The following is a 494,687-nucleotide window of genomic DNA, read 5'->3' on the forward strand; positions in this document are numbered from 1 at the left end:
AAAAAAATATATATATCCTAACAGGACCTGTAGCTGCTGCTGCCACCCTTTTAACAGCATAGTGGTTGGACAGGAGCCCATGCTAAACTATAGCAGCAATCAACACCCTGCGTATACTAAAGCTGCTGCCGCTGCTGCCTCCGAACCCGCGAGGAAACGTGTCAGCAGAAAATAAGCTTTAGAGAGTTTGTCAAACACTCTTCCTTATTGTGACTGCAGACTTGTCTTCTGACCCTACAGACTGGTTTAATACTACTGTTCGTGGATTTTAAAAAAAATCCCTGTACATACAGGCCAGGGAAACTGTGCTAGAATCCATCTATAATTCAGCAGAGCTGGGAAACCTGTTGCAGCATGGTTCAAATGCTCTTCTGTTTTGTACTCTAAATGGGAGCGAACTGTGCTATGACCACGGGCCCTTTCCCCTCTGCAGGATAATGTCACTGTTCCCCACATCGACCCCTGCCAGGGTTGGGCTTTTCAGTGAGGGGCCTGCATGCACTCGCAGCTCTAAATGAGGTCAAGGGCAGGCCTGCTCTGTATCTTGTATCCTTATAACTACATCACTCAGGAATGTGAAGAATCCACACTGCCGTGTAACACAGCCCTAGCAACCTAACTCCCCGTGGAGACAGCAGAGCTTCTCCAGTCGACATTGCTGCTGCCTCTCGCAGAGATGTACGAATTACACCAATGGGAGAAGCTCTCCTGTCGGTGTAGTAGCATCTTCAGTGAAGCGCTACAGCTGCAGTGTTAAGTGCAGACCTACCCTGATTTTGCAAATTGCCAGTGATGTCTCATCCTGACACATTCAAGTACATAATTCCTTAAGAACCCCTCAGATTAGTTCTGTAGAACTATTCCAATAACTGGGTGGTTGGTTATACTTTAGCCTGTAAGGCCATGTCCACACTGCAGCTGGGACCAAGTCTCCTAGCCCTGGTAGACAGACTTGTGCTGGCAGGGCTCAAACTGGTGCAGTAAATAGCAGGTTTCAGAGTAACAGCCGTGTTAGTCTGTATTCGCAAAAAGAAAAGGAGTACTTGTGGCACCTTAGAGACTAACCAATTTATTTGAGCATGAGCTTTCGTGAGCTACAGCATCCGATGAAGTGAGCTGTAGCTCACGAAAGCTCCTGCTCAAATAAATTGGTTAGTCTCTAAGGTGCCACAAGTTCTCCTTTTCTAAATAGCAGGGTGGCTTATGCTGCTTGGGCGGCAGCTCAGGCATTCAAGCGAAGCCAACCCTAGCTGCTGGGTATGAACTGGAGTGACTAACCTGAGTCCCCACTGGAACTGCAATGTCCATGCTGCCATTTTTAGCACACTAGCACAAGCCCCAGGAGCATGAATCTATCTGGCCTGGCAGGCTCGCTCCCAGAGGCAGAGGGGGAGGGGTCTGGTACTTGAAACACATCCCCATTTGAGATGCTGATAGCAGCGTCCAACACTAGCATTTTATGAAGGCAGTTCAATGAAAACAGAACCAGATTTAGACACACTAACATAACTTATGACCTATATTTGTCATCTTTTAAGAGAAGCCACACCTACAGAAAGTATCTCCACTACCTATTTAAAATGTGGATTGGGCATACACTTTGTTTATGCTTAGGCCCTTACACAAAATGTGGGAACAATAATACTTTCCAAGTTTCTAGGATAAGTTGGGAAAATAAATGTAAATGAAATCAGGAAGGTACTGCTATTGTATGATGCATTTAAGGTCTATGAAATCTGGATAATGACCCTTTAATATATTACTCTCTATCGTACTTTTGTTCCTCAGCTTCAAAAGGAAAAAAAGCAGCTTCCCAAACTGTTCGGAGTTCCCCCTAGTAGGGAAGTGCTATAGGGTGGAGGCAGCACTTGCATACATTATTTTGGACAATTACGGCGATAACACACCAGACCATTGCTGCTCTTTATAAACCAAGTTTGTACTGTATCCTGCTGTGAAATTCACTGTGATGTTCCTGTAAATCCTCTTTATAGCACAGTTTGTCTGGCACTTTAACAGCACTATAGCAACATTAAGCACCGCAAGAATGTAGTAGGTTTACAAACTGAACCAGCAAACCACTTTCAAAACTGTTTAAGAGCTGTGACCTGGGACAATAATGATACATAAACTAATACTTAGCTCTATATCTAAGTGCTGATCTTAAAAGAGGAAGTTTCTAGCTCCGTGTGTCAAGCTAGCCCCACAGTCTGGACACCACTGCACTACTATTGGGCCAAAGCTGCAGCCCATCTGAAACAACGTCACTAAGCAGTTTGAACGTCCCCCATTCATCTCTGTGGGCTGCTACCTTGAAAATCTAATTACTACTGAAACATAACATTAACCATTTCATTCCTGACTCCACAAACAGTAAGAACATAAGATTTGCTACAGCAATTCAGACCAATGGTCCATCTAGCCCAGTATCCTGTCTTCCAGCAGGGGCCAGTGCCAGATGCTTCAGAGGGAATGAACAGAACAAGGCAATTTATCAGGTAATCTGTCCCCCGTTGGCCAGTCCCAGCTTCTGGCAGTCAGACATTTAGGGACAGCCAGAGCATGGAGTTGCATCCCTGACCATCTTGGATAAGAGCCATTGATAGGCCCATCCTCCATGAACGTATCCAATTCTTTTTTGAACCCTGTTATACTTTTGGCAGTCAAAACATCCCATGACAACGAGTTCTATATGTTGACTGTGTGTTGTGTGAAGCACTACTTCCTTGTTTGTTTTAAACCTACTAATTTCATTGGGTGACCTCTGCTTCTTTGTTATGTGCAAAAGTATATAACACTTCCTTATTCACTTTCTTCATCACTCACGATTTTACAGACCTCTATCATATCCCTACTTAGTCATCTCTTTTCTAAGATGAAGAGTCCCAGTGCTTTTAATCTCTCTTCATGTGGAAGCTGTTCTATACCCCTAATCATTTTTGTTGCCCTTTTTGTACTTTTCCCAACTCTAATATATCTTTTTTTGAGATGGGACAACCAGAACTGCACATGGCATTTAAGGTGTGGGTCTTCCATGGATTTCTATAATGGCATTATGATCTTTTTGATCTTATCACTTTCCTAATGGTTCTTAGCTTTTTGTTTTTGATCGCCACTGCACATTGACTGGATGTTTTCAGAGAACTATCCATAACGACTTCAAGAACTTTTTCTTGGGTGGTAACAGCTAATTTAGACCCCCATGAGATTATGTGTGCATTAATTTGCATTTATTAACATTTAATTTCATCTGCCATTTTGTGGTCTAGTGACCCAGTTTAGTGAGAGCCCTTTGTAACTCTTTGCAGTCAGTTTTGGACTTCATTATTTTGAATAGTTTTGTATAATCTGCAAACTTTTCCACTTCACTGATTACCCACTTTTCCAGGTCATTTATGAATATGATGAAAAGCTCTGGTCCCGGTACAGATCCCTGAGGGACCACACTATTTACCTCTCTCCCTTCTGAAAACTGACCATTTATTCCTACCCTTTGTTTCCTATCTTTTAACCTGTTAGTGATCCATGAAAGGACCCTCACTCTTATCCCATGACTGCTGACTTTGCTTAAGACCCTTTGGTGTGGGACCTGGTTGGTCAAAGGCTTTCTGAAAGTCCAGGTACACTATATCAACTAGAGCACCCTGGTACACATGCTTGTAGACCACCTCAAAGAATTCTAATAGACTAGTGAGGCATGATTTCCTTTTACAAAGGCAGCGTTGACTCTTCCCCAACATACTGTGTTATCTCTGTGTGGTAATTCTGTTCTTTACTATCGTTTCAGCCAGTGTGCCTAGTACTGAAGTTTGGCTTACTGGCCTACAATTTCCAGGATTGTCTCTGGAGCCTTTTTTAAAAATTAGTGTCACATTACCTATCTACCAGTCATCTGGCACAAAGGCTGATTTAAGCAATAGGTTACATACCACAGCTAGAAGTTCTGCCATTTCATATCTGAGTTCCTTCAGAACACTTGGGTGATTACCATCTAGTCCTGGCCATTTATTACTGTTTAATTTATCAACTTGTTCCAAAACCTCAACCTTTGACACCTAAATCTGAGATGGTTCCTCAGATTTGTCACCTAAAGATAAGGGCTCAGCTGTGGAATCTTCCTTACATCCTCTGTAGCGAAAACTGATGCAAAGAATTCATTTAGCTTCTCCGCAAGGGCCTTGTCTTGAGTGCTCCTTTATCACCTCAATCCTACAGTGGCCCCACTGCTTGTTTGGCAGGCTTCCTGCTTCTCATGCTTTCAGCTAACGCCCTCAGATGGAGCAGTCCTCTGAAAGGATGTTGCTGGGGGAAGAGCTACTCTCTTTGAATAGACAGAGAGTTGAATATCTACCATGTAGCTTCTTGACAGATTCAAGTAAATGCTCTTCTTTTAAAAGTCAGCTAAGAGGCACAGCAGTCCTGTATTCACTGTGCAGAATCTTTTGAGGTTTCTTTGGTCCAAAAGTAAATCTTAATAATCTAATAAATATTTCTGACGGACTTGCTGTGTGCGTGTCTTAGGTTATTGGGTGTTGAAAGACCGTGTGTAACGTGATCCTGAGTGGGTTGTACTCTTTTGGCACACAGCTGAGGGGTTTATCTTTTCTTTACACATTCACAAAGCTTGTACTGCTCCTCATGCAAACTAAGTCTCCTTGAACTAAAGTGAGAGGCTGGCAGATCAGTGGAGGGGAAAGCCTGGAGGGGGAAATAGTGCAGGTTTGAAGGGGAAGCTACTATAGGAGATTTCTATTGTTCCTGCCTCTAAAACAAACTTTCACCACTGAAATAAGGACTTTGAGACAATGGATCAGATGCTGGATCCCCCTCCCCCTCTCACCACACACACTCACACACCCCAGCTTCTCACTGTGAAGAAAAATCCTTGGTTGATGCAGGAGCTGCGTAAAAGCTCCAATGTCACTCCTATTCTGACCCTTGGCTGGTGTCCCTGCACCACCCCAATCCCCAGGTGCCAGAGTGGCCCTTGGAGCCCTGGACAGCTGGGCATAAGTTAGGGCCTCTACGCTGCCCTAATTTACACTAAGGCAGAGATTCTTAAACTTCATTGCACCACAACCCCCTTCTGACAACAAAAATTACTACATGACCCCTCGCCCCCTCAAGCTTTGGCTTCAGCCTTCAGTGGTGGGGCTCAGGCTTTGGCTTCAGCTTGGGCCTCAGCAAGTCTAACACTGGCCCTGGGGACCCCATTAAAATGGGGTCACGACCCACTTTGGGGTCCTGACTCCCAACCCACAGTTTGAGAACCACTGCACTAGGGACTGAACTAGCCTCAAGATTGAGCAGTAACCATAGGGAGATCTAGGCCAGAGTGTAAACAATTAGTGACTTTATTCAGAGGCCCTGGCAAGATAACATTTGGAACAGTTCTAGTCAGAATGTTGACATAGTTGCTGCTGCCCGGCTTTCAATAGGGCCTCTCCCTACTAAACACGAATATGCTGAGCTCGCTAGAAGCGAAACTTCACCAGTTCTAGCACAAAACGCCTTTATCTGCCCTACACTTGTAACAGAGGTGGGGGAGTCAGTTACAACTAACAGCCGTAGTGCACACAGCAACCAACCCATCCCCAGAAGCAGATTAAAATCCTGGATGGGTTGGGCTTTACTCTTGTTAGGAGGCCATGGTTCGGTTCCATCTCCATTACAACTTTTAACCATGTTATAGCCAGCTCAGCTGTCAAGGGGGACGGACTGACCCAGAAAAGAATTTTGCTGCTTTGCGAAATAGCTGGGGTAGGCGTAACCTCAGAGTTGTGCTCTCTAGGCAAGAAAGAGCAAGTGAGGTGCAAAAGGAGCAGGAGACAAGGAGGGACAATAACAAAATTATAAACTACATCATTCTTGCACCCACATGGGAGCAGCACCCAACAGCAGCTGTGGAGGTACAAAGGGTAGACAACAGGTTATGTGGCTGTTGTATTACATTGCATAACTGTCCCACTGACGGGTCCCGGGACATCATTCTCAAAGCTAGAGCAGGAGTTTCAAAACAAAGGGATACACAGATGAAAGTCTGGTCACTTTGCTTTGATTGGGAGCTCTCCATAGACTTTACATTGAGATGTGCCATAACAACAACAGCTGCTGGAAATTAACCTGAGAAGTCACGTGATCTGCAATCCACCCTCATGTATCTCTATGTCTAGAACATACAAGTTCTGCTAATTAAAGGGAAAGACTGAATGAAGGAGGGAAGCAGCTCTCCATGAAAAGAGATTTCCTAAGGCATGTTTCCCCATTGCACCCAACACCAGTCAAAAACACTATTTCTAAACATCATGTCTATCCCTATATCTCTCAAGCAGCTGAATCATTTCCTATCTTTTTTAAATTGTGTGAAACATTTGCAAAAGCCAAAGATGATGATTTTATAGATATTTCTTCAATAGGTGACTTCATTAGTATGTCACGTGAGCACATGGCATATATAGGAAATATTTAGGGACTGGGCTCTCTCATATACAAACAAGCTGTTCTCTGAATAGCCAAGAAGCCTGGGCACACGTTTCATTTTACATCTCACTGAATTAGGTGGGAATGCAGGCACATCTGTAAGTCTGGTATTCCTTACAGAATGCTAACAAGTATGGTGTGCTTAAAATTTTTTTAAACATTTCCTTTTTATTTCCATAGGTACACACAACTTGTACATTCCATTGGGTCTCCCTGCAGCATAGTATAATAGAGAAACCACAGCAAACAGTGATTACTGGTTCCTTAACGTTCTTAGAAATGGAACTACATAGAATCAGATGCAGTAAATGAAATACTCTGTGCTTTCCAATGCTTTTACTTCCCAGATCCTGCTACCCCTCCACCCCGCTCTATAAAACACAAGAGTGAGACTTTGCGTAAAGAAAACATCTGAAGAGCAACAAATAAAATAACTGGCTGTCTTAAGATCTGCCTTCTAACATTGACTAAACTTGTTTCTCTCTCTCTCTCTCCCCAAGCTGCATTTTCTTGTTTGAACTGCTTTGCTGTAAATAATTGTCCAGGAAGGGTCTTCCAGTTATCTGACTTCTCTGTCTAATCAGTTCATCTTTAGGTTAAACTACATGACATTTCAACATTCACAATAAATAATAATAATTAAAAAAAAAACTTTTGCTGTGAATGCCCAGTTCTGGCTCTCCTCTTTTTCCTGTAGGACTCCTGTCAGTCTCTGGAGGGCTGGGACTGTGATACCAATCCCAGCTGCAGCTCTCTCAGCTCCAAGCTGAGTGAGTGGGGGAGGGCTACGCTGAATGTAAGGCAGTATAAGGGCCCATCTATAGAGGTAAACTACTGGGTAAGGGGGATCATGTCATAACAGAACTGGGGCTCTGTCCTGTTTATAACCGATGTTGGCCTTGCCTATATAGAATGGTTTGAACCATGTTAAGGAATCCTGCTACAGTCCTGACCTCCAGAAGGAAAGGAGAAAATCACTGCATGGTTAGAATACATCCACAGGAAGATCTGCTTCCACATAAAGAACATTTTACATTTAATAAGGTGGGGGTGGGGAATCAAACCAAAGAAAGAGCAGATACCACATAATACAGGAGACAAAGAACAAAAGCTCTGTAAATGAGAGATCCGCAATTCAACACAGGTACAGGTTACTGCAGGAGTCATTGTCCCCTCTTTCTGGCAAAACCACCATAGAAATTACCTAAAGGACAATAAACCAGAGACAATGGGCCAGCTGCTTGGCTGGGGCAGTTCTGCTGAAGACAGCGGCTCTGTCCCACTTTACACCAGCTGAGGATCTAGTTCCAGGAAATTAGCAGGGCTCCTTGCAGGCTGGAAGCACACAGCAAAGCCACAGGTTGCGTCCCAATGACCGAATCTGTTCCCACTGTTTTCTTGGGAGGCAGGCCCAGGCCTCGATTAGAACCTGACCACAGTTCAGGGTTGTTTGAATCAGTAGGTTTTGGAGGGGTCTGGCTGTAAACTTCCCCACAGTACACAGGTGTTCAGCTTATCTGTAACAAAGACACTTTCTTCTACCGATGTTTGTCGTCATCTCTCTGCTTCTTTGGGTCCCTCTCCCTGCTCCGGTCTCTTTCCCTGTCTTTTCTCTCTCTGTCCTTCCTCTCTCTTCCTCTGCTCCTTTCCTCTTTGGAATCCCGCTCTCTCTCCCGGTTGCTTTCACCCCAAGCCCACGATCGCTCCCTTTCCAGCCATCTCTTCTCTCGGTTCCTTTCAGGGTCTCGGTCCCTCGCTCTCCAGTCCCTCACTCCCTCTCGAGACCAGCTCCTCTCCCTTTTCTCCACAGGCCCCTCTCCATAAAGGTCACTTTTCATAGTTGGCAAATTGATGGGCTTTCGGAAAGGCCTGTCCCGCCCTCCAAACCGCAGCTGCCCGGATTCCTTCTTGCCTCCAAAACCACCTCCAAGTCTCCGAGGGATCCATCCTTTGAGGGTCCTTTCCAGCTCAAAGTCCACAAATATCTCATGCTGGTCAATAACCAGCCTGTTGGCATCTCTATGGGCTTTCAAGAGCGCCCGTTCCTCTTTGTACTCTATAAACGCATAACCCTTGGAAAAGCCTGTGACTAAGTCTCTAACCAGACGAATCTTCCTAATGTCGCCATACCTGGAAAAGGCTTCCCTCAGCTTCTCCTCCGTGGTTTGTAGATTCAGTCTCGCTACAAACAGAGTGAGGTGGGGATCTCCCGTAACCCCCTTATTGGGTACATACCGTGCCAACATGGCCCTCCAGATGGCACGGTCATGGGGCTCTTCATCTGTGCCATCAATGCTCCCTGCTTTGAGGGGGTCATACTCTTTTGCTATGGGCGCCCACTCGTTCATTTTCTAGAGGGAACACAAACATCAAACACACTCCAGTGTCACTGCTAACATTCTGTATAAACGTTCACCATTACAGGTGAATTGGAACATACAGTTAATGAGGATACTTGGCATTTGCCTATAGCACTTTCCATCCCAGGATCTCAAAAGCACTTTACAAACACGAACAAACTTACAACACTCCACCCCGCAGGTTGATTCCCATGTTACAGACAGAAAAACTTGGATGCAGAGGTTTTCAGTTTTTAGCACAGATCTGTCTGCTAGAACGCCTCCTGGATAGGCCGCGAGGGGCACAGAAAACCCTCGACACATCCTGCATCCTTGCTAGCAAACCCCCTTACACTTTGCAGAAATGACAAAGAATCCCCTTATAAGATTAATTAAAACAAACTCCACTGGAATCCTTTTTTCAGCTAGACTCCCTCAAGCTCCAGCCCCCTGGGGAAGGCGATTTGCTCACTATGGAGGTGGGGAACATTTGCTTCCTGATGTGGGAGGAAGCGTTGCATTATCTGGATGTATTTTAGGGGAATATCCTGCCTAGGGCCTGGTACTGGGTGTATTTAAGCGCGTGTAAGAAGAGGCCAGATGCCTCCCACAGGCCGCTCGGTGGCGGCCACAGGCCACGTGCTTCTCAGCCCATCTCAGCCCCCAGCTGGGCTTTGCAGCCTTCCCCCCTTTGCCCGCTGCAGCGTGCGCAACCCAGCAGCCAGCTCGGCGCCTCCCTAGCTTTGCCCTCGGGGTCTCACGCGCTGCCGAGAACCCGGGGGACGCGCCCCGCCCCCCCCGGCCGAGGGTCCCCGAAATTAGTCAACACACCCCTCCCCCCACCTTCAGCACAACGCAGGCCTCGCACATAATCCCCAGCTCTTGGGCGGCTTCCCCGAGCAGCCCACACCCAGCCCCTCTGTCCAGCCGGCCGGGGCGGCCACATACAAATCTACCCGCCCCCCCCCTTTACTGCAGGCGTCCCTGGTGCACGGCCCGGGCCCAGTCCCCAGGCGCTGTATCCGCCCGCCCGCCCACTCACCGCCTCTCCCCCGCCGCGGCCCGCTTCTCTCCTCTCCGCCCCGCCCACCGGCGGCAGCCCGCGGCCCCGGCTTCCCGTCGGCGGGGGCCGCTTCGCGCGCGCAAACCCCAGAAGCCGCCGCTTGGCAAAATCCCGCGCGGGGCGGGGCGCCGTGCGCAAAGCGCAGCTCCGCGGCCGGGGGCGGGCATCGTGCGAGGGCAGCGCGTTCCGCGCCCCGGCCGGGCCGAGCCCGCGGAACGTGGCGCTCCAGAAAGGCAGACGCGTTTGCCTTCCTAACCCCCGGCCCCTGGTGGAGGGAAGCGGGCTGCAGATGCATTTTCCTCGCTAACCTGAGCGGGCTGGCTGCGGGGGGGCTCGCCTTGCTGACCCCCCCCTGCTGCGGGGACGCTGGCCGCGGCGGGGCTCGCCTTGCTGACCCCCCCTGCTGCGGGGACGCTGGCCGCGGGGACGCTCGCCTTGCTGACCCCCCCCCTGCTGCGGGGACGCTGGCTGCAGATGCATATCGCTTCTTGGTTCCTCAGAGCTAAGGTCAAGCATAAGTAGTCTCTCGGCCTATCAAAGTGCGATCAAGTGTCTTGACGTTTCTGGTCTTTTGGCCCTGCAATGAAAACCTTGGCTGTGTCTCCTGGACCATGAAGTACAAATATTATCTTATAAGTTCTATCCGTTCTTATCAGTTTAATATCTGACCCCTTGCTGGAGGGGGCTGGCTGCAGATGCATTTGCGTGGCTGCCCTCCCTGCTGGAGGGAAGCTGGCTGCAGATGGGTTTGCCGGGGCTTGCGAGCAGCACAGCAAATCCCCGCCTGGCTTAGCTGTGGCACGGGCGGCGCTGGCGCCAAGCTAGGGATCCGGAGCGCGGAATTCACCTTCCAATCCGAATCGAGCTGTATTGACCCGAGAGGGTGCACAACGCAAAGCAGCTAAGCGCTGGGGCGTTTAAATCCCAAGGGCAGCTCTGGCCCCTGCTTTTGGAGGCTGAGCTGAGTATCTGGTTCTGTGACAAGGGCCCCCCCCGCCACCCTGAGGCACGTGGGTGGGGAACTGGCCCTACCCAGGAGTGTTTCAGAGTCCCTCCCCCTCCGGAGGCGTCTCCATGGAAACTGCAAACGTTACCCGGGGGTGGGGCAGCCGCTCCACCCTGGCCAGGGCTTGCTTTGTCATCCTCGTTCTCTCTGCAAAATGCAATGGGCAATGTCCAGCTGCCCTCAGAGCCTGCAAAAGCCCCCCACCCATTACTTCAACACAGATCACTCCCATGCCAGCCGCGGCCCTGCCTCTGGCGACAGAGACTGAGTCTGTGGGGTGGTTTTGTCTGCGCCCCCAGCCTATCACCCTGCCGCCCATCTCTGTCTCCTGGACGCTGCCTGAGAATGGGAGCAGGGGCCCCTTCACTAGAAGGGAAGCTGCCCCGTGTCACCCGGCCGGCCTCCCTTCCCACAGGGCTACATTGTAACCCTTGTAGCCCCACCCCGGCCTCCCAGCCTGGTTATCTGATTGGCCCCCAGGAGCTTCCCCTGGAGGCCGAGGAGAGGACTTGGTCACAAGTTTCACGGAGGAGGAGGAAGGAAGTTGTTGAGAGTGGTGGCCGAAGCGGGCGGCAACTGCAGCAGCTGGTCTGAAACCAGCCCTCTCCCCCGTGAAGGAGCTTGACTGGCCACTGGGGCTTGCCATGCAGGGTCATCAGCACCCAGGGGAGGGAGAGGAGAAGGAGGAGCTTGGCCCTGAAAACGCCTTTGAGAAGAGCCCCTTCCAGCTGACAGCAGAGGATGTCTATGACATTTCCTACGTGGTGGGCAGGGAGATCCTGAAAATAAGCAGCGAGCCCCAGGGGGAGGTGCCCACCAGGGTCGCCCAGCTGCAGTTCAAGATAGTGAGGATTCTGGAAATGCTGGAGGCTTTGGTGAATGAGAGTAACCTGACAGTGGAGGAGCTGAAGATGGAGAGAGACAATCTCAAAAAGGAGGTGGAGGGACTCAGAAAGGAGGGCCCTCCAGGGAATGCAGAGCAGGTAGGTATAAGGGCAGGTGCAACCTCAGGAACTGATCTGCTTATTGTGCAACATACAGTTTGGGAAACAATATGGAGGCATGGGGTTTTATTAACAACACTAGTGATGTCCAGCGAAGCATCTCCATCCGTTTGGCCCACCTTTTGCACATTGACAGAGTTACAGCTCTGTTGAGAAACTGCTGCTGGCAACCTCATGAGCGTAGGCACGGTTTGAGGCGAGCAGAATTCTCAGCGTCAAAAATCCCTGCCTGATGGGAGCCCATTCTAGCACAAAACACTGGAAAACGCATTTGCTCACATGATCCAAGCCATTGTGTGGACAGGCCCTATTGGAGAAGTTGACTTTTCATCCCTGTTGAAGATCCTGGCCCAGCTGTCCAAGCAGAGACCGGCTCTGTACTGTAACATTGTAGGTTGTTGAGCCAATGTCCTGTATGTGCTAGGGCATGGTTTTGGTTGGACAGAGTCAATATGCTGAAAGAGAGAAGTTCAGACATTCAGGCCCTGATTTTCATGTAGTGTAGATGTACAATTGCACATCTGTCTTTTACATACAACTGCTCTCACAAAAGCACCTAATTTGCCATTTGCACACACGTGAAATCCTTGTGTTTGTGCAAATTAGGTGTATCAGAGGAGGAATGACCTTGTGGTTTAGGCACTTGGCTGGGACTCAGGAAAGCTAGGTTTAGTTCTGAGCTCTACTCAAATTATCTCTGTAACCTCAGGCGAGTCCCTTAATCTCTCTGGGCCTCAGTTCCTGTCTGTGACAATGCGGATAATAGCACTTCCTTTGCAAGTTTAGAGGTAAACTCTTTGGGGTGGGGACTGTCTTACTATGTGCATACAGCGCCTGGGACAAGGGGGCCCACAGGCGCTACTGAAATACAAATAATTATTTTGCACCTAAATGGTATGAAAAATCAAGATTGTAAAGTCTGTAAAGCATGGAAATTACTATTGTTTGATAAACCTGATTCTTTGTCTAAGGTACGGCCTGACAGCTGCTCAGGGGCTATCTGGGCATGTTGCGTCCTTACAGTTGTTTGGTTTTTAAACTGCTGCCCTTTGTTCTACAGCTGAGCCTTGGACCAGACAAAATGATAATAGATCTCACAGATCCAAATCGTCCACGGTTCACGTTGCAGGAGTTGAGAGATGTGCTGCAGGAACGTAACCGGCTGAAAGCACAACTTCTTATTACACAAGAGGAGCTACAGTGCTATAAGAGGTAGATCACTAGGTCATCCAGTCAGCAGAGAGCACCTGTTTATTATGTGGGGATCATGTCAGGGGAGATTAGTATTATTATTTGTTTGCTGTAGCACCCACCGTGTGCTAGGCACTGCCCAGATATACAAGACGGTAACTCTTTGGCTCTCTGTGGGTATAGAGTGCCTCACAAAATGGGCCTTATTCTTGGTTGGCCCCCTTTGACACTACAACAATAAATATTATTATTAATAATATTAATAACAAAAGAAGGGACATCCCTGCCCCTAAAAGCTTACGGTGTAAGGATAAACAGACAAGCAGAGAGGGGTAAGGGAGGGGGGTTTCAAAAGGAATTTTCGATATAAATCAACCTTAAAACTGAAGTCCTGCCGGCTCTAGGTGAGTTACAAACACGTGTAATAGCACACATCAACATCTGCAGGCAGTTACTTCAACTGTGTGTGCAAAGTAGGAATTCGGGCACACAAATCCAGTGGGTAGGTATGCCTGGCTGGCCACGTGTGAGTGCAAGTACCTCATTCGCACATGCAATCATAGTAACTGCACACATGCATTTTTAATGAAAACCGGGCTCTACGTATCCCATGCCACGTGTCATAAGAGCAGGGAGGTTTCTGTGCTTGCCTTAGTTAAAATTTCCCTTCTCCTGTTGTGCAGACTGATACATGCGAGTTTATTTACCACCCTTCATCTCAGAGATGTGTGCATTTCAGTGATGCTGTATGTATAGCTGTAAAGCACTTTAGCATCCTTCAGGATGAAAATGCATATTTTGTGAGACCCTCCAGCTGAAGACTGAGTAAGGCATATACAACAAAAATCTCACCCAGGGATAAGGATTCAGTTCAAGGCAGGTGACCCAGGTGACTTCCTGGAGTGCCAGGCATGGGGGGCACCGGGCTCGGGGTGCTGTTTTTGTTGTTAGTGACAAAAGGGAACATAGAATGTTTGAAGTAACATGGCTCAGATATTCCATATTTGCTTATATATGGCATGAATAAATACAGATTTACAGATCCTAGCATGCACATTTATTGTCTTATATGACAGGGATAAATCATGCATGCAAATCATGCAAAGTCATGAAATGGGCTAAAATGCAATAAAAAATAAGATATTCAAAAGTTTAACAAAGGGGGGCCACCAAAGATGCTCCTCGCCTGGGGCACCATTTGGTCTAGGATGGGCCCTGATTTAGATGACCTGGGTTCTGTTCCTAGCACTGCCACTGATCTATTGTGTGATTTTGGGCAAATCACATCACCTCTTTGGTTCTGTTTTCACCTCCCACCCTTTGTCTGGCTTGACTAATTAAACCATAAGCTGTTGGGGACAGGGACTGACTTTTACTCTCCTTGCAAAGTGTCTGGCACAATGGGGCCCTGATCTCAGTTGAGGTCCCCATGTGATACCATAATACAAATAATAATAAATCCACCCTGAGTACACTTCTATAACAGGCATGCATAATGCAAGCTATAGCTGAGAAGCTAGTTTCAAACCTGCCCACTCAAACAGCAGTTTTGCCAACAATGCAGTTAAGGATCCACTCCCCCAGCTCAGCGGACAGGCTGTACTAAGTTAGCTCAGTCACCCATTAATGGTTCAGTTGGCCCTTGACTCTCCAATTGCCTAACACAGCTCATTGGAATCCAAGTTACAAATTAACGATGTGAATGTTTAATTCATAAGTGGATCATGAGCTGTGAGGCTCTAATTACCAACTAGTACTGGATTTCAATCCAAGCAAATTCAAGGAAAAACAATAATTTGATTTACATGATAACCTCCTAACAAGGTGCCCAGGGTGTTGAAAAACTCAATTGACGGCATCAGATATAAAACAAAGTAGTATAAATATGGGACCTTTGAAATAAAAATTGTGTTTTAGAATGTCATGAATATATTTCTATATATGTGGCTATATAGCATACAGATAGCACAAAATGTCACGTCCTAAATTTAAGATTCACAGACAATGTTTTAGTGGCCGGATAACGTATTATTAAAGACGTGAGTTTGTCTCAGGTGTTTTTGAAGGAGTATGGTTCAATGCCCACGTTGAACAGCACTGCTTATCTGCATATTGTGGGCTTTGATTCCCCTCAGATCTCAAGATAAGCAGAGTCAGGCTAGGTCAGTGCAGTGGTGATGGCTGTGAAGGTGTAGTCCTAAGCACCCTCTGCCTGGCTATACAAAGCCCTAATACAGGCCAGCAAAGCTTGTAGTCATGGCTTGCACTGGTGAAGCTTATCCCAGTCCCAAGGAGGGGAAATAGCCTTGGTTCAAATTCTAGCTTTGCCTGTTTATAGTCGGGGTTTGCACTGGTGCAGCTATATCCCTTAAGGCTGTAACCAGTGGACATTTCCTGTGTAGGGAAGTGGCACAGGGAAGGTGACACTTATTTACCTCACAGGGGTCTTGTGGACCTTCACTGACTCAGGCCAGAATCTGCTGTTACACCTGTGTAAATCTGAGTGACTGTGCTGGAGATACCCTGGATCTGCACCAATGTAACCAAGCTTGGAATTTAGTGCTTTGAGATCTTTGGATGGAAGGTGCTTTACAAATGCAACACAGGATTAAAATCAGTTCTCACTGAGTATTAAATCGTTACATAACACTCCATCTGTAGCTATTTAAGCTTCTAACAATTATCAATGGGGTTCTTATAAAAATATTCTAAGCTAAATTAGAGAGACGAGGTGTGTGAGGTAACATCTGTTATTGGACCAACTTCTGTTGGTGCAAGAGATAAGTTTTCAAGCCACACTGAGCTCATCTTCAAGGCTGGAAAAGAGCTCCGTCTGTCTCGAAAACTTGTCTCTCTCACCATTAACGGGATAGGGAACCATGATGCAGCCAACAATAGTTGTTCCAATAGAAGATATTACCTCACCCACTTTCTCTCTCTAATATCCTGGGACTGGCACGGCTATGCCTGTACTACATCTAAGCTAAATTACTGGGCACAATTAAAATAAGAGTGATTCACTATTAGCATTAGTCCAGGTTAGCTGTGTCCAGAGAAATTAGAGCTCCTATTCAGGAAACCATTTACACACCACTTGACTTCAGTGGGACTTTGTGCACAAATGAAGAGCTTTCTGAATCGCTGTCTGCATTCATAGATATCATAGTGGCTGTATTGTGCAAACCCTCGCTTTCCAGACCAGCACAGAACAGTTCCTGGTAGCATTTTTTCACAAACTACAACTGGTACAACATGCCTACCCACAAAGGAAAGGTGCAAAGACACCACACCCAGCGAACGTGACAGTGACGTTAGCAGGGTATATGGACATCATCTGCTCAGACGGCACGTGCTGCCAGAATGAAGAAAGGGTTCAGTATGCACCATGGGGGTGTGGCGGGGGAGAAGTGTAGCACAGATTTTAAAAAATTCCCATCTCCCTCCTTTGCTAGTGGCATTTCACAGAGGGAGGACCAGGCTGGGCCAATGGAAAAGGAATCCACTGTCTGCAGACCTTCTGGCTCAAGCAAGTCTAACGAAGAGAAAACAATCATAAAGCGTCTGTAAGTATCGTCACTTCTCTTGAAGCACTTTATAGTGGTGGGCTGACTTGACTGGATACTTGTTCTCCCCTCACAAACGCCCCCCTTCCTCGTTATAAAAAGTTAGGGCTGTTACTGGAATCCTGAAGCCAGCAAACCTCCTGAAGCCAACCAGAATTTGGTAGCATCAGGAGTCTACCACCAAGATGCAGCGTGGGCTGGTGAATAGTGACCTGCCTGGGGAGTTCAGCAACGTGGGTTCTATTCCCAGCTCTGCTACTGAGGTGCTTTTGGATCTTGGGTAAATCACTTCACCTTTCTGTGCTTCTACTTCCTTTCCCACCTCTTGTCTCGTTTTCAGTGCAGGAACTGTCTTTTACTGTGTATTTGTACCCCACCTAGCACAGTAAGGGATCAAGGGGCTACAGTAAAACCCAGATTCTTACATTGTAGTGTTTCCAAACTACTGAAAGACAATACCTTCCATTGATAACAAGGACAGTTAACTCTTTTTGTAACATGTATTGCAATGATATTAGTGACAGGAAGCCTGGAAAGATGACACGAGCATTAGAAATAGTGACAATGATCTTGTAGCTCAACTGCGAATGCTTCTGCTTTGATGTCTGAGGCTGACTGGTTCAAACTGCAGCTGTGCATAGCTCCTCTCTGATAAACTGGTAAAAATAATAGCTGCTTTAGTTAACTTTTATGTGAGTTAATCTCATGACAGGGATAGTCTGAATTAGACCCAGACAGGATGATGCTTTGTGTAAACAATGTTAACTAAAAGGTATCGGGCACAATCTCTAACTAGTAGCAGTGCCTGTATGAGGAAAGGGTTTCTTAAGAACGGGCCCAGGTCAAATGCTTGAGTACTTCTTGCAAAATTAGAGGGAAATTACCACTTAAATGACATGGCCCAGCTTTCAGTTCTCACTGTTTCATATTCCTAGAGGTACTTACGTTTTAGACCACTTTATAAACTATATCAGTGCAGCACCCCTGAAACACTGCATCAAAATAACAGTAAACTATGGTACCTTTGAGGTGTAGAACTCAAAGTGCTTTATAAAGGTGGGCATCAGAATTTGAGTGAGGGGAAACTGAGGCACGGATGAAGTGACTTGCCTGAGGTCACAGCATGTCAGCAGCAGAGACAGGGAGAGAACCCAGTTCTCCTACATACCAGCCCCATAATCTATCCCCTGGACAGCGCTGCTTGCTTCACATACTAGCACAACAGCAAAGGGAGGAGTGATTGTGCCCCGTGCCTATGAAAAGCACCCTATGAGGCCAGATCATCCTTGCTACACAAACAAGCTTTCAATTAAGGGCTCAGCCCCAGGGACACATGAAATTGCATGGCATTTATTTATTGTCTTGGAGTTAGCCTTCTTGGTCCAAGAATTTCCAGCCTTTCAGAGCTAATCATTAAGCTGTCCTACCCTGTAGAAGGCCATTGCCTCCCCTGTGAGTACACTAAGAATCTCCACATTGTGTTGTTTACTGACTATCCACCAAGGTTTGTTTGTGATGGGATTCAAGTAGCTGTATGCAGCGGGAGCCTGCTCAAGCCCTGCGCTTATAGCTCCTGAGAGCAGCCCAGTGTGCAAGCAGAACAGGCTCAGCTGGTGGGTGTAGCTTTTCCTTTTTGTAAGACACTTCCCCCCCCCTCCCCTTTTTGCTCCAGGTTCTCTTTTAAATACGGAAAACGAATATGACTGAGAATTTAGCCACTTCTGCTCAGAAAGTTGCAGCATATAAAGCCCTTGAAAAGGAATTAAGAGAAGAAGCATTTGAAGGAAAAGCAGCAGTTTCACTGTAGAGAACAGGCCACATCTCAAGAACATGTATTTGTATACTACTTTAAGATTTTGCTTTATAAAATAACATTTCTTACAATGTTTGTATTACGGTGTAAGTGTTAATTTCTCCTCTTGTAAAAAATGGCATATTTCCTCTAGACATATCCAAGCAGATGGAGTGTGGAATAAACCTTTTCTATATAGCTATTTTCAGTCTTTCGAAGAACCATACCAAAATGTAGCCTACAGAAGAAAGAATATTAATTTTTCCACTCACATCTCACTGTCTGGGCTAGGGGATTTTCAAAGGCTAGAATGATCTGGCTGATATTTTGCTAGTTACACTGTCTGCAAAAGTATTCATAAAACTAATTACCAAGACTGAAAAATATGTTTGCATTTAAATTTAGTGTGTGTTTTGTTGTCAGTGATCTGACACCAGAAATGTCTCTCTCTTAAAGCAACCCAGAAGCTGAAGCAAACTGGAAGTTGCCCAGATAGTGGCTGTCTTGTAGTTTGTATTAAATTAGTTTGATGTCCTCTGTTCAGCAGCCTAATGCCTACCACTGAGGCTACTATAATTGGGAGTAACTGACACCTTTAGCGGTAGACACACAAGCCAAGCATTGGCTAGACTAGGGGTGGGCAAACTTTTTGGCCTGAGGGCTACCTATGATTATGGAAACTCGTATGGTGGGCCATGAATGCTCACGAAATTGGGGATTAGGGGGCAGGAGGGCTCCAGCTGGGGATGCAGGCTCTGGGGTGGGGCTGAGGGTTTGGGGGGCAGGCTCCAGGCAGTGCTTACCTCAAGCAACTCCCAGAAACAGCAGCATGTCCTCCTCCGGCTCCTACCCAGAAGTGCAGCCAGGTGGTTCTGTGCACTGCCCTGTCTGTAGGCGCCAATCCTGTAACTCCCATTGGCTGTGGTTCCCGACCAATGGGACTGTAGAGGCAGCACTTGGGGCAGGGGCAGCATGTGGAGCCCTCTGGCTGCCCCTATATGTAGGAGCTGTAGAGGGGACATGCTGCTGCTTCTGGGAGCCCTGTGGAGTAGAGCAAGACCCCGACCGCGCTCCACCGCTGGAGCGCCAGAGCGGGGCAAGCCCCGGACCCCACTTCCCAGCAGGAGCTCAAGGGCTGAATTAAAATGTCTGGAGGGCCGGATGTGGCCCCCGGGCTGTAGTTTGCCCACCCTTGGGCTAGACCATGGATATAGAACTCTCATGGCTATGGGTGATCCTTCAGGTCAAAAGTAAAGCAAGTTGTAGCAGAGTATTAACACTGTTACTACACGCATTCATCCTGCTCAGTGGATATATAGAACTTCAGTTAGTAGTGAAACCTTTCAGAGACAATAAATATATTCTTGAGCTATAGCACATTCTACACTGACTCCTCATAGGTAGTGAATGGGAAGAAAAACACTGCAAATTGAGAATTCTAGTTCTGGGAAAATAATCAGAGTAAAAAAAGCATACATTAAATGAGCTGCATATACAGAACAGATAAGAGACAGGAATGTTAATTATTTAGCTGCAATCCACTACTAAATGAATTTAGGTCAAACAGATGGAAGGTAGGTGTAGGGGAGATAATTAGTATCTGAGGTTTGTGCTATCATCTACATCTAGAAAGACAGTTTTTTTTAACAGCATTAGATACGAGGCTGATTAGACTTGTAAACAGTAGAAAAAATTAAAAGACTCAAGAATATAATCTTATTGCCTTTCAAAAGGGAAGTGAATTCTAAGATCTCCTTTGATTCCCTTTTATATACTAGCAGTAGACAGAATATAGGTCAGTTGATGATACTGCATATCTATACTTAGTAACAAAGCATGCCTGGTAATATGGCTGCTCAGAAGGTAGAAAAACCAGCAGTGTTGTTTTCAAATGTGTTCACAAGCAATGGAATGTTAGTAAAACAATATCTAAGATGCCTAACTTGGAAAGATTTGTCTATATCCATCCATTGCAGAGAACTGGAACACAGGGCTTGCCATCTTCAAAACATTATTACACCCCAACATTGGGGATGCTTCTTGTATAACCCTCCTGGGTCTGAGGGCTAATTAAACTGAGAGTCATTCTATCAAGTATGAAAGAGTCTATTGGGCCAACACATACAAACAGAATTAGACTATTTATTTTTGGAACGCAGCCATCACATCAGCAGTTGGTGCTAACAAAATTAAAGCATAACTCTCCCGCAAAGGTCTGTGTACTCCACCACGCCTTCCTGTTACTGGGAGGGAGTGTTCATGAATATTTCTAATTCAGTACTGAGGCATGCTGCTGTTAGGAAAGCAATTTGGGTGAGGGGGTGGGAGGGAGAAGAGGTGGTAAGATCTACTCAGGTTCTGAGTTTCTTATAGGCTAGCACTGCGCAGGAGGGATAGCTATGAGAAAACTGACAGCTCCAGCATTCCTGAGGAAAGTAGTTATCCCCACTGAGTTAAATGAAAGGGCAGCCCCTCAGAGAGAGGTCTGGACCATTAAAGATGAACTCCAGACCATCTGAAGTGGAGCCTGTAAGGAACAGGGAGACAATGCAGCATTCAGAATAGAGTAAGTGGTTGCAATCAGCCCATGTAAGAAGTAGATGAGTTCCTCAGTCTATGGACAGTCTCAAAGCCTCCAATAACCTGCATCTGGCAAACTGACCAGTTCACCACCACCACGTCCATCTAGTCCTTACAGTTAAAGGAGCCGATACAAGAATATCTGCCTTGAGCCTGAAACCGCAGCTAAAAGATGTTAGCTCTTCCATTCATTTCAATGGAATGTTGACACCAAAGCCTTGTCATTGCCACTTAAATATTAATATCTTTCACATGGAATTTTAGCAGTAGAATACATCTAGAACATTTCCCCCCATGATCCCAATCCACCTTCCAACCCTTACCAGCTGCCAAATTCCCCAAACACTCCCTTTCCATCAGCCAAGACCTCCAGCATACCATGGCCAATATCTGCAATGCTATTGCATGTCAACACAAGACCATACAATATGGTGATATTTGTGGGGCGTAATGAATGGCGTATATAAATAAGGAATGCTGTACCGTTGTGTTACTTGATTCCCTAATTAATGCATTCACTTCCATATGATTACCCGAAGCTGCCATGCTATTGCCAGTCTTGCTGCAGAATTCCAGGCCAATTACAAGGTACACAGGACCAGGCTAGAAGATGTACAATTGAGGTCCATTAGCTTAAACTGCCTACAATTCCCCATTTAAAAACTGGTTCCTAATACAGTATGAGCAGGCTCCATGGCTGGGGGATTGACTGAAAAAGCTAAATCTTTGGTTTTTTGTTTTTTTAAAAGAAGTGTTCAAGACTAGAGCCAGCCTTTTCAGCTTGTATTTATAGAGTTAGTACATAGGACAGTTTGGCCCCAACCCAAGGAATCCCTGACTCAGTTATGACGCCATTGGAATATCATCAACATGAGTCGGGGGACAGGGAGTTTGTGGGAGAGTAAGATAGGGATTCTTCTACATGATAACATGCTAAAGCCAAACTGCATGTTGGTATGAGGTGGTATTCTGCTTAGGATATTGGTCTAACTGCTGAAAGACCGTACAATAGGAAAGCAGAAAACTCCATTCTCGGTGTCCCACTAGCTTTATTGCTGTGTTTCAATGCAGCAGCATCCAACTGTCAATTACAAACAAGGCATGAGTGTATTTTCATATACAAGGCAGGTAGGTATCGTTAGACCTTGTTTTACAAAAAGGGGAAACTGAGGAACAGAGGTGAAGAGTCACTTGCCCAAGATCGCAGTGAGCCAGTGGTAGAGTAAAGCACAGGTTTGTCCCAGTTCCCAAGTCTGTGCTCTAGCCACTAGCTGACGCTGCAGGGGGGAGAAGCTCTTTCAGAACAAGGGAATCTGCACACATTTTTGGCTTCTCTATTAGAGAGAGAAGGAACTCTACTGTGCCGACATCTAATTCAAATCCCCAAAGTAGCTTGCACACAAAATATATAGTTGATGGTTAGCGAGTTATCAAGCTTCAGAGACTTGATATACACATATCCTCCCTCCTGAGCTTTCATTGGATAGAGGAGACAGGCATTTAAGGGTTAACCCTTTTCACAGCTTGCTTAAAAATATCTGAGACAGAGGCAGGCATAACAGCCAATTCATTGTTAATAAATATATTTTTTTTATTTTACAGACACATTTTCTTCAAGTTTTTGTTTTTAAAATACATCACTAAACCAGCTCTCTTGCTGCTGAAACACGTAGGTTGGACTGTATTACCCTGGCTATCACACAAGTGAACACGACTGCCTGGGGTGGTATGCCCAGGAGGAGCAGCTTTGAGAACATGGAGGAGCAGAGGACATTAATAAAGCCACAGACCTCTTGCTGACACATTTCCCATCAACAAGCGTGGCTGGTGGCCTAAGGCCATCTTTCAGCTACACACATGCCAAGCATGCCTTGGCAAACATTTCAATTGATAAGAGTTCATATTCACTGTCTGGATCTCCATTGTATAGCCTTCCCATACCATGGATTTGGTTCCCCCAATAACGAGCCTGAACCTGTGATGTACTGAGCATCTTCTGCAAGGTGCTAAGCACCCTCAACTCCCACTGAAGTCAATGGGACCAGACAGTGCATGACAGCTTACAGGATCAGACCCCAAGGAATCTACTCTCTTCAATGCATTTGCATAACTCCAAAAGCAAAATTGAAGATGCACATGAAGACAAGACTCCTAATTTTGGAAACACTCTAATCCACTTCCAGCATTCACAGTAAATAAATAATTCTGTTTCTGATGTGGCCAATTTGTAGAGAGAGGCCTTTTTTGTTTTGTTTTCTAAAAAGCCATCTAACAAAACTCCCACAAATCAGCCACTACCTATAAAAAAGGTACGATCTCAAACTTTAGAAAACAGAGTAACGCCCAAAAAGCAATTCCTCATTTTGATGACTTGCACGTTTTATCTTCACATTTCTAATAAGCACCAACCCAATTCATAAAAATCCAGCTCCATTTGGATTGGAGTTATGTCTCTCTGAAGAAGACAGCCAGATTGATCATTCAATCCCATTATTACAGTGTATTTTGGTGCTTTTGTTGCCAACAAGGGGCATTGCGCTGGAAAAACGACTCCTAGCACAGACTAGTTAATGATACTAGCAATGCTTCATTCATGAAAAGGTCCTTGGTCAGTCAGTACTAGGTTTAAAAAGGCTGACAAGTAGTCGAATCATGACTTGAGAGTTAGAACATATGACATCTGTCACTTTCAAGCTAAAGAGTTGATATCTCCCCCTTTAAAACAGGATATGAAATTTCATTGCAAAAGCAGGAGCACAACCCAAGAGATTCAGATTTGATTTCTTCCCTCCCCCCTTATAAAATATGCATAAGTCTTTGACTGCATGCTCAGGAAGCACTGATCAATCTATTTGCAAAAATGTACAAAACTGAACAATAAAAAAGTTTCAGTAATCTGCGACCATCTGTTCAAGCCTGTCTGGAAACCTGTAACAGATATTTAAATACTACAGCACAAAAGGTGTTTAAACAATTTTAAAACACCAGAAGCAATCCATTAAGATAGCCGTGTTTTTATAAAAAAAAAAAACCACCAACTCTCTTCAACGGTGCTCAGTCCGAAGAAGGATGGATTAGTGTTTCAGCCATGGATGAGCTTCAATGGAAGCTTTGCTCCTGTCTCCATAATCATACAATAGTTCTTCACCCACTTTAATGTCTCGCGAGGCTATCAGTATGAGATGAGGTACGCCGTCAATATCATGAAGCTTTGTTTGACAATTGCCACATTTGCTGTGATTAATCAGCCTTCCCAGACGATTAGTCTCTTTTGTAGCATCGACACTGAAAGAACAAACACAGATTGTAAGATTTCTGCACAGCACACACAAAAGTCACACTCACTACTAGAAGAGGTTAAATCTGCACTGAAAATCAAGAAATGAAAGAAATTGTGTGCAGTCAGCACAAGGCTTGAAAACAGACAAAAAAAATACTAAAGATCCTGATGCCACTACTGCCCTGATAGGCAGAACAAGCTTAGCCAAACTGCTCTTGCAAATCTAATTACCACAAGTCAACCCCCCACGGCATACGTTCATCACAACTTTACGTCTTTTAACTCAACCATGGATTTCTTCTAGAACTGACATCTTAGAGTCATTTACTGAGCTTTTTGTGGAGCCCTTTCTTCTCTAGATGTTGCTTCCTCCCCATTAGCAGCCATCAAGCAACCACCCAGAAGGGCCTGCAGTCTTACACAGCTTCCTCAGAAGATAAGGTGGAAGGTATGTATTGTGCCAGCCAGGAAAAGGATGCACAGCTACCAATAAAGACCCCTGCTCCTTTAAGACTGGATACACTTAAGTGTCCAACACATGCTCAGTCTCCACTGACCTGGGAATATTCCCAAAGTTGGTCCACACGTTGCTATGCCACAGCATCTACCTGAAGATGTATAGTGCCTATCACTATAGCATCTCAACTTAGGTGTCACTGGGACAGCATAGTAGAAGTCAGACCGTTACAATCTAGAATTGTCAAACATATTAAATATGAGGACTGTTACAAGACTACTCACCAGCCTGGTGAGGAAGGTTAACATATAGAGGTAAATAAAGCTAGTCAGAAAGCCAGATTCTTAGCTCTGCTGCTGGTCTATGAACCTCAAATCCCAGATCTATCCACTAAAACATATGGTCTCTTAATTCCAATTTCACTCATTATAACCAGAAGAGATGATGCCCAGCATGTAGTTTTGAATGTTTAAGCAATAGGAGTGAAAAAATGTATTCAAATAAAAAGCAAATATCTCAAGGTAAATCTTGAGCTTGGAACTTTTATACTTTGCAGGAAAACTGAAAGATCTGGCACCTTCAAAGCTTCATCCACTTATTCCATTATTATATTCCTTATATAAAAAGAACTTTAAAAAAACACAATCAAAAGCTTACCAGTACATTTTGCTTAAATACTGAAAATAGTACATATAGCAGCCTGTGGATGGATCTTGGGCATACACAGCTTCTCGCTTTTTAGCATCCATGATCTCTATGAGATCCCCATGATATTCTACCACAAATTCTCCTCGACTGAAGTGTCTGGTAGCAATTACCCCTCTCCCTTTACCATCAATGAAATCAATCTGTCAAGGAGAAAAGGAGCTCAGTTAGCAAAGTAAATCTATTTCCTACCTATCTGGGGGAAAGGGAACCTACAAGGATTTGTCGTTGAGACGTTAGCACCAATATTAGAGTGTGGCACATATGAACAAGTATTTTAGATAGCAAGATATGGCAACATATTGCACACCTTTAGGGGAGATACATGGGATGAACTTAGGGATGCAGATCACCAGATATTTAGATAGACTGTTTCCTAGATAAAAAAGACCAATGTCAACCGGACAGTAAATGCAGAAAAGTGGGATTAGTCCTCTTTTTATAGCAATTATTTGTTTTCTTTGAGCAGTGGGGGTGGAGTTAGTCTTTCCATTGCAGACTAGGAGATACCCTCAGTGTCCAATTTGGCTGCAACACAAAATAACAGTTAGAGATGCAGAAAGGTCTATCATGGAAGCTAGTCTAGTCCAGAGCCAATACAGTCTTGTTCCCTACAACATAGTCTCTATTTTATTATCTAATCCATCACTTCATTGGATCACTATTCCACTGCCTAACACAAACAAGGGAAGTTTTTCTGCTACTAGCACAGAAGTTTCCTTATTAATTCGAACACATCACTTTTCGATGTAGCCTTTCAAATACCCTAAATGATTTTTTCAAACATTAAAGACTGAGCAGCCTCAGGAGTTCTGATCAGATAATATGAAGTCTAGAAATTAAGTTTTAGTTTCCCCCACACACACCAGTTTAGCAGGGACAAGAAGTACACTCTTACTTCTGAAAGGGAAAAACAGCAACAAGACCCCGCAAGCAGTGAGTAGACTTAACTTCAGTAATTGTGATACTAGCTAATAAACGGATAGTGGCTCTCCTATCAGGACACTCCCATTCAATGCCACATGGAAAAGCCTACGTATGCTGTTCAGTGACATACCAATAAACTTTTACCATACAGATACCGCGTCATGCTATTTAAGCTGGTGTTGCAGTTACCTTCATTCCTTCTTCTTTCCCACTTTCAATTAATTCATCTATTCTCCTCTTTTCCTCAGTCTGCAAAAAGAAAAACCCATAGTATTGCTACTAGGATTTCTGCAGGGTTTTTTAAGCTAAGTGTTTTAGGAAGGTGTTTATCCGGTAATCTCACTTTTCTAAGCACTCTGTGCTGCTCTATTTAGAGTTCAAGCATGTCAGTTTTGTCAGAAATATTACAACATTGCAAAGAAAATTTCAAATTGCACTCCAGGAATGTGCAGTTTTTCCTATATGAGCAGCTGGAAGGCATCATAAAGAAATCCAAATTTAGGTTTTGCTGTTTATGAAGAAGTGTTACTTTACATAGTTATACTGTGCATTTGTTGTTTGCTCTTTACCTGAGATCTATCCTAGATAGTACTTTGGAGATTACAAGTACCTGCATTCATCCTACAAAGTTTTCATTTGACTAGCAGTATGGAAAACTGCCAGGATTCGATGGGTTATACAAAAAGCACTACCTGCAATTCAGTTTTGCTCTTCCGGGAACTTCTTCTAACAGGGTAATAGTCTGTCACTTTTCGATTCTGTGATGTTTTTCCTTGCGCTCTGAGGGATAAGGAAAAGATACATAAATACTTCAGCTTTTCTGGCCTCACTGTCCTAACCCAAAAAGGTCAAGAAGCTTTTCCTTCCAAGACAGTGATTTGAGAGATGGCTGGTCAGAACTAAAGATTTTTTTTTTAATCTGCACCCTTCATTCTGATACAACGCCTTGTACACCTCCATACTTCCCCACCTGGCCTCATTACCAGTACTTCAGCTCAAACTCTTGAGATGAGAAAAAAAAGCAGGTATTTCTAGAAGTGTAGAGAATTAGCTCAAATTACTATTATAATATACTATTATATTATACTGTGTGTGTCTCAACCTAAGATGCTCTAGAATTTCCATCATTAAAGCTGCTCCATGGTTGGCTGCAGTGGGAGATGGAAGCATCCATCACACGGTGAAACCTTGGCTTATGCTACTCATGCAAAAGTGAGCTTAGATACCAGCTCAGCCATCAAACCACTAGCTATAAAGGCAATATCCTGGGTCTGGCCAAAGAACTTCTTGTTTTGCCCCCCTCAAAAATGAGGTCTTAACCACTTTTGTTAGTTCCCATTAGTTAAGATTAGTGGAAATGCTCACCAATTTATACACAAGCTAGAAAGCAGTAGGTTCAAGAAAAAAATCCTTTGCAAGGCACATATCAGTGCTTACATCACAGTACAGAATTTACATCAAGTTGTTCTTTAGGGTAGGTTTCAGAAGAAAATCTCTAAGCCTCTATAGCAGAAAATATGTCTGGCTCATTTGCTTAAAAAATTCCAAAATATGGCATATGGCTGCCTTTGCTCCCACGTCACCTACTTTCTCCTTGGTCCAGGTTTTGCTTTTACCACCTTCTTCTGAGCTTGCTTTGCATTTGCTGCATCAGTAGAATCAGAAGGCAGAGGCATGCTTTTCTGTGTTTCTGCGGCTTCTTGTTTTTGATTAGGAAGAGACGCTGAAGAATTACACCCACTTTCTTTATCATTCTGATCTTCTGGTTTTATAGCACCTTCTATTGTATTAACAGTCCTTTTTTTCCCTGTGGATGGAAAATGTAGGACAGACTAACATAAGGTGTCTTCTAGCTTTCCTTTCTTCTACATCACAAAGCGCCCTAAACTCTTAAAGATTTCTAACCTGTATTTTATCTGTAAAAAAGTTACAGGGAGGGAAGGGGAAACATATTGTATTTCTTCTGTTACACAGCAAAATAAGTAGTCATAAGGACCAAGTTATCTGTTATGCATCATGAGTCTAATTCCTACAAGTTCTAAAGGGTGGAGGAAAGGATCTGAACCCAAGCATTTTGTCTAGTTAAAGATGTTAGCCAGACAAAGAATTTCCGAAGTCTCAACATCGCAGACACTACAAAGGGAGTTCTGTAACAATTGCACAATTGTCCAAGCCAGCAAGTTTGCCATATTGAACTCTAAAACTAGCATGACACCTAGATGAATATTCTGCCAGGAAAGAGTGACTACAGGAGTCTGCTGGGGTACTGTAGTTCCATACTTTGTGGCAGCAGCTATTGGTATCAAGAGGCCAATGCCATCAAAAAACACGCAATAGAAACAGAAGAGGAATCAAAATTGCTGTTCTTATTATACACATTGTAACAAATGTACATGCTGCTGCTGGTACAATCAGTAAATGCAGACTCAGAATGTGGGTGATAGTCTCTAGGATTCCTGGTAGATTCAAGGTAAATGGCTCAAAAAAAACAAAAAAAAAAAAACAGATACAACATTCTAGACCTTCACCTGGCCTACACTGACCTCATTATGGCCTAGATTCAGCAAAACATGTGCTTAATTTTAAATTAGTTTTAAGAGCCTTGCTGAATAGGGATGAGATTACTCACATGCTTAAAGTTGAGTACATACTTCAGTACTTTGCTGAATTGGAGTCTTTATCAGAAACCTCTAGGGGGCCTCATGCAGTCACCACTTACATCAATGCAAGTCTTTCCTCTGATTTCAATAAAGATTGGAACAGGACCCCCCCAACCCCCCCAGTCACTGTCAAATTGAAATCCAAGTACTCTTACCATCTATCCTCAGTGCCCTCACTTTGGATGGGGGAAGGTTCTTTATTTCTGAAACATTTTCTATTGGCCCATCCAAGCCACTTTTACAAAAGGACACGCTTTTATTTTATTGGCTTTTTCTTTGTTGCTGGGTTTGCAGCTAGGTTGATGTGGCTTAAGGCTGAAGCCATTTTTTTCTGTTTAATGGAAATGTGAACGGTTTTTTTTTAAAATGGCACCCAGGTTCCACAGCAACTGGTGCTTAAGAAATCCTTGTAATAAACAAGCAGCAGTAAAACTAGTTAGGGTCAGACTAATTCCATGAACACAGGAAGAGGAGATGTTAACTGCATGCAACCCAGTGTCTTGTACATACAAATTTTCAGATAAGATTTGTATCCTGGTTAACTAAGTAAAAATGTTTTTAATAAGAAGTGCTAAAATTGTTGAGAGCCGAAGGTTTAACAGATCAATGACTCTCAAACTATCTATGAAACATTCCCTTTTGGTGTCCAGAGCTACTTCTGTCACAATGAAAAAGCAGCTACCAGTTTTCAAGCACTGGTGGTCGAGCCCAAGAATCAGTTTTCAAAAGATTGTTTCCCCTACCGCACCCGTAGCTATCTATACAGACACTAAACTTAAATACTGGCACCTCTCTTCACACTACATGGCTGCTTCAAACCTTTCTTGGCTTGGTGTTTCCTTGGCATTAATTCAACAGTAATCAAATTTGTGGAGAAAACCAACTCTGGGTAATAAACATGGAAAGGAGGACAAGCCAAACTGCAAAGTGACCCACAGAGATTAAATACAAATGGGGGATGCAGGCAATTTAGGGAATATTGAGAATTAACTATTTAAGTCCTACACCAGGAAAAGAAAATAAGCCAAGAGACAAAACAAGAGGGAAATTTTAACCAAGCAGCTACATCATTTAATTTAAGTGAAATTGGTAAAGAGATCAGTATTAGCAAGAGAGTTGAAATTCCATATATTCTAACTATTTGTTGGGAAGGCAGGGGGTCTATACAAAAGGGATCTTAAGTTGTACCCAATTTGAAAGGTTGAGGAAAAAGTCACAGGGCCAGACAAGGCATGTTTTCTAACCCATTGGCAAGCTGTTGTAAGGTCAATCTTACCGTCTCCTCTTTTGCATGTTTCATTTAGTGTTTTGCCTTGACATTTCACCTCATGATGCATGACTGAGTTTTCCTCTTGAAGGGGCGGACGAGCCCCAGGAGATTTGTTAGGACTTAGGTAGGTGTAGATTTTGGACTGGCCAAGAAATACGTTCTCCTAAAACAGAGAGCCAATAAAGCTCATTACATCAAAGAAATCTCATTAATCTCAAGTCTCCAGTTGGTATCTGGATCATGCTACATAGGCCAACACCTACATTACTGCAGCATATTTTGCTAATAGCAGAGGATGCATCTATATCCATCTGTCTATAAAACCATCTATGTTCAAAACCGTATCTCTCTGGCTGGTAATAGCTTGAACAAAACTTACCATGCAAATTCTCAGCACAGAGACACTTCCTCAAAAACAAACTAAATGCATCAGGTTAGTTGAATTAAGTGTTAGAATACAGGCCTAAATGCTTTTCTTGAATGCGTACATAGCTCCTAATGACTTAAAGACAAGGTGCAATCCTGGTCTCTGAGAGCAGCATTTGGTGCCAATATTTTTTTCCATGGACCTACGTATACTTAAGGTGCTCTCTCAAATGCTTCTTATTTTTAATAGAATATTTAATTTTTGATAATTTTTCTCTACAGTACTACAGACCAGAGACAAGTATATTCCATTATTTAGGGAGCGGATATTCCTCCTGAAATTGCATTAAGAAAAACAAGCAACAAAATTGATCTAAGGCTAGTTTTTTTATAAACTCAGTTTTGGTAATTCTTTGCAGTTTCTCTTCCCACCCCCGTTCCAAAAATCAACTCTAGAACACACATCAATACCTATAGTATGCAGAGGTACCAATGACATCAGAAAGAACTGTCTAACCAATTTTAAAATTAATCAGCATTGTTTCTAGTGCATTGTATGAACAGGTTAGAAAGCACTCCAGAATCTGCTACTTATGAGGTAGGTACTGAATGATGCTAACTGTACTCTGATAATGTAGAATCTGATGAATGAAGTTGGACTCTGAAGTTTGTTCTCCATGACACACTGCCTCATGTGAAATTACTGTCCCTCAAAGATAGTATCTACAGTATTCAGATTGGGCAGGTATATTGTAGTATGACATAACAGTACTTATCTCAAGCGTTGTGGCTCAGAATCTTAGCTTTTAATTTTAAAGTCTCTGCTTGTTAGGATTATAAAAAAACCTAACCTGAAAAATGTGAGCCAAGCATAACCAATGCAGGGAAGATTTGTCTGGGTCTGGAACAATAGCTCTGAGAGGTGTGAATTTACCCACACATCTCAGGAGGTGTGAACTCAGATGCTGAGTGATGACATTTAAGTGTCATCATTGTTTATATGAGCAATGAAGGGGGGGGAAATCAGAGATCTGCACACTCATTTTGGCATCATGAATAGATGGTGTTTGGGAGAGAACATCTATTAAATTTTCCTCCATCTGCTCAATCAAGAATGAGCTCAGGAACACAGCAGAGCCCAGAAGAGCACTTAGCCCCATTAAGGATCTCACAGGCATATTTAGAGTCAGCCAAGCTCCAGGAGCCCATGGACATATTTAGAGAACATGCACAATCTACCATGAGTGGTGCCTCTTTCCTGTGATGTAAGAGCACAAGAATGGCCATACTGTGTCAGACCAATGGTCTGACTAGCCCAGTATCCTGTCTTCCAACACTGGCCAGTGCCAGACGCTTCAGAGAAAGTGAACAGAACAGGGTTATTTATCAAGTGATCCACCCCCATCATCCAGTCCCAGCTTCTGTACTTGTGTGGGAAGGGCTTATGTTGGGAGCTTAGAAGAGTACAACCACCTTCTCCCCCTTCTCCCAGTTTAACTCCTAGGTGTCTATCTAGCGAATGTGATTGTTCAACCCCATGGTGTCATGATGTGTTGAAGTAATTTAGCCAGAACCAAGATTGCCTTGGCTATATTTCCTACACAAAAAACTGATTTTAAGATGTAACAAATAAAAAAATATATATTTTCACTAAAAAAGGAACCTTACACTAAAGCATGAAATGTACCACATATTCCAACATATAGGTGCAAAAGCACTGAACATTAAAGGGAGCCTATTGTGGAACATACATATGTTTTAAGCTTAAAAACTGATAAACTGCTTATTGTTATAACCGTAGGGTACTGTGTCCCCCCCCAGAAGTCAACCCCCTTCACAAGTCTATAAATATTTTTCTTCTTCTTTCTGTAGCATTTAGGTCCCAATTTTGTGGGCACTTACGGATTCGCTAACTTCAGTGCAACTAATCACATGCTAAAAGTATTTGGAAGACCCAGGCTTTAAGACTGCAAATTCTTCCAGGCAGGGAAGGGGACAGTCATTGTATGTGTTCACACAGCTACCATAAGCCCTTCTGCTGCCACCTGACTCCCACAGACAGATCCTTAGGACCAGCCAAAGCCGCAATGAATGGGGATCAGCTTGCGAGACTGGGGCTCCAGTGAAGCTCTGATCCTGCCTAGGGCTTGCAAGGCTGCTGCAGTAACGTCGTCCTGCCAGCACTTACACGCGTAACTTTACTCACGTGAGCAGACCCATTGACTTCAGTGCGGCGAGTTCCTCCCGGGGGGAAGCAGCGGCGGGGCCAGGCCCGTGGAGCGCCCCGCGGGGCAGCTGCATGGCCACGTCTGCCTGGGCGGAGAGCAGCTCCGGGCGCCCCTTAGCCGGGGTTGGCCGCGGGGAGCGCGGCGACGGGCCCAGGCTGGCTGCAAGGGGCGGCCCTTTCCCCACACCCCGACTCCTCCTCCCCGCGCTCCTGGAGCCTCGCCCTGCCCGGAGAGCAGCCGGGGCGTTCGCCTTCCTCCCCCGTCCGCGCTTCCCCGGGCCCGCTCCAGCCGCCCCTCAGCAGCCCGGGCTCGGGAGTGGCAGGAAATAACCTTGCCGGCCAGGGCCCAGACCCCGGCGCCCCGGTGTGGGGCGGGCACGGCGCTTACCCCGTTCATCCTGGGGCGGCCGGGCCCCCTCCTCTCGGTGCTCTCCGGAGCCGTCGCCGCCTCCGCTTTGCCTTCCCGGGGCTTGGGCATGGTCTTGCCTAGGGGAGAGCAGGGGGTGGGGGCGTCAGAGCCATGCCCGGAGCCGCTTCAGTCCCCGGCAGCGGCCGGAGCCGCCGCCACCTGCGCCATGTTTCAAGGGCTCGGTGCAGGGACAGGCCGGCCCAGCGCGCACCCCGCACGGGGGAGGAGCGCCGCCGAGCCCCCCCTCCACCCCTGCGCTGCCGAGGGCGCGCTGCCCCCCAGGGGAGCCCAGAGCAGCAGGAGAGAGAGCAAACCAGCCTGGGCTGAGGGAGCAGGTGTCTGACACCCCCCCCCGCCCCGCCCCGCAACACACGCCTCCTAGACCCCCACAATATACCCCCAATCTACCCACTCACGCCGCCCTCCGTAAGACATACACCCCTCAATCGCCCCGACCGGGACCCAGCCCCCCATATAGCCCCATACCGCCGCCCCCACGTCACACCTACCCTCTATGTAGCCCCCACCCCTCAAGAAGCCCAGCTCCATTCACACCCACCCAGGCCGCAGCGCCCCTCGCACCCCACGTGCCTCCGCCAGCCCACTCACTCCCTGCCCCCTTCTCTCTGCCCCCATAGGCGCCCAGCCTCCAGCCCCTACACACGCCCGCTCAGGCCCTTCCATAACTTACCCTCCCCCCCAGCACCTGTCAGGGCCGGTACCTTTAGCCATGGCTCCGAGAGCGGAGCCAAGCCCGGCTCAGAGCTGTCGCAGCAGGAGACCCTCCCCTCCCCCTGAGAACCTTCAGGGTTCTCAGTGTCGCCGAACTGCTCCAAAGAGATACACTGAGCCGCTCTCCGCTGCCTGAGTGGCGCTCCCACGTGCCTATCACACCACCCCCGATCTTTGATTGGTGGGCAGGCAAACGTCCCGCCTTCCCCTATTCCACGGTGGGCCATCCAAGTCAGCGCAGCTGCCTCCACGTAAGGGTGTTTAAATGTGCGTCCCCTGGTCGCTGATTGGCCAGTGCGAAGAACAAGGGGCCTGTGATTGGAGGCCAGACCAGAAGTTCTCCCTCCTTTGCTAGGCTGCGCCATGTGGGTGAGAGTTCTGGATCGCTTGACAATAGCCTCACGTACCCCTAGTGTGGGGTTCAAGTTGGTTGTACATACGAGTTCTATAGGGAACAGTGCAGAACACCCAACATACACAAATCTCTCCCCACTTGGCCAAATCTTTGGCTCTATACTATTCCTTTCCCGGCATCTCCCTCCCACCAAGTCTTATCATAGAATATCAGGGTTGGAAGGGACCTCAGGAGGTCATCTAGTCCAACCCCCTGCTCAAAAAGCAGGACCAATCCCCAATTTTTGCCCCAGATCCCTAAATGGCCCCCTTAAGGGTTGGACTCACAACCCTGGATTTAGCAGGCCAATGCTCAAACCACTGAGCTATCCCTCCTGCCTCCAACATGCTCAAGAAAAGAAGTAGATCCAACTGGCAATTTTTCCTGCTTGAGCTAAATTATATTTGGAGCCCTGCAAAGACAACGCTTACTCCCCTGAGACCGCAAAACTCTTCTGCTGACTTCTGTGTATCCTGCTAACTAGAGCCAGTCCCAAGAGGTTTGGCTATGTGCACGTATGCACTTTGGGATGGGATTACATGTGAGGGTGTGACATTTAAAAAGTGCCTGTGAATTGACAAATATGATGAACACAGACCTTGCACATTTTAAACAAAGCATTCAGCTCTCAGGAACTGAAAGAGCATGGTTATAGTTTCTGCATTGTACCTCCCAACACCAGGAAGTACAGGCCTGGAGCCCTATCCACTAAACCTGGGGTGGCCAACCTGAGCCTGAGAAGGAGGCAGAATTTACCAATGTACATTGCCAAAGAGCCACAGTAATATGTGGCAGCACCCCATCAGCTCCCCCCACCCTGCTCCCAGGGCCGCCGCCCCCCCGCGCCTCCCCACACCTCCTAATCAGCCGTTTTGTGGCATGCAGGAGGCTCTGGGGGGAGAGGGAAGGAGTGAGGGCATGGCAGGCTCAAGGGAGGGGGCGGGAAGGGATGGAGCGGGGGCAGGGCCTGTGGCAGAGCCAGGGGATGAGCAGTGAGCACCCCCCGGCACAGTGGAAAGTTGGCGCCTGTAGCTCCAGCCCCAGAGTCGGTGCCTAAACAAGGAGCCGCACGTTAAACTTCTGAAGAGCCGCACGGGGCTCCGGAGCCACAGGTTGGCCACCCCTGCCCTAACCCATACATCATGGTTGCAGGGTTACATTCAGGGCTGGATTCCTAATTTAAAACAAAATGATCACAATTATGGCATCGAGGCTATTAAAGCTATACTAAACTTGCCTTTTCATTAACATAAAGCTGTTCGGTGATTACATTTCAGTCTTAAAACGTAGAATATAAATATAGTTAATTCAAAATAGCCTACTTCTGACTTTAGAACAGCTGTTATACTAGTTTCTTTCTGGGAGGGAGTTTGGTGCAGGAGGGCATTCTGACCTGGGACAGGCAGTTGGGGTGTACGAGGGGGTGCGGGATCTGAGAGGGAGTTTGGGTGCAGGAGGGGATTCTGACCTGGGGCAGAGGGTTGGGGTGCAGGAGGGGGAGTGAGGTGCAGGCTCCAGCCAGGAGGCACTTACCACAGGTGGCTCCTGGCTGTCGGTGCAGCAGGGCTCAGGTAGGCTGCCTGCCTGCCATAGCCCCATGCCACTCCCGGAAGTGGCTGACTGCTGGCACATCTCTGCGCACCCCTGGGGGGAGGGGAACAGCATGTCTCTGTGCACTGCAATCGACAGGTTGGTGACCACTGAACTGTATATAATTATAGATTTATTTTTGCAGGGCCCCCCTCAGCCCGAGGCTCTGGGCTGCAGCCCCTAAAGTCCCTGCATTAATCTGGCCCTGGTTACATTGTACCTCAAAGTCAGAAAAAAATATCACCAAGAAGCTTGTAGAAACAATGAGGTTGGATGCCACATGGGACTGTCAATGGCATACAGTACTGAGCTTTTAACCTCTAAGTTTTTAGTATCAATTCAACTAATTTTGATAACGAATGGAAGTTATTATACAATGACAGTTTGGTAGCCTATATAAAATGAGTTTGGTGGCCTAAATCTAGCTCCCACTGGTCACCCAGCCACTTCACATGTCAACATCACAACAACTGGCATCAATGTCAAGTCTTGTTGGCAGTCCTAGCAGAGAGGTCAAGATGTGATTGGGCAGTGGAGCCTGAACTATCTTCTCCATTTTAGAGGTAGTTCCTCAAAGTCTATCTCTTCACTGCCCCAAAATGGTGGGGTTTTACAGCAACCAGCGTTATCTAGTTATCTTGTTGTAAAATTCTACTGTAAATGAGGCTCTGTATATTTTACCCCAAGGTAGCTCAGTAAGGTCAGCCATAGGTAGTGGTAAGGTTTAGTGTTGACCAACGTTATCTATTTAAGCATTTATACCAAGCGGATCAGCAGGGTATCTGAGCTCTTTACAGATTCTGGGTCTGATTTTGCTATTCAAACTCACACTCTACTTCTGAAATCACTTACCATGTAAGCTAATATTTCACCACGAGTTATGGAATCAGCACGGATGCTTTACAACTAAACACAACAATAGCAAATTTCTTTCTCTCTGCTTCTCAGCCGTTATATTTTGTTTGTGTTGCCTTTCTATTATGGAGGAGTGATAGTAAGACCATAGTTAAGGTTGCATCAAGGGTTTCAGTTTTACAGGGTAATGATTTGTTAATATATTCTAAATCTTTTGAGAATAAAGCCCAAAATAGAAACATAGTTTTCAAGGTCTAATTTTCTGTGTATATCTTAGACAGAGCTGATTTTTATTTTGTGAAATATTAATAGTAGGGTTGTGGGTAAGCTAAGTCAGAGAAACTTCAGAATAAACTCACAATCAGGGCTGATGTTGGGACAGCGTGTTGGAAGTTTTACTGCTGTTCCCTGCAGTGTATCTGTTCTGTGAATAAAGAACTGCAATTTCCAGAGGTGTTAAACCTGCAGCTGTTACAAGCATAAATTTAACACACACACAGGAAAGATTCTTTAATGTAAATAAACCACCTTCAAATTATGGATCTCAAACTGCTACTACCTTGGCATTTTAGCTTGTGCATCTGCAGATACTATTTAATATATGTTAGATGCCATAATTAAGGCTGAGATGGCCATTCCTGACACTTGATGTAAACATTGTTTAAATTTTAGCACAGACTTTGTACAAAGCAAAATGATGGAACATCCACGGAAGATGCAACTGACAATGTATGTCATCTCATATGAATTAGAAATAGATTTTATATTGTGCTCATCAGAGAAATATCAAAACCCACATAAAAGTACAGCCTTTTACATAAAACCCTCAAAGGACAACTCTATAGTTAAAACTATTTTAACCTACCCCCCCCATTTTTACTGCACCGTTTCACCCATTTTTTTACCTACACTTAACAAAATCGAAAACCTAATTATAACAAATCAATGGGACAAAGACACAAGAGTAAGTTGAGTGGAGAGAGATCACAGTGCTTTGAAGCACCTCCTGCAGTTCCACTATACTATCTGGGACACAGTTCTGACCTTCAAGTAGAATAGTAAATTATCAGTAGTATTTTACACCCTACAAAATATGTAACAAAAAATGTAATAGAATGTCAGACAGCCAAACGGAGCAACATCATAGAGGGTGGATTCTACACATTTGCATGAAAACACCGTAAACCCCTTTTTACATTTGTAGGCTTGTCTACTTCAGGGATTTTTGCACAAATGTTGCAAGCTCTCTTTTTCCACTGGTGCAGTGAATCTATACAAGAGGGTTGCGCTGGTGTAGTACACCAATGCAAAAATCTATAAGGTAGACATTTCATAGGCTGGGACAGTGCCTGAGCCTGACTGCTCTTGATGCTGCTCTCAGTTCTGCTGCTGCTTATACCATGAGATTAACGCCCCCATGCCAAACCTCCAAACAGAAAGTGAAGGTTAGGGTTGGAAAATCACTATCCAACACTCGGATCCATGCAGGGGGGTATCCTTGCACTCTTTTTTTTGGTTAAAGGTGACCTACATTGGAAAAAGCAAATTGGGCCTGTGTACTTTGGTGCCTCTTTATGATGTACAGTATAAAGAAGGCCTGAACTTTTTTTTGTTTGTTGGTTGGTTGTTTGTTTAATTATAAAAGGGGTTTTTCCTGATAATTTTTTACCATTAGAATTTCAGTTCCTGTTTAGCCTGGCACACTAGTTAAGCGATGTCATGATAAGAGCCAAGAGAATGAAAGCAATGGAGGAGGAAAGGGATTTTAGTCAGACTTCAAAACTCTTCCTTTTGTTAACAACTATTTAACTGCAATGCCTAATGAACATTTAGGAAAGTGAATGTATTTGTTAAAATTCATCTCCCTTCACCCACTTCCCCTTCAATGAGACCTCCAATTGATTCTCCAGGAAAAACAGGGAAGACAATAGTTCAGATTCCTATGTACAGAACAAGTAAGAAAAAAAAGTCTTAAAAATGCAGGCCCTCTTTCTACACTTCAGAGAAACAAAGTTTTACAGATCACCTTTAACTAATCTCTCCCTAAGCCAATTTGAGGTTGCTATACCTAAAGTTTCAAGTTGCTTTGGTGATGAGATCAACACATTAGCTTGTCTGTATTTAACTTTTTTCTTGTAAAGTCAAATCTTGGACATTTTAAAAAGTTTTCTGTGAAAATAAAATTTGAATTTGAAATTGTGGGTCCACGGGCAGCCACTAGGGGGCAAAAACAAACTAAGTAACCATCATCTCCAGAACAACACAGAAAACAGTGTAATCTAAAACAGACTGCTGCTCTGGACAGTGTAGGTACAATTTTTTTGGTATGTTTTATCACCACTATTAAATGACAAAAAACACTAGCTCCCTAATGAGAACTAAGAGAAAAGACAGAGATGAAAAGGCTAATATGGGGGTAATTGTATTTCATCATGCATGAGTTTATAACCCCAAGGAGTCGGTTTGTCTGTTGCAGCCAGTCACCATGATTCAGCGCACTTAGCACACATGGGAGTTGTTCGTTTACTCAGTCTCCATAGAGAGCACCATGGTTGTTACTAGTGCCAGCTTCAAAACCCAGTCACCTAAGCATAATCTCTTTTAGTATTTGTAATAGCAGCCACAAAAAAACACTGCAGATGACTATTAATACATTTTATGTGGGCAAAGTTAAGGCAAAACATTAGATTTGCTTAAAAAGGGAAGAAAGCACTTAGTGTGAAACTCTTCAGCACAAAATAAGCTTTTAATATAGATTTGTGTTTTAAAGTTCTGATCTTTTAGCAGTGCTGAATTAAAACACATTTTTCCCTTCTAATCAACTCACACATTTGCAACTGATTGTGTTAGTTCTTATTATGTATTCTTTGACTTATCTAGCAGGCATCACATTTATAGATAAGCACTTTTCATAAATTTTACACAAGTATTTCCTTACAAGATGAAGTGTTGACTCAACAATCCATCAGTCTCACCCCTAAAGATAACTCACTCACTTATAAAAAAAAAAATGTAGTGATGGAAAAAATAATGCCTGACCAATAAAAGCCTGGCAGTGTGATGTTACGTTATGTAGAATGATTTGATAGAAGACCATATATTACTAGTTAACATTTTAATTATAATAGCAGGATATGACTAATTACATTTCCTATATTGGGGGACGGGGGTGGGAAATGGTTGACAGCATCCAGGACAGCAGCTGCTGAAAATGAAAAGTGTCAGGCCCAAATCCTTAAAGGTGTTTGGGTGCCTAACTCCCATTGATTTCAATGGGATTTAGGCATTTAAATACCAGTACCCAATGTGGCCCAATTCAGCAAGATACTTAAGCACAGGAGTATCTTAAAGTTAGGTACATGATGAAGGACCCAGTCCTGCCAAGACTTATGCATGTGCTTAATTTTACATACGGCAAGTAGTTCCATTCCAGTCTACTCACAGCGCATAAAGTTAAGCACATCCATTACTCCTTGCAGACTGACAGGAGCCTATGTATCTTTCTGAATCAGGGCTTGAATGCAGGAATTATACAACAGCATTAAAACATTTTATATTTCATGGCAGAAATTTTTACATTTACACAGGTGCACTTAATGTTACATATGGTGCACATAGACTGTGCACAGCTAGTTAAGTATGCTTTTATTCAAAGTGGTTAAGAGGCAATAGTCAGGCATTAGGTAGCTGCATTTTACACATTCCTGTCACCTCTGGCCAGATTTCCTTCCCCCTAAATGTTTGAGGCCTAAGTGATAAGCCTGATCTGCCTTACTTCAAGCATGGTAACTAGATTGATCTAATTTACACCCCACTTATACCCTACAGAGATGCTCTGGCTCTGCAGAATTTAAGTGCTCTGCAGGACCTAAGCATCAGCCTGCAGAGATTTGTAGCTCTGCAGAAATAGAGTGTCAGGCCTGTGGAGCTCTGCTCCTGAGTTCCTGATCTCCAAAGATGCTGAGCATTAGAGATACTTTTATAAAACTCCCTAGGAAAACAAATGCTTGAAACTTTATTAATACACTATTAATATTGCATCTGCCAGGGACAAACATGCAATCTTAATAATATAAACTAATATTCAGTCTTTCATTACCTTATCACATACAATTTTCAATATGCAAAAGTTAAGCAATGTTAACTCAGTCATATTGCACATACATAATATTTTCTGTTCAAATGTGAAGCTTAATAAATTTTATAACAAGCTGCAATACATAAGACATAACACTAATATATGGATAACTTTAACTATAAAATTAAGTGCTGTTTATGCTGAAAGTTTAAAAGTATGTCTTGTGGTCAGAGTTAAGGTTATTTTTGGAATGGGTAAAATGATTTTTTTCATATCAGTAATGTAGCTAATCAAATGTGTGAAGTGTAAGATTAATATTTATACAATTTACCCTAACTAGTCATTTTCATCCTTTTTATTCTCATTTCTATTGTGTAAAAATGGAATACCTACATATAATGAAGGAGCGAGCATCACTGAATATTTTTAGTCATTTTATACCAATGCCTATATAAAGATTTTAACAATATATTTTATGGCTCCTCAGTTCACATTAAAGATAAATAACTTGCATCCTTCTTAAATGTTCAAAGTTTAAATTACAATATTTTTGTTTCATAATTTGGATAAACATCATTATTCATTGTAGCAATCTTACCTGTAAGGTAACAAAGCTTTGTGGTGCCTACTTTTTTTTAAATAAAAGGAGCCCTGAAAACTAAAATAAAGATGTCATAAAACGACATGTTAGCACATAAAGTTTTCAAGCATACTGGGCTCTTTGTAGTTTATGTAGACTATTTTATGCATCAGGCTTGTCGCTGTCTGTAGAGAAAACTTAATGCACCAAGCCTATAGTTTTTATTTATTTTTTTTTTTTTTTACAGTGCAGGCTCTTAAGGTCCGTGATGGAGTAGCAGAGACGGCTGTCATCGCAGAGCCCTTGAGCTGGGCAGGAGTCCTCCAATTCATGAGAAGACACTTCCTAAGAGAAAAAAACAGCAGCGAGAACTGTGGACTTAAGCCAGGAAGTCTGTAGTTCAGGTGATCTCAGTGTTGGGAAGTAGTTCAGTAGGATCTTGTCACAGACCCTACTCGACTGCTGAAAGTTTTATGCCTCTAGAGGTAAAGAGCACCTAACACGAGGTGTTATGCACCTAAAGAATACACGAGAGGCCTGGTTTAGTAACCACATAATCAATGGTACCCCTTAGCCATGGGGTGGGTACCGAAGAGGGGCCTAACTTGCACCGATTTAGTGTTCACTGGACATGCATGGTGCCAGGCATGTGCCAAGCAGGAGCAGAGGCTGCAAGAATAGCAACTGGCAGGGAGGGGCACGGGAAGGCAGCCGACTGCCCACTGTCCCACGCACCTCTCGCCTCCTCAGTTTAGCAGCACCTGCTATAAGCAGACTAAGCAGCTGGTGAGGGCCCTGAGCAGCTCAACGGGGGAGGGCTATTCGCTATTTGAGTGTGGGTGGGTGGGGGGCAAATATTCCTGTGCAGGGCCCCCAGCGGGCCAGCGCCGCCTCTGCAGCTTAGCAGGCTGCACCCGCAGGCCCGCTCAGGGACTGTCGCCCCGCCGCAGCTCTGCCAGGCCCGGCCGCCGCAGCACTCAAGGCCGCCCAGGCAAGGAACCTGTGAGGCGCACGAGCCCAGGACCCGGCGGAAGAAGACGCAGCAAGCGGGGCGAGCCCGCGCCTGCGCTCGTCCTCACTGACGCTAAACCTTGCGCACGCGCGTAACCCTACAACCGTGACCTCATCACCATGGCTCTGGTTCAGACCCTTCTCCCATCGTGCCACGCGCAGAAGACGACGGCGCCTCCCGTCTTGCGTACGCACGCACGCCAACGACCGCCAGCGTACGGGATCACGTGACTCCCAGCAGCCGACTTCTCGCTCTCCCCTCCCCCACCCACCGAAAACTGGGCCTGCACTGATATTCTCGTCTACGGCAACTACCATGGGCTAGTCCCGACAGAAGAAGTCGGGCCCCAGGGCGGTCGGGGAGCTCCGTCGAGCGGTCCAGGAATTTCTTCCTTCACCCTCAACCCACGGACGCTAAAGGCACCGCGTCACGTGATGGGAGAGAACGCGGGGAGAAGAAGAGATGGCCACTCCTCTGATGGGAGGGGCAGTGAGAAGAAGTCAGGTGGTGCAGAGCGCGCGCCCAGCCGCGACGCGACATACTGGTGTCCCGTGGATGTGGCGCGCGGCGTCCGGCGGGAGGAGGGGCGCCAAGCGGTGAGGTCACGTGTTGCGGCGGCGGCGCCGGCCCTAGGCCCCTCCTCCATGAGAGGGGAGGCAGGGCGGGCAAACATGGCGGCGGTGAGTTAGAAAGCGTCGGACGGCGGGGCTGGCGGCGGATACTTCCAGGAGCGGCCGTGGAGGGATCGAGAGCGAGTGAGTCCTGCCCTGCCTTCTTGCCCGACGCCGCGGGCGGGGGGGCTCCCCGGCCGCCTCAGGCGGTCCCTGCTCGACGGGGCCGCGGCAGTCGCGGGGATCCCCCCCCCTCAGCTCCCGGTCTGGGCAGCCACGCACCAAGCGGGGCCAGGCATTGTCCCACGGCCTGCCCCACTCTGGCCCCAGACAGTGCGGGTAGGAGGCCCTTGGCGAGAGCCACGCGGGGTGGGGGGCGGCCGGTGCATGGGCATTGTCTGGAGGTGGGGACTCGGTGGGCAGGGGGATGTCGATCGCCCGTGCAGCCCCTTCCTCTAAGCGTGACCCCCCAACCCGAGCAGCCGGCCCCGCAGTGACTGCCTCCCCCAGAGTGTCCCCTTGCCGGCAGAGACGTGCCCCCCACGCCCCATACCCTTCTGAAGTCTTGTTGAGTGGAGGGCGCTAATCGCTGCAGCGTGGGGGGATGGGGGTTGGCTAGGCGGTGTGGGGCCGGCTGACACGTTACACCTGCGGGGGTCACTGCCCCAGAAGAGAGCGAACTTTCCTGCCGTTGGCTGGTCGCACGTATCTGTACGGCGAAGTTTCAGCTCCTGGGTTTATTGAAATTGTCTTGTAGGATCCGGTGGATAACGGCAGAGAAAACTTGTGGCCCTTATAACGTGGCGGGGCGAGTCCCTCCTCCCCCCCCCCCGTTTTCTGGTTGGTTAAGCAAAATCGCCTCATTATCTAATATTTCTAACCACTGTCGTTTGTGTCTACTTAATCGCTTGGTTAATTGTTGCAAATAGAGACTCCCTAGCGACGGGAGAAGACTAGCTTTAAAAGAGGTTTGGCCTTTGGTGCTTCACTGGCTTTAAATATTGTATTTGTAGAACCTCCTACGATCTCTGTAAACTTAATGCTGTTGTTAAGGGAATTCTTAAGGTGTTGGAGATCTGAAAACAAAAGTAGTTTATGGGACGCAATTACGCAGCCAATTCTAACCCAACCCGGAAGTTTATGTCCTGAACACGTGTTTGTGGGCAAGGTTAGGAGGCTGAGGGTCGCTGACCCTTTAGTGAGAGGAATCTGTTCGTTAACGTTTGTGTGAATAGCGAGCAAAGTGCTCAAGGGTCCCTGCAATCAACTGGGATCAGTGTTGGGATTGAATGCCACAAACAGTAACGATTAACGAATGAGCCTCAAGGTCCGGTTAACTCTGACAGCACACCACAAAGGTTGCTGGGGAGAGTAATCACTTAACAAGGAAATGCTCCTAAACTTTATTGAGAAGAGAGGCCTTGTCTTTTTCAGTCACTATGAATTTTTTTAAAAAAAGATGATATCCCAGCCTTTTTATTTGAGGGGGAGGTTACGTCTGTTTAAAAGTTCTCTCTGAAATAGATACATTCTTAGCAGGTCATGTATGGTGTTTAAAGAATGGGCTAATCAGTTGAAGTGTAAAGGGATACAGTTTAAAATTATATGACAAATTTACAAATCTTATTTATTTTTCACTGTTTTTAGGCTACTCATTGCATTTTATGTTGCTTAATAAGTTTCGCTTAGTTTTCATTAACTAATACAGTGGGACAGTATTTAAAGTTTTTATAGATGTTTAGACTTCAACAATTTTCATTTACTTTTTTTAAAAATGAAACTATTAAAGTTTCACAACTTTTTTTATTACTTCTAGATTTTTGGGGCTTGATCTGCCTGATGGAAATTGATGTATGTATACAATGGTGTATATTGTGTTATGATACAGTATTCGTATTGACTGGTTTCAGAGGTACACTGCATGCTGAAAGGGCCATAAATTTACCTGAATCTAAAAATGACACTTCTGAAAAATGAAAATAGGATATATCTCTCCCACCTTCTTCCTTCCCACAATCTATCCCTTGTTTTCTAGAATAAGTTCTTTTCTCATCTGGTGCTAAAATGGTGTGAGAGATTGACATTAACTGTAGGTGCTTGAGGAGGGTTCCAGGGGCAGACAGATAATTGAAAAGAACTGTCTTGCGTAACTCAGTCTATACTAGTACTGTCTTCTGGACTGAAGTAGAGAGAGGTTGGTGACCCCCAATACTTTATTGGAGACACTCTCATTCTCCAGAATCTTACTTTTCAAGGTGTTTTTTTTTGTTTGTTTGTTTTTTTCCAAGTATCTAGCTCTTAGGGAACAATTGTTATTGAGAACTGTGAACTGACTCATTCATTTCAATGGAGGTGCTAACTTAAATTCCCAATTACAATTTAAACATGGTCATGATGATAACTGCATGTAAGGAAAGAAAGGAGAGGGATGAAAATCTGCACAGTCTGAGGCACTAATTTCTTTTTGACTCAACAATTAAATGTTGCTTGGGAGGGGGACACCAATTTTTTCCCCCATCCAGTGACACATCTGAGCTTCTCCTCCTCCATGGTTGGGGATTGCTTTTTTTTCTGGAAAGGTGGCTCCTCCCTGTGCTGGAGGCTGTCTGCAGGCTTGAGCAGACATTGCTGTATTAACTAAACTTGGGTTGCTTTCAGGATTTTCTTTGCAGCTATGATGACTAGTAATATATATATTTTTTTAAATTGAAAACTTAGATTCTGATGTCATTGCACGACACTAAGAGCCAGAGTGCTAGGCGTGTGCCTATTTTTCCTTTGCCTTATTCCAGACTTGCCTGGGGATATCTGAACCCATTGCAGAGGAGCCAAGCCTAAGGAATCCATCAGATCTTGTATGGTGATGTTTTGAATATCTGCACAGTTTAATATGTGTGGCATCTCATTTTGGTTTCTGAAGGAGGCAGAGCTTGTGAGACCAGTGCTTTTTCCAGTTTGAGTTCTGTATGTCTTGTCGTCCTAGCAGAATCCTTGCTAATAATCTCAAGTAAATTTTACTGTGATCTTATTTTTTGACAAGGCATTTCAGATCACTTGGGGTAATGTAAGAAATTATCTCAGGACAGATTACTATGCCGTGTATGGTAATAATTGGAGGTGGAGAGGGAGAATGCTAATTGTTACAAATAGAGCCTCTCTAGTGATGGGAGAAGACTAGCTGGAAAAGATGTTTGGTCCTTGGTGCTTCACTGGCTTTAAATGTTCTTTTTATAGGACCTCCTTTCATCTCCGTAAGCTTAATGCTGTTGTTCAGGGAATTCTTAAGGTGCTGGAGGTCTGAAAACAAAAGTAGTTTATGGGACGCAATTACGCAGCCAATTCTAACCCAACCCGGAAGTTTATGCCCTGAACACGTGTTTGTGGGCAAGGTTAGGAGGCTGAGGGTCGCTGACCCTTTAGTGAGAGGAACCTGTTCGTTAATAGTTGTGTGAATAGTGAGCAAAGTGCTCAAGGGTCCTTGCGACCAACTGGGATCAATGTTGGGATTGAATGCCACAAACAGTAACGATTAACGAATGAGCCTCGAGGTCCAGTTCACTCTGACAGAACACCACAAAGGTTGCTAAGGAGAGTAATCACTTAACAAGGAAATGCTCTTAAACTTTGTTGAGAAGAGAGGCAGCACCTTTTTCAGTCACTATGAATTTAAAAAAAATATATATATATAAGATCCCAACCTTTTTATTTGAGGGGGACGTTACATCTGTTAAAAAGTTTTTTCTGAAATAGATACATTCTTAGAAGGTCATGGATCCTGTTAAAGAATGGGCTAAGCTAGTGGTTTTCAAACTGCGGGTCGTGACCCAGTACTGGGTCACGGAATGTAAGGCAATGGGTCACGGCAGTTCTGGTGAGCACCACCGACCAGGCTGTTAAAAGTCCTGTCGGTGGTGCTGCCTGGCTAAGGCAGGCTAGTCCCCACCTGTTCTGATACCACGCTGCTAACTGAGAGCTGCCTGAGGTTAGCCTGCACCCCAGTCCCCCGCCCTGAGGCCCCCCCCCCAACCCAGAGCCCTCTCCTGCACCCTAAACCGCTCATCCCTGGCCCCACCCCAGAGCCAGCACCCCCGCACCCCAAACCTCCTCATCCCCAGCTTTGTTGAGAAGCGGGCATCAACAATTTTCTTCAACTGGGTTGCCAGGAAAAAAAAGTTTTTGAAAACCACTGTGCTAATCAGTTGAAATGTAAAGGGAAACAGTTTAAAAGTATCTGACAAATTTACAAACCTGATTTATCTTTCACTGTTTTATTTAGGAAAAAGAAAAGGAGTACTTGTGACACCTTAGAGACTAACCAATTTATTTGAGCATGCATCTGATGAAGTGAGCTGTAGCTCATGAAAGCTTATGCTCAAATAAATTGGTTAGTCTTTAAGGTGCCACGAGTACTCCTTTTCTTTTTGCGAATACAGACTAACACGGCTGTTACTCTGAAACCTGTTTTATTTAGACTGCTCGTTGCATTTTTATGTTGTGTATGGTTTATTGCATTTTTTTTTTTGCAGTGTATGGTAGCAACTGGAGGTGGAGAGGGAAAATGTTTGCATGGAAGCTACAGCAAGGATTTTAGTGGTAAAGGGTGAGCAAAGGCTTTTAGCACTCTTGACAATAAGATGTGTTACCTTGGGTTTTTAGCATTCCACATGGTGTGAGACATTAGGTTCACAGGGGCTATGCCATAGGTATCAATTCTTTACATATTAGCCAGTGGCTTGGAGGGTTTGGTGGAAGCCACTGCAGATTGACTGACTGTGGCAATTGCAAACACACAGTTAAATGCAATTTATGAATAGAGAAGTTCTAAAAATGTCATGGTATATTTAGTGTTGTGTGACCTGGAGGGGGGCTTTTTTTAAAACGGAAAATCTTTCTGGGCTTGAAGTTATTACCACCCTTCTTTCCTTTTGGGGAAAAAAGTAGGCTGGACATCTGTTTCTGAATATTTTAGATTTATGCTGCTGCTTTTGCACTTTCCACCAGGGCTAAAACAGGGAAGGTGCGAGACAAAGATTGGCAGGTTGGCACGGATACATGCCGTAATAAAAACGGCATTGAGAATATTGGCAGTTGTGTTTTGTTCTTAAATCAGAAGCTTATTTTGCGTGATTTGAGAAGAAATGGGTTTATGTAATACATAATGTTAATCTCTTTTACCTTGAAAAAATAGCTTTGTAGTGGCATCATACAAAATGTGTTCTGAGCCATTTTTGTACCATCTTTTTTGTTATGACAGTAACTTGGATTTTTCTTTCTGCTTTCTAGAAAAAGTGAGTTGTACCGTTGCTGTCAAGGTATCTATTAGTTGTATAACAATTTTTTGTTTTGTACTTCAGCTTTTTTTGTGACTCTTCTAACAGGTTGGGTCTTGTTGCTTAGTAGTATTGGGACAGTTTACAGATGACTTTAAAAAAAAATTCAACAATGAGAATTTTAGGGAACAGCTTGTAATATTGTCAACTCTTTTTAAAGCAACTTTTGTGGGGATCTCGGGATGCAAGAAATAGCGGCTTTTGATAAAGTAACTTTTGCTTATGCTAACTAAAAAGCCTTATACTTTGAAAAAATTATGGAGTTGTATCTTGACTTGATTAGCTTAGTTTTAGGTTTGACTACCTGAATGTAAGAATATAAACAATAAGGTATTAAGATGTAGCTTTTTTTCTGATGTACTTCTGTTGTTTGTTTTTGGATTCTAAATTAAAGCAAAACTGAGTAGTTGAAACTTATATGTTGGGCTTAGTTATGTGGGTTAAGTTTCACAAAACATAAGATTAGCTATTATTTATTGAATGTTTTTAACTTCAGTGACAGTGTCAGGAGTTCAGTATTCCCCTAGTGTTTGCAACCAGAACACTATAGCTTTGTTCAGATTATTCAGAAACCAGATTCCTGAAACTAACTAGTCCAGAGTCATCCAAACTGAATGCTATGCAAGTAAACCGTTGCAGTTCTTTTATTTAATCTAAATTGTTAGCAATAGATATTTTTTAAGGGAATTTAAAAGTGGAGGGACTTATATGAGGGAGAGTGGCAATTGGGATGTCTTCTGGAGATTATTGTGATCATACAGCTGGAGTGCTTAAATTATATAAGGGTGAGTATAAAACTAAACTTGGTTATTCTAGGACAGGGGTTCTCAAACTGGGGGTTGCGAGCTGTCAACCTCCACCCCAAACCTCGCTTTGCCTCCAGCATTTATAATGGTGTTAAATGTATAAAAAAGTGTTTTTAATTTATAAGGGGGGGTCGCGCTCAGAGGCTTGCTATGTGAAAGGGGTCACCCGTAAAAAAGTTTGAGAGCCACTGTTGTAGGAACATATGAATTGCTATACTAGTTCCAACTAGTGGTCATCCTTTGTAGACCCTGCAGTAGGCAGGTATGAGATAACTTGCCCCCACGGAAAGCTTCTTCCTACCCCTTTTAGTTGTTGGCTTATACTCAAGCATGAGTATTTATCTCTTGTTTGTTAATATTTATAACCCGGGATATTCTTAATATATACGCTAAACTTTTAAGTGTCTTGCTTTGAGTTCCACAGACTAATTGTCCCTTTTGTAGGAAAGTCTTTTTTCACCCCAGTTTTGGATTTGTCCCATCTCTGTTCTCTAAATCACCCCTTATTGCTATATTATGGGAGAAGATAGATTGAAAACTTGTGTTCACCCCATTCATTGTTTTTGCATACTTTTATCATGCCCCCTCACTCAACTCCACTTTGATAGACAGTCCCAATCTTTTCCGTTGCCTTTCATGAGATTTTCCCTGTGCTTAATCATTCTAGTCACCTGTCTCTAAGCTTTTACTTTATTTCCGCCATCTCCTGATAGAGATGGGGTGACCAAAACTAAACACAGTATTCCAGGTGGGGACATCTTGTTGATTTGTAGAATTCCATTATGATTTCCTCATTTAGTCTCTCCCCATTCACCTTTACACTGTGTGCTCTTTTGGCCACATTGAGCAAAAGTCTGAGCTAGCACATTGAGCTAGTAACAGTGATATGCAGGTTTCTTTACTGGGTTCTAAGTAAACTATCAATTCAGAAAAGCATGTGCGTACTTCACATTGAAGGGAATAATCTGCATTACTTTGCATATGTCCACATAGAACTACTACTTCCACTATGAAGTTCTTTCTGAAGTTCCTGGAACTTCTCCAGTATTGACTAAACCATGTCTTCTGCAAATTTTGTTGTCTTGCTACTCCCACCCTTTTCCAGTTAATTTATAAATGTACCGATCACTGCCAGTTCCAGTCTGGAACCTTGTGGCATCCCACTGTTAACCTTTTCTCAGGATGAAAATTAATCATTTTTTCCTACTTTGATTTTTGCCTTAATCCAGTTTCTCAACTGACTAGTTTTTTTAGTAGCCTCTTTTGGGGGATGGTCAAAGGCCTTATGAAAGTTTAAATTGTCACCTTTTTCTTTTATTTGTTTATTGACTTATTCAGATAATTCTAAAAGACTAGTGAGATGGTTTTTCTTTGAGGAAGCAGCAGTGCAACTAGATCTCCTCATCATGATGTTCTAGGTATCTTATATTTAATTCAACCAAGTACAGAAGTAAGGTCACTCTGAATGCCTTAAAGAAAAAAGTACAATATTTGTTACCCTATAATACTTTGATATAATATCTGGCTTTAATGGGATTATATGTTTTACTGACAGTTAAATCTGGATGTGTCCTCTTCGATTTGGGGCTCTCTCTGTCCTCACATCTTGGCCGTGTCTAAGTCTTGTCTTTTTTTTTTCTGCATAACATCTCTAAGATGCAGCTTTTCATCTTCATCCCTACAATTAAAACTATCAAGTAAGCTCTCAGCTCGCATCTTGATTACTGACTGCAACATCCTTCTTTTTGGCTTTTACAATCCAATCCAGCGTCACCCCCTCTTCAGATTCCTCCACTGGCTTCTCTTTCTCGATCGTATCAAACATAAGCTACTTGTATTCACTTCCAAGGCCCAGAGCTGTAGCTCACGAAAGCTTATGCTCAAATAAATTGGTTAGTCTCTAAGGTGCCACAAGTACTCCTTTTCTTTTTACTTCCAAGGCCTGTCAGTCAGTCCCCATCCTACCTATTATCTCATTTGCTGTTGAGCTGTCAGTGCCAGCTTCTGCTTGTCTACTTGTTATATTTTCAAACAAGCACATTCCTGTCTTCCCCCATGCTGCCCATTTGCTTGGGAAGTTTCCCTGTAAAAATCTACAAAGCCATCTCATTATGCAACTCCAAAACCCCCCTAAAGCTCTCTTTTGCCATGATGCTACAAAAAAAATTAACAGGCTGTTGGTGTGGTGAAATCACTGCCTGTCGTATTGACCAACATTTCCTCATTGTTTCCTTGTGCTCCCCCATATGTGTCCATCTGTTGTCTCTTGAGGGCCATCTTTTTGTTCTGTTTGTACAGCATCTAGCAGTGGGGTCCTTATCCTTGACTAGGGCTCCTAGACACTATGGTAATAGCTACTAACTTCATTCTTAAACTGATTTACTGAATTTACATTATCCGTTCCAGCATGTTTTTCTTTTGACACCTCAATCTTTGCCAGTACCTCTTCTATTACTAGAAGAGAGCAGGTATCTCCTCAACAATGGGCAGTCTAGAACTAGGGAGCACAAGAATTTTGGATCTTTGAGCTTTGTTTGTTACCTGTTCTGGCAATTGTCAGCAGTGTAGGTGCTGATAACCAAGTGTTGAACATATCTTAGCTATGAGTGCAGACAAGGATAAACTGCTTAGCATTGTTTTGAAAACTTTGGATAAAACCATGTTTCTGAAACAATGCTGAATGTTTTGTCCTTTTCTATGCTTACAGCTAAACAGAGTTCATCTACACAGAGTGCAGACACCTGTAGTCAACAGTGAGTAAACTCTAGGAATTCAAGCAAGGCTATACAGAAAAGTGAGTAACTGTAATGTTTGAGCAAAAACTGAGTCCCTTTGTGGAATAAAAGCGGATATTTGTATTATGATTTGTAATAACTGGGCTTCCCCTCTCCCCCAAAAACATGGAATATTTGACTTCTTAATTTACTCCAAGACAGTATTAAAACTTAATTTTAACAGGTTTCAGAGTAACAGCTGTGTTAGTCTGTATTCGGAAAAAGAAAAGGAGTATTTGTGGCACCTTAGAGACTAACCAATTTATTTGAGCATAAGCTTTTGTGAGCGATGAAGTGAGCTGTAGCTCACGAAAGCTTATGCTCAAATAAATTGGTTAGTCTCTAAGGTGCCACAAGTCCTCCTTTTCTTTTTAATTTTAACAGCTATCCTATACATGAAAAGCCCATGGCCTACCTTTTGCTCTGAGTGTCCCAATGCTGACTTAATACATTAAATACAGCAGTTGACCATCTATCCTGCTCACTATGTGAAAAATTATCTCAAATTCATTTATGGTACAAAAACTAAAAGATTTTTAGTTTAATATAAAACAAGTATTTCTAGAACTACTTAATTTTAACGGACTTTTCCTAAATTCTTGTCTCATTAAGCAGGTACTGAATTGTTATAGGCTAAACAAACCAATTATTTTTAACTACTAGCTAAGTACTTCTCCCTGCTTAGGCAATGTGCTTTAGGGGCTGTTCTTAAAGGGACACAACATAAATGGCACTTCCATCTCACCACTTTTGCCTACTAGTATTACTTGAAACTCCTACAATTACCAAGACAAAGGCTAGAAGAAAGCTTTTTAAACTTTGTTTACTTTATGCATTTGATAGCATCTTGTGAATAGTTAGGTTTTCATTGGATCCCCTTTTTATGTAGATCTTGTACGTAAGTGAGAAATATTTTTTAATTTTGAAAAATTGAGCACAAAACCACAGGCATTGTCAAGAGACTCTGGGCACATTTAGATCCTGAAACTTGTTTTATGAAAGTGACTGACTAATTTGACTGTGCCCTTAGAAATCAGATAAAGAAATATAAAATGCTAAAGGTTTTGCAGGATAAACAATGATTACAATTGTAACTTGTGGTCTTATTTATTTTTGTTTTAGAGATGGTGGAGCCAGGACAAGATCTGTTGCTTGCTGCTTTGAGTGAGAGTGGAATCAGTCCAAATGATCTATTTGATATTGACCCTGCGGACATGGGCCTTGCAACCCCAGCACCAGCGCCAGCTGTTCAGCAGGTTAAAAATGAGAGCTTTTTAAAATTAACCAATATTGCATAATATAGAATCATAGACTTTTTTTTGTTAACGGTTGTGAAAGAATGGAATTGTTGTATGTTTTCATTGCTATGCTGGGCTTGTGTATGGAAAAAATTGAGATGGTAATCACCTGTCTTAAATATGTATTTTAGAAATCAAAATTATGTACGTTATTGACTGAACTTGTATTAATATGAGTTATATATACTTTCTAGGGCCACAATGTCATGTATCCACACATAGAACTTCCATTGATATGTCTTGGGTGGCTTTTCTCTCCTTCGAAGCAAGAGAGAGAATTGATTTAATCTCTAGGACAGCTTACACACCCCAAGAATGGAACACATTTTTGGACATGGACCGGAAAACAATAGTCTGTCAACAGAAATGAAATTGCAAAACTCGCTCAGTTTTCGCAGCCGTTAACTGGAAAGGCTTTATGCTTGAATCAATTTTGGGGGCAAAGTCAATGGCTTGGTGTGCTACCATCTTGATTTCTAATGAAACCAGGATTATTAACAGGCAAAGTTGGTCATTAGTTTTAAAATGGGGGGGCGGGGATAGTAGTAAAGGTTTTCATTCTTTTTTTCCTACTAAAACTAGTACCTGATCGTGCTTGCTTTCTTTCTCTCTAGTCAGTGCCACTTAGTGCATTAGAACTAGGCTTGGAGACTGAGGCAACAGTTGCTGTTAAACAAGAACCAGAGACTGTATCTACTCCAGCACTGTTAAATGTCAGGGTAAGAGCTGACATGTTTAGAGTTTTGTATGTGTAAAATAGTGAAGTGAAAAAGTGAGGAAGGCCTAAAAATTGTTGGCTCTTAGCCATCTCTTCAGTATAGTTTGTAATACAGATAAAAATTCTTTCCCTGCTTTTTCAGTAACACTCACTTTTGAAGGGTTGGCCTGATGTGTAAGAGATGCCATGTGTTAGATCAAGCCAGATTTAAAGGGAAAAATTGTTTAAGGAAGAGCCCAGTTTCATTTCTTATGAGTACATTTAGAATAAGGATGCCATTAAACCTGATGCTTTTAGGTACCATATATTATCCTAAATTGGGAGACTGAGAATTCTGGATGTATTATGCGGAATATCAGTTAACATAGAAGTTATGAACAAGATAATCTTTATTTTTCTAAAGATAACATAAAGTAGAAGTAGATCAATATCTTGAGGGTAGGGTTAACAAAGAATCTCCACAGAAAAAGGAGTTCTAAAATAGACATTAGTTGATTTATAAACTAATGGTAAAACCATGTTGTGCAGTGTGTAAGATTTCTTTACAACCCAAGCTTCTCCACACAGCGGATGTACTTTGTGTCTGAACGGTGAAATCCTTTTTTCTTACCTGTTCTTTCCTCTTCTCTTTGGAAAAGAAACCTGTGAATCTGGATCCTCCCATGAAGCAACACTCATGCATTTTGGAAGAAGCTTCTTTCTCAGGCTTCCACATCCTGAGATAAAATGGCATTCTATCATCCGTTGGTTGTGCTATGGAAAGATAATATTGACAGTCCACCAACTTAAGAACAAAAAAACCCCTCACACTGCTTAAATTGATACCTCCTGTCCTCTAGCTGAAAGGCATATAACAGAAGTTTTGCTTTCCGAGTATTGTCACTTTTGAGAATCATCATGATATTTCCAAAACAGGAAAATCTCACATTTTTGTTTTTCTTTTCTAGCAGCCACCATCAACCACAACCTTTGTGCTGAATCAAATAAATCAGCTTCCAACTTTGGGGACTACAATAGTAATGACAAAAACCACACCTGTGACAACTACTAGGCAGACCATCACTGTAGCAAAAATCATTCAGACCAGCACAACGACTCGACCATCGGTTGCAGCACCAGCAGTACGCAATGCCTTGACCACTGCACCTTCAAAGGACCAGGTCCAGCTGAAAGATCTGCTCAAAAACAATAGTCTTAATGAACTAATGAAATTGAAGCCACCTCCGAACATTGCCCAGCCAGTTGCAACAGCAGCTAGTAAGTGGTTCTTTCCCCTTCATCATGTGCATTTTGTTTCAGAAATGTGATACTGAAATAATCTAATAAAGAGATCTTGATGGTGGTCTTTTTGGCTCTCCATGGAGTAAGAGAATAGAATAGCACAGTAACATTAAAATTGAGCCTAGAAAACCTGGCATATGTTGGACTCCATACTTTATTTTTGGAATGTTGAGAAGTTGGAAGCGGCACAAAATGACTGAATTTTTAAAAACTCAAGAACCCTTTGATATGTCCTTTTAAGAATTGAGACAAACTGAAGATAAATTTTTAAATAGGAAGCTGGTAAATGACTGACGTTAGTAATGTTTTGTATATAGCAATTTGTTAATCTTGTTGAAGTTGCATTATTTGAACCTATGCCATTGTCTAATCTTGTGTGTGCACGCGTGCTAGGGGAGTATTGTCCTTAAATGATAGTCACAACCCTTTCTCTCTCCTTCCCAAAAAGAACTTTAGAGCAAGCTAGTATTTTTGACTTCTAGCCATGTTTCTCTAAAGCATCCATTGGGGAGGGAATAAACAGAAATTTGTGCACTTAAAAAAAACCAAAAAACAAAACAAAAAAAACCCCCTCTTTTGTGTTGTAATGTTAAAATCTATTGTGGGTGGTGGCTAATCTTTTTATAGACAATTTAGTGCTTCTCCAATACTCCATATTTAGGGGGAAATTGTTACAGGAATAGTTAAATGGTAAGTTACAAATATTGGGAGATCTAATATGTATAAACATCTGAGATCCTGTGGCAGGATCAAGCCCAGAAACTTAGCTACCAGCTTCACCTTAAATATAGTTGATGCCGTACTGCGGAAGTTTTTGCAAGTCGTGTGTGTGTGTACGCACGCACCCACCCCCTACCCCCACATAGAAGACTTCCAAAACCATTTATAATTAGTTTACTTTAAGCAGCACTTTGGGTATAGATAGTTTCACAGTTTTCTTTCACTATGTAGAGAACTTTCCCTATTGTGTTGATCTTTCCATACAGGCAAATAAGGACTTAAAAAATAAAGAAACTCCTGACATGTGGTACCTGAAATTTTAACTTTCAAGTTCACAATGCACCCCTTTAAACATTAACATGGAATCAGAGGGAGAATTTTTGTTGCCTTAGCGTAATGATTATGTGCCTAGTCTTTTTACAGGGCATGTCATTGTCTCCAATATAGTAGTAACTTCTTGATGTATTTTGTCAGTTGCTGAAGTAGAGTTGAGTCCAATATAACTTTCAGTAGCTTGAGAATTTCTTTATTTTTTAAAAAAATAAACAAGTAGGATATAGTATAGATGAGGCTGGCTGTGAAGACTAGAACAGGAACACAGTCGCATGTCCCATCTTTGTTCCAACTGTTTTCCCAGTCTCCACCAAGATTATAGGTGACTAAAACTAGCTAAAGGTTGAGGTGCTTAATCCGGAAAAACAAGTCAGTGATGCTATAAAGCTTTAACTCGGTTCCCTTATCTCATTTGTGCTTAATGGAAGGCTGTATACCTGATGGAAGATATTATGGAATATCTGGATGATATTCCAAATTCGGGAAGGTGACATTGGTTTTGTAACACACAACTGCTGAACGTATAATTCAGCTGTCCTATGAAAGGGAAGGTTTTTTTTTAAAACAGCCCAGGGTCTACAGAAAGCAGACTCTTTTTTTCTCTTCCCTGATGACATCTTTGCAGAAACGCTTAATAGAACTTGGAAGAATGACGCTTTACAACAGAGCATTTAAATGCTGTCTTAGTATATAATATACAATTTTTAGCTTTTTGTATTTTTATTTAACTCTTCTTACAAAAGTAACCTCTGCAAGTCTTACATTTAACTTATACTTTTGCTTTCACATACTGGAAGCTTGAAAGATAGCTCCTTAACTAAAACATTCACTGTATCCATCCTTGTATAACTATTTGTCTTAGATCTGTACTGTGACTCTCATCACCATTAAATTCTAAAGGGAGGAAAGTGAACAAATGTCTTGTTGTCCATTTGTAGCATTTAAAACAATTCAGTCCAACATGTTAACTTTCTTGCAGAAATAATTGTAGTGTCTCCAAAGGTGGTAAACACCACCAAACCAGGTAAGATCACATCTCTCGATAAAACTGGGTTTGTGGTTTCCTATTAAACTGCCTTAGCTCTCACTATTAAATGGCCTATATAGGGATTTGGTGAAGGTGTCTTCTCTTTAAGTTACATTTAATAGACTCACGCATCTCTCTCAGATACGATGGTACTGGTTAAACTAAAGATTTAAGTACATGTGGCTCCCTCAGAAGGAGGCAACAGGACTAATTTCAGGCACATTCCGAGTTCTATAGATAAATATATTTGGCTATTGTTCTTGAGGAAGTCAGTGTACTATCAAAGATTTCAGATCTTCATTTCCAGCTACCTTGACTGTGTGATGTGTAAATCAATACAACAGAGAAAATGTAAGGAAAATTATTAATTTCTGTAAAATGTAATTTTTCTTGTAGCTGATCTAAGCAATGGTGCTGTAAAGAAGGAGGCATCTACAAAAGAAGTAACAAGAATATGGGTAAATGATGTAAAAATGAGAAGTTATTCACCTACTATGGTGAGTAGTAAGAATGAATGGATATAGTTTCTTAAATGAGTTTTATATATAAATGGTCCCAACTGTCTTTATCTAGTTTCAGCAGTTGCTCCTGTAAGTTTCCTAGGTTTCCATAACCACTTAGCACATCTGATTCTGAAGGAGAATTTTCCCTGGCTGCAGTAGTTGTGGAGTGGTTGGTCCAGGCAGACCATATCTCCAGAGCAGTTTCCATGTGAGCTAGGGTGGGAGTCATATGAAGGTCAGGCATCTTTCACAAGAACCCACTGTGCATGCTGATGGGTAATCCTACCTGACCGAAGCTGATGTGCAGCTCTCTCACTCTGCTTTTGGAAACTTCCTCTGTATAAATTTCCCTTCCATGCAGCCAGATACACAGCTCTCCACAGTTTGGGGCTTTTAATGTTTCTGCAGCAAATTGGACCAGCCTTGGGTTGTATGACCATAAGACTCCGTTTCTTCTCCCATTGATATGCTGGGTGTTTAGTGAATAACTAGCACTGATACCATTGAAACGCGCTTAAATCGTACTTTAATGGGAACTAGATTCAAATGAGTCTAGTGTGTGATCTCCAGTATGGCACCTGGAAGCTGTCTAGATCTTTAATATTAAAAGAGCTATCTGATGCTGAAGGGTTTTGTCTTCAGGGATGGAGGATGTTTCTTTTCTGCTTTAAAAAAAAAAAAGTGCTTCAGGCATCTGTTGTATAGTAGCCTAGGCCACGGGATGATAATGGGCTATTGTCATCTCTTGGTGAGTAATATTGGGCACCACAGTGGTGGGTGCATTACATATGCATACTGTCCAATACTTCAAAGTCATTTGAATCTTTAACCAATGGAAATCTGCAACAGATTTCACAAAAATATTTACTTGAAGGTCTTTTCCTTTCTAAGTTACTTTACAGGTGTATATGTTGAGATACACTCTCAAATGCACGTCTGTGAACCTACATTTAATCCGTGGCACACTGACTGACTGCAGTAAAATAAAATTGTACTCCTTTTTAGCACCCCTTTATCTAAACATGAGTTATGTCCCCTGTGTGTCCCTGGTTATGTAGACTTATGCCCTGAAGTTTTGAATTCATGGCAAGGCAAACAAATAGCTTCCCATTGGTTCTCATTACATTTGGATAATTGAAGTTCAATTAAAATTTATACCAACTGGTACATAAAGTCAGCTTTAAAAACTTTATAAAACATTTGGTCCACTGGCTTAGTTGCAGTGCTCACGCTACTTTGCAGATTTTAATTTTTTTGGCTCACATTTCCTATGCTAGTATCATTTAACTGACTTTCCAGTGATACTGGCATCCAGTGGAATGCCACTGTCTGTGAAGGGAGTCCCTACAAAAAGAATATGGCTGTTGAAGCCTTCTGGAATCTTGTAATTGATGTTCCTATTGCTCTCTGGTTCAGGTAATGCACTATTATGAAAACACTACTAATGTCAATGTCTGTATTCTAGCTTCCACTCAATGTTCCTGTACACTTCTAGGATGTTGAACATCAGCAATATATTATTTGACTAATGCAGATATATTTGTATTGTAGAAAGTGCCAGTAATAAAAGAGGAAGAGGAACCTGAGGAGGAGGATGAAGAAGAAATGGGTCATGCAGAGACATATGCAGAGTATATGCCAATAAAATGTATGACTCTCTGGTTGCATCCAAAAACTGAAGCTTTTTAAATGGTTTAATGCCCAAATTCCTAACAGAATATGTAGAGAGAGAATAGTAATGCTTTATAATGCATCAAAATCAAATAACTAAAAGGGGACCAGATTTTGCTCTTTGTGGAGAAAATTGCCGCCTTCTGCAACGGTCAACTTTTGAAAGAGGCTAAGATATTTGAACTTGGCCTTGGACAGGTCTGATACTTTTTTGGTTTAACTTTCTGTCAGTAGTTCATGAACAATGGTAAGTTTTTACAATAACATAGTTGGTAAGCCAAAACTTTGGCTTGCCCATGGTCTTTAGAATTGTGTCCATCTATGCACATAATTTTAAAATAAACAGTTGTTCCTGACTGCTCAGGCCTGAACTGTTGTCTTCATATTAGGGGGCTTTGTCTTATTGGCCAAGTACAGCATTTCAGTAACTTGATTACTGAGCAGTCACTAGCCTCAATCTAAGCATGGCTGGGGAAGTGTTTACGTGTATGTAATTTAAGTGCATGGCCTAAATTTTATTTTTTTTAGCAGCTGTTATAGAACCAAAGATTAGTAAAAGTATTTCCACAGTTTATCTTATTTCAGAAATAAATTATCTTTAAAACAAATGAGCATTACTCTGCAGATGTATACTTAAACTTTGCAGCACTAAGAATATGGAAGTAACTGACTTAATTGATTTGTTTCACTGTCCAATCTGACATGTAAATAGAACATAAATAATGACATTAAATTGCTAAAAATTTAACTTTTAATAGCTCATGGTGTTCCTAACAGGTTTAAAAAAAATTACAGCATGATTTTAAGCAGTGTTTGAATCCCTTGGTTCATACTGCATACAAATATAGATCTGTTGAAGGCAGACCCCCCACTAAAATGTTCATACTTTTAAGGGCAAAAGTTACCAATAAGATTGTCTCTGTAGAACTCCAAGATACACAAGCAATAGAATTTCACCACATGTTGTAACTTTAAAACTGATAGTTCTTTTCCATATGCGTCCAAAAAATGTTTTGCTTTCCACTGTCACTTCATCCTGGTTGCCTTTTATTTTTCCACAGCAGGATGTGGCACCAATTTCCTCCCCTGGTCTTACCAAAAAAGTAAACCTTGTCCTTTTCAGCAGCACTGTAGTAACCCACTGCTACTAAGGCTTCTCCTTTTATTCTTGCTTTCACTGCTGCTTTCAGTTGAAGAGTTCGCTCATTGGAATAAAAAGATTTAAGAGCTACACCCATTATGGTCAGTGTGTTGGAAAGACATATGACACTTTTTCTGAGCAGTTAATGTAAAATTGCACTCCTAAGTGTATTACCTTACTGAAACGTATGTAACAGATTTTGTGGGAACCCAAGGAATGTAAGTTTGTAAATCTTTATTCATCTTTTATTACAGCTCAACATGAGTGAAATACAGGAGTTTAGTTTAAGCAATTCAACATGTCACAAAACAGAAACTGGTTTTCAAATGCCCGTAAGCTCCCATATTGATGACATTGCTGTAGTCTCAACTGCTATTTGTAACCAAATGGTACAATACTTTTGAGAACATTAAGTCTATTTAAGTGACCTGCAAAGCTTTTTGGATTTTTTCTAAGAGCCCTCATATGACAGCATTAGTTTAAGTTCTCGTAACATTTTAAAAATTCTTTTTCGATCTTGTATTCCTTGGAGTGTGTGTCTTGGAAGTGCCTTTTCTCTCAGTTCATGTAACTTCATTTTTTTGTGGATTAGTGACATCACAAACCCAGTGGAACTGTGTGCTAATCACTGACTAATCTGAGCTGCTCCTAGTCAGACTCTTTTCTCTTCCCACACTCTGTGCTATAAGATAGTTTGACCACGTACACAATCTAGCAATGTGTAAATAAAGACTGGTTGAGGAAAGCTATTTATATGTTCTTGATATGAAAACAGCAGTGATGTCGTCAGAGAGCAGAGCTTAAGTCCTTCAGGGGACTTTTCTGTGAGGGAAGGCAGAACTCAGAGCCATTAGTTTTAACTTAAAAGGGGATTTTGAGAAAGCAGAAGTGGATCTTCATGGACCATGAGTCTTACAAGCTGAAAGTGAACAAACTCAAAAGCTTCGCAGGTCACCTTTAAATTACTTTCATTAATGAAATCGTGGATTAATGCATTCCTTTTTCTTAAAGGGACACCATTTCATATATTAAGAGCAGAAGCTGGATTCAAAAGCGCATAGGAATTTAGAGTTGTCCTGCATTTAACCTTAATCGTGAATCAAAAACACCTAGTCTTGGAAATTGTTATGGGGTTTTATCCACTTCTGAAATAACTAATGTAACGAGTGAAACTGTTCTGAATTATGTTTAGAACTACTGTTTTTTTTCCCCCAAACTAGTAAAAATTGGTCTACGTCATCCTGATCCAGTAGTCGAAACAAGTTCGTTATCCAGTGTAACCCCTCCTGAAGTATGGTATCAGACATCAATATCTGAAGAAAGTATTGATAATGGTTGGCTGTCGGCATTGCAACTTGAAGCAATTACTTATGCAGCTCAGGTATGTTGCACTATAGTATTTTTTAAATACTTTATTTTCAGAATACAAAGGTCCACTGAAGGACTAAGTATTGCCTTTCAGGATCAGCTTGTGAAAGGGGGGAGGGGATAGTGTGAACTTGTCTGTTCCTGCTGGAATCTATAAATGATGCACTTTTGAAAACTTGTTTTCTTTCACAGCAACATGAAACATTCCTGCCTAATGGAGACAGAGCTGGATTCTTGATAGGTGACGGTGCTGGTGTAGGAAAAGGAAGAACCATAGCTGGAATAATCTATGAAAATTATCTGTTGGGTAGAAAAAGAGCTGTATGGTAAGTTAACGATTTGTGATGGTAAATTTTGTAGTTATTACAGTATTTAAAGTTAGTGTAAGCTTTTTTGGACAAAAATCTTGGATTGTTGCTCTTTTAGTCTTTTGCTTCAATAATTTTACAGATTATATGCTTTTTTTTTTGTTTTGTATCCAGGTTTAGTGTGTCAAATGATCTGAAATATGATGCTGAAAGAGACTTGAGGGACATTGGAGCAAAAAATATTTTGGTTCATTCATTAAACAAGGTGTGGAAACTTTTTACTATGTACAATTGAGGCAAACCTTTAGGTACGCTTGTGTGATGACATACATGTTACTGTTTAAAATTAATACCATTCTTAAGTTTTATGTTGAAACAAACAGGATTAATGGTGACCAGATACTCAACACAATTAATATTAACAATAAGGGGAAAGGAATGCAAGCCAAATACCTATCTTTAAAAGGGGGAACAGAAGACCTAGGGAATTATAGACCAGTCAGTCTAACTTAAATATCTGGAAAGATACTGGAACAAATGATTAAACAATCAGTTTGTAAGGACCTGGAGGATAATGTGGTTATAAGAAGTAGCCAGCATGGATTTGTCCAGAACAGATCATGCAAAACCAGCCTAATTTCCTTCTTTTTTTTGACAGGTTTACAAGCTTAGTGGATAGGAGGGAAACAATAGAAGTGATATAGCTTGATATTAGTAAGGTTTTTGACACAGTCATAACATGTCTCTCGCACAAGAAAACTGGGGAAATGTGGTCTAGATAAAATTACTATAAAGTGGGTGCACAACAGGTGGAAAGACCGTACTCATAGTAATTGTCAATGTTTTGCTGTCAAACTGAGAGGATGTATCGAGTGGGATGTCTCAGATCAGCCTCAGGTCTGGTACTGTAGTACTTTTATTAGTGACTTAGATAATGGAGTAGAGAGTATATGTATATAGTTTGCAGATGACTCCAAACTGGGAGGCTTTACAAGCATTTTGGAGGACAAGATTAGAATTCAAAAGAAGCTTGACAAATTGGAGAATTGGTCTGAATTCAACAAGATTAAAGTCAATAAATATCAGTGCAAAGTACTTCACTTAGGAAGCAAAAATCAAATGCACAACTACAAAATGGGGGAGTCGCTGGCTGTGGTAGAACTGCTGAAAAGGATTTGGGGGTTGAAGTGGATCACAAATTGAATGAATCAGCAATGTGACTTACCGGCAAAAAAGCTAATATTCTGGGGTGTATTAACAGGAGTGTTGTAAGACACATGAGGTAATTGTCCCACTCTACTTGGCACTGGTGAGGCCACAGCTGGAGAGCAGTGTGCAATGCTGTGTGCCACATTTTAAGGAAGATGTGGACAAGCTGGAGAGAGTCCAGAGGAGAACAACAAAAATGTTTTAGAAAACCTGACCTATAGGAAAGGTTAAAAGAACTGGGCATGTTTTAATCTTGAGAGACGATGACTGAGGGGGGACTTTGCTAAAAATCTCCAAATATGCTAAGGTCTGTTATAAAGATGGTGAACAATTGTTCACCATGTCCACAGAAGCTAGGATAAGAAGTAATGGGCTTAATCTGCAGCAAGGGAGATTTTGGTTAGATATTAGGAAAACCTTTCTAACTTTCTAAGAGTAGTTAAACTCTGGAATCGGCTTCCAGGAGTGGTTGTGGAATCCTGAACATTGGAGGGTTTTTAAAAACAGGGATGGTCTAGGTTTACTTGGTCCTGCCTCAGCGCAGGAGGCTGGAGTTGATGACTCCTTGAGGTCCCTTCCAGCCCTACATTTTTTATAATTCCAAGTGACATGTAGATGTTTTTTTTTTCAGTTTGACTCTAAACCTGCAAATAATTACCCATATACACCTAACTTCTAGTCAGAAGTTAAGGGCACTATTTATGCTTGAAGTCCTTTTAGAGCTGGGCAGGGAATATTGCTTCCTTTTTTTTTTTTTTTTGGAGTTTGGCGTTTTTACTGCTTATTTTTCTTTTTAATGATAAATGGATAGCTAAAGCAGATGCCTTACTATGTAAGAGCTAAATGCTGTTACTGGTCATATTCACTGTCTGACTAAAAATGATTTTGCTTCCTCTTTTTAAAGTCTGTCAGACCAATGACTAGGAAACAGATGAGTAAATCATTGTTTTTTAGAACGTTAAGACAATTCACTTAGTAGCCACTGTAAATAAATTTGATCTCTTGGCTAAATGCTGTATTCAACTTTAAAAAAAAAAAAGAAAGGTCTGAGTACCTGTTGACTCATGACGACACATCTTGGCTTTACACTCGGGGAAACCCCTAAAGGGGGGGCCTAACCTGTAAAATCTGAAGCCGTGGAAGATTATACCTTCCAGGATGCACTTACGAGAGCACCACCATACTATCGTCTTAACCATGTTCCCAGCTGCAAATTGGGACCTAATCCTATAAATTGAAATCACTGGTGACTTCACTGTTATGTAAGGAATGCCGAATCAGTGCTTCAATCAGTGTCACTCTTTGAGCATTCACTAGATGCATCCGATGAAGTGAGCTGTAGCTCACGAAAGCTTATGCTCAAATAAATTGGTTAGTCTCTAAGGTGCCACAGGTACTCCTTTTCTTTTTGTGAATACAGACTAACACGGCTGCTACTCTGAAACTTGAGTTATGAGGTGTCTCTTCTTGACTAAGATGCAGACAGACCAATTTTTGTAACTTACTACAATGTAACTTTATCTCTTTTTTTGCAGTTCAAATATGGAAAAATTTCTTCCAAACATAATGGGAGTGTAAAGAAAGGTGTAATTTTTGCCACATACTCTTCTCTTATTGGTGAAAGTCAATCTGGTGGTAAATACAAAACCAGGTTAAAGCAGCTTCTCCACTGGTGTGGCGATGACTTTGATGGAGTTGTATCCTTTCATTTCTTAGTCTGCAACAGAAATAATTGAACCATAATATAAAACACACCTCTTTTGTTGGAAGGCAACCTTGTACATTTTATTTACAGTTATTTTAGGAAGGATGTTTTTCATTAATTTGAAACTATACAATTTGTCAGCCACCACAGACGTTTTCTAAATGCTTTATTCAAAACATGTAGCACACTGTACATGTGACCAACTAGCAGCCTGATTCTGGTCCTATGCTGGTGTAAATCAGGGATTGACTTCAATAGAGTTAATGAAGTTACATTGATGTAAACCAGAATGAGATCAGAATCAAGGCTTTGGTCTTTAAATAGGCAGGTTGAGCCTGGAATATGGTCATCAGAAACCTTACCTCTTGGTTAAATTGTACATAATTTCTTTCTAGTTCTTTTATGGCTTTTTCCTGGAAAATGCATAGTACTTCAAGAAAATTCATTCTAAAAATACATGAAAACATTATACTAAGTGTATATTTGAATCGTTTAAAATTGAATGTCTTGACATTGCTTTAAAAAAAAAAGTCAAATTGTTTCTGACTGAAGTCTGTGTAGAACATTTACTAATTAAAACTGATAGCTAATGAAAGTATAGAGTTCACTGCAAAAATCAATTAAAAAAAACCAAAACCCTCTGCATTCTAAGTGCCCTGTACTATATTGATTGTAGGATGCATAATTATTCCTTAATTAATGTTCAGATAGTATTTGATGAATGTCACAAAGCTAAGAATCTGTGTCCTGTTGGTTCTTCAAAACCAACAAAGACAGGCTTAGCTGTATTGGAGCTTCAGAATAAACTTCCGAAGGCTAGAGTTGTTTATGCTAGTGCCACAGGTAAGTATTACTTAATACAGATGTTTAGAGAAAACTGACTTTTTATTGGCATTGGTACAGTGTGTGCTATTCCTTTCAGGTGCATCTGAGCCGCGAAATATGGCATACATGAACCGTCTGGGAATATGGGGTGAAGGAACCCCATTTAGGGAATTCAGTGACTTTATTCAGGCTGTTGAAAGAAGGTAATGTAATGCGTTAAAGAATTATAGTAAGAACAGCTATAGTTGTGGCTGCATTATGGTTTCCAGTTTTCCATTTCAGCCCTGTTTTCAGTCACTTATAGTTCTCCTGAAATTCTTTCAAGCTTGTTCTGTGTCTAAAAATGAACCTTTCTTAACTTTTTTAGCAAAAAATGAAGTAAATGGAGCTTGGGTAGGGATATACTTAGTTTAAAAAAAAAAAGCTAATTAACTTTCTAAAACCTACAATTGAAAAAGGTTGAGGTACAGTGGTTTTAAGTTAGAGAAGTGCAATTGGGTGTTGTGGTGAAATGTTTTTGATTTAATTGATCCTCATGAAAAGTACATAATGCACATACCCAGTATGCTTCATACAGGATAGATTTAGCTACAAAGTAAAAAGTGTAGTGAAGGGGCAAGCTGATTCTGGAGGTCTGGTGCACGGTGTATAAGGTCAACAGAAGTCCTGCTTCTCGGGGCTTTCTGGTGGTCCTTAGCCGGTTAGTTCCAGATTATGGAATTTACACTGTTCCTCGTTTAATGAAAACCGGAATACCTTTTAAAGAAAATGGGCACGTCATTCCCCAGAACTTTCAAATAATAAAAAAAAAATCTGGAAAGTGCCATACAAAAGAATGCAAATGTAACATTCTCTAACCATTTAATTCCCATTCACGTGGTTATAGTATTTGAAAAATACATTTCATACATTTTTTCTAAATCTTAGATCCTCTTTGTGTATCATCTTGTATTGCGTATAACAGACATTGTTTTCTATAGGGACTATACTAGTACAAACATACTATGTGTTAAGTATGCAACAAAAGTGAAACTAAATATATATAGACCTAAATTTTCAGCTAAATTAACTTCATAGTTGACTACCTTAGCCCCCGCCTGCACCTAAAGCTGTGCTGCTGATTGAAAATAATTTAGAATACCTGGCTGCTTAAGAGCCAAATTTGGCTCTTATGCCAGTATAAATCAGAGTAACTGAATGAACAGAAAATGCACTCATTTAATACACTCTTGAGAAATGTGTATTAAAAAAATCTGTCAGATAACTGTAACTTTGGCATGAAATTAGTGTAAGCATAAAAATGGAAAAAAAATTACAGGATGGCTACCCATGTATGTGTTAGGTCATTCGAAAGGTAGGCTGTGTGAGAATTATCTAAACGATCGTGTTACAGGGCATATTCAAAAGAAGGCAGAGTTATGGTTGTGCGTGCAGCCTGATCTCTAATATTTTCTGATTTGTGTTTAATTATACAACTCTAATGCTCACGCACATTGGTTGTATGGAATACATATTCGTTTATTATTTTTCATAGTGTACTTTTTAATATGCTATTTACTTCTAAACCACTTAATACTTTGTATTTTTGTTTTGTTTTTGTTTTATTCAGAGGCGTGGGTGCCATGGAAATAGTTGCCATGGATATGAAACTGAGAGGAATGTATATAGCAAGACAGTTAAGCTTTTCAGGTGTGACCTTCAAAATTGAAGAAGTTCTGCTTTCACAGAACTACATTAAAATGTATAATAAATCTGTGAAACTGGTAAGAATTTATTCAGTTTTTAAATCTTCATGACAGTTTGAACTGGTAGAAGCTGAGAACTTAATGGGTGGAGATAATTTGCTGTCAGGCTAGGCATAGTGTCCTAATTATACAACGTATGCTGCTGTTATAGGAAAAGAATTAAATCCATTAGCTTCGCTTTAGTATGAAGGTTCCATTACATATGGCTTTTCTTTGGAGCAGGGAGTTGCTCTTACTCTGGAATAAAAAAGACTAAAAGAATTTACTTCAGAGACGTTTTTAAATGAGTCATTACAAAATCACAACAGGGTTCAAGATTTATGTTCCATTACTTATTCCTAGTCTTGTGCATAACAAGTCTGAATGATTTATCACTATAAAATTCAGACTACTTAATCTTCAGAAGGAACTCTCATATAAAACTGTGTAAACTTCTAATGAAAATTTAGTTCAAATGGAGTTGAATTGTAATAAAAATACACAAAATTACTCTTAATTTTAATGAGCCATCTTTACAAACAAGGGAAGTTGCAGTTTCTATAATTCACTTAACTCTTGGCTATTTTAATGGTCTTTTCTGGTTACTTGGCTTATATACACTAATACAATTTTTCTACATAGAAAAACAGTAGAAATTAATACCTTATATTGGATAATTGGATGGAACAAATAGTGTACATAATTGTATGTGTAAAAAACCAAGATCTATGTTGAGATATTGTTGTATTTAAATTTGCAATTAAGGCATGTTTAATGCTTTCTGAGGTCTATCTTCAAGTTTGATTTCTGAAGTACTTATCTTGAGCCAACCTTCTTGGTAAGCTTTCAAAACTTCACAGCATTAATTCTGCTGCACAAAACTATCCTGATTATAACAGCTACTTTTCATAGTTTGTCCCTAGTTTCTGGCAGGCAATTATTTATGTTTTGAGAACAAACAGTGTCTCTCTAGCTCACTCACATGAAATATTTTGCTATATACTTATTTGGTGTTGGATCTTCTGTCAGGGGACCATTTGTTGTTGTATACTCTTGTCCACCATTGCTTTTCAATTCTAATAAGTTTGTAAAAGACCGCACATGTTTCCTCCTTTGTCTGTTACCTTCCACTGTCATTAGTTACATATCTGTCTACTTTGAAAGGTGTGATTTGTAAAATTTTTGATTTCTTCTTCAGTGGGTGAATGCCAGAGAGAAATTTCAACAAGCAGCTGATCTTATTGATGCAGAGCAACGCATGAAAAAGTCTATGTGGGGTCAGTTTTGGTCAGCCCACCAGAGATTTTTCAAGTACCTCTGCATAGCATCCAAAGTCAAAAGGGTGGTACAGCTAGCTAGAGAAGAAATCAAGAATGGGAAAGTAAGTTGTTTTAAGTCTGGTGGTAGTTCAGAATGTTTTGGAAACCTCTCTAAGTGTAGTACCATCCAAATTACTTGTTCAAATGGCTTTGTTTCTAGTACTAATGTGTTTTGAAGGTGTGTGATGACATGCTTTTCAGCTTTCTGAGGTTCTTCTTGATTGTGAATCCCTGTTTGTCTAACTTACGAGAAGTAAAAATGTTTTTTTTTTAATCAGAATCTCAGGGCTTTGTGTTAATTGTATTTGTGGTTCTTCTTCCTCCCTCCCCCCTCCCCCGCCCCCAGTGTGTTGTTATTGGACTACAGTCTACAGGAGAAGCAAGAACATTAGAAGCCTTAGAGGAGGGTGGTGGAGAATTGAATGACTTTGTTTCCACAGCAAAGTAAGTCTTCCTTTTTTTGCCACCGTATCAGTGTGTTTGAGTGAATTTTAGTGCCAAAGAATGGGGAAAAACTGAAGTCACTATATAACCATTTTTTTCCTTAACAGATGAAAATTTGGTAGAGGAACATTCATTCTTAATTTTGTTTTTTCTTAAACACAGAGGAGTATTGCAGTCTCTCATTGAGAAGCACTTCCCAGCTCCTGACAGGAAGAAGCTTTTTAGTTTGCTGGGAATAGATTTGACTGCTCAAAGTAATAACAATTCACCTAGGGACAGTCCTTGCAAGGAGAACAAAATAAAGAAACGGAAAGGTAAAGTGTAAGCTGCTATTTTTATGTATTTGCTATACTATTGAGGTAATGGCAGCACTTAAGAGAATTGCACAGAATAAGATTCTTTGTAGAATAATCTTTTTGTGGGTGGCAAATGGAAACGATTGGGACAGCTAATGGAATCTGGTTATTGGAGGACCAAATCTTGCACCTTCTATCTGTTTGATACTATAGATATGCAGGAAAGTTGCAACCTTTGTGACTCACGAAAAAACTTAAAGATCTAAAATGTTAAATTCATGTGCTTTCAGTTACGATTCACTGAAAAGCCCCATTTCAGTACTAAGGCTCTGTTTTTTTCCTAGTCACTGCAGAGGTATGAAAACAGATTGTGAAAAATAGACTACAGATCTCTAAATCAATGTTCTTATTTTGGGGGAAAAAAGGTGAGGAAATAACTAGAGAAACCAAGAAAGCTCGTAAAATAAGTGGCCTAGCTGGGAGCAGTTCCGATGAGAGTGAAAGCGACTCTGATGCCTCAGACAATGAAGAAAGTGACAATGAGAGCTCTAAATTTTTGAGTTCTGGAGATGATGATGACTTCAACCCATTCAGAGATGAATCTAGTGAGGACGATGAAGATGGTAAGATAATGTGGATACTCTTCCTTAAGTATTTAGCTGTATTTCTGAATATTACATGTCAAATATAATTTTATTTAACACTTCAGTGTGAGACAAAATAGAGGACATTTGTTATAAATGTATAATCTGAAGAAGTAGGTCCTGAAATTAAATAGCTCTAAAGTTGTCGTTTTATGCTTAGTGGTTTACCTATGATAGCTGTACTTGACCATATCTTTTAAAAGCATTTTAAACTGCTTTTTTGACCTAGAATTTAACTAACTGGAAGATATGTAGAATTTGTGATTGTCCTTAGGAAAGTTAATTTTTTTGAAAATGGGGAAGTGTCTTGACTAGTTACTTAATATTTTCTTTAACTTCAGACCCCTGGTTAATTAGAAAAGATCATAAGAAAAATAAAGACAAGAAAAAGAAGAAAAGTATAGACCCAGATTCCATTCAGAGTGCCTTATTAGCTTCTGGTCTTGGATCAAAACGACCTAGCAGTTTTTCTTCCGTTGCTGTTACCACTGCTTCTAGTACCAATACATCAGGTATGAATGAGGTTTGGAATTCTTCGGGGTCTCTACTTTTTCCCAACAATTGCAAAGCATTTAAAAAAGCATAATTTCTTAAGGAATTGTTTTTGTCTTTACATTTCAGCTAACAGTAATACTAACAGCAGCTTTGTAACAAGTCAAGATGCTGTTGAAAGAGCCCAGCAGATGAAAAAAGAATTGCTTGATAAACTGGAAAAACTAGCCGAAGACCTTCCTCCTAATACTTTGGATGAACTTATAGATGAACTAGGTGGTCCTGAGAATGTGGCTGAGGTAGGTCCAGTGTGACTATTGCAAGTGAAGAATTTTTTGTTTCCCTCCATTTCGCTCAATATATACATGTATTTTAGAAATCTGGTTGTGGTATTATTATTTTTCAAGATATGTAGTGATGTGAGCTGCATATTAGAGGTTTAAGCTGATAAGTAAGTCCATTAGTCTTGCAGGTCCTTATAACTCCAAACGCTATAGAAAGAAATGTAAAGACGGGTGAAGAGAAGGGATCTGAATAGATAAGGACTGGGAAAAACTGTCTATGATTTGATTTTTCTGTTTTTCTCGTTGGGTGAGAAATGCTGGCTTGTCTGTCTGTCTTTGTACTGTTTCTTAATTTCCTGACTAGTTAGCTAAAGCTGATATGCTGTGTGTAGCAATGTATGATTGTGCCCTTCTCCTTTTAACTCCAGGTTTCTCTCCCGAAGTCCAGGCAGGGAAGACCCAGAGTGGAGTTGAGGACCAGGGAGGGCATGTGTGTAAAGCTTCACATAAGGGACAACACTTTTACCCACCAGCACTAAGAACATTTCTCCTGTAGGCTATCTGTCTGTCCAGCAGAAACATTCTTTGTTCCCTTAGTTCAGAAGAGACCCTGTTACTTTCAGTGAATTTCTTTGGAGTTCTAGTTCCTTTCTTTCCCTTCACAGCTTTCCATACTTCCATTTACTAAATACTATGGCTTGTCTACATGAACGATTAGATCACGGCAAGCTAGTGTGTGAATCTACCTTGCACTACTAGCCAGTCGCAGTCTAGCTGTCCACGGAAAATGCACATCAGCAGAGTGTTTTGTTAACATGTTTTGAGCTAGTTCTGTTTCAGAGGGGACCAATCCAGATCAAAGCACTCTGTTAACATGCTTAGTTCTGCTATGAGTGCAGTTGGACTGGACTAGATGACCTCTCGAGGTCCCTTCCAGTCTTAATATTCTGGGATTCTATGCGTGAGGAGGGTGCACACAGACCATGGCAGGCTATTGCAGGGTAAATTTACACTGCACTTGTTGCTGCTGAATTGGTTTTGTAGGTAAGGTCTTAGACTTACGAGTTCCATGACTTGACTACAGTAACAGTGAAATTCTCTAGTTACTAATGATGCCTTCATTATCAGACAATAAAAAACACTAAGATTGGTGGTCCTCCATCCCTTCCACATAACCTCTGCTTTATTGGATTGCCTTTTTGATTCCCAAGGTTATTCCAAAATAGGAGTATTGTGCGCTGCTCAGTATAGCATCAGTCAGGCAGCTTCAGGTATAAAATGTATCTTGGTCTTTGGATACTTGCAGTGAATTGTTTGCTGTCTTCTAAGGACAGTGTGTGAATAAATAGCACTGATGTTTGAAGTAATTTCATGTTCCATCATTTCAGCACCTCTACGATAAGGTTAAAAATATTCCTTTGTTTTAAAGATGACAGGCCGCAAAGGGAGAGTTGTAAGCAATGATGATGGCAGTATATCTTATGAGTCAAGGTCTGAACTTGATGTGCCTGTTGAAATTCTAAATATCACAGAAAAGCAGAGATTCATGGATGGAGACAAGGTAAACTACTTCTATGTAACTTCAAGGAATTGTTTTATGTTGGAGAAATTATAGCAGGTCTGTCCACAAGCAGTAGGCACTAGACTGTTAAAATGTGCAGTTCCAACCACAGTCTTAGCAGCACAGTATAATAGAAATTAACTGATCTACAGAATCATATACCCATTTTGCTCCTAAAAGCTCTCTCAAATACATGACTTTTATGGAATGTCCTGAAGGTCAACAGGCTTTTTCAGCTGGGAATGGGAATTGAACCATTAGTTTTAATAAGTCCTTTCTATTTAAAAGGAGAGACTCAAATTCAAGTGGACACTTCTAAAAATTCAATCTTCTGATACAGCACTCATTTAAAGAAAATAAATAAATCCAAGGCTTTTGCTCCCCAGCTGCTTATAAATACCTCATCTGGAATACTAGGCAGTACTTGACACCTCCATTTCAAAAATGATTTTGCAGTGATAGAGGTATATAGGGAAAATGCATGAGTGACTTGTCATGGAAAAACTCACGAAGAAAGGCTAAAAAGATTGTGAAAAAATTGGGATTATATCCCTTAGAAAGGAGACTGATAAGAGACATAATAAAAGTGTAAAATAATGGTATAGAGGAGAGAGAGAGGGGCTTCTGTCCTCCTTGTCTCATAATAAAACAACCAGCAGAGATTCAATGAAATGTGGCTAATTCAAAACTGATAAGAAAATACTTCTTTACACACTATGTAATTTGGCTGGAATTCATTCCCACAGGATGTTGTTGAAACTAAACACTTAGCAACATTCAAATAGGGATTGGATATTTTTATGGATAACAAGAATATCTAGAATTGTTATAGTTAATACTAAGATATTTTGGAAAGGATATAAAAACAATTATCCTATATCTACCAACAGTGATGTTTCTTGTACCTTCCTCTGAAGTATCTGGTACTGCCCACTGTCAAAGACTGGGTGGACCACGCGTCTGACTCAGTATAACAATTCCTATGTTCCATACTTCTTGAGGAGTCTGAGAGCATCACCATGAGGCATGCTTCGGCCTGTCCCTCTTCCCTTTTCTCTCTGTTCACCCGTCTGCCTGTTCTGTTGTCAGTTTCAGTTTTTCTGGTAGTACTGGTAAAACCCTCTTGTAGAGCCTGTGGTGCCTTGAGTGATATAGCTGACCCTCAGCTAAACAGGGAAACATCTACAGGACTAGCTGCACCTCTGACCCCTTGCTGAGTTCATTGAGTGCACCCACTCATGTTTCAGGCCTTATGACCTCACCTCTCCTGCGATGGAATCATGCAAGTCTCTGGGTCTTAGACTGGGTTCTGCACTGCAATACACTATGGCTCAACCGTACTTACTCCATCAGATCCGGCTGGGTTCATGTACCTGCAGTTCTTGTCTCGGAGAGCTTCTGATCAGTGCATTACAGTGACTCAAAACAGCCTTCTTAAATCAAAGTATTTAACAGTAGGAACAACACAAGAGAAAAGAGGCTTTAAAGCTAAAGTTCCAAATGTCTGTCTGTCTTACTTCCTGGAAGCTTAGGAAGGCCTAGCTTCTTCAGACCCACAGGTTGGTGTCTGACCTGTCATGAATAGCTGCCAACTACTGTTTCCACTCTAGATTGAGCAACTTTAACTGTTGTTAGGCCTTTTGCAGTGTTGTTGTCGTATTGGTCCCAGGGTATGAGAAAGACAAGGTAGTTAAGGCAATATATTTTATTGGACCAACTTCTGTTGATGGGAATGTACAAACCTTCTAAGAACATCCCCCAGACCTGAAGTACTCGATGTAGTTCGAAAGCTTGTACCTTCCATCAACCGAAGTAGGTCCAATAAAATATTTTCTTACCTGCCTTGTCTCTCTGATAGACCTTTTGGTTCCTGGCCTTTGCAAAACAAGCTGTTACTTGGCTGGAGCCAAGGAGGTAAGATCTTCCCATTTAATAGTTCAGGCATTGTCTTTTTATTCCCCTCAAAGTGTTTGACTGGAGGTGTCTAATACGGAGCCACTGTCTTGCCTTCCTGCTTGTTTTTCCAACAGCCTGCTGGTAAACTAAATCAATATATTCATACAGTAAATGTTCTAATTAATGGTCTCCTACAATATTCATAAGTTAGAGCTGCTCCATATTGCCTATACCCACAGTCCTGTGAGATGCACACAGACCAACTTGAGAAATCCATGTTGTCCATCTGAAAGTTTTACGCTGACGACTGTTAAAAGTAACTCCTCAGACTACAGAGCTTTTTTTTTTAGCTTGGTTATCTTATGATCTCTCACGAAATCGCTTGAGTGAGTTGTAACTTAACTTTGCTGTTGCAGTTCTGTTACAAGTTGCATGTAAATATTTAAATCTTTTATTCTATTTTATAAATACCTGAGTATTTTCACCTGAGGATCAAATGCCAAAATGGTTTTATACTTGGCTATCAAGGTACCCTTATCCAGTGCAGCAGCCTTATAATTTATATTGCTCGTGGTCAGCTGCCACCTTGTAGGAAAAGAGCTTTAGTTGCTATAGGAGTCTTTCTCCCTTTCTTTCATGAGGGGCTGGCCTACGTCACAGGAGCTTCTCCTCTGACATGGCAGGACCGGATGCCGATCTCTGCTGTTCTCCAGTTGCAAGAGGGAGTTGCTGGGACAGTAAAGTGATAACCCCCTTTCCTCTCTCAAGGGCTCTGTGCCTCTGTAGCATTTGATTAGCCTAAACGCAAGAAGATTAAAGCTCATCCCCACCCACACCCAAGTACCAAAGCTAGTGATGTAGCTCCAGTCACGTAGCAATTGGTAATTCCAAAATCAGCTGTTTTTTCACAAATCTGGAAACTAAGGTTTGGTCTCAAATTCACTGCTAATTTTTCTTCTATGTAAAAGAACATTGCCATCATCTCAGAAGCTGCCAGCTCAGGTATTTCATTACAAGCCGACCGTAGAGCTAAAAATCAGAGGCGGAGAGTGCATATGACTTTGGAGTTACCATGGAGTGCAGATAGAGCAATACAGCAATTTGGTGAGTTAATGGCTGTATTTTAATTCATCAAGTTCAGAAATAATCTACTGCACTAGGCATGTCCATGGTTAGTTTTGGTATAATATGGAGTATTCTGTTCGTTAGATGCTGTGAGTTATGTCTCATTAATTCTGGTGAATAAAAATGGTGGTGTATACAGAGATTTGTAAATGTTAGAATTAGTTGTTTTGCGTGTTCTGTGCATCTTCATGAAATAATCAGAAACTTGGAGTGTTGCATTTGGTAATGTTCATCTGCACATAGTTTTACAGTAGAATTTACAGCAGAATCAACAACTTTCTAATTGTCTTGCTCGTGGAGCAGCAGGATTGCTAGGTTTAGTTATATTTAAGCTCCACCCCTCTTCCCATCCCATAGTAAGGCCAACTGTCTGTGCCCCTCAGTAGAAATTTTGCCTGTAGGCTTAGTGTAAAAAGTCTAAGCAAAACTGGTATTATACCTTGTTTCATAGTATGTGCATCCACAAACATTCCCCCTTTGTGCATAGCAGTTGTTTCTCTTTACAAGATTTATCTACAACTGGTATATAAATAGGATGGGTGTTCTGAATTTTTTTAGTTCCTATCACATTGACTCTTTGCTTAAGAATGTATTAAGTCTGTGTGTGGCAAAAGTATCAGTGTCTCCCAATTGCTTGTTTATGATTCTGGAGACTTCTTTCTACTTTCCCATCAAATGTTCTGTGGAGTTCCTGGTTGGTTTTTGTAACTCTTTTTTTCACTTTTAAATACACAGGAAGAACTCACAGATCAAACCAAGTTACTGCACCAGAGTATGTGTTCCTAATTTCCGAATTGGCAGGAGAGCAAAGATTTGCATCTATAGTTGCCAAAAGATTAGAGAGCTTGGTAAGACTGTTATGTATAACTCAGTTAAAGCACTGTACATAGTCTATTTTTCAGTACAGAGACCTCTTGTATGTTTTAATTACAAAGGTATTATCTTGACAGGGAGCTCTCACTCACGGTGACAGAAGAGCAACAGAAACTCGAGACCTTAGCAGGTTCAACTTTGACAACAAGGTGACATCTCCTTAGTTTATTGTTTTTGTTTTGTTTTTTGTTTGTTTGTTTTTTTAAATAAAAACAGATTGCAACAATACTTATACTAGGCAAAATGAAAAGGTGCCTGTGGAGGAATTCCCTCTCATTCTTCCTTTTTGAACTGTTGTATTTTGCTTCTTTCTCTGCCCACTTTTTGGGGAGGGAATGTTGTACTCTGCTTATAAAGTGCCATGTAAAATTACAGCATATATAGATGACTTAATCTACCAGGTAAAGTTCCATGTTTTAACCCTAAGCAGTTGGCTGTCTTTCAATCAATCTGTTGAGCGTCCTGAACCTGGGGAAATGACCGTGTTAAGGAGAAATTAACAGACTGGGCTATTACCATACAATGCATTTTGTTAAACTGAAAAATTCATCAGCATTTTCCCATTTTCTTCCATGCTCTAATTTAGTTGTTTGTAATTTGGATTGTGAATGGAAAAACTGTTTTCAGGCAAGGATTAAAAATTAGTTCTTTAACCCATGGTGTATACCAGCATGCATACTAGAATTCTGAGGCTTAACCCCATATGCAAAATTTTTACAGTACTGTAACTTAATTTTTTTTCTTAACACAGTATGGCAGAAATGCTTTGGAGATAGTTATGAAATCCATTGTGAATTTAGATTCCCCAATGGTGTCCCCACCTGCTGACTATCCTGGAGAATTCTTTAAAGGTAATTGGTAATTCTTTAATTGTAATTCACTGTTTTCTAACCCCTAGTTTTTGGTCATCCTTTCTCGAAAACACTTACTTCTGTTTTTCTAAATGGTAGTGAGTTAGGTTTAAATGTAAAGAATTATTCTTGATATCAGGTGGCTTAATTCTGTTCATATTACCAGTACAATTCTTCTAATTGTTTAAATTAACTTGTGAATTTTATAAACTAGTTCTTAGCCCAAACATGAGATCTATTCCCCCATGATAAATACAGCTGAATATAATTCCCATAAAAATGTTTAAGGGAACATAGATAGTTATTGTATGCATAGGAAAATTTGGAGTTAAATTCTGTTTTCCTATGGGTACCAATTTCAGAGAATGCTACAGTCTTGTCTAGTTATGGCTATTTAACCACAGTACTAAAAACTGTTTAAAAACCTTGCCTGGTTGTCACCCTTTTTTTTTTTTTTTTAAGAAGCTTATTTTGCTCTTCTGTTGATCAAAAATGTAGTAATATTGGTATTCCTCCCTACCCATGTTTCGACTCGACCAGAAGCGAAGGCTTTGTATCGTGACTTCCTAGCATATGGATCAGTCACAAATTATATATATGGGGTGTGCAAAGATTTGGAATTGGATTTTTGGGGCAGGAGTGGGGATTATCTGCTGCTCCAGAGGTAACGCAAATATTGTTTTCCTAGCTATTTTCGTTTTCTTGGCAATTATATGGTTATTCAGAGGGCAGGACAAAGATGGCTTCAGTCCTTGTAACTTTTTCTTTCCCTAGATGTTCGGCAAGGATTAATAGGTGTGGGCCTAATAAATGTAGAAGACAGATCAGGAATTCTGACACTTGATAAAGGTATTGTTTTTGGTGTATCTGTCAATGTTGATAGCTGATGTATAATTTTATTGTCAAATCAGAAATCACTTCTGTGATTATAAAACCACAGACCTGGCAGGGAGATTTGGAGGCAAAAGTGGCACCTGAAACTTCTCTTATTTATGTCTAGATTTGAAGTTAATCTCTTTAAGAAATGTATGCTTTATTTCAAAAACATGTTTTGCTTTGATAGTTTGAAAAGTTTGATTTTAGTTAATTTTTAAAACGTATGAATTCTAGTTTAGGACTTCACTTATACCAGAATTCTCTCTCCTAAACTGTGCACTTTATACATTATTTGTGATTCTTTTTAGATTACAACAATATAGGAAAATTCCTGAATAGAATTCTGGGTATGGAGGTTCATCAGCAGAATGCTTTATTCCAGTATTTCTCTGATACGTTAAATGCAGTTATACAAAATGCTAAAAAGAATGGAAGATATGACATGGGTATTTTAGGTAAGTAAATCAAATTTCTTAATGTTTTTTCTGCTCCTTAATCTGCTTCTCGTACATAAATTATTGTTTGTTCTTGGGTTTCTTTAAGATCTGGGCTCTGGAGATGAGAAGGTCAGAAAGGCAGATACTAAGAAGTTTTTAACTCCGGGATACTCTACCTCTGGACATGTAGAATTATACACAGTAAGTTAATTCCGTGTTTCTTCAAACTGCCAAAACTTTAGTTGCCCTTGAAAATCCTTAATTTGAAACTTCAGTTCTTAAATTGAAACTTGGTATTCCACTATGGAGGCTTGTAAACCTGTTACTGAAAGAATGAAGTTCCTTGTCATCTTGTAAAGACCACTGTTAACTGTTGTGACTTAATTGTTTGTATGTAATCTCAGTAATTGTTCCAAAATGTGGTGTTTAAACATCCTTGTTTTAATGTCTCTTCTAGATCAGTGTAGAAAGAGGAATGTCTTGGGAAGAAGCAACTAAGATTTGGGCTGAGCAAACTGGACCAGATGATGGATTTTATTTATCTTCGCAAGTGAGAATCTGTTAAAATGTGTTGTTGTTTTTTTCCATATTTCTCAGATGCATTTTTTTAGTAGAACAGAACAATTTTTTGGCTGTCCCAATAAACTCCACTAACTTAATTTCTTTCACATTAAATGTGTAAAGTGAATATATTCAAAACTTTAAAAATTGAATTTATTTTCAATCCAGTACAATCTCTTATTTTTTATTTAGTTTAGCAAAATGCTTTCAAATTTTTATAAATAAGCAAATTGATTTTAAAAATGATTTTGTGGTTTATGTAACTTTGTTTAATCATCAAGCACTGATGACAAAACACTACTTTTTAAGACATTTAGGACAGGTATCAAATGTAACCATACACTTAGTTTTAAGTGGTATTCATTTTAAAATCTGTGTGCTCATGCTATATGCAAGGTAAACCGTGTATAATCTCAGACACTAGGGTGTGAATTATGGTAATCATGACACACCTCTTGGAAGCCAGTGCCACTATCTTTCACCTCGTGCCAAACTACCATTAAGACATGTCGTTACTGGACCATAATTATGACACATCCTGTTATGTCATATTGGTTAATTGTGTACTCTTTCTAGTTGTGGACCAATATGTATATAGAAAAAATTGTAGTACATGTGGCTAGTTAAAGTATACTTGGAGAAATGATTCATTATAATTAGGATCTGGATAGCTATTCAACACATTTATTGTATGCATAATTATTTAGGAAAGACACTGTCCATGTTTCAACTTATAAAATCATTTTTTTCAGATAAGAAATAATAAGAAAACTGCCATCTTGGTAAAGGAAGTGAATCCCAAAAAGAAGCTTTTCTTAGTATACAGACCTAACACTGGGAAACAACTCAAATTGGAAACGTTTGCAGACCTGAAAAAGAAATATAAGAAGGTAACCTTTTAAATCAACATTACTTAAAAAGCAGTTTCTTTGTGGTAAAAGACAATGCAGGATTTTTCAAAACCCATGTCTGTCCATACACAGTATGGTGGCAAGTTATAGAAACACTTAACTAATGCTGTTTATGAAGTAAACTTCGTCCAGTACAAGCCTATAGTTATCTTTATCCAAAGAGATCTCTAGGGCTTTGCAAGCCTGCCTAAACAGTGTTTTGTATCTGCAAAAACTTACCAAAATATCAATTGTTCCATTAAGACTTTCCATAATCTAGGAGTAGCTTTCCAAACGTCAACTAGGGAGAAGGTTCAGCTGCAATTAAACTTGCAGAAGATGCTTTATCCCAAACATGTTTGAACACTACGTACAATATACTCTAACCATACATGATTCTGAACTTCCGGCTGTTTCCCTGCTAGTGTTTCTAAAATACTAAAATTAATCTTTTCGTTTGTCCCTCAAGATCATATCACAGCAACACAATTGCTTTAGTAGCCAATGTTTTCCTAGGCAAGTTGACTGTGAACTGTTAAGAATTTACATGATGCTTGTGAGAATAAGTGAACGAAGAGCACTCAAGTGTGACGATGTCTTTGAATTTATCGCTTTATAAACGAGGTTCTTGGATCTACAGACATCTCAATCAGTGAGATTCTACTATACCTAAACCTTTATTTACATCCTTAGCAGGATTTCTACTTGTAGCATGGATTTACCAAAATGCTTACAGAGCAATATAACTTGGATTGTTCATATTAGTACTTAAAAAAACCAAACAAAAAACAAAACCAAAGTTGTATCAGTGTTATCTGTCGTCCCACTGCTACAAGCAAAATACTGTGTGCGCTGTTCTGTAGTTTTCAGAGGCCACGTTTATATTTTAATACAACTTTTAAATGGCTTTTCAGGTACCTTCTGAAGATGCTCTACCACATTGGCTAGAGCAGTACAATTCATCGGCAGATACCTGTACCCATGCTTATTGGTTAGTATTTATATGTATATAAACAGGTTTTCTACCAAGGTGTTTGACTAAATCTGTTAATTTATCACTTGGACCAGGAGTCTACAGTTTAATTAATCAACTTTTCATCCACATCTTCATAAAAATTCCAAGAGCCAATATTGGTCACTTCATGTAATTTCTGAAGGAGTCTCAAAGTCAACAGTCCAAGTGGTAATCTGCAACTTCTTACCTTACAAGAGAGAGATGAAAATATGAACTTGTTTTCAGACTTCATTTTTTAGTTCAGAGTGGGCATAATGAAGAACTTTTGTAATAACGCAGAGGGACTAAAAGTGTCTCATGCTTTGGTAAACGTATTGATCTGTTGAGATGTATTGGATATAACTAACTTGAAAAAATGTAAACCCAGTAACTTTAGCTAGATTCAGAGTTTAGATGGTTGAACTAAAGAACATTAGTTTTAATGCTGATTCTCCTAGCAGTATGCTGTTAAACCCTCAACATCATGCCTTGACTTCTCAGTGCTAACCACTGATGAAGAATGTCCGTGTATTAATACCCCAACATCTGAATTTGTTTTTAGAGCACTTACCCTCTTGCTAATGGACATTATTGGTCAGAGCCTCAGCTGGTGTGAGTTAGTGTAGCTCTGTTGACTTTAATGCAGCTTTGTCAGTTTACGCCTGCTGAGGATCTAGCCCGAGATGTACTAATAGTCTTTCACAACTTTAAAAGCCATTTTGTGGAGTAGCTTTATCCATGTCCCCATCTCACTATCCATCATGACCATCTTAACTTTCTCCTCCTTTAGTGTTTACTTACACAAGTAAAGATTTTTCATTTTTAAAAAAAAGTTCATTTGAATTGTAAATTACCCTCCCTTGTTCTTTAATGTGTTAAACTCTCTTCCTCCTCCAGGAGAGGCAATTGTAAGAAAGCAAGCCTTGGATTAGTTTGTGAAGTGGGCCTCCGCTGTCGAACTTACTTCGTCTTGTGTGGTTCAGTACTAAGTGTCTGGACAAAAGTGGAAGGAGTTCTAGCCTCTGTGAGTGGTACAAATGTGAAAATGCAAATAGTTCGGCTAAGAGCAGAAGATGGACAGAGGATTGTAGGTAAGTAAGTTTGTCCGTTATTTTAACTTGTTTCTGCTGGACCACATAGCAGTCAGTTAAACTTGGGGTGTATAGACTGAAGTTATATTCTGAGTTTGTGTAGGAGGTATACACGTACACACAGAGAATAGGCCTTTGTGCCTTACTATAAGTATTTTGATTTCTGTATTATGAGTTGTTTGCATGAGGTTAAGGGGGAGGAACTATTCCAAACCAGCCTTCTGCTGAAAACTTCTCCCGGCTAGAGCTGAAGAGACGCCCCCCCCCGCCTCAAAAAAAAAGGGGGGGGGGGAAGGAATAGGGGTGAGTCACTTCAGGCTAAACAGCAGGCTCATTGTTGTAAAAGTTAGGGTTGTTGCACCCCTACACTACTGGACAAAGTGTTGCACTTTCCCCCTCCTGTTTATCACTTGATGCATATTTCCCAACAAAGGCAAGATCCACTTATGTCCCAATACACCTGTGGTTCTCTCGGCCACCCAGAAGGGTTAGACTCCATTTTTTCCAGCCAGCTATCTTTAAAACCAAAGCCACTCAACTTTTCAGCCTTGAAGAGGGGTTGCAAACCCTTAATTCAACCATTAAAATACTCACTCCTGCAGTGTTTGTGGGCTGTTGAAGCCATGGCTGAAAAGTATGAGTGGAGTGGCTCAAGCGTGGAGATCATAGGCCTTAGCACAGGGGTGGGCAAACTTTTTGGCCTGAGGGCCATATCTGGGTGTGGAAATAGTATGGCAGGCCATGAACGCTCATGAAATTGGGAATTGGATTGCGGGAGGAGGTGAGGGCTCCAGCTCAGGATGCGGGCTCTGGGATAGGACCAGAAATGAGGAGGTCAGGGTGCTGGAAGGGGCTCTGGGCTGAGGCAGGGGATTGGAGTGCAGGAGGGGGTGAGAGCTCCAGCTGGAGGTGTGGGCTCTGGGGTGGGGCCAGGGATGAGGGATTCGGAGGGCAGAAGGGGGATCAGGGCTGGGGCAGGGGGTTGGTGCGTGTGGCATGGGAGGAGGTGAGGGGTGCAGTCCCCAGGTGGCGCTTACCTCAAGCTGCTCTCAGTAGCAGCAGCATGTCCTCCTCTCTGGCTCCTATGCAGAGGTGCGGTCAGGTGGCTATGCGTGCTGCGCCATCCACAGGCACGGCCCCTGCAGCTCCCCTTGGCCGCAGTTCATGGCCAGTGGGAGCTGTGGGTGCGGCGCTTGGGACAGGGGCCCCCTGTATGCCCCTACGTGTAGGAGCTGGAGGGGGGACATTCTGCCGCTTCCAGGAGCCGCGTGGAGCCATGGCATGCGCGGGGCAAGGCCCGCTCCTCAGTGGGAGCTTCAGGGCCAGATTAAAAGGTCTGATGGGCCAGACGCGGGTCATAGTTTGCCCACCCCTGCCTTACAGCTTAACTCCACTGAGTTTAGTGACATTTAAAAGGGGTGTAAACTGGATTTTTTTCTCTTCATCCCTGAACGTCTATAGTTTTGTGACCTCTTCTATCCAACCAGGAGAGTGAATAAACAGCCAATTGCTGCCTTGTGCATTTAGTTGAAAATACAGCAAGAGTAGTTGAAGCTGTACTTCCCTAAAGACAATTTGCATTTTTTCCTGCTAGTCTGTGACTGAAGGATCAGATGACTTTTGAATGTACTACTTTTAGTTGGGAATAGAACCTGTTTTAGCGCTCGATAAGTTCTTAAAGCCTTGACATTGAAAATTAAATCTTTTTATGCAAAAGCTGCTGCTGACATTTAAGGAACTTGGAACCATTGGCCTAAGTTCTTAATTATACAAACATTTTAAGAAGTACAGCTGACTTGTTGCTAATTACAGGTTTGCTCATTCCTGCAAATTGTGTATCACCCCTTGTAAACCTCCTGTCAACATCAGACCAGTCTCAACAGCTTGCAGTACAACAGCAGCAGATATGGCAGCAGCATCACCCACAGAGCATCACCAACTTCAACAATGCTTAAGAGGACAGACTACAGGTGTTGACTTTGGTGTTTGAGAAAAGGCTGTAAAAGCATATCACTTGCATAAAAATCAGGGACAGATTCCAAAGAAATATAATTTTTTCAGTTCAGTTGTGTGGTCTCAGAAGTACTTTGGGAATAAAGAGATACATAAAGGATGGTAGAACTGAAAGCCAGCAGTTGCTTATGGTGGTGCATCTGTCTATGCTCTTTGTAGAGCTTCCTGTTTGCTTTTACTTTTGGCCTTTTAAGCCACAAACCACAATTTTTGTTTGAAAATGCTTGAAAATTCCCAAACAGGCTTTATTTTTATCTTGTCATACAGTGCTCAGGGTTTAACGCAGTACATCAATGCCATTGCTGTGGGAGATAACCTCGAATGCATGTATTGAGTATATATAGAAAATATATATTGGGTTTTTTCTCTTCAACTTGTAAGTTTATATACGCATGAAAACTAGAGATTGCACATCATGCATTCATTCAGGTTCCTTCCCAGTTTCTGTTTGACAGTGCATGTCTTTGGAAACAGGCATGAACAGGATAAACACCCCAGTCAAGAATTCCGAGAGAAACAATCTTAGTTGTACAGCATTGGTTTTTGCATTTTTATAGTGTTTATACCCAAGTATTGCATTTTTTCTGGTTCTCTCCTGGAGGTTATATATTTGAGTCTGCAACATGTTTTTTGTGATAAGCATCTTAAATTAAAAAGTTACTTCATTTTAATGTATTAATGGTATTCCTAATGTGTAATGCAAAGATGGCTAAAAGCCTTTCCTTTAAAATTAAAATATTTCCTTAATCCGAGGTGACTATGGAAACTAAGTGCAAATTCACTTCCACCTCTCATGCAATCTTATATTTTTTACTTCATTAATGTAATTTAATTTGTCATTTGTAAGTTGAAACCTTACTTGAGCTGTAAATTAGACAATGGGGAAACTCTTGAGGGTTCCGCTATATGTGCTGTTTCTGTTACCCAGTAACTTGAATACTGTTTAATATGTTGTAAGACATTGTAGAGTTTATCTGGAGCTGTTTAAAAGAAATTGTAATGTACAAATGTGAATAGTCACTTATCTATAATATGGGTAAGTTTTGTTTTGCCTATAATAGTAGATGTTTATAAGAAAGTGAAGGACAATGTTTGTCATTTCTTGCTTGCACAGGTTGCACTATTGAAAAATTGAGATTGTATAAACCTGTCCAAAAAACTGCAAGATACCAGAATCTTGTAGATGTCAAATAAAACGTTATTGTACTAACAAAACTGGAGTCTTGTTTAGGCAATCACTGTATTCCAAAAAACTAACAAGTCTAGTTTGGCATTCAACAAGACTTGAATGGTCCAGCCTACTTAAGCTAGTCTTCTGTCTTATGGTCCATATCAGTCTTTAAGTTGAACTAGTTAGTATCTGAGACCAGCGATAAACTCTATACTGAACTTCAGTATATATTTTACAAGTAAAGATTGTGCTGTAAGTACAGTAAAGACAAGGGTAAAGGGTTGACCTGATGGAGACTTAGTGCTGTGATCCATTGTAGTGCCTGTCTCATTTCCTTAAACATTTACTCAGTGGACCAGATTCTGATGTCTCAGTGATGTAAATCTGGGATAACTATGGAACTGAGATCGGAAATAGATCTAATAACCTTATTTTTAACTCCATTAGGTAAATGATCAGTGTGAAGTCCCGTTATTGCACTAGTATTACACATGCAGCACTAATATAGGAAGAGCTCATGAATCTGGGGGGAATTGTGTGTGTGCAGGAAGTTCCATGTTTTATTCAGCCAGCAATTGAACAAACTGAAATGCATTTTGAAATAAAGACTTGTAACTACAATTGATGTGTCTGAGGCTAATGCTGGCAGCAGCTATACTGTGAGAAAGTATTTCTAACCCAGGTAATAGTGGGTGCAGTTCCATTTCTAACTGTGTGAAATTGCAAGACAGCATTGACCTGACCTCACCCACCCCCGTACTTTGTTCTGGTGCGGGCAAGGAGTTATTTGACTCCTGCGAGGTCATCAGCAGATGCTGGTGAGCCAGGCAGGCTGGACATTGTGGACCATAAAAGTAGCAAGCGTGGTGTGAGTTGCATGGTCATCATTGCCTTGTTAGTAGGTGCATTCAACATCCTAATAAAGGTGAAATATACTTCATTTCATTATTCTGTGGAGAGGCAGCTTACTCTCAGCCCTAAAATTGTTGTGTTGAGCAAAACATCATCTTCAATGTGTTCCTGGGTTGGAAACCCGAATGCTCCTATCTGCAATGCAATTGCAGAGTCTGGTCGAGAAACTTCCCCAAAAATGTAATTTTCCATTTTCTAATTGGTTCTGTTTTGTTTCAGGATAGAAATATTTTTAATGGGTTGAAACAATCAAACCAGTAACTATACACACTTTCGTCTGCCACAAAGCTATTTCCACCCCCATCGTTTGGTTGCAGATGTACAAGAGCTGTTTCCATACTGCTATATCATTGTTTTTGCGACCCAGATACTTTTCTAGCCTTATGCCAGTGATTTCCTGATGCAACTTGCTAATGAATCTAGACCCCAGCTCCAGAGGGAGTATCCCGACAGGCTGTTATAAACTTCTGTTTTAACAAAGGTCTTTTCTTCAATCTCTTGCTCCCTATGTAAACAACTCTGGTAGTCTTGATTTTTATGTGCATGCGCCCTGGGACATCATGGCATGTTTGTCCCCTGGGTAGCCTTAGTGCTATTCACTTTGCATATAAGTAGTATTAACGCTTCTTTTTGCAGTGATTAATTTGTATTGTTTTTACCATTCGATGCTGGAAGTGTTAACTCCTAATGCTAGATGCTCATGGGAGGAGTGGCCTATGAGTGTAGGTATAAGTAGAATGGCTTGGGAAATAGATCAGTCATCAAGACAGGAGGAGGGAAGACCTAACGCAACTGCAAAGATAGGGTGGCTATCCCCTCACAGCACCTCTAGTAAATTCAGGTGTCAGGCAGTGGAGGGGGCAGTAAGAGACTCAGATCCCATAATGTAAGCTAAAAGGGAGGCAAGACCCTACTTATCACTTGATCCCTATTTTTGTCTCTTACGGATCATTGTTCCACTTAGACAAATAGTAACAAAATACGTGTGTAAAACTAAAGCTGGATATAGAGGTCATTTATAAGATTAATTGTTCAGTCTCGTTTGTTTCACCCATCATTCCAATAATGCACAGGTCCCAGAGGCATGCTATATAAAATGACTCTGTAGGAGCACGCAATGTAGAAGTGTTTGAAGTGCCTTGGCCTGGAGTTAGAGAAGGGATCAGCTAGTTTTACATGTCTGAGTCAAAATCCACTGACCTTATTCGCTTATTTCAGTTGTGTCTACTAGTATGCTCAAATACACTACACATACATCTCTAACTCTTGCGGAAACTGTCTTGTCCAGTAAGTCTCGAAACTTTTGCAGTCAGCTTATGATTCTCTAGCACAGGGGTCTCAAAGTCCCGGCCCACGAGCCATCTGCGGCCCCTGAACCTCCCCGCTGTGGCCCCCGGAAACTTTTTAAAAATTTTTTCATCCAACCCTCGTGGCTGCTGGCTGGCTGCAGGAGAGATGCAGCTATGCTGCTGGCTGGCTGCTGCAGGTACCGCCCCCTGCAGCTCCCATTGGCTAGGGAAGAGGGACAGAGATACCATCACTAGTTGCTGGGCAGAATCAGCTATGGAGGCAGCATCACTAGTCATTGGGTAGAGTCAGCTGGGGTGGCATGAGGCCAAGGGAGTGAGGGAAAAGGGTGGGAAATGGCCTGGGAGGTGGCGTGACTAGTGAGGCTCCAATGACAGCATGAGGGGGCATCCTGCCTCCACCCTCCCACCCCAACCACTGACTCCGTGGCCAATGGGAGCTCCAGGGGACGGCGCCTGCACAGAGCGATGTGCCTGGCGCCTGCAGATAAGAAGAGGTGAAGATAAGAAGAAAGGAAAGTAGTTCTTTCTAGCTGTTGGCACTGCAGGTTGGTGTAATGAAATGGGGCCCTTTATTTACTGTCCCATATAATGTTGGTTGGTTGTGTAGGAGAGGTAAGGTGATTAGATAGCAAGGGTGAGAAATCGGGATGGGGGTAGGGGTAATTGGCACCTATATAAGACAAAGCCCCAAATATCAGGACTGTCCCTATAAAATCGGGACATCTGGTCACCCTAAGGAGAGGGCCATCTCAGCAGGAGCACCAGGAGGCACTGACCCTGATGGGAGGATAATCCCAGTCACACAGGAAGGGTTTGAACCACCCATTGCCCCATGATTTGAGGGTAGTAGCCATGCGCCTCACCCCCTGCATCTGACCAGTGGGCAGACCACGACTGTGCCTCCTCCTCCAGCCGCTTTTGTGCCCAAGGAGGCCAAGGCCCAGCCCAGCAAGGTCCTGCTGTCAGCGGAGCGTGGAGTGTGGGAAAGTGGATCGAACACACCTCTCTGACACCCACCTTGCTGCACTCCTGAAGGTACCGCTGCTCAGCCAGTGAGGCCAAACATCAACAAACTGACAGAACTGAGGCGTTGCCAGGTGTCTGGCAAACACTAAAAACTCTCAGGCAGGTGAAGAATTGGATAATGTTATATGACAGTTTTATGATTTCTGAGAAATTCAAAATAAAAAATACAATAGAAACGTTTTCTTTTCCGAACACCGTCTTCAGTGACATCATTGGCCCGCTGGGAGGATTTGGGGACTGGCACTGGCCCTAAGGTAAATTGAGTTTGAGACCCCTGCTCTAGCAGCAACATACCCGACTCTACATAAGATGGAGTTGAAGTCCTCCAAAGATGCCAGTTGTTTAGTCAATGTCTTGAACTGTTTTATATAAATAAAAAAAATTCTGCAACCTGTAAACATTTTGTGAAATGAGTTGTTCTGGAATTTTGCTTTTACTATTGGGATAAATCTTGCTTAAATCCCATAGTATGTTATGTACATATGTAGACAGAACGTGTATATAGAGATCTGAAAGACAACTGAGTTCATTAATGTAAATATCTCCTGTAAAGCTACTCGAGTGATCTTGTTCTTAGTCTTTTTCCCTTTCAGATGTCCCAAGAGTTTTATTCCCATTTTCTTTACTTGCCACACACGGCATTTGTGTGTACATTAAAATATATACAAAATGTTCCACGGGTATCATACACTAGATAATTCTATTTCACAGTCGTGTTTTCACAACTATCAATTGTCTTGTCTTCTATAATTTTTTCAAAGTGTATTATGTATTTTTAATTCCATATTTTTAGTGTGCAATGCATTGTCTTGAAAGAAACGGATTCCTGATGATGTCCTTTGATTAGTACCACTTGGTTTTTATTGCTTGTATCAGAGGGAAGCAATAGTTTGAATTTTGATTCAGCTTATGCTCATACCTTTTGATATCAGTCTCCTTAGCCTTTTCAGTGCATACTTGATGCTCTAGCATACACTGCTAAGTAAATTCATCTTAGTGTAGGGTGGGAAGAGAATATCTCCAACCAGTGCACTGTGAACTCCTACAACTGGGACATGATTGCAAGCACAAGCTCTACAGATACAGCTGGTGACCTAAACAACAGCATTGTCCTCAGTCCTAAAGCACAAAGTTATGGTGATCAATACTTACCATGGATCTGGCTCTTCAAAGTGCTCTACAAAGGTGGGTAAGTTGAAGGGAGAAGATGCTGCTGCAATTGTGTCCTCCTAGAGAGGAACTTAAGCTTTATTTTAATGCATTGATTCATGAACAGGAAGTGCAGACTGAGAATTAATCAGAAATTAAGTGCCTGCAGAGCAAGTGGCAAATGCAAATGATCCACATTTAAATTTAGGTCAGAACTCATGGGGAAACCATTAAACTTTCGTCACAGGGAGACCACCCATATACCTGTGGAAGTTACTTAAATTCTGGTGTAATTTTTAAAACCCCATTATTATGGGTGGTGGGGGAAGTTTTGTTTCATAGGTAATTCCAAGGCAGTGTGGGATTGGAAAAGAAATGAATAAAATTAAAGTAATTTTTTTAGTTTGTGCCTTACTCAGCTGTTAAACTAGAGGCCATCCAAACCTAAAGGCACTGCTCCCCATCACCTCTTATCTTTGAGAAGGATTTATTGAGCACCCTTGTTACTGAACTGTATATTCCACAGACTGGAATATCATCAAAGGAAGAATCTCACTGCACATGAGACAAAATTAATCTCTGTGCTAATTCTATTACTGTTGGATGCTTCACTAAGAAACTCTGAGCCTTAGGAAATATTTAAACCATTTCTCCAGTGAAGCACCAGCTACAGTATGAGTCCTCAGAACAACCTCATGCCAGAGACTGAAAAAGCAACTACCCATATGAATGCATCTGGAGGTAAACCAGGTTCATCTCTGGTGCCAAAGAATAGAGTGTAAAAGTAAATCCAGAGTGCAACTGATAGCATAACTTGCTAATTATGAGACCCACTGAAATTGAACACTACCTGCTTTTCTGTTTTAAAAAAGGAAAGAAATGCCTGAAATGCTCCTGGCTTGCAGCACATGGTTATGACCAGTAGTGACAGATGCTCTTAAAACACACTTTGGTCTTGTAGTAGTATTGTGGTCTTGTGGATTTTTAATGTCAGAGGGTCCATTGTTTTCTAGTTTGACCTGCATAACCCAAAAGTTTAATATTGACTCTGATCTTCAAATCATATGACAGTCCACAAAATCCCTAAGATAGAGGATGTTTCAGGAGTATAGATAGGTCCTGGGCAAGCCTAAACTGTTACAACCTGTTCAGGAGCTACCGTGTCGTCCAGGTCTACTACAGCATCGTTTCATAATATTGTATAATATACTCTTAAAAATCAGTGGTCATTTTCAAAGAGAAAGAGACCCTTTCCTGGGGTGAAGATAAAATAGAAATAGTGGTAGCTGCACTTACAGCCAGATTGTCATTCCTGACCAAATCTAGAACCATGGGGTTTTTTTAAGTTTAATTGATAGTGGGGTTAAGACTCATTTAAATCCTCATATCAGTTTGCTTTAAATTGTATTTTCTAATAACTAAATCCACTTCTGATCTGAGGTTCTGAATGTCAAGTTTCAGTTTTAACTTTAAGCAAACTTTAATGGGCTGAGTTACCTGTCTGGGACCAGTCTCTTGCTATATTTGACATTTGCACTGGAAAGGATAAAGAGTTTTTACTACTAATGTTTTGTTTGTAAAAACAATCTCCACAAACCCAGTTGGAGAAGATCACTCTAATAAAATAGCATGTTCATGATAAGCCCATCACAGTATTGCTGTATGTAAAGTCATCAGACCCATTAGCAATTTATATAGAATCCCACAAACTACTGCGTTTTATTTTAGGTGAGTGTTCCTCCGATCGAATCCTGTGGATTTTTGCCCTGAAATAACTTTTGCCATATGAATACCTCTGAGCAAAAGATGTTGCTTGTATAGGTAGAACTTCACTATTGATGTTCTCTCCCTGTACATCTTAACAGTACATGATGGATTCCAAAGACGCTTAAAATGAAAGTGAATTGTATGTTTATATATATATATATGGCTAACCCTAATTTGGATTTTCTGACTCCATTAAAGACTTCAACTTATGCTGGTACGGTACTGCACTACATCTCCCTGCCTTTCCTGTGTTAGCAATAATACCAAGTATACATAAGCACCAACAGTTTCGAGTCAAGGTGGCAGAAGATTTTGGGGTGTCGTGCAGTAAAATTTTAATGGCTGCATGAATTAGCAGGTTTTATACTCAAGTCAAAATGACAAACTGTGGAACGTTATGAATTTTGTAATTTTGTAAAAATTTTCTTTTTTGTAAAAATTCTTAAATAAATTAAACTGGCTGTTACTCTGATTATTTTTCTTTGCTTATCTACTGTAACATTTAGATACACAACTGTTACTTCTGAGAGTTACCTTCAAGCCATACTTGCATACACTGAAGATGCTCATTGTTGCCTCACTTCTAGGAACCTTTAGACTCTTAAAGATTATTTTGGTGTAGCACAAAAATATTTCCCTTTCATTTCATTTAGTAAACTAAAATACTTGACACTTTTAGTACCTATTAGAGGCTCCCAAGAATTTAAACAATTATTAAATAAGAATAGGGAGTTACCAGTCCTACTTAAAAATTAGTTGTAGGATTCCTTAACCAAAGTGAAAAAACAGGGCTGGCTGCCCTGTGTAACAGAGCTCAGAAACTTCGCTTTTGCTTCGCTTAACCCAAAGAGTTACCATCGGAGACAGACCACTCTTTTCTCCGTTCCCATGTGGATGAATTGCTTTACATTTTCTGTCTGATTCTTTTTTCTTTGTTTTACTGTTTCCCCAAAACTGTGCACTCAGATTCTAATGCTTCTGTGATGCCGGTAATTCTTTGTGACTAATGAAGACGCTCATGTATTAGAGCTGCATTCTTCATTTTTATTGACCTTTTTTTTCTCTTTTGTCTGGGAGCAGGGGTGGAATTCTGAAAGGAATTGGGGCAGGAGAGAGGATATCAAACTGGCAACTAGCAAACTGAAGTCCTCTACCTGCAGCACCCCTTTGAAATCCAAATGTAGATAATTTTTTTCTTTCTTTGAGACCCTGCTGCAAGTAGACATATGCAGAATTTATGTGACTCAGCTAAATTTATGATGGGTTCTAGAGGGCATGAAACTGAGAGATGTATGTCCTATCAGGCAGAGTTGTTGTCGTTTCTTTTAAATCATCCACCCTAGAACCGAGAGGGATTTAATTACTCCTAGATTTGATCTTCACTGCAGTTATTTGGGAGTGAATAAAAATTGCGTGTATGTCTAAATGAGCAATGAAATGACATCTGTTTGAGCCTGCAACAGCAGGTGAATGAGTGCAGGGAAGAGCAGAGGGGAGACACATACTGACACTTCCTCCAAATTCTGATCCTTCTCCCCTCTCTGCCCAGTTCTTTTGCCAGAGAACCTGATTTTGAGAGGACATGGAGCTGCCTCAGCCCACTAGGTCTCAGGAATAGAAGCTTTAATCCAACAAGCCTAGCTCGCTGCAGACACAGTGGCTTCCAGCCTGGAACCCTCCCAGAGGCTGAATAGGCAGGTAGGAGACCAAAATTCCATTGAGGGCCAGAGTCCGTTTTCATTGGGTCAAACTCAATGAAATGCAAGAAAACAAAAAAGAGGCAGGGAAAAAAAACATAAAGAGGCAGGGAAATGTCTGTGTCAGTGGTAAGAAGAGAGAAGGATGTTAAAAGACACTAATTTTAACCAGACTTTCTTTAATACCAAGATTACAAGTGGAACCTTCAAATCTTCCATCTCCTCCGAAGATAGGCAACCCAGCTGCACTGGCTAAGAAGGTTATTTTTACCCTGACCTCTTCCTGCAGCTCTGACCACCTCATGCAGCATTTCCCTTAACTGTCTTCACGCAAGCCTGCTGCTCCCTCTTCAAGCGTATTGCCAAGATGCTTACAGGGAACCCCTCCAGCTTTATTTCCCATGGGAGCCTTCCCTTTCTCCTACCAGTCAATGTGTTTGTGACACCTGAACACCGTTTCCTACTAAAATTGGCCCTGTCCAACACTTCTGCCCAGCTCTACAACCTCCCCTGCGGCTATAAGACCTTGCAAAGAACCTCTGAGCAGCCACCGCTAGTTTGCACAAATTCCCCTTCCCTGCTGCATTTAGGGCAGCGTCCCTTATCAAGGACATTGTTCCCTCTTTAAGTTTTACAGCCAATGCACCATTCTAGGCTCTTTGCCAGGATCCCCTGGATTCAGTGTTAATGAGACTCCTGACACTTAGAATGCTGTTCGCTGTTGCCATAGTTGCAGCGGGAAGGGTTGGGAAGATGGCAGACTCCTGCCTGCCTCCATCTCTCCTTGCCTTTCACACAGGTTAAGTGCCTTTAGGGCTGCTCTGTCCTTTCCCATCCACAGTGGCCTCTAGGGGCATGTTGATGCTACGGCAGTGCAGCGGTAGTGTAGATGCTTCCTACTTGGACAGAATGGGTTCTTCCGTCGGTGTAGTTAGCTCCCCTCTCAGAGAGGTGGATTATGTTGATGGAAGAATCCTTCCTTTCACCTAACCGCATCAGTGCTGTGGGTTAGTTTGACCTAACTACGGCACACAGGATTCCATATTTTTCACGGCCCAGAGCAACATAGCTGGCTCGGTTTAATTCGTAAGTGTAAAGCAGGGCTAGATCCATGCAGTCTGCGGACACAGCTGGGAACACCATAAGCTGGCTCACGACCCTCAGCCTGTAATATGGCTGCTCTCAGTCTCACAGAGCTGTGTATATTACCCTGGTCATGAGGGAACTCTGCTAAATTGTGGCTTAGCTGTATGTGGCTGGCTGCAGACCAGTTTGGGGCAATCTTACACCAGGCCCTTGTGTACCCAGCCAAGAACACAGCAAGCAGACTCGGCACTCAGGAGAAACGTAGATCCTCATCCGCTTCTCATAACTGACTTAAATTTAACGTTCATGTTTCCTCCTTTCATCGGCTAGGAAGGTGTGTACTCCGAGTAACTATTCCATTACTGCCAGCTCGTTCTGAGGGAGGGCTGAGGTAATCTGGCCTGCCCTTTCTGAGAGGCCTTTGGACCATCTACTTTTCTAGATTGTTGGAGGAGAGAAAGGGAAGAATCAGTGGCTGGGGCACTCAGGTACCACTCCAAAGAGCTGGGTCCAACTGCTGTCTTGGCCACAGACTCCCTGTGTGACCTTGGGGGCACGTCTCTGAGCCTCAGCTCACCATGTCTAAAAATGAGGCTAATAATACTTCCTGGGTTTGTCTCAGAGCTGGCGGTAGGCATAAGCAGACTAAGCAATTGCTTAGGGCCTGAGCAGCTCAGGGAGTCTCCCCTATTCGCTTCCTTTCATAAGAACTTGCCTGTTTTAGTATTTGGGGGAGCCTCCAAAAATATTCCTGCTTAAGGCCCCCAGTGGGCTAGCACTGCTGCTGGGTTGTCTCATGTATTTCAATAGTAGGAGGAGAACCCTGTGTGTACAGCATCTAGAACCAGGGGCCTCTGAGTCTGGTTGGGGCCTCTAGGTGCTACTGCCATAACAGTCCTAGAGGTCGGATCTGCTGCATTTCTAGAGTGGTGGAGGCTTTTTAGCTCAAGTCCTTGACCACCTCCCCAGAGACATTCAGAGAGCTCCTGGGGCTCCCCCGTTACTCTTTTTCAATTAATAAAGGGAGAGAAAAGGAATCATTAATATTGTGCAGCATTTAAAAGCTATTCAAGCCATGGCAGTGACTCTCCACGGGGAAATTGTCCAGCACTTATTTATTTCAGTCCCCCCAAGAGAACAGGCAGGACCAGCATATCTTGGACTTGAAAGAGCTGGATCAGTATCTCAGCTGCGCTAGGTTTCAGAGAGCGTTCTATGTTCACTCTTTCTAGCTTGGGCAGCCTCCTACCCATGTGGACCTTCCCAGTGCTGATTTATATATGCAGCTCTCAGTTAACAGGGAACATCTGCTTGGGGGCTTTTGTCTCCAGCCCAGTTTGCCTCACCGACACTGAGGGAGCAGGGATGTCAAACTCCTTTGGAGAAAGGGCTGAATTGTGTGTGGAACAGCAGGCGGTGGCCTGGGGTATAAATTCAGGACTATATAAGACATAAGAATGGCCAGACTGGGTCAGACCTAAAGGTCCGTCTAGCCCAGTATTCTGTCTTCTGACAGTGGCCCGTGCCAGGTGCCCCAGAGGGAATGAACAGAACAGGGGATCATCCAGTGATCCATCCCCTGTCGCCCGTTCCCAGCTTCTGGCAAACAGAGGCTCGGGACACAATCCCTGCCCATCCAATGCCCCCCACAATGCACAGGGAGTGCCCACAGATGCCAGGAGGTTTGCACAGAGATCAAAAGGAGAATGCAGCCTATGTATAGTGATTTAAGGTCTGGATATTATTTGTTCAGTGCCTCATTATCCCATTCACTGGTCAGTGGGAGAGTCCTGTTCCTGTCCTTCATTTCTCTTTCATCCCATCCTCCTTCTTCTATTTCTCTCTGTCATGTGACCCCCATAAATACATCATGTAGGCCAGGTCTAGTGAGTGGACTGTATGTTTGACACCCCTGCTTTAGAGCAATGGCAGTAGCAGCAGCCTGAGCCAGGAAAGTAGGCATGGAGCTTTGCTTTAGGCTTGCGCCCTGCAATTAACCGTACAATAGATCCTGAAGCAGGACTGGCCGAAAGCAAGCCCCAAAGTCCCTTGTCTCCGACTCAGAACCCACCACCTCCCAGATTGCTATCTGCAGCAGCTGAAAGGCAGTGCTTCTACCTCCAGAGAGCAGAGGTGAAGTAACACAGGATCTCTGGGGTCTTGTACCACAGCCTGCAGTCAGTAAGAGACAGAGCAATACACAGTGATACAGACTGACAGCTGAATGGTGCCAGATAGCTACTTGCTGGGTTGGGCTTCCTCATTTGGCAGAAAGATCAAGGACTCAGGAGTGGGCGGAAAACAAGAGTCCACTGCCTGGAGGGCTGGAAGACAGATTCCATCCAGAGAAGCTGAAGGGGTTGGGCTGGGAGGAATGAGAGTTTGTCTAGGATGGGGCCATAGTCTGGGAAGAAATCTGCCCAGGGAAGCAGAGAAACAGAGAGAGATTTTAATCCACCTGTGCAAAAGGTCGTACCAAAGAAAGAGACCTAGAAACACGGCACTGTCACAGAGGGATTCATCTCACTCACTGCCAGGTAGGGTTCCCAACAGTCCCTTATTACAAGGGACATCCCTTCTTTTTTCATCTCTTTTCAACAAGGTCGGGAATTGCTGAGCGCCGCAAAAAGCAGCACGAAATACCCCCTGGCAAATGAGAGTGCTGCTTATTTTTCTTCAAGTGATTGCTCATGTGTATTCCACAATAGGTGTGCATGCTCGCCATGTGCATCGGTGCCAGAAGTTTTTCCCCTAGCTGTACCCATACGGGGGGAGCGCCCCGCCCGTGATCCCTGAAGTGGCGCCTGCCTGCCGTGGTATAAGGGGAGCTGCGTGCTCCCCCCACCCTCAGTTCCTTCTTACTGCCAGTGAAGGTGCGTCAGAACTGCTCTGCTCCAGCTTTGCTGTAGCTTGTCCCCAGAACGGTTCGTTCCTTCAGTGTTAGTACCTGTAGTTAGTTAGCTCTTTAGCTAGTCAGCAAGCCCAGGCTGGGGCATGCCCTGGGCCCCAGGGTTTAAGTTATGCGACTCTTGTAGTGACCCGCATGCAGACTGTTTGTGCTGTTTGGGAGAAACTCTTAACAACGAAAGGTGCAATTCCTTTAAGCCTTGGACCAAAAGTGAAAGGGACATTAGGCTCCAAGCCATCCTGATGGAGTCAGCGCTGATCCCGACTCCGGCACGGCGCTCTGAACCAGTACCCAGCACCATGGCATCAGTACGCGGTGACCCTCCAGTGCCATCGACCAGTCAGCACCGCTCCGCGTTCACGGGGCATGCCAAGAGGGCCAGGAAGGTTCCCTCTTCGCAGCGGCACCGAGGGAAATCTGGGACAGAGGCTAGGCCCATGTCTGGCAGTCCTCGCTCCCCACCGGGCCCCAGACCTCTGAGTCACATTGAGTGGAGTAGCCTGACCCCTTTGGAACAGGCCTCTCTGGATGTCTGGATGCCTTCCACGTCTGAAGCCCTCCAGGCGGCCCAGGATGTTATGTCCATGTCGGTGCCAGGAGCACCGCCGATGTTGGCCCCATGCTCCAGAGGCAAGCCGCTGCCGGGATCTCCACAGTTGCCTCTGGCTCGGTCTCGGTCTTGGGAATGTTCCTGACGCCGTTCACCGCCCAGCGACCGCTCGGCGCAGAGTCCATGTGGATCGCCCTCAATACTGACCAGACTGTCTGGCTGGGTTCTGTCCGGCCGGGACTCTTGGCACCGCTCGTCCTCAAGGAACAATTATCGATGGGACCGCAGCAGGCACTGCCAACGGTCCTTGTCTCGGAGGGGGGACCGCGGCCGCTCACAGCATGGTCGTCGGCAAGCCATTCCTGCTCGGCCTCTCGCTCCAAGTCTCCGCCAAAACATTGCAGCCCTGGGTGTCAATCACCAGCATCTCGCTGTCGTGGGTCTGCCCGTCAAGGCTGTTCGTGGAGCAGCTGCTACCGTCGGTACTGGTCCTCCACTTCGAGATCGCGGTCCCATGGCCGACGTCGATCCCAGCACTGCTGCTCCTCCTCGTCCAGAGGCAGCAGCAGATTGTATGCCAGCCTGGCCTCCATTCGTAGCGGTCCTTCGATGGGCCAGGCCAGCCAAGTCGAACAGCTGGCCCTGCCAGTGCTGCAGCCAGGGCCGGCTCTAGGATTTTTGCCACCCCAAGCAAAAAAATTTTTGGCCACCTCCACTTTTTTTTTGTGGCCCTCAGCCCCCATCTCCGCCCCATCCCCAAATACCTGGCCCTGCCTCCTCCCCCGGGCGTGCCACATTTCCCCCCCCCCCATGGCTTCCTGCAGCTCCCCCACCCCCGCACCCCCCCACCCTAGCTCACCTCCGCTCCGCCTGCTCCCCTGAACAAGCCGCCGCTCCGCTTCTCCCCCGTCCCTCTCAGGCGAGGGAGAGGCAGAGCGTTCAGGGGAGCAGGCAGAGCGGAGGTGAGCAAGGGTGGGGGGGGGGGTGCAGGAAGTAATGTGGGGGGGGGTTTGAGGAACCGCTCCCTGCCCCAGCTCACTTCCGCTCCACCACCGCCGCCTCCCCCAAGCGCGTCGCCACTTGGCTTCTCCCCCCTCCCTCCCAGGCTTGCCGCACGAAACAGCTGTTTGGCGTGCAGCAAGCCTGGGAGGGAGGGGGGAGAAGCGGAGCAGTGGTGGCGCGCTCGGGGAGCAGGCAGAGGCAGAGCGGAGGTGAGCTGGGGCGGCAGGGGCACATTTCTAGGGGCGGCGTGGCTGGCGCCGGAATGATGCCCCTAGAAATGTGCTGCTCCAAGCACCTGCTTCTTTTGCTGGTGCCGAGAGCCGGCCCTGGCTGCAGCAGGTGCAGTGGCACCGAGCGTCGTGGCTGGCCCAATGGTACCAGCGGGCACTGTGGTCTCTGGCTCGCTCAGTGGCCAGAGCTTTGGAAGCACCATCGGCCTCCCTCTTCAGATCCCCAAGGAAGGAGTCGGTAGGACGTGCATCCTCGGCACTGTTCCTGGAGTCCAACCAGGTGGCAGACCCTCCGGTGCCGGCCAATACCCAGAGCACCACACCGGCTTCTTCTCCCCGCCCGGAGGAAGCGATTGCAGCCCTGCTCCCCTCCTCCCCGCAGGACGACTTCAGGGCCCATGAAGAACTCTTAAAGAGGGTGGCAGCAAGCCTCCACCTCCAGCCAGAGGAGATGGAGGAGCCCTCAGACTCCCTGTTTAACGTGCTGTTCTCGTCGGCACCGGGCAGGGTGGCCTTGCCTCTCCATGAAGGGGTGGCTAAAATTTCAAATGCCCTGTGGCAGACACCGGCCTCATTGGCCCCTATCTCTCAGAGGGCAGAACGCAAGTACTTTGTACCCACTAAAGGGCATGAGTACTTGTATACCCACCCAGCGTCCAACTCCCCGGTGGTCGAGTCGGTCAACCACAGGAAATGGCAGGGTCGACCAGCCTCAACCCCAAAGAACAAAGACTCTTGGACACTGGACTCTTTCAGAAGGAAAATTTATTCATCCTAGAGCTTCCAGTTGCGAGTGGCAAATCATCAGGCTCTCCTGGGCCAGTATGAATTCAATCGGTGGGGCTCCCTGCCCAAGTTTGAGGACTCCCTCCAGGAGTGCGACAGAAAGGAGTTCAAGGTTCTAGTGGAGGAGGGGGCAGCAGCCGCTCGGGCGTTCCTGCAGGCAGCCTCGGATGCTGTGGATACGGCTGCACAATCCATGGCCTCCGTGGTGTCGATGAGATGGGCATCATGGCTCCTGCTCTCTGGGCTTTCCAGCGAGGCGCAGTCCTCCACGCAGGATTTCCTGTTTGATGGGAAAGCCCTGTTTGCGGAGGAGACATATACAAGGCTGCACGGCATGAAAGACTCCCACACAACCCTCCAGACTCTGGGCCTATATGTACCGGCTCTGGCAAAACCTAAATTCAAGTCGCAGCAGACTCCCACCCAGGCTGCCCTCCTGAAGTATGAGACTGCCCACAAGAAACAGTGGGACTATAAGAGACGCCCTCAGAGGCAGTCTCGGCCGGCCCCCCAGCCTGGCTCCTCTAAGGGCAAGCCGGCGGGGAAAAGGCGCTTTTGACGGGCCACTCGGGGGCACCCTGCCAGTCCTCATCAGGGATCCACCCTCAATAAAGCTCCCCTTCTCCAACCCGTTGTGTGCTTTCCTCCCAGAATGGTCACAGCTAACCTTGGACCAATGGGTCCTCAACACCATCTCCTGGGGTTAAACCCTCCAGTTTACTTCCTCCCCACTCAAAATCCCCCCAATTCTGTCCCTCTTGGGGGAATCCCTCGCACGAAGCTCTGCTCGAGCAGGAGGTGGGGCGGCTCCTAGGACTAGGAGAGGTAGAGGCGGTGCCCAAGGAGTTCATGGGCAAGGGGTATTACTCCTGATACTTCCTTATCCCAAAGGCCAAAGGGGGAGCTCAGAGCCATCTGGACCTGTGAGGTCTGAACCAGTACATGGTGAAACTCAAGTTCCACATGGTTTTCCTGGCCTCCATCATCCCCGCCCTGGAGTCCGGGGACTGGTACACTGCCCTTGATCCATAGGACACATACTTCCACATCCACATATTCGAGGGGCTCAGGCACTTCCTCTGTTTCATGGTGGGACAGAATCACTAGCAATTCATGGTCCTCCCGTTTGGTCTGTCCACTTCCCCCAGGGTATTTACAAAATGCATGACGGTGGTAGCAGCCTACCCAGATGGCGGGGGGAGGGGGGATCCAGATATTTCCATATCTGGATGATTGGCTGGTCAAGGGTACCTCCCGGTCACAGGTGAGGGATCACGTGGCGCTCCTACTGTCCACAGGCACTGCCTTGGGCCTGTTGGTAAACAGCACCAAATCCACGTTAGTCCCGGTCCAACGCATAGAGTTTATCAGGGCGCTCCTGGACGCAGCGTCAGCCACAGCCTCTCTCCTGCCAGACAGATTCGAGACCCTGAAAGGTCTCATTGACTTGGTTTCAAAGTTCCTGGTGACAACAGCCAGGGTTTGCCTGCAGCTCTTGGGTCACATGTCAGCGTGCACGTACGTGGTCTGTCACACCAGACTCAGGATGAGGCCCCTCCAACTCTGGTTGGCGTCGAAGTTCTCCCAGGCCACAGACAGGATGGAGAAGGTTCTCACCGTGCCGGACTCTGTGATCACCTCCCTACGGTGGTGGTCCACCCCAAACAACATGCTCCAAGGGGTTCCGTTCAGGGACAGGACCCCATCATTGGAGCTTATTCAGCTTATCCAGCTTATTCTTGACTACCTCCTCCACCTGAGAACCCAGGGCCTGGCACCTTCATCAGTCAAGGTGCACCTGGCAGCCATATTGGCCTTCCATCTGCCAGTGCAGGGGCACACGGTATTTTCCCATGCTATGACTGGCTGGTTCCTCAAGGGGTTGGACTGTCTTTCCCCATATTCTAGACCCTCGGTCCTGCAGGGGGACTGGTTTTGGCTTGTCTCACAGGGCCCCCTTTTGAACCAGTGGCCATGTGCTCCTAGTCTCACCTCTCATGGAAGGTGGCCGTCCTGGTTGCAAACTTCTGAGCTGCCGTACATGGTTTTTCATAAAGATAAGGTCCAGCTCCGCCCACACCCCACATTCCTCCCGAAGGTGGTCTCCGCTTCCAACATGGGTCAGGACATTTTTCTACCGGTCCTCTGCCCCAAGCCCCACATGTCCGATGAGGAGCACCGTCTCCACACGCTCGATGTGCGACGGGCTCTGGGTTTCTACCTCGAGCGGACCAAGCCGTTCAGAAAGCCCTCACAACTGTTCGTCGCCTCGGCCGATCGCATGAGGGGCCAGCCGATTTCCGCTCAGTGGCTTTCCAATGGGATCACTTTGTGCATCCGTTCCTGTTATGAGCTGGCAGGTGTCCCCCCACTGCCCATTGTGAGGGCACACTCGACTCGAGCGCAGGCCTCGTCGGCTTCCTTTATTGCCCATGTCCCCATTCAGGACATCTGTAGGGCTGCCACATGGTTTTCAGTTCACATGTTCACCTCGCACTATGCGATTGTCTCCCAAACCAGGGATGATGCTGGGTTCGGCAGGGCTGTCCTCCATCCTGGGAACTTGTGAACTCCTACCCACCTCCAACAGATATAGCTTGGAATTTCCTATTGTGGAATACACGTGAGCAATCACTGGAAGAAGAAAAGACAGTTACCTTTTTCATAACTGGTGTTCTTCGAGATGTGTTGCTCATGTCAACTCCACATCCCGCCCTCCTTCCCCTCTGTCGGAGTTGTCTGGCAAGAAGGAACTGAGGGTGGGGGTAGTGTGCAGCTCTCCTTACACCGCGCCAGGCAGGTGCCACTCCAGCAATTGCGGGGGGCGCTCCCCCCATATGGGTACTGCTGTGGGGGAAACTTCCGGCACTGGTGCACATGGCGAGCACGCACACCTATTGTGGAATAGACATGAGCAACGCATCGGCAGAGACTCCGCCGATTAGAAGGCATGAGATGCACTGTCCTAGGGATGGGGGTTCCATGACCACCACTCCCAAGAGGAGGAGGCGGGTGGTGGTGGTCGGGGACTCTCTCCTCAGGGGGACTGAGTCATCTATCTGCCGCCCCGACCAGGAAAACCAAGAAGTTTGCTGTTTGCCAGGAGCTAGGATTCATGATGTGACAGAGAGACTGCCGAGACTCATCAAGCCCTCAGATTGCTACCCCTTCCTGCTTCTCCACGTGGGCACCAATGATACTGCCAAGAATGACCTTGAGCGGATCACTGCAGACTACGTGGCTCTGGGAAGAAGGATAAAGGAGTTTGAGGTGCAAGTGGTGTTCTCATCCATCCTCCCCGTGGAAGGAAAAGGCCTGGGTAGAGACCGTCGAATCGTGGAAGTCAACAAATGGCTACGCAGGTGGTGTCGGAGAGAAGACTTTGGATTCTTTGACCATGGGATGGTGTTCCAAGAAGGAGGAGTGCTAGCAGAGATGGGCTCCACCTAACAAAGAGAGGGAAGAGCATCTTCGCAAGCAGGCTGGCTAACCTAGTGAGGAGGGCTTTAACCTAGGTTCACCGGGGGAAGGAGACCAAAGCCCTGAGGTAAGTGGGGATGTGGGATACTGGGAGGAAGCAAGAGCAAGAAAGCGCGAAAGGGGCGGGTTCCTGCCTCATACTAAGAAAGGAGGACAAACAGCAAGTTATCTCAAGTGCCTATACACAAATGCAAGAAGCCTGGGAAACAAGCAGGGAGAACTGGAAGTCCTGGCACAGTCAAGGAATTATGATGTGATTGGAATAACAGAGACTTGGTGGGATAACTCACATGACTGGAGTACTGTCATGGATGGATATAAACTGTTCAGGAAGGACAGGCAGGGCAGAAAAGGTGGGGGAGTTGCACTGTATGTAAGGGAGCAGTATGACTGCTCAGAGCTCGGGTAAGAAGCTGCAGAAAGACCTGAGTGTCTCTGGATTAAGTTTAGAAGCGTGAGCAACAAGGGTGATGTTGTGGTGGGAGTCTGCTATAGACCACCAGACCAGGGGGATGAGGTGGATGAGGCTTTCTTCTGGCAACTAACGGAAGTTACTAGATCGCAGGCCCTGGTTCTTACGGGAGACTTCAATCACCCTATCTGCTGGGAGAGCAATACAGCAGTGCACAGACAATCCAGGAAGTTTTTGGAAAGGGTAGGGGACAATTTCCTGGTGCAAGTGCTGGAGGAACCAACTAGGGGCAGACCTTGACCTGCTGCTCACAAACCAGGAAGAATTAGTAGGGGAAGCAAAAGTGGATGGGAACCTGGGAAGCAGTGACCATGAGATGGTTGAGTTCAGGATCCTGACACAGGCAAGAAAGGAGAGCAGCAGAATATGGACCCTGGACTTCAGAAAAGCAGACTTTGACTCCCTCAGGGAACTGATGGGCAGGATCCCCTGGGAGAATAACAAGAGAGGGAAAGGCGTCCAGGAGAGCTGGCTGTATTTTAAAATATCCTTATTGAGGTTACAGGGACAAACCATCCCGATGTGTAGAAAGAAGAGTAAATATGGCAGGTGACCAGCTTGGCTCAACAGTAAAATCCTTGCTGATCTTAAACACAAAAAAGAAGCTTACAAGAAGTGGAAGATTGGACAAATGACCAGGGAAGAGTATAAAAAAATATTGCTCGGGCATGCAGGAGTGAAATCAGGAAGGCCAAATCACACCTGGAGTTGCAGCTAGCAAGAGATGTTAAGAGTAACAAGAAGGGTTTCTTCAGGTATGTTAGCAACAAGAAGAAAGTCAAGGAAAGTGTGGGCCCCTTACTGAATGAGGGAGGCAACCTAGTGACAGAGGATGTGGAAAAAGCTAATGTACTCAATGCTTTTTTTGCCTCTGTCTTCACGAACAAGGTCAGCTCCCAGACTGCTGCACTGGGCAGCACAGCATGGGGAGAAGGTGACCAGCCCTCTGTGAAGAAAGAAGTGGTTCGGGACTATTTAGAAAAGCTGGACGAGCACAAGTCCATGGGGCTGGATGCACTGCATCCGAGAGTGCTAAAGGAGTTGGCGGATGTGATTGCAGAGCCATTGGCCATTATCTTTGAAAACTCATGGTGATCGGGGAAGGTCCCGGACAACTGGAAAAAGGCTAATGTAGTGCCCATCTTTAAAAAAGGGAAGAAGGAGAATCCTGGGAACTACAGGCCAGTCAGCCTCACCTCAGTCCCTGGAAAAATCATGGAGCAGGTCCTCAAGGAATCAATTCTGAAGCACTTAGAGGAGAGGAAAGTGATCAGGAACAGTCAGCATGGATTCACCAAGGGCAAGTCATGCCTGACTAATCTAATTGCCTTCTATGACGAGATAACTGGCTCTGTGGATGAGGGGAAAGCAGTGGACGTGTTGTTCCTTGACTTTAGCAAAGCTTTTGACATGGTCTCCCACAGTATTCTTGATAGCAAGTTAAAGAAATATGGGCTGGATGAATGGACTATAAGGTGGATAGAAAGCTGGCTAGATTGTCGGGCTCAGCGGGTAGTGATCAATGGCTCCATGTCTAGTTGGTAGCCGGTATCAAGTGGAGTGCTCCTAGGGTCAGTCCTCGGGCCAGTTTTGTTCAATATCTTCATTAATGATCTGGAGGATGGTGTGGATTGCACCCTTAGCATGTTTGCAGATGACACTACACTCGGAGGAGAGGTAGATATGCTGGAGGGTAGGGATAGGATACAGAGGGCCCTAGACAAATTAGAGGCTTGGGCCAAAAGAAATCTGATGAGGTTCAACAAGGAGAAGTGCAGAGTCCTGCACTTAGGACGGAAGAATCCCATGCACCGCTACAGACTAGGGACCGAATGGCTAGGCAACAGTTCTGCAAAAAAGGACCTAGGGGTTAGAGCGGACGAGAAGCTGGATCTGAGTCAACAGTGTGCCAGTGTTGCCAAGAAGGCCAATGGCATTTTGGGATGTATAAGTAGGGGCATTGCCCTCAGATCGAGGGACGTGATCGTTCCCCTCTATTAGACATTGGTGAGGCCTCATCTGGAGTACTGTGTCTAGTTTTGGGCCCCACACTACAAGAAGGATGTGGAAAAATTGGAAAACGTCCAGCAGAGGGCAACAAAAATGATTAGGGGACTGGAACATATGACTTATGAGGAGAGGCTGAGGGAACTGGGATTGTTTAGTCTGCGGAAGAGAAGAGTGAGGGAGGATTTGATAGCTGCTTTCAACTACCTGAAAGGGAGTTCCAAAGAGGATGGATCTAGACTGTTCTCAGAGGTAGCAGATGACAGAACAAGGAGTAATGGTCTCAAGTTGCAGTGGGGGAAGTTTAGGTTGGATATTAGGAAAAACTTTTTCACTAGGAGGATGGTGAAACACTGGAATGCGTTACCTAGGGAGGTGGTGGAATCTCCTTCCTTAGAAGTTTTTAAGGTCAGGCTTGACAAAGCCCTAGCTGGGATGATTTAGTTGGGGATTCTGCTTTGAGGAGGGGGTTGGACTAGATGATCTCCTGAGGTCCCTTCCAACCCTGATATTCTACGATTCTATGATTCCATGATCTCGAAGAACACCATTTAGGGAAAAGGTAACTATCTTTTATTAATGTTAACACTGGGAGCAGGAGTGTGGCGGGGGTGCTAAGAAAACAGTCCCTTATTTTTAAAATACAATGTTGGCAACTCTACTGCCAGGCCAGAACTCCCCAGCACTTCCTTACAGTCCCTGGCGTCTGTGCCCCAGCAGTGCTGGTCCCATCCTTTCCCATCACTGTCTTCAGGAGGGGTAGATATAGGCAGATCCCCTGTTGTTACAAAGCAAACTTATCCAAAAGTTCATCCCTGTTCTTGTTTTCTGTTGTATTTTGCGCTGGACATCCAGGGTTTGTCTGCCCTCTATCCTGGAGAGCCGTTAGAGTGCTGGCATCCCACAGCGCCAGGAGCCTCAGAGCTGAGTGAACAAGAGGGGAAAGGATTCTTAGTCAGGCTCTTTAGCTGGTTTTGTTCACACCTGTCACTTAGATTCCAGGCAAAGAGCTGGGCGGGGTGGGAAAGGGAAGATGTGCTCTGTGTTCAAGATTCTAGACACACAATTGCGTGACTGAGGTTTAAGAAATCTCTCACTTCAGTTCTCTGGTGCTCCAAGGAGACCTCCAGCAAACCAGAGAAGACCAGACTTGATACTCCTAATATTTCCAAGTAGCAGCAGCAGCAAGGCCCCTTTATTTTAACCCCCTCAGGCTTTTGTTACACATTCAGAAAGAGGCCTTTGGACAGTGTTCTATTTTACTGGTCACTTCTATGGCAGAATCCAGGGGACATGGGCCTGATAAACAGAGAGAACCTGGAGTCAGAGATGCAGACAGGGAGGGAGCACCCAACTGTCTGCCTGGCAGGACTGTTCCACTTGGCAGGAAGATGAAGGACTCAGGCATGGGAGAGAAACAAGATTATCCTAGGGCTGGAAGGGAGAGTCAGTCTCCCCAGAGCTAGTGAGGGGATAGGGCTGGGTTGGGAAGAAGTCTGTTTTGGGGAAGTTTGGAGAGAGAGGCTGTCTGGGGGATCAGGAGAGAGGGGGATCAGGAGAGAAAGGCTGTCTGGGGGAGCAGGGAATCAGGACTCTTGGACTTCACTCCCCATCAGCTGCTGCTAGTTTTGTGGCGTAACCGCTCTGTATCTGAATTCACCACTCTGTGAAGTGGGAGTTGTGAGATTTAATGCATTATTGTTTGTAAAAGGCTTTGAGATCTCTGGGTGCTTTATAAAAAAGGGCCAAGTGTTGTTATCAGAAGGGTGAATCTACCAGATAGATGCGGAGTATTGAGCAACACTTTACACAATGCAACATCTAAGAAAAGACATTAAGCAAAGATCCTCAGAAAAAAGCCACTAGCCTAACTAATGTCCAGAGAACTTGCAAGAGACAGATTCTCTCATGCATTCTCCTCTGCTTGCAACCCTCTTGTTTCCCACTGCCTAGCTTCTCAAATGGTTCCATTCTGTCTATAACCAGCACAGGCTCTGCAGACTGCTGCACACTTTAAGCAACAAGAAGCATGACAAAGAAAGAAACTACATCTAGTACTAAAGACACATGGCGTGGGATTTTAGCAAGGGGAGGGAAATCTTGTTGGATAGGAGCAATAAGTGGTGATGGTAGGAAATGAGAGGTAGCTGTATGTGGAACAGAAGCCTTGTGAGTGTAAGAAAGCTGGGAGGCTTTGGGAAAATGATGTTTGGGGTGGAATATCAAGGCCCCACACACTGGAGGCACAGAAAGGGAATACGATGATCTGTCTTCACCAGAGATGCCTTCACTAGTCACCACTGAAGAGCCATTAGAGATTATTAGGCAAATGATCACCATTTGTGGAAGTTCCTAAATATGTTTTTACCCAGCAGACTTGGAAGCAGTTGTATGTTTGTAAAGATAGCCGATAAAAGCTCTGGAGGAGCTGTCATCAACTTGTGGCTCAGTAATTTGTGCTTTGAAAAGTCTCTAAAGACATATTTACATGAGACCTCAAGAGCTCATTTTACCACCTCTCATATACAATTTATGTAATTATTATATTGCATATAATTATTTATTTGCATATATTCTATATGATTATTTGATTATAAGTATTTCTAGGTCCTTAAAATCTTGGGGATATTTACAAAAATGATTGAATATAAATTCCTTCCAGAAAAGGGACAAAGCTCTAATTTCTTCCCCTCACTTCCAGCTGGTATGTATGTTTCCCCAGCAGGTAAAGCGTTAATGTTAAAACACACACAACTTAATTAGTTCAAATTAACCAAATTAGTTCAATTGATATTAACACCCACTAGCAGTTTTTTACACAAATCACAGTGGCAAAGAAATGCCGAGCTTTTGATGCTCCACCTTTAATTCCTCTAATTTAATGACAGGTTTCAGAGTAGCAGCCGTGTTAGTCTGTATTCGCAAAAAGAAAAGGAGGACTTGTGGCACCTTAGAGACTAACCAATTTATTTGAGTGTAAGCTTTCGTGAGCTACAGCTCACTTCATCCAGCTCACGAAAGCTTATGCTCAAATAAATTGGTTAGTCTCTAAGGTGCCACAAGTCCTCCTTTTCTAATTTAATGGTTTAACCCTATAGGATAATAAACATGGCTACTTTGCACTCGGCTATTGCTTTCTATTTGTAGCTCTCCACGTGCTTTATGTAGCTAGATCTACATAATTATTATTATTTTACATTATTTTCAGAGATGATAGAGAGGTTACTAGTCTCATTTCACAACTGGTGAACATACACAACTCTCACTGAGGTCAGTGGGAACTAAGGATGTTCAGCGCCTGTGAAAATCAGGCCACTTGTGACTTTAGACTGTAGTCCATCAAAGCAGGGATGGTCTTTTTTCTGTGTTTGTACAGCAACCTGAACAATAAGATACCAAACCCAACTGGGGGCTTTGGGCACTACCATCATATAAATATTTACTACTGTTTGCTACTGTGACTACAGGTCACACAGGAAGTCATTGGCAGAGGTGAGACATTAACTCAGGTGTCCTGGCACCCTAACCCAATACACAATCTAACAGATCACAGCTACAAAGGAGTTACCACCTATGAGTGCTGCACCAGACGTGTTTTATGTCAGGTGAACTTTGAATTCCTTTGGTTTGGGTTTTAGTCTTATAACATCATTTAAATGTAGTTTGTGTGTGTTTCTTTCCAAAAGCTAGAGGGATGTAGGATCCAGTCCTGCAGTACTTTCTCAGGAAAAACTCAGCAGAAGCTTTTGCCTAAAAAGAGCTGGGCCCTTACTAATGCTGTATATTTCTGTAGGGTGCCCAATGGCCTTGGAGGAAGGGGGTTGAGAAACACTGATAATGGAAATAAAGAAAGTACACAGAAGGAGAAGAACCAGGTGAGGGGTCACACAGCTTATGTCTTTCAGATAGTGCAGTAGTATTTGGAAATGTAACTGCATGTAAGGGGGCCAGAAACAAGGTGTATAGAGAGGAGGAGATGATTTAGTGGAGACTAGCCCCACTTATGGCCTTTTCTCCTTTGATTAAAAAAAATTAAGAACACATTCTTATTTTAAGTCACTCCTGCCTTCAGAGTGTGAGTGTTGGGAGAGAACATCAAACTCATGTAACACACTGGTTCTGTAGGACATGTCCCCTTCTAGTGGCTGGCCTACATAGGGATTAAAAGCCCACTACTGCTACCAGTTAACAGTCAGCTCAGGTGGTGGAGACGTGATTTTGGTGCAGAAGGTTCCCAGCTTCTATCTCTGCTGGGTGTCCCATGAATAGAGGTTATTGCACCTGACAGGTGCTGGATGGAGAACAATGGAAGTGATGTCCTCTGTTTGCAGAATGTGGACCCCAGCAACATGACCTGACCCTCACCTGAAGGCAGTATCTCTGAGGGAATTCGGCTCTGGTATCCTTGCTACAATTGCCAACAAGGTAGATTGTTGGGATGGTGTTTTTTGTTGCAGCCACAAATGATTAAACGGAGACCACTATTTTTACATGGACCACAGACCATTAGACAGATGGGAACAACTTTTGGTCACTTTGTACCCAAGCCAACTTCACTGGGGGCTGCCCAGAGTGAAAAGTCAGAACAAAAGGTAGCGAGTCAAGCCAAGTAAAGTTGACATGTATTGCAGGTGCCAAAACTTAAGGGTCTGATTTTCTGTGGTCTTGCACCTTGTGTTGTCATTTACAGCTGAGCCAAGAGAGTTGCAGAGTTGATGTAAAATCCTATTGTTCTGACAGGGTATCAATAGACACCCACTTTGCACAGGTGTCAGTGATGGAGAATCCGGCTCTAAATTCTTGACAGCTTCCTATCAGTGGAGAAAGAAAAAAAGGGAGTGCTCAAAAAAGTAGAAGGGTCCCTCTACACCTTGTACTACTGTATTCTAAAGAGAGATGTTTTCATAGGGTCTTTGCTATTTTGAAGACATTTATTATGTATTATTATGTAAATATACAATGCATAGGAGCATTGTATATTTTTAAGCTGTCAGTGTAAGAACCAGGTAAACCACCCAGACTCTAATTCTCCAAGGCCCTGCAGTTGTTTACACTAATGCAGAGTGGCTGTAGAATACTACTAACTGGGAAAGGCACCATTGTACACCTACTTCATAGACGTGTAAAGGACTGCAGCAGGGTCAGGGCAATGGAGAATCAGGCCCACAAAGAGCAAGGCCAAGAATTGTGTGTTTCTGCAAAGTTTTACAAGCATTCGAGGGATCATTGTAAACACAATTATTTCCAAATCCTGCAGCAAAGTTTCAGGGACAGTCAGGCATCAATTTGCAAAGTGCTGGTTAGGGGGTTTAGCTGTGTGACTCCTGTTGACTTTGATGAGAATTGCGCTGCCAAGCTTTACTCGCCACTTTGAAAATATGGGGTAAAAAGCATATAATTCTGTGCCTTAGGCTTTCAGGCCCTGTGATAACAGAGTACAGCACACATCAGTTGTTTAAGCAATAGTCCTCACCACTCTGGGCTCCACTGCCCTAACTTGAGATGCATTTGGAGTTGAAAGTGATACTTCAGAACATCCAGATGATTTATTTTACAGTAGATCAGGCATCAGCCATGATTATTCCTATTAGACAGTGCCCTTTTGTAGTGTTTAGTGGGTAGAACAGGGGAGTGGAGCTCAGAGACTTGAGTTGCAGTTCCTGTTGTGTGACCTTACACAAATTGTTTAACCTCTGTGACTCAGTTTCTCCACCTATAGAATGGAGATCACACCTACCTTCCTTTGTAAAGCACTAATGAAATGGAAGATGATATAGGCCCAATTCTGTGCCATGTAAGTCAAGGGGAGGCTGCCATTAAAAAGGAACGGGATTGGGCCCCATCTGGTTGTAAAATATTAGTAGAAATTATAACAGTGTTACAGCCTTCTCAGAGTGACACTCGTACAATGGAAATGCCATGTAATGTGAAAGTTCCAGCATGGTGCTTAATTACAGTTGCAGAACCCACTAGAAAAGGCAGTCAGCCAGACTCTGATCAATTACACTCAGGTAAATCTGGAATCATTTGAACTGAATATCCCACAGGTTTACTGTGGATAAATCTGAGGATAACTGTTGCAATTAAATCAATCCCATCGTCTGAATGAGTTTTGGGGTCACAGATTGGTGTTTCTAAGACTTTTTAAAATTTTGTAAACTTTAGCATTCTGAATTGGCGTGGAAATTTATTTTTCATGACCACGTCTTTGCAAACAGAAAACCAGTTAATTATTATTATTATCATCTAGTTTTGTCTTTATTAAAACTCTCAGTTGCTGCAGTCTATATTAACCTTCAACCTCTGATCAGACCAAACTGATGGTCAGACAGAAACGGTATTTAGTATATAAAATAACTGAAAAGAACACCTGTTTCACTTTATTAGGAGAATTGAAAAGAATGTTTTCTAACTTATTAGCAGATATTGCCCACCACTCAAATTAATTGGAAAGATTATAATATTACATTTTTAAAAATACAGATTATTGCCTAATCTCCCGCAAAAACCCATCCCAGCCACCCTAAAACAAATCCAGCTCTTTTTATCCTTTAAAGAATGCCCGTTCAACACTTCCCCACACCCCGAACCCCCCCCTTTGAACAAGTTACAGGATAAGCTTTCAACCCAAAAGTTCTGCCAAAAGTTTCTGAAGTTAATTTAAAACCCCATGTTATTTAAAACAATAACAACCCCCAGAGCGCTATTGTTTGCTCTTTAAAAATCAAAATGACCCCCCCCCCCAGCAATAAAAATCTAAAGTGCTCTGGGCGAGGAGGACCCTGGCTGGGAGAGACGTGTGAATGCCTTTTCTCCCCTAAAGTTTTTGGATGCATGTCTCCTAATGATGTATGGATGATATATTGCATTGTGGGTGTCAATATAAGTGACGGCCATATTTGCCGGTGCTGCTACCGCTGTAAACAACCCAAAGTGTCTGGGAGACACAGAGACGCTCCACGGAGTGTCGGGGCATTTCTCTTTCTTGCCTTTGCCATGTCTCTAGGAATGTCTTACAAGCCCAACCTGAACGCCCACCTCCCCGGGACTTCCATCAACCAGGGTAAGTCTCCGACGGCAACTGGAGGGCAAGTTTCCCAGCCCCTTTTCGGAGGCGCAAGCAGAGCGCCGCGGTGCAGCGCGGATACCTGGGGAAAGCCCCGGACTGTAGTTTTTGTCCAGTTCTAGACGTAGGGTCAGATTCCCCGGAGCTGATTCATATCCGCCATTATTACTAATCACCCGCGGCGCGGCGCTGCCCTGCCCGAGGAGCAAACTTCGGCTCCCCCGCCGCCGCCCCTCCCCGGGCCCCGCGGCGCCCCGCGCCCCGCCGGGCGCCCAGGTGCCGGCCGCCTCCGCGCGGCGCCGCTCGGTCGGTGGCTCTTTGGATCCGGCCGTTCGCTTTCCTCCATGATCGCCTCCCCAGGGCTGCTGATTGATCTGGATCAGGAATATTCTGTGCGCGGCTCAGCCGCGACCGCTGCTGGCGGGACGCTGCAAGTGCCTGGCCGCGCGCGGTGTGGGAGCCCCGCTTCCCTCTGCTCTCCGGGGCTGGGGGGCTCGCGCCCCGAGTGACACCCCCCCCTTTCTGCAGGGCTGCGCCCCGGAGCCGCTTTGAAACAGCCCCCTCCGCCCCGCCCCGCCCCGAAACGGCCCCCTCTCCACCAGGGTTTGCCCTCAGGGGAGAGTCACTCAAAGTGCTGGAGTCTGGAGATTAGCCTGGGCTGGATAAGTCTCCCCCTACCAGCAGGAGACTCAGTTAGGAGCTTTGGAGAGCTTAATTTTTGTGAACGAGGGCCTCCTTTTTATTTCATTTTATTTTTTCTGTCAGTGCTTGTTTTTATTCCCCATCTTTTCCACCCCCTGCAAAGTTACTGGGGTGGAGTGAACTTTTTTATTTTCAAAGGTAACCGTCATTTAAAAAAAAAAAAATTCTGCGGTGGACTTTGCTGCGTGTATGGGGGTGCGTGTGTAATTTGGAAAATTCGGAAGAAAGCAGCTGCAATTCACTGTGGGATATTTCAGACGATCCCGTATATCTGCACAAGACGGATATTAAAACAAAAAATGGAGAAGTTGTCTGTAACCGTTCTGGTTTTAACAGCTCGCTCACACATATAGTGTCTACAGGTCTGACATCAAAATATCAACAGGAAGAAATGTGACTTTAAAAAAAAAAAAGGCAGAGAGAGAAGTTTTGATGTTTTAGAAGGCGGTGGAAATATACTTCAGTGGTTTTGCAGCACTGTCTGTCATTCTGTTCCTGGGGTATTGATGAGCTAAAGGGATTAATTACATGTACCCCAAAGAAGCTACAATGACCGGCAATTATAGCAGATCTCATTTTGCTGTAAGGAATTGTCACCAGCTGACAGAGAAGAAATGAACTGCAGCCTTGATCCTGCAAACACCTACACATGAGAATAGCTTGAAGCATGTGAGTAGCTGACTTAAATGGGTACTCAGGTGTGTACAATGAAGCATGTAAGTATTTGCAGGATCATGGCCTGAGATCAGTGTGCTACTTTTTTAAAAAAAGCCAGGAAAAAGGCATGTTCCTGACTTCAGATTCTTGTGACATACTAAAGCAATGTCACCAGAAAGAACCAAGCGATGGAACTGTTCCTTTTTGTGTCTCACTGCAGCCAGTGTCTCATTCTCTAAAATACCTCCATAGAAGAGCAGGGACACTGAGCTTTTTGTTTTGATTTTTGGCTTACGTCATGGAGCGAGAGGAAAACACAAGGCTAACTGCACTTCAGATGAAAGCAACGGCTAAGACCATGGCAAACATGTTACTGAGACTATTGGTTTAAGTAACTTGGAAAGTTCTTTCTGTGATTTTTGTCGCTATCATTGTTCTGTCTATATGCTCTCTAATGATCCATGCCATGATTCAGGCTGTACGTTTCTTTCATTCAGTTTGTCCTCCTTTTTTAATGGCTTTTCAGCAGTCCCCTGTGAGGCTTCAGTGATCCCCGAACTTGTGCTTGTTTGATTCATGTTGTCCTTAACACCCACAGACTCTTTGCAAGGAAAAATATTTTAGTCAGTATCCAAAATGGGCTCTCTCTTTCTCTCCATCTCCTGCCATTATCCCTCATGCACCAGCCCTTCCTCTAGCTAGTGGCGATGCCAGCATGATGGCCTGAGGCCAAGGGAGTTAGACAAAGCATTCCTTGCAGGGGCACACATTGCATTCACAGTGATGTGATTACAAATGGCTTCCCTCCTTGCTGGACCCTAATTCTGAGTTTCAGGAGGTTCCTTCTCTATTGTGTTTAAATTAAATGCCACCAGCTCAGCTAGAAGTGGAAATCCTGGGTTTGCTTCCAAACCCGGGGCTAGAGCATCCCTTTCCTTTGTATTCTGTGAAGGGGCTGAAAGCAGGACATCTGTCCCTTTGGCCTGAGATCGGCTCTGCAGAAGCTGCTCTGCGGAAACTTGGAGTGATTGGGGCTCAGGGCTTTGAGGGGATGCGGCCAGCTGGGGGTACCTATATAATAATGCCGAAGCTCTGTGCTGCAGGGTTTTTGGTGCAAGTGGGACTAGAGGGGCTGTGGTGCCATGTTTCTGAAGTCTGTGTCTTCACTGCACAGCTAACGTGTGTTATCTACGCTCTGGTTAATTCCTCTCAACTAAGTCTAGCTCAAGTGAGAGTGGCCACTCTACAAAATAGCATGTGAGCTACCTGGGGTGGTTGTATTAGCAGCTGATGAGTTCTGCTAACCTGAGCTGCAGACTATCCCACCAGGCAGGCCAGCCAACTCCAGTTAAAAGGTCCACCACCCTGGGTTTTTGTGTGTGGATGGGTCTCGAATTAGGGACAATGCTCAGGTTATAAACCAAGTTACTTGTGCAGTGAAGGCAAGCCTTGAGAGAGAGGAGAGTTGCCATAGGAGCAGGGAGGGCTGCAAAGGGTGAATGGGAGATCTTGGGATGACTGTGGGGATTCCCTGCAGATCTTGGGATGGCTGTGTAAGGAAAGTCTGTCTACTCCACAGGTAATTTAAACCCCTTCCCCAGCTATATGATACCGGGGGCACTCCAGGGGCCTGATTCTCCACTGCCTTGCAGCTTTGTCATTTACACTCATTCAAAGAGAGAGTAATTTGCTTCCAAAGGGGAATTTTACACCTTGCTTTGCCCAGACTTGAGTGATGATGCAAAGCTCAGGGCAGTTGGGGTTTAGGCCCCAGGTGATTAAACTTGCAGTGTTTTTCCAGGTATCTGTAGTCTTCCCATGGGACTTTCCACTCTGGAGCCTGGGCTCTTGTGGTATAACGTTCAGTGCTGGTCCTGTGTTTATAAACCAGCCCCTCACAGACAAGTTCTTAATCTCAAACACTAAACCTTCTGTTTTTTAAGGTCCTCTTTATTATCTCACTCGCTTTTTTTGTTTTGTTTAGTTTAAACAGGGTTAGAGCTATTATGGCTGTATTTTGTTTGTGCACCAGCATCTTTAATAATTTCACCTGGAATCTGCACAGCTCTGGGAATGGTATTTGCAAGGCGCATACTGTATCCGTCTCTTTTTTTTTTCGCTCTGAACCCGCAGCAATGACCGCTTAAACTGCCCCCCTTCCCAACAAAATGCGAAGATCAGAGTGAAGTTTTAAAACTTCCATATGTAGGATCAAGTTCCAGCAGATTATAATGATGTTAAGATAGCAGGCTGCATCCCGGATCCACATTGTTCAACAGCAACCCTTTAAACAGAAAAAATATTGTAACCTAGGACTTCCATAGTTCTCACTGTGCTTGCAGTGTCACCACTCAAAACTTTACAGTGACTGAGATTCTCCTGTTCCAGAAGCACAGGTACCTCCCGCCACTTGAGCCAAAAGAGAATCTCCATTATCTGGTATCAGTATAGTAGGGGCCCAACACAACTGAGAGTTCTGATTCCAGCCAGTAGAGGGCAGTGGAACATATGCACCTGCTAGCTAGTCTCTTAAGTCCAATAATATGTTACATTATTAACATTAAGGTTCTGACTCAGCTCCATGAACAAACTGCTTCCTTAATGTTCTTTATGTAATTATATTCAACGTGATCCTGTTGTCCTTATTCAGGTTTTATGGAGGGGGGAGTCGATTGTGCCACAGGAGTGCAGAAAATGAAGTACTCTGTTCAGATATCAGTTTGTGGAAGCTTTTACATATTAAACTATGCTAGACACAAGGAGTAATTTGTGGGCATTATATTTAACATTCGTTTTCCAGATTTACATATATATTTAAACTCTCTCTTGTCTTGGATTCACTTTTTCAAAGATTCGCAGTGGCATTGTTTTTATGACTGTAATTCAATTTGCTAAAATGTAATACAGCGCTTGCTCACTATTCACTGGAAGTCCAAGTCGTTAAAAATAGTCTGAAAAGAGCTGAGCTAAACATGCTGAGTAGTTTACTTTTTCCAGATGTAACTCACCTGGTCTCTTCTCAAGTGAGTGCCTCCCTCCCACCAATTCCCCCCCCCCAATAGAAATGGATAATGGCAGGGGGACACTGACGGGTGTTTTTTTGCTGGTTTGAGCCAAAAGGGGTGTGGAATTACCAAATATGAATTACCTTTGTCTGTGTCTAAAATGTTAAAGCTTAAAAGAGGTTCTTTGGCTGTTGCAGAAGAACAACCCGAGCATTTTTTGTTTGGTTTTGTTTTTAAGGAAATGGCCTGAGTCTCATTTGCCTTTCATTGACACCAAAGCCCCTTTCCAGGCTCTGGCAGTGTAAAGGGGATTTAAAGTGTGTGTAAATACAAAGTAAATAGATATAAAGCACGTTGCATTTACACAGCTAGAGCACTGTGAAGGGGACTTTGTAAAGGGGATCAGTCCCAATATTTCCTACTAAAATGGCTTTTTTATTTGTTTAAATATTCAGTGGGACTGGAGTGTTTAGGGGAATTGGTAATGGGACACAGAGTGTTTCACTGTGAGGTTGGCAGTGCCTGTCCTGCTTTGCCCTGGTGCTGAAATAGGATCTGCCTACATAGACACTGATGCCCATGTGGCATCTCCATTTCTATTATTCTAATCATTTAGGACTGGAAGGGACCTTGAATCAATTTCTAGTCCAACTCCCCACACTGAGGCAGGACCACGTAAAGCCAGACCATCCCTGACAGGTGTTTGTCCAACCTGTTCTTAGAAACTTCCAATGATGGGGATACCACAACCTCCCTTGGAAGGTATTTCAAAGATTAACTATCTTTATAGTTCGAAAGTTTTTCCTAATAACTAACCTAAATCTCCCTTGATGCAGATTAAGCCCATTACTTCTTGTCCTACCTTCAGTGGACATGGAGAACAATAGATCACCATCCTCTTTTTATACTAGCCCTTAACACATTTGAAGACTATTAGCAGGTCCCCTCTCAGTCTTCTTTTCTGAAGACGAAACATACTTTGCACTTGTCTTCATTAAATTTAATCTTGTTGATTTCAGACCAATTCTCCAGTTTGTCCAGATGGTTTTGAGTTTTAATCCTCTTTTCCTAAGTGCTCGTAACCCCTCCCAGCCTGGTGTTATCCACACATTTTATAAGCATACTCTCCATTTCATTAGCCAAGTCATTAATGAAAATATAGAATAATGCCAGACCCAGAACTGGACCCTACTAGATATGCCCTCCCAGTTTGACAGTGAACCATTGATAACTACTCTCTAGCAATCAGTTTTGCACCCACCTTATAATAATTTTATCTAGACCACATTTCCCTAGTTTGCTTCTGAGAACATTATGTGGGACTGTCCAAAGCCTTACTAAAACCAAGATACATCACATCTACACCTTCCCCCCCATCCACTAAGCTAGTAACCCTGTCAGAGAAGGAAGTTAGGCTGGTGTGGCGTTATTCATTCTTGACAAATCCGTGTTGGCTGTTACTTATAAACCTATTATCCTGTAGGTACTTACCATTTGATTGTTTAATAATGTTCCAGTATCTTTCCCGGTATCAAAGTTAGGTTGACTGGTCTGTAATTCCCTGGGTCTCTTGGTTCCCCTTTTTAAAGATAGGTACCATGTTTGCCCTTCTCCACCTGTCCTCCAAGAGATTGCAGTGAAATTTTGTATAAATGAAGCCAAAATGTTTTGAGTGCTAAGAACTCACATTCTTTCCTTCTAAGTTTGAACACTAAAACCACAATTCAGACTGATGCGATTGTAAAATGGCCAGATTCCACAAATTGGGCCCAGCATCCGGGGTGAAATCCTGGCCCCATTGATTTCTCTCCTTGTGGGTAGTCACTTCCACCTGTGCCCAGGAGCTGTAGAATTCCACCCAATCAAAAAGGCAGCAGTTTGCCCAGAGTACAAGGCAGTGGAGGAATTTACCCAGTGAGCTTAATTCTGCTCTTACTTAAACCAGGTTTACATGGCTGCGACACCAATAAGTTCAATAGGATTATTTCTGATTTACATGGATGGGTTTGAGAGTAGAATCAGGCCTATATGTTCATTACACAATCTTAGTTGGGCAAATGTGTTAAACTCACAATTAATCCACTTGTATTCAAAATGCAATTTAAGATGAACTGGCTTTTTCTTAGGGCTGAGAGTTGTGTGTGGGGTTTTGTTTTTAAGAAAAAGCTTTTATTTTCTGCTCTAAGAAATATCAGGTTTTGCCTTTATTTATTTATTTATTGCCAGAGGATTCTATGGATGACTAGACAAGTGTGTGGGGGATTTACATCACAAGAAGATGACTGCTGAGCAATTGAGAGGGGAGCAGGTTTTTATTCAGACTCTTTAAGATGTGTTTTTTAACTCCCCGTTTTTGCTCAAGTGCTCGTCAAACACTTGGGATAAAAGCACTTTGTGAAAAATTCAGACCTCCTGCAGAGGCACTGTGGGATAATTGCATGGATTTTCTCCACAAAGCACCAAAATATTCACAGATTTTGTACCAGTATAAATACTTTAGTTAAAATAATAAAATCAACCCTCTAACTAAATAGTTATACTTGTAGGACCCCTAGTGTGGACACAATTATACTGGAATAAATTCCTTAAATTTGTATAGTTTTTTCCCCTTCCCATACAGGAATAACCATACTGCTAGAAGCATCTGTAACTGTATGCAAGTGGAGGTGGGAACGTGTACCACTTTAACTACATCTGTGTAATTAAAGCAGTACAAATACTGAGTGTAGACAAGGGCACAGGTAAGCAGCACAGTAGGTTTGGATGCGATAAACATGCCACATGGTTGTGTGGTGACAAAAGCTGCCACCATGTGTCTGTAACTGTCTGTGTGTGTGTTATAAGCAGATCAGATGAGAGTGCCTTGACCTGGCTACAGAAATACAGTTTACTTTGCAGGATGCACAGGGTTTTGTGAGCTCTCCAAGCACAACCTGACTTCCCATCCACTTCACTTGCTGGCAACAGCAGTAGATTTAAAAATGCAAATTCTCATCAACCACATGAGTGAAACCACAGAGACTTGGAGGAGCAGCTCTGCAGGAAGGAAGAGAAGTTAAAGGCAGGGCAGCTGCATGGAAGGCATATAGCTCCATCCAGCTTCTACTGAAGTCAGTGGAAAGGTTCCTGTTGCCTTCTGTGGGAGCTGGGTTGGGCATATAGGGCTTGATTCCAGGCCCGCTGAAGTCTATGGGACCTTTCCATTTACTTGAATTTCACTGTGTGTTGAATCAGGCTGAGAGAGAGCAGCTGGAGGTAAGTTGGGGGGCTGGAATAGGGAGGATTGGGAGTAAATGTTATAACAGTCGTTCCAAGAGTGCAACTGAATCTTGAGGGGAGGGGATGTTTGAGGCTGAGGAGTGCAACTAGCATCTGTCATTCCTCCAGAGGCTCTGGTGACAGTTGTACCCCAGCATTCGTCTCTATTCTCTATTTGCGGTATTGCTAACTGCCAGCATTCAAAAGTAATGAGTCAGGTCCCAAAATCATGAGATTGTCCCATAAAATCATGAGATTGAGAAAATATACATTTGGCGTTCTTGTTTGACCTGTGGTTTTTGAACCTTTGGGGGCACTCAGATGACTTTTTCAAGCTTTTTTTCCTGCAATCAAGAGAAACTGGAACTTAAAAATGTCTCTTTTTAAACTTCTCTAAAAATTGCTAAAAACTTCTCTTTTTAAAAAAATATGCAAGCTGAGATTCTCATATGATCACTTTCCTCCAGCATCTGGAGCATTAAGAAGAACATCAAATAGTGCAAGGCTCGTGATAAATCCGTGAGCGTTGTCAGCACTGTTTACATCTAAAGATAGATAAATCAGCATGCCTATCATTTAGTCCCCCAGTTTCCTGGATAGAACAATACTTGCACCCCTCCTTTATCAATACCAGCATGGATTGGCTACCAGCCTAGGGTTAAGCAACATGGGTATCCCAAAATTGCCACCATCAGACCTTACACCCTGCGGTGAAGGTCAGCAGCCTTGACCTCAGTTGGATCAAACTGGGGAGTGAATTTGAGTTGTCGCTGCCCCTCCTACTCTCCCCTCCACGTCTACAGTGAGAACATACTGCTCCAGGTCCCAGATGTTCAGGTCTAGAGTCTGACTCCAGCTAGCCTCATCCCTGGTGCTGGCAGAGGGAGGAAGCTGCTCAGGTAGCCTGAACAGAAGCCATATAGCGCTCTGCAGATCTCATTAGCACTTTGGATCAGCCCAGGGTGCAGACAGGATGCCCGAGAAATACGACATCTGAATGCCATGATCGATCTTTCACCCTCTTCTATGGAGTACAGTCATTTTGACATCTTGACCTGGTCTCCTATGACTTATGATGCCATATAGGGCTCGCTGGCCTGGTTTTGCTGCTCATTATAATGACAGGAGCCAGCAAATGTAATTTGAAATCTATTAAATGCTTAGATACACAAATGTATTTTGGATTAACTAAGTAAAAACATCTAAGACCCAGGACCCTTCTAGGGGATTAATGGGAGAGTTGAGAGGGTGAGAAAAGGCCAAGGTCCATTACCCCTCACCAGACATTAATTCTCAGGACATACCTTGCACTCAAGCTCGTTAGGATCACAACCGCGTTTTAAATAAATACAAATTTGATTTTCCGTTTATTCTGTCGAGTCCCACTCCCTCCCCCACTCCCTCGGGGAATGACTGGCAGGCGTCTGACATGGGCACCTGCAGCGCATGAAGAACTCGTATCACAGCCAAGCTAAATCCCTTTCTTTGTTCCCTGTGCCTGCTGCTACTGATAAAGTGGTTGGCGCATGGCATTATGTCTTATTACATTTTTGATGCAGACTGCAAAGAAACAGGTAAACTCACCATGGTTACCACTACTTGTCATTCGGCAGGACATTCTTTACTCTGTAATGGCCTCTAGTGTCTGCATCACAGCTTTGCATATGCTGTGGGTAAAGTAGACAATACAGTGTCCCTGGCTGCTCCAGTGCCAAAATTCCATTGATCTGATTATTGAGAGGTGATGCACGTGGTGTCACTAAAATCCCAGTGCCAATCCCTTTCCCATAGCTCTCTGACAGGATCAGGTTTTTAGCAAATTCTCCTTATTGGTTGTACACTTTTTCCTTTAATGCTCCTTCAGCCACTGTCAAAATCTGCAGCTACTCTGTACTGCAATGCCATATTGTTGTCAGTGTCCAGATCTGTGAAACTTTCTCATGCAGCACCTCACTGCTTTGTCTCAATGCATCAGGCACCTGATGGTTTTTGTTCTTATCTGTACGCTCCTTGTGTTGTAATCTTGACTTCTATCCAGGCTGGGAACCTGACATAGTTCCAATTAACATGGTCTAAGCAGGAGATCAATGAGATGTCTGTTCTGTATTGTTGTTAAAAGCAGCCAGCGGAAACAAATAATGTTAGTTGTTTTCTACTTCTTCTTCTTTTTTTTTTTCCACTTCATAGCCAATAGGAAAGGTGTGTTGGCTAGTTGCTAGGACAGGTGACTGGAGACTGGACTCCTGAATGTCTTGTCCTTGTAAACCAGGGATAGGCAACCTATGGCCCGCGGGCCAAAGGCGGCAGGGGAGCTGATTTTCAGTGTCACTCACGCTGCCTTGGTCCTGGCCACCGGTCCGGGGGGGGGCTCTGCATTTTAATTTAATTTTAAATGAAGCTTCTTAAATGTTTTAAAAACCTTATTTACTTTACATACAGCAATAGTTTAGTTATATATTACAGACTTATAGAAAGAGACCTTCTAAAAACGTGAGAAGGTATCACTGGCCCGTGAAACCTTAAATTAGAATGAATAAATGAAGACTTGGCACACCGCTTCTGAAAGGTTGCCGATCCCTGTTGTAAACTGATTGACCCTGTAAATGCCTTTCCGCCCAGGTGGTGGGCTTATTACTGCAAACCGTTCCGCAGACTTCAATTAGACTTTTCAGAATCACCTAGTAGCAAGCATTCACAGGATTGGGCCCATGCTTTGTGACTGGAGGGAAAGACACTTAACCCACCTATGCCCAGTTTTGTTTTCTGTAAAATGGGCATAACCAAACTCCCCTTCCTTACAGCGTGCTGGGCTAACTAATGGTTGTAAAGCGTTATGAGACCCTTGGAGGAAAGGTGCTACTTCCCGCAAAGTAGCATCATGGATGTCGGTTCGACATCATTCTTATAGATTTTGGAAAGGTCAGGTAAAATGTGGATATAAAAATATTGCAGGTGTAAGTGTGTCCTGAGACGACAACCCACGTTACAGAGTGTAAGAATGGAGAATGTTAAGGTGTACTGTCGCTAGGAAAAAGGTGTGTTATACCTCATGTTAGCAACCCTTTCAAGACAAGGCAGTCTGTAATTTTTCAAACAAAATTAGCAGATTGAGCTAAAGGTTAAAGGGGAGATGAGTCTTCAGCTCAAGCAACTGACTCATGAAAAAGCTACAGACCGCCTTGTCTTCACTAGGATTTTATCTCGCATTAGCTAACTCAAGTTAAGAACACCCTTTCTTTTTGTAGTGAAGACCAGGCCATCATGGTTCCCTGTGATTGCTACAGAAGCACAATGATACTTTCAAAATGAGGAAGATTAGACTCATGGTTCCATCATGCACTCAGTACTTCTTACAGTGTGATCTCTGCTTCCTCTGATGGTGTCCTTGCAAAAATAAATAAGAGTCAGGAGTAGAACACTAAACGGAACAAAATGACTCTCATGTCAAATCCTTTTCATTTGTATTTCATTTAAATTCCAAATAGGGCCACGGACATGGGAAGGGAGTGGGAAAAGCCTTGGAATTTTCAGGGAAGAGGTCTGTAGAGAAGGGAGTTGGTGTGTCTGGGTGGCTGCAGAGAAAGCCTGGACAGAGGGAAGTTACAGTAGGAGCAGGAACGTTTGAAGGGGAAGAGGAGAGAAAGAACAGCTAGCCATGATGATATAAATCCCCCTTAGGTCAGATTCTGCAATCCCTACTTGGGCAGAACTCCCAATAAGGTTATGAAAACAAGCAGCAGGATTGGGACCCTTACATGCCTTTTTATTTTTCATGGTGCATTTTCCTGAAAAGGAATATAGAAGATGACTGAGGAGGCTGTTTCAGTGGGCAGACGAGATGAGATCAATAGGTGCCATTAGCAGACTCACATGGACAGAGGTTGAGCCCTTAAATCAGCAGTGCACAACACTGGATCTGTCTATCATGTGCATTTCCCCCCAAAATTTTGAATTTTAGAAACTGATTAAGGAATCTGTTCAGATTCTCTTCTACCGGAGCAGATCTTTGACTGATAACACTGGCAAAACCCATTAAATTAGGTCCTGTAACTCTTGCTTAATTTAAAAAGCCACCTTAACTTATGGAATAATAATAAAGGACACAAAAGGTTTTGGGTTTATTTGCAGGGAGAGTAGGAGGAATGTTCCTGTGCAGTGTGAGTAACTCACCTTGAACTCCTTCAGGAAAAGATGCAATCGTTCAGAAAGTGCCAAGTATAGCAGCTATCTTTTGAGGAACCTATTCTTTTTAAAATAATCAAGATGGAACATTAAGTAGATAATTACTTCTATTACTTTACGATCCATGCAAGGTTTATTGACCCTAGAAGTAATGTCTGTCAGTATTTACCTAAAGGGACCATAAAGTTTGATAACGACAAAAGTAAATATATGTTCATAATAAGAATGTTCTGTCAGTGCAGTTTAACTTCACACAGAAGTCTGATGATCTTGTGAAATATCAGACTTAGTAACAAAAAAAGTGGTGTTATATTAGTGATATCTTTCCTTGGTTTATTTGCATAGCCCAATCCTACTGGTGAAAAATGTTTGACATCACACAAGAGATGAATGTGATGAACAATATTCACTGCTGACGTCACACAATAAATAGTTGTGGGGTTAGCTCAAAATAGCTTTTAGGGTGATTTGCATTGCAAATGTGATGACAATTTGAGTTGTAAAATTATAGCCATATTTACAGTAAGTCTATACAGAACATTTAATTTTATATAGTGTTGCATTTTTAACAGTACAAATGATATAACTAGGCGTGGCAGAACTAAATTTTTACTTTTTCGGTGTTTATTTTTGAGCATTTTTTTCTATTAGTGATTTAAATATTCACAGTTGTGCAAAATGATGGGGTGTGGGTCAGACAGTAGATGCTAAGATTCAGAAAATGTAAACTTTATAACCCTTAAAACACAAATTGCCAACATCACATGTCAAAATATACCAAGTAAATATCCTTAAATCAAACTCTTTAAGTTCTCAAGTTTATGGGTTTGTGTGTGTTTGGTGACATGATCATTTACCGACATTTACCGATCAAAAATCTAATCCTCCCAAGGCTAGAGATATCTGTAATGTTTTAGCCTGCACTACTTTCACATGTAATCATCCTGTAGGGAACACTGTACTTTAACTGTCTGTACTGTTTGCAGTGAACAGTGTGACTCTTGAGTTAGTGATCTGGAAAAAAATGTTGACAGGTTACTGTTTGTTTAAAAACAACATCACCTCACTGAATTATGCCCCAATGGGTATTGACTAATTTATCCTTAGATAATAAATCTTGCTTTCCTATTTTTTCTTCCTCAAAAGCTGGAAGTGTTCACTCTCCCTCCACAAGTATGGCAACCTCTGCACAATACAGACAGCTTATAAATGATTATGGACCCCCGTCTCTAGGCTATACACAAGGAATGCAGGTAAAATTCCAATTTTTTTTTTAAATTGTATTGGTGACGAGTTTTGAGCGATAGTATGAATCACATGTGGCATGGAGACTGATGTGACCCTCCCTTGCTTTGAAATGAAATACAAATGGCAGACAGATTCATCACATGCATCCTGGTTTCATATTAGACTAACTGTAGTGCTCACTGGGGGTTATAGAATCATATGTAAGTCTGGAAGGGACTTCAAGAGGTCGTCTAATCCATCCTCCCATGCTGAGGCAGGGTATTTAATAACTAACCACGAGTCCCTGCCCACCGGTGAACCTTGATGTGAGTTGTGTTTGAAGACAAAGGCACAGGTATAAAATGATCAAAGATTATAATCTGATGGTAAAGGCTGCAACAAACAGGACTCTATTAGTATGACTTTTAAAATACAAAATCATATTTAATATTAAATATATTTCTAACTGTAAATTAAGATTTACACCAGCAAAACAATGTTATAAAATGCATGATCCAAACTTTCCTGTTGGCTGCTACAAGAATCTAACTGGTCAACTTTTGTGGAGTGGCTTCTACCATTTAACAGGGAGAAGGAGGCCTTCTCGTGGCATATGGACAGCTTTCTTCTCTCTCTCTCTTACTGACTCCCCACCTATTTTAACATACTCTGAAAACATGTCTGGTTAGTTTTTGCCTGTACTACTACTTAAAATTAGAACAAATGGAGGGAGAGAGAGATGAATTTGAGCGTTGGGCTAGTTAATGATTTGCAATACTGTTCGGATGAAATGTTAAAAGGTCCCAGCCCTGCAGTCAGATCTGCCCTGATAGATCCTTGCAACTGCATGGTACCTCATCGTATCTGATGGCAGGAGCAGAGGCTAAAGCAGCATCGTGTTTAAAATCCTGTAAAACTATAAACTTGATGCATTTAGTGCAAGTGACCATGATCAACGGGAGCACATTATGAAATAGATTCTTATGATTTCTTTAATCTGCTATTTTTTGCTATATATAATTCAGATTAATTTCTTTCAAACTGTAGGGTACCAGCAGCAGTCAAGTACCACAAAGCAAATATGCAGAACTTCTAGCTATCATAGAAGAATTAGGAAAAGAAATTAGACCTACATATGCTGGAAGTAAAAGTGCCATGGAGAGGCTAAAACGAGGTAATTTTTTTTTATTAGAATGGACAGTGTTTTGGATCCATTATTTCCAAACCGTTTTTCCCCACATTCCTTATTTCAGAGATGGGGAAACTTACAGCTGGCTTGACTTAGTGTGTTTAGTTATGAGTTGCTGGTTTAACATAGCTTAGCAATAGCCCATTCACTTTCTACGTGACCAACCAACAACTGAATGGATTTCATGTGTACAGAGGGGAGTACAGGTTAGTGTAACTTGCACCTTTTTCCAGCCCCCTCACTGTGTACATAACATCAGTGAAGGCTCCCAAAAGACTTACTTAGAATCGCCTAAACTCTCTTCCATAGATTCCAAACCATGTACCAAAGTATCACTTATACATCACTTTTCCAGCTGGTCCACTTAATCTTAACTGAATGTATCTTTGCTTGAAGAGATTCTGTGCTGTGGTAACTTGCATATTGAGGGGCCTGTAGAGAGGAGTATAGGGGGGAAAAGCAAACAGGAGGCTAACATTGAACTAGCCAGCATCTTCCTCTGTCACATGTATTTCTGCTCCTCCTGGCTCCTCTGTTTAAGTTCCATCTGCTTAGACTGCCTCATACGTCAGTAAGCAGATGTAAGTACATCTAAGGGAGCCTGAAGCTACTAGAGTCTAAGGGCCCAGTTCATCCGTGGTCCACAGTTCCTTTTGGCCAGCAAAAGAGGGTAGTGAGTCTCCTTTCCTCTCCGTTGGGGAAATCACTGCATGCCCTACAGCTGGTGCAGCCAGCTCCACACCATCCCCTGCAGGAGGCATGTCAAGGACATTCCTGAAGTGCTGCTGGAGTGACCCACAAGGGCCATGGGCAGCTCAGTGCAAGGCAGTTCCCCAAGTTGCTCTATCCTGTGCCAGAGGCTAAAATGGTCTCTGGTTAGCCCAGCAGCTGGGTAGTGCAAAGGTGGCATTAAGCCAGCTGTATGTAAGGCCCAACCATTAAGGGGAGAGTAATATATCTACCACAATGTGCAATAAAATGAATAGTAGCTGTTCTTGGAAGGGATGTAATAAAGTCTGCTGATAAGAGTGGTAAAGTGGAATCTGGGCTGACTAAAACCAATGTTGCAGGAGTCTCTTTATTGCACTCGCTGAGTCAGTGTCAAAATAGATCAAGAATGGCTATAGGCTAATGAGAAGGACGTAGAAGAAACTTGGAAAAGTTCAGACTGTCAGCATGAACAATTGCTTGCTGAACAGTTGAGTTGCTAAATTAAAGTTGTGCTTTCCTACATTACAGCATGTATTTATATAGGGCTCATGGATATCAGCCAGTTTTTCTGACATCTTCTGACTGAAAAACTTGCCCACTCAATAGTGGAGGAGGTTCCTATGAGGAGGAATTAAGTGTGTGTGCGGGGAGCATACAGTAGTATGATGGGGTGGGGCTGGGGGAATCTTGCAGGTGTCCCGCACAGGAGCGGGAAGGTATATGGATCATTCCTCCTGCAGGAGACTTCTGTCTTTGTGCTCCACCAACTTAAAAGCCACACAGGCTGTCAAGCTTTGAAATCAATTAACAGTCTGTTTTCTACCTAATTCGGGTAGCTCTGCTGCATAAACTGGGTACCTTGCCACATAAACTCTAATGTGCTGCTTTGAGTCTGTATCTGTGCATACCATAGGTACAGGCACCAATTTTCTAGTGTGCATATATATTTAACCCTTTGAAAATCCTTGTATCCCTAACTTTTCTAGTGTAATTATTTAATGAACAATTATTTCTTTGGGTGCAATCACTGGCTGCTCTGTGACCATGAAGCTTCCGGGCTGGCAGTCCTTCAGAGGCAATGTACTTTGAGTGGGATGAGGCTAAGCATCTCCTGCTGCTCAACAGCAACTCCTCCACCCAGCTAAGGAGCAATGGTGGTGGGCTCTGAGCAGAAACCAATCTATTCTCTCTTGCCCTGAAACCTTGGTGCCAGAGCGTAGCCCTGTCTGCACGGGGAAAGTCATGCCAAAATCTCCCTTGGACTGAACACAGGCTGCTGTGAACTTCGGTAGCACTCGTCTAGATCTGCCACTAGTGTTTTAAGTATTAAGGCTGGGACTTAACGGTGCTTTTGAAAATTCTAGTTCATGTCAACTAGACCTGAGCAAGGTTACACAACATAGTGCTTACAATGGTGGACTGTCTATGCTGGCACTCTCAAGGTTGTTACCACTGGTGGAGCTTAGACTTTGACTTTCAAGGCAGGGTGACAGTTATGGCTCTGAGTTGAGAGACACCCTCTCAAAGCGGGTTTCAGAGTAGCAGCCGTGTTAGTCTGTATCCGCAAAAAGAAAAGGAGTGAAGGGAGCTGTAGCTCACGAAAGCTTATGCTCAAATAAATTTGTTAGTCTCTAAGGTGCCACAAGTCCTCCTTTCCTCTCAAAGCAAAAGTTACTCGATGGACAGATCAGGTTTTTTTGATTAAATTATTTTTAGCAAATTTTCAAATTACAATTATGCAAGATCCAATTTGTTTTTTAAATTAAGATTTGCAGTTTAAAATAGCCTGCGCTGCAAAGTTTAGATCTCTCTCTGAATGTGGAACTTAATTTCACAGGTGCTTGGATTCAGGGTTTTGGTTAGGACACATTTAACTGAAGTTTAACACAATGGTCCCTTCCGGCGTTCATCTGTGAAAAGATGCCAGTTAGGAGAACCAAACTCACTTGCTTGAACTGCAGGTGGGATGCTGCTGCCACCGCTGCCTTAGTTATGGTACGTTGCAGCACCCTTGCTAGCTAGTTTAGGACAGAAACATTAAACCGCTTTGTTGAATTTCGACTGTCACCTAACCTGATACTTCAAAAGTCTTCCGTTCTTTTACAGGCATCATTCACGCTAGAGGATTAGTTCGGGAATGCTTGGCTGAGACTGAACGGAATGCAAGATCCTAGCCTACTAATTAAGTTACAAGACTTTCCAGCTCTTTATGAAGAAAAATGTAATACTTATTCCTTTTGAAACATGCAGATGAATCTTTTTATTTTGAGCGTTTTACCCTTTTTTTTTTGCCCTTATGAAAACGTACAGTTAAGAACAAGAAGATTTTTCAATTTACTGAGGGTTTGCATTTTTTTAGATGTTAAACTCCCCAAATTCTTTCTAAAAGGTTAAGACTAAAACTGCATGCAGAGGAATGCTTTCTCTCCCACAGCCTATACTTAAGTTCCTTTCTTATCCAGCCACCGTCTCATTCTTTTTATTTCTTTGACTATATTCACTTAACCCCACATGGTCAATCTTTCAACCTTTGACATAAACTCTAAGGATTTTTTTTTTTTAAATAACTGCACTGGTAGCATGTTTTACCTAGTAGTTGGCTATACTCACACAGTTTGCCATACAGCATAGACCCTGCTTAGAAATAATCCTTTTTTTTTTTTTTTTTGCATAAGCATTTGCATGATTGTTAGTGCTTTGGAGTCCATTTAAAGTGCATGAGTTATAAATACAGAAGATCGAGCAACCTAACAAACAATAACAAGGTCCCAGAAAACTAATTTTCACCCTAAGGCTGAAGATTTCATTGTAAGTTTGCCAAAAAACAAAATTCTGGATAAGTTACTAAAACTGTTATTTGCATCTTTGTATGTATTTATTACTTGATGTAATAAAGCTTATTTTCATTAACCATTTGTATTAAAACTGTATGTACTGTCACTTTAATCAACATTATGTTAAAAGTGCAAAAACTCAGTAGATAGGCCAATGTTTAACCTTCATGCAAGAGCCTCAAGTCCAGGAACAGACTAAGGAATAGGGCTGCAGACTGCTGGAGACGTTCCATCCATAGCACTGGCCCGATGCAGTCAGTCTCTGGAGGAAGCAGGTAAGGCTGCTTGCCGGCTCCATTGCTACTTATAAAAAGCAAAGTGTGGGATATGTGTAAGAATGAAAGATACCGTAAAGTTCTAGGGATGTGATTTGACACCTTGTAAAAAAACCCATCACCACTCCATTAAGATGGAAGATCACCTCTTCCCTTGTGATTTTAAATCAACATCTTTAATAAAACTAAGCAGATGCTCCCTATTCAAATAAAGCTGGGGAAATTTTAAAAACAGAATAAAGACCCTTTCTGAGGTGAAACTATTCAAGTGTATTGTGATATAGTAAAGACAATGGCATAACACTGGTATTCAGTCACATCAAAATTCTGCAAGGTAAACTAAGTAAAACTGTCTACTGAAACTGGACAATGAAACCCAAAGAAAGGGAGACTTATCAGTGCAAACTATGGATGTTGGAGGATAATACATTTTTGGGAAAGGGACAATTTTGCATAAAAATGGTTCAGATGAGTGAACTCAGACGTTCCTTTCAACCTACTGTATCCTCCACATCTTTGTCTGTTAGTTTTCACATCTTTCTTCAATTGACAAAGATGTAATGTCTAAAAACTAAGGCTGTCAAATGATTTAAAAAAAATCGGTTTTAATTGCACTGTTAAATGATAGAATATCAATTTAAATTTATTAAATATTTTTGGATGTTTTTCTACAATTTCAAATATACTGATTTCATTTACAACACAGAATACAAAGTGTACAGTGCTCACTTTATATTTTTGATTACAAATATTTGCACTGTAAAAAACAGTATTTTCAATTTACCTCATACAAGTACTGTAATACAATCTCTATCGTGAAAGTGCAACTTACAAATGTAGATTTTTTTTTTTACATACCTGCACTCAAAAACAAAACTATGTAAAACTTTAGAGCCTACAAGTCCACTCAGTCCTACTTCTTGTTCAGCCAATTACTAAGAAAAACAAGTTTGTTTACATTTGAGAGATAATGCTGCCCGCTTCTTATCAGAAGGTCACCTGAAAGTGGTAACAAGCGTTCACAAGGCACTGTTGTAGCCAGCGTTGCAAGGTATTTACGTGCCAGATATGCTAAACATTTGTATGCCCCTTTATGCTTTGACCACCATTCCAGAGGACATGCTTCCATGCTGATGACTGGTTCTGCCTGATAACAATCCAAAGCAGTGCAGACTGACAGACCTTCATTTTCATCATCTGAGTCAGATGGCACCAACAAAAGGTTGATTTTGTTTTTTGGTGGTTCGGGTTCTGTAGTTTCTGCATCAGAGCATTGCTCTATTAAGACTTCTGACAGCATGTTCCAAACCTCTTCCCTCTTGGGTTTTGGAAGGCACTTCAGATTCTTAAACCTTGGATTGAATGCTGTAGCTATCTTTAGAAATCTTATATTGGTACCTTCTTTGCATTTTGTCAAACCTACAGTGAAAGTGTTCTTAAAATCGAACAACATATGCTGGGTTGTCAGAGACTGCCATAACACGAAATAAATGGCAGAATGCGGGTAAAACCACGGAGCACGAGACATACAATTTCCCCCCAAGGAGTTCAGTCACAACCCTGCAAGGCTCAAGTAGTGTTTCTAGCTTTTGCAGTTTTTCAAAATTATCTGGTGGCACTGATAGATTGGGCTTTCGAAGAGCTAATGTGGCTGTGATAGCAGCTTTACTTCTAAGCATGAACTGAACCATACCCAATGTGGAGTTCCATCTGGTTGAAATATCTTGTACAAGAGGTTTTTGTTTCTGTCCATTTGCAGTTTGTTGTATTTCTAGCTCTGTACTGTTAGCTGGATTGTGCTTGAAATGGCCCACAAGTTTTCTACATTTTGCCAGCACGTTTTCTAAACCACCATCGAGTGCTACTGTAATGGATCGCTGCAGACTGTGCGTGATGCATGCCATGTGTTCAAAAGGCAAATGACTGGCTGCTGCAATCATACTGTGTGCACTGTCAGTACTAATTGTTGTTACCTTTTCTTGAATATTCCATTCTTTCGCAACATCCAAGAAGCACTCTGCATATGTTTCAGCATAATGTCTCTCTTCAATGTGTGTTACCGTTAAAGCAAATGATTGCAGTGTCCATGCAGCATCAATTAGGTGTGCTGTGACTCCAACACAGCTGTGATTGCTCAAGGATGTCCAGTGATCACCACCCAAAGCAACAGCTAGTGCATTTTTCAGAAGCTCCAACTTTGTAGTCTTCTCATGATATAGGCATCACAAATACTTGGCAATGGCCTCTTGGGAGGGCAAGGTATACGACTAATTAGAAGATGCTATTTGAAGAACGTCTTAGCCCTCTGTTGTTTACAATGTTGAGTGGTCTGCACTCCATAGCTATGCACTTTGCAATAGTACTGGTTAAACTGTTGTACTTTGATCCATGGGCTTGTAGCAATCCTGAAACTCTATAAGTGTACTCTGTCGCAGCTGGCAGGATTCATTTGCTGTCAGAGGGTTATCTGTAGCACAAGAACTGGAGGTGAAAGCATGTTTAGCACGTATGTGGTACTGCAGACTTTAAGTACTTCGATGGTACTGGAATTCAGTCTTGCAATAGCTACAGATAACTGTCTTTTTATCCAGAGGTTTCTTAAAAATAAACTTCCCATTCAAAAGACCTAAACTTTTGGTGCTTTGCTCCATTAACTTTTTCTGATATTTAATCACTCCAGATCATGAGAATACAGTAGAACTGTGCCAGTGTCCACCAAGTAATGTAGTACAGTAAGTAAGAAGGTCAAAACAAAGCTGTGCGAGTAACTCATTTAAAAAAACATTCATTGTTTTGTATTAATTGCTTGTATTAACTGCAATTAATTGACAACCCTACTAGAAATGAGAGGGTTTTTTTTATAGCTCATCCAACCTGTCTACTGTAAGTTATAAAGGGGATTCTGATTTAAATGGAAATGTTGCCTGAGTACGGACTATAGGATAAGGCCAACTATGTTTCAGGAGAAGTCCTCATCTTTATGTGACTTAAGCATGAAAGCATTAGAGATTGTGTCTAAATCCTCTCACCGTGAGAGAAGAATATTCTCAGCTGATTTGAGTTTTTCCCTCCATTAACAAAAGTGGATAGCGTTTTCCTGTAACATCCATTTAATTAAGGTTTTATGGATCTTGTTTTCTTATCACACCTGTCCTAAACTTGGCACAAATGAACTGACGATTATATTGAATCTGAGTGTACCAGGATGCCCACCGTAGATGAAATATATGACTGCTATTAACATTGGGCTAAATACTTTAGCCTTGCACTAATAGCAGGTCACTAAACTCAACAATTTAATAGTGTTTATTATGAAGTCTTAACAGCATTAAGCCAGAAAACTTCTAACACATGTTTCAAGGGTAGCAACAAACTCTCTCCTCTTTCCCTGACAAGCCAAATCGGTATTTTCTCTCACACTTATTTGGCATCTGATTCTTGCATTTCTTTAATATGCCTTTTCTTTTCTAGATTCTCCTTTGCTCTTTTTTTCTTTTCTTGCTTTTTCTTCTCAGCTGCTCTTTTCTCTTTGAAAATGTCACTATTTTCACCTTTGTAAAAGAGGTCAACTTTTTGCTGCAGGATTTCTCTGGCTCTCTGTCGGTTCAGCTCCACTGATCTAGTTTGATGACACTAAAAAAAAATTTGTTATTGTAAATTAATTCTGTTCATTCTACACGTACACATTTTTTCCTTTTACTAAACATGTTGTACTACTACAGAGCCTCATCCTGTAAAATCCTTATTAATATAAATTAATCCTAAAATTTAAAACTGTTTATATGAGTAAGGAGTAGAATACTTGGCTTGTAATTTGATTTTATTTATGTACTAGCTGAAAGGAAAAAAAGCAACCCTGATAAGAGATTTAATTTCAGACTAGTAAGGGAAAGTGCACAAGGAAATAAGAAGCCAAATTTGTGTCATGACAGTTTCTAAAGGAAAAGTGTTCTCTTTATGTGGTAACATTCAAGAAATGATTAGAACAATTATGAAGTCTATTAATTAAATTAATGGCTCAAAAAAATCCATTTTAAATGAGCTAGCCGCTCTCTTTCTGCAATAGCAGTAAACGGCAAACCATTTTTGGTAGCCATCAGATGACATGAAGTTAGTGTTTTGAAGTAGCATTTATTGTTTAAGGGTTCTTCTAGTTTTGCCTACTGATTTTTGTCTTAATCCTTTCTCACTGGTAGACTTGAAAATTGCTCCTCCATTCTTTTGAAGTTACTTCTGAATTTAAATTATACAGAGTAAAAGGAAGATATTAAGTTACAGCTAGTGAGCAAAAATTTGTCTCATAAGGATCAATGGGCAGCCCCTAGTTGATAAATTATTTTTACTTATGAGTAATTTGAGGAGCAATAGGTAGGCTCAGTTTGTACCAAGCTTGTTGGATCTGTAGTCTCATCTTGCATTTGTAATAGGGAAGGGAGAGCCAGGAGTTCTGATTTTTAGTTCCCTGCTCTAGGACCCTGGGAAAGTCACTTAAACTCTGTCCCTCCATTTTACCATCTGTAAAATGGAGAAATTTCCTTATGGCATAGCATGTTGGAAAGCTTAAAGTTTATAAAGTACTTTGGAGTTCTTTAGATATAGGAGCTATTGAAGAGGAAAATTTCAGGATCCCTTTAACTGGATGCAAGATTTGAATGCAAATTTGGTGCTGCCTACTTTTCCTATGAATGAAAGGATTGCCTCAAAAAAAAAAATCTTATCATTTAGCTCTTTAAAGTCTAATTATTATACTCCTGGGGGAATTCTGCACCAAAAATTAAGAATTCTGCACACCATATTTTAAAATTCTGCATATTTTATTTGTCAAAATAACACAATATAATCAGGCTGGTTTCAATTATTTAATGGAACCAAATAAATGAATTACCTTGACTACAATCCCAGATGGAATATGCTTCAGGACCACACAGTTGCTTGTCTTATTAGTTGCTTGGCCTCCTGGGCCATCACCTCTTACAAACTGTTCTTCTAAGTCTGTTTCACTTAGTGCAAGAAGATCACAAGAATTCTTCTTTCCTGCTACCGGCAATAAAGGTACAGCCAGTCGGGGGGATAAAAACTTTTGCTGCCTCCAAAGCCATGGCCTCCAAGACAAAGTATTTATGTTGGTTAGTAAGATTGAGGAATGAAACAAACTTGAAGCATTCATAAGGAAATGGAAACAAAAACTCCTCTTGACTGGAACCTGAAATAGAAAATGCCTTGTTTTAACATGATCTAGTTTAACCTAATATGACCAATGCATTTTAAAAGATGTTATAAACTAGCTATGTAACATTGTTACAGATATGTCAAATTTGGAATGCTAAATATTTCAAATGAATGTTATGAAGTTGCCTTACAGACGAAATAACAACTTTGGCCACTTATTTTGTTGCATCTGTAAAATAGCCACTAAATTAAAACAGACTAAATTTCAAAATCAAGGTGTTAAGTGGCACCTGAAAACACTTATTAACGGAGAAAAGCCTCACACAATAAGTGTCCAAATTTGAGCTTTAGGATGCAGTTAGTTCTGGTGAAATAAACTAATCGCTCACATCATTCTTTTAAGTTTACTTTGTCTTGGAAATTTGATATAAACAATGGTTCAAAACAGCATTCAAATAGGGAAGCAGTTTTGGTTTATACACTCTGGGTGAAATCCTGGTCCCAAGAAAGCAACGGTCCGAATATTATCCCATATACCAGAAAAGGAGGGGGTAAAGACCTAATGGAAAGAGAAGGCTATGCACCTGGCTACATAAAAATCTTATTTGGAAGTCCTTACTCAGGCAAAACTCCCACCAAGTCCTGATATCCTTAAGTCCAGATTCATTCTTGCATTAGCTTAATAGTTCCTATAGTTTTGAGACTATTCCTGGTTCCCATTCTAATTTTTAAAATAAATGGAAGTAACGTGTTTTACTTGCTGGTACTTCATGCTGCACTGACGTTACTGAATTTATCAGTATACCAGCTTGATCAACTTGATTTCAAATTAAGAATCTTTTGTGCTCTGCTGTTTGCCATAAGTTGCTCCTGTCATCAAACCTTTGTGATTTCATTCATGATTTTTGTGCCCACTCCTCCGGTTCTATTTTTCCCTTCATAACTGTTTGTTTCCACATCAAAATGGACACTGACAGTTTAAGATAGCAGGTGAAAGAGCAAATGGGCTATGAAGACAGAATGCTTCACACCTGGAGGTGATCCCTCCTAGTCAGGGTTTTTGATCCTTACAGGCCTGAAAGTGCAGGGAAGCTTGCACTGCAACCACCTATTCTGTGGTTACACAAATGAGGCCAGATTTCTAGTGTTATCAAACAGCACTGTTCCTTGGGCTCTAAGTTAAGATAATAAATGTCTTTGTTTTGCTTTAAATATTTACTTATTTGGCTCAAAAGAATGACTACGTGAACTGTATGTCCTGAATGCAGTTGATGAAAAATGTTAACATTCAACTAGTAATAAATCTACACTGGTACAAGAAAGGGGGAAAAACGGAAATAGTTTTGAGTAGTTTTAATGAGCAAGTAAAACTGGCCACTTGGTGGCACTAAAAACTAAAAGATGGGAATGCAGTGTTTTATTGCAGAAACCATAAAGCAACATTTAATTCTTCAAAGCATAGGAGCAATGAGTTATGGTAACAATTTTCCCCTTCCTCCAACTCAGTTACTATTGTCAGTAACTGGTTGCTTATATAACCTTAGTTGAAACAAAGGATAACTGTCTGAGCTACTCATCACACATGAATAGAGAAGGTTTGGGGAGTGCTTAATGCTTGCAGACTAATGTGAATTTGCTACTGTTCCTTGATGCTACAGCTATAAAAAATGACTAAAACAAGTATGTCCAGAGCAAGACTGACCTACCAGGATTTCACTTTACACAAAACAGGGTCTAAACCCCCCCCCCCCAAGTTGTTAGATATTGTGCGTGTAGGAGAGAAAGGAAATAATGGTGAACCATAGTCCTACTCAGAATGGGTGGTACCTTGCTATCATTAATATAGCTTAATGAGGGGAAACATTTTAGTATATAAAAACAGTATCATCCCAGGGTTTTTTTATACAGTCCTAGAAATGTCAAGTCTGTCAGAATTCCTTAGATCAGGAGGTTTGTACAGTTTGAAAGCTCTGCAATTATTATATCCTATTTATAACATCCAACAGCACACTGGAGATTTTAATTATTGAAGTCTCCACACACACTTAAGACACAGAAGTATCACTCCATTTTGATGAAAGGCTTCTAAATAGTCAACTGTCTTGGTGTCTCTTGGTTAAATATATCCTGCAACTCAAACTGAGAAAACTATCAATTTTAGCAAAATGCCCTTAACAGTCAGGCTAGGAAGAAGAACAGTCAGTACTTTAATATGCTGAATATTCTCCTGCTAGCCTTCCTAATTGGAGCAGTCAGCACATATTCCTAAATGCAAGGGTGTCACCTACAAAAAGAGTAGTGGACAACTTGGGTGTTAGGACACCTGTGTCCTATTCCTTCTACCCTGACCCACCGTATGACATTAAACAAGTCTCTTACCGATAGCTTATTTCACCCATCTCTAAGACATGCAATACCTGCCTTATTAAGGTGCTACCCAAGTGAGTAGCATTATTTAATGAATCAGCATTATCATACTGATTTGCAGGTCACCTTATACATTAAAAATATAAATACTTCCTATGTGACTTAAGATGTGTTTTCACTAATGGCTTTCTCCTTCACAGCTCATCCTCTCCTTTTGCTTCATCCTGCAGTGAAGTCACAATCCAGTACTTACAATATCAGTTGTCAAGGAAATAACTGTGGTAGTAAAAACAATGCATCATGCTTTTACTGCAGGATCAGCTAGGAAGAGGTCAGCAAGGGACCATGATCTGATTTAAAACACAGACTGGAAATTATTCATCATGGTAAGCAATTATGGCATATAGATAAGAGATGAGTTTTTTCCCCTTCTAATATAGTATCTTTGGAACAGGCACCTTATCTTCATACTTGTCTGTAAAGCAACTAGCACCCTGTTGACACTGTGTGTATGTATGTCTGTTGGGGCAACTAAGAACTAGTCCAAAACATCAGTGTTTATTTTGAAATGCAAATAATCACTTGCAATAACTTGTATCTATTTCTTAAGAAGAGTACCATCCACTTAAGGTCACTGACTAGGGTTAATAGTTAAGTAAGTAAGGCCTGCACAAACTGTTTCAGTGCTTCTCAGTCTGTGGTTCATGCAAGTCTGCTTTCATTCCCTCACACACTGGCAGCACCCTAACAAGCACCTGTCCCACTATTAGCAGCATAAAGGATTCTAGGATAGAGTTGAGGTTGTGAGCATAAGCCTGGGGAAGCAGAAGAAAAAAGTAGTAGAATGTGAGGTCAAGTTTATAAAAAGTCTGAACACCTGCTCTGTTTGGTTTGCAGCCTGGGTTTCCAGTGTATGGGGAGCGAGATGGGTCCTCTCTCTCAGTCACTGGAGATACCACCAGGGCCTTGACAGCTGAGGGACAAAGCAGGAGGCTCAATATTGCCGATGCATTGTCCTGCTGGCTGAACTCCCATATTGGTCCCCATCAGGCATATTTTTGGGGGCTCCATCAAGACCTTAAGTGAAGTTCTACAACCCAGTTCTAAGTCCATGAAAAACAGACAATTTTGAAAAGGAGTTTGTGCAGTTGTGGCTAGAACAGAGGAAGGGGGTGTGGGAGCCAGGACTCCTAGATTTTTAAGAGCAGGTTGGATAAACACCTATCAGGGATGGTCTAGATCAGTGGTTCTTAAACTGGGGTGTGAGACATGCCAGATTTTTTTAGAAAGTAAATAATTGAAAACACAAATTAAGCACAGTCATGTAAATACAACTACTTTGTTTCATCAAACCTAGGTTTTTATTATACATTTTTTAACAATTACTGTAATATACAAACAAAATATATCTAGGTTTTTCATAAGAGGTGCGAGAACATATTTGGATAACCAAAGGGGTGCATGCTGCAGTAAAGATTAAGAACCACTGGTCTAGATAATACTTAGTCCTGGCTTGACTGCAGGGGACTGGACCGAGGTCCCTTCCAGTTCTATGATTCTCTCCCCAGCTCGGGGAGGAGGGCGGGGTGTCAAGATGGGTGTGTAAGGAACAAGAGCTGGGATTCCTAGATTTCCTCCCCAGCTGTAGGAGAAAAGAGAGAATGGGGGGGGGGGCGCGGAGGCAGGGATAGGGGCCAGGACTACTGACTTCTCACCCCAGTTCTAGGAGCAAAGTGGGAAGGGGGACTGAGAGCCGGGACTCCTGGGTTCACTCCCCAGCTCTGGGACCAGAGCGGGGGTGGGGGGGGCGGTAGGGATAGGAGCCGGGACTCCTGGGTTCACTCCCCAGCTCTGGGACCAGAGCGAGGGTGGGGGGGGCGGTAGGGATAGGAGCCGGGACTCCTGGGTTCACTCCCCAGCTCTGGGACCGGAGCGGAGGGGGGGAGGGGTGGGCGGTAGGGATAGGAGCCGGGACTCCTGGGTTCACTCCCCAGCTCTGGGACCAGAGCGGGGGTGGGGGGGGCGGTAGGGATAGGAGCCGGGACTCCTGGGTTCACTCCCCAGCTCTGGGACCAGAGCGAGGGTGGGGGGGGGCGGTAGGGATAGGAGCCGGGACTCCTGGGTTCACTCCCCAGCTCTGGGACCGGAGCGGAGGGGGGGAGGGGTGGGCGGTAGGGATAGGAGCCGGGACTCCTGGGTTCACTCCCCAGCTCTGGGAGCAGAGCGGGGGTGGGCGGTAGGGATAGGAGCCGGGACTCCTGGGTTCGCTCCCCAGCTCTGGGACCGGAGCGGAGGGGGGGAGGGGTGGGCGGTAGGGATAGGAGCCGGGACTCCTGGGTTCACTCCCCAGCTCTGGGACCGGAGCGGAGGGGGGGAGGGGTGGGCGGTAGGGATAGGAGCCGGGACTCCTGGGTTCACTCCCCAGCTCTGGGACCAGAGCGAGGGTGGGGGGGGCGGTAGGGATAGGAGCCGGGACTCCTGGGTTCACTCCCCAGCTCTGGGACCAGAGCGAGGGTGGGGGGGGCGGTAGGGATAGGAGCCGGGACTCCTGGGTTCACTCCCCAGCTCTGGGAGCAGAGGGGGGGGGTGGGCGGTAGGGATAGGAGCCGGGACTCCTGGGTTCACTCCCCAGCTCTGGGAGCAGAGGGGGGGTGGGCGGTAGGGATAGGAGCCGGGACTCCTGGGTTCACTCCCCAGCTCTGGGACCGGAGGGGCGGGGTGGGCGGTAGGGATAGGAGCCGGGACTCCTGGGTTCGCTCCCCAGCTCTGGGACCGGAGGGGGGGGGGTGGGCGGTAGGGATAGGAGCCGGGACTCCTGGGTTCACTCCCCAGCTCTGGGACCGGAGGGGCGGGGTGGGCGGTAGGGATAGGAGCCGGGACTCCTGGGTTCACTCCCCAGCTCTGGGAGCAGAGGGGGGATGGAGGGTTAGAGCGGGGGGAAGGGGGGGCAGGGATAGGAGCCGGGTTCTCTCCCCAGCTGGGCCCCTGCCTGTAGCCTGACAAACCCGCAGCGAAGAACTGGAGTCTGAAGTCCAGATCAAAGGGGGCTCGGGGTCAGGCGCGCGCCCAACCACTCTAAGGCGCCAGGCGGGGCCCTTCTTACTTACAGGCAAGGGAGGGTCAGCACAGGTCCCACAACATCCGCATCGGCCGTTTTGCGCATGCGCCCCCGCCAAGACAGTACCACAGACATCCATCTGCGCATACGTAATACACTTCCTACTGTATGAGCGCTCTGCGCATCTCCAATCCGCAAGAATCCCTCACCGTCCCTCACTGAGCATGCGCAGGCAAGCCGGTCCTCCCGCACACTATGCCGGAGCGCAAAAACCAATCAGCCAATCATGTCCCGGGTACTCGTGCGGCGCGCAGCCGCACCTGCCAATCCGAACGCGGCGATATGGCTCGCCTGTACTTCCCGCACCTCAGCCAATAACGACGCACGATTGGGTCTGGCGCGCGGCCAGAACAGCCAATCATCGCGAGGGGGCCAGTCTCTCGTGCCCTCTGCCCCCCCCGAACGTTCGAATCCCAGCCGCCAATCGTGAGGAAGGAGATCGCGGCTGGTGCTTGTTTACCGCCTAACGGTCGCCGGAGGGGAGCAGTGCTGAAACCAGGATACCCTTCCCTCCGAACAGGCAGAGATGCAGGTAAGGGCGGAGCGAGCCCAGACATGGGACCCTGGAGCAGAAGACACCCAGTGACGCGGGCCTTAGTATGCCGCGGCTTTCAGCCCCCTCCCCCCTCAGTCCCAGTTAGGCGAGACGTCCTCAATTATAGCTTCGACCCCGCCCCCAACAGCGAGTGGCGGTCTTGTTGACCAATCCTGGGGTAGCAGCCCTGTCAACAGTCTAAAACGCGGTGGTTAGCCGCCCAATGAGAGGAGAGGGGCGGAGCCTGGACTGGGAAATTGGAACGGGGTGCGGGGCGGAGAGCTCTAGGGGAGAGGAAACCCACGGAAAGGAGGCGGGGTTAGAGGGGGAGAGGAGAGCAAGCGTCTGAGGAGATAGCTGGGAGGAGTGAGGGAGAGATGGGAGAAGAGGCTGGAGGGAGTGGGAGGACCCAGTAGGGTGGGGTAGGAACTAGTGGGAGGTGAGGAGAGGGTGGGGGAGGACCCAATGCGAGGGAAGGGGCGTGAGGGAGGATGGGGGCCTGAAAGGGGAGAGATAGTGGACAGAGAGAGGGCCTGAAGTGGGAGGGGAGGAAAGTACTTGAGGGCAAAGGGACCAGATGCTGCTCAGAGGTGGGGGTTGTTAAATGAGGGGGGTAATCCCCACTGTAAATGTGCTGGTGTTGGTGTAGGTGTAGCAGCTCACCAGCATACATGTTTAGTTCATGTTTTTTTGAGTTGGTCCTAGAGTTTGTTCTGAGATGTACCTTGGCCTGTAAGAATAGAGTCCAGGAAATGTTTCCTGTCATTTTTCTGTTTAATTAAAAGTGAGAATAGTCTAAAATTGTAAAAGAGTTTGGAGGTTACTCGTCACGCTTTTAAGCACTGGTGTAATTGAAGTGGTTTAGTTCTCCCAAATTAAATTTAGTGATCAAATGTGTTTCTTTTATGGCCCAGTTATTTTAAGAGTGATAAAAAAAGCCAACATTTAATGTCTGAAATGTTGTTTCTGCATGCTGAAAGTTCAGAGCAATCTAGATGCAATTTTATGTGCACTTGACTTCTCCATATTTTTACTCTCACAGGTATTTAACTTCTATTAAAAAACTTGCATCAGTTCATCTGAGGGAAAACACATAAGGGTTAGTTTTGCAGACTGGTCTAATTTAGTGTCTTTCTACACTAAATGGAAGATCAGTGTTTGGGACTGTAAGGGCTGATCGGTACTGCAAGAACAACCAAAATAAGGGACCCCATGACAGCTGAGTTATTTCCTGATCCTGTTACAATAACGTTAAAATTTGTAATGTGGACAGGACTAGGCTTGGCAAGCTGGTCAATTGACTGGCCAGTTGGTCACCTATTATTTGACCAATGTCAAATATCGTCAACAGATATTCTAGCAAGAACGCCCAGAGCTCAGCAGCAGCCTACTTTTGTTTGCATCCTCATGCTATCGATTAGCAACCCTACTTAAATGTCTTGTCGCTCACTTCGCTACCTGTTTGGGGGGGAAAAGGTGAACTGATAGAAAGTTGAGCATCTTAACTGGGTGTAATCTTCAGAACAAACATTCTGTGTATGCATGTATATCATCATATACCAGACCATCAATATACGTAGCAGCTTACAAAGCACGTTAAACAACTTAAAAGACATGGTCCATGTCCCAAAGTGTTTACTATCTAAACTGACTAGACAAATGTACAAACTGAGAGGAGGGTTCAGTCATTAAACCTTCTCCCTAACACAAAGAAAATTAGATGCACAGCCATTAAGCTTGAAGAGTTGGCCTCGCATAAGTGCATTTAAAAATGACTTTTTTTCTTTTATAGTTGCCATGTGTTTGTTTTTGTTTAATTTCATGTTTCTTTTCTTTTGTAACTGTTAAGTCTTGAGTAACTTCATATTTAAATGCTAACCTAATATTGCTATAAAATATAATTATGCTATCATTTTTTTCAGAACTCCACTTAATAGTGTTTTGCATTTTTCTGAGTTAAAATAACTCAGTTAAGTAACTCGTTTTTTGTACTTAGGTATAAGTATCCATCTAAGATTTTTGGACACCATAAAGTCATACTCTTTTTTGTTACTGTTGTTAATGTTCTGATCAATTAATGCTTTACAATATTTGGCTATTTTTGACATTATTTGATTAGTCAATTGACCATTTATTTTTGGAATGATCAACCAACAGAAACCACACACTGTAGTTCACCTCTCCACTTCCAGCAAGTCCATGGCATAGGTTCTGAACACTTGTAACATAGTTTGTTCTTGTGTTGTTTGTAGATGCAAATCATGTGACAACTGTGTTTGAAAATTATTCCAGATGCTGTTATATAACCAAGAGTGGACCAGTCCTGAACTGTTATTCTTGAGGCAGCGGTTGAGTCTGAGTGCAGTGAAGGCAGTTTATTCAGGCCTTGAGGGAGAAAAGGACCTCATATTGTTCTATAATGATTTCTTTTGCTGACTTGTAGAGCAGTACTAATGGATTCCCGAGGGAGCAAATTCTGGCTTTCCTGGGCTGGATCAACAGTTGACACAATCCAGGAACTTTTAACATGGAGCTTGATGCAAATTTGCCAGACACCCATTAGTTTAAAGACTAAACTTACCAGACAGAGCCAATATGAGAGAATGGTGTCAGGAGAGCCACCAGCAAATACCAGGAGCAATTTGCTGCTAAGGAACATAATCCATGACTTCAGGCTGATGGAAAATGGGTGAATGCTGGGATTCTTGCTAAGAAGCTGTCCCTGAACTTTGGTTGGGACCTCTATTTTTTGTATCCACTTTTAGGTGTCTGATAAATTTGAAGCTTTTCCACATCTTTTCTGGCTGCTAGAAGGGAGAAAGAGCTTTCTTTTTCTAAGCACCTCTGACTATTAGGGAGGTGTGCATCTTTAGTATTCTACCCTTTCCCCAGCTTCTGTTTTTTTAGATCCTCCTCTCATGGAGATAGCTGCAGTGCCTGCCTGTGAAGTAATTTTTTCAGACATGACTTTTCTCAGTTTCACTGCTGCCTACTGAATTATTAAATACCAGCAATGAAAAAAACAGAGTCTAGTTAATTTTCATCAGCTGCTGCTTGGAAAAGCAACTTTAAGATGATGGTTTGGGGGGAGCAGGACGGTGCTCCGGGCTGGGACTGAGGGTTTCGGAGGGCAGGAGAGGGATCAGGCTGGGGCAGGGGGTCGGGGCACAGGAGGGGGTCAGGGGTACAGGCTCTGGGCGTCGTTTACCTCAAGTGGCTCCCAGAAGCAGCGGCATGTCCTCCCTCCAGCTCCTATGCGGATGTGTGGCCGGGCAGCTTTGCACACTGCCCTGTCCGCAGGCGCCGCCCCTGCAGCTCCCATTGGCTGCGGTTTCCGGCCAATGGGAGCTGTGGGGGCAGTGTGCGGCACCCCCTGACTGCCCCTATGTTTAGGAGCTGGAGGGGAGACATGCCACTGCTTCCAGGAGCCACGCGGAGTGGGACAAGCCCCCAACCCTGCTCCCTGGCGGGAGCTCGAGAACCAGATTAAAACTTCTGGAGGGCTGGATGCGGCCCTTGGGCCACAGTTTTCCCACCCCGATCTAAAGATTAATCAAATTGTTTAATCAAACAACGAAGCCAAACTGCTTTTTGAATTGAAAGTATGATAATTCTGTATTTTCAAAGAATAACAACGGTATCGTTTTGGGGAATAAAATATGGAAAATTTGGACTTGGTGAAAACTGTGCAAGAACTCTCTCACTCTTCTATAGAATCTGACATCAGAAGTTCCTACAACTCTGGCTGTAACTTGAATACTAACAGGTAATGATAATGTATAGCACAAACTAATATGTATATTTTTAAAAGAGGAAATATGTATTGGACTACAGCTCTTTTTTGTCTCTTTCTGTTTGGATGGTGCCTAAACTCATTTGAAGTGATGTCTTGTTTCACTAAAGTAGAAGCTTCAGAATTTATTATGCGGCTTTGTTAGCTTCTGCTGGGACAAAAAGAAAGGTGACAAAAAAGGGCCAAAGCATACATGTGAAATAATACCTCAATTGTTGGTGTACTTCTTTATTATTTTAAATCTGTAGAGAATGCAGCTGTATTATTAAATCTGTATGTAAATGTATATAGGCCACTTCTACCCAAATATAATATTGTGAATAGTTTGTTCTTTCATATGTTAAATGGAGCTAATATAAGACCACTTTTATGATAAAATTGCTTATTAAAATAGGTTTCAGAGTAGCAGCCGTGTTAGTCTGTATTCGCAAAAAGAAAAGGAGTACTTGTGGCACCTTAGGTGCCACAAGTACTCCTTTTCTTATTAAAATAGTAATTGTATTCATTTACCTGTACTTACATTTTGTAATGTAGGAGGAAGCATCACAGTTCACATTTATTTATTGTTCTTAAAATGCATCTTCCTTGTTTTTCCAACTTGTCTCTTTCTTCCTTTCAAGGTTGAACTTTTTTTCTTCTTGTGCGCTTTGGGCCTGATAAAAGCCCAATAAAGTCGATGTGATACTTTCCATTGACTTCAGTGGGATTTGGATTAGGTCCATTCAGTCCGGGATAAGTTATGTCAGTGTCATGTGAGTGACAGTTGTGATCTTGCACAGCCTTTTGTAATACTGATGTGTTTTCTGGCATTGAGAAATGAATAAAGATAATTCTATTCCTTTAGTATACTGTTGCTGTAGGAGGGATAGGACTATCTATTGTGATTAATGAGTATTGCTGTTGAAAGCCACAAAATCTCATTTCTTTAGACGATAGAGAGGTACTTAGAATGAAACTAGACAACCTTTTAGTCTGTCACTCAAACTGCTAACAGTCACCATTTCCAGGCAGGTGACACAATAAATGTTGAGCCAAGAATGACAGTCTGTATCCAGAGCATTTTGTTAAATAAAGCTATAAAATAACAGAACATACCTGTTGACTCTTACCAATTCTTATTCTATCTATAGGTACATCTTTATAAAGACAAGAAGGAAAAATTAAAAATTCTGTAATTGTGATGGTCTCATAATATCTATCAATCCAGAAGGAGGCACTGCAGTTCTTTTCTTTTTCTTTACACTTCATAAAAACAAAGAAAATATATTGTAAACATCCTGATATGAAATAGGATTCTGCAAGACAACTGTAATGTGCAAAACACGAAAAGGAATACAAAAAGCTGTCCACTTAAGCAGATAACTCCATTGTGCCAGGAAGCTAAATCTGGGCTAGTGAACCTACCAGGTAGCTAATCAAGTGTAGGACTGTGATTACTAGTTCAGCAAGGACCCCAAGTGGTTAGTGAGCACATAAGCTTTCTGTGGCTTTACCCTATACTTTCACCTCCTGTGAAGGTTAGAATTTCCAAGTAGGAATTAAGGCTAGGACAGAGATTTTTTTGGGACTGTACCAGATTCCCAATAGAAAGAGGGAAGGATGCATTTCCCTGGAAAACAGGGATTTATAATTTGTGATTAAATTGTAGCCCTGGTTGATCTCACTCACTAAACTGCTGTGTTTGAATCCCGACACTGGATGATTTTGTTTGACTCTGGCTTCTCTAGCACTCTGCCTGGGCATAGATTCTGTGTGGTACCCTTTCTGGAAGTGGGATCCCTGGGCCCAGTTGCCCTAGTTCCCAGGACCAGTGCTGAACTCCCTAAGAGTCCCCAGTAACTTAAACATGCCCTTTCCCAGAGCTCCATTTTTGTGGGCACTCTGGTTTATAATTTACCCCTTCAGGGGACATATTATAGTTGAAGCAAATAGACACAGATTTTGCAAAAAGATTTTTAGAACAATCACTTTTTGCTTTAAACAGCACCAGAGATACACAGATCAAGACAAAAGAATACACATCTACACACCATTACCTGCCCTCACTTCATTACCACTTGTGAGCATTCTTCAGGATTTGAATCTGTTTCTTCTCAGGGATCCAAATCCCTTCTCTGAGACTTCACTCCTCCAGCTCAGGCTTCTCTTCTGAATCTCCTTTCTGCCCCTGCAGCCGCTTTCTTTAGCTTTGTCTGGTCAGAAACCTGCCTTTTTTGAATCATTCCAAAGTTCTCAGTGTTTGTGTTTTTTAACCCCCTGTTCTGACACTTCTGTCTCTTTGTTCTCTTCTGGAGATTTTCCACTCCTTAAACCCCTTTTACTCTCTGCAGCCAAGCAAGAGAAAACTGCTTTCACCTAGGATGTAGTCATCCCATTTTTCTGTCTGGGTTTGTTGATGGTCTTTAACAACTGTCCTACTCAGAGATGGACACTAAGGAATCTCTCTCTGTCTCCTTAGGACAAGGAATATGAGGCAAGAATACAGTAAAGTTCATAATGATAAGTACTCAAATATGCAAAAAGTTCATAATTTCAAACAGAATTAATAAATTATACATTGATTCCCTAAGTTATCACAACATGTTTTATGAATTTTCTCACTTTTTTGAGGGGAAAAATAACCTTGTTTGTGTGATCAGATCAATCTGATTTTTAGTATATTGGGTTTCAGAATGAGAAATCAATACATAAAAAGGGTTTTGTATTACTAGTGTATTATTTTGAGTACTGTTGTTGGACAACATTTGGCACAGTAAATAATTCAAATGTTTTTCTTCATGTTTCAACAGAAGTAGTCCTTCATCCAATCCGAATGGAGTTTCCAGTTTCTCAGGGAAGACCAGCCCCTCTGTAATTCCTGGTTCTGTTGAAGTGCTGGCCTCCTTTATGCAAGATATACAAAAGAGTGGAAGGACAGACTCAGAAATTTTGAAGAACTGTGAGGTATCTGATGTTCAGTTTTATTTTTTTAAGTTTGTATTATGTAAAAAGGTTGCAGTATGGAGGACAGGTCTAATGGTGCTATAATTTAGAAATAAGATGTGACAATGTGTGTTTTGACATGTATTTAGGGAACTGTTGTGACATAACAGTTAGAATGTAGTACATTCCACAATGTAATCAGTTACATTTCTGTGCCTTATTGAAATCCTAGCTTGGCTTCGTATATCTTAATATGGCACATATAAAGTACAGATGTAAATGTGTTTGAAATGTAATAGACATTTTTTTAAAATGTTGCAATAACTTTGAGTCTAATTTTTAAACCTTTAAAAGCACTGAAATTCAATGTAAAATATTACACCAGGGTAACTACACGGTTGTTAGCAGAGTTACTTGTACTGTACGGTATGGTACCGTGAAATCAGAATCAGAACCAAAGTCTTAGAAAAGTACTAGTGTGAGTCATTAGTTTTATTTTCAAGAAACGATTAGTGTTTTTGAATTGTGGCATCAGTGTGTGTTGCATTCTTCAACAGGTGTCAGGTCACTTTAGCTCATTCTAGATTAAAATATAAGTATAAAAATAAGATAATGTAAATAAAACCAAACTCACTGGTGCTATTTATAAATTTGATAGTCACTTAATGTTTTAGAAGTCTTTTACATCATTTTATTAACTTGCATTTGTTTTAGTCTTTTTAAAATCTGTAATAATGTTATTGACATTGTAGTAGCACTTTGTAGCGGTGGAAATGTCTTGAAATACTATTAATGTTTTACAAAAAAGTAGCTTCTTTGCAAATCCAGTACTTTTTCAGAGTTTCATGACTTGACATTTTAACATAAATTTCCCCAAACCACTAGGCAGAAGTCAACATCTTGATAGTGAATAAGAGATAGTAAGTAGGTAGAGTGGGATATGGTATGAACTTTAGACAAATATTACTCTGACTAGAACCGACCCTGTCATCAAATGATGGGACTCAGGATTTTGGCCTGCATACATAATGTATGTTTGCTTTTTGGAACATACTCACCCTGAGAACCATTGGTGCTCCTATTCTCTTGTCACGTGAATGACAATGAGAGTGGAACCAGTGCAGGATTTTTATGGCAGGACTCTGCGAGACATGTTGGAGTGTTGCTGCCAAGGTGATTATTAATGGCTATAATTGTCTATGGTCAGCCCCCAGTGGTGAGGGTGTCATCTGTATCAGTCTTGACAGTGTTGCCTTGACCTTGTCAAGGAACGCTCATAAATCCCTGAGAAGCTGGTCTCCTATCTCTGTATGTTCCATGGTGGCAAGATTTTCTTATAGATATGGCAATGGCAACATCATCACTGCTTATGCACCTGCTAACCTTGATGATGAGGAGGACAAGGAACTATATGCACCAGCCATGTATGATGTCATCAGCAGAGTATCTGTTCATGACATTTTCATTGTGTGATGAGATGTCAATGCTATGCTGGTAGCCAATGCTAGAACAGCTTGGCCAGAAAGCATTGGGCATTTGTTTGTGGATGAGACCACAAATGATAACGGTAAGTGATTGCTCAGGTTTTGTGCTCCAACCAGACTCCATGTTTCTGACACCGATTTCCAACAGAAGAACATACATGCCTGGACTTGGTATTTGAATGCTGGAAGAAGAATCAACAAAGCACTAGATCACATTCTCATATCCAAGCAATGGAGAATCTGTATACACCTCTGTTGGTTGATAAGTAGCACTGAAGTTGGGAATACTGCCTGCAGGTTGCCTGTGGCCATGGTGAAACCAAAGTTGTAGGCAACTCAAACCAAGCCTTCCGTTAGTCATTTAGACTGACTGACTGACATTGCTGTCAAAATGAAATACCAGACCGAAATCTTCAAATGATTTGACACTCTAATCCTTGCATGTGAAAACCCTGAACATTAGGAAATCAACAATTTGTGCGACTGTTTCCAGCCTTCTGTTATGGATGCCCCAAACAAAGTGCTGGGGAAAAGTTGCACCAGCCCTAAACATTAATGAATCAATCAACAGAGCCCGGACATCATAGGAAAACAGCATGTGGCTCACTTAAATGGGAACTATTAAGAATACTGATGACTCAGTGCCTTGCATAATACAACTTTAGAGCAGGACCATGAAATGTTTTGGGCAAATAAGGCTCAATTGATGGAAGCTTCATTGGCCAGAAATGATTATGGCTTGTCTGTAAAGAACTGTGCACCTTAAAAACTGGTCCACGGAACAAATCCTCCATTGTGAAAGATGGACACAATAACATACTGGACACCGAGGCAGAGTGTCTGAATGGATGGAAAGAACACTTTCAGGAGCTTCTGAACAACCCCATCAAAGCTGCTGATGTGCAGCTTCAGGAGGATGCAAAGAATCCAGTAACCGCCCCACCATGTAGAGGATGTACTATTGAGGAGGTTCGAAGTGCAGCCTATACGCCCAAGAATTGTTGTGCTGCTGGTATTTGTGGTGTAGCTGATCAAACATGGTTGGTATTCTGTCTTGGAGTGGCTGACACATATTATCAACCAAGTATGGGTTCGTGAGAAACTACCGAAAAACTGGGACCATAGAATTGTTTTGAAAAGGGAAAGGTGATTGTCCGGTGTGTTCTACTCACCATGGAATCACTTTGTGCTCCATTCCAAGCAACTGTTCACGCTGGTTCTTCTTGAGCATGTTAAGCCCACTGTGACGAATCTGTGACATCTACAGCAAGCCAGGTTTATGCCTGGCTGATTAACCACAGAACAGATTTTTACCATTAGACAAACGATTAAAAAAGCCCAAGAGTTTTGGTGTGGGAAGGATGAGATGTATATAGCTTTTATTAATATAAAAGCAGCTTTTGACTCTCTGGATCATTGCTCCCTATGGCTCCGCCTGCAAGATGCTGGTGTGCTTGGCAAATTCTGCAATCTTCATAGATATGCACTTCCAAAATGAAAGCTGTTTGCTTAGGTACTAGTGTGTCCAACTGGTTTGAGTACCACAGAGGCATCTCTTAAGGGTGCATGGCTGTTTCTGATCTGTTCAATACTGTTGTTCACTGACTGACTGGAAGCCATCACTAGCTGCACACAGGGGGTGGTACTGCGTGACTTTTGACATAATAGACCTGGAATATGCAGATGACATGGCTGTACTTGTATTCTCATGAATTAATCTCATCAGTGCCCTGAATGTATTTACAAAAGATGCAAGTAAGCTTGGTCTTCTTCCAATTGACTAGAAGACCAAAATGATGTAAGTGGTCAAGGTATCTCTACCCCATCCCATCGTGGTCTAATTTTGTAGAGAACACTTTTTCCTCCTTTATTTTTTAAATAAAACTTAGATATGAATACATTAACTAGAAGTGTCTTTTTTTATTTTTCTGTGTTTACTTTGAGTGTCACTTCTTTTCCTTTGCTGTAGTTGTTTTTCTAGCTGCTATTATTATTTATATTGCAGTTATAACTAGGGGCCTTAACTGAGATTGGGGTCCCATTGTGCTGCTAGAGTAAAAGCAATATGATTTTTAATTATTTCACTTTTTGGTTTAATAGACTAGGTGGATACAGTTATTCAAACTGGTGGAGAAACAGTGTCAAGAGCAGATAGTTGCCCAGCAAGAGCAGTTCCATCACCAAATCCAAGTAAGCCATTTATTTGTTTATGCAGCAGTTTTAGGCTGACTGCTTTTTAACGTTTTGATAAATTTTTGTATATTTACAAAACAGTACAGCACTGTATCATCCACTGCTGTTGTTTTTGTTCTGTGAATACATGTAGGGCCTGATAGTCCTTACATATGTTCAAATTTAGTTAATGGGAGTTGCGTGTTTTCATATCGGGGGAAAATTGGACCTCTGATGTTTAATATGGACGTCTGCAGTACCTTATCACCTGGCTGTTTAATAGTGTACATTTTTAGAAAGGAAAAAACAAAGTGGGTTTTTTGACTCAAATTGTTCTTTTTCATAAACATGTATTTTGACCAAATACACAACAAATGAGATTTTTATAGATAACTACCATTATACGTTAACAGTTGGAATACATATTTTTCTAATTTTAAAATAATATTTGCTCTAGTTCAGAAAACATAATCTGAAACATGATTGTCTTAGTTTTATGGAGTTTTGCGCATAGTACAACATTCATTGTAATATTCGAACAGATATTTTACCCTTGACTTGGAGAACTTCCCTTTCTAACAATGAAAAAAGATTCAAGATGTTAAGATCTTGTTGTCAGGATTCAAATTCTCCCTCATTCTTGTTTCACAATAATATCAGATTAGAAGAAAATGTATGTTTGAGCATGTAAAAGAGAGAATATTTTAATATCTTCATTTTGGTTGCTGTTTTTTCCCTTCCCTTTCCTGATACCCTCTACGCTAGTAGTAAGCAACAGTTCCTGAATTGATAAAATTAACAAGAGGTACTGTCCTTTTCTTCTATCCTATCTCCTATTACCTCCTTATTTTTTAAAATATTTTTGTCTGAACATTTTTGTCCTACCCATGTCCTGCACTCTTGTATTTTCTTCCTCATGCTGTAGAGGTTAATTATAGTTGTTGTTGCTCTTGCTAGCCTTGACTAGTACACTATGTTGGCTTTACCAGCCTTGCTTTTATTGATAGGAGGGCCTACCTCTACAAGAGTTAACTCTGTACTTTGTGGTATTAGCAGAGACTAGCTGCATGAATGGTCACACTGTTGAATATAAAACTAATGGCCCTAATGCTTTTCTCAATTACTCCAGTATAAATTAGGAGTAACTCAATTAAATCCATCATGAAGTAAATGGAGTTACTCAAGATTTATACAGGTTAACTGAGAACAGACTTTAGCCCAGTGAATCAGTGGAAAAATATGGGGAGAAAACACATTTTTAATAAGGAGACAAAACTTGTCATGTAGCAAGAAGCTTCTTTGATATTTAGTACCACTCTGAGGTATTTGGTTTGCTGTGCTGTCAGTGACATTTTAACTCCAAGGGACAAAGAGCCTGAGTTCGGTTTGGAATCACAACGGGGCAGATCCTCAGTTGATATATGAAATTCTTTGAAAAGCTACCTAAAATACATGTTTACTATAGGTCTGAACGTTTGCAATAGATAATTCAATATCTAGATATTATGTAATATTTTCCATTGCTTTTGACCTTGTGGAGTCATTTACATCTGTGCAAAGTGGGTGTACAATGCTGCCCAGTTAGAATAGTAGTGTTTTACACACTTTCCATAGATGTAAATGCCTACACATATTGAAAGGCAATGGAGAATCTGACCCATTTATGTCTAGTTCCTCCCCACCCGCACAAAGAAAATTAAAACAGAAAATGTTGTTGGTCTTGTGATCCAAATCACCAGTGGCCAAGGAAATTTTAATTTAGGACAGGAACTCCATCCTTGAATCTTTGTGGACAGAGAGGGAGAGAAAAAGACTGAGTTAAAATCCTCAGTAGTTCATTTTTATCACAAGTTAATTAAAGCTAGTGGGCCTGATCCTGAGAGGTGCATTACACCTGCAACTCCCACTGAAATCAGTGGGTTTTGCTGGTGTTCACTATCTCTTGGAATCAGGGCTTGTTTTTATTTTTCAGATTTTTGGACAGAAAGGTTTTTGTTTAATATTTTAATCTGTGCTCTCCAGAAACATTAAAGGAGATTTGACTCCTGTGCACAGAAAACTTATTAAAGTGTATGGGAGTTTAGTACGTTACATTTCTGGAAAACAACTATAGATTCTGATCTTGCAATGCATGCATAGAGGACCCCTGTGTACACATAGAGCTTCACTGACTTCAGTGGGGATATAGGTTACAATTCTAGTGCATCTTATTGCAGGATCATGGCCATAGGTACCAACACAGAACTTGATAAAAACATTTGGTTACTCTTTGGAACTGTTCCAGTAAATCAGCAATTATAAAACAATTTTTAAATGGTGTATTGTTTACCAGTATACTGAAATGGCTCTTTTGGAGACAATCCAGACTGAAAATTAAATATTTGAATTCATACTCTGCTAATTCTAGCAAATCTATATAGATAATCCAGTTAGTGTGGATATTTATGACAGAATGTTGTACAACCATAAGGCAAACACATAAAAAGTAAACCTCTGTGTCAAAATGAACTGCATAATATAAACTTATTACCTAAAAGGGATATTTTAAAACAAAGAGTTCATAGAAAATAATCTTACAGAGGTATGTTATTCCTATTACAGTTAAAGCTGAATTGTAGTTTCCACTTCCATTAAAGCTCTCCTTCTATTGTCAGAAATGTATAACTTGGATATAAATTTCCTTTAGACCTAAATTTAGCAAACATGTTCTTTGCCCTGAGACAAATTGTTTGCCTATTTTAAAGGATATGATTAAACAATTTATAACTCTGTATTTAGCTGATAAATCACAATAATTCTGAAGGCATATTGGATACACACATGCATGTTTTTAAATTTATAGGTGATTGCTGAGGATCGTCATTCACTGCTTCAGACTAAGATTTTTTTTTAACACACATTTTACTGTTATGCATAGGACACGTTTTTATTTTATGCACAATATATCTATATATCGAAAAGCCTTAACCAGAAATTAGTTCAGATAAGTTCACTAATTCCTAACAATGAAAGTTAATGTAATATGCATCAAAATACTAATGGGATTTGTGGCACAATTGTATGGTAAAAGCATTTTATCTATTCATCTTTTCTTTTTTTTTAGTGTATACAGAATGAGATAAGACACTTAGTGAAATTGCAGAACAGTAATGCTTCATGGGATTCCTTCAACAGCAAAAGTTCTCCCACTAAACATGCAAACAATTTGTCTTCACTAGAAAGTCAAATGGGGTTTTGTTCTGAAAACTTTGAAGAAACTCGGTGCATTGTCAATCAACTTAAATCTAATGAAGCTGAAAGTCAGCCAAAAGCATCTGCTGAGCATCAAGAGTGTTGTGTAAATAGTATTTCAATGAGCAGTGGTTATGGTACCCTTTCTGCATCAGAACTGAATCCTAGGAATTCTAAAGACATTCTGAAGTGCATGGGGTATCCAGAGAAGATTTCAAAAGGACAGGGTGATGCACCTGTGACGAAGAAGGATTCAGTTGCAGCCAATGTACAAACTAAAAGAGAATTTATACAAAAAACTGAGAAATATTGTCCATCACTAAAAGATGGTATTTTAGTTTTTCCTGCTGAACTTGAACATGAGATTACTGAAGGTCAATGTGGAAAAGCAAACTGGTAAGTGACAGACTTTCCAATTAGTAAATTTAGTACAGTGTGGCGCCAGTCCTGCAAACACACACGAGTAATTTTATGCACACAAGTAATCCCATTGAATTTAATGAGACTACTGGCATGCGTAAGTGTACTGTGCTGCTTGGCATATGGTCAAGTTAATTTATCTCAGCTTTTTATGTATGATACATTTCTTGCCTTTTATGATATTTGGAATGCTTGTCTCTTATTGATATGGGGGGATAAATGCAGTGATATATTTCTGATTACAAAAATGAGCTAAAAACACATAGTTGCTATGCAGTGTTTTCATTTATAGGTGGCAAATTTCATGTATTTAAGTTTTGAATGTCTGCCTGTATGTGATTAGTATGCTGCTATCTTGTGCAATGGCATCGTTTCCCGTGTGCATGCATTGTAGTATAGGTTAGACTGTCATGAATCACAAAAAACAAAAATTGTTCTTTTTTTGCTGTACTCAGCAGAATGAAAGTTCGAAGGGTAAGAAGAACTTTTCATCATCAATAAACTGAAATGAATGTCAAAATGTTTAAATTAATTTGGCTGGTTGACAGCATATAATACCATATGTGGCTGACTCTTCCCTTTCAGTGAGGTGGAAATGGGAATGTGTGATTTCTGCTCCATATTTATATCCTCTGGGTGTGAGTGTTTCTCTCCCTCATCCTTCTTTTATTGGGGTAGATTCTGATAACCTTGTTCATGATGACTAGTATCTTAGTTCCATGAGTTGTCCTCTTGAAGTCAATGGGGCTCTCACAGAGTACTACTCATCATAAGTAAAGGTCTCAGTCTCTCTCTCTCTCTGTATAACTTTTCTTTGTGTATCTCTGTTTGCATCTCTCCTACTGTTACAGAATCACTTGGATTGGAAGGGACCCCTAATAGTAGGCTATGTGGCCATGCCCCTGCTTAATGTTGTGATTGAGTCTGTTGTTCCTAAATTAACATTGATTGCTGTTGAGTCAGTCAAATTACTGCTTTACATTTGGCTATCTTTTTATTCATAATCAGACTGATAACAGACACACTGCACTGAAACACTTCACTTATGGAACTAGCCAGGATTCCATGGTTCTGGTCAATTTCAGCCTGTCACCAGTGTGCCACTGTTAACATAATTCTGTGAATTAACATAGTGCTCACTTGGCTTATTGTAATCCACTGTGTGGTTACTTGAACTGACCAGGAAACATGATGTTTGTCTAAATATGTGTAGTGCCTCTGTTATACATATAAGTTTCTGTTGTGATTTGTTAAAATATAGAAAGTTTGATTCTAAGTTTACGGGGCCAATAATTTTCCTTATCAGTGCTTTTGTTGGAAGTCAAAACGCAGAAAATCAATTTGGTTTCAGTTATTTCTCACTCTTTCTCAAAAATGCATATGGGCAATGAAACTTTGATATCTGTGTTTCATATTGAATGAAATGAATTTAGCAAGAAATGAATTTCAGTAGAAATTATTTTTACGTTACTATAAAGGGAATAGCTGTTGTGTGTGGTTGTTGTTTTTTTCCCCTCTTCTTTCCATGTAGTAAATATCTAACATCATGGGCACAAAAGCTGAAACAAAACCAGCCGAAAAGAACAAATCTGGAAGAAGAAGGGTACATGAACGCTGTGCAAGGAAATGAGCAAGCTAAGAAATTAACATTTGAGAACGTAAGTGATCTACTACTCCTGCCTAGGATGTTTCGACACAGATGTTCAAATAAAGCTTTATGAGTTACTTTTTACAGTATGTACTTTTTATAAATGATCATATACTTTGCAACTGTGTTGTATTACATCCAGAAATCTCTTCCTAAAAAATGTAGGGCCTAATGTGAGGTGAAGCCCTACAGAGCTGAGGGCACTTAGCATCTCCTCGGAGACCCTGCACACCCCTTCCAGGTCGGGAACCTTAAGCAGCTGGGAACCACTGACTAGTTTTATTGGCCTTTTATAATAAAACTCGTGGCAGGTTTTTCTTTTTTCAAACATTGGTTGATGTAAGCACAAGGAACTTTGTCCCTCCCCATATATGCTTTCACTAAAAACCTGCCCCATGAATCCAATTACAGTATAGGGTGCTAAAAACACACAATCAGCCCTACCTATGAGAGACATTTGGGACACTGGATTAGGTGTTCAAAACCACTTACGGTAATGTACATAGTTGTGGCCTTGGTATTCATGGTTTTTGTGCTGTAGCTCTAAAAGTATAATGTTGCCTTTTCTTTTAATGTTCATTATGTTGTCTGCCCAGAATGCATTCACTCTTGTGTTGCCTTCCATAGAATAAAAGTGCCAGCTGGCATGACGTTTTTAACCTTAAAGGAGCAATATGCAGTATAATAATTTACATGCTAATCTCAGAATCTGGTCAAACATCTAACTATGATGCTTTAGAACGATGGTAATTGTACTAATAATTGTCATACACCTCTCTCCTGACACCATCTTAAGGAAGAGATCCTACACAGCTGTTTAATGACTCCACCTGCCAGGAAGTAGCAGCCTTGAGGATTGCTTATCACCTGGCTTTATAAGGTGCTGCCTATTCACTTTCCTTTTAGTCTCTTTGCTGCTCTAGAAGCACTCAGTTGAGACCTTTTCATTTTTCATTGTCATGCCTCTGAAGAGCAGAAGAAAGAAATTTTAAAAAACTGAAGTTAAGAAATAAGAAAAAAAATTTGGGGGAGAGAGAGAACGTGATGCAATGATTTGGGAAGGTTTTTCTGCTTTGTTTTGGTTTTTGTTCCCACTTTCCCATTTAGCAAATCCTCCCCTTTTTCAGTCCTGAGCTATACTGAGCTTTTCAGTTCTGCCAAGCAGCATAGTTACTGAGCAACAATAGCTTCCTGCATTTGGGGCTGAGCAGCATCAGTATGCCAAAAGGGTGGGAGGTGGGGGCTATCCTAGTTGATTGGAATGTCTTCAGACCCTAGCATGCTCTTGAGTAAACTTGAATGTACTGCAGGATAGTATTTCTGTCTTGATTTTCCCCAGCTCTGCTTAGCAGACCTTCTTGAGGTGTACTTCCCACTCTACTCCTTTGTCGGTTGGTGCTTTTTCCTGGAAAAAAAACAAACCCCATATATATATATATAGCTTCTGACTCTTTTTCCTTACTTTTCAGATGGTATTGGAGGGAGCTTAGCTAGTCTTTCAATCTTTGGGCACCCTGAATGTAAAATCCAGTTTTGTATGTCCTGCAGGGGGAAGAGGAGTAATGGATTGTGTGATGTAATTCTTAGAAAGTACAAAACTTGAAGTTGCAGCCGCTAGGGACTTTCTCCCAGTAAGAAATCTCTTGGAATCACTTGCAAATGATTGGATATCTGCAATGTAAAAACTTTGTTTTATGCCAATATGTGTACAGGTTATTAAGGAAAGCAATATACTGCATGTATACAGGACATGCTTTTCAGAAAACAACTTTATATAGGTATCAAATGTATTGAAATTTAGGTAAGATTGTATTTTTCATCGAAGACTACAGACATGCTGAGTTTGACTCCTTTACAAGAAAATATCTTTGAGTTATTAGAGTGCAAGTTCAGCATTTCTGAAGAACACAGGAATTGCCAATCTAGTCTAGTATCCTGTTTCTGACAGTGGCCAGTACCAGTTGCTTCAGCAGAAGGTTTGAGAAAACCCTGCAGGTGGGATGGTGCTCTCAAGAATGATGCTTTATATACCTTCCAAAACTCTTCATTTTTTAATATTAAAGGTGGGTTTGTAAATTAGAGACATTGTCTGTTGATTTCTGACTCCCATCTTGAATTTTACCCCCAAAAGGTTTAGTGTATCAACGTACTACATCAAAAGTCTTGCAGAGATGGTCTTCGGTGAGAGTTGCAGTACTTGGCACCTCATTGAATGAAGTTCCTAGTCATATCCTAGTCGTATTCTGTTTTAGCAGTGTTTCTTCATTTCAAAAGCTGTTTTCATTCACTGAACGTAAAACAATTTTTGAAGGTTCCCCGAGGTTGTACTAAGGAGTTTTGAGATTCCCAAGGCTTGCTCTGTTTGATTCCAGGCTCTTAAATAGGGTCAGAAAGCTTCAAGCACTGGGCTTTTAAGATGATGCAATTAAATTTGAAATCACGTAGAATACATTACCAATGCACAAAAAAGGTCATTTTACTAGAGTTTTGACAACTTCATGGGTTGAGATGATGAAGGCTTCAATAAAACACCTTTGTATAGAGCCATACCGGTTCATTTGCCATATTTTCCTGTTCCTTCTTAAAAGATGGGACTACTTTTTTCTATGGATGCTTCATTTTTGTCAGAGTGCTGCAGGTAAGACCTCAACCTAGTTTAACTACCCTATACATCAGCTTAGTGAAAGGCATTTCTTCCTTTGATGAGGGAAGAGGAGAGAGTTATGACAAAATGAAAATTGAAATTATTTGCTGTAGTCTTCTCCATACTACTTCCCACCTCTGTTGAGGTTTTGTGTCACTTTGTATTTGTTGGGGTGGTTGATTAGATAGTCTTGAGTGATGACAAAAGGGTGTTGGTGGTGTATTACAAAGTTAAGATTATAGAGAGTATTTACCTCCTGATTCCTGGTAGGTGGAGTCATAACAGCTGAATGTAAGAAATTCCAGTCTTAGGATGAGGAGAGAGAATAACACATTTATTGGTAAGTAAGTCGTCTCTATAATTGCACCTTTTATGGAGCAAAAATTCAGATGACTGTCAAGCTGACAATGGGAGAGTTCTTAGTTTTGTGAAATTTCACAAAACCACATTCAACTAAACGTATCACACTTGAATTAAATAAAAAAGTGGGTTCCCAAATGTGTGTGTGGGTCTTTTTTTTGTTTTTTAACAAATATAGTATGCTGTGTTTGTTGGCTGCAGCGTATTGGACACACAATGTCTGGGCCTCAATATCAATTCAGTTGAATGCAGATGAATCATGTTATTAAACTAAATTTTTAATTCATTGTTTGTGTAACAAAAAATGTTCTAATGCAATATTTTGAACTGGTGCACCTTTATTCCTCCTTTTCTGCTTTTATGTTTTGTAGTCCATAAACCATGTTCTTTTCCCTTTGGAATTTTAGACTAGTGTTGCTGCTTCACCGTCATACACTTTTTACCTCAGCCAACCAAATGAAAGTCCGAATTCCTTAGCCTCTGAAGCTTCAGGTAGAGTTAATTACCGGTTTATTACTAGTAAAGCCTGACATTCCATTCTTTTTTCTTTTAGATTCTCAGTATTTAGAATTCAGTCCTTTACAGTTACCTCTTCTGTTGTTTTTATTTTTCTCTAGGAAATTTGTTTCTAGCATTGGCAGGCTGTTGAACCTTTTAAAATCACATAATTCTGATTATCATCTTGCTATTTTCCCCCTTCAAACCCTTGATGACTTTCACAGCCAATATCTCACTACAGCTAGAGTTAGGCTGTAAATCAAAGGATCTAAGGCAATGTTTCAAAACCTAGTAGGACTAAAATCACTATGCTGGATTAATAAACATTTTCAGTTGTCAATCCTGGTTCAGTGATCAGAGGGGGTGTGGAAACTTGGAAGCACCACTGCTGTAAGCCTGCAGCATGTTTCCATACTCATTCCCCAAATATGTGAGCAGACTGCATAGACCTGTTTTTGTCAGTCAGACCCAAACAATCAACTGACATATTTTTATCAGAACATAATGCAGATACATTTTAGGAACAAGACCAAGTACAGAAGTACATTTATGCAAATTTACTACACCCACTCATAACCTACTGAGACAGAACTGTGAATTTAAGGCAGCAACTTGGACTTGGAGCTGTTTGTTCATCCCATTGATGCTGGGTCTTCTGGAGGATTTTATTAGCTTACTCCAGAGTGCTGATCCAAACCAAGGAGTAGGCAATTCAGAGTTATGACTAGGGCTAGATTCTCAGCTCTAGCGTACATTTTCATAGCTCCATTGACTTAAATAGGTCTATGACAATGTACGGTAGTGGAGGATCTGTCCACTAGAGTCCAAGGAGGAAGCCCAAATATTTTCACTAATTTATTGGCACTATGTTTCTGGAGTGGTATAGTGTAATACTAGTATACTTTTGTTAAAACCTCTTGATGCAAAACACCAGTTGCTGCTGCCAAAGATTTGAAGATGCTTAAGTAGACACTAGTATTTAATACAATGGCTATGTTGGCTATGAAAACAACAGCTGCATAACAGACTTCACTATTTTTGTTATGCAGAAGTGAACTTTAAAATTGTGATACATCTTTTATTTTTGCTTCTTAGGACTTACCTACTGGAAACTAGATGAAAAGGAAATGTATCACTCTTTGCCTGAAAATTGTAGAAATGAATTTTCTAGTATTTTTGCCACAAAAGTTTCATCAGATCAGGTACCTTTTTGTTCTTGCTTTGAAAATCCTATAACTGTTCATTGTTTCCCATTTGCTCTTTATAGTCCGCAAAAGAGTCAATCTCTGCAGTCTGCCTGCTATAGGGGCTATCTAATTTCTTTTGTGATCCTGTGGCTGTTGAGGTCATAGAGGTGCTCAAGCTACCAGTAGCAGCCCCCTATTTTAAAGAGAGGGGGATAGAGGCTAGTGTGGTCAATGAAGGAGCCTGAACTCTGGATCTCCCCCTTTCCCACTCTTAATAAGACAGCAACAGAATCTGTAGACCTTTTAGAGTATGTCTACACTGCAGCTTGGTGCATGGCTCCCAGCCTGGATAAACAGACATGGGCTACCTCTACTTGAGCTAGCAGTACAAACCCGCCCAACCCCCTAGATCTGTACTTGGGTGGCTCACCCATGCCACTGCCCGTGTTACAATGTCCACACTGTGCTTTTTTTTAAATGCACTGGCTCAAGCAGCGCTTGCACATGTCTGTCTACCTGGACTGGGAAGCATGCTCCGAGTTTGTTCCCCACCCTAAGGCATGCTGCAAGACCTCCACTCAGCAGGCTTTTGGGACGGGGTGCATTGATGAGGATCTAAGTGAGTAAAAGAGATTAGTAATTGATAATCCTGACATTTTGGATGTGTGGGGAACATATCTAATTAATAAAAGGTTATTTTGTAAGGTTTGTATGTATCATATTGTACACTTGCCTAGAGTTTAAAAAATAAGTAACTGAGAGATACCTCCTAAAACAATTGCATACAAACTTCATTAGTAATTAAAATATCTTTAAACCCTGCAGGCCTGAATGTCTTGTCACTCCAGTGATTTACAATGTTAGGAAGTCTTATGTAAGCTTTGGTGCCTAAAGGGAAGATGAGACGGTGGATAGACAATTATGAATTTACCATAACAATCATACTTCAGATGATCCATTTTCATTTGGATTGAGTGGTGGGCTTCTGTTATTTAGCCCTGTCAATTACACAGAGAAGTAAACTTCCCCATGGAAATGTCTTTTTTGCTATTAACTCCCACTTTCAAATTCTGCTTCTTCATTATTCACTTGCATCTGATGAACTGCTGTGTTGGGGTCCTGTGGGCTGTCAGGTGGAGAAATTGTAGTAAAATTGAGGAAAAGGCAGAAGTGCTGTTCTTCAGCCGTTCACTATAGATTGCTTCTCCTAAATGTGTAGCCATTATTGTTTTGAACGAGCAGCAACCAGAATAATTGTTTTATTGAGCTCCTCATTATCTTCAGTCTTGTAATGTCTACTGGAAACTAATCTGCCTTCAACATGGGTTTAGCTGAGAACAGTAGAATTAAAATTACCACCTGCTTTTTATCTTGTTTAAATACTTCAGGCATTCAGAGATAGAGAGAGAGGCTTACTGTTTACTAAGGATTTATATATATTTTTGAAAGCTCAGTGATTTTCCATGGGTGCATTAAACAAGCCCTTCCTAAGTTCTTCATTTTAAATGAAATGTATTAGGTGAAGATTGCTTAAATATCATATTTGTTTTAATTTGGGAAACAATTAGCAATTTTGTTGTTTTTTAAGTCATCTTCTGGTGATGAGATGAAACCATCGTTGAAGGATATTTATCATAAAAAACAAAGGGAAAGCAAGCAGCCGCCAGAATGGAATCTCATTTCTCCAGCCCAGCCAAGTCACCCACCAGAGGTAACATTTATTTGCACATTAATGCCTCACGTTTGAACAGAAACATTTGGCATGTTCTGAGGTTTCAGACTGGTGATTCGCTCTCATTTTCCATTCACAAACCAAGTTCCCACTTTTGAAACAAAGACAAGATGTAGGTTGTGCAGATCTTCATGACCTTATCTAACTGTAGCAAATGCCATGATATCTGATTTTCCCTCTTCTTCCTTGAATCATCAACAAAATAGTTAATCACTCTTTAAGAGTCAACCTTGTTAAGTTTCAGAACCAAAATCCCTTGAGATGATTAGGGACAGCACACCTTTCTTGCAGTTATATTGTCACATTCTCTGCAGTCTTGGGCAGATATCACTGAATTTGATTACATTTGGCTGACACTTTAAAAGTTTTCTTCACAACTACAAGTTCCAGAGATCGCTCCTTTATTAAAATGAAAACCAGGAAGACAAGTAGCTGCCACCAAAAAAAAGTGCCAGCTCACTAAACTGTTGCAAGTCCACCCAGTTCTACCCTTGTGTATTGCTACCAAATAACTGTTGTAATACTACTTCTAATAGTTTCTGCAGTAGATTTGTATCTCCTTCTAATGGGTTAAATGATTCTTCATTCATAAAATCCAATCATAGTTTATTAGTATTGTAATTATTTATTTCTTAGGTCTTAACACTAGATCCAACATTGCACATGAAACCCGGTGAGCAGAATCCAGGACATTGTTTTGTCAGTACTTTTGGTGAGAAGACTCCTTTTTCTCCAGACTCTATAGTGGGTCCCACTTTTTCAAGTCATTCCGACACTGATTCATTTTCACATACAAGCAATATAACTTCACCTCAACTAGGTGGTTCTCCAAAACATACTTCCAGCACTAAAGATTTACATTTGGACCCTTGGGAAAATAATGCATTCCAAAGTGAAACCAAGATTGGCTGTTCTTTTCCGATGCCATATGCTGATACTAGTAATGATCTGTTAATCAACACTGATGAAGAAAGTTTAACTTTAACTCCATCTTCGATCATCCAGTCCCAGCTTTCATGTGCTGACAACAATTTACCAGAATATAGTATTTCCGTGACTTCCTTCGAAGAGCCGGTGATGTTGTCAAAGTAAGCATTTTTGGCTTTTGTCTTATGTAAATTTAAAAATTCAAAGTTCAGCAGAATGGAGGGAGAGGTTGGATTAGCTCAAAAAAACACTGCTAGAATGTCACTTAAAGTTTTTTGGGGTAATACAGATTTGTGCATACCCTCTCTGAGGTAACTAAGAACGTAAGAATGGCCACATTGGGTCAGACCAAAGATCCATCTAGCCCAATATTCTGTCTTCCGACAGTGGCCAAGGCCAGGTGCCCCAAAGGGAATGAACAGAACAGGTAATCATCAAGTGATCCATTCCTTATCACCCATTCCCAGCTTCTGGCAAACAGAGGCTAGAGACACCATGCCTGCCCATCCTGGCTTATAGCCATTGATGGACCTGTCCTCCATGAATTTATCTAGTTCTTTTTTTGAACTGTTATCCTCATTTTACAGATGAGGAAAAACTGAGGTTCAGAGAAGTGAAGTGACTTGTCCAACACCGCGTTATTGGTTGTGAGAGCCATTAGAACCCTGTCACCCCATCCCATGCACATTAAACAGCTTGCACAGGAGGTAACATGACTGCTAACGTCTCTGTGCCTCTGTCACCATTTATAAAATGGAGATGATAATACCTATTTCACAGAGTGAACGTGAGAAGTAATATGTATAAAACATTTCAAGGGATAAAATATATATGTATTATTATTTGTGGCGCCCTGCTAAGAGGAGCAAAGAGCCACACTATCCAATGAAAAGCAAATATCCCTTCGCTCCCTCTTTTTAAGCTGTATTGCTTTCCTCAGAGACCAAGAGACCCAGTCTGTATAAGGGGTGTGTGTGTGTGTGTGTGTCTTTTCTAAGGGATCATGGCTTGGAGGTAGTTTTGGAGTTTTCTTCTGTTTTATCCCCCCTATTTTAATTTAGCATGCATATCTTCTATTGGTCTGTGCGGGCAGAGAGAAAAAAAGTCTTGAATTTGTTAATATACATATGTACGTATATACAAGCACTGAGAGCTTGATCCTAGACCAGTAAAGCCAACTTTCTCTATTGACCTCAATAGGAGCAGTAGATAGTCCTGTGTGAGAGAAGTCCATGTAGTAATAAATATGGCAATGGTTTTAATGTTAGGTTGCCAGTGGATGGTAATGTGGACTAGGGTAAGATTTACATTCAGTAATGTGGAAAAAGCAATATTTTTTTGTTCTTAATTTTTAAAATCAGGATTAGGCAGAACTTGAGGAAAAAACATGCCCGACACATAGCTGATCTACGAGCTTATTATGACTCAGAGATACATAGCTTAAAACAACAACTTGAGGCAAGCCATAAAACTGCTTCATCTGAAGAGCTGAAGAAAATCAATCAAAATCTTGTTGATAGGTAATATTTGTTTTTGTGACTATAAGGGAAAGAGTTTTTTATTGTATAAATTCTTTGGTAATTTAAAAGAAAATTTATGCCTCTAGGTGTGACCAGTTAGATGCTGCTCTCAATGAAGCTAGTACTCGCCTGAGAACCCTTGAAAATAAGAATAATATGCTAGAAATGCAAGTGGTAAGTATATATTGTGGGTAACATGGATTAAAGTTGGTTGTTAAGTGAAAAGGTAAGAATGTGCAACTATTAAAAATATAGATTTAAATTGATAGTTATATTGGCCTCATCCAATATCACATAATATTAACAGCCAGATCATATTTGCATAGACACTACGTTCTGCACCTTTAGAACCTCTTGATTTACAAAATCCCCATCTTTTGAGTGTCATTCCATTCCATCCACTGCCCATTCTCATGCAAAGAAATTTTGCCATCATGTGAGTTCTCTCTGCCATTTTATTCCCACACTCCCTTCCCAGTGCATGATGGGCAAGCTGTGCTCTACAGATGTGATCCTCCTTATCCCTGATTGTTAACATTTCTGTTTGGGGTTTGGTTGAGAACCTTGACCTCTGTAAATGTTTAAACTTTATTATTTGTAAATAACCCTATCCCCCACCTTCCTTCCAATTTTAGCAAGAACTAAAGTTCACCAATAAAATATTAAAGGCATGTGTTTCTGATCTCTCTCTCTCTCTCTCCCTCAAAAAAAAAAAGGTGGGGAGAAGGCTAAATACAGTAATTACTTCCTTTTCTTATTTTACACCTGGGTGATGAGGCAAATTTCTTGTGCACTGAGGCAAAAAGAACTATCCCTATAGCTTTATTTACGCTACTGTAGGTGGTAAAGGCCCAGCTGGGTCAAAATATACGAATCCTCCTTTTATGACCCTCAGCTTTCCTGATAGGCCTGGGCCTGTTCTTTCATGGCTATACAGCAAACTGGTTCCTTGCTAAAGAATAGGAAATATTTTTACGAGATGGAAATTGAGTGTCTTGTCTTGAATCTTAGTTTTATAGTCCAATGCATTGCACTAAAGAAAGTAGCTTAAACTTTTTTCAGTTTCTGTGCATTACTAAAAACTAACTTCTGCTTTCTATCCTTGTAAGATTTAAGATTATAACTTTAATATTTAGAGACAAAATATGTTATGTAAATGTTTTAATGAACCTTGGGTTTTTTTGTAGACCGATTGGAGAGAACACTTTTATGCAGTCAGTAATACTTCCAAAGTTTTGCAAGAACGTATTGAAGAAATGCGTGCAAGTCATAAAGAGAAGGATAACAGTATCAGCCGACTAAAATCTAGGCTTAAGGATCTAGAAGAAGCATTTGAAAAGGCTTACAAGCTGTCAGATAATAAAGATGCCAGGTTAAAGGAAGAAAATAAAATGTTTCAAGATGTAAGTGAGAAAATAATTAATAATGGTTTACAACTGCACAATATTCCACAAACTGTAAAAGTCCTAGGTGCTTTTGGAATAACGCTTAAAATTTACTGCAGCAAAATCTGTCTTAAGTGATCAGCCAAGGGACCAGGAAAATTCAGTCCTGTGGAGGTGGCAGTTAAATAAAGGTTGAACAAGATTATACTAGAAATATAATAGATATTTTAAAATTGTTATTTAAGAGACCAAATTGTTTACTCAAATTGGTCATTCGTTCAGATTTGATTATTTTGTTGTTGTTGTTGTACATACTAAAAGAAAAGAATATGTATAGTATAACTCATCTTGTATTTTTATTACTTTTTAAACTGTTAAGATTATTTTACTGAGATTATAGACAAATTAAGTATTATTTATACCCTTCAAATCCAGATGGCTAGGTGTTGTTTTGCAACAGCAGGGAGACAGATCTCTAAAGGCTCTGCCTACTCAGTTTCTTTTCTGTCTCCAGCAGTCAAATAGTGGTGCTAGCTTAGCTTACCATCTGTGTGTCTGGTAAGGCAATATTTTCTGAACTAATTTTAGAATAAGTTTCTCATTGATTTTTTTTTTTTTTAATTCACTGGGGATGAGCTGACTTTCTGTATTGTAACTCTTTGTGGTTTGTTTGGATTTTGTGTCCGACTGCAGACCAAATTAATAGAACCTTGCTCTCTAGCTTTTCATTATTACTTTATATTAAAATTAATCTGTCTTTACAGAATGGGTGTTAGCAGTGTGAAAACGTATTGGGAGCTTTAGCTCCCTTTTTAGGATGGGATTCTGAAAAGTGCTCTGTGTTGGCCAAAATCTTTCCTTTTAAAGTGAGTGGGAAATTTGACCATTGACTTCACTGGGAGCAGAGCAAAGCCAGTATTGAGCACCTTTGAAAATCCCATCTTTGGGTAAGTAATTTTTGTTTCCTTTTTTCTGACTACTTTCTTGACATTTCTTTTATAAGAAGTTCTTTTATATTTTGTACTTTTAATAAAATTCATTTTAGAAAAATCTAACATACTCCAAGCAGAGTAATGCTAAAGCACACAAGGTTTATTAGATAAGTCAACAAACTGTTAACATTATTTGTGCAAACAAAAAGGACTGCAAATATTTTAGAAATAAAGCCTACTAGGGAAAATCTGACTTTCTGGACTTATCCAGTTTGTGTACTGTTATACATATGCCCCGAATATTTAAAAGTATGTCTGCCATTGGGAATTGGAAGAAAAAAGTGAATTTAAAACTGAAACAGCTGTCAGCAATAAAAAGGGTAACTCCTGAATAGAGACAACTATATTGATCAATAAACATGAATTCATTAAGAACCACTCCACAAAATCATTTCTTTATATTGTTCAGTAATATTCTTCTAGGGTGAAAGATACCTCTCAAACCCTTTTTAAAGCTTCAGCTCAGCAAAGCACTGGATCTTAGGGCTTAAATATGTCATAAATGGTGTAGATGTTCTTGCAAGCATCCTGCTCAGTGATGATTTTTCACCCGTTGTGAATGAGGAGATCCATATTAAATATTTTTCAGGTGTTGTTGGTCCCAATCTTGCAAATTGTTCTGCAACGCTGCATTTGTGCATAGCCCCATTGACTTTCATGAAACTCCATAGGTAGGCAGAGGTGCCTGTGTGCAAAATAGTTTGCAGGATGGTGGCTGTAGTCAGAAAATTGCTCTATGTTAAATGACTTGGGTCCACATCCTGCAAACTCTGACTCCCACAGTTAAGCTCATGGGTCTGCAGGATCTGGCTCATAATTCTTTCCATATTAATTTTGTTCAGTTTACATTAAAAAGGTTTTTCATTTTTATTCAGCCTTTAGTCAATTTTATGGCCCAGACTCAAATATTACATTATCTGGATTGCAAATACTCGAAGGGACTATGTGTCTTAAGAAAACCTGTTTCCACTGGATTTTTTGTGTGTGTGTAAATTTTCAATAGATCGTAAAGCTTCATAAAACAAAAGTTTAACAAACCCTAAAGTTCAGGCTTAACTGATTTGGCAGTATGTTTTCAACTTTTTGCCTCAAGTAAACTATTCTTCAGTTCGAATAATTTCTACGTTTAAATCTTAATAGTCAAGATAGTGCAAGGGACAATGAGTTGAAAAAGAGGGTGAGGGGATGTAAGGTGCCTCCTTATTTCTGTATGCTCTTCCTGGGGCCCAGCGCTGGAAGGAAAACAGCCTTCTTGCAACTTGTACTTCTCCTCCACTCATGTGCAGGTGGGCTGGTGCAGGCAACCAAGAAATGGTTGGCTTATCCCTCCGGTGTGCCACCCACTGGCACAGAGGTTGAAATAGTCTGCTACAGACATAGACCGATAGCAAACTGGTGTACTAATTCACCAGAGCAAATGGGCAGCCAAGGAGAGAAGTTTAACTCTCTTAAGTCACAATTCCCTCATGTGTCTTCACCTTACATTTACAATCAGAAAAATACAGTCTAGCCTTACCGTAGTGTAAGGGAGCAAATATGCTACAATTCTTATTTTGCTTGTAGCTAAATGGCTTAAACTTAGTTTTTGTAATTGGTCTTTTGCTTTAGGTCAATAACTTTAAAAGAAATTAAAATGCATATGAAATTATAAGAGTTTAGTTTTCCATTATGTTTTAATTTTACTACTTGCAGTTTTTTTTTCTTTTAGCTTCTGGGAGAATATGAATCTCTTGGAAAAGAACATGAAAGAGTAAAGGTAAGTAGGCATGGATTAATAATATTTTAAAAACTTTTGAGTAAAAAGTCTTTGTATAGTTTTAATATATATATTTTTAAAGGAGTGACAGTACTGGAATGTCCAGATATCCAATTATAGGTGAGAGGATAATATTTGAATCAAGGGAACTAAAGGCAGGGAAAAATTTGAACAGCCACAGTATTAGGCCCAGATATATCACCATGGCACAGAAATGCATATTAATTGAATATTTTAAGTATTTAAAAAAGGATTACAGGGATGAATCCATATATTTTAACGAATGGCTTCATAGTATGTTTGCAGTGTCAAAGAAGGAGGAAGAGCATGGAGTTTAGAGTACATCAGATGAAGAAGGAAATCTTATTGTTTATATGATAGTCTAATCATAGGCAACAAGGGTATTGCAAAGTCAAATTGAAGTCTAAGGATTTTTTTTTATATAACTCTCTTTCAAATAAAAAGGTGACACACATTGTAATTTTTCAATATAGATGAAGTTACCCATTTTTTCCCTTATAAAGTATCTGCACTTGTTACTTTTTTCTTTGTGTATTTTATAGGATACATTGAATGCAACTGAAAATAAATTGCTTGATGCAAATACCCAGATTTCTGATTTGAAAAGGTAAAATGTGAAAGCATCTTAGTACTATCTTAATAATGTGAATCTAGGTTATAAAGCATTTAGCATTTAATCCTTGATAATGAAAATTATTGCAGATATTTAGATGCAGTTGCGATTTGTAAAAAATTAATGAAGCACCTTTGTACAGATATTGAATAATTTTATGTTACGTTGCACAAATTATAAGAGCCTACTTATTTTACAACACTTTAAACATTTTTTGCCTCATCAGGACCTCCTCCCAATCTGGAATGAATGGGTTGTCTCTCTTCTTTCTGTTGTCACTCAGTTCAGCCAATCCACTTGTCAAGCTTTTCATGCCAGAGTTCTCTCCTCAAAAGCCCTCATCATCAGCCTACCAGTCTTTGTTCTGGTTTTCAGGAATGTGGATGCTGACAGGAATTTGCAGTTCAAGATTATGGCACCTAGGCACAAATAAAGGACAGGAAAGTGTTCCATGTATAGAGCAGGAATAATACCTCCTGTGGCTGTCCCTCCTGCTATCTAGACCTCTCTCCTGGCTGATAGAACTGCAATCCATTGAATTTACACTTTCTGGATATGTATCAGGCAGGACACATGACTATCAAGGGATGAATGTTGGGGCCAAAGTCCAGCCAGTATTGTGCATGGGTACAGACTGCTGAAAGTCTGTCTCATATTTCTCAACAGTTCCCTTGCAAGCCTGCTAAACAGAGCATTCAGGGAGGCTGGCAGGGGAAGAGGGACTTTACTCTGGGAAAGCTCTAGTATAAGCCCCACAGAATCTCTTTGAGCTGACTTCTCTTGTTGTGTGACTCACTGTGTTTCTCTTTTGTGGGTATGTGCTGTCATCCCTTCCCTCCCCATGTCCATTTGAGCATCTGGAGTCTCGCTGTTCATAAATCAGAAAGATTAGGAGAGATCGGGAAATTACAATTTTTCATGTACATTTTTGTTTGTTGTTTTTCACAGTGTTACTCTTAGGATGGTCACCAGTTTCATCTCCTAGTCAATTCTAGATTTCATTGCTGCTAAGCCATTAACCTTCCATTGCTTTGTCTAAAGCCAGACTAGCCAAAGAGAGAGAATTTGGGACCATTTTGGGTGTTGTCATGGCCCTTTTATATATTTGTATAATTCGCAGGTTTTTAGGAAGCCAAAATCCTTATTTATTTTGTTCTGGGTCCAAAAAAAAAGGGGGAAAGAAGGCCTCCTGCTTAAGCTTTGAATTTACTCCTCAATCAAGAAAGTATACATTATTAAGCATTTGAGAGTTTTAAGACCAGAAAGGGTGTAGAGACATCCCAAGCTGACATGGTGTCCACCTGTCTAAAAGAAACTTACTGGTCATTCACCTGGCATCTATCTACACTTTTTTTAGGTATTTCTCTGAAGATTGAGGAGCCTTTGCCATACTTGTGTTCTGAGAGCAGGAGTCGGGGCAGTTCAGTCTAGTATTTCTTTTGCGTTGTCTGTTTCTCTCATCTGGTTCCGTGAACTGCTGGGGCATAGACCATTCCAGATTGGGGGAACCTTAATGGAAAAGGATATTTTGTTTTCCTATCTGAAAACTGTATTTCTCTGATGGATCCCAGTATCACTTTTCGCAGTTACTTGAGGTGGATAACTACCACCTTCTTACATCATGAGAGAGCCTTGTCTTTGCCCCCTAGATTTTAGGAAAGCCTCCCCAACTACTGGCTGTTGGCAACACAAGTCTTCTGCTCTGGGCTCTACAACCCCCTCTCGCAATGCAGGCTAGCAATTTCACACACCCCACTTTGATACACTTGAGTGCCCAACCCTTTATTGATTGGACACCCACAGTCTACACTGATCCGCTGCCTCCATGGAAGCAGTTCACCTCAGTTCATCATTCTCCTTAGCACAAAGGACTTAAATAAAATTCATTTTGGTTTTACGTCTAACAGAGTTTGAGATAGGCATTCAAATAAAAGCAAGTATAAAGGTTTGGGAACATAAGAATACAAGTAAAAGAAAAACATATACAAAATCTATAGAGTATACTTATTAACAAGTTACTTTCCTGTCTAATACTATATTTCCCACCCAATGGTCAGTCCTTGCCACGTTTGTCCAGTTCAGGAAGCTACGATTCACCTTTAATGAGACAGCTCCCACTTCCGCTGGCAGAGTATCTCCTCTGTAATAGAACAAATGTTGTGCCCTTTCCCGAGGGGATTCCTTTATTCAGAGACTCTTCCTGGAGTTCTTTTGTCTTTACAAAGCCTGCACCTGGTCCAGATAGTAACCATGGGGCTGGCTTCACAGATGTCTATTGTTCCCAGTGTTGATTGAGTTAGCTCTGAAACCTGCCTCGCCTCATGTGACAAATTCAGCAGTTTTGAAACCTAATATTCTGCATTTTACGTATCTCTTAAATTATTTCCCTTACAAACATTTCACAGTAATCATGACAATCAGCTAGTTCCTAGCTTTCAGCAGAGACCACACACAAGCTCTTTGATGAAATATTGAGAAATGGTTGGACACAGAGGTAATATACATGCCTGGGCATGTCTGTGTCACAGTCCCCCAATTTAGAAGCCCACCAGGTTTTGGCTTTTTCACTTTAACTCTGATTGCAGGTTTAATAGAATTCTTGCTAAGGTTTGGTTAATTGAAGGGGTGGGCTACTTTGTGGGGGAAGGCAGGTGAAAAGGGAGAGCTATAATGTGAAAAGTCTGAACAGCAGGCTGGGTGAGTTACCTGAGTGACATGTGAGATGAAGATCAGAATGGGGGAGCTCTTTATAGAAATCCACCTTTTCAAGGAGGAAAAGAGATTTTTTTTTCTTCCTTTTGGTGAAGCTAATTTTAAAAAAATAGACTTCATTCAGCTAGAACCACGTAACCTTATTAGTATTTTTAAATGGTTTTACACTTGGATGGAATTATTCCAGGGAAACATATTTTTTTCTTGCCCTCCATTCATGTTGTTTAACTTCTGATTAGGCAGGGCTTGGAATCATGTACAGTGAAGTATCTTTACATACTGGTTATGCTCCTTCCACCTAAACTCCACTAAGGACATTAAAAAATTTAAAAAATATTTTAAAAAATCCCTATATTTTAATACTGGGTAAGATCTAATAACCCTATCTTAAACTTCTTTTTAACCTCCTTACAATATGTCTTCATTACTTCTGCATTAGAACAATTTCAAAACTCGAAGCTCAGATCAAGCAGGTGGAACATGAAAACATGTTGGAACTCCGTCACGCTACTGCAAGTCATTTAAGAACATCTCATGCCCAGTAAGTGAATATTCTGTCCTGTGAAAAAGTGGGTGATGTGTTTTATTGAGCAGTTTGTCTGTTTTGGCTAAAAATCGGTTATCTAATGGTAGACTGTAGCAGTTGAAGGACATTACATAATCTAGTATATTATATGCCAGGAAATGATTAAAAGATCAAATAAAAAATATTGGTGTCCAGTTTTGCAAGCTTTACCTGTACAATCCTTACTCTCATAAGTGGTTTCAGTTACTTCATTGGGATTACTTAAATGAGTAGAGATTACCCTTGTCAGTAAAGGTACACAGTAGGAAGCATAAGATCTGAACCTGCAATTGGACTGTAAAGGCTCCATGTTATTGTACCTTTAACACTTTGAATCAGAAAGGTGTATGTGACTCTTTAAATTTTTTAAAATAACATTTTACAAGTGTCACTTACATTTATGTGGAAATTAGAGTGTAAATTTTGCTAGAAGAAGAGAAAAATTGGGGTGTGCCTGCTTTGCTCCTTTGATGTATAAAGCAGGCCTCAAAAGTTTTACCTTCATCCGTTTTTTTTAAATAATAGAAATATTAGATCATGACTTCCTGTTTGTTTCAATTTAATACTTTTAATTGGTGCTGTGGTATGCACTGCATGTTAATCTAATGCATATGTTTTAGGACTGTCCATTGGTATGTACATTCTGATATAGAAGTACTTCAGAGAGCCAAAGTGATCAGTGATAGCAGTATTTTCTTGGATCTCAAAATTTTTCTATTCAGGAACTTCAGAAATGTACCAATTAGCAACTGGAGGGATAGTTTCTATTGAGGACTAGTTGAATAGCTAGAAAATGGGGATGCCTCCAAAATAGGAAAAATGGAGAAACTTAAACATTATGAGACAGATTTGCCCCCACTGGTGTGTAGGGAAGAGGTGCAATTTACTGAAGCCAATGTAGAACTGGGGATGAAATCAGGCCTTATAAATTGATAGCACACCTGGAGAAAGCATCATTCCATTTAAACAAACAGCAGGATAGATTTTAAGAAATATCATTACTGTTCTTGGTATTGTGTGAATGATATGCTGTTCTAATTTTTGGGTACTTTTTAGTGAATCTATATATAAAATCACTTTTTTTGGTATTTCTAATCTGTAATTTTTCAGTTGAAAATAGTTGGTGGCCTCTATTCATCACTCCTTTGTATTATCAGTTGTGCTCTTTCTTTTTAAGAAATATATAGGATGAGACAAAAGAGAAGTAAAGAGTTGGAGGCTTTAAACCAACAGATTCACCTTAGGTACAGTTATATCTTAGTTTTGTAAAATTCATTCATAATCTTTGAGAAGAAGCAAACTTGGTATCCGGCATTTGAAGTCAGAAAAGCAAGTGTTTCTGTAAGGAAGTATAGATCTGTGGAAAATACTGCCTTCTAAAACTACATTATAAATAATTGCTGAAATTTGAGTGTGTGTGTTTTTCTTTCAATTAAAACACTCACTTTTTAAAAAGGTACTTATTTCTCCAAATATTTACAAATTTGTAATTGTGTGTTGGAATGTAAGATCTTTTCTCTCTTTGGCTAGTATGAGTGCTATTTGTTTGTTTGTTTGTTTGTTTTTTTTAATTTCAAAACCAAAACTTCAAGCATTTCATAATCCTGAAGTTTTTCACTCCAATAGCAAGCTGACAGCTTCTAATGTAAACAGACGGAAGTGGTTGATACCAGGGGCAGAGTATTCAATCTTCACAGGCCAACCGTTAGAAAATCAAGAGAGCATTATGGATAATAGACTTGAGGAAACCTACATTCCTTCTAGGTAAGATAGCTTCCTGTAACCACCACCCTCCACTCTGATGTAGTGGAGAATCAGAGCAGTTGTATTTAAGAAATATGTATGCAATTTCTGATTTTAAAAATAATTTTCTCTAAAATTGACTGTTCTTGAGTTTTGTGCTTGTATTTATTTACTAAAGTTCTAAAGTATTTATCCATTGCCTGAAGTGCTATGCATGTTTTGAAAGAACCTACTAATCTAGTGTGAAACAGGCAGGGACTTTCTTAGCTCTTAAAGGTCTTTTAGCCCTTGAAGGGACCTAATCGGTATATCTTGTTCACTGACCAATTGTCATTGTCTTTATGCCCTCTGGAGTGTTCCACTTCAGTTCCTTGGTCATCAAAGGAGTTCTCTGTCAGAATTGCACTGGCATGGTTGGTTGCAGCTCTGCTGGTTCTGCAGACTTCAGTTTTGATGAGGATGTCACTCTGTCTTTTTAGTAGTTTGCCTTGTTCCTCGTACGTTCCTCAGTCTGTCAGGGTATATTTGGTTTTAAGATTTTGCAGAGTTGATGTTTGAAAAGTTCTAGCTCACCAAACTTCACTCATTTCCACTATTGCTCAGATTTGGGGGCTCAAATCCTCCTGTAACTAATATTTAGAAGTCAGAGGTTTCTGGATGAAATAAAGAACATGATAAGAATTTCCATTTGGACTGTTACAGGATGACACAATACTTTTCACCAACAAACTGTGAAGTATTAAATTCATTTCTGTGCGAGTATAACTCTCGGTTGACATTTGTATCGCCTACTTACAGTATAAAACCTTGGTTCCTCATATGCTGCTTTTATATATTTAAGGCACCATTCTCCTCCTGAAAAGGACCCTTCACAAGAAGACTCTTCAACAAATGTAATGGCAAAAAAAGAAAATGAGGCACCAGACACACCAATCATGAAAGCCTTTAAAGAACTTGAAGAGGGAAAAGCATTTAAAAGTTGGGGCACACAGACCGAAAAAGAAGACACTTCAACTAGTAAATTTATTTATATTCTTGGATTTGTCTTGACTTGCATCCTCAAAATCACCTGTCCTCCATCCTCTCCCCCCCCCCCTTTTGTTTTCAAGGATTAAAATTAGTCTGGCTCAGGTGAAAAGGGTAAAAATAGTTAATAGCTTTGCAAACTTTGTGAAGTGTCTTTGTGTATCCTAAAACAATGCTCTGTAGTTTGCCAAACAAAACCTGAAATAATAAAGCTAGCTGACTTGTTTAAAATAGTAGGAATGCAAAAAATTCTCTATAGCATCATACTGGTTCATCTAGTTCAGTGTCCTTTCTCTAGGGGAAATTTATATACACTGAGGATTAAGAAAGTTCCTGCTGTCTTTGCATCCACCTTTGTTTTGTTGTAGTGTAACATCTAAATGTTGGCATGAAAGATGGCATGTATTATATGACTGAGTAGACTTAATCTCTTCCTCTATGGTGCTGGAGTTGCAGGTGCTCAGTACCTCGTCGCATCAGGCCTTTATTACTCAGGAGCCAAAAATATGGATTTAGGAGCCTAAATTCAAGCATCTAGGTTTGAAAACTTAGGTCCTGTTCAAACTCCTGTCTCTCAAGATACTTGTGCTACCCTGCTTTCTGTCTTCTGTTTCTATTAAGTCTGTACTATTTCTCACTAGCTCAGACTTGTCCTGTTTACCTTCACTTTAAACTCAGTTCTTCTCTTCTATATCTGTGCTGCAGAACAGCTCTCCTCATAGGTCAGGTTAACATCTTACTTCAATGAATATCAAATATTGATCAATTTCTAGTGGGAACAGGACTTAAGCATGTACAGCTGGTTAGTATAACACAAACCTACTGATATGGGAAACAGCTGAGATGGAACGAGTACCGGTTTGAGTACAGTAGGGTACATGGGGACTGAGTGAAGGAGAATCTTCAATATCCTGTGTAATATAAATGTTAACTTCTATATGTTTGCTTTGTTACAGAAACATCAAATCGACGTCAAACTGTTGGATTTAATGAAAGCACTTTTAGTGCCAATGAGTCCCCAGAGAAATGCAGAGATCAACAAAGATCAAAAAGATATAGCTCACCTAGTGGGCAGAGGTCATCATCCCTCCCACCTTCAAACAGGAAGGCAAACACTCCAAGTAAGCATTTTTGTGTACAGGGTTATTGTGTCTCACTTCAAAATGCAATGTATTTAAATAACATAAGGTTGTGTTACAAACAGCTGAAGGTAGGAAATTTAAAAGTTACAATTCTCACACTGTTATGGATTTTCTGAAAAAAGGATTGCATACGTGAGCTACAGACTATGTGAAAGCTGTAACCTTACTATCATTTGTCAGTGTGTGACACATACTTTATATGATTTGAGAGGACAATACTTCATGAAGAACTTTGAAAATTAATTCTTTAAGACTTGGGATCAAATTGTATTAAGAAAAACTATTTAAGTAGAAAAAGTGTTGGGCACTTAAATCTTTTCTCCTCTGCAGCAAGAAGAGAAATAATGCTGGCACCAGTGTCAGTGACATACAGCCCAAAACGATCTCCAAGAGAAAACCTGTCTCCAGGATTTAGCCACTTGCTTGGCAAAAACGAAAACACAGTGACTAGGTACACATTTGTAAATATTAATTTTGGAGCAGGGTTTATTTTCTGATAGTAGTTACACAATTTATGGGCTTGATCCAGCATACCCATACTTTTCTGAATAGTTCTTACTCATCGCGGTAGTCTTATCACATTTAATGTGAAATACTCATATGAGAGAGGCCTGGTCACTTAAGTAAGGGTTTGCATGACTGGGACATATATCTGAAGTCAAGTTTGCTTTTTGAAATAGAGGAAGAATAACCTTGGATTCCCCCCAGTTAGCATTCACCAAGGTGATATGTCAGGTATATCATATTTGATGGAATAATATTGACAGGGAAAAGACTGTAGAGGCATTGTCCTATGTCTACACAGAGTAAATCTGGGTCAGTTTGCAGGGATACAAGTGATGCCTTAAAGAATGGGTAAAAGAAAGTAAGCATTTAGAGCTCTTTTTCACTCCCCCAAAGAAACTTGTGTGGAGACTAAATTTACTACTGAAACAAAGGGTTCTCTTTTTATAGTAAGCTGGATATCCTGTTTGGCAGAGCTGCAGAGGCAGCATTCTGATTCTGGAGGTGGGGTACAGGGCAGGCATACGTAAGGAGGAGGAAAAGGAAAGTACAGCATCACTCTTAAGTGTAACATTAAAGTGCTCTTGAGAATGGGAGTCAGGCCTCTTCCTTTAGAAAGAAACACGTTGCATGATTCAAGGCCTTTGATATATGGAAACCAAAGAACCTGAGGGTGGGGTTGTAATTAGGAGAATCCAGAGGGATCACATTTTCCATTGAAGAGGAAATTGTTTTTAATATGTAAAAGTATAAAAAGAAATACCAATTATAAAAAATTGTCTCTAACAAGTAGTTGTCTCTTCTACACCCCTCCCCTCATCATTCTGTAGATTCAATATACTTCTGGATGATTTGGAAACTGCTCCTACCTCTACATTACAACATAGCAATCCAAGAAAACAACTCCAGTTTCTTTCAATAGATGATATAGAAGGTAATTTGTCAGAATGGGCAGAATTATGTTTGTTTGTTTTTTTTTCATCCTCCTAAAGGGAACTCTTTTTCTCCACATAGCTTCCACCGACTAGATAGGAGGAATCATGACATTTTTCTAATAAAGCTCTATCTTTTATTTTGCAATAAATAAATGCAACAGTAATATTGCTTGTAGCTGTAGAAAATTACTATTATTACAGTAAATATTTAATTTTTATGCACAAACAATAGAATAACAAATAATTCAACTGAAAAATAAGAAAGGAAATACATTTTCTAATTTAGTTAAGCAATGTATGTATTACGAGGAACCATGTCATTGTATGTATTCAATATCCTTAATGAAGGATCTGTTTCTAAGTGTTGCATACAAATAGTTAAGGGTAATTATAATAATAAAGCTAGTTAATTTACATTTTTTAAATAGTTGGATGAAAACATTATTTTTAATCACATTTTCATTAAAATACTGAATGTATGATATTTTATATTACATTTTAAATTTTTAATATTTTTAATATTCAATCATGTTTTTAATTCTTTAACTATAATATAAAGAGGAGTCTGAAGCTACGGTGAAATATTTTTCATTACCTGTATTAAATATTCTGGTTTAATATTGTAGTAAATTATTTTGTTGTAAATCTGAGATTACTAAGGTCTTAACTCATCAACAGCAACTAATCAATATTGCATAACTTCTAGCCAAGTTTAGCTTCATCTTGAAAGAATTCTGATAATATCATGAGGCATAATTAAATATATTAGTAAGTTTTAGTAGTGAAAGCCTCATGTGAATTTTTGTGCCTTTGTCTGTGTCCTACAGAATCACAATGATTCATTGCTTTTCCTATGGTTCACTTTATGTTCTGTTATGTATAATACATTATATATAATGGAGAATTTAAAAAAATAAACAGCACTTTCATCTTTTCATAGGAAGGCAGCATTCAGCTAAAGGCATTGACAGCTGTGTTAAACATAGTTCTTGCACTGAATCTTTGCACACTGGAATGAAGAAAGGAACTGTGGCATCCAGTTGGGAAGAGAGGAATATACAACACAAAAATGAACAAAGTATTCCTCCACCAGTAGTACCTTATGATGCTGATTTCAAGTATACATCAAGAATTAAGACATTGGCTGAAACTGAGAGACTTTTTGATGAACTCACACAAGAAAAGCAACAGGTAAAAACCGTTTTTTCCCTAAATTTATGAATAAATGCTGAATCCATCCGATGAAGTGAGCTGTAGCTCACGAGAGTTTATGCTCAAATAAATTGGTTAGTCTCTAAGGTGCCACAAGTCCTCCTTTTCTTTTTATATAAGAGAGAGAGGCTAGTGAGACAGCCATATAGCTGCACTATGCCTGGCTCAAACCAATTCAAAGTTCCCAGAGTTGTTCTGACAATGCATCGTCTTCCTTATACAGTAAACTTCTGCAAAAAGAAAAGGAGTACTTGTGGCACCTTAGAGACTAACCAATTTATTTGAGCATGAGCTTTCGTGAGCTACAGCTCACTTCATTGGATACATACTGTGGAAACTGCAGAAGACATTATATACACAGAGACCATGAAACAATACCTCCTCCCACCCCACTCTCCTGCTGGTAATAGCTTATCTAAAGTGATCATCAAGTTGGGCCATTTCCAGCACAAATCCAGGTTTTCTCACCCTCTGCCGCGCCTCCCCCCCACCCCCCCAACTCACTCTCCTGCTGGTAATAGCCCATCCAAAGTGACCACTCTCTTTAAAATGTGTATGATAATCAAGGTGGGCTATTCCAGCACAAATCCAGGTTTTCTCACCCCCCCACTCCCCTCCAAAAACCACACACACAAACTCACTCTCCTGCTGGTAATAGCTTATCCAAAGCGACCACTCTCCTCACAATGTGCATGATAATCAAGGTGGGCCATTTCCAGCACAAATCCAGGTTTTCTCACTCTCTTCCCCCCCCCCCCCCCACAAACTCACTGTTTGTGATACTGATACTCCAGTCCTTTGACTCTTCTACGCAAAGTCATATTCTGCAATTGAGCAGACAAATGGGGATAGAGGGTCTGAGGTGAATTTATTTTGCAACAAGCCAAGATTTAAACTAGCCTTTCAGAGATGAAAGGTTTGTGCATTAAACCATTCCAGCATCAAATCAGAGTGCGCTCTTCTTCAAAGGGATGTTTGTGAGGGTGGGCAGGAGTACACATAATAACATAGTATGGGACATATTATATAGTTGCACAATATCTAAACAACTACACTGCACATATATCTCTAACCTATCCCTGACTTTCTTGGAGATTAAAGATTAGGCAATTTTATACTGGCTCTTTAATTTACAGCTGCGATATTTTGTGTGTTACTAGATTGAGGCTGCATTGAGTCGAATACCTGGTAGTGGGGGAAGAACAACCTTACAAGCAAGATTAAACCAGGTGAAAACACTTATTTCTGTGTATCTGACTATTTTTTTCAGTTAATCTCCCAATACTGGAAGTTCAATCTGTATTCTCTGTTTTGCTACAGAATAAGGTATGGTTTAGTGGATTGTAACAGGAGCTTTTCCATACCACTCTACAGTGCCCATGAATTGGTTTGAATCTTTAGCTTTTATGGAAATTGTTTGCCAGTTATCGTGATGTCTTAGGACTAAATCAAGAAATGATGGGGTGTAAATTAGATTAAGTTAAAATCACTTAGAACTACTGATACGTGTAGTTGTTGTAAGTTAGTGCAGTGGTTTTCAACCTTTTTTTCAATTGCGGATCCCTACAATATTTCAAAAGGAGGTGTGGACCCCTTTGGAAATCTTAGACATAGTCTGCGGACCCCCACAGCTCTGTGGACCACAAGTTGAAAACCACTGTTCTGTGGCAACGACAACCTTTCACAGAATCCTTAGACATAGTCCACAGACCCCAGATTGTAAACCACTGAGTTAGAATACAGTAGAATCTCAGTTATGAACACCTCAGGAATGGAGGTTGTTCGTAACTCTGAACAAAACGTTATCGTTGTTCTTCCAAAAGTTTACAACTGAACATTGACTTAACACAGCTTTGAAGCTCTATTATGCAGAAGAAAAAGGCTGCTTTCCTCCCCTTTTTTTTTAGTAGTTTACGTTTAATACAGTACTGTACTGTATTTGCTTTTGTGTGTGTGTGTGTGTGTGTGTCTGTCTCTCTCTCTTGCTGCTGCTGCTGCTGCCTGATTGCATACTTCTGGTTCCAAATGAGGTGTGTGGTTGACTGGTCAGTTTGTAACTCTGATGTTCATAACTCTGAGGTTCTACTGTGTATCTGCACAACAAATGAAAGTATAGTGGTAGCTCAGGTAGGCACACGCATGCTAGCTTGAATCTAACTCGCACAAGGAACAATAGTAGTGAAGATGTGGCAGCATAGACTTCAGTGCAGGCTAGCTGCCTGAGTACATACTCAGGTAGACAAGCGTCCTGGTGCTAATGGAAAGCTGTTAATGTATCAGAAAAGACACTGATGGAAAATGGGGACAGTACCAACATATTAGTTTTAGAAGGACCATTACTTGTAACTGTATGATATTGAATGTATTATCTTTTTCAAATGTTTTCTTTAGGAAGCCTTGGAAGATCGCTTGGAAAGGATTAATAGAGATTTGGGCTCAATCCGTATGACACTGAAAAGATTTAATGTTTTACGTACCTCTGCAAATCTTTGAGACTTGTACCTATTAAATTCAGATATGCTTTTGTTTGCACTAATGTATAATTATGCACTCAGCAAATGCAATTTGTTTTGTATTTTTGTAAACCCTCAATAGTAGTTTTACAACCATGTTATCCTTTACACACAGCAATATTTTGTACTTCAAATAGCCACATATATTTAAACATATTTTCTTACACTTGAGAAATCAATCTGTTAATCGTGTATTTTACTATTTAAAAAAAATGTGAATTATTTTTAAATAGTGTATAAGAATTCAGTTTATAAGGAAGTAAAGTGAGGCAGCTTGTTTTCTGAACAAAATCATGTTGTAATCTTTTTGCAGTTCATTTTGCTCACCATTTTTATAGAGATTAATATCTACATTGTAAATAATAGATACTATGACATTTTGAACTTTTATATTATGCAGAAAGCAACACAAAGCTTCTGTGGTGAATATAACTACAAGCATATGGTAAACACCTTTTATTTAAAATATTGTAGCTTTGTTTTTAATTTGTTGTTGTGACATATCTTAAATAAATGCATATCTGCAAACTGGAATTCTATTAAATGTCCATTTGTATAAATGCATAGAAAGTAGTTATACAAACTGAAGATTTTTTTTTCAGAATTGTATTTCTTGTGTGAATGGGTGAGGATATTACAGAGCCACATGAATTAAAAATTATTTCTTTAGTGTTGAGACTTACTAATTTAATTTAGAATCCTGTTGGAAATATCCAGGGCCAAATTCTGTTCCATGCCATCTGGTCTTGTCCTCATATATCTCAGTGTTGGTAAATAAGAACTCCCCTCCCAAGAGGCTTGGAGAGGGAAAAGTATACGGAGCTCTTCAAGTGTTTAGGGCTTGCACAAACTGTGTGGCCTTTATCTCAGACTGTGAGGGGCAGCTTCTCACTGTGAGCCTAAATTAATGCTGAAAAGGGGTTTTCAAGTTACAAGAGGGTTGAGTGTTGAAGATGCAGAGCGCTGCAGAACTACATGCATGGCAGCATCGGTAGAGGGCCTTCTATGTATGGAAATCTTGTTCATGCCCCTCACAGTCTGAGATAAAGGCCACACTCTCTGCGCAAGCCCTAGACGCTTGAAGAGTTCCATATGTTTTCCCTCTCTTAGCCTTTTGGGAGAGTAGTTCTTGTTCTCTATTCTGTCTGTTTGTAATCATTAGGAGTAATTAAATGTAATGATCAATGTAATCACTCAAAAAATCTCCACAGGTATCTTCCCTTGAGGAAATAGTTTGCTATAGTAACTGTGTACTTAATGTTTCTACTTTGTCTTGATAAAATTCACTTCTGATTATCTCCTTCACACACACACAAAAGAGAATTGCACACAATGAAGGGATGTATAATGACTCTTAGAAAATAATACTTGACACAGAAATGCATTCTGTACTATGCTTCAGCAAGTACATTGTATACGAGTGAAAGAGGGTTGAGTTCTGTTTCATTGTGGCTTTTGTATAGGGGTTTGTATAAAACTTATCATTCCAGTTTGAGATTTTGCTTCAGTAGTTTTGTAACGAGTGCTTTCTTTATACAGTTTTAGCAACTAGAAGCAATACTTGCATTATGTCTGGATGACTGTAGATTGTGATGTTTTTTGCAAGCTTGATTGCCATTGGCCTATGTTAGCAGATCATTTCTAGTACTGTTTTGCTATTTCTCAACAGTTCTAGTTTGTAAAGTTTGGACACAATGGATCACAGTGAGTGCTAGCACACCTCTCCTCTCCCCATGACACTCCCAAGACCTGGGAAATCTAACCACAGGTTTTTTTAATATGCCAGGCACTAACCATCATGCTGTCCCTATTCCAATCACAGTTATGTTCACATTTGTTACCTTTGTCCAGCTTGTCTTCGTCCATCCCTCCAAGTCGACATCACACCATTCCTTTTTGTTGCAAGCACGTTCTTTCCATTTCTGGCCAAAGAGTTTTATCATGGGATCGGCCCAGCGCATTTTCAGTCTCCCCAGTGGTCGCTTGTGGTCTCTGGGGATCCAGTCACTGGTGCAGGTTGTTCACCTATTGTCTTGCCTGTGGACTACATGATCTGCCCATCACACATTAAAAAATAAAATCTGCCTTTTACACTTACAAATTTTGTTGTGGTGAATAATATGTATTTGTTAGGTTGGACATTACTGAATTACAAAGGTGCATACCTAATTTTTCAGTTTAGTATTTTAGTATTAAACATTTAATTAGATTATTTCCTGCTGCCCAAGAATAATACTAGGTTCAGGGATATTACCCAGTGATGATCTAGGTTTTAACCATATCATCTGTTTCAAATTCTGTCATGGTTCAAGCTATCAACAATATGATTACTTTGCAACAGAAAGGGCAGGATCATTGGCATAAGGGAAGCTTGTGCAAGTTTGATTCTAACATTATAGAACTAGGTTTTAAAGCATTCAGTGAAGAACCTTCCCTATTTGCCCCTGAATACAGGCACTCCAAATACACACACACACACACACACACTCTCACTCTCTCTCTCTCTCTCTCTCCAGCATTCACTTTGCCAATGGAAGATTAGAAGGGGGACTGAAAATGTCAGTGAGGGGGAGCTCAGGAAGTGGAACATTCTCCCTCTGATCTAACATAGACTAGGACTAGTCTTCTGGGTATTTTATATTCTGATTTGTATATTGGATTCAAAATACCTAAATAGAATAAGAATCTCAGCCTCCAAACAGCTGCAATGCCACTCACAAGGAATGGTGTTGCCACAATTTTGAATTAGCATAGTGTGCTTGCTAATGCCTTCAAATGTATAATTCAGCCTGGAGGGTTTTCTCGCAAGGAGTCCATTACTGGATACGTTTACACTTGGGAATTAAGACAGGGCTTCAATCTTCACATTGTCTTAAGTGCTTTTTTTCTTGTTTACAAATCTGTTCTCTTCCCTCAGTTACCAGAAGAACCAATTTTCCTTGGATAATTGATATACCTACTGGTTTCGCATTTCAGCTATTCCATTATCGCTCCACTACCCTTCATTTTAGACCTAAATTTACCTCCATCCTACCCTCTTTGGTACTGTTCTCTTTTTATTACTGTCATTTGTTGACATCAGGAAAGAAGAATCATTAAAGTGAGTTTATATTATTTCCGTCTGAAAGTTACCTCCCATTAGCTCAGGCTTTCTGAGCTATTTCTGTTTGTGTTGTCATACTGCTGAGAAAAACTAGGTGTTGGTCCAGCATTTTCAAAAAGTATCACTGATTTTGGGTGCCCTACTTAAGACACCTCATGCCTGATTTTCAGAAGTGCTGAGAACCTGCATCACCAAATTATGTCTGGGAAATCTAGATGTTCAGCACTTCTGAAAATCAGGCCAAGGGCTGGGAACCAAGAAATAGGCGCACCCAAAATCAGTAGCTGCTTTTGAAACTATATCTGTTATTGCAGCTGACGTTTCTGAATGGTGTCCTTTTAAATGAGATTTTTAAATGTACAATTTTAAAATGGCTTTCCTTTAACACCGATTCTGTGCTGAAGGCCAAATTATATTTTCAACAGGTTTGAACATATTTATGCTCTTTCCAAGTATGCTCTTTTCCCTTTGCAATTCCTCCCATTCCTACGGCACTTCTAAGCATCGGAGGGATGGGAAATTAACTGGGAATCACCACATTTGTGTGTCAGTCTTTTCTGTTAGTTTTCTTGTAGACAGCTCTCCGGTGTAAATCTCTTCCATTGCTGGATCCTGCTTTAATTTGTCGCCCAAATTTATAGCATTATGGTAAAGTGAAGAGAGAGGCAGATCAGTTATCTCCAGACCAACTGACTGATCAACATCCCTGCTCTGATAAGTATAGTTAAGGAAGATTATTCTCTGAACTAAATCCCTGAGATGTGCTGAAAAATAAACAGGTGAAAAAAAATTAAAACAAAAGCAAGAGGTCCAGAGTTGTATAAAACTGTTGTCTATCTTATTTCCTGACCCTCAGATGAGGAGTTTTGTTACTTTAGTAGTACTTCCTTAAGTATGTTGCACTTAGCTGGTTTTGGTTATTTATATAGCAGTGTATAGTGTAATTGTGGACAGGCACTTTGCAAAGCAAATAAAGAGGCACAGCCCCTGCTTTAAAGTGTTTATAATCTAACTGAGAAACAAAACACAACAGTTCAAGCATATAAGCAGCAGATGAGCTCTTTGGAGGAATGGGTTTTAAGGAAGAGATGAAGGGCAGTGGACAAGAATTGGTAGATACTACATTTGGGTAGGAGACAAATTTTGGGAATTTAGTGGAAAAGATTAAAGGAGCAGTAAGGAGAGAGGATAGGAATGTTAGTAGGGAATGAAAGTTGGAGGATAAGAGAGCAGTGGTGAGATATATAAAAGGTTTTGAAGGTGGGGACAAAGATCCTGAACATGCTGCAATAAAGAAGAAAGTTCAGTGTGTTGATAGTGCAATTATATGGAAAAGGCTAATGACTTTATTTGTAATTCATTGTATGTCTCCTAGCTCTGCAAATTGGTTGTTGACAGTGTATAGTTGTGTGATATGAAAAGTAATCACAGGACATATTTTCAATAACCAATTAGGATAACTAATGATGTCATTATTTTTAAAATATGTAAGGAATCTGGTTACTTCTCAGGCTTTACACCAGCATAGATAACTGTATTTTTCTTGCCTTTATCCAATCTTGTTAGTGAGCAAAGATGTAAGAGTAGTCAGTGCTGCTCTAGTCTTGCTATGTATCTCAGAATCAATCACTATGTTGAAATTGTAACAGGGCTGGGGTGCTGAGAATTTAAAGGAGGGCGGGTCTGGTGGGAGGTCAAATTAAATGAAAATGTTAGGCTTCCTAATTCTGGCCATTAAGTTCCAACCCTGGCGCATGATGAAAAGGTAATGTGAAAGAAAAATCAGTAAAGGAAAGCTTATAGGATGGAGCTTATCAATTACTTGTAATTATTTCAAGTTAATTTTAAGTCCCAATGGGATGGAAATTAATGTGCAGATGATATAGGCAAGCATCATCAAACCAGCCTGAAAACATTGATTTGGAAATTCTAGAAAAGCCACGCACAAGTCTAGATGCAGACCCAAGTAATTAACATGTTGCATTATATTTATCAAGGGGTAATGCAACAAATTAAAAAGGGTCAATGGGGGATCCTTCCTGGCCTAAGAAGTGAGAGAACATTTTGAGGCAGAGATAACATGGCTTAGTGAAGCCCTATCTTCATACTTTGAGCTTGTGATGTTGACTGGTGCTTTGCACCCACAGTCAGCAGTCATCTGAGGAGTTTTACAAATATTTGTTGTGCTAGGTGGGGGTTGCAATGCATGAGCAGAGATCTTTCACTTGAGTCCAGTTGACCTGATTTCTTTTCATGGTGGATGGGAAGTCCCAAGCCCTGCAGCTGCTTCCCCTACATCCAGCCCTCAATGCGCTCTGCCTTGCGTTTGGCCATGGCCCTAAAGCCATTGATCCCTGCAATGACCATAGCAATAGCACTATGGGAAAGTCTCTGAATACACTAGTGTGCATTACTAGTGTGAGGTGCTCCCTGTACAGATGTGCCATGAGAAACAGGGCTATTGTGTGTACACTGTGCAAGACAAACTTCCATTTATGGATCTGAGAGTTAGGAGAGGCGGATCCATTCCAGAAGTACTCCTCGTTCTTTTTGCTGATACACACTAACAGGGCTATCACTCTGAAACCTATTAACTCACTGTGGCCCCTTGGGGAAGTCAGTTGACTTCTTGATACCTCCGTTTTGCACTGTCCTCCCTTTGTAAAGCAGGGGGAGATCTAACCCTGAAGAGTACAAGGGCAGTGTATTATTATTTCTTAGGCTAACCCTAGACCATTGCACCTGCCTACATCCCCTGGCGGAGCCTGGGAAGTTCTTGAGTTTAGTCCCAGGGCCCAGCTAGTTTGGAAGGGAGAGATTTCACTACCTCTCGCCCCACCTCTGTAAAGCACCCGTGAGCCGGTGCTGGGGTTTTCCCGCCAGCCTCACCCAAGCCCCTTCCAGCCGCAGCCGCTCAGAGCCCGGCGGTGCAGCGCCCAGGTGGCCCCTGCCCAGCCGGAGCAGCCGCGCTGTCGTACCCCGCCGCGGCCGGAGGGGGGCGCACCCCGCCTGGCTTTCCTCTCGTGCTCCCGGCGCCCAGAGTGAGGGAATGCCTGCGAGCCGGGGAAGGAAGTGGCCGCGCTCTGCAGCAGTGGGCAAGGCTCGCGCCGGGAGAGGCGGCTGCCAGCCGGGTCCGTGTCGCTGCCGAGGGGGAGCCGGGGCGCCCCTCCCCGCGGCAAGAGCCCTGCCAGGCAGCCGCCCAGGGATTGCCGCGCCAGCGGCTCCGAGGAGCCCCGCTGCCCTGCCCGCCCTCGCCAGGGATTATGCGAGAGGGGAGCGGGCAGGTCGGCAGCCCGCTCCTGGTAGCCGGGGAGAGCAGCCGCCGCCGCCGAGCGAGCGCTGGGGCCGCGACCGGCGAAGGAGCCGCAGCCGGTGCGTGGGGCGGGGGGGAGAAGCCGCTTCCCGCAGCGCGGGGGCCGGCGGGGGGGAGGCGCCGGGGCCGGCCTAGGCCGCTGGAGCCGGAGGGGGCGGCCGGCCCCGTGGCGACGCGGCTGTGCTGAGGGGCGCTCCGGCCTGGCCGTGGGGGGCCGGGCCGGGCCGGCTCTGGGCTGGGAGCCGGGCGGGTCTCCAGGAGCTGTGGGCTCAGCCCCCCGCCTGGCCAGCCGCGGGATAGCGCAGGGGGGCAGCAGGTGGCTGGACGGGCCCCCGGCTGCTGGGCATCGCTCCCCGGGGAATTAACGTCTGTCTCCTCTGGGCGCCAAACCCCACTGCCCCGGGCGCGGGGAGGGATGAGGGTCCCCCCCCCCTTCCGCTCAGTTACCTGGGCGTGAGGGTGGCTCCCTGAGGGAGCGAGTTTCACCTTTCTCCAGCTGTTTCTTGGAGGAGGGGGGGATTCATTTTAACTAGCCCCCCCCCCCCCCAGCCGCCGCCGCCTTTCTCAAGCTGGTCAGGTCTGTTGGATTCGCATGGCCGAATTGTGGATGGGAAAGCTACCTACCCCCTGTGTTGCTAAGAAACAACCTCATCAAGCTGCTGCACAGACTCGGGCATTAATGGTCACTTCTGTGCCCACAGGTCCAGTCTCGTGCTCGTGATTACTACAAAGAAACCTTTCAGAGAGATGGGGGTGTGTGTGTTTCTTTTAAATGTTCTTGACGCATGGACACTTCTGTCCTAGAGACAGCATTGTTTTGTTATTTGCACTGACAGCTTTTTTCTAATATGGATTTCTTCTGGTGCTATAGTTAGCAACACAGGGCTGGTAATGCACCGTAAGAGCAGGCTGTAAGGTAATACCAGTCACTTGCTGTTTCCAACTGAGTATTGCTAGGACTCTTCTGTGTTTTAACCCCCACCGTGGCAAACAGGGTGTTTTGCTAGCAAAAAGTTTCCTATGTAAATGAGGTGGTATAGTAGGAAAGACCGATTTTTTTGTAATATAATAAAAATAGTCTTAAGAGCTGCGGCAATAACAATACTGTTTTACAGAAAAGATGAACTGTTCATGATCTAGTTAAAATAGCCCATAAATATCCTAAAATGTGTAGTTGTCTTGTTTGCTAGCTACTTGTGCAGAGTGGCTTTCCTCTTAATTTTAGGCTGTAATTTGAATATAATCTGAGGAGATGTTTGTGTTTGAAAATATGAGGTAGCAGGTGTACCTGTCTCTTGTTTCAAACCAGCAAATGGAACATTTTAGGTAGTTCATGTACTTGATGTGTATGAAATATTGCTGGGCTTCAGGGATACCACCCTGCTAGACTTTAAGGGTCATATAATTTTAATGCTAAAATTGATTATAAGCATGTGATTTGTTTACCTTTGACCATAATCTTAAACTCGTAACTTGAAGGTTAGGTTTTTGGTTTGTTTTTTTTTGTAAATGAATTTAGCCTTACCAAAGGTGTCAGATTTGACATCCCTGGAGATTTCACTCTGCTCATCCCCAGAGCAGGTACAGCACAGGCTTTCCTCAAGCTGCCCTGTGGCACTTGTCAACTCTGACCTGGCTGGATCGCTTCAAGGGATATAGAAGGGCAGATCTGTCTAAATCCCATTTCAATTCTAACCTGTCTGCTGAAGGTTCCCAGCTAGTGGGCAGACTCTCAGGACAAGGGCACTTTTCAAATTGAAATGGAGCTGTGACCACCGGCTGGGTTTACATAATCCAGGGGTTCACAAACTTCTTTGCACCGTGACCACCTTCTGACAACAAAAACCCATGACCCCAGGAGAGGGAACTGAAGCCAGAGTCTTCCTGAGCCCCGCTGCCCCTGGTGGAGAGGCCAAAGTCCAAGGGCTTCAGCCCCAGTTGGGGGGCCTGTAACCAGAGCCCCACCACCCTTGGCTGAAGCCCTTTCGCTATGGCCCTGGGTGGTGGAGCTCGGGCTTTGTCTTTGTCCCCAGGTGATGGGGCTTGGACGTCAACCCCGTCTCCGGGCCCCAGTAAGTCTAATGCCAGCCCCGGCGACCTCATTAAAATGGGGTCGCAACCCCCCTCATCCTGACCCACAGTTTGAGAACTGCTGACGTAATCTAGAAAAGAGTCACCAGATAAGAATAATAGAAATGTAGGACTGGAAGGGACCTCAGTCGGTCTTGTCCAATCCCCTGCACTGAGGAAAGACTAATTATTATCTAGACATTCCTGACAAGTGTTTGTCTAACCTTAAAAATCTCCAATGACAAAATAATTCATAATTCAAAATCCATAGGTAATTTTTCCAGTGCTTAACTACTCTGACAGGAAGTTTTTCCTAATATCTAACCTAAATCTCCTCTTGCTGCACTTCAGGCAGCTTTGTCCCAAGCCATTCCCTCTGCAATCTGACTTGGCTTACCCCTCTGGGAAGAGAGGTGGAAGGGGCTTTTTCCCCTTTCAGGGATCTGATTCTCTGGTTATTTGGGTGTTGGAGCACCTGCGTGGAGGGAGGGGGAAAGCATCTCCATGCTACTCTTTGTAAAGGGGCTCTAAAGAAACCTGTTGGTGCTCCTCCATCCACCTGCAAGGACTAAATTTGCAGTATTTCCTCACAGCCTGGAGAGCTTTTGGATTGCGTTCTGGAGCTGCGTGTGTATATCCTCCCCAAGGCACTGCACTGGTACGATCTGGCAGCATCAATAATGATGCTTTATAGAGTGCTGTTTATCCATAGCTCGCAAAGGAGGCTAAGGCATTACTATCGATAGTTAGGGAAATAGAGGACAGTTGACTTGCTCAAGATTGTGCCACACATCCATGGCAGGACTGGGAATAGAACCCAAGTCTCTGTTCTCCCAGTTCAGTGCCCTCTCCAGAGGCCCATGCTGCTTTCTGAAGATGGGCTGATTTTATTTCATTCTACTTTGGCTTATTCGTGACTTTTTAATGTAAACTTTATAAATATGTAATAGTTGCATTGAAAAAAAATCCTGTTCACTGATTCTGACTCTGTAGAGTCCATTCCAAGTGTCTTGGTTTTGCAGTACAGTGCAATAAAATGTAAATTGATGCATGTGCTCAAGTCCAAGTATGTGAGTAGTCCCATTAAAGTCAGTGGGACTGTGCAGTCTTTGTAAGCACAGGGGTTTAGTAATTAGTATGCACTGTCTTGATTTCATATTTGAATAAAGTGGACTCATAAAATTGCCTCTCCCTTTATTGCTTGATAACCCCCCTTTCTGCTCCCAATCCTCTGGAATATTTTTGTCATGTTTATTTCTGCCATGTCTGTTTTGTGTGCCTGAGTAATAGAAGAAGATTGATTGTGTTACAGAACACAATCATAGCTTCTAAGTGATTTTTCCACTCTCGAATAGTAGGCTGCCGCTTTTGGGCATGCACCATTCTGTCCTTTCACAGAGCTCATGCCTGATATGTTCAATTGACCTTTGTACAGCTAGTTATTTTAATGGTTGATCAGTTCATGGGTTGCTCGATGGCTGAAAAGCCTCAGAATGAAATACAAAGTGAAGAACAGCTAAGCATGACAGAAGAATGGCCACAGACCAGTCCTCTCTTGCGGTTCTATGTTGCAATGCTTCTTTACAATACTGTTGATGTATTCTGATCATGATAGCATCTCAAAGAGAGAGGGAGAGACATGTGAGGCTTAGGGGTTAAAAATGTGGCTTGTTACGTCTTACCGTTGATAGAGCAGACTCCTGATAGGATGTTAATTTGCATTAATCATATTTAAGTTTCCATAACTAACTTTTAATTAAAGCATGGTTGATACCAGCTTAATGAATGTACGTATGCTAGGCCATCTGCATGAATAAAAATTCTTTTTAATTCCCTTACTATTCCCTTTATGGCCCCTGAGTTGCTTTTGGTGGCCATTTAAACAGCATATGGTAGCAGCTGTTCATCTTTTTAATATAACTTTTTTGCATCTGTGTTCAAGAAACAAGAATTGTATAAATAAACAACTATCTTGTATCTTTATGTCTAGGTGTGTGTATGAGAAAATGTTGCCTAATTTAGGACCTCATCCAATGCCAGCTGAGGTTAATGGAGAGCCTTTTTTTTTTACTTCAGTAGGCTTTGGATCAGCTGTTGGGCTCCAGTTCAGCAAAACATTTATTTATGTGCTTAAGTCTCACTGAAACCACTGGAACTTAAGCATGTGCTTTAACTGTTTTGCTGAGTAGAGGTGGATTGTTCTTTCTTAATGTACTCTGATCCTAAATCTCCTCTTAGTTACAGTAACCTTTCACTAGAGTAACTCTAATGACTTCAGTAGAGTTAATCTTGATATACACCTTGGTTAGTGAGAGCAGAATGAAGACCTCAGAGAGTGATTTTTGGATTGTTGTTTATTTAATTGGCATCTTTCACCAAAACAATAGTTTCTGATACAATATCTCTGTTGTTTTGGATTTGCCTCGGACAGCATATTTGAATGTCTTCAGTGTTGTGCATCGAACAGCCCAGACGTTTATTGTGGGTTGCCATCTGGTATGTGGGAGTTTTATGCGACTGCTAATTTAGTTAACAACCAATTTAGAAAGACTGTGTTTTAGCCTGTTGAGAAATGCTAAAAAGTTGCAAGTGAAAGTGGGATGTTTTGGGGTTTAATTATTTTATTGATTTGCTTTTTAATTTGAAATCTGTATCGCCTCTGAGAGTTTTTCTCTGATGTAGCATCACATCTTCCAGGTAAGTTCATTTTTTAAAAGGCTCATTCAACTGGCCCCAAACAGTTTTTTTTGTTGGAATTTACAGACTTCAGTAAAAAAAAAATCTGTCCTATTTGTTGTGATATCCACATAATATTACAGCTAATTAGCCACACTATATTTTTTAACAAACTGTTATGTGAGGGCCTGATTCAAGAGCTGCAGAGTGAAATGGTGCTCTTTCTAGTGTAGAGTGGTAGCTGCTATTTATTTTTTTTGAATCTAGCATGACTCATTACTGTGAATTTGTGAGAATACAATAATGTGTTCTAGGACCAGTACAATCCACTGGGAAATATTTCTTAACCTGTCACTTTTCCTTTTAACATTTCCCTTTTAAGTTTTCTATCAAAAATGCATTTTTCTTATTTGAATAGTCCTAAATTAACCGTTTTCTCTAATTTCTGAATTTTTCCTCTTCTAATTAATTTTGAAGCTGATTTGTATAGAGAAGGAGAGCAATCAGTGTTTCTATTTAAAAAAACCAAAAAATTAGTGAGTGTTTTTCAGGCCCATATTTCAGGTTTTGTAAACAAACAAGGGTTTTGCAAATCCCAGTATGAATAGAAATGTAGTTGTGAAACTGAGGAGGGCTGGGGTGGAGAGAATAAAATTAAACCACATTTGTTTATAACTTTTCCCAGGCAATGTTGAGAATCCAAATACAACAACATTGCACTAGGGCAGGAGAATCTGAAATTGAAACTTTCTATAAATCTAAAGTGTCTCTAGCTAGTTCAGTTTCAGTGTCCAAGTTAAGTGTGGTGCCAATTGTAAACAAACAACATAAATAGTGAACGATAAATTTTTGGAAAATTATTAAAATTTTAATAACGTAAGGTGGGATTTTCAAAAATACTTTGCATCAGCCTTGCTCGGCTCCCTTTAAAGTTATTGGGAGTTTTACCCAATAGGGGTGTTAAGTCAGTGCAAAGAGCTCCTGAAAATTCTACTTATAAAGTATCAGTAACATGGGCAATGAGGTTAATATGTGTAAGTATCTGAATAGCGCCTCTTCAGTGAGTTGCACTGAGGGAACTGGGAAACAGTGTGAAAATACACCAGGTCTTATCATAGATGATCCTGGCTTCTGGTGCGTCACCTAAGATCTACAGGTGTCAAGAGTCAAATCTCCTTTCCATTCTGTGGGGTACAAAGGGCTACAGGGTTAAATGGTTTGGAGCCCTTGTGATCACCCTCTGCACAATGACAGATTTTGCCCAGAGAGGAGCATGGAAGGATTTTCCTTGTCAGAGGATAAATAGTGGAGGATGTGCCACAGAGAAAAAGGTAACTGAGCTTGAAAATGTGTGTGCAAGCTCCATCAATGAAAAGTAGGAAGAATCCAATAATCTTAGAACTCAAACAACCCCTGGAGAGTACTTGGGAATACCTGAGGAAATCCATGCGCTCTGACCCACTCCCCGGCAGGAGTGCTGGGTGGAGCAGGTCAAGCCCCCTGACCCAGCTTACCGGCTGGAGTGCCTGGTGGGCGGAGTGGGTCGGGGCACAGGGACACCCATTTTTCTGGGGTCCCCCAGTTGGCTGGGTTGCCTGAGCATGGGCCCCGTTGGCCCAGTGGCTAATGCGCTACTGAATCCTGGTATCTGTAGATCTTCATAAAGGAGAGCAGGGAGGGATGCTGTGTAACAGTAAGAGCTGGCATTGCTGGTATATGGTGCCTTTTCATCTAAGGATCCTGAGGGATTTGATGAATGTTGACTAACCACTGCACAATACTCTTTATGTTCAGAACAGGATGCATGAGTATTACTTCCTCTGCCATTAAGTTGCAGTTGCCACCTGAGAGTGTGCAGGAACAAAACAGTTGAGGACAGGAATTGACAAAGAATATTTTAGCCAACAAGACTGTGGGTAGAATGTAATTGTCTGAGTTGGAATATGAGCAGCAGGCCAGGGTTACCCGGGCTCTTATAGAAGAGCAGTAGGATCTTTTAATGACCATGTGTCATTAGAACTTCAGTTTTTGTATCTCTTCCCAACTCAGTTGCAGCTCAGGGGTTCCAAATGAACTGCTTCTGGACTTTATTCCAGCTTTGATGCAGCAGCCAAAATGTTTTGCTCAGATGTGTCTGACAAGACTATAAGATCAGGAATCCTCAACCTGGTGAACAGTGAAATGCCCACCAATGAGAAAAATGTAAGGAGTTGGGTATCCTGGATAGTTTTGGAAGAGTTACACAGATTCCATTTGGTCTTGCATGGTGTTTAGACAGCTGTGCTCAGCGAGGGCCATGAAACTAACAGGAGACTTTATAACTGTTATGCGCACAGGGAAGGAACAGCACTTAGGCAGCTTGGAGAGAGACCTTGAATAAGATAAGCAATGGTGATTCACCACTAACTCTTCCCCCACCAGAGTGACTTAGCAGCTTAGCTCCCTAGCTGAGACCATGTACATCAGATTCCTGCTTGGAGTGAACTTTTATAGCCAGTTTATAAGCCTAGGTGACCAGGGGAACAGGGCAGAGAATTGGCTAATGTCCTAAATGGTGTGCTGTAGCAATCGGAGTGGTAGCCGTGTTTGTCTGTATCAGCAGAAAGAACAAGGAGTACTTGTGGCACTTTAGAGACTAACAGATTTATTTGAGCATAAGCTTTCCTGGGCTAAAGCCCACTTCAGCATTCTCGTACCGTCTGGAGAGGTTATAAAAGACAATAGTGAGTTAATGGTTTAAGGTTTTTAATTTGTCATGGTGAGTGCAACTAATTTGATGGATAGAAAAGCTGACTATAATTTGTTTGGATTGCTGGTGCTTACATAACTAATCCTTAGCTACTAGTTCAAGCAAATTATCTGATTTAACCCATACAACCGTGTCCTCAAAAGGCATTCTCTTCTAATTGTGTAGTGCCCTGCTTAGAAAGTGGGCATGTGTAACAGCACAAGCATATGGAGGACCTTGACATACCCGAGCACTTCACTGTCGAGAGCCACTAGATAGGCGTTGTTATCCCAGGATGTATAGGAAGAGTCAGGTCCTTGCAAGATGTTGGAAGTATCATAAGGATTTAATTCTATTTAAGTGCTTTAAAAGGATATGGGAGGATTGCAGGTTTTATAGTACAGCTGTGGGTCACTACTCTTCAGCTTACACAATGTGTCCTGAATTGGTTAGTCATCAGGAATCTGGTTTAGGTTAGTCTCTAAGGTGCCACAAGTACTCCTTTTCTTTTTGCGAATACAGACTAACACGGCTGCTATTCTGAAACCTGTTTAGGGCTCAGTGAGTCACTCTTCTGTCTGCTCATTTTGAATTGAAGTCTATGAATTATGACTTCTTGGGAAAGCTGGCAGGGCTGTTGCCATCTCCGAAGAGGTAAAGAATACCATTGTGCCCTTGTATGGGAGTTTACGCTCCGGGTCCACTCCTGGTTCCAACAAAGTCACGAGGAGTTGGGAATTAATAGATTACAATTTTTCTTTTTTGCCTTCTGTCACAAAAAGGCACAAAATGGGGTGTGAATTTCTGTTGTGATTTTTTTTTTAAAGCTCAATAGTTTTAGGTAATCTAAGAGGTCTTCTTTTAGGGAAAAGGAACAATATAGAATGATTTTTCTCTATGTGGGTGGTTTACTTACTTCAGTGGTGTTGTTCTTCACCCTGCCACTTTTCTTTAAAGGAAATAGAACATGGTTTTTTGTTTATCATGTCAGATGAAATTGAAATCCAAATATTTACATCTTCTTGCAGTATCTCAGGTTCAAAACCAATTGTAGGCGTTTCCAAGCTGTTAAATTTTCCCTTTCACTGAGTCGGTTTTTCCCCCTGCATGATGGAAATATGGATCCTAATTTCTTTTCAATATTTCCTGGCCAGACTCTGCAGCTGGAAACACTTCCCTCTCAACCTGGCATCAGGCTCGTAGTGTTCTAGTCTGAACATACCCAAACTTTGTTGCTGGCCCCCTCTCTAGTAGCAAATAAAGTGAATTAAAGTGTGAGAAACAAGGGCAGAGATAGTTTAATGTCTAAATAACTGTGTATACCTCTGAAAACATGAATTTAAAATGCTGTGGGAAAAACAGAGGGCTTATCTCTCTCTAGATAACCCTTACCTCTTCTATAACGCCCTTTGTCTGACTATCTCAAAGCTCTTTGCAAAGGAGGTTGAAATATCATCTCCATTTTACAGATCTTTACACTGAAGCACCGAAGTGTAAAGTCATTTGTCCAAGTCACACAGTGAGGCAGCCAAAGAGCCAGGGAAAGAACCCAGGTCTCCTATCTCCTAAGCCAGTGCCCTATCTTTTGGTCCACACTAACTCTCATGAATATTCCCATGTAACCAAGCTGAGACTATTTTTCTGTTGAGCCGTTCTGACAGATCACTCATTTGGGCCCCTATCCTGTGCATTGTGTAGTCCCACCTAAATAAATGATATGAACAGAAGCACAGTAGGCACCATGGTGTGTGGGTTTTTGAGGGGTTTTGTGTGTGTTAGATGCCACATTTACAAAGGTTTGAAAACGGTATTTGAATTTACTGCTGTTTTTCCCCTACTTAGACTATGAAATACTGCCGCTAATTTAACTATTGAAGAAGTTAAACACTTGTTTTGTTTTTAATTGTGTCCACTGTAAAGTAACACTTTGAGGAATGGTTCCCAAATATACATTTAGCATGGCTACAATGTGTCCTATCTGTTTTGTGAACCCAGAATGACTCTTAAAGCTCACCATCTCTTCTGTAAACTCCCCTAAATGGGCTTTTCAAGGACAGAATTTATTTAACACACAATAATTGCCAGGTAGAAATGCATATTAGGGCAAGCCTAATTGAAGCATTAACCTTTTGGCAGCAGCTCCTATGTAGCAAGCCTCTGTTCTAGCCTCATGTGTATTTTATCAGTTTGTTTGTTTGTTTAGCGTAACAGGATGAGTTTTTGACTCTCTGCATACTTTGCTAGCTCTATTTGACAGGCTACTTGACCAGAGATTCATATAATGATATTATTTGAACCAGAGCACTGGAAATACATCATCACTGCTTGGAGGGGAAAAAGCCACATTGAATTAGGGGCTGATCTTTAACAGTGCTGATTATTTTTGCAAATCTGTGAGGAAAACTGCTTAAAATGTTTTACTCTCGTACATTGCTTCCCATTCTGAGTTAATCGCCATACACAGTGGACTTTACCACAGAGATGCACCAGTTCTGTTACATGCTTCTCCTTTCCCTTGACCCTATGGAAGGCTCTTCTGTAGGCCTGTCAAAGGGCTTGAGCTCTATAGATGGTGAGGGCATTTGTCTCTTCCCCCACCCCCATGGAGATTCTCTTGCATAAGATAACGTTGACATCATCAGCATCCTCTTATGCTGCATGATGTGATATGCCCTGGAGGGGAATTTCCAGCAGCTGCCAGTGGGGAGTCCATGGGAAGTACTGTGGAACTAGGGTGACCAGATGTCCTGATTTTATAGGGACAGTCCTGATATTTGGGGTTTTGTCTTATATAGGCGCCTATTACCCTCCACCCCCATCCTGATTTTTCACACTTGCTGTCTGGTCACCCTATGTGGAACTGAATAGAAGCACTGGATAGAAGCACTGCAACTAGCCTGTGTCCAGCATGTGTGTCAGGATGCCTGTAAGTTTATGGAGGGGGACCCCTGTCTGTCCTCAGTGAACAGTAAGAATTTCCTGTGGAATCAGCTTCCTTCTGCTGGTTTCTCTGCATTAGGGGATGATACTGTCAATTGTTAAAAGAAAAGGAGTACTTGTGGCACCTTAGAGACTAGCAAATTTATTTGAGCATACTTACCTCACTGGCAGTAATGGAATTCCCTCCCCTCCCCCCAAGCCTTGGTGAGGCCAAGTCCCTCCCTCCGTTACAACCATACAACCCTGTTGATTTTGGTAGGGCTGCAGAAATGTAACTGAGAGCAGAATGTGCCCCATATAAGCACTGGACTTGTTCTGTGTTGCAGGCTCTTCTTCAGAGAAAAGCTGTGGAGAGTTTCAAATTTGGTTTTTGATTTTCAAAATGGGGCCACCTTTCCTAACACACACCCTGCGGGAATAGTATGAAAATGACCTGTGTCAGTGCTTTTTATAGTACGAAACATGGCTGTAATAAAATGAGCACAGTTCTACTAGTACCTACTCACAATGTCTGCAATCTGCGTGTCTTTGAGCCATACCTGATAGCTTTAGTGACAAAACCCTGTTTTGATTCCCTGCTAGCAGTGCGGAGCTTAAAGAGCAGGCAGGAATATCTTTTATCTTGCGCATCATCAATAACGTTTTCATCTAAGTTGCGTTAGCAGTTTTTTTACTGCTGATGATCTGAGGCAGACCTTGACTTTTAGACCTCAAGTTGAGTTTGCAGCACCAGCAGTTAGAATATGCATCTTCTGTTTTAAACTGAAGTCACCAAGAGGATAAACTTGGAATCCCTGGTGTCCGTTTTACAGCTGCTTCTCAGAGGAGAACTGCATTTTTGTATTCCCACTAAGTACTTGAAAGAGATCTTGCAGTAAACTTGTAATTGTTAAACTTTTGTGCATAATTTGGTTATATTATTATGAAACGCTCCATGAAACCTAATATAAATGAGTTAAACTCTTAAAAACTTTATTTGTAGATGGGCATGAACTAGGTCCATTCATTTTTTTTCCCCCTCAGTGTACTCTAGTCAGGTTGTTATTTAACACCCTTTACTGTAGTATCTGTAAGGCAGATGTTAACATTGCACTTACTTATTTTTCATAGACTACTGAAGATCAGAGTTGTACAGTAGATTATGTAACTGAATACCAGCGTGAAGTTAAACCACTAACTTGGGGAGGGGGGGGAATGGGTGAGATGCCTTTTCTCCAGAATCAGTTGCTGAATTGGCAATACATTCCTTCTGCCAACATATGTTAATCTGACTAGCTATAGCTGGAGTAAATATTTAAAGCTCTTCTAGCAAAGATTTCAGCAGCAAAACATTTAGCTTTTTTATATGATTAAAACTCTGATGTAAATCCTACCAAAGCTGTTTGCATTCAGGGATAAATCCAATTTAAAGCCAGCTTCCTAAGTCTGTTCATACTTAAGTCACTTGGGGTCTCTACCACTGAAGGCCAGCGGGACTGGCTCCTAAATTGTGGCCATATGCTACTACTATATCTAGGAGAGGGGAGAAATGTAGCTGAGCTCACTACTAATCCTGCATGAAAAGCATAAGCTCAACATCTCTGAGTTTATGGGGGTCTAAGGAAAGATAGGAGCAACGAGGGAAGGGAAATCCAAAGCACTGTACAGTACACTGGAAAGCCGACTTAACTTAATCATAACAAAGTTACTGTAGCTCAGGGCAGTAGCATTTGTTTTATTTTTAGGTTTTAATTTTTGATTTCTCTGTGCTCCCGTCTCCCAGCTGTAAAATGGGGGTAATGCTTCCTTTGTCTTGTTTGTTTAGATTGTGAGCTCTTTTGGGTATGGACTGTCTCTCGTTATGTATTTGTACAGTGCCTAGCACAAAGGGACTTACCTTTCAGTTGGGGCCTCTAGATGCTATTGTAATACAAATGACAGCACTGGGGCCCAATGTTCTTAAGCTACTACAAGCTATTGCATCTTGAAGAAAACCTTTCTATAAAATATTTCTTAATCTGTAAAATAATGAAAGCTAGCAAATTATGCCAAACCTAAAAGATGTGTTTCCATTTGACTCATCGGTTGTCCAAAAGATGACACCATTTGCCTCATTAAAAATGAGACATCGTTGCTGAACTGGCATATTTGTTCATTCTGTTAGGTGTTGAGCACTCATTTTCAGTTAAGAAAATAAGTAAATTATTATTTCAGCTAAAGTCGGGATGAAATTTGTAAGTTTTCAGTCTTAAATATTTAGGATTAAGAATTGCAGCAGGGATGGATTCATGTGTGATGCTCTACCTTGACCTAAACAGTGTGCAAGAATCCACTTAAAAAATAATATATACTGTATTTTTAAAACCCTTTTAAAATGCAGACTAGCCAGATGGTCAAAAGAACCAATCAATGAGGCAATATGTAAATATTTTCAATCATTACCAGAGCACTTCTGTGTTGACACTGAAATGTTAAGGCTATTCCATGGAGCTCATGGGTGATCAGTAGATGAGCTCTGATAAAACAGAGAATAAAGGTGAAAGCCTGAATATTATTATGGATTGTGGGTTTCATCTATACAGAGAGACTACAGTTCATTTGTAGAACATGATGGAAAAGCTCTCTGTATTCTCTCTTTAAGCATATTATTTAAACCCAGACAGTCTTTATTTCCTCTCTGTCAGGTCCTGATCAGATGTTGTTGTGGGTTTTTCTTTTTTCTTTTTTTGAGACTTCTCATTTCAACTGAAATGTTGTGCAGTAGTTACCACTTCTGCTTTAATTGCCACGTGTATTTGGAAAGGGGCAGAGACTGGAGCTGTTGAGGAGTTCTTTGCGTTAAACATACCCAGCTAGAGAGAGTGATCAGAAAGTAGTTAAAAATCAGCAGATTAAAATAAATTTTAAAAGTAAAAAAGCCTTCCTAAAAGGAAGCTGCATGTATCAGCCAGAGCAAACCTTTTAGAAATGTGTACTAAGGGCAGTAACATTTTCATATATAAAACATGAGGTTCCCTCAGTGAGAACAAATCCGGAGCCCTTATCCAGCAGAAAGCAGCTTCTTCAATTGCTTGGCCCTTCAGAATCTCAGTGTCTGTGACCCCCATTGAGGATGCTTCCACTTGGGAGGATTTTTTCCACCCTTTTGTGGTAACTGTCTGTCTAATGTTAATTTAGGAGCTATGGCAGATCCTCCCCAGAGTCTGAGACTGTAACTGGCTGCCTCACTAGGCCTGTGTGGAACAGTTACTATTGTTCTAGTAGGGGCATGGCAACAGAGGGGCCCAAAGGCCATCGTCCATTTTGGAAGGTGGGGTTCTGAACAGACTGGCTGCAGCTTACAGCAGACTCTCATAATATTAAATACAAGTTCTCCCTGCTGTAATGAGAACACAAGGACCAGGGGAGTTAAGTCAGGATGTATGTGGGGCCTCCTCCTTTGAGGTGCTGAGTATTGCTGAAGTCAATGGGATATAGATATGGCATCTTTAGTCTGTCTCCGTGCAGTCTAGCACAAGTTTGGCTCTCTGCCATTAATTTTATGAGAGGCCTGGAACAGTGCTTTGAGTACAGGTCTGGAAGACAGGAACTGCTGAGTTCTGATCCTTGCTCTGATGCAGACTCCATCACTGACCTTGGGCCCATCGCTAACTTTTTGGCCTCCATTTTCCCATAAGTAAAATGGGATAACCACTTGCCTACCTTGCTAGGGTACTGGGCTGGTTACTGTTTGCAAGGAGCTTTGAGAATGAAAATGCCATGTGAATGATGAATGTCATTGTAGGCACTGCATAGTCCAAAGAGCTGTCCCTGGATGACATCTCTGCCCTGGTGCTCGGCCAAGGAGAGAGCTCTCCTCACCCTCACACAGCTGCTTCCTTTCCCAAACAAAGTGATGGGGAAACTCCATGCGAGGATGGTAGGCTGAGGATCCCTGCCTGGGTGGGGGTGGGGCGAGTCTGAATAATCTTACTCCACCAAGAAGAGAGAGACCTTCATCCTCCTAACTGTGTAAACAAATTTACCACATGAGCCTTGGGGGACCCACTTGTATTACCTCTCTGAGGGCCACATACAGGGTGTTACTCCATCCCCAGGTGTGGAGTAACACTCTTGGGCTCAATAGCTGTAGTTGGGTGCAGAGGTCCAGCATATGGGGTTGCTTTGCAGTGAAGTGAGGTGTGCGGCTCAGTGAACTCCTCTTCCCTTCCCCGAGCTGCTTTGTCATTCTCTACCCCATCCCCCTTTCCCTTTATGTCTTGTGCAGCATCACATCCTTTCCATTGGATGGATCAGCCTGCAGCCCAACCAGTACCTTCAGCCTCTCAGACCTAGCATTTTCCTGAAGCCTGTATATATTTTCTCTTGGCTCAGGCCCTTTGTGGGTGAAACCAGAAGCATCTCTCTGTTACTTAAAATGTGTAACTGCAGCACAGTAAAGGATCCAGATGCAAGTGAGGGGAGGGAAGAGCTGGGAACATCCCTTTCTGTGCACCTTCTATTATTTCTGCATTTATTGCCACATTTAGCTTTCTTGTTATTAACTGCACGTGTTCCCCGGCATGTTCTGCTGTCTGTTTTATCTGAATACAAGGTGCTTTTTGGTTTTGGATTTATTTATTCCTTTTCTTTAAACAAAAAGCCAAAGTGCTGGCAGCAGCTTAACTAGTTATAGCCGGATATGGCCTGTTAGGACCGATTAAAGGTCTGATAAGACAGGGAAAAACCCTTTGATTTCAGGGTAGGCAACTACTGTGAATGCCCAGCCAGAGAATGTTGCTTGCAAATTGTGCATGTACAGTATTGGGCAGCAGCTGACCTCTATGAGGATGTAACATATTATTATAGATTGTACAAAATCATTAGACTGGGCTATAACAACTGCGCTGTTTGGAACTATTTCATTTACCCTTGGAAAATTGCACTGTGCCCACTCTTATGGGGATGCAGAAACAGAACAAGGATCTTTTTTCCTCTCTTCCCCACTCCTTTCTCGGTAGCAGTGTGGCAGTGTTCTTCTGTTGACCCTCCCTGTTATCACATGCTAGAGTCCTGCATAAAGCTACTGACTGATTGTGGCAGGTGTGGTTTGTTAACTCTGGTTAAAAGAAGGTGAAAGTACCCTTCTAGGCACAGGGAACTAGGGCACAGAGGCTTCTGCAGGGAAACCGTAGGAATGGCCAAGCATAGGGACAAGGCTGAGGCTTATGGTGTATTGTTATATTTGTTTAAACTAATGATAAAGCCAAATGTCAGGTGGGGACCAAACTTGGGATGCAGTGTTGTGTTGTACATAAGGCACTAGAATGGAAATTGGGAGTCTTTGGTTGTGCCAGTCATCTGTTGCCTGACCATGGTGAGTCACTTCCCCTCTTTGTGCTTCTGTTTCCCCTCCCACCCTTTGTCTTCTCTATTTAAATTGTAAGCTCCTTGGGGCAGGGACTATGTCTCTTGCTGTATGTCTGTACTACATTTGGCCCTGATTTTGGCTTGGGACTGTAAGCGCTACCATAATCCAAATAAATATTTGGTCCATGGTATACCCCAGTGGCTGTCAACCAGGGGTATGTAGAGGTCTTCCGGAGGTACATCAGCTCATCTAGATATTTGCCTAGTTTTTCAACAGGCTACATAAAATGCACTAGTAAAGTCAGTACAAACTAAAATTTCATACAGACTGACTTGTTTATACTGCTCTATATACTATACACTGAAATGTAAGTGCAATATTTATATTCCAATCGATTTATTGTATAATTATATGGTAAAAATGAGAAAGTCAGCAATTTTCCAGTAGCAGTGTGCTGTGACACTTTTTTGTATTTTTATGTCTGATTTTGTAAGGAAGTAGTATTAAAGTGAGGTGAAACTTGGGGGTACGCAAGACAAATCAGGCTCCTGAAAGGGGTACAGTAGTCTGGAAAGGTTCAGAGCCACTAGTATACCCTGTTGTATTTGTTCTGTTCACGGTGGGAACTCCACCCATTCCCCAATAAAAAGGTACTTGTGTGTGACACTTACGATATCTCTTAGGGGGAACAACTGAGAAGTGCAGCACAACACATCAGTTAAGTAGACAGGCCTTCAGAAGCCAGCCAAAAGAATGTTATAATTAGTCTCTTTCCATGGAAAGATAAATGCCAGTTCTATTAGTGTAGTGCAGCGTTTTCAACGTTTGTGCTAAAAATGAGCAACTCACCACCTGCTGGGTGGCACCTCATCCTAACTGCAAAATGTATTTACATCTGAATCTATCTACTAATAGCTACGGCTGCTTTGATCATCTTCTGCATGGTATCATGATGCTTTTGAACCTAATTTTGTGTGTGTGTGTGCGCGTGTGTGTGCGTGCGAGGGAGAATCTTAAGAGGTGCTGAGCAATCCCAACTCCCATGGAAGTCTGAGAGAGTTGGGATTGCTCAGTACCTCTCTGGATCAGACTCCTAATTGGTGGTCAGTAAATATGCTATCATGTATTAGCATTTCTGTGTTTTTTCTGGTGTGAGCCACCTTGACCCAAATGTCTCCCTGGTGCAACTCCACTAAAGCCTTCATGGTTGCAGCAAGAATGAATTTAGATCCATGTGTTTAAGAAGACACTATCATGGTATGTCTTTATAATGAAGATGCAGTGGATAAAAGTTGATGCTTTCTTTTTTATTTAAAATAACAATCATTTTCTTATTGAACTTGGGTTTTTTAAATTAAATACATTTATCTTTTAAAAAATAAACATGTTTAAAATTAAATTTGAAATTATCACAAGCTATGTAAAGGTCTAAACTTAATATAATCTACTAATTGTTTAAATTTTTCAAAAAATTGCAGCACCCTTCTGCAAAATGTAATGAATTAAAGGGTGCTCCTTTTTTAAATTATATATAGATTAAAGGGGTGTGGGAATCTTTAACTTTTGAGGACAATTCAAGCTATGTCACAATGTCCTGTACTGTATTAAGTAAAAAGAAAAGGAGTACTTGTGGCACTTTAGAGACTAACCAATTTATTTGAGCATAAGCTTTCATGAGCTACAGCTCACTTCATCGGATTCATTCACGAAAAGCTTACGAAAGCTTATGCTCAGATAAATTTGTTAGTCTCTAAGGTGCCACAAGTACTCCTTTTCTTTTTGCGAATACAGACTAACACGGCTCTACTCTGAAACTGTATGAAGTAAGTATCTCTGTTGTTTTTAGTCTTTACAATGGAAGGAATGCTGGTATTTAAATTTTTCCAATGTAAGTACTTTGTTTCTTTTGTACAGAAAAGCTTTTGCCTTAATTTCTTTTGGTTTCATTTTAGTTAGCAGGTGCAGAGAGAATATTTTCTTCATGCAGACTAGTTAATTCAAACTTGAGAAGCTGATAGGGAGTTGAAAAAGCAGGAATGCTCATTTTCCTTATCCAATCTATGAATAAAAAAACAGGTGGGAGAGAATGAGGTCTACTAATTCTAAAAATGTGAAGGACATGGCAACAGGTTTTCAATGGTATTTAGGCAGAGAGGCACCTAATAGGATTTTCAAAAAGTGATTGATTCCCATGGGAGTTAGCCACGTAATCTATTTAGACACTTTTTGAAAATTCCACTAGGAGCCTAGCTGCACCTTCAGGCACTTAAACACTTTTGAAAATCTGGCTCATGGTGACCAGAAACAAGTTAGTCAGTTCACTAACTGCAAATGATATTTCCTTTATTTAATAAATCGGTTAGTTTAAAATGCAAGGCATAATTTGATAAATGTTTTTTATGTAACTAGCACATTTAAGGTAGTTTTATTTAACTCATAAAAACTAGTTTAAAATGCTGCTTTTGTGCATTTTTAATTGAATTCAAATTTTCATCCTAATGCAAGTGAGAAAGAAATCATGAGTAAAAAAAATTACCATCTAGTCATGTAAATAGAAAATGGTGAATGACACATTTTTTAACATGATAAAAAATGTAAAAATTAAGAATCTGAACAAATGTATGTTAAGCTACATAATTCCTTAAATAAAATGTGTGTAGATACAGTGTAAACTTGATTAGCAAAAATGTTGATTAGTACCAACATTTAGTGTAAAGGCTATATTTGCATTGCAAATCAACTTATTTGAATGGTCATGACAGCCAAGCAGGACAAACTTTTCTTTTGGACCATATACAAACGCAAAACAAAATTAAAATGATTTAAATCAAGGTTTCCTGCTTGCTTATTTAAATCACTTTTAATTTAAATCAAGCCTCCTAGATGAGGGTAGGAGGTAATTCCTGTTGACTTTTGTCTGGTATCAGATTCTTGCAAGCCTGAAGCTGAAATCTATCAATAGATGTTTCTTTGTTGGCACCAGGGTTAGCGTTTGGGACTGCCTGACTGTTGTTCCTGTTGTCTGATCACTATGCCATGTCGCCAGAGTTGCAGTTCAATTTCTAAGTCAAATTGCATCCATTAATAATAGTCACAATACCAAAGGTTTGTATATAGGTTAAATAACTTTCTGTCGAACTGTTGTAGCGTTTTTATCTGTGCTGGGAAAGCAGAAGTGGTGTTTGGGCTCCATGCGATTGGCTGAGCTGTGAATCGGCAGATGAAGTTAATAAGCATTTGAGGACTAAATATATTTTAAGCTGTCTGGCTGTTTGCTGTCTGTGACGACTCTGAAACTAATGGACCTGAAACATTGCTCATGCTTGCTCTTTCTCCAGTGTGACTGTGACCCGCGCAAGCTTTGTATGAAGGTACAAGAGTAAACTGCAATTAAAATCTATTTTGGTAAGGTATAAATCAATCCTATTAACCATGGCAGGGTCAGCTAAATAGTGCACAGTGTAGTGATTCCACGCCTGGCTCGGTATGTCCTGCCTTCTGGCTCATAATCCATGTTCCAGTCCCAGAGTTGCTGTGCATGTGTGTAGTCTGTTCTGGTAGGCGTGTGTTCCAAGGTAGCTCCTGCCAGGATAGGTTTTACTTTATGCTTGATCTACAGGAGGTTTCTTTGGGGGGGAGGGTGAAGGGGGGAAAGGAGGGGTTGAGGCTGCCCATGTATCTCTGCTGTGAGTGTGTGTGCTGGGGAAACGCTTGTGCTGCCATGAAGTGTTTTTCTCCTGCTATGTAACGCAGGGGCGTAGAGTCCAGGATAGGGGCCAGGATCACCTGCGCTGGCACAAGTTACAGCTCCCAGTGCCAGAAAGGATAGTTGGACACCTCCCAAGCTCAAAGGGATGATGTTTCCACTGCCCCCCGGAGGTTCTGCTGAGATAAGGCAGCTTTAACAGGAGGCCAGTTAATGGGGGCTGCCGTGTGGATGCATTGAATTGGTGCATCACCACTCCCTTGGCATGCCTGGCTATGCCACCTCATCACCACACCCACCTCTGAGATGGTGTTGGCTGGCTGTTGGCCTTGTGGCAAAGGCAGATGCATGCAGGTGGCAAAGGCAGATGCATGCAGGTGGCAAAGGCAGATGCATGCAGGTGGCAAAGGCAGATGCATGCAGGTGGCAAAGGCAGATGCATGCAGATGCCTGGTGTCATTGCTGTCTTCCCTCCCCTCTCTGGACTGCCCACTGCTGGGAGCCTTTGTCAGGGTCTGTGCTGGCTGCCTCTGGGAGAAAGGGATTAAGGAAGGAGTCAGGAGCAGAGGTGTGGATGAGGCCAAAGTTTTGTAGGGCTTTGAAGAGACATAGAGGAGCTTTACTCTAATGTGGGAAAGGGGCAAGAAGCAAGTGGAGTGAGGGTTGGTGGGACTGGGGAGGGTTGTGTGTGTGTGTGACCTGATGTACTGATCAGGCACTTTAAAAGAATGCATTAAAAATGATCTACAGTAGTTAAAAGCAATGCGAGAGTCCACCCAAAGGAATCTCTTTAAAAAGGTAATAGGCCACTTGCCATTATTAAACTCCATGAGCTACTTAGGATATAATTGTTCTATTATGTTCCTTGTAGATCTCTCAGCTCTCCGGGCAAAGGCAGCCTGCGGGGCCAGGATACCAGTAACCACAGGCGGGGGCAGGGAGGTGGAAGGGGTGGTGTCTCAGATATAAATTCCCCATCTCTGCCCCAGTACAGGAGGGGAGCCGACATCTACCTGGCTTGAGGCACTGAAAACTCTCACTTCCCCTGGTAGCCCAGCCCTCTCCCCTTTCACTGTGCTGCTCCTCTTGCAATACTAGGGGGAAAGAACCATCTCTCTGCAGTAGTACTGGGAGGTGCTATTTTTCCTTACTCCTCCCCTGCCTATGGAAGCGAATAGCTTCTATAAAGACAATTCCAGCTCTCTTCCCACTCCTAAAGCAACGGGTCCTGCCTCATCTCAGGGGAGCTGTTTAGTAGACTGCTGCTATGTGAATTTTTTCTTCAGCAACATCCACGCTAAATATCTTACATCATTCAGCACCCTGCGTGAACTAGTAACCTTGCATGGGGGATTATGATTATGTTATGCAAAGAGAGCATGTGGTAGTGGTCAGTGCAATAATTTTTTTTTCTTACTTTAAATTTCCATGAGTTAGAGATTACGATGACTCATGGCTTCGAATGAGCTGAAATCCCTAAGGTGCTTGTTACCGCCTACTATCATGTATTGAATTTCTAACATACTGGAGGGATGTCTGCAGAGAACTATGATGTACAATTATAAAAGGTTATAGCTTCATGTTGTTTGTACAGGAGCTATTAGCATGCCATAACTTCACTCTTGCTGTTAATTTCCCAGCGGCATGGTCGTTAAGTACATGTTTTTTATTTTCTCTAGGATGTTGACATATGTGGACCAACAGTGACATCCTACGTCAGCAATGCTGCGTTGACTCCCTGCTGCATTCAGAAGTATCCAGAGAGATTTCATACATAAGGTATGTTCTGACAGTTCCATTGAATTTCAGTTCTCTTTCTATTAAAAAAAAAATTATTCATACACTACTGTGGGGAATGGCAACCATCTCTGGGGAACAAGTGGTTAGCCTCAGCTCAGGTTCCTCAGTGGAAGGGCTATACAATGGAAGTTCAAAGAGTGGCTGCTTGGGTAGCCTTTGGGAAGGTCAGACTCCATGCTTAGGGTCACAGGAGTAGGTTGTCCTGTGCTGAGTTAACTTGTGTGTATTTTCTGGTTATAATTGTCCTCCTTTTGAAGAAAACTTTTGCTGAGTGTACCTGTGCTTTTGTTTCTGTTCAGTCAACACCCAGAGCTCTCTTAGGTTTGTAAAGTGGGTTCACTAAAGGGATGCTACCAAATAGGTTTCAGAGTAACAGCCGTGTTAGTCTGTATTCGCAAAAAGAAAAGGAGTACTTGTGGCACCTTAGGGACTACCAAATAGGTTACTCCCCAAATTTAGACCTAATATATTTAAAAAACAAAGAAACAAACAAACAAAAAACCCCAAAACCCCTCATACAAATGTATTCATTTTTCTTCTTCTTTTAAAAAATCAGTGAATATAAGTATTTTGTTTTTAATTTACACCAGGCAGTGTTTGGAACCTGAATACTGTAATATTGTGTTAGTGCAAGTAATCCAGAAAGCAAGTAGAAATTGACAGGCTTATGTTCATTTTCCAAGCGGACAGAAATTGCAATTCCTCCCCACCCCCACCCCAAAACAAACAGCACAAATGGTGAGAAGTTGGAATTCTTTTTCTGTTAGGATAATTAAAGGTAACAAGCGACGTTTTTTTCTTTTGTAATGACATAGTACATTGCAATTACATTGTGATTTAACCTTGTGGTGTATTCCTTTAATGTTTGTTTTAAATATTTGGTGATTTTCATTAAATGTCCTTCATGTTAGTTTTACTGTCCTGACTCATATTTCTGAAACTGCCTATGGAACTAGCAAATGTACAGGTGTTCTGCAGCTAATTTACTTGAAAGTAGGTGTGGCCTCAGCATACCCTTTTGACTATTCATGACTGTTCTGCTTGAATCTGTTGTATTTTCCCACTTCCCTTACCCCATTTCCCCAAGCCCCATTAAAATTTGTACCAACAATGGTTTAACTTTTATCTCTAGTCAATGTTTCCCTTTGGAATGATGTCTAGGGTGCTGCAATCTTGCATTCTGCTGTTATATACTAAAATTCGGGGCTGCTGACCTTCAATTCAAGAGCAACTGGAAGCAGGCACAGGGTGGACAAGTATAGCTGTGAGAGCACCAAGGCTGAGAAGTACAAGTTGCTTTCAGTGATTCTGGATTCACACCCTCAAGGCACTGTAGTTATTCTGAATGTTCACAGTTGTGAGTGAAAGCGTAATCTGGCCTTGAACTAGCACTTGGGTGCCTCAAGCAGAAGTCGCTGAAGACAAAGGGCCACGTGGTACCCTTAGTATTGTACTGGCATAAAACCCATGGGAGAGGGACAGAGAGCCCAGGAAATTGAGCAGCATTCACCTTGGAGCATCTCCTCCTGATACTCCCCAGAAAGTCTGTGGGGCCCAGATACTGGTATGGTAACTGTTCCTAACCTTGCAGACGGCTTGAGCCTCTTTGGGACATAGCTTCTCTCCTGGGGGAGCCATGCTGCCATTGGAGTATCCCTCCCTACTGCAGCCGTGCAGTAGGAACCATGGATGGGTCTCTCTGGGAGTAAATACTACTGTTAGCAGCTTAACAGCAAGGTTAATGCTCTTAGCAGCACAAATTTTCACTCCTGTCCACAGGGCCCTGAGAAGAGCCTCCCCTGAGCCTCCTCTGTGTGGTGGAGGCATTGAAGGGCCTCCACTTGCTTGGAGGAACGGCAGGAGCAGGCTCTGCTCTCACTTCCCATGGGTTTAAGGTGCTTTATGTCCTAGTTTCTGCTCCTTTGCTCACCTCTGAGCTGTGTAATGGAGGAGAATGTGCTCTGTAAACTAGTGACAAGCAAAGGAAGGCAAATGCAGTGTCATCCCATTTTCAGGGTTAGCTTTGCCCTGTGGGCTTAGCCCCATGCCTTTCACTCACCTGAAGAGATTAATGTATCAAGAGGCTTGAGTGTTTCTCTGTAAAACAGACACACAATTGGTCGTCAGTTACTTAGAGAGCAAGGAAATGCTACCTTTACACGCAGCAAAATGAAGCTGCACAGTGTGGGTCGCTAGGAAGCTGCAAGGAGTGAGGAATATCTATGGCTCGGCAGGGTAAGTACGTAAGGGAATAAAATTGGCTTTAAAATGATGGTGAATGCAGCACTCATGAAAACAAAGGTCTAAATGGCATTGGCCAGAAGTAGGAGCAGTTGGATGCAGGCGCTGGGTAATTTTCCTACTGTGCTCTACCACTGTCCCTGTGCCAGATTCTGTTATTCAGTCCCTGAGGGACTTGTGACCAGACTGCCAAACAGAGCAAATAATGTGAGGGGGTGGGGGGAAGAGGGAGCTCCCTTAAGGCTGCTCCTCTGAGGTGCTGAGGATCTTCCACCCCCCACTGCCCTGAGCACCTTACAGGGTCGGCACCTGAGAGAAACCATATCCCACATCCATGGGGGCATTATAATTAAAATATAAGAACTGGGCTTGATTCACAAGAACAGAGCTGGCCCTGTGGGTGTGCAGGCTGAGTGTCCATGTGTGGTGCCTCCACCCTGTGGGTGTGCAGGCTGAGTGTCCATGTGTGGTGCCTCCACCCTGTGGGTGTGCAGGCTGGGAGGCAGCACCCGTGCTAGGAGACAGAGGTTGCTGGTACGGAGTGCCTGTTGCACTAGCAGCCTAACCGGTCCCCCCTGCTCCCTTGCTCCTACCTGTTCTGAGGGACAGAATTTCCTCATTGCCCTTCCACCCTTCCCTGAGCCTCAGAGGGGAGGAAACGAGAATGTTCCCCTCCCTCATACTCATGTCAGTTAGTTTCTGCCTATACCTCTGTTGGGTGGGAGGGCAGTTGGGAGCTGGTGTACAGGAAGGGAGTGTGGAGGGGTGACAGACCAGGAGTCGGGGGTTATGTGGGGAGGGGCAGCAGGAGTGAGGTATGAGGGAGGGCAGGAATGGCTAATTGGAGGCAGGGCTCTCGTACTCTGGAGAAGCTGTGCCCCCTCTGGGCAATTCACATGTCTTAAAACAACAATGCATAGAACCACCCCGCAAAGGGAAGTATAAATTACACCTGAATTGGCTCTTCCCCATATATCCTGGTTGTGCCCCCTTTTCCAGCCTGCACCACCACTTCTTTGGGCTGCACTGTTGCCCTAAGCCCCCAGTAAGGCAGGTGGACACAGCTGAGTTGGGTTGCCTGAACCAACCCTGCAGCAAGCTTTCCCCTGTAGAGCCCTGGGCCTCTATGTGGGAGTAAACCAGGGCTGAATCTAACCCTTGGCATATGTTGTACTAAGCAAGAGTCTTACAGTTATGTGGTCTGAGGAAAGTGGTCTGAGCATCACCCATAGCATGAGATGTAGGCCCCTTTAGAAGATGACTCTAAAGGCAGATGAATGGATCAATACAACACAATCTGTTTTTATGTAGAATCTTTGATATGAAGTATCGCAAGCCATTTTACGAGGAGAGTTAGATCAAGGTGATAACACTTCAGAGAGCTGGGTGACAGCCACTCTCCAAAAGACAGAGAACTGGACTCTGTGTGGAGATGCAGCTGAGCAAGATAGGAGAGAACTGCAATTTTAAAAGCGTTTAAAGTGGTGCGTGTTAGCACGGCAGCTGTTGAGTTACAGTGACGGGAGAGGAGAAAGGAGTCGGTAATAGGAGAGACATGAGTGTGGATAACTTGTGGTAAGGGAAGTGGATTATGAGCAAATTGAATTGGGTATGGTATTAGCTCTCAGCAGAGGTGAGCAATCGGGTACAGGGTGCCTCTCTTTAAAAGACTATGACTTCAGCCTGCACTGATGTTTTTGAATCTCTAGTGGAAATAAGAGTGTGTTTAACTTTTCCCCCCCATCTCATTGTCGCAGTAAAAGCACTAGGCGTGATGAGCTGTTTGGACACCCAGTGTAACGGGGAGGAAAGAGCTGACGACACTGGTGTGGTTCTAACCGCAACATCAACTGACAGTAGTTTCCTGTTACTGGTGTAACTCCCTATAGATGTGAACTTTCTTCATCTGTGTGCTTGTCTCTCTCTCATTTGTTAATTTTTGGCTAAGGTTCTGTTAATTTTGTTTAGGGATGGTTGTATTCTTCATTTTTTAAATTATTTTATTTTATTTTATTTTAATTTTTTTGCACCTTTGTCATACTTGTGTTTTGAGGGTGAGGTAATTATAGAACTCATTACTATCAAACATTTAAGAACATGAAAACAGACATCTGCACCTCTCTTTTACAGATAACAATAACAAAGCCAACAAACAACCCCTCCCAAAAAGCATGCCAGGCCCCAGTTTTGCAATCAGATCTGCACACACAAAGCCGTACTGGTTTCAGTGGGACTCAGTGGTCATAAAGATATACCTGTGGGGATCTGATTACAGGATTGGGGCCTCTGATTTCACCCTTTCCACAGATTCATTTCATCCCCTCCTTAATGTGTAAAATATCGCAGTTGCAAAAACTAGAGCATGCTCTCTTCTGCCATTCCCATTCCAGCTGGAAAACTTGGCCTGATCCTTCCCTTGTGGTTTGTGATATTGTAAATAAAGGCTTGGGGAGGTCGCACGTTTTCCAGCTACAGTTATTTTGATTCCAAGGCTGCGGGGCGGAAATTAAATTGAACTCTTCTGGGTTGTTGTGGGAAAAGTATAATTATTATGGGAAAACAATGGAAAAAAGACTGTCCCAAATAAGACCATTCCTTTCTGACAAGAGCTTCGTCTAGGGACATGAGGCCAGAAATATTCTAAGGTAGGCTGAAGAAAAGTGACCTGATTTTCCAAAGGTTATGAACATCTGCAGCTCCTGCTGACCTCACTGGCATTTATGGATGCTTCTGAAAAGTAAGCTATTTATCCTTGAGAGCATAAGGACATAATTCTGCAAATATTTGTGTATGTGAGTAACTCTAACCATGCCCATAGTGGCACTAACACATGAGTAAATTTACTCAAAAGCATTAATGTGTGTCAGTCAGACCTTTGAATATGGAGTTTTGGAAAATTTTGGTTATAGGTCTTATCAGGTATGACACATCCTGTGGTTCATTTAGTCCAGTACCCTGCCTTAGGTAGTGAGCAATATCTAATGCTGAGGGGATTAGGGTAGAGGGTGCAGGGGGAATGCATTATGTAAGAGCTGTACTATTTTGTGTTTTGAAAACTTGTGCTGGTTTTTACTAGTAGATGTAAACTCTCTTGTGCTGAGCCATGATTTATTTGTTTTTGTTATCGAAGTAAATGCCTGTTTCATCTATCTGCCTGTTTTTTGTCTCCCCCTTCTGTGTCGGTGTTTGAAACTTTCTGGTAATAAGTATTCACAACAGAATATTGTTGGTCTTTAAACTACTATTTCATGTTGTTAGTTTAGATATTTATATTTAATCCTGTTAGGATTTACTAAGAGACAAGGGATCACAACAAGGCTATTGGGGCTTTATTACTGGCTGATATGCCGTGTGATGTTAATGTTGGCTACAGCACTGCAAGTTTCTCTGTGTTGGTCCCAGGATATGAAAAAGGCAAGGTAGGTCAGGTAATATCTTTTATGGGACCAACTTCTGGTGGTGGAAGGTACACGCTTTTGAGCTACACCGAGCTCTTCTTTTCTACCAGCAGAAGTTGATCCCATAAAAGATATTACTTCACTTACCTCATCTCTTTAGAGTAACTAACAATTACTAGCAATTTCCTGTCACTGTTTGTTGTTGTTGTTGCTTTTATTAGATATTTACCGGGAAAAGGTCTTTAAATAAAACTGCAAAGATTTTTCTTGGTGCTTTTCTTTATCAAAACAGGATATAAAGTGTGAATGCCATTTGTCACTTGAATCTTGCATTGTAGCTCAGTGCTAGAGAAGTCAAATTTGACATAAAATTTATATAGCTCTAAAAGTGTAGCAGGAAATAGATTTGGTGAAAATACATTCTACATATAGATGTTAATTTTGTGTCTGCAGGGCAGGTTTTGGATACTTACTTAACCTGATTTTGTTCTTAGTGGGCACATAATTCATGGACATAAAAATAATGGCCCAGTTTTATCCCTGCTGTAACTCCATTGACGTCACTAAAGTTACAGCAGGGATGATTTGGCCCAGTTTCTTTAAAAGTAAGACCTGATGAGCAAACCCTTAAGGAAAAGACCTATAGAGAATGATTTCCCTGGGACAGGATAAAAGGGATCTGATTTTTTTATTAAATTCTATATGACCAGTTTTGGTTCCATATCTATGAAATTAGATAGGACCCTTTCAGAAGGGAAGGGTGTAACATGCACTTGCAGTCTGGAGGTGTCACAAGTGACACCAGCGAAAGGTTAATCAGTTCAGAGCATATCCACTTTAAAGGGACAAATTTAGAACTAGTCATGTACATGGAAGTCAACTGGGTTGTATCCCCTACAACAGGTTTACATTTTGCATGTTGAAAGACCCAGTAGAGCAATTTATTCTGTTATCCCTCTTTCTTAAGAAACAACATTCTGAGACATGTAATCTTGAACCACGTTTTAGAGAAGAGACTGTGTCTATTATTGAGATGCCAAGTTTTCCTTTTCCCTACTGCCTTCTAGAACTGTTGTGGCTGAAGTATACCAGGTTAGAAATCAAAGACACAATAGCTTCCACTTGCCCTGTTTCCAGAATTTTGTCCTGCTGTGGAAATGAGAAGGCATAGATAATACTGAAGGCAAAAAACAATACTGAACACTACAGAAATGTAAATAACAGTTGTCTTAAATCTCCCCGTCTCCCCAACCAAAAATAAAAACCCAGCAAAACAACCTCCTGTATTTGCAGGCTTAGCATAAATTGAAAACTGGGACAAGTACTATGGACATTTAAGAGTTGCTGGTCATTAGCGTCTCCCAGCTCCTTTTGAGGGAGTTGTAGATACCCAGCACTTCTGAAAATTGTGCCACTAATTCATAAAGTGATTATTTTGGTTCAGAGCCTATTGGCAATATTTAGGAGAAGAAATCTTTAGAAAAAGTGAGGCCTGTCGTAACTGATTAAATTTCAGAGTACGGGTTCAATTCGGCTCTTGAAATGCTGATTTTTGTTGTATAGGGTAGCTGTGTAATTGGGAACTCATTAAGCTGTGGGTTCTTGGCACTTTAGATGGCAACAGCTATATCTGGTCAAGATCTAGTTAGCAACTTCTTTTTTTAAAGCGTTCTTGACCTCTTGCACAACAGCAGATTATTCATTTCAAGGTGAGTATTCCTGGACATACAAGTAATTCTCCATGATGAAGAAAATGGTTTTCACATTTTTGGTGAAATAATTCTCCGAGCATGCAAAGCAACTGGATTGCAAAAGAAATACCTTGCTGATTTAGGGGCCAGTGTTTCCTTCTGTGTATGTGAGTGCATGCACTGTAAGGGAATTCAAGCGGGCAGGCTTTTCAGCATTTTGGTAGAGCACTACAGAAAGTGCCATTGACTAGTATAAACAGTGAAAAAACTGCCAGAAGCTGGAACTGGACGACAAGGGATGCATCTAGCACTGGCCATTGTTGGAAGAGAGGATATACACGGCTAAATGGACCACTGGTCTGACCCAGTATGGCTGTTCTAATGTTCTTATGGTCTGTTTTCTCTCCCCACCCCACTTTAATTTTCATACTTATTTTGTTAGCTTCCTTAACTCCAAATGGAAAATGTGTACTCCTTTATGGTGGGAGGGAGCTCTTAGTGAGGATGATAGGTTCTAGAACCTAATCTTGAGTGTTTCTACTGTTCTAATCTCTGCTTCTGTGCATGGGCTCATTTGCTCCAGTAGGACCAAGGATAGACAAGGCATTTAGTTTGCAGGCTTTTTTCATATCCATTTTATATATGAAAATACCACCCCTTTTTTCTAGCTTGAGGAAGGGTCGGGGGTTGGGACTCCATCTGGTACAGCAAAGAATTGACCCCCTCCTTTTCTAGCCCCTTATACCTCCTATAAGGGGGGGACGATGGGGTCCCAGCAACCAGATGGCTGGGGCCAGGCTGGGGTTTTGTGGAAATCATTAGGGGAAGGGAGATGACCTGTACTGTACAATTTGTTGCTGGGCACTCCCAGATATGTCAAGAAAATAAAGTTGTGGCAAGTATACCACATCATTGCCTCCTGTCTTTCTTCTGGGGTGGCTGGACGATGTTATATGGCATCAAATTAGACAAAGGGCAAAATTTTCAAAAGTGTCTTACGAGCCTTGAGTCACTTTTGAAAAATTTGCCCTTGCCTATTTAAAAAAAAAGAGGATGCTTAAAGTGCCCATAAATTCTTTAGCTGTAGCATTCACTGTGATGGTGTTTGCAATGAATTTATAGGTCTTGTGGACAGAGAGCCCCCTGATGTAACACTTTTGACCATAGAGAAGTTAAAACAGATCTGAATTTTGCTCAGTAGGTTTGTCACATCGTGTCCATGTGAAATGGTGCATTAATTAAAATCATAGCAGATTCAAACGTAGATAGACTAAGAGTTATAAGCATTGGATTACTGCTGAAGAAAACAGAATGGCACTGGTAGAATGCTGCTCTGATACATTTATTGAAACATTAATAAGCCTTTGGGTGGGTTTTTTTGGTTTAAAAATAGTGGCCAAAGTACTGTCCTTCAACGGATACCTGCCCTCTCTCAGAATATTCCCAACCCCAAGCATTGAAAAATCATGAGTCTGGCCCCAAAAGATGATGAGAATTTTGAAAAGAGTAAATTATTTTTTTTATTTGCCTTTTTGGTGTATGAGTTTTAGGTATCTCATTTTTTTTCAAGGTTTTCTCAGCAACCATGAGGACAAGAAACAACATTTTAACATGAAAGCTGAGATCGTTATGCAGTGTAATAACATGACTCCAGGAGCTAAGCCTCTTAAGAAAAATGCCAGATGTTACAAGACTTGTGATAAAATTGTGAGAGTTATCAACAGAGTTCAAGCATTGATTGTAAGATCTCTCTCTCAGCCCTTTAACGACTTTTTGCCCTGAGATCTTCCCTCAGATGTATTTTCAACCACTTCCCCTTTACTCATGGCTGTTTCCCCCCACCTGTGGAGGCAGACTTATGTGGCATTTCTCTTAAATCCCTAGCCCATTGTTACATTCCTACTCTTGACTTATCTGCCATCTTGAATCAATGATTACACCCCCTCCTTTCCTTGGATTCAAGTGGGAGTTAAAATTTGGCAGAAGGGTGTGGAGGCATGAGATAGATGTATTGTTTTATTCAATGGGGCAGGGCTTGGGAGACATCTAAACTTCCTGGGAATCAGGGTGGTGCATCCTCACTGTGTGGGCAGTTGAGGTAACTTTAAAATTGACTGTACACCAGTCATTTTACTGTGAATACAGAGCCCAGTGCTGTGAGTTGCTGAGGGCCGCTGGCTCCCAGTCAAGTCCATAGGAGTAAAGGGCACTACTACCTCATGTGACTAAACTCCTGAAAGCACGAGTTGTGTTGGAACAAAATGAACAGACTGTTAATCCAGCGTTCTGATTGTACTGGAGGGGCCACCTGTAGTACAATGAACACTGAAGTGCTTGTGCTCTTCGTGCTGTCTTTAGCAGTTTTTATTCAAGGACAAAGACCTGTTCTCCAAACAGGATGCCAAGAAGTTCAGAAGGTGGGAAAGCAGAAAGCAGTAGTATGATGCAGGGTTACCACAGGCTGCATACAATCCTGGTTTAGATTTATGCTCGCTTTGTTTTGGTGGGATTTGTACTTCATTTCCTGGCGTACTCAGTGCATTACCCTTTGTCTTGCTAGATGGCTACACTTAACCCTAGGTCGTCACCATGGCTGTGAGTAGAGATAAAGGCCAAGATGAAAAGCTTTTTTGTCTGGATCGAGACTTGTCCCAAGTTCTGAGGTGTCTGGACCCAGGGTTTTGGTTTGGCCCTGTCCCTAACTCTTATTGTACAGAAGATTATAAAAACATGACCTTTACAGTTGGCATTAGACATAAATCTGTTTCCCTAAACATCTAGAAACACACTTTTAGCAAATATGTGATCATTGCGAAATGAGTATGGTGTTTGCGCATGCGACCGTGTCAGCAAATTTTATATAATTTAGGGAACTTATTCCACTTGATTGTGTTCTCGGAATCATTCCCTTTTTATAAATGGGGAAAAAAAATCCCAAACCCTCCATACCTATTTCCATAAGAGGTTCCCTCTGTCTCAATATCAACTAAATTATACCAATGAAAAAACATACCAGGTAGTATAAGCTGCAGTGCCTGGGACCGTTGCTGTAGAATGTAGCAGTACATCTTTTTTCATATTTTTTTAAAAGTAATCATATTCTAAGAGAAACAAGTCTCAGACATTTTTGCTAAACCTGCAGCCAACAGTGGCCTCAAGTCATGTGGTGCACCAGGGACATGTTGAAATGGCAGCATGATGTTTTCTGGGCTCTTGCCACTTGACTTGGGGGGTGAGTGGGTTCATGCCAGGCGAGAGCTGTGCAGGGGATTAGGGTATCTGCCCCATAGGCCAGCCTGTCATAATTGCCCCCTCCTTCTGTTCAATGGAAAGCATCCAGCCAATAACCCTATATGCCCCTCCACAGATACCCACATCAGTTCTGGACATGCTACCTATTGACTTCCCTCGTCTGTGAAATACCCCCCCATCCTCCATCTGTTATAAAAGAGGGGATTGAGGCAGGTGAGTGGAAACATATAGCACACTGACTATTTGGTTCTGCAGCTTTGGATTGAAATGAACGGCTCTGCAGAACCTGCCAAATTTTCTTGAATCAGCCCTGATCCTAACATCTGTTGCATACAAATACAAAATCCTACTGAGGAGGGCTTGTTGAGAGCTAAGCTAAATCAAGTGGTACTTTTGCCAATTAAGTTGACTTATACCTTCTATAAATAAGTCTTTACAAAAAAAAATGTACTTTATTGTAGTGCATGGAAACTTTCAGATGGATTAATTTCTTTTTCGAGTGATGGCCCCTATCTGTATTCCACACGTGGGATATGCATGTTCTCTGAACATTCGGAAGGCTTTGGCCTTCTATTTGCAAAGAGCAAAGGACAGTAGAAAGATACCTAAATATTTGTTTCATAGCAGAGTGATCAAGAGGTGAACCTATATGGTGCAGAGACTTTCAAAATGGATCTTGGGTTGTATTACCTTTTGTTACCACCTAGTTCCCCACCCCTCATCCCCCAAAAAAGAGCAAAGGCTCATTTCACCAGGAGGCAAGCTACTTCAGCTGCATCTGTGAGAGACGTGCCTATAGTAGAGATATGTAGGGCAGCCACTTGGAGCTCTTTGCATACTTTCACGGGACAGTACGCCCTGGTACAATCGTCAGCTGTGGATACGGCTGTGGGGACAGCAGTGCTACGGTCAGCCATCACTTCTGCATCCTTGCACCACCTGTTTGACTACTGCTCGTTAATCTCACGTGTGGAATACACGTAAGGACCATTGCTCGAGGAAGAAATTAAGGTTACTTACCTGTATCTGGAGGTCCTTTAAGATGTATGGTTCCTATCTGTATTCCACTACGCACTCTCCATCCCTTCTGCTGGAGGTTCATTACACTGCAGTAAGAATGGGAAACTGGAGAGGCGTCAGCCTGCACCACCCTTTATGCCCTCGGTTGGGAGCATGGAAGAGCGATGGCGCATGTGTGGGCCAATACATGTTGTTTGCAAGAATTCTGGACTGAAGAGCATAGTGCGCATGCATATCCAACATGTGGAATACAGATTGAGACCATGCTGCTTGAAGAACCTGCAGTTACAGATGAGTAACCTCCATGTCCTGAGTGACCCATTAGTGTAGCTTCTAGTGACTTTAAAGATGTTATTAATTTAATTCCTTCACTTCCATTAAAATTGTCTGCTGTTTTTACTCCAGCTTACAGTAGACACGCACTTAAAGTGGGGTGAGGAGGGGGAAGAGATACTGAAATGTTTGTATCCACTTACGTACAAAAGATTCTGAGAAAGAAACACACTACCCAGCTCTACCATAGCAACTGAAAGCTTGGTATCAAAGTACAAGCAGATTCATCAGGTGAGGTAAGATGGTGTCTTGTTCAGACAGCATTTTGGTGTTAATTTCATAATGTGGGAGAAGGGGAGGAAACATCCACAGAATGTTTAGTCAAAACATATGCTTTCAGCTAATACTTCTTCTAAGTAGCCCCTTACAGTTCACTGAAATTGCCAATGTTGGGTGTATGATCACATCTCCTCTACTCGTGTAGTAATGGCATGTCCTCCAGCCTTGGTGACTCTCTGTTGATAAGTGCTAAAATGTTACCCTTTTGAGTGTTATAGTGGTGTCCTGGTAGTGCCTGTTTAAAGATAAGGTTAAAGAAACGTTTTTATTATAACACTGTAAACATGGCTGAAGTTTGAAACTTGTCAGGGGCAGTGTCTTCATTATGATCTAGTACAGATATTCCAGCATCATGGTCCACAGAGCAGTTGCCAGTGGTTTGCAGAAGGCTGGATGGTCACATGCTGCTGTCTCCAACTTGTTTTTAGTTGCAGAACTGCATTAAAAGAAAAATACATAGGCTATATGTTGTATTGTATGCTAAGAGCTGCATTGTGCGCGCTCTCTCTCTCTCTCTCTACTTGGGTTATGAGAGAGATTCATCTGATCTAAGGCAACTGTTAGTACTGTAATACTAAGGTTTCTCCCCCCACCCCATCCTCTTCCCCTTTTTCTAAAAACATTTCTGTTTAATAGGTTGGGAGAAAATAACTAGTTCTATGAAATTTTGCTTTGTTACTTGAAAATAATCTTCCTGATTTTAAACATATAAAATATTACAACTGGGTTTTTTATTAATGTTATGTTTTGTTGGTATAATTTAATTAATATGGAAATAGCAAAAGTCCAATGGAAATAAAATTACACTGACGTTAATGCCAGATAAATAAATCATGTTCAGTGCTATTACAATGTATACAAAATTATTTTTTAAATTCTTAATGGGACTATTAGAACAATAAATGTAGATCTAAAGAGACATGCTTATATGCTCTAAGCTTATGTTTATGGGTTTATAATTAAATGTTAGGTAATAACATGTTAGTCCTTGATCTTGGCTAATAACTAGATTTCAGCTGTAGCTGAGAGTGCCAAAATGTCTTTACTATAATAACTTCTCTCCACAGCCAGGTCTAGAGTTTTTAAAGCACCTGCATGTATCTTGTGCTGGCTCTGTGTAGTTTAATTAAATCCTAAAATAGCCCTGTAAATAGTATCATCCCTGTCTTACAGATGGGGCATTGAGCAAGTGGGGTATTCTTTCAGTCTCCAGCCTCAGACCCTGGCCAAGTTGGTAAGAGAAACTTGGCTAAAGATGGATGAGGAAGGGTAAGGTGTGTATAGCTTCCTAATTCACTGTTTGCATTGTATATCCTATTTTGTGAGTAATCTGTTTCCACTGGTGGGAATCATATAATATCAGATAACTCATTAACTGTGAAAGTTTTATTTAACGTAAAAAGGTGTCAGTGGTTTTTACAGCTCTGTTACAGTATTTTATATGATTAAATTGTAGTTTTGAACTAAGGATTTTTGGGATATAATTTTCAATAGTACTTGTAGTTTCAGGGATCAGAAATCCAGTTTCTAGCAGTAATGAAACGCTTCTTAAAATGCTCCTCTTGTGTGTGCCTTTGTTTAAATTATTAAATCATTGTGGTTGTGACTATAATAATACTGTCGTTTCATATCTTGGAAAAGGAAAAAATAATTTTATTTGGGCAGAATAATGCAATTGGAACACACGTGCCTCTGAGTTCTTTGAGTTAAAGGCTAAAATGGTGCTGATAGTTGACAGAGATGCACAGTCCTGTTCTTTGATGATCTGCATAAATTCTACCACCATATAGTGGCAGCATATTGGTTTTCCTCTAATTACTCATGAGTAAACACTAATGTTTTTATGATGTGAATACACTGGAACAATGCAGGATAAAAAAGCTTGCTTGTCAGGGGAGACAGTATTTCTAGTGTTTATATCTGGGGTTTTAGAGTGAGTAGAGACCTGGGCTCTGTTATGGGAACTACCACTGACTTGCTATGTGACTGTGGGCAAGTTTCTTAACCTCCTTGTGCCTCAATAGATCACTTGTAGAATGAGTGTCAATATCTATTTATGACATACTTTTTGTGAAGCACTTTGAGATCCTCAGATGTAAATCTCTGTAGAAATGGAAAATGTTGTTTATTTCTCTTTTGAAGGAGAGGGGAAATGTATGCAGAAACTTGGCCATTCCCTAGAGAATCTTAAAATCAAGGCTCCTGCACGTACTGTATCCAATGCTGAGTCAAATATAATTTTATACATTAAATATAAAGACCCAGTGTATGACCTTCTGCAAAATGCAAAGGTGTGTGTACCATTTGTGCTTTAAACACTGTGCACATCTTTGTCTTTCCTGTTTGCTACTCATTGAACGAGTCCCTTGTGCCTTGTTGTTTTTGGCTCAGTAACAGATGGCTTAGTGGAACGTGCTGAAAGTGAAATTTCAATATAAAAAAGTGGTGTGCTTGTTTTTCACATAAAGGTCTTTCTATAATTCATTTAAAAAAACCCCAAACCTTCTTTCCACTATTTATTATCTCTGTTCTCGTGGCTCCCACAATCTGCTAGGCACTGTCTACATAATCACATAGTCCAGCCTTGAAATAGATGACTTCCCTCTCTGAAATATGTGCCTGAGGTGAGGAGGCAGAGAGATCAATTTCTTTCCCATCTAGGCTGAAGCATCTTGTGGGCTATAAACATCTCTTGCCAGCTCGGTGGTATGGCCAGTTTGTAGACACAGGTATCTGGACAATGATGTGTTTTCCCCCTCCGTTTAAAAGCACGGTGCATCTTGACTATTTATTTAACAGTTGTCATTGCTGTCATTTGTTGGGCGAAATTTTTAAATTGCATCACATCCAGTTTCTCATTTCACTTCAATTGACTGTGAAGCCTTGGTAGGAGGCTGTTCAAAGACATGTGAAGCAATAAAAGTTCAGTGGAGCTAGCATGTGAGCAATGTTACTTGTGTGAGAAATAAGCCCACATATTTTGAAGGGTTCTAGAACTCTGCTCTGTCAATGGGATCCTATGCCTGTGAGGCCTCGTGAGCTGGTGTCATGATTTGTGCTACTGGACACATAGAGTTGAGGTTTGTAATAGATATTTTGTGTCCCTCTCTCTCAGTGCCATGGATTGGAATGCTAGGGGCTCAGTGTGATAAGTCCCTGGCAGAGTTCAAGGGACTAATGAGACTCTCAAGATGAGAGGCAGACTGGGCTGGAAGGACTCTTGGATTTCCTTGTCCTTCTTTCCCCCTCATTGTCTTCCTTGCCCTCTCTGAACCTGCACCTTTCCTTTGTATTCCCGTCCACTCCCTCCAGCCTGCTGGCAGGGTGAAACCTACACTGCTTGCACACTCTCTTGCCTCAGTCCGATCATCATCAACACTCCTTGCTCTGCCTGAAACAAATAGCCAGACTGCCAGTAAGGGAAGCAAGTAGTGTTGCTCTAAGTGGTGCTTGGCTCCCTGCAAGTGAGTGAGAGAAATGGACCTGGCGGGGAACAGCCTGAGCAATAGGGTTGCCAACAGTGCCGTATTACAAGAGATGTCCCTTATTTAAATAAAAAATAGCCCATCCTGTGTTTAATTAGTACGGGATGCCTTTTATCCAGTATTTCAATGAGGGAAGTACTTCTGGTTGGCAACTTGACCTGGGGCACAGGATTGCAATGCCAAACACCACTCAGATTTTACCTGGCCATCCCTCCATCATCCCTATGTGGCCCATGGGTTTGTCCTGTATTTTTGAAATGCAATGTTGGCAACCCTACTGAGCAGGTAGGAACTGTCGGAGATTGAGGGAATTGGAGACCACTCTCACTCTGAGGCACTCCCGGAGCAGGCGGTTCTGAGGGAAAATACCTTGCATTGTTCAGCAGCTGCCCCGCCAGTCAACTTAAAGGGACATCTTCTTAAACTTGTTTTGCCAGGAGTCTTTGGACCTACTATCGTTAAAAGTAACCTCTAAATCTCTCCATTTACTCTGTGTTTTTGGTAGAGCTTTGTGTTCAGTCATCGTCACTGTTTCCCTGCGTGGTCAGTTAGCACAAGAGAAGATAACTGAAAAGACCATTATGAACATTAACCGCAGAGAGAGAGCAGAAACACTTTCTTTTTGAATATGAGGCCCTGAATTTGTTTGTGTGCACTCTTTTGGAGAGCGTTGCTTTCAGGAGTGGTGTTAATGGGCTCAATTTGAGAATCCTGACTTAATTCCATCAGGGAAGGTCAGGAGCAATGAAATTGGGTATTGAGGTTGGGGAAGAATTTATAGTAATAACAACACTGGTAGATTCAAGTTATGCTGTCTCTTAGCTATAGCCCAGCCTAGAACTCTTTTCACTGTCAGGGCTCCTAGAGGTTTTACTGACAAATTAAAATTTTTTTTCCAAATGCTCCTTTTTGTCCTGCATGGCTGCTTCATATCCCTTTTGGGGTAAGTTCAACTGTGATCACATTTTGCAGAGCAGTAGGCTACAAGGGGAGGTTCAGAACCAATAAAACTCTACCCGTGCACTCATAGGAAATAAAGTGTGGATAAAGGGAAAAAATAATTAGGGAGTAGAAGGTACCTTCTGCTCTGCACAGTAAAATGAGTTCATTTTACTCTTGTCATCTTTAATACTGCCTAGTATTATTTCTTTATACAACCAAGCACAGAAGCTGCTTCAGGGCAAGGGTTGAGAGTCTGGGAGTTGAGTTGGTACCTTTGAAAATCTTCCTCTCTTTAGAAGTGGTTGGTCTACAGTCTGAAAAAGTTTGAGAACCACTGACTGTACCAAATTGTAAACCCTCTCCATGACTTAAAATTATTCTGCCTTGTGTTGGACACATTGGCAACCTGCTGTCCTATGTCCAGCACTAAAAGCCTATGAGTTATTGTTTCAGCAGGATGAATAATGGAGTTTTAGCACCGGCACCTTTTCTGATGGAAATAGGGGAGGAAGGCCATCTGTATTTTGCTCCCTCCTCCTGTAATTACAGCATGTTTGGGCTAGAGATGTATTGAACTACCCAGGCTGCAGAGGATGTTATGGATTCTCCATATTGCTAGTCCTAATCTTAGTTACATACGGCACAGTTCATGCCAATATTCACCCACTTGGATTTGCACTTCCAGTAGCAATCATCATACTGTGAATTTCACCTACGCACAACTTGTCGTGCAGTTGAACCTGTGGTGTCGATTCATTTTTGCCACAGCATGGTGGGGGAAAGGAGGGAGAAGAAACACACACAAATGAGATACTGGGACAAGCCTCTGAAAAGTGCTGCTTTGTGGTGCTTGTTGCAGCCCATCAGAGGTGGGTTGAGGGAAGAAAGGGGAAGAAATTCATTAACTCTATTTTTTCCTTCTACTTTGAGAAGCCCTGTGCATTTGGGAAAACTCTGCTGTATGTTCCACATTGGTGTGTGTGGGCTGTTTTGAGATCCAGTTTGTCAAGTCAGGAGCTTGAGTAGATTCCAAAATGCACTTGACAATGGGGAAACTCTACTGTCAAAACCTCTCCTCCATTTGCAATGAAACAAAGAAGCTCATGAATAACTTCCCCCCCCCAGGTGCTTAAAAAACCCACCCTTCCAATTTTCCAGAGTTGTTCTTAGTATGTCATCTTCATTGTATTGAAAATGTGTTTGTACATCTTTCACATTGCCTATTGGAGCACTAAAAAACTTGTAGTTGTGGTGATAGCACATGATTTGGTTTTTATGATCTCTTTAATTGAATGGTCACAGGGTAGCTGGCTCTTGTAACTGAAGTAGGTCCAGCTCTCCTGTGCCAAAGCAGGTGCTCCTAGTTGGGCTAATTAAGGGGGTGGGGTTGCAGTTGCAGCTATAAAGTGTTTGAGGGAGTTCCCAATGCTCCAGTGTAGGGCTAGTTTTGAGAAGGAACTGGCTGAGGGAGAGTGAAGCAGAAACAGGAAGCTGTTGGAAGCAGGACTTCGAGTCCCCTGGGAGGGGAAGCAGTGAAACCTTGAGATGCAAAGTGTAAACTGAGAAACTTTGTTTTGGTTGGTGGTTTAAGTTTGGACCGTAGAAACCTGCCTAAAAGAGACTCTGGTTGTGTCACTGAGGCCTCCATAAGCTGATGAGAAGCCCTGTCATGTGACCCATAATAATGCAGGCGCCTCAATTAGCTTCTGATTCCAGGGGAAAATGAGGATTGTTGGTGAAAGCCAAGAAAGGGACTTCAAGTTTCCCTTTGAGATTGACTAACCCCCACCTCATTTGAATGTTTAAGGATGATGGAAAAGCCATCCGTATACTGGTGACAGTGCAGCAGGAGACAGCCACATTACAGTGGCAGCAGGAACAGCAGCAACAAACACAGACTGTGCTCCGGTAGCTGTTGGACAGCCTGCAGAAGCAACAATAGGCAGAATTCGGCACTCAACAGTGGAGGCAAGAGGCCCACTTCCAGCAATAGGAGTGGCTGCAGAAGCTTCTGGGCCAAGGGTTTCAGTGGAATGTGGTTGATGCTGGAGAGGGAAGCTCGGGCTGGTCCCCAGCCTGGCAAAGCTAGGGCCAGAAGATGACCTGGAGGCCTTCCTCCAGACCTTTGAGAGAGTGGCAAGTACTGGTAGGAATCCATTTGAGCAGCCCATGTAGCTCCGTTTCTGACTGGTGAGGCACAGGCACCCTACTGAGCTGTAAGTGATGAGCAGGAAGATTCCTATCCTGTGATGAAGGTTGCCATCTTAGATAGATTGGGAATGACTCTGAAGGTGCATATGCACCAATGTTGGGTTGAACCCTTCCAGCATGGGACATGACCCTGGGTAATAGCTCAAAAATTACAGGACCTCACAGCTTGGTGGCTATGCTCCCATATCAGCTCAGAAGAGAAAATCATAGACCAAGTCATCCTGGAAAAGTTTTGAAGTACTACAGATGGGAGCCCAAAGATGGGTAAGATGATTTCAGCTTCCCAGCAGAAGATTATCAATCATTCAGTAGAACTGGAACAGCAATTAGCCTGGGTTAGGGTGGAGGCAGAGAGTGAGAATCAGCAGTGCTTACGCTAGAGCAGGAGTTGGCGAGGCTCCAGGGAGGGGCGGGGGAGCAGAGTATAGTGGAGACTTAGAGGCTGAAGCTAAGTGAGCGGGGTACAGTAGGGACCCAGACAGAGCTTCATCAGCGTGCTGGGAGCCAGACCAGAGGTCAAGGGCAAAAACAGTGGCCTTTTGTGGAAGGGGAAACAGGGATACCTGATTTATGGCTGCCGTCCTGAGGACTGGAGAGCTCCTGGAATGACTGGAGGCCACAGAAGGTTAGCTACAAAACATTGGACCAGAAAGAGAGAGAGCGGCTGGCTTCAGGACATCCAGCTGCTCAGGAAGAGAGAGGTTGCCTGATCCTGATGGTCAGTGAGCATGAGGGGGAAATAGTGAGACTGCATGCAGAGACCTCAAAACCCCAGAGAGGATAAAATTCTATAGACAATCCCTGGTGAAGATATGAATTGTCCGATTGGTGTTAAGGCCTGTGGGGAACTTGGGGAATATGGAGACACACATAAATAAATGTATATGTATGAGTTCACGTAGAGACTTTGTGTTTTGGATTAGGGGTCAGAGCGGTCCAGATAGGGCTCCACAGGCCAGTGTAAATACCTGTATGTGAAAGAGACAGGCTTTTCTGAAGGGAGGTTCATGGCAGGGTATGTCACACAGTCGTTGGCCCCTATAACTGAACTAGGTCCAGCTCCCCTGTGGCAGAGCAGGTGGTCCCAGTTGGGCCAATTAAGGTGGGGCTGCACTTGTTGCTATAAGGGGTTCGAGGGAGTTCCAGTGAGAAGAAATTGGATGAGGGAGAGTGAACCAGAGAGAGACAGGAAGCTGCTGGAAGCAGGACTGCCAAGCTCCCTTGGGAGGGGCGGCAGCGAAAGCCTGAGATGCAAAGGGTGAGCTGAGGAACTGTTTTTTGGTTATGTTTGGTTAATAAAAACATGCCTAAAAGAGACACTGGCTGTGAGGCCTTGGCAAGCTATTGAGAAGCCCTGCCATGGGACATGGACTATGTGAGATTATATATATTGACAGAAGTGTCTAGGGGGAGCTGTCAAAATACTAAGGAAGGAATGAATGCATATAATGTTGTAATCTGCTCTTGATCAATATGTTATAGCGTATTTATCAAGTCAGGGCGAAGCCTTAATTACTGATATGAAGCCGTTAGGGTCTGCAGCAGTGGTTTGAGCTCTTATTGAAGTTGTGCTTATATTTCTGAAGATTTAAGCACATAGAAGGCTTTCTAGGTTGGTTTTATAGGCTAATCCCTTGCTTTTGTTCTCTCTCCTTTTAAACTGTAAAAAGGTGACAATAGGTACTCAGATATTACAATGATGAGTACCATGGAAATGCCTACAAATACATAAAAATAACCTGTTCACAAAGTGTAGACGATTTCCATGGCTAGGCTTTTTCCAGAAGGGGAAACAATACTTTTGTTCCACAAATGATTCTTATCCTGTCTATCTTCTGATGTGAGATTCCTGGCTGCATGTTTCTATGGAAGTGTAATGCATTATTAAGCATCATCTGCTGTCAATATCACAATACTCTGTAGGATATTGACATCTTACTTAATAAAACAAAAGTGAACAAACCCTGGAAAACGTACATATGAGGTGGTAAATCAGAGGATTGTACAAGAAAGCTTGTGTGATGGTATCATTGCTTAAACCTAAAATAAATGCTGTGCTGCTCCATTTAATGCAATATTTCTCCCCCCAACAAGAAGGCTAAATGTGACCTTCGCTGCTGTCGGGCAGGATAAAATGTACATCATTTGTTCGTGTTTTCAAGCAGGCAGCTTCTGTAAACAATTCCAAATGTGACATGAGAGGAGTGGTCAGTGGAAGCCTTAGTCTGGACCAGTGCCCTGCAATTCCATCTGCAGTGTTTTTGATTCAAATTGGCTACAGCTTGTCTTCAATTTAATCTTTGGACTCTTGGTCACCTCTGTCAAAATCAGTGCTTTGCTCTGTTGCCGTTTATGCTCCCCAGCACAAACAAACACACACACACACACATATTTGCAATAAGCTTTGAGTTGCCTAAATGCAGTATGTGCCTCATGCTGAGAGATGCTAAGCACCCAGCTCTGAAGTTAATGAGTTGCAAGCTTCTTGCTGTAAGCTCCCCTGGGCTGAGACTGTGCAGTGTGGTGGGTCCAACTTTTTCAGCCGGTGGGTCTCGCACATTATTTCAAGCTGCATTCAGTATGTTGGAGGAAGACTCTCCTTTGCCATAATGCTAACAAAAAAAACTTGACCATGGTTAGGTTCCTGGTGTGCAGAGGTCACTGCCTGTCGTGCTGACATGCTCTCATAATTGCCTTACAGTGCCCCATCTGCCTGTGTCAATCGGTTGTCTCTTATCTTATACTTGATTGCAAACTCTTTGGGGGAGGGATCGTCCTTTTGTTCTGTGTTTGTACAGCACCTAGCACAACTGGGGCTCTTGGGCACGATGATAATACAAATAATTATAATAGTTGGTCTGCCCTTCTGTGTCAGTCAGTGGGAAACTTAAATCTCTATGGCAGGTTCTAAGATTTATTATTGTATAAAAGACCTATTTTCTCAGATTGTCTGTCCAGTTGTCCATTTCAGTCATTTTACGTCTGTTTTAAGGCTATGTTTTTTCTGACTTCTGGCATGATAAGTTGGTTTTGGTGGTAGAAAATATTATTGCCTAAGCTCCATAGGGTAATAATTCACAGTATGGAGGTTGAAGGATTACTTGATGTCTTTGAGTGGCTGTAGTAATGATACATCTGGTATATTTTCAAGTTTTCTCTCCCTGAACTACCCTTTCCAGAGCAGAAAAGAGCTAATTAGTTGTGAGGTTCACGTGACGGCGAATGTGTAAGGCTCCTAAATGATGCAGCAGCTAGTGAGCATTCAGAACAATTTCCCTTAGATGTTAACAAGAAGCTGTCCATGAAATCTTCCAGACACACTGCTGCTGCATTTTTCATTATTTATCAAAAGGTAAAACTTCTCTGTTTGATGTTCACCCTAATAAACTGCTGTGTGTTAGATGGCTTTTTAAAAAACATGTATACATTATTACACACAGAGCACTGTTTGTTTTCTGGATGACAGCACTGCCGCTTAAATCCTGTCACTGCTGTTCATAAAAAGAATTGTTAAGTATACTGTCCAGAGTAGAATATCTGACCCTGAATAGTTTTAGAATTACTGTTGATGTTTAATAGCTTAAATTAATACAAATTATCTATTTTTATGAGTGGGTAATTTGACCCAGTAAATTGTTTACAAGTGTAAATCTGTAAATAGCTAAGAGACATAAAAGAAAGCACCAAGGAGCTGTTTGAAGAATCCGTAGAAATTTTAAAGATGGGAAAGGCATTTTATATTTACTTTTCATTCATCCTCCTGCCAAGACAGAATTGGTTTCTTCAATAGATTCTCCAGTACTTGTTCCAGTCCAGCTTTAAATGACCTAAGGAATGGATGGGGCTTCTGTCACTTCACTTAGGGACGGTTTCACTACGTGAAATCTTATTGCCAATATGTTTTCCCTGATGTTACTCATAAATTTACTTTTGCTTTAATTTATTCCAGGCGCTTCCAGCTGTATACTGACATTGAGCTATCCTGAATCATCTTCCTTGGTGTTTTCATCCTGCAATAGGGTGACCAGACAGCAAGTGTGAAAAGTTGGGATGGTGATGGGGGGGTAATAGGAGCCTATATAAGAAAAAGACCCAAAAAATCAGGACATCTGGTCACCCTACCCTGCAAATGCTTGCAGGTGATACCTCCATCTTAGTTACTGCGTAGTTAAGCTATACTCTTTCCATAAACAGTGATTTTCCCTTTCCCCCTTAATTTTTTTTTTCCTATGATGCTGAGGCTGGGATTTTCAGGATGGTGACTGAAGGAAATTGGGCACCCAACTCTCATTGACTTTGTAGGATCGGGGCCTTATTTTGCGCAAGCACCTCCTTGAGGCAACTATATTATTACTGTCTATGGGTTGGTTCCTGTCTCCCTTAGGCCCCTTGACAATTCTCTACAATGCATTGTGTCCTCTTGGGTTCTTACCAGTGCTGGAGAGAGAGACCCTCACCTCTTAGATCTATAGTTTGCCTCTGTATGCCTCTGTGTATTCCACTCAGAATCATTGGGGATTTTTTGTTGTCATATCACAATGCAAATTGATATCTAATTTACTGTCAACTGCTATCCCCAGGTCTCCTGGATTATCTTTCCCCAATGTATTTGCTTGCATTTTTCCAAGCTGAAACTCACATTTTGTTATTTCAGCCCTGTATTTCTAAACTCTCTACAGAAGTACTTTATCTTCTTTTGTGTGTGTGTGTGTGTGTGTGTTTTCTTGATCCTCTGTGGTCTTCAAAACATCATCTGATTTCATATCATCATCTGTGAATGGTATTAACGTGCTGATTACAGTTTCTCTTCCAGATCATTAATAACCGTGTTAAATGAAGCTGTGCTTAATACCAAGCCATGTGCTTTATCAGCCCTGTATTGTTTAAAAGAAATTCCACATAACATAATGTCACCAAGAATGTCTGATGGTGCCTTATGAATGATTATGCCGCATAATACGGTATCCTGTAGGGTAAGGTATGATAAAACTAGGTTAAAATGTGTTAGCATAGAAATCTGAGAACAGTGAGACAGCCCTAGAATGAGTTGAGGGCCCAGATAAATCAGGATCCCTTTCTGGTTCCGTTGCTGCAGGACAGGGTGAGTGGGTAGGGGCCTCCATGTCTCAGAGCCTTCCTTGTGGGCCAGACAGAGAGCAGGTTTACTTTGCTAGACCTGAAGGTCTAGGAAGAGTTCATCTGTATGCCCTGTTGAGAGGTGGGTGGGAATGATCTGTGAGTATAGTAATAGGAGAGAACCTAACATGCATTACTCTTTACCCGAGCAGATGTTTTGGGGAGTGGGAATTATAGCTTTGGAGGAAGTTGCCCGCTCTAATGTGTGATGTGGATTGGGTTCCAGTTTGATGTCTGGCTGGGATCCTCCTTGGCACTGGCCCACCTGAACAACTGAATGAAAATCCATTTCAGGTAAACTTCAAGGCTGGAGGAATTTATGCTTAATGGACTAAAATCTGCTCTGAGTGACATTGGTGTTGGTCTGGAGTAACTGCAGTGGCTTCACTATGGTTACTCTGGTTTTACTCTAGCAAATGTGAGAGCAGAATTAGATCTAGTGAGTGTTGCACAGTACATCCCCTTCCCATCCTGGAAAATTTTAACCCTTGAGGATGGTTGGGCCTTTCTACATTTGTGTTGATATGTTTTCATTTAAAAGGGCTCTGGTGGCTAGGTTTTAGTACTAGAATTTGGGAGATGGAGGGCTGGGGAGAGTATATTACAAACATGTATTAATAGAAATATGTTAAGTAAACTATTAAAACAGTTTTCATTAACTGCTTCTAGTATTCAAACCTCCAGTTGCAGTTCATTGATCTAGGTACTCAGTCATTTATTAGTGCATGAGAATCAGACTGTGAAATTGATCTGTTTTTTCATTGTCAAAACTGAACGAAAAGCCAAAAGTAAGTGGCACAAATGGTGAAAAGTGAGCTAGACTTTTAAAAGCCTTTCAGCTTTGTTACAGATACTACAGTACTAGAAACATGGGGAAGGACGTTTGCTTTAAAAATAAACCTGATTTATTTTATCATGACAGTGCTCTTTTAAATTCTCTTTGCTTTTGTAACACTTATAACTTTTTCCTTTTTCCTGTGCTTTCCTCTTTGGCATAGACTTGCACAGTGTGTGGTGTTCCGTCTTGTTACGTTGTGCTTCTTCTTGCAGCCTAATGTCTCCACAGACTTATGTTGACAGTGATTTTTTGACATCACTCTGTTGCTGTCTTATATTTTGCAGTCTCTCCTGCTTGCTTTTCCCTTTCTTCACAGCATAACACTGTTTCCATTAGTTTTGCATTGACATTATCATGAAGCGGCTATCATTCAAACAAATGGAGAATTCCTATTAACATGAGAAAGTTAAGAGACTTGCTGCATGAGGATCACCACAGCATTGGTTTTATTAAGATGAATGGAAAAGCTTTGCAAGGAGAGAGGAAGTACTGGTGTCTTGAGGGCATGATGTTTGGAAATGGCAACTCTCCCACCTGAGGAGACTTGGTTTGAGGGTGCTACGTCTTCCCCTTTCTGATTATATAGGCCAGATATTTTCCACTGCTGGATGATGTGAAGGGGAGAGGAAAGGTACGTTAGTGAGGTAGAAGTGTTCTGATAGGAGTGTGCGGCGGGGGAGTTCGCAGCATTTACTCTTTTCCTAGCCCCCACCTCAGAACCCTGAAGAATCTTTCTTGGCTAGCACTGTGTAAGATTGGGTTGGAGATGGAGAGCCCATGCAGCGCGTGAGCTGCTCCAATGGTGGAGCTAATAGGGAGACAGGGGTAAGTGGGAGGGGCAGTCTTCCCCCTGTTGTCCTTTAGTGGTGCCATATCAAACCAATAGGTATAATTGAAGGTGGCATCACCAATGAAACCCATCAACCCCCTGGCTCTGTATCTGCTCAAAACCTGGGCTCCACTACTGAAGCTCCCTCAAGCACTAATAGAAAGTGGGATTCACCCCTTCTGTAATTTCTTCACCATGGGGGGTGGAGGGGAGAGGGTTGGGGCATAGCCATGGGTGAGACCTATTAGCAGTGTAACTCTTCAGGGATACGCTGCCTAGCAGGATGGGGGCGATGGACACCCCAGGGAACAATGGATGCCTCTTGTGAGACTGGAGCTAGATTTCCCCAAGGGTCCTTGACGTCCCCGCAGTGTGCAACGACAGTCCAAAAAAAAAAAAGAAAAAAAGCAAACAGGATGTTAGGGATCATTAAAAAAGGGATAGAGAGTAAGATGGAGAATATCTTATTGCCCTTATATAAATTCATGGTACGCCCACATCTTGAATACTGCGTATAGATGTGGTTTCCTCATCTCAAGAAAGATATACTGGCATTAGAAAAGGTTCAGAGAAGGGCAACTAAAATGATCAGGGGTTTGGAACGGGTCCTATATGAGGAGAGATTAAAGAGGCTAGGACTTTTCAGCTTGGAAAAGAGGAGACTAAGGGGGGATATGATAGCGGTATATAAAATCATGAGTAGTGTGGAGAAAGTGAATAAGGAAAGGTTATTTACTTGTTCCCATAATATAAGAACTAGGGGCCACCAAATGAAATTAATGGGCAGCAGATTTAAAACAAATAAAAGGAAGTTCTTCACCCAGCGCACAGTCAACCTGTGGAACTCCTTGCCTGAGGAGGTTGTGAAGGCTAGGACTATAACAGGGTTTAAAAGAGAACTAGATAAATTCATGGAGGTTAAGTCCATTAATGGCTATTAGCCAGGATGAGTAAGGAATGGTGTCCCTAGCCTCTGTTTGTCAGAGGGTGGAGATGGATGGCAGGAGAGAGATCACTTGGTCATTACCTGTTAGGTTCACTCCCTCGGGGGCACCTGGCATTGGCCACTGTCAGCAGACAGGATACTGGGCTCGATGGACCGTTGGTTTGACCCAGTATGGCCGTTCTTATTCTTATTCTTCTCTGAAGTTCCTGGCCCAGGCTCCTTTCACAATCAGTAAATCTATCCCCCAGTGAGAGATGGGGAAATGCTGCAGAGTTTTCCGGCTGCTTTTGCCCTCTTCTTTGTGTCTTTCTGATGCAGGCAGCATTTGGGCCTCTGACTGTGAGATGATCCCACTGTTATTCTGCAGATGTCATTGCACTAAGTGACCCAACAGCATAAGGAACCTGAGAGAGACACCAGGGAAAACTTTTTGCCTCCCAAGACCTGAGTTTGGGGCTCTGTGACTTTACCTACAACAGTAGATCGTATCACACAAAACTGAGAGCAGAAGCTGAACTCTCTGGAACTTCTTTGCCTACTTTCCAAACACACTCTCCTCCTTGTTTGCAAGCAACCTCTGTTGGTTTTGATGGAAGTTATGAGTGCTCAGCACTTCTAAGAATTGGGGACTAAAGTGTCTCAAAATAAATGGGCACTTCTAAAAATGTTGGCGGTAGTTATTCCTCAGTCGGCTCTTGAGATATAAACACGCTGTTCAGCCCTGCCCAAGGGAAAACAAAATGTATATTTGGACTCCCAGTTGCTTTATATGTGTGTGAGTGCATGTTCATTTTATTTAAGGAGTTGGTACATAATCCGTTTTAAAATTAACTAACTGTCTGTTGACTTGTCACCCTGTGAATGAAAGCACATTGCTTGTAATTTGTTTGACATTATTCTGTCCTGTTATCAGACTTCTAATTACATTTAGAACATAACCCAGATGTTTGTCTTTCTCTCTCTCTTTTTTTCCCCTTTTAATTTTAAAACATGGAGGGAAACAATTATCCAGTGAACCTGTGGAAGTCTGTTTGATCTTGTAAAACTTGTTTACTTAATTGCTGTGTGGTCATCTGCAAGTAGATTTGAGATGCAAAGTTCATGTCAGGATCTGGACCCGTCTTTTCAAAAGGGACTAGTGGATGCTTTGCTTGTGTGCCCAACCTGAGATGCCTTAAAGGCAAAATGTGAACACTTGCCCTTCTGAACATGAGGCCCTTTTAAAATGTCTCCGTTTGCGTCCCCTAAATCACTAGTATTGTTTCAAAGCTTAGACCCTCAAGTGGAACTTCCCTGTAGTTTGGGGTATTTGAACCAACCTCTAAATGTATCATGCAGACCGAGGACTTCAGTAGCTCAGACATAGGTGAGAGGTTTATCGCAGGAGTGGGTGGGTGAGATTCTGCGGCCTGCATTGTGCAGGAGGTCAGACTAGATGATCATAATGGTCCCTTCTGACCTTAATATCTATGCATCTATATTAAGCATCTGTCTTTAGCCATTGCTCTAAAAAGATGAGGTGGGGAGTGAGAGGAGAAAGAGAGGGAAGTTGCTTGTGCTTTACAATGTTTGTATCTAAATAGTGATAAAGAGATTTAGAAAGGTTGCCCCCTCAGGAGGAAAGCCATGTTTGCAAGTGGGTGATCTTTTATAAATCAGGAGTAGGATTGGCTGTCCTCTGAATAAGAGCATGATATACCCTGCCGGCTTGGCTTTGTGAGGGTTTGGCTGGGAGAACTCAAGCCATTTCCCACGTGCTGGAGTGGGAAGTTTACCTCTCAGAATCTCTTTGCAACTTGTGTTTCTTAGCGACTCCCCACACACTCTTAGACACATGGGATAAAATTATCAGTAGCACGTAAAGGACATCAGCTTAAGTCTCTCTTTTTTTCAAAAGCACCTAAGCCACTTCGGCACTCTTGAAAATTTTACCCTAGCTCTAGCTAGTCCAGTAGTGGAGTAAGAAAGTCCTGTGTAGGCTGATAGGTGAATACCTGTCCCAGCTATAGTAACCCAATTCAGCTGATCCAATTTTGTAAGGAGATTAGTGCTTGGTGACTTCACTCCTTTTGAAGAGCTTTAGTTCCCTCAAGGTCTCCTGAGATCCAACTTCTTGTGTGTGTGCGCTGATCTCCATCTTTCTAAGCACCCAAATCTGCAACACTAGCATCAAATTTAACACTGTCTTCTCTAGAGAAAATATTTTGATCTGGCTGGCTCCAGCAGGGGGACTGATTTCTCAGTTCTACAAGGCTTCGATCAAAACTGAGATCGTGGTGGAGGAGATGGCAAAAGTTTGAGGAGGTCTCAGTGGGTTGTTGTAGAGAAGGACACCTGGGGAAGAAGAAGAAAGGGAACAAAACATACTTTTAATACAACATACTTTTAATACAATTGATGTTTGAGAGACTTAACACAAAATAATTCCTAGGCTTTTTATTTCCCTGCCACAAAGAACAAATATTTTCTGATGCTTAGTCTGAAAGTTTTAAAGGTATGACAGGCCACTCAAACTGGACCTCACGAGTGATTCTGTCCCTTTGGTGGAGGTGATTTTGTTTGTCATTCTGTTTTAGCGTTGTGGTGCCTTTTGATCCTGTGCCTTTGTTACTTAAGGACTTAACATCCTGGCTGTAGAATGACCAGAGAGAAGTGATGAGGGGTTATTTGGGGTTCCTTCCCTGCTCTCCTGTCTGCTCTTCTGAGCATTTGTTTTATTATCAAAGGGAAAAGCTTTGTCTCTTAATTCTTGTGTGTTAGTTTCTGTAACTGATAATTCACCAACAAAATAAATACCATAAATGTTAACTTCATCTGGCCTGTTCATACATATTCTTGAATCTATAACAGTATTTTATGCATACATAAAGAAATTTTTTTTTCACCCGGAAGAGACGTTACTGAGTCCATATGAGGACCAATATGAAAATTCAGAGCATATCTTTTTAACAAAAGATGTAATTTAAAAAAAAAAATTACCTGAACTAGGATGTGAAATTTCAGGTGGGTTGGTTTGATTTTGTATAAGTTAGGCTCTGGTGGGATGTCAGATTTGCTCTTGTCATGAGAAGCTAGCTTCAATAATTGTTGGAAGGATGACGTTCCTCTCCATAATATAGCTTTCTTCATTTTTCTTGAAGGAAGTGCTGGTACAAAATACAACCCTAATGCTGCAGATGTTAAACTTTGTGTGCATGAATTGTCTCAGTAGCTGAAGTGGAGCTATTCATGTATGTAAAATTAAAAATGTATGTTTGTATGTATTTGCAGGATTGAGGCCTTGGAAAGTAAGGAAAATAAAATAATAAATGAAACATTAATAGGACAAATATGCAGTGTGCCTTTTACAGAAAAAAAATATTGAACAGAAAAAGTAACCAGTATTATAATTGCACTAATAAGGGGAAGAATTAAAAAGATTTAACAGTTTAGATATATTTTTGTGTTTCCTTGTATTAGGTATTATATTCACTATAGGTGTCACTTCTAATAGTGATAGTTTTTTCCCCATGATGAGGTGCCCCCATGATTTATTAAAGCATTTATTAACAAGGATTATGCATTTTTTCCAACTTTCAGCCAAAGCCTAAAAAGAGAGAGAACTGTAAATAAGATGACATAGTATGGAAGCAATGAATTATACACCCTTCGTATTTCGTTTTGATCATGCAGTAGCATAGTATGAAAGGGAATCTCTCTTCTGTGCTCATTGGATTTCATGGGTCCTTTCTTGTCCATGATGCAAAATATCCAGGACCAGTAAACTAGATCCTGGACTTCTCTTCATTGCTGAATTTTAATTTAATTTGTTTTCAGTTGTCCATATTTTCCCTCTGTGATAGAACACTAATCTTGTTCTTTCTTATGGCACTTAATTACCCCCTCTACTCCCACCGAGACAGGAAGAGCTATTTGCTCACTTTTGGTAGGAATCTTTCCTTTGCAGCTATATCATCTTCCTAAAGAAGAACTGATGAGACATCCGAGAAATATTGACTACATTTGAATATATAAATCTTTCTTTCTCCATCTGCTATGGTTTCTCTCTGGATAACACTGAATAATGCTGGTTTCTCTCTCTCTGTGCTCTGCCATTTATGGATACAAAAGGTCCAGTCTAAAGGCTTGACCCTTCACGTGCTTACACGTATGCATAATCCTGTTGAGTTCTACAGAATTACTCACATAAGTAAAGTTATTAATGAATCTTTGCAGGCTGGGGGCCTAGCAAAAAATTCATCTAGGACTTAGGAAATGCAGAGCCCATTTGAGCGTTTGACGAGGCAAACCACTTTCAAACTTTTTACGTTCTGTTGGTTTTTTGATTAAGGGCCACTGCTAAAGTGTACAAATCCTTTCAAATTAATAGAACTTAAAACAATTCTGATTGGCCAGTTCAGACAGGCATTCGGGCAATCTGCATTTCTGAGTCCTCCCTTAGCTTATCAGGCTAAGTAGGTGGCTTCCAATGTGACAATCTTTTAAAATTATACTGAAGACACTTAGTAATAAAATGATGATTTATTTCCTCTTTGCAGTTAGCCTCGGTGGTTGGGTTATCATCTATATTACACTGCCTGTGTGCTGTAATGAAATGGCTAGCTAGAGTAATCCTTGACACATTCACCTCTGAAAACTTTGGGGAACTAGCACTTAGTTTTCCTTTTAGGAATCATTCCTTCTCATACTTTTTCCTCTTCATACTCTAGTTCTGACATACCCAAAATAAACCAAACATGCAAACCACTCCTCCTCATGTTCCTCCATGTCTGTAGGTGTTGACATTTCAAAGGGATGCTGTCAGCTGAAGTTGCACTTCTCTCTGGAAAGTTTTGGTTTTACTTATTATTCTTTCCTAGTAAAAATCATACCATTTGCCTCTTTGTGCCTCAGTTACCTCACAATAAAAAGGGGATAACTGCACTTCGCCACTTCACAGGATTGTTGTGTGGCTTACTGAGTCTTCATAAGGCATTTGGAGATACTCTGTGGAAAGGCATTCCAGAAGCACAAAGTTATTATTTAATTATTTTTACTATTCAGGATGTGTGAGGCCAGAGTTCTTAGAATCACTCATATGTGGAATTTGGGAAACTTGTTGCTTTGGTAACAGTTCTGTCTGGCGTTGCCTGCATGCAGAGAATGGGCAGCTTTTGACACCAGTTATTAAAATGGCTTCCTCCAGGCCTTTCTCTAAATGTTTTAAACAACTGTCCTTCTGGGGTCAGGATGGTCAGACCAGTTCAACACATTTTGTAGGAACACATTTGAAAGGTTCAGAAAAGAGCCATGAGAATGATTAAAGGATTGTTATAGTGATAGACTCAGAGCTTAACTTATTTCACTTGACAACAAAAAGGTTAAGGGGTGACTTAACTACAGGGAACAGATATTTCACAATGGGCTCTTCAATCTAGCAGAGAAAAGTCTAACATGATTCAGTGGCTGGAAGTTGAAGCTAGACAAATTCAGACTGGAAATAAAGCATACATTTTTGACAGGGAGGGTAATCGATGGCAAATTTGAAGCAACCATAGAACCATAGAATATCAGGGTTGGAAGGGACCTTAAGAGGTCATCTAGTCCAACCCCCTGCTCAAAGCAGGACCAATCCCCAATTTTTTTCCCAGATCCCTAAATAGCCCCCTCAAGGATTGAACTCACAACCCTGGGTTTAGCAGGCAAGGCTCAAACCACTGAGCTATCCATTGGTAATGGTAATGAACCATTGGAACAATTTACCAATGGTCATTGTGGATTCTCCATCTCTGATAATTTTTAAATCAAGGTTGGAAGTTTTTCTAAAAGATTTTCTAAAGGAATTATTGTGAGGAAGCTCTATTCAGGAGGTCTAGATGATCACAATGGTTCCTTCTACTACGTATCTAGAACTATTTGCTATAACTTGTATTGAATCTCTCAGGCGCTGTCTTTGCTGCAGAAAAGGTGGGTTCTTTACAGCGGGATAACTAATGCACAATAGCTGTCCTGCTGTAAAATCATAGTGGAGGCAAGGCACCTGTAGTTTTTACTGCGGAGTAGCTAGTAACACTTTCACACATAAATTCCCTCACCTACCTTTCGAGTCATCCACAGTTGATCTCGCCTAGGCTACCTCGTGGTAAAACTGCAGAGTCTTGTCTCCACTAGAATTCTACAGTGGGCTGGGTAATGTGCATTCGTTATCTCACAGTAAAAACACGCCTTTTTGACAGTAAAGACAAAGCCTTAGACTGCAAGCTCCTTGGGATAGTGCATATGTCTCCCTCTAAGTTTGTATAGAGTCTAATGGTGATACTGTAATATAGATATTACATATTAAATAATAATGTTGACCCTCTCTGTCCCAGTGGGGCAATCATTTGCAATAACCCTTTGAGAGGTACAGGGGAGATGTTGTCAAGAATGGCTAATTTTCCTAACTCTGCCTCCCATGACATTCTTCAAATCAGCAGCCCGAAGTATGCTGAGATGTGCACACTTTCTGTGAATACAGCTGCTGCTGTTAACCCATCTGCCAAAAATTCTGGTCCTCAAATACAGCTTGCTGCTGTTTAGCTCTCTGTTTTGTTGGAAATGAGAACAGCATTTTAGCACAGTTTTCCTCAATGCAAAAGAACGACTAACTCCCCTTTTAAGGATCTGTTCCAGAGTGTGAATAAGCATGGGCTGAAGTTTTAAAACGGGCCAACAATTTCTGAATTTGAGCCATCACATAAAAGTATTTGTCACTGTGAAAAATCTCCCTTCAAGAGCATGAAAATTCCTTCAGCAAACATGGCTGTGTGATGCCAAACCTAGTTCATTTAAGACCGTGCTTCTTAGATTTCTTGCCCTCCCCATTCAAACGAAACCTGAATCCTCTGGTGCATCTTTAATTTTAATGAGTAAGCTATGGGTACAAGGATTTTTCCTGTGCCCAAAAATTATAGTTGGTTTCCATGACTATTTCTGGATGCCACTTTATAAATTAAAAAATAGATTTCAGATAAGTGTTTCCCCCACTCCCTTCGATTCTGTTAAACTTGACATTTTAATGACTCTCTTAAACCTTTTTTTTTTTTTTTTAAGTTAGGGATGTTAAACCAACTGGAAAATGTTCAGTTGGCTGAAGGCCTGTGAACATCCATTCTGCATTTAAAATACCTTGTGAGATGCACAAACAAGAAACTCTCTAGACTGACGTGAAGTGGTGGGTTTGGGAGACATGCTTGCGTATGTATTACTGCTCTCTACTGGAATGAATGGCTAACTCATCTGTGTGAGAGAGTGTGGTCAATCTCTAGTGGCTGCAGTCTACAGCTGAGAAAAGCCCTAATACTACAGCAGTTCATGGAGGTTAGAGGATAGATGTCTGTGTTTTTTTTTATTATTATTTTTTGCAGCCATAAACTCCAGGTCTTATTGCCTGGTTTGTATGCCTGAGGCTTAGCTGATGACCATGGTGAGAGGGAATTTGCAGCGTAAGGGGATCCATAACTACAACCCCAGGGGAAAAAGAACAAACCAAGATTTTACTACTCATTTAAAAAAACAAAAAAAATGAAACCTTTCTCTTTTGGACAAATTGTTTTAAAATACGTGGCTCCTTGTGACGTGGTGCAACTCGCCATTGCAGCACTTCCTACTGGCTGTTTTGGGAATTAGCTCTGTGCTCTCTTCTGGTGGTGTCTCGCCCACTGTCACCTCTGCTCCTGGACACACGTCACTCCCAGGACCATGGCGTCCTTTTCATGACGCTGCCCTCTGGCCGTGCACACTCTGTGTTCTCCCCTTCCGGGGGACCTGTAATCTCCTGTCCGGCTGCTCCCTTCAGTGGCAAACTGCAGTCCACAGTCTACAGTCCACAGTCCACTTCCCACATGGCTCCATTACCTCATTGCCCTTGTGTCAGGGCCTCAGTCTGCAACCCCCAACAGCCAGACAGGAGTTTTCTCTTGCTCCCTTGGCCCCTGTTGGCAGCACTTTTCTGTCCAGGGTGCTGGCAGTTCTCTCAGCCCATCAGGGACCCAGTCTTTCCTCCCAGGGCTCTCAACAGAGAACTGCCCTCCTCTGCCCTGCAGCTCCCTTTTTCTATGGTGTGATGTTGCACTCTATATGATTTTATGAAAGTATGCTGATGAGTGTGAATATAATGTAACTAAAATATGCTTCATGCAAAAGGTCTCTTGTAAGGTATCATTACAAAGCTAATAATCTACTGAGTGTGGTCATCCTGTTTGTATAAATGTATCACTCTTGTATCCAAAACTAGAAATATGAAATATAACTGTGAAGGTCTATTATAATTATGCAAAGTGTGGACCATTAATGATGGTTTGAAATCTTGATGGCGCCCATCAACCAGGACAATTGACTGTGGATGGCTCTGTTTGCAGGCAGGCCTTCCTGTGAGTCAGGTTGGGAGGAATGAAGGCTTGGGGTCTTACAGTGACATGCAATCATGTCACCTGAACTGGAATCCATCTTTAACCTAGTGTTTTTCCATTGAGAAGAAGGGGTGGGAACCCAGAGGGACAAAGGATTCCCAACCTTATGCAAAAGATATATAAGTGGGTGGAACAGAACAAGGGGGCAGCCATCATGAGAAATCCCCCAGCTACCATCTGAGCTGGAACATGGGCTGTACCAGGGGAAAGGATTGTCCCCAGACTAGCAAGGTGTTCGGTCTGTGAAAGAAACTTATTGAAACATCTCTAAGGGTGAGATTTTATCTGCATTCAGTTTTTATTACTGTACTAGACTTAGACTTGCGTATTTTATTTTATTTTGCTTGGTAATTTACTTTGTTCTGTCTGTTACTATTTGGAACCACTTAAATCCTACTTTCTGTGTTTAATAAAATCATTTTTTACTTATTAATTAACCCAGAGTATGTATTAATACTTGGAGGGGAAAACAGCTGTGCATATCTCTCTATCAGTGTTATAGAGGGCGAACAATTTGAGTTTACCCTGTATAAGCTTTATACAGGGTAAAAAAGATTTATTTAGGGTTTGGACCCTATTGGGAGTTGGGCATCTGAGTGTCAAGGACAGGAACACTTCTGTAAGCTGCTTTCAGTTAAGCCTACAGCTGTTAGGGGATGTAGTTCAGATCTTGGTCTGGGTTTGCAGCAGGCTAACGGTTCTGGCTCAAACCAGGCAGGATGCTGGAGTCCTAAGCTGCCAGGGAAGGAAAGCAGGAGGAGTAGTAGTCTTGACACATCAAGTGGTAGCCCCAAGGGGGTTTCTGTGATCCAACCTGTCACACATGGGTCTGTTTTGCCCTGATTGGCTGCTCCCCTCAGCCCTTCTTTGATTGGCTGTCTCCTGCGCAGCCTCCCTAGGGCTGCTATTAACCCCTTTTCTGCCAATGTGAGGCAGACACCCCATCACACTCCCAAAGGGGGCTCCCAACTGAATTATAGGGACCCTAATTCCAGTGCTAGCTAGTGACAGAATCTCTCTTCTTCGCAACCTGCTTGCTGCCATGAGCAGTGTTCGTGAGACCCCCCTTGTATGACCCCACCCTATACTTTTCAGTGTTCGTGAGACCCCACCCTATACTTTTCCGTTAGAAGTTACTCTTTCAGTAACCATATCACGATATTGTTCAGATTTTGGAAGCTGAATGGACATAATGGAACACAATTGTTAATTCATTACAGTGGTATTTTAGCTTTACAAATTAAGTTGAGTGTCCCAGTGAGGCTGCTTCTCTGTGGTGCTGGGGGCATCAGGCTGGTTATTGTTGCTTCTGTGGAAACTGACACAGGCTCTTGGTACTCATAAGTATCTTGGATGCTTATTCGCTGTTCTGCTTAGCTGTGTGTCCACCTCTGCGGCAAATATTCAGTGCATTAAATACATGTTCCAGCTATCTAACTAGTTGCAGTCCTCTTAAGGGACTCTGGGTTGACTGGCTCCGATAGACCCCTCTACCTGCTCCCTGACAGCGTAAAAGGGTCTAAAGAAGATATGGAGGCCCCTCTTCATCAAGCTGCATCCTGTCTCCTCTTTTCTGCATTTGCCATACCATGCCAGTGAGTGACTCAGTGGCATCCTCCTCGCCAGGCCTGCAGCACCCCCCCAGCATAAGAGGGCCCTGCAGACTTTTCACTTAGCAGCTGAAGTGTATGTATATGAACTTGAGCAAGGACACCAATGCTGCGTGTCCACCACAGTGCCAGTGTTTTATGCAATCAGTGAACATCAGCTGCAGGCAACTCAGGATACTAACAAAAAGATGAGTATCTGATCCTGCTGGGGCCTTTTGCCTCTTGGGACACACATTCATGTGAAGGTAATCTGAGGGTATGTCTACACTACTAAATTAGGTCGAATTTATAGAAGTCGGGTTTTTAGAAATCGTTTTTATATATTTGAGTGTGTGTGTCCCCACAGAAAATGCTCTAAGTGCATTAAGTGCATTAACTCGGCGGAGTGCTTCCACAGTACCAAGACAAGCATTGACTTCTGGAGTGTTGCACTGTGGGTAGCTATCCCACAGTTCCCGCAGTCTCCACTGCCCATTGGAATTCTGGGTTGGGATCTCAATGCCTGATGAAGCTAAAACATTGTCGCGGGTGGTTCTGGGTACATATCGTCAGGCCCCCGTTCCCTCCCTCCCTCCCTCCGTGAAAGCAGCAGCAGCAGACAATTGTTTCGTGCCTTTTTTCTTGAGTTACCTGTGCAGACGCCATACCACGGCAAGCATGGAGCCCGCTCAGGTAACCGTCACTGTATGTCTCCTGGGTGCTGGCAGACGTGGTACTGCATTGCTACACAGCAGCATCAACCCATTGCCTTGTGGCAGCAGACGGTACAGTAGGACTGGTAGCCGTCATCATCATGTCCGAGGTGCTCCTGGTCGCCTCTGTGAGGTCAATCAGGAGCGCGTGGGCAGACATGGGCGCAGGGACTAAATTTGGAGTGACTTGACCAGGTCGTTCTCTTTAGTCCTGTAGTCAGTCCTATTGAACCATCTTGTGGTGAGCAGACAAGCGATACGGATTGCTAGCAGTCCTACTGTACCATCTTCTGCCAGGCAGGCAAGAGATGAGGATGGCTAGCAGTCCTACTGCACCGTCTTCTGCCGAGCAGCCATGAGATGTGGATGGCTTGCAGTCCTTCTGCACCGTCTGCTGCCAGCCAAAGATGTAAAAGATAGATGGAATGGATCAAAACAAGAAATAGACCAGATTTGTTTTGTACTCATTTGCTTCTCCCCCTTCCCCGTCTAGGGGACTCATTCCTCTAGGTCACACTGCAATCACTCACAGAGAAGGTGCAGCGAGGTAAATCTAGCCATGTATCAATCAGAGGCCAGACCAACCTGCTTGTTCCAATAAGAACAATTACTTAGGTGCACCACTTCTTATTGGAACCCTCTGTGAAGTCCTGCCTGTAATACTCATTGATGTAAAGCCACCCCCTTTGTTGATTTTAATTCCCTGTAAGCCAACCCTGTAAGCCATGTCGTCAGTCGCCCCTCCCTCCGTCAGAGCAACAGCAGACAATCGTTCCATGCCTTTTTTCTGTGCGGACGCCATACCAAGGCAAGCATGGAGGCCGCTCAGGTCACTTTGGCAATTAGGAGCACATTAAACACCACACGCATTATCCAGCAATATATGCAGCACCAGAACCTGGCAGAGCGATACTGGGCGAGGAGGCGACATCAGCACAGTCACATGAGTGATCAGGACATGGACACAGATTTCTCTCAAAGCATGGGCCCTGCCAATGCATGCATCGTGGTGCTAATGGGGCAGGTTTATGCTGTGGAACGCCGATTCTGGGCTCTGGAAACAAGCACAGACTGGTGGGACCGCATAGTGTTGCAGGTCTGGGACAATTCCCAGTGGCTGCGAAACTTTCGCATGCGTAAGAGCACTTTCATGGAACTTTGTGACTTGCTTTCCACTGCCCTGAAGCGCATGAATACCAAGATGAGAGCAGCCCTCACAGTTGAGAAGAGAGTGGCGATAGCCCTGTGGAAGCTTGCAACGCCAGACAGCTACCGGCCAGTTGGGAATCAATTTGGAGTTGGCAAATCTACTGTGGGGGCTGCTGTGATGCAAGTAGCCCACGCAATCAAAGATCTGCTGATATCAAGGGTAGTGACCCTGGGAAATGTGCAGGTCATAGTGGATGGCTTTGCTGCAATGGGATTCCCTAACTGTGGTGGGGCTGTAGACGGAACCCATATCCCTATCTTGGCACTGGAGCACCAAGCCGGCGAGTACATAAACCTCCAGGGGTACTTTTCAATAGTGCTGCAAGCTCTGGTGGATCACAGGGGACGTTTCACCAACATCAACGTGGGATGGCCGGGAAAGGTACATGACGCTCGCATCTTCAGGAACTCTGGTCTGTTTCAAAAGCTGCAGGAAGGGACTTTATTCCCAGACCAGAAAATAACTGTTGGGGATGTTGAAATGCCTATATGTATCCTTGGGGACCCAGCCTACCCCTTAATGCCATGGCTCATGAAGCCGTACACAGGCAGCCTGGTCAGTAGTCAGGAGCTGTTCAACTACAGGCTGAGCAAGTGCAGAATGGTGGTAGAAGGTGCATTTGGATGTCTAAAGGTGCGTTGGCGCAGTTTACTGACTCGCTTAGACCTCAGCAAAACCAATATTCCCACTGTTATTACTGCTTGCTGTGCGCTCCACAATATCTGTGAAAGTAAGGGGGAGACGTTTATGGCGGGGTGGGAGGTTGAGGGAAATCGCCTGGCTGCTGCTTACGCGTAGCCAGACACCAGGGAGGTTAGAAGAGCACAGGAGGGCGCGGTACGCATCAGAGAAGCTTTGAAAACCAGTTTCATGACTGGCCAGGCTACGGTGTGAAAGTTCTCTTTGTTTCTCCTTGATGAAACCCCCCGCCCCTTGGTTCACTCTACTTCCCTGTAAGCTAACCACCCTCCCCTCCTCCCTTCGATCACCGCTTGCAGAGGCAATAAAGTCATTGTTGCTTCACATTCATGCATTCTTTATTCATTCATCACACAAATAAGGGGATGACTACCAAGGTAGCCCAGTGGTGGAGGAGGGAAGGAAAATGCTACACAGCACTTTAAAAGTTTACAACTTTAAAATTTATTGAATGCCAGCCTTCTGGTTTTTGGGCAATCCTCTGTGGTGGAGTGGCTGGTTGGCCGGAGGTCCCCCCATCGCGTTCTTGGGCGTGGAGGCTATGGAACTTGGGGAGGAGGGCGGTTGGTTACACAGGGGCTGTAGTGGCAGTCTGTGCTCCAGCTGCCTTTGCTGCAGCTCAACCATACGCTGGAGCATACTGGTTTGATACTCCAGCAGCCTCAGCATTGAATCCTGCCTCCTCTCATCATGCTGCCGCCACATTTGAGCTTCAGCCATGTCTTCAGCCCGCCACCTCTCCTCCCGGTCATTTTGTGCTTTCCTGCACTCTGACATTATTTGCCTCCACGCATTCGTCTGTGCTCTGTCAGTGTGGGAGGACAGCATGAGCTCAGAGAACATTTCATCACGAGTGCATTTTTTTTCTTTCTAATCTTCACTAGCCTCTGGGAAAGAGAAGATCCTGTGATCATTGAAACACATGCAGCTGGTGGAGAAAAAAAAGGGACAGCGGTATTTAAAGAGAGACGTTTTATAAAACAGTGGCTACACTCTTTCAGGGTAAACCTTGCTGTTAACATTACATACATGGCACATGTGCTTTCATTATAAGGTTGCATTTTGCCTCCCCCCACCACGTGGCTACCCCCTCAACCCTCCCTCCTCCCCGTGGCTAACAGTGGGGAACATTTCTGTTCAGCCACAGGCAAACAGCCCAGCAGGAACGGGCGCCTCTGAGTGTCCCCTGAAGAAAAGCACCCTATTTCAACCAGGTGACCATGAATGATATCTCACTCTCCTGAGGATAACACAGAGAGATAAAGAACTGATGATGTTTGAACGCCAGCAAACTTATACTGCAATGCTTTGTTGTACAGTGATTCCCGAGTACGTGTTACTGGCCTGGAGTGGTAAAGTGTCCTACCATGGAGGACGCAATAAGGCTGCCCTCCCCAGAAACCTTTTGCAAAGGCTTTGGGAGTACATCCAGGAGAGCCGCGAATGCCAGGACAAATTAATCCTTTCACATGCTTGCTTTTAAACTATGTATAGTATTTTAAAAGATACACTCACCGGAGGTCCCTTCTCCGCCTGCCGGGTCCAGGAGGCAACCTTGGGTGGATTTGGGGGGTACTGGCTCCAGGTCCAGGGTGAGAAACAGTTCCTGGCTGTCGGGAAAACCGGTTTCTCTGTTTGCTTGCTGTGAGCTATCTACAACCTCCTCCTCATCATCATCATCTTCGTCCCCAAAACCTGCTTCCGTGTTACCTCCATCTCCATTGAAGGAGTCAAACAACACGGCTGGGGTAGTGGTGGCTGAACCCCCTAAAATGGCATGCAGCAGCCGTTCGCCTCTCTGGTTTTCTAGTAGGCTTGCCTCAGCTCCTTAAGTTTCACGCGGCACTGCTTCGGGTCTCTGTTATGGCCTCTGTCCTTCATGCCCTGGGAGATTTTGACAAAGGCTTTGGCATTTTGAAAACTGGAACGGAGTTCTGATAGCACAGATTCCTCTCCCCATACAGTGATCAGATCCCGTACCTCCCGTTCAGTCCATGCTGGAGCTCTTTTGTGATTCTGGGGCTCCATCATGGTCACCTCTGCTGATGAGCTCTGCATGGTCACCTCTGCCGATGAGCTCTGCATGGCCACCTGCAGCTTGCCACGCTGGCCAAACAGGAAATGAGATTCAAAAGTTCGTGGTTCTTTTCCTGTCTACCTGGTCAGTGCATCTGAGTTGAGAGTGCTGTCCAGAGCGGTCACAATGGAGCAGTCTGGGATAGCTCCCGGAGGCCAATACCGTCGAATTGTGTCCACAGTACCCCCAAATTCGACCTGGCAAGGCCAATTTAAGCGTTAATCCACTTGTCAGGGGTGGAGTAAGGAAATCGATTTTAAGAGCCCTTTAAGTCGAGAAAAAGGGCTTCATCGTGTGGACGGGTGCAGGTTTACATCGATTTAACGCTGCTAAATTCAACCTAAAGTCCTAGTGTAGACCAGGGCTGAGGGGAGAAGCAATCTGCTCCATCATAGGCAAATTAGCTGCACCCTTTGGGTTCCAAGCAAGCTGTAAATACAGCTTTCAGTTGTGTGAGGTGTGGGCACCTCCCTTGCAAACTAATATTCCGAGGGCTGTGGTTTTTATCTCCAGTTTATTTAGTTAGCTGTATTATAGTATATTTTCTAAATAGGTCACATTTCCAAAATATGCTAACTGCTTTTTAATTCCTTACGTGCAGTCTCTGCCTTGTAGAAAAGGAGGTATGGTAGCAGTGCTCCAACGGGAATAGCCATAGTTTACCTGAAAGAGACATTTCAAAGCTGGTAATTTCACAGAAAGGGGGATGGCAACGGGTCTAATCTGCCGTGTACAGAAAATATTAGGGATGTTTTACTGTAATTGTGATTGTACATTGTCTGATTTCAGTGGTTACAAAGGTTCAACAAAACGCAATTATCTTAATAGGCTAATTTGGCAACGGTGCATGGTTTTTTGTTTTGCTATTGTGGGGGTAGCACTGGCTCATGCTCATGAGTGTTGCGTGGAAGTTACATTAATAGTAATTGCTAGTCATTTCTTCTCAGCCTCAGATTATTGGGTGCACTTAGAAATGTGCCACTGATGGCCCATTTGTTTTTACTTTCCCTCTGGCTACACTGTATTGTCTCCTTTCACCACATACTTCAAGTTGCTTCACAGCTCCCCTTTTCTCCATGGCAACTTAGCTTAGTAGTTCCAGCAGAAGAGAGAATCTGTTTTGTTTTCTTTTTGCCTGAACATGACTTTTGTGTCCAACTGACATGAATGCATCACTCTGCTCTTCTGGTTTTATGGCATGTCATAAAAGAAGTGGTGGCAGCCAATTCATTAAAGATGCCAGAACAGGGGAATGCCTCAGGATTCTGCAAAAGTGTATCAGACCAACAAATGCTTACTGTGTTTCCCCCGCCCAAGGTAGTTTTGCAGTTTCTTTGGAAGTGTGGTGATACTGGGATTCTGTCAGCTTGTAAGGCGAAGGATTAGTCACACAAGCTTGTTTTCTCCTAGACTAGCTGGAATTTTCAAAAGAGAGACTGAAAGTGGATGGGTTTCAGAGTAGCAGCCGTGTTAGACTGTATTCACAAAAAGAAAAGGAGTACTTGTGGCACCTTAGAGACTAACAGATTTATTTGAGCTTAAGTTTTTGTGAGCTACAGCTCACTTCATCGGATGTATTCAGTGGAAAATACTGAATGCATCCGATGAAGTGAGCTGTAGCTCACGAAAGCTTATGCTCAAATCAGTTTGTTAGTTTCTAAGGTGCCACAAGTACTCCTTTTCTTTTTGTGAAAGTGGATGTACAGAATAGTTTATTCTTCCTGGGAGAATCCTGGGGGGTGCTGCTTGTTTCATTCTGCTATGCAGGAAGTAATCAGGCAGCTTTATCTATTTAATTCATACTTAAAAATACAAGGTGTACTTATCAAGATCAGGAATAATACATAGAAGTGCATGGTACTGCTACAAATATAGTATTTTAAAAAATAGATAAGGAAATAGAAATATGGAGAAATACTCTTTATTCACTGTGTATTGATTTGAGAATAAATCCTTTTCCATATTAGAAATTGGGTTAGGTTATATTAAAGACTGGCTTAAGGGCAGAAGTATTTTGTTAGCAACTTTGATGCGAGCAGGCAGATGTCTGAAAACATAATCTTGCTTGCAAACATTTCCTGTTTTAAGAACAGTAGTACTTGTGGCACCTTCGAGACTCTGGCACCTGTCTGATTCTTCAGTTACCTTATACCTTTTCCCCCTCTCTCCTCTCATCACTGTTGCTGATATTTCCATTGAAAATAGAGTCCTAATTCAGGAAAAGGTTAATAAAAGGAGATCTTCTTGCCATACTAGTGCTGGGTGCCTCACCTGCCAGGAAGACGGTATGTCTGCCCCATTTTCACCTTAGAGACCTCGGCTATGATATTTATTTACTGTGGGTTAGAATATTCCCCCTGTCTTCAAATGCCGTGTGCTCAAGGTAGTGACAGAGAGGACATTGCGGGGATGCAGTTCAGCAGTCAGCTCTTAGAAACAGCTGTTTTGAATTTTGTTTGAGAATAAAATGTCTGATCTTTTAAATAGCAAATGGGCACAGAAATATGCTTCATGAGGCACTTCCAACAGATTTATCAGGACTTTGTGATATAAACAGCCAGAAAAAGCAGTGGTTTGTTTCACCTCATCTGCGACTGACAGTACACCTCTACCCCGATATAACGCGACCCAATATAACTCGAATTCGGATATAACGCAGTAAAGCAGCGCTCTGGGGGGACGGCGCTGTGTGCTCCGGTGGATCAAAGCAAGTCTGATATAATGTGGTTTCACCTATAATGCAGTAAGATATTTTGGCTCCCAAGGACAGCGTTATATCGGGGTAGAGGTGTAATTATAATGAGTTCATATGAAATTCAGGCTTTTTCTCTTTGCTCCTTTTTTCTCTCTTTCGATTGCATTGTTGGAATATGTGGCTTCTGCTAAATGCTGGCTTTTAGTCAGTTTTGGAGAGTCCATATAGGGTGCATGTTTATAGCAATAAACACATGGCATTTTCAGTCCAGAATACAAAATGGATTCTTTGTGGGGTAAAAATATTGATCTTCCTCTTCAGCATCTTTACTAAGCAACAAGTCACTAAAAGTAAATAGAGCTAAAAGGGCAAATGGCTGGCTCCCTAAGCGGAGGTTCACAGTCCAGGTTAGTTGTCTGTTTGTAGGTTGTTTTACATTTTGGTTTTAATGGATAAAGAAATGCTTACCTTCTTGCAGTGCCAATTAACTGTGTTGTTCTGTACTTCAATATATCTGCATTTGTTGGGCTGGATTTGGAATGTGTGTTTTGTGCTGTGAAAGACTTTATCTTTTCTCTGAGGCTGAAAGGCTGAGTATGAATGTAAGAGACAGATATGTAGGATCTTTAAGTGCTCATTTATATTGACAGAGCGTTACTAAACTTTTTTGATGTTTAGTTGGTTGCAGTGTGCGTGCGTGCGTGTGTGTGTCTGTCTTACAGGTTGCTTCATGTAAATTGACGGTTTAAAAAAAAATTGCTTTTCCGAGCAGTATTTAACACTGAGTGGAGAATTTAAAGGTCAAATTCTAGACAACAGCTCTGCTTTTGTTATCCTTTATGTTCTCTGCAGGACAAATTTGTTTTCTGTATCTTGTCCAGATCTGCTGTTGTGTAGATTTATTTTTCTTTGTTTTTTTTTAACAGGAATTTTGAAATGGTTGTGGCAGTAAAACTGTTCTCAGAATGTATGTATTATACTGTATATATCATAGCCATTGCTCCTCTCCTACTAGTTATTCAGAGATAGTAGTATTGATCGGAGCATGGAATTTTCATACTGTTGGAAGCAAAAATTATGCTATTATGCTGGAGGCTTTTAAAGGATTCTTTTACAGCAATAAATGTATGTGGGCACTAGTTATCAAAACTCTTTATTAAGTTATCTGTAAACTATCTGCCAAGCTGTAGGCTAAAAATTCTGCTGTCAGTGTGTTAATATTTCTAACTCTCCTTTCAGCGTAATGGTGTATGGACTGTATGTTCACAAGCTAATTCCAGAAAGACATTTCTGTCTGATAGGGTAGTTTTCAGGACCAGCGAAGTGATTATCTTTTTCCTTTATGGAAGATCATGTGCTATTTATGAAGGTGGTTGTTATTATTAGGGCTTAATTTACTGAGAGAAGGGGGGAAAAATCAGTTCATAACATCATGAACTTCAGTAGGTAATGTGTTTGTTTTGTACTCCTGTTTGTTCAGTTCAGATGGCTAGATGAACCACCTGTTCTTAGAACTGTATGGGCTGCACTCTTAGAACAGTAAAGATGCAATGACATAAATTGCTCTGCGTGACTTTGATTTAATTTTAGTGCGAGTGCAGCTGAAGTGAGTGTTTTTAATTTGCAAGGTGAGCAGCTCTAATGAACCGTCTTGTCTTTGGGCTTTAAAGATGTCCTTATGTTTTGTTATGGCAGATAGCTCTGTGATTTTAAGTGGAGACTTTGTTTTGTAGGGCCCCTGGTGACAGTGTTGATTAGGAATTTGTTCTTCATGGTACATTTCTGAATAGTTTTGCAAGTTTCTTTTATTCCAGTTCATGAGCCCTGGAGTTTGATGAGACTGAACCAAACATCTTTGAATTTGGGGAAATTTCAGATACAGATTTGCATACAAATTTTGTGGGATTTGGCTCAGTCTCTGGTCTGGGCTAGTGCAGGAAAGCTGCTATAGCGTGTAGCTTGTTTTTTATAGCTGAACCAATTTCCTGGGAAAGATTTTTAAGATACATTAAACTTCACACCAAATGATTAATTTTGTAACAAACAACCTTCTTTTGTGTGCGTTTCTCTCTGCTGGAAGAGCCTGCATTGTCAGTATAAGGTAGGCTTACCAAACATGAGTACATGGCTAGTTATCTGAAACAAAAGTAGAGCATCTTTAATTACTTTGGAACCATTGCTTAGCATTTTTAACAGGTCTCTTGACGTTGTGCAAAAACATTACTTGCGATGTATGAATCTTTAATGGGACACAGGTTTGAACTGAATTCTATCTTGAGTGGCTCACTTTTTTGCAACTGAACTGTTTGCTTTTTGAAGTTCTGGTCAGATTTTGGCCAAATGAATCCAATGAGTTCCTTTCCAGAGGCGTTCCAATAATTCTTTACTCTCTTGATCATACCAGTGATGAAGATGCCTGCTCCAAAAGGCCTTACCCAACCTATGGAAAACTCCAGATTTATCAGAAAACACCTTACAGTTGTTAACATTAACATCAATCATAGTAGTCTTTAGGTGTCTGAGACCATTGGATAAAAAGCAGCTTATAAATGTTAATGAAGTAATCTTCACAAACTTTCCTATCAGGTAAATGGTATTATCCCCATTACACAGATGAATAATCAGAGGCACAGAGAAATTTGGTGACTTTCTGAAGGTTAAATGGAGTCACTGTTGCTGAGGCATGAGTTTGAACCCAGATCTCCTGAGTCCTCTGGTGCTTTTAATGTCAAAGTTTGTGGGAAGTAGGTGTGTATATTCTGTGTTTATGTATCTGTGTGGCCTTTGTGTATACAGGGCTTATGTGATGGAGCTGAGGGCATCTACAAAGTTTTTATGGACAGGAGTTTGGCATGACTACATTACTGATCAGTGTCTCAACTGCTTGGGGTGGGGGGATTGGAGAGGGCCTTCTGAAACAAGTGGCAATACAAAAAGATCATTCCTCTGGAATTATATATTTTACCATGTTTGTCTTTGTGAATTTTTAGGTTTTTGTGCCTTTATTTAGTGTGTCTCTACTTTCCTTTCCCTCTTTAGTTACAACAGAAACCACGTCATTGGCACAAGCGGAGCTTCGTGACTCTCACAACTGCCGAATAAAATTGCCCCCATAGTCTTTAGTTTGTGAACTATGTGTAGTGTATTTGATACCCTAGGGCAGCGTGAGACTGACCTTCCTTGTGTGTGGACATGCTAATTTTTATAGCATCTACTGCCTTAGCAACTAGGAGCTTCAATTATAGAAATTAAAACCATGCAAGGAACCTGTACCACCCCCAGCAAGTATGGGTATTAAACTGAAAAACACCCTGACTGCAACTGTGCCTAGCAAGCCTTGGAAGATGAAACACAACCATCAACCTGAAATATGGGTTGCAGCTGGACCCTTCACCCTTTGCACACATGAGCTTGGGTCCCACTGAAATGTGTAAAGAAGCCGAGAGAGAGCAGCACTTTTCAGGGTCTGACCCTAATAGAAAGACTCCTGTTGACTTAACGATGTTTGGGTTGGAACCTCTATGCATGGAGTTAAACAGCAAATGCATTTTTAAATCAAAGCAGCTGACAACTCATTCCTGCCTCCCTCCTCCAGAGCTCTCCTTGCGGCAGTTGACATTACAAACACTTTGCAGGTCAGTGCAGACGTGCTGTCTCCCTGCTCGGTTTATGGGGTTAGTAATGTCACACAACTCCTATAGGAACCCTGAACTTGGAACTTGGCAAATCAAATACCTTTTCAGTTTACCTTTAAAAATGAGATACTCTGTATCCTCTGCCTGGCTATTTTAGAGATTTATCTAGAAATGCAGTGTAGCACAGTAATGGTCTCTGTACTGTATGTGAACCTTACCTGTCTTTACTCCTGCCTGATTTATCTGGCTCTGTGTGCTCCGTTCTGGCGTGATGGCTTATGAGTTTCTTCCTGAGAACTAGACAGAATGGATATTTTAATAACACTCGTATTGATTTCCCTATTAGAAAGCAGACCTGCACTTGTTTAAAAATTTACGCAGGTATTTTATAAGAGCAGCTTGCTATGGTGTGATCTAACAGAAGCGTCTGCCACCCTAGCCTTGCCTGACCGCCTGAGCGATTAATTGTGGAGACCCCCTTAACTGCTCCATAGTTCAGGTTGCCTTCAGAGTTTCACTTAAAGCAGGGATAAAATTCTGCTACCTTGCACTTTATGGTTTTCAGTTTAGTCTCTGAATTTAACCCCTTTTTGTAAGGTCAAAGATTTACTAGCTTTGGCAGAGGAATCATTTATACATGAAACCTTTTTGAACTTTTCATTGAGATTATAATTCTTCTATGCGCTCTTCTGTCTGAACCACAAGCCCTGTGTGTGTGTGTGTGTCAGGACAAACTGGTGGCAGTGTCAAGTTCTGCTGCTGTTTTGTTTCTCAGATGCTGCTATCCTAATCATCAGGTCTCCCCAGCATGGAGTCTGAGGGGACAGGGAGGTCTGAGTGGGGCTGTGTGTGCTGGGGGCTTTGGGAAAGGCAGGATCTGTAAGGAGATGGTTGGGGTGGGAGGAGCAAAATCTGAGGTGTGCAGAGACTTGGCTTCCCAGCCTGCTGGGTGTTGTGCCATGGATACACAAGGTAGATGGGTGTAATCACGGCTATAGCATGGTCTGGAGGTGCAGTGGAAACGTGTGGTGGAGTAGAGGGATGCGTGAGGGCATGCATCTGGGCTTCCTGGGGATTCCCACCATTCCCCACTGGTAGTTCTAGTCAGATGGACTTCCCTTTGGCAGAGCAGAGAGTGAAGCTCCCATCTCTCCCCATCTCCCATTGTTACTCAGGAAAGCGGGAGAAGCCAGTGCAGGGAGATGGGGTCAGGGCTGGGACCAAGAAGCTGATCTTGGTGGCTGTGTTTTGAATACAGAAACACCTGGGCAGGTAGAAACACGTGCGAGTCCTTATTTATTGTTTTTTTAAAAACCAGGCCAGGTGCACATAGTGCATGTGCAAATAGTTGATTGCACACACAGACTGACATTACCACAGCAATTACATGCCTAATTTGTTTAAAAATAATCCTGACATCATCCTGGCTTCTGGGCAGCACCAAACCTGCTTTGAATGTTAATTGAAAAGGCCTGAATTTTTAATTTAATTTTTGATATTATGGGGCTTCCGGTGCTTAATTTACCCGCACAAAGTTGGTATAATTTTTTTTAAAAGTAATAATCTTGAATTTTTTTATATTCACCAAGCATCAGATTTGAGACACCCTAGAAGTGTAAATTGAAATTCCATCTGGGTAATCTCAGCCATTCATCATTTATACATGTGGTCTATTGTATAGTTCACTGTGTTTAATCCTTTTGGATGAGTCCTTAAAAAACAAGCTGTAATCTGCACTTCATGGATGCTAGTAATATGCTTGCTTGCTACCTACCATCCCAAACTTGGCTGCATTTCAGTAGTGAAGAGCTTTGGTTACTCTGGGAGGAAAGATGCTAGAGAAAAGTAAAATATTATCCTTATCGCTACCTTTTTAGCCTGACCTTTGTCCCACTAGACAGAGCAGTTGGGCCTAGAGCAGGCTGAGAATAACTGCCCAAGACTATTTTATGGCCATTCACAATGAAAATTCTGAAAATGTGTCACAAAGGACATCTATAGAGCTTTAAGGTATTAATTACCACTCTTAAAAGACCAGTCTTTGAAAAACCTGCTCCTTCAACAAATGCGATCCTATAAATTGGGACTTTCAAAGCCTAAGAGAATTCGACTCCCAAATCCTATTGAAATTCAGGGTGAGTTGTGTGCCTAACACCATTGGGCTCCTTTAAAAACTTCAGCCATAATCCTTAGGAGGAAGAAGGAAGGTGCCACTAGTACTCCTTTTCTTTTTGCAAATACAGACTAACATGGCTGCTACTCTGAATCCTTAGGAGGGGAACTTCAGAAAGCTAGGCTGCTGCTCATTGCCAGGTGATCATTGTGGGGCATCTAATGGTGAATGTGACTTATCTGAGTTTGTCTGTTATTACCAGGCTAAAAAAAATGTGTCCTGTCGTGTTAATGAATCATGAGAGTGTACCTTGAAAGTACAGTGCTGGAGTGGATAATATGAAAAAGAGTATTATAACTTTTTGTTTAGCTTTTCCTATTTTGTCCCTTTACAGGAGCACCTAAAAATAAGTAATAATTCTGTGATACAGTCTGGTTGTAATCCCATTTGTCACTATAAATCTGGCAAATACTTCAAAATAAACTCCATGCACTACCAGCTGAGACCATCAAGCAGAGTAGTTTCCACATATATTTTCTCTTCAAAGGAAAGATATTGGCCTTTCTCTTAACGAAGGACTCAAGCAGGCTTTAGTGGTGCTTCTGAGAAACAGTAATGGTTGTCCTAAGATTGGCCGTTACCTTGTCCATGAGTCACTTTATCTTGCATATTTCTTTAGACTGTGTGCTAACTGCTTATACTAAACTTATCTGTTCAATCTTATTTTTAGCTGTGACTTTACCTTTCACAGACCCAAAGAAGAGCTTTGTGTAGCTCAAAAGCTTAACTCTCTCTCCTACAGAAGTTGGTCCAATAAAAGATATTACCTTACCCACCTTGTCTAATTCCCTTATAAAAGGGTGTTTTCCTCAGTTCCCCTTTTGATACAAATAATTAAGCATGAACGATCTGTGTAAAATACTAATGTACCAGAGGAAACTGCCAGTAATTGGTTTGTTGGGTGATGTTGTGTAAAATGGCAGACTCTTTGGTTCAGCTTATCTCTAAGCACTGCCCATCAGTGTATTAATGACACAGCTTCTCCATGGTAACAGGCCTCCTCTTAAATGATTGGAAAATAGTGATGCTTCCTTCCCAGATGGTAAGCATTCCCCTGTATTAATCTCTGCCCTGGCATTGTAGCTGCCGGAGTCATTGGCACGTTGTGATGACCTTGTGAAATGAGACCAAAGCAGCACAGTTGTGTGTGTTCTCTACTGGGCTGTAGACTAGCAGATCTCCCCTTCTTATGGTGGCCCAGTTTAACGAGTCCATGCTCAGTAGTGGGGGTTGTTTAATGTGAGACTAGTTTGTAGTCTAATGCAGGAAAGTTCGTTCTGAACTTCCTGTGGTACTAGATGGGATTATTAATGAAGGGTCTTTGTGTTTCGTACCACTCACTCTCAAGAATAGTCACCTTGAAGTTGAGGGGGGATTGTTATATAAGTGGTTCTTGGTCTGAGCAAGGGTTTCAGAATTGGGCCCCATGTTGTTATGAGTAAATGCAATTTGTGGTTTGCTACCATAGCTCATGAGAGAGGGTTTCCCACTGTGAGAGCTGAGAGCATTTATAGTTCAGGCTCCTATAGTACGAACTTCTCAGGGTGGGGGGTGCTCTCTGGAGCAGGCTCTTGGCTGTGGAATTCCTGTGTCTTCTAGGGCACAGTGCGAGGGTCCTCTTGTCATAGCCCATTTAATGAGAGAGGCTTGTGCTGTGTGGCCTGAAGATTTGATCCCCCTTAGGAATCAAATGGATAAAAATGAGGGCGGGGTGGAGATGGCTGTCTTGTATGCATAAGAGAGAGCCGCAACAATGCTATATGCACCCGTATGCTGTGGAGTTTGGAAGAGAGAAATGGGTAGATGGAAACCTTATAAAGTCCAAGATAAAATGAAAAACGTAGAAGAACTGAGCAGCAATCCAGGCTTTTAATTGCCTTCACTCTCAACTCTTCTCTGAAGTTTTGCTCTGTATTGACATGCTAACGCATAGGAAGCTAATGCTGTTGTTTTCTCCTAATCTTTTCCCAATAAAAAAAGCACTGGCTAAGTTTAGAAAGAAACAGTCCTCCATGTTGAGCATTGCAAACCACTCCCTTTTCAGAAATTCGTTCTCTCTGTTGACCGACATTACTGGTGGCTTGTGATACTGAGCTGAGTGCAGCAACAGTCCACCTAGAATTTGTCTTTGTCCATTACTGTAAAGATCACTGTCTCACAACTCTGGGTCATTGCTGGCAAGGTGATGCATTTAATATACTTCCTCACTACACATGTTTAATGATGCTCCTAGGTTTTATGCCAGTGTAATGAAATCTTGACTAATTACTCTAGTCTGTGAAAGATGCTTGCAAACCTAGTTAGAAAGCCCAATGGCCTTAGTTAAAGTGCATATCAGAAGTGAAGAGTGTATGTGTAAGTATACAAGCATGATGGGATGAAAAATGCTTGAGCATAAACAGTTTAATGTGTCTATTTTGGACGGGCACCTGCCTGCTCTGTACAGTCAGGCTAAATTTGGATCTGGATTTTGACTCTCCGCAGCACATAGGTGTTCAGGTCTGCTGCACTGTTTCAGTTTGTTTATTTGTAGGTTCCTCAGTGTGATGGACATTGTACAAATATATAGAAGGTATGGGACCTGCCCCAAGAAGCTTGGTCTTTAAAAAGAGAGAAAAGGACCGTGAAATTCAGACTTTGATTCAGATTCAGAGAGGCTTGATCTAGGGATTTTAATTAAATCATCTCTACTATCTCCTTTTCCTTCCTAAAATCAGTGAGATATATTTGGCATAAGAAAGCCATTACTGTATTTCACGTCTCTAAAAGTGCGTTTGGCTAATGAATTCATCCTGATCAGTGTTAATCCACAAAGCTCAAACACACCAGAGAGATAAGGCATCAATTTGCTAGTACAAGAAATAGAGCAGTAAGGAAACCTGTTGGTAATTTCAGTTCTTTTCAACCTTATCTGGCCTCTGCTGTCTGAGGGTCTCAAATCACTTTAAGCCTCTTAATCTTTTGTCTTCCCACCTCCTCCCCCTTGACCTTTTTTAATCGAAAGTGACCTGTACAGTATGACTTTCAAATATGGCTCTTCTCTCCATGTCTGTTCTGAGGAATGATGTAAACTTGACTTGTTGATAATATGCGATTTATTTTGCCCAGGTTACTAACATCCTAGGTTATCAAAAGTGAAAGAGAGTTTTTTTTAAAAAAATCCAATTTATTTGTCAGTGTTTATGCTCTTACTTTTTGCCTTTCTTTCTGCTTGGACAATAAAAATCAATGAAGTCCGTTTCACTTCAGATTCTTAGTGTCGTGGTGATTTCCAGTCACTACAGGGGAATGTACTTGCAATTTAAAAACAACTGTTTTCATGAGTGTTTAAAAAAAAAAATGGAAAATTTTACAAAATGTAAATGATGAGCCTCCTGTAAGTAGACAATGGTCTCTTTAAAACCATTCTTCCTCATTCTCCTCCTTTCCTTTTTCAGGCTTTCACTGAATGAACATTGCATGGGTTGTCTGTCGCTTGTCTGGCTTTGATATAGTCAGATTTATTTATTTTAAGTGGCAACCACTTTTGCTGCTCTAGAGCTACTAAAAATAACACCAGAACTCTCTGTTAAAGACAGACTAGCCAGAATTTTTCATGGTGGGATTATACTGGACAGTGCCCCTTCTCCCCTGATCTAAAGAGGCTAGTATGGAGCAGCTGGGTAGTTTTTCCAAATGTCTTTTGGAAATGGCAACTCTGGTTAATGTTAATGGAGAATGTGGGCTATTGGCCTTTGCTCTCTAACTCAGGAGTCAGAGTGGTAGCATATTAGTCTGTATCAGCAAAAAGAATGAGAAGTACTTCTGGCACCTTAGAGACTAACACATTTATTTGGGCATAAGCTTTTGTGGGCTAGAACCCACTTCATCAGATGCATCTGATGAAGTAGGTTTTAGCCCATGAAAGCTTATGCCCAAATAAATGCATTAGTCTCTAAGGTGCCACAAGTACTCTTCGTTCTTTTAACTCAGGAGTGTTCACTATTGCATTTGTTATTTCAGCTCTTACATGATCACTTTATTATTGTCTCTCAAAGTATTTTTGAAAAGTAGTGGATGAATAGTGGCAACATAACAGTAACATATTTAGAAGATTTGTTCCCTGTGCGTATTTTGAGTCATCCTTTCTGACTTTAGTAAAAATATTTTTATCACTACTGTCTGCTTCTGACCTGTTAGTCATCAGAAGAGGGTGAGCTGGATTCTGTTCTGGCTCATGCATGATCAAGGGAGTTAACTAGGGCCCCAATCCTGTAAACACTTAAGCACGTGTTTAGCGTCACAAATGCGAGTAGTCTCATTTAGCTCACAGATTCCTGTCTGATCTATCTTCCTGTACCTCAGTTCCCCTCCTGTAAAATGGGGATAAATCTTCCCTACCTGGCAAGGCTGTTGAGGATAAATTAAAGTTTATGATGTGCTCAGATACTAGTGATGGGCCAAATAAATATCTTGGCAGATAGATTTGCAGACTGTAATCACATGAGTAAGAGTTTGCAGGCTTGGGCCCTATGTGAGTCTATGTATAAGCAAAGGAAGTGGGTGGGATCTGACACAGACTTGTGATTGTTTAGCTCAGGCTTCTTGTTTGTTTTAGGGGGGTTTGTTTGTTTTTATTTTTCATATAACTTATCAAATCAACTTAGAAGATTTTGCCCATCTATAATGCTGCCCTGAGAGCAGGAGGAGGGGATAGTTCTTAGTGAAAGTGAGTTTTCAGAAGGTGCTTGAAGACTGGACAGGCAGGGTTGTTTGGTTTATGTTGGGTATATTGGTATCTCAGTCATGGGTTTCAAACATTTCTCCACTCTGAGTTGCAATTGCAAACCTTTCACTCTCTTATCTCCACCTAAGGATTCTGTGCTTTATTCTTGCAAGAGATTCTGGTTGAGTGGTGTCCTCTGAGGGCCAGATCCTCAACTGGTGCGAATCAATAAATGATCATAGCTCCTTTGACTTCAGTGGAGCTATGCCAGTTTGTGCCTAGCTGAGTATCTGGCCACTTTTTTTTTTTTTTTAATTAGTCCTTTTTCTTTGAGTGATTGCTCATGTCCATTCAACTTTAGGTGCGTGTGCTCGCCACATGCACCGGTGCCGGAAATTTTTCCCTCAGAAGTATCCGTAGGGGACCAGCTCCGGCGTCCCCTGGAGTGGCGTGCACATGCTGTGGTATATAAGGCTCCGCCAATTTCCCCCCACTTTCAGTTCCTTTTTGCCAGAAACTCTGACTGTGGGGAAGGAGGACTGGTTGTGGAATGGACATGAGCAACGCATCTTGAAGAACACGAATTACGGAAAAAGTAACTGTCTTTTCTTCTTTGAGTGATTGCTCATGTCCATTCAACTTAGGTGACTCTCAGGCAGTACCCCTTGGAGGTGGGCAGGAGTTCACGGACGTGTAGCTTGCAACACAGCTCTGCCAAACCCAGCGTTGTCCCTGGCCTCCTGAGTGATGGTGTAGTGGGCCGTAAACGTATGCCCAAGGACCATGTCACGGCTCGACAGATGTCCTGGATCAGAAATGTGCCAGGAGGGCCGCCGAAGATGCCTGTGCTCTGGTCCAGTGGGCTCTGACGATCGTTAGTGGAGGGACTCCCACCAAAGCGTAGCAGGTCCGAATGCAAGAGGTGATCCAGTTAGAAGTCTTCTGCATGGTCACTGGGAGGCCCTTTATCCTATCAGCTGTAGAGATGAAAAGCTGAGTCGACTTACAGAAAGGCTTTATCCGATCTAAGTAGAAAGCCAGAGCCCTTCTTACGTCCAAAGCATGAAGCCGCCTCTCTTCACTAGTCTCATGGGGCTTAGGGCAGAAGACTGGAAGGAAGATGTCCTGGCTCATGTGGAAAGCGGACACCACCTGGGGAAGGAAGGCCGGGTAGGGCCAGAGCTGGACCTTGTCTTTATAGAAGACTGTGTACAGTGGTTCTGAGGTCAGGGCTCACAGCTCAGAGACTCGCCGACGGCACTGCCACCAGGAAAGCTACCTTCCATGATAGGTGAGACAGGGAGCATAAGGCCAAAAGCTCAAAGGGTGAGCCTGTGAGCCTGGACAGAACCAAGTTGAGATCCCACTGAGGGGCTGGGGACCAGACTTGAGGAAAGAGTCTCTCAAGGCCTCTAAGGAACCTGACCATCATGTCATGGGAGAACACCACCTGCCCTTGGATTGGCATATGAAAGGCTGAAACTGCTGCCAGATGCACCCTGATAGAGGAGTGCGCCAGGCCCCGGTTCCTTAAATGAAGCAGGTAGTCTAAGATCGACTGCACCGAAGAATACAAAGGGGATATGCTCCATTTGGCCGCACAGCGGGAGAACCTCATCCACTTTGCCAGGTAGGTCTGCCTAGTCTAGGGCTTTCTACTCTCAAGGAGGACCTTCTGGACCCCTTCTGAATGGGCCTGTTCATCTGGGTTCAGCCACGCAACATCCACACCATGAGGTGGAGGGACACGAGGTTGGGGTGAAAGAGTTGGCTGTGATCCTGTGACAGCATGTCCAGTTGGTTCAGAAGGGGCCAGGGAGGGATCGCTGACAAGCTTGATAGTGCCCCGCTGGCAAGGCCACGCTGGGGCGATCATGATAAGGGTGCTGGAGTCGGTCCCCTACGGATACTGCTGAGGGGAAAACTTCCAGCACTGGTGCATATGGCGAGCACACACACCTAAGTTGAATGGACATGAGCAACACATCTTAAAGAACATCAGTTACGGAAAAGGTGACTGTCTTTTCCGTTATTGAGACTGCATCGCTCTTTCTCCTTCTTTCCAAGCCGTATTGACTCCAAATAAACTTCCTCTTTCTTACTTTCTTTACAGGTGTTGTCCTTGGGACACAAGCCAGCCACTGACTGCCCGGGGTTAGAAAGAAACTTCCCCTTTGGGCAGGTACTGCATAATTGCCCATTATGGGAATTTCACACCTTTCTCTGAAGCATCTGCTACTAGCTATTGTCAGAGGGAACAGAAGCCTAGATGGGCCACTGGGATGATCCAATATGGCAATTGCTGAAATGCCTTCCAGTAACTCCCCATGGTGCGAAACTGGCTCCTTGCCTCACTTGCAGTCAAGAGTGTTCCAAATCTGTCTCCTAAAAATCATTTGTGTTGTGAATGGTTGACTTCCAGAGTTCAGAAACTTCATAGTGGCATAGTGAAAAGCAAAGAGCAGTAGGAGGACAAATGTATCAGTAAATCACATTGAAGAAGCAGTAAGTAATCAGTCTGGGTTGAACTCTGCTCATAATTTAATTTTTGCACAATGTAAAATTAAAAACTTCTGTTGTACAGCCCAGAGGCTGTATAGAAAAAGGTTCTTACCAGTATATTTTGGAAATCTTGTACAGTAAAGGGGTCTCGCTAAAAAAACCAAATCAGTGATCTGTATTAGTAGCTCTGTGGCTTGCTGCTGCTTTGCTTCTCTTGTAATTAGCAAGGCTGGTTTAGGATAGTTTTTCCACATATCAATATTTCCTGCCAAATTGGCTAAAGAAATGCAAGCATTTGTCTCCTCTGACATGAGAAATGTTCTCTCAAGAAACAGACACCGCACACATCCTGAACTTTCCTTCATGGTGAGGTCTGGTTTTATTCCTTTAACATTATGGTAACAGTACTTGATATAATCATGTCATCTTTTTTAAAGCATGCTTGTTTTTATTTTTATATGTACACATATAGACCTCATGAATTAGGCTCATGGATCGGAATGTTGTCTTTGGCTATTTTGTATTACCAGCCCCAATCATAGCCTCTTTCTTTTTCTGATATTCTTTAAATGCACATCCCCGGACCTTGATCCTGCAACGAAATCAATACAGAAAGACCCCTTCACCAAGGCAGAGCCCTGTCTGCACAGATTTCATTGTAGCAATGGAGACTTTGGTCATAATAAATACGAGCAGGTTTTTTTAGTTCCTGCATGATCCCCTCTTCTCCCTGTTGAGCTGGTCTCTGCTTTAACTTCTATGATTTCTTGTTACATCAGGTATCAGTAGTGAGTACCATAGACTGAGTTATATTGATCATGCTTCCCCTATTTGAGTATATTTTTAGCATTAATTAAACTCCCACAGTGACCTATTCTTGCATGCACTGGATCAGTATTTTCAGTAAAATAACCTGGGTTGCACTTTCTCGTCTTGTTTGTACCCAAACCCTGGTCAAAATATTGCATGGCGCCGTAAGAGTGGACATTCTGTTTCCCTCCCCATAGCTGCAAATCCTCTGCCCCAGTCTCTGAACCTTACCTTAGCCTTGAATCTCCTAAAATAAATCTAGTCTCAGGCACAAACCTGTCAACTGCCTCCTTTATTAGACCCAACTGCCCTGAACCAACCGGATGCTGTTGCTCCACTTCTTTTGAAGTGACTTAATTTGTGTCCTAAATGCCTGACTCCTGGAACTGAGACTCTTGACAACAGTCTTGTATATGGCAAAGAGCTGATTACCACCTCACTGACATCATGCCTTTTGTAATGCTGCTCTTCTTGTGTCCCTTCACTTGGTGCTTTGTCCCACATTTGGATCTTAGTTAGTGTTTGAGATCTATTGAGCTGTGAATTCACCTGAGTTTACTGAGTAGAGAGATACCCACTGGCTTTAGTTAATATTGGACTTTGTCTGATAATGGCTGGAGCACTGTGTACCTTTTTAAGGTATTGCAAGGAACACAAGAAAAGGTCAAAAAGAAAAGGAGTACTTGTGGCACCTTAAAGACTAACAAATTTATTTCGAAACATGTAGCCATTGATGCGACTAGTATGTGCTGATGTAAAACTCCTCTTTAGGAGAAACTGAAACTGAATATTCAATGAACATTCATGAATATCCTCCTTGGAATCACAGATTCATATTCCAGAAAGGTCATCTCAACCCTTCCTCTTTCTAAAGAGAAATTCACTACCAGGCAGTGCATAAGACTTTGCATGAGAACATGAAGTAGAGATCCTGCTTACTCTGTACTGACATTAAGGAGCCTGTGGTGTCTTCCATAAGATTAGGTGTTTGCCCCAGTGTTGCTTAGTAAAATCTCCCTTTCTCCCATTGTTGTGTGCCAGTTGCTTGTGGGTGGCTGCACACAATTGGCATTTTACGTATAGTGAGTAATGTGCTTGGGGATGAGATGCACTATAGAAATGTAAAAGGTGGCATTGGATACTTCTTCGCCCGACTTGTAATTTTGGAGCTTCCATGGCTGAAGCATTTCTCTGTAAATATAGGCCTCCTGTCTGATTTAATGATGCCTCTAAGGAGATTTCTACCCAGAGGTATTGTTGTCTGTGGGTCTGACAAGGGCTCATTGTGCACAGGGCCTTTACCCAGTGACTTGTCTCAATTCCTTCCTTCCTTCCTTCCTGCTTTAACTCCCAAACTCAGGAACTTGCAGTTATTTCACAGATGATGGGCCTTGTTCTGAAACTCAGACGGCTTATGCTTTTACTGTCTCTGTAAATGCTGACTGTCTTATCATTTCAACTCTCTTGTTTCTCTCCCACTGTCACCACCATCAGTAAGCAGCTGTGGTTGCAAACAATGCCTGTTGGGCAGCTGAATGACCCAGATGCCAAGTGGAGGAAAATATGGATTCTGTTTCCAGCAGTTGTCACACTAGTTGGTGCATGTTTCCCTCTTCGATAAGATAGAATCACTTCTGGGAATGGGTTGGATCAGATGACTGGAGCAGCTGAGCTTTATTTTCCTTGGGTTCAGTTTTGATTAAATAAACATACAGTAGTTTCACGTCTTTGAAAAGAAACCCTTGTCTTTGGAGGGTTTATATCTACCCACAATGGCATTTGTAATGCTGTAAGAGCAAAACAGGACCGTTATTCTTCAGGACCATTTGTTGAACAAATTGCGAGGTCTTTGCATCACCTCTTCAGTGATGGATGTGATCAATATACCCAAACCAGTAATGCACATAATGGGGAAAGGTTCATTTGAAAACTAGGCTGTATACCAGAGCTCAGATGAGTTTTTAGGATTGTGATCTGGCTTAAGAAGCTCTACTTTTCTTCAGAGACTTTTCTTTTCTCCCAGAGAGACTTAGTTTTTTCTGGTGCCTTTTTTTCAGTAGTTCACAAAGATACAGGCTGAATAGTAATGTCTCAACACTTCTGCACAGTTTGCGCTCAGGTAAGCCTCCTAAATGAACGTGCCTCTCATTTCACATCCAGCAAACTATAGCAACCAATTTTTTTAAAATAAAAGGATAGTTTCCCAGGCAACATAGAGGAGCAGTAAATATATTTTAAGCACCCTGCATGTATAGCAAGCTATTGCCCATGGAGACTAGAGCCAAGTAATGCCAATGACCAGAAAAAAGCCTCATTCAGGTTTAATTAAAGCACATGGAAAAATAGATTGGCGAGATGCTGTGTATTCTCAGAGGCAGAAGAAATACGTTAGTGAGTCGGGACAGAGCCTGGACAAGAACTCAGTAGGGCCTGGGCCTGCTCAGGTCACTGTCTACAGTGAGTTCTGCAGATTGAGTTTATCTTTGCAAAAATAGTATTTCTAAACGTGTCACCTGTATGGAGATAATTTATACCTCAGTAGGTCAAGATTATAAATCCGATCTAAGACCTTAGGCTAAACTTGGAGATTTCCCATCAAAGGACATGTGATAGAACCTTCTGATTCCAAACAGTCTAGACTGTGAGTAGTTCCATGGTGCTCATCAGAATAGTACATATATATATAAAGGGTGACAGGAGCAGTCAGTGTGGCTCAGTGAGATCTACAAGGCAATGTTTAGCTTACTAAGGATAAAAGTTGTGGGGGTGGGTGGGTGTGTTACTGTCAGGCAGGACCTATGTCCCAGACAGTGAGTTTTGAAACTGTAGGAAAGGATCTGTAAGCAGCTGTATGCTGTTGAATGGCTTCTCAGGTCACAAACCATAGAGCATAGTATTTCCTACAATGAGTATCAAGTCTGCTATCCTGCCATGGCCAATATCTGATGCAAACCGTGCATCCGGCAGTTTTGTGCAATACTGTATGTTGGGAGACAGGGAATTTCCTGCATGATCTCTACTGCAATCAGCTTGTCACTAAAGCATGCAATTATATTTCTATTATTGTAGCTTGCATAGCTATGGATGTCATCGGTCATAAAATGTATACAGCCTTTTTTCAAAAAGCCAGTCATAATATTTGTGATATCTATTTCTGTTGCTGTTAGGATCTGAAGAAAACTGGAAGAGCAATCATAGAGTTCCTGGAATAGCAGAACACAAATCAATATATTAGTGTAACAAAGCTGTAGCGTGCCTGGCAAATGAATCTCAAATCTCCCACTGAAAAAAAAATAGAGTTTGAACTTTTAATAAAAACAGACATGAGAAACTGAATTATCAAATGGTTGTATTATGAGTATAATAGACACTCTTCTCAATTTGGTGAGCTTTAAATATTCATTTAAATCTAGAACCTGCTTTAAAATCTCAGGCTTCTAATCCATTTTCAAATGGTAATTAGTTTTGAAAAGCAAACATTTATTTGTGTCTATGGTGACGTGATCCTGGATAGTCTGGGGTTACCTCTGGAGAGGTTTTATTAGGTTTTTTAGCCACAGCATGTGGGTTCAGTAGTTTTTGGTGATCAACTCAAATTAAGCAGACAAGATTGAGACCAGTAAGAAAATCAGTCCATGGTATCGTTTGCTCATACATTTAGTTGCCTGTTTGTTGTAAGTGTTTGGAACAAATGGAATAGTCAAAATGAAATGAGGGAGTTTAGTGCTCAGCTGGAAGGTGCTTTTAAGACTTCATGGATGTATTCAAAACTTCAGGGCAATAAAAGGTGTAGCATCTAGATCCTCCTCCTCCAAAAGCACAGAGTACTAGTAGAGTTAATGGGGAATCTCTGTTATTTGTTAACATTACAGGGACTATGACAGGTAGTTGACCAGTTCTGATTCAATCCATTAGAGGACAGGAGTACTCACACACCCTCAAACAAGCCAACGCAATAATCTTAATGTTAAGATTATGTTTTAAAAGTCTAGAACCCAGGTTAGGTCACTGTTTACATCAAACATATGTCTGCTGTGTATACAGCTGTAATGCCCCAGTGTATGAAGAGTGTGTATGATTTTTCACAAAGATCATGCAGTGTACCTCCTATCTGATATACTGACAGCTGAAGCCAAAATATCAAGAATAAAGAAATTCTCAAGACACAAGTACTAGGTAAATCAGATAAGGATGGACAGGAGACCGCAAGTGACGGAAACAGAAGATGTATTTCACAGAAAGAGAGCTCAGCCTGGTGGTGCAGAAGGGTGTAGTGGTGGTGGTTCTTATTGTGTAGGGCGAGAATACTTACAAACAACACTGTCCTACGGGAGGCCAAATCCTACAAAACTTACGCAGATACCAAATATGGTAGAATTGGGCTCTCTAATTCTACCTGTGCTTCTGTCGGAAGCATCATGCCTGTCTAGAATACATCAGCTATTTTCAAACTGAAACAATAATTCATTCTTTCCTGTAACTGTTCTAATCAAAAAATAAATTTGTGCCATGACCTTTGCAAACTGAGGTCAATTAATTTGGTTTGTACAGGATTTTCTTAAAAGGACACTCTCGGGAGGGAGGGGGGAGACGGTTTGCTCATTGTTTATACTAGCCATGGAAGACTGAAACTGAAATCTGTTTCCTATCTTTATTAATTGCTTTCTGTTGCACATGCGCACAATGGTTTTTTGTTATAGAGCTGCCCTTGAGTGTTGGGTTTTTCTTTTGTTTTGGTTTAACAGAGGAAAAAATGTGTATGGAAGTCCAGCTTGTTTTGAGAAATAAAAATACATGGAATTACATGAGCATTTGTCAGCTGTTATAAGAAATCTACTCTTGGGAAAATCTCTAATATATTATAGCACTGAAATCATTATAGTTAATGGTCAACCTTGCCCCTCTAAGAGTTTTTTTTTCTGGGACGAAACCTAGCACAATCTTAACAAAATCTGATCTCAGATTTTTAGAGCAGCCAACAGGAGGAAAAAATGTTTCTGGGGACCTCAGTCTTAGCAAAACAACTCAAAATAAAGTACTAAAAATGAAGCTGACATATGGTCCTGAATTTGCGCTTGTGTATTTGACCATTTGAAAATGAATTAATTCCTGTATGCCCAAAATATTAATGCTAAAATGACTGCTCTGGATTCAAGTTAACGACTTCTGATAATGTGTTATCAGTGGCAGGGATTATTTTCACCAGTCTTTCTTTGAGGAGCCCATTTTAATCAGGGTTAGATAATCTCCTGAAGCCATTGGTATTTAGGAAAAAATGTCCATGACACATTGGAGGAAGGGGCTGCTCCACAGATTTTTTGGTACTTGTATCATGGGGAGAGGAGTAGAACGTCCATCAATGGATGCCATGTTATATTGTGGTGATCTGCCAAATTTCCTGTTTCCATTCATGCTATTGAAGTCACATTTCCAAGGAGTAAGGGAAATTTTCAAAAGTTATCTTGCCTACACTATAAATAGTGGCCTCAATATCCTTGCCATTGAGAAGGGGCCTGTTCCATATTAAAAGGGGACCCAAGCTCAAGGGTGATGCCTTTTGATGATGGCAGTTTTAAAGGAAAAAAAGTCCTTCTGGTGTTGAGGAGTCTTTTTGTAGCTTGGCTAACCAATGAGTATGGAAGATTATACAGGGATGTAAGGAGAAACTCTTATTTCTGAAAGGAGAATCCGTTTAACTGGGGCACTTTCCAGGAATGATCCATTTCTCTGGAAGTTAATAGTTCCAAGTTTTAAGGCAGCATGTGTTAAGGAGTCACTTTAAACACATCTTTAGTCCATGTTGTTTCTGATTTTATTGGTAAACCGCATGTAGGGATCTACTTTGGCCATACAGAATGATGCTGATCAACTTAGCCTCATTCATTTACAGAGGGGAAAGGTGGTTTTGTGGCTGAAGCCTAGAAGTGGGAGCCAGGAAGTCCTCAGTTCTGTTCCCAGATCTATCACCCATTCATTGTGTGACCCTGGGCAAGGCACTTTGTCTCTCTCTCTCTCATTTCCCCACCTGCAAACTAGAGATAATGACACTACCCTAACTCAAAAGGGTACTGCAAGGCTTAAATCACTAATGTTTTTCAAGTGCTTTGAGATTCTTGCAAGGAATTCACTAGGTCTGGGCAGCTAAGTATTATTTATTACTCTTACAGCACTTGTTGATCACCATCACTCTTTTATCCTTCTCTGCTTTGCAAAATTTTTGTTCTTCTATACTAGAGTGTTGGGAGTGCTAAGCATGCTTCAGATTTTAACCCTTTTCCCCCCGAGTTAACCTTTGGTCCCTGTCTTCTATTTTCAGACAGTGTTCAATGCTGTTGTGGGTTTTTTTTTTTTTTTTCTCATTCTTAGTCTGTTTTCTGAACCAACAATTTTAAAATAACACAAAAAAGCCAATAGATCTCCTCTTTACAGTTCAGGTAGTGGAACACCTTGCAGAGTAGTCACTTAGGATGACGGGCAGGAAAGCAGTTCAGAGTAATTCGTGATGTTGCTCAGGGTTTTTAGAACTGACCACATGGAGGGGCTAAGATTCCATTAAGAGGTGTTGTTTATTTTCTCTTCTCCAGCTCATCCTATTACAGCTGCCGCTGCAGTATACAGTTTGAATGTTCTTTATTTTATAGTAAGAAAACTAAACAAATGCGGGATTGAATTTAATCTTGTAAAAGGTTTATTAGTACTGTGCTGAAACATGCTGTACTTCTGATTCAAAATGGCTCCTACAAGTTTAAATATACAAAGGTGTGGCTGGCTTCCCTCTTGGGACTGGCAGGGTCTTTTTCTACAGTATAATCAGCCTTCTCTGACCGTAGCCTGTCTCTGCACCTGGGTTTTATTATGATCAACTTCGCTGCAGGTGTTCTTTGAGTTGAGGTTTGCAAAAGCTCGGCTTTGCTATTGGGAATTATCAGACAGATGACTGGGCTAATGAAGAAATATGGGGGTTCAGTGGGAAGTTGATTGGGGCATTGTGAGAAGAAACTGGGGGAGAGATGACTTTTAAAAACCAATCTAACAATTAAGGAGAACTGTATTTCATTAACCACTTCAGTGCTTTGCAGATATCCAGCATGAATACATATTTGCTGTGATTCCTGAGTTTGCTTGCATCCAAAAAATATATATTTGGCTTTCCTTCCCCTCCAGTACAATATGGCTAAGTAACCTACATCCACTGTCTTTGTATCTCCAGTTTATATCGGCACGTGTAAAATGCATGTCCAGTTCACTTTATGCATTGTATATTTAAAATGCCTTTTCTCTAATTCCATTTTCTCCTCATGCAAACTTAGCTATTTTGAATGTCAAAAATGACTGCAGAAAACAGGTGTTCAACCAAAAGCTTGCAAAATGAGCAAAGGTTTTGTGAAAATACTGGCAATTTCAGGACAGTTTTGGGGATTGTGAGATGTCACACAGGCCCAAATTTAACCACAACGTCAAGAGTTTGTAAAAAGAATTTCCCAAGAGAGAGGATTGGCATTGTTTCACACAGCTCTGCTGTCCTTTGGCAAGGGAATGTGATTTACTGGATAGAATGGCAGGGTACTGAGAAACAGGAGCCTTGGGTTCTATTCCTACCTTTGCCCATGTCCTGCTGGGTGGGGGTGACCTTGGGTGAATCCCTTACCCACTCTCTGCCTCAGTTTACCAATGTTTAAAATTAGGATAATCTTTCCTTACTTAAAGATATCATGAGGAATGCTAATGTCTGTAAAGTACTTCAATCCTCAGAATTATGGCACTGGATATAGTAAATGTGGCTAATTAGCCTTAATATTGATCTTCATTGATGCGGGTTGGGCTGAAGCCTCCAGCAAGTGTTAGAGGATCCCAGGAAGCTGTTCCATTTTCCCTGATCAGTATTTGAGGTTGGGTTACATTCTTGGAGGGTACGCAAGTAGGAGTGCGACTAGCACACAGAGATGAACAAATTTGCACCGCTCAGTGCAAAACAAAGTCATCTTTCAGCTAGATATGAAACATAAATCCAGGGCTTGCAATAACTGGGGTTCAAACACAGGGTTAGGCTTCCTACAGCAGAGAGCCAGTGGGTCAAGCTTCCTACTGTGATTAGTTGCTTGTGGACATGAGTTGAAGGTTCAGACCTGTTTAGACTTCTCCAGGCTCCCATGACAGTCTCTTCTGCCTGAGTTTATATCCCCACCCACCAAGGGAAATGGGGTCTGCTGTCAAGTCACCTCGATAACCAGCAGGAGTTTCCTGGGAGCGTGCGTGGGGAGAATGCTGAAGAACCTAACTGTTGGCAGCAGCTACAGGGCCTGCGGCTGCCTGAAACTGGGACTTAACCCCTGGCTTGACAGGTGCTGCGTGGGATCCATTGTGCTGCCACAGGGGCTCTAGGAGTTCTTTATTCTTTACATTTAATTTGGATCCCAGTGCTGCAAATGGGAATACTGCAAATAACCCCCCCCCTCAACCCTTTGTACTGCTTCATGGCCCCTTTGCTCCCTCTGCAGCAGGCAAGTCTGCTTCTCCTGTGACTCGTGCACTGAAATTACAGTTTTTCTGGCATTTCCTGGGCTCGTCCAATGCTTGACTGGCTTTGCAAGCTGCGCTGTTTCTCATTTATTGATAGTCTGTAATGTTTGATAGGAAAATACTTCTGCTCAGAACACTGTAGAGGAGTGGTTATGCTGTTATGGGGAAAATTAGCACCCTGGATGGTGCTCAGTCGCTACGCAAGCTCTGTGGGAGTTTTGCCAGGTAGACCTATTGCTCCAGGATGTATAATGGAAAATAACTTGTCGCCAGACCTTTCTTGCTAAGTCCCTGTGCTTAGACCTTAATGAGAAAGAAATAGCATTGGGCCTCTTTCCTTTTCACAGGGGCTTGGATATCAATTTTGTGTAGCTATTTCCTATACAGACATTTATCTAGAGACTGGATTAAGTCAGTATGACAGATTAAAGTACTATAAAAATCTGCAGGTAAAGTTACTGCAGGCAGCAGGCAGGGAAAATGTGGGGTGCTAGTTGTCAGTGCTGCCATGATCCACCATCCTTCAAAAAACATAAAATAATATGAACTTCATTACAGCCAGCTGGGATAAGAGTGCTATTTCAATTACGGTAGCCAGACAGAGGGCCCAATGCAACTCCCACAGATGTCAAGGGAGAAACTCCTATTGGCTTCAGTGGGTCCCAGAAGACAGCCTGGTGCCTGACTCTTCTGAAACTACATACAGTGGAGCAAATGTTTCCAGGCAGTTTTCAGAACTCTGGATGGTGTAACTGCTGTTGCTGGTTTAAGCCCGTATTGATCTGTGACCTCCTTAAAGATCAGGCCCTCTCGGAAACACTGGTTTACTTTGAACTAAATGTTTATCTTCATTACCTTCAACCGTTGCCTTTACTGCTATTCTAATTGTGTTTATTCTTGAACCATCATCATTGTCCTCAAAGTATCAAGGAAGGAAGCATAGATAGTCTGTACTTCTGGAATTTTACAATGAAGGGGCCAAATTCTGCTCTTGTTTTAGAGGCACAAATCTGGAGTGAGTCTTTGTTTGAGTAGAGTTGAACCAGATTTATGTCTGTGGATCAGAGAATAGAATTTGGCTTTAAGTGAATTTTCATACTTACTGGGGAGTTTTCCATGGCTGATGGAATGGGAAACACTTTTTAAAATCTGGCTTTATACTGGTCTTCTTAAAACTATTACCCTTTTTGTCAAATTCCAAGCACCAAGATTGTGGCTACTATGACTTTTTAACATGTAAACTTTGATTTATCATCCAGCCACCTTGTAGGTAAGTAGCCACATGAGAGTTGGGGGCTGTTAATATAGCGTTATTGGAGGATCAGACCTTTGGAGGGGCATTGTTTGTGTCTGAAATGTTTCTCTCGTAATGAAGAGAGCCAGATCATGTAAGTAAGGAATGCTTTCCTGCCCGTATATGGGATTGCTGCTAATCCACTATGGTTGATGAAAGGGATTGCTCAGCAATTTTATGTATATAAATTTAAATAAAATTTATTTATTTAGTGTTGTTTTTGGTTCAACCAGGATTATTAGTAATGAACTTTGGAAACTGAGTTGTCCCCCACTGAAACTCACTTGTTGTGCAGTTCTGGAACATGCTTACTTGTGCTGGGGTTTGTGGCATTAGTCCTGTGGTGCACTTGCTTCCTGCATATGGGATAGTTCTCTGGATGAGAAATACAATACTGTTTTTGGCTCTTTAGAAATGTCTTTGGGTAAAAATTGTTCAAGCTCTGGTGGAAACGTCAGTGGTTGCTCTGCTGTGAATTAGGATTTTAAAAGGTTCTTTGTAAAGATGGCTTTGAACTAGAATTTGAATATCCTTGGGCTTGTGAACATTCATATCCTGACTTCCCAGCTCCTGGCTGATCTCTAGTTATCAGTCTACATCTGAGTTTTGTGTACTTCATTTGGACTGATGATCACATAAGACCCCAGCTACCTGCAAAACCTTAGTTCCAGTGAGAGAGAACAGAGCAAAATCAATATGGCATTTTCCTTGAGCCATCCCAAAGAGAACGTGGTCTTTGAGGTTTGAAATGGCTTCATTTCAAAATCCTAATATTCCTGCACCCAGGGCATTGTTTGCAGATGCTATTGGCTGAAAAAGTAACCAGTTAAAAAGTTAAAAACCACATATCAAGAATAAGAAATGGTAAAGTATCAAACTGATGTTCAATAACTTTAAAAAAATACTTAGAAAAATCAAATTTTAAAAAAATGTAAAATAAAAAATACTTTTGGTTTGAATTGGTAAAAGCAAAAAAAAAAAAAAAAAGGAATGATTACAGAGAATGTGCCATACATTAGTAGGGCTGGAGAAGAATACTGCTGCCAACCATTCCATTTTGTGAAATGCCAGCAGTTTTCACAAAGTTTTATAAGAAGATAAAAGTTTTAAGTATTTAAAACTTGAATCAGCAGCAGCTGTTGTATGTGCATGAACATTCTCAGAGATGTGACCAGGGACTGGCAGTTGTCTGTGTTGGGACCGAAGTGTCTTTCTTCCACTTCCAAAAACTGCCGAACCTCACCCTGCCGCTATTGTAGCGGCATTCCAGTGCAGCATTAAAATACTAATTTTGACTCCAGTCAGAACTGTCGGCTGTCGCATGTTCATGAAGCAACCAACTCAACTCAGCTCCCTTCAATAAAAACAGAAGAGCAACAAGATGGGCTTATTTATTCTTTCTGAAAGATATTGGGCCAGATCCTGGGCCCTGCTTGGTAATGCTGTTGTGGATGAGAATTATTGGGTGTCATAGAGCGTTTATAGCAGTACCTGTTCCACCTATTCACCTCCTGTTCTGGAACTGTGTGAGGGAAAGGATCATGGCCAAGGCACCCTTATAACCCACTCAGCCTGACTGTTGAACAGCCTGTGGGGTCATGGGCAGCCAGGGATAAACTGGAATAGCTGCTCTTGCTTATGCCGGGAACTAGAGTGGTCCCCTGGCCAGCACTTGAATTAGGGGTGTAAAAGTGGCTTAGTGATAGCTGAGCCAGAAGACGATCTGCCTCTTTGTTGTTCTGAACCTAAATAATCAAGGGGCAATAGCTGGGAGTCAACAGAAATTATATACCTTGTGTGTAAATCATTGAAGGACCCAGTATTGCCTAGAGTAGCAGCAGGTGCACATGTTCAGGGAGGGTTGTTAGAGAGGAGCAGTACGTTTTGTTACACAGCCAGAAGAAGAAATCCCACCAATCTACCAGTGCAGCTCAATTTGGACTCCTTTGCGTCAGCTCGCAATCTGCTTAGCTGAAAATATCCTGGAAACCCATATATTATTTAGGCGTTATTGGAAGCTGGGTTCCATGTTGCATTCAGTATTAGGAATAATTTGAAGCAGCAATAAGATCTGACGTGTAAAAATGCTGCGTCACTTCATGTGGCGGGGGGGGGGGGGGGAGGGTGTCTGGGAAATCAGCCCCCTAAATGTACTGATTGATTGATTAATATGTAAAAGTTCTTGATTATCCATGTACCTTCATTATTCTGGTGCAGTGTTGAAGGGAGGAAACATAAGTCTTTTTTCGGAAAATCACCGTAAAAGGCACTTATCAGATATTCAGAGTAATTATTTTCAAGATTGAAACTCTGAAGGCATTATGCAGCGTGTGAAACCTTGTTGTTAATCTGTTGGCGTTATGGATGAAAGAAGCAACAGACGCAGATATTAAACATTCAGGACATAAGTATCACAAACTTTGAATCTCAGTTCCAATATTGGTCATCAGCCCCCACTAATTAGTCTTTCTCCTCCCATCCTTTGCTTCGTGTGCAGTTCAAGGTACCTGGGCAGTTTTCCTGTGGGATAGATAGTGTGCACTTTCTCAGTCCCTAATTGGTCTTTAGGCAAGGTAGACTCCACACTGAGAGAGTCTAATGTGGAGTATTGTGAAGCCATGGTGATGACTCCATAGTTGAGAGTGTAATATATTTTTTCCTTTTATAAGACCATCTTTAAACCAGTTCTGAATGTTCATTTTAACAACTGCAGTGTTCAGATTTGCTACCTTAATCCTGGCGTTTATGCAGCAGAGAAAAGGGTGAAACGCTCCTGTTTACTCGGCAGTGCTTTCACAATTGCAGACAGGGTTTTTTGTTGCAGTTTTAAGTTCAGAAACCCGCAGTTTTAAGTGTGATTTTGAGCCTGGGAGCTCTGCAGGGTTAGTGTCATCCTCCTCAGCCTGGTGGCTGAAGACTCCGAATGACGAATGGACCACCATCTAGCAAAGAGGGCAGGTGTATACGATGGGCTGTTGCTCCCTTAGCCCTTCCTTTTACCACTCTTAGTTCTCTCACTTGGTGCAGTTAACGTAGGTCTTATTTGCACTTCTCAAAAAGACTGTTCTTAACTCGAGTTAGCTAATGCACAGTGAAATGCTAATGAAGATAAGGTGGATTCACGTTCTTCTTCGAGAGATTGCTCATGTGTATTCCACAGTAGGTGTGCGTGCTCGCCCTGTGCACCAGTGCTGGAAGTTTTTCCCCTAGCAGTACCCATGGTGGGGAGCGCCCCCCGTGACCCCTGGAGTGGCGCCAGCCTGGCACGGTATAAGGGGAGCTGTGCACTCCCCTCACCCTCAGTTCCTTCTCGCCGCCAGTGAAGGAACGACTCTGATCCAGCTTTGCTGTAGCTCGTCCTCAGAACTGTTCGTTCGTTCAGCGTTAGTATCTGTAGTTAGTTAGCTCTTTAGTTAGTTTGGTTAGTCAGCAAGCCTGGGCCAGGGCCTGCCCCAGGGTTTAAGTCGTGAGGCTCTTGTAGGCATTCTATGCCAAGAAGTGACCCACACATAGACTGTTTCCGCTGTTTGGGAGAAACCCGTATCAGCGAAAGGTGCAAAATTTTCAAATCATTGAAGCCTCGGACCAAAAGAGAAAGGGACATTAAGCTCTGGGCCATCCCAATGGAGTTGGCGCTGATCCCGACTCCAGCGTGGCGACCCTTTGGTGCCATCGACCAGTCTGCACTGCTTCCCGTTCACGGGGCACGTCAAAAGGGCTAGGAAGGCTCCCTCTTCGCAGCGGCACCGAGGGAAATCTGGGACAGAGGCTAGACCCCTGTCGGGCAGTCCTCGCTCCTCACCTGGCCCCAGGCCTCTGACTCACGTTGAGTGGAGTAGCCTGGCCCCTTCGAAACAGGCCTCTCTGGATGTCCGGGTGCCTTCCATGCCTGAAGCCCTCCAGGTGGCCTGGGACATTATGTCCATGCTGGTGCCAGGAGTGCCGCCGATGTAGGCCCCACACTCCAGAGGTAAGCCTCTGGCTCGGTCTCGGTCTTGGGAAAGTTCCCGACGCCATTCACTACCCAGCAACCGCTTGGGGCAGAGTCCAGGTGGATCGCCCTCGACGCAGACCAGACTGTCTGACTGGGTTCCGTCTGACCAGGACTCTCGGCACCGCTTGTCCTCAAGGAGTGATTCATGGGACCACGGCAGGCGCAACCAACGGTCCTCGCCTCAGAGAGGGTACTGTGGCCGGTCACGGCATGGTCGTCAACAGCATTCCCACTTGGACTTCTGCTCCAAGTCTCCACCAAGACATCACAGCCCTGGGCATCGATTGCTGGCATCTCGCCGTCGCAGGTCCGCCCGTCGAGGCCATTCGCGGAGCAGCTGCTACCGTCTGTACCGGTCCTCCACGTTGAGATGGTGGTCCCGTGGCCAACGTCGATACTGGCACTGCTGATCCTCTCAGTCCAGAGGCAGCAGCAGATCGTACAGATCGTACGTCAACCCGGCCTCCGTTCGTAGCTGTCCTGCGATGGGCCAGGCCAGCAAAGTCGAACAGCCGGCCCCACTGGTACCGCAGCAGGTGCAATGGCACCGAGCGTTGTGGCCGGCCCAGTGGTACCAGCGGGCTCTGTGGCCTCCAGCGCAGCCCCCAGTGGGGGCTTGCTCGGTGGCCAGAGCTTCAGAAGCACCATTGGCCTCCCTCTCCAGACCCACAAGGAAGGAGTCGGTGGGACATACATCCTTGGCACCGTTCCCGGAGTCCGACCAGATAGTGGACCCTCTGGTGCCAGCCAATACCCAGACCACTGCACCAGCCTCCTCGCCCCGCCTGGAGGAGACGATTGCAGCCTCGCCTCCCTCCGCCCCACAGGAGGACTTCAGGGCCCATCAAGAACTCTTTAAGAGAATGGAAGTTAAACCCCTCCTTGTTTAACATGTTGTCCTCATCGGCACCGGGTAGAGTGGCCTTGCTTCTCCATGAAGGGGTAGCTAAAATTTCAAATGCCCTGTGGCAGACACCGGCCTCGTTGGCCCCTATCTCTAAGAGGGCAGAATGCAAGTACTTTGTACCCACCAAGAGGCATGAGTACTTGTATATCCACCCGGTACCCAACTCCCTGGTGGTCGAGTCGGTCAACCACAGGAAATGGCAGGGTCAGCCCACCCCAACCCCAAAGAACAAAGACTCTTGGAGACGGGACTCTTTCAGAAGGAAAATGTATTTGTCTTCGAGCTTCCAGTTGTGAGTGGCAAATCATCAGGCTCTCCTGGGCCGGTACAAATTCAATCGGTGGGGCTCCCTGCCCAAGTTTGAGGACTCCCTCCAGGAGTGCGATAGAAAGGGGTTCAAGGCGCTAGTGGAGGAGGGGGCAGCAGCTGCTCAGGCATTCCTGCAGGCAGCCTCGGATACTATGGATACAGCTGCACAATCCATGGCCTCTGCGGTGACCATGAGACTGGCATCATGGCTCCTGCTCTCTGGGCTTTCTAGCGAGGCGCAGTCCTCCACGCAGGATTTCCCATTTGATGGGAAAGCCCTGTTTGCGGAGGAGACATATACAAGTCTGCATGGTATGAAAGACTCCCGCACGATCCTCTAGACTCTGGGCCTACAAGTACTGGCTCCAGCAAGATCTAAGTTCAAGCCGCAGCAGACTCCTGCCCAGGCTGCCCTCTTGAAGTATGAGGCCGCCCACAAGAAACAGCAGGACTATAAGAGACGCCCTCAGAGGCAGTCTCGGCTGGCCCCCCAGCGTGGCTCCTCTACGGGCAAGCAGGTGGGGAAAAGGCGCTTTTGACGGATGCTTGGGGGCACCCTGCTGTCCTCATCAGGGATCCACCCTCAATAAAGCTCCCCTTCTCCAACCAGTTGTGTGCTTTCTTCCCGGAATGGTCGCGACTAACCTCGGACCAATGGGTCCTCAACACCATCTCCCAGGGTTACACCCTTCAGTTTACTTCCTCCCTACCCAACCACCCGCCTCCCCCGTCCCTATTGGGGACCTCGCACGAGGCTCTGCTCGAGCAGGAGGTGGGGCGGCTCCTAGGACTAGGAGAGGTAGAGGCGGTGCCCAGGGAGTTCATGGACAACTCCTGATACTTCCTTATCCCGAAGGCCAAATGGGGGCTCAGACCCATCCTGGACCTGTGAGGTCTGAACCAGTACATGGTGAAACTCAAGTTCCGCATAGTTTCCCTGGCCTCCATCATCCCCTCCCTAGATCCCGGGGACTGGTACGCTGCCCTCAATCTGCAGGACGCATACTTCCACATCCCCATTGTGAGACACTCTATATGATTTTATAAAAATATTTTATAAAAGTATGAGTGTGAATATAATGTAACTAAAATATGCTTCATGCATAAGGTCTCTTGTAAGGTATCATTACAAAGCTTATAATCTACTGAGTGTGGTCATCCTATTTGTATAAATGTATCACTCTTTTATCTGAAAGTAGAAATATAACTCTTGAGGGTCTACTGTAGTTATGCAAAGTGTGGGCCATTAATGGTGGTTTGGAATCTTGATGGCTCCCATCAACCAGGACAATTGACTGTGGATGTCTCTGTTTGCAGGCAGGCCTTCCTGTGAGTCAGGCTGGGAAGAATGAAGGCTTCGGGTCTCACAGGACATGTGATCATGTCACCTGAACTGGAATCCATCTTTAACCTGGTGCTTTTCCACTGAGAAGGAGGGGTGGGAACCCAGAGGGACAAAGGATTCCCACCTTATGCAAAAGATATATAAGTGGGTGGAACAGAACAAGGAGAGCAGCCATCATGAGGAATTCCTTGGCTACCACCTGAGCTGGAACAGGGGCTGTACCAGGGGAAAGGATTGGGCCCAGACTAGGAAGGTAGTCCAGCTCCAGTCTAAAAGAGACGTACTGAAACATCTCTAAGGGTGAGATTTTATCTGTATTCGGTTTTTATTACTGTACTAGACTTAGACTGGTGTGTTTTATTTTATTTTGCTTGGTAATTCACTTCTGTCTGTTATATTTGGAACCCCTTAAATCCTACTTTCTGTATTTAATAAAATCACTTTTTACTTATTAATTAATCCAAATTATTGGGGGGGCAAACTGCTGTGCATGTCTCTCTATCAGTGTTGTAGAGGGTGAACAACTTATGAGTTTACCCTGTATAAACTTTATACAGGGTAAAACGGATTTATTTGGGGTTTGGACCCCATTGGGAGTTGGGCATCTGAGTGTTAAAGACAGGAATACTTCTGTAAGCTGCTTTCAGTTAAGCCTACAGTTGTTAGGGGACGTGGTTCAGACCTTGGTCTGGGTTTGCAGCAGGCTAACGGTTCTGGCTCAAACCAGGCATGGTGCTGGAGTCCTAAGCTGCCAGGGCAGGGAAGCAGGAGCAGAAGTAGTCTTGGCACATCAGGTGGCAGCTCTTATAGGGTTTCTGTGATCCAACCCGTCACATGCACATTCGAGGGGCACAGGCGCTTTCTCTGTTTCGTGGTGGGACAGAATCACTACCAATTCATGGTCCTCCTGTTTGGTCTCCACTGCCCCCAGGGTGTTTACGAAATGCATGATGGTGGTAGCGGCCTACCACAGCCGGCGGGGAGTCCAGATTTTTCCCTGTCTTGGTGATTGGCTGGTGAAGGGCACCTCCCAGTCACAGGTGAGGGATCACGTGGCGCTCCTCCTGTCCACATGCACCGCCTTGGGCCTGTTGGTAAACAGCACCAAATCCACGTTAGTCCCGGGCCAATGCATAGAGTTTATTGGGGCGGTCCTGGACACAGCATCGGCCACAGCCTCTCTCCCGCCAGACAGATTTGAAACCCTGACAGGTCTCATCGACTCAGTCTCAAAGTTCTCGGTGAGAACAGCCAGGGTTTGCCTGCAGCTCCTGGGTCACATGTTGGTGTACACATACGTGGTCCATCACGCCAGACTCAGGATGAGGCCCCTTCAACTCTGGTTGGCCTCGAAGTTCTCCCAGGCCACTGACAGGATGGACAAGGTTCTCACCATGCCGGACTCTGTCATCACCTCCCTACAGTGGTGGTCCACCCCAAACAACATGCTCCAAGGAGTCCTGTTCAGGGACATGGCCCCGTCGTTGGATCTGGTGTCCGACACGTTGGACCTGGGTTGGGGGGCCCATGTGGGGAACTTTCAGACCCAAGGCCTGTGGTTGGCCCAAGACCTGACCCTACATATAAACGTCAAGGAACTCAGGGCGGTGTGGCTCACATGTATGGCCTTCCAATCGCACCTGGAGGGCAAGGTAGTCAGGGTCCTCATGGACAACACAGCCTCAATGTTCTATATCAACAGGCAAGGCGGGGCCCGATCCTCTGCCATGAAGCCCTCAGGCTGTGGCCCATGACATCCACCTGAAGGCCTTCTACCTACTGGGCACACGGAATGAGAGAGCGGATCGCTTGAGCAGGGACTTTTCCTCGTAACACGAGTGGTCCTTCCCCCCTGAAAGTGGCCCACCGGCTCTTCCAAACTCCCCAAGTGGACCTATTTGTGACTCGGCAGAACCATCAATGTCCCCAGTTCTGCTCCCGGGGGTCTGGGGAGGGGTGCTATCTCTGATGCCTTTCTCCTGTCCTGGTCAGGCTGGCTTCTCTACACCTTTCCCCCGTTCCCTCTAATCAGCAGGGTCCTGGAGAAGATAAAGACAGACAAGGCCCGGGTCATCCTGATTGCCCCTGTGTGACCCAGGCAACACTGGTACGGGACCCTCACGGGCCTGGCGGTTGCTCTGCTATGGCCGTTACCGCTCCGCCCGGACCTGCTCTCTGAGGACCAGGGTCGCCTCCTCCATCCCAACCTATCGGCTCTTCATCTCACGATGTGGCTGCTCAGTGATTAGTCAGAGAGGAGAGGATGTGCTCAGAATAGATTCAGCGCGTCGTCCTTGAAAGTAGACGGCCCTCCACTCGCCATGCTTATTTGGCGAAGTGCTCCCATTTTTCTAGATGGGCAGCGGACCACGGTGTCTCTCTCATGACCGCCCTGATCCAGCTTATTCTTGACTACCTCCTCCACCTGAGAACCCAGGGCCTGGCGCCTTCATCAGTCAAGGTACACCTGGCAGCCATATTGGCCTTCCATCCGCCAGTGCAGGGGCACATGGTATTTTCCTATGCTATGACTGGCCGGTTCCTCAAGGGGTTGGGACCATCTTTTTCTGTATTCTAGACCCCTGGTCCCGCAGTGGGGCCTAAACCTGGTGTTGGCTTGTCTCACGGGGCCCCCATTTGAACCACTGGCCACCTCTCATGGAAGATGGCCTTCCTGGTTGCAGTCATGTTGGCCAGGTGACTCGCGGAGCTCAGGGCCCTGACTTCTGAGCCACCATATACAGTTTTTCATAAAGATAAGGTCCAGCTCTGCCCACACCCCGCATTCCTCTTGAAGGTGGTCTCTGCTTACCACATGGGTCAGGACATTTTTCTACTAGTCCTCTGCCCCAAGCCCCACACGTCCAATGAGGAGCACCGTCTCCACACGCTCGATGTGCGATGGGCTCTGGCTTTCTACCTCGAGCGGACCAACCCGTTCAGAAAGTCCTCACAACTGTTTGTCGCCTCGGCTGAGCACGTGAGGGGCCAGCCAATTTCCACTCAGCAGCTTTCTAATTGGATCACTTCGTGCATCTGTACCTGTTATGAGCCAGTGGGTGTCCCCCCGCTGCCCATTGTGAGGGCACACTTGACTCGAGTGCAGGCCTCGTCGGCTTCCTTTTTTGCCCATGTCCCCATTCAGGACATCTGTAGGGCCGCCACTTGGTCTTTGGTTCACACGTTCACCTCGCACTATGCGATCGTCTCCCAAACCAGGGATGATGCCGGGTTCGGCAGGGCTGTCCTCCATCCCAGGAACTTGAGAACTCCTACCCATCTCTATCAGATATAGCTTGGAATCACCTATTGTGGAATACACATGAGCAATCACTGGAAGAAGAAAAGACAGTTACCTTTTTCGTAACTGGTGTTCTTTGAGATGTGTTGCTCATGTCAATTCCACATCCCGCCCTCCTTCCCCTCTGTCGGAGTTGTCTGGCAAGAAGGAACTGAGGGTGAGGGGAGCGCGCAACTCCCTTTACACCGCACTGCGGCGCTCCCCCCATACTGGTGCTGCTAGGGGAAAAACTACCAGCACCGGTGCACATGGCGAGCACGCACACCTATTGTGGAACAGAGCAAAGCATCTCAAAGAACACCAGTTACGGAAAAGGTAACTCTCTTTTTTCATACAAACTAATGAGTAGAGTGAGATGAGGCTCCCTCACAGTATTTGGCTGTTTCACAGCCAAAAAAAATAAAAGGGGCTCTTCTTTTTTATGATGGTGGGATCACTAAAGTGTTAGTGTGTTACTGGAGACAAGGCACCAGTAATTCTGATGGTGCAGTAGCCAGGTGATGTCAACCACATAGGGCGGTATGGGTATGGCGTTGACCTCACCTAGCTATGTCATGGTAAAAATGACAGGTGCCTTGTCTCCGCTAGGGTTTTACAGCGGGATGGCTACTGCATGTGAGTTATCTCACAGTAAATCACATCTTTGTCTGGTAGTGAAGACAAAGCCTTCATTGGCCCAAAGGGCGCTGGCTAAACACAATCATACTCAGTCTCTTCCTAAACTCCTCCAAGAGGCTCCCACAAAAGCTGTTGGACTTGAAGCGTGTAGGAGCTATAGATTCTTCCATAGCCATCTTAGGGATGTCTTCACAGCAGCTCAGAGGTGCAATTCCCAGTGCAGGCAGACAGCTCAAGCTAGTGCCGAAAAATAGCAGTGTGACTGTGGAGGTATGGACAGCAGCTCGGGCTAGCTACCTGAGTACGTACCCAGGGGGTCGGTGGGATTGTAGTAGGGCAGCTGGCTCGAGGTCACACTGCTATTGTGAGGTGTTAGCTCAAGCAGAGCTAATACATGTTTGCCTGGCTGCATAGGGAAATACACTAGCAGCTGTTGTGCTGCCATACCCAAAGTCAGAAAAGCCATTGCTAAGCATTCTTGGCCAGGCGTCACACCTCCCTAGGTGCTGCTCACAAATTGCACAGGCTTCCAGATGGCAGTTTCTTAACAATCCACAGCCATTGCATTTACCATGGAACAGATGCAAAAATGCCCCCCTCTACTGCGTCCCTTCAGGTTTGTGATGTCTATTTACAGCAACCCCCTGCAGTTACCGTTCTCTTAATGCTGTTCATGTTTATTTTTGTATTCACTTATTTTTAGTAATGGGAAGTGGGCTAGGAACAATACCGAGAGAGTGGGGTCTGCGTAGTTCTCTTCAGCAGAGCTGAGCCTGGAAGAGACTGACTAGAGTCGCTCTGCTGCAAGCCTTCCATCAGGGTGCTCATGACATTTTTGTGACTGTTGCTTGAAATGTGCATCAAATAAAGATTTTTGGAAGCATTTATCATTTCATCTCAGATGTGTTCCTTTTTATATCCATTTTTTCTAAACAGCAGCAGAGGGGGAATTATAGCTTTTTATTTTTTTTCCCCTAAACTGATCCATGACTTCACTATTCATAGCAGGTTTTCAATGTCTCTCTTTATTTCATTTTTTCATAACCTCCAGGCACGGAGTAACCTTAAACATTAATTTTCCAACTACCATTCGGCTAATGGACTTCACTGCTATTAAATCCCCTTGGAGTTAGAATGCCAAAAGCTGAACTGAGCACTTTGGGGAGCTCACACAGTAGCATCATTAATACAATAGAAAGAAAGAAATGCAATATTCCTGTACCCAGATGTCGCAGGAATAGCATCAATGGAAATGGTTATAAGATACTGTATTGTAGCTTCATATTAAAAAATGTTTCTTGAATCATTTTTTGCTGCAAGCCAGTATTTGGCTGCCCAGTGAACTATAACAAGATTTAATAGCCACAGTGCAGTTGTATTGCATTTGGACTGATTCCATCCTTCTGTTGTAATAAACGTTGGCTTTACAATGGACTCTTAAATTCTACAAGTGACGTCAAATTGCATCTAATAATGGAAAAAAAGATTAAGTACTGTAAACTGAGCTTTTTCTCTTAATGTTTTCTTCAAGTCTTGCGTTGTCTTCTTGATCTGTGTCCTCATCCTAGTGCACCATTATCTACACCAGTGATCTCCAAACTGGGGTGCGCGAGATGATCCCGGGGGGTGCGCGGCAGCAGGAGCGCCACCGGACAGCACTCCGCCATTTTTTTCTTCGGCGGCAGCTCTGCACGTCCACGGCTGGTGTTCCCCTCCGGCGGTGGTCTTCTGTCTTCTTCTGTCTGTGGCTCACCTGCGGCAGGTCTTCCGGTCTTCTTCCATTGGCGGCACACCTGCGGCTGGTCTTCTGGTCTTTTTCCGTCGGTGGCGCTTCTGCGGCAGGTCTTCCGGTCTTCACCCTGGGGGTGCGCGAGCCAAAAAGTTTGGATCTACACGTTCGGTATCTGAGTAGTCTACACGTTCGGTATCTACATCTACATCATTGATCTACACGTTCGGTATCTGAGTGAATTTGTTCTGAGCTTTGCATCTTAATAGCATCACCTTCCACACATGCCCACACCTCCTTTTGTTTTTCTCTTTTATATTCCTGAAAGTGTGGGACTCATTGTACTGCAGGCTAGAGACAGATATGCTGTAGGCAGACACTCTGCAGCCTTTCCCCCCTCGCAGCTCTTCCAGTGCACCTTAACCCATTCTTGCATTCAATATACCACTCCGGGGAGGTACTGGATTGTGTCAGATTGTGTGGTGAATCTGTGATGTGGGCAAATGTTCTGTAGGGACCCAACTCATTTTTTACATGTGATCTAAAGCAAGTTTTGAAACTGAGGGTTTTTTTGGTTTTTTTTTTTTTTTTTAAGGGACATTATCAACCTGAATTGTTTGCAAACTAATTTCAAAAAATATCATTTGCTGAGACAGAGCCCTTCAAACCAGCATGGTGTGAATTATACATATTTAAAGGATTTTTCTGCTCCCTGATGTTTATATGAATATTTCCAGTTAATTAGTTTTTTTGCTATATAACTATATAGGAAAACTGAGACTATCTGTACAAAAAGTGCTGTCAAATGCACAAGGTGGACGAACTGAAGAAATAGAGAAAAATATTTTTCTCTCACTACTTTCAGGTAGTAGGTGTTGTTTATAACGATCCTAGTCGTCACAAAGTTAATGTGCAGAAATGTGGTGTTTTTTTCCAACTTCTAATGTGAAAGTTACATGAACAAATCTACTTGATCCTGCATATCGTGTCACATGTTTTTAAAAATTGCACAATGTTCAATTGTTCTTCAGGAAACCCTTGTAAACAGTATTTTTCCCTGAACAAAGTAGCACTTAGCAAAATTAACTTTGTCCTTAGGACCCTTACACCATCTTTCTCAGCAGTGTTGGTATCTCTGTGTACCACTTGTAGTGTTTGCAGTCTTCATAGAGTTGGCCTGGGGTGTGGTTCAGTCTGCCTTCCTGCTCACTCTCCCCTCAGGGACCTCTTACTGGATTGATAGGATTTTAAAAGAAAAACAATTTAGGGGACAGCTCTTTGAAATGTGGTTCTTAGAATGAACATTCTAATGCAGTTGGGACAGACTTTTTTTGTGGTGGTGGTGGGAGGGGACACAGGACTGATCCAAATGCTAAATATCAGTCTCTTCAAGAAGAGGTCATTTCAGGGGATAAAGAAACCATACAGAAGCTAAAGAGGGGCTCAGAGCACAAGGGACATAGAATTTTTAAATGGTCTCTAGGTAACACCTTTACAAACCCCTTCAATATTATTTTGTTGATTTTGTTTTTATTGCATATTACAATTGTTTCCTTGTTAACTAACATTAATTTCATAATTATGTGAAGATATTTTGAGGAAAACTAATTGGTATTTGAGTTATGAACACTGATATCCTTAAATAGTTGGATCTTCGTGGGAGGGGGCTGTTTCGCAGGGAAGGGAGGGATATTCAGTCACTCCCATTTCTTAACCGAGTAAGTGAGTAGTATAGCCTAGTGGATAAGGCACTGTACTAGTACTCCGGAGACTCTGGTTGAGTTCCCAGCTCTGCTCCTGAGTGACTTGAATCAGTCACTTGCCCTCTGTATGCCTCAGTTTCCCCATCTGTAAAATAGGGGTAATGATACTAACCATGTTTGTGAAGTGCTTTGAGTTCTACAGATGAAAAGTGCTATGTAAGAGCTAGGTGTTAATAGTAAATAATAAAATAAACATCTTGGGTATACCTGTGTGTGTACATGTATACCTTTTAATTCTAACTGTGTGGGATAAAGCTCCTACCTGCAGCTAGAAAAAGCTATTTTCTATTGCTTTATGCTTTTAGGATTTTATTTCTCCGCTAACGAATATGTTTAATATTAGTTTCAGCATGGGGCATCTCTGTCGCTTCTGCTATTTAGCTCATTTCAGTCCTAGCTCAGCTCTGTGTACTGCAGAGGCACCTCTCAGAAAATATTAGCTGATCAAAAATTAATTGTTGAGGTGACAGCTGGGAGCACAGCCATAATGGGTATTTATAGTTTGAATTTACCGGACAGTGATTGGTTTTCCCACATTGGACCCAACTGACAAGCTGAGCAGCCAGAAGATAGTAAAAAAAAAATAAATTTTTTTTTACTGGTGTGTTTGTTTGTTCGTTTGTTTTTTTTGGTTATAATCTCAACCTAGACCTTTTAGGGTCATCCCTTCAGCTTGATCAGGGTTTGGCCTTCAGGACTTTTGATGTTGAAGTATCTGCCATTAATGGTCTCAGCACTCATTAGCTCTTATTCCCTAATTACAAGGTTTCAGTTGTCATCAGTCCTTCAGTAAAGCCCTTTTTCAGTCCCCGAAGCTTCATTTAATGCCAAGGAGGCTGTGGCAGTCACATCTCAAACCTTTGGTGTCAAACAACTGATATGTGGGCCGGATTGAGGTGTTTAGATGCATCTGCTGATGGATTTGGATTCTGCTGAATCTCATCTTTTTTTCTTTTTAAATGGAAGTTTCTAAGCCTTTTGTTGTGAAGGAAACCTTTACAATCAGAACTCAATGAAGTGAGAGGGGGTGTCTTCAGAAAGCCTGAAATTATAGTTCATAGGTGGCACTGACTTGACTCGTCTCAGTAGGGCATTAACTCTGAAGCCCAAGTACGATACTTTAAGAGCCTGACTTTAAAAATAACTGAAGTATAAAATTATGCGCCTGGCATATATGCAAATAGTTATCGTAGTTCTGTGTACAAAGGAGTAACGGCGTATACAAATAGCCAAATAGTAATGGGCCTAAAAATGCCCTGTATCACTATTTCCTTCCACTGCACAGCTTTTTAATGTTACTAACTAGCTTTGAGTTCCTCAGATTTTGGTGTCCTCCAGGAGCTTCAGGTACTCAGCGCCTTGGAAAATCAGGCCCAACATGCCTGAAGGTGGACAGCCAAAAGCCAGAGCCCCTCTTGAAATGATGCCCTCAGTTGCAATCTAATGGCCATATTCCACATCTTTGCACAAACCCCCACTTTTAGCAGTGGGGATTCAGCAGTGGATTGGGCTAGTCTATATATCTGTAGACCTGGCCCACAGACTGTAAATAAACTTTCATTGGTCCCAATTCACAGAATGTTGACAGCCCTGCTCTAGAGCCCTATTCTGATCTCTCACTGGTGGTCACCCTTAAAAGCTTTGTTTTTGCTTTAGATAATATTACCTCTGTGCAGTATTTGCAGTATTGACTATACTTGGTACTGGGAATACTGCAAATACCAAGGTCATGCTATCTGCTTATCTGTGACCATCAAAAAGTCTTTACAACAACATCTGCTGTCCATCAGTGTGAATCAGGAATAACACTCCTGATTCAGTGCATTAACTCCCAATTTGCATGGATGTATCTCAGATCTGAATCTGGACAATATCCGTATTTTATCCTTCCCAATACAATGCGTTTTCCTGGGTTGCCACTAAGTCAGACTGCAATGTTTGACACAGGTTGCTATTTTTCAGGTTAAAAGCAGCGCAGACTCCAAATTTTTCCAGAGTTATTAACTCACTGACTTAAAAATTTGCTTTATGTGTGCTGAGTGCTTGATGTCCTCCCTCAGGACCAAGTTGCTGATCCTAATCCTGGGTACATTGGCTGACTGGCACGCACAGCTTGAGGCTGAAAATGAAATCTGGCATTTCAGCTCAGTTTCTTTCAGAAGGTTAGTTGCTTCTTTAGACTATGTTTTGTGGAGGATGTATACGTAACTGCCATGGCAGGCTTCCTTATGTTCAGGATGGGACCCAAGCAGTGGAACAGAGCCACAGGAAGAATTCAGAAAAGTACAGTCCAGATGGGTGGATCCTCTGGTCCTGCTCTTTTGTGGAGTGCTTGGTGGTTCTAGGCAACAGGAGACTTATCAGTCGCATATTGGGCCAAACCAAAACCTTGGCTACGAACGCACTGAACTTTTGGAAAGGCCAGACCTGGAGGGGAGTTTTGCAGCAAGGGCTCGCTCATCTCTCTCAAAAAGGGAGATGTGAGCTAGATTGCTGCCCATTTCTGTAACCAAGACAGGCTATTCAAGGGGGGCCTGACACTCAAAGACCACATGCAAGTTGAGGCTGCTGGCGGCTGCTACTGTATGTGCTTGCGGCCCTCAGGCCCCCCCCCCTTTTTTTTTATTTAAAGGATGTAGTAAAATAAACCATCTTGTGTCTTGCCTGAGTCTGAGTTATTATTTATTACCCGTCTGGCACTGAATTATAAACACTTTTTCTTCATCCCGGTACCTGTTTCCTGCCATTTTATTGCTCCTAAGCTGCTCTTTTGTTTTATTCATCTCTTATAATCAACTGAAAAACCCTGTTTTTAGCAAGTGAGCCAAGACAGGCAGGTGACGGATGCACCCAACATGCGTGTGACACCGTTTCAAAGCATCTGAAAAAGATTTTAACTTAATTTTAAAAGATCCGTACGTAGACTGAACTGTTCCACCCCACACAAGCAGGCAAATGTTATGTTAAATCTCAGGCGAACTCCTGTTTTAAGAGTTCGGATGCCAGCTTCTCCTTGGAAGGTCAGATCTGTTCTGCTCTTGGGGGGAGGGTGTTGTTCAGAGGGTGTTGCTCTCTCTATTAAATATTATTGCTTTGTTCCATAACATTAATTAAAAGCCTCTTAAGATTATTCACACCTCATTCTGGAATGTTCTCCAAGTGGATTAGCCTGCTAGAGGAATTCTTTTGGTAGAGTGTACACACGTGTGTGTGTCAGGGGTTGTATTGACAGAACTGTTCCCTGCAGGGTCTGTCGTGTCAGGGAAATTTTCCCTGGGGTTGCGCTGACAGGAATAATAATAATAATAATAATTTAAAAGCAATAAAATGGCATGAAACAGAATTAAAAATGGGGAAAAAAATCATTTAAAATTCAATGCCAGACAGATAATTATTCTGGGCAAGTCAGTGAGCAGCAAGATAACTTTGTTTTATTACCTCCCCTTAATAATAATAAAAATAATAATAAAAAAGACTTAGAGTCCCCATGTAAATACCCCGGCAACCTACCACCCCCATCCTGCTAACACTTACGCAAGTGTGTTAAGTGTTAATATTCCCATTGCATAAACTCAGGTGTGTGTAGGTGTTTGCTGGATTGGACCTAAACTTGCTTATACGAGAGTGCTTCTTGGCATGGCACAATGAGGTTTAGGCACAAGACAGGAATGAGGAGGAGCCTGGGTTCTGATGCTTATGTACTCTGTGATTTGGGCATATCATTTAGTATTGCCAAGACTTATTTAATGTCAATAATGTGCGGTGTAAGTGCCAAGTATTATTAGGGGCCCTCAGTGAGAGAGATGGGAGAGTAACTCAGTGCTCCCAGGCTTCCTGCCCTCTGCTTAATTCTCTAGATCATGTGGCTTTTGTGGGATCACTATCACTAAAACAAATTTTAGGATTTAATGTATTATCTGTATTAAGCTAGGCAGGCATCTTGCTGTATAATGATAGCTCAGTGGTTTGAGCATTGGCCTGTTAAACCCAGGGTTGTAAACTCAATCCTTGAGGGGGCCATTTAGGGTTCTGGGGCAAAAACTGGGGATTGGTCCTGCTTTGAGCAGGGGGTTGGACTAGATGACCTCCTGAGGTCCCTTCCAACCCTGATATTCTATGATAATGAGCTAGTGGACTGTGCTTTCACTCTACTGAACAGCTCTGGCCCTCTGTTAGCAAAAACATGAATTTGGAAGCTAACGTTTAGTGTGGGTGGAATCCTTTGACAAGGTTGGAGAACTCAGCCACGCTTTTCTTATAGTTATTACAGTAAGTTAACCAAATGTTTTGCCCTGGTGTACATTGTTTTTCTGTGGTATCAATCTTCAAATTGGGATTCCTTTATTTACCATGTACTGCACCTTTGCATTTCTAAAGACTGCCTCTCTGCAGGGACAGCAGCCAGATTGTCATCAGTCACAGCAGCTGTTACAGGAGTCATACAGTGTGCATTCTCATGGAGACTTTACATGGAGTTCTTGTTGTTTTCATTAATCTAAAATCATTCAGATTGAAAGTACGTGTTTTGTTCTTTGATATGGAAACATTAACGGTTTTTACTTCCTCTGTTTTGTTTAAGAGGGGGTTAAAATCTTGTCTAGTGGTAGGACATCTTATTCTAACTTTCTAGTATACACAATAAATAATGCAAACCAGTGTTCACCTGATTTTGAAATGAGAAATGGAAGTACACGTTATAGAAGCATGTTGTTTCTTTTGTATAATTAAAGTATCTTACTTCTGTAAAAACAACGAGTCCTTGTGGCATCTTAGAGACTAACAAATTTATTGGGGCATAAGCTTTCATGGGCTAAAACCCACTTCATCAGATGCATGGAGTGAAAAATACAGTAAGCAGTGTATGGAGAGAGAGAGAGCACATGAAAAGATGGGAATTGCCTTACCAAGTAGGGGCAGTGCTAACGAGGCCAATTCAGTTAAGGTGGAAGTGGCGTATTCTCAACAGTTGACAAGAAGGGGTGACTATCAAGAGAGGGAAAACTACTTTTGTAGTGCTAACTAGGCCAGTGTAATCAAGATGGATGTTAGCTATTTCTAACAGTTGACAAGAAGGCGTGAGCATCAGCAGAGGGAAAATTACTTTTTGTAGTGACCCATTACTACAAAAAGTAATTTTCCCTCTACTAATACTCAAACCTTCTTTTCAACTGTTGGAAATGGTCGACATCTACCTTGATTGCATTGGCCCCATTAGCACTACAAAAGTAATTTTCCCTCTCTTTGTAGTCACCCCTTCTTGTCAACTGTTGAGAATAGGCCACTTCCACTTTAATTGAATTGGCCTCATTAGCACTGACCCCCCCACTTGGTAAGGCAACTGCCATCTTTTCCTGTGCTATATATATATACTGCTTTTTACTGTATTTTTTTCACTCCATGAATCTGATGAAGTGGATTTTAGCCCACGAAAGCTTATGCCCAAATAAATGTGTTAGTCTCTAAGGTGCCACAAGGACTCCTCGTTGTTTTTGCTGTTACAGACGAACACAGCTACCACTCTGAAACCTGTTACTTCTGTAAGCAGGTGTAAGATCCTGAAATTGCCCACCCTGTGAATGAGTCATTAAACAATTTTTCTCTGCTTTTCCATTAGATATTCTTTTATGAAAATATATATATAACGTAACCGGATACAAAAATCTAGGTTAAAAGAACATTATTCAGGTTAGAAAGTCAATCACTCAAAAGATTTAAGGTCCCCTGTGCAGCATTTTTTCTACCTCCTTGAAAACACAATAAAGGGATTTTCTCTCTGTTTTTTGCAAGAATTATATTGGAACAGTTTAACTAAGCAGATGTGACAAGAGGCATGTATGCTTGCTGTAGAAGAAAATGCATTTGGGGTTTATGTGCTGGGGAAACTGTTTTTAAAAATCGTTTATTCTGGTGACAATGTTATCCCGTAATGCTGCTGAGGTCGGTGTTGTCTTGGATAATCTGCCCATGGGACTACTAGACAGATTTACATGTCTGACTGCCAAAGGGAGTTTTGCAGTCACGATTCAGTGTTCTATGCTCCCTCCGTTTCTATGTTTTGTACTGCTACACAGCCACCACCCCTCGGCTGCCCTGTCTTGACAGTACTTCAAAAGTTGCTCTTGTAGCCCTCTGTATTAATCAGTCCTATTTTCTTCTAAATTGCACAGAAGCTGTGTGTTGTAGGACTTCTTTTCTGACTTGAAGTTTGATCTAATGCTGTTAACTTATGCTATGGGTGTGTAAGACAAGTTCTGCCATTGACTTCAATGGAGAGAGGATTTCATCCCTGGACTTCAATTGGAGGGAAAAGAGAATGGATGCTGTTAATAATAATAGTGGGAAGAAAAATACGTTTTTACAGACCTCTTTGTTAGAGTCCAATTTAAGTTCTCCAATGTGGTGTTACCGAGGGTGTGGAAGTCTCCTAATTAGTCTCTCTTGTTAGCTGGAGAGCAACCATGTGAGAGGATAAGAAGATCTGACACCTCTGAGTGGCTGCATCTCTGATGTGTCACTGACATTGGAGAGAGACATTATTGTCCTACAACAAAAGCTTCACTTTTTCATTTTCAGCTGTGTCATATCTCAGCCATGGAGATGTATTACAAATACAAATCTGTTTGATATGGTGGCAAAGATCCCTAGGGCAATAGCTTTGAGGGTGTCCCCTGTAGCAAATTAAAATTCTTCTAAAAGAGTCTGTTCAACTTTATACCGGTTCCAGAGTAACAATCAAGGGATTTTTCTTTCTTGTTTTAAGAAAAATTAATGTCTCTAAATGTAATAATTTAATCGCTAATGAGTGCAGAAAATAATTGCATCGCTCTGCTTTTATTTCAGGGGTCCTCAATGCACTCACTTACCATTATTTAAGGCGCCTCTGCTAGAAATATCTGGATTGCATTTCTGAACTGACAAAAAGGCTTGGACTTCAAGATGCTTATAAAGGAATATCGTATTCCAATTCCAGTGAGTGTGGAAGAGTATCGGATTGCCCAGCTGTACATGATACAGGTTAGTAATGGTTCAAAGAGACATACTGATAGGCCCAGACTGATTTACAAAAATGGTATTTTGGTCTTCACTTCCTGTGCAAAAAGAGATGTCTTGATGAAGAACATAATAACCTGGAGTTTCCAACAGACTTTTCAGCTAACTTTTTTAAATGCAGTTTTTCTTTTAAAATGTGTTTGACCATCTTCTTTCAGTTAAAGGCTAGATCCTGCTGTCCTTATACTGGCAAAACTTCCTCTCTTGAAAGAAGAATTGGAAGTAAACAGATATAGTACAAATTTGGGAATTATCACACCTTGGGTAGGTTATTCCTATGTAGGAAGGCACTGGACCTTAATTTTTATGTGGAAAAATTAATTCATTATAACTTCCAAAAGGCAAACTAAATAAATAGCTTAGCACATGACTTACAATTATTAAAGAAATAGTATGTATGTAAGCACACAGATCCTGTCATCTTAGCTTAGGCACAAAATCTAGTTTTTATTAAATCTAATGTAAACGTTTTCATAACTTTTAAAAAAGAAAACAAAATGTTTCTTTTTGTAATCTCAATCTTCCATGCTCCCCCTCCTAAAAATGGAAATCCAAACACAATGGCCTTAGGATGGTACATGAGAAACCCAGCAGTGAAACTTACTAAAAAGGAAATGAAATTGTCCATCTAGTTTCATTGCCCACAGAACTGAAGAAAATGCAAAAATGCCCTCAATCCAGCAAAACACATGCCGAACTCTGAGCACACAGAGCAATTCCATTTTATTTGAGTGGGACTGCTCCAGAGGCTTGTAGTTAAGCATGTGCTTAACTGCTTTGCTGTATTGGGACCTAAAATGAACAGCATAAATGGTGAAAAATTATTCCAGATATGAGAAATTATTTTTATTATACTGTGATTTCAATTTTTACAGTGCCCCCTTAAAAAAAAAAAAGAAGAAGAATTAATTGCTAGACTCGACTACCAAGCACAAGTTACTAACCTGTATGCACAGTATAATATATGTTCTTAAGTATTACCAAAGGATTTCTCTTTTCTGGCAAAAATATTTGAGTACATATATACATTGATAAATGGATTTGTAACTTAATATTAGCATAAGTGAGTAAACATTTTCTCAGGGGGCTTAATTTCTCTATGGCTTCTCCTGAAGCTAAAATTGTTTTGAAAAATGCCATATAATTATTTTCTCATGACTTTTTCTTTCACATTTGGATTAGATGCTTAAATAAAAATCGTACTAAGAGGGGAAACATATTAGCTATGCAAATGTAACAGCAGGCTAAGGAACCCGTTGAAGAATGCTCTCATTAGTGGGAGAGATTCAGCATGCTCTTCGTTGGGGAGAATACTTGAATACCACATGCAATTCTGGTTTCCCCATCTCAAAAAAGATACACAACAACTGGAAAAAGTCTGGTAAAGGGCAACAGAAATGATCTGGTGTATGGAACAGCTTCCGTCTGAGGAGAGATTAAAAAGAGTGAAACTGTTCAGCTTAGAAGAGAGATGACTTGTAGGGCAATGATAGAGGTCTATAAAATCATGAATGGTGTGGAGACAGTGAATAAGGAAGTGTTATGTATCCCTTCACATAACACACAAACCAGCAGTCACCCATTGAAATTAATAGGCAGCAGGTTAAAAACAAAAGGTAGCTCTTCTTTCACACAATGCACAGTCAACCTGTAGAACTCGTTGCCAGGGGATGTTGTGAAGGCCAGAAGTATAACCGGGTTCAAAAAGATAAGTTCATGGAGGATAGGTCCATCAATTGCTATTAGCCAGGATAGTCAGGGACACAACTCCATGGTCTGGGTATCTCTAAACCTCTGACTGACCAAAGCTGGAACTGGACGACGGGGAATGGATCACTTGATAATTTTCCTATTCTGTTTGATCCCTCTGCAGCATCTGGCCACTGTGGGAAGAGAGGATACTGGGCTAGATGGACCATTGATCTGACCCATTATGGCCATTCTTATGGGATACGTCCTCAGGTTAACAATATTGTTGAATCAGAGTTGCTGCCAGGTTTAATGCCTTTTGACTGTGGAATGTTTAGTTAGTGGAATTCTGCTGGTGTTCTCTCAGAAGCCACAAGCAAGATTTTATCAGGTTACTACTGAGCATGTGATTTCATTTAATTGCCTGAAACCACTATCGGGTGATGTGTGTAAGGTCTAGATTCTACCTTCTGGCACTGCCTTGAGCAAGGGGTGGTGTATAAATGCACCAGCTCAGCAACATCCCTCCCCTGCTGCCCTCTTGCCATACATAATTTGCTGCTGGACTGTGCCCCATCAGCAAATTACAATTTCCCCTGCACTAGCCCAGCTGTACTGGCTGGTGGGTTGGAAGGTGGTTGGAGCCAAGTCTTCAGCCATTCACTGCCTATGCATTCCAGCAGGGCAGTAAGTGAGCTTGTTTAACCCTGTGTCCCAGCTCCAAGGTCCAACCTGCAGAAGAGTATAAAGGTGGGGGAAGGTTTCTTACTCCCACATACCTGAAGGTACAATTAGTCCAAGACACAATCTAGCTCTAAGAATGAACGTAAGCACTTCTGAGAGAAAATACCTATCTTAGCTCAAAATATTTTGAAAGGCCCTTGAAATAAAATGTTAGGGTTAAATTCCCCTTTCTTTAATCTTGTTCTGTAAGAGCTTGTTCCATCTGCCCTTGAAAGTCAATGGAAAGACTCCCACACACTTCAGTGGGAATTGGCATGGTCCCCATGACATTAACTGCCTCTGTAAAAGAACACTGCTTTATCCTTTGAGAGATAAATCAGGGAATGTTAACTCAGAAGGAGCAGGAAAGAGCATGAAAGACTTTTCTAGATGTTTTCAGAGTGTGATTTTTAATAAGACCCTTTTGTCTGGCTATAGTGGAATCACTATTTTTCTTTTCTTTCATTCCTTTGGAATCTGTAGCCCACAGGAGAAGTTTTTTGTGTGTGAGTTATAACATCTAGTTGGTGAGCATATTCCAGGGAGAGCAGCAAACTGGGATGTCTATATGTAATATATAGTAATGTAAAACCCATTTTTTAGGACAGAATGATGTAGAGGGAGACTTTTCCGTGTTCCGAAAATAGATTGAACATCTCTCCTTGAGAAGGGATTATTCTTTTCTTTCCTTTTATTAAAATGTGTCCTAAGGAGAACAGAGCCTAGTTTTAAATTTCATATGTCATGCAGAGCACTGTACAAATGCTGCACTAGTGTGATAATCATACCAGTTGTTAAGAGAGGAGCTAGATCTCCAGCACTGCAGAAGTGAAATATGTAGTAATTCATTGGAAACTTTGTTCATGAAGAGTATATTTGGCTTCAGTGAGACTTAAATACATGGTTGACTTTAAGCATGTTATTTGGGGCTTTCCTGAATAGGGGTGGGATTATTTATTAGCGTGAAGTGAAACAAATGCAAGTCAGGTCTTTTAAGAGCAAAGTAAAGCTTTGTGCAAAAGTGTAGCCTGTTGAAGTCCATGGGCAAAGTTTTCAAAAGTGCCTAAATTGTGTGGTAGCTAGGCTCCTAAGTCACTTAAGTGCTTTTGAAACTTTCACCCCATGACGTTACTTGTGTGAGGGTTTGCAAAGTCAGGCCCAAAATAGTTAGTTTTTTTTAAAGAGAGGAATGTCCATTGTTTCTCTCCCCCCCCACCCCTCCCCTATTCACACAGTTTGTGGAGAGGCCACACTTTACATTCTGAAGGAGCTGCGCCTGTTGGAACTTTTGGAAAGATTCCCCTTCAGTTTGCTACAAGCAGGATCGGTTCCTACAAAGAACAAAAAATTCTCACAACTGCTGCTTGGAATGATGCGTGGTAAATGTACACTGGATAGGAGCAATAAAAGTGTACAGGATGAGATTTTGGCATCCTAGTTCTTGGCTCTTTCTGTGATATTGGCTGCCCAAGGCAGCAATAAATTATCTCTTCCATACTCCTTAGTATCTTGCATCTCCCACATTTTCTGCGGATGTTTAAAGTTCCTAAGGCTGAAGTGAATTAATGGCCAGTTTCTTAGAGGTTTGTCATTTTCCCCTTAGCATCACTTTTGCTGCTTCTGAATCCTTTTCTGCAGAGATAGCGGTTTCAGTACACAGAGTAGCACTTAGATTCTTCAATAAATAAGTTAATTTTATATTACAGCAATGAGCTTAATGGATCCTTGACCTGCTTGCAGACTAGAAGATCTGAACCAAATTGTTTTTTCTCAATTAGATTTGAGACTCTCTATAAATATAAGTATTTCCACGGGGAATCTCTAGCATGATGCTTGTCATCGTGTTCAGTTCAGGAAGTCTTGCTGCATCTGTAATAGGGCAGGTAGGGTAATCCTCTGCTGTATGTACAGCTCTCTTCTCATCTTCACTTGTCGTCATTGTCTTGATGATGGTCTTATTTTTCTCATTTGTTCTCCATATTAAAAAATTCCAGTTGTTTAGTCTAGACTTCTAACCAATAATCTCCTTTATTCTGGTGCATAAATCAGGGAATTGAGAAAATAGTGCAAAATACTGAAAATATTCTCAGAACCTCTTTTCTAGACATTATTTTATTCGTGTCATTTTCATATTGATTTCACATTGTTCTTTGATTTAACCAGATCATCTCTCTGGAACACGCTCCATATGTTTTTAAATGAGATCACAATAGTGATTCCCCCCCGCCCCCCATGATAAATGGTTGGTTGCCGCACCAACCAGCCACAAGATGGTTGCGGGGAGTAGATATCAAGCATAAGCAGCACATATAAGAGGCTTGGGGAGGTTAAGCCTCGCCAAAAAATGCTGGCCATGCAGGAGGGCAAATGCCACAGGTGCAGCATGGGTCCACCACCCTTTGGAGGAACGCTGGAAGCGAAGCTCGCTACAAGTGGGGGGAGGCACCGGTCCCTGGCCCCACTCCCACTCAGCCTCTTCCCTCAAGGCCTCCCCCTCACTCTGCCTCTTCCCTCGGTGGCCCCTGCACACTTTTCACCACCACAGAGTGGAGTGAGTGGGCAGGACTTGGGGGAAGAGGTGGAGAGGAGCAAGAAGTGGGCGAGACTTGAGGGAGGAGGCGGAGTGGGGGCGGTGCCTCAGTCCAGGTGCCGGTGCCCACCCCTGCTGGGGAACTTACAGCACTCACATGTAAGCCTCCTCAAACTGAAGACTCGCGTGTCTCCTATAATATCAAGCACTTCTTTTGTATGCTACCAGCATATGTCTCTGCTAAGAAACCAGAAATGTGGTACATGCTTATTCAAAACTACCTCCTACTACCAAACGTGAAGGTTGTCTCGGTAGAATTTGCTCTCAGTAACCAAGGACTAATAGGTTTGCACAAATGGCCATGATGAGCTTGGGGAACTGCAGTCTGGTGTGGGGAAGTGCACATTCCTATCCTGGCAAAAGAGGGATGTAGCCCAAGAGAACTCTTCAAAAGCCAAAGGCTGGAAAGTAGAACTACCATCTCTGTGAGGGTCTCTCTACCAAGTGGTTATGGAGACTCCTGCTCTGAATCCCAAAGTGGATGTTTCTCCATGGAGAGAGGACATCAAGTGTGAGAAAATGTCTAAAGCAGCTTCCTTTGATCCTCAACACAAAATGCTCACAATACTTGTGCTTAAAATACAATAAATCTGAACTGAGGGTTACAAACATTCTGTTTTCATTTGTTGGCACTTCAAACTATGCTGTTAGTTTAAAACATCTTTCTAATTCTCTTTTTCAATCTTCTCAGGAGTTTGCCATCCCTAATCTTTATCAGGGAATTGACAGTGTTATTGTTACCCGCCTTCAACAAACAACCATTTTAATCTTGAGTCTTTTTTGCTGTTTCGTAAAAGCTTGTATTCAGCTGTATCTTGACCCCATTCACCGTAAAGATCACTGTATCATTGGGTAAAGGTCAGTCCATTTATCATCTCCATGCCAGTTGTTACTGGAGTTCCCGTATGCCCCGGGATTCCATGAGGTCCTCACTCTTGGGACCCTTAGATGAAGGGAGATATTTTCATTTGATATTAAATTTTATTTTAAAATCAGTGTTCATAACTTACTTTCTTTGTAAATAACCATGGCCCTGTCTAGCTCTAAGCAGTTTCCTGTGGATGGTTGCGATCTTCCTTGGAAGACCATATATTTGAAGAATAGTCCCTCTTCATCTTCTGGTCCTTGACAGTTGCCTTTTGAGGATGAAAGTTATTTGAAGCTGATGCATGAATCCCTTAAACTAAGAATCATAATACTTGGTACTCTCTTTGGCATTTTATGGGCCTTATCTTGCACCATTAAGGAGACAATGATTATTTGTAGCACCTAGAGGCCAGAGTCTCTGTTCCTGCAAGGCACATTGTGTAGAACACAAGGAACTCTGCGGCCTCTTGTCTTCTCTTAGAATCAGCCCTTTCATGCAAGAGTCTCAAAGCAGTTTGGAAATATTATCTAATTAAGCCTCATAACTCTCCAAGGTGCACTTCTGTAGAGTCTAAAAGCAGCTGTAGCCTGAAGCCCCACCATTGCTCATGGCCAAGTGGCCTAATAGTGGCCCTCTTAGTGTCTTGGCCAGGAAGTTCAGCTGAGATTGTGGTGGTATAAAACTGTTTAAAAAACAAAAAACCACAAAGTGAAAACAGAAGATTATGGCTGAACTAAATAAGCTAGTCAGGAAGCAGGTTTGGCTCAGCTCAGCTAAAGCAGAAGTGGGACATCAGCCTTTAATATTCAGGCCACTGCTTTCTAGTGTGATGCAGTATATTTTGCTGTTGAGTTGAGACAACAGCCACTATTATTTGTTATCCGTTCCTGATACCTAGCAATAATGAAAGGCCTTCCCATGTGAAAACCCAACTTACCCAGAATTCCCAAATAGAATTAAAGAATAAGTGCCAGAACTTGTCCCTGGCATGGAGTGCAGTGTTGTTCTTCTCACCAGTTAATAATAATGAAAAGTTTCACAGCATTGTGTGGACAAAACTCCTCAGAGCATATCCTGATAATACCAATAAATAAGGATTATTATCCCTGTTTTGCAAATGAGGAAATGACTTGTCCAAAGCCCCCAGAGAGTTGAGATGGTTATTGAATTTAAGAGTTCCTAGCCTCATACTCGATCTGCTATTTCATTTGAGGTCATTCTTTGGCAATCACAGTTTTTCCTATGTTGATGCAAGTCTTTGCAGTGTCACCTTTTGAATGATCTGGACAAGACTTGCAGTCAGTCCTGGAAATTTAAGTTATGAAAACCTCAGACCTTGTTCTATATTTTAGTTCTGTTGGAATCATTTGGCTTTACCTGTTCTCATGGGCTTTCTGCTGGATTCGTGGAAGGAAATCCCGAGTCAGATGTGTCTTGGCGTTCTTTCCATCTCACTGCAGGCTGCTTTTTGCTAGCTCATTCGTAATTTGGCTTCTGCTCAGACCCTTTTGCACATTGACCTGCAATGATCCTCCGAAGTCTATAATTTGCTGTGTTCTCAGAAAAGCAGGCAGTGCTTTCAAGGGTGAGAATCTTCTCTCACTTGTGCTGCTCCTGTCTGCTTGATTGGTATTGACTCTGTTGTTTTTCTTTCTCCACATATACTGTGGATTCTGTCAATCTTCAGTTGTCATTTTTTTCTTGGCAGTCTTCATCATCTGGGCTGGGCTCTTCTCTCAGATGCTTGCAGCTGCCAAGTAGAGTCTTGTTGGTTCTTGAAAATGGATTTGAAGAAGTTAAGTGTGTGTTTGTGCAATGGATTCCTGGCATTCTGTCTGATTTCTAGTGGACAGGAGTCCAGCTCCACAAAACCTCCACTGCATTTGGCACTGGCCAGCCCTCTTTGCTGGTGGCCTCAGGACGTAGGTAAAGGATGGAATGGGTTTGGAGAATGAGCTACTCTTAAATCTCTGGACACTGCAGAACAGGAAGAAACACTGGCAGGAACAGTGTGGGTGAAACCTGTGCATACGTTGCGTTTCATGTACAGGAGAACACGCTTTCCCTGTTATCAGTGTGGCTTGTTCACTAATGCTACATCTTTGAGTTGTCAGGGCTACCCCATGTACCCTATGCCTCAAACCAGCACTTGATATTCATACTGTCAATCAGATCCCTTTCTGTTTGTGTTATCTGTCTGACTTCCAATGCCATGCCAGTGTTGGGTTGTCTTTCAAAGTCTGTCTCTAGCATGGCACAGATTAAAGCACCCAAGATTTGACAGTGACTGTGAAAGTCTTCTGTTTTCTCTGAATCTGGTTTTTTTTTTTTTTTTTTTTTTTTTTTTTACACCACTGATTAAGATGCAGTTGATCTGGTTTGCATACATGGCCATTTGGAGGATGGACAATTTGCATGTTCCTGTCTTGAAGGCAGTTGCCACTTATCAGTACTGTTATACAACAGCAGCAGCAGCAGAAAAAATAGAGGTCCCTTTCTCAGAGCAAAAAAAATGGTCCCATAACCAAATCCACATTTTCAGCCTGCTATCTGCATAGTATTGCCAACCGGAAGTGCTCAGAGATCCTGAGTACGGTCTCCCAAAATCATGCAATTTTTAAAAGTCTTTTGTTTTGTTTTGGGTTTATTTCGGGCCATTAGGGTGTACTCAGGTCATGTTTTCAAGATTTTCTGTGCAGCTATAAGGGTGAGAAAGATACTATTTTAAAATGAAAGCTGAGAGTCTCACATAATCACTTAACTCCAGAAAATGGGGAAAAACACCAAATATCGAAAGACTCACAATAGAGTTGCAAGAGTTGGCAATATTGTCTACGTGTAGTGTTTGAAAAGTGCTACATAAACATGAAGTAGTATTATTTGCAGTCATTGTATCAGTACCAGTTTGTGTCCCTTGCTCCAAAAAGGTGAAGATTAGGGTTGATTTTATAGTAATTAACTGGTTTGGTTTTAGCACTAAGAGCAGGAAACAATATGTGCTGTTAGACTGGGGTTAGGATGTAACTCTTCCAAGTTTATTGGGAGTCTCACAGTATTTGATGTCTTTCTTAAAGCCCCAGCTTCTGGAGTCATGTTTTGTAAGAATGTCAGTATGTTGTTTTTAATGAAACTTCCTAGCTATTGACAGGTTTCAGAGTAGCAGCCGTGTTAGTCTGTATCCACAAAAAGAAAGGAGGACTTGTGGCACCTTAGAGACTAACAAATTTATTTGAGCATAAGCTTTCGTGAGCTACAGCTCACTTCATCGGACGCATCCAGTGGAAAATACAGTGGGGAGATTTATATACACAGAGAACATGAAACAATGGGTGTTACCATACACACTGTAACAAGAAAGTGATCAGGTAAGGGGAGCTATTACCGGCGGGGGGCGGGGACCTTTTGTAGTGATACTCAAGTTGGGCCATTTCCAGCAGTTGACAAGAACGTCTGAGGAACAGCTGGGGGCGAGGGGGATAAACATGGGGAAATAGTTTTACTTTGTGTAATGATCCATCCACTCCCAGTCTTTATTCAAGCCTAAGTTAATTGTATCCAGTTTGCAAATTAATTCCGATTCAGCAATCTCTCGTTGGAGTCTGTTTCTGAAGTTTTTTTGCTGAAGAATTGCAACTTTTAGGTCTGTAATTGAGTGACCAAACAGATTGAAGTGTTCTCCGACTGTTTTTTGAATGTTATAATTCTTGACGTCTGAATTGTGTCCATTTATTCTTTTATATAGAGACTGTCCAGTTTGGCCAATGAACATGGCAGAGGGGCATTGCTGGCACGTGGTGGCATATATCACATTGGAAGATATGCAGGTGAATGAGTCTCTGATAGTGTGGCTGATGTGATTAGGCCCTATGATGGTGTCTCCTGAATAGATATGTGGACACAGTTGGCAACGGGCTTTGTTGCAAGGATAGGTTCCTGGGTTAGTGGTTCTGTTGTGTGGTGTGTGGTTGCTGAGTCTTTTGAGTCTTTGTTGGGCCTGTCCTGTAGTAGGTAACTTCTGGGTACTCTTCTGGCTCTGTCAATCTGTTTCTTCACTTCAGCAGGTGGGTATTGTAGTTGTAAGAACGCTTGATAGAGATCCTTTAGGGTTTGTCTCTGTCTGAGGGGTTGGAGCAAATGTGGATGTATCGTAGAGCTTGGCTGTAGACAATGGATCGTGTGGTGTGGTCTGGATGAAAGGTGGAGGCATGTAGGTGGGCATAGCGGTCAGTAGGTTTCCGGTATAGGGTGGTGTTTATGTGACCATAGTTTATTAGCAACAAAAAAAACTTCAAAAACAGACTCCAATGAGAGACTGCTGAATCGGAATTAATTTGCAAACTGGATACAATTAACTTAGGCTTGAATAAAGACTGGGAGCGGATGGGTCATTATGCAAAGTAAAACTATTTCCCCATGTTTATTCCCCCTCCCATCCTCCCCCCCCCCCCCCGCTGTTCCTCAGACGTTCTTGTCAACTGCTGGAAATGGCCCACCTTGAGTATCACTACAAAAGGCCCCCCCCCCACTCTCCTGCTGGTAATAACTCCCCTTACCTGATCACTCTCTTGTTACAGTGTGTATGGTAACACCCATTGTTTCATGTTCTCTGTGTATATAAATCTCCCCACTGTATTTTCCACTGAATGCATCCAATGAAGTGAGCTGTAGCTCACGAAAGCTTATGCTCAAATAAATTGGTTAGTCTCTAAGGTGCCACAAGTCCTCCTTTTCTTTTTTCTAGCTATTGTGGTTGTGGAGAAAAGCTTGAAACTGTGACCCGAATGAGCCCTCAAAGCTCAGAAACCAAAGGCAAATAAAAAGAACCCAGAATTTCTGACTTTCTTAAAATCTCAAGTTTCAGAGTAGCAGCCGTGTTAGTCTGTATTCGCAAAAAGAAAAGGAGTACTTGTGGCACCTTAGAGTCTCTAAGGTGCCACAAGTACTGCTTAAAATCTCAAGATTTTTAAGAGAATCCCATGACATTTTGGGCCTTGGCTCATGGTTACTAAATGGTTGGGATTGGCAATACTGTGTGTACTTTTTAAATAAGTAAAGCTTTTTCTTTTCAGCTGGGCCACATTTTTTTATTTTATTTTAATGTAAAATTTGGTTATGTTTGGTTTGCAAAGTAGAAGGGAGTAGTCTGAATGTCAGACTGAGATTCAGAAGTTCTTGATTTCACATCCCATCCCTGATGAATTGTGTGCACTTGGCAATGTGCTTCATCTACCTACCTCAGTTACTCCATCTGTGAAATAGAGATAGTATTTCTCACAGATGATGCTTTGTGGAGCAGTTAATGTTGTGCAAATCTTTGAAGAAGAAAAAGCAGGACATAAATGCCAAGTAGAATAAAAAAAACTAAGCAGGAAATGGAAGCTGAAATGTTAACAGCCAGATTAAAAGATGTAACATGTAGGGCAAGCAGGTTTGAGGTGTCGTCTTAATAGTTATTTCCATTTTGCATTCCTGTGCGGCAGGCAGCCCAGCTCCAACAAACATGTGGTTGTATGACTTTGCAGTGCAGAGTGATTTATGATCAGGTATAAGAATGGTTCTTTTTTTAATACTGTTAATTATTTATAGACTTGCACAGCTGATTGCCCACAAAATAACATAGTGCGTTGTACTAAGAGCTCTATTAATAGCCAGTCCTGGTTCTAAATAATGCAGTGCAAATAGTATTTGTACAAATTGGGCTTGCATGCAGGTCTGTACTCTTTTGTGAAGGCCTGCTGCTTTCAACCTGGCCATTTTACATTTGCAGTGAAAGCAGCAAAGAGTAATGGAGCCTCAGGTGACAGAGGTATTCATCTGTGCATCATGCTGTAGGAGCTTCTGCAGTAACAGTCTCTTCTTCAAGGGACAAGGAGGTTGTGTGCCATCAGCACTGTACTGCTGCTGCTCCTATCTGGGTATCTCATTACAGCCTTCATCAGATGAGTGCTGAAAACCAAGTGAGAGAAAGTTCTTGTGGTCTAGTGATGCACAGCAGGATATTTTTACAAGCCCAAGCAAGAATGACACTTCAGACTGAAGTGAGTGCTGTCTTCGTTGTTCCGGTTTAAGCTCTTGCTTGGTTCAGACTTTTGAATTTGCTTCTGAAGGGGCCAGCATCAGGAACTCAAATTTAACTTTGTTTTCTTAAACTACCAACACGTAGCTTGCATTTTAGCTCAGATGTTGTCCATTTTGTTGCCCCTCTGCACTAATGTACATGAGCACCATTCCTCAGCATAGAGCTGTAAATCAGGGGTTCTCAAACTGGGGGTCGGGAGGTTATTACATGGGGGGTCATGAGCTGTCAGCCTCCACCCCAAATCCCGCTTTTCCTCCAGCATTTATAATGGTGTTAAATATATAAAAAAGTGTTTTTAATGTATAAGGGGGGGCGGGTCACACTCAGAGGCTTGCTATATGGAAGCGGTCACCAGTACAAAAGTTTGAGAACCTCTGCTGTAAGTGGTCACTAGACAACCTCTTCAATGTCATAACAAGAGGGCAGTACATTAAATACAGTCTTGGCATAAGAAACCAATTTACTGAAGCTCCAGTCCAGGACATATCTGGGATTTTGGGAGCAATTTAAGGTTTTAATAGGTTTGGCTGTTTAAATCCTTCATATATTTTACAGTAGATGCACGATGTGATCTGTAGTTTATTCCAGCATACCCACACTCCCATTTTACTGCTGAGGGAAACTCTGGGATAGGGCAGCTAAGTGATTTGTCCAAGGATACTTTGGGAGGTCTATGGCCAACCTGGGAATAGATCCCAAGAGCACTGACCCCTAGTCCTGAGCCCTAATCATAAGACCATGTGTAATGAAGGTCTGCATTTTGTTGACTTCCCAAGGTCACTTTCAAACTCTTGTGTTCTGAGCCACTGGGCTGATGTTTTGATTTACATACAAATAGATACAGTGAACTCTGTGCTAATGGCCTCTAACTTAATGGCCACTAAAATCTCAGTCCTTATGAGAGTCTTCATATTAATAGCACGGTACTATGTGACCATCTGTTGTAGCAGCCTGAAAAATAGCAATTCTCTTGGTGGTGATGTTACCAGGTTTCATCCTATCTGTATATTTTTAATTCTCTCACTTTGCAGACATCCTTCCCTGAACATTCTTAGATTTCTTCATCATTTTGCCTGAAGAGTAGCAGTGTTTGCACAGACTTTAGAGTTGAGACATTTGGCCGAGTGCCAGTGGGTGAGGGGTAATGTCCAGATGAAACAATGCACCGTGTGCTGCTCAGAGAGTGATCAAACCTAGAAAAGGGGGATCTTTAAAACAGCAACCCCTTTTGCCTTTACTAATAAGCTACTTGTTGAGTATGTAACTTCCTCCTCCCCCAGTGATTGAACATTTTCAGATCCTCAGTAACTTACAATATGCTGAGACTAGAACTCAAAATACCCTTGTCAAGCACCATGTTCTGATCTTCCTTCGAGTGACTCAAAGTAACCTCCCTTTGCTGAATATGTGTTAATGCTGCCTCTAAATATATTATTTTTCACAGCACTAATTGGATTAAAATCATTTTGTGTCATGCATGAAGGATGCATGTTACAGCACAAATGGCACACTGAGGCCTTCTCTATGGGTACCATGGTTACTGGTGACATCGTTCAGTTTGATATTAATAATGATTTGTGTGTAGCTCAGAAGCCTGACTGAAGGTGGCCTAAACTAAACCCATTGGATTGCTGATGCAGTCCCATTGCCATGGAAACAGATGCTGCAGCTTAAGGTTGCCTGTATCTGTAACATGAGGCATGCACACAAAAGCATGGTCTGGTGGTGTCCATAACCCTTAAAAGAATGAGTGTGATTACTGGAGAAAATGGGAAATTGTAATGGGATTTGATTTATAGAATCATAGAATATCAGGGTTGGAAGGGACCCCAGAAGGTCATCTAGTCCAACCCCCTGCTCAAAGCAGGACCAATTCCCAGTTAAATCATCCCAGCCAGGGCTTTGTCAAGCCTGACCTTAAAAACCTCTAAGGAAGGAGATTCTACCACCTCCCTAGGTAACGCATTCCAGTGTTTCACCACCCTCTTAGTGAAAAAGTTTTTCCTAATATCCAATCTAAACCTCCCCCACTGCAACTTGAGACCATTACTCCTCGTTCTGTCATCTGCTACCATTGAGAACAGTCTAGAGCCATCCTCTTTGGAACCCCCTTTCAGGTAGTTGAAAGCAGCTATCAAATCCCCCCTCATTCTTCTCTTCTGCAGGCTAAACAATCCCAGCTCCCTCAGCCTCTCCTCATAACTCATGTGTTCCAGTCCCCTAATCATTTTTGTTGCCCTTCGCTGGACTCTCTCCAATTTATCCACATCCTTCTTGAAGTGTGGGGCCCAAAACTGGACACAGTACTCCAGATGAGGCCTCACCAATGTCGAATAGAGGGGAACGATCACGTCCCTCGATCTGCTCGCTATGCCCCTACCTATACATCCCAAAATGCCATTGGCCTTCTTGGCAACAAGGGCACACTGCTGACTCATATCCAGCTTCTCGTCCACTGTCACCCCTAGGTCCTTTTCCGCAGAACTGCTGCCTAGCCATTCGGTCCCTAGTCTGTAGCTGTGCATTGGGTTCTTCCGTCCTAAGTGCAGGACCCTGCACTTATCCTTATTGAACCTCATCAGATTCCTTTTGGCCCAATCTTCCAATTGGTCTAGGTCCTTCTGTATCCTATCCCTCCCCTCCAGCGTATCTACCACTCCTCCCAGTTTAGTATCATCTGCAAATTTGCTGAGAGTGCAATCCACACCATCCTCCAGATCATTTATGAAGATATTGAATAAAACCGGCCCCAGGACCGACCCTTGGGGCACTCCACTTGATACCGGCTGCCAACTAGACATGGAGCCATTGATCACTACCCGTTGAGCCCGACAATCTAGCCAGCTTTCTACCCACCTTATAGTGCATTCATCCAGCCCATACTTCCTTAACTTGCTGACAAGAATACTATGGGAGACCGTGTCAAAAGCTTTGCTAAAGTCAAGAAACAATACATCCACTGCTTTCCCTTCATCCACAGAACCAGTAATCTCATTGTAAAAGGCGATTAGATTAGTCAGGCATGACCTTCCCTTGGTGAATCCATGCTGGCTGTTCCTGATCACTTTCCTCTCATGCAAGTGCTTCAGAATTGATTCTTTGAGGACCTGCTCCATGATTTTTCCAGGGACTGAGGTGAGGCTGACTGGCCTGTAGTTCCCAGGATCTTCCTTCTTTCCTTTTTTAAAGATTGGCACTACATTAGCCTTTTTCCAGTCATCCGGGACTTCCCCGGTTCGCCACGAGTTTTCAAAGATAATGGCCAGTGGCTCTGCAATCACAGCCGCCAATTCCTTCAGCACTCTCGGATGCAACTCGTCCGGCCCCATGGACTTGTGCACGTCCAGCTTTTCTAAATAGTCCCTAACTGCCTCTATCTCCACAGAGGGCTGGCCATCTCTTCCGCATTTTGTGATGCCCAGCGCAGCAGTCTGGGAGCTGACCTTGTTAGTGAAAACAGAGGCAAAAAAAGCATTGAGTACATTAGCTTTTTCCACATCCTCTGTCACTAGGTTGCCTCCCTCATTCAGTAAGGGGCCCACACATTCCTTGGCTTTCTTCTTGTTGCCAACATACCTGAAGAAACCCTTCTTGTTACTCTTGACATCTCTGGCTAGCTGCAGCTCCAGGTGCGATTTGGCCCTCCTGATAACATTCCTACATGCCCGAGCAATATTTTTATACTCTTCCCTGGTCATATGTCCAACCTTCCACTTCTTGTAAGCTTCTTTTTTATGTTTAAGATCCGCTAGGATTTCACCATTAAGCCAAGCTGGTCGCCTGCCATATTTACTATTCTTTCGACTCATCGGGATGGTTTGTCCCTGTAACCTCAACAGGGATTCCTTGAAATACAGCCAGCTCTCCTGGACTCCTTTCCCCTTCAAGTTAGTCCCCCAGGGGATCCTGGCCATCCATTCCCTGAGGGAGTCGAAGTCTGCTTTCCTGAAGTCCATGGTCCGTATCCTGCTGCTTACCTTTCTTCCCTGCGTCAGGATCCTGAACTCAACCAACTCATGGTCACTGCCTCCCAGATTCCCATCCACTTTTGCTTCCCCCACTAATTCTACCCGGTTTGTGAGCAGCAGGTCAAGAAAAGCGCCCCCCCTAGTTGGCTCCTCTAGCACTTGCGCCAGGAAATTGTCCCCTACGCTTTCCAAAAACTTCCTGGATTGTCTATGCACCGCTGTATTGCTCTCCCAGCAGATATCAGGAAAATTAAAGTCACCCATGAGAATCAGGGCATGCGATCTAGTAGCTTCCGTGAGCTACTATAAATAATTATAATGTAGGGATCTCTAGTTATAAGTGCACAGTAATTCATGGCGGTCTCTGTATTTGGAGAAATAACAAAACACAGGTTTTTAATTGTGACTTGACCTCCAACTACGTTACTTTTAATGAGCATAAGCCGCACAGTGCATGAATTGTTTTTGTGTGTGTGTCTTGTACAGTGCAGAGCACAATATCAATGCACAACTAATAGAGCAGGCTCACAAATACTGATAAACCTCCCTGAGTTCGGTTTTTTTTTGTCTAAGGGGGGAGGGTGTAATGGGGAGACACTCTCCTCCTGTGCTCTATCCCAGCTTTAGTAATGACTTGTCAAGTGACCTTGGGTAAATCCATTAAGCCTCTGCTTACCCACCTACAAAATAGGAATAATTAGACTTGCTTACTTCACCAGAATGCTTGCAGCTTAATGTTTGTAAAATATCTTGCAGTCATTTGGTGAAGGTCCTGTATAAGCTCATGGCAGTACTGAGGAGAAAGGGTGGCCTTGTGGTAAAAACACTGGACTGGGACTTGGAAAATCTGGGTTCTAATCCCAGTTTAGCCACAGACTCCCTGTATTCAAATCTCTTGAATTTTCTGTGCCACACATTCTCCATTGTAATTCCCGTTCTGTGTTGAGGCTACATCTGCTAATGTTTGAGAGGTAATTGAATGCCAGGATGATGAGTGCCATAGAGAAGCCCATCAATAAATAAACATTTAGTCATTATTATGTACCACAGCATTCAATCAATTTTAATGCATTTACAGCAGTATATGTAACTTTCTTATTCATATGGATTGCAATTTGGTCTTCATGTTGTGTTTTTTTAAACTAGTCAAAAGAGCACATTATGTGCTGATAAAATTGCAGTTTTGGTTTTGATTTCAGTTACTTCCAGAAAGGTTCCTCTTCACTGAGAGGTGGGTTTCTCGCTAACACAGAAGAAGTTTATCTCCTTGGCTGAGATAAGAGTGGAATTATTAGCATCTCCCCCACTCCTTCCCCTTTTGACTCTGGAGGTGATTTTTTCCCTCCAATATTAGTCTAATTAGTTTGCTTACATTTTAATTGGGTACTCCAGATCCTTGATGGAATAGTGGTTCTCAAACTTTTGTACTGGTGACCTCTTTCACATAGCAAGCCTCTGAGTGGGACCCCCCTTATAAATTAAAAACACTTTTTGAAAATTTATTTAACACCATTATAAATGCTGGAGGCAAAGCAGAGCTTGGGGTGGAAGCTTATAGCTCATGACCCCCCATGTAATAACCTCGTGACCCCTTGTGGGGTCCCAACCCCCATTTTGTGAACCATTGGAATACTGGATGCCTTGTTTTAAAAACCCAGTTTAATATTGTTTTATATAAATAATTCCCCTACCCTCTGCCCAAGTATATTTTTAGGGCAAAATTATATTTTGTTCTCCTATTTAATTACATGATTTTGGGGGAACCAGCAGACATTAGGTAACTGCCAGCTGTGAATGATACCTGGACTAATAGGTATCTGTATCCAGCAAACAGAAGGTGCTGGTGGTGAAAGCAGATTGCTCATAATGAATTAGATGTCAGATCAAATGATCAAAAAGGAATAGTTAACAAAACACAGGGCTGACTCATACCACAGCAGGAGACAGCTGAGGATAAAAATGATACACCCATGGGTGCGCATATTATCGCAGTATGTGTTGTCAGGAAACGACAAATCTTACCCTGGAAAAGTGTATTAAAAATAAACACTGCATTAGTTGCAAGACCTTCAGGTATTTTTCCAATTACTGTATCAGTGGGCTTCTGTTTCCATTTAATTATGGCTCCCAGCAACTATGCCCAGACCCTTGTGTCTGTCATCATTCCATTTATTTGTGGCGCCTGGATGCTAGTCTTTGTAAATGGCGTGGTCGCAATAGGCCCAGATGCATGAGTTAGGCTGAGTGGCTGTGCTACCTATTACTTGACCCAGCTTTTCAGGGAGCAGCTGTAAAAGGATATTGAACACTCATCAAGGAAGAGAGAAGAGGCAATTTTTAAGCTATAAAGAGAGGAGAGAGAGAGGAGACTTCATTTCAAACCACAATGCGTCCTTTAGCTAGATCAGCATGCAGGATCAGTAGTTATGTGTGTTGCCCATCTGTAATAGAGAACAATGCTACAAAACAATAAAAATGATGGGAGAGAAGGCGAGGACTGTGATTATGTCTGTAAGCTAGGAGTACAACACAGTGCAGCCGAAGAGCCTTAACGGCCGCTCACCCACACACTCTGTCTCTCACTGCAGTGTCGGGACCAACCTGATCAGGTTGGGTTCATCCTTAGTGAACTTAGACAGTTTTTATTCCACAATCACAGATGATGCAAGGACCAGCTAATGTGCGGCTGGCTTGTATTTGATTTCAAACATCAATCCTTTTTGGGACGCAACGTAAGCATGGCCATTGCTCCCCTTGGCAATTTTCCAGTGCATCCCTTGGTATTGCAGAGTTTGGGCAACCCCAGTTGTGTAAAACCATAGATAGGGTTGTACATCCCTTCTGTGTTTCATCAGTGGCCACACACAGTGTTGTGGTAAGTAGCAGGGTGCAAACAGTTATAATAAACTGTATTTAACTGTCTCCTTTGATTACTGCACTCGCCTGTTGGAGGAGTTGTGGAAAAGACCCTGGCATCAGACGGTTCGGAGTTCTACTAGCACTGGAGGGAAGAATGCTTGAATGCATAAATGCTTGAAATTGAACTCAAAGGACCTCAGTAATCAAGAAGGAATCTTGGCCCTGCTTGGCTATTGTTTTGCTTGGGCGGAGGCATTTATTTTTTGTTTCTTTAAAAAAAAATGATTGTGAAAAGGACATTGTCAGGTTCGGTAAGACTAAAATTTGGTCTCTTGTGGACTGCAATTTCTTGTATTCCCTCTGGTTTTTCACTTGGACTGTTATCACTCTCTGACCAAACAAAATTATGGTACAAAATAGATACTATTTAAGACACGTAGGTGGAAAAGGGACTAAGATTATAAGTGAGTGATATTCTGAGATTTAGGGACTCAGTGCTTGGCAACACAAGAGGGGAGGAAAAGACTGATGCATTCTAGGGCACAATCTATCAGGGAATTAATTGTAAGTCAGGGAAGGTAATGGTCATTGTTTACAAGGTTCTTTCAAAGCCCATTTGGAGCACTGTGTGCTGGTCTGAGCACTGATTATTCTTTGGAATGCAGTAGCATCGGGTGGCCCCTACTGAAATTGGGGCCCCACTGTGCTAGGCACTATACAAGCAGGGTGGGGAACACAGTCCTTGCACCAATGAGCTTACAGTCTAAATAAACAAAGGGTGGGAGGAGAAACAGTCACCCAGGGAAGTGAAATGACTTCCCCAAAGTCATACAGCAAACGGACGATGGAGCCAGGGATAGAACCTATTATTTCAGTCCAGTGGTCTGTCCACTAGACCATGCCTCGTACCCTGACATTCATTCTGCCTTTGGAGAAGGTGCAGATGGGGGAAACAAGGATTATTTAAGGTCTGGAAAGGAGGGTCTCTTATTCAGTGTTGTGAAAAGTTGACCTCATCATAAAGTTTAATTAGTTTAAGGGAATTGTTGTGACTTTATCATGAGTCTTGCAATATTTGGTGTTTTTCTTATAGCCCCAGCTCCTGGAATCATGAAAATATGTGAGAATTTCAGATTTCATTTATAAATAAATAGTTGGTTTCTAGCCTTTATGGTTGTGGAGAAAAGTTTGAAAATGTGGGCTGAGTGCACACTAAAACCTCAGTAACCAAAAGGCAAACAAAAATAACCCTAAATTTTTTATTGCTATTATTTTAAATAGTGCTTTGTTGGGGGCCTGACTCATGCTCGGGATTGGCAATACTGCCAAGGCTCAGGAAAAGACCATTCTGGATTCCAGGGAGATTGTACTACATGTGATCGTGACATTGGAAGAGATTGTGAGACACTGTGAAATCCAGCAGCAACCTTTGGAAAAATGTTCCCTTCTTTGCGCAAGCAGCCTCCACCATAAGCACAGTGCTCCATGTCTGGAAGAGACAGTGAATGGATGGAGGGCAGTTGGCTTACGCTTATCATGGCAGATAGTGATGGGAAGAGGAGGAATACTGTGCAAAGTGTTTGGAACACTGAATTCACCATTGACTAAAGACATTCAACTGGTAATAATCAAATTGGTGTGAAGTTACTGTGGGAGTTGTGCTTGATTCCATGGGGGGTCCCAGGGCACACAGGTTACAGTGGCATCGAGGAATGTTTTCTGTCCTTTTGGCTGGCCACCGGGATATTTTCCCTGTAGCTTCTGGATGAATTGGCCAAAAATCCTTCATCCTTCTCCTCCCCCCATCCCCACCCCCCCACACCCCCTGAGACAGCATTTGTAAACAGGAAGGAATCAGTGTCTGATTGGTGATAGGATATTTCAGAGCTGTCTAAGCCACTAGTGACTGATGGTTGCTACCATCTTGTTGTTCAGTGGACTCTGAAGGATGCGTTTGATCTCAGTGCAGTTCCCAATGGACAGGTGCTCATATCACACACACTACTCCACATTGGAGTCCAATTAGCATCCTTCCTGCTAGCCTAATCAAAACAACAAAAAATCAGGAATAGAATTCATCATGCAGTATAAGTTCCTACTTTGCCTTACTAGGGTTAGGATTGAGTGTGTTGGCAAGTCAGTCTGGGGAAGTTTGCCTCAGTGCTCCCTATGCTGTTCTTGTTCTGTGGGTAAATAGATGCCTTCATTCTCCAGGGCTGTCGCTCTGGCACCTTCCACCAGCATTAAATTCACACAGAATTTTAAAAAATCCCAGCAGTTGCTGTGATGCACTCTTCAATAAAAGTGAAGCAAAGGATCAAAACTTCCGGTCACCGAACTGGAGACAAACCTTATGGAGTTACAGAAACCGCTTGGTTATTGTTCTCAGAGAATAGACTGTGTCTTCATTATTTTGGACACTTGGTTTTATCAAGTATAATACTGTCAATCTTTGCATTGTACGTTACACAAGTTCAAACCAAAACCCCTCATCTCTCATGAAAAGCAAGCCTGTGTAAATGTCACAGTCATGCATGAAGAAACTTCATTGTAAAACAAAACCATGTCAGCCTGTTATAAATGTCTAATTTATTTAGATGTGATTGAGGGTTACATCTGTAAACCATAATCAATGGTAAACAAGTTAAAACTTTATAATCTATTTTAAAAAGCTAGAACAATGTCTTGGACTCCTATTATTAATATGCAGCTTACACTTTTCTTACTGTTCTCTGCCGCACAATAGCTTTGCTAGAAGTAGCAAATTATACTTAAAAAAACAAACAAAAACAAACAAAAAAAACAACAACCCTCAAATGAAGCCAAACATTAAGAAATCTGTTCCTTCATTGGCAGTTTCACTGTAAACTGTTCTATGGATCTACAGCTTTTAGAGTCAAAATGTGGTACATTTTTACCCTGAAAGCAAAGCATGATGAATAGGATTGATTTGTTTAGGATCATCCTATCATCAATCTCTCTCATGATTCACTTTGAAATATAAATGGCAAACACAATAATATCATGTATACATCTACGGAGTGTAGATTGCCAAGTCATCTGCATGCACAACGTACTGCTGGAAGCTTCCATTAAGCAAATTAGTTATGTAAATTGAATGACCTAAAATAGATCTTCGTGGAAGTCTTTTTTGATAGATAACAAGCCATGTTAAAGTCGATGCTGCAGACCGAGATCTTCATGATCCTAGAAGACTGGAATTGGTATAACAAGCGAGTTCTGCACACTGTCCATTTAAATTCACTCTGAAGGAATGAAGAACAAGCAAGTTCTGCTGGTAAAGTTCTTCTGGGCATTGGGAGATACGGGTTCTATTTCAGGCCTGCCACAGACTTCCTGTGTGATCATGAGCAAGTCACTTCACCCTGCTGTGCCTCAATTCCCCATCTGTAAAATGGGGCTAATTAATGTGTCTACCTGATACAAATGTTGTGATGCTTAATACCTTATCTGAGGTGCTTTGAGATCCTGGGTTTGGATGTGCTCTGAAAGCACAACACATTTTACACTGATAACCAGCTAAATCATTTTGGTCTGAATAAGAAGGAGGTTATAGACCAGCCTCTAAAGAAGGGGCCTCTAGTTCAAAAAATTTTACTGAGGAGGTTAGGATTTTTCCAAATCTCCCCATGCGGTGCTATTACGTGTTGTATTGTCGAGATGCAAATGAGAGGGTGTTATACAGCCTCATTTTACAGGGTTCCTATTCCTTTATGCCACTGGCACCCCTAGTTACACACCAAAGCTATGTCATGTAATGACAACGGAGTTGCATGGTTATTTCTACCTCCAGATCTAGGCTGCTATGCAGCGATCACAAGAACTGAAAATGGCTGAGATCTGACTGTCTCATATCTAACCCCATCTCTGAGAGTCAAGCATTTTGAGTGTTAAGGAAAGAAGAGGGATAAGGAAAGAAGAAAAGATTCAGTGTGATTAGGATTGTGATTATGTTGAATACTTGTTATATTCGATGGTGCAGAACTAGATAATGAGGCCGGAAAGTACCTATGCTGAACGGCACTTGTTGGGGGTGAAATTACCAGTTAGTAGGCAGGATTTGTTCTCTATTGGTGCCCTTTTGGAGTAAGTATGCTGTAGTAGGCCTGCTTTTCCTTGCCTTACAGACGCTGGACACTCAGTATTGTTTGCCTGCAAAACTTCCCCACTGCTTGGGATTTGGGCTGCATTTATTAGGCCTTAAAAAGGAGCAGAAAAACCCCAGGAGGATTCCTGTGTCTAGTATCCTTAGGCTGGGGGGGGTCTTTCACAATCATTAAGGGCAGCAAGCAAAATAATGGTAATTTGGACATGAGCTACTTCTGCAGGCTCTGTGGCCTTCCAGCCTCCATCCTAGGGAAGATCAGCAGCTGATATACATTTCTGGCTAACAATCCAAGCTACCTAATCTCTGCTGGTCCTCAATACATCCTTGCTACCTGCTCTGGGTAGGGTGTATTCTGTGGAGAGAGGTGCTTCGTGGACTGTGAGGGGAGGGCGTTCATTCTGTTCCACTGATCCAGGAGAGCAATCCCTGTGACTATCCAGGTAGGATTTTAAACAAACTCTCTGAACTTCTGGGAGCAGAGGCTAGAGACCCATCCTGAAATTCATCAGCAGAATAAATCGCTTTCGAAGACATGAGAGCCTTTGGCCTTATTTGCCTTCAAAGAGTGAGGAGAAGTGCCTGTTTTTTGAGCAACTGCAGTGAAGACACATCACTATCTTCTTCTCCTGCTTGTACGTCATTACCCACCTCCCCAGCTCTGGACTGCAGAATCAGGTTGTGAACAAGACTGGCCTGCTGGTTAGTACAGCAGTGACAGACATAGAATCTGTACCATTAAGTATAGGGCACCCTAATCAAGTCTCCCCCCATGATTCATAATGCTCTGATTATTTGATTTCACAGAGTCAACCAAAAAGGCAGCCCTCACCTTCAGAACATGTCTACAACTAGAAAATAATTTGGGCAGGTGCATTGTGCTTTAATTAAAAAGAAAAGGAGTACTTGTGGCACCTTAGAGACTAACCAATTTATTTGAGCATGAGCTTTCGTGAGCTACAACTCACTTCATTGGATGCATACTGTGGAAACTGCAGAAGACATTATATGCACAGAGACCATAAAACAATACCTCCTCCCACCCCACTCTCCTGCTGGTAATAGCTTATCTAAAGTGATCATCAAGTTGGGCCATTTCCAGCACAAATCCAGGTTTTCTCACCCTCCGCCCCCCCCCCCCCAACTCACTCTCCTGCTGGTAATAGCCCATCCAAAGTGACCACTCTCTTTAAAATGTGTATGATAATCAAGGTGGGCCATTTCCAGCACAAATCCAGGTTTTCTCACCCCCCCACCCCCCTCCAAAAACCACACACACAAACTCACTCTCCTGCTGGTAATAGCTTATCCAAAGTGACCACTCTCCTCACAATGTGTATGAAAATCAAGGTGGGCCATTTCCAGCACAAATACAGGTTTTCTCACCCCCCCCCCCACCCCCTTTTTTTTTTTTGGGAATACAGACTAACACGGCTGTTACTCTGAAACCTGTGCTTTAATTGTCCGTATTTGTAGCTTTCCCATATGTTCTTAGTCTTGGACTCTTACAATAATAGGGTTGTTATATCTGTCTGCTGCCTATATACATTGCTGCAATGAGAATCTATCCATTTAGTAGCTAACTTTCAAGATTTTTGGATTACTCTGATATTCAGTAAAAGCGGAAAGATTCCTGTGGCACCTTATAGACTAAGACGTATTGGAGCATAAACTTTCGTAGGTGAATACTCACTTGGTGCATTCGACGAAGTGGGTATTCACCCATGAAAGCTTATGTTCCAATACGTCTGTTAGTCTATAAGGTGCCACAGGACTCTGCTGCTTTTACAGATCCAGACTAACACGGCTACCCCTCTGATACTCTGATATTCAGGAAGTTCTGAGCTCTAATCCTGGCTCTGACATTGACTCTCTCTTTGGTCTTGGACAAATCACTTAACTTCTCTGTGTCTCAGTTTCCCCATGTGATGATAATGACCTCATAGTTGGGTTGTGGATTAGTTAATGTTTAAACAGTTTTGAAAATAAAAAACTGTACGTAAAAGCTATATTATCATTCCGTTTTATAGGACATGATACAGCCTTTAATTTAAATACACTAACTCTTAATCCTGTTAAATGAGACAAACATGGAAAATTCACTTCTCAATGTTTCTATGGCCACCATTTTAAAAAATGTCAGAGTTTGCATCTTCATGCAGTTGGACAAAGACAATATCTATGTACTTCATAACACTTTAGTTAAACTTACTAAAACTGTGCCCTCAAGCTGTGAACAGATGTACAGAATATTAAAAGAAAATCATATAAACTGGACCAAAAACCTACAAATGGCACCCCAACAGTTTCCATACCCTTTTACAATCACTCACCCCCCTGCAGCCGGGGAAGAATCCAGGGAAACTGATAATCCTGGAAATTTTCAGGTAACACTGCAAACTCTGGGCTCTAGTAAGTCAAGGAGGGGGAAATTAAAGGGTAATGTGTCATCTTTAACTTTGAATTTTGTGATTTAACAGCCTGCGTTCATCTGTACTGACAAACTGTGACACGGCTGCTCTTTGACACATGGTGGGAGGCAGCTGTTCCCATAGAACCAGTGGTTGTAGTAACTTGTCCAAAGATAGCTTCTGCAGGACTGCAAAGTTCTGGCCTGCAGAACTTGTAGGATCATAAGTTACTTTGTAAGCCGAGAGCCTCTCAACTCGGCCAGAGATGCCAGGTTCTGGGTTAAGAGAAATTAGCATCTTCTTTCACCAAGGAGATTGCTCATATCCGAGAGAGCCTCATAGGCCACCACTGAGATCGGGACTGGAAAACTGTGCACCATCCTCCCAAGAACTCTGCCTCTTCATAAATTCAAGTAGAAATCATGACTGAGTGCCACCAATGCTTCCATCACTTTTGACTCTGACCTCTTCCCTTACTGGATGGTAGAAGAAAGTAGAGAGAACCTGGAGCCTTTCCTAATGGAGACCTTCAACATCTTCTGTCATGTGGGGAATCTGCCACCCAACCTCACACCTGCAATAATCCATCCTGTACTAGAGAAATGGTCACTCAGTACTAGAGATGTCAGGAACCGTTAACGGTTGTCTCACCCTCCCTTTTGTAAGCAAGCTGGAAGGGGAGAATGTTACCTATCAGATGGCAATAACCTGGATCCCTCTTACCCCGGCTTCAGGCCAGGGTGTGGTATGCTTACAATTTGGAGAAATGGATGTATTGTGAGGTTCAGTGACTTGCTCAAGGTTCCACAGAAAGTCAGTGGCAGAGCTGGGAATAGAACCCCGATTTCAGTGCTTCCTTTTCCAGTCTGCATGAGTCAGTGTGACCATGCCAACTAAAGTGGAGAGGCAGTGCAAAGGAAAAAGGCACAGAAAAGAAAAAGCGTACCTGCCAAAAGGTTTGCTTCTGATTGATTCCCCCACTGATACAAAAAAGATGTAATGCACCTGTCCTGCTTATCCTCCATTATTATTCAAGAAGCCACAGTAAACATTCAGTTCCAGGTAGTCTAAGGCTCTTCACGCTATTGGTTTCTAATGCCAATAATTACCATAATTCTGCTGAATTGCAGCATGCGAGAAAAACATAAGAGCTTGATCCAACTAGCCCTGACTTGGTTAACTCCAGTGAGACCACTTGCCTAAATAAGTGTTTGCAAGAATGGACCCCAGGCAGTTAATTAGTAGGGAGGCATACTTTTTCATATGGGGAGGGGACAGAAAATCTGAAAGCCCGTCTTTGAGTGGAACTCTTTGTTTACAGACCTTTATTTTGTGTTGTGAAGGGCTCATGATAAACAGGGTTAGGTTAGCCCAATATTTAAATGACATTCATTGAAATTACTCATTCCATAATGGTTATTGTGAGGTCATGTGCTGTGTCCCATGTTTGTGCTGCCGTGCCAAGCGATTTATTTTCATAGAAGCCTTTAAGTAACTGGCATTCTTGCTAATCATGGTGCATCTGCTTCTCTGGGTTCCCTGTTTCGAGTAATTTAATGCTATTATTTTAGCTGGAAGGGCTCTGTGTCACCATCTGTCCTGGAAAGCTATTGATGGGGCTGTATGGAACATGGAGTGTCATCAGCAGAAGAGAGAGAGTTCTAAAGGGATGACTGGATTTCCTGTTGTAATACAATATAAGAGGGCTTACTGTGATTATGGCTTAGATGAACTTGTATCTGAAGGTTGTTAGCTGCTATTTGAATTTGCTGGGGACATTTCCCCAGATGTGTATGGAGAGATGTAATGTTGTTAGCAGTTAGTTCTAGGTAGTAATCACAAAGGTAAACCATTAAAAGGTTGAAGTTGGTAAGGATACAAGTCCTGTGAAATTAGTATTTAAAGAGCCCCCAACCTCAAATGCCTGCACATCTGCAGACCCCAGCAACCTAACGTTCATCAGCAAAGGCTTGCCAGATGCTGCTCAAGCCAAACATTTTCCTAATCAGTGATTATTTTTTAATTGTTGTTTACAGACTTGTTCCGCGTAATAAACATCTCTTCAGAATATGGAAAGGAGTCACAACAGATATGAAAAGGCTACACAGTTGAAAAGCAAGTTGCTCTTTCATTATCAAAGCCAGGGATGCCGTATAACTTGTAAACTTGTAAATTGAGCACAGGTATATGGTATCTTCTTAGCTGTGTCAGAGCAGAGCTGATACCTTTACTTTAGTCATGAGATGAATTCACTTATTGTTCAAGTGACTGGTTTATAATCAAGTTAGGGAATTGCACTGTTCTCAGTCTAACCGGATCTGTCCTTGCCAAACCATTGTGGTTTCATAGGTTTTCCCTATAGTCTAATGGAAAGCATAGGAGCTTTTGACAGCATACTGCTAAAGGACTTCAGTTACGGTTTTGTTTTATTTTGTTTTTGTGATGGTTCTGTCCTTATAATGTGCCTGACTGGATGGTGCACAGTAACTTATGTTTTGAATTTTTAGTACCCATTGGACCAACCCAGAATCCTGGCTCCAAACTCCTCTGAAAGTTCAGTTCCAGATCTCAGTTCTGTGGTTCAGGCCCAGCTTTAATTTGATTGAGCAAAATGAAGCTTCTCTACATTTTTAATATAAATTTAATAGAAAAATGTATGTACTGCATATCAACGCAGCTTGTGCAAATAACCTACACGCAGGAAGAACAGATATGCACTACCCAAACGCTCATCCAGCTGCAAAGCCCACACAGAGAAGCTAGGTGGAAGGGCTGGTGTGTCTGAAAGCTCCTCCACCCAGTATGCTGGGTGTGAATTAGGCAGTCACTTTAGAGCTGTTAGTGCAGACTCTGGGCTATAGTAGCTGGCTGTGGTGCTCTACAAGCCCCGCTACCCAGGTGTTTTGGCTGTTGGCTCTGTGCAGCTCATGGATTCACTGGCCAAAGCTCTTGTTTACCACCAACCCTTCTCCATGGTGCCATAAAGGGGATCACAACAAGGAATACTCTGTGGCATGCATGTGTCACGGGGCATAGCATGTCTGTATCCCTCCATGGCCCGCCATCTTCCATACAATATTTCCATTGCACACCTATGCCAGAGGTAGCAAGGTTGACCTGTAAAATAGTAAATCCTGATCTGTGCACAGTTACACAGTTTCCAGCTAGATTTACAGTGGTCACCCATAAGCTGTTTTAATGACTCCACATAAAACACACAGTCACAGCTGACCAGAGTCTTTTCCTCTGGGATAATGTTTGTAAGGAGAAAACATAACAAGTTCATGGAAACAGAAAAAGAATTGGAAATTATATAGTATTATAACAATGCTTAGCTTTTCAGAACAAGTTGATCTCAAAATGTTTTACAAAGGAGGTCAGTATCATTAACCCCATTTTAAAGACAGATAAACTGAGGCACAGAGAGGGGCAGTGACTTAGTTGGGGTCACCCAGTAGATCAGTGAAAAGTGCCCCTGCTTGAGCTCAAGCCAGCCTGATGACCCCTGGATGTGGAGCCCAGCCTTCCTAAAGGCATTCTCCCCCATTTTCCAGGCAACAACTTGCCCCGAGTACCTATGCAGCAAAAGAGAGAAACCCCTTTCACCCGTGACCAGGCTATGCCATGGCCTTATGCCACCTGTCCCATCACCCTTAAAAACCAGTCAGTTGCCTTGAAGAACTAAATGATTTTACCTCATTGTTGACAGTCTTATAGACGTAGGCTCCAACTCCAAGGGTGCTCTGGGGCTGGAGCACTCATAGGGAAAAAATGGTGTGTGCTCTCCCTCTCACCCCCTCAGCACCTCCTGCCTGCCAGCGGGCCCCACCAATCAGCGCCTCCCCATGCCTCCAGCCCACCTTGATCAGCTGTTTCATGGCATGCAGGAAGCTTGGGGAGGGGAGAGGAGTGAGGATGCAACGCGCTGGGGGGAGGGGGTGGAACTGGGCGGGAAGAGGTGGGATGGGGATGGAGCGGGGGCAGGAAGAGGCAGGGTGGGGTGGAGTGGGGGAGGAAAGGGCTGGGGTGGGGCCTTGGGGGAAGGAGTGGAGTTGAAGCGAGGTCTGGGGCAGAGCCAGGGGTCGAGCACCCTCCAGCACTTTGGAAAGTCAGCACGTGTGCTTACAGGTATTACCTATTGCAAGTACAGGGGAGCATAAGCAATCACAGTACAGATGCTCGTGCAACTATTTATTTGTCAATGACAAAACCAGATAGTATTACAGGGTCACCATTGTATCAACCATACAACACAAACCAGACAATTTTTTCTAACACCAAGTCAATTGTGACAAAGTAACTTAATTGCAAAGAAAAAGTAGAGGATTTTGGTCTTGGCTGTGTATTGTGATGATCGCGGTACCATTGGAGTCCGAAGCAGACGGGGATTGTTGTTCATCTATTGTCTATTCTTGACAAACAGCCTGTCACTAATTAGCTGTTTCTGAATGTCAGAAGATGATTCTGATTTTCAGTGACGTGTGTATAAACCATCTTGGAGCTAACCTCACACCTGGTGTCACTGTAGAGTGAGTGACCCCAGGCATGGATCTGGCCCCACTATTTGTAAGCAACTTGTTGCTTGGTGGAGTAAGACTAGTGAAACTGGTCGCTGGGCAATCTCAAATGTAAGAGATTTCTTCCTGGCAGAGAATCAACAGTTTCTGAATCACAACATTTATAGATACTCAGCAGAAACATTTTCAGCTAAAGGCATGCAAATTACTTCTCGGGAATTGTTAATTTTGTCTGATAAGGGGGGAGAGGCCTGTTTTACAAGGTGCTGGTGAAGCATAGCAGATAGCAGGTTTTTAAGTGAAAGCTAAGGCTCTGTACACACTACAGCTTACATGGGTATAACTTATGTCACTCAGGGGTGTGAATAAGCCACCCCCGTGGGTGACATAAGTTACAGCAACGTAAGCATCGGTGTGGACAGTGCTATGCCGGCGGAAGAGCTTCTCCTGATGACATGGAAACCACTGCTTGTGGGGGCTGGAATAATTACATCGATGGGAGAGCTCTCTCCCATTGGCTTAGAGCAGGGGCGGGCAAACTTTTTGGCCTGAGGGCCACATCGGGTTTCTGAAACTGTGTGGAGGGCTGGTTAGGGGAGGCTGTGCCTCCCCAAACAGCCAGGCATGGCCCAGTCCCCGCCCCCTATCTGACCCCCCTGTTTCTCGCCCCCTGATGCCCCCCCCGGGACTCCTGCCCCATCCAACCCCCCCTGTTCCCTGTTGGCCCCCTGGGATCCTGGCCCCATCAACCCCTCCCTGGCCCCTGACTGTCTCTGGACCCCCTGCCCCTGACTGCTCCCCGCCACCCCATCCAACCCCCCCCGGGACCCCTGCCCCCATTCAACCCCCCTGTTCCCCACCCTCTGACTGCCCCGACCCCATCCACCCCCCTGAACTCCCCTGCCCGCTATCCAACCCCCCCTGCTCCCTGACCCTTTACCGTGCTGCATGGAGCACTGGTGGCTGGCGGTAGTACAGCCTCGCCACCCAGAGCACTAGGACAGGCAGCCACGCTGCCCGGCCAGAACCAGCCACGCTGGCCAGAGCCAGCCACGCTGCCCAGAGCATTGCGCAGTGAGCTGAGGCTGCAGGGGAGGGGCCGAGGGCGAGCCTTCCGGGCCAGGAGCTGGGCAGGAGGGTCCCGTGGGCTTTATGTGGCCCGCGGGCCGTAGTTTGCCCACCTCTGGCTTAGAGCATCTGCATAGTAATGCTACAGTGGCACAGCTGTAAGCTCTGTAGTGTAGCCATGGCCTGAGTCTCCAGCCCTAATAGTTTTGGAGACAGCCTTGAAAACTTGGGAGAGACAAGGTGGGTGAGGTAATATCTTTTATGCATAGGGTGATCCTATGTCCCGTTTTGCCTGTGACAGACCCCTTTTTCAGCTCTGTCCTGGCTGTCCCTACACTTTTGCCAAAACTGGGCATTTGTCACAGCTGCAGGGTAGAGTGGAGAGCAGCGGCTGCTGCCCGGGGTCAGCTGAAGGCAGCGCTGCCCCCACATCAGGCGAGCAGAGAAATTTGCTGCTGGAGGGCAGCACTGCCTTCAGAGCTGACTGCCCCCCGGCCGGTGCAGAGCTCGGGTGGTCAGCCCCAGCCCCAGCCGCAGGCAGTACGGGGCTCAGCAGGTCAGCCCCAGCCCCAGGCAGTACGGGGCTCAGCAGCTCAGCCCCAGCCCCAGCCGCAGGCAGTACGGGGCTCAGCAGCTCAGCCCCAGCCCCAGCCGCAGGCAGTACGGGGCTCAGCAGCTCAGCCCCAGCCCCAGCCGCAGGCAGTACGGGGCTCAGCAGCTCAGCCCCAGCCCCAGCCGCAGGCGCAGGCAGTACGGGGCTCAGCAGCTCAGCCCCAGCCCCAGGCAGTACGGGGAGGGCAGCTCTGGCGAGCCCTGTGCATAGGGGTGAGGTGGGGCAGGGTGGCTTGGGTGAACCCTGGGCCGTCCCATTTTTACTTTCAGAAATATGGTCACCCTATTTATGGGACCAAGTTCTGTTAGTGAGAGAGACAAGCTTTTGAGCCACAGAGAGCTCTTCTTCACCTACATTGAAAACATGAGCACAGTTCAACCGAGACATTGATTCCTGCCTGTATTTGCAGAGAGCCTGAAACAGGAGCTCTGGGAGGTGTGGGCTGCCCCATTCGCCTCAGTGGGCTAGCAACTCAGATGCGCAGTGATGGTATTTTAAATGTCCCCATTGTTAGCTATTTCACTGCTGTTGGGAGGAGGAGGAGGAGGATCACAGATCTGCACAGTGTACTCTGAGTGGAGTCTCATTTCATTGATTGGTGTTTGGGAGAGGAGCACCATTCACACACACACCTGCCCCTTTCTGAGCCATGGAGCCACCATGTCAGACGGGAGGAGCAGAGGTTGGGTACATTTGAGATCCACCAAGGGGGAGTAAATATTTCAGAGCCCAGCAAGCCCCCTGCCAACCAGCCCTTTACCCAGCCTTCCAGGCAGTCAGGGACAAGTCTGTGCTGATGGTGGGTGTGGAGCCAGATGGCTGTCTTCCTGGCTAACGGCGGCTGTAAGCATGAGGACTAGAAACATAACTCTCTTTAAATGCTCTGAGAGCTGGGGCCCTAGGTACATGCTAGTTGTGCCTGCTGTGCCTTAATCCAGCCTGCCCAAGGGTGATTCTGAACCGAGCAAGGGAGGAGCCCAGCAGAGCCTGCGTGATCCTATTTTGAATATCTGTGCAATGGGCTGTGAGTGGCATGTCACTGTGGCTTGCCTAGTGGGTGGAGCTTGGGAGAATACAGACACTTCTTCCCCCAGTTCAAGCCTTGCAGAAGTTCATGCAGTTTATATAGACAGTAAATACAACATGAGAAAGCAAAGCTCTTCTGCCATGATCACAACTGGGCCTGATTCCATCCTGTCTCAAACTTGCTACATGGTAGGCGGTTGTCACCTATAGACCTTTACTGCGGTACAACTTTCTGATCCATTCGATGGGAGTCTCATCTCAGTAAGAAATGCAGATGTTGGGCCTCCAAGGTTGTAACTTGGGCCAGCAAAGTGGTTGGCCCACTGGATAGCTCTCGTAAAGACTATAAGGGAAATGAGAAACTGTTAGCAGAAAGTCAAAAGTGGAGTTACTGTGCTCAGACTTAACTCAATTATAGCCATGATATAAAGTGTATGGATTTACATGCTTTTGTCAAGAATAAAGCCTAGATTTCTTTCCCTCTCCACCTACCTGTCTTGGTATCAGCTATGGTTATAAAAACGGGCCACATAAGTCATCAGCATCCAAATCCAGTGCAAGTGTTGGTCTGCAAATCTACACACACAGTTATTGTTCTGTGTGTGTTATAATAAGCTTGATCCTGGGTGCTGATTTCAGTGAGAACTGAGGGTGCTTGCTGAGGCCATTTCATGTTTCAGCCCAGAGCAGGGAGCTGTTATCTGATTCTCAGTTCTTGGAGACTTTATCATCTCTAGTGGTAGGTCTCAAGGCAGCCAATGCAGGATTTTACATGGTGTGATTTGGCACTAAATATGTCATCCATGTTTCTCCTGCTGCTTCAGATTTCATGTACTACCGCCATGTAATGAAACTCTAGAGCACCATAACTTCAGACCAGATGCTCTACTATTATTCTGTCTGACACATTCGCCATGCCTGCTGGGTTGCTGCCTTTTCTTAGACCTGAGATGTTATGAAATTACAAAATGTTCAGGTCATCAAGATTATTTAATGTTATTGTCATAAATATTTGGGCAGGACTTGGCCACTACTTACATAAGCACTGAAAGACAGTAACTTGTTTTAAGAGGATGTGTGTTTAATGAACAGCCAGGTCAATGCTCTCTCTATAAATTATTTTTACAAATGTGCTTCTCTAAACTGCATATCACAATTTACAAAAAAAAAACCCAAAACATTTTTATATTTTGATTTTTTTTTTTTGTCTGTTATCTGGGGAGATTTAAAATGCTTCAAGAATTGGTTTGAAAGTAAATAGCTCTTCTTTGCTTGTTGTTGTGTCCTCAGACGCAGATTCTGATCTTCTGCATCTTATTAATCACTTTTTGTTAAACCATGTTTCCTTTCATGTTGTTTTTCTGCCAGAAAGAAAGGGTGAGTATTGCAGTATCTTTTACAGTCAGTTTGTACTACTAACTCCAACTGGTTAATTTCCAAAGTGCTATCCTTTCCAATGCACTTTAAAAAACAAAGAAAATGAGACAGGTGTTTTGAAATATCAAACTCCCTGCATTATCCTACCTGCTGCAGCATGTGTGTTCGAAGTTCACGAACATTTTGGGCATCTCTGTCTTTCTTTGCAGGCATTGAACTTAGGTTTTCTTATGGAAGGAATGCTGCCAGGGTTTGGGACAGTTCTCAACATAAGCCAGGATTTGGAAGCTGCCAGAGGGCACTGTGTGCGTTCTGGCAAATTTAATATATTTCTTCTCTAAATATCTTTAATCAGGGTGTAGTCTTCAGGCTGTTCTTAAAGAGTTCTCTTCCTGGATCATTAGAGGAAAATGCCACTAAATGCTACATTTTCTGCCTATATGTTGCATTGTGATGTTGCAGCTAATATTTATTGATTAGTCACTCTGATGTAACATTGCAAAAATACGTGTCAAAGCAGGCAAAACCCTATTGCTGCTACTTCTGGTAATGTAAAAGATTATGTGGTGTGGTCTGATCAATTCAGATCTGAATCCAGACTTCAGCGTGTTTGAATGCAGAGCTTTGATTCAGCCCATTATAGATCGGGGAGTTGCCTGTGACATTTGGGTTTGGATCTTGATTTAACTTCTTCACAGTTCCCAGGCTGTCCTGCACTAGGCTTTTGGCCTGAGCCGCTGTCTAATAGACCATACCTGCCTTCCCGCTTTGGTCAGTGGATAAATAAGATGACCCAGTAGGTCTCTTCCATTTATAATCTTTCTGATTCTGGGGGTAGCATGTGATAATCTTAGACCATTGGGTGGCTCTGCAGTGAGGAAGTTCTGCGCAGGGATGGTGTCCCTAGCCTCTGTTTGCCAGAAGCTGGGAATGAGCGACAAAGGATGGATCACTTGATGATTACCTGTTCTGTTCATTTCCTCTGAGGCAGCTGGCACTGGCCACTGTTGGAAGACAGGCTACTGGGCTAGATGGATTTTTGGTCTGACCCAATAGGGCCATTCTTATGTTCTTATGTGTTGGTGGTTAGTGGCGGGTGTTGAATATCAGTCAGTTCATGTAAGGGAAATGCCATCTCTCGTGTTAACATGCTTTGAGCATGTGGTATGTAAAATGTGTACAAGTAAAAACAGTGGTGTCTTTTCCTTTCAGAAAAAGAGCAGAGAAGAGACATGTGGAGAAGGCAGTGGAGTGGAGATCCTGGAGAATAGGCCATACACGGATGGTCCTGGTGGCATTGGGCAGTATACCCATAAAGTATACCATATTGGTATGCATATACCCAGTTGGTTTCGGTCTATCCTGCCAAAGGCAGCTTTAAGAGTTGAAGAGGAGTCATGGAATGCATATCCTTACACAAGGACAAGGTATTATTCCATGTAGCCCTCCCTAGATTTTGAAAGGAACTGAATGTCACTTTACTTGCCATGACTGAGTCACAATGACATCTCTTGTGTTTCCATGAACCTTTAGAGAAACATTGGCACCAACTCCTGAAATCCTTACTGAGTCCTCAGAGATTTGTGTGAGCAGGCTGTGTGAGAACTTCAGGATTTGGCCCATTGTCTAAAAGTGTAAGCCCAGTTGTGCACCAAAGTATGGAAAATTATTAATGTTTTACACAGAGTCTTGTGTGTCACACTGCATGTTTCACTAATTGTTGCAAATATCTGATAGTTAACTTAGATTATATTTAAATGTATGTGAAGATGGCAAGGTCAGCATGTCAAACACTGCCTAGTAAAAGTGAAATTGGATTTGCATCCCAACCCTGTTCTAAGTTGGAGAGTCGGAGAAGGGGGAGAGAGAGAGAGATTTAAGGATAGAACAAAAATAATAGATACTTTGGAGGTTCTCAGATATTAACATAGTGGGGGCTTTATTGTTGTTGTTATTATTTATTATTAATTTATTATTTTTAAAAAAAGAAATAACCCTACAACTAGTAGATTTTTTATCCCAAAAAGGGAAGCGAGCCAAAGACTCCATGGGGCCCCTAGGGACATTGCCATTCACTGTATTTGGAAGGCATTCAGATATTAGCGTGATGGGCACCAGTCACTTTTAGCCTAATATCAGAGATAGTCTGTGGTCTTGGAGTCTTAGTGTAGCAGAGCATTCCCATATAAGCCATATCCTCAGGCCATGCTCTAGCCTTAAGAACAAAATGTTAACAAAGCAGAATCATTGGCTCCTTTTTTGTACATGCAGATTGCATCTTAAAGCAAAACATGAGCGAGAAATGGCCTGGATTCGCAGCCGGTGTTTAGGTGTCTGTTATGAAAGCACTTCTCTCTACTCCATCAAATCTAATAGGCTTTAATCTAAGCTTCATTACTCTTCTCTTCCAGGTATACGTGTCCTTTTGTGGAGAAATTCTCTATTGATATTGAAACATTTTATAAAGCCGATCCAGGGGATCATGTCAATGTATTCAACCTTTCTCCTGCAGAAAAAAGACAGACAATTCTTGGTGAATATCACTTTTTCCCTCACTTTTTCTTCTATCCTGCCTATTGATTGCTACACAGAAGTTTTTATAGAATTTTTCTTAGGAGAAGAAGCATTGTCTAATGGTTACAAAAAAGAACTGGTAACTAGGAGATCTGTTCATGGCCCTGCTGCAGACCATGAGTGAAGCTAGGCAAATCACTTAATTTTTTCCATCTATCTCAATTTTTCCAACTGTAAATGGGACTAATACTTCCCTGTCTCATTTGGATGCTGTGAGGACTAAGGCTTCTTAAAGGGCTTTGAGATACCAGATAGAAAGAGCTATCAAAGGGGAAAGTATTGCTATTTTAAAATAATTATATAATAATATATTTTCTTTGTATGGGAAAACATTGTTCCTATGTAAACTTTCAAAACACATGAAGGCTCTTCCCCCTTTCTCCCCAGTATCATCGCAGCACTGGCTAACATTTCAGCATTAAATTCCCATTTGCACCTTTTTTGGCAGATCAGTTTAATGAGCCTTACAAACGAAGGACTTTAATGTGAAGAAGGCAAAAGGGGGCATTTTGTGAAAAGGCCGAAAATGGCAAGTGTCATCCTGATTCCTGTCATTTGTATTTCCTACTGGCCAGTCCCTATGGCATAATCAGTAGATCCATTGTGTCGGAGTTAGTACTAATTATTATAGTTACACACCATTAAAGCATCACTTGCTTATGAAACTACTGAGACTCTCATGGATTGATTTGAGTTCTGCCTGGCCTTCTTTTAGGAACTGTGAGATTAGCAAGCACCGTATCCTAGTTCTGGAAAGAAGGACACCTAGTGGTTGCTGTACCTTTTTTCTTAGCCACTCCTGAAATGCTGCCTATCAGTGGGCACCTTAGTATCTAAGGTGCAATTTTACTGTGTTTAACTTCTGTAGGCTTGACATTTTTTTTTTAATTTTCAGCCTGGATTAGTGTGTTCTTGTCACTAAATGTCAAACCTTCCTGATCCGCCTTTGTGTACTAATTTGACTCTATTTAAGAATGATTTGAGTCATGTTCTTTCATACAGAACTTACTGAAAGGCCTGTCAATTCTGAGGGAATAACTGAGAGATAACTGCTTCAGATGGAAGTTTAGATCCTCTAACAATGTTTTCCGATCTCAGGATTATTTACAGACTTTTTAAGACATATTCATTAGTTCAGCTACACTTGCTTGGTCCCCCTTATCACAAAAGTGTTCATTAAATAATCTTTAGACTTCAAAGGCAGAAAATTCAGATTACATATTGTGCATAGCACAACATCAGCAAATGAGAAGTAAACCAGTAACATCACTGTGATGTTCTGCAATGGTACCATATTCAGTGGCTAGTCTCTATTCTATGATGATGTTAGAAAAGGACTGTTGTATTATAAGCTTCTAAATTTAGGCAGAGCTACAGCATTGTGGTGGCATGAGAGGAGCTGAAGGGTGAAATATAAAAAACCCTCTTCTTACAGCTGAAAAGATGTAACAGACCGATCTGCCAAAATACCCTGGATTTACAAAATCTTTGGGCAAAAATATCCATTTGCTAAGACTGTGCATGTGAGTTCTCCTGGCATTGTCAACATCACTGTCTAGCAGAATTGTATAAACAGTTTAAATATAAGTTGTTTAAGGGAAAATACAAAGGAGCTAAATTGCTTTAATGTTTCTGATAGACACCAAAGCGATTTTTAAAAGTGTTGTTTTATAGTTATGCAGAAAGGGAAAACTTTAAAAAAAAACTATGTGTTTTCTGCCTTTAGATCCTATTGATATTGTTAAAGATCCTATCCCACCACATGAATACAAATCAGAAGAGGATCCAAAGGTTTATAAATCTGTGAAGACTAAAAGAGGGCCATTGCCAGAGGACTGGATTGAGGGGTACAAGAACAACCCTGGGAAATATCCAATCATGTGTGCATATAAACTGTGCAAAGTGGAGTTCAGATACTGGGGGATGCAGTCCAAAATCGAGAGGTTTATCCATGACGTTGGTGAGTAATTGTAGTCTTGTACTTGCTGTCAAAATTTTAACATTGTTTTTAGCATTTCTGAGTCAGAGAGCAGCAGCATGTTACGTAAACAGTATGTGCCCAGTTTTCATGTGCGGATGCCTTAAGAGGTCACTGGGCTACTCAGATTAATACTTGGTACAGAATCCTGTGCATATAACACAAGAGATGCCCAAAAAGAGATTCTCATGTTTGATTTTGACAGCGCCATGCAGGATGGCTGTGGGACTTACCAGAGTAGTCAGCATCATTCCCATTGTTTGCAGTCAGACTGTGTGGGGACCCTAACCATGTTTGGTCATAGCTGTATCCTGGAAAATGTTGGACAGGGCCTTAATCCTCTGAAAAAGGATTCTTCTGTCACAAATCTAACTAACGCTTTCAAAGGTCTGTTGGCTTTCCTTATAAAGGGCCAAATCCTCAGCTGCCTCCCAAACCCAAGTAAATGAGCCTCACAGAGGGCCCTGCCACAGGGCTCAGTGAAGGGAGGTGGGGAGTCTCCACCCTGCCCCACATTTTCAGAGCCGCTCTCTCTCTGGCCTCCCTGCTTCCCTTCTGAGTGGGAGGAGGTTGGCCAGTGCCTCTCCATAGTCACAAATCTCTCAGCCCTCCAGGATGCACTACTGAAGGCTCTCCGTCCTCTTGTGATTATAATTAAATATGGATCAGTGGCAATTGTCAGGTACAGTAAAGGTACCACACTGATTAGCATGTGCATTCTTAGATCAGTGCTTCTAAAGGAGGCCAACTAGTGTTTATGTCAGAGGACTAGCTAACTGGATGCTGTACAGGACAATGGCAGCAGTGTTGGTAATAATTTGCGCTTTGGCTTTGCAAAAAATCTGTAACATAATTGAGACAGTTTTTGTGCCACGCCACAATAGGCAGGATGTACAACTGGTCTGAAAAGAGATGAAATGGTTCCTTAAAACAGTGAAATCTGCCAAGTGTCCTTCCCAAGAATCCAGGCTATCGGGGGGCCCTACTACATAGGGGGCCTAGAAGGTTGCTTGCTCAGAACATGCACATTCAATGATCTAGAAATGTTGTACTGATTAGATGCATTATCATTAAGTACAGAGCGATGGCACTGATGCGTGTTAAATAAGGCCATTGGTCATCGATTGCCGTGCTAACTGAATGGCCAGTGCAGCCCCGTAATTTCTTCTTTCTAGTAGGGATCCTGTGGTTTTACTGATATTTCTAGTCACTGTAGGGTCTCAAATGCCAAGTTTTAGCACTTTGACAATGAATTGTGAACGCATTGGTACTGGTTAACACTGCTTTCTAACCTCTCATCTGCATTAGAAAATTGCAAAGCTAATGCAGAAAAATCAAACAAGCCCCCCTCTACCTGCGACTGAGTCATTCCATTGTATCTCATCTGTAGGTACACTTTCAGATGGGTCATTTTCCCTCCTTGCTTTCAACTGCTCTAGTTTCGGAGACAATTATTGGGACATGCACTATAGGGAGTAGGTGGAATAAGGTAATCCATTTGGAAAATACATCTCTAACTTTTTCTTCCAACAGCCGATCTCAAATTTTAGACCCCTTCATTAGTTTGTCTCTATAGAGGAGGAGGCACTTCTGTTTGTGCTAGATGAAGTGAAGAGAAGACCTTTAAAGGTTTGGAGATTTGGTTCAGTTTGGGTGAACACCCTGTAGTTTGTTTGCTTATCCAAAACTTTGAGTCTGCAAAATCATGCTTTGTGAAAACAGGTTTTCTTGCAGTAGTTTGGAACTTCCCAACTCTGCCCAAACCCATATGCATTAATGCTCCCAACAATAGGGAGGGGGGGAGAACCCCCACAGAAACAGGGTTTTGGAAAACAGTTCAGCATTTAAAAGTTTTTATTTATTTATTTTATTTATTTATTGAAGCTCAGAAGTTTAATTTGCGTTGGGTCTCAGTTTGGGGCAATAATTGGGGAAGAGAATTACATTAGCACAAGCAAATTCAGTTGGGGAGTCCACCACAGGTTTTATAATGAGCCCAGTCTAGGTTGGGAGAGAGCTGTGGGAGTTTGCTGAGTGCCAAGTGGCTACCCATGCAATGCAGAGGTGGTAAATGACACGTACAGTTAAGTACCTTGTGTTATCAAGTTAAGTTTCAGTGTTCTTTTAAGAGTTCCCAGCTACCTGAAACAAAACTGTACTAAACCTCAGCTCTTGCTTACTTTAAAACTCCATGTAAAACACACTAAATTCTTGGCTCACAGAAGGTAGGGAAGTAGAGGGCAGTGAATGTGTGCATGCTAACCAACAGATGTCTCAGAAAATATGTGTGTGAGTGCTGGGAAAAAGGACAGATAATCCAAGATTTTAGTAATTACACTAAAACACAATCATTAAAATGGAAATGAAGATGCCAGATGTAATGTCCTAATTCAAATGTATATACTGAAAGCCCTTGGATTCCATTAAGTAATGACACCCAGGTTCTGTTCACGCTACATTTTCCTACGTTATCTGCACAGTCGTTCCTTCCTATTGGCAAAGCTTCTTTGAATTGATTCTGCCCGCTCATGCAGAACGACTGTGGTACTGCTTACAATAGTGAGTATTGGTCCCATTGTTTGAAATCATTCTGCATTCGTTATCTCAGGAGCACTGTTACAGTCCATTCACTAGCCTTGAGAGCAGGCATCGAGAGCTCTGCCAGTGCCATTTTGGTTTTACTTTTTCCATAACTTGAGGTTGTTGGCCAGTCTTTCAGTCTGGTGTGGACAAATTGTTCCTCCCTGACAGACCATACTGTAGATGGCTCTTCTGCTATAACAAATCCCCTCAGTATATTGGGGAAATGAGTTAATTTCATCTGTCACAGAATATGGCAACAAAAGAAAATGAGCCCTTTTTATCTGGAAAATGAAGAGGAAGTATATGGCCCTTTCAATTACTCATAAATAGGATTGGCAGAATTGTTTTTTTCATGATTTCAACAAATAGTATCAATGTTTATTTTTAAGCATTTTTTAAATTTTTTTATCAGTTTACATTTTCATTGTGTGAAATTATGGAAGGTGTCAGACAGTAGGGTGGAGCCAGACAGCAATTGTTTAATGACTGTGGAGGTTGAGATTCAAAACATTAAAGCTTTATAACTGTTAAAACACAAATTGTCAACATCACAAGTCAAAATATACAAAATAAATATCCTTAAATCAAACGCTAGTAACTTCTCAAGCAGCATTTTTCTTTCTTTGCCTATCTGTAAATTACGATTATTATTGATGGAAATATTGTTCATTGGTTTGCTTGTGTTGGGTGAAATTGACGTTTACTGACATTTAGCAATAAAAATTTAATCTTTCTAGTCCTATTCATAAAGGAACTTTGCATAAGTTAAATTGTGATCTTTCGGAAAAAAGGAGCTTTGCATAAGTTAAATTGTGATCTTTCGGAAAGATGGCCTTGTATATTTCCTAAAAGACTTCATTCAGTCTCTTGTTGATCCAGCTGTTGCAGTGAGCCATATCATCTGATTGTCTGCCACTCGGGCTCCTTACCACTGTGTTTTATTGATATAAATAATACATCTTTGATCTGAAGTGACTTTAAGTTGCATAAATAGAAGAAGTTTTTGGAGCAGAGACAGAAAATTGAATAAAGAGTGGAAATTAAAAGTTGGGTATTTGTGGGAGATGGATAGCCTTGCTTAGCAGCCCTGGATGCAATACTTGCCATGTGAGAGAGTGTCTCCCTTTTGTTAATACATTTCCTTGGTACTGGTAACAGTTTGGAGGATGTGCTTGTTATCTCAGGCCACATTGGTAATAGCGAAATCATAATGCATTAGTAAACTCTAATTTGGGGTTTTTTTTAAACTTTACTCAGACCTCACACTTCTCTTGTCTTTTTCATCTGAGGACTTTTATCATCCCAAACTCCCTATTATCCTCATTTTACAGATGGGGGAAGCTTATACATGGAACAGCAAAGTGACTTGTCCGTGGTCAACAAGTCAGCAGCAGAACTGGGAGTGGAGTGAAGGAGTTCAGACTCCTAATTCTCTGCACTATGTAGTTATTTAGACTGTGTTCCCTTAATGAAGTACAATAGAAAGTTTGGGGAAAGAGTTGAAAGAGAAGAAAACATTAGTTTAGTTAAAAATAGGAAAATTATAATATGTGGTTGACTTACTGAGAGGCAAGATAAGGAAGGGAATGGCTTTGAGAGAGGCTGTTGAAATGTTCTCAGTCTCTCATTGAACATAGAAGTCATTTGTGAACTAACTGGACAGTCACGCTGTTGTCTGACATCTTGAGACACTCACTTAAAATGTGGGCTATTAATCTAGTCTGCTGTGCTAATTGAATGTGCTTTGGAGTGAACCCCAAAGAGTTTAATTACATTAATGGTGCACAATGTTACACAAGTTTCGGATTTTTGCCATTCCCACTCAGTTGGTACCCTTTGTACATGCGTATATTTTAGTTGATGTGTATGCCAGTGCTGATAACTTGAGAATTTTCTGGATAAGCCCATATTTTTCTGAGAAGTTTTGCTTCACTTAAACTTTCTCCATAAAGTACTCATCTAGTAAGGTCTTATCCAATGCCCAATTCAGTCTATGGAAGGACTGCTATATATTGGCCAGCCCTTACAGCGTGCTATATACAAGTGTTGGCATCTCCTCTAAGCTTGTGTTTTAACAGATTGCACCTGGAGGATCAGACATAACCATATCATTTTGCTTTGTGAGTAGCCTAAATAAGAGAAATGGGGGGGAAATAAACACACAACTTCAGGGTTACATTTTATCAGAAATGTTCAAGCAACTAGAACTGTTCGGACAAGGTTATGGTATCTGTTGTGGTTATCAAGGAAATAAAGTGCCACACAAGGGAAATCAGACTTCCTTTATCTGCAGCCAGGAAATTGCGAGTGTGTTATAAAATGCTTGGGACACATCACACTTGTGTGTAAAAACAACTGCCCAGATATACTTAGATTCTGCAGTGTTTTTATGTTATACTTGGATTGTATTTGTGGTTTTACTTTAAATAGAAAAAGCAAACCCTGAACTGCAAAGAGAGATCTTTAGCTACAGACAGAGCCCTCCAATGGCTTCACACTGGTTGACTTCTAGAAGTATTATTATAATTTGACTGTAACAGGGTTGGCTGGGATGACAAGTTTGAAAGACAAGTGATTAAATGTCCACTGCCTGCTGATAATCACAAGGGATGATCTTTCCTAAAACAGTGGAAAATATTACCGTTAAATCAACACAGAGATACTAGTTTTTTCTTAAGTCAAAAAATACGGCAATATTTTTTGTTTTAGTCAAAATGTTACACTCCCTGAAGAGTTAATAAAACCACATTCTTCACTAACTATTATTATTATGTAGGCTGAAGAGGTATTTGGTGCTTATCCATAAAGAGACTGTTCCTGCATTTCTTTCATAGGCCGAATTCACATTGACTTTAGTGGGTGTCTTGTCTGCATAAGGATAAACAGGGTTGTGCTCATTCCATAAATGAAGGTGAGAATGGGAATGAGACAAGCCAGGGATTTGTGACAGTTTGATCTCTATAAATTTCTCAAGATGAAAATCAATTCTGATTCTCCCTTACTATTCGTCTCTTTTATGAGCAAAAGAGAGCTCTTTAGGAGACTACAAGTAACACTAGCTCTTCTTCATGTTATTGGACCAGTCTGTTGCATTCCAATCTATAGATATGTCTATACTGAGGCTGGGAGAGTGCTTCCCAGCTTGACTAGGCAGGATCAAGCTACCATGCTCTAAAAACAGCAGTATAGCTGGGGTTAGCATGGTGGTGGCTCGGGTTAGCTGCCCAGGGATGGTGTCCTTAGCCTCTGTTTGCCAGAAGCTGGGAATGGGCAACAGGGGTTGCATCACTTGATGATTACCTGTTCTGTTCATTCCTTCTGGGGCACTAGCATTGGCCACTGTTGGAAGATACTGGGCTAGATGGACCTTTAGTCTGAGCCAGTAGGACCGTCCTTAAGTACATACCCCCTAGGAGTCCATACTCACAGGGCTAGCCCAAGTTGGCCCATCCATGGTACCCCGGCTACACTGTTATTTCTAGTGCATTAGCTCAAGCCCGGCTAGTGCATGTAAGTCTACTTGAGTTAGGAAACATGCTGCCAACTGCAATGTACATGGACATTAAAAGTGTCAAAAGTGAAAGAACACAATTCAGTAAAGGTTAGTTCCACCAAGTTCAGCAAACCTGACCCATATTACCATGCGATAGTGGTTTGCTCAGCAGGGTCTGTTGCAACTTTCCAGGTTGTTGCAGCTCTATTCTGTAAAAATAGCATCCTGAAGTTCCATGGTTATTTGCTCTTATTGACACTAGATCACATTTGCCCAGCTTACAAGTAAAATGCTTTTTGTTCTGACAGCCCCAGAAAGTTCTCCTGGGATCTGGCAGTGGAACTGGGAATCCCTTCGTGTACAGGGAGAATGGTCTTGTGATTAAGGCACTGGACAGACACTCAAAGTCAGGGTTCAATTCCCAGTTGAGCCACAGACTTCCTTTGTGACTTTGGAAAGGTTACATGGTCCATCCCTCTGTGCTACAGTTCTCCATCTGTCAAGCTGCCACAATATTGTTTTTCTACTTCAGAGGGGTGTTGAGGATAAATTCAGTGATGTTTGTGATATGCTCAGATATTGCGGCAGTGGGGGCAAGGTAAGAACTTAGATCATAGACAGCAAGAAAGATTCTTTCTAGAGGCCAAATTGTACACTGCAATCTCATTCTTTTTCCCTCTCCAGATCTTGTCCTGTGCCTGAAAGAGCCATGCCCAGCTTAATTGTCATATCCCAGGTTGAGTCTGCGGGACTGGCAGTTAGAAAAAAACATGTGGTGAAACACTGGAATGCGTTACCTAGGGAGGTGGTAGAATCTCCTTCCTTAGAGGTTTTTAAGGTCAGGCTTGACAAAGCACTGGCTGGGATGATTTAACTGGGAATTGGTCCTGCTTTGAGCAGGGGGTTGGACTAGATGACCTTCTGGGGTCCCTTCCAACCCTGATATTCTATGATTCTATGATTCTATGTCTTTACTGGTTAAATGAAAACTTCTGGTCTGGAATGACAGGCACACAATAAACAGGGAGCCCCATGATGCCATTTTCAAAAGAATAGTGCTGTAGGAAGAGGTGATTTAGATTTCCGGCCAAACCGTTCATCCAGTTCTAGTACAGAAGAGATGGACTGCTCTCTTGTTGTTGGGATGGGGGTTATACATATAATTCCTATAATCTAAGGGAAGGGGAGTGAGACAGGAAGGTGAAGAGGAATTAAAGGAGGCTGACTGCTTATCCCATGTGATTTTCTTGGTCCTAATGATTAAAACAAAGGTCTGTGATCAGAGCTCTCTAAGCCTTTACACAGAGAGTTTCTGAGAGAAGCAGAGCAGTTGAGGCATTACTGAAGGAGGACTTGTGGCACCTTAGAGACTAACAAATTTATTTGAGCATAAGTGGAGCTACAGCTCACTTCGTCGGATGCTGCATTCAGTAGCATGAGCAGAGATTGTCATGTTAACGAGCCTCCCGAGTTCTGGAATAGGGGCAGGCAGAGGAAGCAGGCTTCCAGCATTGAGATGGAGCTGGAAGGGTCACTGTGATCGGACCAAGCACACACCCTTTCTCAAGGCGTTTAAGCAATACTTTTCAGAGTGTTGCCACCGTCCTAAAAAGTGCCAATTCCAACCCACAATAAATTTCAACCACAGCTGTGGCAGAGCAGAGCACAGTACAGTTGAAACTAGTGAAAGAATTTCTTGGCTTTAGAGTCTCAGCCACAGAAAAAAGGGGGACATGTGACTGGGAGTTTAAGCCTTGTTGGTAGCTGCTGAATGTCCGGCTGTTCTTGGGAAAGGCATTGGCGATGACACCCGTAGCTAAAGAGTTCCCCAGCAAGTCTATGATAAATAATCTGATTGGTGAAACAAAATCAAATTGGACTGGGGGAATTTAAACAGAATTGAGATGCTGCCCTGCCCCAAAAGGTCACAATGCGGTGGCTAGGAGATGTATGTGTTGCATGAAATTACCTCATGAAAAAGGGCAGTGGATGCCTGGCAAGCACGCACAAAATATTGATACACGACATTGTATTTTGCAAACATAGCCTGAGCATACGGTGAGCTCAGACTGATCTGACACAAGAACCAATGACCCAATATACCTCCTTCTTGTCTTGAGTCATTCTGTCAGGGGCAATAAATGACTTCGTGATGCTTGGCAGACTGACTAGAGAACTCACCAGAATGAATAGCAACAACACTGTCTATGGGCTGGAGGAAATGACTTATATGGAAAGAAAGAATCAAATATATGTATAAAAACAACCACGGGGGGGGAGGAGGAAGATGTATTGGGTAATATGTTACTAATAATTAAAGAGTGCAAGTGACAGGGAAGGGAGAGAAATGATTTTTAGGCTGCTACAAAACAATAGATAACTAAGCAAAAGTAACATTAGACTGAAGATCTGGAAAATCTTTGTGGTAGTTAGATTTCTAAGAATGGCTTTCCTAAGGAAGCTGTGAATATCATGTGATACAAACAACTGAAAACTATATTCTGTGGGGAGCAGTTCTGCCTTGGCCGGGGCAGAGGGCGTGGAGGATGGCTTTACTAGGTCTGTCCCATCTCTATTCTCTGTGGGGCTGAGAGAGCCAGTCTTTACCCACTGCCTCGACTGCTTTTTTCCCCTTAATTAATTGTTAATTGGCTTCAATAATCCTGGGGCAGTTCAGTGACCTCTTTGTGGCTCATTATATCAGAAGCACAATTGTGGCCAGTGATCTTAGGTCAGAGGCCTCATTGGAATGGTGACTGTCTGCAGAGCTTTCCTCTGTAGTATCATTCCCACTCAGAATGTGGGGGCTCGATACAATAATTGAAGTGCCAGTAACTCTGGACTTCCAATCTCACCTCTGTTGTTTTGGGCAAGTCCGTTAACTCATCTCTGCCTCCGTATCCCAATATGTAAAGTGTGGATAATGTTGTTTATTTGAAGGGTTTGTGAGTATGAATTTGTTAATGTTTGTAAAAGACTTGAAAGTTGGAATGTGCTGTTTGTATGCCCTGTGCATCCGTCAGAGATAATCACCAGTTTAAGGGCATGATCGACCATGAGATTTTTAAGTGGTCCTCATTGAAAATCCCAAGCAATGACATCTGCTTTAAAGTTGAATGTCCTGGTAATGGTGGCCATCATGTTTAACTTTGGAAGAAAGTGTCTGGAGCACAGTCATAAATATTGTTCGTTTGTGGATGTTTGGAAGGCTCTCCCTTTCAGAAATGTGGTGCATTGGAATAAAATGCTAAATGATGTCATTATCCACTAGATGTTTCTAATATGTCAGTAAAAAGAGCGTGTATGTTGTGAAATAAAATATTTCCTCTTCTCTCTCTCCTCCTGTGCCACTAGTTTGGAAGTTCATATTCATTATTCCATTTTGCCCACAAGTAGAGCTGCATGCAATATTCATGGGAAAACCTGATAGCACCGTTTGAAACTCTCCTGGATAGGAAACCAGACAAAGCTTTGACCAGGGATAAATACCTGACCCACACAATTTGGATCCAGACTTCAAACCTCCCAAAATTCGGAGTGTGAGTTGTAGCTGGGTCTGGCTTTTTAGTTAGGTTCATTATAGAGAGAGGGGAGCCGGTCATGAAATCCAGCTCTGAGTTTGGATTATATGAAACGATCCCCAACTTAAATCAGTGGCAAAACTTGCATTGTCTTTAGTGGTGCAGACTTTGACCCATTGAACATCAGTGCAGTTTTTGGGTCACTGTGGTCAAGGATTAGTGAACTGACCAGTCTCTATAGATTTCAAATGCCTGGTAACATCCCAGAGACCTCTTTATGGCAGATTGGTTAGCTCTGTGTAATTAATGCCACTAAAATCAACTCAGTGGTGATTTAGAGTCTTCTACTAGATGAATAACGTTCCTGTAGTGTGTTAGTTTTGCTGGTAACTGGCATGTTGTTGCTTTGCAGGCCTTCGGAAGGTAATGGTGAGAGCCCACCGGCAGGCGTGGTGCTGGCAGGACGAATGGTATGGGCTCACCATCGAGGACATCCGGCAGCTCGAGAAGGAGGCACAGCTGATGCTGGCTCAGAAGATGGCCCAGTTCAGCTACAGTGAAAATGAGGCAGAGCAACACGGAGCCAAAGATTCCCCAGGCGAGAACGATGCTGAAAGCAAGGCCATGTCCTCTGACGACGTGGCAGACGCTGCTAGTAATATTGGTGAAGCCATGTCTGGGAGAGGGATAACCAAGCAGTGGTCCACATCTTCCAAATCCTCGCGATCTTCAAAAAGAGGAGGTGAGATGTTCATAATGGGATTAATTGCATTAGGAAAAAACATACAACTCTTGCTTTGGGTCAAGCATAAAGTGTGCTGATGTAACATGCTGGGTAAGTGTGATCATGTCTCATTTTAGTGGCTAGCCCATATGATGGGTCAGAGCTTATTTATTGCTACAAGCTGACTGAGTCGCTTCTTTAGCCTGTGCATGTGGTGTGAAAGTCCCCTCTGATGGAACTGTGTTGAGGGTTATGCCCATGCTGCAACAGCAGCTCCTGAAATGACATTGCCATGAATTCCATCACAGTTAAATAAATTACAAAAAGGGGAAATGAGGGAAGGCAGTGAGAGCTGGTGGCAGTGATTGTTGTCAAAGAAAACAAGCAGGGCACCACAGAGGGGGGATTAGTCCCTGTTGTTAGTGACATGGAAGTTTTTATAAGGTTTAATTCCTCAGGCGATGATCTCTCTCTGGACATGTGCCTGTCTGATGTGAAATGCTAGATGCAGAGAGAGAATCACTGAATACGCCTTGATCTGATTAATTGTTAGATTCCATGTCTCCTGCTTTGGATTTCTCTGAAATACAGTTAGTGACAGGCATAATCCTCCCTGGTCAGCGATACATGTTACTGCTTGTCGTTCATTTCCAAGGAGGGGGTTGGCTCCCAGGCTGCTGCAATGTAGTTTGCACAGCTAAGCACCATAATTGGCCTTTTGGGAAGATAACGCAGGTCATCACTGTCAGTGAAGAAAGAGGTGAATGACAGCTGTTGCATTTTGCTACTGTTGATGTCCTCTAACCATCATCCATGGCTAAGGAGATCAGATGCCACCATGGATCATATTTGTTACCTTTTAAATGCCGTGCAGGAAAAAATGTCCAAGAGGCTCCAATGAACCTAACTGAAGGACTCACTTCAGACCCATGAATCTCCCCTGTGCAGTAGGAAGTCATATTCTCTCAAGTGTCCTTTACTATAGACTCCTCATTTTCTTGAGCCACTCTTTGAAAAAGATGACTCCTGACATCTTAACTCAGTGTTTCTGTCAGGCACAAGTCACATCGAAGACAGTGGCAGGGTTTACAGTAGCAAAAAAGTTGTGTGTGTTTTGCAGTAGGTTAGCTATCTCACTGCAAAATCCTAGAGTGAAAATGTGGCCCATTGAAGTTCTTGGGGCCAGAATTCATCCCTTTGATGTAGTTGGGCGAAGTGAACCACACAAGACAACCTACAGTTCTTCTTAGAGTTGTGTCCCTGTGGGTGCTCCACTTTAGGTGTCTTGGTGCCCTGCGCTTCTAATTGGAGATTTATAGTAGCAGTGCCCCAGTTGGCTACACATGTGCGGCAGCCGTCTCACACCACTCTGAGCAGTTACCCTGCCTGTGCAGCCAACCGTCCCCCAGTTCCTTCTCTACCTCCTTTGGCTTTGGCCAGAATGACAGCAGCGCCTCTCAGCTTTCGATATTTCTTATTTCAGTTCTTTCCCGGTTAGTACCCTTTCTTTATTAATTTCTCCTTAAATTTTTCTTTACCATTAAAAAAACAAAAAAAATATTTCCTCTCCTAGTCCTCCCCTTTCCCCCGCCTCATGCGGGTAATTACCCAGCAATAAAAGAGGCATAAGAATGGAACTATTCCCATTCTTGCTTTCAACATAGCCTCTCAGACATGCCGGGCTCTCCAGGTTTCAAATGCTGTCTGACTTGCAGTCTGAAATGCCTGCCATCACTGTCTCCCCTAATCTGCAACAGGACTGTCCAGATTCTCACAGACAACTTGGCGACTATGTTTTATATAAATTGCCAAGGAGGGGCCTGATCTTATCCACTCTGTGCCGAAGCAGTTGCCTCTGGCAATGGTGCATCTACAACAACATAGGCATCATGACATTCTACCTGCCAGAATGCCACAGCAGACCAGCTAAACAGGAACTTTTCACAAACGCAGGAGTGGGAGATGGATCCCGCAATCCTAAAAACTATATTCAAACCATGCGGATTCCCCTCAATAGATCTTTTCGCAATGGCCCACAATGCCAAGAGCCTGCAGTACTGTTCCCGGGCCAGGCTGGGACACGACTCTCTGGGTGACGCCTTTCTTGTGAAATGGGAAGCCCCACTTTTGTATGTCTTCCCCCCAATTCCCCTTCTGAGCCGTGTCCTTCACAAGATCAAGCAAGACAAATCCAGAGTCATCCTCACTGCACCAACATGGCCCAGACAAACGTCGTTCCCGTACCTGAAACAGATGGTTGTGACACCACCATGAACCCTTTTCCTCATGCCTCGTTTGCTGACACAGGACACCTCCATCACCCCCAACATTTCAATACTCCATCGCAAGGCGTGGCTGATCTGTGGAGGACAGAACTTCAGACAGACTGTTCCAAGGAAGTACAAGACATACTACAGAACAGCCGACGGCTGACCACACGAAAGACATACGCACAGAAGTGAAAACGGTTCTGTACCTGGTGCCAGGAAAAGCAGATTATTCCACAATCGGCCCCACTACCCATCATCCTTGATTACATACTGACACTAAAAATAATCGTGACTATCTACTAGCTCATTCATAGTGCATCTAGCAGCCATCACCTCCTTCCACACTAAGGTGGACGGAGTCACCATCTTCACTCACCCACTAAGCACTTCCACCAGGGCTTAGAGAATAGGTATGCCACATTATGGGACCCGACTCCCATGTGGGATCTCAATCTCGTTCTCTGTGCCCTCATGGGCAAACCCTTTGAACCACTAGTGACCTACTCATTGTTGCACCTATCCATGAAGGTCGCCTTCCTAGTAGCTATCACATCAACAAGAAGGGTGGGAGAGCTGGGTGCCCTAATGGCTCACCCACCTTATACCACATTCCTCAAAGACAGAGTAATCCTACGACCACATCCTAAGTTCCTACCCAAGGTTGCCTCCCCCTTGCATCTCAACCAGCCCATTTACTTACCTGTATTTTCCTCAAACCGCATGCTGACAACAAGCGGCGTCCCTTCACACGCTGGATATCTGCAGAGCGCTAGTGTTCTATATAGACAGAACAAAAACATTTAGAAAATCATCTAGACTGTATCCACAACAGGACATTCCCAAGGTCAAACCAGCTCCAAGCAGAGATTTTCTAAGTGGATATCTACCTGTCTCCAATTATGTTACCAAAACTATGATCTGCAAGCTCCCTCTGGACTTCGCAGACATTCCACTAGAGTGCTGTCCATGTCGATAGCCTTTCTCAATAACGTATCCATCACGGACATTTGTAAAGCAGCTACCTGGGCATCAGCCCATACCTTTACCAAACACTGTTGCTGTGATGCACAATCAGCCGCAGACGCTCACTTTGGACTCTTGGTGCTCTCCACCGTACGTACATCAACTCCGAAGCCCCTCCCCTCCGCCGAGGGGCACCGCTCAACAGTCCCCTAAAGTGGAGCACCCATAGGAACACTCCTTGAAGAAGAAAAGGTTACTCACCTTGTGCAGTAGCTGAGGTTCTTCAAGATGGTAGTTCCTGTGAGTACTCCACTACCCCCTGCCCCCCCCACTTCGGAGTTTCGTGTTGATCCTTTGGGGTAGAGAAGGAACTGGGGGATGGTTGGCTACACACATGGGGTAACCACTCGGAGTGGCGCGAGATGGCTGCTGCGTGCATGGCCAACCAGGGCACTGCTACTACAAATTTCCGATTAGAAGTGCAGGGCGCCAAGACACCTAAAGTGGAGCACCCACAGGGACAACCATCTCGATGAACCTCAGTTACTCCACAAGGTGAGTAGCAATTGCTTCACTTGCTATACACTTACCTGGAGATAAAACTGCCACTTGCCTTGGCTATGCTGGGATTTTACAGTGACAGAGCCATCTCTTGTTAGCTATCTCCTTGTAAAAAACACACCATTTTTGTCCCCTGGTGTAGACATGGCCAATGGAAATTGCAGTTCTTCAGCATCTCTCAGGATTTCACTTTAACGGCTTTCACTGGTAGCAAAACATGATTTTTAAACTTCAGATTGGCATGGATTTTACTGGAAAAACTGATGAAAGGAGTGAATTGCAATGAGCTGGGAAATACGTCACGGAGATATTTTAATCCTCTTTCATGCTAGGTTTAAGAAACGGCAGCATATTCACATACATAAATGCGAAGAGCTGTCTGGATTTACAACTGCCTTTGACAAGAAAGAGTCCGGTGGCACCTTAAAGACTAACAGATTTATTTGAGCATAAGCTCTCGTGGAGGCCATGCATCTGAAGAAGTGAGGTTTTTACCCACGAAAGCTTATGCTCAAATAAATCTGTTAGTCTTTAAGGTGCCACCGGACTCCTTGTTGTTTTTGTGGATACAGACTAACACGGTTACCCCCTGATATTTGACGAGAAAGTAACTCTCTCTCTTTGTATGCAGATTTGATCCATTTTACACTGCCTAAGCAAGACCCCTGGTGTGAGTGGGGCTCTTGTCACCATCCCATATATTATTATGTGCTCTATTTTTAGAAACTAGCATGCGAGTGCATTTGACGTCATTCCAGTGTGATTTAGCTCGGCTATGCCAATCACACTGCTCGCTATTCCCAGAGGGGTGGATGGTGGGATAGTCGGGGGCTACAGAACCAACTAAGCTGTAATTAACTGCCTCTGCTCAGGGTCGCAGTGGTCTTATCACATGACAATTAGGAGGTAAAATTAGAATTGGAAGTATCTGACTCACATATTTAACCCTGTTACAGCAATAGCATAAATAGTTTTCATACAGCCATTACAATAACATGAGCCATTCAATGTCCTTTGTGTGCTAAATGAACATTTAACCCTGCTGTGTTACGTTAGGCTGCTGCTGCTGCTACAGGTACTTTGTGTGTGCTCCCTGTTCTATAACATTGACTGGTGCACCACAATCATGAGTGAAACTGAGAGAATGAGAGCGAGAGCTGGTCTCTCTTGCTTCTTTGTGTATGATTTTCACTTTAGCTGACTTAGTATCTTGTGAAGAGCTCAGCTGAAAAGAGTTCACAGTAGCTAGTTTCTAAATTGCATTTTGAAAGCTAACGCCACAAAAGGTTTACTTAGCACAATGATCTTTGAAATAGAAAATGAAAGGGATCAAGTAGATGTAAGAAAAGGGAGGCAAACAGACGCTGAAGGAATTGTCATGTTCTCTTATTCTCACTGTATTAGTGTAAATCTGTCCATAGTGCACACTGAGAGCTTCCATAAAAATAGTTTGATTACATTTTATTTAAATCACCCCAGTTAAAGTTCAAATAGATCTCTGTTCCAATTGGTATGGAAGCAATTTCCTTCTAGAAAACAGATTATTTCTCTCCATGCTGTTCCATATAGTTTCCCATCTGAAAGTTAGTGGAAGCTGTAGCAGAAGGCTTACAAATCAGACTGTTTCCTTTTTAATTGCAAACTTTAAAAACAAAATGATTTTACACATCCTACTAATGGTTATAAATAGCTGCCGTTCAAAATAGCGTAAGTGTGATACAAACAGCTTGCTTTAATGTGGCAGCTTGCGGGCAGGTTATAACCACAGTAAGCAAACAGGACTTGTAAAGTGGTACATTGACATCACACCAGCATCACTGGAATATTGTGCCTTAATCTAACACTGCAGTGATAGACTTTCACAAGGTGCACATGACTATGTTCCTGTAGCGAAGACCATGTCAGGAACACTCTGCCTTGTTTATGTAGCTTTCCGCATACGCCTTTTTTTTGTTTTTTCCAGCAAGCCCCTCCCGCCATAGTATATCCGAGTGGAGGATGCAGAGCATTGCCAGAGATTCAGACGACAGCTCAGATGATGAATTCTTTGATGCACATGGTATGTGGAACCAAAATGGTGATCAGTTGTTTTATCTTCTTAAAGGGTGGAATTGGGAGGGGAGTAGGCAGTGAGACCACCTGCCTTGCTTGAAACTGTATTTTCTATTTAAGGGTTTTATGCAGCATTGATGTAATTCAGAGCAGCACCCAGCAGACTATTTCATTTAACTGGGCAATATTTAAAGTTTAATGTAATCTGTCTGATTATTTTTTAACATGAAATGATCTTGAGTTCTTTTAATGTATGGAACTTTGGGTTTTTTTTGGTGCGAATGCACCTGGGTAAAGTTCTGCAATTCTCTACACAAGCTGTGGATGTAACTCTTAATATTTCTGATTCAGCATGACTGAGTTTGTTTGTTTTCAAATAGCCAAGTGGTAAAGCTCATAACAAGTAGAGTCCTGTCTAAGTAAGAAGAGACCCTAGTCTGTCTTTAGTAATAGTCCTTTTTAACACCTTGTATGCCTGCACGAAGAAATGCAAAAGGGAGAGAAGGGAGATGTCAGAGTTCACCAGCATTGAAAGTTTTTTTTTTTCCTGTAAGAATTCCTGAAGTGTTTTACTTGTGGCACCTTAGAGACTAACCAATTTATTTGAGCATAAGCTTTCGTGAGCTACAGCTCACTTCATCAGTATGCATCCGATGAAGTGAGCTGTAGCTCCCGAAAGCTTATGCTCAAATAAATTGGTTAGTCTCTAAGGTGCCACAAGTACTCCTTTTCTTTTTGCGAATACAGACTAACACGGCTGTTACTCTGAAACCTGAAGTGTTTTAGTGTGCTGTAGCTCTCTCCACATATTTTTATGTTCGCTGCTTGTATCTAAAAGGAGGATGCTCTGCTCTACAGGACTCATATTGTATATTTTACATATTTATTCAGTATATATTTGTTAAGCACTGACGGTGAGCTCAGCACTGGTACAAAGCACTAACTACCAAGACACCCTTCTCCAAACAGCCTTCCAATGATCATCTAACAAGCTGGCTAACCTGCACTGCCGGAGCTGGCAAATGGAGTTGCTGGTACCATTTTGTAAATAGTATTTCGTTCGTTATTGACCATAGCAAGTAGTACAGCTGAAGTGATGTACTCCAGAAAAGTTTTGATATCAAATATTACAAATATGCCCCAGATTCTCAGGCTTTCCTTCAAATGTTTTCTTGTGGGAAATAGCACGCTGCTATAGAGTAAGACTGCAGGTTTGTGCAGGCTAAGAGGCTGCTTTGAGTACAGGTTGGCTCAGGGTTGAAGTCCTAAGTGTCACTGGCCCAGAAGCCAGGGCTAACTTATTTTATGTGTCTTTATTTATTAACTTCTATAGTTCCTGTAACAACTGTACCTCAGGGCTTTATGATAGCAATATAAACATATGAATATAAGTGAGTCATCTAAACAAACTCATAGCTATCCACCATGCATTTTACCTTTTAATCGCTGACTGATAGAATCTAGAGATGGACAACATTTGCTTAAATCGTCTAGCTCATCTGCTGCAAATGAAAAATTCCTCCGTATTCTGCTTTGACTGCGTCCTATTCAGTCTAGGTTGAAATTTGCTTAATTTGATTGTTTTTTTTGTTCACAAATCGATGTTCTTGACAATGCATATTAAAGCTACTCTGGTTTTTTGGGTAGTGACAATCTGCTACACCCTTTATTGCAGACTAGACGGCTCTCTCATTAGACACCAACTGCACTGGATTTGTGAATATGGAATGAGTGTTTCTTACAGTAAATACTGTAAGAGAGGCTTGCTGGGCCAGTACCATGGAAACAAAGTGTCAATTGGGGTATGAGTCAATGATGAATTCAGCTCCTCATGAGTGCTTCCCGTATACATTCAGATTTCCTTGCTGAATAGTGAGTGTAATCTGAGCCTATAAAGATTTTTATCTTGTTAGACTTTCCACATGTTCTCAGTCACTGGCATGTTCTGGTAAGGAGAGTTAAAAATACAGTAATATCTATACTGTAATAAATTATAATAGGAGTAATGTCATATTTGGTGATCATTTAAGCAGCAGTAAGACCTATAATTAAACCTCTCAAGGAAATGAGTTCAATATTTAGATTAAGTTGCTGGAGAAGCTTTGAATTTAATCTCCCCCTTTTTGTTCTGTCTGTTTGACACACACGATTTCTCTGGTGTATTCCCGTTGGCAGAGGTATCATGTGGTGTTACCTGTTCGTTCATTCTCTCTGTGCAGTGAAATCAGATCAACTCAAGTTTTATTCGGGTTGGAAGAATTAAATGGCATGCTGACATTACCATTTCCAGGTCGCTATCTTTTATGGTTGAAGTGTTATTAAAAGCACTAAAAATAAACAGTCTTTGCGCAGCAGTGCATTCAACCCCCTTTATATAACTCTTAGCTATTTATCAGATTTTCTGAAAAGAATAGGGTTTCAAAATCTTTTTGTTCCTGATCCAAAGAACCTTGTAACTAATGGTCTTATTAGTAGCTGTAAAGCAACAAAAAAAAGAGAACCTTAGCCTGTGAATCTGAAGGTTATAGCTTTTACATCTTGGAGAGAGCTGAAATTGCAGTCATTTTTATGTTTATAACTCTTCGTTAAATTTACCTCTTCAGGAAAAAAAATCGCTAAGCCTGGAACGATAAATACAATTAAAACACAATTAACCTTCAGTGATAAATATGATTTCAAATCAGGATTACATAAAAGCTGAACAAAAGCAGTGTTTTATGTGCAGATTTGAGGGGTCATTAATTGGTTTCTCTGCAGTGTCAGAGGGAAGAGTGCCCAAAAGTCAGAGATGGTCTGCTAAAGAATTGGCCTCTGACTGTGGGCAGTCTACAGGGAGGGGGTTTTGTTAGATGAAAGAAGAGTTTTAGAGTAATGATATTGATACAGTGCCTGTCATCTGACAAGCTCGCTATGCTTAACAAATAGTAATTTAATGAAGGTGAAAGTTGTATGAGGCATAATGTTACACACTCTCTAGTAACACAGATTCTAATGCTCTTCAAAGACACATTTGCTTTGCTGCTATGTCTCCTGAGTCTGGACAAGAAATACTAATGAAGTCACTTAATAACTGTGTTTAATTAAACCTGTCCCTGCAGATAGCTGTGCTTGACTGAATAATGGTGATAGCTCGTAGGAAGATAACTGGTGCACCGCAAATCCAATAGTCTTTCATACATTTCCATTTGAGAATTCTAATACTTTTAATAGAGCAGATTTTGCTGGTGGGTTTTTACTAAGTTCCACTCTGCAGTGTAGGAGAAACAAATATTTAATATGCTCCAGCTTCCAAGTCTCAAAACTGAAAAAAGAAAAAATCACTTAACAACTTCCTGGCTAGCAATCAGGCAGGTGTGTCAATAGGGGTGTTATACAGTTAAGTCTGTTTGCTTGCCAGACTTGGCATTTTTCAAAGGTGATTTGAAAGAATTTTTCACTTGCTAAGACATGAGCTCAGAGTTCTGAGCAAACTATGATGTCATTATTACATACATCAAACATTTATAGGAGCCTAACACCATACTATCAGAGAGCACTTTACCCAGCTTAAAATTGCATCCAAGACCTTGTCCAGGAATGAGGAGCCATTGCACTATTCCCTCTTTTAGCTCACGTGCTTACAATCTAGAGAACAGAGTGACACCATTGGGCGGGTCTACACATTTAACTTTTGCCAGTACAGGAATGTTGGCAAGGGGTGCAATTTTTTAACAACATGTTTGTATCGGTAAAGCCCTAGTAGTTATACCAGCAAAAAAAATTGCTTTACCTGTATAGCTTATTTCATTCAGGGATATAAGCACTCTTTTGCCAGTATAAGCTGCGTATAGTCTAGGTGAGTTTGTCAATATAGCTATCCTGGCAAATCTGTTCTAGTATAGACTAGGCCTGGTGCCCGGGATTTCTAGCCCATGGTCAGTATAAAGTGGAAAGCCTGTGCAAAGTGGGTGTTTTGTTGCTCTTCCTAAATGTGACCAGGTTCAGGCTTAGATTTATTCAAATTTATTAATGCCCAAAATAGCCTAGGGAATTAAGTTTGCTTTATTCCTTTTAGGTACTTTGGTGTTAAAAATAATGATACTTAGCACCCTTTAATCCAAAGATCTCAGAGCTAGACAAACAAGGCAGCTAAGCTTCCTAACTCCTCTGGGAGATATGTATGACAAATGTAGGGATTGCTGCACCCACTCCTGAAATGCAGCAACTCCTGAAGTGGATCATGGTGCCTATTTATTATTTGTATTTCTGTAGCACGTAGGAGCCTTACTCATGGGCCAGGACTCCCACTGTATTACATTCCGTACAAACACAGAACAAAAAAGATGGTCCTTGCTCCAAAGTGCTAACCATATTAGTATAAGACAAGAGACAGCAACAGATGGATACAGGCAGACAGGGAGCACAAAGAAACAATGGGTATGACTACCCTATGGCAGAAAAAAAACTTACTTCAGCGAGTCTCCGTGGCTGGGTTACCTGACTTGGGCTTGCAGGGCTAAAAATAACAGTGTAGACATTCCAGCTCGGGCTGGTGGCCAGGCTCTGAAACCCAGTGAGGGGGAGGGTCTCAGAGCCTGGGCTCCCACCTGAGCATCTACACTGCTATCTTTAGCCCCCCAGTATCAGCCCCTTGAGACTAATTCAGCTGACCTGGGCTCTGAGACTTGCTGGCATGAGCTTTATTTGGTCTGTGTAGACGTACCCGATGAGTCTATGTCAGTCAGTACGATGGGCAGTGGTCTCAGCCCTCATCAGGTTGTTTTTGGAGGCATCATGGCAAAGGAGAGTTTAGATGGATGATAGTGAATTAGTTTTGTGGGTGTTTATGGGGAGCTCCTCCCAAGCTTGAGTACAGGCGTGGGAGAAAGCACGAAGGTGCTTGTTAGAAAATGTAACAAATGGGCAATGGAGGCTGATCAGAGATGAGAGTCAACGTTGTGATAGTGAAAGAGAGGTGGTAGGCCAAGAGGGGATAGGCCATCAAGGGCCTTGAAAGTGAAGACCAGAGCTTATGTTTGATGCGGCAGACAAGGGGGGTCAGTGGAGGGATGCAAAGAGAAGGTTGACATGGTCAAAACAATGGGCTAAGAAAACTGTTTGCAACAGCATTCTCAGTGGATAAGAGGGGGGCAAGATTGCGTTTGTCAAGGCCAAAGAGAAGGATGTTGCAGTATTCAAGACGCAAGATGGTGAAGGCTTGTATGAGAGAGTTAACTGTGTGGATGGATAAGAAAGTCTGTGTCTTAGAGATGTTATGCAGGAAAAATTGGCAAGATTTAGACACTCCCTGTATTTGAGGACCTAGAGAGAGATCCAAGTTGAAGATGGTGCCCGCTGTACAAGCGTGAGTGACAGTCAGTATGATGATGGTGTCCACAGTGATCGAGAAGGGAGATAGCAAGGAGGGCTGGAGAGGGGGGGATCAGGAGCTCTGTTTTAGGCACATTGAGCTTGAGCTGGTGGCTACATGACCACAAGGAGATGTCAGCGAGACAAGCCAAGGTTTTAGTTTGGACAGAAGGAGACAGGTCTGAAGTAGTAGGGGTAAATCAGTGAGGCTTTTTAAAATCATACAGCACTGTTTACAATATAGTTTAGGACAGAAAACGTGTCAAGGAAAACACCAACACTTGGATTCTAACAACTAACAAGAATTTAAATCTACTTATACATATTTCAGAGCTATACACAGATTACTTGTATACTCTGGTGATTAACTTAAACATCTTTTCTTTTGTATTTAAAATGCATTTTGCTCTCACTGTCCTGAGAGCTGGTGTCTGTATAAGATTCCAGGATAGTCACTCTCTGTGTGTCGCTCTGAAGCCTAGAAGGTCTATTGAGTCAATGTGAAGCAATGGAGACAGCTAGAAGAGGATTGAGAACTCTTTTTGTTTAGAATATCACCAGGTTCAATCATCACTGAGATTTGTGATATGTTACCATCCAGTGTTTAAGTCTTCAGCCATTTTGACTTTACAAATTGTATCTGTGCTTCGTACAGCTACAGTACATGTATCTATGCCATGCCAAGAATCCTAGACCATTGTCATACCAGAGGTAACTCAGCCAGTCACCATCCTTACTCTGCAGCTAATTTGCATGTTTTTATGCAATTTTATGCAAATTTAACCAATTTTATGGTTACATGAGGGAGACTGCACAGGTGGTGGGTTTCGTGGCCCAACTGCCAGATCCACGTGACAGCACGAGCATTCAGCTACTAGTAGATTATACAAATACATTTAAACATTATCTTGCCTCAAATTGCAATGAGGTTACACAGAATTAATAAAGGTATTCTTTTATTTATAGACATGCTGTATTTTTGTAATGTGTGTATGTGCGTGCATACACACGTCTGCACATACATATACAAGTGTATCAAAAATATTTTTTCTGTCTTTAAAGAGGACTTTTCTGACAACGAAGAGGGGTTCCCGAAAGAAATCACCAAATGGAGTTCCAACGATCTCATGGATAAAATTGGAAGTTCTGAATGCGATGTCCAGGGTAATTTATTTCTTTTTACTTCACACTGTACATAGCATTTCTTACAGTCACTTAATTTAATCTTCATGACCAGCCTCTAAAGAAGATAAAATTTGTTACCCCCATTTTACAGCTGGAGAAACTGAGGCAGAGAGAAGTGACTTGCCCAAGGCCCTGGAGAGATTCAGTGTCCAAGCAGGAGTTAGGAATAGGGAGATCTTGTCTTTCAGACTCTCTCTCTCACGTTCCATTTCAGTTTGATTTCTTACTATAACAAAAGCAATTATCTGATAAAATGATTAAATGCTGTGGTGTGGTCTTAAATCACCCATACATTCCTCAGACTTCTTAACCCCTTCTTCTTCCTTGCTCCCTCCCCACACAACAGGGGTTTCTGTTAGGAGAAGGTTTAGCCTTCTCACCTGTATCCTCCTCATCTGATAACATCTTCCTCTTTAAGCCTTCTTGAAGTGCTGAAAGGAAATTGACTCATCAAGTTAGACTGATTCATCCAGTGATATGGGTGTGGTGAAGATTACACTTGGGCTTTCTTGAGTCAAGTAAATCCACGCATGCAGGAGCAGGTCAAACCCCATTCCCTTGTTAGAGTTCAAATAGCCTCTTCCATGCTCCTGTGCAGCTGATGGTTTCTAACAGCTGTGCCAGGGTATCTCCCACTGCCGCTCTTTAGTTGCTTGAGAAGAACAGTTATCTCCTTGATGAAGAGACATGTGGCCAAATTTAGACTGTTGTTAGCAATTTGCAATTCCATTTCCTTCAGTGGGCTCCTGCCTGCTCACACCAAATCTGAATTGTGCCCCTTTTTTTCAAAATATGGGCTGTGTCCTCAGTTCTACAGCTGGATATCCTTTAGAAAAACCTTCATGTTAAAAAAGAGAGAACTACTAGGACATTTAATGATGGCGTAGCTCATGGGTTCTCAGCTTGGGAGGTGACCAAAAAGTGTTGGGATCACACATACCCCATCTTTCCCAAATTGCTAAATGGGAGAGGTAATCTGAGTAGGTGGGAGGTGGATCTTGATGTTGAAAAAATTGAGAACCACAGCCAGTGCCATCATTTATATAGCTGCTGTATAGAATGGAGTCTGGCTGTACTTATATTAGAAACCTCTTTAATTCCAGATGACTTGTATCATGAAACATCAACAGAGTACCATGTTGGTTCCAGTGTGGAAAGGCTAAGCATCATAGAGGTAAGCATTTAGATTGCATCAAATTAAAATCCCCTATTTGTTTAGAGAATGTAGCTGGTGAAGTGATGGAGTAAATAGCGAACTTCATTGCTGCAGATGTTTTTTATGTGTCCCTTGTGGCATCTCTGTGTCATGGAGCTAGTTCATGACCATGCTTACACAGTTACTTCATTAAGGTACCTACCTATGGAATATTGTTAACCACACATAAAAAACTACAAAGCTTGTGAATGGCAATCAATAAGTTCCTCAGCTGAAAGAACAAATGATGTACCCTTGAACTAGCCTAGCAGCAAATATATTCAGAAGTAGCTGTCAATGCACTGTTCAAAACCCTGTTTGAAAATCATTTTCAAACTTGGTTACAGAGATGGATCCAAATCTGAGCCCCAGATACAAACAGCCCTGATGTACTGAGAAGTTGTGAGCTCTTTGTGATTCAGGCTCATCTTTCGTTGTAGCACAAAGTGGAGCAGGGATTTTTATTCCTCCCTCTAGAGAGACATGCAAGCTCAAATCACATTATGGACAAATCCTCCCCACCCCCCACCAAAAACCCTCTAGATTTGTTCCAAAATTAACATGCGCAGAAATGAGGTGGAAAACCAATCGAGTGAGGGTGTAATAGAGTAATTCTAAAATCTGTTAATTGTTCCTTATTGGGAGGAGCCATGTTTTTATTTTACAAGTTTAACAAGTCTTAATTATCCAAGTGTAGTTGTATTTCCAGAAACATGTCTTGAAGTAATTTTCTAGGGCTTGATCGGATTAAAGAATCCAAAGAGCCCTCTCCACCCCTAAGCTAGTCAGAAATTCCTTGGGTGTGCTTACCTTACCTTTACGACCAGAAGTCATTGAACTTGACAGGAAAGGAGCTTACAGGTGACTGCTGATAAGCCTCCGGGTTATTCATGGCATCTCAGAACTACACGGGGAAGAACTACACACATAAAACATTTATTACTGAAAGAAGAAAGAATCAATTTTCTTTAAAGATACCCTCACTACGGGAGTCCTTCTTGGGCTTGAAATCCCCACAGTTGTGTATCTTGAAGTGCACCAATTACAGTTGTATGGACAATGTATGTGTTTTGTTGCTATTGGGTAGGAATTGGCCTGTCCCCTGGAGGTGCCTGTATTTCAGGGGCAGTGTTGTAAGTATGTTGTGAAGGGCTGTAGAAGAGAAGGTGCTAAATAAACATAGTGTTGTTGGGGCAAATACCAAAGGCTTGGGGGAAACAAGTACTTTCACTATATTTTGTTTCATTTCCTTTTAGGATGAATCAGTGCAGCCATTAATGCAGCCAAGCAAAATCCACGTCCTAATCTTGGTACTACATGGAGGAAACATCCTGGATACAGGAAGTGGTGATCAGAATTCTAAACAAGGAGATGTCAATACTATCACAACAGTGTTTGATACAGTCATGAGGGTACATTACCCAGCTGCTCTTGGACACATTGCAGTCAAGCTAGTCTCTTGCCCAGCCATCTGCTCAGAAGCCTTTTCACTGGTATCCAAGTAAGTTAGTGCTCCTTTATCTTGGAGAGGGGTACATTTGTAAAATTTTACTCTGTTGTAGTGCATCTATAATCAACACTATGGGGTATGCTCTGTCCTTGTTGAGGATGCTCAATATTGATGAGAGCTGTCCACACACTTTGAGAGCGCACTTTATTAATTAACTAGCAAGACTTCAAGCCTCAATTTTATACATGGCTGTAATGAATACAATAGCAGTGCAGCTGGAGTTCTGTGATTGATTTACTCAAACTAGTCAGATAAGTACTTAAACTTGAATTTACAGAGTTGTTGTCCAAGGGTCATTCTGACTGTGTGTGTTCTCTGAAGGTTTAGGTTTAAGGGGTAAAGAAGTGTATTTTCCCCAGCCCAAGAGCATTTCTACCAGCAAGAGAACACACAGCTTTTGTACTTTGAGATTTTTTTTTTTTATGATCTGAAACATTGATTGTGCTGGCTGCAAATGATGAACTCATATTGCAAGCCTCTGTGTCTTTTATCTCCTCTCCTATATTCAGCCTCAGCCCTTACAGTTATGATGAAGGATGCCTCTCCAATAGTCAGGATCACATTCCACTCGCTGCGCTTCCTCTGCTAGCAACATCATCCCCACAATATCAGGAGGCGGTAGCCACGGTGATTTTGAGAGCCAATCAAGCCTACAGTGAGTTCATTAAATCAGAAGAAGGCACATCATTTACTGGCCAGGTGGGTAAGCAGTTTTAGAACAATAAAATGAAGAGCAAACAAGGCCATTTCCCTCTGAATCTCTTGGAAGAGTTGGAAAAGTTTGACAATGCTGGGCTAATTTATGAAAATGTTTTCTTGGGCTTCTTGTTTTGTTTTTAAGATAAAGATTTTCCCTTATTTTACATTGTTCTTATTGGAGATTCATTTTTATAAGAAGAAAATGCAAATTAGAGCTAAGAAATTTAACTGTAAACATGTGAAGCTTAAACGAAAAACACCATAGGTGTGATGTGTCTCTCCAAATGAGGTGTAAGAAATGCTCTTTATCTGTTTTAGGTACTCCTCTGGCCCCCATTACCGTAACATCTGAGCTCCTCACAGTCTTTAATGTATTTATCCTCACAACGCCCCAGGAGATAGGGCAGTGCTGTTGTCCCCACTGGAGTTCTACAGCCTCCAGACAAGGAACTGAGGCACTGAGAGGCTAAGTGACTTTGCCCAAGGTTGAACACAAAGTTTGTGAGAATTGAATCTGGGCCTCCTGAAACCCAGGGTGGTGCCTTAACCACTGGACTGTCTTTCCTTGCCATGTATCACAAGTGCTTCTGCCTCTCCCCACCTTTTATAATCAGGGTTTTCACGACCTCCCATATGGGAAGAAATTATCTCAGATCCTGCCTCAAGCCAGATCTGCTCCATAGCTGGAAACCTTCCAGAGTACCTCATAGCCTGGTATAGAGTAACTGCTGACCCAGAACTCACCCATCTGAGACATGATGGTCAATAATTCCATAACTGCTTGGGCTAGCGAGGACTCCTAGGTACATATTATGTGATTAAGCAGTGATGCTGATAAATACATGAAGGATCTCATGTTCCCCATTTTCTGGGCTTACATCCTTTATTCCTTTAGCTAGTATTTCTGTGAATTCAAAGTGAGCGGGATCATTTTGGGTTTTTTTCCCACCTCTGGTTTCTCTTTCAGGTCTGTTTGGTAGGGGACTGCGTAGGAGGAATCCTGGGATTTGATGCCTTATGTTACAGCAATCAGAGTGTGTCTGAGAGCCAAAACAGCAGCCGACGAGGGAGTATTGTGAGTGTGCAGGTAATGCAGCCTACTAGAAACCAGTCAGGATAACTGTGTTGGCCACAGAACTTCCCTGTCCTTCCAGAGCTCCAGACGGAAGGGAGGGCTCCATGTTTAATCCTTCCCTCTTCCACCTCCAGTCATCCCCCTCTGCCCAGGACATAGGCACTATGGAGGAGGACTGGTTAGGACTCTGTCAGTGATGCCCTAATATCAGCAATAGTCACCACTGCTAATGTCAGGTTTCAGAGTAACAGCCATGTTAGTCTGTATTCGCAAAAAGAAAAGGAGTACATGTGGCACCTTAGAGACTAACCAATTTATTTGAGCATAAGCTTTCGTGAGCTACAGCATGCATCCGATGAAGTGAGCTGTAGCTCATGAAAGCTTATGCTCAAATAAATTGGTTAGTCTCTAAGGTGCCACAAGTACTCCTTTTCTTCTCACTGCTAATGTGGTTGTCAAAGCATAAGAATGTATTTTAGAAAACATGGACTGTTTCTAATGTATTTAGGGCTTTCGTCAGAAAGAACAAAGCTCCATTTTCCAGTTTCATGGAGGGAGTGTGCACACTGGGGTGTGTGCTTGTGTCACGACTTTTGGGGTAGGCTTTGCCCAACCCTGCTGTTTTGTATTGTACACCCGCCTAGTGACTATAGAAATGTTGTTTGGTTTTAGGTTTCAATACCAGAAATCCCATATGAAGCTAGTTTTTTTTAGTATACTTGTCAAGTGAAAATTCATCACAGACTAGGATGTTCTGAGTAATGTTGCTCAGGACCATCAAACCTCCTATTCTCCCAGATGGTGTGAGTGGAGCTTCAAGTTGCTAGTGTCCTTTTTAAGTTTTTCAGTTGCACTCCGAGGTAGGTAAAGTAGAAAAATTCCTGGAGTCCACTTAGATAGGTGTGTTAGGAAATGGAGAGATTAGGTAGATTTGAACTGGAACAAATGAGGAGGCAGTGCGGTTATTTGAAGAGAGAGGGTCTAATGTGGTTGCACTTCTGACTTGTTGCCTGATGCCTGTGTACTTCAAATCCTAGGACACTGACCTCCTGTCTCCTGGAATAATTGTGAACAACAGTTATTGTTCCAGTGGCTCCAACCTGGAGGCTAGCAGACACCTCAGCAGAAGCAACATTGATATTCCTCGTAGCAACGGAGAGGATCCAAAGAAGCAGCTACCCCGAAAAAGGAGTGATTCATCAACCTACGAAATGGACACAATAAAGCAACATCAGGCATTCCTTTCAAGGTAAGGTTTCAAAGGAAAGGTGAGTCAGGAATCCCCGGGGGCAAGAGAGACGCCCGTGTGCAGTTTTAATGTTGTTTTGTAACCCCGGGGATGGCAAGGATGAGGAATGTTGCTGAAGAATATCAGAGGTGTTCAGATTCCATTGGCAAGTGTGGGCTTTGCAGAGGAATTACCAGCAGCATTCTACGATACTGTGTGATTGGGGGGACAAAATTACCCATGAGTTGCTGCTGTGCTGCACCCATGTTACAGTGAGGGTAAAATGGCCACACAAGAGTAGCAAGAGGTTGGTGGTTATTTTTTTGCCATGTTACTGCAGCAGGATGGAGCAAATGGAGCAGGGGTGGCCAACCTGAGCCTGAGAAGAAGCCAGAATTTAACAATGTGCATTGCCAAAAAGCCACAGTAATAAGTCAGCAGCCCCCCATCAGCTTCCCCCGCCGTTCTCAGCACTTCCTACCCACTGGCAATCCTGCCGATCAATGCCTCCCCCTCCTTCCCTGCACCTCCCGATCAGGTGCGGGGAAGGAGGGGGAGGCGCTGATGGTGTGCAGGAGGCTCTGGGGTGGGGGCGGGAAATGAGGGCACTGCAGGCTCAGGGGAGGGGGCGGGAAGGGGTGGAGCGGGGGCAGGGCCTGTGGCAGAGCCAGGGGATGAGCAGTGAGCGCCCCCCGGCACATTGGAAAGTTGGCGCCTGTAGCTCCAGCCCCAGAGTCGGTGCCGGTACAAGGAGCCGCATATTAACTTCTGAAGAGCCGCACGGGGCTCCGGAGCCACAGGTTGGCCATTCCTGAAATAGAGTGTCTGTAACCAGTGCAGCTACGGACAAGGCAAGAGAACTTAGAGTCAAATGTCATTTTAAATTTAGTCATCTATCAAAATTGATCCTGACCTGGCTGGCCTGTTGGTCAGAGAGATGGGCCCGAGCCATCTGTTATGAGTATCCCTAAACACTGGGATATTTGAGGATGGATATGAACGCTGACCCTGGGCCCTTCCCAGGTTCATAGGGCCCTTCGCTGCTATTCTGGAGACACAAGTTCAGGGCAGTAGTCCCTTGCTCCCAGGCCATGGGGTTTGGGATGCTCTAGGTGCAGCACTACAGTCCCCAGAATTGCTCAGCTTTGTCCAATACTGACCCTGACCTTGTTTAAGGAGCAGCATTGACTGGTCTGAAGGGTGGTTCCAGCCAAGCCTTCTTGCCTGGAGGTGAGTGGGAGGAGCCCAGGGCCTCGCATGTCAAGCAGGGAGATGAGGGATCCTCATGGATGTGCCAGAGATGCAGTGGAAACCTGGGAGAAGAAATGAGATGATCATGGGTCCTAAAAGAACAGAATCCTATGCATTAGAGATGGAAGAGACCAATTAGTTCCCATCCAGGATGTCCCCAGTTAATGCAGGAGTGTCCTTGACAGGTTACTCAGGATATGTCTGTGCTACAAAATTAGGTCAATTTTTATAGAAGTTGATTTTTCAGAAGTGGTTTTATACAGTAGATTGCATGCATCCCCACAAAGCACAGTAAGTCGGCGGAGTGCGTCCACAGTACCGTGGCTAGCGTCGACTTTCGGAGCTGTGCACTGTGGGTAGCGTTCCCACAGTCTCCACAGCCCACTGGAATTCTGGGTTGAGCTCCCAAATTCCTGATGGGGCAAAAACATTGTTGCGGGTGGTTTTGGGTACATGTCGTCAGTCGTCCCCCCACTCCCTCCGTGAAAGCAACGGCAGACAATCGTTTCGCGGCTTTTTTTTCTGGGTTAACCACGCAGATGCCATAGCACTGCAAGCTGGAGCCTGCTCATCTCACCGTCACCACTGCTGTTGCGGGCAAGTCTACTGTGGGGGCTGCTGTGATCCAAGTAGCCAATGCAATCATTGACGTTCTGTTATCAAGGGTAGTGACTCTGGGAAATGTGCGGGCCTTTTTAGATTTTAGGTGCATCATATTCCTGTCCTTTGTCGCTGGTGAAGAAATCTTGCAGCCATACATTCCACATGTAACAGCTCCAGAGCTCTTGCTCTTTTGCCTTGGCCACACAGCAGCCGCTCCTGGGTGCCTTCGCATCAATGGTGAACGGCTCCACCGCTTCTGCTGCAACTCTGCTATCCTGATCTCCTGCGAGCTGGAGGCTTCTGCCTCAGGCTGCTTTCCTAACCGGCAGCACCGCGCGGTCGCATCTACCTCAGCCTACCCCTTGCTCCCATGTCTCATGAAGCCTGGACAGTAGTAAGGAGCAGTTCAACTATAGGCTGAGCAAGTGCAGAATGGTGGTAGAATGTGCCTTTGGACGTTTAAAAGCTCGCTAGCGCTGTTGGTCAGACCTCAGCGCAACCAACATTCCCATTGTTATTGCTGCTTGCTGTGTGCTCCATAATATCTGTGAGAGTAAGGGGAGACGTTATGGTGGGGTGGGAGGATGAGGCAAATTGCCTGGTGTCCTATTTTTAGCAGCCAGACACCAATTAGAAGAGTACAGCAAGGCGCGCTGCGCATCACAGAGACTTTGAAAACCAGTTTCATGACTGGCCAGGCTACGGTGTGACAGTTGTGTGTATTTCTCCTTCACGCAAACCCGCCCTCTTTGTTGATTTTAATTCCCTGTAAGCCAACCAACCTCCCCACTTTGAAATAAAGTAACTATTGTTTTGAAACCATGCATGCTTTCTTTATTAATTAAAAAAAAATTGAGATAACGGACAAGGTAGCCGTGGGTGGTTTTGGTTACATGTCGTCAGTGACCATTCCCTCCCTCCGGGAAAGCAATGGCAAACAATCATTTCTCACCCTTTTTCCTGGATTGCCTGTGCATACGCCATAACACTGCAAGTGAGAGCCCACTCCAGTCACTGCTGCAGTTGTGAGCATTGTAAACACCTCACATTTGCCCTTGGAAATTTTGACATATATATTGGCATTATGTCTTTTGGAACAGAGTTCTGTTAGCATGGATTCGTTTCCCCATACAGCAATCAGATCCAGTTCCTCCCTTTCGGTCCATGCTGGAGCTCTTTTGCGATTCTGGGACTGCATGGTCACTTGTAATGATGAGCTCGCCAAGATGGCCAAACAGGAAATGAAATTCAAAAGCTCCCCAGGGCTTTTCCTGTGTACCTGACTAGTGCACCTGAGTTGAAAGTGCTGTCCAGAGTGGTCACAATGGAGCACTGTGAGATAGCTCCCGGAGGCCAATACCATTGAATTGCATCCATGCTACCCCAAATTCGACCCAGCGATGTCAATTTTAAGAGCCCTTTAAGTCGACAAAAATGTCTTCATCATGTGGACGGGTGCAGGGTTAAATCGACCTAACGCTGCTAAATTTGACCTAAACTCGTAGTGTAGACCAGGGCTCAGACTGAGCACAGCATTAGATTTGAGTGTTGTAAGATTTGGGTCCCCCCATCACTTCCTTTGGCATACTGCTCCCCACTCTAACAGAGTTTGCTATGAGGAAGGTTTTTGTTCTTGCTCTTCACCCTGAATTTTCCCTTTTGGGAAATCTTTTTCATAACACACTCCTGAATCTCCCAGTGCATAGGCTCAGCCAGAGGCATGTGTTGTATATTTACAGTATTGCCAGCACAGGCAGCCAAAGCTGCCTCTGCCCTGTTAAGCCCCTCCTCCAAATTAATGTGTACCCTTTACTAAGCATGGAGCCTGTTCAGTTACATCAAAAGTCTGTTTCAGTTTCTTATATGTATTGAGAACCTTAAGTAGCATAATAATGAACTTTTTAAATGGTTCACTAGAAAAATCACTTAATTTATTATTTATTAATTGAATTACTTTCCTAGAGGAAGGTCCTGTTACCACTTAGATACTGTTCAAGGAGCACCTCTTTGAAGCAGGATGCTTATGTCCTCACTGCTGCATTTCTATCGGCTTGTGGAATTAGGAGAGTTCTAGACATTTTCTACTGATCCTTCCCTTTCACTGCCTGACAAGCGATGAACACTATATGCAACTCCAAGCCTCATTCTCCTACACCAGCTAAAGTTGTCTTTCCATTCCAACTTGGGGGCTTGGACTCTACTCACCTGTCAGGGGCCCTTTACTAAAAGATCTATACAAGAGGGAAGGTATGAAAGTGAATGGCATTGGGGTATGGAACTGCTATATTAAAAAAAAAGATGGCTGCATTTAGGAAAACCAGTAAGCTCTTTCCACCAGGGTAATAAAAGACAATCAGTCTCTTGTCGTAGCTTAGCAAGGCAACCTCCCATATTAGACAGGCAAATGCTGGTCAAATCAAAACATACTGTTTTCTCCTCCTTGCTTGCTCTAGAAGCCAGAGAGGGATGTACCTGGATTGAACCAAGGAACATGGCCTTATTTGGTATCTGGCAAGCAGCTTCCTGTTTTCTTTGTAAAATGGGTGGTGGGCCCGGAGTGGGCTAGGGATATTGGCAGGTCCATTGTGTTTACCCCTGTATGACTGCATATAACCAGAGTGTTACATTACACTCTGCTTATGATGATTGATTAATGAATAGCAGGGTTACCAGTACACTTTCCTATCACTACATAACTTTATCACTAGTATCAATTTTTGCTATGAAAACCAAGACATGATGTAACATGGTTACATGGCTTAGTGCAGAGATCTTGGCAGGAGAGAGACCCAAGTTTTCCTAATGAGCACAGCAAATGTGTGTCATTCAGGCAGCCTGGCATATGGTGATCTTTCCATTGGTGCCCAATGCAGACTTTAGCACATGCCAAAGACAGATTAATTTTCATTCATGTGTTAGACTTATCCACTACTTTGGGACAATGCCCAGCAAAGTCGGAGCATCATCTGGTGAGAGAACCACTCTTTTATTTTTAAATTCAATCCTTCTGCACAGGTACAATATTTCTGGTTGTGTTGGTTTTATATTACTGTCAATTAGTTGACTTGCTACTAAACCCAGTTTGATCCTGTCTAATCAATGCAGCTGTAGCATTATAAAGGAAAAGCAGGACCATGTGGATTGCTTGGGACATGATGGATCGTGATTCCCCCTCAGATCTCATTTCCTTTGATTCCCAAAAGGGCTGTTGAATGTCCACTAAAATGAGAAAAACTGTACCAAATGGCTTATTAGAGTATGTTTTCTTTCCCATATACCTGACCTGAGGGAGGCTGCAGGAGGAAGGCGTTGGAATGTAACAGAAATTGGAACCCATCTAGAAAATCCATTCCTGCCATAATACATTTGATATATGTGCTGTCTGTCATTTTGCGTATTCATTTAAATCAAGCTAATGGACTGGGTCTTCTCTATAAGGGTGAACTCGTTGCTTATCAAGTTGTCTTAGTTACACATAAGACCAACGTGTTGCAGCCCTGACAGCTAAAATGGTTCTAATTTTACCAGATGATTGTTCTTTTGCACACGCATGCTAACATCATGCGTTCTAGCAGCATGACCTCCTGGAGCATTGTTCATATCACAGGAAGGGAAACAGGCTCATTTTAGCTGTCATTGCTGTTCACTGTCTTGTTGCCACTGTTTTGACTTTCTCAATGATTTGTGTGCATAGTATAAGCAAGCATCATAACTTGCTCTCATTGGTAACCAGAACTCTAGACATAGAGCTGTGTGTGTATTACAGAAAATACATGACTGTGTGGTATGGTGCAAAGGTTTTATTAGTGTCTGTCTAGATTGGCAGCCAGTGGAGGCACAATGAGGAAAATAAAATCAGAGGGAAACCAATTTGCCGCCTTCCCAACTGTGTGTGTCATTCGCAGCTGTTAATTTGTCAGACTGGCGTTCTCAGATGAAGGATGCATGCAAGGGCAGCTGTTCCAGTATCCCAGTTGGCATAGTGCACACAGCCATGTTCCACTGGGGGCTCCAAGGCAGCAGCAAGTAGCAGGACTTCACTGCACAGCCTGGCAGCCACTACACTTTCAGAAGTGCCCCTAAGGAATGAGCACTTTGTGCATGCAGAGCTAGGGCAAATTGCAGTGACCCCCTCTAGAACTCTGCCCCAGAGCCAGGAAGGGCAGTGTTATTTGGGTCATCCCTGACTCCAGGCCAGTAGAACTTTTCTCTCAAACCAAGCTGTCATGTAATTCATTCATCCCCCTTATTTTACAGGAAAATTCTTTTAACTATGTTACAGAGAGCTTTAAATACAGCCAGATTGTCTTGGTCCAACTCTGCAGGCCTTGGAAAATTACAATTCAGACTCAGACTCAAAGAGTCTGAAAAAAACCCAACCCTCTTTATTCCCTAAAATAACCTCTTTCTAATTCATACATTGTGATATTTTGCATCTGATAGCTCACAATCCACCAGCTCTAGAATAAAAACAAGCACTTTATCCTGTTGGAAGCTGGAGTGATCCCCAGCTTACCCATGTAAGACAGCTTGTGTTTCTAACCCTATTGGAGTTCCTGGAATATTGGACTTTATACTTGTCCTTTAAATCTGCATATTGCCACCCTGCACTTCAGACCCATTGAATTTTGTAGGGAAATTAGACACTTTAGAAGGGGGAAAAGAAACAAATTAGGGGCAGGCTTTATATTTTTTAATTGAAGTTTTCTGAAGCGGCTCAGGATGGCGCAATAGGGGAGTTTAAAATGTGAGTCGTCATGATACACATGGATTACTGTGCAGAATCTAGGGAAGGACATTGCTGGTGCATGATAAATGCAGTTCATCACATGGAAATCACCACCATAGTATATGGGGTATAAATGTGTATGTGTTTTTATATAAGTTTATGCTGTTAGAAAACTCTGGCGTGAAGTCAGTGCACAAGAATGTAGGAAACCCTCTTGCAGTTTTTGATATTTCTTTTTCTCTTTCCCCTCCCATTTTCTTTTTTCTTTCCTTTGTAATCCCCTAACATTTGTCCCACTTCCTTGAAGAAGAAATGGGTAAGCACAGCTTACTGCTTTCCGTAGCACTGAGAAATAGAGTGATGAAAAGAAAAAATGATAAAAAGAATTATGTTGACGAGAAGAGAGACGGTAATAACAATACATGTACTTGGAGTTAAGTTAAAATTGATTGTAAATGCTGCCTTTTGCATGGTACTATAGTAATTTTTGTTTGCTCTTGCTAGCATGCAAATTACTACTTCAGGAGCAGCAGCCAGCATTTTACTCAAACCCACAAAGAGCGAATTAGAGATTGGAGGAGTGGGAACAGGAATCCTAGAGATTGTAGCTCACTTGGAGCTTGAATTTATGGACTGGATCATATCAGTGAAACAAGGGGACTCGGCTCTGATAGGGTAGCTCACTAGCATGTAGAGGCACAGGTGATTAATGGATACATTTCCTTTTCTTAAAATAAGAAGAATTGTCTACATGATTAGCCACATTATAATCTGTGTTCATTTTTCTAAAAAACCCCACACCCTTGTGAACAAAATTTTGGCTTTTGACCCTGTTCTTATTTATGAATTTATTGTTGTTTTAGTTTACATTCTAGTGTTCTGAGAAATGACCCAGGATCCAGACGATCGAGTAGCTCCACAATGTTGGATGGAGGAAATGTTGGAAAATTTGAATTTGAGATCACTGATTTCTTCCTGTTTGGGTCTCCCTTGGGCCTGGTCCTTGCATTGAGAAAAACCGTCATCCCAGCTCTTGACAGTAGGTTTTGGCATGTACCAGTAGTTCCACTTAGTGGGCATTTTAAATACCTTCTACAAAAAAAGCTTTCAGACTTGCAAAGAAGAAATCCAATAACTTGGATGAGATGAACTGTAGAACATATTGTAAAACTAAATTATATATGTGTTGTTCCACCATACAAGTTAGTACTAGCTACTCCTATAAATATTGATTACACATTTTTTGTCATTGAACCCTAGACAACAAAAATCTAAAAATATGCTGCAAAAAATTTCGTAAAGTTATGTTCCAAAGAAACATCAGTTGTCCTGCTTGACTTACAACTGGAGTGTGATGGAAGTAAGCACTCTGAAAGGGCTTTTTTCCCCCCATGCTTTACAAATAGTATATCACCTTTTAAATAGATTTATACGAGCCTCACAAATAACTTTGTAATACTTGGGAGTTTCTTTTTCCCCCCTCCTTTTCTCCTTAGTCTTTCAGCTGAGGCCAGCCTGCCAACAAGTCTATAACCTGTTCCATCCTGCAGACCCATCTGCCTCACGCCTGGAGCCCCTTTTGGAAAAGAGATTCCACGTGTTGCCTCCCTTCAGTATTCCACGCTACCAGAGGTTCCCATTAGGTGACGGCAGTTCTGCTCTTCTGGGTACGTCAGTTTTTATCTATCATCTGTCTATGCCCAAAGGCTGTGCTCTCAGCATAGCTGCTGAAGTGAGGGGGTGTTTTAACCATGTGAGTGAGGTGCACAGGATTAACCTCCTAGTGTTTAGCTAAGTTCCCAGGCAAGTGGATTTCTCTTTACAAATTCAACTCCTCACATCCAAAATGCCATTGTTGTCATTTATTAAATAAGACCCACAAGTTGCTGTGAGTCAATATGCAATGTACTCTGTATGTTGTTCTCCATTTTACATCCCAGGCAGTGCTTGAGATTGGAACCATTTCATAGGAATGAAATTCATGATCAGCTAGGCTGAGATTTAGGGACTAGATCTTTCAGGGGGTCGATAGGGGCTGGGAGGGAGCAGAGCAAAGCCACATAAGGGATGCAGTTTGCCTTGTTGCACATGATCAATATGGGTGAAGCAAGCTGAGGCAACTGGGTGCCTGAATACAATTAGCTATGCACGGCACATTCTGTTGAACTGCTGCTGCATATTTTGCCCATGCAAATGGCTCAAATAAGGGGGCAGTGCTCAGAAAGCCCATTTTCAATTCTTGTAATCTACCCATATGTAAGCCAGCAGTTGGAGACCTCTTTCAGCCTAACAAACTTGTCTATAGTGAACTCCATTCATAGTGAAATCAAATGCAAGTCCCTGATTATCTCAGTGTATCTCAGTGTGCAAATTTAAAATCTTATTGAAGTAAATCTCCACTTGTTTGGGGGAATAATTTTCTCACTTTAAGAAGATTCCATTATATATACCGTAAAATTATGATCAGTGATCATTTTGAAAAGCTACATTGGAGGATTTCCTTTCCTTTTGTTGCAAAATTGCCATTCCTGTGCTTTCTTCTGACTTTATAACTGTTTTAACTAGTAAGGCACTGAATTTAGGCTTATTTGGAAGGCCATCTGTATTAGCTTCTATTCCTCTAATTGAAGGTTGGTCCTTTATAGAAGACCCTGAACTGTAGTTGCGAGTGTTTGATTGTAGTTGTTTGTATGTTTTACAGTTTGTGGCCACATGTTGGTTGTTCTTGTCCTTTTGTTTTCTTCCCCATCTGCTTCTAGTTGAGACAGTCCAGAACAACCCCATCCTCCTTGTGGAAAGCAGCCCATTGGTTGCTCTCCAGCACCAGGACAGCTTCATGGAAACCAGTATACCTGTTCCTGTTCTGAATTGGCAAGATGTTTCCAATAAAAATGCCGTTTTTGCTGAGTGTGTGTAACCTACCCTTTTCTAGTGTCTTGTGTTGTGTACTTGGGGTGCTCCTTGGAGAATGGTCTTCCACCTCGTGGGGCTGAAAGCTTTGCACTGTGTACCTGAATATGACATGTGAAGTACCTGCATAACCATGTATTTTTGGGCCCCAAGCAAGAATGGGACCATAAGCCACTGACAGGGGGTGGTGGAAACTGAGCTGTGAGTTGTCTCCCCTTCTGCTGCTAATGCTGGAAGGGGAGATTGGGGCCAGACAATGAGTTTGCTTTTCCTCTTGTCGAGCTACTGGAGAGGCATCGAATGACTGAAAGGCTCTGGGCCCCCATGCTTGCTTTGCTTTTGCTTGAGGCCTGCTGTGCTGTTACAGTTTATGCAGTGTACAGAATCTGCCACTGAAACTGACACATGGTTTTTGCTTGCAGTACACAAAGTTTGACAGTGCAAGTCAGCACCTAACTACAGAATAACATACTCTACATTGTATGTCTGTACCCGAAAGTGACCAGATCAAAGGTGCACATCTTGTATTTAGTCACTAATTTTGCATCATCTAAACACAGTGGACAAAGCTTTCATGACCCAAAGGTGTTTTTTATTTGATTTCTCAAATAATTGCTGCTTAAAAAACAAGTTTAGTTTTTGTTGCTATCAAAAATGCTGCATGGCTATATTTTTCTCAATTATAGCTGATACCACATCTGCAAGTTAATAAGACTTTCAGCTTTATTTATTTTCTCCTATATATTTTTTTTTATTCTTCCCACCCCTTTTAAATATGCCCCCTGGAGAGCCTGATCCTGCAGCCCTTACTCATGTCAGTCAGCTCTTATTGGTCTGAGTAACCCCATTGTGCTGATTGGTAATTTCGGAACAGCAGCACCTCCCATTGGTTACACTGAATAGATGATGACACAGGGAGAGATTCTCAAAGCTACAGATGGATGTTAGGTGCCCAATTGCCACTTGTGCCTTTTGAGATTCTCTCCCCGAGTATTCTCTAGGAAGGGCGGGCGAAAGGACATGACGGTATTTCCTACCATTGCTTCCCACTCCACTGGTGCAGGGTCACTTAGCCTTCATCCCATGTTAGCTGACTGACCGTGACTAGGCATACAAAAAACTCTTCTCCCATCATCTCCAGAGTGTCCTGTGGCCTAGTTGTGCCCATATCTGACTCTGCCAGTGGGGCTGCAGACGAATTTTCAGGACTAATAAAAAGGCATTTCAGCCTCTTTTTCTGTTGCTGTTGAAGTTAAGGGTGGGATTTTCTGAAGCTCTCGGCATTGGCCACTGACTTCAGTGGGAGCAGAGTTAGGTCAATGCCGAGCATTTAAAATGCCACCCCAATTTTTTGTTTTAACTGCTGAAGAGCTCCTTGCTTCAATGCCACAATGCAGCCTATGTATTCCTTTGCAGGGTACCATGCTGCATTGAAACAGCCTGTTGCCTGGTGGCATGCAACCCTGACACCCCAGGAGCTTAACTCAATGCCACTGATGTATTAGATAGCCCGATGCTGGTCATTTGGTGGGAAGCAATAACTGAACGCACTGAAAAATAAGCCTTAAAATGAAGAGGTGCGGCATTTGAATATGTATTAAAGCTCCAGAGTTGGGAGAGGAAAGGATTTTCTTATCTCCCCACCCTTTGATCATTTTGGACCTACATGAGAACTTTACTTATTCACGCTGCATTGATCTACACACTCTGTAATTCACACACACAAAGGTAACTTTCCACAACTTCTTAGCAAAGATCTACTAGCAGAGATGGTGCTACAGTTTGAGATCTCCAGTTTCTAAGTCTTCGTTACTCAAACAAAACACACTATCAAATCTTTCCCACACAAAGTGCATTTAGGCCAGCATAGTCAAACGGGCCTAAATCTGTATCTAGAGACCTAAATAAGTGGCCTGATTTTCCAAGGAGCTTGTCACCTACTACTCCCATTATAGTTACTTATGCATCTAATTTTAAACTCCCCAGTTTGAAAACATTGGCCTTAGCACACAGTTAGTTATTTTATTTAGAAATAAATTGCACCCCTCAAGTTAAATTAAAGTATGACCTTTTGTTGCTGCATTATCCTTACTTCTTTAAAACTGTGTGCAAAATTTTAATAATTTATACTGAGTGATTTGTAATGCAGTGAATCTCCCAGTCATTTGTGTGAGTAAATGAGGTCCTATATTGAACAGCCTAGGGTTTAATTTGCAAATCACTTTTGATATAGATTTGGGATTTTGGAATACTTGACAGAAGGGGTAAATCGAGATGGCTATGTTTTCTAGGTTTCAGAGTGGTAGCCATGTTAGTCTGTATCAGCAAAAAAACCGAGGAGTACTTGTGGCACCTTAGAGACTAACAAATTTATTTGGGAATAAGCTTTCGTGGGCTAAAACCCACTTCATCGGATGCATGCTGTGGAAAATACAGTAGGAAGATATAATATACACAGAGAACATGAAAAAATGGGTGTTGCCATACCAACTGATTAATTAACCAATTAATCAAGACCAATTAATCAAGGTGGGCTATTATTAGCAGGAGACACATTTTCATCTCTTGTGTTTCCTGTCCCGTATTTTCCCTGGAAACAGCTCTGTTATAGAATTGAGGGCTCATGGTTTGAAAAGGGGGGGCTCTGTGCACTAAAAAAGGGAGAGATTCTGGAGGTTTAAGAAAATATGAAAGCAGATATAATTAAGGCTGTGTGAGGGAGCATTGCTGTCAGAGCCAATAGACTCCCTTTATCTGCATGTAGAGTGTTAAGCTCAATAGTGTAGTGTAACATTAAAAAAAACTTAGATATTTATATGAATGAGAATAGTCTGTGGTGACATCAGCTAGGACAATATCAAAAGGACTGTCGATCTTCCTGCTTCAGACCCAGTATTGCCAACCTCCAAGCATTCAAAAAATCATGAGTCAGATCCCAAAAATAATGATTGATTTACATATCATGAAATTTTTCTTTTCATAATTTGTTTTAAAATTTGTATCCTGATTTGTAAGCCTTTAGTGTGGCCTCACTTCATGTTTCCCAGCTTTCTTGCCCTCCTGGTTGTGGAGAATACTTGCTTTTTTATCGGCAAGACCCTCTACCACTTTTACAGATCCAGATTAACATAGCTACCCCTCTGATACCTGCTTTTTTATGTTACATGAAAGATGAGATTCTCCTGCAATCTCTGATTCCAGCAGCTGGGGCTCTGAGAAAAAAAACAGATATTGTAAAAGTCAGCAACATCAAATGCCAAGTGGCTGCCATTTTGGAGCATTCTTACTAGGTAGCTTTTGAGCTACACAAGCGCTGCAGCACTGTCACCACTAGGTGGAGCTCTTGTGCTGGCACGGTTGAAGTTAGTCCTTGCTCCCTATTGCTGCTGGCTGCAGTTGGGATAGGAAGAAAAGTGCCTCCCTGCCCCCCAAACCTCTTGTGTGTGCCTTGGGAGTTAAGTCATTTCCTTTGAGGCATCTGTCATTGGTTTAGGAGTCAGGATATCAGACATGCTGGATCATGAGTCTGATCAGTAGTCTGTTTTGCTGCAGCAATTCTGTAAATTTTTACAGCCTGGCAAAACCTCCTGAAAATAGGCTTCCGTCCATGCTTTCTCCGCACACCTTTGATTGTGGGCCTCATCCTGTGAGGCATGGAGGTTCACCATGCAGGTAGCTCAATAGGGAGCTGTACAAATGCCACTGAGGATAGAGTGTGGAGACTTTAATAGGATCCACCTCTCTGGCCTGGTGTTCACTAGGAAAAATGGTTGAATTTAGGCTGGGTGTAGCTAAAACGTGCTAGCTAGGCCCAAACTGAACTCGACCTTTTCCCCCCTAGTGTAGGTGCAAGGTAAGATCTTGAAATTAAATTATTTAGCTAGGCTGCAGCTCAAGCAATTGAACTCAGGATGTTACACTATATCTACACTAGGACAAAAGGTCAGGCTTAGCTAGCACATTAGCTGAGCCCAACCTAAACTCTACGCTTTTCCGAGTCAGGATAAAGTCTCTGAGTCCGAGGGGTCGTACAGCTGAGCCCTGCCGTGTGTCTGCTGACTTAATGGAGAGCTGTTCCCAACACACAAGTTCCAGGCCCTGATACTGTATCACTCTGTGTTATAGGAGGGCTGTTGGCCCTGTAGAAACACATGGTAAGAGGCAGCCCCTGACCCAGAGCACTTACAATCTAATAGATAAGGCCAGACAAAAGCTAGGAGGAGAAACCGGTGCAGAAAGGGGAAGTGACGTGCTCAGGTTCACACAGCAGATTAGTGTCAGAGCTGGAAATATTAGATTGTAATCTGTTAGATTGTGTGTCCCATGACACGTGTGTCCCACTTCAGCATCCCTGTCCACTGGACCACGCCAGATCTCCATTCAGTTCGGAACTGTAATCAGCTCCCACACTTGACTTGTACCCCTTTTTGGAATGTGGCTTCAGTGTGTTTCCTTTCTGTAAAACTTTTATTGAAGGAAGTGCCAGTAGGAGCATGAGACTGCTGCAAAGCGTGGCACGGTGAGACATGCTGCAATACAGACGCTGTGCAGCAATCTTGATAGCAGGCAGCTCAAGGGAAAATGGAAAGAGGAGGGAAGTGAGGGGAGCATACATCAGAGGAGAGGGTGACACTAGCAGAGGCCTTTCAGGCTTAACTCATACAGTGTATGAAACACAAAGTGTCAGGGTCAGACTCCAACTGGGCCCTAGGCACTGGCAGTCCATATGGCTTTAAGTTGATCAGCTAGTAGCCTTTTTTTCCTGAAGAGCACTGAACTGATTTTACCAACATTTAACTCCACGGTTCTACTGGTTTCAGCCATTCTCTTTCCCGTCAGAACAGCATAGTTCACGTCATTTGTATGCCAGAGCCTACAGGTATCTAAGAAAGCACAAATGTTCGAAGTTCCAGTTAGCAAGTCAGCAGCACTAGGCATATGGGCTTCTTGGATCAATATTTAGATGACTCATTTGTGCACTTGCTAATACAACGCCAGACTGACCTCATCCAAGGATATTTAATTTCCAGTTAGATCATTTCCCACACAGCTGAAATAAATAATTTACAGTAGGGCTGTTGATTGATAGCAGTTAACTCATGCGATTAACTAAAAAAAATTAATCGCGATTTAAAAAATTAATTGCAATTAATCGAATTTTTAATTGCACTGTTAAACAAAAGAATACTAATTGAAATTTATTAAATATTTTTGAATGTTTTTCTACATTTTCAAATATATTGATTTCAGTTACAACACAGAATACAAAGTGTACACTGCACACTTTATATTATTTTTATTACAAATATTTGAATTGTAAAAATGATAAAAGAAATAGTATTTTTCAATTCACCTCATACAAGTACTGTAGTGCAACCTCTTTATCGTGAAAGTGCAACTTACAAATGTAGATTTTTTTGTTACATAACTGCACTCAAAAACAAAACCAATGCAAAACTTTAGAGCCTACAAGTCCACTCAGTCCTACTTCTTGTTCAGCCAATCACTAAGACAAACAGATTTGTTTACATTTACAGGAGATAATGCTGCCCACTTCTTATTTACAATGTCACCAGAAAGTGAGAACAAGCATTCTCACGGGACTTTCATAGCCGGCATTGCAAGGTATTACGTCCCAGATAAGCTAAACATTCGTATGCCCCTTCATGCTTCAGCCACCATTCCAGAGGACATACTTCCATGCTGATGACGCTAGTTAAAAAAAGAATACATTAATTAAATTTGTGACTCAACTCCTTGGGAGAGAATTGTTTGTCTCCGGCTCTATTTTACCCACATTCTGCCATATATTTCATGTTACAGTAGTCTCAGATGATGACTCAGCACATGTTGTTCATTTTAAGAACACTTTCGCTGCAGATTTGACAAAACGCAAAGAAGGTACCAATGTGAGATTTCTAAAGATAGCTACAGCACGCAACCCAAGGTTTAAGAATCGGAAGTGCCTTCGAAAATCTGAGAGGGACAAGATGTGGAGCTTGCTTTCAGAAGTCTTAAAAGAGCAACATTCTGATGTAGGAACTACAGAACCCGAACCACCAAAAAAGAAAATCAACCTTCTGCTGGTGGCATCTGACTCAGATGATGAAATTGAACATGCATCAGTCTTCATTGCTTTGGATTGTTATCGAGCAGAAGCCATCATCAGCATGGACGCATGTCCTCTGGAATGGTGGTTGAAATATAAAGGGACATATGAATCTTTAGCACATGAAACAGGCAGCATTATCTCCCACAAATGAAAACAAACTTGTTTGTCTGAGCGATTGGCTGAACAAGAGATAGGACTGAGTGGACTAGTAGTTTCTAAAGTTTTATATTGTTTTATTTTTGAATGCAGGGTTTTTTTGTACATAAGTCTACATTTGTAAGTTCAACTGTAAAGACAAAGAGATTGCACTACAGTACTTGTATTAGGTGAATTAAAAATGCTATTTCTTTTGTTTTTTACAGTGCAAATATTTATAACCAAAAATAAATATAAAGTGAGCACTGTACACTTTGTATTCTGTGTTGTAATTAAAATCAATATATTTGAAAATGTGGAAAAAATCAAAATATTTAAATAAATGGTATTCTATTATTGTTTAATGGTGTGATTAATCATGATTAACAGCCCTAATCACTTGACAGCCCTAATTTACAGCTGACTTTTGTTGCCAGAGAGAGGCATTTTCCTCCTTGTTTTGGTGTTTTGTGCCTGCTTGCACAAAATCGGTTGATAGATGTGAATCAAGTTCAGATGCCGATATTCTGATTCTACAGTGATGAGCAGCAGTATAGAACTTTAGATAAAAGTGCAAACTCGCCTGCTTGATTGCCATGTCAGCTTTGCATTCCATTAGATATCTTGCACTTACAGGACATAGTTTCTTTAAATTGAGGATCTCCGTGTGCATCACAGACATTAATTAATTCTGCCTTGCAATACCTCTGTAGGGTGGGTAGGTATTGTTATAAGCAAATGATCAGGTAGGAGAATCAGACACAAAAGCTGAGTGTGGCTTTGAGTGAGTCACAGCAAATCAGTGGTACAGCTGGGAAAAGAACCCAGGAGTCACCTTCATTCCCAATCTGTTGTGCTAGCTACTAGGTAACACTACCTTCCCCATGCTTTAAAATGTGGTTTTAATGTATAGTTTTTCCCCACAGAAAAACAGGATTGCCCAATAGATCCACATAAACCTCACAGTTTCTCAGTTACATGCATTATAGAACTAATTTCCCACTAATAATACATACGTACACACACACTCACTCCATCTGAGTGTGATTTTTACTCCTCGTTCCCCTCGTGTTTACTTCCTGAAGGATAAGGCCAAACTTTTCAAGCCTGGGGGCCTAAAGTTGGGCTCCTAAATCCAGATTTTAGGCACCTAAATAAAAATGGCCTGATTTTCAAACAGGCTGAACGCCCCCAAATCTCATTTAAATTAAAGGGAAATTTGAGTGCTCAACACCCAGGCTTCTTTTACTGAGAAGGCTAAATATGGAGTTAGGAGCCTAACTGGAGGCCTTCAGTTTCACAAACTGTGGCTGTATTTTTTCAGCAACTAAGGGTATGCCTACACTGCAGCCAGAGATGTGATTGCAGTGTGAGTAGGCAGCCCCACACTAGCTTTAATCTAGCTAGCACAGCTAAAAATATCAGAAACAGTGGGACAAATCCTGGCACAGGCTAGCAACGCTAGTACATACCCTAGGTTTCGGGTGGGCTTGTACAGCCCACGTTCAAACCCATGCCGCTGTGTCTTTGTTGCTGTTAGCCGGGCTATGTAGGTTGAAACTAGCCTGGGTATGTCTGCCTGAGCTGCAATCACACCTTGGATTGCAATGTAAACGCACCTTAAATACAAGTCCAACATGAGGACCACCCTGGCATGACAATATCTCTCCTTGAAACTTTCCCCTTTAGTTTAAAAGATGCTATAAAACCAGTATCTCCCAAATTAAGTTTTTTACCTTCCGCCCCTTCCCCCCATTGTTCTGGCTAAATGTGAATATATATAGCTGTATATATTCATATGGGTCTGCATGACACGTTTCTATTCTTGCTGCTCAAGCAAACCTATCCTGATTTGGTTTGGTTTAAACTGATCCTTTTGCTTTTCTCAATCGGACAATGAGATGCTAGATGCCAACTCTCCTTTTGCCTGCTCTGGTGTTTTCTTTCTTTTCAAAATAGAGCTGAGATGAAATGTGTTTTCCTTCCAATTGGTTTGAAAGGTTTTGCATTTGAAAGCCAATCCTTGCCTTGTTTGCCTCCTTTTCTCCTCTTGATTTCGTCTTGCCTGGTCTCTGTCTGTTGGTCTAATATTTTGATTTCCCTGTTTCGACTTCATAGCAGATGTTGTTCAGTCTCATGGTGCAGTCGTCATGGAAAATGCGTCCCTTTCCACCCCCATTACAACCCCTCAGTTCAGGGGATTCCGGAGGGCCAGTGAGATCAGCATTGCCAGCCAGGTCTCAGGAATGGCAGACAGTTACACTGCTTCCAACATAGCTAACAGTAAGTGTTTCGCACCCTCCGAGATTTCTTCTCACTGTAGAACTAAAGTAGCAGCACCACACACCAGGCTGACCTCAATGTATAGGACAGACCCATAGAACTCTTCTCTCTGTCTTTATTTTGCGTGTGTGTGTGTGTGTGTTTAATATATAGCCTGGTTTGGAGTTAGCCACTGAATTGCTCTATGATCCTTCAAACTCTATGCTGCGCAGTGTTGTCAGATACAAAGGGTTGGGGAGAACAGGACACTGAGGGTATTTCCTGCTGTTGAGAGTGTTTCCTGGTCAGGGTCAACCATAAGACCTGCCAGTCCTCCCCTATTGCTTGCTTAATTAAGTCTAATAATAGCAGCACAGAACATCAGACTGCATGGCCAAGGGTCTTCTTTGAAAAGCATTTTGCTCCTTGTTAAAGGAAAACCGCTTCTTTGTCTATTGCAAAGGATGTAGCTCTCTGATCCATTGTAAAGCTGATCCCTGCCTGAATATCAAGAAGAATATACATACTTGCATCTCAGAGTCTGGTGTTCCTGTTTATTTTTATCTATATCAATGCAATAACTTGTTGTATTTGTGTTAGACTCACCTGTCCTTTGGAATTGGGGTGTGAATGCAATAGTTTGACAGACTCCCCCCCCCTCCCCCGGGAAAACTCATATAATTTGCACCTTTGAAACTGATGTCTTCAGAAATGGAGGTCCCTTATTCCAGATATTCATGAGTGAATCATCGGGCTGTTTGTCTTCTTAACTTCTCGTTACAATAGTTGCATGTTTTGTTTAAATGTATTCTCTTGAAATACAGTGCACCCGCATTAACAGGGGCTTCCACAGGTCGGATTGGAATAGGTAGGATTTGAGCCCTATAAGGTTTACATGAATTCCTGCAATGAGGAGTCAAACATTGCTGAAGACGTAGACAGGCTAACTTTATCACTGGAAGTGGGGCTGAACCAGAATGTCTGGGGCTGTTCAAATCCCATATCTGAATTTGATGGCAAGAGTCAGTCTCTGCTTGTAGCTGGGAGCCTTGCAGTGAGGGAGGATAATGAATGTAGTTGCTTGTCTGAGGTTGTTTTCAATGATTAATAAGAAGTTGAAACTATTCCACCTAAGCCCAATTTTATCATTGTCAATGACATATTGTTAATGCACCCTTAGGAAGAACAGATGCCTACAATTATAATACAGTGGGCTGCCACTATATTATGCATGTTGGAGTGATTATGGGCAAAAGTTGTTCATGTATAAAAGATAATTGATAACCTTGAACAACCATTGGCCCCTGTGCATCATTAAGGAATCAAATGGTACGTCTAGTCTTCAGTTGATAATTGTGGTCTATGCAACTGGTACATAATCAGCACTTTTAGATAATTAATGTAAGATCTGACAGGTGGCCCATCACATATTATTTAAAGGTAATGTGCAAAGGAGAAAAAAATGGGTGTGTGTCCCCCTCCCCTTTGTTTTGGCTGCTTTCTGTTTTTTAAAAAAAGTCTGGGGGACAAAAACTGAAGTTTTTCTTGTTTGGTTTACACATTAGAAATTCAGCTCATATCTTGCCCGGAGGACTCTGGTGACTAGAGAATTAGCAAAATGATGACATTACAAGAACCAAAGCTGAGCAACTGATTGTGGAAGTGGTTTTTAGTCAGATTGAGTTAAAAAACATTTTTGTCAAGGGCCATTTAACTTCAATGACTAAGAAATCTTTTGGAAAAAGGCAGCCTTTGCTAAAAATTCACTCTCTTCCTCCTCTCTATTAGGGTGTAAGTGTTAACAATCGACATTCTCTGAGACCCCAAATAAATCAGCCAGAACAGCTAGACCACCCCAACACTGATGTCCCTGATACTTCTAAGGCAACAACCCACACAGAATTTTTAAAAAACAAAAAAACTTTGAGAACCTGGAAGGAAGCCAAAAACCCTAAAGGCACAGTCCCAGTTTTAAAAAATACCTTGCGCATGTCACCTTTAGTGGACCACTGGGCTTTGAACTATTACGTTTATAAGTAAACAGTAAGGTTTTTAGTTCCTCTTGAGGTAAATATAGGTGAGATAATCATAATGTGAAATAAAATCTGTAGGGTGGGATGTTCAACAGAGCCCAAGGCTTGTAGATTCCTGACTCCCGTTGAAATCTGCCGAACTCCCTTCTGCATCTTTGACAATCCCAGCTTTAGACAACAAACAAAGGGGGGCACCTGCTCTTCTGGATATGTGCACGTACCGCCTCAGAGCCCTCGGCCAAGTGCCGTGCGTGGTCTGTGTGCAGGATTGGGAACCAGGAATTCCCAAATCCTCCTCCTGTTTCTGATACTGTCTCCGATACTGTCTCCCTCTGTAGCTTTGGGCAAGTCATGGAACCACTCTGCCTCAGTTTCCCCATCTGTAAAAGAGGGATAATAATATTACCCTCCTCATGGGCATGTTTTGACAATGAATCAGTTAATGCATCTAAAGTACTTCGACCATGAAAAGCAGTATATATACGTTCCTAGTATTATTAGGACTAGCATTTCTGCCTGCACCCTGTGTTTATGCCCTGTAATATTTTTGTGCATATGTCACAATGGGGTTGAGTAGCTTCTTGTTTTCTTTGGCCAGATGTCAGTGTGTGGCAAGAATAAACTACCTGCACTTCAACAAATGGGGTTTTCCTTTCTTAAGGAGAGGATATTTTGTTTATCGTATCAGAGCAAATACACAAAATACACAGTGGGATTGCACAGTAAAATGTGTTCTGCCTTGCTACATGTTAATCTGTCTGTGTAGAAGGTTCCTTATAGGGCGTTTGTTTTGTGCACATTTCACACCCCGGGGTAATTGCTGAGCTCAGCCAGTCAGGAAGGTAAAGTGTTGATTATTAAATATGTATCTTATGGTTGCACCCCAAGGGCCCCGTCAGGATCAGGGCCCCAGTGCACTAGGGGCTACACAAACACAGAAGGAGGTGATTGCCGCCCTCAGGCGTTGACAAGCTGAATAAAGCCTTAGGGTAAATATCCAACATTTCCCTTCCCTGAGGACGTGAAGCTGTGCAGGTAGTGTGGGTCAAATTCATTAAGCCACCAGCTCTGATGAAGTTACACCATCAGATTTGGCAAGCTCTCTTCAGACTGCCAGCTGCCTTCATTATATGAAGGTGGGAACAATTTGTGCCCTTGCTCCTGCCTACATAACCCCACTGACCTCAGTGGGATTGATGGAGTTTAATGGAGAAAGCAGAATCTAGCTCATCAGATGAAAGCTGGTGCTTTTGTATTGGACTGAAATACCCGCTCTTAAAACTAACTTCCCTACTTCATTTCAGGGGCACTTCTGCATGTGTTGCTGAATAGAAGAGTTGACCTCCCCACCCCTGTTTATTTGATTATTAAGACTTCTGTTTGCAACATGATTTTTGTCTTCCTGCACAGATGGCCTCTAGAGCCAGAAATGTAGCACTGAAGGTTCTGACTTTGTCTCATTGTGAAAGGGCCCGTCCTCAGCAAGCACTTGAGTTAGGCCTCCCAAATGCATTTCCATCTCTATATCCCTTCCAGAGCCAGCTTCAGATGCTGGGAACAAGCCACTGTGATTCCGTTGCATGAAGTCCAGTGAGAATCTGCAACATGGGATTCCACAGCCCTGCTTCCTGGGGAGTTCCCTCTGCATGGCACTGTAGAGTGATGGAGGATAGCTAAGTCTGTGGATGCACAGACATAACCTCTCCTCCCCACGGAGAAGCAACATCCTATCAACTGTGGCAGCAGCTTTGCAGCCATTGAGTTGAGGAAAGAAGATTCCCAGCTGTATACCTCCTTAGATCTCCACCATAAAGACAGGCTACTCAAGGTGGCAGTTGGTCAGCCTTCATCTCTTTATAAGGAAATAGATGTAAATGCTTAATTTCAACTCCAAAATAATAGTTCTTACACATGGGATCGCAATCTTGTTTCTTTAATCCATGTGTCTTTTCCATCACAATGTTAATTGCTGGAGGACAAAACTGATGTGTTCTGCATGTGCGTGCTGTGATAATAAGTGTGGATTTTTGTTTGTGTGTATGTGTTGTTGTTTTTTAATTTTGTTCCTTTAGAAAACAAAAATCATCTTAACCATGCCAGAGGAGGATTTAGCTTTCTGTCCCAACTTGCCCTCCCTCACAAATCCCCCACCCAAGCCTCGCCCAAGAGACATAGGCAACGTAAACATGAAATACCCCAGAATCATTTAGGAAGAAGGCTTGAAGGGCCATCAAGTTGGGATCCGGACTGTATTCTACAAATACCAGATCTGGACATCAAGAAAGGTATTCTGGAGAGGGGACTTATCCATCCAACTAATCTCCTACATCATCTAACCAGGGCAGTCCTCTTCTCCAGAGGAAATCTGTTTGCTTTCTCCTTTCACCAGAGGCCCTCGCAAACTTAGCACTATTTAACAAATACTTGTTTTCATATTGCTTGAAAGAGTAACTGCAGCACTGCCAACAGCTGGTGATGGCACTAATTCTTTTAGACGAGAGATGTGGGAGCAACCGCACTGGCCCATAGCCCCTGTTGCAATCTCTTCCTAACACAAAGGCATTAATCCTGGCTGTTCTGTACAAAGAATCTGAAATTAACCAAGAATAGGACTTTCATGAGAAATGGAAAGTTGGATCTTTACTGGTGATTCCATAGCTGGAAAAGCAAGCAAAATATCATGTCTTCTGATAGGTCAAAATCTCTGTATAAGTGGCCATTGCGTGTCAAATCCCGTGCCGAGCAGGGAAAGCAGAGTAACCGAACTGGCACACGTATACTTGGAAAAGGCAGCACCTGTACTCTGTCTGCCAGCAGCCCCTCCTGCCCATTATTCTTGCTAGAATCAGGTTAGTTGGCATGGGGAAGCATGGTTCATAGCTGCCATTGCTGGACCAAGGGGCGTATGCACATACCAGCGCCATAGCTCAGATCATCCTGCTCTGGCTCCTGCTGGGACATCCCGCAGAGAAGTTGTCTGCTCATTTGTGGAAAGAGTGGGCAACTCTTCCCTTGGGCCCAGATTTTCAAATGAGGTGTCTGCTTGGTGGCAGCTATCACATCCCCTCCCATGTCAGGCTGTCTCATTTTTGTGTCTAGTGCCTTATTGGAGAATGTCTAAAGAGAACCAGCAAAGCTATTTTAGAGAATCCCAAGCTCCTTGTCCAAGCCCCAGTCCTCCTAATACCACTGCTCTGGGGTCTCTATCTCCTTCTGTGGCTGCTTTTTCATCACAAAGCAGGTGGGAGTTCAAGGCTGCCTGCATCTAGAACAGGGGTGGGCAAACTTTTTGGCCTGAGGGCCACATCGGGTTTCCAAAATTGTATGGAGGGACGGTTAGGGGAGGCTGTGTCTCCCCAAACAGCCAGGTGTGGCCTGGCCCCCGCCTCCTATCTGACCTGCTTCTTGCCCCCTGATGGCTCCCCCGGGACTCCTGCCCCATCCACCACTCCTTGTCCCCTGACCACCCCCCAGACCCCCCAGACGTCACTTGTGGGCTGCTGATGAGTCTCAAACTGTGGTCTTGCAGAAGGAAATATTCTGAAGAGCAAAACTAGGGAGTGGGATCTGGGCAGTGGGGGTGGGGAATGGGAGGGAATGTGGGTCCATTTTACAGGGAAGACGTTGGGAACTCTCTGGTCTAGCTGAAGGATCTCACTGGCTGTTTCTTGTGTTTTGGTGGTGGTCTGTGTGTAAACTGCCCCCACTGAGCACATCCACTTCACCACCTCACTCCCATTGGTATCCCTGCAGTGTGGCTCTGCTGCTAGAAGAGGGAATGACTTGGTATTAAAATAAGGTCCTTGATTTTTCTGCTGGCTTTTAAATTACCCTGTAGCTCCCAGCTTCCTCTGTAGCTCCCATCCCAGTAGATGCTGATGAAGCCTGGAGATTCGTCCACCGTTTAATGCCCCCGTCCTCAAAGCTCACCAGAGCCTCTGTTCTGAGAGCTGCAGGGTTTGCGGACTCCTTGCTGGTTCTCCTGTTGGGCTGGGGGGTTAGTTGTGAAGACACTCACGCCTGCAGAGGCTGAGCAAGTTGCTTCAATAGCACTCCAGAGGCTGGCAGCCTGCAGAATGGTGGTGGTGATTATGAATGCATCACCATGGGCCTTTCTCATAATCCAGTCTCTTTCGCCTTCCCAGTATTTTGCTTGTGTCTTTCCATAGCAACTAACCTGTGGCTCCATTGCCTTTATATTGTTCACTTCGGATTCTGATATTAATAACAAAATATGAGATTTTACCTCTCTGGGTTTGAGAGGGTTTGTGCCTCCGTGAAAGTTAAAGGGAAACATCCTGTTTGTTTAGTTTTTTGCCTTTAGCAGCATCTGCTAGCCTCTGCTCAAAGTAGGCCCATGGAGCTGAAAGTGACTCAGGTATATGCGTGCAGTGTTGTTGTGGCTGTGTCGGTCCCAGGATATTAGACACACAAGGTGGGTGAAACAACAGCTTTTATTGGACCAACTTCTGTTGGTGAGGGAGACAAGCTTTTGAGCTTACACAGAGCTCTTCAGGTCTGGGAATGGCTGCAGTATGTAGACACATCCATAGCTCTCCCCCGTCCCACCTCCAGAGCAGAGACTCTTTCTATTTCATTTTTGCTGTACGGATGGAGAGATTTGTTAGTTCCCCATCACCACAGCATCAGCACATTGTCACAAACTCACTGTGAGTGGCAGTGACCCTGCACTGAGGACACCCACTGGCCCTCCCCAGAAGGGTTGATGACATGTACATGCCCCGTCTAATCTGAAAGTTATTTTGATTATCGCTATTCTGGTATTCACAAGAGACTCTAGGGTATTTAATAATGGCCTCTAATACCCTGGCTGGGCATGGAGTCACCAGCCTTTGATCTGTGTCTCACATTCCCCTGGGGTGTGGATTAATGGCTAGTTACTGCCTCCCATCCAGGGACATCCTGTTTGATTTAATAAAGGAGATGTCGTGCTCTGTGCCTCGTACCATCCTTGGGTGGCTCATTAATATTTTTGAGCCCTGTTCAAATTTTGCTTCATCTTAACAATAAAATCAACGGGGAAGGAATTGCCCAGCGCAAGGACCCATGGCCTAAGGTTAACATTTAAAACAGCTCTCTCCTCTCTCTTTAACAAGCCTTTTCTTTCATTAGTTGCTGCCAGATGGTGGGGAACAAAAAGAATAGACTATGCCCTTTACTGTCCTGATGCCCTGACTGCCTTTCCGACGGTAGCCTTACCACACCTCTTCCATGCAAGCTACTGGGAATCGACAGATGTAGTCTCCTTTCTGCTGAGACAGGTACCATAAATATTTCATGCTTCTCTCTCTCCTCCCTTATGCCTAACTTTTGTTGGAAAATATTTTGGAGACTATTTTCACCTTGCTGCACCCTCCAAAATAACTTTTGTTGACACTAATGGGGGCTCACCATACAAATGGAGGAAAAAATGTACGCTTCACAACTGCCACTCCATCTTCTTTCCCTTCCCATGCTATGTCAAATACAGCTGCGTTGGAAATAATACTTACTGCTATGCACATGGAACACTATGTTTCATGGAAACTATCAAATCGCATGTGACTTGCTTGGTGCTGGCTTTTGTTACTGGAGCAGGTTCTTGGAGAGAGGTTCATTAAAGATCTGAACCATTTGGAGTCAACCTGGGCCGATTTCATATCATAGTCTTGCAGCATTGCATGATTTTGAGGCAAAAACCATGTGATGTTTGGATTGAACTTTACTTTGAATTTTTACATCCTTTCAAACCTGAAGCTCAAAGGGAAGCTCTCTGTGCAAAGCCTACATGGAATAAAACAGAAGGAAAAGTTTGTACAAGTTTCAGACTTGGGTTGCTAAAATTAGTGTTCAGTCCTCCATTTGGGCTCTCAAATTAACACTTAAACACCCTGAGGACTATGGATTTTTGCTTCAAGATCCAGAACTTGGTACCACAGTTCAAATTACTTCTCAAAGGGTTAGGTAAATAACAAATGATGGTTTCTGGACCTTCACATTTTGGATTCTGTCTGTTTAACTTTGGTCACATGTTTAAATTTTGCAAAATCACTTTTTTTTTTTTCTAAAATCCAGTGGGTATATTTCCCTTTAAAACAAAAAACAAACAGACATTGAAAATAGTTGTTTTCCCAGAAGTGCATGAAACCCCAAAATAGCAGCACTAAGACCCTGGAGGTGAAAACAAAGATGAACTAAAGGGAGACACGTTCTTCTTGATTGCCGTTGTCCACCTGGAGAGAAATGCAAAGAGTAAACAAGAAACATAAATAGTTAAAGAAGAAACTTGCTAGCTTGTGACATATGGGCCAGTATATTCAAATCAGGGGCCTAAAGTTGGGCTCCTAGATTTATGCTTAGGCAGCTAAATTAATGTAGCCTGATTTTTTTAGAGACCCTAAATACCCCAAGTCCCCCTGAAGTCAGTGGGAGCTGCAAGTGCTTAAACCCTGTGAATTTTGGTTGTCTCAATATAAATTTAGAAGCCCAACTTTAGCCCCCGAGGGTTTGAAAACTCTTGCCAGGATTATTAAGTTGACAATGTAACTTTAAAGCACAGAGCATTGTCAGAGCATAACGATCCCTTGCTGCAACACAAACATTGCAGTCCGCAGAGAAAAAACACACCAACCCAAAGGGCTGCTCTCGTGACCATGTTGCCATGGCCCAACATCATTCATTTCTCAAACTCAAGCAGAGATGCGTTCTGTCATTTTCATCACAGCGGAGAGGGGGCTGCTTCTGTGGATTGCAACCCGCTGGCCCTGTCCTTCCAAATGCACAGTGGGCTGGAGTCTCTTCTCTCCGTCCTTTCCCTGCCCCAGGTTCTTTCCCTGATAAGGATTTGGAAACGTCTTTTCATTTGGTGCATCTTCTGTCGGGCGCTAGCGAGAGAACAGGTCACCCAGTACAAAGGGATAGTCCAGGATCATCACTCCACAGACTAGCTGAACTCGAGCTAGTTGTATCCATTTTGGCTCTGCCCCTGTTTATTCTGAATTGCCAGTGGCATGGTGCTGGAGCATTCAGAGGGGATCTGGCCACTTTGGTGTTGGCTGCATTAGTCCCTTCTGCCAGAAAAAATTCCAGGGAGCCCTCTGCTGAAGGATGGAGAATAATTATTTAATCCCAGTACCCTGATTTTATGCTTAGACTCCTTTTAGTCTAAACCTTTGAACCTGCATAAGTGAAGTACTAGCACCCTCCCCTCTGCAGCTCCTCAGCACTGGGAAGGATCCAGCTCCGCCTATTGGCGTGGGTTTGCTGTGTATTAGCTCAGCTGTTTAAATTACCCCATCTCTGTTACAGCACATCTGACTGCAGCTCTCCATTATTTATGGCCTTCTATTGGCAAACTCTTTTTCATTGCTGTCATCCAAGTTTGTCTGTAGGTTCCATAACCATGGGGATGTTAGCACTGATGGCTGTAGTACCCTAGTATTAATCGATCTCGACCTTTTATTCCCTGACCTGTCTCTAGTTTCCAACCCAGTGGGCCAATGTTGCACTCACATGCTGTGTCTCCTCATTTTGAACAGTAGGCTCCAATGTGGAACTTTTGCCTAAGTGGCTGCAGGAGGGAAACGATGTGTGTATGTCAGAGCCTTAAAGAGTCTAACACACAAAATATCTTGTTTTAGAAATAGCCCAGCCAGTTACTCAGAATGCAACGAAAACATGTTTGTATAAGGCAGTGTGTGATTTTACATCTTGTGGCATGAAAAATATCCTTGCCATCCATTCAAAGCCCCTGGAGCTCAGCAGCGGCTGTCTCTGTAGGGCTGTTTGTTTAGCCTTGTCTCTCTCTGTTGCCCCACCTCTGCTTCTAGAGCACTATCTTCCTCAGTCCCCCCTCCCTATTCTTTTAAGGCCCTGTGTTGCCTTTCTTCTTATTCAACAGCCTAGAATGCCAGCATTGGAAAGCTAATAATAGGGACATGATTTTACTCCTCATTGAAAGGCATTCCGGACAAAGTTAAAAGGAAGCTATCAGTAGATTTAGGCCCAAACCCTGAGGCTTTATTAAAACAAATAAACCCAAATATGATCAGAAACATTTTCATGATTTAAATTTCTCATCACTGAAGGGCATTATTTTATTCATCCCCTTAGGTTTTCATTCCCAACAGCATTGGGGGTGAGGTGGAGGTGGGCAGGTGGATTAGGAGAACCAGGAGGTGAAACTGAGCAGTCTAGTTTTGCTGTGAGTGAAATGGGAAAATGAAACAGTCTAAATTCTGCAAAGTAAACTGGTCTATCAGATTGCTTCAGTTTTAATCTACATGGCACTACTGGTAACACGTAAGGGAATGTGTGAGGTTTTTAAAATATGTTTATTCACTTGACAGAGCCCCTTTCAACCTTTGCAGGGTCTGGGGAAAAAAACATCTGATCATAGTACAATTCAAAATGCTCCGTGCAATATCTCTGCCCAGTCCTTTTTATTTTCTGTGTAAGATTCACCTCTTCTGCAACTGACCTAAGAACAGTCTAGCTGCAATGTGAACCTAGGACATAACCCCATTTCCCTCTGCCGTTTGGTCCAGCCAGCAGATGTCCCCGAATGTTGGCTAGTGAGCTTACCGTAGGAAATGTTCGTACACTTCGCAAATCTCATTGTATCAGTCCATTCATCCCCATTCCAGTGCAGAAACATCACACTTTTATGATGTGCTTGAACTTCTCCATGGACCCAGAGAGCCAAAGCCCCATTCCTCTCCTGAACTCTGGTCTCCTACGTCACAGAACACTGCTGGCCCAGTGCTGAACCTGGCTCAATACCTAATGTCTTCATCAAAATGAGAGGAGCACAAGAAGCAAGACAGGAGAATGCCATGTGTAATGTATTTAAGTAGAAACTCTAAATGACAGGCAACTGGGATTGACTCCAGCCCAATCAGGAAGCCTGCTGGGATCTTAGCCCTCATAGGGTCTGGCTTGCTCAGTGTAGTTAAGGGCAGACTTAGTAGGAGTGGAGGGGATGATGAGAATACTTCGGAAGAACAAGCCTGAGGAAATGACACATGCCGACAAGCGAGCACAGTTGGAACAGGTAGCGATGGATCTGAATTACTGAAATGGCAAGCAAATGATGACTGGAAATGCGCATGTGACTTGAAGACCTGGCAAGAAGGCAGGCAAGGCTGGAGCACAGTGAGGCAAGACGGTGGCTGCAAATCGTAGGATTCCCTGCAGAAGAGGCAGTTTTCTATAAGTACCTGAGTGCCAAAGTTCTTCCCCTGCAGTGTTTGCTGAATGAGCATTTTCCAAGGGCATCTTTCTGGACATGGTCTCAAGGAAGTAGCAGGGTCTGGGGTGCCACAACCTCTCAGTTTGTGTTGATTGAACATCTGGGACAAAATCCATCCCTGGTATAAGCCCAGTGAAGCCAAGAGAGTTAAACTAGCAGCCTAGCAGTTATGTATCTGTGATCAACATCTGTGCTTCGTTGCCTTTGCTCCATTTTGTACTCACAGCTTGTTAAACTCCCCTATAGTTCTTTCTGTTCCTTAACTTTTCCCAGACTCATTCCACCTGTCTCGTCAGCTTATTCTAGCTTCCTCCGGCTTCTTTTTCATCTCTCTCTCATTCTATTCTAACCATGCTTCACCAATAAACGCTTTCACACTTGCCCTCCTATGTGCCTACTTATGATCTCCGTTTAAGGTTCCCTTTTATATCTTCATCCCACATGATATTAACTCAGCTCTGGCAACAACTTTTCCTGGCTCTAAAGGTCACGAACATTGTACCGTTACGAGAAGGCCAGAAAAATCTTGTCGGCTAACAATGTAAATTTCCTGCAGGCAAAATTCTATAAAGCCACCTGCCCAGCAAACGCTGCGATTCCATCACATGCTTTGCAAACACAGCAGAACGGAATAAATACTAAAGCTGGAGGGAGGGTGGTGTTCACTATGAAATTCCTGTAGCTCTTGGGTGTTAGCCCAGGTGCATCATGAGTTGCTGATGAGGGCTGCTCTTTCCTTAGGTGATGAGACACGAAAACTCCAGCATTCTGGAACTGGATGGAAAAGAGGTCTCTGTATTCACTCCTTCAAAGCCCAGGGAGAAGTGGCTGCGCAAGAGGACGCATGTGAAGCTAAGGGTAATGCTGTTTCTATTACATGTCTCTCCAAGGGAAACTACTGTTAAATATGATTTGGCTAGATTTGGACCTGTAATAAAAACAATATTAAAGTTAACCAGTATGGGTACAACTCTGTTACTGCCCATGGACTCCACAATTACATGGGGGTGGAGAGATTGCATTGCAGTAATCGTATGTGTCAGTGAGATATCCCAGTTATAGATTTCTGGAAGAGACAGACACTCTCTCTGCAACAAGGTCTCCTCCATATAAAATACTAAGTGTTGGCTGTAGGTCAAGAAAGGAGACGGAATTGTTTCAAAGCCTGGTGTCCTAAATTGTCTGTACAGTAACTGTCATTCCCTGGAGTTCGTGAATCCAGAGGATAAGAAACTTTTCTGATTTCCATGAGCGGGAAGTTTGTTTAGCCAGCAATAATCTGCTGACAGTCATTTTTCCTCCTAATTTGAAGGTGCAACATACAGAATTTTGCACCACAAGGGATCAGATTTTCAAGATGTTCTGTGTCACTGACTACACAGTATTTGTGCCCAAAGGGTCTGGAGTAGTATTACTAGAGAGTGACAGTATCCTTGTGTGATATCATGGCATATGCATGCATAAAGGCCCAGAATTTCAAAGGACAATCGTCGTTTTTGCAGACCCAAATTTTTCCTGTAAGGAGTGGCAGCAGGGAAACCAAGTAGAGGTCCCTTCTCAAAAAATGCCCAGGATCAATTAACTGTAGGTGCAAATTCTACCATTTAGATGACTAGGTAATTAACTGCACCCAGACATCAACTGCTTGGCCAAATGCATTAGGATCCACACCCACAATTGATTGTGGGTGCAAATCATGTGGTCATAAATTACTGTAGCTAAAACGGAGACCAAGTGCAGAAGGCCCTTTAAAAGTCTTGTCCTAAATGTACAATACTTTTTTTCCTTTAAAAATGTGTTGTTTAATACAGATATAGATATATAATAGTGTGGGGAGAGAAAGGATATCATAAGAAGAAAATTACTCCTCCAAAAACTCCTGGTTGTCCATGCGTTCGGCATTACTATCACTATAGCAACTTTTTCCTGTAAACTCTGCATTAACCATGAGGTTCTGCTGGGAATCTAACTAGGTTTGTTCTGTTTTTCCCCTGACATCTGCAGAATGTCACAGCCAACCACAGAATAAATGATGCCATCGCTAATGAAGACGGACCCCAGACCTTGACAGGAAGGTTTATGTATGGGCCGTTAGATATGGTCACGCTCACTGGGGAAAAGGTACATTTGTCTTAAGTGTGAATTGCCCATAAACAGCAGAAGATGTAGGCAGTGGTAGTTGCTGGTCAATGCTCCTTTTGTACCTGTAAACATTAAGAGAGAGAACTGTCCAGTTACCCACACAATCAAACACCTTTGCCTGTGTCCATTAAGAACCCCCTCTGCCCAGCCTATCTATTGCATTACGCTAGAGAGAGATTTGAGGACACCATGTTCAGAGCCAGGTTAGGATCCTGTCTAGTATGAAAGTTACTTAATACTTCCTTAGTCCTGAACCTCCTTTGCCTCCCAGGTGGACATTCACATCATGACCCAGCCGCCATCTGGAGTGTGGATTTACTTTGACACCGAAATCAGCAACAGCAGTGGCCGGATTTCCTACGTTATCCCTGAGAACAAGCGTCTGGGGATTGGCGTATATCCCGTCAAGATGGTGGTCAGGTGCTATGCTTCAGGCTCATTTGGCTTAGCCCCCAGTTTGACAGGAACCTCTGAAATATGACTGTAGACACTTCTCAGTTACTCTGATTGCATGATAGACAATCCACATAAATGTTAACAGGTCAAGTGCAATTCTACCTGAAAAACGATTGTGTTTAAAAAGTGGCATGTTCTCATCAACCGCTCTTCTCCCTATTGTGTCGTCAGAGTCTGATCTGCTGACTTGACAGACAAAACAATTTTACTCTTGTTACCCTGCAACACCAGTGATGGGACAAAGAGCTGTATTCTGTTTTGCCTCCTGCATCATCATCAGCATTATTAATTAAGTTCCAATTGCTGGACCAGACTTTTCCTCCTTTTCCAGATGTGCAACTTCACTGTCTTCAATGGAACTACTTGCCCAGGTTCCCCTAAGGGCAGAGCCTTTGTTATTAGTGATGGTGCACAATGCAGAAAGTCTCCCACTTGACTTTTGGATCACCAGGTTTCAGAGAGAGCAGTGCCAAAAAGCGTCTTGACATTGGTGAACTGAGCAAATCTGCTCTAGAGGCATTGAAACACACCAAAACTGGAACCCCCCACAACACTAGTCCAAGTCACTGTAATTATATTCATCTAACATATAGGCATTTTCTGTGGGGCTCTCGCTGTAGTATCATTAATGACTGGGGCAGATTTTTAAAGATATTTTATAGGTACCTGGTGGGATTTTCATAAGTGCCCAACTACCATTGGGGAAAGGCCCTGCACTGCCTCTCAATGGAAGTTAGGTGCTTTTGAAACTCCCGCTTGGCAGCTATCTGCAAATTTAGGTGCCTAAATACCTTTAAAAATATGTCCCTTTATCCTTACAATAACGCTCCCAGGTAGGAAATCATTAGCATCGTCCATTTGACACATGGGTAACGGAGGCACAGAAACATGACTTGCCAAATCAGGAATAGAAGCCATATCTCCTGAGTCTTATTCCAGTGCCTTACCCACAAGACCTTCCTTCCTCTCCAAGTACATACCTATCAGACCAGTGGATAGTCTTCTCCACTTGTGCTGAGATACAGACACAACAGGCCAGATCTGTAGCTGTTATAAATCAGAGTAACTCTGAAATCCTGTATTTGTGCTGGAAATGGCCCACCTTGATTATCATGCACATAGTGAGGAGAGTGGTCGCTTTGGATGAGCTATTACCAGCAGGAGAGTGAGTTTGTGTGTGTGGTTTTTCGAGGGGGGTGGGGGGGTGAGAAAACCTGGATTTGTGCTGGAAATGGCCCACCTTGATTATCATACACATTTTAAAGAGAGTGGTCACTTTGGATAGGCTATTACCAGCAGGAGAGTGAGTTTGTGGGGGGGGGGGGGCGCGGAGGGTGAGAAAACCTGGATTTGTGCTGGAAATGGCCCAACTTGATGATCACTTTAGATAAGCTATTACCAGCAGGAGAGTGGGGTGGGAGGAGGTATTGTTTCATGGTCTCTGTGTATATATAATGTCTTCTGCAGTTTCCACAGTATGCATCCGATGAAGTGAGCTGTAGCTCACGAAAGCTCATGCTCAAATAAATTGGTTAGTCTCTAAGGTGCCACAAGTACTCCTTTTCTTTCTGAAATCAGTGAATCTGTGATGATTTACCTCAGCTGAGACAATCTGACCCTTAAGACACAGCAAGTGTAGGGCCTTAGCAGAATTGTGTGTGTGAAGTGATGGCAAGATCTGGCCCTTAATTCTGCATTCCCTGGTCATTTACAATGCTTGCTGAATTGGTATTGCAAATGGGTCTTGTAGCTTTAATCTCTCAGCCAGGTTTGTCCTCTGTTCTTAACCCCCCTATTCCTTTCCATTTAGGGGTGACCACACATATGCAGATAGCTATATCACCGTTCTACCTAAGGGGACAGAATTTGTGGTCTTCAGCATTGATGGTTCCTTTGCAGCCAGCGTGTCTATAATGGGGAGTGACCCCAAAGTCAGAGCTGGCGCAGTTGATGTTGTAAGGTCAGTGGCAGGGGAGAGGGCTGGGGGAAATGCTTTCATATTAAATGAATATTTTAACCCTATTGCAAATATAGGTCCATAATACTGTTGTTTTTTTCCCCACTAGGCACTGGCAAGACCTTGGCTACCTCATTATCTATGTCACAGGCCGACCTGATATGCAGAAGCAAAGGGTGGTAGCATGGTTAGCACAGCACAATTTCCCCCATGGGATAGTCTCATTCTGTGATGGGCTTGTCCATGACCCACTGCGGCACAAGGCCAACTTCCTGAAAACCCTCATTACAGACGTAAGCATGAGCTGTCCTGAGATGTGATCAAAGCTTGGGTTCATCCACGGCTTATTCAAGTCCTGACCTGCAGTGGGACATTAACCTGCATTCATTTGATTTTTAGCCACCCTCACCCCTTTCTTTATTTTCTTACTCCACAAAGGTGCCTGTGCAGTTAAAATGTGTTCACTTCATTCTGCACGGTCTTGCTGCAATCCTTGCTGCTTCCATTACGAAATGCCTATTGCCGTAGAAGAAATCATGATTCTTGTGCTTTTTCCCCACCTGCTTAGTGCATTTCTGGATGCCTGTCATATCTGCACATAAAGGGATGCTTTACAGATAGAGGGCCGTCAAAGAGATTGTGACTTGCAGCCAACCAAAACCCAGAATTCAAACCTGTCTCCATATTGGGCCAAATCCAAATACCCCAATATCTGGGAAAATTTGGACTGGAATCTCCATGTTTGTGAACGTTAAGATCTGGGGCTTGGGTGAGGTCCGTTATATAGATGCAAAGTTCAGATTCAAAGTTCCAGTTCAGGGGCTTGGGGTGGACTTATCTCTACTTGGAGAGTTGGGCTAAGTTAGCACTTGGATGAAAAGACCTTTAAGGAACATCCAGGCAGGATTGGTGGTGGGGGATCTTCTCTCAGACAGGAATGAATGAATGAATGCCCTCTCGTGGTGCTGAGGGTGCATACCATTCTTTAGTTGAAACAAAACCAATATGGTCATTAGAAATCCCTTAGCACTTTTTGCAAGAGAAGGCTTGTTCACCTTGTTGTCATGGCCAGATGCCAGTTGAGGTAGTTACATTCAATCTCCCTAAATTCCTCCTGTAGTTGACCGTTAGTGAAGTCCTTTGAGATCCTTGGATGCAGGATTCTATAGAAGTGCCATATAATTTCCTTTATCTTTTGAAGACTGTGCTTTGCAGGGCTTAAGAGGACCTCTAGGTCTCCATCTCCCACTGCTTTGAGAATTGTAGAGAATTGTGGTAGGATAGGGTGATGCATGTAGTGCTGAGAAGAAAGTGCTGGTTCACGTGACAGCAGAGCAGCTAGGGAGGGGCTTTGACAGATCAGTGAATGTCACAAGAGGTGGCAGGACTTCAGTCCATGCCTTGCTAAGAGATTGATGTTGTCAGGCATATCAAAACATGTGAGTTTGCCCGGCAGCAGCCAACTGATGATGATATGGCACTGCTACAGCGCCTTCCCTTGGAGGATCTCAAAGCACTTTATTGCTATTGATCAACCATCCTTCACAACACCTCTGATGTAGGTAAATAATATCCCCCTTTTACAGCTAGAGAATCTGAGACACAGAGCTGAGTTGCCCATCACAGAGAGGATCATCTGAAGAGCCAGTCTTAGAACCCAGGAGTCCTAGCTTTCTGCTCTAACCATGAGATCACTTTGCCTCTCTCCAGCAAAGACTGAGCACACCCTTTGTAGCAGTGCACAACCAAGGAAGTAAATAGGAGTTAACTTCTTGGTTTGTACTCCCTTATCGACGTGAAGAGTGAGGGAGCAAAATCAATGGCATGGTTCTGTAAGGCCCAGAGTATCCACAACCCCGTTCAAATGTTCCCCTCACAAGATCTGGCTCTCACTCAGCATGGAAATTAACCACCCAGTTTTAAAGAGGCTGTTGGTGCCAAGGAGACCAGACAGAGTGTAATAAATGTAAAAGGAATAGAAAGGCACCAACTTGCCTGCATGCAGTTAAACCCAGTCAATCCAAAAGGTTGTTATAGAGAGTGGAAAATGAGGTACAAAATAAAACCTACTGCACAGACTCTGTTTTTAAAGACTAGCACCGTGCGCTCTTCGCCTGTGGGGACGCCCCAAGGTCATACTGCATACATTACCTGACTCTAAGTGGAGAGAGTGCAGAAAAGAGCAACAAGAATGATCAGCGAGCTGGAGGAAAGATCACATGCGCCATATATCTGCAGTTTGGGTATAGGATGACTCAGAATAGGACGTGCTAAATGTCTACTGCATGAGGAGGGTGTAAATTGCAAGGAGGGAAAGGAGTTATTTAGGAATGTAACTAGGAGGAATGGCTTCAAAGAGTTAAGAGTGCGAACATTTATGTCTGAATATCAGAAAAACTTCCTAACCATGAGATCTACTTGTTGTAGGAACGGAAGTGGTGTAAGCTTTTTAGCTTGTGACATTTAAAACTGGACTGAGCTGAATACTAGAAAATATGTTGAGGGGATTGATTCTACCCTGGCCTCTGGGATGGGAGTAGATGTCACTGCTAGGGCTTTTCGAGCTCTAATATCAATGCGTCTGCGAAGTGCAGTCTTTGGACAGACTTCCATAATGTCATATTTCAGCCTGGTAACTGATGGGCTTTTATCATGTCTTAGACCTAGGTTGTTCGAATTTCCCCTTTATTTCAGTGATAAATCAGGCCTAATTAATGGGGCCATCTTGGTTATCTAGCCCACTGGATCAGACATGCCATTGTCTAGCATAGTGAAACAGTTTCCATTATTCTAGGGCCAGTGTGCCTTATTCTCCCTAGACCTTGACAAAATGAAAGCCCATCATTAAATACTGAACGCAATGACTGTTGGAATCAGCCTTTAACTTGACATCTAAGTCCGAATGTCAAGAGCGAGCTGTCTTTGGAACCCCCTTGTTACAGAAGATGCCATATTATTATCCCTTGTTGGAAATCGACCTTTCCAGAGGGCACAAAGGTTCACAGATTTGCTACAATGGGTCTTTGGCCAGCTTGCAGCTCTCCAGGCAGAACCAGATGGATCCATGCTTGGCACCAGGATAAGCACCTCCTCCTGCAGAGCCCCACCAGTTTTATTCCACCGCCACAGCTGCAAAATGATCTTCTCAAATGTCTGGCTAAAGAGTAAATGAAATCTTCTGCTCTGTGGGAACAGAGCAGTAACTACTAATGGGTAGAAAAATCCAGTGCATCATGCAAGGTGATATGCATAGTTGTCTGTCTAAACCACCGCAAAATCCAACAAAATTAGATATGCAGTCTGGCTAACCCAGCCACCAGACTAGTGCTGTGTGCTGTGGTCTCTCGGTGGAAGGGAATTCTTCATATAAACAGTTACTGAATATAATTGAAAAATGCTCCCTCCCTGGCTAGCGTTTACAAAACTCCTTGGAACAGAGCTGTGGAGCGTGCCACACAAAGGAAGGACATTAGGTAAACATAGCTACATTCCTATTGTACTTCCTACTTCATTCTGCCCTTGTATTCTGCAGAACAGCTAGAACAGTAATCGGCCTATAGTACAAACCCTCAGCACTGCTGTTGGTTAATTAGTACATATCTCTGCAGAGCATTGTCCAGGTGGGACTTGCAGTGCACTCTTGACTGGATATTCCCACAATCACTGTGAAAAAGCCAAGCGTGCTGAGCAGTGTCATAGAATAAACGTTCCCTCTTCCCACAGCTCCACATGAGGATCCACGCCGCATACGGATCCACTAAGGATATTTCGGTCTACAGCTCCATTAGTTTGCCACCCACGCACATCTATATTGTTGGCCGACCAACCAAGAAATTACAGCACCAGTGTCAGGTAGGAATCCAGGTTAGTTTGTCTGTAGAACACTCCAGTGGCTGATGCTGTCCCTACTGGAGTTAGTGGGAGTTCAGACACTAACTTCACCAGGAGCAAGATCAGACTATTTTGTAAAGAGGAAGTTCCCACACACCAGGATCCCTCTGCATCTCTCTGAGAGGTGTGAGGGTTCCTTGCTTTATGCATCACTGCTATGGAAATAACAGAGTGAAAACACCAGTTGCTGTTCCACTGCATTGTGCTTTGTAGTGTTATATAATTAGATTTTCTTTTAAATGAAGTCCTGTCCACTTAAAAATCCCCCTTTTGTCTGAACTTGTCCCTGCTGTTACTCAGGCTGAGTAAAGCTGAAGATCAGAAGGGGGGGAGGGGGGTTCTCTGTAGAGCTGGTTTCTGTTGTGCATGTACCAGCACCATGTGTCACTGTCGATTGCCTCCCCAGTACAGGGTCAGTCAGTTCCCTCTGTTGTTTTTGTGGGATTTTCATAAAGCAGCAGAGGAAAGAAACATTTTAAGAAAGTGATTGTCAAACCACAACTGAAAGAGGGACTTGAAGACATATGTGGGATCTGAACTGACTGTGACTCCATTTTTTTTTTAAAGTTGCTTGATTTCAAGTTGACTCTGTCCTGTAAAACCCCCTGACCTATTGTTTCACAGTTCATTACTGAGGGGTACGCAGCCCACCTTGCCCAGCTGGAGTATAATCATCGCTCCCGGCCTGCCAAAAACACGACCCGGATGGCACTGAGAAAAGGCAGCTTTGGTCTCCCCAGCCAGCCAGATTTCCTGCGCAAGAGGAATCATTTGCTACGTACCATCTCCTCACAGCCCACGGGGGCGAGCGGGAATGCCAGCCACAGACCTGAACGAACGCAAAGCCAGTCAGACAGCGATAGGGAGAGAGAGCGGGAGCGCAGCCAAAGGAGCATGAGCATTGCCACTGGGTGCTGGGGCCGGAGCGCAGCCTCAAAACTGGACTCTGGCACTTCAGGTCAGAAGTAGAGCCAGCCAGGAGCCAGTGACAGTCGGCCACAGCCGCCGGAGGAGGAAACAGAAGGAATAAAGGACAAGGCCAGCAGTGTGAGATGGAAGGGTAAATATGGTGCTACTCTCTAACAACAACATGGTATGCTAGGAGGAAAGGCTGGTGTATTTTCCACATGGAATTTGCAGGCCTTAAAATGGCGTGTTGGGTTTGCAGAGCACTAGTCCGAAAAACCATTTGAAATTAGGGAACCAAGGGGGAAAACAAATAGTTTCCAGATCAAGACCATGCTCTCTTCTGCCTCCTTTTCTTATCCAGGTTTAGTGACTGTAAATATGTGCCTCCCTCACCTTCTTAGCCATCAATCAGATACACGTGACTGAGTGTGATCCTCAGTGCCATGTGGTGGAAGGGGAAGAAGTCTGGTTAGACCTTTCACTTGGGTTGTTCCATTAGCCAGACTGAGAGAGACTGCTGGATACCAGCACTTTTTTGTGTTTTTAAACTAAGCATGTCATTTCCAAGGTGCAGAGAGGCTGAAATGAGAGGCTTCTGCTGCACTGGGTGAAGCAATCAAGTGTTTTACATGTGCAGAGAGCTTAGAATTTATCCACTTTGTACCCAGGAGGATGTATATCAGCAAAGCATTAATGAAGTATCAACTGCTGTTGATAGGAGCCGTATGTCAGCAGATTGATGCTCTAGAAAGTGGGGTCATTAGTTTTTTGTTTTTGCTTTAAACATTTTGAAAGGTGATGGAATTTAATGTATTAAGCTATTTAAAAAAACAAGGAGTTTTGTTTTAGCTGTTAACAACATCAGCCACTTACTTTACTGTATAGTTCTCCAAGTATTATTGCTGTATATTATTTCAGAAACTAACCACCATATATTTGCAAGTGTCTGAAAGTACTCAACAGCTAGATTGCACTGCATTTCTTGTCATCAAAATGCAGGGTCCAAATATTTCACCACTATCCCCCACTCAGAGACATTTCTTCTTCCCAGGTTCTCTCCAATATCAGTAACAGCTTTCACGGGAATTAGACTTGCTTTTTTTAACTGTAGTTATTCAACTGTAAAACCTCATTGTTTTTGCACTGATAATTTTTAGAATGGAGACCTGTTACCATCTCATGTAGCTACACCTAACTGTTTGTAGTGCATGACAATTAAATATTTCTAAGCCAGGGTGGGTGTGTGTGTGTGTGTGTGTGTGTATATATATATATATAGATATATATATAGATATATAGATATATATATAGATATATAGATATATATATAGATATATATATAGATTTGTGCAAAAGTTTTTCAACAGTAAGGAGACTGTAAGGAAGTGTGCCAACTAAGTTGTGCAAGCTTAAGAAAAGGCCATATCTTAATTTTCCTAGCCTCTCTTTCAGTCGATGTGTCTGAGCTGATGGTTTAATGCGCTGCCATGACCTGAATCTCTCTCTTGCACTGGGCATGCAAGGGTCTGGGAGCATTGCAGAGGTGACATTTCCAGTCTGCAGGATAATGTGCTGTGCTGCTTGCTAGCACCCCCTAGCGACAAGGAGATTGTAAGCCACAAGGTATTCAAAGGTGAAGGACATAATTTAACGAGGAGCAGAGGAGAACAGTGCCTAGAACAGAGGGGTTGCCTGAAAGCCCCTTAGCCCTGCCCCCCTCCCAGGTCAAACCAGCCAGGATTCTGAATTTTCAGCCTCAGTGAAGGGCGCAGTTTTCTGCTTGCACACACCAACTTGGGTATGGGAAATATCCAAACTGGGTGGATATTTGGGGCTCCCACCTGCCTATTTCACATGAAGATTTTATATTCATAGCACATTCATTGGCTAAGTATTGTCCTGCTTTCCTCCACCACAATATACTATGTTTATATCACTTTCTACTTACAAGGATCTTATTTATAATCGATTTTTTAGACTGCTTCATTTTATTAACGGTTTCAGTACTAAGTGTAGCACCTCTGCACCGAGACGCAAAGCACTGTGAGCTCTGCTCTGCTACCTGGCTCAGAGCTGCAGCAGGCAAACACGCCGCTCATCCAGACATCAAAAATCTATTTCATGACTACGGCTTAGACCTCAAGTTTCAAAACGAACTTAGAATGTGTGCTCTATCCCTACAGTGATCTAAAGAGGACAGTGTTTAACTACTGAGAATGTCCATGTTGATGGAGCTTTAATAGATCCACCCGCAAACACAGTGCATCTCATTTACTCTTAGCCTCATTGCAAACTACTACGCCATTCATCTTTGATAATTATATTACAGAACATCCGTACAGATTTTTACTACTGAAAAAATTACTTCCCTTTCTGCTGAACTCAGCCTAGTTACCTTGAATGTATATCCAAAGCTACTGGCTAAAAATGTGAATTGTGTCATAGCTTTTTGCTAGTTGAATATTGTACCAAACTGTTGCCATCTGACTTAGAAGCAAGCCGCAGTCCATTCTGTAAAGTAACCAAACCATGATCACAAAGCGTATTTGCAAATTTGGATATGGCCTTTACAAAGTTCAATCTTACTCTGAAAGAAGCGTCCACAAACCAAGGCATGACATGTACATTTTTTTTCAAAATGCAGATGAGCTGTTAACATTTTCTTGTGTGTAGATAGTGTAAAACTGAGGATAATGTAAATGTGAAAAAAACAAAAGTGGGTATATACAAAGTGAAAGTTATTTATTTTGTGTAGAGAAAAAGTGTCCGGAGGCAACAGAACCTTCAGAGATTATTAATATTAAAATGTAGCTTTTTTTTGTTTCAGGCATTATGTACAAAGCAATTATTTTATGGACCAAGTTTAATGTAACTGTCAATGACCGCAGAAGTGCAATATTATAATCATCACTCCATATTTTAAACCAATAATAATCAGTGAGACTGACAATCGTAGCACCTGTGTTCTGACCCTTTGTTGAGCTTCTTGAATTTTTCAACCTCTCCCCCATCTGTTTCCATTGTAAGAATCCATACAGAGAAACAATCGTAGTGCAGAATCTTTGTTCATCACTGCAATAATATCAGACGATGTGGCCATGTATTAACATGACATATGCAGATAGGTTTTTTTCACCCATACAAGTACACTATAGTTCCCCGTGAATCTATCTTCTCATACATCCCTGTCTTCTTATTGTCTATCTGAAGCAAAGATCAGTATATTACTCTGTCATTCTAAAAGCAATAGCAATAGTTTAACTTTTGTGTTTATAAACTGCTCTGAAATGTTCTAGGGAGTGATGCATGTGAAACAAAATGTCTTTCTAAATGCACAAAAGAGGCTCCATTGGGATACAGTTAGGGAAAGCTGAATGTATTTTCCATTCTTATTAAAGGGGCACTGTCAGGTTAAAGACCTTATTTACCTTTGTTACAAATAACAGTTCTGTGTTGTTTAAAACAGAAGGAATATTAAAAGTTTATTATACTTTTCACTGTTATGCTGGTTAGTTCCTTTTTGCATTCATCAGATTAGGCCAAGGAAAACAGACTAGTTGGTTCTGGTAACTGTCACTTCCTGGTTCTCATGCACTCAGCACAAAGCTGCAATGTTTATATTGTGAGCACTGAACAGAGATATTTATTTATTGGGTTTTTAAAAAACAACATCTGTTTCCACTGGAATTAAACATTCAAGGAAACATTTCTGTGGATTTTTTTTCCTAAAAAGCAGCTTTTCTATAATCTGAACGTTGGGACAGAAACCTGACCCTGTCCCTTTCCACTTTTTTTTTAAATCCAAACTGTCACTTTAATTCCTTGTTTTCTTCTTTTGATAAATCATTAAAAAGGAAAAATTTTACTACCAAAAAGAACGTGTATAGTGTTAGAAGATATGCTAAATGAAAACCAATAGCTAACCAAAGGGTTACGAACAACCTGCTCTTCCCACAAGCAACCTGCACTACTTGTAGTACCCCTGCTCTTCAGGTATCTTCACCTTTGCTGCATTTTCCTATTAGTTCTAGAAGCCTTACATTTTTCTCCCTCCCCTTGTATGAAAACCCTGGATATCTATATCCTTGACCGTCAATTTTATATTCAATAATGTTCTATTTTATTTATAAAAAAATCTTTTAGGGATACAGATGTGGGGGAAAACTATGTCATGGCTTAATTTGACAGACACACCTGCACCCCACCAGGGAATGAGATTTAGATCTGAGTCTGCCTCTTCCTGGTTTTCATTTTGTGTATTATGTTGTGTGTGTAAAATACTGTTAAGATCTATTTGCTTGTATGTAACAAACCATAACTACTGTACAACTTCCTTCTCCTCTTTGCTGTTAGTGCATTGCTCTAATGCCTGGGTGTGCTTTGTGTACAGTAACTTTGTACATTACACAGATTAAAGAAATGGGAAGGCTACATTCTGTGTCTGCTTCTTTTGGTGACTTACAAACTGACAGTTAATGCATCACAAAAGCTAGGAATTGGGAACTGAAAATGATTCAGTTTAATGAAAGTGTCCAATGGAATTAGATGCCAAAGAAAAAGATGGCAAAGACGTGACCTGCTGAGCAGAAAAATAGAGGGGCTGAAAACATTGACATGAGGCAAATGGAAACCAAACGGAAAAGAGAGAGACAATTACAAGCACTGTGTGCTCTGAATTGAAGATGATGTTCTACAGCCAGTGAGAGAGTGAAATGATGGGGGACAGTAAGTGAATCAACAACAGCAGAGCGTGAGAGTAGAGAACAGGGAGCCACCCAACAGCATGTGGGAGCTTCCCTTTGAACTGGCTGCCAATAAATGCACAATCCGTAAAGCCTAAGTCTGGCTAGCTCAGGGGCTGTCAGCGCTGCTGCCTTACACGGACCCTTCCAAAGGGGGAATCTCAAGGGAGCTGCACCCTCTCAAGCAGGCCCTTTCCTCTACTGTTCAGTAAGGGCAGAGATTCGCCTGGCTCAGCCCTACTCAGACACCTACCTGTTTGTCCACGGCTTGTCCCCCTCTCATCCTGGCTGCTGTCAGTGTCCTTGTTAAACGTATGGTCCCAGGGAGGTTTGTGCCATAACTAGCTCCTTTATAAAAGGGAAGTGTGTTGTCTCCATCTGACCCATGTGCCTAAAACCCAGCTACTAGAGGAGGAGGCCTGCATTAAAGGGAAAAGGAAGATACGTTGATAGGAGACCTGCCAGCAGACAGGATGAATCCATACATACGTGACCAGCCTCCCACAGTCAAACACCTCAGGGCCTTCTAAGAGGTTAGAAAAGTGGCACATGAAAACTAGTTCAAATCATACAGAAGGACAAATTTTGTTAAACAGGCAGTGATTTTACAGTTCAGAACAGGACTTTCCACCAACAGCCATCAGACCCAAGTAACCAAAGAAGTCTGCGGTGGGATCTGTTAAATAGAGTGGAGTAAAGGGACCAAGGAAACTACTACGTCACCAAAGTAAGCAGGCATCTCTAGGGGGAGTCAGTGTCATACTGATTGCACTTTGGGCTTTCTAGGTCTTGCACTCTGCTAGCTGTAGCTGCTCAGCTGTCAAAAATCTGACCTACTGTGATTTCCTTAGCAAGCCCCTGGGTGCAGAGGACGGGGCAAGCATTCATTTTAAAGCTTCGGGTGTTAGCCAAAACAATTGAGCACGCCCACGCACAAACACAAAAATCTTGCCTGTCCCCTTGCAACAGATTGGTTTGTATAATTGCTACCTGTCGTTCATTCACACTGGCACATAAAAGAATAACTTGGGCTGCTGGATTGGTTTAACCAGTTTATTTTTTACAAGTTTTCAGATTCACCAAGTTAAGTGGGGCTTGAGGGGGGAGAATCAGAAGACTGAGTTTTCCTGGGCTCCTCTGCTTCTGAAAAGGCCAATTTCACTAACAAACCAAAACTGCCCCTTGCATTGTCATAAAGAGCAAGGAAGGGGCATCACTTTGGTGCAGGGATATGAGCAAGGCTGAGCAAACCCCCAACAAAATGTGCCCCTGTCCATTACACTTAACCCACTGTCCCAGTGCAGCCTGCCGTCAAGGGAGCCAGTGCTAATTAAAAGCTTGAACCTGTACCATGCCAAGTGCCTTCACCTCTCATTGGCTCAGTGAGAAAAGGCACCTTGCAAGATGTGGACCTAATGTTGCAGCCTGCACAAAGCTGGGGCAAAGTATAAATGGGTCTCTGTATAGCTGAGGGCTGTAAAGGGACCCCTCTGTAACTGAGCAATCCAACCAAACACTGGAGTAAACACAGGGCAAATATTAATTCAAAGAGCAGGCACGTAGCAACCACATGTGAAAAATGATTTACGGCAGCCTCATTTCAGGGGATCACTGTGGCAGTCACCCCTGTATCAGCGGGGTTATGGCCACCTGGTACCTGGGCATTTGCCTTAGAGTTTGGAATCTGAATCACCATCAAGGAAGTGTATTAAAGATAACATGGTGTTAGTCACTGGGTGAGTTTATCTCCTCTGGGGACTCAGCATTGTTGTGCTGGTGGCACCCATGAGCGCCCTGGTGGACTGACAGCTACTTGCTGCCTAAGAATCATTTGCTCAATCATTGAGCAATAGTGGGAGAAGCCTCAGAAAGCGACCAAGTTGAGAGCAATGTTGGTCAGGTCTTAAAGACTTTGCATGGACTGGCAGGAGAGAAGCCATGGCTAAAGGGGAGGTGCCATCAAAGTCACTCCCTCCTCCAGGCAACAGATTGACCCAGCAGAACAGGACATGTCCACAGGGTAAAGACCCTGCTGTGTCACACACAGATCTCGCCAGTGCAGGGAGAATGGGGAGCTGCCTGCTTTGGCAGAGTAGTGTCTCAGTGAGCAGAACAAGAAAACCACCTTTCCTGATGTACTTGACATTTGGACTGTTACTGAAGCATCCCTGTCCTCATCTGGAAGGCCAGGCCGTCTCCTCGGGTGGCTTGCTGTGAAGGAACAAACAGGCACTTATAGGCTGGTCTTCCCAAACCATCATGCTTGGTGCTTCCATACCACCTACCTGTGAGAGGCTGAAAGGCCTCTACCAATGTGTGTGATCAAACCCACTTCAACCCTGGCTAAGTAGGATTTATCCCAGTTTTGCAGATGGGAAAAGCCAAGAGAGAGGCTACAGTTTCCACAAGGCCATGCAGTGAGTAAGCAGAACTCAGCTCTCCTGCCCCCCAGGCCTGTGTTCAAGCCACTAGCCCATGCTTTACAAACCCAGCTTAGGGCCTTGCTGGTTCCAGAATGTCTCTTCACTATAAAAACCATCTACCTTGTTAATCTCTTTGTGTCTTTCTTTGGTGACAATTTCTTCTAGAACTTCTCCATCTCCCTTAATAAGCCTGTAACAGAAGCACATCAACACACCCAGTAAAGTCTACCAGCCATCCAGTTACCAACTGTAAGCAACACATTGCTTTGTTTCCCCAGCAGCAGAAGGCATCATTCAATGAGGGTTCTGTCCCCACTGGAGGAGTGACTAGATCACCTCTCTTATGCAGCCACACGGCTAATGTTTCATGCTGAGGGAGACAGTATTTTGCATGGGAAGATGTCCAACAAGCTGGACTTGTTGAGGGGTAACACCAGAAGCACCTTCTGTGTGAGCATGTGCTCTAGAACAGAGTCAGGGGCCTCTGCCAACACAGGCTGGCTGCAGCACGGTGTCCCCCACGCTCTCTGGGAGGGTGGCAGCTTTGCAGTGCCAAAGAGAGTGGCAAAAAGTTCTCATCATATGCTGGGGCTTGGGCCAGATACTGCTCTGACAATCTGGTGTAAACCTGGAGCAACTCCACTGACTGGTGTAACTCTGTAGTCTCTGTTTAAAGATGAGGGCAGCTCCATTATAGAACACTGTGAGTCAGGCTTTAGCCAACCCTCGGGTAAATAACCTTTGCAGCCTTTTCCATTATGTTGCCTGCAGGATTAAAACCAACAAGGTCCCGCTTCAGTGCACTTCTTCGAAAGATGCTGTGTACTGAATGTATTGGGAACAACCTTCCTCTCCCAGCATTCCCAGGATGTAGGATCTGCCATGATTTAGGCAATCCCCAGCCCCACAGAGCATTCCCTAGAGATCAGGCATGTTGCAAATCAAGCTTTCCAGGCTAGTGTGCTGCAGGGAAGACCCATGCTAAGGAAAAAGGATCTCCCATTACCCTATAACTCTGCGAGTGGATTTTCTCGGCAGTGGGAAACTGGGTTGGTTGGTTCCCACTCTCAAATTTAAGATGTGCAGACAGCTTCCTTTATGATTGAGATGGGGCAATGCAGAGGTTTAAGTCCAGTCCCTTGGGGCACATAAAAGTTGCTGGATCATCTAGTAATCAGACAAGCATTTGACCTTTGGTAATAGAACTGGAAAGGACCCAGTGGGCCTAGGGAAGGGGAGTGGTATCAAACCAGCAAATCCAGCAGCAGAACCATAAGCAGTGCCCAGCCTCTGAATGCAGAAGAGGAATTTAACCATCTTCAGCATGTGCCTTACGGGTAACTGACATCCATGCAAACATCTTTCCTGAGCATTGCTGGCTGCCTTCTATTTTAAGAGCTGGCTTGCCACAACACAATTTTCTATTCACTGTAAAGATGCAGTTTAGTGAAAACAGGGTCATTCCTACTCCTCTGGTTTTGAACGCTAGTTTGGTTACAGGCCTGTGGGCCTCCTAGAACAGAGAAGCAATTGCCCCCGGTTGTGCAAATAAACCCCTCTGGCCAGAGGATCTGTCTATAATAGGGACTGGATGCTTCAGACGTGACAGGCAAGCATCCAAAACAGCAGCTGCCCCTGAAAGAGCAATGTCTAACAGGTCAGGAAACAGCTAGCTCAGAACTGCCACCAGATCTGCCGGTTCAGATTTTATCCTCACACCATAGCTTAGAATTGCATTTACTCTGGGGACACTGATATCCCCCTCAGTGGAAAGAGGAAAAAACCCTCCACCCTGAGTAACAAGGCTTCAACCAGATCTTGCAATAGCTGCTGCTCTTGGCTGCCTTCTGCACCTCATACTGAGCACAAGCCATCAATGACTCAGCTCTGGGAGGCTGTCCATGCTCTGTAATCCCATTGATTTCAGTAGCAAGAGAGAGCATTCAGCACTACAGAGGAGGTGCTTAGCACCTGGCAGGATCAGACCCTTATTTGGCATCTTCTAACAATAATAGTCTCAGCCTGTCTGTCTAAACACAGCAAGCCTTTTTCTCCATCCCTCTGTCAATCCTAGTACTCTGATCTAAGCATCTCTGCTAGTCAAGCAGAGACCAGAGTGATTTATACCTTTATTGTCTGGGCCGGAAAGCTTTAATCTCAAGATGGCCTGACGGGTCACAGTGTTCACCTTTCGTACTAAGAGCCTGGCTAGTAACAGCAAGGTGACAATGAAGGCTCAAGAGCTTGCTGCTGAGAGTGACCGCCCCTGGAGGGGAGGTTAAAAGGGATTTAGAGAGAACCCTGCTTTTACAAGCAGCAAGGATCTGTTGCTAAACTGGCATATGCTTCTGCCTCTCTTTGGAAAAGCCTAAAAAGATTCAGCTGCCCCATCTCTCTCCACTCTTCAGCCAGCCTCATACACTGCTCGCCAACTTGTTTCCCTGGTTTAAAAATAAGAAGTGGATTCTTGTCCACTGTTCAGAAGCTTTGCGGATTGTAAGCTCTTCAGGGACCATGACTTCCTATGTGAGTGTACGGCACCTACCACATTTTGGGCACTATTGCAGTCCAAGTGATACATCCTAAAATATGCTTCTTTGTGGATATGCTGAACTAACTATGATTATTTATCTCAACATTATCTACGACACTTACATCTCAGCTGGTATAAGTCAACTAGCTCTCTAGACTTTAACAGCGCTATGCTTATGTGCGTCAGCTGAGGATCTGGTCCCTAGAATTCTTGTAACCATGGAAACCATGCCTCTCCAAATGCTCCCAAACAGCACTGTTTCTAAGCTATTGTTTCAGGACCCTCTTTAACCCATGGGACTGTACCTTGTTCTTCCCGTTTCGGGGTCCACGACTTTTCTGATGACACTTTGCCTTGCGTCCCATTCTTCTTTCGTCATTGGTTTCATAGCCTGGATGCGGGACTTTTGCTCATCTGTCAAAACTAGAATGCAAACCTTAATGAGCTCGTTGAATAAGAATGTGCGCACACAGGTTAGTCTTCTGTCAGAGGACCATGAGGCAGAGGGCCTTACAATTATTATGGAGCACCGCTCTGTGCAGTGCACTGCTGAAAACACTCGTTCCAAAGAGCCACCTACCCCAAAAAGCTTGAACTATTGAAGCCTCACGCTGCTCCTCTGAGGAGGATATTGCTAGCTCTGTTTCCAACAGGTGAACTGAGGCCCACAGAACAGCTAAGTGATTTTCCCAAAGCCACATTGGGTGAGATTTTTAGAAGTACTCAGCATTAACCTGACACACCTCCTGTTTCTGTCAGTGATAAAATTCCCATTGATTTAAATGGGAGCAGAGTTAGGCCAATGCTGAGTACTTCTGAAAATCTCACCACTCGTCCAAATGCAGAGATGGGACTAGAACCCAGGCATCCTGAGTCCCACTCCTTTGTTACACTACAGACATTTAACCCTACACCTGTCTGCTTGGAACATTTTCCTTTCAAATTCTATTTACCTCCTTATTTACCCCCCTCATCCTCTCTCTTTCCCTTTAACAGTAAGAAGGATTTAGATACTTTGTAAATATCTTTAAGACAGAAGAGGGGAAATCCTTGGGGAAGGCTGGACAAAATGCATTTATCCAAAGCAGGTGATTTTGGATTCCTCCCTTATCAGCAAACCTTCATAAGTTGGCACCTTCCCCCACAATGGCTCCATTACAATTCCTCTGTGTAGATCCATTTGCCACCTGGCCTGCTGCTGGGACTGAGACTACCTGGCCTGCCTTATGTATATAATTACACACGTATTAAAACTGAATTACTACCTATTGTTAAAACCAATCCTCTTTCATCACTAGCATACACCACGTACTATAACCCCTACTGCTTAGACAACACACAAAGAATGGACAAATAATAGTTTGACATGAACAAGATCTTTCCAAAAAAATCATAGATACTGAGAAGAACTGAAACAGGGATTTGTGTATGTCTGCAACTGAGGGATCAAAGCCTCACCTGCTTTTCTTACTGTCACAAACTCAAAGAGCATATAGACCTTAAATTTCAAATTTGAGGCCTGAGGTAAAATTTCCCAACACACCCAAGTGACTGAGGTATCTGAAGTCCCACTGACTTTCAGTGAGACTTGGGCACTTTTTGAAAATTTGTCCCCTGGTTGTGTATTTCTTGCACACTCTGCTCACCCATGAGATACACTGGAAGATCTGGGGGCACCTTAAATCAGTGGTGGATACTGTATAGAGGACCTAGTCTCAACAGATAAAGAATGAACACAAATGTAGTGTTATCTTCCTCATGGCTTTACATATCACCTTTGTGAGCAAAGGAACATGCAGAGAACTATCAACTTCACATCCTGAATGCCAATACCAAGTGCTTCATGAATTCATTGCCTGTGGGTCCATCCTTTCATTTTCAACTTTTGTTCCCAGATCACAGGCAATTTTAACAAGCTTACAAACAAAACCATCAATTTGGGTCCTTGTATCTATTCATGGTTGCTCAAGCTAGGCCACTGAAGTTAGGAGGGAAAAGGCACCCAGGGTTCAGCAATCAGTGTTTCTTATCATGCAATTTCTAATGATCCTTGGATGAGACATTAAAAGAATCTTTTTCATTAATGAGTAGGAGAGTCGCATGGATTTTCTCAAATGGCGCATCACTTCTCTACTCTTTAAGTGGGCAAGTGTGAGTTTTTTAAACCTGGAAACAAGAACATTACCTGGGCCAGGTTCCACCAAAGATTCTTTCTGCCACTGCTCCAGTGAAGGGCCTGGCACGCCTTCCACCATGGCTCTCTCCTCTTTAGGCCGGTCCTTCGATTTCTTTTTCAGTTTCTTTTTTATTTTTTTCTTCTTTCTCTTTTTGTCTTTCTGTTTTGTTCGTTTCTTCTTGCTGTGTCTCCTCTTTTTCAGTTTGGATTCACTGTCACTGGAATCATCTGAAGAGCAGCTAGAGGAGGAGGAAGTCCCAGAAGACGAACTTGTCGTCTCAGAGGAGGAGGTACTTGCCTTTTTCCTCTTCTTGTCTTTGGCCTTCTTTTTCTCTGCAATACATTAAGAATGGGGTGGTTTGGAGAGAACATTTGCTCCATGGCACCCAAAGAGTCTGTCATGTTCTGCATTTCAAGCTACAACAGTCTGCTGTTCTGGTTTTGTTCTTTGTTAGGTTGCTCAGAAGACTGAACAAATCAAAACACTAACGCCACAGCAAAATCCCACTGGGCTAATACTTCTGTATTATCATGGTGGGAGGGGGCTAACTGAGCACTGTCCCTGATCCAGTCAGCACCCCTCCTGTATGCCTAGTTATCCCAAGACTGGGGCAGGGGCTGGACTCCATTCAGGCCCTCGAGGCTCATCCTACCCAGGGACTACACAACCCAGAGGCGGCTTGGATTTTCCTCACGGGGATGGTCAGCGAGGGGTGCCTGAATGGATCTGTGACAGGCACAATGCTAAAAGATCTGCATGCTGGAAATGTTTAAGGCTCTAGAGATGTCAGAACACAAGAGTAATGAGTATGAAGTGTGTGTTGAGATGACTGTATAAAGTTAATTGCTAAAAGCAAGCATTGTGTATTCCCACAATGGTACTCACTGTGCATATGCCCCCTGACCATGTGAGAAGTCAGCCTTCAGCAGTAGCTATCACCCCCACCTGCCCTTACCTTCTTTAGTAGAAGCTGAGCTCGACCTGCATCTGTGAGACCTGGCTGCCTTCTTCCTTGGAGGAGACTGGCTGCTCTTCTTTGAGTCTTTACTGCTTTTTCTTCTTTTCTTTTCATCCTTTTTGTCCTGCCTGCTTTGAGAATCGCTTTCACTCCTGCTTTGGGAGCGTTTCCTGGATTGGCTGTGAACCATTGTGCTTTGATTCCTATTTTAAACAATTCATTTTTCTTTCATTAATGGTATTAATAAAGGACAGTGAAACTTAATTCCATGTAAGGAGACGGTCCCAAAGTATCCCTAAACACAGCAATTCCAATTCTGCTCCATATAATTAGGAGGCAGGCCTTTGCACATTAAGTAGTTGCTGCAGACAGGTTTAGCTTATTACATTAGACTCAATTTACAGCCAACTTTTCTCCCCAAACTATATGTGAAACTTTGACAACTGCATAGAGGGTTACTCTGTTACATAGCAGTGGCCAGGCTGGGTTCACTGAGACCTTCCCAGTAGTCCACAAAATAAAGCACGAAGGTGTGAGGAACAGGGAGAGCTGAAGGGAATGGCTCCATGAGAGGATCTTTCAAATGCTGTTTTTCTTTGCACTACAAAACATTTAGGCAACTCTTCTGTGCCTCCCAACCAGCCTTCTTTGATTAGATTTGGCATGAGACTTCCACCACACTCTCTTCCCCCTTTCTTTTAAATGTCAGCAGTAGCTACTGTTACACACAGTTTCACAGCTGTGACGATTCAGCAGAGGGTGGTGATAAACACACTTTAGTACTGTATATTCTCTGATCATTTTTCATCCTTCTCAGGATTTAAGAGCTAAGGGTTCTACTTTCTAATCAGTGCCTCTGTATTGCCCCATTACTGTTAGCAGGAGTGTCACATGCTCTTTATGGCCCCATGGACCCAGACATCGTATGATGAACACTGCCACAGCTGTCAGCAGCATTAAAAATTCCATTCAGAACTGAACAAAGAAGAATCAATTACCGGTTTATTTAAAATACTGACAGCAGCCGCTAGCTAAGGGAAAATAATGAATTTTTAATATTTCAATTTACTTTTATAAAAGAGATTACATGCTAAACTGGCACCTTTTTCAATCAGTCCAAAACACTGGCAGTGGAATATAAGGGCAAACCCATCTATGATAAGAGACAAGCTCTCATTCGTTTAAAAAGAAAAACAAAAGCCTAGCATCAACAGCATAATTGTAGCTGGGAAAAGCTCTCGCATATCAGATATTTCGTGGCTAATATATTAATCCTGTCTCTACCACACAAGTTCAAAACAAGATAATCCAAGATACATACAAGTGAATCTCAAGTTCAAATTGATTTACAAATGAAAGCCTCAATAAAAAGCAACAAAAGATTTGCTTTAAGGACACATAGTAGTAAAGCTGCAAAGAATCAGATCCATCAATACACACACCAAATATATGCGTCCATATGTATACAAAAATACAGAAATCTCTTTCACTAGGTCCTTGAAGACACAGATAGCCGTAGAAGCACTATTCTGATCTCAGATACACAACATACACAATCCTGTACAATTAGCTAGTGTGGACAAAAGTGCAGTAGCTGTTTTTTCAAGAATTCCAGTGATAAAGTCCACAGATTCATGGCTCAGGCCAGACTGTATATGGTTATTTCCCTGAGGTGCATTTTCTCTGTATTGCCTGTGTGAATGTAAATGAAAGCTGACATTAAACAATGCCTTTTCTTTCCAAACAGGCATTTGATTTTGCCCTTAGATAAATGGGGGGAAATAAAGAGCCAAGTTTTTCAGGGCCTGCTAGAGAAGCTGGATGTGTGTTTGTTTTGGAATCTGAATCAGGCTAATGACGTTTACAATAAGGACTGACAATGTTTTCCCACCTGCAGAGAGGTCTCAGCAGTCTCAAAAGCTAGAGTGGAATCGTTTAGACACATCATGCTAGAGAACAAGTCACTAGATCTTAGACCAGTGATACTTAGACCGCAGTGGTTCAGGAGCCAAATTACTGATCAACATTACCCAAGAGCACCACAGTAGTATGAGTTCCTTGTTTCATTTACACTCTCTCTCTCATACACACACACACAAAATTCTCACAGCAAAATGACTGACCAAGTATTATTAACCAGTTATTGTTGTTATTATTAACCAGCTGATAAAATAACACAGTAAAAGCATCCTGATTGGTTAATAACTTAGACTGGTTAATAATTAAATCACAGTGTTTTAATATGTGCTGCAAAGAGCTGCAGGAGACACACTGAAAAGCAACTTGTGGCTCCCGAGCCTCTGTCTGAGTATCACTGTCCTAGACACTAGTCCAAAATAGCAAGTTGTAATGGTGCATGGGCAGACACAACTTTACAATGGTGAAAATGTTTCGTGCCCTCTTTTAGTGTTTGTTCAACACACTAACCACACCCATAGACCTCAGCCTAAAATAATGGAATCAGATTTATTTCGAAGTGATTTAGGTTGAAGAAGTAGATTAGTCCAAACTATTCAGTATCTTAAAACAGCTGCATATACACATCACTTTTCTCTCTCTCCCTTACTGTATCTCCACCCACTCGCCCACTCCTTTCACATATCAGTTGAGATCATCTCTCTTCCCCCCGTACACATTTCCTAATTTCTCTCTCTCTTTCAGCTCTTTTACATTTAACACGGCAAAGCTGGCAATACAGCTTGTGTGCAAGACAGAGTGAAGAACAGAAGCCCACTCCTGCAACCTTTAGTGGGGAGAAATCTTTACTCCCAGCGTAGTTCCACTGATGTCAAGGGGACTATCTCTGCAAGGTCTGCAGGATCATACAGCTCAGCAGTCCTACATTCACCCCACCCCCCCTATACTTTTCATCAGTAGCTCTCAGTGCTTTACAAGGCAGAGCAAGTGCTTTTATGCCCATTTCACAGACGGGGTGCCTAAACCCTGCCCCACCCACCCACACTCTGACACAGTGGGTAATGGCCCTTTAAGACACACAGCAGGTGGCTGGCTCTTTAAGACTCTCCCCCTTCTCCTCCACTCCTGCTAGATACAGTCCGTCCCCGGACAGCACCGCGCATGCGCCCCGATATCGGCCGCTGACGGCTTTGCGGACCCAATCTCGCCCCTTATTCCTCCCGCGAGTGTCCGTCCCCCTCCCGCCCAGAGACAGGCCGCCGCAGGTAAGGGACTCACCCTCGGGGGTGGGAGGCGCGAACAAGCCGCCTGCCCCGCGCGCGCTGGAGGGGGAGGCCCAGCCCCGGCGTCTGTCGCTGAACGACCCCGGGAACGGGTCACTTCGGTTGGTTTCCGTTCGTTGCCTCGCCCACTTCCGGTATTTTGTGCGTGGTTCTGTGGGTCCGGTGGGAAAGCACAAACCCCGCGCATATTGGTTCCTACCCCAGCTGTATCTGCGCTGGGGAAGCAGGGCTCAGCCCGAAGGAGGCGTTTACCGGCTGCTGTGCCCCACTGAGCCCGGCTGGGGTCAGCCCGCAGTGGGAAGGGCCTCTTCCCATGACAGGGTGTAGAGTCTCCCTCTCGGGGTGATAGGGGAGCCCACATGTTGGTGAGAGACGGGCTGGCTGTGCCCTGCGGACCAGGGCGCTGCAGCAGGGAGGAGACGGGGCTGGGGGCTCATGCTGCCTGTGCTTTGTGGCGATGAGACCAGGTGGGTGAGGGAATATCTTTTATTGGACCTACTTTTGTTGGTGAGAGAGAGAAGCTTTCCAGCTACACAGAGCTTTTCTTCGCATCATGCCGCTCAGATCGCGGGCTTCTCTTCCCCAGCTTTGGCTACGCATTTCAGGGAAAGACAAAATAACAAATCTGAAAGTAGGGAAGCTGACACAGCAGGACCCGCTAGAAACTATCATAAAAATAAAGGCGGCTCAGGTGGTTGTGACACGTAGACCATATGAAAGATTGGAAAGGTGCTAACCCAGCATTGAATTGGGTACCTGAGGTAGGAAAGAGAACGCAAGGAAGAACTGGCAGAAGACAATGACAGAGGATATTGAATACTCTGGCATAATGGCGGGAGGGGGGAAGTACACCAGCACCTCAGAGTTAGGAACACCTCAGGAATGTAACTGATCAAAATGTTATGGTTGTTCTTTCAAAAGTTTACAACTGAACATTGACTTAATACAGCTTTGAAACTTCTCTATGAATATAAATCTCCCCCCTGTATTTTCCACTGAATGCATCCGATGAAGTGAGCTGTAGCTCACGAAAGCTTATGCTCAAATAAATTTGTTAGTCTCTAAGGTGCCACAAGTACTCCTTTTCTTTTTGCGAGTATTTTTTTGGTCTCTGCTGCTGTTTGACTGCATACTTCCAGTCCAAATGAGGTGTGTGGCTGACTGGTCAGTTGATAACTCTGGTGTTCATAACGCTATGGTTCCACGGTACACAACTAGCGAGTGATCATAATCAATGGAGGAACCAGACTGCCTGATGAGTCAGTGGCACTAGAGGAACTAAGATAAGGTAGTGTCTAAGGAGTGGGAGTGGAGCCCTGTTGTGCTACGCACTGTTCAGAGTAGTAGACAGACCCTGACCCTTTGAAGAGTTTACACTCTGAATAATGAGACATTTACAGTCTCCCTCCATGGTTCTTGGCGAGTTATTTTTTCCCTCGTGTCTCCCAAATTCTGTGTTCCATCCAGAGACAGAGTGAACTTGTAAGAAACGGATGCAGCAAAAATACAAAAAATTCTCAACAAGCAGTCGTGTGCTGATCTTATATTTTTCCTAGTACTCCAAACTATTTCCAATGTCATCATCTTCCTGGTGAACAATTCCAGCCTCAGCCTCGTGCAGCTTCTTTGGCAGCTTGACTGTTTTTGTTTTGGGCCCAAAACCCTTCTGGGCTTTTCCAGACACTGGAAGTTACACTGGTTATGGATGGCTGCAATTTGTGTTAGAACACTCTGCTGAAGCAGAAATTAATGACACTGCCATTTTCCCTCTTCCACTTTCTGTAGGTGAATAGCAGTTTATGATCCCCATTTGCTTAATGGTTCTGATTTGTTAGAATTAGGGTGTATTTGTCATATGGACAATGCATGTATTTGCCCTGGTCTGCATTGCTTTCCTCCTTAACTTTGAGGAGCAGAGTTTAGTATGTCAGGCATCTGATAACCAAGGCATTCCTATCTGCTGGGTTAGGCAAGTTCGTCTTGTTAGTCTGTTGCAGGCAAAAGTCTCACTGAAGAAGAGGCATTGGAGCAAAAGCCAAAGAAAATTTTCCTTCTCCTCTATCGCTGTCTTGAAGGGGTTGGTTTTCCCTGTGCAATTCAGAATGATCTCTGGAATTGAAGTGACGTTCAGGTGGGTTGCTGGTCAAGGTCAGTAAGAGGAGTATCCATTGATGACGCCCAGGTAGAGATCCCTTGCTCTATTGTTACGGCTGTCCTTGACATACACAGCCTACTGCTTTCTCTCTTAGAGGGTCCTCCTGTATTCTGCTTTCTGCTGTTCTACCTCAAAGACTTAACCAGCTAAAAGCTCATCAGAGATCTGATTTATTTTCCTCCTCCAGAGAACATGCAAGTGCCTCACACGAATTAATGAATTTAGCTTTGAATACATGTTAGATAAGAACAGTATCATCGTAATTTTACACATGGGGAAACTGAGGCACAGAGTTGCCATACCCACGATGACTCAGTGAGTGAGTGCCAGAGACTCCCACGCTCCTGCTTTAATGCCTAGATGACAGAGGAGAGAGATTATTCTTGTCTATCCCGGAGCTTTTTCTTTACAGTCAGTCATTTACAATCTGAATTCACTATAATAGTATTCAGACAGCAGCAGCCATATTGACAGGCACATTTTTCTTTCATTAATTTAATTTTCTTGGTATAATTTAAATGCAAATATGAAACAAACATTTCCTGATGAAGAAATTCAGATTCCGTGATTGATTTTGTTGTTATGGAAAACAGCAGAAGCAAAATCCTTTGGTGCTGATTCTGGGGTTTTGTGCACAAGTGTAATGGCCATTTCACTTTCAAAATGCAATTTGAAGGCGTTTTTCAAATGCAAACTAATCAGCAGCATACGCTAATGAGATGTCAAGCCCAAAGCACTTCGGGATCTATTGGGAATGCTTAAAATTAACACTCTTCATAAACTACAGTGGTTATATTCAGAGTCTGCCTTTCATCATATTGTTAATTATGCAAATGAGAAAGCTCATACCAAGTAATTACCAGAGTTAAAATGAATGATCTGAAGAAGCCTCCAGTAAAGTCAGTGGTATGGGTAGCTAATAGACATCTAGTTTTCTGGGGAGTCATATGAGGCAACAAAATCAAAAGGATATTTTGGCTTCTTGAATATCAGTTTTCTAGATTTTTAGAGTCTGTGACTTTAAGTTTTGAATTAATGTCATGGACTAACAGGCACTGAGACAGATAATGTGTGTGACTATCTAATCTCACTCTCTCATCATAGCGGGATCTTCGTGCCAAATTAAAGAATTCAAAAGATTGCATTGGTCATGTAAGACTAGAATGTCCACTCTTCCCTTGAAGATAGTTTATTCTGTCTGCCCATCTTGGAAGGATATTCTCATACCTAATGGAAGGTGATTACAAATGTTTAGACTACTTCTGCATGCTCTTTCCTTACACCCGAGAGACGTGTTGTCATAAATTGCAAACAGCCCCCCAAATCTTTGGCTCTACAGCGGATTTCTGCTTGTGTATGTGGAATCCACAATATCTTTAAAAAGTGATTTTTAGCGCTCTCAGTCTGGGGTTATAATGTAAGACAATAAGTGACTCACTACACTCACTTGTAGAGTAACAGGGTTTATGCTGGTCTTGTAAGATGCAGCCATTGGAAGCAACTTGATCACAAAGTTGCTTGTTTTAGCCCCTAGGGGACAACTCTGTCACATTCTGAGTGGGTCTTGCCTTCCATCCCCTGGGAAGCAGCAGGCTCTTACCCTAGTGAAGTTTGATACTGCATCCAGAAGAGGGCAGTGGTAATTGTGAATGGATGCTGACTGACATAAAAGAATTATACAATAATATGCTATCTTTATACATCAACCAGTAACAGTGGCTGTCAGAACAGCTCTCTTTGTATAAGACGTAAGCAGTCCTTCTGTTTTCTATACGTGTGATTGTACTCAGATGACCTCTGCAGTTCATGGTATAGATCAATACGTTAAGCCTTTTTACATTTTCAAAATATGCTTATAAAAAATTCTCAGAGTGCAGGCATTGTCTACCCCAGACACCAACTTCTCCAGTAGACCCCAGATGGCAGCTGCTGCTCAAAAAGCTGTTTTCCCTTGCCCCAAGAGAACAGTTTTTGAGTTGCCTTCTAAGAAGCTATTTGTTGACCTGACATGTTTCTGTCAAAGGGATACTGTGCTTATTTCTGCTGGCTTGGGGCTTGGAGCTCAGTTTTAGTCAGCTCAGAATGGAGAATTCACTCCTTACCATCTCCTATATTAACGAGCATAAATCCACAGTCTTCGGCATGTCACCTTCAGAACTTCTTGTGAACCCATCTCCAAACCCCTCAGCATCCACTAATTCAGGTTTCTTGTTGCACATGGGGCAAAGCTGGTTGCGGACAGCAGACGATCTCATCCATATAATGAGGTTCCAGCGCTCCCCGGAAGTGACAGGCAGTGCCCCATGAATCTGCCCTCCTCGGTGTAGCAAGCCTTGGGATATCACATGTTCAAACTCCACATACGTTGGCACTGGGGTTGGGGCCTTGAAAATAGATAATAAAGCAGACACTAGGTTACATGAACTATCTCTTGCTGCTGACTTTCTAAAGAGTTGTTATAACTTGCTTTTAGTGCCTTTCACCACAGACTGTTTTACTAACCAATGATATCTAGGGATCACTTCACATACAATTGAAATGCAGCCACCTCTGGGATGAGATGTTACAGCTGTTAAACTGTTCGGACAGTTAAGGACAGATCGTAAAACAGCTCAAACTACACAGAGGCACACAGAGAGGCAGACTGTAACAGTCCAATAGCAATTTGGCCAGGACATGGGAGTTATTAACCCTCTCTTGCTAAAAGAGAAATTCTAATAACTGCAAATGATCAGGGCTTTAGTTTTCTCAAGTGAAAGACTGAAACAGCTTGAGTCTTTAAAGCATTTTGTCCACTCCTCCAAAATGAGCCCTTCTGATCATTATTTTAATTGTAGAAGGAGGTAGAGCATTTTACTCCCTCCTCTGATGTACGAATTATCTGTGTGGTCTATTTGAATAGACTCCTGTTAACTTCAATATTTATGATTAATTTACAGCAGTAAAAATTTTACTATAACCTCCTCTTACATAGAAAACTGGTGAACAAGATAGTCCTGATTTGGTCAGAAGCAGACAATTAATTTTAGTCAATCAACTTTTTATATGATCTTCTTTTTTAAAGTACAGCTCCCTACAAGCACCAATCCTCCTCCACAGCTTATTCTAGTTAGGTTCATAACATCAAATAAACCAATCAATGAAAATGGCCAGGTTTGATCTGTGAGCGTTAACCCTATATTTTAAGCATAAGGCTACTTGATGGTGTCTCCTTTAACTCAGTTATTCAAAAAGTTCCTGAAACAAAGTTAATGGCCTGATCCTGCACCTCCAAAGTCAACGTGAATTTTGTGGGGAGCAGGATCAGGCCTAAGTTAGAGAGAGATTCTCAGTACCTGTCTGAGGTCTCCAAAATACAAGTTGCCCTCGGTATATTCTTTTCCTAGGGATACATTTAATGTGACTTCTGCATTGTCATAGTGAGAGCTCAAATCCAGATCTTCATGTAGCGAGTACTTGACAACGAATGCTTTGTGGCTGTCCAGGGAGCCTCCCCCACAGTCAGGGTAAAGCAGAGATGTTATGGGCTGCAGGTATTTTTCACGCAGAGGTGTAATGAAAGCTTCATACAATCCAAGCTCATTTAACAGAACCTGCACCAAAGAGAGAGTACATGGAACACACCGATCAGCAAATAGCAACATGGTGACTTCTGGTATTTTTCAGATATGCTACTGAGCCTCCTGGTAGCAGTCTTCCCTTCCAACCTTGCTGCTTACGTGGATAAAGAACTAGCGAGCAAAGACACAGGCTATAACTGGGGCAATGAGTTCAGAATGAAAAGTGATGTCCTGCAGAATGCCAGTAGGATCAAAACCAGCATGACTAGTGCCATATACAAAGCCAATTTTTACTGGTATGTTGTGCTATCCCTGCTGTTTACATAGAGGAGTCCTGTCTTGTGTGGCTAAAGAGAACTCCAGTCTCAGGCTGTTAATCCAACCCCTTTCACCAGCACTAAGTTAACATATAAAATGCTACATTCCTGAAGTATCAAGTCCCAGTTGTATGCATATATACAGTCAAAAAAAGGACACGGAGACCACACTTGGAATGGTGTGGTCAGTGTACAGTCACTCTGTTTTGAGGCGACTTTCTAAAGGAGGGAGTCAGTGGATCCCAGAGCAACGGCAGTAGACGCCAGAAACTTGCTGCAGCAGTGCAGAAAGGCAAGAGAAACTGGGACTTGTAGTCCTTGGAGAGGAAGAGGCTAAGAGCAGACGGCCTCACGGATGGCTGAGGGAAATGAACTTCATTGTGGAAGAGCTAGAGATCAGGACTATTGAAGTTTGTGTGCAGAGCCACAAACTCTGCCTGACCTGTGTATTTCCACAGTTTCTTTTACAACCTTTCCTTGTCCATTTGGACACTGCAGTTTATAGTTCATATTGAATAGATTTCTTCTCTTTTCAGAGAATACAGTTACAATGCACAAGTGACTACAATAAAGACACTGGCTTATGTTCTCTGTAATAAAGCAGGACCTCCAGTCTGAACAATAAACCTACTAACCCACTCTTTGCATGGTATGTCCCAATTTATACAGCAGAAGTCTCTTAAGTGGGACACTCGGGTGGATGGCTAATCTCCCACATCAGATGAAGACACTTATTAAAAATAGACTTGAACTGAATACAGTATTGCATTAAATATTATGCATGGTATTTCATCTTTCTTTTTAAAAACTTTATTTGGCAGCTTTTGTACTCAGAGCAGAATTACATCTACCATATCAACACCCAGTTAAACACCAGTTAACCCCTTGGCACTATCCAAGTGTGTCCCCACTTATATTAATGCTGCCCCAACTGAGTAGCAATCATTGCCATTCACTATCACTAGAATAAATAGATCCGCGGAATATGGCCCAGTAAAGCAGCCATCTCAGTTAACTAGTGTACATTGTGCTACTTTTCTGAGTGTTTGTTTAAAAGCGGGGTGCTAACATTTTACCATCAAACTTTTTCAGTAATTGTTTTATTTTTATATATAATATAAAATTTTAAATACAAAATTCCACTAAAGCAGATTTCACCTCACATCTCCTTCCTGGCAGCCTCCTCCCGCTCCCACATGTACTAAGTTAGAAGTATAAATAAAATTAACTTCCTCACCCCTCTGCCTTTTAATTTATGAGTGTCTCTGCATTTGGGGTTGCACATCAGTGTGTGTAATGGATTCCCCCAGATCTTGGAGGGGAATGGACCTTGAAGCATGCAGATAGGTTGGTCTGATATGTGTCACTCAGCCTAAAGGCTGTAATAGCACATGAGAGGTTAACCCTACAAAGTTGAGTCCTACCCCATAGTTATTCATAGTGTTTGGCCGGCCCTTGGGCATCTCAGATTGCTCGAAGTTCTCCAGCTCTTCAATGAAGACTCGGCAGAATTCCTCACTGAACACTGGAAGTCGATATATCCTCTTATCTGACCAAGAAAAAGGAGGTGTCTCTTATTAGGTAAAATAGCAGTAAGGACTACCCTTAACAAGAACGTTATTTGCCAGAAAACAGTACTCGACAGCAATACAGTAGAGAACACAGCCTCCATATGCCTCACTGCATATTTTACTGTTTGTTAAAGAGTTACTGCTACAAGGCGGATGGACTCTAGGGCACGGTACTTATTGGTCAGACTGGAAACTGAAAGCCTCCCAGGCCAATAGCTAAAAGCATTTGAATGATGAGGTGAACAGGTGGTGATGGAGAATTACTTGAGGCATGGCATTTTGTGGGAGGTGGGACATCATCTCTCTAAGACTCTCCATGCCAATCAATTAGCCCTTTCTGTTAGGAATACAATACAACAACATTACACTTCCAGCACAGGGCCTTAGAGATCTGCATACAAAGTGGATGAGTATTACAAATGAGGGAGCTGGGACACCGACAGCTTGAAAAAGTCACTTGTGCCTGAAAATTATTCCTCTTATAGGCAACACCCACAATGGGTGTGAAAGCAAAAACCCCTCTATTTTCCATTTTACTTTTTATACTTTCATTGCTTCCCCTATATATTCGGTCTGTCAGCTTCTCCCATACTGAACAGGCCCCATGAACATCAACAAGCAAGCAGAAAAACCCTGAACTTCTAAAAAAATATTCAAGACCTAATTTAAAGAGGGATCTACAAAATGGTAACTTTGGGAAATAGCCCATTTAAAATAATCCACGTGTACAGCGTCCCTTGAACAGACTTGCCCAAGGTCAAACATTGAGTCAGTGGTACAGCCAACGTAGATCCCAGTGGTGAAATCCTGGCCAATGGGAGTTGTGCCATTGACTTTAAAGGGGCCAAGATTTCCCCCATCTCTAACAACTAGACTACGCTGCTTCTTTCAAGAACTTTGATCATACAGAAGAAAACATTCTAACAGTGGTCAGTCATTTTTCAAAATTAGAATATTAGAGAACTGGTTTAGAACAAATAATTCACCGCTGAAACCACTTGTGTGTATCAGAGTGTGGCTCTACCCACATTGCTGATAGGTCCTTTCACTTTACCTGATATAGAATCAATGTGGCGCATGAGGCCTTGGAGATCAGCATCTTGTGACGTGCAGTACTTAACTGTCTCTAAAAACTCCGGAGCCAGAAATGAATCCTTGGTGTTAGATGGGGAGAAAGACACAGAAAAAAATAAAATAAACACACCATGACTTCATCTCTGACCTTCAAACAGCCACGCCACTGGCAGCAGCTGAAATGGAAGTGGAATCTAGGGGCCACAGCTAGCTTGGATATAAACATACATAAAATATTTAAATCGTGAAGAAATGCACAAAGCTGTAATCTGCACTTGTTTTTTTCTTGGTAGATTTATGTAAATTACTTCTTGCTGGGGTTCAATTGTAATTATAAGCTATAGCTGGTCAGATTTATCTTTGCACGGGTCACACTATGGACACACATAACCTAGCTGACAGCAGTTCTCAAACTGTGGGTTGGGACCCCAAAGTGGGTCGCAACCCTGTTTTAATGGGGTCGCGTGGGCTGGCTTAGACTTCCTGAGGCCCGGAGCCAAAGCAGGAGCCCCACTGTCCAGGGCCGAAGCCCGAGTTGCTTCAGCCTGAATGGCAGGGCTCAGGTTACAGGCCCCCTGCCAGGGGGCTGAAGCCCTTGGGCTTTGGCCCCCCCACCCCCATAGGGCAGTGCAGCTCGGGCTTTGCCCCCCCCCCCCAACCTGGGGTGGTGGGGCTCAGGCTTCAGTCCCCCTCCTGGGGTCATGTAATAATTTTGGTTGTCAGAAGGAGGTTGTAGTGGAATTAAGTTTGAGAACCCCTGGCAGATCAGTGTGCAAACAGTCATGCCCCATAGATTTTTTGTTTTAATTTTTTTTTTTACCACCTTGCTTTGGGCCAGGATCTCAACACCGGACAATAATCGGGCTGTGCTATGAATATTACACAATGAAGAGCGTGATGCAGAGTGTAGCACTTGTTATTAGATTAATCTTTCTATTGGCTGCTCCTTAAACTCTGTACTGCCCAACAGTCTTCGTGATAACACTTTACACCTAATATTACCAACAGCAGTCTGAGCTGGTTCTGAGTCTATTCTCATCTATGGGAATGTAACTACTGACTTTAGTTATGTTACCCCAGAATAAACCGAGAGTAAGAAGAGAATCACATCCAGAGGGTGTTCTGTCTACTTCAATAGAAATTTATGAGGATGTCCAAGTTGTGGAAGTCAGTCCACTTTTAAATGAATACAGTCCTGAGACTATACAGGATTCTGAAGGGCACAAAAGAGGCTTTCCTATTTCAAACTAGATTTCCATGTGGTTACGACGACACCATTACAGATTCAAAACAGCATGTATTTTACCTGTAGAACGTATACTTCTGGATGCTTTGGTTTGTAACATTGTGAAATTATGGCTTTTCTTGCCATGGACTGATGATCTAATTGCTGTCTTCTTCGCACTTCTTTCTGAATCTAGGAATAAGAGACACGATCTCGTTAAGAGATCAAATGCTGGCAGTAATAATAATAAAAAAGTTTCATTCATTGATTCAAAACGGTAATTTTTGCTAAATGCATTATCTGCTCATGTGCACCTTCCGGAGTTCTGAATGTATTTCTGTGCCTTCAATGGGTCATTAAAAGGGCAAGGAGAGGTCTGAGTCAGACTCCCATTAAGACAGAAGGGTGGGTTTAAAAAACAAAACAACACCTAAAGGAATTCCATTGAAGTTAACTGAGACTGCAAACTTTCAGCACCTTGAAAAAGCAGGCTCCTTATTAGGTGCCTACATGTGGTTTCAGTTGCCTAACTTTAGATAGGCCAGAATGTTCACTCTTGAGTAAGCTCATTACCAAGCGCTGTTGTCACTTAAGGAGGAAGCAACCCGTAGTAGCATTAAACTCAGGCAGCTCTTCCAATTTCATAAACCTCCTGGGAGACTAATTTTGAGCTACCCTTGTGAAAGTGGGAGGCAGAAGAATTATCTGGAGGGTTCGGACACCATGTCTGAGCTCCTCCATTCTCCTGGGCCTATAAAGCCAGGCACTTACCATAGAGAGGGGTAACTTACTTTCAAAAATCTCCCTTTATTTGGGCCTATTTGGCAACCAGAGATGGAATACTCCCTTGAGATGGAATACTCCCTTGAAAGTACCCTGTAGAGAGAGATCCTGCTCTTAACAATATCTTCTAGTGGCAGAAACTGGGTACTGCAGACCCCATGTATTTCGGGTTAATATTAATATAGACATTGATTTTCTTTTCAGTCTTGACTTGAACTGGATATTGATGCTGGAGGACTCTTGGTTTCCATATGGCCAAAGAAGGCTGTGGGGGTTATACTGATTTTAAGTTGTTTAGGAATCCTTTCCGATTAAATGATGCAATTAATATTAATCTATTTTGCTGAATACCTCACCCTAGAAGTGGCTGCATTTCAGTGGTATGTGAGTGATCCCTGTACACAGTGCTGCAGGATCCTTTGGGATGAAATGGTATGATCTAAATGCACTACACTAACTTCTGAAACATATTTTACGAAAAAGGAGAATGGGGGAAAATTAGAAAAGAGATGGGGCAGACTGGTTAAACCAACAGGAAGGAGAGCAAGGGGCCCATTGTCATGGAATAAATGTCAGTGTTAACTTCAGGACTTTGTCAACAAATTAGCTCATCAGGATATCCAACCTGGTACTCAGGCACCAGTAGGGAGTTTTCAACTTCTATATCAATCCAGCACATCATTTATGTCCAAGTGTAAGAGAGTGTTGGGGGCCAGGAGGGAAACCAGGACCGAGTGTTTCAATCCTATATGTAACATTGCCTCCCTCTGGCTTTCAGCAAATCACTTGACCTTTCTGCTTCACTGTTCATACAAACTATATCCCCAAATGCTGTAGCGTTAACCCTATATATAAAAGTTCCTGTAAATAAAAATTTGTTCTGAAGAAAGCCTTCTAGATTAGATCTCTACTCCCACTTAAACAGGCAGATTCCGCAACTTGTGGTCGGAAAATTGTAATTAATCGAGATAAGCAATACATATGAAAACAGGTGGTCCATGTGGAGTTGTCTGGACCTTTACAAATGACTTATTGGTGAAATTGTGTATACCTCTTCCAGAACTGCATTAAAGTCTTCATCACTCCTACAGCCATGATCACCTAACACCTGTAATATAGAGAGATTAACTGTTGATAAGTATCACTGATTTTTATGGTGCTCATCAACCTGGCATGGGCAGTGTTGTCAACTCTTGCAATTTTCAAATGAGTCTCCTGATATTTGGTGTCTTTCATCAAGTCCCAGCTCCTGGAATTCTGAGAGACTCTTAGCTTTAATTTAAAAAAAAAAATGTTTCTAGCTCTAATCTAATTATGTCATGTAAATCTATTTAGATTTAACAGTAGGCAGAGCAATTGACACAGCAGTCTAGCTCCTTAAGAAAGGGTCTGGGGCTCTGACACTGCAACCCAAAGTTTGCTTTAGGAGCAGAATTAAAACACAAAACAGACTATGAGCAAGGTGTTTGGGTTTTCTCCCTGGATTCTTTATTCTGGGCTGCTTTTTCCTTGATCCCGATATACCCATTCCACAACCAGCCCGTTGGGGTGTAGGCCATACCCACTAATTCCTTTATCCCCAATTCTTTTGCATAGTAGCACTACCTGTTGCCAGAGGAATCAGGAGGTCTCCTAGATTCTCAGGCCAGAAGATAAACTAGCTGTCTACTCACCTAATCCATGCCTCCCTATCTACACAGCTAATTTTAGCAGTATAGCGTCCTGCTGCTGGAGTTCTTCTCACACAGCAGGGAAAGGCTCCAGCACATCCTCCGCAATGTTGTGCTAGAAGGTTGTCAATTACCTGCCAGCTTTTTGACATAGCTAGATGAACTACAATTTGAGTCCCACCTCATCTGTACTGAGACTTGACAATTTGGGAGGAAATCCCAGACACTGGCAAGATGGTCTTTTAACATGTTCCTAAAAGAAAACTCATTAAAGGACATCTACTATGTTTGTTTTACAGTTTGAATTATGCAATTCTGCTTTTAATGGTACTATAGAGATGGGTAGACCTGAAAATTGACCCACATTACCCCAGTGGTCAGTATCCCAGTTGAAGGTCTTGCTTTAGTGACTCTTTGATCATTTTTTTCCCTTCTAATATGATCCTAGCTTTATAGGAAACTTGTATATCGAACATGGAGTTCATAGATCACCTATAATATGTTAAGGCAATACTTTGCATAGGGCATAAGAGATGGCTGCCTCCCTAGGGAAAAGTACAATATTTCTATAGTAAAGGCGCTGAACGCTACAGCTTGCTTTAGCACATACCCCAAGTGCAGGTTTGTGTTTTCCAGTAACAGCATTTGCAACACAACTTTAATGGAAAGACTCCAGAAGGTGACTAGACTTGTGCGCGTATTTTCTTTTAGCATGCAACTGTTCTGAATATACATTTTAAAGAGAAGCAGTGTTGGCTAGGGAACCATGAGTTAGGAGATCTGGTTTCTACTTCCAGCTCTGCCACAAATTTGTGACCTTCGTTAAACTCCTTAATATGGACCTCAGTTTTCCTATCTATAAAATAGGGCTAAGACATTCCCAATTTTGCAGACTGGCTTAAAATCCTCTATGGCAGTGCAATATTAATGGATGTTGCATTTCCACTTATCCACTTCTTGATGGAGACTGTTGTGTTAAATAGCTACTACCTCCTTCTCCAGAGGTGGATGCATGTCAGAGGCAGCCCAGAGGCCCATGTACAGTTTGTGAATCATTTTGGAATCCTGTGGGATGAAATGGTGCAATAAGTGTTTATTCAAACCCTATTTTGCCTGCAGCTGTAGGGAAGATCCAGCCCCAAATGTAGCTGAATTGGGGGGGATGAGGGCGGGTGACCACCCAATACAGCACCTGGGATCCACCAGTACAATGTGAACACCAGGTATTGGTGCTTGCAGGGGGTCCCCATCTGCTTTCCCCAGCCAGGGGAATCTCCCCCCGCCCCTGGCCCCCATCTCCCCCATCCCCTGTGGGTGCCGGGGGGCGGTTACCAGCCCATAGTCCCTGCGGAGCTGCGGCTCGTCCCGGTAGCTGACGTGCAGGCCGTAGCGCCGCAGGAACAGGTTGTCCGTGTGGAAGCAGGCGCAGGCCAAGAAGCCCCGGGCCGGTCTGGGGGAGTCGCCCCGAGCCGGGGCCGCGGACCCCGTGGACATGTTTCCACCCGGACTGTGGAGGGCGGAGCGGCGCCTCGGGCTGAGATAGTCACCAGGGAATGGCTGTAAGGGCAGCGGGTCCGGCAAACAAATGGCTCCGCCAAGAACCAACAGGTCCTGCTTCCGGTGGCCGCTGTGCACACAAGGGAGCGTCAACAAATTACTCGGGGAAAGGGAACGAAGAGAACACAGGGAGCTTTTTGCCTGTTTCTCAGTCTTCGGTCTCCAGACCCCTATTTGCTGACTCTTCCCCTCCTGTTTCTTCTCTCCTGTCCTATTTTCCTTCTCTTCCTCCTCTCCTCTTCCACCCGCATTGGGCTCTCCTGAATCAGCCCCATGGTACATTAAGAGCCCTAGTGGAACAGTGGGATGGAAAGGGGCATTTTAGTTCTGGGTGGGCGACCCCTGTGTATGGATTGGAAAGCGTTTGGGATCTTTCTTTGGGGATGACATGGCTTGATCACCCTGTGCTGATGCTCTATTGATGATGATTGTAATGACCAATTTTTGAACTATTTTGCAAGAAGCTGAATAAATGTCAATGTTTCACTTGTTACCAGCACAGACATTCACCTTTGTGTAGGTTTTATAATGTATTTTAAAATGTGCCCATCCACGTCATCACAGAATAATGGAGGGGTGGGTGCCCCATGCCTCAGTTTCCCATCTATAAAATGGAGATAATGGTCCTGATCGCCTTTGTAAAGCACTTTGCGACCTGCTGATGAAAAGTCAATTCTGTTTACACTGATTGAGTTCATTCTCTTTGGTTGAATTTTAACTGAAGCAGTATAAAGAGCATTGCTATTAACCTATAATTTCTGTAATCATGCGAGATATCATGATATTGGAACGGGGTGAGTGGAGAACTGTCCACACAGCGCTCTAGGCATATGCATGCAATATACCTAACAAAACAAGTGGAATTAGTATTTAGAGCCCAGCCAACCTCCTCAGTAGGCTGTGGATGCTAGAAGAGACAACATGGTCCCACTTGCTTATGCACTTGAGCAGTGCTGATGCTCTATCCAGTCGAGGGCAATGGTGACAGATACACAGTGTAGGAGGGCATTAGTGTGTTATATATGCTGAAAGCTCCAAACCGAGACACTACCGGAGAGCCTGGAAGCTGTAATTAATCCATTCGGTGTTTTCTTCAGGAATGGCAGGTCTGACTGAGGTGGAACGCGGCACCCAGACAGAAGTCCGAGCTGTGGAAGGGATCCAGGCTGAGACCAGGGCTGAATCCTTAGAGAGGTACAAGCAGGTGTACAAATACCTGGCCAAAGGCCGATATCCCAGGCACCTCACTGCACTACAGAAGAGGAGCCTCCGCAGATACGCCACCAAGTTTGAAGTGGAAGGTAAGTTTGAGGCAGTGCCCTAACTGTAGGGCCTGATCCAAGGCCAATTTAAGTCAGTGGGATTCTTTCCTCTGATTTAAAGGGGAACTGGCTCAGGCCCGTGGAGCTGGGTAACTTTTTTTCTCAACACATGGTTTCATTTTGTTCAGGAAAATCCCTCCTCGCTCTCTTACACTCACGCATCGAGTGTGGCTGCTATAAAATCAGTGGATGTCACTGGAGGAATTGCTACCCACGCCGAGTTCTGTTCTCAGGCAGACTTTCTGAAGGCAGTTGCTGCTGAGAACACCTTGCCCTTCAAACAAACCACGTTAGTTTTTAAAGCCTCCAGTGAACTCTGCAGTGCTGTAATTCTCAACGAAGTCTCCAAGCGCCTCAGTCCCAAGGGAGAGGGTTTTCTGTGCTGCCTACTGTCATTCCCCACGGCCACGCTCTGCAGCTGGGGCCAGGCAGGGGGCTGGCCTAGACTCCAGCTCTATGATAAGAGACTCCCTTCCTCTGCAGCAGGGCTGGAACAATTGGCATAGTGGGGGTGCTAAGAGCCATTGAACCGCACAGTAAACCATATTATTTGAGCATAAGCTTTCGTGAGCTACAGCTCACTTCATCGGATGCATACCGTGGAAAGTGTAGAAGATCTTATTATATACACTCAGTATGCATCCGATGAAGCGAGCTGTAGCTCACGAAAGCTTATGCTCAAATAAATTGGTTAGTCTCTAAGGAGCCACAAGTCCTCCTTTTCTTTTTGCGAATACAGACTAACAGGGCTGTTACTCTGAAACAGTAAACCATGGATATGATGGAAACCACTTCAAGAGGGGGGGGGGGCAAGCACAGCAGCACCCCCAGGCCCAGCACCTGGGATCCTCTGCGGGTCTGGGCCGGCGGGGGGGGGAGGACACGGAACGCAGGCAGAGCTGCGGAGAGAGGCGCTCTGCGGCGCTCGCTGCCGAGCGACACTGATCCACGGACCCTTAGCGGGCCCCCGCCTCGGCGCTGCCGGTGTCCCTGTGAAAAGAGCCCGGCCTGGCCTGAGCTGCGGGAGGGGGGACGCGCGCGCCGTGCCTGGGCGGCGGCAGAGCCTCCCGCGCTGCTGGCCTCCAGCCCCCCCGAGCCGCCAGCCCCGGCGGGGGGCCCCGCAGCCTCCCCCATGCTGACCATGGACTCCGCCCTGCAAGTGGCCGAGGAGGAGGTGGTGGAGTCCTGCAGCCCCAGCAGCAAGTTCGAGGACATCTACCGCCTGCTGTCCGAGGGCTGCTTCCCGCCCAGCTTCTGCTCCATCAAGAGGAAAAACCTCAAGCGCTACGCTCAGAAATTCATCATCGAAGGTAACGCGAGGGAGGGGGGAGCCTAGCGCAGGAGGGGGGCACGGCAGCCGCCCCGACTGCCACCCCCAGGGCTCCAAAATCACGAGATTGGCTTTGAAATCATGTCAAATGAATAGGCTTGGGGTTCTTTTTATTTGCCTTCTGATTTTCGAGCCTGGGTGGCAAACCGGGGTCACATCTGGAAGCTTTCTCTGCAGCCACCAGGACTAGAAACTTACTTTTTCCTCTAAGACTGGAGGCTGAAATCATCACATATCCACCTGACTCCAGGAGCTGGGGCTTTAAGGAAAACAATTCGTTATCATGAGAGTTGGCAACCCTGAACTGCCCCTGCAGCTCGCTGCCTCCCTGCCCCAAACACTCCTGGCACATGCATGCTACGCACCCCCCTTGCACCACGCCCACAGCTCTGCACCTACACTCGCCCAGGCGGAGCATGCTCCTACGTACACAGCCAGGGCTGACTCCTGCACGCTTTCAGTGGGAGGGCGGAGAGGTGTACGGGTCTGTTCTGTTCTTTGGAGGTTTTTATACCACACTCCTCACCAGAGCATCTGAGCACCTTTGCGTAATGTGTTTACCGCTCACTGTAGGTAAACTACTATACTAGTAGGTATAAGAATCTATATCGCATAAAGTAGAGAGAGGAATGTGGTCACTTATGTTCTAAGCAGAAGGTGAGTTTCAATAGAGCAGCCCAGTTCATATAACCCTTAATGAGATTCCTTTTCTGTTGCTCTCTGATGGAATTGGCTTCTAGTGACTCTGGAGGGAGGAAAGCTCTGAGAGCAGTAAAATAAAATAAAGTAATTTTGATGCGTTCCAAGGGATAAATTATAATTCTGGTTATAGGAAACCTCTGCTTAGAGTGAAGTTATCCTGGGACAAAATGACTTCCCTAGCCTGGAGAGTTCTACTGCGTTCTACATTCAGAAAATAGGTTATTGGATTTATTTTGTTTAATTCTGTCTCAGTGGGTCCATGGTCAATTCTCTATTATGTTTCTTACGGTTTTCTCAGCATGGAAGAATGGCCTCTCATTTGGGATCCACTAGCTGGAAGTTTTGGGAGTGTGCCTTTTTAAAAAAAAAAAAAAAAAGTCTGAGCTAGCCAGCGTGCTGTGAAGTGCTGGCTTTGAGCTGTCTGTTGCTAATCCTCTTTCGTGTTCCGCTGCAGGTGGCTGCCTCTATTACGTGGGACCAAAGAAGGAGGAAAAGCGTGAAGTCGTCGTGGATCCTGAAAGGAGGCGGCAGGTCTTCCTGGAAAGCCACTTCACAGAAATCGGGAACCATCTGGGACAGAAGAAGACAGTGCACAGGATTCAGAGCCGGTACTATTGGCTGGGGATTGTGAAGGATGTAGTAGACTGGGTAAGTACTAGAGCTGTTGCCAGGGTTTTAACCATGTCAGAGTCATGCACGCCCACAGAGACAGTTCAGGCAATGCTTCCAAAGGCACCTCCTTCCCCCTGCACCTCCATCAGGGTGATGTGATCTCTTGTGCACAGATGCCATGTGGCACTTGTGCAAACTCTCTGCAGATGAAGCTCTGCGGGGATAGCCCGAGTCATGAGGGGAATCATAGAACTGGAAGAGACCTCGAGGGGCCATCTAGTCCAGTCCCCTGGACTTGTGGCAGGACTAATTATCTAGACCATTCGTGACAAATGTTTGTCTAACCTGCTCTTAAAAATCTCCAGTGATGGAGATTCCACAGCCTCCCTAGGCAATTTATTCCAGTGCTTAACCACCCTGACAGTTAGGAAGTTTTTCCTAATGTCCAACCTAAACCTCCCTTGTTGCAATTTAAGCCCATTGCTTCTTGTCGTAGCCTCAGAGGTTAAGAAAAAATAAATTTCTTCCTCCTCCTTGTAACAACCTTTTATATAAAACTTGAAAATTGTGATCATGTTCCTTCTCAGTCTTCTATTCTCCGGACTGAAAAAATTGGTTTTTTTTAATCTTCCCTCATAGGTTATGTTTTCTAAACCTTTAATCATTTTTGTTGCTGTACTCTGGACTCTCTCCAATTTGTCCACATCCTTCCTGAAACATGGTGCCCAGAACTGGACACAGTACTCCAGTTGAGGTCTAATCTTGATGTCACCCTTGACTGGTGTGTCACTGGTTTTCCCTCCTGTTTAACAGGAAACCTTCACTTGCAGCTCCCCTGAGTTCCTCCAGAAATGCACTATTTGTGGATATGTTCCCATCTGCGCCCTCCCCACCCTGAAGCTAACACACCCAGCTGTTGCAGCGGAGCAGTTTGGGGCAAGTGGCTGGGAGAAGGTCACACACTGAATTGTGGCTTTCACGGGGGAAGAGGGCAGCCAAATAGAAATCTCTTTCAGGGGCAATTGTTTCTCCAGGGGGCAGAGACAGGTGATTCTCTGGGATCCTTCTTTCCTTTTGAACCCTTTGGTGGTGGGTTTTTCATTTGATGTTGGGTTCATTGGAGGTATCCTTGGCTGTGCCTGGCCTTGACCATCCTGGATTCCTGCCAGAGCTTCCTGCCTTCTCCAGGGGGGACCGGAGCTTCCACCCATCTCTACATTTTGGATGGCTGGTTTTCTACCTCCACTATCTCACCACCACTACTCACATGCACCTTAATCCCTGCAAAAAGAAAAGGAGTACTTGTGGCACCTTAGAGACTAACCAATTTATTTGAGCATAAGCTTTCATGAGCTATAGCAAGTGAGCAAGTATAGCTCACAAAAGCTTATGCTCAAATAAATTGGTTAGTCTCTAAGGTGCCACAAGTACTCCTTTTCTTTTTGCGAATACAGACTAACAGGGCTGCTACTCTGAAACCTGTCCTTAATCCCTGCAGTGTCTGTAACCAGCCACTAGGGGAAGCTGAAGCATGATTTGAAAAAAGATTTATGCTTTCTCACAATCCAAACAACTCCAGCTCCTCCAAAGCAGAAGATTATCAACAAAGATGGGGAACACTTGCAAACTCTTGGAAAATTCTGATCTGGACCAGACCTTGCACCGTGGGCTTGGCCATCTTCATTTGGGGGTGTTCACCTCACCCCAGGACTCCCCGACAGTAACTCCCAGCTGAGTCAGAGATGGTCGTATGGGGGCTTGCCAGGTCGCTGTGAGGGGGACTTTAGAGTGCGGCTGCTCCAGGGGAAAAGGGTTCTTGGTTTCAGTTGTGATATGCAAACCCCAAAACGTATCCCAAGAGGTTTAAATTCATAGGTTCCAAGGCCAGCAGGGACCATTGTGATCATCCAGTCTGACCTCCTGTATACTGCAGGCCATTGAACTTCCCAAAAATAACTCCTAGAGCAGACCTGTTAGAAAAACATCCAGGCTTGATTTAAAAAATTATCAGTGATGGAGAATCTGCCACAACCCTTGGTAAGTTTTCCAGTGGTTAATCACCCTTACTGTTAAAAATTGACATGTTATTTCCAGTCTGAATTTATCTAACTTGCAGCCATTGGATCATGTTAGACCTTTCTCGGTTACACTGAAGAGCCCATTCTTAAATATTTGTTCCCCATGTAGGTACTTATACAATGTAATCAAGTGACCTCTTAGCCTTCTCTTTGTTAAGCTAAATAGATTGAGTTCTTTGAGTCTAAAGGATTAGAAAACTGTGACAATCATTCTCATGGTTCTTCTCTGAACCCTTTCTAACTTTATCAACTTAACTTCTTAAATTGTGGGTGTAACAGGGTTCACTACTATGGCGCCTCCTTGTGGCCGCGCCTGGGGAAGGAAGAACTCTTGATCAGTCTGATGCCCATCCTTCAGTCTCTCTGGATTCAGGTGCTCTCTCTTCGTGTCTCAGGGTGCTCCCTCTTTGTGGCTTGGCCCTCCGTCCAGGTCACTGTAGGCTTCCTCTTCCGAGGTATCAAAGTCTCAGGCAGTCTTCCATTCCTCTGCCAAGAGTATGCCACTTCCCCAGTAGGGGGACCTGGGCCCACCCATTAATCCAGGTTCTAGCCCAGGGACTCTATATCCAGCAACTATAGTCTAAGTAATCCTAGCTGCTTCACTGTTTCCCTAGGCTCTTTCCTACCTTCCTGTCTCTGTCTTCTAGCCCATCCCATGTTACCACTGGAGCCTCCTCTGCTCCCTATGGCTACTTCACCCTTTCTTGGATTCTTGCCAGAGTCTGTATCTCCACGCAGGATCCCAGGGTTCACCACTCCCCCAAGACTCCTCCATGTCTCTTATCCTCTCCCCTCCTCTTTAGGGAGTGGTGCACTGTTCCTTCTGCATCCCCTTTTCCTGCTTCCATTTTGCAGCCTAGCAGACTTGCTTCCTGAGTCTATGATCTCCCTACGCTGTACTTTGTATCTTTTACAGCCCATTCTTGCATTCCACTCCTAGTTTTATACCAGCTCAGCCTGCCCCTGCTGAGCTGGGCTTCATCGCCCATCTTACCTTTTCAGCCCTGACTCTCCCCTAAGTGCAGCCTGTCACAGGGCTAATTGGCCTTTTTTACCCAGTCGGGCCTTTGTGGGGTAACCACCCCATCACGGTAGTCACCAGAACTGGACAGAGGATTTCAGCAGCGGTCGCACCAGTGCCAAACACAGAGGTAAAATAACCTGTCTGCTCCTACTCGAGAGTCCCCTGTTCATGCATCCCAGGATCCCATTAGCTCTTTTGGCCATCGTGTCACATTGAGAGTTCATCTTCTTCAGTTGATTAACCACCACAATGCCCAAATTGTTTTCAGAATCACTGTTCCCAGAATAGGGTCCCCCACCATATAAGTGGGACCTACATTCTTTGTTGCTAGATGTATACGTTTACATTTAGCCATATTAAAATGCATGTTGTTTGTTTGCGATCCAGAGCACTCTGAGTCAGTGACCTGTCCTCTTCATTATTTACCACTCCAACAATTTTTGTCTCATCTGAAAACTTTATCAGTGATGATTTTATGGTCTCTTCCAGGTCACTGATAAAAATGTTAAATAGCATAGAGCCAAGAAGCAATCACTGCAGGACCCCACTGGAAACACCTGCTAGATGATGATTCTCTGTTACCTTCTGAGACCTATCAGTTAGCCAGTTTTTAATCCATGTAATGTGTGCCATGGGAATTATATATCATTCTTGTTTTTTAATCAAAATGTGTGGTACCAAGTCAAACGCTTTACAGAAGTCTATTACAGCAGCATTATTACCTTTATCAACCAAACTTGGGATCTCATCAAAAATGATATGAAGTTAGTTTGATGGGATCTATTTTCCATATAACCCATGTTGATATGGATTAATGACATCACCCTTTAATTCTTCATTAATGGCGTCCTGTATCAGCTGCTCCTTTATCTTGCTCGGGGATCAATGTCATGCTGACAGGCCTGTAATAACCCAGGTCACCCTGTTTACCCTTCTTAAAAATTGGCACATCATCAGCTTTCTTCCAGTCTTCTGGAGCTTCCCCAGTGCTCCAAGGCTTATGAAAACACTACATTAACGGTCAAACCAGCTCCCCAGCCAGCCCTTCTACAGCTCTTCTGGCCCTGCTCATTTAAAGCATCTAATTTTAGTAGCTGCTGGTTAACTCCCTCCAGGGATACTAGTGGAATGGGAAGAATTTTCTCATCACCATATGATGAGACTATATCATCTGTTTTTTCCCCAAATACAGGAAAGAAATATTTAACGAACGCTTCTTCCTTCTCTGCATTATTAGTGATAATTTTACCACTTCTATCTAGTAGTGGCCCAATACCATTGTCAGGATTCTCTCTGTTCCTGATCCATAGATGCTGGATGTTTCCAAGCAGCATGCTTCAGCTTTGACTAGTTGGGTGCAAATCCAGGATCCTGTGCAGAGCCTGAGGATGCAGCTTGAGCACAGGCAGGTGCTCTGATGGGGTCATGCGATCTCAGGGTGGGGGCATCCCCCAGGTCTTGGAGCAGCGACAGCTGCAGCCTCAGGGCTGTTGTAGCCTCTGAGGGAGATATGCCCACTCTCCATGGGGAGTACGTTTGGCAGGTGGCTGCCAAAGGCATGACCTTCTCATAAATTCTGGCCTGCACACCAACCCAGCTTGCATCCCTTGTGCTCCCTTCATCCTGGTCCCCACTATGCAGTGGAATCCCAGTTTGTTCTGGTATTTTTCAAGCCTCCTGTGGAATGGGGGAAAATCTGCAGTAAAGCCAGACGAGGGAGATTATTGAAGGGGGGGCGGGTGTCATTACATGCCACACCAGTTCAAGCTGTGCTAATTTATTTATTTACTGTAGTTTCTCGACTCTAGGGAACATCTTGTGTTGAGAGAGGGGCTCAGAATCCTGGGGCCATTCCATCCATGACTAATGGCTTCACAGTAGGTCAGGTCTGGGCCTAGCAGAGTTTGACAGCCTCTCTGGAAAGTCATTGGGCCGCACTGTTTGCTTTTCAGATCAAAATGTGTGAAACCTGCCAGAACGCAGAACACAATAAGAACATGTCGCGGAAAGTGAGGCCTGTCAAAGTGGAGTCGCCCTGGGAAGTGCTAGGACTAGACATTCATGGTAAGTCATTGGGATGAGGTCCTCCCCCTGCCTTTCACCAATAAACAGGCTTTTCCTCTGTTGTTAGTCTGCACAGGTTTCCTATAATCCGTGGATAAAGAAAATCTATCACTGTGTGTGGAGCAAAATTTACCAGACTCTGCACTGAGGGAGAACTAAGGGTGAATTTTTCTGCCTGCTAAAATACAACCTGGTCCATGCAGTTTGCTGAGCATCTTTTGTACACTTATTAGGAGCTCTGGGCTCTCACTGCCACCCAGGATTGGGACCGCAATGAAGATTTTTGTGCTGACAAAAGTTACTGAAATTTGACAGCTCAATGCCATTGCACTGCAGATGTCGTCATTTTGCCGTGACGTTCTTTGCGCTGATCATTTCACTGTGTTGTTCCTTATCTTCCTCGTTAGTGTAATATTATGGTCTGGTGTTGATTTCGATTGACACTTGTTTTCATAGGACCTTTTCCAGAGACAAGCCGGGACAATACGCACATACTGACTGTAACGGACTATTTCACCAAATGGATTGAAGCTGTCCCAGTGCAGAAGAAAGATGCCTTCTCGGTGGCCAAGGCACTGGCTGCAATTTTTTACAGGTGGGCTCTTCTGGCTCTGGCTCCTGACACTTCTGATGTGTTTTGTGGACACAGTACATTTTTACGATACATGTACACTTCTCTCTGTAATATTTCCCATTCTGAGATTCTGGTATGGATGCTAGGGAGTGCTTTTCAAATGGTAATGAATTCTTCCTCACAAGGCACCTGTGACATATACCCATTAGTATCTCTGTTTTCCAGATGGGGAAACTGAGGCATAGAGCAGTTACTTGAGTTGCCAGAAGTCTATGACAGCTGGTGTCCCCTGATTCCCATCCCTGTGCATTAGCCACAAGACCATTCTTCCTTCTTTAGAATAGATATAGGGCCTGATCTTGCTCCCACTGAAGTCATTTGAGGAGTGTTGCCGCGGATCTCAATTCAATATGAATTGGGCCCTAAAGAGTAGAGGAGGCATGTGAAACCCAGAAACTCTGGTGTAACTAGAGAAGATGGAGAGATTTGTGCCTCTAATCCCAAATCTCTTCCCCCTCAGCCAAACCATCTGCTTTCAGATGATTCTTTCGTTACTGAAAAGATGGACACAGCAAACGTTCCCTGCCCCAAGGGAAGGTTAGTTTGTGACTGTCCATTTAATAACGAAAAAACCAAATACCTGCTGACCTTGGCTGAGAGGCCTTTTGTGGGTGATCACTGCAGAGCTTTCCCTGTGTCTAAATCAGTGCCTTTGTCAGCCTTCCTTGTCCCATAAGGCAATGTGAGAGCAGCTTGCGGGGAACTGAAGGCTTGAGTTTGATGAAATAAAGTTGGGTTCTATAATTTTCTTTCCTCCTTTTTGTCCAGGTTTGGAGCATCCAAGAACATCTATTCCAGTCAGAGCTGGGACTTCTGCGACGAGGTGGGTCAGACGCTGGGGTGAGGCGTGTAACAGTGAAAGTGCCTCCAGGGGGGAAAGTTGCGTTTTTCTGTGCAGCATTCTATCCCAGATCCAGGTGCAAAGTGCAGTACGTGGGTTTTGTACAGGGGATTTCAGTGGTGCTTGGGGGGCAACAGGATCCTCTCCCGGCTCCGACCCAGGGGCAGAGGGCAGGAGACCCAGGTGCACTATGGTAGCAACTGGTGCTCTGCACATCCTCTTATGGGAGATCTTGACTAATGGCTCTGCGAAGTTGACCATGCATGCAGTCTTCCTCCTCTCCACAATGGGCAGAGGGTGAGGAGTCCCAGCTGGTGACCTATCCATAAACTCTCCTACCACAAAATGGAGTCCCGCCGGCTACACATGGTTCTAGATGGCCCCAAGCATAGTTACTATTTATTTATTTCAAAAGCCGTATGCAGCATCATTCATTCATGTGGTGCTTTGCACACCCTGCTAAAGTCTCCCTCCCTGCCCTCAAGTCCTTTCAGTCTACAGGGAGGATTTCTCCCTAAAATTGACACTTCTCACTGTTGTCAAGCAATGTGGGTCTCAGGTTCATCTAATTTCATCCTGCAAATTTACCATTTTCCTTCAGACTCCCTCACTTCAATTCTGATCTGATTTTGGCAGCCACTGTCTCATGAACTGCTGGAATTCAATGCCTTAAGCCATTTGAAAGCACACCTGAGATATGGGCATTAAATTTGTCCCTCCACACCACTTTTGGGGCAACGGCACTTTTTACAGTGCTGGTTCACTGCTGAATATAGCCAATCTTGGAGCTCAGACCAGTGTGATCTTTACCCTCTGAAAGCTGTGAAATGATTTTTGTTGTATTAAACCTTGTTGTTCAACTGATTTTTTTTTAAATATTGTTGTTCGACTGATGCAAGTGTCTGCTCTTTGCAGGTGAGCCGGTGTTTATGTGAGCGCTGGAATATCTCCCAGACGCTGACCCCTGCCGATCCTGCCCATTGCCCCGGCCTGGACAACTGCACCAATGAGTTGCTCAAATCCTCCATCCGAAATGTGGTGAATGAGAAGCCAAGCGAGTGGGATGACTATCTCGACCCGATTCTCTTTGACTTCCGCACATCTGTCAGCTCCGTCACTAAATACACCCCGTTCTTCCTGATGTTTAACAGATATGTCTGTCTTTCGTCGGAGGTAACTTTTCGAGAAAGAAAAGCCAATGCAGATGTTCTCTCTTAATGCAAATAAAAACCGTTGGGTCTCGTCCATGCCTTTCAGGTTGAGTTTGTCAAGGACTCTAAAGAGCAGGGTGCTGCTCCCGGTAAAGTGGATGGCCTTCCACCATTCACCGCGGCTGTTCAGGAGCAGCAGAATGCAGTGAAAGAGATTGTAAGTCACATTGCGCTTTGGAATCCTCTGAGTGGAGTGGAGAATTTGCCACACAAGGGGGTGAGGGGGAAGAAGGGACTGTCCATGCACCAGGGTTGGCATCATTCGATATGTCTGCTCGTTGACCAGCATGAGCACAGGAGGGATGTTGCAGCATGGCACCAAGGTGGAAGCTGAATAAGGAGACTCCTCCAGGGCCCCATCTTGTGAAGTGCTGAGCACCCTCAAGCCCCACTGAAATCAGTGGGGCTTGTGGATGCTCAGGAGCTATGGCTGGGCCTGGCCAGTGCGCTGGCTCACATCTGTGATATCAGGATAATGCGTATTGCCTGGAGTAGCACAGGGAATCCTTTGGTGGTGTGTCAAAGGGTCGCATGGGAAGCCTGATGTCAGGGGAAGGTTTTGGAGGCGTGCAGAAGCCACCCCGCATTCACCCCACAGGGGCAGCTCTTGCAGTTCTAGTCGCAACCTGACGCATGAGGGTCACAGTCCTGCTCAGGTTTGGCTCAGCTGTTGTTCTGCTGACCTAATGATGGGGACCAGCCAGATCTGAGTGGGTGGCGTTGGGCCCCTGTGCACCAAGTTGCAAAGCCCCCGGTCAGAGCAACTGGCCCAAAGCTGAGCAGTGCTGCGACCCCGGAGGTCACACTGCCTGGAGTGGGGAGCTAAGCCCAGCCAGTGCCATGGGACAGGAGTCCCAGGAGCCGCTGCTATGGTATGCATGGTATACTTATCTAGTGCTTATTATGTTAATGTGAACCTTGTATAGCATGGGTAAGAAATAGTTAGGAAGCCAGATATTTTTTGCACTGAAGCTATTTACTGAGTATTGACAGACCATTAAGCTTTACAGATGGGTCCGAAGTCCCAAAAGGCTGAGAACCACTGGCCTAGTGGATCGAGCACTAGACTGGGACTCGGGAGAGCTAGGTTTGGTTCCTAGCTCTGCTACTGACCTGCTGGGTGACCTTGAGCTAGTCACTTCACCTCTCTGTGCCTCAGTTTTTCTCTCTCTCTAAAAGGGGTATAATGCTATTGACCTCTTCTGTAAAGGACTGTGAGATCTATGGATGCATAGTGCAATGTAAGAGCTGGGTGGTATTGTTATTTGAATTGGTCGACTTGGTAAGACTGTCTTTTTTCTTATTCCAATAGGATTTTGATTCTCTTTATTCTCTAGTAATTGTAGTAAAATCTAGTGTGACGAGATGAGGGCTGAGAGCCTGGATCTCTGGGCTCTACACCTGACTTTGCCAGGTAGTGTGACCTTGGGGGAGTTATTGAATGGCTCTGTGACCCAGCTTCCCCCTTCTGTAAAATAATGATAACAGTTTGGTTATGTGTTGTGAAGCAGGGCAAGTTCTAACAGCCAGACTTAGGGGATGAGTAAGCTTCACACTGGTAAGTGACTCCATCTGAGTCTAAACTCACCCTCCGATGGGCTGGAAGAGAGGGATATAGCAAGGAAAGCAACCAACAGGAAAGTGTAAGGAAGAGTCCGTTATAATACCCACCCCTCCCCCAGCATGGAAACTATACCAACTTAGACCCCCTTATACCTAGTTACAGACCTGTAATTCACACCCCAGCAGCATCCCCATGGACTACAGCCCTGCAACTCACTGGCTTTTTGCTGGAATGCCTTGTTCTAGGTCAGCGTAGGTGAGAGAATTGGCATATGCTGACATATGAACTTAAAGCAAACTGCTTGCACGTGAGAGAAGAGAGGTTTTAATTAACCGGCGCCGCAGAAACCCCCCATTAACTGACGTGATCCCCTTTGCAGGTGATAGCCAATGTGGCCGCAGCTTACAAGCGGGAGCAGAAGAGCGTGAAAAGAAAAACGAGGAGCCTGCCGTCTCTCGCCTTTAAAGTGGAAGAGGGCGTGTTCGGTGGCAACACAAATGCATCCCTGAAGAAGCTGAAGAAGAGCCAGTTTATGGCATTTCAAATTGAGACTGTGCTGACGCCCGAGCAGAGTATATCCGGGGTGAAGAAAACCAGCTAAACTCCGGGGTCTAACTCCGTGACATCCTGCTGTTGTCTTGGTAACCTTAGCATGAAGTGTTCTCGTAAGATACCTGTGTGGAAGATGAATGCTCAGACCTAGGTAGCTCTGTGGGAAGGGATGGTTAACATTAAGATCAGGTGTGTCTGAGCATCTATATGGCCCCCCAGCTGTCGTGCCAGAGCCCCTCCTGGATTTTTCCATACCACATCCCAGAGAGGTGTCGTTATTCCCACTTGACAGACAGGGCACAGAAGCAAAAAGCGTTGAAGTGACTGGCCAAAAGCCCCACAGTGAGCGTGATTAGGATTGCTCTCACGTTGATGTAAATCAGGAATAACGCCATTACATTTTATGGGGGTAAATGAGAGGAGACTCAGAGCCACTGGGCTGTGGCAGAGTTGGAAATTTAACCCAGATCTCCTGAATCCCAGGCCATTGCCTTCGCCTGAAAATCGTCCCTCCTACCATCAGCCTAGATCGTTGTTGCACCCGGTCCGTGTGTGTCCCTTTGGATGTGTAAATAGCCTGAAATCTACACATTCATCTTGGAGGGGTAAAACCCAGAAAATGAGAAGGGTTTTTCTCTGATTGTCTAGGCAGAGGGAGACTTGACCTTGTGGTCTTAGCTTTCACATCCTACTCTTCTCTAAAACAGAATGAATTCTAGGAGTCCTATGCAGTCAGTTCCCATATTGTCTGGGGTTATACAGTATAGCATGCAAGTCCAGGAAGTGCTGGGCAATGCTGACCACTGCACTTGTGACAATAAACAGCCTAGGTGTTAATATTGTTTTGTATATAAAGTAACTGCGTCCGAGCCCTGTGATAAGGCATATACAGGGGAAGAGATTACAACAGTCTCATAGTTCTGAGATATGTGGGCTATTCCGATTTTGAAAGGAAATATTTATGTCAGTTCTTGGACTTCTTGAAACTAGGTCCCTCACAACTCTCACCTAGGGTTAGGGGTTTAATTGAAAATCCTCGTGAGCTGATTCACTGTTTAAATCTAACTCCTATTTTGTATTTTCCTGTTGCTGGAAGCTAAGGAAGCACTGTAAAGAATAAAGCATTTGGACATTTTTTGTAGATGATAACTTCTTTAATTTGTGTACCTTCCGGGCTGCCTGTGTGGTGGTCTGGAGTAAATTTAGATCAGACTTTTGTTGCTGGACCGGAAGAGGGGCGTGTGCAGCTGGCTAGTGAACTTCTCTCTTCTCTGTAACACTGCCCAAGTCGCCCAGGAGAAGGCGAGATGTGCATGGGAGAACAGGGCTCATTCCAGTCTTGACCTGCTGTGTAACTCTGCCAGGGCAACGTGCATGTTTGTTACACCTGTTTTCTCTACACTCCTAGTTTAACTCATTTTGCCTCTTTACAACAAGATCATCCCTGGATCCTACCGTGGCAGGGAAAGCAGATTGATTTCACGATGGACAAAGCAATCTGAACTTTCCCTTTGGGCCAGCTGCAGAAACATTTTCACCCCATGAAAAGGACATATAAAAATGGGGAGTGAAGGAAGCTTTCACTGGAGGATAAACACCAAGGTGAGGCCTTTTTGACCGGGGAGCCGCAGGCCCCAAGAGCTTGAAACAAGAGGAGTGCAGCCATGAGTTCTTCCTTCTCTCCTACTCTCTGCCACGGGGGAGTGGGTGCTGTTTCCGCACCCTCTGCCCTTGCTCCTGAAAGGAAGATTGGAGAGGGCTGTGAGTTGCCAGGTCGGCACAGAGGCACAGAAGGGTGGTTGGGGGTAGGGAGGTTGGTACAAAGGCCCTGAACACGGCATAGGTGCTTGCGTTGATTATGACCACGGCCTGCTGCTCTGCTTCGCATTTCACTTTAAATCAGCATCACCATTTCGTTCGTTCAGCCTAAAAGGAACAGAGTCTGGACAACACTAGGGCCCTGGCAGCTGAACCCAGGCACCTCCTTAAGCAGGAAGCTGGAAGGCCCTGGCTAGTGCAGGGTTAAAATTCAAGGGACGTAGCAGGAGGTCCCCAGCATTGATCCCCAGCCCTGCACCCTGTGTTTACAGCTCCAGCCAAGCTTGGCAGCTGTGGATCCCCAGGGGCACATTACCCTCACCCTGCCCATCCACCCCTGCGCAGGGCTGGAGGCTGCAGCCAAGGGCTATGGCAGCAGGGTCCCCTGTTTAGCACCCCGTAGTGCAAACTGCAGTGTTGCCAACCCTCCAGGATTGTCCTGGAGTCTCCAGGAATTAAAGAGTGTCATGTGATGAAACCTCCAGGAACACGTCCAACCTAAACTGGCAACCCTAGTGCAAAGCCCTGTGTGGGGCAGAGGGGGGGCAGCCAGGACGGGTAGGGCCAGGAGCCCACCAGGACTAGGCGGACGCATTTGCACAAGCCCCAGCTTGCAGCCCCGGCTCCTCCTGCGCTCAAGCAGCCGGTGCAAGCCAGGGGCCAGGGCAGGGTCCCTCCCCAAGGGCCCCAGATGCTCTAAGGTCAGGCCAGGCACGTGGCTGCAACCTGGGTGCGGTGCCTCCCTTCCAGACCCCACCCTAGGACAACGACCAGCCCTCCCCCCCCCCGGCTGCAGAGGTGGGAGGGTCCTGATGATGTCACGCGGACAGGCTCCTCCCACTTCCGACCTTGTCCTGCAGGTCTGCGGGCCGGGCGGCTCCGCAAGGATCCCAGCCAGGTAAGAGCCGCCGGGGCCCCGGGGGCAGCACGCGGCGCTGCAGCCTCCCGGGTCTGGGACTCTGCCTGCAGGGGCAGCTCGCTGTACCTGCCCCAAGGGGTGGGGGGGGGTGGCTGAGTTTGGGGCTCCCCCTCCCCCGGCTGCAAGAGGCTCAGAGTCTCGCTGCCGATTGCTGCAGGATGACGGTGTGTTTGGAAAGGTCAGACCAGGCGGGCATCTGCGGGGCACCTGGAGCATGCACTTAATTCCCTTTGCTCCAGGGCAACTGGGGACTTGACTCTGCCTGCGTCTGCTGGCGCAGATCGGAGCTCGGACGCCCTGGCCGCTGTCAGAATGAGCGGGTGGGAGGGTATCCCTGGGTCTGATCCTGCCCTCCTTTAATATGGTGCAAATCAGGTGCAACTCGAGTCCGGGTCAGGAGCCAGATCAGAATCGGGCCCCTTGTGCTTTCCCGTTTGCAATAAGTGCTGTGCATTGTGTAGCTTGTCAATTGGATTTATTTGGTCTGGTCCCCCTTCAGACACACCCCCTTTTCTCTCCCCCACGTTAACATTGCAACAAAACAATACAGGTAGACACCCGGCTCTGAGTTCACAGCATGGTGCTATAGTCATTATGGGCCACAGTGTGGTATTTCAAAGGTTCATTTTTCTTCCTACAAATCTTCCAGTGAGTCTGTCGTTAGGGAGTATAAAGGGAGTAACAGCAACGATGACAGGTTTCAGAGTAACAGCCATGTTAGTCTGTATCTGCAAAAAGAAAAGGAGGACTTGTGGCACCTTGGAGACTAACAAATTTATTTGAGCATAAGCTTTCGTGAGCGATAGCTCACTTTAATGACACCAGTACATTTAATTTCACATTTAGATAGTCTTCTACAACATTTTCTATAACTGTGAAATAACTTTATTAATGGAACATGAACTAGAATTATGATACTAAGCACCATTCTGGCTCTAGCCAAAACAAAATTCTGCAGAGGGCTCATTATAAAAATCTAGTTTAAAACGAAAGTTTGTTGATCACATAAAGAGTAACATAACTTATATTCCTTTCATTACAGTAACATCATAACAGTAGAGTTCCAAAACTGATGTGCAAGTCAAGACTGTTTTATTGAGACCTGTTTAATGTGGCATATCAAGCAATTCATTTGTTACAATTGTTTTCCTCTTTTGATTTGGCTAAGCAAGGTCAAATAGACTGTAATTGGTTTCTAATTTCTATCACTTTAGCCAAAAGGCAAATGCCTTTTCCCTAATCTGCTATATATTCTCTTTTCTTTGAGTCTGATGAGACAGGGCACTTGTTAGAAATCATATTTATAAAACTCTGCATCACCTGGAGTTTGTATGTGGCCAAAGGAATGGATGAGGGGATATGAAGGTTTTTAGCCTTAGGATTTGTCGCTGATTTGAAACAAGCACGGACTGTCACCAAAAGTCCTTATATCTGGATGGTTGTTCTAGTGCGGGGATAAGCAACCTTTGGAACGCGGCCCGTCGGGGAAATCCGCTGGCAGGCCGGGATGGTTTGTTTACCTGCAGCGTCCGCAGGTTTAGCCGATCGCAGCTCCCACTGGCTGCGGTTCACCGTCCCAGACCAATGGGGGCCGCGGGAGGGGCGGCCAGCACATCCCTTAGCCCACGCCGTTTCCCGCAGCTCCAATTGGCCTGGGACGGCAAACCGTAGCCAGTGGGAGCTGTGATCAGCCAAACCTGCGGACCCTGCTGGTAAACAAACCATCCCGGCCCGCCAGCGGATTTCCCTGGCGGGCCGTGTGCCAAAGGCTGCGGATCCCTGTTCTAGTGTCCCGTAGGAAATGAGATTGTGGGTCTCAGTCCAATTCCTCTAATTGTGAGGTGTCCTCATTACAGCTGGCACTAACTGGCACCCCTGAGGACACTCTCAACAGAAAGGCCGAGTGGCGCATGGAACCTGAATCCCCCCCATCCCCACCCCGCAGGGCTGGAGCACATTGGTGGAGCAGTGGGGAGGAGTTTGCATAGCTGCTGGATGGAGGCGCTGTCAATCCAACATCCTTGACAAGCACTGCAATTTGCTTGTTTTTGTTTTTTTTTTTAAACTGTCTCAGCGTAATAGGTGGTTTTAATGCACAGAAGCTGGGAAATCCACGGTAGTAGAGCCTCCAATGCAACTAACATCTAGGAGGGGGTGGGCAAACTTTTTTTTGGCCCAAGGGCCACATTGGGGGTGCAAAACTGTATGGAGGGCCGGGTAGGGAACGCTGTGCCTCCCCAAAGAGCCTGGGTCCCGCCCCCTCCCACTTCCCGCCCCCCTCAGAACCTCTGACCCATCCAATGCTCCTTGTCCCCTGACCACCCCCATCCAACCCCCCCTTCTCCCTGTCCCCTGACTGCCCCGACCCCTGTCCCTGCCCCCAGACAGGCCCCCCCCATGACTCCCACACCTGTCCAACCTGCCCTGCTCCCTGTCCCCTCACTGCCCCGACCCTATCCACACCCACACCCAGAGAGGCCCCCCGCGACTCCCACGCCTATCCAAACCCCCCGTCCCCTGACTGCCCCCCCCAGAACCTCTGCCCCATCCAACCACTCCCTGTCCCCTGACTGCCCCCCGGGACCCCTTGCCCCTTATCCAAATCCCCCCTCCCCCCAAGCTGCTCAGAGCAGCAGAGCCCCACCGCCCAGCCAAAGCCCGCCACGCTGCCCGGCAGGATGGTCCCGCAGGCCATAGTTTGCCCACCTCTGCTCTAGGAGGATCTGGACATTCAGTCACTTTTGTTTATTTGAAATAGTATTTAAACTATCAAGGTTCCAACTACTGGAGCTGCACCCGGTACCTGTTACACAGGGAGTCCAGATACTATTGGATGCCATAGATAACATGTCAGTCCAGTTCTATTCTGGAAGGTTATTTGGGACACAGGAGAGTCTGTGGCTGAGTTCCTAGTTAGAATCTTTAGTTTTGATTGGAGTGTCTGATGCCCTTTCTCCACTGGGTCCCAATCCTGCCATGAAACAGCCACTCCAGCCCTGCTGCTGGACGCTTATGTCCTCAAGTTTTCACACACAGACCTTCATCCGCTTGTTTTCTTCTCCTTTGCTTGCCCTTGGTGCTGTCTTCTGTAGGAAGCCCTGCTGCAATTTGGGGTATAATGCAGATTTTAATGGTGGTGGAAAGACAAACAGCATTTACTGCTTTGCCCAGGAAAATAGAAGGAACATTTGTAAAGGAACTAGAAACCCTCCATTCTCCAGGGTTCACGCGTGTTGCAAGGTTGGCCTAACCTAAGTGTCTCTATTGGGCTCCCTTTGAATTCCAGATCCTCCTCACTGGGGGTGGGGTGTGCTGGGGAGAGGTTTTGGATGGGTTCCAGCCTGAGAGGCTGATGATGCCAAGCTTGTGACAAAGGCCTTTGCCCTGGGGAGCTGAGCCAGGGAGATGGCCAGGATTGGAGAGAGCTGTAGGGGTCCTGAGACCAGCTAGCACCAAAAAGGGGCAAAGCCCAAACAGAGCAAGAGACCAATTAAGTGGAGCTGGTGCTGGGGTTACTCAGCTGTCAATGTCTGGGGGGGTTCAGAGCACTTCCCTGCAGATGGGGATCTGGCACCGGGGTATTTGGAAGTTGTTCTGCTCGTCCCAGCTCTTGCTGGTTGGATCGTTAGCGGTTCCTACAGGAACAGACCCTGGCAGCGGGCATGGGTCACTGCATGTGTAGTGGACAGCAATCTACAGATCGAATAAGTTAGGGGGAGATTTTCAAAGGCACAAAGGGCAGTTAGGTGCCCAACTCCCACTCACTGCCCCAGGAAGTTGGGTGCTTAATTCTCCCTTGTGCCTTTGAGAAAAATGCCCCCCTCAGTGCTTGTCTACCCAAGAAAATTGACCAACACAGCTAAAGCGGAGTAAGTGTTATTCCGGTCATTCATAACTATTCTGCTATAGCTTTGCCGATCAATTTCCACGGCTAGACAAGCTATTAGAGAATTATTTTCTGAATAATAGATGAAGATGATAACCATGAGGTTGGCTGAGGCCTCTAGTACAAAGGCCCTGTCTGTTCCAAATGGGCATCAAAGGTCACAGGCACCTTTCATTAGAGGAAAGGTTTCCCCCAGCCTCTTTGGAACACAGAAGGGACCGCATTTCTGTGACCCCTGCAAGAGCTGCATAGGAGAAGGTTCTCACACAAATAATGCTTTCAGTGGTCTCAGTCAAGTCACTGATTACTCTAACCCAGGGCATGGCCATGCTACCTCTTGTGAGGCTCCTTATTCTACCCACCTGGTAAACAGCATTTACTCTTCATTATTTATTTGTGTTCTAGCCTCCACAGACCCCAATGGTGACCAGGGCCCCGTTGTGCTAGGCATGATACAAACACGTGGGAGGACATGTGCAATTTGAAATTCCTCATCTGCTGGTTGGTGATTGATCATTCCTGTTCTCTCCCTCGCACAGTGTTAGCTCTGGGCGCAGACTGGTGCAGAGCCTGCATTAGGATCAGGTAGGCACAAATTGGAGCTAGTTCTCTTGAGCCGAGGACTCCAATGGTGGTTAAGCTAGAAAGCCATTACGGTGCTTTTCCTGCAGATCCAGTAGGCGGAGCCAGATGGTTAATGAGAGATGGTTAGCACGGGCCAGAATTTCAAAAGAGCGGCGCTCCTATTTAGGCCCCTAATGAATGTTCTCTTTGAAATTCTGGCTATTGATTTAGGTGCCTACATGGGAGCTGTTGGATGCTGAGCTCTCCTGAAAATCGGACCCTGAATGTTTATTTTTGTGCAACAGCATGAGCCAATCCGTGTCTTTGGATCAATCGACTGCATCGGCACGAACAGGACCCGGGGAAAGAGCAGTGGTGCACATTTGTGCGGTGAGATTTTAATAACGGACCCCGCATTCTTTGGAGTCCAATCAACTGAGTAATACACCCCTGAAGTGGCTGGTGCTGGTTAAATTAAAGGTGTTAAATTAAAGGTGTTAAATTAAACATGGCACCCTGTGCTTGGATAAATACACATTTTAAGACAGAGTATCCCCAACACCTACTTCTTGTTAATATCGCTCTGGCTTTGGGTTTCTCATTGCCCAGTCTTGGGGGAGAAGCCTCATTCTTCGATCTTACGCCCCATTTTGTATTACACAGCAGGGGAAAGTAATCTAATCTTCTTTCTAGTGTTTTTGAGACTGTGGAGTGTGTTCTTTATGGACAGTGGTGATTGAAACTGCCTGCTCTCTTGACTGTTTGAAATCCAGTATTTCAGGCATTTGATTGCCTATTTTATTCCTTTGGAAAAAGGGTGAGAGAGGACTGGTTTGCCACCGTAGGATCGGTATTTTCAATAGAAAAGCTCCAACAGAAACTTCAAGGGTTTTGAAATTTGTTGCCTAAAAATGAATTTCATCTTAGCCTGGAAGGAATTGGGATTTAGCAACATTTTAGGCCACTTTTTAGGTTTTAGACTGAAAAGTAAACATAGGGTTTGTGGCTCTTGAGACATTAGGTATTTTTGTTCTGTTGCTCCAGACTCCAAAGATTTTATGAACAGGCAACCTTAATAGTAGATGGTGCTTAATAGCCACAACTTTCCTTCATCTCCAAACTTTCCTCAGAAAGGTACTGAGCTAATTCAGACCTAAACCAAGCTTGACCTCCAGGGGCCAGGTCGCACACGCACTGGAGCGCTGAGAATGAAGCTGTCCTATTGGTCCTGGTCTCCAACTGCTAGGGAAGGACCGGTTCTGTCCCAGTGCTCCATCTCCATAGTAACAGACGGAGGCGTTGAAGTGAGCAGGTTGTTACTTTATTTGCCCTTTGAATTTTGTAAAGCATTGGTATGGTTTATAATGAAAATAGTAAGGACCTCTGGGGTCAGGAACATGCTGGCATTTAATGAGGGACTGTGTTTACAGCCGGTGTATTAATTTAGATAGAGAATGAATGGGCCGAAGATGTTAATATAACACAGTCACTGTTCAACATCTGTTCTGAACTGTTCACTGTTCAATGTTAAACAGCATTAAACAAAGTTCGGGGTTCGGTATAGAGAGACCTCAGCCTGATTAACACCATGGCAAACATGCCATTACGTTTTTTAGCCTTTTATTAAAGATCTGGAAAAGCCGTTAAAGCATTTGAAATGTGAAGCATTCAGTAAGGCTTTCATTTTAACAACGTTGTTTGTTCCCTTTCCCTTTAGCTGGAGAGAGTTTTTAGAAGGAAAAGCCCCTCGCTTGACAGTCTCTTAGATGGTATCGAAGATGGTAAAAACTGGCCTTTTGGGAGAAAGAGAAGCAGTGAGTTGAGATGGGCTGATTGCTCTTAAAGTCCGATCCCATTTCATCCCAGGTGGTATCTGGGATTCAGCTGGAGCTGGCAGAAAGGAAGTCTTATTTGGGCCCCTCTTCTTTGCCCATTCCAGTCAGGACATCTCTCGGGATCAAGGCCAACAAGGACTGGGGTTCCAGGACATGGTGAGGGTGGCAGCCATGACGGTAAAGCTCACTCCAGTAGACACCGTCTGTTCTTCTCTATTCCCCCCCTTCCCTCTAAGTCTCTTTCTTGAAGGACCCCCAGAAGGAGTGGTGGGTGGAGTAGCCCAGCCCTTCATTATTTTGTCTACCAATTAGGTCTAATATTGGATATCCCAGTCTTGGCTCATTAATTTTTGGTTCCACATCTTCTGTCTTTACCAAGCATGATTTCAGTGGCATCACTGGATTCTATCAACATGGCCTTTTTGTTTAGACTAATTCAATCTTTTTGTCTCCCTTTCATACCTCTTTCCATTAACATTTGTTGTTATAAGTTACTGTGACATTTGATGACCTTTCACGTACTTTTCGTAGCTGAGCTCACAATTAGGATAAATTTGCAGGCCCGATGATCAGAACAGAGCACATGGCTTTCAGCATCACCAGCTATTCCTTGAAGGCGCTAATGTAGGTCCAGGCTTTAGGTTTTCTTTCTCTTGAAAGATTGCATTTGAACTCTTTTTTGACTAGTTCATTTGCTGTCTGTGAAAACTTAGTTTTGTCAGGATCTGACGGTTTTTGCAACCCGAACAGACAACAGGTTGGGGTCGTGCAGGACACTTGGAATGAAACTGATGTGGGGAGCAGAGGGACACCAGAACTAACCGGTTTATTTTCGTTGAGAAGTGCCAGGAGTAAACACAGCATCAGTAGTGTAGAGTAAAATAGACTTTTCGGGTGCTGCCTGGTTTGAATCTAATGTACTATTAGCAACCAAGGGAAGGAAATATTTTTGGCCTGAGTGTCCACCTGTAAATGTGGATAATGTTCCAGACCCTCCTTTGGAAAGCAGGTGTGAGATAAAAAGCGTCAGAGAAGAGCTCGGTATTATTTATTCTTCTACTCGCCAGGAAATGCCCTGCTCATGGCTTAAATAGTCCACTGGGCTGCTGGCGCCCTCGGGCAGGTTTTCTACCTTTGCTTTTGTTGGCTGCTGCGTTCCCGCTCGGACACACCTTACGCTTTCACACTGCCCTGGACAATAACCAGCCCTGGTGGCGCAAGCTGTCCCTTCAGTGTCTAGAAACTGGGGTCCATTCATCTGTCTGATTTCTAGCCTCTGCCACCCACTTCTGTCTCTTGCAGCAAATCCCCTCTTGAATCATATTAAAGAGCTCTTTTCGTGTTGGCACAAAGAACCGGCCCCCTCTCTCTCTTGCTGGCTCACAGTGGGGAGCTCGCAGCAGAGGCGTGGGGGAACGCTTCCTGTCGCACACCCACCATGTCTTTGGAGAGCTGAGGGTCACCTGGGTCTTAACTGCGGCCACTCTGGCTTCAGGGACCTGATCCATCCAACAAACATGAATAAATATAGGTTCTGGGGGTAGGGATGGTGCATGTCAACTTGGAGCCTGTCCATCTTGATGGTTTCCTTTTACCACACAGTGCTCCTATGGAGGAAACGGAGAGGCATTGCAGAGACATTTCAAAACAATTTGTTTGACAACATGTTCTGGGGACCTCCTGGAACCTATTGTTAACACCGTGGTGCTGAGAATTGGGCTGGTCTGGCATTGAAGAGAGTAGCTGAAAACACACCGTGATGCGACCTGTAGCCTAGAAATAATTCTCGGCCCTAAAAATTGGAACAATGGGGTCAGCCTGAAAAGCAGGATCAAACTCAGGCCTGCATGAAGGCATGTTGTACAGCTGTGGGCTCCCCTTCTGCCAGCACCTTGGGGTATCCTGATCTGGGAGGGGATGGCAGGGAATTGGCCTCTGGGAAAACCAGAGCTCTCACATGAAACTAAACCACAGTGCTCCATAGCTCTTGGTCCCCCTCTCTGCCATTTCATAAAGGTCACTAATATTCTTGTGTTGTTCCTTTCCACATCCCAGGAAGGACTAACATGGAAGCTTTTACCTTGAACTAGGAGTTGCTCTACCTCAAACTGCAATCTACCTCGCCCCAGGGTCAGCTGAAGATGAGAGTCTGGAAGGCTGTGGCTGCCACGCTAGCGTTCGCCGGCGTGGACGTGCTGGTGACCACGCTGCTGTACGCGTACAGCCATAGCGGCAAGGACATTGTCCAGGATCTGAAGCACTTCAACGTCTTTAATTCCATGTTGGACGTGTGGGGGGCATGTCTGTACAGGAGCTGCTTGCTGCTTGGTGCTGCCATTGGGGTTTCCAAGAACTCGACCTCTGGCCCCAAGCGCCTGAAAGCATCCCAGACCTTCATCACCTCGGTCTGCCTGCTGGTGGGCATTTATGCCCTGGTCAAACTGCTGCTCTACTCGGAGGTCAGGAAGATCATTAGGGACCCCTGGTTTTGGAGTTTGTTTGCATGGACGTATGTGTCGCTGGCTGCAACTTTCTGCCTGTGGCAGCTGCTGTCTTCCGTGACGTCCTCCAGAGAGGCCTTGGGGGTCAGTTCAGAGTCCCAGGCGGAAGCAGAGGAGATATGTGACCCCAGCCCTGTTCCTGCGTCAGGAGCCACTATCCATAAGCTGCTGTCTTACACCAAACCAGATGCTCTCTTCCTCGGAATAGCCACTTTCTTCCTCCTGGTTGCTGCTTTGGGTGGGTGAACAGAGTTTAAAGGGACATTGCCAAGATCAAAATTCCATATTTTCTATTAATATCAGTTCTATAAAAATCAGACCTGTTCACCCTGATGAAATCTAAATATTTGGCTTAAACAACCTTTTCATCTTGGTCTCATGCCTAGATTATCAAGGCCAGAAACACCTTCAAAGATATTACTGTTCCCAGAAACCAGTTAAACTCCACTGCTAACTTTTGCTTTACCCAATAGCTCTGTGTTTGAAACGCTGTCTCTTGTTCTAATCCACCTTCTCTTATGCTTCTGCCATACAGGGGAAACATTCCTTCCTTATTACACTGGCTTGGCGATTGATGGCATAGTCATCCAAAAAAGCATGGATCAGTTTTCCACTGCAGTGGTGATTATGTCGCTTCTTGCTATAGGAAGGTAACTGCAATAGACAGAGAGATTATTTGTGCCTCAGTTATAAGAAGTTTATTATGTTGAGGTTTAAACCTTCTTCCATAGTATTGTCCTGAACTGGCTAGTGTTTATATGTACCTCTGCTCGATGGATTAGGAACTGCTCAGCTGTGTGTTGCAGGTGGGAAGCTGCTAACAGCAGTTCTCCTTTATCTCAGGTGGCGGGGATGTGTCCTTGTGGACCCATAAGATGTAGGTCATCCCTGCTCTTGCTGCGCAGTTGTGAGTGCCCACAGTGTGGCAGCAGAATGACAACTGTGAAGCCTTAGATGGCCATGACTTTGTTACAATATTTACAGACTCAAGAGGGAGTAGGGAAAGAAACATCTTAAACACTTGGTTTAGTTTTATCTTTCAAACATCCTTGCAGAGGACGAGGAGATTCAGAGGCAAGGCTTTAGCCCATCCCTGACTCTTCCCTGGTGGCAGCTGCACAAAATAGGCAGTTGCAGTTTTCAGAGGGACCAGATGTCATGCCAATGTGTAGGTTAGTTTTGGTTAACACAGCTTTGCGGCCCTAAGTCACTTGGAGTTCAGAGGTGAATGAGCCCCGGATTGAATGGCCATGTGCATCCCTGCTTGCCAGTAGAAATGACATGGAGTTTTTCATGGTTTCCATCTGAAACTGTGAAAGGGGCCAGGGCTCAACTGAAAGGTTTTTCGTTTTGTTTTTTGCTTTGTTTAAGATTAGTTTCTACCTGAACCAGGTTAAATCAGCCTGATTCTGGATTTTGTAACAAAAATTTCTCTTGTTTCTACTCCTGACACTTGGGTGTTGCCTAAAACAGGATGCACAGTGTTCATATACAGTGGAAGCGTTGTCTAGTACTGACAGCACACACCTGAGACTCTGCCATTGACTTGGCCATGCCACTTTCACACTTGTGTGTCAGTTTTCCCAATCTGTAAAGTGGGGATAATGAGATCCATCTCTGGGGTTGAGGGGTGTTGTCAGGCTAAATTAGTTGTCTCAGCAGCTCTTTGAGATCCTGGGATAAAAGGCACTGTCAGTACAAAGTGTTATCATTGGCCCCTGTTTCGATATATTTGTCTGGGGTGTGATGGGGCTTGTATGTTGTGCTAAGGAGTGGATTTTGTGCACACTGTTATATAACGTCTCTTATCTGCAATTAGCTCATTTGCCGCAGGTATCCGGGGTGGCGTTTTTACGCTCATATTTGCCAGGCTGAATATTCGACTCCGCAACTGCCTCTTCAAGTCGCTGGTCGCTCAGGAGACAAGTTTCTTTGATGAGAATCGCACAGGTTGGTATCTCTCCATCCATGAGATCAGTTCCTCTTTCAGCGGTCCAGCCTCATCCTCGCATGGTGATGGTCTCTGGGAGGCAAGTGTGCTTGGGACGCCACATTCCCTCGGTGTCTCAAGATATGAGAATACCATTTGAGTAAGTGATTGACCTGCAACACTAACGCGCTGATTTCCCAGTACCTACTAACAGTGTCTGTCAGATCACAGCCTAAGGGAAATCTGTATAAATCCTGCAATCTAAAGTGAACGGAGGTGCTTGGTTGCTCCTGCTGGAAATCAGAGTCCCCAGTTTATCCATATAATGGGTACAACATGGGCAGTGCAAGGGTCACATGAGTGATCAGTAGGGACAGAACCCAGGATCAGCAGCACCAATTCACAGGCCTCCACCATTTGAGATGAAGGAGCAACACCATTAGCTGGTATCAGTCTCTTACCCTCTGGACTAGCCAGCTGAAGGAGATACAACTCACTTAACCAGTGTGTTACCCAGACTTCCCTCTGACCACTCTACCCTACATGTGCCTCAACCCTGGCCTGGCAGAACCATGTCTAGGTGGGGAGAGGGGACTTCACAAGCTTTTCAGTCTTGATCTCTTAACTGGGAATGCCAGCAGGGCTCTCCAGCTGTGACTATGGTTCTATGTCAACTGTTGACTGGACTGAGCCCACTAGCTCGCTTCATGAAAGCCTCCAAATAGCTGTCAAAGGGTTAAAACTTTAGGTTGCTACTGACCTGAGCTGGATTAGAACTGTAGGTATGTTTAGCAGCTGGCACACATCCTACTTACACTTGTACCTAGCAATGTGCCTCGGCCCTGGCTTGCGGGATGTGAGGGTGGTTCTGTCGACATGGCCCATTCAGTACTTGGGCTCTGCTGAGATTGCCAGCAAGGATCCTGATTGTGGTAGTAGATTTTGTGGTGTTCTCACCTTGACTGAGACCTGCCAAACTCATTTCACGCCACCCACTGAACTGCCAGCGAGTGGTAACAGCTTCCAGTCACTCCTGACGTGGGTTGGATTTGAACTGGGAGCCTAGATCTGAAAGGTTCTATGACCCATCATGAATGGCTGCATCCCCTTAGCCCCTGATCTGTGTACATTTCATTCTTGCTTCCCCATGACCCTCCAGTTTGGCTCATGGCACGTGCAATCACTACCTGCCTGTGCTGGTATGGCGGTGGGGGCTGTGATTCCTGAAGCACTGATGGATCGGAGCTCTTCCCCACTCCCCTTTGCCTTGCAGGGGACGTCATCTCCCGGCTGACCTCAGACACAACGATTGTGAGCGACCTAGTTTCCCAGAACATTAACATCTTCCTGCGCAACGTAGTGAAGGCGACGGGCGTGATTGTCTTCATGTTCAGCCTTTCCTGGCAGCTCTCTCTGGTGACCTTCATGGGCTTCCCCATCATCATGCTGGTGTCTGACCTCTACGGGAAATATTACAAGGTAAGGCAGATTGTTTGCATCTTTAATTTAGGCCGAGTCCCTCTGTCTCCCTCACAAAGCAGGGCACTTCCGTGGGCCAAGTGACCTCTCAGAGCAAGGCTGGGATCTAGCTGTGGGCTGCTTCTCACGGAGATTGGGGGTGAGCGGCGAGTGAACCGTCTCCCCTCGAGTCCTGCTGCCATGGGAAGAGATCAGGCCAGCCTGTGAGTTGTGGTGGCAGCACAGGACCCAAACACTCCCTTGGTTTGCTTGTGCCTAAGGATGGCTCAGTGGCATTCAGGGAAGGATGCCGGATACATCACGGATGCTGTATATGAGCAGGGGAGGGTGCAATCTGTGCTGTTGTACTGCCCCCTGCTGGCTGTCCAGAGAGCAACGTTGGCTGTAGCTCTTGAGCACCCAGGGTGATTGTCTAGAATACTGTGGGTTCCAAGGTAAGTGGTGAGGATTTCTTTAGGGTACTGTTGCATCACAAGCTTTCCCCCGGCCAGTTCCCAATCTCTGGTCCCTGTTTCTCTCTCCTTTCCGCCTGAAGTGGCCAGTAATCCGTTCTGCAGGTCCGCCAAGACAGGGAGTGTGACCAGGCCAGCGGTCTCTCCCTTCATTTGCTGCTGACGTGGAAAGAGTGGGCTAGAACTAGCAGTTAATACAAATCCGCCACAATGAGCTTTAGCTGTTAACAGCCCCCTGATCCATCAGTCTAATTGCGGCTGGCCCTCACCCTCCACTTTCTGGAATGAGTCACTTTTGTAAGATTAAACAAACAGTATTTGCTCAGTATTCAAAAAGACCTTCTGTCTTGATGCTGGATTTCTCTGTTAGCCAATCTAATGGAGTTACAGGCTCTCTAGTAGCATGATCATGGGGATATCAAAGGAACGTGTTCTTTACGGGGAAAGGTGTCTGTCTGTCTAATTCGTTCTCTCCCCCCCCCCCCCCCGGTATGTGTGTGCAATACACAGTGCTATGTGACCTTTGCTTTCTCTATTCCTATCCCTCTTTAGTCCCAATGTGAGCTCTGTTAGTCTGTGGAATCCCCATTGCTTGGGACTTTTAGAAAAAGGACAAAACAACAGAAAATGTACAGCAGGGAGGAATCCTGCCCTGGTCCCCAAGGGCGGGGGGGCGGGGGGGCTGGGGTGATCTAATACATCTTCTCCTCTGAATCTACAGCTCTGCCAGCTCCATTGTCAGAACCTGTAATACCAGTTGGGGCCTGTGCGCACCTGGCAGAGTCTCATTGCTCACGAGGAGCCTCCCTCATATTGCACTGCTCTCTCTGAAGTGACATGCCCGCTCCTCCGTTGGGTGGAGCACGTGAATCCGTACAGCCCGTGGGCTGTGTGCTGTGCTTTTAGAGCTTTCTCGCTCTCAACCTCAGTGCCATGGGGCAAATCCTGCCTGTGTGCATAGTGCCGCCCACGTGACACGCACATGCTGGCATGCTGTAAAAGCAGAGGCGCTGTGCCTGGATTCTGGCCAGCTGTGGTTCCCCTGTACAGATTCTCCGCCCTCTCCCCAGGCTTGTTCTTGCTAGGAGTGTGTAATTGGCAAGTGGGGGAAGTTTGCATGTTGCCATTGCTTGCTCAGAGTATGCATATGCACAGACACCAGATTGTGCCCCCCAAGTCCTAGGTTCTGACCTGGTGAACCCCTTTGTGGCTTCTGTCACAGGCACCTGCTGGCTGTCCCAATGTGCTTAGAGATCCCAGCAGTACAGGGACTTGTGTTCATTTCCTGGCTCTGCCGCAGACTTCCTGTGCAACTTTGGAAAAGTCACTTTGTCTCTCAGTGCTTCAGTTCCTCATCTGTAACATGGGGATAATAGCACATCCTGTCTCCTCCTTTTGTCTGTCTTCTCTATTTATACGGTAAGTTCTTTAGAATAGGAACTCTCTTTTACTCTGTGTGTGTGTGTGTGTGTGTACATACATACAGTGCCTAGCACAATGGGCCCAGGTCTTGACTTTGAGCTCTAAATGCTATCATCATACACAAAGAATAATAATGATTGGCCCAGAGCCACTGAGGGAGTCTGTCAGACCAAGTGTCAGGACTCTGGTTCTCAGTCCTGTCCTCCCACAACCCCTCTATGGGATTCAGTCCTCTAGGCCAGTGCTACTCAAAGTGGTGGTCCACGGACCGGTGCCAGTCTGTGAGCCATTCGCTGCCAGTCTGCACACAGACACATTAGGAAAAAAAATATGCCGGTCCCCCACATCAGATAGCTTGAGAAGCACTGCTCTAGGCTGGCATACCAGTCCAGGGACAAAGGGACAGTGAAATGAGCAATGGTCTCTAAATCCCTTTCCATCGGGTGTGCGGTGTGTCCTCTGTGGGGGAGCACGATGAAATGGAACAATAGCGCCCTCTAGTAAATACAGTCCTGCTTTCCCTTCCCGCCTTTCCTTTGTTCACTGCAGAAGCTCTCCAAGGAGGTTCAGGATGCTTTGGCGAAGGCCAACAACACAGCAGAAGAAACCATTTCGGCCATGAAGACTGTGCGCAGCTTTGCAAGTGAGGACATGGAAGCAAAGGTCTATTGGGAAAAACTGCGGCAAGTGTACAAACTGAACAAAAAGGAAGCCCTGGCCTATACGTACTATGTGTGGTCCAGTGGGGTATGTGCCTTGTTTCTATTAGCCACCTGTTCTCTCGGTGATGATTCTGAGGGCAGGGAGGGGTTATGTTCTGATACTGCTTATTCTCTGCTGTATGAACTTTGTAATATATTGTACATAAAAGTTTTGGGGTCAGGGGTGTTAACAAAAGACACAAACATTAAGGTCTGCTCACAATCCCCTATTCTTTATGGCAGGTTTCAGAGTAACAGCCGTGTTAGTCTGTATTCACAAAAAGAAAAGGAGGACTTGTGGCACCTTAGAGACTAACCAATTTATTTGAGCATGAGCTTTCGTGAGCTACAGCTCACTTCATCGGATGCATGATAACTATTCTTTATGTTTAACTCTCCAAACAAAGATACATTTCTGTTAAGGATTTTGAATAGTGTCATCCAACAAGCAGTTTCCTGCAGTAAGCAGCACTCTAATTAAGATCAGTCAAGGGCATTGGAAGCACTCTGTGCACACGTTACTGCATTACGTTCTTAGGCCAGCTAGTTTTTGGTATCCCAAACTATAAAACAATGTTTATGAGATTCAATCTGCTGCTCAGAAACTGACAAAACCATTTTCAGTGTAGTTGCTTTTTTGAAAGGCACTTTGTTGCCAGTCAAGCCTAGATTTCAGGGCTTCTACTGGTAACCAAAGTAGTGCAAAATCTTCACACACAAATGATCTGGTTCCACTAAATTTCCTTTGTTGAAAGGTTTGTGAACCTGGTGAGCCAACTCTGGGGTGACTCATGGCATTCTACCAAAGTCCTGCAAGATTTGTGGTTTCTCATAGTTTGGATGCAAAACTAGACCATTTTGAATTTGAGTTTTTGGGATCGTCCAAAGCAAAGTTCCCAGCATGGACCTGTGGTGGCTCAGGAAATTGAGAAGACCTGTCCAAACTGAAACTGACAAATTTAGCACAGCTCTAACAACCTCTTTCTCAGGGAAGTGCAGAGCCCTGAACTCCGATCTTGGCAGATGAATAAAGGAGGAATTTGTTTTCATTATGTTTGGCTTGTAGAATGGATTTATTCGTGGCTTTGTAGTCGACCGCTTTCACTGGCTAACTCTTACCTCTTAGCCACTGGAAGAGTAGATGAGTCAGGTTTCCTGTGTTCCATATTCCACACTCTGCTACTAACTCATGTGACTTTGGGCAAATCATTGAGCCTTGCCCCCCTGAGAACCTGGACTGACGAGTGCTATATAAATGCAAAGCACTTCTATTTTTCAGTTCTCTTTCAAGGGTCTGATCCAACTCCCACTGAAGTCAGTGGAAAAACTCCTTTGACATCAAGTAAGAGTTGGATCAGGCTTTAAGGCAGCACTTCTTAGCAGATGCGCAACATGCCTCAGGTGGCACATGACCAGGATTCATCACTGAAATACACTTAAGTAATTCCATTGTGATTTATAACTCAGTCTAGCATATTAGGCCCCAGGCCAGAGCTCCATGTACATTTCAGTGCCAATGTTTGCTCTGAACTTCAAATGTACTTTCTGGATTTCAGGGTTGACCTTAAGTACCCTTGAAACAAACAGCTGCAGGGTGGAACCAGGGGCACATGGGGTACTAGTGTGTTACTCGTTAATTTCCATATACTCCATCCTCTCATCTGTCCCCTTAATGTAAACTACTGCTGACCCTGCCTATGCTCCTAAGTGGTTTTTATGTATTTATTTATTCTTTAACCACATGCAGGCAGATTTCTGGTCGTAGGGCTTCCTCTGCTTGGATGCCAGTAATGTTAATAACAGCTTTGCCTACCAGGGGCATAGCGAAAATGGGCTTCTCCTGGCATCTTCAGTTTGAAGTGGAAAGCTAGCATTTTTGGCTAGGTGAAAACTCTGATAAAATGTTCCCTTTTAGTCCCAAATGGGACATTTAATCTGCTCAGGGAAACCCGTTCTAAGGCGAGTCATGTTTAGTTTAGTTCTTTGTTTTAATTGTTTCGGTCTTAAAAAGAAAAGACGTACTAGTGGCACCTTGGAGACAAACCAATTTGTTTTGGTCTTGTTATTACATAGTCCTGCCTTGAGTGCAGGGGACTGGACTAGACTTCTTGAGGTCCCTTCTAGTCCTACACTTCTGTGATTTATACACTTCTGCACTAACTTGGGGACAGAGAGGTGCTGAACCACTGCAGCTCCCAGGGAGGTTAATGGGATCTGTAAACTGTTATTTCTTGTTTTTGAATTAGTATCCCAGCAGTGCCTAGAGGTCCCAGCTGGGATCAAGGTTGAATTGTAGTTGGCACTGGCCACTCACTCAGTGAGAGTTTGCAATCTCAATAGATAAGACAAAGGGTGGTATAAAGAGATAAGCAAAAGACTGGAGACTGAGTCACAGGGAGATTGAAGGGAGTTGCCCATGGTCACACAGGGAGTCTATGGCAGAGACAGGAACTGAACTTGGATCTCCTGAGTCCTCGGACAGTGTTTTCACTACAAGATCATGCTTCCTTCCATTGCTTGGGGCTTTTCAGAATCAGAGCTTTTAATTACAGCCCGTTGCTTGAGGAAACATGCTACCGAATTAAAGAAGAGTACCCCTTCAAATGCCCATGATCCTTGAGGAAGTTTGGACTGGGATCTGAAAGTTATGCTTCAGGCCTATCTCTTTAGCCCACGCTCTCTTGCATATATTCATCCCTAAACTCAGTTCATCCCATTTTAATTTTCCATCCAAATCAATTGTTTAGATGTTACATGTTTTTCGCAATATCTGACATAACACCACAGTCCTGCAGCATGGCTCGTCTCTCCTTGCCCCTTGCAGTACATTTCAGGTCGAATTAGAGGCAGCCCAGAATCCCAAATCCCAAACCCTTCATGTTTCAAGAGATGAGCAGAGCATTTGGCTTTGAATTCCCAGATCTGAATCCCGCTTCTGGGTTGGATCCTATATCAGAAAGGCCCTGTTTTCTGCTTTGAATGCTGACAGTATCCATTATGGTATCTTGAGATTTTGGGGCTGTCCAGTCCAAACCCTGGCACTGATTCAACCCCCACCCTGAAGTCTAACATAATCCAAAGACAAACTGCATAAGAACATAAGAACAGCCATACTGGGTCAGACCAAAGGTCCATCTAGCCCCACATCCTCTCTTCCAACAGTGGCCAATTCCAGATGCCCCAGAGGGAATGAACAGAACAGGTAATCGTCAAGTGATCCATCCCCTGTAGCCCATTTCCAGCTTCTGGCAAAACAAGGCTAAGGACACCATCCCTGCCCATCCTGGCTAATAGCCATTGATGGACCTATCCTCCATGAATTTATCTAGTTCTTTTTTGAACCTGTTTATAGTCTTGGCCTTCACAACATCCTCTGGCAAAGAGTTCCACAGACTGACTGTGCGTTGTGTGAATAAATACTTCCTTTTGTTTGTTTTAAACCTGCTACCTATTAATTTCATTTGGTGACCCCCTAGTTCTCAACCCTCCTCTAGTTCAGATCTCTTTTTAAATCGGACTTAATTTCCACTGCTCTGACCATCTCCTGAGCATCAGATGCTTTATGGTTGAGCCTTTCAGAGTAGCACAGGGGGATTAAACACATCTTCCATGAATCTTAATGAAAGAGATGAGTCAGAAATCCCATAGATCAACCTGGGCTTCTAAACTATTTTGTTCCTCCAACATCAGTGTCCCTGCTTTGAGTTTACAATCTATTGCACAACCTCAAGCACCCCGTTGGGACACTCCAGTAATAAAGCTTACACTGGTGAATTCTGGATAGCTGTGTGAATGAATAAACATGAGCCCGAGAAACAACCAGCGTTGTCTGTTTATGTGTCTGTGCTTGATTTCAGCTGACTCTTCTTGTGGTGCAAGTCAGTATCCTTTACTATGGTGGCCATCTGGTGATCTCTGGACAAATGACCAGCGGAAACCTGATATCTTTTATTATCTATGAATTTGTCTTGGGAGATTGCATGGAGGTGAGTGTGGTTTATCCATGCACCAGGTTTTTTTCACATCCCAGGCTAGATAGCTGTGGGAGGGGAAGTAGAAGTGTTTTGTTTTTCTCTAGGTCACCATCGTCATAGTATTTTATCACCTCCCAGGTATTTAAAAATGGAAACAATGACAATCACTCTTTTTCTCCTCCCCCACTCCTGATAGGAGTAATAGCTGGTTCAGAGTATAGGGTTTTGCTGTGTGTGGAGGGGTGTTATAGGAAAGTTATGTAGGCTATGTCTACACTACAGTCGGGATTAACGCTCTGAGATCAATCCACCAGCGGTCGATTTAGCAGGTCTAGTGAAGACCCGCCAAATCGCCAGCAGATCGCTCTCCAGTCGACCCCTGTACTCTACCCCCGAGGAGAAGAGTAAGGTAAGTTGACGGGAGAGTTTCTTCCGTTGACCTCCTGTGGTGTAGACCCCATGGGAGCTCGACCTAAGATACGTCAACTCCAGCTACATTATTCACGTAGCTGGAGTTGCATAGCGTAAGTCGACTTACTGCGGTAATGTAGACATAGCTGTAAATAGAAATTAGTTTTGCATTTAGTTCTGAAAGCGGGTAGGTTCATGGTCACTCTTGTCTCCTTAAAAAGCTCTTTCGATTCAGAAGGGCCAGATTTGGGTATGACTCGCGTCGAGTAATAACACAAGAGAATCGGGCCCTAGATGACGCTGAGTGCCGGGTCCTTAGCTGGTGTGAATCAGCTCCAAAGACTCCAATGAGGCTGTGCCATTTTATGCCAGCTGAGGATTTGCCTCTGGTTGCTTTTGTTATTCCTACGAGTTTCCTGGCCTCTTCTGCCACGAACCAGCTGGCAGTAGCTCCTGCAGGACGTCCTTCGGATTAGACCTGGGACTTTGCCTCCAGGTCCGATTGCCCCCGGTGTGACGATGAGCTGGGGAGGCAGCCTTGCTCAGCGAACAGCGCGGGGTGGGGAGAACCACATTGTTCTCTCAAAATAATAGAAGTCGCTCATCTGCTGATGAGACAGCCGGCTGCAGGAAGTGGAGCGGAAAGCTGTCCATTGCTTGAAGGACAGAGTCTTGGATGTCTTCCGGGCAAGCTTTCTTGCGGGAAGGATGAAAGGGTTTGGAGGCTGCTTGTTACATTTCAGGGCCCATTAAAAGCTTAGTGGGATTCTTTTATTTAATTGGTTATAAACGGCTAAATTGGCAGTGTGTTAGTGAGATGGGATTCTGTCCGGGAGAGCCCTGGGATTGCCGAGCCTGCACAAGTCTGCTGTTGTCTCGTCTCATTAGCTCAGCTAATCCAGGCAGAAATGATCAGCTCCAAACTTCCTCCTAGCCTGGTGCGATCACCTAGGTGCTCCAGCCTCCCCTGGAATGAAGAACAGCACATGTGGCAGTAGCCATCTGTTCATAGGACTGCAGGATCCAGTGCTGCTTCCAGCCTGCTTTCCTCTTTATGGGATGCCTGTTCCTTGCACTGTCTGTTCTGAAACTTTGGGCTTGGTGCTGGAGGCTGAAGAGTCTCCGAGTTTCAAGGGATGTTTTACTCTAATTGGCCCCACCGTCTGCTGCACAGTAGATCTGGGTTTGGGAGTGGGCTTTGGGTTCCCATTGGGGCGCTGATGAAATACATTTCAGAGGAGGGAGGGGTTGCCCCATATTCATAGGATTGCTGCAGAATCCGGGTGTTATGGGAACTGCTTGTCTTGGTTGCATGGAAAATGACAGGAGGGTTTCAATCCATGTTTGGGTGATTTGTTTTCGGGGAGACCCCTCCCTGCATTCTATTTTTCTTCCACTGTCACACGCACACCTTCTACAACCTCCATAACCATCATTCCACCATTGCACGCTTCTGTGTAATGAATGTTGGACCAAATCCTGAAATTGCAGGTGTATACAGTGTATCTTAGACCAGCAGTCAGTGCTGCTGCAAGCATCTGCCAGAGAGGGGTCACTCAAAAGCTACGTCAGGTATTGGTGGGAGGGGAGATAGACCCTTTCACACCCGACCCACCCTTTTGTGGCTCTGCATACGGTACTACGTTCGTGTCATTCCCTGGGAGTTTGGGCTTAGCTGCCGCCCTGTCATCTGGGAAGTTACTTTCTATTGCAATGTATAACCATGTAGTGCATGTTTATTTCGTTTACAAGAGAGTGATATATTTTAATGACCATTATTTCTCTCTCTACTAAGCTCTGACACATGGAGATGTGTAACCTAGGCCTGTTTTGTGTTTCTATTTAGTCTGTTGGTTCCGTCTACAGCGGATTAATGCAGGGAGTAGGAGCTGCTGAGAAAGTGTTTGAGTTTATAGATCGCAAGCCGACGATGGTGAACGATGGAACCCTGGCACCAGACCATGTGGAGGGTAAAGTGGAGTTCAGAAATGTTACTTTTTCCTATGCTACCCGGTCTGCAACACAGGTCCTACAGGTGAGGGTCTTGGCACGTGTTCAGCATTCCCTTCCTGAATACACAGCACCATAGGAATAGGTTAAGTGCAATATTTCGCCAGCAGGTCAATTACTAACTAGTCGCAGACTGTGGCATAATCAATGAATCATAGAAATGGAGGACTGGAGGGGACCTCAAGGGGTCATCTAGTCCAGCTCCCCAAACTGAGGCCGTACCTACACCATCACTGACTAACTCATTTGTCTAACTCCTCCTTAAAAACCTCCAAGGGAAATGTTGGAAGCCCCATCCTTGGAGACCTTTCAAACGAGACTGGACAAAATACTGGGAAATAGATTGTGGGAAACCATTCCACATGGCGGTGTGGTGAAAAGAGGGCATTTAGGGCCTAACAAGGGATACTTATGTTAATAAAGCCCTTGTTCACTCTTACAACATTAAAGAGCTAATTGTGGTCCAGGGTCTTGAGTCACGTTATTGCTGGCAACTCCCATTGTAATGACCACCATTAAATTGTTGTTCTTTTATTAAAGACACAGAAAAAGAAAGAAAACAAAACAGTTAAAGCCTTTGAAATACAAAGTGTTAAGTAAGGCTTTCGTTGTAGTAATTCCCCTTATTTCCTTTCCCTTACTTGCCCTGTATTAAGATTTTTGTATAGGAGAAGCCCCTGTTTGACAGAGGATATTGCCTATGTTATTACCTGTCCTTGATGGGGAAGAGAGACGAGGTTAGTTTTAGTGGCTTGGAGCTATTGCTGCTGTTATTGGAGTCCAGTCCTGTTTCTATGAAGACTAAATAAGACACCCACAGACAGATAAAGGGACGGAAAAGAACAGCAAAGACAGGAAATGCAGCTTCTGCCTCGGGTGCTGACTTTCACTGGCTGCTGGAGGGACACAGGCCCAGCACACCTGCTTCTCAGCCACTCACGGTCTGGCAAACTTTTATCAGTATCAGGCTGTTTGAGGCATTGCTACTAGCTGCCTTTCTGGTCACAGGCTCGGTGCAAAAGGTGGAGTTGTTTTGGCCGGTTCAGCCAGACTCTGATTAGACAAAAGGCAAAGGAGAGGATAGGCAAGAGGAAAGATTACGTGGGAAGGGAGGAAGGACACATGAGGAGTGGGTAAGATCCGGAACCCATGTCTCCCGCCCCATGTATTGTTCAGCTGAAGCTGGTGGCAGTTACTGTGTCTTTGGTTCCCTCTCTGGCCTGACTTGAGGATCAGGACAGTGCAGGCCTGGTGATCACAGGGGCCCAGGAGACAGGTGGCAGCCATGACGATGAAACTCGCTCCTCCTAGCCCACCCTTTCCCCCGCTCCCATTGAGTGACCTCTAGATAAACAACGTCCAGTTGAAACACATTTTGGGGATTTCAACTGTCAACGTTCCCTCCCATTTCTAGACCCTTTCAGCTTGTTCTCATGCCAACCTGTGACTTTACCAGGAACTTTGACCCCCTTCTCCCAGTTCTCTGAACCTAAACCATCCAGTTTGTACCAGTCACTGCATATTCAACTTTGGCTGACTTTCATAAACAATTTTATGTAACAGGCTGAGTTGGACTTTTGTTACTTCGCACATCTTAACATACAGACCTCTTTGTAACTGGCTGCCAGAGGACTTACTAGATGATTCCTCACTGTCGTCCCTCTTCTCTCCCTCCCTCCCCCTCCCCCCGTTTTTTCATGTCTTTCATGCCTATGATTTTGCATAGCTGGAAAAGTCCATTTGTGAGCTCACTTACTAGAAAGCCTTTTGTAGCTGTTTAACACTGAGACAGAAGGGTTGTTTCTAGGTAACTCTGGAGGCTTGGCAGACAGCGAACCAGATACTGATCTCAGATGCGTGGGATATATGAGTAATGGTGTGGTCTCGGAGAATCAGCTAGATTCCAAGTGTTTATAGATATAACACTGGAGGGAAACTGAGAGCAGTCTATGTAGAGCTGCCCATTTGCAGTGGTGGTGTTTTGTGAAACTGCGGGCATGTTCTGTTTTGTGTCGTGCTAATGAAAGCTGTTGGCCTGTTCGACCTCCAGTAGGTGTAGGGAGGGCTCTGGAAAAAGATCCGCCCATTAAATCAAAAAGAGCAGGGGTGAGATCAGAGGATGGGTACCAGGACATTGCTGGACTGACAGCCTTTGAGACTGAGCCACAGAACAGGTATAGCACAGGGACAGCAGAGAAAGCGTCCCCGTGCTGCCTGGTGCCAGTGTGCCTCAATCCTGACCCTCCAGATCTAGCCCATTCAGCCCTTAGCTTCTCTATTGAGATGACCAACAAAGTTGCCAGTTGTGGTTGTGCCTTTTATGATGTGGCCACCAAATCATTGGGGACTGGAGGGGGGCCACTGACCATTCCCAAGTTAAATTGGGTCAGAGTAGCAGAGGAAAGAGGTGCAATCTGCAGTCTCTCTCCTGGTTTTTGGACCTGCCTGTTCTATGGACAGGTGAGTCTGAAGAAAAGATGTTGGGCCCATCTGCTTGTTGTGGGGGAGGGGAGGAGTGAGGCAGAAAATGATAATACAGCACTGGGAGATTATCTAGTGGGAGCTCATACATGCTCATCTCCTGGCGTTGAAGCTGGAGGCAGCCAATCTAGCCGTGGTAGGACAGGAGCACTAAAGAAAACCCTGATCGCTGTTTTCACTCTGTTTCAGCTGCCTTTTCTAGTGTACTCTCTGCAGATCAGACACATGGATGCTTTAAAAAGCCGGGTACACAGGCTATCACTCACTCCCCTCTTACGTTACAGAATGTGTCCTTCACCCTCTATCCTGGCAAAGTGACTGCGCTCGTGGGTCCTTCGGGCAGTGGGAAGAGCTCCTGCGTCAATATTCTGGAGAATTTCTACCCTCTTCAAGATGGGCAGGTCCTGCTGGACGGGCAGCCTATTAACATGTATGATCACAAGTACCTGCACTCAGTGGTACGAGTTACTGATAAACCTACTAGCTCTACTCTGCCATGGATCAAAGGGTTTTAGATCATTCAGGGGATATTGTCTGGTCAAATTTGGGCCCAACATTTAATTTAGGTCTTTCTAAAATGTTTCCTCAATGCCTGAGTCTAGAGCTAGTTAAAATTTTTTGATGGGGGTGTGCGGAGGAAGAAATGCACTTTTCCCCCCCAAAAAAATTTCACCAAAAAATTGTCCTTGTTTTGACTAGTTCTATCTAAGACCAGTAGAACCATGTCCATGATTGTTAGGGTGTTTTTAAAAATTCTAGTATAAACCAGATTTTTTTTAATACTTCGCACTTCTACAGCACCTTCTATCCATGCACTTTACAAATATTAATTAGTTAAATCTTCCAACACCCTGTGACGTATACAATCCCCATCGGTGAAGCCAGGAGACAGAAAGGTTAAGTGACTTGCCTAAGATGATGCTGGAAGTCCACAGGCTTCCTTTCTTACACAAATAAACATTCTTCTGCAGTGGTTACAACCCAGAATATACAACATTAAGCTTCTGCATGAGAACCTGAAAACATAAGGGATTAGAAACTGACTCTAAACCAAAAATGAAATTGACTAGTGGCATAAATGGTGAAAAGTATATTAGTAAATTTTTTAAATCCTTTCCCTTTAAATAGCCTGATGTCGGGGTGTCAGTAACACAAATAAGGCTGTTATTTTTTTATTATATATGCTTTTAATATCTGCTGTTGCTCTACATGTTAATTTCTGGGAGAGAATTTGGAAAATTTGATTTTTAAAATGTAAGAGAGTTTACAAAAGGGGGTTACATTCTGCAGTTTGTAATGGTTGCTTTCAGGATGGGAAGGAAAAGGCATTGTTTAGGAAATCAAAAATGGCAGCTCTGTAACTTTCTAATTTGGGGATTGAAAAATCATGCAGAGCCAATACTGCTGTGTGGCTGAATGGTCTAATTCTCAGACACCCCACCAGTGCACTGTGCTCTGTAGGCCTGGAGCCCTTTATACTGACTTCATGCTTCTATTGACTTAAATGGTTTTGGACATGAGTTTATGTGTTGGTTGCTAGGCTGTTGCTGCAGCCAGCATCGATGGCGATCTCCATGCTGTGTTCAAGATGCCTAACTGTGGTGACTGGATAGATGAAGCAGGAGGTTCTCTCTAGTCTGACTGACACATGTTGCCAGCACTGGGTTTGGTTTCGTGTTACTGCCCGGTGGACTACAAGAAATGGCAGCCCTGAGCTTGCAGCGTTATAACCAAAACGCAACAATATCACTAGTGAAAGCTGCAGGGTTCTGTCCCATTGCTGCAATTCTTAATAGGGTAATACCCTGAGATAAACAGGCCAGATTCACTTTTGTTCTCCAAGAACTGTGCTTTCAAACAGAGCGGAAACCAGAAACCACAAAGCACTAGCAGGTGTTATTACTCTTAGCTCCTATGGTTCGTCAGTTTCGTTTCTTGGTTCAATATGAAGGTGGCGCATAATCACTTCCCCACACTTAAATACCAGGTGCATCTGGCAAAATGTGCTTCCAGTGCTGACTAATGCCCTGCAGCTTCCATGAGTCAGCTAAGAGCTACTTCTGAGGGCACAGCTGCATTGTTCACACGGGCAGCCTACAACAGAGTGTAATTAGTACCCTCGCTGAAATCCTCTCTGGTTTAGGCACTTTGGGTCTAGGTTTAACGATGGAACTCTGCCATCTACACTCACAAACCAACTGGAACCAATTATTATAATCTGCGAGAGGAGTGTAGTCATTAAACGGTGACTGTTCTGTTTTGGTTCTGACTGCCTCTTCCCTTCCTTTCTGCAGATCTCTTTAGTGAGCCAAGAGCCAGTGCTGTTTGCTCGATCTATTGCGGAAAATATTTCATACGGTTTAACTTCAGTCTCGTTCGAGTCTGTAGTCCAAGCTGCTCAGAAGGCCAATGCCCATGCGTTTATCACAGAGTTGCAAGATGGCTACAAGACAGGTAGTACGGACCATTTCGTTTTCTCCAGTTGCAGCAGAAGCATGACACTTAAATATCCAAAACAGTTCTTGGAGATTGGTGGTAAAATACAGAGCCTCTCCTCTCAAATTAAGGGATTAAATTCAGCCCATGTTAGCAGTGACCAAAACTCACTGGCAATTGATGGCTGTTGGCCAAGATGGCCTCTGGCTACCAGATATTGGGACTGGCGACAGGATGGATGACTCAATAATTGCCCTGTTCTGTTCATTCCCACTGAAGCATCTGGCAACACCCACTGTTGGTAGGCTATGAGCTAGGTGGACCATTGGTCTGACCCAGTGTGGCCATTCTTATGTTCCATGGCTTACTGTGTGTGAACTTAGTTTGGTCTCAGGCCCAGTTTCCTATTGGGTAAGTGTCCACATCACAGAAACCCTCACCAGAGTTAGCACTAATTGCCCACTCCCCCCCGCGCCCCCACTTATTGACAGGCTCCTCAGAGAGGACAAGGACTGAATGAGCTACGGAGACTGAACTATCTTCTCCCCACAGAGGTGGTCTCTCCAAGTCAGGCCTGTGGCACCTGATTAGGCTTTATGTGGAACTCTGTGCTATTGTTGCCCCTGGTATATCTGTTATGTAGCTACGGGGGGCTTTAAGTCAGTTTCCCGCAGGAAAAGGATTGGGCTCTGGATCCCTAACTCGTAGTTCATCCAGGGCCAGGTCCTGGATGGAACACACCCCCTATCTCGTTTAGTTTTTCAGTGTGCTTATTCTCTTAACAACCCAATAGCAATAAAACTAAGCAGTGAGGCATAAACCAACCTGCTCCAACTTACCAAGAAAATAAAATGACAATAAATCTGCAGGAACAAGAGCTGACGTGTTGGTGACAGAAGCACTTTGCATTGGGACCAATGAGAGTAATGGCTTATACAATGCAACCGAAATGTTTGTTTCCCCTCCCTTCTCTCTTCACTGGAAGATCTGCAGAATGGGTCTCCAGGGAGAGAGTGCACGTAACTGACAGTATATGTAAATGTGCAGAAGTAGCAATAACTGGCACTATCTTTCAGTGCTGAGGTTTCCTTTGAAGAACTGGTCAATGAAGGTTTTGGATAGTTGATCTTCCAGGCTCGTGTAGCATTTCTCATCCTAAGAACAAGTGGTTTGAGCACTGGCCTGCTAAACCCAGAGTTGTAAGCTCAATCCTTGAGGGGGCCATTTAGGGATCTGGGGCAAAAATTGGGGATTAGTCCTGCTTTGAGCAGGGGGTTGGACTTGATGACCTCCTGAGGTCCCTTCCAACCCTGATATTCTATGATAATTCTAACAAGGACTCTTGGAATCACTGTAGCATTTGTCAATCCCCTAAAATGCCAGGTTGACAGTGGTGATCCACTGCTGCAGAGAGAGGCTATAGCATTCCTTTAAGGGTATGACTATTGTAGGGGAACAGGGTTATTTTGGTAACTTAGGGCCTGAAAGACTCCCACTGAGTGCAGTGGGATCAGGTCCTTATTGAGGAGTATTGACCTTAAAAACCCAGACCAGCATTTCAGAGGAGGGCACAGTTAGAATGGCTGCTGGGAGACGAGAACACTCCTCTCTTCTTGTACCAAAATATTTTTGGTTCCTGTTTTCAGAGTAGGAGAGACAAAATATTGAACAAGGAAAGTTGATCTGTATCCAAAGCATTTTAATATATATTCTGGAAGTGAGGGAGGGAAAACCGCCAAAGAAGCTTGCGCCCTTCATTCTCCATCTGTCAGTTTGGTGGTTTACGTGAGTGGTGGGTCTCAGTTCAGTTTCCAGGGCTCTAGTGTCTATTTAACCCCCCTCCCCCCATAACGATTGACACTAAGGGTACCGCTACACAGTCCATGGTAGTGAGCCTCCAAGCCAGGGCCGACAGACTGGAGCTCACGGGACTTGTGCTACTGCACCAAAAATAGCTGCAACATGGTTGCACCTCAGGCCGGAGCCTGGGCTCTGAAGCTGAGGGAGAGGGATGCGTTTCAGAGCCTGAGCTCCAGCTGGAGCTGCAATATCAACACAATTATTTTTAGTGTGGTGGCACAAGCGCTGTGAGTCTGAGTCTGTCGTCCTGGGCTTGGAGGACTCACTGCCACTCACCATGTAGACATATCCTTAGTGTCCCTGTTTGTGGTCTGGGAAGAGGCCCCAAGGACTGAACAGGATCAGGCCATAGAGATTGAATGAGCCCCCCCACCCCCGTTCCCTTAATGCAGTCCTTTCAGCTTAGAGATGAGGTGCATTAGGGCACTAGCCTAGCACTTGAGAGACTGCAGTTCAATTCCCTGCTCTGCCACCAACTTCCTATGTCACCTTGGGCAAGTCACTTAACCTTAGAGTATCCTAGAATCATAGAATATCAGGGTTAGAAGGGACCTCAGGAGATCATCTAGTCCAACTCCCTACTTAAAGCAGGACCAATCCCCAATTTTTGCACCAGATCTCTAAATGGCCCCCTCAAGGATTGAACTCACAACCCTGGCTTTAGCAGCCAATGCTCAAACCACTGAGCTGTCCCTCCCCCCATAGGAACAGTTTTTCAAGGGTCATGGTGGATTCTGTTTCAATGATGATTTTTAAGCAAGATTGGATGGTTTTACTAAAAGATCTGCTCTAGGAGTTACTTTAGGGAAGTTCTCTGAACTGGGTTATACAGGAGTTTAGACTAGATGATCACAGTAGTTCCTTCTGGTCTTGGAATCTATGAATCTCTCTGCAGCTTAGTTCCCCATAGGGAAAATCGCACTGCCTTACCTCACAGGGGTGTACTGAAAGAAATCTGAATCCAGTGATACATCTTGATTTTTGTCTCACTTTTCCCCCCCCTTTCATCAAACAGAAGCTGGTGAAAAAGGAGCCCAGCTGTCTGGTGGCCAGAAGCAGAGAGTGGCTATTGCAAGGGCTTTGATCCGAGCCCCCCCAATCCTAATCCTAGATGAAGCCACAAGTGCCCTGGATGCAGAGAGTGAACACACGGTTAGTAGGGCTAATTCAGTTTATTCCAGGAAATAAATAGGAGTAAAGTCTGGACTTGGGGTACAGATGGGCAGAGACCTGAGCTGAAATTTCTAGATGGTGGGCCTGCATAGTCTGGACATACCGTGTTGCCTTCTTAACATCTGGCAATTGTTGTATGAGCAGGTGAGAATTAGAAACTAATTTCCGCTTTATCTTCTTTCAAACATAACGTTGTAACCATTACAGAGGGAATGATCCGGCATCTGTAACATACCAAGCCTAATTCAGGTTAGATACAAATCGCTTTGCCCAGGGAAGAAGTTAAACAATGCACAGAAAGGTTACACAACAGCTTAGGACAGGGAGTGGAGAAAACTGTATCCTGGTGAAATTGCAGTAAGACAGAATGTAATTGCCTGAGCTGGAATGTAGCCAGGACACCAGAATGAGCCTCTCCGCTCTTGCCAAAAGTATCCAGGGAGCCTTTAGGGATAGTGAGCAGTCAAAGCCTTTGTCTAGTCTCTTATGACACCTTCGTACCACAGCGCCCCCTAACACCGTGTTGGGATATGGCTTTGGCGCCATCTTGAAGGAAAATTGGTGAATTGCCAGCACCACTTTCTGCAGCAGCTACGTTCTCCATAGAGATCTCCCATCTGAGTACAGTAATGCCTCACTTAACGCTGTAGTTCTGTTCCTGAAAAATGCGACTTTAAGCAAAACGATGTTAAGCGAATCCAATTTCCCCATAATAATTAATGTAAATAGGGGGGCTAGGTTCCAGGGAAATTTTTTTCACCAGACAAAAGACTATATATATATATATATACACACACACACACACACAGAGTATAAGTTTTAAACAAACAATTTAATACTATACACAGCAATGATGATTGGGAAGCTTTGTTGAGGTGGAGGAGTCAGAGGGTGGGATATTGCCCAGGGAATGCCGTGCTGCTAAATGATTAACTAGCACTTGGCTGAGCCCCCAAGGGTTAACACATTGTTGTTAATGTAGCCTCACACTCTACAAGACCACACAAATGGAGGGAGGAGACGCAATAGATGCATGGCAGTGGCTGCAAACATTCCCTGTGGAAACTGAACATGATGATGAACCCATGCTATCCCACTGGAGCCCACCACTCCCTCCACTTTCCAAAGTGCCGGGGGGTGCATGTGTGTTTGTATGAGAGATACATACCGTGTGTGTGTGTGTGAGAGAGAGAGAGAGAGACACACACACACACACACACACACCATGTGTATCAGAGACACACACCGTGTGTGTGTGCGTACATGTGAGAGAGAGGTGCATTGCCCCTTTAAGTATGCTACCCCCACTCTAAGTACACTGCCTTTTTAAGTAGATCAGCAAGTTGAGACAGCAACTGCTGCCAGCAAGCTCCCTCCATCCTGAGTTCTGTGTGTGTCCCCCTGCTCTGTGGAGATGGGGTGCAGGAGTGGGGGGAGGGGGACAACCTGACATCAGCACCCCTCTTCCCCCCCTTCCCCCGCACAGCAAGCAGGAGGCTCCCGGGAGCAGCCCAAAGGCAGAGGGCGGGAGAAGCACATGGCAATGCGGGGAGGGACACCTGAACTGCCTGGCAATTGATAGCCTGCTGGGGGGGCAGCCGCACAGGGAACTTGTGGGGGCTGCCGGCCCACCCTAGATCCAAGCTCCCACCAGCTCGCTCCAACGGGCTGCTTCTCCTGTAAGCAGTGGACAAAGCAGGTGGCTGCCAAACAATGTTATAAGGGAGCATTGCGCAACTTTAAACGAGCATGTTCTCTACTAGATCAGCGACGAAACAACGTTAACTGGGACGACGTTACTGTAGTGATTTTCCCCCAGACTTGCTTTGCTTTCAGGGATCTGATGACATCACAGCTTGAGGAGGTAATATGACTGCAGATCTACTGAATAATTCAAAGCAAAAACGTGGGGACTTGAGATCCATGGTTGACTGCAGCTGGTTTGAATACCTCATGTTGGAATGACTCAGTCGGTAGCAGTCATCTGAGTCAGACTGTGGAGCTGAAGTCTCACAGCAGGACCTAAGGGCATATCTCATGATGATGCTACTGTGCAGTACATGGAGCCTGGGACATTGTTAGGAACAGTCAGACACATTGTATTTTGAACTTGTACACTATCATCTCAGTACACGATGTAACTTAATATGAGGCACTATAGCAAGGTGTGTAGTCTACAGTGCCGGTCCCAAAACAGCATGATCCCTACGGTTAAGAGAAACTGACTCATAAATGTTGAAGCTGGCAGTGGAAGGGTGTTTAATATAATATACTTTACATTTATCCCGTGGAATTATACAAACTTCTGACCATTGAAATGCCGCCTCCTCTAGGACGGAGTGCAGCATCTGCTACACTCCACAGCCGCGGGATGGAGGGGAAGTTTTGAGTCCGGTTACTGAGGAAAAATTTAATTCTTAAAAAATGTGTATGAGTTCATTAATGTCCACACACAAACAGATGGGACTTGGGCGTTTGGAAGGGCCTGCCTGAAAGTCCCACTGAAATATACAAAAGGCCGACACTGGCTCTAGTCAAACTGAAATACAGGTTTGTATTTGTGTAACATGAATGCATTTCAGGATTAGTACTGCTGACAGCCAGATGCTTTATTAATGATGACAGCTGTGGGACTACAGCCATCTTTGTTTCCGAGCAGGTAGAAGGTGTGTCCATTTGACACATACCTAGTCACCAACTGCCTCACTATGTTAAGACAAATGTCTTGTTTTTTGTGATGCTGCCTTTATTGTTGCTCAGCCAGCCAATATCCCCTTTTTTCCAAACCAGTGCATTCACGAGGTGCAAGCTTCTTTCAGCCCCTGCCACTATAGAGCGGCTTCTAAATTCAGGGCCCAGTCCTAATGAGAGTTCACCTTGCAGGATCAGGGCTGTAATCTCTAGACCCACCAGACCAGTTAGTGGCTGCAGCAGGAGCTGCTGCATTGCACGGATGGAATTTGTGAGTTGAATTTTGAGCGGTTTGAGGGAGTGCTTAGAGATAAGTAGTCCAGTGATATTCATGCTTATTTCCCATTAATACTAATGGGATATCCTGTTCATAGATCCATGTGTATCCCGAGGAGAATAAACCTGTTATTGCAGATTTCTTAGTAAGGAGTCATAAAAGATACACCTCCCCGCCCCCATGGATAACAATGACGTTTGTATGTTAATCTGTTCCCTTCCCCACCCCCTCCCCCCAAACAGATTCAGCAAGCAATTTATGGTGACTTGCAGAACCACACTGTGCTTGTCATAGCCCACAGGCTGAGCACTGTCGAGAAGGCACACAACATCATTGTTTTAGACAAAGGCCGAGTAGTGCAGCAAGGAACACACAAGGAGCTCATGGAAGAAGGCGGCCTTTATTCTAAGCTGGTGCAGAGACAGATCCTCGGGCTCGAAACTGGCACAGGGGACGGCTGTCATCTGGAGACTAGCTTAGCTGCTGCCAGTGGAGATTCGATGAAGCCGCCGGGAGGACTGGATGAAGAGTTCAGGGTGTGACGTGCTCTCTCTGGATTGAGACAGGATGGTTACAATCCTGTAGCTCACAAGTGAGAGAGCACCAAGGATTCCTTGAAAGATCCTTGTTGGGATGCTGAAACAGGAGTCCACCGTAGTCCAGACTTGGACACATTACTGTAGAACAAGGCCTGTTTACTAGTCATGCACACTAAGCTTCCAGTAGGCAGACTAGTAAAACAGGGAAACAATGGGCCCAGTTTATTAAGGGGAGTTGGATCTTTAGCAGTTCCCAGTATTTCTACTGGGTTTCTTTTCTTAGAGTCAGCAATTCCCAAGGCAGTTGATGGGGTCTGTTCTCCCACTGATATGTCTGTTTAACTGCTGTTAATTGTAATGGGTGTTATACACATGCATGGAGGGGAAGAATGAAACCCCTTAAGGAACTTCAGGAGGTAGTTTTGTGAATTGGTAGGAAGACATTGAACATAAAGTAAGATCTTGATCCTGCAGTCACTCTGTGGTGCCAATCCCATACTCAGTGAAGTCAATGGAAAGACTCCCATTGGCTTCAATGGAAGCTGGATCAGCCCCAAAGTGCAAAACTCTTATTCAAATCTATGAGAATTCTGCACAGAGTGTCTGCAGGTTCATGCTCCTGTCTAAAACATTACCATGCAGAGCTTTTATTAGCTTCATTGCAGTGAGCCAGGGGCCCACGGGCAGATCCTGCCTTCTGAATCGCTGATGGAGTCTGGTGATTTTTTTGTTTTTAAAGGATGTAAAGTTTTACCATAGCTTGGTTAATTTTTTTAAATGGCTCTATTTCTATGGGCACCAGCCTGGTTTCTGTCTGGCTCCATCGTCCATTGAAAGCCAGTCAGTCTTATTTCAAAATGTGCTTGTTTTTAAATTCACAATTTCAGTGCCCGGGTTGAGAAATATTACCTAAAACCAGGCATAAAATATAAATAATGGCACTTTATAAACCCTACCCAGGCCCCATTCAGCTGTGGGCTATGCTAGCAATGTCAGTGCATGAGAAATCCATACAGCCGCATTCCTTGAAATCTAACTCCGACTGCCTGAATTCCACATTTAGTTCTTTGATGTTTTTTTAAATTATTTATTAGTAGGAGGGCAGAAAGAAAAATACCATTTCTAACTGCATACAACACTGGTGGAGCTGGCCCAATCTTACTACCACTCCATAAAGACTGGCAGGAACGTTTATGCAGCCCGCAAGGTGCGATTTTAAAAATAGCATTAATTGTATCTCATACAGGGAAGATTGATTCAGGTTGCGCAGTTGTTTAATAACCTCAAGCACTTTAGCTCTCGAGTTAATTACTTTCCAGGGTTTGGCTGCTGCTCTGTAATACTTTGCGGCAGCTTTCTTGTTTGCAATGTTGTTGTTTTTTATTTTTAAAGTGACGTTTTACAAACTGTTTAGTGTCCTCAAAGGGGATACTTTAAAAATAAAGTACTACCTCTGCCATTCAACTTCATACCCAATGTCTCAAGGCTTGATTAATTCACAGATAAGTTGCAGGGTTTTTTTAACAAGCCAACTTGTGAATACAACCACATACCTTTCTAGTCCTGTCACTGGGAATGAGGCAATACCTACAAGGATCAGGTTAGGCTGAACGTCAGCTAGTCGTACTGAAGCCTAACAGTAGGTGTAACCAGCTTCACGATTTGTTTTTGTCCTGTGTCTCATTTGGTTAGTATGTCTGCCCTTCTGTGTGATATTATCTCATCATTTCACAACGCAATGTGCCCCATGACCAGCTCGATCTTTAGTATCCAGCCTTTGTAATGTGATAAAAATCTGGGCCCTGGAATTCAAAGGTAACCCAAGGGTGATGCCATTCCTAGTACAATCTTTTGTTTTATCTTCCTGTGCTTGTGAAATTCTGCCTCATTCTAGAGAGTCATCTGTACCGTTCTACAGACATTTCCATAGTTAAAGGTAAATAGCTAGGCACATACCTGATTGCAGAAGATTATTGTATAGGTGTGACAGTGTATGGACCCCATGTAGAAGCTGAAAGGGGTAAGAGTTAACCCTGCATTTACATCAATGTAACTAGGACCAAAATGTGGCCAATAATCCTTAAAAGTGGAGTAAATTTCTACTCCTTTGCGAAGTCTGAGAAATGTGGTTAATGGACCTAGAGAACACTGCCTTTGCCTATGCAGTGCTAGTTAGAACAATCCTAGGTAAAGAAAATAAAGTGCCAGCTACAAATGGGATGCTGGAAACCAGAGCTAGAGGTACGTGGGTGAGCTGGAGAGTCCTATAAAAATTAAATGGGGTATGTAAACGGTCATACGTTTCATTGCAATGCCTGCACTCTCAAAGACTGTACTGAACCTGAGCCTGCATAGTGCTTTGTTAAAATGCACTCAGATAGGATTCTTGGTTCCCAGGCTTATTATAATAATCTCATTTTTATTAATACTCCAGATGCTTAGATCCTAAGAATGCATTGGAAACTGAAAACTGGGCATCTCAATGGCAACAGTCTGACCTAATATCAGATTTTGACTTTTCTAGGTGTTCATTGCCACAGATGCTGAATTCCCTCCTATACAGTAGAAAAACTCAAAGCAAATTTTCTGGATAGGGTTAAATGTTAGGGTTTGTGAATATCCTTAGTTATCTTGTCAAACCACAAGTAGGGCTGGATCTTTCTTTATGCTAAGATCCCTAAGATTTCCTTGTAGCTTTGGTGCCTTGGAGTGAGCCCAGACTAAAAGTCAGGATATTAATTGCAGCTCTATGACTGACTCTGTTTTTTTTGACTTGGGCAAGTACTTAAATAATGAATATTTACAGCTCACTGCAAGTGTATAATACATTCTGCCTTCCACGAACATATGAACTCACAACTTCCAGTGTTTCCCCATCTATAAAATGGGGTATAACTGCCTCCCAGGGATGTTTGTATCAGTTAACATTTCAAAACACTTTGAAGATGTCTGCAAAGTATTTTATTCTTATTGTGCCTCTACTATTGCTCTAGTGAGGTTTGAAATAGCTGTTCTATTCTAAACCCCCTCATTCATTCCTCACTCTGTCTGTTCAGACCGGGTTGAGTTATGTGATCCTGGAGAAAAAGTTTTCTCCTTTTAAGATAAAGGGTATTTATTTTCCACACACATAACTCAGCTGACTTTGTTTTAAAACTTAACCTGTTGACCTTGATACTGAAGGCACATGCTGGAGAGCTAGAAGAAATTAAGTTTGGAAAGAAGTTCAGAATGATTGCAATTGCTATGCTGATCATGTGTAGCACTTTCCTTCCTACGGCTATTTCATGTCATTCCAAGAGCCGTGGTCATACTGGCATAAACACAACTGTGTTTGTTGTAAATGCTGAAGGACCCCTCCAGAAATCTATTCAAGGTGAGATACTGTGGTCTTAGCCACGCATCAGTGACACATGGTTACATCTGTACCTTCACGCTGACAATGAATGCGGATGTCCTGTTGACATCACCATGGAAACATAGTGTGGTGAATCAACCCAGCTGTGTTTATTTCAGTATGTGTATATTCTAATACATCTGACTATGCCGAAATAAGAACATGTATTTATTTCAGTGGTTAGGCATTGGAGTGTTTGGTTACACAGGTATGGGAAGACATTGCAGATCCACAAAGCATCTCTATTTCAATATTTGAGTTGCTAGAGATCTTTGTTTTTCAGAGCTGAGCGCCTTAGCTTCTAAGTTTTGTGCACTGACTTCATTGGGAATTTATGATGACCAGGGTGTCCAGGACTAGGCTCTTACTGTATTGCCTTGGTAGCATACCCTGCCCTTTCTAGTCTGAGAAGCAAGGTACTGACGACGATCAGCTCTTGCTTTCTTAACTAGCATTGGGACCACTGTCTCTACCCCAGTGTGCTGGATGGTCACATCATTTTGATATATGAGAGAATCAGCCTTTGACTAAAATGGAGTGTCTAAAGAGAAGCTCCAGGGGGCTCCTCTTCCTAAATATACAAAAGGAAATTAACAAGCCACAGGGTAGCTTGAATGATGTACCTTTGTTTAAAAAAAAAAAAAGGAGTACTTGTGGCACCTCAGAGACTAACAAATTTATTTAGGCATAAGCTTTCATGGGCTAAAACCCACTTCATCAGAGCAGGGGTTAATAGGCTCCAAAGATTAGATTTGCAAATTCAGTTTCTACTAACTAACCAGTTTTTCCAGGCAAAACAAGCTGTCAAAAAGGTGACTTGCAAAACATGGATACACCTAATAAATATGCACCGGTACCAGAAATAACCTTGAAATGATACAAGGGGAGAAAGGGAGATCCAGGATCATGTTTAAAAATACATCAATATCAATATTAATAAAATAGGTTGGATGCTGATTCTTTTTAATACTAATGTTGGATTCTTTATTAAATGCTATGCAATATGATTTTCATTTTGAGCCTGAGCCTTTTCATTCCTTTCTACTGAAAAGAAATTCCTCTTGCCAGAAGAAAGCACTTTGGTAGATATACAGGCCATTTTTTCAAGGGCTATGGGAGAAATTCTCTTCACTACACCTGTGGGTTTTGGTTGTATAACTGAGTGCTGTAAGGAAAGGAGCCTGTCTTCGATAACTTGCATGTTGGCAAATGTAATGTTCATAAAATGCTGTCAGCATAAAAGTAATGCCAGTAAAGATAAACAGGAACCACTCCTAAGTGTCTGATGGCATGACATGCACCGTTCGTGATAAGTGTGGCGTACCTCCCAGTGTCCCAAAAGAGGCCAGATTCTGGAGTTCTTGACACCCAGCCATCTGCTCAGTCCAAGAGACCATTCTGCTTCAATATCTCTCATTAATGTGACTGAATGGAATTGCACATAACTGTCAAGATTAGAATACATGTTTATACAAAATGCAGCTTCACTCTGCTGTCTCATTTCACCTCTCTTTTAACCTCAGTTGCCTCTCCCAGCTGGCTAGGAAGCTAAATTACACACAAACTGTGTCCAAGAAGGTAGGGCTGTAGGTGACTAAAATGCCACCCAGCAAGCTACAATAAGCAGAAACTCCACCCCAAGAGCTATAGCTCTTAAACAAGTCTGACAAAGAAGGTAGAAAGGTTATTGGCAAAAGGGGTTGTACTCAGGGGTTGAAAGTAAGCTGATACGGCATACCGGTAAAAAGTACTCAGGCCTGTACTCAGCTGACATTAAAGTGCTGCCGGTAGGGACCCATCAGAGCCACCGATGGGGGGCACAAAAGGGGCAGTGATGTTAAAGTGCTGCCGTGGCAATGCTTTAACAATGTTGCCTCTTTTGCACCCCCCGGGGTTGCTGGGGGGGGGCAGGAGGGCCAAAAGGAGCAGCTGCCCCGGTGTTGTGATTTAAAAGGGCTGGGGGCTCCAGCCAGAGCCCCAGGCCTTTTAAATCACCGCCGGAGCCCCAGGCAGCATGGGACAGGCAGCGTGGATGAGCTGGCTGGGGGATGCTGACCCCCCCAGCCCTGCCCCTTACGGAGCCAGCCCCCGTACTGGTAAGTATTGAATGTTACTTTCACCCCTGGTTGTCCTTAAGCATTAATGAGTGCGTTCAAGTCCCTCTGTAAATTTTGCCATGACTTCACTATTATGTATCAGCAGGTTATAAACTTTAATTTAATAAAAGCTACTAATGTGAAGTGTGACTAATTAGAAGAACTGATTTACTGATGGCTGGATTACCAGACTCACAGCTAGCCCCATTTTCACATAGCTCCCACTTGGTGTAGCAGTCTGGGGGAGGGGAAGTGGGCTGATCCTGACTGGGGCCTTGCTATGCCACTGTAAACCAAATAACTAAACTAGTGAGTCTTCCTAAACAGGTAGTTGTAATGTGAATAATAAATGATTGATAGTGCTTCACCCAATTAATTCAAAGCATTTTACAAGTATTTGTTATTCCTTACAATCCCCCTATTTAGTAGGAAGAAATTCCCAATTTTATAAATGAGGAAATAGGCAAAGGCTGAGAAACTTCCTGAAGATCACACAATGAGTCAGTGGCAAAATTGGGTTTACACATCAGAGTTCCACGCTCTTAAACCACACCATTGCCCAATACTGCTTATAAAGTGACCCTGATAAAGTTATACCCACTTTATACCTTTATAAAGGAGGGTCTCTTTTAAGCCCTCATCTATTTAATTTCTCCTCAAATGTCTTTTAAAAAATGTTATTTTTCCCATGATGATGGGTGTGTGTGTGAATGTTATGTGATATTGTGTTGTCATAGCAACTATCTGCTAGTTTTGAATAACAAGGTCGTACTGCAACAGCTCATGTCAGTCAGCTGTAAACACACAGGTGAAAATTGCTCATGAGTAACATTTATTTACCCTTTTTGTAGCATCCCCCACTGTTGAGGATATACACACAACAGAGATATTCTTCAAAAAAGCACAACATACATGTTGTATGCTGGTTTCAGAGTAGCAGCCGTGTTAGTCTATATTCGCAAAAAGAAAAGGAGAACTAGTGGCACCTTAGAGACTAACCAATTTATTTGAGCATAAGCTTTCGTGAGCTACAGCTATGCTGGTTATGTGGTTTGCCTATAAATAGTAATGACAATGATTGTTCAAAGAAAAGGAGTACTTTTGGCACCTTAGAGACTAACCAATTTATTTGAGCATAAGCTTTCGTGTAGCTCACGTGTAGCTCGTGTATGCTCAAATAAATTGGTTAGTCTCTAAGATGCCACAAGTCCTCCTTTTCTTTTTGCGAATACAGACTAACACAGCTGCTACTCTGAAACCAATGATTGTTCAGTATATTTGAGCCTGGGAGTTTAAATTCATAACTTTGCTAGACACTAAAAATCATAGAGTGAATTGAGACACTAGATTTGTAGCTTACTACAACAATCTATAACCTGCTACCAACTCTGCCCAGCTGCTTTCTTCCCCCCTCCCTTCTTTTTTTCCCAGTGACTGGAGGGAAGTTAATGGGCCACTTCACCTTGAATGGTCCTTTGTGTTAACTACTTATGTCAAACAATCTGTTCCACCTTGTATTTAGCTGTGACAGGATGAGGATGTTTCTCAGACCTGAACAAGAGCTCTGTGTAAGCTTGAAAGCTTGTCTCTCACCAACAGAAGTCGGTCCAATAAAAGATATTACTTCACCCACCTTGTCTCTCTAATGATTGTTCAAATCAAGGAGCTGAGTATGTTTATTAGACTGATGATAGACCATAATTTTTTTATCTATACATTCAGGTGTCTGCTAGGATATCTTGGGCCAACTTCATCCTTGGTATAACTCCAATAAATTTAAATGCAACTTTATTACACTTCAATGGAGATACACCAGAGATAAGCTTGACCTAATATGGTAACTGTATTTCTTCCATCACATCAAAAGTGGCAAAAACCAGGATCATGACCTTATGACCACTACTTGTCCCCTCCTCTTGGCTGCAAATATTCTATCTAAGCATTCCAAGAAGTCAGAACTTACATAATATGCAGACTGGAAAATATATTGATTCAGTAAATGATTTTTAGGCATAATTTTATCAGGTACTATCGTAATTGGAAATTTCCTGGGTCAAATTATTACTAGACCAAATTAATTCCTGGTTTCAGAGTAACAGCCGTGTTAGTCTGTATTCGCAAAAAGAAAAGGAGTACTTGTGGCACCTTAGAGACTAACCAATTTATTAGAGCATAAGCTTTCGTGAGCTACAGCTCACTTCCTCAGATGCATATCATGGAAACTGCAGTTTCCATGATATGCATCTGAGGAAGTGAGCTGTAGCTCACGAAAGCTTATGCTCTAATAAATTGGTTAGTCTCTAAGGTGCCACAAGTACTCCTTTTCTTTTTATTAATTCCTGGTGTAACTCCATTGATGTTAATGGAGTTACACCAGGAATACATTTGCCCACAGTGTATAAAACATTTCAGAATGTTGCTGCTATACAAATATTTAACATATGTACTTAACAGATATTAATCAGAAGAAATAAGCAAATTTTAAAATTAAAGCAGACACTCCAACCTGAGCCACAACTTTTTGGTGTGGTGGTTCTGAATCTTTAAATCTTCAGGTTTTTCCTGAATTAATAATCTCTAAATAATTTTGGATTTAATATGAAAGAAAGAGCTTTGGATATGTTCTGTGATTCCACTCTTTAATAGGAAAATACGTAGACACCGACAAGAGTTTGGCAAGATATTATATTAGCTATTTTTATATGAGTGAGTACTGAATCTAGATTTGAGAACAATAATCTGGTCATTCTTCTGAGACTTTATGCAGTCAAGAGCTAAATTAGTAAAGAAGTGTGGCTAAAGTAAAGTTTTCCTTCCTAATTTACAGATGTACAGCCATAAACAAAAGGGGAACAAAAATACATGTAATTATGACAGGTTTCAGAGTAACAGCCGTGTTAGTCTGTATTCACAAAAAGAAAAGGAGTACTTGTGGCACCTTAGAGACTAACCAATTTATTTGAGCATAAGCTGTTGCTCACGAAAGCTTATGCTCAAATAAATTGGTTAGTCTCTAAGGTGCCACAAGTACTCCTTTTCTTTTTACATGTAATTATGTTAGTCTGGATTATTGAAACTCAGTGGTTTTCAACCTTTTTTCATTTACAGAACCCTAACAAATTTCAAATGGAGGTGCAGACCCCTTTGGAACTCTTAGGGTTCTGCAGAGCACAGGATGAAAACCACTGCTGTAACTCATTGTATCTGAAACTAAACATGAAAATGATGCACAGGCTCCAGCTAGTTCAGAATGCAGTGCCCACATTCTCCATGGACCTGAACTCAAGTCCCTCAACTGGTTCCCAGTCAGCTTCCAATGCCAGTTTTGGTCCTAATTTTCAAAGCACCAAATGGACCAAGAACCAACTACATAAAAGACCAAATTCAGTCTATGAATCATCATGACAGCTGAGCTCCTCTGGGACAATGTAGATCTCAAAGCTCAGGACAAAGTATGTGAGAGCTGGAGACAAAACATTCTCTGTTGAAGGGATCTGACTAAGGAAGAATCCTCCAATAAAGAGCAAGTAAATCCAGAGTCTGATCATCTTTAGGAAGGGTGGCAAAGCCTTTCTCACTGAGAAGGTCTTTCCACCATAAGTAATGGTCACAGTTCAAACATCCCTTTTATTCACACACCTCTACCAACTCTCTCCCCCCCCCCCCCGGCCAAAAAACCCCAAGCACTACGCCATGCAGACTTATGACCTCAAAAAGGAGAAGTACAAAAGCCACCAGGAAGTCTACTAGGGAATTAATTATTGCTATTGATTTTACACAAGTGCTCAGCTGCTATGGTGATAAGCAGCGGTATAAATCTCATAGATAGATTTCAATTTTACTCTGTGATTTTGTACTAAACAAAAATTATAAAGCAAAAATTGATTCCATCCCTGTATTGTTATTTACAAAATGTAAACACTAAGGGTCACATTATATCATTTAGTATTAAATATAAATCCTAAGGCCCCAATCCTCTAAATATTTACACACATGTTTAGCTTTGAGCATGTGCATAAGCCTTTGCAGCCGGAATTTCTGCTTG

General features: G+C 43.1%; 11 protein-coding genes and 2 long non-coding RNA genes across 36 annotated transcripts; 6 read left to right on the forward strand and 7 right to left on the reverse strand.

Moving 5' to 3' along the window:
* Nucleotides 1-5,130: 5,130 nt before the first annotated feature.
* On the reverse strand, nucleotides 5,131-10,123 carry SNRNP35 (small nuclear ribonucleoprotein U11/U12 subunit 35). 2 transcript variants are annotated; one of them, XM_084649515.1, is made up of 2 exons: nucleotides 9,663-9,791; nucleotides 5,131-8,831 (listed from the first exon to the last, which is right to left on the reverse strand). In XM_084649515.1, the coding sequence occupies exons 1-2, from the start codon at nucleotides 9,687-9,689 to the stop codon at nucleotides 8,019-8,021; spliced, it is 840 nt and encodes a 279-aa protein (XP_084505641.1). In that variant the 5' UTR covers nucleotides 9,690-9,791; the 3' UTR covers nucleotides 5,131-8,018. The 2 variants fall into 2 exon arrangements, with proteins under 2 accessions (XP_084505641.1, XP_084505642.1); XM_084649516.1 differs by lacking the exon at nucleotides 9,663-9,791 and adding an exon at nucleotides 9,862-10,123 and having other exon boundaries at nucleotides 5,132-8,831.
* Nucleotides 10,124-11,338: 1,215 nt separating this feature from the next.
* On the forward strand, nucleotides 11,339-18,538 carry RILPL2 (Rab interacting lysosomal protein like 2). The gene is made up of 4 exons (XM_084649517.1): nucleotides 11,339-11,871; nucleotides 12,953-13,104; nucleotides 16,536-16,646; nucleotides 18,319-18,538. The coding sequence occupies exons 1-4, from the start codon at nucleotides 11,533-11,535 to the stop codon at nucleotides 18,347-18,349; spliced, it is 633 nt and encodes a 210-aa protein (XP_084505643.1). The 5' UTR covers nucleotides 11,339-11,532; the 3' UTR covers nucleotides 18,350-18,538.
* A 4,046-nt stretch (nucleotides 18,539-22,584) lies between these two features.
* KMT5A (lysine methyltransferase 5A) lies at nucleotides 22,585-34,175 on the reverse strand. 4 transcript variants are annotated; one of them, XM_084649518.1, is made up of 8 exons: nucleotides 34,042-34,175; nucleotides 33,299-33,396; nucleotides 30,324-30,480; nucleotides 27,975-28,194; nucleotides 27,080-27,167; nucleotides 26,577-26,636; nucleotides 25,413-25,603; nucleotides 22,585-24,303 (listed from the first exon to the last, which is right to left on the reverse strand). In XM_084649518.1, exons 1-8 carry the CDS (start codon nucleotides 34,049-34,051, stop codon nucleotides 24,093-24,095), a joined length of 1,035 nt encoding a protein of 344 aa, XP_084505644.1. In that variant the 5' UTR covers nucleotides 34,052-34,175; the 3' UTR covers nucleotides 22,585-24,092. The 4 variants fall into 4 exon arrangements, with proteins under 4 accessions (XP_084505644.1, XP_084505645.1, XP_084505646.1 ...); XM_084649519.1 differs by having other exon boundaries at nucleotides 34,011-34,130; XM_084649520.1 differs by lacking the exon at nucleotides 26,577-26,636.
* A 7,588-nt stretch (nucleotides 34,176-41,763) lies between these two features.
* LOC311531806 lies at nucleotides 41,764-43,123 on the reverse strand. Its single transcript, XR_014714281.1, has 2 exons — nucleotides 42,875-43,123; nucleotides 41,764-41,893 (listed from the first exon to the last, which is right to left on the reverse strand). It is a non-coding gene; the product is annotated as an uncharacterized lncRNA (long non-coding RNA).
* A 72-nt stretch (nucleotides 43,124-43,195) lies between these two features.
* SBNO1 (strawberry notch homolog 1) lies at nucleotides 43,196-85,774 on the forward strand. 7 transcript variants are annotated; one of them, XM_084649529.1, is made up of 33 exons: nucleotides 43,215-43,315; nucleotides 52,015-52,101; nucleotides 53,204-53,337; nucleotides 53,994-54,098; nucleotides 55,045-55,354; nucleotides 57,855-57,955; nucleotides 59,513-59,609; nucleotides 61,994-62,154; nucleotides 62,334-62,467; nucleotides 62,624-62,714; nucleotides 65,194-65,355; nucleotides 66,071-66,206; nucleotides 66,286-66,391; nucleotides 67,798-67,951; nucleotides 69,111-69,293; nucleotides 69,578-69,675; nucleotides 69,838-69,989; nucleotides 70,397-70,594; nucleotides 70,957-71,127; nucleotides 71,237-71,406; nucleotides 72,821-72,952; nucleotides 75,817-75,952; nucleotides 76,709-76,821; nucleotides 76,924-76,995; nucleotides 77,598-77,697; nucleotides 78,472-78,546; nucleotides 78,882-79,028; nucleotides 79,117-79,211; nucleotides 79,468-79,560; nucleotides 80,324-80,461; nucleotides 81,376-81,452; nucleotides 82,353-82,546; nucleotides 84,359-85,774. In XM_084649529.1, exons 3-33 carry the CDS (start codon nucleotides 53,206-53,208, stop codon nucleotides 84,499-84,501), a joined length of 4,176 nt encoding a protein of 1,391 aa, XP_084505655.1. In that variant the 5' UTR covers nucleotides 43,215-43,315; nucleotides 52,015-52,101; nucleotides 53,204-53,205; the 3' UTR covers nucleotides 84,502-85,774. The 7 variants fall into 7 exon arrangements, with proteins under 7 accessions (XP_084505653.1, XP_084505655.1, XP_084505654.1 ...); XM_084649528.1 differs by lacking the exon at nucleotides 52,015-52,101 and adding an exon at nucleotides 45,964-46,026 and having other exon boundaries at nucleotides 43,217-43,315; XM_084649527.1 differs by lacking the exon at nucleotides 52,015-52,101 and having other exon boundaries at nucleotides 43,196-43,315.
* Nucleotides 85,775-97,040: 11,266 nt separating this feature from the next.
* CDK2AP1 (cyclin dependent kinase 2 associated protein 1) lies at nucleotides 97,041-131,422 on the forward strand. 3 transcript variants are annotated; one of them, XM_084649620.1, is made up of 4 exons: nucleotides 97,041-97,214; nucleotides 126,129-126,235; nucleotides 127,257-127,383; nucleotides 130,216-131,422. In XM_084649620.1, exons 1-4 carry the CDS (start codon nucleotides 97,052-97,054, stop codon nucleotides 130,281-130,283), a joined length of 465 nt encoding a protein of 154 aa, XP_084505746.1. In that variant the 5' UTR covers nucleotides 97,041-97,051; the 3' UTR covers nucleotides 130,284-131,422. The 3 variants fall into 3 exon arrangements, with proteins under 3 accessions (XP_084505746.1, XP_084505745.1, XP_084505747.1); XM_084649619.1 differs by lacking the exon at nucleotides 97,041-97,214 and adding an exon at nucleotides 112,929-113,175 and having other exon boundaries at nucleotides 130,216-131,411; XM_084649621.1 differs by lacking the exon at nucleotides 97,041-97,214 and adding an exon at nucleotides 114,062-114,549 and having other exon boundaries at nucleotides 130,216-131,419.
* Nucleotides 131,423-131,897: 475 nt separating this feature from the next.
* MTRFR (mitochondrial translation release factor in rescue) lies at nucleotides 131,898-142,059 on the reverse strand. Its single transcript, XM_084648904.1, is given in 4 exon segments — nucleotides 131,898-134,851; nucleotides 136,104-136,421; nucleotides 141,862-141,924; nucleotides 141,927-142,059. Coding segments are annotated over 4 exon segments (627 nt in total). The 5' UTR covers nucleotides 141,960-142,059; the 3' UTR covers nucleotides 131,898-134,638.
* A 110-nt stretch (nucleotides 142,060-142,169) lies between these two features.
* Nucleotides 142,170-184,234, forward strand: MPHOSPH9 (M-phase phosphoprotein 9). 2 transcript variants are annotated; one of them, XM_084648896.1, is made up of 24 exons: nucleotides 142,170-142,404; nucleotides 146,035-146,173; nucleotides 148,990-149,143; nucleotides 152,707-152,796; nucleotides 155,882-156,405; nucleotides 157,961-158,087; nucleotides 161,489-161,573; nucleotides 162,675-162,781; nucleotides 164,355-164,477; nucleotides 165,135-165,586; nucleotides 166,787-166,945; nucleotides 167,032-167,119; nucleotides 168,133-168,348; nucleotides 171,031-171,078; nucleotides 171,642-171,706; nucleotides 174,864-174,965; nucleotides 176,616-176,753; nucleotides 177,574-177,749; nucleotides 178,715-178,879; nucleotides 179,231-179,351; nucleotides 180,235-180,338; nucleotides 181,280-181,530; nucleotides 182,712-182,780; nucleotides 183,943-184,234. In XM_084648896.1, exons 2-24 carry the CDS (start codon nucleotides 146,067-146,069, stop codon nucleotides 184,042-184,044), a joined length of 3,573 nt encoding a protein of 1,190 aa, XP_084505022.1. In that variant the 5' UTR covers nucleotides 142,170-142,404; nucleotides 146,035-146,066; the 3' UTR covers nucleotides 184,045-184,234. The 2 variants fall into 2 exon arrangements, with proteins under 2 accessions (XP_084505022.1, XP_084505023.1); XM_084648897.1 differs by lacking the exon at nucleotides 146,035-146,173 and having other exon boundaries at nucleotides 142,323-142,404; nucleotides 183,943-184,233.
* Nucleotides 171,852-191,013, reverse strand: LOC311531501. Of its 2 annotated transcripts, XR_014714230.1 has the most exons (4): nucleotides 190,928-191,013; nucleotides 185,906-186,108; nucleotides 177,057-177,361; nucleotides 171,852-172,131 (listed from the first exon to the last, which is right to left on the reverse strand). It is a non-coding gene; the product is annotated as an uncharacterized lncRNA (long non-coding RNA). The 2 variants fall into 2 exon arrangements; XR_014714231.1 differs by lacking the exon at nucleotides 171,852-172,131 and having other exon boundaries at nucleotides 176,916-177,361.
* On the forward strand, nucleotides 190,267-407,168 carry PITPNM2 (phosphatidylinositol transfer protein membrane associated 2). Of its 4 annotated transcripts, XM_084648892.1 has the most exons (27): nucleotides 190,267-190,539; nucleotides 211,609-211,708; nucleotides 300,188-300,361; nucleotides 335,524-335,738; nucleotides 336,723-336,844; nucleotides 338,612-338,845; nucleotides 348,873-349,202; nucleotides 354,942-355,037; nucleotides 361,442-361,543; nucleotides 362,668-362,738; nucleotides 364,016-364,260; nucleotides 364,779-364,968; nucleotides 365,936-366,055; nucleotides 367,081-367,292; nucleotides 374,718-374,893; nucleotides 375,351-375,521; nucleotides 376,614-376,763; nucleotides 385,130-385,294; nucleotides 389,379-389,591; nucleotides 392,440-392,588; nucleotides 397,298-397,414; nucleotides 398,561-398,677; nucleotides 398,970-399,118; nucleotides 400,965-401,114; nucleotides 401,221-401,404; nucleotides 404,835-404,963; nucleotides 405,627-407,168. In XM_084648892.1, exons 3-27 carry the CDS (start codon nucleotides 300,284-300,286, stop codon nucleotides 405,969-405,971), a joined length of 4,230 nt encoding a protein of 1,409 aa, XP_084505018.1. In that variant the 5' UTR covers nucleotides 190,267-190,539; nucleotides 211,609-211,708; nucleotides 300,188-300,283; the 3' UTR covers nucleotides 405,972-407,168. The 4 variants fall into 4 exon arrangements, with proteins under 4 accessions (XP_084505018.1, XP_084505020.1, XP_084505019.1 ...); XM_084648894.1 differs by lacking the exon at nucleotides 389,379-389,591; XM_084648893.1 differs by lacking the exon at nucleotides 376,614-376,763.
* ARL6IP4 (ARF like GTPase 6 interacting protein 4) lies at nucleotides 391,551-422,073 on the reverse strand. Of its 3 annotated transcripts, XR_014714228.1 has the most exons (9): nucleotides 421,940-422,073; nucleotides 418,742-418,947; nucleotides 417,795-418,118; nucleotides 415,915-416,032; nucleotides 413,197-413,266; nucleotides 412,779-412,864; nucleotides 410,907-411,072; nucleotides 392,820-393,090; nucleotides 391,551-391,909 (listed from the first exon to the last, which is right to left on the reverse strand). XR_014714228.1 is itself a non-coding variant. In XM_084648903.1 (6 exons), exons 2-6 carry the CDS (start codon nucleotides 418,932-418,934, stop codon nucleotides 412,808-412,810), a joined length of 762 nt encoding a protein of 253 aa, XP_084505029.1. In that variant the 5' UTR covers nucleotides 418,935-418,947; nucleotides 421,940-422,073; the 3' UTR covers nucleotides 411,693-412,807. The 3 variants fall into 3 exon arrangements, 1 of the variants encoding a protein (XP_084505029.1); XR_014714229.1 differs by lacking the exons at nucleotides 391,551-391,909; nucleotides 392,820-393,090 and adding an exon at nucleotides 407,244-408,983; XM_084648903.1 differs by lacking the exons at nucleotides 391,551-391,909; nucleotides 392,820-393,090; nucleotides 410,907-411,072 and having other exon boundaries at nucleotides 411,693-412,864.
* Nucleotides 422,074-425,773: 3,700 nt separating this feature from the next.
* OGFOD2 (2-oxoglutarate and iron dependent oxygenase domain containing 2) lies at nucleotides 425,774-435,879 on the reverse strand. Of its 4 annotated transcripts, none has more exons than XM_084648899.1 (8): nucleotides 435,632-435,872; nucleotides 435,290-435,364; nucleotides 433,681-433,737; nucleotides 431,928-432,038; nucleotides 430,602-430,701; nucleotides 429,401-429,525; nucleotides 427,435-427,692; nucleotides 425,774-426,483 (listed from the first exon to the last, which is right to left on the reverse strand). In XM_084648899.1, the coding sequence occupies exons 1-8, from the start codon at nucleotides 435,791-435,793 to the stop codon at nucleotides 426,208-426,210; spliced, it is 1,164 nt and encodes a 387-aa protein (XP_084505025.1). In that variant the 5' UTR covers nucleotides 435,794-435,872; the 3' UTR covers nucleotides 425,774-426,207. The 4 variants fall into 4 exon arrangements, with proteins under 4 accessions (XP_084505025.1, XP_084505027.1, XP_084505028.1 ...); XM_084648901.1 differs by having other exon boundaries at nucleotides 435,847-435,864; XM_084648902.1 differs by lacking the exon at nucleotides 435,290-435,364 and having other exon boundaries at nucleotides 435,847-435,879.
* Nucleotides 435,880-452,437: 16,558 nt separating this feature from the next.
* On the forward strand, nucleotides 452,438-486,557 carry ABCB9 (ATP binding cassette subfamily B member 9). Of its 2 annotated transcripts, XM_084649530.1 has the most exons (13): nucleotides 456,828-456,998; nucleotides 458,695-458,968; nucleotides 460,868-461,551; nucleotides 461,849-461,963; nucleotides 463,133-463,263; nucleotides 464,517-464,722; nucleotides 467,146-467,343; nucleotides 471,155-471,283; nucleotides 473,529-473,717; nucleotides 476,458-476,631; nucleotides 478,468-478,627; nucleotides 481,485-481,621; nucleotides 484,853-486,557. In XM_084649530.1, the coding sequence occupies exons 3-13, from the start codon at nucleotides 460,954-460,956 to the stop codon at nucleotides 485,150-485,152; spliced, it is 2,337 nt and encodes a 778-aa protein (XP_084505656.1). In that variant the 5' UTR covers nucleotides 456,828-456,998; nucleotides 458,695-458,968; nucleotides 460,868-460,953; the 3' UTR covers nucleotides 485,153-486,557. The 2 variants fall into 2 exon arrangements, with proteins under 2 accessions (XP_084505657.1, XP_084505656.1); XM_084649531.1 differs by lacking the exons at nucleotides 456,828-456,998; nucleotides 458,695-458,968 and adding an exon at nucleotides 452,438-452,506.
* The last annotated feature ends 8,130 nt before the right edge of the window (nucleotides 486,558-494,687 follow it).

Source organism: Lepidochelys olivacea (assembly GCF_965140295.1).
Source record: "Lepidochelys olivacea isolate rLepOli2 genome assembly, chromosome: 15".
Classification (NCBI taxonomy): domain Eukaryota; kingdom Metazoa; phylum Chordata; order Testudines; family Cheloniidae; genus Lepidochelys; species Lepidochelys olivacea.

Bases quoted from the DNA above. Each gene is read 5' to 3' on its own strand.
- SNRNP35 (XM_084649515.1), bottom strand. From the start codon at position 9,689: ATGTGCGAGGCCTGCGTTGTGCTGAAG. The intron at 8,832-9,662 runs GTGGGGGGAGGG...TGTTCCCTCTAG, and splicing joins AGGCCTGCGTTGTGCTGAAG to AAAATGAACGAGTGGGCGCC.
- RILPL2 (XM_084649517.1), top strand. From the start codon at position 11,533: ATGCAGGGTCATCAGCACCCAGGGGAGGGAGAGGAGAAGGAGGAGCTT. The intron at 13,105-16,535 runs GTAGATCACTAG...CTCCTTTGCTAG, and splicing joins GAGCTACAGTGCTATAAGAG to TGGCATTTCACAGAGGGAGG. The intron at 16,647-18,318 runs GTAAGTATCGTC...TTTTTGCTCCAG, and splicing joins AAAACAATCATAAAGCGTCT to GTTCTCTTTTAAATACGGAA.
- KMT5A (XM_084649518.1), bottom strand. The intron at 27,168-27,974 runs GTAGGTGACGTG...CTTATCCCTCAG, and splicing joins AAACCTGGACCAAGGAGAAA to AGCGCAAGGAAAAACATCAC. The intron at 24,304-25,412 runs GTAAGCTTTTGA...TTGTTCTTTCAG, and splicing joins TATTTAAGCAAAATGTACTG to TGTCGATGCTACAAAAGAGA.
- SBNO1 (XM_084649527.1), top strand. From the start codon at position 53,206: ATGGTGGAGCCAGGACAAGATCTGTTGCTTGCTGCTTTGAGTGAGAGT. The intron at 54,099-55,044 runs GTAAGAGCTGAC...TTTCTTTTCTAG, and splicing joins CAGCACTGTTAAATGTCAGG to CAGCCACCATCAACCACAAC. The intron at 76,822-76,923 runs GTAAGACTGTTA...TTATCTTGACAG, and splicing joins CCAAAAGATTAGAGAGCTTG to GGAGCTCTCACTCACGGTGA.
- CDK2AP1 (XM_084649619.1), top strand. From the start codon at position 112,947: ATGTCTCCTAATGATGTATGGATGATATATTGCATTGTGGGTGTCAAT. The intron at 126,236-127,256 runs GTAAAATTCCAA...TTCAAACTGTAG, and splicing joins GCTATACACAAGGAATGCAG to GGTACCAGCAGCAGTCAAGT. The intron at 127,384-130,215 runs GTAATTTTTTTT...GTTCTTTTACAG, and splicing joins CATGGAGAGGCTAAAACGAG to GCATCATTCACGCTAGAGGA.
- MPHOSPH9 (XM_084648896.1), top strand. From the start codon at position 146,067: ATGGAAAATTTGGACTTGGTGAAAACTGTGCAAGAACTCTCTCACTCT. The intron at 165,587-166,786 runs GTAAGCATTTTT...TTTTAAAATCAG, and splicing joins GAGCCGGTGATGTTGTCAAA to GATTAGGCAGAACTTGAGGA. The intron at 181,531-182,711 runs GTAAAAACCGTT...GTGTGTTACTAG, and splicing joins TCACACAAGAAAAGCAACAG to ATTGAGGCTGCATTGAGTCG.
- PITPNM2 (XM_084648892.1), top strand. From the start codon at position 300,284: ATGCTTATAAAGGAATATCGTATTCCAATTCCAGTGAGTGTGGAAGAG. The intron at 364,261-364,778 runs GTAAGTTAGTGC...TCCTATATTCAG, and splicing joins GCCTTTTCACTGGTATCCAA to CCTCAGCCCTTACAGTTATG. The intron at 375,522-376,613 runs GTACGTCAGTTT...ATCTGCTTCTAG, and splicing joins CGGCAGTTCTGCTCTTCTGG to TTGAGACAGTCCAGAACAAC.
- ARL6IP4 (XM_084648903.1), bottom strand. From the start codon at position 418,934: ATGGTTCACAGCCAATCCAGGAAACGCTCCCAAAGCAGGAGTGAAAGC. The intron at 418,119-418,741 runs GTAAGGGCAGGT...AATGTATTGCAG, and splicing joins CTCAGCTTCTACTAAAGAAG to AGAAAAAGAAGGCCAAAGAC. The intron at 412,865-413,196 runs GTAGATGGTTTT...GTTCCTTCACAG, and splicing joins GACACAAAGAGATTAACAAG to CAAGCCACCCGAGGAGACGG.
- OGFOD2 (XM_084648899.1), bottom strand. From the start codon at position 435,793: ATGTCCACGGGGTCCGCGGCCCCGGCTCGGGGCGACTCCCCCAGACCG. The intron at 432,039-433,680 runs GTATACACAATT...TCTTATTCCTAG, and splicing joins TTAATGCAGTTCTGGAAGAG to ATTCAGAAAGAAGTGCGAAG. The intron at 426,484-427,434 runs GTACTGAGAATC...TCTATTTTCAAG, and splicing joins ATTTTGGAGACCTCAGACAG to GCCCCAACCCCAGTGCCAAC.
- ABCB9 (XM_084649531.1), top strand. From the start codon at position 460,954: ATGAGAGTCTGGAAGGCTGTGGCTGCCACGCTAGCGTTCGCCGGCGTG. The intron at 464,723-467,145 runs GTAAGGCAGATT...TGTTCACTGCAG, and splicing joins TCTACGGGAAATATTACAAG to AAGCTCTCCAAGGAGGTTCA. The intron at 478,628-481,484 runs GTAGTACGGACC...TTCATCAAACAG, and splicing joins GCAAGATGGCTACAAGACAG to AAGCTGGTGAAAAAGGAGCC.